At 50.3% G+C, this 576,716-nt stretch overlaps 2 protein-coding genes and 1 long non-coding RNA gene across 6 annotated transcripts; 1 reads left to right on the forward strand and 2 right to left on the reverse strand.

The window, feature by feature from the left end:
• Positions 1-6,751: 6,751 nt before the first annotated feature.
• On the reverse strand, positions 6,752-34,671 carry LMCD1 (LIM and cysteine rich domains 1). The gene is made up of 6 exons (XM_071549665.1): positions 34,611-34,671; positions 20,851-20,939; positions 19,267-19,522; positions 14,374-14,703; positions 9,606-9,821; positions 6,752-8,789 (listed from the first exon to the last, which is right to left on the reverse strand). Exons 2-6 carry the CDS (start codon positions 20,937-20,939, stop codon positions 8,631-8,633), a joined length of 1,050 nt encoding a protein of 349 aa, XP_071405766.1. The 5' UTR covers positions 34,611-34,671; the 3' UTR covers positions 6,752-8,630.
• Positions 34,672-173,934: 139,263 nt separating this feature from the next.
• LOC139669232 (uncharacterized) lies at positions 173,935-182,474 on the forward strand. The gene is made up of 3 exons (XR_011697212.1): positions 173,935-174,230; positions 176,167-176,322; positions 182,411-182,474. It is a non-coding gene; the product is annotated as an uncharacterized lncRNA (long non-coding RNA).
• A 6,954-nt stretch (positions 182,475-189,428) lies between these two features.
• On the reverse strand, positions 189,429-436,502 carry GRM7 (glutamate metabotropic receptor 7). 4 transcript variants are annotated; one of them, XM_071550183.1, is made up of 11 exons: positions 435,883-436,502; positions 340,075-340,291; positions 292,796-292,937; positions 291,678-291,832; positions 272,619-272,759; positions 266,460-266,660; positions 259,873-260,012; positions 240,384-241,319; positions 212,113-212,359; positions 207,033-207,125; positions 189,429-190,435 (listed from the first exon to the last, which is right to left on the reverse strand). In XM_071550183.1, exons 1-10 carry the CDS (start codon positions 436,390-436,392, stop codon positions 207,055-207,057), a joined length of 2,760 nt encoding a protein of 919 aa, XP_071406284.1. In that variant the 5' UTR covers positions 436,393-436,502; the 3' UTR covers positions 189,429-190,435; positions 207,033-207,054. The 4 variants fall into 4 exon arrangements, with proteins under 4 accessions (XP_071406284.1, XP_071406287.1, XP_071406285.1 ...); XM_071550186.1 differs by lacking the exon at positions 240,384-241,319; XM_071550184.1 differs by lacking the exon at positions 207,033-207,125.
• Positions 436,503-576,716: the final 140,214 nt, after the last annotated feature.

The raw sequence follows: 576,716 nt of genomic DNA on the forward strand, positions 1-576,716 counted from the left end.
AATCTCTCTTACTGCTGTTAAAAATGTGATTGCAAATGCAAGAGCTCAGCCAGAATGAACTGTCTTCACCCACAGGAAGGAGAAGGTTTCACAGGAAAAATGTGAGTAAACCGAAATACCAAAATAAATTCTAAGTGAAATGGTTTTATTTTCCTTGTGGCCTGTCAAAACCAGCAAATTTCTGGCTTCCACTTAATGCCAGGCTACAATTCCCCCTTGGCAATGGAGGCAGTTTGTGAGCACCCCCAGATCTGTGGGGAGCAGGTGCTGGACCCCTCCCATCCCACCCAGCTGCTGGCACCGCCTGGGGCTCGTGCCAGTCACGGCTGCTCCACCTCTGGATTTGCATCTTCCCCCTGTCCTTGGCTTAAGTTCTTCCTCTCAATAACCAGCATTTTTGGAGAGATCTGGGTGGTGGTTCTCTGCTTCTTTCTGTGGCAAACACTTGGCCTCAAAGCTTTGAGACTCCAGAGCACAAAGGAGGTGGGGCAGGTTTTCCCAACCAGCACAAGGTGCTCCTGCAAAGTCATTCCTTCCCATGGGTGCATGACCATGGGTGGGTGTAGTTCCATACAGATGGAGTTGCCCTGGCCCAGATCTTGCCAGCAGGGCACAGAACCCCATGGGCTGCCTGGCAGGGAGGGGCTGCTTTTGGTGGCTGCATCTGATGCAGTTCTAGCCTGGCCCCGCTTGCCTTAAGCAAATCCCTGCCCTGTGTCAGACTGACAGATGACCCAAGGAGTTGATCCCTCGGCTCCTGGTGCCACGTGGCCCTGCACAGGCTCTGGCAGTGTGTTCTGGTGTGCCCCCAAAAAACCTGCAGGACTCCAGGCCCACCAGCCATGGCCATGTGGAGCTCACACTGCTCTCTGCAGGAGCTTTGTTTGGCCTCTGCAGCCACAGCCTTGGTTTGGACTTGTTTGAGGGTTAAACCTTCAAACCTTTTGTCTTATTTGAAGGGTTAAAGTTGTCCACCCCCTGCACCTGGGCATTAAAGCTCAGGGACACCTGATTTGATGCCCATTAGCACAGGAACAGGTGACACTTGGTGCTCCTGCAGAAGGTGAGTTGTTGAGAACAACAGAGAGCACAGAGAGAGCTGAAAGAGACTCTCATGGCTCAGGCAGTGAGGGGTGGTGAGGAGAAGGGAGGTGAGGGAGTGAGGGGTGGGGAGGAGAAGGGAGGTGAGGGAGTGAGGGGTGGTGAGGAGAAGGGAGGTGAGGGAGTGAGGGGTGGTGAGGAGAAGGGAGGTGAGGGAGTGAGGGGTGGGGAGGAGAAGGGAGGTGAGGGAGTGAGGGGTGGGGAGGAGAAGGGAGGTGAGGGAGTGAGGGGTGGGGAGGAGAAGGGAGGTGAGGGAGTGAGGGGTGGGGAGGAGAAGGGAGGTGAGGGAGTGAGGGGTGGGGAGGAGAAGGGAGGTGAGGGAGTGAGGGGTGGGGAGGAGAAGGGAGGTGAGGGAGTGAGGGGTGGGGAGGAGAAGGGAGGTGAGGGAGTGAGGGGTGGGGAGGAGAAGGGAGGTGAGGGAGTGAGGGGTGGGGAGGAGAAGGGAGATGAGGGAGTGAGGGGTGCTCACCCCTGGGATGCTGCAGGTACAGGGGCTGGGACTGGGAGAGTGGCAGCAGCCAGGCTGGATCCCAGGGCCCCATCCTGTCCCTCACTAACCAGTCCTGTCCCCTGGTGACCAGTCTAGCAGAGATAAGCTGCTCCCAGATGTCCTGCAGGCAAGGTCCCATCTCATGTGGAGGGCTGGACCAAGGGCTGTTGGTGGGTACCTTTGCCATTTGGGGTGACCACACAACACCCTCGGACAACAGGGTGTTTCTGTCCTGAGACACCAACAGTGAGGGCCCAGACAGTTTGGATAAGCTTTCAAAGGAATCCAAACAGCCTAAATAATCATCAAGCCAGATTCCTGCTGGCCCCAACAGTTGCTAGTGGTTGTTCCCAAACAAATACAAACCCAATTTACTCTCATCGAGTCATTCTTGAAGCACGAGATAAACTTCATCCTCTTTGCTGCTGCTGCTGCCAGGGGCCAAGCAGTGACCCCTGAGGCAGCCCCCTGGCTCTGCCTGGCAGTTGGGTGTGCTCTGCCTGAGGCAGCCCTGTGATATCTCTGCAATATCCATGCAGGAGCCATCTCAGGACCTCAAGTGCTCTGGTTCCTGCAAGATGTCCAAACCTGCCCATGTTCCTGTGCTTGGGGAGGTGCTGTGGCCACCCGTGTCTTACCTGGGCACAGATGGAGGCAGAGGGACCTTCACCCCTCCCCACATCCCCTCTGTGTGCCAAACATCTCCCAGGCAAGGTGGGATGAGCATCTTGGGGTGAAGGCACATGTGGGGATGAGGGACCGACACCCAGGGCTGGGTGTCACCTCCCCTGTGCCAGCTGTGGGTGACAGTCTGGCCATTCCTGGTGGGTTTTAATAGAACTTCAACTATATTTAGATGAAAATAAATATGTTCTTGACTTGCACATACTTTCTGATGCCTGATGAATGAGCAGGACCTCTTTCACAGGAAACAATCACATTCCTGTGGCTCTGCTGGGCACGGGGCCGTGGGGCCCTGCCAGGCTGTGCCCGTGTTGTCACCACAGAGAGCACTGGTCATCACTGGTATTAATAGCTGCACTCTGTATTTATTATTAGTGCTGATGGGAATGAGAAGGGCAACTTGGTGATGCTGCAATCCTTGTTCTGTGCTTTTGTGAGGCTCCACTGGAGAGGGCAGAGGGGCCCTGGCCAAGCTGCACTGGCACAGGTGGGCACAGCACCTGAGAGTGGCCATTTCCAGCCAGCTCTTCCCTCGTGTTCCCCAGCACCACGACTGGGGATTATCAGGGCCTGGGCTCGTTCCTTCATTTCTCCTTCTGGACTTGCTCTCTGGCAATTCCCCCAGCGTGGTCCTGAGCACACCCACTCCATGTGCCCGGGCAGCTGCCTGGGGTACAGGTGCCAACAAGGCAGCTGCAGCTGTGGCACAGCTGTGGCTTTGCTTAAATTGGCTCTTCTTGCAGTCCTTCAGTGTCTGAATAACCTCTTGGTGAGGCCCCATCTGTTCCCAGAGGACCAAACTCTGCCAGGTGAGTCCGAATCTCCCTCCATCTCCCCTGGGCCCCTGGTCTTGCTTTATAAATCAGGTTCAATCTCTTGACACAGGAGACCCTAAATGCAATTTATTCCAATAAATCTGATAAACTGGTGGCAGTGACTGTGCTGTCAGCTTGTCCCCTCCTGCTCCTGGTACCAGGGAGTACAGCCTTGGTGAGGGATGGATGTGTGTGGATTCCTGGTGGGTTTGCTCTGTGTTGAAAAGCCATAATCCTGTTGCAAGAACTCCTCAAAATAGTCTCTTCCCAGGAGAAAAATTCTCATGTCATTGATGTGTCCATCCAGCCCAGCACTGGGATCCTTCCCACACTGACCTCCAGCCCAGCCTGTGGTTGGGGAGGAAGGAACTCTGCCTTCAGCTGATTTTCTCTCATCTTTCAGGGTCCTGGAGGGATTTTTGCAGCACTGGGACAGTGCAGGGCTCTGGGTTCTCAACATGGTAATATCATATCTGTGTTCTCTGCTTGCTGGTCAACAGCTCAACTCCCATTTTAGGACATATTTTCCTTAAAATGCTGCCTTATTTGGCCTTTTCCTCTGTGATTCCAGTGACATCACCCACCAGGCAGTCGGTTCCATGGGGACCACCCGGAGAGACCCCCCGAGGGGGAGATGGGGGTGTGGGGCCCTGTCCTGGAGGGGTGTGGGGTCCTGTCCTGGAGGGGCGTGGGGCCCTGTCCTGGAGGGGCACAGGGTCCTGTCCTGGAGGGGTGTGGGGTCCTGTCCTGGAGGGGCACAGGGTCCTGTCCTGGAGGGGTGTTGGGTGCCCTCCTGGAGGGGTGTGGGGACAGTGAGACCATGAGCCCTGAGCAGCAGGGACATGGTAGGCTGGGTTTGGGGACAGAGTTAAACCTCCCTGCACAGGAGATGCTCTGGCTCTGCTGCTGGCACAGGGTGAGGGGGCCTCGTGCTGCCCGGGCACTGGGGCACAGTTAAGGGCCATGTGCCCCCCCTGTCCCACACAGGGGGTTGCAGGAGTGTGGGGACCATGCAGTGCTGCTCCCAAGGCAGGTCTGTCCAGAGCTGGACACTGGGCCTGAGGAATGAGTGGCAGGGACAGAAGTGTCTTAATTGTCACTTATTTCCCACTGGGAACTGGCTGAGAATGTGCCACCCAAGTCCTGCCTGGCACCAGCTGGGCTTCTCTCCATGCTGTGCTCCTGTTCCAGCTCCAACCCCACACAGGGGTGGGATGGTGTGGGAGAACCAGCCCATTTCCCTGGGATGCTTTGGGACAACCAGCTTCATTTCCCTCCTCTGGAACCTTTGTCCTGCCATGACAGAAATTCACAGTGCAACTCATCTCCTTTTGGCTGAAACCCCACGATAAAAACCCTCTGTGCCAAGAGCTAATTAGAAATAAAAAGATTAATTTTGAAAAATCAGATGAAGGGGGATATTTCTGGGTTAGGGATGTTTCCTGATTGCACAAACCCAAGCAAAACAAAACTTGCATACTAATGACTCCTCAGAGATAAACCAATTTATTTTGCTAGATTTAAGAATGAATCTGAGTAATTTTATTACCAGAAGTGGTGTTGCCAGCTCGTGCTACTGGTATTTTGGAGATAGAATAGCTGAGGACTGAGGCTGGGCTGGGACAGGCACAGCTGGATGGGCTGGGATGGGACAGCCACAGCTGGATGGGCTGGGACAGGCACAGCTGGATGGGCTGGGCTGGGACAGGCACAGCTGGATGGGCTGGGATGGGACAGCCACAGCTGGATGGGCTGGGACAGCCACAGCTGGATGGGCTGGGATGGGACAGGCACAGCCACAGCTGGATGGGCTGGGATGGGACAGGCACAGCTGGATGGGCTGGGACAGGCACAGCTGGATGGGCTGGGATAGGACAGGCACAGCCACAGTTGGATGGGCTGGGACAGCCACAGCTGGATGGGCTGGGATAGGACAGGCACAGCCACAGTTGGATGGGCTGGGACAGCCACAGCTGGATGGGCTGGGATGGGACAGGCACAGCTGGATGGGCTGGGATGGGACAGGCACAGCCACACGAGCTTTCTTTGGCTCAGCCCTAAACCAGCAGCTGCTGCAGGTCTCTGGAAGAGTTTCCACTGAAACACACCAGCACTTCATGAATACTTGTTTTTCCACCTCTAAATTTTTCTCTCCAGGGCTTTTAAGCAAGTTTTATTGCAGTGTTTATACAGCCACCTCACTCCGCCTTTGGTTTATGTTTTTCTCGCCTGCAGCCACTGAATTTTGAGGTTTATTAGTTATAGGTATCTGAAATCACATCCTTTTAAGAATTGCCTTTTCCAATAAAATCCCTTAAAAGTTCCTATTCAAGGCAACTGTGCTCCACCCGAGGATCAGGTTCTTACTGTTGTGCCCCAGACCAGCAACTTCTCTGTAGCTGTTTGTTACCACTGGGTAAATGTGAGGTAAAGCTGAGGAATGCACCAATCCCAGGAAGTCAGGACTGAGTCAGTTCACTGGAGAAGTATCCAAGAGAACAGGTTTTATTGGAAATAAACTGTAAAGGAGAATGCTGATCACTTTTCTTGCCTGGAGTGATGCAAAATGCAGCCCCATCAGCATCAGTCCCAACCCACCCTGGGGCTCTGCTCTCAAAGCCATGCACTGCAGGGAAAGGCCCCAAGAGTGGATTTTTGCCCCTTTTAAGGATTTTCCTACCTCTTCTGCACCATTCCAGAAGCAGAGGTGGTGTAGAATTGGTCCCAGGCCCCCCACAGCATCTGTGCCCCTCAGATCCCACCACCCACCCACTGACCCTGAGGACAGGGCTCCTTCCACGTGTGTCCAGGGCCCATAATACAGAAATCTCAGGTGTTTTCCAGAGACCAGGGAGAGCTGTTGAATGCCTCCCACCCTCCCTGCTTTCTGTCTCTGCCTGAGGGGAGCTGTGCAGGGCAGTGGTGGGAGGGAGCCTTGCTGTGAGATGCCACCCAGCCTCCTCTGTGGGTTGGTGCCTCCCTGGCCTTGGTGGGGGCAGCTCTTTCACAGCAAGTTTCTGTCCCCACATCACCAGGATTGCAAATTCTTCTGTTCACAGGAGCTGAGGAATTGTTTTATCATTTGTCTTCACCTGGAATCTTACAAATACTGACAAGGAACCAGCAGCTGCTGGAGTGAAGGGCTCTTGCCCTGGGATGTGTAACAGCATCACTCCAGCCACTGCTCATTTCCACTGGCTTTCCTCCCCACCTTGGCAGGTCAGGCTCCCTGTTCTCACGTGCAGGGTGCAGGGATGTCCCCACAGCTGGGGCCAAGTCCTCCTCTGCTCCCAGGGGATTATTGGCCCCAGGTGGGGATGATCCCAGTGTCAGGGGGGCTGCTGTGTGGATGCAGGAGGAAGGTGACCTGCACAGAGCCACTGTCCTTAAACAGCCTCTGCCTCTCCTGGTGAAATCTCTCACATCACAGACAGGCCCTTCTGCTGCCTCAAATATTTCTGTAAAAAAAAGGGACCACAAATGAGACAGCACTGCAAATATTTGCAGATTCAGAGCAGTTAAGCTCCAAAAAACTCCAGCTTGCAAAAGTTTGGCTGCAATGTGGTTTTATTCCTCTCTGGGGGGAGGCTCTGCCCTCCCTGTCTCCCACCCCTGCTCCCAGCTGGGGCAGCAATGGGGGAGCAGGTGAACAACTTTGGCATCCAGAAATACTTTATTTAAAGCTTTATGAACATTTTCATGTATTATCAGTTGGGTTTAGAACATCTCTACAGAACATGTGAGTTTAAATTGGAGCTGATTGTTCCTGCAGGAGGCACAAAGTCCCTGTGCTTGCCTGCCCTGGCCCTGGCCAGGACCTGAAGGGCTTTGTCCTTTGCAGCCCCACAGGTTAACACACTGCACACATTCTTCTGCTGCAGGAAAACAACCACTTTTTCTCCACTGCCACCCATTGAGTCTTGTGGTTTTTAACCCTGGCTGTGGTGGAAGGGGTTCCCCTGCTCCCCCACAGCTCCCCAGGCAGGAGGGACCCCACAAAAACAGGGGCCATTGGAAAATCCAGACTCTAAAGTGCTCCAGTGTAGATGCTGATTCCTGAGCAGCAAATGTGCCACCCGTGGGGGGCTGGGAGAGACCTCCCCCCTCTCTGCACCTCAGGACGTCCCTGCTCCACTCCAGCAGCACCTTCCCATTGAGTCCCTTTGAACACCCCAGTGTTCCCAGGAATTCCACCCCCCAATGGCTGTGCACAGGGCTGGAGGAGGCAGGAGAGGCTCTTGCACCCACACCCAGATATCCCCTACACCACATGGGTCTCACCTGACCTGCTCCAGCAGTGGTGGATTTTCTCTCCTCCAGCAGCAGAGCACTGAGCCCTGAGGCAGGTGTTGGTTGAGGGCCCAGAGCTCACCTGCTCCAACCCTGCACCACCCAGCTCTCATCTCCAAGTTATTTAACACTCACTGAATGGAGCAGGCTGTGAGGAGAAACCAGTGTCTTCTGAGCAGAAAGAAACCACAGCAGTTGTGAGCTCCTTGCACACTCACCTTGGTGAGAAAATATTCCAGGTCTCTGAGAAATAACGTAGACATTTAATATAAGAGAACAGCCTGAGCACAGGGACACCTGTGGGCCTGGACTAGCTGATGTTTTCAGTGACATGGCTGGATGCAGGGAACAAATGGGATCCTCAGAGTCTCCGTGCTGGATCCTGGGATAGTGTCACTCCCCCCAGACCCAAGAGGGGACAGGAGAGCTGTGGGACAAGGAGCAGGGCAGAGCCCAGGGGAAGGTGCTGCTGGCTCTGAGGGGAAGGTACAGCTCCCTGGTACTTGGAGGGGTCATGGATGTGTTACAGGGAAAAGCAGCATTGCAGCATCTCAGGGTCACACCCTCCTGCCCCCCAAGGCAGCTCAGGCTGGAAAGCTGTTTCTCCACAAAATTCTTTGTGTTCCAGTTCTGTGGCTGCAGCTCCATGTGCTGAGCCAGTTGCTGCCCAGGCAGAGCTGTGCCCTGCCCCTCTCAGTGGGGTGAACCCACCCCCTGTGTGCCCACTCCTTGGTTTTGCACCATTGCACATGCAGAGGACAAAGCTACAGCTGCATTTGGCTGCAATTTTATACCATTTGCTTTCAGAAAGTTCATCAAATCCCTCCAAGCCCCTGCCCTGACACAGCCACAGCAGCCTGTCAACCTGATTCCACTAAGGAGTTCAAAAACCACAGACACCCCTTGGGTTTGACCATGACTGTAGGTTTAGTATGCCAGAAGTTACTGTTGAGATGTGTTATTTCCAAAATACTATTGCAGGATCTTAGTCATAAGAAGCTTGGACAGACTTGATAGAAACCAGCACAGCACAGCCCCTCATTCCAGTTCCTCCTGGCCAGTATGGCATGCCCCTCCCACCCATGGGCATAAGGGTTCCCTGCCAGATCCAAGAGGACCCCAAGGAAACACTCCCCTCAGGCTGTGCTGGATGCAAGGGAATACTCAGGCTCGAGTTTCTTTAACCTTCTCCTGTACTTGCCAAATGCCCCCAGTCCTGTGGGACCTCGGGGTGCCCGTGGGGCCCTGGCTCAGAGGCGCTTGCTCTGGCTGCAGATGGTGCACAGGAGGCTGGTGTTGGCCAGGGCGAAGGGTTTGCCCACCAGTGGCATCTCACACTCCAGGCAGGCAAAGTGCTTCTTGTGCCAGGCCAGCCCTTCCACCTGCTGGTAGTCCTCCGAAAAGATGATCTGTGGGACAGACAGAGAGACAGACAACTGCTTATTTCCACCTTCTCACCACGCCGGAGCCTGGCAGGAGCAGGAGAACCAGCCCTACAGCTCCCATCAAGCCCATCAACCTTTGGTCAGGCTTTTGGAATGTGGACATAAAATAATCACAGCATGGTTTGGGTTGACAGGGACCTTGTTCCAACCCCCTGCCATGGGCAGAGACACCTTCCACTAGAAAAGGGTGCTCAGAAGCTCTGACTGAGCCTGTGCTGGATCCTGGCACTGGCAGGGGTAAAGAGAGACCAGTTGGTTCCTACCCTGGCACGGAGGGGATCAGGGGGTCTCTGGCCAGTCCCTAGCCCAGCACAGGGGGATCAGGGGGTCTCTGGCCAGTCCCTGCCCCGGCACAGGGGGGATCAGGGGGTCTCTGACCAGTCCCTGCCCTGGCACAGGGGGATCAGGGGGCCTCTGGCCAGTCCCTGCCCTGGAACAGGGGGATCAGGGGGTCTCTGGCCAGTCCCTGCCCTGGCACAGGGGGGATCAGGGGGTCTCTGGCCAGTCCCTGCCCTGGAACAGGGGGATCAGGGGGTCTCTGGCCAGTCCCTGCCCCACCACAGGGGGATCAGGGGGTCTCTGACCAGTCCCTGCCTTGGCACAGGGGGATCAGGGGGTCTCTGGCCAGTCCCTATCCCAGCACAGGGGTATCAGGGGGTCTCTGGCCAGTCCCTGCCCCGGCACAGGGGGGATCAGGGGGTCTGGCTGGTTGGCACTGGGCCATCAGGGGGTCTCTGACTGGTTGGCACAGGGGCACCAGGGGCTCTCTGGCGGCCGTACCTCGTCGCAGCCGGCGCAGCGGGGCCGGAGGCTCTCGCAGTAGTGGCGGCCGCACCAGGGCGCTCCTCCCTTCCAGAAGTAGATGAGGTCGGCGAGGGGCTCGGCGCAGCGGCAGCACACGAAGCACGCCGGGTGCCACTGCCGCGCGTACCCGGCGCGGGCGGCGAACACCACCGGGCAGTCCCCGGGCACCGTCTGCTTGCAGGTCTCGCAGCGCTGCAGGGAGAGGCAGCCAGTGAGCCGGGGCTGTCCCTCGATAACACCTGCAGGACTGCAGCCACTGGAAAGCTCTCTGGGATGGTTAAAGCACCTTTGGCTCATGGGCGCGGGGCACGACTGGGTGCTGAGTAACCTATTTTGGAGATCTTGGGATGGATATTTCATTCCCAGATGTGTTCTCTGCATCGCTCTGAACCACAGAACTGGGCAGAAGCCCCAGCAGCAAAACAGAACAAACTCATCTCCAAGCAGGTCCTCAGAGCTTCCCATTTCTACACATCCTGGAGCACCTGCTGTGCTGCTGCCCCACGTCCCACAGCACTGAGGAGGACAGTGGAAATCAGACATCCCACAGCAACACAGGGCACCCACAGCCAGCAGGACCAGCGTCCCCAGGACTGTCACCCCACATCCTGGGCAAACATCTGGACCAGTGCTACCTATAATTAGAAGTCATTATAAATATATTTGCCTGGACTACCACTCACTTTCTTCCAGCCAGATCCTTGGGCAGGTAAGAGCAGCACTACTCACCACCAGCCAAGTGACTGGCCTCTGGGGCAACTCCAAGCTAAAACCTTCACTAAAATCCAAGGGTTCTGCAAGAAAGAGTTAAGAATTCCTACAGTGCAGGGCTGCAGCATGTCAAAGACGTAATTCTGCAAAGAGATTAGGAAGTCTGGTCTTTTCTCACTGTTTTCTGTCTGTGCCTAACTCAGATGTCACTCCACAGGTTTCAGAACAGTGTTTTCCATTTCTAACAGGCCAAAGAGCCAGAATTAGCCATGGCTAATCTCCAGATTAACAGCATCCGTGCACATTACACACGAGACCAACTGTTGGCTGCTGATCTGTGCCTGCAGAGAGATCCCACGATTAGTGAAGAGCCAGCTCTAAAGCTCCACTCAGAGCCTGTGGCTCATTGTTCCAGTTCCCACTGAAGCTGCATAGCCCAGGTCAGGGTAAGAGCTTCCGAGTCTGGGCTTTGTCATTGTCTACAAGAAACTCCCTTCAGTAGCAGCTGGAACCTCTTGCAGCAGAGCCCTTGGAGCGGATCCACCGTGCTGACGGGCACCTCCTGTTTGCCCAGGAAATCCAGTCTGACGACAAGAGGCAGCACAGGAGCACAGACAGAGTGTTTCCTGGCTTGGCTGTTCTGCTGAAAGGGGATCTGTCTGCTGACACTGCTCCTTCCACCACGGAGGGCTCTGACACGTTTCCAAGCACTCCAAGCCCCACGTCAGTGAAGGGGAAACTCGGCACAGAAACTGTAGGATTTCTGGTCTGGATGAACAGGAACAGTGTGGGGTGACTGGCAGAGAACACCACTCCTGGCACACTGGCAGCATGGACAGATGGGCACCAAGGCATCCTGCACCCACTGTACAGAACTGAGGCCTCTTCCCTACGCCTCCAATACCTCCCTGAGGCACCAAATTTGGGTGACTTGGGGCCCCAGAGCCCAACTCTGCAGCTGCCTCTGCTCTGTCAGCCCCAAGAAGCCACAGATCCACCATCCCAGCCCTGCTTATCTTGCAGGATCTAAAGTGAGAACAAACACAGCAGTTTCCAACCCCGAGCTCAAGTTTCTTGCCAACAAGAACTGTTAAAAAATAACTTATTTTGCTGTTTCTTTCTATGGAAATTATTTACAGGGAAAAAATTATTCACAGGGCTTTTCCCAAGCATTGTATAACCTCCATCCCCTGCCATTTGCACACTACAGAAATGGGGCTCTTCCAGTTTGAGATGGGATTACAGCTTGGTGCTCCTTTTACATCTCCATCGTGAGGGAGAGAAGTGAAGACTTTATTAGCTGAATTACCAGAGGTGTTGGCCAAAAAAGTGTCCCATTCTCCTACTGTTTTCCCAGCCTGCTCTCTCCAGCAGCTCCTGTTCCACAGTGCCAGTTCCCAGGGAAGGCATTCCCAGACACCACCAGCCTTCCCCTGAGCACTCACTGCATGGCTGGCCTCACACTTTTGGGAACAATGGCTAATTGGGATCAATTGCTTCACATTTTGATTTGATTCCAGTGCAGTGAACTGTAACACCAGAGAGTTCCCACTTCTGAGGGGGTTAAGGATGATTTTGTGCTCTGTGGAGAACACTCAGCTCTCAGGACACACAGCAGTGATGCCTCTCTGCAGCTCTGATGAGTTCAGGATCTGCCTGAGCTCAGCTGCCTTCACAGGGGCCCTGAGTGTTCTGCACACACCTGGCCTGAGTGTGCCAGGGGAGGTTTTCCAGCCCAGCACAGACACCCAGGGAACCATCCTGGCCCGATTTTTGGGGGCAGCTTTAGTGCTTTCTGGCTTCACTCTGCTCTAGACCAAGGGTAGCAGGTTTTGTATAATTTTTATCCCTACCCACATCAGCCTCAATAAACATGTGATGGAGGCTCCCATCTGGATCTGCAACAGGGTGGCATCAAGCTGCTGGTGCTGACTACAAAGTTTGCTATCCCATAGATTTAGTCTCTGTCCTACTTCTAATGGGCCCCATGCAGAAACATCACATGAGCTGCTTGAGGACCAGGACCTTCAAAAGAAGCTACTCAGCACCCTCCTTCCCTCTAAGCCCTTGAGCCAAAGGTGCTCATATTGCCCCAAAGAGCCTTTCTCGTGGCTGAATCCTGCAGGGCTTTGAGGGCTGGGACAAAAACGCTCCCAGCTGAGGACAGCATGTCCTGGAGTGTCCCTGGTGGCACCCCCAGGCATCACCCACAGCACCCCAGAGAGCCATGAAGGAGGAAGGCTCAGGGGAGCTTTCTCAGAGTCAGGAGCAGGGGTCATGTTTAGCACCCAAACTTTAGGGGACACAGAGGAGATGGTGGTACAAGTACAGAGGTACCCAAACCTCCACATGTGGAGTGTGCTGATCTGCATTTTAACTCTAATTACATCAACACCACTAAAGCCTCCACTGTCACCAGCTTCAGGCCTCTCATTTCTCAGTCCCTTTGCATCCATCTCTCCTTCCTACCACCCATTCTGCTCACCCCTACTCTCCCCTCACACAGTGCACAGTAAAGCAATCAACCTCATTTCACTATGGCAGAACTGTCCTTCCAGGGCAGTCCTGGGGAAGCTTTGCAGACCAGGAAGTTCAGCACATTTCAGATCCTGGGACACAGCTGGTTCCTGCCCACTCAGCTGCATTAATTCCTGCACAGGAGATCAAGTTAACCCAGGGGGCACTTTGAGGGGGAACAGGAGGTCTGTGATCACCATGGCCAGTCCTTCCTGAGTCTGCCATGCACTGTCCCAGTGCATCTGCCACTGCTTTGGAAGCTGTTCCATTTTTCAGCTGGTGCCTGAGAAAAATGTTGCTTCAAACCAGAGAGTAACATCACAGTTACGTATTTATTTATTTGAAAGGACAAACTTGCAGTTTAAGTAAACCCTCATCACTAGCATGACTTATTGATATGTTTAAAGGAAACCTTCCTTTTTTGGGTATTTTTTTAGCTTAGAATTCTCTGTCCAATTCACTGTTTTGTTGCAATAGTGAAAATCTTTACTGTGTCACAGGACTCCAAGTCAGATGCACGTTAACAGGCCATGGCAGAGGAGAGACATTACCCAATATGGACTGAAAATGAAAACTGCTCTTAACATGTACAACCTCAGTGCAGGAATGGCAGGAAAATTCTCTTAAAAACACTTGGACATCATTTTTTTTTTCAGCTTGAAATCCTGTGCTGCAAGTCACCCTCACAAGGGCCAGGACAAGATATTTCCACTCACCATATTTTATGATAAGCATCTGTTCAGCAGCCAGAGGCCACTCCAGACAGTGCTGGGGGAACATAAATCTTAAAGGGTGTTGAAGAATCTCAACTGTTTCCCTGTGGAAATGTAGTTGTATTCCCAGGGACACAGAGTGTCTGTTTAAATCTCTCCAGAGCAATTACAGCCCTGGGAACAGTCTCCATGTTCACAAATCTGTGGTACTTGGACTGAGCCACCACCTCCTGTCACTTGTGGTCCTTTCACTCACTCTGGGCTGGAAGCCCACCTGGAAATACTAACTACAACAAAACAGTTTCTGATTGCAAGTACCTTATTGACTCACATCATAGAACCACAGAATCACTAACGTTGGAAAATCCTCCAAGCTCATCAAGTTCAACCTTTAACCAAACACCACCCTGCCCACTAAACCATCTTACCCAGGGATACCCAACCTTCCAGAGCTGCCAAGATTACGAAGTTGAAATCACCAGCTCCTACAGCCAGAATTCCCTCACCTTGGCCTTTGCTGTGGAGGGAGGGTGATGGGGAAGGGGAGAGAGCCCTGCCAGCCCTGGCAGACAGACCCCTGTGCTCGGCAGGGCTGGCTGCAGCAGAGGGTCTGCACCAAAGCACAGCACGGTGTGACTGAGCACCTGCAGCAGGGGTGGAGCAGCCCACGGGAGCAGGATGGTGACAAGGAACACACCGCCCTGCCTGGTGCCACCTGTCCCCCCTGCAGCTGAGACCAGCTCTGTTGCCAAAGGCTGTCCAAGCCCAGAGCAGCACCCCGCTGTCCCAGTCCCAGTACTCACGTAGTGCCCAGCCGTGCTCTCCAGGGCCCCGTTGGTGGCCTCGGGGGGTTTGCTGCCGTTGCCGCTCTTGTCCTGGGGCTTCCCCTCGTCCTTCCCTGCGCCGCCCTGGCCTGGCAGTGCCACCTCCCCCACGCCCAGTGCCTCAGCCTTGTACTTCTTCACAAACTCCTCCATGAGCCCGTGCTCGCCCTCGGCGAGGCCGCGGCACTGCGCCGGGTCCTGGTCGTACGGCGGGAGCTGCCGTGCCAGCCGCCGGCGCCGCTGCAGTGCCCCGTCCGTGCCCGCCACCGGCTGCAGCTCCTTCGGGATCAGCTCCATGTACTGCATGGCCTGGCACGGGAGAGCACCCAGTTACTGCAGGGAATGGGGATGGGAGAGCACCCAGTTACTGCAGGGAATGGGGATGGGAGAACACCCAGTTACTGCAGGGAATGGGAATGGGAATGGGAGAGCACCCAGTTACTGCAGGGAATGGGAATAGGGATGGGAGAGCACCCAGTTACTGCAGGGAATGGCGATGGGAGAGCACCCAGTTACTGCAGGGAATGGGATGGGAATGGGAGAGCACCCAGTTACTGCATGGAATGGGGATGGGAATGGGAGAGCACCCAGTTACTGCATGGAATGGGATGGGAATGGGAGAGCACCCAGTTACTGCAGGGAATGGGATGGGAATGGGAGAGCACCCAGTTACTGCAGGGAATGGGAATAGGGATGGGAGAGCACCCAGTTACTGCAGGGAATGGCGATGGGAGAGCACCCAGTTACTGCAGGGAATGGGGATGGGAGAGCACCCAGTTACTGCAGGGAATGGCGATGGGAGAGCACCCAGTTACTGCAGGGAATGGGATGGGAATGGGAGAGCACCCAGTTACTGCAGGGAATGGGGATGGGAATGGGAGAGCACCCAGTTACTGCAGGGAATGGGAATGGGAATGGGAGAGCACACAGTTACTGCAGGGAATGGGAATGGGAATGGGAAAGCACCCAGTTACTGCAGGGAATGGGAATGGGAGAGCACACAGTTACTGCAGGGAATGGGAATAGGAATGGGAAAGCACCCAGTTACTGCAGGGAATGGCAATGGGAGAGCACCCAGTTACTGCAGGGAATGGCAATGGGAGAGCACCCAGTTACTGCAGGGAATGGCAATGGGAGAGCACCCAGTTACTGCAGGGAATGGGAATAGGAATGGGAGAGCACCCAGTTACTGCAGGGAATGGGAATAGGAATGGGAGAGCACCCAGTTACTGCAGGGAATGGCAATGGGAGAGCACCCAGTTACTGCAGGGAATGGGAATAGGAATGGGAGAGCACCCAGTTACTCTGAGCTTCCTGTGGCTGGGAATTACGAACTTGGTGTGAGATGCTCCACTCACCTTATGGAGTGGGGGCAGAAAATGAGCCCCTCCCCTCCCTTCTCCCTTTGAGGTGTTTTAACCTCCAGTTTGGAAAGAAAAGTCTGAGCTGGCTGAGATGACAGTGGCAGCCAGGCTGTTCTTAACCACTTCATCCTCAGAAAACAGGTTGGCTCTTTTTGGGAGGTTTTATTTTTCTGTTTAAAAACACTCAGCCTACCCAGGAAGGCAAAGCAGCCCAGAGAGACCTGCCTTGCTGGCTCCCACCCCAATCCCAGCACACCCTCCCTCACTGGCACTACCAGGACACTTTTCCATGTAATTTGACAACAAGGTTGCTGAAAAGTCTGAAAGCCCATAAGCATCAAAATCCAAGACAAGTTTCCTATTGCCTTGTGCTGGGACAGGGAGAGCTGCAGGGTGTGGGGCTGGGGCTTTACTGGGACCATCCCAGAGCTCCCCAGGGCTGCACAGAGCACAATTTACAGTAAAAGATCCCATTTGATCAATTAAAATAATAGTTTCCTACAGAAAAAAGTAGTTAAATATTTGGGTCTGAACACCAACCAGACCTAACTCCACCCCACTACTGATTTCACAGCAGAGGGAAGGTATTTGGTGACCCATTCTCTGGGACATGGAAGGGAAATGCCAAGACAATAACCAGCATGAAGAGTCTGGCCACTGGACACTACCTTAAAGTCAGAGTAAAGCCATCTCTGTCCCAGGCTGGGTTAATGCTCATGGGACTTGGATCTGCACAGTTAACTTCTCCTGGCTGGGGATAAGGGAAGGGAGTTTCCCAATCCAGCATTTTTCCTATTGTAGTGTGAAGAGCACCAGGGCAGCCAGTTGGCTCCCTGCCATTCTCTGCAAGACCAGCATCCAGCTGCAGTAGATTTGCTTCTTACTGGGTCAGCACTTGAGAAATCCATTTAAAAAACATTAGCAAAGAGATTTAACTGTTTGTAGCACATGGACTGGGTCAGGCCAGGCTTTTAAACACAGAAATGCTTGCACAGCACAGCACTGGACAACTCATCACCTGGGGAAAAGCTTCCAAGTCACTTCCACCTCGGCTAATCTGAGCCAGAGAGCAGTGCTGCTGGGCAGAATTCCTGGTGAGAAATTTGCACCAGCACCAGATAATGATTTAATGGAAACTGGGCTTCTTCCCTGTGTCTTGGGGTGCAAGGTAAAAATCACTGTACACTGGGACATGAGACAGCACTCAGTGCATCATGTGCCCCTGCAATGGCAAGGTTGTGTCCAGAGAAAAGATAAGGGAAAAAAAAAATCCAACCTGACACCAAACACTGACACAAAGAACAGTAACAAGTTGCCACATCTGCTGCTACCACATATTGTTACAGTCAAGGCTTCACTATGTTGCCTGAGTGCAGGTAATTTTGAGGAAGAGCATTTTAGGTTTTCACTGTTCACTACTGATTTTGGAGCTATTTTATGATCTGTTCTTTTCACTCTCCCTGAGGACCCTCAATATCTACTTCATGACTTTTCCAGGCAGAGCTTAATGAGAACGTGCTCTGAACTTCCTGCTATTATCGACCAACCACTTCAGCACAACAAGGTTAAAAGCCCTCCCCATTTCCAGCCTGCCTTCAGAGGGAAGGCACTGGAGCCAGGCAGTTATGCACTAACAGCTTTTTGGCCCAAACCTCTTCCACACTGCCCTGAGAGTGGCTGACATCCAGCTCCTCTCCTCAAAGTTTGTCAAGCTGATCCTCAAGCCAAAATTTATCAAGGTTGTCTCCAAAGCTCCTGAACACTGTTTATTTGAACCAAGATATATTCCAGCACATCCAGGCACTATAAAGAGATCAAGAGCTTTCATAAATGTTTTGACCTCCCACCTTCAGGGAGGTGGGGCTGGGTGGGGGACTTGTTTACAGACAGAGCCCTTGGCACAGGATTATGCTCCATATCCCCCCTTTAGACACTGAGTTCTCTTTATAAAAGCTAAACAGCAGTATTTTGTACCCTTGGAGCTGCCCCTTGCCAGCACCCCAGGGATGGAGCTGGGTGCTGCAGGAGGGGAATGGGGGCACCTCCAGTGTGCCTGGGCTGCCCCATGTCCCCAGACTCCTCAGTGTCTCTGCATTTCCAGGGGAAACAAATATTCCTGCTGGGCCAGCTCCTGCCAGGGCAGAGGAAGGAAGAGGTGGCTGCAGCACCATGATGGGTCAGCCCAGCTCTGCCCCAGTCAGCCCCCAGTGCATCCCCAGCAGAGCTCACAGCCTCGTCAGCCTGTCCAGGGGGCAGAGGGCAACTGGATTTTAAGAAGAATTACCCAGTCTGTCCCTGGGGATTGCAGCTGCACTTCCACATTTGTATTCTCAGTTCTTAAAAAAAAAATCAGCAGTTTCAGCAGCTTTAAGCTATTTTTTTCATCTGAGCTGCAGAAGCTCTTCCCTGTCCACTCCTGACAGTGGAATACAGAGTGGTTTTATACTACAGCACAGTGAAAACCCAGTTAAAAGCTTTCCTTCAAAAAGTCTCTGCTGGCTCACACTTCCACACACCAAAAACCACTTCCATGCCTTCCCACACAGCTTGGCCGGAAGGAAATGGGGCAGGGGAGGGAGTGGAACAGGACTGGGGGCTTGGTTTCAGATCCAGGCCTTGGCACAGGACCCCACTCCCCCTCTCTCCTTTTTACCCTGAGTTCTCTTAACAAAATCTTTTTCATTTGGACCAGATTATGTTTAAGTGTAAGGAAAAAAAATTCCTAGCTCCATCCAGAGCTGGATGTGGGACAGGTTCCTGTGACAGCAGTGGTGGGCAGAGCTCCTGCCCATGCAGGCAGGACACCCTCAGCAGAGAGCTCAGCTGTGCTCCAGCTCACATGCTCTGGCACAAGGAGCCTTCCTGCTCCTGTTCCCGGGGACAGGAATCTCCACAAAGCTGCTGGAACAGGATGGGCTGCTGCTCTTCACCAAAGGGAGTGTGTGAAGGACCATGAGGGACTCTGGGAAGGGAGTCTGAGCCCACTGCTCCGGGGGGGGGGCATCCTCCAGCAGTGAAGGGATGCTCTCTGTGAGCAGATGGGAGGCCCAGCACAACCCAGATGGCACAGTCACCCAGCCTCACGCTGCCCCCTTCTGCTCCTCTGGTTGCCCAGTGCAGACACCCCAAGGTGGCCCAGAGGAATGGCTCCCACACCCACCCTGGGGCTTTGGAGCTGGTGTGGGCTGCAGGACAGCAGGGATGGGATCTCTCCTCAGCAACACTTTTATTGGATAGGAGCTTTCCCGAAAGACTGAGCTTTCTGGTTGTAAAATCCATTAAAACTTCTCCTAGAAATGTAAACCAACCTATAGACCCCTGAAAGGCATTCCATCCCCCTCTCCTCCCTACTCTGCTTATTCCCGTGGTTTTCCAAAACACAGAGTGCTCCGTACATTTCTGCCCTCTGAGGCAAGCCACGATTTACTGGTTTTCCCCAGTAACTCCATTCCAGAGCTGAGCTCTGTTCCCATTCAGTGACCCCCCACCAGGCCAGGGATCGCCTCACCAGCTTCTGGGCGAGCCCTGGGGGCGCCCACTCGTAGGTGACGGTGTCAAAGGTGGGGTCCTTGCCCGAGATGTTGGGGTTGGTGACGATCATGCGGTTCCTCTTGTAGACGCGGCCGCCGTCGCCGCCCTTGAGGCGCGCGGTGAGCGAGGAGTACTGGGAGTCTGCCAGCAGGCGCCCGATCCGCCGGTCATCCTCCAGCTCCGAGCTCAGGCTGTGCTCCTCCTGGCTGCACCTGCACGCCTTGCAGATCTTCCTGTGGGCAACAAGAGACATCACCCTCTGGGTGGGAGCTGCGCTCAGCAGGCAAGTGGTTCTCAGTGGCTCAGTCACGGAGCATCAGCCTCTTCCAAGGGTTAAACACACACTGGACAAAAGGCTCAGTACAATTTCATAGAATGGTTTGGGTTGGAAGGGACCTCAAAGCCCATACCATCCCACCCCACCCCTGCCATGGGCAGGGACACCTCCCACCAGCCCAGGGTGCTCCAAGCCCTGTCCAGCCTGGCCTTGGACACTCCCAGGGATGGGGCAGCCACAGCTTCTCTGGGCACCTGTGCCAGGGCCTCATCATCCTCACAGTGAAGAGTTCCTTTCACATATCTGATCTAACTCTGCTCTCTGTCAGTGTGAAACCATCCCCCCTCATCCTGTCACTACAGAAACTTCCACCTGCAGAGAGCTGCTGCTTCCCCTGGACTTCAAAAACCCTTTCAAGCATCACTGAATTGGAGATAGGTCTCCTCCCCAGACTCCAACAGCTCAGCACCAGCTTCACCTCTTATGAAGCTTTATATGCCATTAGAAAAGTGACTGCTAGAAGGAACTGAGTCTTAATTGACTATAATTTGAACTGCAATAGCTATAAATCCCACAGACAAGTGTGTAAGGCCCCTCTCTGCTGGCCATCCAACACTTATAGCAAGAGGGACAGAGTAACTCTGACATAACCCTGAGGATTTCAGCAGGATTCCCAAACAAGAATGAGTCAAACCAGCCTTTAGTGGAGTCAATTTAAAAAGTCAAAAAGTACTTCTCTGTCAGCTGAGTGTTTTAAAGTCTAGACTTCACCCAGCTGAGGTACCAGAGCTGGGAGCTGAAGGTGTCCAAGGCATTTGAGCTGCAGCCAACACAGCTGGACCACTCCCTGTGCTGCTGCTATGGACCCACAGCCCCCCGAGCTCTCCAGGCATACAAAAGGAGCCCAGTGTTTGTGAGGCAGCTCAGGGGGCACTAATTCTCTTTTAATTAGTGACATCTGTAGCACTGGCTTTCATTTCAAAGCCCCTTTGTTGTCCTGCTAGGGCAGGGAGCTGCCCCCTCCATCCCTGCCCTGCCACCCTGGGCAGCTCCCAGCAGCTCCTGACATTGGTGCCTATTCACTTACATCAGTGCTTTTAAAAGGAAATACTGAGAATACAAGTATCAAATGAGAGGTTCTGGCACTAAGCACAACATTTCAGCTGAGAGGAGGCAGGACAGGACCCGACACAGCACGGAGCCCTTGGCTCTTGGTCACCCTCCAGCCTTGAGCCCGTGGACAAGGTGACAGCCAGGCAGGGCCCCTCCAGGCCAGGACGTTACCTCCAGGAATGTGGCTCGAAGCCTGCGCAGGTCCCTCGGCAGCGCAAACAGGGCACTCCCCTGCCCAGCTGTGACTGGCTCCCAGACATCTGGAAAACAGCAGGACACCGAGTTGGAAAGGCAGCTCCCAGATGCCAACTGACCATGTTCATGCAGCCCTGCTACAAGTTTATTTAGGAATGCTTGGGATGAAGGTGTTCAGCTCAAAGTGGGGAAAGATGGAACAGCATGAAGGGGTTGGCACATCAAAGCCAGTGAATATACCCACACTAGACAGGCAACTTAACCTCATCCACAGAGACCTCAGGTCTCATTCAAAGGTCATTTTGATCCAGTTTATACAGCTTGTGTATTGCACGTGGATCTGAGCAAGTCAGAAGATCCCACAGGAACCATGGAGGTGTGTTGCCATAACCTGATGCTAAACTTGCTTTTCTGCAGCTTGGACCCCCTTGGTCTTTCTCCAGGGGTATTCTGGGAATGTGGCACATTTCCATGTCTCTGGCACTGGGCTTTATGGCTGGTTTCCATAGTGAACAGGAAACAACAGTGGGGAAAGGGTCTGGGGAGGTGGTGGGGAGGGGACTTGGGGGCTGTGGTTGTGCTGCACTTTGTGCTGCTCCCTGAACACAGAAGGAAGTCACTCATGTCCATGAGTGCTCACTGCTGCAGAGACAACCAAACAACCTCCCAAGAGAGACTAGAGCAAAAATCCACACCAGGAGCCAGTAACATTGGAAAATAAACCTATTTTAGTGTCTGTCCCATGAATTTATCAAACACAGCTTTCTGAATGTGAGGAACGCAGGAGGGTACAGTGGGAGACAAAAACAAAGTGCTGCAGGAGGCACCAGGGTGAGGTGACACCAGGAGATGCTGAATTTATCTCAGCCTGGATGTTTATACATGAGCTGTCAGGCTCCTGTCTCAAAGACATGTTTGTTCCCTGTAAAAATGAGCTGAAGGAAAACAGGGACAGTCCCACCCCCAGCAGGAGCAGTGGCAGCACCACAGGAGCATCACCCAGCCCAGCACATCCAACTCTGTGCCAGCAGAGATCCAAGTACAGGGTCTGATCCACCACCCACCACTGCAACAAACACCTTCAGTGCCCAAGCACTGCCAAGCATCCCCCCATGCAGGTTTCTGCCCACTCTGCACCTCCCAGTCTGCATTTCCCACAGGGCTCGGGGCACCCACAGGGCTCACACCTCCCCACCCTTCCTGGGGCCTGCTCCCATCTATCAAGCTTTTGTGGAACATCTTTAATTCCCCTTGAGCCATGAGCTTGTGCCCTAGCACTGGCTGTTCATAGCTGAGAGCCTGCCTGAACCACAGAATCATAAAATATCCTGATCTGGGAGGGACCCACAAGGGCCATCAAAGTCCAGCTCCCTGGTCCTGGGACAGGCTCCAGAGCTCAGACTCCAGCAAAGCAGCAGCTCAAGAGCTCAGACTCCAGGAGAGGCTGTGGAGGTTTCCAGAGCTGGAGAAGGCTGGTCCCTGCCCACGGAACCTGAGCCCAGCCTGTGTGAGTCTCTGAGCTGTGACAGTCTTTCATTACAAGATCATACACTATTTAAAATCTCTGTTATGCTGGTAGAGGCTGCCCTTGCCAAAACCTGTTTTCAAAGGGAGGGATCAACAGCAGTAAAGGAACAGGTGAAAGAAGAGATGCTGCTCCCCAGCCTCATGGGGACCTTGGGCTGCCCCAGCTCTGTCCAGCAGCTCCAGCCTCTGCAGCTCTACCCAGCTGCAATGCCAGGGGTGATGCTGGCAGCCTTCCTTCCTCCTGCATCCACCAATCCCACTGCCAGCACCAGCTCCTCAAAGCTCCTGCGTGGACCTGGGGGTCTCCTCTGACACTCAAACTCGTTCTGCACTTTCAGGAGGAAGAGATTATTTGATGGCACTCAAGAAAGACATTTCATTGACTTGGAAACAACTAAAACTTGCTAACAAGGGCAAAGTTTCTATAAACAGATGTTCTAGAAATGACCAGATGTTTCTTTGCCAGTTTTGAGGTAGATGACAGGCCTTTACATGCCTTTTATTTTGCCCAGAACTATTATATCTTCACACAAGGCTGCTCAACCTGGAGAAACAGAGCCCAGGGGGTATGAAATGGCCCATTTCAGCTCCCTTGGCCCCAGGATTGCTATTTCACTTCTGCCTCACCTTTCACCTGTAATTTTCATCTCAATTTTTACCTGCAGTTTGTCCCAATAATTTGAAGCCAGTGAAAAGACCTCTCACCACAGGAGTTAATAAAAATACATCTTAAAAATGACCATAACATGCCCAAAACTCCACCCCTGCCTCTAATATCCAGAAAGAGAGGATGTTTTTGGTTCTTCAGCCATGTGCCAGCTCTCCAGGAGGGATAAAGGCATTGGAGATTTCCACCTAACACTCAAAATCCTGCCAGTTCTGGAGCAGTGTGCCAGGTACCCACTGACTGATGGGTTTAACTGACTCTGATCTTAGTGAGTCAGACAGAAGCTGAGTGACTGTGAGTGCTGGTTTATCTGAAATACAAACATCTGGATTAAATAAACTCACTGTTCATTACACACAAGTGGAAGGCACAGGGACAAGTGTGGTCAGTAGAAGAAGCAGCACATGGGCCCCCAAAACAACCTGGCACTTCCGAGTCCAAGGAAGTGTCAGTGCAAAAACTTGCAGCCCTTTGGGGTTGCACCAGCCAGTGACCTCCCCCTGCAGACAAACCCTGTGTGTCACTCCACTGCTTCAGTGAGAACAAGCCCCTTTCTTGGTCATTTATTCTACTTGTCCAAACACAATTCCTGCTCCTGTCCAAGTTTAATCGAGGTTAACTGCCCCTCACTCCAAACACTGCCAGTGATGGCTTGGGCAGGGCTGTGCTCTGCCAAGGGCAGGATGAGCATCCTGCAGCCCACTGTGGGCAGAGCTGGGGTCCCACAGGTGCTCCCCCACCCCCCGTGGCTGAGCAGCCAGCTCAGGTGGATGGATGTGTCTGACCAGCACTCCTGACCCCAGGGGCCTTTGGTCTTTACAAAACTGGGGATCCATTTCCTCAAGACAAATCCAAGGAATTCTGGGCCATTACTTTTGGGCACACACAGCCTGAGACATGTGGGAGACCTGGTTCCCAACCCTCCCACCTGTGCACTGCTCTAGCCAGGACCAGCCCACACACCGTTGAGACCAGAAGCTCCAGTGTACAACCAGAGAAGCTGTGGCTGCCCCAGCCCTGGGAGTGTCCAAGGCCAGGCTGGACAGGGCTTGGAGCACCCTGGGCTAGGCTAGTGGAAGGTGTCCCCCCTGTCTACAGCAGGAGGTTGGAACTAGATAATTTTCAAGGTCCCTTCCAACCCAAACTATTCTCGGATTTCAGGATTCTATGACCACCCTGGGAACTCCTGCTGGCAGGTGTTGGTAGCAGGAGGCTCCTCACCAGGGCACTCTGGAGCTACAGCAAAACACATGGGGCAAACACTGTGCAAACTGGGGGCTCCTCAAGTCAACTTGTGACTCCTGAGCTGGTTCAGGTCTCTCTGTCCTTGGAGATGCAGGTCTCCAGCAGCATGGAAAGGTACTGAGAAGGCAGCTCATCCTCACTGCTGCTCAGGTGACACCCCTGAGGCACAGACAGACCTCACCAGGGTACCAGGAGCAGCCTGAGTGAAGACACACAAGCCCCCTCCATGTGTGGAAGGGGGAACTGCCCACTGGCTGTGGCACTGCCATACTCTGCCAGCTCAAATCCCTCTGGGCAGTGTCTCCTCAAGGGTTCTGAAAGCCCAGCCAGGTCTCTCTTTGGAGAAGAACATTATTCCTCACCCCCTCAGAAGCAGAGGGAGATCTGAGCCACTCTCATTCCCATCCCTGTGCAGAGGCCAAAGACAACAGGCAATGCTGCCCAGCCAGCAGCACTTCCTCCCAGATACAGAGCTGCTCCTCACTGCTCTGCTCCAGCTCCCCACACAGGCATAAAAGGACACTTTTTTTCTGCAAGACGCTGCAAAAGACCTAAACCCAGTAAGAAAATGTGAAACAAATGCTCTGACTACCTCAGGCTCCACCTATGCCCAAGCCAATCTGGGAACTGCAGCTGAACTTTGGCATCACCTTCAGATAAAGAGTGTGAAGACATTTGTAATGCTTGAAAAAAATAAAAAGCCAAACCCAGGCCTGTGTCAACAAACTGCTTAAAGAAAAGCAAATCCTGCTCACCAGGACTAGATAGACACTCCTTGCAACATTTCTCTTTTGGCTTTCTGTGCCTCAGAACATTCTTGCTGTTAGAAGAGAGAAAGCAAGTCAGGGCAGAGGAAATTCTTGGGAAGTGAAATGATAGGAAACCAACGCCATTCCACCCACAAACCCATCTCTGAACAGTCTCAGGAACACGCTGGTAGCACACCAGGGTTTGCAGTTCCTCTGGCCAAAGGCAGGGACATCCATTTGCTGAACAGCAGGAAAACAGAGAGCCCATAATGACAAGTGACAAGGAAGAACCCAAACGTGGCTCCACCTTTGTTCAGAGCTTGAGGACTCCTCTGGAAAGGAACACTGACCTTCCCAGGAAGGCCTGGTGAGATGGACCTCTGGTTAGGAGCCATGAGCAGGCCAGGGTCCAGCCCAGCACATGCCTCGGGGCTGTTTCACTGCCCTCAGCCTGGTGCCCCCATCCAGAGGCACCACCTTCACTTCTGATGCTGTGAAAGGATGATGCAGCCACACACCTGACTCCTGCTTTTGGTGGTGCTTAGTTTGCTTCCTTTTCCCTTGCCATTAGACTTCTCCTTGCCTGCATCATCTCTCTTTGGTGATGCACAAGGCACAGGGTCAAGACACAATTGATGAATGAGCTGTGACCTCAAGCAGCAGCATGTGCCATGTTGGGAGAGCACAGAACAGACCAGGGGACTTGGGGAAGTGACAAAGAAAGTGGAACCAGGAAAGCAGAGCCAGCTTCAGCTGCTCCATCAGTCACTGTGACAAAGGGATAAGAACTGGGGTAGGGAGATCCTTATGGAGATGCTTAGTCCACACTCCCTTGGAAAGCCACGGTATCTCTGAGCAGGAGGGACTCACCATTGGCTGTACACACCATGGAGCACAAGGGAACACAGGGTGGCTTCAGCCTGGACACTCCTCTGGCCAACAGTAGCACTGGCCACTGTGGAGGGGACCTGGATGGTCACCAGCCCAGCTGGCAGGTTAATCTGGACTGGCATCCTCAAAAACCTGGGCCTGAAATAAGGTTCAGAGTTTTGGCAAGTTTGGCCACCATGGTCATTTATTAAGGACCATCAAGGCAGTTACACCCCCTCTCCTGCATGACCTGGTTCCTCAGACACTGATGGGACACGAGGCTGGACTCAGCTGCTCTGACTCCTGTGCTCAGTGTAGTGGGAGAACAGGAGTGTCATCAGGGCACATCCACAACTGGGGTGAAGGGCAAACATCCCCCTGGCACTGCCACCTGAGTCACCCACAGCTCCGCAGGCCCCAGCAGGGCTTTGGGGACACCCTGCCATGGTCACATCTCCAGGAGGGACCAGGGAAGGGGGGCCCTCCTGCTTCCACAGAGGCTTCTGGATCCCAAGAGCACTTATTGCACAACACCGTATTTGGAGACTGAAAACGGTGCTGGAGACACGTAACTACCTCAAGTATGTTTCCTCCTCCTTTTTAGGGAGGGAAGAGGAAAAGCTGGTTTCCAAAAAGTTACTCCAAGTTCACAACAGCCCTTCACAGCCGAGGTCCTCATTTCACCTCTCCTTGCAGTCGGAGCACTCCCCAGAACCCATGACAAGCTCCACCCAAGCCCTTCCCTGCAGCCTCTGGAAGACCCTCCTGCAGCCTTGGCATTGGATACCCCACCCCCAAATAACAGTCGTGGCACGAGAGAGCTCAGGGCAGCTGAGGGACCACGTGAACCCTTTGGGTGGGTTCCTCCAGCTGCAAGAATTTTGGAGATTAACAACTAACTAAAATAGACCCTTGAACAAAGGAAAAGGGAAAAGTCACACAAAATTCACATGGGTGGGACCAGTCTGCTAAGCACGATTGCTGAGGAGTTTGGGGATAGGGATGGATAGCAGTTAGTTTGGCATCATTAGTTGATCTTAATAGAGCTGAGCTTGCACAATAACAGGGAGCCAGCTCAAACTTCCTTGAGGATTTCCAATAACAGGAGGGTGTAAGGGTTTACATCCAGCAGAAGAGGTTTCCACCCCATGAGGGGGTCACTGCACGCTCTGGGAATGCTCACACCACCAGTCACAGTGAAGCAGGACTTAGATGGGCTGAGGGAAAAATCAGCCAAACCCAACAACACAACATTAACACATCCAAGTCAAGCCAGGAATGATTCCAGACCCTGCACATACAGAAAGCCCCTTTGGTTGCATTTTCCTTCCTGCTGTGGGTCCAGACAGGCAGATTTGGTGCAATGCCTCATTGTACACAGCCACGTGTGGCACCCAAGTGTCCCTTCCCTGCCCCACCTCTCCCCCCGATGGGACAGTGACCCAGCAGCCTGTTCACCCAAACTAGGGACCTCTGAACTCTCCTCACAAAGTATCAGCCTGGCCTCCAGCACCTTAATTCCTGCTCTGGATGGGCAGGGGGTCTCACTCAGCATTATCCTAGGTAGCTTTCTCATCTGGGAAAACCTCTGAATAAATCCCTTGGGCAAGAGGGTCTCCTGCCTCTCAAACTGCTGGGGAAAATCAGCCTCAAACACACCATGGGAGAGCTGAGAAGTTCCAACAAGCTCCATTGTGGAGTTGTTCCTCAGGATCAAGCATTAAGTGTGGCCTGGGGCAAGCACTGCTCCAGCTCCAAGCGCTGGCAGAGATGACTCTGAGCTCACTGCAGGTACTCATGTTGGAGCCAACACTGCCCAGGCTCCTGCTGGAGGTGCCAAGTGGTGCCACCCACTGAACTTCTCTTAAGTGAGCATTAAGACAAAAACGAAGTGAGATCCTGAAGGAACCCAACAAAGCAGCCCTGGGTGGGATGAAATCCCCGTATCTGTGCTGAAGGACAAGGAGCTCAGCCTGAGTCACCTCAGGGTTTGTTTTGGCTCATCCTCTCTTTGGAACTAATCCTCCCTGGGTCTCAATGCCAGAGCCCTGCCTGGTTCCACTGCTCTGCCATTCATCAGGGATGGTGTTGCTGCTCCTGCTTATCAGGCAGAGGCGAGGTCTGATGGCACCAGTGTGACACATGCCAGCCCTGCAGGCATCCCTCCCTCCAGACATTCCTGCCCTGGGACTCTGCAAGCAAACCTACAGCAGCAGGACCAAGCAAAGGATAAAAATATCAGCTCTTGAGGTGCTCCTGGGATGCAGACTTCTCTTTCTGCCTCATCCTGAGCAGAAATGCCACAGCAGAACTGCCACTCCTGGAACATCTGAAGTTGGCCAACAGTTTTACATAATATTGTTAATTTTTTCCCTTGCTGGTAACCAACAAACTGAATGACTTGGGCTGAAAGGGATCTTAAAGGTCAACATCCTACTTGGCTGTACCTGATGTCCACACAAGTCCAGACTCAGGTGTGCTCTGGAGCCAACACCCAGTCCTGGTACAGAACAGTCCAAAACACCCCCTGGACCTGCTGCAGGAGGACTCACCTCAGTGGGACACCCAGGGCTGTGCTGAATTTCATGAAGGGCCCCATGACACCATCTGCAAGTGGAGTAAATCCATGCAAGGGCAAACAACTGCCCTTAAAAGTGCACTAACCAACACACACACTCACTACTGCAGTTCTGAGAACAGCAAAGGGCTGTTTTGATCTATTTTCTTCTCATTTTCATAGACAGAAAACATCCATTGTAATCATGACCTGCCAGCAATTTGTTTTCCTGCCAGATTCTGAGCAAGCAGTTATCCCAATTACCACACTCACAGGGGGAAAAAATCCCTTACAAAAGGCTGTCTCTCATGTCAGATTCTCTCTATGGGATTTAAGGCACCAGTGAATGGGTTGGTATCATCTGGAACACCAGAAGCACTTATTAAACTCTGCAGAGTAAGAAGTTTGTTGCCTTTTATTTCTGCAACAAAAAGACCAGGAGAAGGCATAAATACTGGAAGAACTATTTCAATGGAGCTGCCAAATCCCAACCTACAGGATCTCAGAGCTCCAACAACCAGGGCCTCTGCAAATACCTCACTCTTCCAAGAGCACATAGCTGGCAACATTCCTTTCTGCACTAACAATGTGTGAATTAATGATAAGAGAAGGGCAAATGCTGAAAATTCAGATGAACAGATTTTTCCAGAAGCCAGACAGTGCTCCAGATATTTGGGCTTAATTATAAACCCAAACTCAGCCTTGAGAATCATAGAATCAGTTGGGTTGGAAGAGACCTCTGAGATCATCAAGTCCAACCCTTAATCCAACCCCACTTTGATTACCAGATCATGGCACTCAGTGCCACGTCCAGTCGTGGTAAAAACCTCCAGGGTCGGAGAATCCACCTCCTCCCCAGGCAGGCCATTCCAATGCCTGCCCACTGTCTCTGGGGCTTTGAGCAACACGTTTCTAGGCCTCCAGAAAGAGCAAATGAACAAATTCAAGTGAATCTTGTGGCTGGTGATGCCCTGAACCCCAAGGCAGAAGCTGAGGGGCTGTGCCAGCCCAAATACTGGCAAGACAGTCAACCAAAAGCCTGTTTGACTGGATGCCTGTGTTCTCTTCTGCTCCTCTGCCCTAACCAAGTGATGGAGTCAAAGCATTAGGAGCAGGGAGATGGTAAAAGCAAACAGCTGCCCAGAAACCCTCCCCTCTCTCTGAGCCCCATCTCTGAACAGAACAGGAGCTCCAGGCTGGGACATCCAAGCACCGCCTTTCCTGAATGGCTGAAATACAATATTTCCTTTTTAAAAAAAGAGAAAAAAACTCAGCCTAAACAAATACTCCAGACACTGCCTCCCTGCAGGACCAGAGGGATTTTGTAACTTGTAAATTGTATTTTATGGGACTTGATTTAGCTCTGAGTCCAAGTCCCAAAATAAGCTCCTTAACCCCTGTGCTGCTTTATGATTTCATGTCTATAAATACTTGCTCAGAGCAGGTTTCTGCATTAAGATCAACATCTGCTTCCCTGTCACAGCTGCTTCCTCCCCTGGGCTCCAACACAAGGATGCTGTTCTGGGAGCTGGGATTTCAGTGCCATGAGGACAAACCAGCTTTCCAAGCTGGGCACAGCCATCTCCCCACGCCACCAGCCACGTGTGTGTGACCTGTCCCCAACACCAGGACCCCCACCCGTCACAAGGAGGCTTTGCAGAGAAGGTACCAACCCCACGTGGAAACTGAGCTGCTGCTGGTGGGCACTCCAGCCAGAAGGGATGAAAAAGCTGCAAGGGACAAACAACTCCCAGTGGTGTAACTGTTAAAAGTTCCTGGGTCCAGCTGCCCACAGCAGGGCTAAGGCTGTTTGTACAGCCCTGACAGCGTTTACACAAGTGAGCAGCAGCAAGTTTGAAGGACTCTGGGGCTGGCTCTGCAGCCACAGCTCTGGCCATGCTCACCACTGCCTGCCCAAACTGCTGGTGGTGCTTTGGGACACAAAGCCTTCCCAGATGTGTGCCACAGAAAATCTCTGAGCAGAGTCCCCCGTTATTTGGGAGCTGAGCATCCTTCCCCACAGAGCTGGGCACCTGCCACTCTGTGGGCAGAATAGCTCAGGGCTCAGCCCAGGCACCTGCACACCCTGAGCAAGGGACTCAGATTATGAAAAACTGCACAAAAAAGCTGAGTCTCCAATGTATTACTCAAGATTTAAAAGCTCTAATTTTTGGACTTTCTCAAGGGCAAGCTCCCAATCCCTACCAGCACTCCCATCCACATCTGCAGATACATGCAGAGGGATTTTCAGCCATCCAGGTACTTTGCTGCTGGAGAGGGAGTTTCTGCCTCTCCCCAAGGCCCCCAGAGCATACCCTGGAGCCCATTTATTCCTGCAACAGCTCCACTTCTCTCCTGTCCTACAGGCTCCTACGGGGGGTTTCAGGTCCCATGCTAAAGAATTGAAGACAGAAAAAGTTAAAGAATCAAATTTTGTAATCGCTGAGCCAACTTTACCTTGGCTTTGATGGGTGGTTTTAGCTCAGTGGGTTATTTTGTTTTCCTGACAAGAAGGGACAGTTTAGTGAGAACAGTACCCAGTGCCTGCCCTGCCAGCTGGCCCCGCTGGCACCCACCCGTGCCAGCCCTCACACTATCTCTGCTTGGAGCTCTAACTCTCCATTTAGAGTTTAATCTAAACAAGCCCCGTGCCAGACGAACAAACGCTGCCCCGCTCACGCTGCTTTCATTTCCTCAGAAAGAGTCCAGAATACGCCAGGCAAGACATCAACAATAATTAAACCCAACAGTGATTGAAAAGCAAATTTCGGGCCCTTGCAACAAGCCCTAATGAGTTCCAGACTTCCCTTCCCCAGCTTGCTCAGACTGGCTGGGTGACACTGCCAAGCCAAATTAAAACTTGACAGCATTCCACGCCATGCCCAGAAAAAGTGCCCATCTCAGGATTCAGGAAATTAAACAGTCGTCTACTGTGGAGACGCCCATTTGTCTTTGGATGCAGATTATTCAGACACTGGTCCTGGGTCTGCATTATTCTTTTTCCTTGTTTTCATTATGTCACTTCAAATCCCTTTTGAAGTACAAACTAGCTGGGACTTCTTGTTGTTACTGACTGCTGTGTCCAGGTGAGGGGAGATTGGCACTGGGCAGCAGGGCCCTGCAGACCAGGGCATCACCCCCTCACCCACCGGGGGCTACACTTGGCACAGCCCACAGGTGGCCCTGAGGGTCTCCCAGGCCCAAGGGGGGTCCCCAGCAGAACTACACCTTCCACTGCACACAGTTTGTGCTTTTCCTTTATGGATTTAAGTGAAATTAAAGATGACGTCTCATCCTCTGCCCTTCACCAAGAGGAGCTGAGGATCCAGCCACATGTTTTGGGAAGGCTCTGCTGGTTTCTGCATCCCTGAGCCCTTTGGGGTGCACTGTGAGCTCTCACTGCTCCGTGCCCTGAGGACAATGCTTGAAAAACTCCTGGGAGATGAGTCCAGTGCAGAAATAGCTTTGCCAGGGTGTGTTTCTGCCCCACAGCACAGATTTGCTCAGCCCTCCTCACTGTCCACATCCAGCCCTGCTCCTGTGCCCCCTCCCACGAGGGACCCCCAGCCTGGGGCTGCTGGCAGGGGCTTGGCCCCTTTCAGTGCCCCCTGCTCCAGACAAGGCAGGGATTGAGCTGCTGCCAGCACAGCCAGCCTGCCCACAGCCAGCACACAACCCCAGTGGAAAGGGTCAGTTCTCACTCCTGCAGGATCCATCTCCATTCCATCTCACACACTTCCCGAGGGCTCCAGCTAGCACCCAAAGCTGCCCTCTCCACGGGAGCTGGGGCAGTCAGGACCCTGTGGACATGCCCAAGGGCTATCAGCAGCAGGGACCTGATGGCAGAGGACACACTACTGAGAGTCTCTGGGGGTGACACAGCAGGAGCCCTTCCCAGCAGGTCCCACCAAACCTTGGCCACCCCCTGCACACCTGCAGGGACAGGGTCACCCTGCAGTGCCACACTGGGCACGGCTGCCCATGCCAAGCCCTGACGGTGTCCCCATGGTGGGCAGCCAATAGGTCAGCAGGGACAAGGAAGGTGGCAGTACTGGAAGAATCCTGAAATTCCTCAGTCCCAGCTCAAAGCATCGGGTCTGTCAGGCAGGGCACAGGGAGAGCAGGGGCCCAGCTCTGCAGAGAGCACAACACAGCCCCAGTCACCCAGAGCAGGCACAGACAGCAACTCCTGCTGCCAAACACCAACCTTTGCCCGGGGCATCCTGCAAGGAGCAGCCAGTTTGCAGTAAAACCCGGAAAAGTTTTCCTTGGGATCCAGAAGTGGCTCAGTTCAACCTTACAGGACAGAAGGGGCTCCATCTCAACAAGAGAGGGGCTGACCTTCCCAACCTGACAGGCATGGAGGGGTCCCCAAGGTCAGCACTGGAGAGAAACTTCACAGCAAAGGGCAGCATCCCCCATGGGGAAGGTGCCAGAGGTGCCCCTGCACCCTGCAAGACCCATGGATGCTGATTCCAGGGCACAGCACTTGGCACTGCCCACTCAGTACCACCTGGCACCAAGGGATGGAATCACAAGCTGCCAAGGGGTGCTGAACTCATCCCCCAACCACGCAGTGACAAAGGTGCAGAGAGGAAGGTCGTGGAAGCAGCTGCTCCCTGACAGCCCATTCCATTGGCTTTTATCTGGCAATCAGAATCCCTTCCAGCCAGCTCAGTGCCATGCCAGGAGGGCTGCCGGCTATTCTGCCCCATCAAAGGGCATTGTGGCACAGCTGGGATTTCCTGGAGCCAACACTTTCCAGAGGGTCTGGAAGGGCACAAGTGAGTCCCCCAGGACCCCAACTCAGGGCAGCTGTGCCTTACACCAGTTAATTCGGGCCACGAACAGTTGCTTTTCCAGCAAAAGCTTTGGTGAAATAACTTCTTGTACCGAAATAAGCCAAGCTCAGGCGCAGCGTTGGGCAGTGCCAGAGCGGGGCTGGGGCTGCCCCGCACGGGTGGATGTGCCCATGGAGGGGCAGGAAGGAGGGAAGGACTTCAGGGATGGGCTCTGTCCCCTGGCGGCCCGGAGTGGGGGTTCTGTCCTGTCTCAGCCCCGAACTGAGGGGGCTTGTCCCTTCCCAGCCCTGCTCAGCTGCCGAGACAGCGCGGGGCAGGGGAACCCAGGAGGGGAAGAATATGGGGAAAAAATCCGAAACCCTGGAGCTTCTGAGCCGAGCCGGTGCCCGGTGCGAGCTCGCCCGTCCCGCGCACCTCCGGAAGGGCAGCGCACAGCCCGGTCCCCTCTCCAGACCCACCTCCTGCCCGCGGATGGTTCCCGGGGAAGGGGGGCACAGTCCGGGACCCTCAGCCCGGCCCCACGGCTGGTTCTCGGTGTCCCGCACGGACCCGGTCCCTGTTGCCGGTGTCCCGCACGGAACCGGTCCCTGTTGCCGGTCCCTGTTGCCGGTGTCCCGCACGGAACCGGTCCCTGTTGCCGGTCCCTGTTGCCGGTGTCCCGCACGGAACCGGTCCCTGTTGCCGGTGTCCCGCACGGAACCGGTCCCTGTTGCCGGTCCCTGTTCCCGGTGTCCCGCACGGAACCGGTCTCTGTTCCCGGTCCCTGTTCCCGGTGTCCCGCACGGCCCCGGTCCCTGTTGCCGGTCCCTGTTCCCGGTGTCCCGCACGCACCCGGTGTCGGTTCCCGATCCCTGTTCCCGGTGTCCCGCACGGACCCGGTGTCGGTTCCCGATCCCTGTTCCCGGTGTCCCGCACGGACCCGGTGTCGGTTCCCGATCCCTGTTCCCGGTGTCCCGCACGGACCCGGTGTCGGTTCCCGATCCCTGTTCCCGGTGTCCCGCACGGACCCGGTGTCGGTTCCCGATCCCTGTTCCCGGTGTCCCGCACGGACCCGGTGTCGGTTCCCGATCCCTGTTCCCGGTGTCCCGCACGGACCCGGTGTCGGTTCCCGATCCCTGTTCCCGGTGTCCCGCACGGACCCGGTGTCGGTTCCCGGTCTCTGTTCCCGGTGTCCCGCACGGACCCGGTGTCAGTTCCCGGTCCCTGTTCCCGGTGTCCCGCACGGACCCGGTGTCAGTTCCCGGTCCCTGTTCCCGGTGTCCCGCACGGACCCGGTGTCAGTTCCCGGTCCCTGTTCCCGGTGTCCCGCACGGACCCACCTCCTCTCCGCTCGCTCCGTCCTTTCCTTTCCTCTCCTCTCCTTCCCTCCGGCGCCGCCACCGCCGCCGCTCGCGCCGGGCGCGCGGCCCGATCGCCGCCTTTCATTGGCGCCCGCCGCGGCCCCCGGGCCGCTCTCAGCCAATCCGACGCCGGCCAAAAACTTTTCGGACCAATGGCGTGCGGCGGGGCGGGGCGTGGAGGACACGGCGTGGAAAAGAGGGAGAGGGACCTTGGACAAGGGATGGAGGGACGGGACAGGGCAGGGAATGGTCTCCCACTGCCAGAGGGCAGGGATAGGTGGGATATGGGGAAGGAATTCTCCCCGTGAGGATGATGAGACCCTCAGGGTGCCCAGAGCAGCTGTGGCTGCCCCAGCCCTGGAAGTGTCCCAGGCCAGGTTGGACAGGGCTTGGAGCACCCTGGGGTGCTGGGGGGTGTCCCTGCCCATGGCACAGGTGGGACTGAGTGAGCTTTGAGGTTCCGTCCAATCCAAACCATTCCGGGATTCTATGATAAGAGAGCACAGCTTCTGCCACGGCTGCTGGGGCTTAAAAAAGATAGGATAATGAAAGAAATGAATAGCACTTGTCAGCGTTTCTGCCCCCAAGCAGCAGTGCAGGGAGGGGGAAGAGGATAAGCCCGGGGATTCAGGGATGCCCAAGCAGGGTACAGCCCTCGCTGGGGCAGCGGCAGCTCTCAAGCCAAGTTGCCTTTTGTGGCTGGGCTGGGGATGTCCCGCTGTCCCTCTGTCCCACAGTCCCTCTGTCCCTCTGTCCCACAGTCCCTCTGTCCCGCTGTCCCCCTGTCCCACCATCACTCTGTCCCGCTGTCCCTCTGTCCCACAGTCACTCTGTCCCGCTGTCCCTCTGTCCCACAGTCCCTCTGTCCCACAGTCCCTCTGTCCCTCTGTCCCGCTGTCCCTCTGTCCCTCTGTTCCACAGTCCCTCTGTCCCACCGTCCTCCCATCCCTGACTCTGCCACCAAGTGCAGGGAAATGGATTTCCGAATCGGACAGGAATGTGCTGGGGCAGTTTATCACAGCAGACAGACATGGAATGTTTTTAGCAGAAGAAACTGTCCAAAACTCTGTTTCTCTTGTTATTTCAACGGATGTTGAGCATTGAATAACAATCTATTGCCTTTTGGTTTCTGCTTTGGGTTTTTTTTTACCATGAAACGGTGAGTTCTTTACAGCTTTAGCAAACATTCCTGCCTGCTCCAACAAACATTCCTGCCTGCTCCTGCTGTGTCTGGGAGGTCCAGCACAAAGCCCCTTTGTGCAGGTGAGGGTCAGAGGGCTCCACATGCTCCCAGCTCTCTCTCCTGGTTCCCACTTCCCACTGACACACCATTCTCCCTTCTTCATTGTGCCTGAGTCCAGGAAAACCCCTGCTGAAATAACAGAAAGCAGGTTCCAGCTGCCTCCTTATGATCCGTGATCTGGGAGCACGAGCCCAGCTCAGGGTGAACTGGCTGCTTACAACTGTAATCCGAAAAAAATAAATCCTGAACTCTTGTATTGGTTTAATACCTCCCATGTTGGGACATTTTTCTCCTGCAGAGAGGGGGAACAGGGAAACAGACACTCCGGGGTCATTTGGGCCTGGATATGCTTCTCCAGAATGAGGAATACAATTTACAGTGACTGTGCAAAGGGAATTGAGTGAAAGGCAGGAGAGCAGGAATGGGCACAGGCGCCTGTTTCCTGTCCGTGCCCCAGCCATGCTCTGCTTTGCTTCCAGAAGAAGACAAGGACTTTCTGCTGCTCCCAGCCATGGGCTGTGTTGCCTGGCACGATGCAGGGGCAGCTGGGCCCCTGGATTCTCCAATCGTGGCTCCAAGTGCCCCTGGCACAGTGATGCCATGACCCTGTGGCCCATGGGCACTGGGCTCCTGCCCTGAGCACTGCTGGGTGCTCTGCCCCTCTGGCACAGGGTGGAGCAGGCAGTGCCCCCGGATCAGCCCAGGGAGAAGGGATTTGTTCTCTTCAAGAGAGAAAATGGGGATGGAGCCGGGTTGGTAATACTGGCTGGGTACAGCAAAGAGGCCAAAGCACTGGGGGCTCATTTTCCCCCCAGAGAGTGTCCCTGAGCAAATGTCTGCTCATTTTTGGAAGAGATATTTGAACAGCCTCATAAATATCTGGCTTAAAAAGTGAAGGCAGAAGAGAAATTCTGGAGAGATAAAGTCCCTCGGGGAGGGCGTTTGAACCTGACCTTCCAGAGGCATTTTGGGAGCGAGCAGAGGGAACAAACAGCACAGGGATATTGTTTTTCAAACCCATGAAGAGCTTGGCAGCCCCAGGAAACGTTTGACATGGCAATGGGGTGACATTATCTCACTTTCCCAATGCACACATGCACGTGGCCACCTGGGACATAGGAAAGAACTCACAAAGGGATTTCAGGGTGCCACAAGGCACTGGGTGATGGGCCAGCACCCAGCAGGAGCAGTGGCACTGCCCTGCTGCCACCCACCCCAGGGACAGCTGGGGCAGTTCCTCACTCTCACCTGCCTCAGGGACAGCTGGGGCAGTTCCCCACTGTCACCTGCCCCAGGGACACTGCAGCAGGTCCCCATTGTCACCTGCCCCAGGGACACTGCAGCAGGTCCCCACTGTCACCTGCCCCAGGGACACTGCAGCAGGTCCCCACTGTCACCTGCCCCAGGGACAGCTGGGACAGTTCCCCACTGTCACCTGCCCCAGGGACACTGCAGCAGGTCCCCACTGTCACCTGCCCCAGGGACAGCTGGGACAGTTCCCCACTGTCACCTGTCCCAGGGACACTACAGCAGTTCCCCACTGTCACCTGCCCCAGGGACACTGCAGCAGTTCCCCACTGTCACCTGCCCCAGGGACACTGTGGCAGGTCCCCATTGTCACCCGCCCCAGGGACACTGTGGCAGATCCCCATTGTCACCTGCCCCAGGGACAGCTGGGACAGTTCCCCACTGTCACCTGTCCCAGGGACACTGCAGCAGGTCCCTGTTGGCTCCTGTGCTCTCCTGGAGCTGAGACTGTGCTTTGGACAAATGTGGAGTGAAAGCTGTGTCTGGGGGGGGACAAATCTGTGCCACAGGGAGATGTTGGATGTAAAAGTGACAGGTTTGGGGTTTTTAGTTTCCTGGTTTTAGTTTTAAGCAGCAGTTACAAAGCTGAGCCCCTGCAGGCTCCAGGTGCTGAGGTGGGATTGGGCACTGCCAGTGCAGCCAAGGCTTTCCATCAGCTTCACACAGGGTGTCGTGAGGCTCTGACATTACTTAATATTGAAAGACAATAAACCCAAAATTAGAATAAGATTTAAAACTATCCTAGATATTTACATTTACAATAAAACATGTCTGGAAGGATTGTATTTATTATAACACAAATAAATCATGACAAGTGACAGTGAAGTGTAGCCAGAGCAAGAAGCTGCACCGAGGGCAAGTTATTCCTGACGTTCTGCCCCTTGGCAGAACTCCCTGCTGGTGGGAGTTCTCTGGGATGGGAAGGAAACCCAGCCGGGCTGGGGGGGAACTGCTGTAGTTTCCAGGTTTCTGAATGACTCAGCCTGTCAATAAACAGCAATAACAGCCCTAAATGCTGTCTGTGAGGATGGAATCTGCCCCGGGCCCCGGCAGTGCTGGAGCAGAGCAGGGAGAGGTGGAGGGAGGTGACCGGCTCGGGGGAGGACCCGGCCCCTCCCGCTGCACCGTGGGGAGGATGCCAGGGCCGGTTATCACTGACGGGCTCCGAGCTGGGCTATTCTTAGCGCTCTGCTAGGAAGAGACAGAATCATCCTGTGACTAAACGCAGCTAAATCCCTGCAGGAGTCATGGCCCATAAACTGCCGACAAATGGACAAAGATGCTCAATTATGAGAATCAGGGATTTCAGCTTCTTGTTGATTCACCGGTTGCTTTTATCAGTACAAAACTATCCCTGCAGAGGTGACACAAGACTGGGGCTTCCTGAAGTGCCCTCGGGGTCAGCTGAGCTTCAGAGGCAGCAGCCTGTACCGTGGGCAATCCAAGTTCTGGCTGGAATGACAGCAGTGAGAGATTGGCATCAGCAATGGTTTGTGATCCCAGCATTGCTCCTCGCTGCTTCTGAAGAGCTGCTGAAGGTGACCCCAGACTCCCCATCTTCAGAGAGCTTGTCCTCATCAGCCTGCAAGGTCAGGAGTTTATTGGAGTCACTGAGGACAGGGGAGGAAAAGACATATGAGGTCATCTGTGGAGGGATCCTCTCTTAGAGCATCACTGTCTGTGATTTAAAGCCCCTTAAGCAATACCCGTCTCTTGGTCACAGCCTGCACTCTCCCAGATGGATGCTGCAAGGTCTAACTCGGCTGAGTTTGCAGCTTTGGTCCTGATTTATATTCCTGCCACTCGTATTGTTTCAGCCATGGCTTGGAGGAATGGAGCAAGGCACTTTCCAGAGAATTAAGGTCACGTCCTTCCTCCCCATCCCAAACCCAGGAACCCAGGAAGGGAACAGGTCCCAGGGGAGCTGGTGAGGTGACCAGGGGCAAGAAAGTTTGCAAACTGCCTGGCTGGGGAGCTGGGCTGGGGAGTTTTGGGGACCAAGCAAGCTCAGAGCAGGCTAAGGAGGTTGAAGCCCAGCTGTAGGGGGAGGGTGTGCGGGGGGAGCACAGGGATGTTCTTAAGGATTTTGTGATTTCTTCTGGAACCCCAAACAAAGGAAAGGGCCAGACTTCTGCCTGGAATTCATGCTGACCTGCTTTGTTGGGAAGAAATAAAAGGCATTGATGGAGAAAGGCAATGAAAGATGGCAGCTGGAAGTGAGGTTTTCTGTTCCCCAGTGGCCCTGATGCTTCCAGGGCACATCCACACCAATACTGTCCATTTAAGATACCGGCGTGAATGGCTCCTCCACTGACTCAAGTGAAACTTCAGGCCAGAGACAACAGCAATGGCCCAAACCTACGAATGTTTCTGATGCCATGGGCTAGTGAGGTGGCAGCCAGCACAGCCTGCTGTGCCAGCAGGGACCACGCCAGGGCACCCCGTGGGACGGGGCTGTGGCCACGCTGAGAGCAGCATTTCTGTGCTGCAGATGGAGAGGCTGGTGCTGTGGGGAAGGAGATTACTGCAAACTCTGCTGTGTTTTCGAGAGAGGGAATCTGTGGTATTACATTCTTGGCTCATTTTCAATTTTTTCTCTTTTGTACAAACATAAAGGGATAAATGAAGTAGAAAATACGTCTCTGCAGCTGCTTTTGGTTAAGTGTTTTCCCCCTTCCATGAGTGTAGTAGTAAAGCTACAAATTTGGTTGAAATATTTTTCAAGAAATTTTCATCTGGACTCCCAATCAGAGCAGAGTGACCAAAGGGAGATGACAGGAAAACGAACGGAAGAAATTAATCAAAAAGGCAGACAAAGGACAATTAAATCCAGGCAGCCCCTTGCCTATTGATTATTGACAAAAGCAATGCAAAGTCCTGTATGGGCTGATATTGCCCAAGTTTGGTTTAAAGAGATACATGATTGCAGTGGGAAGGAAAGAAAATACTGCATCAACTCTAAGAAATATTTTGTGGTAGCACACTCTGTTTTTTCAGTGGTCGTGATCAAATGAGTCATCCCGTTTGTAGTTGAAAATAGATTTAGTAATGTAGATTAAAAACTAAACCAGCAATACGTGTGGGTTTGAACGCAGCTGTCGGGGTAGGGCTTTCCTAATTTGGCTGTATTCAGGCAGGGTCTTTCTTCCAAAGTTTACGCAGTTGGTTTCATCATCAAAAGATTATTTGTAGTGAGCAAAGCCCTTGAAATCGTGGCTCAGTCAGAGCCTTGGAACTGCGTGAGCCCCTCGAGAGAGCGAGGAATGACACACAGAGCTCGGCAGGAAAACGAGTCGCCTTTCGGCCCTTTCCTTTTGAATGAAGGGCTTTTTTCACTCTTGCCTTGGCCGTTGTGCTCAGAGGAAGCTGTTCCAGCACAGACAGACCTGGGGGGATGTGGCTGCCTGGCACAGGCAGCTTCTGTGCCAAGGCAAAGCGGCCACTGGGACCGTGGTGTGTGGGTGCCACAGGAGTGTCACATGGGTGCCACCAGGAGTGTCACATGGGTGCCACCAGGAGTGTCACCTGGGTGCCACAGGAGTGTCACCTGGGTGCCACAGGAGTGTCACAAGGGTGCCACCAGGAGAGTGTCATATGGGTGCCACAGGAGTGTCACATGGGTGCCACCAGGAGAGTGTCACATGGGTGCCACAGGAGTGTCACAAGGGTGCCACCAGGAGTGTTACATGGGTGCCACCAGGAGAGTGTCACCTGGGTGCCACAGGAGTGTCACATGAGTGCCACCAGGAGAGTGTCACATGGGTGCCACCAGGAGAGTGTCACAAGGGTGCCACCAGGAGTGTCACCTGGGTGCCACAGGAGTGTCACATGGGTGCCACCAGGAGCGTGTCACATGGGTGCCACCAGGAGAGTGTCACATGGGTGCCACAGGAGTGTCACAAGGGTGCCACCAGGAGAGTGTCATATGGGTGCCACAGGAGTGTCACATGGGTGCCACCAGGAGAGTGTCACATGGGTGCCATCAGGAGTGTCACAAGGGTGCCACCAGGAGTGTCACATGGGTGCCACCAGGAGAGTGTCACATGGGTGCCACAGGAGTGTCACCTGGGTGCCACAGGAGTGTCACATGGGTGCCACCAGGAGAGTGTCACAAGGGTGCCATCAGGAGTGTCACATGGGTGCCACCAGGAGAGTGTCATATGGGTGCCACCAGGAGAGTGTCACATGGGTGCCACAGGAGTGTCATATGGGTGCCACAGGAGTGTCACATGGGTGTCACCAGGAGTGTCACAAGGGTGCCACCAGGAGTGTCACATGGGTGCCACAGGAGTGTCACATGAGTGCCACCAGGAGAGTGTCACATGGGTGCCACAGGAGTGTCATATGGGTGCCACAGGAGTGTCACATGGGTGTCACCAGGAGTGTCACAAGGGTGCCACCAGGAGTGTCACATGGGTGCCACAGGAGTGTCACATGAGTGCCACCAGGAGAGTGTCACATGGGTGCCACAGGAGTGTCACAAGGGTGCCACCAGGACAGTGTCATATGGGTGCCACAGGAGTGTCACAACGATGCCACCAGGAGTGTCACCTGGGTGCCACAGGAGTGTCAGATGGGTGCCACCAGGAGAGTGTCACCTGGGTGCCACCAGGAGAGTGTCATATGGGTGCCACAGGAGTGTCACAAGGGTGCCATCAGGAGTGTCACATGGGTGCCACAGGAGTGTCACATGGGTGCCAGCAGGAGAGTGTCACATGGGTGCCACAGGAGTGTCACAAGGGTGCCATCAGGAGTGTCACAAGGGTGCCACAGGAGTGTCACCTGGGTGCCACAGGAGTGTCATATGGGTGCCACAGGAGTGTCACAAGGGTGCCACAGGAGTGTCACCTGGGTGCCACCAGGAGAGTGTCACATGGGTGCCACAGGAGTGTCACAAGGGTGCCACCAGGAGAGTGTCACATGGGTGCCACCAGGAGAGTGTCACACGGGCGCCTCTGGGTCTGGCCATCCTGTGCTGCCCAAATCCAGCTGAGGCTGCTCAGGGTCTGTGGGATCCATTGCCAGGCTCTGAGATGGGCAAAGCTCCGTGGCTGGCATTGGTGTTATGGGGCTGCCACGCTACATCACCATCACCCCCATGGTAAACATGCCCTGCTGTGCTGGCCGTGCTGCCCAGGAGGGGCTTTGTCCCACCCAGGGGGAAGGCAAATCTGGGAAGGGAGGAGGTTGAATCTGGAGGAGGTCAAACCTCTGGAGAAAGCCTTGGGTGTGCAACAGAAGTGAAGAGATGTCCCAGAAGGGATGTTTCAGGGTGAGGGGCTGCTTTAGCTGCCATAGGTAGCTGTAAAAGGTCACCAGTTGGATCTGGAGGGCACAGACCAGTCACATGGTGGGAGAGGTGGTGCAGATGACGGGGGTGGAGGACATGACGAGGGTGATGGAGCCGATGAAGTCGGTGTAGAGAATGAGGGCAGTGAAGATGATGAGGGTGGTAGGGCAGACAAAGGAGCTGTTACAGACATGACCACCCCAGTCCCTCTTTGTGCATCAAAAGCACATGCCAATAAGGCCGTGGTCGTCAGTGCCAGTCCTGCAGCAAGTGGCACCTCTGTGTGTGTGTGTCTGTGTCAGCCTGTTGGAGTTGGCTTTCTTTGGGAACACAAACATTATGGCTTTAAGGCTTTTACTACCAGGGAGAAATTCTAGAAATGCAAGAATACAAAAGTTACAAAAGTAATTTTGCAGGTCATTGTAGTTAAAAAAGAGAACCATTAGCAAAACAGGACTAACCTTATCTGATGCTCTTCTTTAGAGTCTGGCATGTAGTTTTATGGATTAAACTGTTTTTCATTTTGACACTAAGAGCCCTCTTTTAACTTTCCAAAAGGCACATCTGAAAACAGCTCAGGAATCTCAAAAAGAAAAATAGTCGAAAACAAAGATTCCTCCTCTGCAAAGTATCTTCTTAATTGACCCTCAGCCCCAAAGGTCTCTCTCACAACTCCAACTTCAAACCCTCTTTTGGAAGAATTTATGAGTAGCCTTTTACCAATGGAGCAGTTCTGCCCTCCCACCTTGCAGCCCTGGGATGGACAAAGGATGAAGGACTTGTCTCCAAGGCCTTTATGAGAAGAACGTGGATTTTCACGTGCAGGTCGTGACTCTTTTCCCACTTTCTGATTATTTTCTTGCCACTCTCAGTGTGTAATGGGGGTGCCTCCCTTGGGGGTTGCCTGTGCAATGCTGTGGACTGTTGGAATGGTCTGCTCTGCATGGGAACAGGTTCAGTAACTGCTTTTAAGAGGCTGCCACATCCCCCCCGTTATTCACTGCAGAAGGACCCATTGTGGTTTGAAAGGAGGTGTCCAGTTTCCTTAAATTAATGACACACTGCAGGGCTGCACCATGTATTTAAATTGCCATTTACTATAGTAATAAATATTAATCAACCTCTAAAAGAAGAAATGGGCCATTGTTGGAAGGAAGTAACAGAACATTTTATGTTACCCCGGGCTGTCTTGTTTCTGCAGGGACACAAGAAAAATGGAACTTATCATCTGGTATTTCAACAGAAAACCACTGTAGGGCCTCTCTAAATCCATCCAGCTTAACTGGTTGCTCACATGTTCGAAAAACAACCATGGATTTAAGAGAAAGTATTTATTTCTCTGTAGTTTAGCCACAGTTTATCAAACGTTCCTGCAAGCTGAACCAGCACTTGAAATGAAAGGCCCTGCTGTGCCCCAGGACTGCTCAGCACTGACAGCACAGAGGGGACACTTACCAGCACTTGCTCAAAGGCCACCAAAGGATTTCTCCCCAAGATGAACTCACGTGCCTGAACCATGGGCCCAAACTCTGCCTTGGGATGAGCTTTGTGGGAGCCCCTCCCTGGGATGGCTCCCTCAGCTGCACTGCCACCCCTGCTGTGCCAGGCTAGTGGCAGGTCTGTGCCAGGCTAGTGGCAGGTCTGTGCCAGCTGCAGGAGCTCTGGGAGCTCCCCAGGCCCCAGCACAGCTTGGAACACCACGGCTCCCACTGTTCTCCAGCCCAAGCCCTTCCAGCCCCTCTTCATCTCTTTTATTGTTATCCACCTGTGGATGTTGATAAAAATGTACCTGACAAGTGCCAGGCTGTAACCACGTTTTGATGGTCACACTCCAGAGCTCCAGAGGTGCAGGAAAATAATCCTCTGGTTACATTTTGATGGTCTGAGGGCAGAGGATGGGAGGTTTGTAGGGAGAAGGAAACCACCCCAGATCCATGGATGCTGAGAGTGAGACCCTGCAGAGTGGACAAAACTGGGATCTGAGGAAGTTTGCCAGTTCAAACACTTGACTCCTTCTCCAGGTGTCTCAGGTCACATAATAAAGGATGTTATCCCTTACCTTGCCCAGATTTGTCCAAATGTGTTTGTAGGAGAAGGAGCTTCTCAAGCCCTGTTGCACAACAGGGAAATCCTTCATCAGAGCTACAAAGGTTCAGCTTTGTGCCACAGGCACAAACCCTCTTTTCCCTTGGACAGGCTTTTGTAACCACTGCCAGTTGTTACTCCTGGACAGGCTGTTAGTCACAACTCCCAGGTTAGCCAAGAAAATGCTTAATTAATGTTGAACTAAAAAGGACTGAGACTTCAGCCCATACCTGGAGATCTGACACCTGAAATGGCTTTGTACACCTGGGGTGCTCATGGGTTGGTGTCAGCTGTTGTGGTTTTTGGGAGGGATCTGCTCTGATGAGAAGGGAGGAAATGGGTCACTTCCACCACCTCTTTGTCTTGACATGTAGCTTGGACTCAATTTGTCAGTACAAATGTCCTCTTTTTTCCAAAACAACAGCTGCAAGTGCCACTTTTGTGACACCCTGAGTGCACAGACCTCTTTGGGAACATCTTTACAAAGCTGGCACCAGGTGCCATGTGCACTGGAGGATGCCATGCTTTGCCTGCATCACCCAGCAGCTGGAGGGCCTTTCCAAACCTGGCTTGAACAAAGGGAGCAGCTGAGGTTGACAGATCTTCTTATCATGAACAGTGAATTCCCTTTCTTTTCCCATTCATTGCAGGGCAGATCATTCATGCTCTGGGAGCACAGAGTGGAATTTATGGCTGTGATTTAGTAGGTGTGGGTTACCTACTCCTGTCTCAAACACATTGCCCGAGTCTGGCATGCAACCCCTCTGACACTGCATGGACATTCCCTGTATTTATCTCTATTCCTCCATTAGTTTTGTGTTAATCTTGTTTTTTACTTCGTAGTTACTCTTTGGGAGCTGCCAGACCATTCATCTCCCCGAGGCTCCCACTCAGATGCTGTTACTAATTTGATTTAAGTGGCTGTAACTCTTTTGACCTGTCTCTGGGAAATCTGCCCTCCTTTGGCACTGCCCAGAGGAGCTCTGGCCTGGAGCAGCAGAGGGATGAAGGACTTCCAGCTCCTCTCTGTCCTAAGGGTGTGAATGGAGAGAAGCACACCTGGAGATGGCCCTCACCTTGGTGGGTGTTGGTGCAGCAGCCACAGGGATGAACAGACTCCAGGGCCAGGCTCTCCTGCCCTGCTCTCATGAGGGATGTGGTAAAACCCTGACGTGCCACTGACACTCTGGTTTCCCTCCATCTCGTTGTCTCAGGGCCTCCTTGGGTGATTCTGTCTCTGTGGGCAGCACGTGCCACACACCAGGCACTGCTGGAACCAGGGGGTGCTGCTCTCTGGGCAGCACAGCAGTGCCACACCTTCTGGGCATTCAGCTACTCTTTGAGATCCCTGTTGGGGCTCCCAGCAGAGCATTTCCCAACAAGCCTGCTCCAGACTTGTTAGGCTGCACCCTAATGCCAAGGCACTCTCTCTCCTGTGTGCCCAGGGCAGTGGGGAGGGCATGGAAAACCAGCCCAGAAATGGTACAGGTGAGAGTCCTGAGCTGGGAAACAGGAAAAGGAGCTGACAAAGATGTCCAGAGGTGCTGGACAGGGGACACGGGACAACTGACATGGGCTGAGCACCTTGTTGGTGATTTCTGAGGGATGTGGCAGGCTGTGATGGATGGGCACACACTGCGGGCACAACCAACCAGTGCCACCTCCTTCCCTCCCTCCTTCCTTCCTTTCCTGAGAGGGAGGCAGAGCACAAAGCCTGGGCACATCGGGGATGGGCACGGGGGGCATTTCCCCCAGAGGGAGGCAGAGCACAAAGCCTGGGCATTGAAGGTGGGCATGGGGGGCATTTCTCGCAGAGGGAGGCAGAGCACAAAGCCTGGGCATGTTGGGGATGGGCACGGGGGGCATTTCCCCCAGAGGGAGGCAGAGCACAAAGCCTGGGCATTGAGGGTGGGCACGGGGGGCATTTCCCCCAGAGGGAGGCAGAGCACAAAGCCTGGGCATTGAAGGTGGGCATGGGGGGCATTTCTCGCAGAGGGAGGCAGAGCACAAAGCCTGGGCATGTTGGGGATGGGCACGGGGGGCATTTCCCCCAGAGGGAGGCAGAGCACAAAGCCTGGGCATTGAAGGTGGGCATGGGGGGCATTTCTCGCAGAGGGAGGCAGAGCACAAAGCCTGGGCACGTCAGGGATGGGCACGGGGGGCATTTCCCCCAGAGGGAGGCAGAACTTTACTGAGCCCTCGAGGCTGGGAACAGTCACTGACCTCCCTCATATTTGCAATTGCTGCATTCTGAGGAGTGGAGAACTGTGCAGTGGGAGCAGCAGAAAAAGGCAAGCAAACAAGCTGGAGTGTTAGTTAGAGCTACCCAGGGATTTTTCTAACTCATTCTCTGGCCTCTGTTAGGGCTTTATGTGTCTCTCTCCTTTAAGCAGTCAATAAAACCAGCCCTTGCCATAGCAACTCCCTCCTTCATTATTCAGACAGACACAGCGTGCTGTTGGAAGGACACTCACGCCAATTAGCCCTGAAACTTGATTAGACAAAGCACTTCAGAGAAGCTGCTCACTCACATTAGCAGTTTCCATTAACATCCTTATTTTTAATCATTCAGAATGTGAATCAGACATCAGATTCCAGCTCAAATGGGATGACATTCTGCAGGCTGGTGTGTGGTGGGAGGGACTGTCCCATCCAGGCTCTCAATGAAGACACACTTTGGAAGTCCCAGCCCAGCCCCATCCTGAACCAAAAGACAAAACTGCCTTTTTTAACTTTCCCTGCAGCCCAGTACTTACCATATTTGCAAACCAGAGCTCGGCATGTCTGCAGAACTCATTGCTGTGGAAAGAGTCATCAGGATGATGGATTGAAACCCAGCCATCTCCATTATGGTATGCCATGTATGTTTTTAAAAGCTATTTTTAAAATTAATAGTACTCTGTAATGCTGATAAAGTAGAAAGCATTTATAATTTGTTGCACTTTCAGCCTCTTTCTAAACCCACATTAGTTTGCTTTCCATTCAGCTGAAGGACATATTTTTAAAGATATGATGGTTTGGAATTTATTAATAGTGTATTAAGGATAGAAAATCTTTGTTTTTAATGAGTACATTGGTTTGAAGTGTTATATAAAGGCTGTTGTGCTTACTTTGCACCACTAACCTATGTCTCAATATTTTGTGGCAATGTTCCCGTGCTCAGTGCCACAGGAATGGTCCTCCTTATCTCCCAGGCTCCTTGCCCTTGATCAAGGGTTAAATAAGGTCTGGGGACATGGAACAAGGAGCTTTGGCTGCTCCATGTCCCAGGAAGGGTCTCCACACCTGGATGTGAATGTCATGGTGAGGTGTTTCATCCTGCTGTGGAGGCTCCAGGAAAGAGCACTTTGTGGGACACTGAACCTCACACACAGGGCACTGACATTTTAACCATTAGGTTTGGAGCTCTGGATTTCCAGGGAACTGAGATTTCAATGGCATGAATTACCCTTTAGCTTTGTCCTTTAAACAGACCTGCAGGAGCCAAGCCAAGCCCAGTGGAGCCTTGTGCCTCCTGCCTGTCCCCTGGGTTGCTCTTGCTTCTCTGCCATGTGCCCATGCCCACCCTATTCCCACCTCCATTCCCAAAGGCTCTGATACTCCTGAGCACAGAGAACTGGCAATTATTGCTCTGCCAGGGGTTACTGAGGAGCTGTGGCAGCAGAGATGTTTCATAGAATCATCGAATCCTAGAGTGGGTTGGGTTGGGAAGGAGCTTAAAGATCACCTCGTTCCAACCCCCTGCCATGGACAGGGACACCTCCCACTAGACCAGGTCTCTCAGAGCTCCATCCAGCCTGGCCTTGGACACTTCCAGGGGTGGAAACACCCTGGCATGAGAATGGTGCTCCCAGGAGGGAACTGCAGGTCTTGGGTTTCAGGAGATGGCCCAGCTCTGTCCCAACCTCAGGGGGGTTGCCCAGACCCTCAGGGATGGTGCAGCATGGACTGGGTGCTGCTGGCAGCTCTCCTGCTGGCAGGGGAGGGCTGGGCTCACGGGCACAGCTCATCCCCCAGGAGGTGGCACCTGGGGCTGACGGTCACCAGGACATGGTCCAACCCCCACCCATCTCCTGCTGCCAGAGCTGCCCGTGCAGGACAGTGGGGGCACTGGACAAGACTGGAGCATAAACAGAGTCCATCAAAGTTATTAATGGTGTTGTTGTAACCTTCTTAACAAGGAGATACTCACTTCCAACAGCACTGCCAATGTTGGCATCCTTGATTTTTTTCTTTCCAAAGAGGTTTAATTGAGCTGGGTATAAATAGCCTATCAGTAAACAAGACCTTTTGGCTCTGTGAATCATGTCTAAAGTATTTGAAGCCCTCCACAGCCTCTCTGATGGTGAAGAATGTGCTCATTAGGCTGGTCCAGATGCATTCAGCAGCCTTGCTCTGCAGCAGATAAATCACAGCAGGGTTAATGTTCCTGGTTACAGACAACGGGCACTACAAGGCTCCGGGTGCTGCCCAAGGACCTTGGCACACCTGGCACTTGTGGCCCTCAGGCCTTCCCACATTGGCACAGCTTCACCCCAGAAGGGTTTTGACACAAGAACTGCAGGACTGAGCTTGTTTCATTCCATTGACTTTAGCCCCTGTCTCAGAGAATTCCAGAATGACACTGAAAATCCCATAAACAATCTTGTACTGAAAACAAAATGGATGCTGGAAAAAAGAGCCATTTTTCCTTGGAGTTTACTTTGTTGGGAATTTCTCAGCTGAGCGTTTACATGATAAACATCTCTAGTTAATCTTGCTTTGGTGATGTAAGTGAATGGTCCCATCATGCCCAGGAATGCATCTTGTTTTCCTTCAGTAATCTCCATGGCATTAATTACGTGTGGTTAAGGGCACGTGGAAGTGTTTGCAGCATCGGAAACTTCATTTCTAAAGTCACACTAGACATAAAAGAATGTGCACATGTGGATCCACACGTGCCCATCACCCAAACAAATACCAACATCATAAAACACACGTGTTAAAGCTGAAATCCAAAAGCTGAGACCCAGTGGCTCTGAGGTGAAGGGTACAGAGAGTTGGTTTGACCTGGATAATAAAACTGAAATGCCCAGATCTAAAAATATCCAGGAATATACTTAGGTCCCAGATTCTTCAAATTTCCTTAAAATGCAAATATGGGGATTGAAACTTTTCTCATCTCGCCTGATGCCTCTTGGAAATGGAATTTGTTGCATTTATAGCCTGCTTTTATCTGAGGGTTTCAAAGTGCTCTGCTGATTTTAATTAAAACTTGCATGGGTGGCTGGGTGAAGTTTAAAACTCTTCATCAAGGTAAGAAAAACTTGGTTACAAAACAGAAAAAGAAAGAAGCCCCAAAGGCTGGCAGGAGGCAGGAGGCAATTCCTGGCACACCCCTGGCACTGTGGTGCCCAGTTCCATTGGGAGGGAACTCTGGGCTGTGGAAGGGCAAACCCAAGCCCTGGGCTCGGGGTGGGCTCTGAGAACACTCCCCAGCCTGATGTGCTTTACTGGCTGCAGCTTTTGGGTCCCCTGAGAGTAACACACACACCAGCAGCAGTAAATGTGTTTTATAAAGCAGGCAGGGGGTTGGAACTGGATGGTCTTTAAGGTCCCTCCCAACCCAAACCATTCCATGACTCCTGGAAAGAATGATTTAATGGTTGGACTCAGTGATCTCAGAGGTCTTTTCCAACCCAAACCGTTCTGTGATTCAGTGAAAGAAAACCAAGCACAGGCTGCACCCAGAACCTCGTGAAAAGGTCACACATGAACTAAGGTTTGTTTGTTCATAAATCCTGGGGTATATTTGCAGTCAGGAAAATCCAGGCTGAGCTTCTCTTTTGGGAAAACCAGAAAGATTGAAAAAACCCCTTTCTGACCATGTCACATTCCCCTGGTGTGTAACTGCTGGTGACAAGGTCCCTGCTCGTGAAGGTGCCCAAGCCCCCAGCCCCAGCCTGCACGTGTGAGCCCTGCAGGGGCTGGTCACCCTTCTCAGAGGTACAGAAAGGGGAACTGTTACACATCAGGACATTTCAGAGGGTGTGGAACAAGACAGGCATTAATTTGTTACTGTGGTGATCCTTGAGTGCCTTTAATCAGGTAGGATCCAACGCACGTCATCCCGTGCCACTCTCAGAACATACAGAGCATGTTCTTTAGTTCTGTTGCCCATTTTCAGGAAAGCTCCCACATTCCAATGAATCACACTCTTTTTCTTATCTAATCACCAGATCCCTGACCTGGTACAGCCGTAACAATTCACTTAAGCTATTTGTAATTGCAGGGCAGTGTCTGTAAATCAACTTCTCTCTGCTGACTCTGCTGCAGCCTCATGGATTTACTCCAGGTCTGGAACTGTTACAATCATTTTTTAAGCTGAACCTTCTTCTTTGTTGATGTGACATCTGTGAAGGTCACAGATATGTCTGTGTGATGCCATGTAGACAGTAGGAAGAGATATTGCTCAGCACAAACCACAGACAGTTATTCCAGCTGATGCAGAGAAATTCTCAGTACTGCCTCGTGGTGCTCCAGCACTGGAGGCACTGGCTGCATTTCCCTGAGTCCAGCCATGAGGGACAGTTTTCCAGCCCTGAATAATTCTGCTGAGCTGGGCAGAAAACTGGGGGTTTAGTCCAAACTGGGGTAGTGCCTTCTGGGGTTTGGTTACAGGGCTCCTGAGAGCTGCTTGTCAGGTTTGTTGCAGTTTCAGCAGAACTGGGGCTCTGGAAATCCAGACACAGAAATGGGACTGATGCTCAGAATATGGAAATAGCATCTTACTGAAATCCATGAATGTGCTTGTGGGCTGGAGAGCCCTGAGTAAAGCAGGGTCCTTGCTGACTCCAACTAGAGCTGTTATTCACTGTTTTCCTTATTGAACAAGAGCTTTGTGTCTGTATAATTAAACATCTGGTTACTTGTTCATAGTGCAATGAATTCCCAAGACACAGCAGAGTAAACTTGGCAGTGATGTGCAATAATTAGTCACAGACTGGTTTGGGTTGGAAGGGACCTTGAATACCATCTTGTTCCACCCCCTGCCATGGGCAGGGACACCTCCCACCAGCCCAGGGTGCTCCAAGGGAATCCAACCTGCCCTTGGACACTCCCAGGGCTGGGGCAGCCGCAGCTGCTCTGGGCACCTGTGCCAGGGCCCGCCCACCTTCACAGGGAAGAATTTTGTCCCAGTGTCCCATCCAGCCCTGCCCTCTGTCAGTGGAAAGTCATTAATTATTTGTAAATTATTTGTAAATAATCAGGAGCTCCAGCACTGGCTGGAGATGGACAGGCAGATCCCCCTGGGCTCAGCGATGCCCCTGAGCTCCTCTGGCACCCCTGCCCTGCAGGAGCCCTGTCAGAGGGAGAGCAAACACTGCCCAGCATGTGCACAGCGATGTCCTCCTCTCTGTGGGTGGCAGCACAGATCGCGCTCGCCCTTTCCGTGTCGGTGAGAACCCAAAGCTCAGCCCCAAATATCCCGGCAATATTCCCTGGCCGGAGCTGCCCGAGGGAAGGGCATCCCTGCCACCTAGGGAGCCTGGGCAGCAGCGCAGGGACACTGCCCCGCCACGGGAAACGGGAGTTGGACTCTTCCCACTCAGAACCACAGCAATTTAGATTAGAAAAGACCTCCAAGGTCAGCAAGTCCTCTCTGTGCCCGATGCCCACCTTGTCCCCAGCCCAGAGCTCTGAGTGCCACGGCCAGTCCTGCCTTGGGCACCTCCAGGGCTGGGCACTACAAACATCCCTGGGGAGCTCCTTCCAAGGCCTGACCACCCTTTCCATGCAGAAATTCCTCCTGATGCCCAACCTGCCCCTCCCCTGGGACAGCCTGAGGCCATTCCCTCCTGTCCCTGTGCCCTGGAGCAGAGCCCGACCCTCCCCATCCTCCTGGCAGGGATTGCAGAGCCAGAAGGTCCCCCCTGAGCCTCCTTTCCTCCAGGCTGAGCACCCCCAGCTCCCAGTAGGCACTTCATACCCATTTTAACCCTTCCTGTGCTCCTGCACGTGCCATGGCCCAGCCTGGCATCTGTGCTGGTGGCCCTGGGGAAGGGGAGCCACCCATTCTCCCACAGAACCATCCCAAATTTTCCAGCTGTTTGCAACTTGATGTTGGTTTTTATTTTCCCATCTATTTCTGTCAATTTCTTTTCCATCCTGAGAGAGAAACCATCATCAGATATTAGGAAGGAATCCTTCCCTGGGAGGGTGGGCATCCCTGGCACAGGTGCCCAGAGAAGCTGTGGCTGCCCCAGCCCTGGGAGTGTCCAAGGGCAGGTTGGATTCCCTTGGAGCACCCTGGGCTGGTGGGAGGTGTCCCTGCCCATGACAGGGGATGGAACAAGATGATATTTAAGGTCCCTTCCAACCCAAACCATTCTATGCTTCTACAACCACAGAAAATGGCAGGTGAGGAAAGGAAGGCAGAGAGTTTATTCCTGCAGGGAGAGCCCAAGTCCTGCTGCAGCCTCAGTCCAGCAATCCCTGACCACCATCACAGCAAACCCTCAAGTAATTTATTCAACAACTTCTGCCTCATTTTCCTGTCACAAATTGTCAGTGTTCACCATTCACTTCATCACAAAGTAATTTCAGCAGACAATTCTTGATCTGAAGTTCACTTGTAGTTCATCTTCAGAATTAATTTCTTTTTGTTGGACACATTAATGGCATGTTACTGGTAATGCTTCTAATGAGCCTTCCAACATGAGCACTTGCATCTGCAATCCAAAATAGGGTTTAGGAAGATGTTCCCCACTAAGTTAAAATTGATTTACAAAAAATGTCCAGGAAGTTGCTAAATATTCATGAGAAGTGGATCTAAAATACCCCTGAGCAAATGTGAAATCAGTTACCCAAAGATTTTTGGTGCCATTTCTGGGGTTTCTTGGGGTTTCCTTTCTCCCTCTCTGGCTGCTCCTGCTCAGCCTGCAGAGATCCCTTTGGACAAACCCACTGCTGAGATGCATTTGGTGAGTGCTCCTCCTACCTCTGCTTCCCAGTAGCCTTCCAGGTTACACTTTGTCTCTTAGCAGACTCATTTGGAAATGTTTTTAATCTTTATCTAGAATGTCTCATTAAAACTTGCCTACATTGACTTTTTAAGCCATTCTCAGAGATATTGACTTCTCTGCGTTGAACACATAGTGAGTTAATGAGCAGCTCTGCTTCTGTCTTGAATCTTCTTGACTTTTTTTGATTCAAAATCAAATCAACAATCCCTTGATCAAGAACATGGAGATGTCAGACACTAATATTTTTCATGCCTCTATTGAGAACAGATGTGTTTGATGCTTCTGTGGGGATGCCAAGAACAAAGGCAGGGTTGTTTTTGCCAGGGCCTTTGCCAGATTTCTCTGAGCTCTGTGTCCATCAATAAATAACCTTATTTAACCCATGTGACCTGTGCCACTGCCCCACAGGTGAGCCCCCTGCTCCTACAGACAGAGGCAGAGCTGTCGCTGACACCTGAGTCAGTGAGACCCCGAGTGTGGGGTGGGTGGGGGTTCTTGGTGGCAACTCCACCTTCCTGAAGGCACCCCAGTGCCCTGGACTGTGCTTTAGCAGGAATCTTCTGGGGTGGGTTTGGCTCCTGCCACCCCCCATGTGAGGGCTGGTGGGAGTTGTGGTGGGAGCTCAGTGGGTGGGGGATGCCTGTGGGAGCTCTGGGGTCACCCTGTGAGCCAGCAGAGCTGGAGAATCCTCCCTGGGCTGGAGGAGCAAACCCCATGGGCATGGCTGAGGTGAGGACTGTGTGCCCAGAGCCATGCAGGGACCTGCCCTGCCATTCCCAGCTCCTCAGCACGGCCACCCTGGTGCCACCTCAGCCCCAGGACAGCCTGTGCAAGCAGCAGTGAGTGCTGTCTGCCTCGTTAAGGTTTTGTGCTGCTCTAGCAGATTCCTCCCCGTGGAGCCTGTCTGGAGAAGCCTCACTGCCTTCCTGGCTGCAGCCAGAGGGAACTTTGCTCCAGCACAAATAAAATCAGCTGGGCAAGTCTCTCCCTAATCCTCACTTATTCTTTGGAGCAGCCAGGGCTCGAAGGGATTTGCAGCATGTTTCTGAGGATGAAATGGTGGTGATTGGCATTCATGCCAGGGCTGCTCCTTGTGCATGTGTAATTTCAGGCACTCAGAACCTGGGCCAGATGAAGGGGATGTGCTGGGCGAGCAGGTGAGCAGCGAGTGTGGCTGGGGCACCTGGGTCCTGCAGCCTGGAAATGCTTCCAGCCAGTTCTGAGTGCAGTGGAACAGCTTCCAGGAGACCTGTCAGCATTTGGGGGCCATGTATTAACATGGGCTGCATGGAAATAGGCACAGGTCGAGGAGAAGTGGCAGCTCTGCCTGGAGGTTAAGGCTTGGCACTGCCCTGCCATGCCACAGCTGTCAGAACAAATTCCTTGGGCTGGAGGAGAACTTGTGTGAGCTCATATTGCCCTAATTTTTGAAAGAATCCAAGAACATGGAGAAGGCTAGAGAGGTGCTAAGGCTTGTGCCAGAGCAGCCTGGGAATTCAGGGACAGGTGACCTCAGTGGCAGATGGTGGGCATAGCCCTGGTGCCCCGAGTACCTGCACTGCTGCCTCCCACTGGGATGGACAACCCACAGCCCGAGGCTGGGGCCTTAAACCTCCTCCTCCTCCTTGGTAAAGCACTTTGAGGGGGATGCTGAGCACCTTGAGTGTCCCAGAAACATGTCATGTTCAGCACATGGTCCCCCAGGGATGTTTGGAGAATGGATTTGCCAAGTAGCCAGAACACTCCCTCAGAAACCTGGGCAGCAGAGCCCACATCCCAGCTCACCCTCCAAAGAGCTTTTATTAATGTTTTAAACTTGGCCTTCATCCTATTGTACCTCCTTAGTTAAAATGAGTAATGACAGATCAATTGAGAAAGTATGGAAAGGTTTGCTCTGAAAGCAGAAACTCTGATATCCCACACCAGAGCAGGGAGATCTCTCCTTGGAGAGCAGTGACCAAACATCCTGTGGGGAAGCCTGAGGGATCCTTTCCCAAACATCCCATGGGGACGCCTGAGGGATCCTTTCCCAAACATCCCATGGGGAAGCCTGAGGGATCCTCTACCAAACATCCCATGGGGAAGCCTGAGGATCCTTTCCCAAATATCCCATGGGGAAGCCTGAGGGATCCTTTCCCAAACATCCCATGGGGAAGCCTGAGGATCCTTTCCCAAACATCCCATGGGGAAGCCTGAGGGATCCTTTCCCAAACATCCCATGGGGAAGCCTGAGGGATCCTTTCCATATTTCTCATTCAGCCCTTAGAGAACAGTGTCTGTCCCCTAAAGCAGAGGATGGGGGTGACGGGAGCAGAGTTGTGGGCACAGAGCTTGCTGGCAGCAGAGCTCCCCATCCCACCCCATCCCATCCCATCCCATCCCATCCCATCCCACCCCATCCCATCCCATCCCATCCCATCCCATCCCACCCCACCCCACCCCACCCCATCCCACCCCACCTCATCCCACCCCACCCCACCCCATCCCACCCCACCCCATCCCACCCCACCCCACCCCACCCAATCCCATCCCATCCCATCCCATCCCACCCCATCCCATCCCATCCCATCCCATCCCATCCCATCCCATCCCATCCCATCCCATCCCATCCCATCCCATCCCATCCCTCTGCCCGTTCCTCAGGGCTGGGAGTGGCTCCATTGACACCAGTGTGGGATATTCCTGATGTGCAGGAGTTATCAGGGATGCCACAACTGGGCCTTCCCTCACTCCAGTGAAGGCTGCAGTGACTCTTCCTGATTGCAGTGGGTGAAGTGTCCACCAACTTCAGCAGGAATCAGCTCAAGCTGCCCATTGACAATGCCAAAACATGGCCACATATAATTAACTACACAGATTTATACAGTTATTTTGCATATTTATAGCACAAGCTTTCTCTATAATTAGGTATAAAGAGTATTTGCTGTAAGGAAGCAATGAAATAAAACAAGTGTCTTGTCAGCAACTCCTGGTTGTCCATTAATAATTACAAGGTACTTTTAAAATAAAAAAAAAGAAAGAAGGAATGAGAATGAACCCCAAACAAGCTGTCTGTGCTGTGGAGAACAAAAGTGTAACTGTTTTATTTAACAGAGTGGCATCTCAGCAGTGATGTGGAGAACTCTCTAGTTATTTTAAAAGGCTCACCTCTGGAATGAAAGGTTAATTATGGATTTTGTAATGAAAAATAAATTATTTTGTAAGGAGAAGTTTCTCAGCTTCTCTTCTCAGCACAATGGCCCATCCAAAGTACACCTGAAACCTGTTCATCAGGAGGGAAACCTTCTGCTCCTCTCAGTTTGCTCTGATGTGCTGGGAAAAGCTGCCCAAGAGGAGATCCAGGAGCTGCACAAGGGCTTTGTCTCCACTGCAGCTTCTCCTGATGGATCTGGCTGTGACAGCCCCAGGAAAAGGAGAAGCACGAGGCCTCCACTGGGAAGTGTAAAAGGAAGTGGCTCTTCCTGCCACTAAACGTCTGTAAATATTAAATGGACTTCACAAGTATTTTCTTTCTTGCTGAACAAATTTAAAGCTTGGAACATTTAAGGGAAGGGAGGAAGGCAGGGAAGGAGGGAGGGTGATACTCACACTGGAATATTTTCTATATTTCTTTGAAAAGCAAACACATTTGCTTCAGATTTTTTATATGTCACCTGTGGCATCAGCCCTTCTGGAGTTTGTGGTTTATTCACTCTTGCACTGCAAATTAATAACACAGTCATGAACATCCTTGTGGCCCTTTAGTTTTATTAGTGGTCCATAGAACTGCAAAAGCAGAGACACAGCAAAGCACTGGTGGCCCCAAAGCTCTGACCTTCTCAGGCATTGATGTCCAGGGAAGAGGAGGGAGAATACAGGAGTGGGGGTGGGATGGATTATTCAGATTTACAACCACAGACGCCAAAGAGACACTTAGAGAGCCAGAGAGACTCGTGTAGAGATGATATCTGTGTTCAGAACACCTGAACTGAGGTAATCTGATCTTTTATTAAACCTCTCTATTGAATTTATCCATTAATAATTAACTCTGGACAGGAGCCACCTCTCTCCTCAACAGGTTCTGTGCAGTGTGAGACACTGAGGGGTGAGGGAGGGGAGGAGAGCCCGTTCCTGCTCGGGGTGTGGGGGCTCCTGCTGTCCTGCACACCCAGCCAGGCCTGGGGCTGGAGGGACCTGCTGTCCCAGGGGGAGCAGATCCCACTGATCTCAGCATTCCTGAGCAGGGATTGCAGCTGATCCATGGGGACCTGCTGTCCCAGGGGGAGCAGATCCCACTGATCCCAGCATTCCTGGGCAGGGATTGCAGCTGATCCATGGGGACCTGCTGTCCCAGGGGGAGCAGATCCCACTGATCCCAGCACACTGAGGAGGGATTGCAGCTGATCCATGGGGACCTGCTGTCCCAGGGGGAGCAGATCCCACTGATCCCAGCATTCCTGAGCAGGGATTGCAGCTGATCCATGGGGACCTGCTGTCCCAGGGGGAGCAGATCCCACTGATCCCAACATTCCTGAGCAGGGATTGCAGCTGATCCATGGGGACCTGCTGTCCCAGGGGGAGCAGATCCCACTGATCCCAACATTCCTGGGCAGGGATTGCAGCTGATCCATGGGGACCTGCTGTCCCAGGGGGAGCAGATCCCACTGATCCCAGCACACTGAGGAGGGATTGCAGCTGATCCATGGGGACCTGCTGTCCCAGGGGGAGCAGATCCCACTGATCCCAGCATTCCTGAGCAGGGATTGCAGCTGATCCATGGGGACCTGCTGTCCCAGGGGGAGCAGATCCCACTGATCCCAGCACACTGGGCAGGGATTGCAGCTGATCCATGGGGACCTGCTGTCCCAGGGGGAGCAGATCCCACTGATCCCAGCACACTGGGCAGGGATTGCAGCTCTTCTACACTGCTGCTTTCTTAACAGACCTCAGCCCCTCCCAGGCAGGACTTATTTATGTTCTACTTTGTGTTTGTTTATTCTCACTACCTGTTAAATGCTAATAACAGGGAGCTTAAGGACAGACTCTGTTGGTTCCTATTCCTTGCTCACATTCCAGTGTCTTCTCTCAGGCATTATCCAAATTAGTTCTTTATTCTTACCCAGTCATGATCAAACACGGATGTTTCAGAGAGGAAACCCTGGAGCAGTGACCTGAGTCCTTTTTAAATCAATAGGAAAACTCCCAGAGAATTAATCCTAAACTAATCTCTACATAAACTCCCTCCTTAGTCTTAACCACAATTAGGGTTGATTTACAGCCTGAAGCCTGAGATGTTTTCCCTGCTCAAGTGGCTGCTCAGAGCACGTCCTTGCTCCTTGCACAGGAGGCTTTGATAGAGACACAACAGGATTTTTAAAATGGAAACATTTTAAAATGTTTGTACAATTAAGGTTTTTTCATACTTATAACCGAAGTGCTCTTATAGCTCACAAACACTTCCAACACACAGATATTCAGGGGTTTTTCTCCATGGCATGGGTACAAATATTTTTATTGCTCTATTGGAAGATGTGAACTTGCCACAGGTCTTTGGCCTTGCAGCACATTTATTCAGGCAGCCCCTCAGAGGGGTGTGTGAGAACTCAGCCAGGTCTCTGAATCTCCAGTCAAGAGGAGAATTGCCCTTTTATTTTGTGTGGTAGAAGGAACTGAGGATATAAGTTGAGGAAACTGAGGAAATCAATCAGCTACTGCTCAGACCACCTCCTGAGAAGTCTGAATTCCACTGAAAAGAAACAGAAAATTAAACTAATCCATAAAATCAAGAAGATGCTCCAGTTGATTGGATGAACTGGCCTTTCTCCTTTCCCCTGAAGGGTCTTTGGAAGGACCAATGTCCCAGGTGAGCTACATGTGCTCCCAGCACCTCAGTCCTGAGCAGATTCCTCCTGCAGAGGTTTGGGGCCGGAGCTTCTCCTCTGCTCACCCTGATTGGAGGCAAATGATGATGTATTTGGCAAAGTTACACCAGACATCTCTAACAGGATGATAAAGTAAAGCACAATATCCTCAGTATCAGGCTCCTGTTTTCATTCCTGGGTCATCCTTCTCCGTGTGATTTCTACAGAAAGGAATTAATAGAAAATAGGAGAAAACCTTCTCTGAACTGACAGCTTGTCTTGCTGTGTGTGTATTCAACAAAAAGCCTTGAATGCTCCTGTTTGATGGACGATATTTCAGAGCAAAGATGAGAGGAACAATAATGTTGTGTGAGGTGGGACAAACACACGGAGCTTCCATTATGGAATGTGTGACAAGATCATTCCTTTTCCCCCAGAGGCACAGCTGAGAGAAGGCAGGCAGTGGGCACTGGCACACTTTGAGGTGGGTGTAATGAACTCAGGGTCTCCTGGGATTTACAAGACCAAGTGATGCTGTTTGTTTATCCTTCTGGAGCCTGCAAATACAAAAAGAACTGTTGTTTCCTGGACTGTTTGCACATTCTGAAGTGTTGCAGTGTAACAGGGCTCGAACTGGAGGTTCAACCACTGGGTGCTGGGGCTGCAACATCCACATTACACATATCTGGGGTTTTCACTACGGAATACATCTAATAGATGGACTGACCCTGGAAGCTGGAATTACAGAATGGATGCTGCTGTGATGGAGCACATCATCTGGGTTGGCTTTATTGGAAAGAAATCCCAGAATCATTGAGGTTGGAAAAGACCTCTCAGACCATCAAGTCTGACCTTTGACTGATGACCACCTTGTCACCCAGCCCAGAGCTCGGAGTGCCATGTCCAGGCCTTTCTGGAACACCTCCAGGGTTTCTTGATCATCTCCAGGGTGTTCAAAACCAACATTGCCTTTCAGAAACCAAAAGGGATTAAGGACTGGGAGACCCAGTCCAGAGGTGCTCGGGTGTGATTGGGATGGTAAATAGGGTGCATGTGCCTGGTGCTTGGAAGGGAGAAGCACCAAGGGCTGAGAACAGGAATCACTACCAGGCTACAGGTTTGGCACCTGAAGCTCAGGAGAAGTGACAGGGATTTTCCTCATCTCTTGCTGATCAGTTGTGTTTGTGGGTTCCAGCTCTGGGCCAGGAATAATCCACACCCTTCTCTGGGCAGTTTGCAGCCCTGGGGCACTGGATGTGCTCCCAGCAGAGCCTGAGCATCCGTAGGGAGCATCCCAAGGATAGCTCAGACCTGCACAGGGACAAGGTGTGTTTGGAGATCAGAGGCCCCGTGTTGAGCTGGAACACTTGCAAGTGTTTGTGTGTATCTTGTGTTTCATTTCTTCCTCTTTCCTGCACCTGCTGCATCGTGTTTTCCCAGTACTCCCATTGTGCTTCCTTTGCACTAATGTGTTTATTTTTCCATGTGCTACAGCTGAGGTGGTCCTGGAGAACCCAAATCCCTTCCATGTCTCCACTTCCTCCTTGCCTGCAAGGCAGGGCTTGTATTCCTCGTGCCCAGGAGCTGCACTCGATGGTCCAGGTGGGTCCCTTCCAGCTCGGGCCGGTCAGTGCTTCTGCAATTCCCGTTTTCTCCAGCCCCGCCGTGCTGCCCAGACCCCACCGGGTGGCACTGTGGTCAAACGCTTCACTCCATCAGCCTGGGGAAACAGTGCCCGTGCCCGCATAAGCATAAATGCCAAATTTTAAGGGATCTTTGGAGTAAGGAAAACAGGTTGGATTTATGGGAGGAATATTGATCTCTAATGGAACCGAGGATGCTATAAAGGGTATTTTAGAGGGTTTGCCTGTTGCTACAGCTCTGAAAAGTGCATTTAGTGCTAACTGACATACATTGTCAAACTATGTGGAGCTGGAGAGTTAATGATGAAAACCCAGAGTCAGTGGGGTATTTATGAATAAAACCTCATCACTCGATGGAAGAGCCTGGGGCACCACGTGGGGTAGAAACTGCAGGCAGTGATGCACAGGCTGAGTTACAGAAACCTTCCATGTCCACAGACACGAGGGAAGGGGCAAACATGAGGATTAGCTCAGGGATCACCCCAAGCTGCTTTGTGTCCTCGGACTGACACATCAGTGGGTCCCCTTTTAGTCCAGCTTCTGTTCTCTACTCCTCACGACTGAAAGCAAACCCACTTGGGTTTGGTGCAAACCCTCTTTTGAAAGCAGTAATGTTAACAGGAGCCATGTGACATTCTGAGCCACTGAGCACGTTCACAGCAGCAGGATAATGAATGTCAGTGTTTGTACAGTATCTCTCACGCACAGGATCCCAGGAGGACTTTTCAGAGAATGCCCTGCAGAAGCTTTTGGAGCTGAAACACAAAACAGCTGGTCCAGGACAGTTTAAAAATTCCATTTTATCTCCAGTTCTCTCACCTATAGCCACTGGACTGTTTTGGCTAAATAGTTTGGTTTAGTTGAACTAAATATTTTGTTTATTTTGGTCCTTTAAAAAAATAGAGAAATAAATGATGATAGTTTTGTTCAGCAGCTGTTGAGACCAAGTTCAGGTGCCCTGCCTGGCACTCAGTGAATGAGGCTGGGCTTCCAGATGACACAGAGCCCCATCACAAACACTCTTATGGGTACTGGGGGACATCTGGAATTTCCAGATAAGTCTTACAAGGCTTCATAGCTTTGACAAGACCTGAGCATCTGAGTAAACCTGAATAGATTTGTTAACCTGATGAGTGGCAGTAGAAAGCAACCCCCAAATCTCTTTGGTTACCAAGTCCCAGGAACAGGTACGTGATGTAAATTTTTTCTCCCCATCCACACGAGGTGCTCAAAGCTCAGGCTTGGTGTTTGCCAACACTTGGGTGTTTTCTTGGAAGCTGCAAGGTAAACCTGCCAGGTGAGATACAAACAGCTTTATTTGGATAACACAAAAGCAGAAGGACACAAAGGTGTGTCAGAAGCACAAAACTCTGAAATCTTTTAAGAACTTGCCTATTGCTCTGTGCTGCCAAGGCTCGATGTGTCTGAAAGCAGATGGAGGATAAGAGGGAGAGAGTTGTCTAGGAAGGAATGGGAGGGGGAAGAAAGGAATCTTCACTGTGAGGAGCAGGACAGAATAGGAGTTGTGTAGGCAAAACAGGCAGAAAATGAAAATAATAAAGAAAAGTATAGACTGACAAACTTTGTCAGAACTGCAAAGTGTTTCTGTTTACATCTGTTTATTCCTGGTGGTTCACAGACATGGCAGTAGCTGCATGTAAAGCCCTCTGTCCATCCTGCTTGGCTCACAGCTCTGGAGTACAAGGCACAAACCCAGCAAGGTGCTGCTTCACCAGAGACCCTCCCATGGACACCAGAGTGACCTTCTGCTTCCAGAGCTGCTTCCAGAGGTGTTTGCCATGGTGTGGTTGGACAGCAGAGCCACTGGGGCTGAGGCTGGCAGTGCCTGGCCCTCAGTGCCACTGTCCCCATTGTGGCCAGGGATGGACAGCAGAGCCACTGGGGCTGGCACTGCTTGGCTCTCAGTGCCACCGTCCCCATCATGGCCAGGGATGGACAGCAGAGCCACTGGGGCTGGCAGTGCCTGGCTCTCAGTGCCACTGTCCCCATCATGGCCAGAGATGGACAGCAGAGCCACTGGGGCTGGCAGTGCCTGGCTCTCAGTGCCACCGTCCCCATCATCCCCAGCATTGTTCAGGTTGCTGTAGGACCTCAGGCAGTGATGCTCTATCCCCTCAGACAGCAAGCCCAATGAATTTGGCTTTTCTGGCCGTTTTCCCTCTCCATCTCATTTTTAATGTGCTCCAGGCCATGCAGGAACGTGCCAAGGGCAGGAGCTGCTTCAATCGCGGCGCTGCTGCCGCCGCCGCCTTTGAGGCAAGAGAAGAATCATCTTCCTCATGTCCCTTTACATCTTGTAGGTTGTGAATCTCCCCAGCCCTGCTCCAGAGAACAGCAGATTCTTTGCCTTTATGTTGTCAGTGCTGAGACGCCTCGTTCTGCTTCAGGGGGTTTTGCCAGGGGCCTCTCCAGGGAGGAATTGCCTCTCTTGTTCCTGCAAACCACGCCAGGAGCAGCAGGGAATGGAAGGCTGAAGTCAGAGGGAGGACCACAGACAGCAGCAGCTACAGATTAACTTATCCCAGTTCCTGGTGGTATCACCTAAAGGATTAAACTTCCCTTAATTATTTAAAAACCTTGGTGGTTACTAAAAGACTGTGGTGATAGTTGATCAAAGGTTGGATTTTATGATCTTGGAGATATTTCCAAACCTTAATCATTCTATTATTCTCTGATTCCAAAATCTAAAATTGATCTTCAGAATTACTTTTAATTTTGTATGCAGCATGTACAGCCCTTTTCTGGGCAGAGCCATCCATCCAGATCATGCTGCATATCAGTGGCTGAGTTTAATTCTTTGTGAATTTCCATGGAATTCATGAAGGGGAGAGAATCTTAGCATGACATCCTTTCTGGGAATAACTTAGGCAGCCTCAGGAACTTCAAATGGATTAAAAAGTCTTCCTGTGAATTTTGATTATACAGGCTTTCAGATTTAGCTCCCAGGAAAACCTCCCAGGAAGCTTTTCCGTGAATCTCATATAATCATGGAATGGCTTGGGTTGGAACAGCTCTTAGAGATGATCCAGTGCCACAGTCCTACCACAGGCATGGACACCTTCCCCCAGCCCAGGCTGCTCCAAGCCCTGCCCTGCCCATGCCAGGGATTGCCATCCATGCCTGTATTGCAGTGATGGTTTCCAGGAACAGGGAGGGAGAGCCAAGGCCTGGGGGAAATCCCTCTGCCATTGCAGGGGACAGCAGAACAAACTTCTCCACTGGTCCCACTGGTGGCAGATGTCCCCCTGAAGCAGTGGTTTGTGTGTTACAGGTGCTTGTGTGTCCCTCCCCACCAGCAGCCCTGGCTGTGGCAGGAGCAGTGCCCACAGCAGCCTGGCATGGGCTGCCAGTGCTCCCTGGGTGGGGGCAGAGATCTGCTGCCAAACACCAGAGCACAGGGCCAGAGAACTTCCCAAAGCACCTCTTAGATCCCAGATATTACCAGTGCTTTCAATTCAAGGGATAGAGACTCATGAGATACATTTGGGCTTGTTCTGTAGTATTTAGTCCTTTTTTCCTCTTATGCTTGTCAAGTCCTTGTCCACCTTCTACGACCAGGCTCTTAAAATAGCACCTCCATCCTGAGCTGGTACAACTGTGAGAACATGGAAGAGAAACACCTTGGCAAGGCTTAAAGGAAATGTCCATGTGACAGTGTTGTACTGCTTGTAATTACACCGTGTGGCTGCTCAGTTATTGTGTTCTGAGATGTTCTGCCACCAGACCTGTGCCTGCTGAGCAGGGAGGAACAGGGCTGAGCAGGGAGGAACAGGGAGGAACAGGGAGGAACAGGGAGGAACAGAGAGGAACAGGGAGGAACAGAGCTGAGCAGGGAGGAACAGGGAGGAACAGGGAGGAACAGGGAGGAACAGAGCTGAGCAGGGAGGAACAGGGAGGAACAGAGCTGAGCAGGGAGGAACAGGGAGGAACAGGGAGGAACAGAGAGGAACAGAGCTGAGCAGGGAGGAACAGAGAGGAACAGAGCTGAGCAGGGAGGAACAGAGCTGAGCAGGGAGGAACAGAGAGGAACAGAGCTGAGCAGGGAGGAACAGAGAGGAACAGGGCTGAGCAGGGAGGAACAGAGAGGAACAGGGAGGAACAGGGAGAAACAGGGCTGAGCAGAGAGGAACAGGGAGGAACAGGGCTGAGCAGGGAGGAACAGGGCTGAGTAGAAATGAACAGAGCTGAGCAGGGCTGAGCAGGGAGGAACAGGGCTGAGTAGAAATGAACAGAGCTGAGCAGGGCTGAGCAGGGAGGAACAGAGCTGAGTAGAAATGAACAGAGCTGAGCAGGGCTGAGCAGGGAGGAACAGAGATGAGCAGGACTGAGCAGGGAGGAACAGAGCTGAGCAGGGCTGAGCAGAGAGGAACAGAGATGAGTAGAAATGAACAGAGCAGAGCAGGGCTGAGCAGAGAGGAACAGAGCTGAGCAGGGCTGAGCAGGGAGGAACAGGGCTGAGCAGGGAGGAACAGGGCTGAGCAGGGCTGAGCAAAGAGGAACAGAGATGAGTAGAAATGAACAGAGCTGAGCAGGGCTGAGCAGGGAGGAACAGGGCTGAGCAGGGAGGAACAGAGCTGAGCAGGGCTGAGCAGAGAGGAACAGAGATGAGTAGAAATGAACAGAGCTGAGCAGGGCTGATTTAAAGATATTTACTTAAGCAAGTTACTTGTATGTGAGCACACTTTGGGGGATAGTTATTCACAAGGCTTTAAAAGGAGTCTAAAGGCTGCAGTCACTTAAATCCTGTTGAAATTCAGTAGCTGTTGGGTCCTTCTGTGTTTGAATTCAAATAAAGCTTGAACTTGTCTTTACATATTATCTCCTCTTCTATTTAAAATGGAACAGCTGCACTTGACCTTGTGGATCATAAACCCTCTTGGGTCGATGAGAATCTGCAGCACATCCATTACTGTCCCTGAACTTGTTGTTTGCTGGACTCTGGGAGGTTTGTATCCAGGAATATTTTAATCTCACCCTCCAAAGAAACTCCTTCATACCCCAGGGACACATTTTATTTGGGGCTTTTGTGTGATCTGGACACCCTGGTGCTCCTGGGAGAGCTGGAGCACCAGCACCTTGTGACCTTGCTCAGGAATGAGCTGCTGCTCCACAGCTCAGGCTCCAAACGGTCCCCGAGGGGCTGCCTGGCACACACGGGCAGCTGGAGGAGCAGCAGCTTCTGCAGCTGAGGAGGGCAAAGACAGGGAATTTTCTCTGGTTCCAGGGCAGCAATTAGCTGCCACAGCTCTAAGGGCTGAGGTGCTTTCTGACTCCTCACACCTCTCCCCTTGCAGATGCCATGACAGCTGGTACTTCCCAAGTGGAAAACTCACCTAATTCCATCCTGTTTCCCTCAGCCTTTCCAGTTACTATTGCTCTGCCTTCTTCCAGCACGCCAGTGCTCCTCTGCCTCTGACAAGTTCAGCTGAAGATCAGGATAATAAAGGGATCTCAAAACCAAGGAGGATTCCCAGACAGGACTGTGTTTTGTTCCCATCACAGGACCACGTGCTCAGGGCCTGCCAAGGGCAGGGCAGTGAGTTCTCCCAGGGGTTTGGGGGGCTGTGCTTGGGCTGGAGGTTCTCCGTAGTCTGGGGTGTTCATTGATGGCACCAGCATGGAAAGGGTCCTCTTGTTCAGTTTTACTGTGTTTTAACACACAAGCTGTGACTGCACAAGTAATTCCTCAGGTGAGGGGGCAACTTTTGTAACTTTTCTGCTTAAAGTGCATGGATGAGATCACTGATCTGGGGTATGTCAGGCACCAGGAGTTTCAGTTGAAGACACAGAAGTTGCATGGAAAAATTCTTATTGACCACAATGAGATTTGGGCAAAGATCCACTGAATAATGCTGAGATAAAAGTAACCATGTCTGTTTGGGACCTGAACCCTGTTTCACCCAGGGATTCAGGGAGCAGTTGGAGTTCCACCAGTCCCCTGGGCTGTGCTTTTCTTGCCCAGTTCACAGCTTCAACCTGTGTTCCCTGTGACATGGATACTGGTGTCACAGCTCAGTTTAATTATACATATTCTGTTACAAAACTGCTCTCTTGAAGGCCTTACTCCTCCTCTGTTACTGACTTCATAAGCAGAGACTGGGACTCTGAGGGCTGGGAAGTGCACATGTGGCCAGGGGAAAACAGTCTGAGAGTTTGTTCTGGAGAGCTGAGTCTGGCAGAGACTGGAGTGAAATGCTGGCACTTCTGCATCATCCATACAGACATTCCATGCAGGAGGAGTGTGGAGCCATCATCCCTTCCCCACAGGATGGCCTGTGCTTCATCTGTAACTCTGAATTGTAAACTTAATTTCAAATATCGAAGGCTCTTTCACCTCAGTATTAAAAAGCAACCTCTCCTCTCAACTGTAATTACAGGAGCAATAATGTTGGGGATCTTGCCAGAAAAAGCAGATCTGCCTATCAGAGAGCCAGGAATCTGCTTCTGCCAATGATCTTCATGCAGCCAACCTGTGGGTTTCATGAGGGAAATGTTCGTCCTCCTTTCTGGAAGGTGAAGAACATGACTGGTCCCTTTGTCTGCTGGATGTTTACTTTGCAAGGGTAGAATCAGGTTTTGATGAAAACAGGCTTTTTTTGCATGCAAATCTGTTACTTCCCCAGAACTCTGGAGCCCAATAACAGGCAGGTCCTGAGCACAGACAGAGCCTCTTGGCAGCACATCCTGACCTGATCACAGGTGAAATATGAGGAAATTACTCCATTTGCTGCAGACAGCTTAGGATTTATTGACTGATTTATTTATTGCTTTGCCACTGTGATCATTGCCTGTTCTCTTCCAAAGGGAGGTGGATGGGGATTTGGCATAAACCTTGGAACCAATAACAGCAATATCCTTTCTCCAGAACTATTCTTTATTTGAGTCAATAGGGGATGAAAGACACACCACCTCACCTGCAGGTCACTGTACTGAAGCTGATCCACATCAGTGCTGACCAGGCACCCTCATCCTCCTGCTCCTGGGCAGCCCATGCAAAACAACCTGTGGACACCATTCCTGGAATAGCTGGAAAACATTTTCTGCACTAGAGCAGTTACTGTCACATTGTCACCAATTAACTCTTACTGGCAGGCTCAGAACTGGGAAAACCCACCCTGGCCCTGCAGCACCACCCAGGCTGGGGACTCTGATCCCACAACACCACCCAGGCTGGGGGCTCTGAACCCACAGCACCCCTGACCCTGCAGCACCCACCCAGGCTGGGGACTCTGACCCCACAGCACCCACCCAGGCTGGGGGCTCTGACCCCACAGCACCCACCCAGGCTGCGGGCTCTGACCCCACAGCACCCCTGACCCTGCAGCACCCACCCAGGCTGGGGGCTCTGACCCCACAGCACCCCTAATCTCACAGCACCCACCCAGGCTGGGGGCTCTGATCCCACAACACCCACCCAGGCTGGGGGCTCTGACCCCACAGCACCCACCCAGGCTGGGGGCTCTGACCCCACAGCACCCCTAATCTCACAGCACCCACCCAGGCTGGGGGCTCTGATCCCACAACACCCACCCAGGCTGGGGGCTCTGACCCCACAGCACCCACCCAGGCTGGGGGCTCTGAACCCACAACACCCCTTACCCTGCAGCACCCACCCAGGCTGGGGGCTCTGAACCCACAACACCCCTGACCCTGCAGCACCCACCCAGGCTGGGGACTCTGAACCCACAACACCCCTGACCCCACAGCACCCACCCAGGCTGGGGGCTCTGACCCCACAGCACCCACCCAGGCTGGGGGTCTGAACCCACAGCACCCACCCAGGCTGGGGGTCTGAACCCACAGCACCCACCCAGGCTGGGGGCTCTGACCCCACAGCACCCACCCAGGCTGGGGGCTCTGACCCCACAGCACCCACCCAGGCTGGGGGCTCTGACCCCACAGCACCCACCCAGGCTGGGGGCTCTGACCCCACAGCACCCACCCAGGCTGGGGGCTCTGAACCCACAGCACCCATCCAGGCTGGGGGATCTGATCCCCTGCACGGGGCTGGGCTGGGCAGTTAAACTGGGCACTTGAAATGCTGCAGTTTCAGGCAATGTTTGGCATCCCAACGACCCCAGCACGGGTTTGTATCAATGCAGTGTCTCTGCTCATCCTCCCTGCTCCACCTGTGCTGGACCCAGACCCTCCCCTCCAGGTGGCACTGCCTCCAGCCACGGGCACAGGTGGGTGGCAGTGATAGGGGGATTGTTTTCAGCTGTGCTGAGCAGTCTTGCCCAGGGTGGGGCTTTCTGGGGGTGGAGGTTTCCCAGCCCAAGGATAAAACCTCTCCACCAGCTCCTGCTGTTCCCTCTGTGAGAGAATTCCTGCTGTCCCAGTGTGGTGCCCTCCAGCCCAGCCCTGTGCTTTGTTTGGCTGCTCTAGGCTCTCACCCTCCCCATGTGCTGTGCTGGCCAAAGCAACCTGCTCTAGACAGCCCTTCCTGAGCACAGAGGAGCCCAGTGGAGCCAGGGGGACCTGGTAGGTCATGCTGTGCCCTCAGGGACCTTTGTGGCTGGGGGGGGCTGGATGTTGGGTGGGTCCTGGTGGCACGTTGGTGTTGGTGGCTGATGGTGCTGGACATGCAGCTCCTCCAGGGATGGACCCCAGAGTGTAGGGGCAGCTCTGAGGGCTCAGGTGGCTCTGTAGCCTGTGTGGGATGATGGAAAAGGCTGGAATGGGAGAGGCTCTGGCCCAGGATGCCCAGAGTGTCTGTCCCAGGCATGACTTTCCCATGGACACGCACCTTTCCCAAACTGCACCATCCTGCAGAGTAATGAACTTGTATCTGTTCAAGTGGGAGCCAGAGCACTCTGAGTGCTTCCTGATTGAGCTGTGGGGCTTCCCAGGAGGGTTCCTTGGAAACTGAGGGCAACTGGGGATTTCTTGCAATACAGGGAGGAAGAGGGAAAGCAAATCTCTCTACACATTAAATTCTCTAAGAGGGAGTCAATGACTTGGAGGTGTGATCCCTGATTCCACCTGGCAAGTGAGAAGACAAAGGCCCTGCAGGGGGATGGGAATGCAGAGCTTTGCAAACAGCAGCATTTTTAACTGTGTTATCCTGGCCTGTATATGAGCCTTGGGAAAAACATACAGATATCAGAGTTCTCACTCCCAGTGCTTGTAAGGCCCCCAGGGAGAAGTAATTGGAAAATACTTCAGATCAGATTGTTTTAAGGCAGCCACATTCTGCTTTAAAATTGTAGTGCAATAATTTTCTTTATTGATGTGCAAAATCTTGGTGAATTCAAAAACATTGTTAAAGAACAGTTGGGAAGAGTTCTCTTTTCAGTGGAAATGCTGCTGTAGCTGCTGCCTGTAATGCAGGGTGGAATATCCCAGTAGGCTGCCCAGGATTCCTGCCTTGGGGAAAACAACACAGAGCTCTGTGATAACAGTCAGGTGCTGAAGGACTTGTATAAATCCTGCCTGTTTGGGCAGGGAGAAAGGGTGGGGAACTGTGTGGCAGGAAGGGGCTCCAGTCCTGCCTCGAGCTGATGGGAACAAACCAACTCCAGGAGGCAGAACTTCCTTGGAGAACTAAAAGTAGCCACCATCCTGACCTCTGCCATGACTGAGCAGTGCTGGGATGTTGGGGGTGGTAAATGGTGTTTCAATGGTCTCTCTCATATTGGGCTGTTCTGACTCAGTGCCCCAGAGGAATTATTTGGCTGTGGGACTCTGTGTTGTGATGTGTAGTTGATGTCACAAGATTTTTTTTATGGGTGGTGACAGAGAAAATATCTTCTCTCTTTTTTTTTTTAGTCTGTTATTTGATCTTGAACTCCCAAGAGATTCCAAGGAAGGAAAGGGACTAATGACACACCAGGAGTGTGTAGGCTGAGAGCACAGAGAGGTCAGGACTGACACTCTGTTTCGTGTGAAAGGGAGGGGGCAAAACTGCTCCTACGTCAGAGACCACGACATAGCTGTGAAACTTGGCTTTGTGGTGTTCCTCACAGATATTTGTGTCCTTGTCACAGGTCTGGCCTGGCTGTTGCCAACTTTGGACTGGCCCCCCTTCCCCCTCCCAGAACCTGTTTAGCAAAGGAGAGGAAAAAAAAACTGAAAAGACACGCACTCTAAAGAAACTGAACTGAATAAAAAGAATAAATTATATTTACTAACATTTACAAACCACACTGTATACACAATACACAGGATCCCACCCCCAGGGGAGAGGGGAAGGGAGAAAAGGGGATTGATTAGCCGGAAAATAGGGAAGACACCAACCCAACCCAAAGAAACAGAATGAATCAAAACAAACACAGTTAAAAACCTCAAGGAAGGGGAACAAGAATGAAACAATCTCACCCAGGACAGGAGAAACACCAGGGACCAGAGGGACCAGACTTCCACCACCTCCCTCCAGCTCCTCAGCCAAGGACAGGGAAACAGAAACCAAAATCACACCCCCCCCCCTCTACGTGGAAGACCCGTGTGGAATCCTTGTAACTTCCTTAGATACAATGGTTACTGAGGAAGCCATGGGGCAAACCATTACAGTCCTGATGGAAATTCTTGCAGAGATTGAATTAGTTCATCAAACTGGATAAATGGTGAGATTGTTTACACGTGGTTTTTAAATACCTGTGTCTCGTGGCTTGGCAAATCACACACATTTGTGAATCCTTCCACAAGCAGCATGTTAATGTCAAGGCAGATCTTGCTTGGTGTTAAAAGTTCTGTCCTTAATCTGTTTGCTGTGTTTCATTACCACCTCTAGGTCGTTAGTGAAGTGACACCCCAGGGGGAAGAGAGAACTCAGCTGACAGTGTAGGTGATGTCTGACATTAGCCAAATGTCAGCCTTTCTGATGGAGGCATCAAAATTAATCTGAAAATGTTATACCATTTTAGTCATTTTCCTAAGAGATTGGAAATATGAGAGGCAGGCTGATGACATTTTGATTATAGCCTCAAATTGCAAAGACCTTGCAGAGCACACCTTCTCCTCTCCTGTAATTAAAACCTGCTGGCACCTTGATCTTCATTACGTTTCTCCATGTCCTGGCAGGTCTCTTGTGTTTTGTGTGCTATTGATCCTTGTTGTTTTAGCAAATGCAACATGTCAATATTGCTCAGATGAGCAAGTGGCTCTTGCAGTTTGTAAAGGTAGAGGAGAAATACGTGGCAGCATCAGCATGGTAAGAGTGTCAAGGAACTGGCACCCAAACAGGTGCAAGGCAGTCAGGTCAAGTCCTGACTCACCAAAAGCTGGAAGCCCTCAGGTTAATCCCCCTCAGGGGATTCCAGAGGGGATCCCTGGGGCTCTCCTTAGGACCAGGTCTGCTGTTGTTAGGCCAGCACACCTGGAACACCCAGAGTGTGCAATGTAAGAGCATTGTTAAAGCAGTAGATTGATTCAAGGCTAATTTTTGGCAGTGGATTCTGCTGCAGAGGGAAACAAGGGAGGCTGTACCAAGGGGCTCTTCTGGACTGCCTTATCCTAAAGATTTCCAGGAGGTTCCCTGTCAGTAGCTTTTATTTGCTGGTGTTTCTTCTGAGAAATGCCTTTGGAAAAGTAAGTGGTCTTTAATTCAGCTGTACCAAACCTGCCTTCCCTCAATGCAGAGCAGATGCTCCGATGGCACCAGGGGCAGCGAGAGGAGCTCAGGCCAGAGTTTGCTCAAGGAAATTAAAATGGTATGGAAGACAAATGCCCCAACAGGAAAAATCCCATAACAGTCCTAAAGCAATCAGGGGGAAAATTATGCAGATATTTGGACTTTCCATTTTAATGAGACTCTTTGGAAACCTTTGTGCATTTGCTTTTCCTGTTCTGGGCTTACAGAAGGGACGAAACAATGACTGTAAAGAGAAAATTTGGCATTAATATCAGCAAAGAAAAGGTTTATGTTCAGTATTAAATTCCTTTGCAGATACCCTCTGCATATAGTGAATAAGTAGAAATAGATTTAAGAAACACTGTAAAATTAAACTTTATAAGATTACTTTTTTATGAAATATGCAGTAGCTGCCACATAGAATAAATGTATGTTTTTCATTATATTTTTATTACGCATTTAAAGCACATTAAGGAGCAAACAACCATCAAAGAAAAAGAAACTTATTAGATTTAGCAAGTAATCATATGGGCTTTATGGATGGTTATATTTCTTGAAAGCAGGGAGAGCTGCATGTCAGATGTCCTTTCAGGCTATTCTGTGAGCCATTGTTCTTGGGAGAACAATATTAATGGCTGCTCTGCTCTGCTCCTGCTGCATCGCAGCAGCATTTTGTCTTTTTTATTACAGTTTCTTCTAAGTGTGCCATTACAGCTGCAGGACCAGGAGAGCATCTGGAGCAATGTGTGGCTCTGGGGTTTGCTTCTAAATGGGCCTTAGTTGGTGTGTGAGCTGCTAAACTGCTTAACCATTAAGGCGAAGGTTTGTGGTTTAGGGAGTGGTGTTGAGTTGCTCCACACTGTCCTCCAGAAACAAAATCTGTGCTCTTACAGGAGGAACTTGGTGATTAACTTTGTTCTGGAATATTTAGTGATCCAAGATGGGTTTTATATTTCAGTTTCTCTTTAGTGGATAATGTTATTTGTCATCTGTTCTTCATCAGAGTTTAATCTGCCTCAGACTTTGGTCTCTCCCAGACACACCTCCACTGATTTCCCTCCTCCCTGTGCCCAGCCCCGATGGCTCTGCCTCCCAGCTGAGCTCTGTAGCTCCAGGACTCCCACCTGCCTTGCCTGGAGTTTCTGGTGCTCTGGGAGCTGTGCAGGATGTTCAGGTTGTGGGGATTGTCCCCTTGGGGTGCAGTCCTTGGCCATTGGTTCTGAATATCAGGTGTTATTTCTGTGTTTGGGAGGCTCCTGGAGGCACCTCCTCCTGTCAGAGTGCCCAGGTCTCAGGAGATGAGTTGCTGAGGGTTGTTTTACAAGTGCTTGTGTATATCTGAGTCTCTCTGATCAGTAAAGCCTTTCAAAGGATGGCATTGGCAACTGGTGCTCAGAGATGTTTAAATCCCAGAATGGGATTCCCAGACTGGGAGGGGCACGGTGGGTCCCTCTTGCTCCAGCAGGGCCAGCCCAGAGCACAGGAGTGTCCAGGTGGCTCTGGAATGTCCCCAGTGAGGAGATTCCACCCCCTCTCTGGACAATCTGTTCAGAGCTCGGGCACTGCACAGCAAAGAGGTTCTTCCTCATGTTCAGGTGGCACTTCCTGGGCACCAGTTCCTGTGCCATTGCTGGGCCCCCCGAGCAGAGCCCAGTCCCTGCTCTGCCCCCTCCCTGCAGACAGGGGGAGGTCCCCTCTGTCTCTCCTTGAGGCTGAACAGCCCCAGCTCCCTCAGCCTTCCCTCCTCAGAGATGCTCCATCCCTTCCCTGTCTTTGTACCAAAGTGATACAAGCAAGTTGCCCTCGAGTGGTTTTGCTCCTGGTTTCACAGATCTCAAGCAGAGCTGCTGGACATGTGGACCTCCCTGGGGGGTCTGAGGAGTGCCTGGCCCAGACCCTCTGACCAGAAGGGCAGAGGTGACTCTGGCAGCTTTGGGGATGGCAAAGTGGGCTGCCAAGTGTGCCCAAGCCTGAGTTGCTTACCTACCATTTGGCAGGGGCTTCCTGGGCTGGTTGCAGATGGCCATGGCATTCGTGTGAGGTTGTGCCAGTGCTGGGAGGAACTTGGGGTGCTTGGCCCTGGTGATGCCCCTGCTGTAAAGTTAATGTGGGTAATGAACAGGCACCTGAACGGAGCTGCCGAGAGCCAAAAGGGCAGTGCTTGTTTTCAGGCTGAATCACTCCAGTAAATTTAGCAATGAGGCTTGACATTCTCTGCCTAATAAGAGCAATTTTTATGCTCAGATTGTGACTCTCTCTATAAAAGAAAACTCACATTAAGCAGTGGTGTGTGGCTTCAGCAGTGGCACTTTCCATAAATGTCAGGGTGTTCAGTCATTTGGCTGACAAATGGCACTCCAGAAGCAAATTATTTGTTTTTGTGGCCACCTGACTTAGATGTGTGTAACAGTTTTGAAAGGGTGGATTTCTTTTCAGGAACAGTAAATTACAGATTCAGTTGAATGAGTATTTGGGGATTCCATGTTTGCATGCCACCTAGAATTGGAGCAACATCCCTGGATTTCTTCTTCATGGAGGCTCCTTGCACAACTTTTCTCTTTTGTGTTAAATATAAGTTTACTAATCCCTATATTAATGTAGGAAAATTAATTCGGGGTACTCAGCTGTAGTGATCTGGGGTGCAGTAGAGAAGAAGCAGCTCTGGTGCTCCAGGGAATGAGATGCAGCTGAAAATTGCCCTTGGAAGTGTGAGGAGAAGTTCTGCTGTTCCACAGCAGGTGAGGGATGTGGTACCATGGTTGGCTGCTGATGGTTTTATTTAGAGCTCTGTGAAAGCCAGATCAGTATTTTATGGGTCTGATGCAAAACTCCTTGTGCATCTCTCAGTGAAACTGTCTCAGAGTTGACCTGTGAGGTTGCACAGCTTTTATGAGCCACTGAATGCTTTGTGTGGCATTTCATGTGGAGGGAGCCCAAATTCATTAACATTAAAGCATCTCCAGCACTGGAGCAGTCAGTTATGGGCATATTCAAAACGTGAATGATGGCCACCAAAAGCTGTAAGAAAAACAGGGTAAACCTTGAATGAATACAGGAATTCTTCCTAAAGCACCAGTAAGGGGCTTTACTGTCTGTATTTTGGCCACCACACTGCCAGAAAAGCATTGCTGCTTCCTTGCACTTTCCTTCCATGTGACTTCTGTGCTTTTTTTTTAACTATTTAATTAAAATATTAGGATGTCAGGAAGAAATTCCTCCCTGGGAGGGTGGGCAGGCCCTGGCACAGGTGCCCAGAGCAGCTGTGGCTGCCCCATCCCTGGGAGTGCCCAAGGCCAGGTTGGACAGGGCTTGGAGCAGCCTGGGCTGGTGGGAGGTGTCCCTGCCCATGGCAGGGGTAGCACTGGAGGGGCTTTAGGGCCCCTTCCATCCAAAGCAGTCTGTGATTCTATGAAAAATCTGTCTCTGGGTGCATTAAGCTGTTTCTAGAAGTGTGTGGAGGGATGGGCAGTGCCTTTGCAGGGGGACATTTGCTCCTGTGCTCAGCCAGTCTGAGGCTCCATTGTTTGGGACCTTAACCAAAGATAAAGACAGTCCTTTGCTTCTGGTCTCAAAGCAAGTGTCTGTCAGAGCAAGAAAAGCCAAAGAGAGATTTAAAAAATTACAGAAACAGGGAGGTCACTGTTTATAACAGGGAATTGTTAATTGTTTTTTCATTATTTTAAAATTTAAGGAGTCTCCCTGTTTGTTTGAATGAAATTACCAAGAAAGAACAGTAACCACAGGAGGGAATTAATTTACTAATTCAGAGATAAAAGCCTGCTTTGGTTGGGTGATGGGAGACCCGTGAGTGAAGGCAGCAATCACAGCTGACTTGGAGAAATATCCTCCAAATGCAGCAGGGGAAGGAATGGGCACTTGCCACAGCAGCCACTGCAGAATAACTTCCTTGTTTTGCTGCAGATTCAGCCAAATTCTCATCTCAGACAAGTGAGCCTGGTTTGAGGCAGTGACATTTCATGTAATTTGGGACTGATGAAGAATTGGAAAAGGATTATTTTATAGATTCTCTCGATAGCTCATGTAGAATAACAATGGCTTGTGTTTTATTTCCAAATCAATGTGATCCTCTGATAGACAGTTTATTTAAGCACAATTTCACTTTAGGTGGCAGCCACCCCTCAGGAGGTCTTGGCCATCAAACAGAGGCAGAAAATGTGATCAAGGTTTATATAAATAATGTCTGATGTTTGTTTTCTGTCCCAGTGGGATGGGACAGTGCAGGTGTGTCTTTGTAGAAATACTGTAAGATTTACTGAGTAATGGCTTTAAAATTTAATCAGTGCAGTCTGTTTCCTGCAAATGAACTTCTGCTCTGGAATGATCCTGGTCCCTTGGCCCTGCTCAGGGCTGAGCCTTTGCTGTGTTGGACAGGACTGATTGTCCCCTTGCCACAGGTGTGACAGTGACTGCTGCCCCCTCTGGGGGCACACACTGAGTGAGTGGAGCAGTACCTGGCCAGTCTACACAGCCTTTGTTTCTTTTATGCTTTGCTTCAGGATTCCTGTCACTCTTTCCCCAGACTTAGTGTCTGTATTTTTATACATGACTTTCTTGAATAGTTTAAATTAATGTTCAGGCAATTACCATTCCCCTCATGTAGTTTGGGTACATGTGTAATTGTGTCACTTGGACAGTTAATTGCAGTGTTTAATGATGATCTATCAATTTCCTTATTAAGCACAAAGACTGAAACCACTGCCATGTGCACAGGCAGCTTGGAAGGATCAGCTTCTCAGGCAGTGCTTGCCAGCACAACAAACGTGCCAGGAAATGGTTGAACTGCACTGGAAGGTGCTTTCAAACTGGCTCTGAGAGGTTTCCATCAAAGATGTGCCCTGAGTTTTGAAAGAGGTGAGTGGAAGAAAGGCTTCCATTTCGGGTTTGAAACCTTTAACCCCAGGAGAATTCTGAATAGACAAACAGTAGAGATGGGAAGATGGCAGTTTCTGCTGGTTCTAGAACTCCAGGGATGTGTCCCCAGCCCTGGGGCATGTTCTTTGCATTCCTCTGCCCCACACCTTTGGTGCACCATCTCACCTTCTTAACTTCCCCCACCCCAAGGGTATTATGACTTTTCCAGCAGCCTTGTAAAGGGAGTGGCTCTAAAACTGGTCCACCCCTTATTTCATACCAGATGATGTCAAACTCATATTCTATAGGTCTGTCTTTATCTATTGCCTGTGCTGAAACAGTCCTTCTTCTCTCCAGGGCCATCTTCCACCCCTCCATGTTGTAGGGAATAGTCCATTAGGATGGGGTAGGTATTTCAGACAGCAAAAAGCAGCTCATTATTGGACACCAACACCAGCTCAGCCCAAGACAGGGGGGTTGGGGTGGAAAAGTTTGGAATTATTCATCCAAACATTGAGTCTACAGACACCCCCATCCACCTGGATCCTTCTGCACACAGAGCCCCAAAGGATTCTGGTGCTGTTTGTGATCTCAGAGGGCAACAAAGCAGAAGGAAAGGAAGTATTTTGTGTTGCTTTTAAGGAGCCAAAATAAGAGTGAATTTTCTTCTGCCTTAGGATCAGGTTGCAAAGTAGTTACTGGAGAATTCTGTGTGATATTATAGACATGAACAGATTTGACAGGATTTTCTTTTCCCCATGGAGTTTAGAGTAAATAGAGATAAATTATCTCATCTGTTTTCTGTTTATTAACTGGGACTGTATCACATTAAGTGCTTCCAGCATTGCTGTGAGATGGAGGTAAAATCACTGCACTGTATTTAATCATTTCTCTGCCAGCATCAGCTCCCAGGCAGGTGGGACCTGAGGAATTTGCTGCCCTGTGCTTGTCCATGGGTGTGTGCATGTGCAGAGATGCTGCTTACAGGGCATAGTCTGGAAATACCCCCTGGGAATCTTTTATTCCTCTTGGTACTTCTTGTCTCCCCTACAGCTTTGATACAGCACAATCCTTTGACCAGTTAAACTGATACAACAGTCACTGTGGCCAGTTAAATGTTTTCTGTGCAGACAACCTTTTTCTGAAGCAAAAAATGGGTGTTTCTGTAAGTGAGACTTTAGAGCTGTGGTACAGGTTGGAGTCTGGACCCCACTTGGGCAGGGACAACCAGCTGGTGGTTTCACCTGGTTTCTTGGGGTCACATCCACCTGAGCATTGAGGTTCTCCAGTGATGGAGACCACACAGCTCAGGAACACCTGATGTGAAAGCAGCATTTGTTCTTGTTCATGTAGAGAATGGAAAAACTTCCTAGGACAGGTTAGAGATACACTGTGGTCTCATGTATTAATTTAAACAGCCTCCCCCTTGCTGTTTTTGCTGGGTCTGAAATCTCTGAACACTTTTGAATGACCTGTTTCAACAAACAGTTGGTGCTTGGGCAGGTCCATGTGCCCAAACTGGTTGTTCATATGTCTTGTCTATAATCACTTTTATTCTGGAGTAGCACATGGGTTTCAATAGTACTTTGATGTGCAATAGTGTGTTGATGTGGAGGATTCATTTGGTTGTTACCTGCAATTCTTTGTTCAGAAAACCCTAAATAGCCTTTATGACCTTTCCCACTCCACCCTTTGAAGGCTGCACTTAAAGTACAGCTTTTCCTTGCCGTGGGGTTTCCATTCCTGAGCAGCCTCTGCCTGGGAGGTGTCAGGGCACAGGTTGGCTCCTGCTCCTGAGGGGTCTGTTGGTGACACCTCAGTGGCACCTGGGCAGCTCTCAGGGCCCTGGCAAAGCAGCACAGCATCTCCAGGGGCTCAGGAACATCCATGGGGGGACAACAGTCCTTTGGACACAGAAGTGCTTTTGTGCCTGGAGGAGGTGGAGAGCAGAGATCTTTTCTTTCACCTCCTCGTGGTCCTGCAGCAAAAACATTCCTGAGAGCAGCACTCGAGAAAGGGTAGAAGTGGCACCTGTGTCTTATCACAGGCAGAGTTTTGTGTCCTCTGGCAGCCATGTGATGGTGGCAGCAGTGACCCCCTGAGCTGTGAGCATCGCAGTCTCCTGTTCTGCTCTGCCACAGACAGTCCTTGCACAGTTTAGCCACATTTCCTCTGTCTTTTGTAGGAGTGAGTGGTGCAAATCCTGCCCATGATGAATGTTTTGTGTTGCCTCTGAATAATTCCAGCTGCACAGAGGGTGCTGACTGCAGCTTTCCTCACTTGGTTAAGTTCCCTCTGAAGTGCAGGTGATGATCCCAAGTCTTGGTGACTTCTCTGTAAGGGCCTTTTTTTGTGTGGTGGTTTGGGGTTTGGGTTTTTTTTTTAATTTGGTTGATTTAGATTCCCAGACTGGTTTGAGTTAGAAAGGAACTAAGAGCCCACTCAGTGCCACTCCCTGCCCTGGGCAGGGACACCTCCCACCAGCCCAGGCTGCTCCAAGCCCTGTCCAACCTGGCCTTGGACTCTCCCAGGGCTGGGGCAGCCACAGCTTCTCTGGGCACCTGTGCCAGGGCCTGCCCACCTTTATAGTAAGGAATTGCTTTCCAATATTTATTTTTCTTCCTCTAATCACTCTGTTCTCTTCTAGTAAACCAGCCTTGTGTGACATCCCAAATGGAATGTCCTGGGACTTTGATCCTCTTTTTCCTAATCATATTTTCCTTGTTGGAACATCTTTCCCTACCTTCCCCAAGCCACATGTGTTTAGTAACTAAACCAGACAGCAGTTTGAGCCAGTGTAATTTTTGCAATATGGGACTCTGTCTGTGATCACTTTGGGCAATGCAGTGATGATAATGAGGGTTCATTGCCAAGTGCCTTCTAGAAACAAAAGAGACCAAATTCTTCTCAGACTCGGGGTCTAATGTTGAGGGAGGTCCTGTTGAAGGGAATGGAATCACTTCAGGGGTGTTGGTTGGATTGCACCCCTCTCTGGGCTTTATTCTCTGTAATTCACTGCAGAGGTGGGGAGTGGCCCGAGGCCCAGGCTGTGCTTTGGCAGCTCAGTGTGGGGAGCACTCTGGGACACACATCAACCCCAGGATCCCACTGCCTGGAAGGCTCCAGGGGTTTATATTGCAAGTCAAACACTGCACAGCCTGAGCCTTCAGAGTTTACAGCTGGGGTTAAATGTGGCCCATACAGAACTGAGATCAGCTGTGCATTGTCTCTGGTGTTTGGGTGCACATTTGTGTGATGATCTGGGTGGTAATTAAGTCCTTGTTCTCTTCCCTGGGAAGAGCAGAACATCAGCATGTGTTGCAGGAGGGAGGTTTGGATCAGCAAATAACAAACCTTGTGAATGAGAGGAGAGTTAATACTGGAATAAAGAGTCACTGAATTTCCTGAGTCCCTGTGCCTCCCTTTCCATAGATTTTTGGAGGTGGGAACTGTTGTGCTGGCACAGCTTTAGTGTTGCTGCTTCTGTTTGTGGCACTGGGGAAATATTGGAGACTTATTTTTATGATGACAATTTTATTCAAATAAGCCCAGTAGGTCTTATGGGAAGTGACTTAATGTTTGCCTTTTTAATACCTATCCCATGATTAATAAGTATCCAGAGTGACTCTTGCCCATGTGCTGTTTAAATAAAATGTTCTTGTGTTGACCTGTTTCACATGGATCTGTTTGATACTTCTTATTAATACTGTACTTTTTGTATATGTGTCTTGTAAGCAACTGAAATGTGATTTAGAAATGAAATAATACAAATGTGCTGCTGGAATTTGGCTTTATTCACTGACCAGGAACAACCCACCAGAAGTATTGCTTTCATTTTAAAGCTGACCTTTTCTGTTATTTAGCAGAAAATCAATGATTCCAAAAGGAAATAGACCTTTTTTTGCTGGGAAGGATAAATTCCTGCAGGCTATGAAAGATTGAGGGACTGTGCTGTGCTAATCCAATAAGAATAAGGACATTTTGGATTAAACAGTTTGTGGTTAGTGCCAGTAATGGGTCAAAGTTGCCTCTGCAGCCACAGAGTCATGGAATGGTTTGGGTTGGAGGGGACCTTACAGCCCATTCAGTTCCACCCCATGAAGGGCTGTGCCCTTGGTCTGTGTTGTGGAAAAAGGTCTGTCAGATTAAGGATAGTTTTATAACCATTGGGAAGCTTCTTGAAATCATCCTGTGAAGTTAAATAAAAACCCAACACATCGAGGAAATTCTGCACAAGGATGCAAAGTACTTGGAAACAGAGGTTCCCTTTTGCTGCTGAATCCACTGCTGGCAACTTCTGAGCTGTCTGTAACAATATGCTGATATTCTTTTATAAATATCCTGTACCCCCGTGGGGAGGGGGCCGTGGGGGTGGCCCCCCCCCCCCCCCCTCTGGGGAGGGGGCCGTGGGGGTGGCCCCCCCCCCCCCCCCCTCTGGGGAGGGGGCCGTGGGGGTGGCCCCCCCCCCCCCCCCCCCTCTGGGGAGGGGGCTGTGGGGGTGGCCCCCCCCCCCCCCCTCTGGGGAGGGGGCCGTGGGGGTGGCCCCCCCCCCCCCTCTGGGGAGGGGGCCGTGGGGGTGGCCCCCCCCCCCCCTCTGGGGAGGGGGCCGTGGGGGTGGCCCCCCCCCCCCCTCTGGGGAGGGGGCCGTGGGGGTGGCCCCCCCCCTCTGGGGAGGGGGCCGTGGGGGTGGCCCCCCCCCTCTGGGGAGGGGGCCGTGGGGGTGGCCCCCCTGGGGAGAGGCAGGACAGGCAGAGGGATGGGGGGTCCCAGCATGGTCTCCTGAGTCTTGGCCAGCCCTGTCCCTGCTGGTGCTCCCTTTCCTGAGCTTCAGGGAAAGGAAAGAAGGAAAGCAGAGTTTTCAGCTCTTGTTTTAAAACCCCTTAAAAGAAGAGGCACAAATAAAGCCAGTTTTGAGTGTTGTCTTATTTATTTTCAGGAGGGATCACATCTCCTGAGGAGACTTTTCCTTAGCTGTTCACTTACAGATATAATATCCTGTCCTCTTGCTGATCTGGGGACTTTAAGGACACGAAATTATGTCTCTGTCACTGATTCTGGAGATGTTTGAGGAACTCTTGCTTAAATGAAGACAGGCCTTGCACTGCTCTGTACCCTCTGCTGAAAATTCAATTACTTGTGTTCTCTCAAGCACAGCTGTGGGTGTGACTTGTCTGTCGGGGTGGTGAGAACAAGGTTTGTGTTGCTGCTCTCCACATCTGCTGTGCTGCCCTGTGCCCACCCACAGCTCTGGAGAGTGTCCAGTCCAGTGGAGGGGCTTTAGGTCCCTCCCTGGTTCTGCAGTGGTGATGCTTTAGAGGTAACATCACAACTGTGTGTAGAAGGACATGAAGGAGCCTGTACAGCTTCTTGTGCTTCTCTTTTTATAACCATGTTCACCACTAAGCTGTGTCCTCAGGTGTCATATCCACATGCTTGGAACACTGCCAGGGATTGTGGCTCCACCACCTGGGCAGCCCATTCCAGTGCTTTACAACCCTTTCCATGGAAAAATTCCCTAATCAACAATCTTGTTCTCTGGTGCAACTGGAGGCCTTTTCTTCTTGTCCTATCACTTGTTAACTGGGAGAAGAGATCCAGCCCTCCTGGCTCCAACCTGATCTCAGGGGGCTGTACAGAGTGAGAAGGTCTCCCCTCCATCTTTTCTCCAGGCTAAACAACCCCAAACTGAATGTCACATCATCCTCTGCTTTTGTGCCTTTACCTGCCTCTCAAATATGTATTAACAGTTCCTTGATTGAACATAAGCTGTTAATTGAAAATTGCCTGCTGAAAACTTAAAAGTGCTGAGCTGGTCTTGGTGCTAAATAGTTCCCCTTGCACGTGTGTTGGATGGAGAAATGTAAGTGCACCCTGACCTGCTGGTCCTTTGGGAAGCTGTTGTGAACTGAGACTTCAAATCTCAAAGGAGCATAATAACCAACAACAGTGAGAGGATAAATTCAAATAGAATATAGTTCCACTCTAACTAAGGATGTCTCTGCATTTAGAGCTCTGAAGTTGGCACCTGAAACACAAATTAGGCACTTACGGGCATGTGGGGTTTGTTATTTTTTCCCCCAGCTAATGTAGCTCAGGAATCAGATTTGTCAGTAGGTCTTTTCTGGATAAATGGAAATCAAAATTGCAGCCACAAAGAATAATTTCATGAGTTGCCTTTTTTTTTTCTTTTGGGAAGCCTCAAACCACTTCAAGTGTATGAAATGTCCCCAGTTAATTGCTGTTACAGCATTGGGCTCTGAGGAGATGAGCTGCTCTGGCAGGTTCTTTGTGATCTCTGTTTATTGCTGTGTTTTGAACACACTTACTGGGCCACACTTTATTACTGGCTATTGATGGGGAGGTAAGAGGTCTGTGCTTCTCACAAGTGGTTGTATTGGTTGACTTCAGGCACTAAATTGCCAGGCAGAGGTGAGCAATAAAGGCTGAAAAACTGTACATGGCTCTGCAAACCCCTCTTGCATTAATGACAGTGAGACCTTCCTGTGGCCAAGTGGTTTTTGTGATGGTGATGATCACCATGAGGCAGGAAATCATTGATTCCCTGGGTCGATTGCACTGAGAGTCAGCAGAGCACCTTGTGCCACCACAGCTGAGTGTGTTGGTGGGTTGGAAGCTCTTCTGCCCACACCCCCCAGCAGCAAGAGAACCAGCCTGTGTGTGCTCTGGGTTCCTCTCCCCTCCATCAGTGTGTGGGACACTCTGGCTGTTTGCCCTGGATTCCTCTCCCCTCCATCAGCATGTGGGACACTCTGGCTGTTTGCCCTGGGTTCCTCTCCCCTCCATCAGCATGTGGAGCTGTTTGCTCTGGGTTCCTCTCCCCTCCATCAGCATGAGGGACACTCTGGCTGTTTGCTCTGGGTTCCTCTCCCCTCCATCAGCATGAGGGACACTCTGGCTGTTTGCCCTGGGTTCCTCTCCCCTCCATCAGTGTGAGGAGCTGTTTGCTCTGGGTTCCTCTCCCCTCCATCAGTGTGAGGGACACTCTGGCTGTTTGCCCTGGGTTCCTCTCCCCTCCATCAGCGTGAGGGACACTCTGGCTGTTTTCTCTGGGTTCCTCTCCCCTCCATCAGTGTGTGGGACACTCTGGCTGTTTGCTCTGGGTTTCCTCTCCCCTCCATCAGCCTGTGGGACACTCTGGCTGTTTGCCCTGGGTTCCTCTCCCCTCCATCAGCGTGTGGAGCTGTTTGCTCTGGGTTTCCTCTCCCCTCCATCAGCGTGTGGAGCTGTTTGCCCTGGGTTCCTTCCCCCTCCATCAGCGTGTGGGACACTCTGGCTGTTTGCCCTGGGTTCCTCTCCCCTCCATCAGCGTGTGGAGCTGTTTGCTCTGGGTTTCCTCTCCCCTCCATCAGTGTGTGGAGCTGTTTGCCCTGGGTTCCTTCCCCCTCCATCAGTGTGTGGAGCTGTTTGCCCTGGGTTCCTCTCCCCTCCATCAGCGTGTGGAGCTGTTTGCTCTGGGTTTCCTCTCCTCTCCATCAGTGTGAGGAGCTGTTTGCTCTGGGTTTTCTCTTCCCTCCATCAGCCTGTGGAGCTGTCCGAGGTGTCCAGGGAGGAGCTGCTGCCCGGAGCCACCCACAGTGCAGTCTGAGGAGTCAGCGGGGCTGGTGGCACTTCCAGGGCTCAGCAGCACACCCTGTGCTCACTCAGCCCTTGATAGCTCTCCCCAGAGTTGCAATGTGATTTTTCTCCTCTTGATACCTTGTGCTGCCTAATTTTTATTGAGTTTTTTTTGCATTTTATTTGGGGCTGTGATTGAAGGGCGAGTGCCTGACCCGACAGACCTTGTGAAGGAGCCTGTGCAGGCACAACACCATGAGCTGGGGTTGGGTGTCTAAAACTGAAGGATGTGAAAGAAATCAGGTCTCCCACGTAGGATTTATGCTGGGCTGTCATTTTCCCTCTGTGTGTGCCTCCTCCTGGTTGTTTCCAATTACTTCATTGCCTGCTCCCAGCCTCCCATTTCTGCCTGGTGTGAGGTCTGAGCACTGAACACCCTTCAGTGTCAGCTATTCCCCTCCTCAGCTGGAGGCTGGAAATTGTCCTCTTCATCCAGCTCAGTGTACCAGCTGACACTGATGTGAAATTGTGATGTGGGTTTGCCCTGTGCAGGCCACAGGATCAGCCACCCTGCAGCAAAGCACAGGTGTATTTTCTCCCCAACCTTAAGACATGACAGAAGAGCAGAGTGCCATGGGAAGTGAGTGTGGCTGCTGAGGCTGGAGCCAAGGGAGCAGCTTGGACTGCAGTGCTGCTCATGTGAACTGTTCTGGCTTTGGCAGGGAGCTTGGAGAGACCCCAGGAACTGCTTCTTGTTCTCACCCTGGGCACAGCCCCTCCCACAGCATTGGCCCCTCTTGGTGCCCAGTTAAAGCCTTGGCAAAGGGTGTGACTTTGGTGCAGTCTCTCTTGGTGACCAGACAGTGTTTGGAGCCTCTTGTGGAGGGGTGTTGGTTGTGAGTCCCCCTGTAAAATACAGAGACAGGCAGGTCTCTTGTGTCTCTGCCCATCCTGGGGCACAAAGCAATGGAGGAAGGAGGATAACAGCAGTGCCAAAGAAGGAGGTGTGATTGCCAGCCTGTGCCCTGGGGAGGCTGCAGGAGATGCTCCAGGTGACAGGAGCTGTGCTGCAGCAGAGAGCACAGCAGAGTTGTCTGGAGATAAGAAAAGAGCTGTCTGGAGATGAGGCAGTGCTATTCAAACAGTCATGTCAATAAGTTGCTGCATCACACCCTGACTGCCAGGAAAAGAATGGGAGTTCATTTGACTGTTCTCGTGTCATTGGGTGTTCTATTTGAGTTCCCAGGAGTAGCAGAAGCACTACCCTAAATAACACATTGCTTTGTATGTATTTTAGTATTAGTGTACTTGTATACACTGATAAACAACAATTTAGCCCCTTTTATAGCAAAGTTTGGCAGTGTAACCTGGGTTTTATTTTTGGGGATAAGTAAACTCAGTTTACTTCCCTGGGAGCTCCTGATGCACAGCCTCACTGGACACGAAGTGCTGTCTGCTCTTTCCTTCTCACCTTACCCTTTCCTCCCTTCCCCTGGCTGTGCTTCCTCCCCCCACCCCAAAAGCCCAAACCACCCCTTCTTGTTTAAGCCTTTCTCTTCTTGCTGCTGCTCTGTAGGAGAACTTGTACCTGACACGTTCCTGCTGCTCATAATGAGCTTTCACTCAAGTGGCTGATCAATAGCAGAACCCAGCAGGTCTGTCTCTATTGCTTGTTTTCTCTATCTTGAATCTGCCAAGACAGATTAGACCATTGCCAAGGTCACTGGAGATGCTGCGAGTGAATGAAAACATATCTAGTTGACTTTTTTAGGGCAGACTGCAAAAAGGCAAGAGTGGAGCTAAAACTGAGTGTACAATGACAGAATAAATCTGCATCAAGGGCACAGAGGGGACTCTTAAGTGAGTCTTAAGCAAGATGCACATGCCCTGTCAGGGGAGGTTGTTATGCTGCTGGATGAGGCAAAGGGTCTTGGCAGTGCAAGGAGGGGAAGGAACAGACCAGAAATTCAGGAGCTGCAGGGGCAGAGGAACCCACTCTCCTGAAATCCAGAGACTTGGATGCTTTTCTGGTGGCAGAGATGGAGTCACAGCACTGAGAGCAGCCTCATGCTTGTGGCACCCTCAGGCTGGTGCAGCTGGAGCAGCCTCAGTGCTGTGGGTGGGCAGTGCTGGAGCTCAGGCACAGGGCTGGGCTGCTCCATGAGCCTCGTGGGCTCTGGTGAGGCTGAGGTGTCCCTGCTCCTCAGCCATGGGGCTGGGCTGCTCCATGAGCCACCTGGGCTCTGGTGTGGCTGAGGTGTCCCTGCTCCTCAGCCATGGGGCTGGGCTGCTCCATGAGCCACCTGGGCTCTGGTGTGGCTGAGGTGTCCCTGCTTTTCACAAATGCAGGAAAATTTATTGAAAATAAGAGCATGAGTCAGTTAAAGGAGAAGGTTTTGTATTGGCAATGGCTGAAATCAGAGAGGAAGGTTTCTGGTAAGAGGCAATATATTTTATGAGTCTAACTGCTGGAACAGGGACAACTGTCTTCATGGCTCGAGTGTCTGAGAGCTTGTCCCTCTTTGCTTTTTTCCTCCTCCCCAGTTTCAGCAGTTGATCTAATAAAATATACTGTCTGTATAAATCTCTCAGCCTTAGATCATCGTGTCTGCCTCAGCACAGCCAATAAATAACAGCCACAGTTCCCCAATATTGGTGTTTCATTGAATGGATGTCATGGGCAGCTCCCACAGAGCAGGGCTGGCCTTGCTCCACAGTGTCCGTGGATGCTGAGGAGTCTTCCAGTAGAAAAGTCAGAGTTGAGGGTTTACCTGGTCTTGCAAATAAAACTGAAAGAATTGCTTCCATAAAAAGGAAGGGAAAAATACCCCAACCCAAACCCCACCACTCTCCACTGGCTGTTCTTTCCCAGGTGGGCTTCAGACTCTGCTCTTGTGTGAGGCTGTTTGATCTGTAGGAGATGAGACTCTTGCACTGCACCAAGATGAAATGGAGCTGTGTCCAAGCTACAATTCTGCTGCTATACCTGCTGGGTTAGTGGTGGTGCTTCATTTCAGCCTGGTTATTCCTAAGGCTTTAAGCAGCAGTGGGCACTTAATTGCTGTGTTGACCTGGAACTAACACAGGCAGAAAACACTGAGGAAAGTAACAGGAGCTTTGGAGATTTTGCAAGGCATTTAGAAATAATGGGATCCCTCTGATTTCCTCTGCCCCCCCAAGTCCACAAGGATGAGGCCACAGTGTCAGTGGCATTAACTGATGAAGGAAGTTGTGTTAATTAGTTGAACTGTAACAGAGAATCTTATCTAATTATCTGTGAGAGAAACCCCAACAAACAATTACAAACTGCCACAACGTTCACTGGGCTGCACTTGCTCTTGGTTTGACCTAAAACCTTCAAAGGCTGCAGGATTTAAACCCCATTTAAGTAGTCTGACTGCAGTGACCAAACTGTTGGCTGACACAAGGCAAATGGAAAAGACTGTGGCTTTGAGTGTGTCTGTACTTATCTTACAGCTCCATCTTTGTTTCTAATTGAAACTTAGAGATGCTGATCACAAGTCATAGGATGAGGCCAGATTAAAGCTCCAGCCCAGATGCAAATGGAAAAGCTTTTGGCTTTGAAACACAGGAGTTCCCTTTCCTGAAGCTGATTGAGTCAGTGGCTTCAATCTGCCACCCTTCACACCCAGGGTTGGTGCAGCAGGGGCTGAGCCCCCAGAGGTCCCTGAGTGTGGCCCTGAGCTGCAGAAATTGCTTTGCTCAGAGGGCACTGATTTTCCAGCAGTGACGTTCTTGCCCAGCTGTCTCTTCCCTCTCTCCCTGTTTTTGCTCCCAAGCCACTGGGAAGTTTGTTTCTGAATTTCAAGCCCAGTTTGGTGTGGAGTGAAGTAAATGCCAAAATTTGGAGCAGTGGGAACTCCTTGTCTTTCCCCTCTTTCATCTGAGGGACCTGATTTACTGTGGGGTGTACCAGCTTCTTGTGCCTCTGCCAGAAGGATCTCACTGAAATCAGTTTAATAATTTGAGGAGACTCTTTTCTGTCTTCAAACACTTTTGAGTAAATTTTTCCTACTATAATGTGATTTTTTGCAATACAAAGATTTTATGCAGGATTGTGCTGTGGCTCAAGCCTTGGCTGGAGCCTGGGAGGAAAACAGTGACCACAGAGGGGTTTGTTTGCCTTCAGTTGTACCTTTGTGCTTCCTGTGTTGCTTAACCCCCGTCTGTGCCACAGGAGGTGATTCCACTTGCCTTAGTGGGCTGCTACAAGAATATACACTTAGAAAGTGATGAGAAGTGCAGATTCTGGGTGATACCTTGGCCAGGGACACTGAGGAGTCCTGTTAAACAGTCAGCAGAGAGGGAATGATCTTCATTTGCAAACTAACCAGCCATCAGGTAGACAGGCTGGTTCTCCTGAGTTTACTAATTTGTCATGTTGTGTTGTACAGTATTAAATCAGTCTAAGATGTAATGGGCTGGGATGCACTAAACTTCAGATCTCTTAACATTCTATGGCAGTGTGTTTGAATGCATTTGTTTTGCTCCATGTAACCACAATTAAGTCTGACAGTGGTGTATCTGGTGCAGAGACTGGGACAGGACAATAACAGACCCCACTGTCAGGGAACTTTGCTTGAATGAACCTCAGCATCATCTATAATTATGTCTTTAAAAATAAGTCTAAATTGGTCTTTTAGTGCTTGAGGTGTAAATTGTAAAATCTGACTTGAGTATCACCTTTTTCCCATTTTCTCTCTTGTAGCAACACAAACTGGTAGTTTGATTTAATTTCATGTGATTGCCCAGAGCAGCTGTGGCTGCCCCAGCCCTGGGAGTGTCCAAGGCCAGGCTGGATGGGGCTGGGAGCACCCTGGGCTGGTGGAAGGTGTCCCTGCCCACAGGAGAGGGGTGGAACTGGATGGTCTTTAAGGACCCTCCCAACCCAAGCCATTCTATGATTCTGTAATTTAATGTACTTTTCTATCACTGCTGTTGAACCTTTGGGGCAGGAAGTAGTTGGAGAAGACTTTGGTGCTTTCTGTGGTGATTTGTCTGTTTTCTGTTGCCTGTGCTTTGCTCTAAGAGTTTCAAATGGATCTCTCTGGAACAAGGGAATAAACATTGCCTTAAATAAACCTTTATCAGTATTTGGACAGGAGTGCAGCAGTGCTGGCAGTCACTTTGGGGAACTGCTCTGCCATGTGCTGGGACTCCTGGGGTGGTCCTGAGCAGGGCTAAGGGTGGGCTCCATGTGCCCTGGGGGGCTCTTCCAGCCCAGCCCATCCTGGGGGTGAATAGTGGGGAGTCTGCAGGAAATCCCCTCCTGTTATATGTGGGGAGAGAAGAGCAGGAAAGGTGTTAAATCCTGTCCTGCAGAGTGCCTTGGTTGAAGGTGTCACTTAAAGCAGACCCTGTGACATCTCTGTGGGGGTGACACGCTCTGAAGTGTGAGAAGAGGATGGCTGGGGGTGACCTGTGCTGCTGGTTCAGCTCTCTGGGCTCGTTTCTGCCCCCCCAATGGGACCAAATGCCCATCAGAGGCAGAGGTGGCCCTGGAGTGACCTCCGGGCTCTGCAGTTTGGGCTGATGGCACAAACAACTCTGGTGCTCAGCTTCTATTTTTGCTTTCTCATTTGCCCAGCTGAGATGTTATTAACTCTGTCAGCTCTCTGGAGATTAATTGAATACTGTAAACATTGAATTTACCTCTGAATCCCCAAAATAAGATCATTTAGACCTTGAGGAGGAGATGGAAGCTGATTGAATACTTGATTAGCTTGGTCACAAAAACTTTTGGGTCTTTGCAGATGGAAATATGGTTTGAGCAATGGAAAATGTTTGCCTTTTCTCTTATGACTGTCACAGAGCTGTTTGATATGGTTTAAAGTGGAGACAGTGATTCCTTCCTCTTCATGACCTTGTGTTATGGATTTTTTTAATTTACCTTTTATATCTCATATAATTGAATTTCCAGTATCTTTTCCAGAGCAATTTAATACTAACAATTTAAGACTGTGTTGTCTCCTTATGAATGTCTGGAATCTTTCTTACACAACCAGGCTGAACTCTCCAAATGAGCCCAAACAACTCTGAGCTCCAGTTTCTGTCTGGCCAAGGACAGCTCACAAGGGCTGCTGGAGAGATAAAGCAGCCCCTGGAGCCTGAGGGGGGCAGACAGTGGAGGGAACTCTCACTTAATGCTTGAATGAGGAGAAGGGACTTGGTTTCAGTATTTTGCATAATCACACTCAGGCAGAGGAGACACAAACTTCCTTGGGGGGGGATGGCTGAGCTGGGCACTGAGCTGTGCCCTCCTGCTCCTGAGAGCAGAATCTTCCCTGCAGTGAGGAAAACAAGGACAGGCTCAGGTGGGAATTGAGTGAGTTCTGAGTTTCAGGATCAAGTTATTTGATTTGCCTGTTTGCTTCTGTCTCTGATTTTCTGGGCTAATTTATACAGATGGATACTGAGCATGATGGTCTGAAATATCCCTTTGTCCCAGCTGTGTCCCCTCCCAGCTCCTTGTGCCCACCACCCTCCTTGGTGCTGGGCTGGGCTGAGAAGCTGCAAAGTCTTGCCTTGGTGCAAATGCTGCTGAGCAACAACTTTAACCCTTTTGCTTCCTTTCCTGTCTTCGTTATTTTGGGTGGGCAGGCCCTGGCACAGGTGCCCAGGAAAGCTGTGGCTGCCCCAGCCCTGGGAGTGTCCCAGGCCAGGCTGGACAGGGCTTGGAGCAGCCTGGGCTGGTGGGAGGTGTCCCTGCCCATGGCTGGGCTGGGCTTTGAGGTCCCTTCCAGCCCAAACATTCCACGATCTTGTAGCAGTAAAGACCCTGGAGTTTGTTTTCAACTTTGCTGGGTATGTGAAGTGCTGATTGTAAGATCATCTCTAATAACCTGTGTGACAATTAACTGATGAGGGGGTGACTTTCCCAGGGCTGTGATTTTCCAGGCTGGGCTCTGGGCACAGAGTGAGGCAGGAGAGACACAGGTTGCTGTGGCCACATTCACGTGGCAGCAGCTCAGGGTTCCAGCCCTCACTGAGCTCCCTGGCAATCTCCTCTGATGGATATTGATCTGGGGCTTGTCCCTTCCAATGGCTTCTGGAATGAGTTGCTGTAAAACAAGCACGTGCTGAGGGTTTGGGGAGAACTTTCTCCCCCTGAATTTCTCTCTACATGTAACTCTCTTAAGCTCATCTTTGAAAATGTGCTATTTTCTTCTACAGAGCTTTGCATGTCTGTGGGTCTGTAGAAAGATTTAAGTGAATCTCAGAGTAGGAGTAATCAGGTGGAAATATCAATGGAAGCTGAGGCTGGAGGCAAGTTGTGAGAACTGGGACCTGTTGCAGACTTTTAGTAGGTAATTATTGAACTGCTAATTTCATTAGAACAAAACCACTGCTGTTTGAATAATGAAGGATTTGCTTTGTTTGAGGCAGACTTTGTCTCTCACTGATCCATTGAATCCATTAAATTGGAGCATTCAGAACTCCTTAAGGATTTGGGTGCCTTCAGTTTTCCTGGGAAATGGCAGAAGAAACATCAGCTGTGGCACATCCCGTGGCCTGTCCTGCAGGACAATCTTCAGCTGTGGCACATCCCGTGGCCTGTCCTGCAGGACAATCTTCAGCTGTGGCACATCCCGTGGCCTGTCCTGCAGGACAATCTTCAGCTGTGGCACATCCCGTGGCCTGTCCTGCAGGACAATCTTCAGCTGTGGCACATCCCGTGGCCTGTCCTGCAGGACAATCTTCAGCTGTGGCACATCCCGTGGCCTGTCCTGCAGGACAATCTTCAGCTGTGGCACATCCCGTGGCCTGTCCTGCAGGACAATCTTCAGCTGTGGCACATCCCGTGGCCTGTCCTGCAGGACAATCTTCAGCTGTGGCACATCCCGTGGCCTGTCCTGCAGGACAATCTTCAGCTGTGGCACATCCCGTGGCCTGTCCTGCAGGACAATCTTCAGCTGTGGCACATCCCGTGGCCTGTCCTGCAGGACAATCTTCAGCTGTGGCACATCCCGTGGCCTGTCCTGCAGGACAATCTTCAGCTGTGGCACATCCCGTGGCCTGTCCTGCAGGACAATCTTCAGCTGTGGCACATCCCGTGGCCTGTCCTGCAGGACAATCTTCAGCTGTGGCACATCCCGTGGCCTGTCCTGCAGGAGAATCTTCAGCTGTGGCACATCCCGTGGCCTGTCCTGCAGGAGAATCTTCAGCTGTGGCACATCCCGTGGCCTGTCCTGCAGGACAATCTTCAGCTGTGGCACATCCCGTGGCCTGTCCTGCAGGACAATCTTCAGCTGTGGCACATCCCGTGGCCTGTCCTGCAGGACAATCTTCAGCTGTGGCACATCCCGTGGCCTGTCCTGCAGCAAGGACTGTCTCCTCTTGGAAGGAAGGTGTGGAGATCCACTGTGGTTGTACCTTGCCAGTTGCCTTGGAACTCCTGTGTCCTCTGGCATGTGTTTCATTGCAGAAATCAGAATATCTGCCCAACGGGTTCACTGTGACCTACTGATTCCCTGCTCAGAACAAAGAAGTGTTCTCAGTTTACCTTCACACACTCATTTTCCTTCAGGCAGGTCATGCCTTGCCCATCCTTGTGTGACAGACAAGAGCAAAGCAGTGCCCACAGAGCCTGCCCAGGCTTTGATACCCCTGAGAGCTGAAGAATCTTGTCCTTCATGCCTTAATATCAAATATTCCTATAAAACCAGGGAGAATGTTCAATAAGAATATAAAGCTTTCCAGTAATGGGGGATATGTGCATTTTTATTGGGTTTCCTGGTGTTACAATAACAGCCATCATTTTCCTCAATGCATTTTCTTGTAGGGAGGAGACACTGGAGTGCTGAATGCTCTGAATTCAGGCACATTCCATGCAGCAGGATGTGAGTTCCCAGCCCTTGTCATAGAAGGTGTGCACATTTGGACACATTCCTGGAATGTGCTCCTTGCCTCTTCTGGAAGGTGGGCCTGGTCCTTGTCCAGGGCTCCCCCGGTCCAGGGCTCCCCCGGTCCAGGGCTCCCCCGGTCCAGGGCTCCCCCGGTCCAGGGCTCCCCCGGTCCAGGGCTCCCCCGGTCCAGGGCTCCCCCGGTCCAGGGCTCCCCCGGTCCAGGGCTCCCCCGGTCCAGGGCTCCCCCCGGTCCAGGGCTCCCCCCGGTCCAGGGCTCCCCCGGTCCAGGGCTCTGCTCCATCTGAGCTCTCACTGAGAGCTCCCCCTGGCCTGGGAGGGGGATGAGCAGTTTGGTTTAGTCAGAGCAAAATGAAATGATGGGAGATGAAATGACATAAAGTTAAACACCCAGACATGTGCAGGATACTTTGGGAAGGGCCTTAGTTTCTTGTTTTCATGGCAAAAGAAAATTGTGATGTGAGAAAAAAGTCCCGGAAGCTGCATCCCAACAATGTGGAATTTTATTGTGAAACAGGATTTTTAAGTAGAAAGCAATCTGAAAATCCCCATTTCACAACTGGTTGCTTGGGAGAAGCAAGGGAGGCACAAAAGCTTAACAATTATAAATTATAACCTTTACAAATAGAGATGTATTTCCTAACAAACAGCATCTCTTCATTATCACAGACACACTTAACTGAAATATTTATTGGGGGTGATAGGATGTTTAAAAATGCAACAGCTGCTCCATTTGGTTTTTTCCCTGTTCTGAAGATGTGATTTACTTAATGTAAATTCCTGATTCCTCACAGGGACCTCAGTTCATTCCAGGTTTGTCCCAGTCCTGCTCTTTCACTGTGCACTGAGGCTGAGACATCCCCAACACTTGCATGAAAACTGGGATTTCTGCCATAGAGATCAATAGAACATACAGAAAATAAATGTGAATAAGTGAAGTGAGAATTAGTGTCTGTCTCAGGCTGTGCAGCTCCATTCCCACCAGTGAGGCAGAGCTGAGCTGGAATTCAGCTCCTGAGTTTGTTATTGGAAATAGGAGTGGGAAACTGATTTTTTTTCCCAAATGGTGAGGATGCTTTTTGATCAGGAAGGCAGAAACTCACAGAAAAGCACTAAAATTTTTGGCATTTGGATAAAAGGCACAAATTATCTGAAGCTTTTGAAAGATCTCCTTGAATAATAATAAAAAAGGCAACATGCAATTAATTTCAAAACACTCCAAGTGTTTTGAAATCCTGCTGATTTTATCTTGCACTGATTAAGAGGTAACCAACTCCAGAAACTACAGGTCTTGGGAGCTCATACTGCAGGGATGTGCCAAACTAGGAAAATTAAAAATAATGGCGTGTCTCTTTCGATGAAACAGAAGCAAGAGGCACTGGCAGAGTGACTGATAAAGTTCCTGTGTAACTGGCAGAGAAGGTCTGTACCTGTTTTACATCCTCCTCTTGGAGAGTGAAGGGTTTCTTTGGCTCAATCCATCATTTTCTGCTGGCCTGGCTGTGCTGTGCAGCTTTGCAGCCTGGAGCTGCCAGGCATCACTTGTGCCACCCTCCTCTTGCTCACTGTCCCTGTGCCAGGGCTGGGTGTCCTGGGGGTTGGCAGCTGAGCTGCCTTGGCTGCTCTCAGCCTCCCACGGGGCCCCATCCAGAATATTCCAAGACATCAAACAGTCTCTGGCTGCCTCGGGGACCTGTTTGTGTCTCCAGCACGTAGAACACACACACAGTTTGGAAGAGGCTGCCTTAGAAAAATGGGAATTTATGAACTCTGCAAAAGAAATTTATGGTTTGGTTTGGGTGTGACAATACCAAGGAGTGAAAGGAACAAGATGATCTAAGATATGGGGCTGGGAAGAGCTGGTGATGCTCCTGACATGCTGAGTAGCTTTGGTCTGAACCTAATGTATACATTTTTGGATTAACACAGGCACAGTCAGCCAAGTGTTACACACCAGAGGGACATGTCTGTGTCTTACAGAGCAGTTCTTGCCTCTCCAGGTGCTGTTGGGACTGGGCATTGCTGCTTCTAAACCTGTGATGAATGGGTTAAGGGAAAGATACAGGGTTGTACTTAAAAGCCCCAAGTGTGGGTACTTTTGAGGAGCTTTTCCTGCAGTGGCTGCTCAGAGCCTGTGCTGGCTGGGGCTCATCTGGGGAGGGTGGGACAGTCACAGCCCCCGGGGTTTGGCTGCAGAACTGTGTGGGGCCAGCACAGCACCTTGTGCTGCTCCAAAGGGTTTGCTCTGAGGAGCAAGAATTGAGCCCCAGAGAGCCAGAGCTGCTGTGGGGGAAGGTCCTGGGGCAGCAGGGATGGTGGGTGGGGGTGCTGTGGGGGGGGACGGTGGGTGGGGATGCTGTGGGGGGGGGGAAGCAGGGACAGTGGGTGGGGGTGCTGTGGGGGGGGGGCAGCAGGGACAGTGGGTGGGGGTGCTGTGGGGGGGGGGCAGCAGGGACAGTGGGTGGGGGTGCTGTGGGGGGCAGCAGGGACAGTGGGTGGGGATGCTGGGGGGGGAAGCAGGGACAGTGGGTGGGGATGCTCTGTATCTTCTGGGAAAACTCGGATTGTGTCCAGCTGGAATCCAGCTGGATGATTGTCTTTGCTGGATAACTTTTTGCCACCCTTTGGACAACAGCTACTGCTCCTAAAGGAAGGAAAAATCCTCAGAACTTATTTAGATGAAAAATTCCAGAGTGGTTTGGGTTGGGAGGGACTTTAAAGCTTGTCCAGTTCCACCACCTGGCATGGGCAGGGACACCTTCCCCTGTCCAACCTGCCCTTGGGCACTTCCAGGATGGAAAATCCAAAACCTCTGGGGAAGCTCCCTTCAAGGAGTTTTGCTGTAGAGAGCTGGATAAATGAGAACACTGATGGCAAGAGTTTGATTATCAACTTCCAATTTAATCACAACGAAAGTGCAGGAAACAGTATCATTGCTGTGCACAGAATTGTCACATTAAAGAGCATAGCAGGGGGTAACTTCCTTTGGGCCTGGTATCTCTGATATTAAATAGCATTTAGCAAGTATTTTATAAAGTTCTATTATGTTTATATTAGTATAGGAGAGACAATCTGGAGAAAGGGGGAAATGAGGGGTTTAAAACAAAAACAACTACCCAGAGAAGCCCCAGAAACTGCTGCTCAGTTTGTATTGACAAAACTTCAGAGAATTGACTCCAGGGAATTTATAAACTGTAAAATGTTTGTAGAGGATATTGTGCCAAGCAAACTCTGTGTTTACAGGAGACATGATTGTTGCCCCCAGCAGGTTTGTGTACCTGTCTATTACTCCATAGAAAGGAAAAAAAGAAAATGTAAGAGAAGTTCAGATGATGTTGGAAGAGAAGGAAAAGGTGAAAGATCAACTTCTATGGAGAAGATGAGGAAACAAACTAGAAATGCTGTTGTGACCTCAGTGTTGAGTACAGGGATCTCTTTTGATATGAAATGAAGTGCCTGGTGTGTGCCAGAGCAGGGAGGGGTTGGTTCTGTCCCCAGAGTGTCAGTGGGTTCTGCTCAGAGGCAGGTCCATGGGGGTGTGCTCCCTGCTCAGGGGTGTGTCTGATGGGATCCCTCTCTGGTGCAGAGGCAGAAATGCCCTAATTTGACACAAATTCAGGCATTTCCCACATCAGCCCCAAGCTGTACCTGCCCAGGCAGGAGCTGGACCCTCTGCCCCCCTGCCCAGGTAATTCAGTGTACTGGAGAGGGAGGACCTGCCCAGGTGCTTCAGCCTGGCTTGGGAGACACAAGAGGAGTCAGGGCTGTTGCCAAGCTGTACATCCATCCCCAGCTGCCACAGAAGCTGAGCAGGAATATTCACCTGCCAAAAACCACCGAGGGAAGAGATTGACCTCATTTGCAGGGAGCTAAAAGGAGATTTCTCAGACTCACAATATTGCCAACATTTTTTGTTCAGAGAAGCCATCAAGTGTGACACAAACTTGAGACATATGGGGAAAATCTCCTCTTTTTCATTTTCCTCACTTAATTCTTCCATTTTCCTCACTTAATTCTTCCATTTTCTCTACATCAAAACATGAGTGGAACAGACAAGCCCAGCCTGCCTTCATGGTTGGATTTGGGGTGTTATGTAAGTTCAGAGGTCCAGAGAGGTCTCACTTTGTGTTTGGGCATTGCCCAGGGGCAGCCTCAGGTACCTCCCAGAACATCCTGCCAGGGTGGCTTTTAACCCAGGCTGCCCCTCCTTGCTGGCTGACATTTACACCAAGCCTGTCTAAACCTAAGGACAGACAAATAATGAACTCTGTGCTGTGTCACAAATTGGCCTGCAAAGGGCAGAGAGGTGAGAGTGCCCAGGGGGTGCCATGGACAGAGGGTGGCACTACCTGCCATCCATGGGAACAGGCACACTGTTCTCTGCTGTTGGGAGCTCAGAGGGTCAGTGAGGACAACAGGCCAGGCTGGAATGAGGCACTGAGGCCAACCTGCTTTCTCATTTGAAGGCATTCCTCCCCCAGAGCAGGAACTGGGATTGGGCACCAAGGGATGCTGCTGCTTCCAGGGTGCCATAAATAAGCCCAGATAGGTTGGTGTCGATGGGACCTGTTGCTAAGGTTATACAAACTGGCTTTTGCTTCTGCTGCTGGAGAGGGCAGTTCAGCAGGAAATGTTCAAATGAAGCTGAATTCAAACTATTCACTTCTTCACCCTGAAATGAAAGCAACTCTGTCTCATGGCAGTTTGGTTTTGGACTCCCTGAGCTGGGGTTGTCTGTAGTTCAAACTAAAGCATCTTTCTGTGCATCTGCAAAAATGCCTTTTAAAATAAGGTGATGTTTGAGAGAGGAAAATAAGTCTTACACAGAGTATTTCCTTTGTAGTCTGTGTTTTAGTGCTTAATGTGTTGTTGCACATGAAAGTGGTGAAGGTTCCTAATAGATGAGTTTGTCATAGATCAGAAGAGCAAATCTTTGATGATCCCCCTGTGCTGTGTTAGTGCTCAGCTCTGCTGTGTTTGCCCATTTCAGCTGGAGATGATTGTTCTTTGAATGAATAAATAGCTACAAAGCTTTGCTGGCAGATCTGCTTTGTTTGTGCTGTTGCACTTGACACTTGCTCAGAAGTGACTTCCTCTGTTTAGTTCTGCTTATTTTAATGCCAGGCAGAACTGCAGGGAAAGGGAATATCTTTAACTGAATGGAACCAACAGCTGCACTGGCAGGTCAGGTGTGATGGACTGGAAGCCTTTTCCCCAGCTGGCTCAGCAGTGTTGGTGTCATCTCTTCTCTCCTTCCCAAGCTTTGCTTCCCTTTTTGGTGGTTTCAGGGGGATCAGCCTGGTTATTGCATTTATATCCATGTCTGAGAAGGAATCCAGCCTTTCTAGGGGGTCAGGAGGCTCAGGGCATGCACTGCCAGTCCTGCACTGGGGGGTTTTAGGGAAATATTTCTATTGCAGCCATGCCCCAGGTTCCTGCTGTTCTGTACTAGGAAAAGAAAGGACCTCCATGTAGTCCAGTCAGAGCAGAACTCTGTTCCTGAGCTCCAGGTGTGGTGTGTGTGCCAGGGCCAAGCTGTTACCACTCCTTGCAGTGCCAACCTCCTGTTCCCAGCATGACCCTTGGGGTCCCCCAGAGCTGTGGGGCTGGGGCTGAGCAGGTTCAGGGCTGTGCTGGCTTTGCCAGAGGGTTTGGAGCGTGGCCAGAATGAGCACAGTTTGAGTTACAGCCCTGCCCATTCTCAGTGATAAATCACCACCTGTGGGAGCCCCTCAGAGCCACACTCTGGCTCCACTGTCAGGAGAGAGAGTTTGCTGTTATTTACACCTTGGCTGTGTGAGTCTGCTCTGTCACACACACCTCCAAGTAAATATCCCTAATAGTTAATCATACACTGGACACAAATCACTGACAAATTCAAACAGAATGTTCCCTTTTTTGAGGGTTTGGCAGTGAGATTGAAACCCAGAGCATTTGAGCTGAGTGTCAAGTTTAATTTTCACTTACTAAGAATATTAGTTAGGATGCTGTTTACTTAAGAAATTTGACATTAAGAGTTTTTCCATAGCAAATGCAAGTACCTCTGGAACCTTTGTTCTCAGTTGAAACAAAATGCTTTGTGGGGTTATTAAATGCTGCTTTGTGAGCTTTGAATTTCAAATAAGAATTGGGTTCAAAGTGTCCCAATGGACTGAGTAGCTGGAAGAGACCAGCTGGGACCTGCTGTCTGACCTTGAATGAGCTACTTTGGTGCTTTAATGCTTCGGTTTGTACCTTGATCTGTGTGGGGAAATATTTACACTTACTGACCTTGTGAAAATGGAGCCAGAATGAATTTTTCTTCTCTGCAGCAGAACTTAAGAGCACTTTTGTTTGTGTCAGCAGCAGTAGAGAAGAACCTCCCTGCAGTGACTGCTGGGCATTGGCCACTGGGCAGTCTGGGAGTGATCCTTGACTCTGCCACTGCCTTCCTGGTGGCTGTGCAGGAGCCCTGATCTTGCCATGTCCTGAGGCCCAGGGGTGCTGTGTTTGGTTTGGGGTTTTTTTCTGCCCCCTCTCTTATTTCTGGCAATAGTAGGAGGAAGGGAGATGGCTGGACACAACTTGAGATCTAAGTTGGTGCCACTGTATTTTTGAGATCTGGGCATATTATTGGTATTGAATCCATTTCATCTCACAGGTGTAACTTCAGACCTCCTTTTTGTTACAGTACAATTAGAGAGGAATTGAGTTCTTCCCCCTCCACAGTGTTAGTTCAATTCTCCATATGCTGGGGGGTTAAATGGGTATTGAACTGTTTAACATTAATTAAACAGCCTAGTCTGGGGAGCAGCCAGGAGCACACTGGCCAATTAAAGCAGTTGCTTGTCTGAATAGCTGCCCATAAATCAGGTTCTCTTGTATACATAACAATTGTTAATTGAATAATTACCGAGATTTCATCTCTTAATTTCTTTTCCTCAGGAAATGTATCACATTTACATGGAAGTACTGAATTTTTTAGCCTGTTCTGATTTTCCAAAGCTGAGGTGCAGTGTGTGTGCTGCAGGGAACCAGGGACTGTTGGGAGCTTGTGGCTGAGGCTCTGCAGGAGTGGACAGGAGGGGGATGTGTGAGTGAAGGAGTGCAGGAACCTCCCTGGGAGCTCCCCAGTGTGGCAGCTCAGGGAAAGGTTGTGGTTGTGTTGCTCAGAGGCTGCATTTGCTTTGCAAGTCAGAAATAGGACCCACTGGTATCTCTGGAGGTATCCCAGTGGTGTCAGCTGGGGTTGAGCCCTGCCGTTGTCCTGTTGTGGTCCCCCCAGGGTGACTTATGTTGTACATGGGCCCTTTGGAGATCCCAGACCCCTGATCTGTGGGTAACATCTCCAGCACATGGAACAGATCACCCAGAAAGGGCTGAGTGCTGTGGGACCGGGTGGGACAGCCAGGTGGGATCTGCTGCTGCCTGAAGTGAGGCAGATCATGGAGAAATGTGTTAGGAATGGTGGTGTCTGCCCAGCAGTGGGGAAGGGCTTGGTTTGGTGCTGCTCTCCAGGTGGGCTGAGGAATCGTTTGCTGGATGTGGCTCAGGGCAGGGCTCACCTGCACTGCGGTGTCCTGGACTTACAGATGAGCTCCTTGGCTGGCAGGAGCCTGGCAGGGGCACACCTGGCGCTGGGGAGAGGATTTCCAGCCCCTTTGCTACTGTGCAAGACTTTTGCATTCGGGTTACAGAAGCTCCTTTGCTGTGCAGACACAATCGTAAGCCTGGAATGACACCCCTTCTGTGGGCACAGCAGGGCTGCTGAGCTGAGCCCGGAGCAGCCCTCGGGGGCACGAATACCAGAGTGCTTTTAAGGTGGGATGGAAATTGCTGCCTCAGGAGTGTAATTGTGCTCCCAGGATGGCCCTTTTTCCAGGAGGATGTGCTGTCTTGGTAACACAGAACTGCAGCCATGGATCTGATGTGCTCCTCTTGCCTCCTCCCAGAGGGAGCCCCTTCTCCTTTTGGGCAGCGTTTGTGCCTCAGTGCTCACACTGAAGATCCGTTATAGTTGACATCATATCATATGACGTCAATGATAAGGCAGCCCTAACCTGTGAACCAGTCCTGAACTTGGAACTGTGACTTTAACCAAAAGGTGAAGGACCCAAGCTGAACTGAGGCTGGTGCTGATCCTTGATGAAAGGACACCTGCCTCGAAGGACTGCATATGGACTATACATATATGCATATAAGCATGGGAAAAATGATTACTGTGGGATATGGGATCTTATCCTGCAGAGCAACAAAGAATAATAACTTTCATTTTCACTCTATTGCCATATATGCCACTATTAACCTTTCTTTGGCCAACCCAGGCAAGATTGGACATTAGGGAAGTATCACACTTGCATATTTTCTGTCACTGCTCAAAAATGGAGTTCTTTAAGCTGAGATTTCAAACCAGGACTTACCAAGTACTTAAAATTCTTTTATGTGATGTAGGAGAAAAGCATCAGCTTGTGTTTGTTCTTGGTGTGCTGGATGGGGCTCCCTTATGTATGTCAGGGAGCCTTTGGCACTGTGAGGAAAAGCAGCCCAAGGTTGGTAAAGCTTTTATCTGTCCTATTTGGTTTATAATATGAAAGAAAAATCTGAGTCTGCATCTTCAGCTGCTCTAAGTTTGTGGAGTTCCTTTGAAGTTGGCACTCTGCTCTGCATACATAAAGCATCAGGATCATTTCAGTGCAAATCTGCTAATACAGATGTTTTCTTCTTTATAACAATAACAATGAAATTTGATCACTCTTAAACAAGATCAAAGACATCAAAATCTGTTCTTTGTTTTATCAGTATAATGAAAACACAATTACACCTAATACACTTAAAGTGGTTGAGCACAGGGTGGCTGAAAGAGCCCTCAGTGGCTGGATGACACTCTGATGTTGGGCTGTATAACCTGGATTATCTGGGGCTGCTGCCTTTTGCTGAGAGGAGGAGCACAAGCAGATGGGGACAGTAAATTGTGTTTTCTGCAGTGCTGGAGGTCATTGATATGCATCGGTGTACACAGCAAGCAGAGGTTCTTTCCTGAAATCACCACCAACAGCAAACGAGAAGGGTTTTTCCCTTCTGATGGGGGTGTAGTGCCTTCAGCAATGAGCTTTTTCAGAATCTTGTTATGCTTGGGTGGTGCTGGACAAGGGCAGGGTCCCTGTCCTGGTTGTCTCACCTGCTGCACCCCCCCCCACCAACCTCCTGCTTTTGCCGCCTGAGTTTTCTGAGATGGAACTGGGGAAGGAATCCCCCTGCTTTTCACTTCATTCCCTCAAGCCCCAGCAGAGGGATGGCTCTGGCTTATTCTCCCTGGAGGTGCTGGAGACTCTTGTATTCCTCCCCTCTCCCCCATCCCAATGTTTTGTTCACAGAATCACAGAAGAGTTTATGTTGGAAGGGTCCTTAAAGCCCCTCTCATTCCAGGAGCTGCCCTGGGCAGGGACACCTTCCCCTGGAGAGGATCTGCAGGCAGGGAAATGAGGCATGGCAGGGGCTGCAGCATCTCACAGTCCACAGGCTGTGCCTTTGCTGCCTGAAGCCTGTCCAGCCCCAGGGAGGGTGTTGGGGATGGAACAAACCACCAGCCCTGCTTTGTCCTGCCACAGCCACCGCTGGGCTGGATGTTGATGAATCGATCCCACGTTGTCCCAGACAAAGCCACACTGCTGAAACGGAGCTCTCGGGGGCTGCTGAGGTGGCAGCTGATGGGCCCCTGAACTATTTCCTCAGCAATTCCATTAGGAGGGATGTCATGGTGCTCCTGTTTAATCCAGACTTGCTGGACTGTGCTGGGAACACTGAGCTGGATGTGGTGGAGGAAATCAGCCCCTGACAGCTGCGAGCCAAGGGCTGCTGCAAATACATCTCTGTCAGAGCCACGAGGCGGCTCCTGCCACCCTCCCATCAGTGCAATTGGATGCTGTGCAGGTGGTAATTACAAATCCCAGCCGGGCTGCACAGCCTCATTTGTCTCTGTTTATCATCAGAGCAAGAATATTGATCATTACTAAAGCATTAAATGTCTTTGGAGAGGAAGAGGAAAATCAGGTTAATAAAGGCTGACATGCATTGTGGGATGATCTTCTCCATGAAAGTCAGGTTTGGGGAGTAAGTGCAGACATGACAAATGAAATCACTCTTGTAGCACTCTGGCCTGGCAGAGCTCTCCTGGGAGAAAGACACTTGGGAGTTTTATTACCCAGGTCTGTGTATTCTGGAGCCAATGGAGTCACTCTGTGTTTGTGTGTGTGCAGCTGAGGGGTTTAATGGGCTGTCTGGATTAGGAACTCGGGTGCAGCACAGTCAGTGTGGGAAACTGGGGTGCTGGAGCTGTAAGGAAGGTCTGAGGAATAAAACTCTGCTGTGGGGATGGTGGTTCAGAGCCTGTTCCAGGAAAAGCCAAGGCAGTGCCTGCTTGGGGTGTGCCAGTGCCAGCCAGGAATCCAGGGGGTGGGATTGCTGCAGTCACTGCCTGTTCACACTGGGGGGGACAGAGTTGGATCTTTCACGTCTTGTTTCAATACCTGATGTTACATTTTTATCTCAGGCAGCAGAGCATGGGCATTTTCAACCCAAACTGGTATCTCCCTTGCTGTGCTTTTAGAAACAATTAATATTGCCAGTAGTTTCACTGGCACCCATTTCCCTTTGAAGCTCTATTTTATCTAATAACAATTGTGTAGAGAAACGGCCAAGAATATTCCAGGCAGGCTTGGTTTATTTTGGTTGAATTCCATGAACTGTTGATATGCCCCATGAGGGAACCAAGCTGTAAGAAGGCAATTAGAAGGTCCTGGGCTGGCTGAGTCAGGTAAAGCAGACACAGCCCCCACCCTCTGGGCTGAGCACTGAGCTCCAGCTGTGCCTGCTCAGGTGTCTGTGCAAGGAAGGGTCCAAGGAACAGGCAGACTCGACCATTTTCCAGAGTGGCAACACCACCTTCACAGATGGAGCTGCTTTCAAACGTGTGTAATCAGCAAAAGCCTTTAATCAGAGAGTTTTAGCCCCAATTTGGGTTTTCATGCATGCCAATTAGGAGAACCTTGTTTTCTATAGATACAGTCTTTGCTATTTTGAAAGCTTGACAGTTCTAATGCTTTGAAATTATTGAAGCTGACATGTCTCCTCAAGAACTGTTTAATCTGTCAGATTCTTCCTTCTTTTATCATCTCAATCATTTAATGACTAAAAGGAAAAAGAAAAACCTCTCAACAAGTTATTTTCTACCTTTCTTTAACTTGCCAATAAGTCTAGAGATTTTTACTTGTGGTAGGAATTTCTCTTTAAAAACATAGAAGAGCTAATTAAAAATGTCCAATATCCTAAACGATGAATTATGATGAAGTGCAGAGTAGTTTGCAGGTGGTAATGTCAGTGTGGGCTGGAGACATGATTTGCTTGTCATGCTGGCAGGATCTTCAGCTCCACATGGACCAAATGACATTTCTACGTTCTTTCATTTTTATTAGATGTTTTCTTCAAGTTTGTATAAGCAAATTCCCCTTTTTTTTTTTTTTTTGGCATGTGAATCCAGTCATTTTGCTGGATGAGTTTTTCCAGTTGAGGTCATGATCAGTTTGTTTGAAGGAAGTGGCACACTTGGCCCAAACTGGGAATCTTTTCTCTGTCAGGGCTGAAGGGGATGGAGCAGTAACATCTTGGATGTACATCCCTTGGAAACAACAGCAGACCATGCAGGTAAGTGCATTATAACTTATGATCATTTGCAGTGACTCAAAGCAAATAGCAGCCTTTGGGTTTAACCAGACTTTGTGTCCCTTCTGCCTGCTGTAAATTGCTCCAGGAATGTTGGCACAACGATGGCAAGATGGGAAAATTTAGTGGGATCTGCTGAGGTGAAAGGAAAGCCATGAATGGATGAGATCAGCACTCTGAGTTCTCTGTCACTCCTTAAGTGAAACCAATTATTGATTGCAGTGGGAGTCTGACTGAATAAGGGATGATGTAAAATGATGAGAGCAGGAGCCTCTGGGTTTGAGTTCAGCATGCTCAGATAACCAGGTTTAGTCTACGTGGGGTTTCCTTAGTCAAAGCAAGAAGATTGTATTTATTATTCTGTGAAGGGATGACAACAGGATATTATGCACTGACAATCCAGATTCCTAATGAAAAACAAACAGGAGATGCAATCTCTCCCAATCAAAGTGTTTAATCTATGGAGGTTTAATTTTTTGAGGCTCTTAGTCCTCCACATCTGCATATATAATGGCAGGTAAATCTCCCATTGTGAGTGATTGATGTAAAGATACAAACAAAAGCACTTTGATATATGACTTAGAATGACTAGAAAGGCATTTTAGACACACTCCTCAGGTGCCTTCTGTCATTGCAAAGTCACCAGTGCAGGTGATTCCACTGGAGTTTCTTGGTGCTGTTGACAAACACAAATAAATTGTCACAGTTTGCCTTATTAATTTCATTTAATTTCAATGTTTCCCAGTGTTCATCTGCACTGAGTGGCACTGCAGTGGGTTACAGCATTTTCTGCCTCAGCTGTCCTTGGCTGGCAGTGCCCTGGGGCTGGGCATGGGGGTGCTGGAGCTGTGACTGGCACAGCCCTGCAGCCCCAGCCCAGTGCCCTCTGTGTGACCTGGGGGTTCCCTTTGCAATGGAACTGCCCTCTGGATCCTGCCTTGTCTAATCCCAGATCTGTTAGAAAGCCTAATTCTGTCCCAGGCAGCTCTTCAATGACTTTTGCACTCTCCTGAACCTTCTGCTGAACCTGTAGGTGGTAGATAGACATTCTTTCAATACCTGAGAGCCTTTCCATCAGCTCTGGTGGTGTCTGGATCACACCACGATGAACCAACCAGGCACTGCAGTGCTGTCTGCTGGACTGGCAGTGGGGGCAGGAGGGAATTCAGCCTGGCAGCACCCGAGGGTCAGGTGTTTGTGCTACAAGAAGCTGTTTGCTCATTAAAAATAACAAGGAGGGGGCATTGTGGGATGAAATAGAACCACAGTGAAGTTCAGAGTGGACTAAACAATGCAGAGCTGTGTGATGAGCATGTGCTCACTGGGCAATGCCAAATGATAGAGACATTTGTGCAGGGAGGTTCTAATTGCTGAGAGGGGCTGAGCAGAGTACAGATAACCAGGTCCTGCCACCTCAGAGCTAATGAAAGCCCCAAGTTTCATTGGCACTGGGGGAAGCAGAGGGCAGAGTCCTCCCTGCTGCCCTCCAGGTGTCCAGAATTTCCACCATTGGGAATAAGGGCCAAAGTCTGAGCTCTTTGAGGTCAGAAGGAAATTTCTGGTCACTCAGTGACTGAGGTGGACAAGGGGAGCTGAGCTTGGTGTTTTCAATCAGCAGGAACTGAGTGTGGGCCCTGGGAGCTCCTCTGTGCACTCACTGCTTGTTCTCCTGCAGCACCAGCTCAGGGAAAGGGCTGTTTGAATATTTTATGGACATGGACATGAGACAATGAAAGTCTATTAAAACATGGCTTTGCCTGTCACTTTGTTGTGTCACAGGAGTAATTCCAGCTGCTGATATGCCATCACCCAGCAAAGTGTGTGCTGGCACTGGGCACAGGGGGGCCCAGGGCTGGATCTGCCACAGGCACAGAAAAGGGATTTAGGGAGGATCCAGGAGAGGCATCACAGAAATAACCAGCAGGACAGAATCTGCTCATCAGCAGCAACCTAAGGGTGGGAAGGAACTTATGGCAGGGTATGGTCTCAGTGTCCTGGGGCCTTTCCTCAGCTGGCTTTTCCCAACATGCTGAGTGAGGTTCCTGCTGGGAGAGCAGCCACACACTGAGGCAGGTCTAGGCTGTCTCTGTACCCCACTGGAGGAGCAAAGATCACAGTGTGTTCTCACCCTGCATCCCCCTGACCTGCTCACCCTCTCAGCAGATGTGTCTGACCACAGTGTGGCCCTGGGGAGAGGTCTTGGTCCTCTCTGTGCACAGAAGATCTCTGTGGGGTGGGAGGAAGGTGCTGCTCTGTAAGGAAATGTTGTACAGTGCTGGGCAAGGAATTGGTCACTGAGTAGCTGGAGAAACCTGCTTAGATTTTTTTGAGGGAAATTCTCTTTGAGGTGCAAGTACAGCATGGAGAGGGCCTTCAACAGCCTCCCTCACCTTCTGGCCAATAGTTTGGGAACAAAAGGGCAGCACCAGAGGGAGACCTCACAACACCTCACATCTCCTGGTGTCACTGCTACTGTCACTTCTTGAGGGACAGCTGCCCTGTGACCCATCAGGTGAGGCTTCAGCCACCAGGCAGGGCAAGTCTCAGCCACAGTGACCAACATGTGGATCTGCTTCCTGTCTTTACTGACTCCTTTCCTGAATTTCCTCAGCACCTCCTTGCCCAAGCTGCAGTGCTGGATGGAGTACATGGTACAACCTAAAGGGTTTGGGTTGTTTTTTACTCAATTCATCCTCATTTCTTGCAGGATCAGATGCTCATTGTACTTCTGAACTGGAGGAAGTGCATGTTTCTGCCATGGTAATTAATCTTGGGGCAATTTAATAAGGGCTGGTTTGTCTTAGGCTGGATAGACTTGTGCTTTAGGATAATTCAATAGAAAAAAAGTAATTGGGTTTATGTTTTTAAACCCCAGAGCACCTGAGCTCAGCTGGGTTTTCCAGTGGGCTCAGCTCCTCTTGGCTGGGCACTGGGGGGCTCTGGGGCACCCAACCCCAGTGGCTGCTGCTTCCAGGAGTTGTGCAGCACAGCTCCGAGTTTCTCCTGCTGTCAGTTGTATTGCAGACCCTCGGAGTGTCTGGAAATGTTTTTCTTGTACATCTGTGTCTGGCTTTTATCTTGCAAATCTCCTGCGTGCTGGTGGGAGCAGCTGCATCTTTCTACAGCTGCTGTTTTTCAAGAAATCCTCTGGAGATGTCACCTGGCAGGTGCTGGCAGGTTGTGATGGAGCCTGAGCAGTGTCAGCAGGCACAGGGAGTGATATTTTAGCTCCTCCATGGTGTCTGTCCTTCCTTGCCTGCTTCAGCCCTCCTTCCCTGGGCTCCATGCCCTGGAGAGCCCTTTCCCTTCTCTCCTGGCCACCACCTGCCCAGGTGACAGCTCCTGGTAACAGGTAGTGACAAGTGTGTGTTTTACTGGATATCTGAGGAAAATTACTGTTAATAAAATTTAATTTATTCTGGTTATTGCTGTTTTCCACTAGGAGAGCAGTCAGTCTCTGGAAAGCTCTGGCTGCCTGGGAGGTTAATAAAAGAGGGGAAACATCAGTCTCTGCCTAACTGGGAGAAGAGGGAAGCTGCTGACATTCTAGATGTTGGTTTTTTCCCTCAGTATTCAGTATTAAAACAATTGCTGACAAACTCAACCAGTATGTTGTAACTCATGTGACTAAACCCCCAAACTGATGTGGAGCCCAGGGAGCAGCAGGGCTTGGTGCCAGGTTCTGCTTTGCAGTGCTGGGGTCCCTGCAGCCCCTCCTTGGAATGTTCTGCCCTTCCCTCTGCTGTTCCCAGGTCAGACCCCCTCAGTGTGGGTTGTTACAGTGGTGTGTGATAACCAGCTGCTGAAAATGTGACACTGAGCAATTCAGTACAAGCTCAAGAGCAAACACAGTGGAAAGATTTGGAGTGATGCACCTGTAAATCATTTGGGGGGGGAACCAGAGTGAAAACATTGCCTTGCTTTCCTTACCAGGCTGTGGCAGGAGGAGGGTGTTGCTGTTCATGTGTCATGAGGAACACGTGGTTGGGGTCTGTTAATGGGGGTTTGTTTGTGCTGCCTCTTCCACAGAGGTGATTTTTGGAGTAATTTGCTCCATTCTGCTCCTGCTATTTGCAAGTGAAGAAAAATGGGTTTCTGAGGCTTTCTTTGTGTCTTGTGCTGCAGGGAAAAGGAACGCTAATAGTCCATGAATAATTGGTGTGTTGTTCTAAGCTCATATTGTGGATGGATGCAGGGAGTGTGTGCCTGGGCTGTCACAGGGCTTTAGGAGCTCTGAGAGCTTTGTCTCTCACTGAGATTGCCTCACACTGCTTGTTACAGGAACGCCTTTATCACAAACAAACCTCAGGGACATGACTTGCATGTCAAATGGAGGGGTGTGGGATATTTCCCAAGTGCCACAATCCTCCCAAACCAAGCTGTATTTCCTGGGGAGAGTTTCCTCCTCACAGTCCATCTCTGAGCTTACATTTCATTGCAAGCTGCTGTGGCAGAGTGGTTTGGTAGCTGTGGAGGGTTCCTTTGCATGATGGATAGCACAGGTAGCCCTGTCAGGGGACAGCACCAAGACAGGCAGTATAAAAATGTGATTTAAGCATTTTTTCAACCTGTTGTATTGGGTTGCACTGAGCTGTACTAGGACTGACAGCTGCTCTGGAGGGCAAAGGGGAATGTCAGGGGAAATACAAAGCCCCCTTGCTGGGGAATGTGGTGCCCTTGGGGCTCAGGGCCTTGGCTGGTTAAGGGCTCCTCTGGAGCTCTGTGTCCCCCTCCCTGGAGCTGCTCCTGAGTGTGAGGGCAGCTGCATTTGGATCAGTTGGTGTCTCTGCAGTGACTGCAGGTGACACAGGGCAGTGACTGTGCTGGGCTGTGACTGTTTGGATCCCATCACCCCCTGGTCATGGCTTGCATCCTCTAAAGGCAGAAGTCACTGCCAGGGCCAGGCCCTTGCCAGTGACCTGGGCTTGGCTTTGGGAGGTGTCTGGGAACCCACAGTGGTCAGTGCTGGGGTTTATGCTGCTGCACAGCACAGGTGGTGGGAAGGGTTAGTAGTGGCATTACAGCTAATTGGGCCAGTCTGCTTTAATTGTGCTTGATCAAGCAATGAGGAATGCAGCTGCCTGGCCCTGTGGTTCTGGCACAGCTGTGAGCCCTGCAGTGACCAAAGCAGATGCCTTGGGAAAGCAGGAGCAGGTGTAAAAGAATTGTACAAGGCACTTAAGGTTTACTTGATGGTTTTTCACCTTTTTTTTCTTTAATTCTAACCTAAAATGTGAAGTGTGGCTTCAAATTGGTTCTAGAGACACTGAATTTCCACCTCCAAGCCATGGCCAAGTTTGCCATCAGTGTAGTCTGTGCAGCCCACGGGCACCTAAAGCAGTGCAGAGCTGCAGGCAGAGCGAGCCTGGGGGGTCTGTGCAGCCTCCACACCAACCTCTGATGTGCTGCTCACATCATGCCATAGCCTTGAATTTCCAGCTTTCCACGATCCATTTGTCCTGATGATCCTCCTCACCTTCTGCAGCTCAGCCCCGTGCCCTGCTCTCCCCTGGACACTCAGCTGCACAATTCAGAGGGAGGAAAGCAGAGTGAGGTGAGCTTTGGGTGGACAAACCAGTCTGGTTGTCAGTTGAGATGATGCCCTTGGCCACCAGCTGCTCTGGCTGTTTTAGGAGGCAGACAGGCCCTTCTGTCCTTTGAATCACCATCAAGCGACAGTGGCAGCTCCTCAGGGCCTTGTGTAAAGAGCTGCTTTGCCACCTCCACATTCAGCAGCTGTACTACTACTTCAGTTCCTGTTTGTTCTCCAGCTTCCCAAGACCCTTTCTTGCTGTAGCTCTTAAACTGTTCTTTTTTGGTTTCCTTTTCAATTTGCCCCCTTTCCACCTCATGTCATGTTTTCCTGCTGATGGAAGGTGGTGGTTCTTTGATGGTCTCCACTGTTCTGCTTTGTGTTCTCAGCTGAGAGTTCCCATTCCTTCCTTGCCCTGCAGCCCCTGCTTCTGATTTTGCTCTTGATCTTTATTTTGAAAGGCTTTAACTGACATCAATGTCATCTGTCAGTCCCTGAGTTAGGGAAGAACCTGAATGTGCACTGGGACAGTGAATTAGATCAGTGGTTACACTGATTGCTCCCATCACATTTATTTGGTATTGAACATTGAAGTCAAAAGCAAAAGAAAATGATATAGTTAGGTTGTTATTCTGTTTAACCAGTTGTAGCCCAGGGCAGGAGGAGCTGGGAGAAGCTCATGGTATGCAAGGATTGCTTTGCCAGGGATGGTTCACTGCCCCAGCCCCACCCTGTGTGTGCCCTCAGTGGCTCCACAGCCACGTGGGCTGTGCCTGTGGAGTGGACAAACAGCTGTGGTTCTACACACACAGAGAAGCTTTAGTGGGGGAGGAGAAGGTGTCAGATATGATGATCAGACACTGAGTACTGCCTGCCCTACCAACACCCAGCTCTGACTGTCATGGGCTCCAGAAGGAAAAGCAGCAGTGGTTAAATGTGCTTGTAAAGTCAGAGGAGGTTGAGTGTGTGGAGGTGAAAGCAGCAGAGAGAGCAAGGCCACAGAAGGGCTGGAGACAAGCAGGTAGTGCCATGTGTAAAGGCTGATTGGCATTATCTTGCCAGATAAAACCCCAGATCATCTGCAATTTGGTATTTACAGTTCAGCACTGTGAAATCAATTACTGAGATGCAATTTAATTAAGGCAGGTTAATGCTTAATCTAAGGCACTAAACCCATAAGACATAATTTCAGTTTGCTAATCATTGTAATGCTAATGGCCATTTGACATCTGCTCCATGAAATTGGGCAATGCATCCTGGTGCCAGTTTCCCAGTGATTTCCCCTGCTCTGCTCACCCAGAACAGCCCTCCTGAGCTCGGGGAAGGGTTAGACTGTGCTCATGGAGGGGATGCTTCCCTGTTTAATCCTTGCTGCTGCCAGTGGTTCCAGTGAATCTGCCCTGGGATACAGCAGAGTCTCTGTCAGGTGTTGTGCCAAGAGCACAACTTGATCTGAGCCCACTTCTCCCACTTTGCCACCCCAGAGATGAATTTGAACTGGGACTGACACAAGGGGTCAAGACCAGTGTCATCCAAAGGTGCTTTTATTTTTCTTACTATTCACATAAGTTCTTCAAAGCTGGAAAGACTTTATTGCTTTTCTCCACTATTTCAATGGTTTCATACATGTGAGAGTGGCTCTTCATTCTAATACAAGACTAATTAAATGTTCTTAAGGTAGAAAGATAACAGAGCTTCGATTTGGGCACCATTTTCCTGTTCTGTGTGTGAGGCTCTTGGACAATACTAATGATGTTTTCTTTGTTCAGTGCAATCACAATTCATTACCAGCACAGTCTTCACACACCTTCTGCCAGGAGTTTCTGCAGAGCTTCATCTCTGAGGGAGCCACACGGAATATTGGTTTGGCTCCTTTCCCTCCCATGGGAATCTCGTGGGCTCTCAGGACTTGGTGTTTTGTGCTGAACAATCGTCTGTATCTTACAGTCCCAGATTAGAAATTAATTCTTCATTTTTACCCTAAGTTCTGTGTGTGTTTAATTTGAGTTTTCCAGTTACAAATCCAGCTCTAGCCCTGCACAGAGCCACGGCAGAGGCTGATGAGCCTTATTGAGAGTTGAAGCCATTGCCTCCCTTCACTCATCCCAGGGCAACTTGTTTGTCTGCTCAGACCCAACAGAATTCTCTTTTATTCACATTAATGGAGCCATCACTGTCATCTGGGATGTCTGGATGAGTGGGCACTTGGATCTCTTCCTCGCTTCAGAAAGTTTTTATGCTGTAATTTCTGGACTGGTGTTTGTAATTAGACCATAAAAGAAGGTAATATGTGAAAAGTGTTCAACTGCTTTTGCCAGGATAGAAAACATACATTGTAATGCATTCAGAAAACATTCCAAGGGTAGAGGATCAAGTTGTATTTGATTTTCTCATTCTCTATAATAATCATCATCTTTGTTGTCTTGCAAAGCTCCAGCTTTGAAGTGCGACACACAAAGATTCTGCAACACCAGCAACTGTTTCTCTTTAGCTCTTTTCCAAGTGATTTGATTTCCTCAATAGCATTAACTATATGGGGGACTAACAAGTTGTAATTAATGTATTCAGCCATTTTCCTTTGTGACAGGCTGGAATGTGAGTGACAGCACGAAGGGAAGAAGCAGAATAGAATTGGATGCTTGAGAAGATTATCATAACATAAAAACTGACAACCCTCTGCCTCTTGAATAACATATTGTATTACACTGAAAAGGGAGGAAAAAGCCATTTCACAAAAAAGCCCAGTGTGGCTTAGAAATTTTTTGAGGAGGGGAAAGACTTTCAAAAGCCTTTTTAGTGCTCAACAAATTTGAATCCTGAAGTTCACAACTAGTTTGTCACATGCTGGAGTGTGTGTACAGTGCAATGTGTGCATGTGATGGAAGGAGCTCTCCAGGAGAAACCCCTCCTGGTCTGGCAGTGGGGCTGCAGGAGATGGTTGGAAGCAGCAGCTGTGGAGGGTGGGAGGCAGGAAAGCAGGGACAGAACATCAGCTCTGCAGTGGGAACCACCAGGCTTCTCAGCTCCTGTGTCAGAATCACAGAATCTCCTGAGTGGGAAGGGGCCCACAAGGGTCATTGATGGCCAACCTTTGGCCCTGCACAGGAACCACAAGATTCCCACCACGTGCCTGAGAGTGTTGTCCAAAGCACAAGCAAGTCCCGAGCTCCCCCCGATGGGGCTGGAGCACATCCTGGACTCTGGGATTGCTCCCTGAGAAGAGGCAGTGGCTGATGACAGAGCTGGGCTGGCTGTCCTTCCTCCCCCTGCCATCCACCCACCACAAGGTCAGCTCTGCACTTGCCCTTTCATGTTTATTTCGGAGCCAATAAAATTCCCATTTGCTGTGGTACATTTTGTAATCCACAGCTTTCAGCCCAGAGATTGATTATCTGTATTCCTAGATAAAATCAAAGTGCAGTACTTTAAACAGATTTCTACTCAATTATTTCCCCCAGACAGCTTAAATGGTGCTGTGAAAGCCCAGATTAACTCAGAAGTGGCCGAGAGGTTCATTTGCCTCCTGGCGTTGCTGCTTTTCATTTTCAAAGCAGTTTTAATGCTTGTTCTTTAATTTCAGTCAAACAGGGGGCAATATTTGAGGTTTAGTGTGGAGTCTGGGCTTGGTATCTCAGCCTGGGGAATTGAGGGCAGGCAGAGGAACTCTGGACTCCAGAACAAACCAAACAGAAACACAGTGAGTGTGGTTTTATTGCCCCCTGTGCCTGTGGGATGTCCCCACACAGCCCAGATAACAGTGGAGTCCTTGGCTTAGGCCTCTCCCACTTTCCCAAATCCCCTGGGCTCTTCCCCCAGGCTGCTGTGGCCAAGGCTGGCTCAGCTCACCTGGGGTGGGGTGGGGTGGGGTGGAGGCTCCTCTTGTCTCACACAGACACTGCCTGAGAGCCAGTGATGGAAAACTGCAACTCTAAAATACTCTGGGTGAAAAGTTTTGAAGCAGAAATAGAGGATTCCTGGTGGGAGGTGTTCCCTCTGCTTGTCCCTCAGTGTGGATCAAGGCTGTGTTCAGGGAGCCTCTTTTCACCCACGTAACTGGGTGGAAGTGAAATTCCTTAAGAGGATATCAGGAAATAAAAATGAATGTCAAGGAGGGTGTTAGAAATCAGGATTGGAGGAGATGTTGTGAGCACCTGTTCTAATATTTCAATGTGGGAATGGAGAACATTTTTACACAAGATTTTTTCAACAGAAATATAAATTTAATCCCAGCATGGTTTGAAAACACATTAATTATGAGTTATGCAGCAGATGGAGGCTTTAAAACTGTATTATTTTGTGTGATTTATTGATATCTTGTGCAGAATTTTTTTATTTGCCATTTTCTTCTGAGATGTGTCACATTTGATGGGTGTAAGACTGAACATTGCCAAGAGAAAAAAAAATAGATACATTTAGCCCAGAGCAGACACTTGAACTTTTTGATTCATCAATGTGTTAACATTTATTTTAGTCAGAGGGGTTTTTTTAATAACACTTCTTGGAATGATCAGTGATTCCAAGTATCTTTTCCTTACCCAGTTCTGCATGAAACCAGAGCAACATGAGTGAGTCCTTTGGTTCTGGGCAGGCAGTTCTGTAGTCCAGAACATTGAGATGCTGCTCAGGGTAAGACACATCCTCCATCTCTTTCTTGGGATATTGAAGTGTAAATTGAAACTGTGGCAACACAGTCCAGCATCAGCGATAAGAAATTGCAGGTGTGTGTAGTATGGGATGGATTCCTGCTCACAAACATCACAGGTGGATTAGAGAAATAATTGGAAAAGGAACCCACAGCCAGACTCTCACTGCAGTCACAGAGTTCCACTGGAATTCCAGGGAAGTTATTCCAGCTCTTCTGATTTACAGGTACAACTGAGATTAAGAGACTCCAAAAGTTATAATGGCATCAAAAGAGCTGCTAAAATGTGAGTCATGATGGAGATGAGCTGAAGAGACGTTATGGTACAGGACGAGGACATGTCTCCTCTGGGGCTGTTTCATACTGAATTGTGGTCCTTTCCCTGCCTTCCTTGGAGTGCCAGAGTGTGAGCTGGAGCACACTCTGAACAGCAGCATGTGGAATAACTGCAGGATTTTGCAATCTCTGTTAAAGCAGCTGCATCTATAACTCATTTCATGGAAGTTTTACTCTTTTTTTTTCCCTTTTACCATATCATACTTGAAGCTCTATAAAGATAAACTTCAAATAATGCCAGTATATCATGGCACATTCAAAGCCCTGCAGCCGAGCCTGTATTCCCCAAAGTGCTGTTTATGAGCTGTGCTGTTTTAATGTAGTAGTAGAAGTAAACCCAAACATTTGGCAGTGTCTGTATTTGCACCCTTGGGACAGATGATGGAGGAGTTATTTGCTCCAGTCTTTAATCAATTTTAGGTAAACAGCACAAGGATACCTTGAGCATCCATATTTTCTAATTGGCTCTCTTAAATGTGAAGCTTCCCATAATTCAGAGGAGAGAATTCCAGGGGAGGGAGGGGGGGAGCAGCAGTGCCCTCCAGCTGGAGCTCTGATGGATGTGCTGCAGCAGCGTGAGTGGCAGAGCATGCCCTGAGCTGCAGCTCGGAATGCAGAGCATGGGCCGTGTCCTGGCACTGTTTGGCACCCTGTGGCAGAGCCAGGGCCGTGCTGGAGGGAGATGGGAGCAGTGCCAGACCCTGCTGGGCTCTGCCAGTCCTGGCTCGGGGTTATCCACACAGGGACTTCTTGTGGGGCTCTAAGAGTTTGGTCCATCTTTCTGCACTGGGTTGGTGCCACATCTACAGAGAGCACTGATGGGGAGCTGCGAGAGGAGTCACAGGTGGAGGTGAATCTTGTTGTAGGGCTGTGTCCAAAGTCACATGGGACGTGGCAATAGAGGGATAGCAAGAGAGAAGGGTGAGGATGAAAAAGGGTTTGCTTTTTTAGTGCATGTGATCCCATTTGGCTTCTCCTGGAGTCTCCCCCAAAGCTCTGTATCCTCAGGCTCACCAAAGTCTCGTTTGTGTGCATGAGTGATCATATTGTCAAGGCCAGGTTAGACAGGGCTTGGTGCAGTCTGGGACAGTGTAAGGTGCCCATGCCAGGGGTGGAACTGGATGATCCTTGAAGTCCCTTCCAACCCAAACCATTCTGTGATTCTGTAATTTTATGACAGTGTTAACAACAAAGGGTGAGTAACTGCTGGAAGTCTGGACAGTGATGTTGGGTACATTGGATTTGAAGTGGGGATGGCAGACTAGGATTTAATTAGACCTTGCCTCTTGATGGAAGATTTGTCTTGGGAATTTGACTCTTGTAAAGTTGCTTCAGTCAAACCAAAGCATTTTAAACGGTGTCCCCTGAAGTTTGCAAGTGTTGGCTGCAGAACATGAACTGTGTGCTTGTCTCTGGGAGGGAATCTGCCAAGGGTCCAGTGGCTCTGCTGCTGAGACCATCCAGAGAAGGTGAAAGCCAAGCATTCCACAGTTGCATTTTGCCTCTTTTCAGTGAATCAGGGACCCTCACTTAACCAGCTGGTGAATCCCCAGGTACTGGGTGACATCTTCTGAAAGGCATTGGAACAACATTGGGCTCCACCTTTTTGTTTGTCCTTATGGTGGGCATTGCAGGGTAGTTTATTTTTATTGTACTAAGCCATTCAATGGTTTCTTTAATCTTTCTCATGTTCTGATTTATGACCAGACTAGATTAATTCCCCCCCAGTAGAAAGCTTTATAATGATTTAACAGCAAAGGCCTCTGATCATTAATCAAAGTAATGTATTTGTGCTTATCAATATTGATTAAAAGTCCAGCATTGTGTTGTTTATTACCAGGGAGGAGAAGGGGCTGCCTTTGACTTCTTTACTCATGATTTACTCCAAATTAGTGTGTGTGCAAGCTGGAAAATCATCCCTTCCATGTGTGCTGTATGAAATACATAAAGGCATTTTGATGCCCAGCAGTCCCCCCAAGGTCCTGCTCCTGCTGCACAAACCATCAGTTCTGTTGCTTCCAAACCAACACTCTTTTGCTTCCCAAACTTTCTGCTTTGCCCATTTGTACAAGTCCTGGGGCTCTGGCAGAACTTTGTAACTTACAGGAGGTTGAGAGTCAGGTTCCTGAAGTGCAGTAAGTCTTTCCCAGCCTTTTCACCTGTGACAGCCCCCCACAAAATAACAAAACAGGGCTGTTGGAGGCAGCCTCTGTAGCACATTTTTCTTCACAATATTGTGCATTTTCAGCAAGCTGGGACACCCTTTGTTAAGGTTCAGAATTTATGCACTGATTACTTTTCCTCTGCTACAGCTTAACTTCTCCTGCATGGCTTAACTTTAAAACCAAGGGAAAGGAAATCCAATAAAGATAAATGAGATGTCTTTAAAGGATCCAGAAGGAAATTCAGTAGTGTCAGCAATGAATGTGAAGATACAGTGAGCTGAGGAACTTGAGGATGATGGGTTCTTTATGAGGTTACATCTGCTCACAAAGGCTTGGAAGTATTTAAGATAATTAATTGCTTCAGAGGCAACACTTCTTCAAACACTCGTGGCTGTGATTCTCTGTGCTCCTGTCTAACCCAGAGCTGGTGCATAATGGAGTGGTTTGCCGAGGATGCCAAGGAATGTGCAGGAAGCACTGACAGAGAACAGTTCAGCTTCCTGTGGAATTCCTTGTGGAAAATGTGTTTAATATGCTTTTTGAACAACCAAATCTGTTCACCTTTCAGGTCTCGTGCTGCAAGTGATGACCACAAGTTCCTGCTGTTCCTGAGAGACAGGTAAGTTATTGAAGAATTTATTCAAAATAGGTCTGCTGTGGGGGGTGAGCAGTTGTACAGTACCCAGGAGAGGCCTTCCCTGTGTATTCCCTGTGTTTTAAAGGAATTTATTCCTTCCAGAATTTGGGATAGCCCTGCTGGATTCAGCTTGGCTGCTTACACTAAGGGTACCTGTGGGTGAAGAACCAAAGAGATGCTTTTTCTTCCTCCCTGGATATTTGGAGCCCTGCAAACAAATGTCAACTGATATTTGGAGCCCTGTGAACAAATGCCACAGTACAGGATACAATGGAGCCAGACACACAGTGGGATGAGTCTGTTTGTGTGTGGTGCTACCCCTGAGAGGTGGAGCAGTTTTACACCCCAGGTCATTGCTGGGCCATTTCTTGCACTGCTCCTGTCCCCTGGTTGGGGGTGGCTGAGCCCCACCTGAGATGTTTCAAACAACCTGAAGTGTGGTTGGTCTGAAAATGTCTGAGTTCAGCTGAGGTTAAGGGGGAGTTCCTGGGTGACCAGTTCCCCAGAGCTGTGCTGGGACGATCTGAGCACTCCTGATGCGGTCGCTGTGAATGTCTGGTGGCCCTTCATTGTCCCTGAGCACAAAACATCTGGATTTGCATCTGGACAAGTGTGAAGGAAGAGACTGGTTTGCAGCTTTGCCAGGGGAATGGGTGTGCATGGATTTGTGCAGGGCTTTGGAACAGTCAGACACAGCATTGCTGAGGATGTGATTGGTGCTCCTCTGTCCAGCTCTGCTGAAGTGCTGCAGTTCTCAGGTGAGGGACCAGACTCAGCTGGAGACAGGGGAGACACTCAGAGCCTCACCCCAACCTCCCCAGGGATCAGGCTCTTCTGAGCTGTGAGTGCAAGGTCAGCACTTTTGTTGGGTGTTCCATGGTTGCTCCAGGGAGAAGCTGACCCATGGAAGGCCTGTCCACAGAGGAGTGTTTCCCATTCCAGGGTCAGCATTTTTGTTGGGTGTTCCATGGTTGCTCCAGGGAGAAGCTGACCCATGGAAGGCCTGTCCACAGAGGAGTGTTTCCCATTCCAGGGTCAGCATTTTTGTTGGGTGTTCCATGGTTGCTCCAGGGAGAAGCTGACCCATGGAAGGCCTGTCCACAGAGGAGTGTTTCCCATTCCAGGGTCAGCTGCTCCCAGGGCAGACTGTGTGATGCTTCAGGAGTGTTCCCAATGCTCAGCACTGTGTCTGCTCTCACGTGGCTCCACCAGCTTGCTCCCTCCTGCTGGCTCATAATTCCCTGTCCAAACTCCCTATAAATATCCCAAATGCCAAGACTTCTTCCTTTCTTTCTGAGCCTGTTCTGCACTATCTGTGTAATGGGGTCTGTGCTGGAGCTGTCACTGCTGATTGCACCTTCTCCTCAGTTTATGCTGCTGCTTCCCAGTGGTCACCAGCACAAATGTCTCTGTGAATCTCAATGTGTTGCCTTTTCTTCTAACATGCAATGCCTGCAAACTGATCAAAACAACCATCCTACTTTGATTGTGTATTTTATTTCTGCTGAAAGGTTCAAATGTAATGAAAATAAAATGTTCAATGAGCAAACACAGATTTTCCAGAAGAAACAGGCACATTTAACTTGTTTTGAAAGATGGATGAACACTATTAGTTTTGATATATTCTATATATATCTTCTCATTTGACAATTGTTATTTAAGGATTTAGTGCTGGGTTATTGCTGCACTTACCATTGTGGAGTCATTTTACACCAACGCATGGATCAGTAACTTAATTATAAATAGGTGGTTTTAGCCAAATGTAATGGAAAGGATGTTTTCTTACCCAGGGGCTGCTTGGTCTCAGAGCTGGGGATGGTCTGGGGGTGTGAGGGGGTTCCACCTACACACTGAGGCAGAGTGTCCCCAGGTGCTGCACTGGGAGGGTTTGTTTGGGGCTGTCACAGGGGTGTGGTGAAGGTGAGCCCTGAGGGGCAGTGACAGTGACAGTGACAGTGCCAGCACAGGCACCTTCTGGGGCTGGGGCTCTGCCATGGGAGTCCTAATGAACATCTGCCTGAACTGAACAAAATACAGAGCAAAATACAGAGTAAAATCAGAGGCAAATCTTAAACAAGGATGTATACAGAGATGTTTATTTATATTTATGGGAGCTTTATTACTCAAGTCTAATACCACAGTATCTGTGTTTAATAGATACCTTTAGTCAGTTCTGGGACTCTGTGACTTGTTAGCCACTTGTGCCCTGAGGAAGACTCTGTGTTTATTAACACTGTAAGAAGGGGCCCAAATAGGAGTTGAAGGAACTGAGGTGGGTGCTTGGACTCCATCCCCAGACCTCATCTCTCTGCCAGCAGGTCTGCACCCAGAAAAACACCAACCACCACCTTGCTGAGGCTGCTTCTGAGTTACACTCAATTCAGTGCCAGTGAGGAGCCATAAATTCAGGTTTACAGTCACAAAGCAGGGCCTCAGGCTCCTTGCTGAAACTCATTTCCATTAAAATGCAATGAAAACCAACAGTATAAATCCAGAGTTGGTGGCGGTCCCAGGCCAGAGGCAGCACAGCAGGTGGGTGATGGATGGCTCTGGGGTTCCTTCAGTCCTCATGCTCTGCCTCTCTGTGTCTGTGGTGCCCTGAGTGCCAGGTTATTAAATCAGAGATGAGCTGGCAATGCCATGCAGGGAGCAGGCAGAGTGATGTCTGTACCTGAGGCAGGTGGTGCAGGGCTGTGTTGGGCACATCCCAGGGGACAACCTGGAGATGCAAAGCACCAGTAAAGGTCACCAAAGCCACCATGAGCTTGGTATGAATATGGGGGAAGGAGGGAGAGCTGCTGTGCACTGCAATGCTGAGATGCCTCCTCTGGGAGAGGTAAAAGGGGTGCTGGTATAAAACATTACAGGGTATTATTTTTACACTTCATTCTCTAACAGACAAAGTGATAGGTACTGTTCAGCCTGAGCTCTTTGATGCATACTATTGTTAATCTTAATTTTAAATCCTTTCAAAACCATCTTCAGAGTATCTATTAAAATATTTAATTGCAAGTTGCTTTTCTTTCTTTTTTGCTTCATCCCTCTCATACACATTGTTCTTTAGAAAATGAAGTGCTTGTGACTTTGACAGTGAGGGAGGGGAGTGAGCAGGGAGTGCAAGAGGGCAACAGCAGCAAATCACATCTGGGAGGTTAACTGGGGTTTGCTGGGAGACTTGTAGGACTTGGGAAACAAACTGACTGCTTGTATTTCAGAATTAGTGCCAGAAGGCTCCCAGTTCTCTCTGTCCATTGTCGTTGTGGGTCTCACAGCACCAGCAGAGGGGGAAGGAGAGGAAACGTTCCCTGCTCTCCATCTCTGAGCTGTGAGTACCTGCCTGTCTGTCATGAGTACCTGCCTACCACTTCAGTGGGAAATAAATACTGTGTTACCCTCTGGGGCTTTCAGAAAGTCCCCTCACACATTTCTCTCAGTTTTCCCCTTTCCACACTCATTGGATCGATTCTGAGAGCTGTGGGTGTCCTTGCCTGGAGAACTGAATTGTAGAGCTTTAGGAACCAAAGGGCCTGTGGGTGGTGGCAGAGAGGACTGGAGCAGCTCTGGAGTCAGGGACATGTCATGCTGTGGGAAGGCTGGGGGAGAATTGAAGGTGAATGGGAAATTTGGGAGAGCCTGAGGTGCTCCTCAGGAAAGGGAGGAGCACAGGCAGCAGTTGAGGTGTGAGGAGCTGTGGAGAGGTGACCACTGCAGGGGCAGGGAGGGGGTGGGTGGATCCCTTGGCATGGTGACCACTGCAGGGGCAGGGAGGGGGGGGGGGTGGATCCCTTGGCATGGTGACCACTGCAGGGGCAGGAGGATCCCTTGGCATGGTGACCACTGCAGGGGCAGGGACGGGGGTGGGTGGGTGGATCCCTTGGCATGGTGACCACTGCAGGGGCAGGGAGGGGGGTGGGTGGGTGGATCCCTTGGCATGGTGACCACTGCAGGGGCAGGGAGGGGGGGGGGTGGATCCCTTGGCATGGTGACCACTGCAGGGGTAAGGAGGGGGTGGGTGGATCCCTTGGCATGGTGACCACTGCAGGGGCAGGGAGGGGGTGGGTGGGTGGATCCCTTGGCATGATGGTCCTTGAGATTAGAAAGGGCAAGTTCTGAGAGGGAACCCCCACACGAAGGGCAGCTGAGCATCCTCAGGGGGTGAGTGATTCCACCCCAGGGGGGCAGGGATAGAGCAAACACTGCCAGGGCAGAGTCAGGAGCTCCCCTGGGACACGAAAATCTGAAGTGGTGCAAAAGCACTTGACAAGAACTGAAGGTGAAGGCACAGCACAGGCACATAATGGTGAAACCAAGAGCCCAAGGCCAAAAGCGTGTTTGGTTTAGCAAGTGAGGTAAAAAGCAGGAGGAAATAGAGCTTTGTGTACTTTAGAAACAAGATAGGAGGGGAAATACAGATGCAGTGGCTGCTTCCAGAAGCACCCAAATCCCTGATAACATGGTTGGTTTTGACCAGAGGGTGGAATAAGGGATGAGAACAGACAGCTGAGAGTCTGTTTGGATCTGCTGGTAGGTCAGGCCACAGGACCTGAGGAAATGGGAAAGAATTAATCAAAACTATTTGGAACAAGGAACAATTATTTTTAACAGCTTGTGGAGCTCAGAGGTCTCAGAACTATCAAAATGCAAATATAGATCCTAAATATAAAAGGAAAAATACAGTCTAGTGTATTATTGATTAAAAAGCCTAATGAGTTCTTAGAAAGGCTCTGAAATAAATTAATGAAAAAAGAAAATCAATCCATAACTCTTGGAAGAGGCAACTAAAATCAAAAGAGAACAACCCTCCTGTGTTGGTCAAACATCAGTCAGGTGAGTCTAATAACTGACCTGGTGGTAAAAGGGGAGCAAACAGTTATGATACACCTTTCTTGTATTTCCAGGTAAGCCAGGGAGATGTGTCTGTGTGGGATGCACAAAGAGCTGCTTGAGAAGTTTATTTCAGTAGTAACTGTCAGGATCTGCCTGAAGATCTGGGAGAGCCTTTCCAGTGAGAGCCCCAGAGGGAAATGTCTGACTCTCCAGTCTCTTCTCTGTTTTAATTAGTGATTTATATGATGAGGAACTTACAAAAGAGATGGATGACATGGAGCAGGGAGGGATCACAGGAACTCTGGAGGTCAGAGCTGAAATAAAAAGGATTGGAAAAATGGAGATGTTTCTGAAACCCCAGGGCTGAAATGCAACAATGTGAATTTTGAAGTGGTGTAGGGGAGGGCAAGGGGGAAACACAGAAAAGGACTCGGGGCTTTGGAGTGGCTGACAAATTAAGCATGACTAAAAGTGCAGAGCTCTTGTCAGGGAGGGAAACTCCATCTGGAGTGTTGGAACAGAAGGGTCAGGGCACAGCAGACCCAGGCAATTGTCCTGCTCTGCTCTGCCCACGGGGCCTCCAGCCTGGCTGTGCTCCATGGGGGGAGCTCTGAGACCCACAGAGGTCTCTGCTCCTCTGGCAGGGGGTTGGTTTAACTCAGGGGCACTCTGGGCATCTATTTACCATCACTGGAAAATTTGTGACAAGTATTCAATTTACAAAATGATGACAAAATCAGAACTGCTGTGATGATGTGCAGACCAAAATGTGCTGCTGCAAACGAGCCCAACACACCACAAGCAAAACCAGGGCATAAAATAAAACTACTTATTAAAACCTCTTAATTAACTTTAGCCTGCTGTAACAAACAAGCCCAACGCATCAGAAGCAAACCCAAGGAATCAAAGCAAAACTATTTATTAAAACCTCTTAATTAACTTTAACCTGCTCTAATCTGATAATTCATTCCCCCTTTAACCCATTTGTGCCTGCAGATTTGCTCCATTCCAACCCAAAACTGGTGCCTGCAAACACAATGTACAACTAGCAACAAAAATTAGCATCTTGGCAGGGTGATTTAATTCATCCAGAAAATAAAAGGAGTGTCATTTGCACCATCTGCTGCCCATGAATCAGGAGTGAGGAGCAGCTGAAACCTGGAGGTGTCACTACTGAAGTGCTGCTGGAGGGCAGTGGTGCCCAAGGGCACGGAGGGGCAGAGGGAGATGGGGAGGGACAAGGGCAGGCTGGGCCAGGAGCATTCCCAGGCATTTGGCTGCTCACCTGCCTTTCTTCCTCTCTGTATTTTAGAACCATTTGGGGGAGTGGTGCTGTAGAAGGGGCAGGTGTGGTGCTGCCTCCAGTGCAGCTCTGCAGTGCTTGGAGGGGCCCAGCCCTTAATAAACTGATCAAACACACATTTCTCTCTTTGCTCCCAGAAGCTTTCCCGAGCCAGGCTGCTTGGAAATGTCTGTGCTTCCAACCCAAGGCCAACCTGTATTTACCTGTTCTTAGCCAGGGTTGTCTCAGGGTTCTGCTCCTGGCCCAGGGCTCATCCCTGGTGTGTTTGCCAAGAGCAAACATTCCCCTGTAGAGCTGCCTTTCCTCTGGCTCAACAGCCAAGTTGTGCCATGCACTGTTTCCTTTCAGGTGCCAGGCTTGATCCTCTCAGCCTTATTTACATGAAATGAACCTTCCTGCACCGTTGGCACTTCTGATGTCAATGGGACGTTCCCAGGGAGAGGTCACTAATCAATAACTCTGCTCCAAAGCCCCCAAGGTCAACAGGAATTTTATTTTTCCATCATTGCACCTGGGGTGGAACCCAGGCAGGGTGGTGATGTGAGGAGCTGGATTTGGAATTTATAAAGGCACTGAATTCATGGGGGTGAAACTGAGCTGGGAGCAAAACAGGTGAAGTTTTGGTGTTTCATTAAGAGCTGCCCAGCTGAGTTTTGTGCAGCATCTGGAAAAAGACCCACCTTAATAATTGTGGCAGAAGTGGAGAATATCCAGCTGCAGATCCCCATGGCCTCAGAGCAGCCCTTCTCACAAACCCCTTGGGTTTCAGGTGTAGCTGCCACCTTTCTCTGGCCTGAGCTGGGGGCAGTGTGACTGTGGGGAGAGGCAGAGGGCTGGCAGCATCTCCTGTCCCTCTGGAGGCACGAGGAGGGAGGGCAAAGGAGCTGGAAAGCAGAGAGATGTTTCTTCAGCTCTGAGACAGACAGCCCAGTGCAGAGGGCCCTGCTCTCCCAGGACATGGGGTGACCATGGGGACCACGGGGACCACAGGCCCCAGGGCTCGGAGCACACCCTCCTGCCTGCAGAACCCTCCTCCTGCTCCACCCTCTGCAGGGCTGCTCTTCCTCTGCTCCATCCTCCTCCTGCTCCACCCTCTGCAGGGCTGCTCTTCCTCTGCTTCATCTTCCTCCTGCTTCATCCTCTGCAGGGCTGCTCTTCCTCTGCTCCATCCTCCTCCTGCTCCACCCTCTGCAGGGCTGCTCTTCCTCTGCTCCATCCTCCTGCTCTTCCTCTGCCAGTGTGGGAGAAGGGCTGTATGAAACCTGGCAAGTCATGAAACACATGAAAAAGAAGATTTCAGTCAGAAGAGTGATGGAAGGAATTCTTAAAGCCCGTTAAACCCTGGGTACTGACATTTGCAGCAGGGAACTTCTGGCCTGGATGCTCTGAAGTGGCACTTTTCTTCCTAAACACTGCCTTGTGTTTCTGCAGTGAGAGTGGGGTGAGAGTTAACTGACCCGAAAGTGAAGGGAAAAAGGTGATCTCATGTGGAATGAGGCATTTGATTTGATTGAAACACTGGAGCCACAGGTTTTTTTGTGTTTGGCAGGAACCAAGTGCAGCCTCAGACACTGGACCCAGCAGGACCAGCCCTTCTCTGCCAGTGCCTGTCTGGGTGCCCCTCCCCATGGTGGCATCGAGCCCCACACGTGGGGACCTCACTGTCGTCTGCTCTGCCACACCAGGGACTGGGCTGTACCACAGGAAAGGAGCAGCAATATTTGGATTCACTGGAGAAAAGCACATGTGGCCCAGTGGGTGCTGCCCAGAGTGCTGTGGGTGCTGCCCAGGGTGCTGTGGGTGCTGCCCTGGGTGCTGTGGGTGCTGTGGGTGCTACCCTGGGTGCTGCCCAGAGTGCTGTGGGTGCTGCCCTGGGTGCTGCCCAGGGTGCTGTGGGTGCTGCCCTGGGTGCTGCCCAGAGTGCTGTGGGTGCTGCCCTGGGTGCTGCCCTGGGTGCTGCCCTGGGTGCTGCCCAGAGTGCTGCGGGTGCTGCCCTGGGTGCTGCCCAGGGTGCTGTGGGTGCTGCCCTGGGTGCTGCCCTGGGTGCTGCCCTGGGTGCTGCCCAGAGTGCTGTGGGTGCTGCCCTGGGTGCTGCCCAGAGTGCTGTGGGTGCTGCCCTGGGTGCTGCCCTGGGTGCTGCCCAGGGTGCTGTGGGTGCTGCCCTGGGTGCTGCCCTGGGTGCTGTGGGTGCTGCCCTGGGTGCTGCCCAGAGTGCTGTGGGTGCTGCCCAGGGTGCTGTGGGTGCTGCCCTGGGTGCTGTGGGTGCTGCCCTGGGTGCTGCCCAGAGTGCTGTGGGTGCTGCCCTGGGTGCTGCCCAGAGTGCTGTGGGTGCTGCCCTGGGTGCTGCCCTGGGTGCTGCCCAGGGTGCTGTGGGTGCTGCCCTGGGTGCTGTGGGTGCTGCCCTGGGTGCTGCCCAGAGTGCTGTGGGTGCTGCCCAGAGTGCTGTGGGTGCTGCCCTGGGTGCTGCCCTGGTTGCTGTGGGTGCTACCCTGGGTGCTGCCCAGAGTGCTGTGGGTGCTGCCCTGGGTGCTGCCCTGGGTGCTGCCCTGGGTGCTGCTCCCATTCCTGGAGCCCTCAGTGTCCCACACTGCTCCCCATGGACAGTGCTGTGCTGGTGGGAGGAATGGTCGGACTTTGTGCCTCTGGAATAAACTGTGAATGACCCAATCCCTCTTGTGCTTCCCACTCAGACAGTTCCCTCTCAGTGACTGAAGCCACAGGGCAAACCAGAACGGGCAGTTGGTGCAACCTTTTCCTGTTTCACTGAACTGTTACAAACAGGTATTGACTTGTACATTATCATAAATTGTTTTATAGAGGGAGAGAGCCAGGCATGGGGTGGGGATGGATGGGGAGGGGAATGGGAACTGCTCTGCAGCAGCCTGAGAGCCAGCACAGGATTTGTTTTATTTGATGTCATTGAGGTTGATATTATTGTTCCTGTTTGTAGCTTCGTCCTGAGGGACACTGAGGTGTGAGGAGATGTGCAGCACAAGGGCTGGTGCCATGGAATGCTGGGGCTGGAAATGGGGCTGGAGTGAGCTGCTTCTTCCCACGTGAATCTTCTGGAAGCACTTCAGGACAGCAGGTGAGAATGAAAACATGTCAGAGAATCACAGAATATCCTGAGCTGGGAGGGACCCACAAGGATCATCCAGTGCAGCTCCTGGCCCTGTACAGACACCCCAACAATCCCACCCTGTCCTGTTGTCCAAACCCTCCCGGAGCTCTGGCAGCCTTGGGGCTGTGCCCACTGCCCTGGGGAGCCTGGGCAGTGCCCACCACCCTCTGGGGGAAGAGCCTTTCCCTGATCTCCAACTTGAACCGAAGGGTAAAGCCCAAAGGGCCCCTCTGCAGCTCCCAGCAGAGGCAGGAGCAGCTGTGCTGGAGCATCCCAGGGGTGCTCCCCAATTCCAGACCTTCAGACCTGCATTGCAGTTAAAATTTGCCACGTGTTTTGATAAAGGTGTCAAATACTGAAATGGGGAAGAGAGAGGAAAGATGCCAGTGTGACCTCCAGCCATTCCTGCCAGGACAAACATCACTTTTTGTATCTTTTCAACCATCTTAGGCTCAGCTAAGAAGTGCTTGGACTTATTTTTATGGATTTAATTTTTAAGTGCTTTCATTTGGAAAAATTGCTTTAAATTTACGATTATTTTCTGTGAAATTTGCTTTATTCATTTGTCCCATGGTTTCAAAGTCAGCTGCTTACTCAAGAGAAAACCACTTTGATGTCATGGAAGAAATGAACACTAAAGCTCCCAAATAAAGGGACTTTGGAGAACTTTCAGTTTTGTTCTAAAAACGGCCGATAATGTAATTTATTTTTCTTGATTCCTTTTGTACTGCTACTGAAAGTACAAAAAGAAAGAAAGAAAGAAAGGGTAGAGCCATCAACACCATGGGAATAATAACTGGGATATTTTAATGGGAATTAATACCTCTAAAAATGAGCAAGAAAAGCAGAAATAATTCTATGAAACCAGTAAAACTTACCCACATGTCTGTCCCTGAGCCTCAGTACTTGGCAAGGGATGGAGACCCCACATGTGGGATGAAAATGTCCAAGTGCAATGAGTGCATAACAAAAGGAATACTAAAATAAAGTAGATTTAGATGAGATACTGGAAAGAAGTTGTCCCCTGTGAGGGTGGGCAGGCCCTGGCACAGGTTGGGCAGAGAGGCTGTCGCTGCCCCACCCCTGGGAGTGTCCAAGACCAGGTTGGACAGGGCTTGGAGCAGCCTGGGCTGTGTTGTCTGGTCTAAGACCCACAGTCAGAGCACTTGGTGTGGCATCAGCTCTGTGAGGACACTCCACGTGAGACAGCTCAGTGTGGGGGTGATGGGGCTGCAGAACTCCCTCACAAGCTGTGGCTGATCTGAAGTTTTGTAGCCGTGTCTGTCACATGTAGAGTTGACATAAGAAGGGCAGAACCCATCAGGAGAAGGGTTTTCCACATGCCTGGAAGTGTTCAAGGCCACAGTGCAAGGCACCCCTGCCAGGGCAGGGTGGTGCAATGAGATGATCTTTAAGGTCCCTTCCAATCCAAACCCTTCTGTGATTCTATGACGTTTTATCTCCTCTGCAGCTGTAACAGGCACAGTTCTGCCTGGGGCTTCCAGTTCTGCCTGGGGCTTCCAGTTCTGCCTGGGCATTCCAGTTCTGCCTGGGCATTCCAGTTCTGCCTGGGGGTTCCAGTTCTGCCTGGGGCTTCCAGTTCTGCCTGGGGCTTCCAGTTCTGCCTGGGCATTCCAGTTCTGCCTGGGGCTTCCAGTTCTGCCTGGGGCTTCCAGTTCTGCCTGGGCATTCCAGTTCTGCCTGGGGATTCCAGTTCTGCCTGGGGCTTCCAGTTCTGCCTGGGGCTTCCAGTTCTGCCTGGGGGTTCCAGTTCTGCCTGGGACTTCCAGTTCTGCCTGGGGGTTCCAGTTCTGCCTGGGGGTTCCAGTTCTGCCTGGGGATTCCAGTTCTGCCTGGGCGTTCCAGTTCTGCCTGGGCATTCCAGTTCTGCCTGGGACTTCCAGTTCTGCCTGGGGGTTCCAGTTCTGCCTGGGGATTCCAGTTCTGCCTGGGACTTCCAGTTCTGCCTGGGGGTTCCAGTTCTGCCTGGGGATTCCAGTTCTGCCTGGGGATTCCAGTTCTGCCTGGGGATTCCAGTTCTGCCTGGGGGTTCCAGTTCTGCCTGGGGATTCCAGTTCTGCCAGGGATTCTGTTCCACAGAGGAGCTTGTTCCTGTATAGCCACAGAACACATGGTTGAGGCTACAGAGCAGATGATGTCCAGCAAGTCTAGATCCCAAATAACCCTGATGAATTGTCTTGCCATCTCCAGCTAGGCAGAGGTCAAAGGAATCCTTTCTCCTCAGGGCATATCTCCCTTCTCAGCTTCCTCCTCAGTCAACCTGAGCTGCCACGTGGTAAAAACAGAACTCCAAAGAAGAGGAGATGGTGGAGAGGAGCAAAGGATGACTGAGCTGGGAAGCACAAGGAAACCCTGCTGCTTCAAATCTGCCTGAATGATCTGAATTCCTAACCTGTCCCTCAAAAAGGAGATAATGTTTTGTACAGTGAAGCCTTTGATGAGATTATTAATAATTCTCCTGGCCCAAAAAGCAAAGCAAGCCCAGCTCCAGTGTGATACATTGTCACTGCTATCCCAGGCTCTGATCAAACAGGATTTATAATTGGGGGATTTCTTGATGAGCTGGTAGAGGTGAAGCTGAATCCTGTAGGATAAGGAGCAGAGTTTGGCACTGGAGCCCTTCCCTACAGGTGAGGTGGCACAGGTGGGACACTGCTGAGTGTTGGCTCCCAAAGCAGGAACACAGTGAGGGTATTTCTCCCGTTCTCTGTCATGAGCTGCCCTGTGCTCTCACTGTCTTTAATGTGCCTCTAATGTGCTTTGGTTTTATTGATAGAAACCTAATGAACAGTGCATGGTTTGTGTGGAGGAAGAATCAGCTCCATCCCTGTCACTCTGACTCAGCTCTTTGATGCCTTAGTGCCAGATCATGAACCCACTGCTGCAGGTGCTGCAGGGACAGATAAGCAAAGCTCATCACCTGCCCTGGGCCCGAGCTGAACAGTGAGCAAGGGAGGGATGGAGGGGGGACAGGGGGGACCCCAGCTGGGTTCAGTGGGGGCCAGCATCAGAAACCCCAAGATCAGCAATAATCTCATGATTCAGGTGCTTCTAGATGTACTTTACAAATGCATATAGTTGATGTTGGTTCCTTGGAGCACAACGTTTGCTCATTTAAAAGGGGAAGTGCAGAGGGGCTGTTTGAGAACCACAACCAGCCCCACTGACTCTCAAGTGCTGGTCATTTGTTGCTCCACCAGCTCTGGGCTCCTTTCGTCAGAGGCCTTGGAATCTCCCCCACTCCCAGCAGGGTCTGGTGATCTCTTTGCTTTCTCTCCCCAAAGATCCGAGCTGTTATTTGGCTCCCAGCCCTGGAGCCCCCAGTGCCGGGAATGGTTGCCATGGTTGCCAGCCTGGGGTGCCCTGACGGGCTCCTCGTGTGCCTGATGGGCACTGAGCTTTGCACACAAATCCAGCCTTCTCCTTGGCCTTGTCTCTCTCTCTCCCTGCTCCAAGTGCTCACCTGCCACACAAAATGCCTGTGTTTATTTTCTTATTTATATTTAAATTCCAGTTTGGATGATAAAGGACTAAATCAGGGGATAAATTGATACATTAGAGAATAAATTAGACATTATAATGTAGAGGTAAATGAATAATAAATTAGAGAATAAATCATGTGTTAAGACATCAGCAGAGCTCTGTCAACTGTACGTGAAAGACCCTGGAATGAATCTTGTTGGATTATTTTCTTTCCACAGTTGTCCAAATGAAAAAGCCACATTTGCAAAGATGTTGCACTTTGCACATGATTTAAAGGTTGAAAATGAAAGAATCTTTTGATTTTTGGAAAAGGGAGGGAAACTTACTGACAATCATGAGCCCAATTTGAGTTACAAACTGGGCTCCTGTGGAGCCTTCTTGGGGTTTGGTTTGTTGATTCTGTTTTTACCTGCCAGCAGAACATCTTCAAAAGCAAATCTCCCCAGACAAATTGCAATTACTCATCTAATTACTCACCAAGGACACCATGAGAGCAAGATTTACAGGAGTTCTCAGCATAGGAACAATTCTGAGGTTCTTGCAGCCTGTCATAATTTAATTCCTCAGCAGCTGCCTTGTTTGTTCCAGAGCTTTGTTTGTTGCTGGCTCAGATCTCCTGGATTGGATTTGCACCCATCACTGGGAATTTGTAGGAATGTTGACAAACCACAGACATCTCTGGGACTTGAGGGATGGCACAGCCAGTGCTGAGCTCGGGCCATTCTGAGCTTTATGGTTTCAAAGGGTTTGGTTCTCCAGTCTGTGGTGTGTGGCTCCTGCAGGCAGTGGTGCCCTGAGTGCCCAGCAGCAGGCAGAGACAGGGAGGGGCTGGTGACCCTGCTGGGGGCTGCCCTGTGTGGGCATGGACATGGGCACGGGCACGGGTGTGGGTGTGGATGTGGGCATGGGCACAGGCATGGGTGTGGGTGTGGATGTGGGCATGGGCACGGGCATGGGTGTGGGTGTGGATGCGGGCATGGGCACGGGCATGGGTGTGGGTGTGGATGTGGGCACAGGCATGGGTGTGGGTGTGGATGTGGGCATGGGCACAGGCGTGGGTGTGGATGTGGATGTGGGCATGGGCACAGGCATGGGTGTGGATGTGGGCATGGGCACGGGCATGGGTGTGGGTGTGGATGTGGGCACAGATGTGGGTGTGGATGTGGGCATGGGCACAGGCATGGGTGTGGGTGTGGATGTGGGCATGGGCACAGGCATGGGTGTGGATGTGGGCATGGGCACGGGCATGGGTGTGGGTGTGGATGTGGGCATGGGCACGGGCATGGATGTGGGCACAGATGTGGGCATGGGCACAGGCATGGGTGTGGATGTGGGCATGGGCACAGGCATGGGTGTGGGTGTGGATGTGGGCATGGGCACAGGCGTGGGTGTGGATGTGGATGTGGGCATGGGCACAGGCATGGGTGTGGATGTGGGCATGGGCACGGGCATGGATGTGGGCACAGATGTGGGCATGGGCACAGGCATGGGTGTGGATGTGGGCATGGGCACAGGCATGGGTGTGGGTGTGGATGTGGGCATGGGCACGGACATGGGTGTGGGTGTGGATGTGGGCACAGATGTGGGTGTGGATGTGGGCATGGGCACGGGCATGGGTGTGGGTGTGGGCATGGACATGGGCACAGGCATGGATGTGGGCACGGATGTGGGCATGGATGTTTCAGCAGACACTGGTGAGGAGTGAGGGCATGGGTGGGATTCAGGAATCATTTGTACCTGAGATGTGAATGGAAAAGGGGACCAGATTGCAGGAATGTTGTCACTTGGTTCCTTCCCTGGTGGGGCTCCATCCATGCCAGGTGCTCCCAACACCCTGTGAGTGGGTGCAGAATTCTCCCATCTCCTGATCTTTTCTAGTTGGCTCAAAAGGAGTACAAGTCAATTGTTCCACCTGGACCTTGCTGAGGGTCAGAGGTTTGGAACCTGGGCCAAGTTTTGACATCTCTTTAGTAGCATCTGGGAAAGCAATTCAAAAAACACAGACTCTCCCCAGATACCAGAAATCACTCCTTGGGGAGAGAAGTTCATTTATCCTGTAATTAATTGGCACTGATGAAACCCCATGCTCTGGTGTGGTGGTGGTGGAGCATCACAGCCCCTTCCTTCAAACCACTTTGACTTTTTGCTAAATCAGTGGGTGTCAGTATTTCCTAATTCCCTGCCTGGACTTGGGGCTCCATAATTTCCCCCCAGTTTGTTGATGCCGTTACTGGCAGTGCATTTCTGCACATGTCAAAATAGAAACACAGGATACAATCTCAGAATTTAACCTTAAAATCAGGGAGGAGAAAACATTAAAAGCAAATCCTCTCTTGGAGAGGTTTCAGCTGTTATTAATATTAGCTTTGGAAACACTAGTGGAATAAATAATGTGATTTTAACAGTGTTAGAATCACAGAATCATTTAGGTTGAAAGAGCCCTCTGAGATCATCAAGTCCAGCCATTTCCCAGCACTGCCAAGGCCACCCCAAACTCAAGTTCCCAAGTGCCACATCCACACTTCTTATGAGGAGACAAAATTGGGCCAAATGTTGCTTTCTCCTTTTTCTATTTCTCCCCTTCATTAGACATGATTCAATTCTAAATAGATACATTATTTTTCCCCATCACTGTATCAGTGATGGTCTTCTACAAGATCTTTCTCAGAAGGATGTAGAACTGCAGACTTCTGTCCTCAAGGGAAGTCAAGTGTCAGGTCAGCCCTGAGTTCAGGTGGAGCTCCAGGTGTTGTGGAGCTCTTGTGCCAGCTCTGTGTGCACAGACAGGCTCAGGGTCCTCCAAGGTGCCGTTTGGTGCAGAACTGCTGGAGAAGGTCCTGTCAGCTTCAAGTTGGGTCTGCCCAGTTTTTGGGTATTCCTTAATGTGCTGCTGATCAGCTTTGTGCCCCCCTTCAGGGGCTGGAGGGCAGCAGAGTTGACTTGGCAGGGAGGAGACTGCAGGAGGTGCCTGCCCTGACCCTGAGCTCCTGCACTGTGTGAGCAGAGCAATGTGGGGCATCTCTGCCTCAAACCAGGGGGCTTCATGGGAACGAGCTCCAGCCAGGCTGGAAAGAGCCCACTGTGTGAGCTGAGTGTCATGGGCAGCTCGGGATGAGCCCTGGGGAGATGGGAATTGTGCCTGCAGGCAGAAACTCTCAGAATGGAGATGTCAGTGTGGAATGGCCCCTCTGGAAATGGGCAGTGTGGCCAGAGGGATGTCTGGAGCGTCCCTCTGGCTCTGGGCGGTGCTGCAGCCACAGCTCAGCCCTGTGCCCGCAGGTGGGAGGTGCCAACTGCACATCAGTGTGGCCCTTCGAGGGAGATGGAAGTGAAGGGACAAAGAATGCTGCTCTCTGTAATTCATTTGTTCCCAATAATTGTTTGTGTGGGGGATAATGAAGTGTTATCATTGTTCAGTTTGTAAATGAAGTTAATCCCTGGCATCTGTCATAAATATAGAAAGACTTTGAAAGCTGCTGAATCCAAGGCTTGGTTCTAAGTGGGCTCTGCCTGGCACTGGAATAAAATGTTCTGCAGAGCCTTAGGCTGGGTCTGAGGACTTGCCCTGAGCTGGGTGCAGTGGCAGCAGGTGGTGATGGGGGGCCTGCAGGCTCTGCTGAGCAGGGCTTGGGGGCTTTCTGGGAGGGACCATGTGAAAAGCTTTCCTCCCTGAAGGCCAGTCCTGCTGCAATAATAGAAACAAAATAAAAGCAGTGCTTTATTCCTGGTTTACAAGGGCAGAAGGTTCCACAGATCAGTGTGCTCTCTGTGTCACAGGGAAGGAATTCTCCTCACTGACCCCACACTCAGCCCAGCTGCCTCTGACGTGAGTCCCCTTGGCAAAGGTGCCCAGAGCTGCTCCCCCAGGCAGCCCTTCGTTGTGCCTTTAGTTGTCTGGAACAGCTTTCAGATTCCAGAAATTGCTTCTCCTCAGGCCTTTCTTCAGGAGATCAACACTCTGTTCCTGCCCCGTATTGGAGTGATGGGTGTTTTGTGTGAGCAGCCCCGAGGTGCTGCCCTGTGTCCTGGCAGGGCTGGGGGGCACTGCCTGTGTCCTGGCAGGGCTGGGGGGCACTGCTTGTTTCCTGGCAGGGTTGGGGGGCACTGCCTGTGTTCTGGCAGGGTTGGGGGGCACTGCCTGTGTTCTGGCAGGGTTGGGGGCACTGCTTGTGTCCTGGCAGGGCTGGGGGGCACTGCCTGTGTCCTGGCAGGGCTGGGGGGCACTGCCTGTGTCCTGGCAGGGCTGGGGGGCACTGCCTGTGTCCTGGCAGGGCTGGGGGGCACTGCCTGTTTCCTGGCAGCGTTAGGGGGCACTGCTTGTTTCCTGGGAGGGTTGGGGGCACTGCCTGTGTCCTGGCAGGGCTGGGGGGCACTGCCTGTGTTCTGGCAGGGCTGCGGGGCTGCCCTGTGTCCTGGCAGGGCTGGGGGGCACTGTCTGTGTCCTGGCAGGGTTGGGGGGCACTGCTTGTTTCCTGGGAGGGTTGGGGGGCACTGTCTGTGTCCTGGCAGGGTTGGGGGCACTGCCTGTGTCCTGGCAGGGTTGGGGGGCACTGCCTGTGTCCTGGCAGGGCTGGGGGGCACTGCCTGTGTCCTGGCAGGGCTGGGGGGCACTGCTTGTTTCCTGGGAGGGTTGGGGGGCACTGTCTGTGTCCTGGCAGGGTTGGGGGGCACTGCCTGTGTCCTGGCAGGGTTGGGGGGCACTGCCCAAGGCACTGCCAAACCAAGGGTGCAAATGCAGCCACCTCACAATGAAACTGCCTGTTACCAGCAGGGGCTTCCCACATGGCTTGTCCAGTCACAGCCTCTTAGCTGAGGGTGTAAGAAACTGTCCCCTCAGTTTTGGAGATGCCTTTGGGAAATGGTTGTGTTTGGCTCTCCAGGATCAGCCTGGCCCTCCACAGCACCGTTTGAGCTGCACTGAAGATTTCTCACATCCCAGTTCTTAGCCTTTAATAAGCCCAACTTCAGTACACTGAACAGGAATATTTTCAGCTGTTCCTCACCATTTTTAATTGCCAATCCCTGAATGGCCAGATGGCCACAGAGCCAAACTGAACCACCTGGAGCAATTAGAAGCCCTGAGTCCCCTGTAACTCTTGCTCAGAACGAGTCCCAGCCCTCCGAGGCAGAAAGCAGGTGGCTCTCTTCCTTCTCATCATTTTTCATTTTTGTTTACCTCTGTTGTTCTCAGACACAGGCCAGGAGTGAAACTTGGAGAGCCAGAAATAGCCAGATATATGGTCTGGCTAAAAAGGGCTGTTAGGACTAATCTGTTCCTTACATAAAGCTCACAGTGATTTGCATGTGCAAATGAGAGTGAACACAGTGCCATTTAAACAGCAAACTCTACTGAACAGGTTACCTTTGGAGCACAGGTGGGAATGTGGCCAGTACCTGCCCACAGCTGAGGAGCTCTCTGGGCTCTGAGTCAGGGCAGGGTTAGGCTGGATTTTGGGAAAAGGTCCTTCCCCCAGAGGGTGGTGGGCACTGCCCAGGCTCCCCAGGGCAGTGGGCACAGCCCCAAGGCTGCCAGAGCTGCAGGAGGGTTTGGACAACAGGACAGGGTGGGATTGTTGAGGTGTCTGTGCAGGGCCAGGGGTTGGACTGGATGGTCCTTGTGGGTCCCTCCCAGCTCAGGATATTCTCTGATTCTGGGTCATGCCACCAAAATTTGTTCTACTGACTTCAAAAGCCTTCTGTGCTCCTGACCACACAGGGCCTGGCACTGGCACGGGCTGTGTGTCCTACACTGCCCACAAACCCCACCTGTCAGCCCCTCTGGGCATCTGCCACATCCTGTGGCAGAATTCCCGTGCTTGGAATACAAGTCTGTGTGTATGAACAAAACTCTCTGCAGTTGTTAAATCTGCAAACAGCCCCTGGAGCAAATATCTGATGATTCAGAGAGGTCTGTAAAGGCAAAAACCTGCTGGTAGATCACTGAACTCAGTCACCTGTTGCTTCATTTCTTTTAAATTTGCATTTAAGTACTGCAGTCTAAAACTGTGATGCAGAAGGAACTAAAGAGTTGGGATTTTGTGGTTTTTCTGGTCGTGATGTGTTTTAGTGGGAATTGAGGTATTTGATCTTGATAGTCCTGAAGATCTTTCCCCACCTTACTGATCCTGTGATTCTGTGACTTACATGTGCACACACAGCTCTGTACCAGGCCCTGCTTCTGATATTTTCTTTGTAATATTCTGGTAGATGATCAGAGGAACATCTTGAATGTAAAATGAAATGCAAGTACAAATCTTGCCCTGGCTTTGATTTATGATTTATTTTTGGCCACTCTGCAGCACTGCAGCAATGGCCTGTTGCATTCCAGGGGCTGAATCAGGTGCTCTGTAGGTGTGTAACAGCAACACAGAGCCAGGGGAGCCCCTGGCAGGGGTGATGGCACAGGGGCATCTGCTGGGGAGATGCTGCCCCTGGATCTTGGTGGTGCCCCCTCCCCACGACCTTGCTCTGTGCCCTTGGGTGATTGTTCAGATACCTGACCTGAGCAGGGAACAGATGTGGGGCCTTTCTTTGCTCCAAAAGTTTAGTATTTCATCCCTGTCTCTTTAATATGAAGTACTGGAATGGCCAGAAATTCATATTAAATTCCAGTCCTTTTCCTGGCCCAGTGACCATCTAATTAATCATGTCAGTGGGACTCCAGAGCAACAACTGGCACATATGATCAGCTTGTCTGGTTTTACTGTGTAGACACTGGACCAGATTTAGGATGAAAAAATCAGATTTTGCATTGTTTTGAGGGCAAAGATGTGAGTTTTTTCATCCACCTCCCATGACCCTGAGATCAGCTCAGTTGGTTAAAACTTGGTTGTGATAATGCCAAGGTCATGGGTTCAATCCCCTGTGTGGGCCATTATTGACTCCATGATCCTTGTGGGTCCCTTCCAGCTCAGAATAGTCTGTGATTCCGTGACATGTGACAGGTGTCTTATTTTGCTCCCTGTAGGCTGGATCCATGTCAGGCTGTTGTCTTGTTCAGTGGGTACAGTAATGAAGAGTGAGGATTCCATGGTCACAGCAGGTTGGTTGAACCCTCTGGACTGGGATGGCAGTGGCTGTGTCAGGTCCCCCCTGGGCTCTGGGTATCAGACCTGGGGGTGGGCAGTCAGTGAAAGGCTCTGCTGTGCTCCCCACCCTTCCCAAGCTCCTTTTTCACTCTTTCTTAGCACCTCTCCATAGTGGGAAGTGAGGCAGAGGAAGGCATTTGGTGTCACCCCTGCTGAAAGCTGCCTTGAAATTCCCCTGTGGATATTTTCCCTGCCAAATCTTTGGGATTGTGGGTTCCAGCTTGCCCTGTGCAGCTCTGTCTCCCCGTGCTCAGAGCAGCCTAATGGGGTGAGACACAGCACAGCATGACACTTTCCAAGTGATTAAATGAACACGAGGTCCCAAATTCGAAGGGACACTTCAGAACTACAGTGCATGATATTCTTTTGGAGCACAGCCCTGGGTGCTGCTGTGCTCACTGATATCTGTGTGTTCCCAGGGCTTGCTGATCCCCACCACTGTGGCAGTGCTTGTTATCCCTGTGCCAGGATGGAGCAGCCCAGTAAAATAAGCCTAAGCAGGACTCTGGGTATCCTGGGGGTGGCTGGAGCAGTGTCCCCATCTCCTCCCAGTGTCCCCATCTCCTCCCAGTGTGCCCATCTCCTCCCAGTGTCCCCCTCTCCTCCCAGTGTGCCCATCTCCTCCCAGTGTCCCCCTCTCCTCCCAGTGTGCCCATCTCCTCCCAGTGTCCCCCTCTCCTCCCAGTGTGCCCATCTCCTCCCAGTGTGCCCATCTCCTCCCAGTGTCCCCCTCTCCTCCCAGTGTCCCCCTCTCCTCCCAGTGTGCCCATCTCCTCCCAGTGTGCCCATCTGCTCCCAGTGTCCCCCTCTCCTCCCAGTGTGCCCATCTCCTCCCAGTGTCCCCCTCTCCTCCCAGTGTCCCCCTCTCCTCCCAGTGTGCCCATCTCCTCCCACTGTGCCCCTCTGCTCCCAGTGTCCCCCTCTCCTCCCAGTGTCCCCCTCTCCTCCCAGTGTCCCCCTCTCCTCCCAGTATGCCCCTCTCCTCCCAGTTTGCCCATCTCCTCCCAGTGTGCCCATCTCCTCCCAGTGTGCCCCTCTCCTCCCAGTATCCCCCTCTCCTCCCAGTGTGTCCATCTCCTCCCAGTGTCCCCATCTGCTCCCAGTGTGTCCATCTCCTCCCAGTGTCCCCATCTCCTCCCAGTGTGCCCCTCTCCTCCCAGTGTGCCCCTCTCCTCCCAGTGTCCCCCTCTCCTCCCAGTGTCCCCCTCTCCTCCCAGTGTGCCCAGTGCTCCTGCCTGGGCAAAGACACATTTAGAGCTGTCTGAACTCCTCTCCTGCTCGTGCAGTGGGACATGGAGGAATTGAAACAAAGGTCCTTCTTGGTTTGGTTGTATTTCAAAGAAAAGAAAACGAGGGGTTCAAGAGTCTTCCTAGAAGTTGAGGGTTGTGACTCACGAGCCTTCTCTCCCATGCCATGGCAATTCCTGGTTTGCCCTCTGGCTGTGCCAGTGCCAGTGCCAGAGGTGTGTAGCTGTGACCCACCCTGACTGTGCAGCTCGTGGGGAACTGAAGCACAGGCTGGTTCTCAGTAATTACATTAAATTAGCTTTCCCATTTTAAATTAGCTTAATCAGGAGACAGGGAAACAGTAGAGTCATTTATTTCAGGTGGTTTGTCTCCATAATAAAAGCCATTTGACATATTTGCTCATATACATTTAGATTTAAAATAGTGTCTGCAGCTGGGATTTTTGCAGTAAAACAAGGGTTTGCTGTTTGTCTTGGAAGAAAAACTTTCTTACTTAGTTCTTACTTGGTCTGAACCAGCCCCAGAAGTGTCAGCCTTTATTTTTCCCAGTAACTTCTGCTCTTCTCACTGGGATGGGTGTGCAGCAAGGGTGGGTTACAGAGGGGAAAGGCCCATTGTGTGAGCCCCTGGAAAGAGTCTCGCTGGAAACAGGGTCATGGAGACTAAAGAGGCCAGGGAAGCTCAGCCTGAAGCTGAGGCTTTGCTGTTGGTGCCTCCTGTGGTACCTGAGCCCCACGGGGCAGCCTGAGCTGTGCAGCAGAGAAGGGGCTGGGAGGGAGCTGATGTTCTGCATGTGGGGTCGGGTCCCTGAGCAGAGTGCCAATGGCTTTTGTGAACTGCCACTCTGTCACAGGCTAAGCTTCTCTGCCACTCTGTCACAGGCTAAGCTTCTCTGCCTTCTGAGGATTCAAGGAATTTAACTTCCAGTGGCTTTGGATGAGTGGAAAGGCGTGGGGTGCACCCAGGCAGAGCCCTGTGATCCTTGAGAAGGCTCCCTGCCCATGGATGGGACTTTGCAGGAGCTGGCACCTCTTGGAGCCTGGTTTCCAGCCAGGGTCTGTTGTTGGCAGCATGATCTGATAATCTGAATTTATACAGCTAATTCTGCCTGGGAATCTGTTTGTTTAGACTGAACACCCCAGTGCTTTGTGTGCAGGCAAAGGGCACCACTGTTTGTCATGGAGGTGCCTCGCTGTGCTGTGGATCTGCTGCTGCTCTCAGAGCCTGGCAAAGGCAGAGCACACCCAAAATCCTGCAGCAGTTTGGCTCCAGCACTTCCCAGGGGCGTCTTGCCTGGGAAAACAGGAGGGATGAAGGATCCCTCTGTCTAGTCCTGTGCTTCTCTTCCTTCCATTTTAGGCATTTCTCTCCATGAGCAGAGATGCTGCATGAGCTCTGGTGGCACAAAGGCTCATCAGAGAGGCTGAGCATGTCCTTACATCTTCCTTACATCCAGCCAGGACCCATATTGTTCCTGTTTGGAGAGGGGAAGGTGGTCCCAGGCTTGTGGCTGAGTGGCACCATGGGAGGGCACCCTGGCCCCGGGAACTGATGGGGCTCTCCTGTGGCTCCTGTGAGAGAATTAGTGGGATTTGTAGAGATGCTTTAATCTCCTTTAGAATGCAGATTATTGCACTGGCAGTAAGTGGAGGAATGGAGCAGTTTCCAGCTGTTTGTGTGTTTACCATGAATGATGCCAGAGGAGAGCACCTGGCACAGGGCCCTGTGCCAGGGGTGGGAATTCACTGCTGTGCTCACCCTCCCTCCAACAATGATCATTCAACCCAGGGGCTCCTCTTCTCTCAGATACATCACTTTACCTTTCCAATTGCCTCTTAGCTCACAGTGGGACAGCCCCATCCCTTTGGGTTTATCTCAGCTCCCTGCTGGGCTCTCACATCACCCAAGGCCCTTTTTCACACCCGGAGCAGCCTCTGCACCAGCCAGGCCAAGTTTTTCCCACAAAATCTTGGCAAAATCTCTTTGCTTAAAAATATTTCTACATGTTTGAATTTGTGAAAGCAAACAAGCCCTGAGAAGTCTTTGTTTAGCAGGGTTATGAATTATTTGCTTATTTAGTTTCATATTTGTGCAGCTGCTGCTATTACATCGTCTCATTCAAGGAAGTAATAATGGTGGTAAATTTAATTAATGGAGTTAATATTGCCTTTTTTTGTGGTCTGATGTGGTGATTCCACCTCCACTGCATGAAGGAAGCTGAACCAGGCTCCCAGGGAAGGGGAGAGGCTGTGAGGCTGAAGGCACTGAGGAAAAGCACAGTGAGACCCCCAAACTGGGGTGCCCAAAGGAGGCTGAGCCTGCAGTGACGTGGGATGGCTCTGGGTGGGAGAAAGTACTAAGGGTATTGATCCCCCAATCAGGGACATTATGGGCTTGAAAAATAACCTGTGGGGTGCACACAGGGAATGCTCCTGCTGTGGAAACAGAATAAAATTCAGATTGGGGATTAAATGGGCAGGTCTCAGGGAATTGTTTGCCTGGTTGTCTCCAGCATTTCCCTTGGACACATCTCCTTTTTCAAAGTTGGATGGAGTGTTTTTAGCAGGCATGAAAGTAACCCAAAGCAAAGTTGAATCTAATTCACAAGAAAAAAGCCAACAAAAACCACCTCAAAGGTTTCAAGTATAACCACAAAAGGCCTTCAGGCTTTATTGCAGTGTAATTGAGAGCTCGTAATAACAGAGTGACAGCACGGCCAAAATAATACAGACTTAAACCAGAGGAGAGAGAATGAGCAAAGAGAAAGAAAAAATGATGAGATGGAGACTTTACAATCATTGCCTGTTGGTTTTGTTGCTGTGATTGTTTTTCTCCCAGTGCCATTAAATTATGTTTATACTGGATTATCATAAGAAAAAAGGTATCATAAAGTTTTATGAGGAGAGTCTTGGAGGGGATAAGTGTTTGCAGGAGGCTGCTGTTGACTGCCTGAGCAATTCATTTCCTGGTGGTTGTCTGAGAGGACCTGCTGGGAGAATTGCTGCCTGGAGGAGGATGTTGGGGGAGTCATTTCAGGGAGGACAGGCAAGGTGACTCTGCCAGCAGCCACAGCCTCGGGGCTGGGACAGCATCACTCCTGTGCACCTGCGGCGTGACCTCACCCAAGGGACGTGGCTGTAAATGCTCAGGAGGATTGATGTGCCTGGGCACTGCCCTGGTGGGTGCCCAGGGGCTGTGGGTGCTGTGGCAGAGAGGCCCCAGCACCTCTGAGAGCTGTGTAAGAGCTGCTGTAAAAAACAGTTGGCAGCTCCCCATCAGTCACCCATGGACAGTAACAAGTTTCTGTCTCAGGGCTCTGTTTATTGGTCAGCTCAGGCTCCTGTGAATGATCAAACAGCCCTACAAGGTCAGAGCACAGTAATTGGGAATTACTGTTCAGCAAAGCCCTGCCCTCAAGGTGGGCTCTGCTCTTCAAAGCAGGCACACCATGATCAATCATATGATAAAAGTCATTACACTCAGCCTCCAATACCCTTGGGATTGTCAGCTATGGAAGGTTGATTGGCTGCCCTTGTCCTCATGGATCTTCCCTTGCAGTGCTGCTGCAGAGGGCACAGTGCCCCTCTGAGCATCCCTCCAGCCTGCACAGGGGGGAGGGCAAATGGAGTTTGATGCAATCAGGCCAAATTATGAAAATCAACATGTTGAACCCGAGTTTTCTGTGATAATTTGGAAAAATGAATGGAAATCAAGGGATGTTTGAACAGTACAGTTGTCTGTCACATACTGGGTTCATAATTGCAGACTAAGCACATCTATGCCCAGAACAAACTGAGTCTGCTTAAACTTGAGATAAATCACAGAGTTTAAAGGACCAGAAAGGAAAGAGGATATTCCAATAACCTGATGGTTACATTTCACTGTTGGGGTCAGAGGTCAGATAACAGAGATGAGGAGCAGCATCACATGTCCCACAGAAAAAGAACTCATGGAGTTGCTTCTTGAAATTGTTGTTTCAAGATTTCCCCCATGAGAACCACTTTCATGGACACAGAACTTTTTCTACTGGGTCCTTATAGTGATGAGCTCCCCAAAATCCCACATAATCACCTTTCAGGAATGATGCCTGTAAAAGAAAACCAAAAATTTTAAAACTTAGAAATCCCCCTGCGACTGCAAAGACTGTGAACTTAATTTACCAGTGCAAACAAGAGGAGCCCATCAAGTTGCCAACAGAGTTATCTAATTTGTTGATACAGGGATCACAGGCAGCATTTTATTTGGTTCTGTACATCTGCATTTGTTTTCTGTCTGATCAGGTCTCTAATCCAGCCACCTCTGCATGGGGAAAGCTGCTCCATGTCCTTCCTGGGGCTTCCACAGAAAAGGGCATTTGGTGGGTTTTACACCTTGTTTCTGTTGCCCTTCAGGTGCAGAAGCTGTTTGGGGAAGGTGCTGGCAGGAGGCACGAGGTGCCAGGGGGATGCTGGTGGCATGGACGTGCCTGCACTGTGCCAATGGCAGGATCTTGTGTGCTGGGCATCGTTTCAGATGGGACCTGATCCTTCCCAAGAACTCTGCTGTGTGTGGGAGTCTAACCAGGGCCAGAGTAGAGGGATGGGCTCCTGGCTTTGGCTCCCTTGTCCAAACCCTGCTCACTGCCAGGGAAACTCTCCCAGACTGTTGATACTTTGCCCAGACACGGAGGGCACTCTCACTTTCAAGCTTAATTGACCTCTTTTTCCTCTCCTCCCCTGCCATCTGCTCATGCCCACCCTACTGCTGCACCTCCCCAGGTCCAACATGGCACTGTGCAACCCTCATGCTGACACCCCCCAGAGTCTCCAGCCCAGCTGCTGGGACACCCCAGGGAGTGCCTGACTCTTCTGCCATGGGAGTGGGAGATGGAGGAGAGCAGGGGTCACTCAGGCTCTTACCCATGGACAGTGAAAGTTCACCTTCAAGAGCCCATTCATCACTCTCAGGAAATCACTTTGTGTGTGAGCAGATGACATGAGGGACTGGATGGAGTCTCTCTGTCTCAGGAAGAATCTCATTTGGCATGAAAACATTGTGACCTCAAATTTTGCCTCCTGACCTCTGAATAATTCTTGTCTCACAGTGATATTCAATTCTTTCCCTCACTCTCCCTTGTGGTGACCTCTTTAAAGCCATCTCTCACCTGTGCCATACAAATCTGCTGCTCTTGACCTTCCTTCTCAAGACAATCTCCTCAGGCACTTCATAATTTTGTTGCTTGTCTCTGAATTCTCTCCAATTTGTCCAAACAAACAGCACTGAGGAGCTGCTTGGGAGTAGGAGGTGTTAGTGCAGGTTGTGGAGTGCTTGTCTGCATGAGAAGCTCTGGTAATATCTCAGGCTTTTACATAATGAAAACAGATTTAACTCTGTTTTTCCATTAGATGTTTGATAAATGGAGTCAGCACAATTTTTTGTGTTGGAAAGGTAATGTTTGTCTGGACTTCCTAAAGCAGGGAATTTATTTTAGCAGCAAGTTTCACAGCACTGAAATATTGCCACTACTACTGCTGTCAATAATAATGTCACTTAATTGTTAATGTGCCTTCCACCTTCAGGAATATCCAAGTGTTGTACAAACTCCTCTACCCTGGAAAGCTTTGCAACCCCTGCCACTGCCACCCTGTCCTCTGGGGCAGAGGGAGAGCTGAGCATTTCAATGAGAATTACACGGGAATGGCAGAGGGCAGAGTGGGAACACACCTTCCTAGGGCCCTTTAGGTCAGGGGAGAGATGCAGCTTTGGGGCTTTGCTGACATTTGCCTCACTCCCCTCTGAGCCCACAGCTGGCAGCTCTAGGACTTGCTCTCATCAGTTTGGACAGGACTTGGAGCCACCTGAGGAAGGTGGCCCAGCCCATGGCAGGGGACTTGGAGCACGGTGGTATTTAAGGTCCCTTAACCCAAAGCATCCTGTTATTCTGTGATTCCACACTGTCCTGCAGGGCTATGTCTGATGGGTTTCTCCCCCCTTACCTGTGCCACGTCCCCCCTGGCATCCTGTTGCCTGCAGGGACCCCTGGGCAGGTCTTTGTCCTGACTAAATCCCAGCTCTGCCCAGGATTTGGCTGAGGAGCTTTCCCTGGCTCCAGCCTTCCTCCTGAGCTTTCCTTCCCCAGCTCAGTGCAGCAAAGTCTCTTGGTTTCAGTGATGCTTAGGCTGGACCTTGGTGGGTTTCCAAACATCTATTAAAATAGAGCCAAGGCCTTTCTTTCCCAGCAAACTTCCCTTTTGCTCAGTGACTGGAACGATGATGTCAGATGGAGTATTTTGGATTTCCAAATTCTCTGCCACAGAATAGGAATCAGCTAATCAGAGGGACAGACAGGCTAATTACAGCAGAGAGAGCATTTCTATTTATTCCCGAGGATCTTGTTAATCAACAATAATGGAAAAGGAAGTAGCAAAAAATTACATGGCAGTTAAGTGAGTTTTGGGTAAAATATATATTCTTAAATTAACCTAAGTGCCTTTGAATCATGAGAATGTAATTTAATTTAATCCATTAACAATATGAAACTTCAATCCTACTTCCTGCTGCATTTTCAGGAGTGGAATTGAGGATGTGTGTAGTGCTGAGTGGGTAGTGGTGTTACTGCAGACCCCGTTGCTCTAAGTGGGGTAACACCCACCCAAATATTTCCTTCTGGAAGGGTGAGGGTCCTTTGGAATGGCACAGTTGGAAAAGGACTGGGAAGAAGTGCTGGGCAGTTTCTAGTGAAGCCAAATGCAATTGGTCACGGTGTGATGCAGGAGCTGAGTGAGGTTTGGATTTTTGTTTTGTTTTGGTTGGTTTGTTTGTTTTTAAATTTCCATTGTAACAAACCAAACCAGTCTCAGCTTGAAGATGTGACACCTGTTACACTAAAGCTGTTACCCTTTAAAAAGGCTGACAGCTTTTCAAGGGTTGTTGACACTTCTTGTGTCAAGAATGATATACAGCAACAATCCTGCCAAGGGGTTCCCTGGGATTTTCCTGCCTGGCTCAGATATATTCCTACCTGGGCACTGTTCTGGCTGAGTCCCTGCCATGATTCCAGTAGATCTGGGCTGTAATGTTTTATTTCACTCAGAAATGCTTTGTCTAAGATAGAACAAAGCTTATGAAACTTAAAGTCCATGTCAAATATAAAATTTGCCTTTCAACATATTTTATCTCAATGCCACTGTGGAAAGTATTGAAAGATCCACTCCTGGCTGAATATTAATGAAGTAAATTGTCTTAGAAAATTCCCTGCTGTGTTCAGACTGCAGGAACTAACAGGCCTCATTAGATGCCTGTTGATTAGAAATGTTCAAGTGAGTTTTCTTTCTTTGGATGGTAATTGAAATTAATTTGATAGGTTTAACCCCACCCCTGTAACTGGCCGTGGGTGAGTCCTGTAAGCCGGGGGAGAAGCCCATTCCCTGCCTGTGGTCTGGGGCCTGGCAGTGCCCAGTGTGGAAGGCAGAGCTCAGGCTGTGCCAAGGTGGGGCAGATGGCCCAGAGCACCCTCTGGATGGTGCCCCAAGGCTGAGGGAGAGGAGCATCCCCTGGGAATTGCGGCCAAGCACAGGCAGAGAACCCTCAGAACTCAGAGAACTCCCCAGAAATTCTGCAAGCAAAACACTGAGCTGTGATTGTGCCCAGAGGAACAGCCTGGAGAAGAACTGGAGCTCCAGGAATCCCGGCACACCCTGCAGGGACCGGAGGGCTGCAAAGGGTGTTTAATCACTGCTCCCTTCAGGATTAATAGGCAAGGCGAGGGATAACATTTGTCATAGATTTTATCTTTCTGAGAGCAGAATCGAGGCAGATTAAACACTGTATTCCTTACAGTTATTTTTGTTCTCAGGACGTGTATTTGGGTCAGAAAGATCCTTAATGCTCTAATGGAAATGCATTATGAGGCAGAGAAAGCTTTTGTTGTCACTGGTAACATGAGCCAGTGAGTCACCTCTCACTGCTCCCGGCAGGAACACGACACTGAATTCCATCACTGCCAAAACAGGGCTGGGGCAGCAATTTCATGCTTTGCTGGTGTCAGGACCTGTGGACCTTTTCTCCCTCAGACAGCCCCTCCCACCCCGGGACCCCCACCCCAGGATCCAGTCCCTGGCAGAGGTTTCACCTGGCGATGGGGACTTATCAAGTGTATTGTCTTTTGGGTCTGTTGAAGTGTCTTGGATCTGTCTTTTTACACATCTACAGCAGTCCAGGGTCACTGGAAAATTCCCTGTGTGTGGGGCAGGAGGGAAGGGCCCATCAGCAGATGTGCCCAGCAGTGATGTGGGAGGTGCTGGCTGAAGTTTGGTCACAGAGAGGAGCTGCTTGGCTGGAGACTGGATTAATTACTGAGTTTTCATTTCATCCCAACTCCACATATTCTTTCGTGGGAGCTTCCAGGTGATGTCAGGAAACCCCACGAGTTCTGTGCTCAGAAATTTCCCTTCCCATGAGAGCAGTGACTTGCACAGCCCTGGTTTTGCTCCCTCTGAAGGTGGTGGATGATGCCAAGGGGTTGGGTTTGCTCCAGGCTGTCTCTGGAATTGGGGACTCCAAAGCAGGAGCCCTGAGCCAGTGCAACCACAGGGAGCTGCTGGCACCAGGCACGGAGCTGTTTGCCCTGATGCTGCCCAGCCTGCCCGGCCCCAGAGGACTCTGGAGACAGGCAGAGGGAAGGGGTGCCAGGATGTGAGGGGTGTTAGGGGCAGTAACACTGTGTGAGCCTGAGGGGCAGGCGCTGTTCTCCCTCCAGGGGCCCTGCAGGGACGAGCTGCCACGTTCCAGACCTGGAGACATCCCCTCCTGGCTCCCTCACATGGTGCCAGGGTTTGCTCACTGCCTTGTTTCCCATCCCATGCGTGTCACAGGCAGGAAGGGTCTGCCGGGGGTCCTGAGCTGTTTGGGAGCCCTTCCCTGGACCGGGATTAGGCTCTGGGACAGGAGCTGGGATTGGTTCTACCAGCCTACCTGAGCAAAGCAGCACTTTCCCTCCAGCAGGTAACAAGTCACTTCCACTTGGCTGCAATTCAAGTGCTTGAGGTATAACTGAAAGGAGCGTGGTGTATGTCATGCCCTGAACAGGAGTGGCAAACCTGTTGTGTTTTCAAACCAAAATCCTGAGCCCGTTAGTGCAGCCTTGGCCAGTGGCAGACCTGATCCCATATTCCCCTGGAGAATTGTGCAGAGGAGAAAGAGCAGGTTTTCCTAAAGTCAAGTGGAACAGGAGGGTTGGTCTCTCCTAAATGAGCTGTTTATAAAGGGCTCAGATGGTTAACTCGTGCTCAGTGATTTATTGCTCTTTCCCCTCCCCTCTCTCTTCCCTGCACTCCTGGCGTGTACGGAATGTCTCAATGAAATAATTGTCCTGATTTAGACACAAGGAAGTTCTCAGCTGTCTGAGGGCCTGGTTGGGCACCAGGATTCCTGGGAAGAGATGAAAATTCCTGCAGCCATCGCATACAAAGCTCTGCTTTGGGACTGAGTGCTCCCTGAGAGCTTCACTGCTCTGCTTTCCCCCATTCCAGCCTGTCCTGGGCCTGGTCCAGCCGGGTTGTTTTGTTCCTCTCTGCTGCTGGAATTCTGGGACCAAAGAATTCCCTGGCTGGGCATTGCAACAACTCCCTCATGGCTCCCCAGGTGACAGTGCTGATGTGCAGGACCCTGGCACTTCCCCCACCATGGTCCCCAGCAGGGACACAGCACTCTGGAGACAGTGAGAGGAGCTGGGCAGGAGCAGCTCCTGGGGAGAAGGCACTGCTGTATCTCCTGGCTCAGAACTGGCCCTCTGTGCTGTTTCTGAAGCCAGAATCCCTTGGTTTCCCAGCCATTGCACTGGGAAGGGACTGTGGAGGGAGCTGCTCCTCGCCATCCTCCATGACAAGGTTTATTGATCCTCCGAGCGCAGCTGTCGCCACACAAACCCACAGCCTTTATTGCTCTGCCATGGAAAGATTTCCTGTCAGTTCTCACCATTATCAACTTCATGTCATGACCAGTAATATCCTCTGTAATGTCAAGGGATGGGAGAATTCTGGAGGCTCCCTGGGGAAGCTCTGTCCCTGCTGGGGTGAGCTGGGCTGTGCCAGCTGGGCACTGGGACATTCCTGTACTGCCAAGGGAGAACCAAGGCTGTGCTCAAAGCTGGGCTGCTCTTGTCAGGTTCAGGGTGTGTGTTGGATGGTTTGGGCAAAACAGTTGTTGCAGCAGGAATTCCCAGGCTCCAGCCCTGCCATGGCACCCTCAGTGTTCCCACCTTTCTGCTCTCTCAGTTTTTGTATCTCTGTGAACTCTTCTCTAACCAGCCCACACAGCAGAGTCTGCCAGGATGAAAAATAACTCCCACCCCTCAAAAAAAAAGGAAATTTCTCTCTCTCCATTGCTGTAATTTGCAGGAGAAAAAAAAAAAAAAGAAAAAAACCAGTCCAGGAATTGGGGGTGGATGTTATTTAGTCCAAATTGATTCACCCAGCTTGTGCACTTGTTTCTGCACCATATTTGCAATCAAAAATCCATGCATAATTAATCAAGCACATATGAAAATCTGCAGGACAATGGAGAGTTCTGGAACACACCTCCCCAGGGCCATCAGAGTGGATCTCCAGAGCCAGGAGAAGGCATTGCCACAGCCTGGGCTCATCTGGCCATGGCACCAGTGGGAGCTGTGCCAGCACACCCAGGGATGTCCTGCCCACACATCCCTGGGCATCCACCCCTGCCCAGGGTGCCAGCCATCCTCAGCTGTCTGCCAGGGAGCCACAGAGAAATGGAGATGGGAAAGATGGGGGCAACCCTGTGTTTCCTGAGGCAATTCCAGATGAGACACCAAAGTGTGACTTGTTAATAACCTGTGTCTCCTCCTCAGGTGGAGGAGAAAGCCCAGGTTTGTCGCTCTCATGTTCCACATGCAGAGGTTTCTTACCTGGGTTTCAGGGCAACCTCCTCTCTCCCAGCACCCCCAACAGTTCAGCACCACCCTGCAATGGCAACATGGAGCTGCTCCTGCAGCCTGTGGGACACAGGTACAGGAGACATTATTCACAGTGGACATTATTGGCCATGGCCCCAAGAGCACTGTATGAAATTGCCTCCAAGACTTGGCAGTGGGGTTAATTATTTAGGTGCCTTAATTTTCAATACATTTCTGTCTTGCCTGCAGCACCAAAAACCTGCAACTCTGTCCAGAGACAGGAGCACAAGAAACTGTGAGCAGTATTTATCTGAGTGCAGTCACTGCTGTGGAAGGAGCTGTGACTTACAATGGTTTGCAATGCCAAGAACACAAAAATGAATGTTTAAACAACACCAGTGATTTGTCCTCAATGTACAAGATGCCAAATTCCCATGAGATTTTGTGTCTGTTAGTTGTTATCACACATCCCAGATGATGCCATTAGTTTGGTTCTGTGTTGTCATAGCTGCACAGCTGCAGCATCTGCAGGGTGAGCATCAATCCATCCATCCATCCGTCCGTCCGTCCATCCATCCATCCATCCATCCATCCATCCATCATCCCTCCCTCCCTCCCTCCCTCCCTCCCTCCCTCCCTCCCTCCCTCCCTCCCTCCCTCCCTCCCTCCCTCCCTCCCTCCCTCCCTCCCTCCCTCCCTCCCTCCATCTATCCATCCATCCGTCCATCCATCATCCATCCCTCCATCTATCCATCCATCCCTCCATCCATCATCCATCCATCCATCCGTCCATCCATCCATCCATCCATCCATCCATCCATCCATCCATCCATCCATCTATCCATCCATCCATCCCTCCATCATCCATCCGTCCGTCCATCCATCCATCCATCCATCCATCCATCCATCCATCCATCCATCCATCCCTCCCTCCCTCCCTCCCTCCCTCTGCTCAGCCTGGCCTGTGCCAGGGTGAAGGGGCTCTGCCAGGGGTGGGACAGGGCCTGGGGCTGGGCCGTGCCAGCAGCTGCAGTGGGTGGGTGGTGGTGGTACCTGGGCAGCATCACTGAGTGCAGGATGGGAAGGGTTGGTGGGGCTGTGCTGGTTGTTAATCCAGCTGTGGCACCTGTTACTGGGCATCCCTTCTCCCTGGCACTGGCACAGCTGGGCACCCTCCCAGGCAGTCCCTGGGCAGCTCCTTTGCTGTTGGTTGTTGTAGCTAAACTAGAACTAAAGCAGTGCCCCCTGCCCTGGGCCTGGGCTGGGCAGTGTGATGTGGGGTCAGGGCTGTTGGAGCAGCACTTTCATCCAAGCCCTGGCAAAGTGACAGGAGTGATTTCCTATTTTCATTTATTTAACAAATAACCCCAGCAATGGAAGCATTTGCCTGCCCTGGTCTACCAGCATGAATTAAAACATTCAATTACACCAGTGGGGAAAGTTTAAATATTTACTTATTCTTGAGGGGATTATAAATGAACCCGAAGGACCTCCATAAACCTTTGCCAAGACATTGACAAAAACCTTGAATCCAGACCTTAATTAATCCAGGGAAAGCAGCACAGGGGCCCCAGGAGGCACCAGTGGGAGAGCCCCAAGGGCTGTGTGGGAACAGGCACACCCAGCTGGAATAATTCAGATTTAGTGGAAGTGTGTTGGAATGATTAAACCCCCTGTTCCTGACACGTTTCATGATGGTCCCTGCAGAAGGAGCCTTGGCTGTTGCCTTGGACTCTTGAACAATTCAGGATTGGGATGGGAAGCCCTTCCCTTGGGATGGGGTGTGAGTGCCTGTGCTGGAGCCTGGCAGGGGATGCTCCAGCAGCAGCCAGTGCTGAGGAACTCTCAGCTGGGAATGTGCCTGTGAACAGATTCATGGTCCTGGTGGCATTGCCTTCTCCCTTCCCAAAGGAAAAATAGGAACTGAAACTTGCTTACCCAATATATTCACTGTCATTCTCTAGGGAATTAAAGTAGTGCTGCCAGGGTGTGATTAATGAGTGAGAGGGAGTTTTGATGAGCAACCAGCTGGGGGAGTGGTGGGGGTGGTGGTGCAGCTCTGGTGAGGAGAGGTGGAAGGGGCTTTGCATTTTGACCAGACCTCTGAAAGGGCTCATTTTTCATGGGCTGGAAGAGCATTATCAAAATGATCTTGCTGTGATTTCCCTTCCTGATGATTCCTCCCAAGCAGGGACGTTTTTCCAAGGCATGAAAAGGGGTCTAGGGCACTCCAGGGGGCCCTCACCACCCTCCCAGCCCCATGTGCTCTGCTGGTCATGTGGGAACTGATGACTTCAGGAGAAAAGGCTGTCCCACTTGGCCCTCATTTTTCTTTGGATCCATGCTGAAATCCTGCTTTGATTTGGATTTCTTTTCTTGAATTATATTAATATAGAGCAAGGCTGTTGGACAATCACCTGCCCTCTAAAGATTATCCTGTTCTCCAGACACCCCATGGCTCCTGAAAGGATGCTCCACATCTCCTCGGGGCAGGTGAGCCTCTGATGAAGGGGCTGCAAACTGGGCCAGTCCCAGAGGGAAGCAATTCCAGGGATAAAAGCAGGTGTGGTAACTGTACTTCAATAACCCAATTTTCCCAGGCTTTGCTTGCTGTGCAGCCACTCATGGGCACAAGGAAAGCCACCTGTGTGTCACCTTCACATGGAAGGGCTCTTCAGCCTGAGCTGAAGCTGCAAGGGAAAGAAAGCGGAAAAGTCAGTGGAGCTGGGGATGAGAGGGAGGATACAGGACTTCTGTGGGTTTCTGGAGGCTTTCACACAGTCACAGGTCAGTGAGGGTTGGAAAGGACCTCTGGAGACCATCCAGTCCAGCCCCCAGCCAAGGCAGGGTCACCTGGAGCAGGTGACACAGGAACAAGTCCAGGTGGGTTTGGGATGTTTCCAGAGAGGGACACTCCACACCCTCCCTGGGCAGCTGTTCCAGGCTCTGCCACCTCCATGGAATGAAGTTCTTCCTCATGTTGTGCTGGAACTTTCTGTGCTTTAGTTTATGGCCATTCCTCCTCATCCTGTCTCTTGGCACCATCCTCTGGCACTCCCTGGAGGAATTTGTATGGATTGATGAGATCTCTTCTGTTTTCTCCTCAGTTTTCTCTTCTCTAGACTAAACTGAGGATCTTTGCTGAGGACCTGGCCATGGCTGGAACTAGATGGTCTTTGAGGCCCCTTCCAACCCAAACCATTCTGGGGTTCTATGATTCTATGAATGAAGATGACTGTGGAGTCCTCTTGCTGCTGGCAGGAGCCTGCTCTGGCGCTGGAACCAGTTTCTGCACTGGCCTAGGCCGGTGCTTCCCCTTCTGTCTCTCCTGAATCTCCCTCCTCCTCCTCCTCCTCCTCCTCCTCCTCCTCCTCCTCCTCCTCCTCCTCCTCCTCCTCCTCCTCCTCCTCCTCCTCCTCCTCCTCCTCCTCCTCCCCTCCCTGCCAAGAGCAAACAGCCATTAATTAACTGAGCAATTTCTTCTGACCTTGATTGGAGACCATCACTAACAGTCAAACAAATAGATTAGTGTCATAATTGTTCAAGGCCAGGCTTAGAAATTAATTGCATTTATCTGATTGGGGCAGTTGTGCCACAGCAGTGGTTGGAATTTTTGCCACGTTTTCCTTCCAGTTGCACAGGTAGAGACATCCCACCAGGGACAATGCTACACCTAATTTACTTCAGCAAATGAGACCAATTAAAAATAACTCACTAAAAATGATACTGAATCTTCAATTACTTGGGGAAGATGAGGAGCAGGACATTCTGTAATTGACTTGTTCATCTTGTCCTCTGAAACAAACCTCATCCAGGGTAACTCCCAAGCTGGTGGCCATTTGACTACCAGTTCTGCTCTCTGACCACCATGAATCACAGGCTGTGGGTTTAGTTTCAGCTTGGATGAAGGTTATTATCTGTGTCTGTATCTGTGGAGAGTGGGAAGAGAAGGCTTTTTTTTCCATCAGAACTGCTGTTTTTCTCCAGCTCTGCTGTCCATGGTGTGCTGTGACACCTCCTGCTGACACCCCACCCCAGCTCTGGAGGGGTTATTACAATAGAGCAAAGCCAGGAAATAGCAATGAAACACTGGACTTCCACTTCAGAGCTGGGAACTGGGGATGCTCTGCACATCACATCTGTTTTGCATGATTTGTAGGCAATCCCATATTTCAATAAACAGAAAAGAAAAGCCATGAAATGATCAAAACTGCCTTTGCAGTACCTGCCTCAGAAATAGAGAGAACCAACTCCTTAAGCTGGAAAAGACCCTTAAGATCATCGAGTTCAACCATCAAGCTGCTACTGCCACCAAACCATGTCCCTAAGAGCCACATCTTTGTAATACCCATGGAAATAAGATGCTCCCAAACTCACTGCCAGTGAAATGAGCAGCTCTGGTGCCACTGACCACCAGGATTTTATGGGAATGCACAGCTCTGCTTCAGGCCATCTCAACCTGCCCCTCATTCCAGCTGAACTCCTGCTGCTGAATCCTGAGCAGTGGGTGCTGATGAACCCAAGACACGGCTCTGCCTCGGAGAGGTGGCCCCAGTGGCCTTTTGAAGAGCATCAGCAAAGGTGGGAAAGTCACATTAGCGCTGTCCAAGGTTCCAGAAGGGTAAGTGATGCCCAGTCTGGGTGTCAGGGCAGTGAAGGGGCTCTTTGCTCCAGGTGTTTGTGCTTTATCAGCCCAAACCTGCAGCTGGTTGAGCAGGGCCCTGACTTTTCCCAGGGCTACTCAAACACTTTGCTCTTTCAGGCTCCCCTCTAGGGGAAGGTATTGCTGAATCTCTGTCTCAGTTGAGGGCAAGATTTTTCTCTAATTGAAGACTGAAGAACATCCACTGGAAAGCTGCTGCCCAGGTCTGGTTCTGAGAGCTGCCACCCCTGGAATGGTGTGTGCCCAGCTGGTTGGCATCTCTGCTCTTTCATTCCATCTTTTTTCTTTCATCCTTCCTCTACCCTGTGAGATGTGAGGAAGTTGAATTGCTGGGAGGGTCTTTGAAGTCCCTGCATGGGCCACATGTGCTGGTCTGGGGCTGCTGGGTTGGATGAGCACATTTACATCATCCTTTTCTGTTCCCAAATTGATGTCTCTTTGTTCACTTCTGAGGCAGAATTTCAAACTTTGCATAAAAATGAAAAGATTGCTTTCATATTTAATGTGCAATAAGATGATGTAATTAGAGCTGAGCCTTCCTGGTGCTCCATGAGCACTGTCAGTGCAGTCACACGGAGGGCTCTCCTCTCCTCTCCCAGAGCAGCCAGTGTGTTCCTATGGCCACTGGATGTATTTGCTCCCTTTGATCAATAATTTAGGATAATCATTTTGTTCTGTACAATTTCCAAAGTCCACATATATTGCATATAATGCAGAATAGTCAATCCCAGAATGGATTTTTGAAAGCTTTTCATGAAAGGTTTAAGGTTTTTTTTTTTTAACTCTAAGGAGGGGAAAGAAATGGGTTGAGATATGTGAATAAATCTGTTTGTTTGAGGACTTTGATTCTTGAAGATTTATTTTCTTAATAGTCTGGGATAGCATTTGTACTGTTTCCAGCTCCTCAGAGCTTATAGAGAAGCTGTTTTTCAGTTTTATTTCAGCCTGTGGCCTTCCATTCTCAGTCAGGAGAGGAGGAGAGGGACTTGCCTGGTGCCCCCTCACCGATGCTGGGCAGGACTGGGGAGCTGGGAGAGGAGCTCAGGCAGGACTGGGAGGGCACACCCAGAGCTGCTGTGTGGGAGGAGCTGCCAGCACCAATCCCCCACCTGGTGCAGCAGCAGGGCCAGAGCAGAATGTTTATCTGAAGTTATTCTTTGGTGGCTGAGGATCCACATGGGTGGAAAACAGCTGAGGGGGTGAGAAGAGGAGTTTGCTTCTGTTTGGAGCAGTGGAGACCTGTGGAAGGAGAAAGATCCACTAAAAGTGGGAATTTCTGTGCTCAGCATCAGGCAGAGGTGAACAGGAGAAGGAAGAGGACAATTTTCCAGGGTTATTTGTTGTTTGAGGAGGGGGAGGCTGATTTATGGGCAGCATTGACTGAGGTCAGAGAAAACAGATGGGGAGCTGTATCTGCTCTGAGAAGCCTTTGCAGCAGAACCAGTCTGAGGCTCTGCTTTATTTATGTATTTGTTTATTTTAAAAAGGAAGAGAAAAATATCATTAAGCAGCAGTGGGAGAACATTCACATGTTGTATCTATTTATCCATCTCTGCAAATAATGAGGCGTAGGATTGGAATAGGTGGGGAGTGAAACCTGACTTGAGTCTAATATTTGGGGGCTTTCAGATTTTCCTTCCAAGGAGAGCCATTTAAAATGGCTCAGGCAGTGGGAGCTGATGTGTTTCTCCCTCAGGAAATGGAATGAAAAATCATATTTATTGCTGCTGGTGGGAAATCTGAGTGTTTCTCTGTGCAAACATCCCCATCTCCAGAGGAAAGAGGTACCAGGGCATGTTTTAACCTCCATGTGCAGGAGATGGAGCCACAAAACCTCTGGCTGTGGAGCCATTCTGAGAGGCAGCACTGAGGGAATTGCTTAAATCCCTCTAGGCTGTCAGGAGGGGTTCTCCTCCATGCTCTGTCCTGGAGGCTCAGCAGAGGGGGCCACTTGGTGGGTGGTGTGGAGGAAGGGCCGTGGGATGGGGCTCTCCAGCCTCAGTGCCCTCCTGCCCCTGCCCCGGGGTGAAGCTGGTGCTCCCTGGCAGGGTCTGAGGGATGTGTTGGCATTGTGTTGGCATTGGGTGACCCCAGGAAGTGCTGCTGCAGGGTGTGTGGTGCTCTGATCCCATGGAAGCTTTAAGGGTGGCTTTCTGCAGGGAAGACAGACCTCCTCTGGTCCCTAAAGGGTTGTCCATGTCTGCCCACCCTTGCTGCTCCTTCAGATCCAAATTTCCATCTGAACTGGGGTTGTGTTGCCAGATTTTAGTGCTGGGTGGGATTACTGGAGTGGCTTCCATAAGAAACTGCTGGAAGCTTCCCTGGTGTCTGATGGAGCCACAATTGACTCCACGATGAACCCGCCACTGGCCAAGGCCAAGCCCATCAGAGACAGTGGCAGCCATCAGGTAGGATCCATCTCACAGGTAGGATAATATCCTAATTATCCTGATATCTTGACTTTGGTGGCTGTTTGACACATGAAGGGGCAGCCAAGAGCTTAGAGGGAGCTGCTGGGGGGTGATGAGCACTGCACAAGCCTCGTGCTCACGGGGACTCTGCAACTGGTGGCTCATGCTGGAAGTAGCTCCTGATAGGAGGAATTACTCATGTCCAGGGCTTTCCATTCTGCACTTGCACTGCCCACCAGCTCCCTGTGTGTGACAAAACCACTGTGAGAGACCAATTTGTGCCCTGGATGTGTCAGCCCCTCGTTACCCAGCTGGTTCTTAGTGGCATTGCTGGGTGGGCACACATGGCAGCAGGGATGCTGCTGCCTCTGTGACACTCCTATCAAAGCTGAGGGTCTCAAAGAAGCTGAGCAAAACAAGGAAAAATTGGTTCCCAGGATAACTGAAACCTTGGAAATATTTATGAAGTATTATAATTAAAATCAGGACACTTCTATGACAAAAATTTCATCTTGCTTTGCTGTTGTAATTAAATCATGTTCTGATGCCACGTGTCATCTCTGGGATAAAAGTGGTTGCTAACAGGGCATTTCCAGCTCTCTGAGGAGTGGGGCTATTCCACACTGAAACACTGGGAAAGCTCTGTGGGAATGCCCTGGACAATGAGGGCTCCTTGGGCAGCTCTCAGGTCTGCTCCAGTGGCTGCTCTTCCTCTGTAGCTGGTGTGCCAAGGCTGGGATCCATTTAGCTGTGTGCTGTCCTGGCATCTTCCATGCTCCTGGAATGAGACAGTCATAAACCTCTGAAAGGAGAAGATGAAAGGAGCCTTGAGAAGGTGGGAGAAGGGGGCAGAGAAAAGCAAAGCCAGAGCAGTTGAACAGTAGCACTTTGTATGCCTTGGCTGTAAAGAAATTCAGATAATTGTGACTTTCTACAAAGTACCACAGCCCAGAAACCATCAATAATTAAGGACATCACAACCTCCACGTGTTAAAATTCCTTCCATGTTCAGAGCCCATGAAAGGGCTGACAGTGGAGCAGGGCTGGTGTGCAGGGGCAGCTGAGCTGGTGCCTGGCCACGCTCCACATTCAGCACAGCCCGTGGGGTGGGGGATTGACAGAACTCTGGAACACACACACACAACCCCATCCCTTGAACTTTGAGGAGGTGTTTTCCCTCACCTGTGTTTGTGATTCTGGAACCCAGCAGGAAAAATAATTGGCTATAGGGGCGAAATAAGGGCCGTCAAATGTGCTGTTGCCATAATGTGCTCTGGCAGCTCAGGCAACGTGTGCGTTTTTTTAATCCGGGAGTGCATGAATAAAGCATGACAGAGAGCACAGCTGGAACGAGCTGGAAATGGAGACAGCTCTGGGCACAGAGCACATAAAAGGTGCTGCTCATAAAGGCCATCCAAGCTTTATCTTCCCCAGTGCTGGGCTATAACCTCCCATCGCCTCTGGAATGTCTGGCAGCTTCTGGTGGACGAACTGTTGCCTTTCTGATGTTTATTTCTTTGAAAGGTTTAGTTCGGTGCTAGAGTTGATAAAGATATCTTATTTTATTGTCTGTTTGCAGGGCCCTGTGCACGAAGAAGCTTTGTAGATTTGGCCTGGTCTTTAGGACTACAAAACCAGATATATACTATTTTAATATGATATGTGTGTGTGTGTAGATAGATAGATAAAGAGAACACTATTTAGTCTCTATTGCAGAGTGGACTTCAGGGAGTTACATTAATTAAATTCATATAAACATTATTAATTTTGAGTCCTTTTCTCTGCCACGTCTCTGGTTGCTACACACAAATACTGAGATGACAAAAAATGACTTGGCTAATAAGTTGCAATAAGTAAAGGATGTTGTATTGATCTGAGCACTCAGAGCAGACTGAGCAACCAATATATTCATTACTGCTCTTCCAGGCTCCTTCCAAGTAACACTTACTGTTCAATATGAAATGTGTGTCTCCAGTGCTGGATCAGCCATTAAATTATGCTCATGGATATTAATAAAAGAGCCAAAGGCTTGTCTTTATGCAGGCAGAAAAGGAGCACCAGTTCCTTGGCAAATGGGATGAAAAATGTATTTTTATGGTACACTTAAAATTAATTCCATTTTAAGCTCTGTAGCTGTGTAAGAAGGGAGAATGTTTAAATTCTGACCTTTCCATGCACAGGTAGGCAGTTTGGGTTTATGTTTTTTCTCTGTTACCCTAAGAATCATGAGGTCAGCTCTTGCTCCTTCTCTGTTTGCAGCAGGCAAATGGCTTGTACTCTTTGAGCAGGAATGCTGAGCTTTGAGGGGTTCAGGACCATCCTGGTGAGCTTTGAGGGGTTCAGGACCATCCTGGTGAGCTTTGAGGGGTTCAGGGACCAACCTGGTGAGCTTTGAGGGGTTCAGGGACCATCCTGGTGAGCTTTGAGGGGTTCAGGACCATCCTGGTGAGCTTTGAGGGGTTCAGGGATCAACCTGATGAGCTTTGAGGGGTTCAGGACCAACCTGATGAGCTTTGAGGGGTTCAGGACCATCCTGGTGAGCTTTGAGGGGTTCAGGGACCATCCTGATGAGCTTTGAGGGGTTCAGGACCATCCTGGTGAGCTTTGAGGGGTTCAGGGACCATCCTGGTGAGCTTTGAGGGGTTCAGGGACCAACCTGGTGAGCTTTGAGGGGTTCAGGACCATCCTGGTGAGCTTTGAGGGGTTCAGGACCAACCTGATGAGCTTTGAGGGGTTCAGGGACCATCCTGGTGAGCTTTGAGGGGTTCAGGTCCAACCTGATGAGCTTTGAGGGGTTCAGGACCATCCTGGTGAGCTCCTCAGAGTGTCAGCAGGGGCAGAGCCGAGGCTGGGCTGGGGCTGTGCCATGTGTGCAGCTGCTTCCCATCCCCAGCAGGAGATGGGTGGGCAGGAGCAGGCCTGGAGCTGTCATGTGGCTTCTGTAGACAGAGAGCAGAACAAGATATTCCTGGTGTAAATTATTCAGGGCAGAGCAGGAATATGAGCCCTGGCAGCCTCTGCCTGTGTGTCTGTGGCACAGGGGATGTTGTGCACAGTGACAGGCTCGAGGCTCCTGCCTGTTGTGGGGGCTGAGCTGTGGTGGGGCTGGAGCTGCTGCTGCTCCCCCTGCCTGTCACAGGGGACAGGTGGTGTGGGCAAAGCAATCTTTGCATTACTGAACATGAAATAAGAAGTGTCATTGCCTTGTCTATGCAAGGATGGCAGAATTTCACCTGAAGCTGTAAAAGAAACCTATTGCAGTGTTTGAAAAGAGCCACCATTTGTGGAAATATAGCATGTCCAACCTGAATGTCCTTCTGGTCTCAAACCCTTGGTGAGAGGAAGCACCCAAGTCCCAGGCTCACCATTCTCAAAGGGCCTCACTCCAAGTTGTGGCTGAGTTTTGCTTTGGGGTGAAAGACCAGGCACCCAAAGCCATGGCTGAGCTGACCCAGTGCTGATATGCCTGGAAAGGGAATCATGGAATCACAAAGTGGTTTGGGTTGGAAGTGACCTTATGGCTCATCTCATCCCACCCCTGCCATGGGCAGGGACACTTCCCATCAGCCCAGGCTGCTCCAACCTGGCCCTGGGCACTGTCAGGGATGGGGCAGCCATGGCTCCTCTGAGCAACCTGTGCCAGGGCCTCAGGACCATCACAGGGAACAATTCCTTCCCAAGATGCCATCTGATCCTGCCATTCCTCTTGTCCTGTCCCTCCAGGCCCCTGTCTCAAGCCCCTTTCCAGCTCTCCTGGAGCCCTTCTAGGCAGTGGATCTTGTACAAAATGATGCTTTATAAAAAGAGCCCAGCAAAAAGAATAGGTCTGTTCCCAAACTTATTTTATATCTCTCAGTGTTCATTAATGAGAGATGCAAGCCCAGGACACTCTGGTGGAAGTTAAATATCTTGTGCTGCTGCTGATCAGTTAATGGGCTCTGTGGGGCTTTGTGAAGCTCTCTGGCAGAGGGAGAGCTGTCTGGCAGAGACAGGAATCTACCTGGAAATGAGCAGAGAAATGACACTCAGAGCAGATCGATACTGAAGCAAGAAGCTTTCAGAACTCTTCCCAGAGTATTAAGATTTGTGCAGAGGCAGCAAAGAGAGGGTTAGAAATAGAGAATGATTGTGCCTGGTGGGGCTGTCAGAGGGATGAGAAAGCTTTCACCTGGCAGAGCCTGCCCAGAGAGACAGGAGGGGGCTGAGTGATGGACAGTGCCTGGACATCTGCTCTGGCTCTGCTGGGGCTGGGGCCAGTGAGCTCCACGTGGGACCATCAGAGGGGCAGTGCCAGCCAAGGATCCCTGCCCCAGCCATGGGCACAGGGCAGAGCTGAGCTGCTGCTCTCCACAAAATCCCAAAGCCACAGGTGTTTCAGCTTTGCATTTTATTTATGGCTTTACATTAAGTGAAACAGCCAAACCTGGAATGTGGCTCCAAAGCGTTAACCCAGCGAGGTGGGATCATCCTGAATTCTGGTCAGTCAGGAGGCAGTAAAGGCAGGAAATGTGAATTCAGAGTGAGGACTGAGCCAGAGCATCCTGACCTGAGGAGGTGATAAGGATCAAGCATTCACTCTTTCACTCAGGTCTCCATTTACCCACCCTCCATTTTAGCAGTGCACTCAACCTTTGTGTCGAGAGGCTATTTAGAGTTACTGCTGGAATTCTGGTGTCTGGGATTCAATAAATACCAACTCAGATAACAACAGGGCGAGTGCTGGTGTTTATAGCATGACATGATAGCTCTGTCTGTATGAAAATTGCATTCCCAGTTCCACTGATACTGAAGGAATATTCTGGGTGTATTTTAACCCCTTACTACCAGAGCCCTGAGGACTGAGCAGGTTGGCATGTCCTGCCCTGAGCTCTGAACACGGTGTGTTGTCCCGTGGGCAGTGCCCTGCCAATGCTGCCTCATTGCTGGGAGGTTCTAGTTATTGGGCTGCATTTTTGAGCACTTGCAGGATTTTTGCTGCTGTACCATGTGGGTGTGTGTTAAATCCCTGGCTGAGCTGTGCTGCCACTGGAATTCCAATGGCCCTGTGCAACCTTCCAGTACCACTCAAAGTGGAGCATATTTGAGAACTTCTTACCTCCTTTTATTACAGAACTGTGACCCTTGGCCGTGTCTCACCCAGCCACTGTTTTGCTGGGCATGAACATGGCAGGAACACGACAGCAGCCCTGGGACCAAGGGCTTCACCCCCCTGTGCCCCTCAGGGTCACCCTGCCCTCGCTGACTGCTGGCACCTGCACTGACAGCCCTGCTGCTGGCAGGGGGAGGGTGTTCTGCAGAGCTCAGGCACAGCCTGTGTGTCAGTGGGAGGAAGGAAAGCCTGAGCTGAGGGATCAATGCAGTGTGAGGAACATCAATACCTGTCGGGGAGGAGGCTCAGAGCTGTCTGTGGGCATTACAGTTATCCACTGCTGAGGCTTTCGGGTGACCTTCAGCGTTCCTGGCCTTCATTAAAGATTAAAAGGTTAAAAGAATGCAAGCAGCAGTTTGGAGCTGCTTCCTGCTGAATCCTGGCTCCCATTGAAAGCAACAGGAGCCTCTGCTGGGGTTGGGCCTGTTTCTTGTTCCACAAAATATTACAGCCACCTTTGGCTGCCAGTGCCAGGGTCACTGCACTTGTGTGGTCACGAGGGCCTGGGATGAGTGTGCTTGTGCCTTCTCCATCACCCACACTGGGTGAATCCCCCCCACTGGAGAGTCACCCTGGCTGGTGGTGCCCACCTAGGTGCTGTTCCGGCCTGTTTGCAGTGCCCCAGGCTGCCACAGCCCCGTGGGTGCAGAGGGCTGGCAGGAAGGGCACTGAGTGGGCACCCTCTCTGCAGAGCCTGCCTGGAGTGCAGGAACCAGGCAGTTATTAAATAATGCTCTGTGGCTGATTGCAATGACAGAAACCACACTTGCAATCTCTAGGTGGATCTGATCATCCGTCATCTCCAGTTATTAAGTTGCTAAGAGAGATGAGAGTAAGAGTGCAATGAGCTCTTTCCATTTATAAGCCCAATTACCAAACCATTTCTGCCCAAGCACAAAGCTTGTCAAGCCTAAGTGAGAATAAATACTGCAGGAAGGAGCAGGAGGTGGCCAGGGACAGAAATATCAGCCCAGTGATGAGGCTGAGTTGGGACAGGAGGGAATCCTGCATGTGCCTCATCGGGGGGTGATTGGCACCCAGGAGCATCCTCCTGGCTGGGGTCTGTGGTGCCCCCTGGGCACTGTGGGACATGCAGTCCTCCCTCCTTTCTGTGAACTCACCACCTCCCAGGGTCTGCAGTGAATGAAGTTCAAAACTTGTCACCAGAGTTTTGAAGGTATTTGGACATCTTTTTGCTGCCCTTCAGGAGGAAAAATAGTCCATGTTTAGAGCACCCAAGATACCCTCTGGTGTGTCCAGCTGAGCACAGCAGCTGTCAGTCTTCATCTCTCACCTTTTCTTTTATTTTTTCCCACCTCAGTTTTTCTTTTATTTCAATTTCAAAAAAATAAGTTGTATTTTGACAGTAATACCTGGAGATTGTTTGGGTGGTGCAGACAAGAAAAGATAGAAAGGAGAGCATGAAATGAGTAGCATTTTAGTGATTTCATACAATTGTTGGGTTGGAAGGGGCCTTACAGCTCATCCAGTGCCACCCCCTGCCATGGGCAGGGACACCTTCCACTGTCCCAGGGTGCTCCAAGCCCTGTCCAACCTGGCCTTGGACACTCCCAGGGCTGGGGCAGCCACGGCTTCCCTGGGCACCTGTGCCAGGGCCTGCCCACCCTCCCAGGCAAAGATTTCTCCCTAATACCTCATCTAAACTTCCCACCTTCAGCTTCAGGCCATTCTGCCTTGTCCTGTCCCTCCATCCCTTGTCTCAAGTCCCCTGCAAGCAGCAGTGTCTGATGGTCACCATGTGGGACGGGAGGGTGGGCAGGTGCAGGTCTGATCTCCCCAGGGTGAGTGGCTGCCTTGGAGGTGAGGGGTTCCCACGTCCCTGGTGCCTCCATGTGGAGCACAGAGATGGGATCTGGGGAGCTGCAGTCCTCCAGCCCTCCAGCTCTGCTGTGCTGCTCTGGAGAACTGGATCCACCAGCCCAAACACAGCCCTGTGGCTGCAGAGCAGAGCCCAGGGCCAGGCAGGGCTGGCATGGTGGCCCCGCTCCACAGTCTGGTGGGACAGGCACCAGAGTGGGCACTGAGCTGCTGGGATGCATTAGGGAAACCAGCCAGGAAAAGTAGGGCTAATTATTCAGGAAAATATCTTGTGTAATTAGACTTGGATTGTTCTGCTCTCCTTTGTGAGCAGGGCTTGGGAAGAGGTGAGCCCATTATAATGATAGATATTTATATCTGCTCAGATTTGCCTCGAGGGGTAAGACCACAACCAGATGCACTAGAAGATATTTCCCAGCATTCTCTCTTCTTCTTCTTCTTCTTCTTCTTCTTCTTCTTCTTCTTCTTCTTCTTCTTCTTCTTATCTTTTTTTTTAAAAAATTCCCCTGGAAAAAAACTGAATTTAAAGTAGTTTGTACCCCACAGAGGTAATTTGCTATCCCACATTTATACACAAAATACTCAGAGTAAAGCTGGTAAATGAAGCAGAACACAGAAATCTGACAGGGTTATTTGTATCCTCATAAGAAGCCAAGCAAAGCAAAGTCATCATCAGGAAAATGCCATGAGTGGGAGAGGCTGTGGCCCAGTGAACACCCAGAACTTTGCTGCAGTTCCACAGCTGTTTCTGTGGGATTGGTCCCAGCCCTCCTGTATTTCCTCTTCCCTGGAGCCCTGCAAACAAAAGCCACTGTTAGTGCCTTTCTGTGAGAGGGGGCAGCAACCTGGGCTAGTGGCAGGTGTGGAACAAGATGGTCTTCAGGGTCCCTTCCAACCCAAACCAGTCTGTGTTTCCATGGACATCAGCACTGCTGCAGTTCCATTTCTAGAGGTGCCAGATGTCGCCTTCCCATCGCTGTGAGAGGGTGAGGCTTGAGCCTCAGGGGTGTGAGAGGCCTGGGGCACAGGGCAGCTCAACTTGAAGGTGTTCCCTTTGTGCTGTGAATTGTAAAATTCCCTTCTCTCCTAATTTAATTAGTGATTTCAGATTGAGTGTCACAGTGCTGGTGTCAGAGACAGAGCTGTGCTTGGGCTGCTGAGGGAGCACCGAGTGAGTCATGGCCAAGGCTGTAGTTTGGTGCCAGTCTTTGTGTCCCTTGTCTCTGGACACCAGGCAGGACTCTCTGCTGCTGCTGCTGGTGATGCCCTCCTGGGGGGGACAGTGTGAAAACAAGGTCTCACCTACATTTCCTAATCAAAAACCACAGAGCACATTTCACACTGTGTTAGGGATGTTAATTGGGGTGTTCTGGCCAAGGTCCAGCTGGCTGGTGGAGGCCCTGCCTGTGGGAATGCTCCCTGGAAAGGGCTGCTCTGCTGCTTTTTCCTGAAGTGCTGGGGAGTTCTGAGGGTGGCTTTGTGCCCCTCCACAGGGCTGTGCCCCAGCGTGGGATAACCAATGAATCCAGCATTGCTCCTGTGCCACTGCTTGTCCTGGGGAAGGACAGGGAGTTTTAACTCCCTCTGGAGTCACCTTCCCCAGTTGATGTCAGCTCCCCCAGCTGATGGCACCTCCCCCAGCTGATGGCACCTCCCCCAGCTGATGGAAATGGGATGGGATGGTCCAAGGAGCAGGTGGTGGTGCCAGGTGTTGTTCCTGTGGGGCTCAGTGTGAGGAGGTGGCTCTGAACGACAGACACACTGTGGGTCTGTGACACCAAACCAGTGACTGGCACAGCCCTGCCCCTGCTGTGCTGAGGACTTTGGGGGACTCTCTGGGCTCAGGCCCCACCCTGTTCCCCACCAACACAACACCTGGGTCCCTGCAGTCTGTCACCAGCCTGGAGGAAAACCTTTGGAGTTTTACTATCCCTTTACACTCTTTGGTGGCCTGGAGGGGCAGAGCTGCCCCCTCTTCCCTGGCACCGTGTGTGGTTGCAGAAGGAGGGGGTCCCCATTCCTCCCCAGAGCCCCAGCTCTGCCTGGCAGTGCAGGTCCTCACTCCCCATGGAGCTGAGAGGGACACCTGGGCCTTGGGAACAGGTTCCTTCGATGGCATCTCAGCCCTCAGAGCTCGAGGAAAAACAAATTATTAACAGCGTGGAAACCATTTAAGTACTTCAGGTAATTAGGAAATATGTTGGTGCTTTCAAATAAGTTAAATTAAATGTGTCTTAAATATGTAGCAAAAGAAAAGCAAGTGCCAGGCATGAAATGAGTTATGAATAAAACATTTTTCAATGCTACCTGATAATCTGGGGAACTCCCCTGGGCACAGAGGTGGGCTGTGTTCCCACTGAACAAGCCTGCAGTGCCAGGGGCAGGCAGGGGTGGGCAGCCCTGAGCTGGGGGTCTGGCACCTGTCCCTGGGGGCACATGGGCGGGGGGCATGGAGGATGTGCCCTGCCCAGAGGAAATGCCCCTGTGGGAAGGCTTGGACAGCCAAAGCTGGAGGGGACAGAGAGGGACAGGCGGGGCTGCCCACCCTGGGGAAGGAACATCCTTGTCCTGAGCCCAGACAGGTCTTGGGAGCACAGGAGGGGCTGGGCCACACCCCTGGGCATCTGCCTGGTCCCTGCAGCAAACAGGGCTGGGGCACCTGCGAGGTGGTGCCAGCCCCGGGCCAGGCTGGGGGGTGAGAACACCCCAGGGAGGGGGTGGCACAGCTGCAGCCCGTGGTGTCCAAGCTCTTGCAATGCACTCCCAATAATTCAATATTATTATAATTATTTAAATGTGTAAAATGAAAGCATGTTCATTGAGCACCTTTGAAATGAAAACAATGAAACAAATGAGCTCTGCTAAACCAAACAGTGGCCCCCAGAGCCTCTGCTCTCACAGGTGGGTTTTGCCTCTGGTTGTGGAGGAGCTCAGATCTCTTCCAGCTCCTCCATCTCCACTCCCTTCCTTGATCCAACTACTGCAATATGTAACTTGTACCATTTTAAAATTACCTTTATGGCCTCCCCAGACTTAACTAATCCATAATGAATCTTAATTTCATTGTACTTTGGGCCATAAAAGTGTGTTGTATCTTGCCATGAAATATCTTTATAGGCCTCAGCAGCTGCTTCACAGCCCCTTTTTGCTGTATTTTATTCCATTTCAGCAGCATCTGCACAGGATGGGTACTCTGAGGAGGCAGCACGAGGCTGCACTCGCTGTCACTGCTAAAGATTTCTTAACTAAAGATTTGATTTCTCCTCGAATTGTGAAGGTATTACAGAAATTAAGACAAAAACCTGATTAATTACAGGATAAAAGGCAGCACTGGAGCACAGTGTTCTTCAAGAGTAACTTAACACTGATTTTAAGCCTTTCCCTTTTCCTGACTTGCTGCCAAGTGTCTGCTCTGCTTCTCATTTAAAGCCACCTTCCCCAAACCAAATTTCTAGATTTATATGTAAATTCACTGTAGATCAATTAAAAGATAAACCCAACTTTTATGTGAGAATATAGAAGGAATAAACTCAATAAACGCAACTCTCATATCCTGATCTTTGTATACAGTGATCAGAAAGCAATTAATCAGATTATTTTTTATCCCTCAATAGCAATTTTCCACTTTGTAGTCATTTTTGGTCTATAATTTAGAGTTATAAAGTATTTTTATATCAAAAGAGATAAATTCCATGTAGAGGATCCTTTCTGATCACAGCCAGACTAACGAGTCGTGCTGGGAAATACAACCCAGGGTGACCCTTGTAGGAAAATTACTGCCATCAATATGAGGATTTCTGTCTGTATTTCATACAAATTGTGTATTTCAGACAGAAGAGGAGAATTTCAACCCCCATTGGGGTGGAGGAGTCGTGTTTAAAATCCTTTGGCAGTGGGGGAAGGTGTCTGGCAGAAGATGATGGTGGTTGGTGTTAATGCAGAAACTAAACCAAAATGTGGCACTTGGGGACAAGGATTAGTGACAGCCTTGGCAGAGCTGGGGGAATGGGTGGGCTTGGTGGTCTTGGAGGGTTTTTCCAACCTAAACAATGCCATGATCCTCTAATTCTCCCAGGCTCTGAGTGTGGGAACAGGGGATTTCATTCCCAGTTATTGTAGCCAGTAAATGGCCTTTGCCTTTGGAGTGTGTTGGTGGTTTGTGCTGGACTGAACATTGGAAAGCATAAAAACAAACCCCTCCATGTCTCATCCCAGTATGATCCCACCAGCTGCTTTTCCTTCTGAGGGACCATCCTGCAGGAAATATAAACTTTCATTATTCTCCAACTTTGCATGTGCCACATACTTTGGAATTTACCTGTGGCTGAGATGCACCTGCAGCCAAATCTTGGCTTTTTTAGGTGCCCAGGAGATGGAATCCTGTGGCAGGAGGGGCCACTGGTCCATGTACAGCAGCAGCTCTTGAATAAAGGTCTGCCAGGTCGACTCCCCTCATATAGACATAGACATCTGCTGTACTTGCAAATGAGATGTTGGTGTTCCAGGGAATGGGCAGATCTTCCTGAAACCAAGAGCCTGAGGCTCCTTCAGGGGGCTGTGGGGAGCAGGGAAGGAGGGGCAGGAGCTTGGACTTCCCTGGTCACGGAGGGAATCAATGGAGAAGGGAGAGGCTGAGTGTGTAAATTAAAACTACACAGCAGCAGCAAAGCAAAGGCTTTTGAACTGGGAAGTTGGTTGAAGTTATAAATAATTTTTCATGGTGGTCTTTAAAAGCAGATTCTCCCCCCCCCCAATCACTACATACATATCTTGTATTGGTGTGCAAAGAAAACCCCAACCCCTATTTTTAGGAGCTGTTTGGAATTTAATAAACCCACATACATCAAACAACTACGTACAGATGGTCGGAGTTCATTTGCTTCACTTTCCTCCCAAATCAGTCAAACCCACCAGAGTGTCTTGGGCATTAGGAGCACAGCGTGCTCAGCTGGGAAAACACATTTGCAATTACCTCTTGGCTATTGATCAGAGCTCAGCTAATCTGTATCTCAGATGATATTAAGAGTTCAGTCTGCAGATCAATCAATTTTCTTAATCTTAATTGCTTGTTGTAGCCGAGCAAAGCTGTGAACCTTGGGCTGAACCAGACCAAAGTCCTGCTGGCTGAGGGTTCAGGAGATCACCTGGGACAAAAAGATGCTTAATCTTTACCAGCCTTAATATTCTGTGACTTGGTGATTGTCCAACATCCCAGGGGGTTTGCCCTGTCTGTAGGACAATTCCAGTCCCACCCAACTGCTCTGGCAGTTGTGGAGCCCAGCTGGTCCAGGGCAGCAGGCTGTGCCTCCCATGGCAACACCTGCCCAGGTATCCCAGGGCAGGGCTGTGTCCCTGCAGCCTCCCCCTGGCACTGCTGTGTCCCTGCAGCCTCCCCCTGGCATTGCTGTGTCCCTGCAGCCTCCCCCTGGCATTGCTGTGTCCCTGCAGCCTCCCCCTGGCATTGCTGTGTCCCTGCAGCCTCCCCCTGGCACTGCTGTGTCCCTGCAGCCTCCCCCTGGCATTGCTGTGTCCCTGCAGCCTCCCCCTGGCACTGCTGTGCCCCCTCCCAGGCATTGAGTTACAGCTCATTGGCATTGCCAGGGACAGCAGCAGGAAAACTCCCATTTATCCTGAGCTGTGCCTCTAACAAAATATCCATTTCCCAAATCAACTGGTTCAATTCCCTGTCACTTGAATGCTTTGACAGAGCACTGGAAGTGCTGCTTTGGAGTGCTGACACTGCTGAGCACAGAGCAGGACTCTGAGCCTCTGCAACCACCTGTGCCACCCAAACAAAGTGTGCAGGTGGCAGTGAGAGTGTTCACGGAGTCTGTGCCCTCCTGGGGGTGTCCCCTCTATGTCTGTGCCCTCCTGGGGGTGTCACCTCTCAGGTTGTGCCCTCCTCTGGCTGTCCCCTCTATGGTTGTGCCCTCCTGGGGGTGTCCCCTCTATGTCTGTGCCCTCCTGGGGGTGTCCCCTCTATGCCTGTGCCCTCCTGGGGGTGTCCCCTCTATGTTTGTGCCCTCCTGGAGGTGTCCCCTCTATGCCTGTGCCCTCCTGGGGGTGTCCCCTCTATGTTTGTGCCCTCCTGGAGGTGTCCCCTCTATGTTTGTGCCCTCCTGGGGGTGTCCCCTCTATGCCTGTGCCCTCCTGGGAGTGTCACCTCTATGTCTGTCCTGCTGCATTAGGGCTCTCCTGCCTTAACATTTATTCACATGAGCTCTAAGTTTGGGAACAGCAGTTGCTGTTGTTGCCAGGAGTCCATCCCACCTTCCCCACGGCTTTTCCCACCATGGTCTGCCCCTCTTTGCCCTTTCCCTGTGCTGATGTCCATCTTCTTCATCCTCACCTCCCTGGTCCAAGGAATGACTGGCCATGGCACTCAGTGCTCCGGGCTGGGTGACAGGGTGGGGACTGGACACAGGTTGGACTCGATGATCCTGGAGGTCATTTCCAGCCTCAGTGATTCTGTGGTTCTGTAACTCTTCTGCTCTGCTGGTTTGTTCTGGCTGCTTTCCCCTCCCCTGTGTCTGCTGTGCAGCCACAGTCAGCACCTTCCCCTGGCCATGGCTGGAGATCTCTGGGCTCCTCTCGTGGGCCTTGCAGGGCCACTGCATTGGCCACGTTCTCATACCCCCTGTCAAATAATGTGTCATCCTGCTGCCTTAATGCTAAACTGGGCTATTTTCAGGATTTTGTCTAAAATGTGGCGTTCTAAGCCAACACTCATTTGGTTTGGCAGGCAGTTAATTACATCTGAGCTGGCTGTCCATGGCATTGGCAGCCTGTGCCATCGTGGGCTGGGCCAGCACCAGGGCCTGGCTGTGCCCCAGGAAATCCTCTGGCAGCAGATTTTCAGGGAGATATCTGGGAGAGCAGGATTAGCTCACCCTGAGGATGCAAAGCCTTGCAAGGGAGGAGAGCCAGTGACAGAACTAAACTTGGGCAGGGGTGGCATTTGCTTTGGAGGCCCTGGAGAAAATAGAGGAGCTCCTTGTAAGGTTGATTTTTTAATGCTGGAGGAGGAGAGGAAGAACAGAAAACTTGGCCTTGAAGAGATACACAGAAAAATGGGAGAAACTGCCACACAATATTTCCTTGTGACTCCTTGCAGTGATACTACTGTAAATATGAAAAAATAACTAATTATGGTGTGAAGAAAGCCAAAAATTAAAGTAATTTTTTCCAATGAGGTTATATTCTGTATTTCATCTATTCTACAACTAAATAATTTACCCTTTGTGATTTATGCCTTTAATTTAGGTTACATTTTTCTCGCTCTGAGGATTGCCGTGTTTGCAGCCAAAGGCTCAGTTCTGCCTGTTGGAGAAGACAAAGTCCTGGGCTGTGTGTTTGGGGATGCAGATCCCAAACCATCCCTCACCTCGGGCTCCACAGCAGGCTCAGGGTCTCTGCTCCAGCCCATCTCTGTGCCAGGGAGAGGTTCCTGGGCTGTGTGTTTGGGGATGCAGATCCCAAACCATCCCTCACCTCGGGCTCCACAGCAGGCTCAGGGTCTCTGCTCCAGCCAATCTCTGTGCCAGGGGGAGGTTCTTGGGCTTTATCCCTCTCAGTGACCACGTTATTCATTTGGAACCCGCTGAATGCCAACAAGTGCTCCTGCAAGCAGCGAGCAAAACCTCCAGCAAACAGTGTGACACTAATCTGTTGTTTGTGCTAAAATACAGAAAGGAAATTACTGCTCGGCTGTCATGAAGCTCATAAAGGAAAAAAGAGAAATGCCACCGCAGAAGAATAAGCTTCAAAAGAAAGTTCCATTATCAGTTTGTTTCATGCCTTGTAGCTCCAGCTGCAAACAATCCCCTCCACAAACACCCCCTCAAGATAAATGGCAGAGCAGCTCGGGTGGTGCTGGGGAGATAAAGCCACAACTTGTCTGTTTGGGGGAGGGAGGATTGCTGAGCCTGCCACTTCATTTTGTTACATCTCATCACCATCTTGGGGGAGAAAATGAATATGTATCGTCTGTTATCTTGTCATTTTGGAGCCAAACATCTTAAAATACATTTTCTGTGAAATAACCCTGGGGATTTCAAGACCAGAATAAGTTATTAGTGCAATTTGAGCCTGGAGACTCTGTACTCGCCTGAAACATGGCAGAGGCTCTTGCCAGGGTGTGAGAGCTGCTTTTGCTTGTGAACCAAAGGGAAACCAGGAGGCAAAACACCCAAGAAATCTTCCACGGCCCAGAGGCTTCTGCCAAACCAGGTGACCTGAAGCCAAGGGGGGGCAGGCTCTGCTCCCAGGGCACAAGGGGCAGGACAAGAGGGCACGGCCTCAGGCTGGATCAGGGCAGGGGCAGGTGGGACATCAGGAGGAATTTCTCCATGGAAATGGTGCTCAGGCACTGGGAGGGGCTGCCCAGGGAGGTTTGGAGTGCCCAGCCCTGGAGGTGCCCAAGGCAGGACTGGCCGTGGCACTGAGTGCTCTGGGCTGGGGACAAGGTGGGCATTGGGCACAGGGTGGGCTCCAGGGGCTGGGAGGGCTTTGCCAAGGTGGGCATCGGGCACAGGGTGGGCTCCAGGGGCTGGGAGGGCTTTGCCAAGGTGGGCATTGGGCACAGGGTGGGCTCCAGGGGCTGGGAGGGCTTTGCCAAGGGGGACATCGGGCACAGGGTGGGCTCCAGGGGCTGGGAGGGCTTTGCCAAGGTGGGCATTGGGCACAGGGTGGGCTCCATGGGCTGGGAGGGCTTTGCCAAGGTGGGCATCGGGCACAGGGTGGGCTCCATGGGCTGGGAGGGCTTTGCCAAGGTGGGTGTCAGGCACAGGGTGGGCTCCAGGTGCTGGGAGGGCTTTGCCAAGGGGGGCATCGGGCACAGGGTGGGCTCCAGGGGCTGGGAGGACTTTGCCAAGGGGGGCATCGGGCACAGGGTGGGCTCCAGGGGCTGGGAGGACTTTGCCAACCCAAATGATTCTGGGATTTTGTGACTCACATGTACAATCTGATGAGAACATTTAGTGAAGCTCTTGGAGGGCTGGACCTGAGGCTGTGGTGGTGTGGGGGACAGACCTGGTGGCAAATGTCCTTTCAGCCTGGGACACTAATCCTCTGTTTAATGATTTCTGCTGGAATTTCTTAATTTTTCCTCAGGCTCAGGAGGGGCTGAGCCCTTTCCCAGGCAGTGTCTGCTCTGGGGTGCAACCCTTCCCCTGCCACTGGAAAAACCACAAAGAAATAAATCCTTTAAGGTAAGTGCAACTCATACCTAAACATGACATTGGAGAGGACAAAACAAAGGAAAAATAAGCGTTTTTTGAGATTTTCCCATTTCCTGCTGTTGCAGCTGATTGTGTGGGCTGACCTGAGACAGGATCCAGGAGCTTCAGCTGGGGTAGCCAAGCACTGTGACAATCCATGCAAATCTAGGCTGTAATCCTTTTATATTGATGGAAATTAAACTTTTATTCTTGCCATGGATATGGGAGTCTGAAATTCACTTTGGGAAAAAATTCAGGGTTTTATTTTTGGCTCCACTTTCACAATTACTCAGCCCAGGGCATTTTTATGCTGCAGCTCCATTATGTGAAACTTGTGAGTAACATTTTTCTCTCCAGGACTCTACATTTACTCTCTGAATGTTTCACTGAGAATATGACATGATTTAGACTGCAGTGCTTTTCAAAAGCCACCCAGTTTCTGGGAGCAAATGGTACCTGTGGGAGTGGCTGCAGGGAGTCAGCTCTGTTTGTGGTGGGAGCCAGCCAGGAGGTGCCTGGCACTCGTTAAAGCGCTCTGCAAATTACCTCATTAAGTGCTTTCAGACTGGGAAGTGTCTCAGCACTGAGACAGAATGTGGTGGAAGAACAGAGCTCTTCAAAATGGGGCTTTGTAATTACTGGGGGAACAGAGTTCAATCAACCCTCTGCACTCTGATGCACATGAAGTTTAAGGTCTCGGAGCTCCTGGGTGGCACCTGTGGCACCCCTGGCTGGGGCTCAGCCCCACTGCCAGTCTGTGAGCTCTGAGTCCTGGGGAGGGAACTCTCAGATCTGTGTGGACCTGGCTTAGAGCATTTTAGGAACAGATTTACAAAACCAGGTCTGAGTGCCAATGATATTTGTTCTGGAGGGTATTTGGGATGTTTGCTGGGAATGGCTGGGCAGGCACAGGACTGAGGATGAAGAAGAAGTAAAATTCCTCTATTTTGGAATTTCCCAGTGCTGCTGTGTCTGTGAGTCTTGGTTTCCACCTGCCTCCTCTGCACAGCCCTCTCTTCCCTGGGGTCATTGCCCTGTCCCTCCCTACAGACAGTTCTCAGCCCCCTATGCAGGAAGGGCTTTGCTCAATAATTTAGTACTTTGGAAATCTTTGGTTTGTGCCTCCAAACTGAAGTGGACATTTGTCTCCAACTGGCAGGCCATCTGAAATCAATAATATCATCAACTTCACCTGCATTTACAAAGATAATATTTCTGTAATATTGCCTGCATTCAAAGGGAAGAAAAAAGGCTGTGCAGGAGAAAAAGTCATAAAAAAGCACTGCAGAGAAGCAGCATTACTTTTTAGAAAAACTTTTCCAAGGCCATTAATTGAACTTTGTTACAAGATTTAAATGAGATATTGAAAATCAAACACGGCAGCCCAGCTTTAATTGCCTGTTCTCAGCCAGAGCATCAGCTTAGAAATGTAGTTTGTTTCCTCTCTGTAGAGAAAGCTCCAGCAGCCCCCAGAGCCCGGGGCCAGGTGTGGCTGCCTCAGGCTCCACACAGCAGTTCCTCACCCTGTGGGTGGCACAGGCCCGTGCCCAGCACACGTGGAGGGGCATTGCTGGTCCCTCCTTGACACCTGCTCTGTGGGGCTGCTAAAGCAGCTCTGGATGAAAGAGCATTACAGGGGTCTGAAAACTATTGGATTCCCCAGCCCTGGGAGTGTCCAGGCCCAGCTTGGATGGGGTTTGAAGCAACCTGGGCTGGTGGGAGGTGTCCCTGAGGAGTGTTCCCTCACTTCTATTTCCATTTTAAAGTTTCATAACTGCTGAATATTTGATGAGAACAAAGCCCATCCTGGCCGTGGTTCCTGCACGCTGGTGAGCGGCTTTGGGGTCTCACTTTCCTTCCAGGTCTGCATTTAAGGGAGTACCTGGAAATAAATACACCTGCAGGATGCACTTATCCTATTTTTCAGGTATTATGGAGAGACTCCTGACATTGGGAACAGGCAATTCCTGGTGGAGAAGGTTTGGAGCAGCTCGATAGAAGGGACTTTTTGGTGCAGCCTCGGCCCAATAATGGCTGTAATGTCTCACCTAATGGACAACTAAACAGCTCTGGGGAAATTAAGGTAATTCAGAATGTTAATGCTGCAGGTTGAGCAGGAAACAGGGCACATAATCATGGAAAAGAGACCAAAAGTAAACCCAAGGGGCATTAATTCTGTCCCTCCCAGGGGCTGAGCAGCCTTTGCCTGCACAGCTGAGCCCCAGAGCAGTGAAAGGGCATCTGCTGGTGCAGTGGGCACCATTCCAGCCACTTGGGGATCCCACAGGAAGCAGCAGCTGCTCCTCCCTTTTCCCAGAGCCAGTAAATGCCGTGGCAACGTTCATCACCTTCCCCCAGCTCCACTGACACACATCCCAGCTCCTGTGGAGGGAGTGAAACGTGCCCTGGGGAGCCCAAGCTCTGATTTATGGGGCCTGTGCAGGGGGTTCCTACTGCCTGTCCTAAATCTGTTCTCTCTGCATGAATCACAGCCTCAAACCAATGGGAGCTTCTGACCCAAACTTCAACACGTACTTAGAAGCCCCAAGCAGATGAGAACAATAAATTGGATTGCTAAGTGCTGTGTGTGTTGGGAATGGCAGATGCACAGATGGCAGGAGAGGTAAAATGGGACTCAATCTGACAGTTTGGAGAACTGTGATATTTATACCTGGGGAATGCTTCAAGAGAGTGGCTGTGATGATACAGCAGAGTTCCCAACTGCTCATCCCTCTGCTCTGCCTCCTTTTCTTCTGGGTTTTTTAGGTGGGAGCCCAGGATGGAGGGGATTTGGAGCAACCTGATCTAGTGGAAGGTTTTCCTGCCCATGGCAAGGCCAGGAATGAGATGAGCTTTAAGGTCCCTTCCAACCCAAACCATTCCAGGATTCTAAGAGCTGGAGAAGGGCAGGGGGAGGAGGAGGAAGAGCAGGAGGAAGAGGAGGAGGCCTGGGCATTCAGCAGGGTGGGTGTGTGTGCACCAACCCTTCAGTTGGTTCCTTTCCAGGTGATGTGATGCTGCACTTCATCACCAGAGAGAGTGTCCCAGAGTGGCACCCAGTGGGCAGCAGCCTTGGGGGGGATGTGGTGCCAGGGCAGCTGTGGATCTCTGGGGGTGATGCTGAGCTTGCAGTGCTGGGAGTCGCAGGGACTGCAGCTGCACAGCAGTGACTGTGCTGCTCTGCTCCTCTGGAGGAACAGCTGCAGTTGTCCTGCCCACTGTGGACACCAAACCTTGAGATCAGGGCCGTTTCCAGGGGATGTTCCTCACAGGCTGTGTGTGCTGGACCTTTCCCTCCATGGAGCTCCTGCAGAGGAAACTCCTCTGGCATCACCCAGCCCCTCATGGTCCATGTCCAATGGATTACTGCTCCATGGGAATAGCCCCAAGCTCAGGGGCCCCTTTAGAACCCTTGGGGGGGCTGAAGTTTCAGAGAGGGATTTCACCAGCAGCAGAGTCTTTCAGTCTGCAATTGCATTTGCTGCACGTGGGCAGGGGCTTCATTAGGGGCTGTGCCATCTCTTCCTCTGGGCACTAAAGCAGCTCTGTCACAGACTCTTAATGCCCTCTGGGTTTTACTGAGCTGGAAACACTGAAGCAGCCCAATATTTTGGTGTACCCTCAGAACAGGGAGCCTGAACCCACACAAACAGGAGGCCAGCACGTCCCAGCAGTTTAATACTCAGTTAGCCTTTTCTTCTCATTAATTAAGTGGTTGTTTGACTACTAATCCCTATTCATTACCTACCACTTGTGCCATAATTTTGCCTCCTGGGTACTGGAGATTAAAATGCCCAGGACGCTGCCTGAGCCACCGAAGTTACTGGTGGGATCTGTGGTACTTTGTAGACATAAAGTGATTGAAAACATTTATCTTCCCCCCAATTAATAATAAATCAGACCTATTATGATTCTTGCTTTAGGTATTAATTTTAAACAAGCTGTTGAAATACAATCTCTGAGCAAAAAGAGGTACAGAACAGGCTTTGTTTGGACGGAAAACGGAAGTAAAAATGTAAAAAAATACAACTTTATAAAAATTCAGCCTCCTGAAGTAACATATGGCTGCATGTTGGGCTTGGTGAATGAGGACAATTTATGTCTGCAATGACACCATAAATCTGAGCAATTGTGCAGAGATGGAAGATGTGTTGGATGGAGACCAGAAAGGGCTCAGGCAGTAGCTGATGGATCAGCTCTGGGATTGCCCATGGGAGAGTCTGGTCTCATCAGAACAGGATAGGGAGAGTCTGGCCAGGGGTCTGCAGAGATCAGGGATGGAAAGACCCAATAAATGGGGGTTCAAAATGAAATTTTATTGCCACAAACTGAGCAACCCCACAATGGTCTCAAAAAGGTGAAGGAAGTGCTTTGGTGTAGTTTGCCTTTCCCAAAACTTCAGGTTCTGAATTCCCTGGAGGTGATGACTGCAGGCACCCAGGGCCTGGGATTCATTCCCATGGGCTCCTTTGAAGATTTCAACCTAAGACTGAATATTTTACTTCTCTCAGAATTAGCTTTGCTGTCAGGTGTGATTTCTTTGCTATAACATGTGAGTAGAACACTGAGATCAAACAATTTCTGAATGAAAACCAAGAGTCCTACACAGATATATTAGTGTGGGTTTCAACCATTCATTACTTTTTCTCTGAACACTCTGTGTTACTCAGCAGTTTGTTCATAAAAAGGAAGAAAAAGGAGCAAGAGGAGAAATAATAGCAGTGAGGGGGCATGGCAGGAAACACAGTTTGCCTTTGCCAAGCAGGTGAGTGAGCAGAACATCCCTTACCCACAGCAGGGGCAGGTTGGGGTGTGAATGGACAATATTTCCCTTCCTGTGGGGAAAAAAAAATCAGGCTATTGGTCAAGATGTTTCTATGGTAACTGTTATAAGTTGATTTTAGTGACAGATTACAGAGGAAAACTGCAGGGAGGTTTGAGATGATGGAGTTGCATCTGACAGAGCCTGGCAGAGCCTTTTTCGGGAGTTATTGGGCAGTTCTGGTTCTGGTTTATATTTTATGTAGCCATTCATAACCATATATGCATTTTTCATACACCCATTTTCCACACTGGGTGCTGTGGGAGGGCTGTGCCAGAGCCTGGGAACAGGTCCCAGGGGGGCTGTTCTGCTCCAGCAGGAGGGACCCTGCAGGGTGATCACCCCCAGGGGGATGGGGCAGGTGTTGGTTCAACCCCACACCTGTGCATGTCCAGGCATTGTGGTGTTTAAGCTCATTTAGATATCATTTTTAGTTTAATTTTTATATGTATATTAATATAGAGGGAGGGAGAGAGACAGAAAGACTAAGGGAGAGCTAAAGATGTTCAAATAATGTTCTCATCTAACACATCTTTTTTTTCTTTCCTTCCCACTTCTCCTTTCCAGCTGGAGGGAGATGAGAGCCCTGACACGGTGGGTTTGTTGTGCTGTCAGACCTTGGTGTTCCTTATTGCCAAGGTCCATGGAGCTACTCCAGGCTTGTATCAGTGTAGGGCAGAAGTTCCCCATAAATTGTGTATGTGGCAGTTTTTGAACTTTTAGCCAACTGTGGGCCTGAGTTCATTGATCTGCAAAGAATCAGCAAGGGACAAAACTGGAGAATTTTGTTTTTAGAAGTTGCTTCCACTGCAGGTATAAAATCCAGGTACAGGTACAGCAGGCAGAAGAAAGTTAATTTTATTTCTTTTGAAGGGATCAATATTCCAGAAGAGGGAAAGTTCTGTGTCTCCATCTATACTTTTATAAACAGCATTTCATTATGTCCATTATCATAACAGGCCTCTTTATCTCCTCTGTCAATATTTGGCTCCATCAGGCACTGTCTTATCTTTAAAGTGAAAAATCCATCACCATGACAGAAGGGAAAAAACACATTCACACCCACCTGCTAATTTATATTTGAGGCTGGAGGCCCAGGAGTGTTTTAAAGAGCTCCTGCAGGTTTGCATTAATTGTGTGTTGGAGCTGTTGTGCTGAATTCCTGCAGCTCCTCCCCACGGGGCTCAGCAGGGAGGGAAAGAGGAGCACACTCAGCACAGGAGGTGCCAAGTGTCCTGAGCAGCTGCAGCTCCTGTGGCCCAGAGCCCCTCCTGGGGCATCCCCTGGGCACGGGGCAGGAGGAGCTGGGCAGGAGCTGCTGCTTTCCAGCTGCATTGGCTCTTCATCCCCAATTCCTCTGGAATTTTCCCTGCTGACTCACCCAAAGATTGCAAATGCTCTTGTCTCTGTTGGGGTCTGAAGCCCATTTGTGGCTTTCAGGGCTAATTCCAGTTGTGAAGAACCTTCCCTTTGCTCTGAGGAGATTTGTTGCCCAAAGCTCCATGGCCTGGCCATGGGACTGGGGGCCTGGTGGGGCTGGGCAGTCCCCCCCGAGTGAAAAATTAAATGGACATCTCATGATTAAGCCAGACATGAAATTATAACAAAATCTGACTGAGAAGACACTTCTGGAGCCACTCAGGTGCCCCACAGCACAAGAGCTGCTTGACATGGGGCTGCTGAGCATCCTCTTCATGCTTGGAGGGTCAGCAGGGGATGCTGGAGAAGTATCTTCAGCTAAACCCTTCTGAGCTTCCCTTAGCTCTGCAGAAACCACCCAGTACTTTGGCCAGACATTTCACTGCTTTGGTGAGGTCAATATCATTATAAAACCATTGTGGATCTGCTTAGTGAGGGGAGAAAATGTTATTGTTCATTTAACCCTTTCTGCTGGGAAAACCACACCAGGCATTTCAGGTACACTTTGTTTGTGTGCTAATTCATCTTGGAAAAAATAAGTGGTGCATTTTTATTCCATTTGGGCACTGTGCATGGGCACACACTGCAGAGTGAGCCCCAGAGCTGCACAGAGTGGGGCAACACCTGCTCTTGGGGGAGAAATAATTGCAGTGCTTGAACTCCCTGGCAGTGGCAGGAATGAAAATGTGACTTCTTTGTCACTTCAGTGTAGAGGGGGAGTGTGCACGGAGCAGAGGGAGCTCCAGCCTGGCCTCTGCATGTCTTTATTTGACAGAAAACAGTCTCAGCCCCAGATTTCTGGCACACACCAATAAATGCTTCATCACTTCATAGAATTATAAAGAAAAGATTGAAGAAGTTGTCTGTGTATCATTTGTATTTCCTTGAGGGCAAGGAAAGCACCTTTGCAGACTGAAGACAATAAACTTGAATCCCTTTGGGGCCTCTTGTGGTGGGATTTCCCAGCAGGAAAGTCTGGGAGCCCCCAACTGCCCTGACTGCCCCTCAGATCCCTGCCCCCATCAAGGTAAATGTGGCACCTGCAGAGGAATGAGGAAAGGGGAGGGAAAAAATGGATTGAAATGGAGAAAATGTCTTTGGAACAATTGATAAATGTGTGTGTGCCACCTGTCACAGGCAGCATTTCAGAAAGGTGAACACCTTGGCACAGCTAATTGCTGTTCTGCCTCTTAAACTCCTGTGTCATTTCTGATTTCTTACTCTGGTGTTTATCTTCCAGCTAAGGAGATTTTAAATAAAACAAATATTTAGGCTGGTAAAACATGATGGTTTCAATATTTAAGTACAGCAAAGCAAATGAAACTTCACAGTGTAAATATTGAAGGAAAGCAAATAAACCCAGAAACTCACAGGGCTGAAGGAAACTGCCAAAAACCTGAGGAAGACAATTCTGAACCAAAACCAACTTCCAACCAAACCCAACTTTGTAACCAAACCCAGCTTCAAAACCCAAACCTGTGCATTAATCATTTAACCCCCAAGTGGACTGATTTTGTGCATTAAATGGTTTTCCTCACTGGTGGGTTCTGTGTCCTCACACTCTGCTGCTGCCTTGCTCTGTATGTGTGTGGAGAGAGTGGACCCTAAAACCTCATGGTTTTCCCTGGGGATTTTAACATGTCCACACCCCTGTGCAGAGTTCTGGGAGTCTCAAAAAGAGACTCCTCTTGCTGTGCAGAGGACCTGGGAATACCCAGGACTCTGTTCCTTGGCCAGGACTGCCCACCTCTTCCAACTTAATTTATTTTAGTTATTTATTTTCTATCTATATTTTTCCATGTTATTTATTTTTACTCCATGTACATTTTCTTTTGCTGGGCAGGAGTGTGAAGGCGAGTTCAGGCTCTTTGAAGGAGCATTCCTGGGGAAAAATGACTTGTCTTTTCAACTTGCCTCCTTTCTCCACCAGCTTTGACGGGCTCTGAAGCCTCGGGCGTTTCCTCCTGGCTCTTCTTCCTCCCAGCACATTTTCCCCTGTGAAGGAAACCTGTGGTTTTTCATTGTAAATAAACACAACCTTTGTGGAATTTGAAGTGTGTTGGCTTTGAAGTGGTAATTGTGTTGGAGGGAAATGTGGTGGGAACCCTGTCAGGTGCTCGGTGGGGGTGAGAGCAAAGCCCAGCCTGGCTGAGCCTGCACTGAGCGATCCTGAGAGAGGAGCCCTGATGAGCTGGGCCGTGGAGAGGAGACCCTGTGGAGCTGCCACTCCAACCAGAGCAGGAACTATCGGTATCTTCCATGCCCAGGAGACAAATTATGGCACGGGAATAGATCAAAGCTGAGGAAACTATCAAGGGAGTGAAGTGCCAGAGTCCCCCTGGCAGGGCTGGGTGGGACAGCAGTCAGTGCTGAGTAAGGGTCAGGGATGGGTCAGTGCCCAGGGCTGGTGTTCCCCTTGCCCCAGGGGCTGTGCCAGTCCCTGTGCCCTCCCCAATAACTGTGTGTACACCCTTGCCCTCTGCTGTCTGCAGCCTGTACACCAGCCCTGGGCTGAGGAAACACCAGGGGTGTGTGTGGAAGGGAACAGAACAACAGTTCTGGATCATCCTCCTTGTTTCCAGGTCAGAGGATAAGGCCCAGCAGTGGTGCCAGGATGGAAAAGAATGGAGACATTCTGAAAAAGTCTCCTTTGTAAATTTATTCCTAAATTGCACTTTATTTTTCTTTCTTCATTTCTGACAGTCTCCATTTTGATTTCTGCATGACAGATTTACATGAGAGGTGCCTCCCCCCACACCTCCAACAAGGATTGCAGAGCTCCACTTTTGCTGGGTTTTGTTCTGGGTTGATGGCACGTCATAATTCCTGACTCCAGCTGTCCCCACCTTCCAGCCTTCACACAAGACATGGAACTGAGAACCTCTTGTTACCCAGAGCAGCTGTGGCTGCCACAGCCCTGGCAGTGCCCAAGGCCAGGTTGGATGGGGCTTGGAGCCACCTGGGCTGGTGGGAGGTGTCCCAAAAAGGGTATGGAAACACCAAGCAGAAGAGCTGAAGAGGCCAGAAATGCTCCTCCTCTCCCTCTCCCTTTAATGGCCAGCAATCTCTGCTGATTCCCTGATCCCCATTTCTAGGCACAAGGAAAGGCACATGCACAGTAATTTATCTGCCCCAAAGCCACGTGTGCAAGAACAGATACAGGATTATACCAGCTGAAAAGGTAAGAGCAAGGTTCACTTATCTTGTGATTTAATGTAGTAGGAGACAGTCATTTTTATAAGTTAAAAAGCAATAGATTGAGATACACTCACCAGAGATTAGCTGAATTTCTTCCTTGAAGGGGCTCATTGAAATGTATGTGATGTTCATTGTTGTGTGAGATGCTGTTTAAAACTTTTAACAACAAGATAAAAGCTTGTGACTGGGAGAAAGAACTGCTGTCATTGCTGGATTTAATAAATCTTCAGCAGGGACAATAAGCCTGTGATAAAGCCAGACAAAGCCTATTGCTGGGAAGTGATTTTGGCAGGTGGAAAGGAAGGACGTTCCATCATTGTGGTTTGGGACTGTGCATGTCCCTGAGCTGCTGAGACCTTCCTGGAGGCCCAGGAGCTGCTTTGTCATTCCCTGAGGGTGACCTGGGCTCTCAGAATGGCTGGTGGCACAGAGTGCTGGAGTGTGCCCAGTGCCACTTTGGCCCCAGTCAGGCTCAGCACCTGTGCCAGGTGGGTTTGGGAACCCCCAGGGCTGGAGGCTCCAGTGGGGCACAGCCAGTTGGGTTCCACCCTCCTGCAGCAGGGAAATGACATCTGGCAGCCACGGAACCCACCAGGAACCCAAACCCATGGAAATGCCTTCCAGAAGGGTCTTGTCTGACCTGCAGTTGTCAAAGAGGACATTTTCCTTTCTCTTCTTTCCTTTGCAGATGTAGCAACTCTAAACTTTGTGCCCAGGGTTCAGTTGCACCTTGTAATTCCAGACCTTTTCCCCCTGTTTTGATGGAGGGGGCCTGGGGTGGAGCCCCAGGGCCAGGCCAGCCGTGAAAAGCCACCCTTGGAGGAGGGAGCAGCACTGAGATCCATGTCAAGCAAAGGACCTGGGGCTCTGAGGAGCTGTTCTGCTGTGATTGCACCATGGGAGCAGAACCAGCCCCACTGTGCTCCCACCACATCGCTGGCAGTTTTCTGGAGTCCTGCAAGGTTTAAAGGGAACAGTTCCTTCATCTCAAAGTGGCTTAAAGGGATTACCCAACACCCCTGGAATAAAGCCAAGATCTACTCCAGATTTGGTAACAAATGAGAGATGATATGAAATCAATGAATAAACAGAAGCTGACAAAAGACCACAGAAACCAGTTTACATGAATCCCCCAGTAGCTTAGATTGGGACTTTTGTCCCTTGGTCCTGATCCAGGAGAGGATTAAAGTCATTGCCATGTGCTGCCCATCGAGCCTTCTGCCAAACATTCTGAGTGAGTTCCAGCAGGGGCTGGAAGGGAAAGCTGATCCTGTTCCCTGCAGGTCCATTTTCTGCACAGGGTTTATTTTTAGGTTATAGGCAGCCAAGGCCTCAAAAAACAAGCATCAAAAACTGGAGGAAAAAAATAAAGTTGAAATCATTCTTAAGGGAAAAAAAGGATTTCTCTTCTTGGGTGGAATGAAGTGAAAGCTGGTGCTGAAAATGAAGGTTACTGAAAAGAAATGTGTGGTACAAATAGAATCATAAAATCATTAAGGTTGGCAATTACCTTCAGGATTATCCAACCTTCAACCAAGCACCACTGTGCCAACTAAACCATATCCAAAGTGCCAGGTCTGCTCAGTTTTTGAACAATTCCAGGCGTGGCTACTCCACCACTTCCCTGGGGAGCCTCTTCAGTGCTTGGCCTCTCTTTCAGGAAAGGAGTTTTCACCAGTACAAAGCTGTGGCTGCACCAGGAACCCATAACCCTCCTTCTTCTTTCCCTCAGCACACATCAAATAATCTGTGGAGATTGGCAGGCTCAGAGTGGAACAGGGAATTGAAGTTGGCAGCTCCCACTGTGGGAGGTGGAAGTTCCAATCCATCTCCTGCCAGGTGTGGGCTGAAGGTGAACAATGACCAGAAACAAGCCTGGAGGGCACTGCCCAGACCTTCTGGGCTCCAGGTCTTGGAACCTCATGTGTTCAGCCAATACTCAAAATTGGCCTGTTTTCCATGGCTTTGGGAAAGGCCGGGGACACTGAGGGCTGGTGGTGGAATTGTGAGCCAGGAGAGCAGCAGCAAAGCCTGGCTGAGCTGGGTGGAAGCAGCAGCCCAGCCCTCAGCTCTTATTAATCTAATATAAATAATATTAATTATGCCTGCAGCACAAAAAGCAATTATCAAAATATTTTGCTAAACATCTTACAGAGAGGGCTATTTACCAAAAAACACTCGAGTGTATCAAAGCCTTGACAAAAAGCTGTCTTAGAAATTAATAAATATGTTTGATTAGCACTTCCATGGATGCACAGATTCTGTATATGGGAGCATTATAGTGCATTTCATTATATATAAAGGCAATTAATGTCACAAATGAAGACTAAACTCTGACTCAGGCTAAATAATTGTCATTATCTATCATATAACATGCCCAGAAAGCTTAACTCTGCCATGATTTTTATGAACAATAAACTTGGCATTTACATACCAAAACAATTTGGTGTAATTCAGACTCAATAATAAATGGCAACAACAACAAAAAAATCACTCCCATTCTTCAGGATTTTTTCCCAGCATGATCACATGGACATTTCCCACTGTGTGCTCATCATGATGAGAAGGGAAAAGATCCGATCTCTGTGGTGTGTGCTGTGGATGCCAGGGCAGAGCCTGAGAGTGAGGGCTGTGTGATGTGTGTGTGTGTGTGTGAGGGTGTGTGTGATGTGTGTGTGTGTGTGTGAGGGTGTGTGTGTGTGTGTGTGAGGGTGTGTGTGTGTGTGAGTGTGTGAGGGTGTGTGTGATGTGTATGTGTGTGTGTGTGTGAGTGTGTGAGGGTGTGTGTGATGTGTGTGTGTGTGTGTGAGGGGGTGTGTGTGTGTGTGTGTGTGTGTGTGATGTGTGAGGGTGTGTGTGTGTGTGTGTGAGGGTGTGTGTGTGGGTGTGTGTGCGTGAGTGTGTGAGGGTGTGTGTGAGTGTGAGTGTGATGTGTGTGAGTGTGAGGGTGTGTGTGATGTGTGTGTGTGTGTGAGGGGGTGTGTGATGTGTGTGTGTGAGGGGGTGTGTGATGTGTGTGTGTGAGTGTGTGAGGGTGTGAGGGTGTGTGTGAGTGTGAGAGTGTGTGAGTGTGAGGGTGTGTGAGGGTGTGTGTGATGTGGGTGTGGGTGTGTGAGAGTGCGTGTGGGTGTGTGTGTGATGTGTATGTGTGTGTGTGTGTGTGAGGGTGTGTGTGAGTGTGAGAGTGTGTGTGTGTGTGTGTGATGTGGGTGTGGGTGTGTGAGAGTGTGTGTGTGTGTGTGTGAGGGTGTGTGTGATGTGTATGTGTGTGTGTGTGATGTGTGTGTGAGAGTGTGTGATGTGTGTGTGTGTGTGTGCGTGTGTGAGTGTGAGACTGTGTGATGTGTATGCGTGTGTGGGTGTGTGGGTGTGGGTGTGTGAGAGTGGGTGAGGGTGTGTGAGAGAGTGTGTGAGGGTGTCTCTGTGTGTGATGTGAGGGTGTGTGAGGGTGTGTGAGGGTGTGTGAGGGTGTGTGAGGGTGTGTGAGGGTGTGTGAGGGTGTGAGTGTGAGAGTGTGGGGGTGTGGGGGTGTGGGGGTGTGGGGGTGTGGGGGTGTGGGGGTGTGGGGGTGTGGGGGTGTGGGGGTGTGTCACTGTGTGTGTGTGTGATGTGTATGTGTGGGTGTGTCAGTGTCTGTGTGTGTGTGTGTGTGTGAGTGTGAGAGTGTGTGTGGGTGTGTGTGATGTGTATGTGTATGTGTGTGATGTGTCAGTGTGTGTGTGTCAGTGTGTGTGTGGGTGTGTGTGTGTGTGTGATGTGTGTGGGTGTGTCAGTGTGTGTGTGTGTGTGAGGGGCTGCTCGGGCTCCTTGTGTTGGCAGCCCCTCAGGGAGGTCACTCCCTGCCTTGCCTGGGTCTCTTCCAGCTGCAGGTGGCTTTCCATGGCGGTGCAGAGCCTGTGGTCCCCTCCTGCTCCACATCCTCTTACCTCAGACCATCATTTCTCTGCTCCCAGGGCTCTGTGCTGCAGCTCTGCCTTCACCTGAGTCTGCAGTGCCTGTGAACACAAACTCGGGGGGTTTGGGGAAAATCCCACCAGCTTTCCCTGTCCAAAGGTGAAACATCCCCCATTGACAACTGCCATTTACAAGGCATAAAATCTTTGCAGTCTTAAGGCAAAGGCATCTGCTCAGGTCACAGGGGCAATACCACACTGACAGGGACCCAGCCAGCCCTGCCACCCCCGTGGGAGGGACCCAACCAGGCCTGTAACACGTATGTACTCAGTGGGTAATGACATGAAGAGGTTATGAAAACAAGGGTAGTGCTGCACTGATGCCAAGTAGAGTCAATTGTAAGATAAAAGACTCTAAATGGAGTTAAAGGCTCATTTAGTTGTGTTTGGAAACGAGCTGTGTGGGTGTAGAGTGTGGTGCAGCTTTGGAACAGAAAAGGAAATATTGATCAGCAGTCCCCAGAGCACCTTCCCCTGTGGCAGCTCCTCAGCCAGTGCCTTGCAGGTGTCAGGGACTCACTGCAGAGTTCAGGGCACACACACAGGGTGTGGAGGTGATTAAAACATTACTAATGCATTAATATCATTAAATATTTTTAATGCAACAAGCATGATTGTGCAGGGAGTATCAATGCTGTGTGTAGATGTTGCAGCAGGATGCCCTGCCTGAAACGGGATCTGCAGGCAGAGGGATGGAACATCAGTGGCCACACTTTAACAAACAATGCAGCCCATGAACCACAGCAAACCTCCCCCCCAGCAGAACATAAAATAAACAGTAAATGAAAGGCTCAGCTTTTCTTCTCTGTTGGATCTAATGCAGCATTACCTGGGGGAAGAAATGAAACCCCAGCCCCACATCCTCCCTCCCAGAAGCACCATTCCTCTTTCCACCTCAGTCCCCCCTTCACCAGAAAAAAAAAGTGAAAAACAAACCAGCAAGCTATTTTTTTTTTGCCCATTCTGAAAGAAAATGAGTCTTTGAGCAAAAAACATTCTTTGATGGTGACATACTTACTTAGCCCAATGCTGGCTCTGTCCTTGTGTTTGTGGAAAAAGGCAACCACTGCAGAGCCTCTGCCTTCAGCATTTGCTGCCAATTAGTTTGTTGCTAACAAAGCCTTTACTTGGGTGCGATTTCAGCTGTTGTCAGCTGTAATTCATTATTAGATCAATGAATATTCACACCCCACCAAGGCCTTGCCCCCACCCCTGCAGTGCCCACAGTCAGCCAGGGCTGACATGGGGATCTTCATCACAATGTGCCAGGGCCAGTGGCACAGCTGGCACAGCTGCTTCTGATGCTGATTAACTTCATCAGTGTAATTGGTGAAGTTGTCTGGAGCAAATGGGAGGCCAGACACCTTCCCAGGGATCCATCGTGGTGCCTGTGCTGGTGCTGTGTCACATCAGGAAGGACTTTCCTCTCACCTCCATTTGGCCCTTCTCCTTCCTCAGCTCACCCAACCTTTGCCTGCCAGATTGACTCTCATTAATTGCCCCCCTAATTGTGTCCTGCTGTGCTATTGAATGTGATGCTCTACAGAGCCATGGCCCACCTCAAGGGCTGAGGACATCTCTGGAGACACAGACTCAAGGGTTGTCTCTGTGGGTCTCCAGTTTGGCTTTTGGGGTTGTCACAGATCCTGCAAAGTCCCTTTGAAACACTTTCCCTCACATCAGGCACCAGCTCCCCCAAGACCTTTCCAGACCCACTTTCTGTGCTCCTCTTGTCGGGTTTTTGGGTTTCATCTGCCAACATCAGAAAATAAATATTAGTCACAAGGGGGGAAGGGGGAGGGAGCAACTGAAAAAATATATTTATTGGAGTAAATAAAAAAAGTTAACCAAAATCCTTTATTGATACATTCTTGGATAATATCACAGGATCGAGAGAATGGAAAGGGAGGGAGGAGGTTGCGGCAAAGGTGGGTTTCACTAAATTGGCACATAAGCAGCAAGATTAACGAAATTACTTATTACAAACAGTATAAAACATACATGCTTCTGTAAGTCCTTACCACACTGGTCAGTCATGGTGGGGCATCAACAGAGAAAAACCTCAAGACATGTAAAAGCCAAATTCTTTCCTCCAAATATCATAAGAATCATTGAAATTATTGCAAAATAGTCATATACCTTAAAGAAAAGAACAAAATCGAACACAAATACAAATATCAAACATAAATTATTAACATGTACCATAAAATACATTACTGGCATGCATTCCAAAGATCAAGACCTCTACTAGAACTCAGCAAAAATCCTTCTGCTTCCTCTGCAGCCCATCGGAGGTGTGAGGGGGGGACGAACTTCGCCAGCACAGTTTTTGGTCTTTAAATTCTTTTTCTGTTTGTTTGGTTAAAAAAAATAAGGTATATGGATTGCAGTGATCCAAGAGCAGTCACCCAGGTCACGTCCAGGGGTCTGAGCTCCTCAGTGCCGGTGGGTGTGAGAAGAGCCGAGAGCTCAGGCGCTCGCTCAGCTGTGCCTCCCAGAACAGGCAGTGACCTCGGAACGACATGATGGCAATAGCAAAACTCCTCACAAACTGTACAGAGAGTTCCAAAACTCGCAGTCTGGAAGTACACAGAAAGACAGAGAGAGCCCCTTGGAGTCCTGCGGGCCGCGGGCGGCCGGCGCGGGATGGTCCCTGCGCGGGGCTGGAGCGGCGCCGGGAGCGAGGGCAGCGCTGGCACCGCCGCGGGCACCGCCGGCACCGCGGGGCGAGGGGTGCTGAACCCGGCCAGCCGCTTAGATCACCAGGTTGTTGTAGCTGACGTACTTCTTTTTTGCAGCAGGGCCTGCAAGAGAAGCACAGAAGGGTCAGCGCCGCGGGCAGAGCCCCTTGGAGGGGCTGGCACTGCTCTGCACCCCTGAGCCCACCCCTCGGGCTCCAGCCCAGCAGGGCAGCCCCAGCCTGGGCTCCAGCTCCACCTCCAGCCCAGCAGGGCAGCCCCAGCCTGGGCTCCAGCTCCAGCTCCAGCCCAGCAAGGCAGCCCCAGCCTGGGCTCCAGCTCCAGCTCCAGCCCAGCAGGGCAGCCCCAGCCTGGGCTCCAGCTCCAGCTCCAGCTCCAACTCCAGCTCCAGCCCAGCAGGGCAGCCCCAGCCTGGGCTCCAGCTCCAGCTCCAGCCCAGCAAGGCAGGCCCAGCCTGGGCTCCAGCTCCAGCTCCAGCTCCAGCTCCAGCCCAGCAGGACAGCCCCAGCCTGGGCTCCAGCTCCAGCTCCAGCTCCAGCTCCAGCCCAGCAGGACAGCCCCAGCCTGGGCTCCAGCTCCAGCTCCAGCTCCAGCTCCAGCCCAGCAAGGTAGCCCCAGCCTGGGCTCCAGCTCCAGCTCCAGCCCAGCAAGGCAGCCCCAGCCTGGGCTCCAGCTCCAGCTCCAGCTCCAGCTCCAGCTCCAGCCCAGCAGGGCAGCCCCAACCTGGGCTCCAGCTCCAGCTCCAGCTCCAGCCCAGCAGGGCAGCCCCAGCCTGGGCTCCATCTCCAGCTCCAGCCCAGCAGGGCAGCCCCAGCCTGGGCTCCAGCTCCAGCTCCAGCCCAGCAGGGCAGCCCCAGCCTGGGCTCCAGCTCCAGCTCCAACTCCAGCTCCAGCCCAGCAGGGCAGCCCCAGCCTGGGCTCCAGCTCCAGCTCCAGCTCCAGCCCAGCAGGGCAGCCCCAGCCTGGGCTCCAGCTCCAGCTCCAGCCCAGCAGGGCAGCCCCAGCCTGGGCTCCAGCTCCAGCTCCAGCTCCAGCTCCAGCCCAGCAGGGCAGCCCCAACCTGGGCTCCAGCTCCAGCTCCAGCTCCAGCTCCAGCCCAGCAGGGCAGCCCCAGCCTGGGCTCCAGCTCCAGCTCCAGCTCCAGCCCAGCAGGGCAGCCCCAGCCTGGGCTCCAGCTCCAGCCATTGCCATAAACCAAATTAGCACTGATTGATTTTGTTGGGCTCCTGCAGTCTGGGTGACCTCAGTGCTGCGGCACCACGATGAGATCCTATTAAGATTTCTTTTTTTTAAAAACAGTGACATTTCCTCCAACTTCTTAAATCTCCTGAGCTAAACGTGGCTTTTCTCAGGAATAAAGCAATTCTGACTCAAGTTTTATGACTTCTGAGAATTTTTCAATATAGGGATGAAGGTACCAGCGTCCCTAATTATGACCTTCAAATCCAATCTGTTTGCAAACAGAAGGGAATCAAAGCAGTCAGGAAGAACTTTGTGAGTGCTGCTACACACTCCTGTCAGGAAAATCTGCAAATATTTGCAGCTGAACACAAAGCAAAATGTTCTGCAGTAGTCTGGAAACACTGACAGATTCGGGACACAGAATATTCTGAGCTTGGAGGGACCCACAAGGACCACCCAGTCCAACTCCTGGCCCTGCAATGACACCCCAACAATCTCACCCTGTGCCCCAGAGGATCTTCCAAATGCTGCTGGAGCTCTGGCAGCCTTGGGGCTGTGCCCACTGCCCTCTGGGGGAAGAGCTTGTCCTAATATTCAACCTAAACCTCCATAGAGACCAAAAGAAGAGCCTGTATTTACAGTTACCATAGTTTGCTAAAACACTCAAGCCTAAATCCCACTGTCTTTGAGAGAATTTGGCATAACTTAACCTGTTTGCTGAGTATTTCCAGGCTGCTGAACCAGGACAGACTCCACTGTCCCTTGGGATCATGTTTTTAACATGGTGTGTTTCGTTGTAAATCTTTCTCAGAGGAAGATTTAAGAGACACCGTGGAAAAAGAGGCAACAACAACAGAGTTTGCTCTGCAAATCTGCTTTTCAAACAGCCTTGGTTTTGGACATCCCAGGGCTCCTCTCAGCCCCTCTGCAAAATCAGATGTTTCCCATGGTGTTCACTGTGTTTTAGTGACAAAGGAAGGATTTTACTCCCAGGTATTTCCAAGGCTGTTGTGTAGGAGCCTCCTGTGTATCTCCAGTCCTTTGCAGTATTATCCTGAACCCCCACCCAACATGTCCCTGAAGAGTCAGAGCTGTCTGTTCAATCAAGGACTGAGTCCACAAAGTGCTGATCATCTTCAGTTCCCATTAACATCTCTTGGACACGAAGGTGTCCAGCATCTGACAGGATAAAACTCATTATCCTCCAAGGCTACATTGCACATATCCAGGAGACTGTGGAATGCTCTTAAATGCTGAAGAGGGGTAAAATGAGCCCAGGAAAAGGAAATGTCATCATGGAACAGGTTGCAAAGTAATTCCATGCATTATTTTCTGATAAACTTCAGCTTTAGCCATTACAAGCTCCAATTTCAAACAGCAGCAGTTTCTGTGACAGATTTGGATGCTCTGCACTGCTGGGTCACATCATGTCACCCCTCCCAGGAGGCCTGGGGTGTTACTGGGGCTTTCAGCAAACCTGACCATTGTGCTGGTGAGTTTTCTCACTAATTCAGCCCCAGTAGCTCAGCTCTCATTTCTGATAGGACAGTGAACTCCTGGTGCCCAAAGGGCTGAGCCAAGAGGTGCTGTGGGTGAAGTCCTCCTGTGGGTTCTCTGTGCATGGATGGGCTCTGACCTCAGGCAGGGATGCTCCCCCTGGCCCAGCTCTGCTTCCCTGGAATGCTGTCACTGACAAAAGCATCATCCATAATTTAGACTAAACAATCAATAAGAGCTCCCTGGTTATTTTAGGAGTGGAAAGACAATCTTCCTTGGGTTTAAAGGCTGTTAGACCAGAGAAGATCATGTCTCCTGATAGGTGTTGGTGCATTTCACTGCTCTGCTCCTGCACTAACTCCAGGAACCTGGACCTCAGCCCACGCACAATTCCAGACACACTCCGGTCTTGAAGGCTTCAGGAGAGAGACAGTCTGCTTGCTCACAAATCTCTGCTGAGTCTCAGCTCATCATTATCATTGGCTATTAGCACCAGGTATGGATTTGATTTTCCTCAAAGAAATTAATTTGCATGAAAATGTGGGATGCTAATGGAACATCAGCATTACCAGGATTCTCCATGTTTTAATCCAGGAGACATGAGCATGGACTGTTCTTCAAACAGGAGCAGACACACATCTCCCATGTGATGCCTTCCCAACAGCACCCACACACTGTCCTCTCCTGCCTTCCCAACAGCACCCACACACTGTCCTCTCCTGCCTTCCCAACACTGACCACACACTGTCCTCTCCTGCCTTCCCAACAGCACCCACACACTGTCCTCTCCTGCCTTCCCAACACTGACCACACACTGTCCTCTCCTGCCTTCCCAACGCTGACCACACACTGTCCTCTCCTGCCTTCCCAACACTGACCACACACTGTCCTCTCCTGCCTTCCCAACGCTGACCACACACTGTCCTCTCCTGCCTTCCCAACACTGACCACACACTGTCCTCTCCTGCCTTCCCAACGCTGACCACACACTGTCCTCTCCTGCCTTCCCAACGCTGACCACACACTGTCCTCTCCTGCCTTCCCAACAGCACCCACACACTGTCCCCTCCTGCCTTCCCAACACTGACCACACACTGTCCTCTCCTGCCTTCCCAACGCTGACCACACACTGTCCCCTCCTGCCTTCCCAACACTGACCACACACTGTCCTCTCCTGCCTTCCCAACACTGACCACACACTGTCCTCTCCTGCCTTCCCAACGCTGACCACACACTGTCCCCTCCTGCCTTCCCAACGCTGACCACACACTGTCCTCTCCTGCCTTCCCAACACTGACCACACACTGTCCTCTCCTGCCTTCCCAACACTGACCACACACTGTCCTCTCCAAACAACACACACCTGCTCATTGATACACATATAATTATGTCAGCCTTGGCTGGCCATTGCCTTGGACTCGCTGCAGTGAGCCCAGAGCTGCACATGCAGCATCTGCAGTGCTGGACCATCCATTCCTGTGTGCAGAGACACAGCCCAGCTGTGTCCACCCCCCTTTCCAGAGCTGGGTGCAAAGGAACACCAAAGGGGCCATGGGAGGAGCAGGGGCTGGCAGATATTTTTAAGTACAAAATACATGTGGGAAGGAAAGGTCCTGGATCCTGCCTGTTTGCAGATAAATGTGCTCGAGCCATTTGCACCCTAGAACTTGTTTGGGAAAATGGGCACCTTTTTCCCACCACCATTCCTGACATTCCCTTTTCTGCTAATTTTCTGCTAATTAGCAGTGAAGAGCAACAATGTTCATAGGAGAATAAATTGGTATGAGGGGTACCTGGAGGATGCAGCCTCAAACACACAGTCAGGACCACCACACAATCTGCAATTCAGCCACAGGTAACCACACAGAGCCACAGAATCACTGAGGTTGGAAAACCCTCCAGGATCACCAAGTCCAACCTTTGACTGATACCACCCCACACATTAAACCACAGCACTGAGTGCCAAGTCTGTTTGCTTTTTGAACACTTCCAGGATGGTGGCACCACCACCTCCCTGGGCAACCTGTTCCAAAGCCTGATCACTCTTTCAGTGCATTATTTTTTCCTAATATCGAACCTGAATCCCCCTGGTGCAGCTTGAGGCAGTTTCCCCTTGTATCACTGGTTGCCTGGGAGAAAAGCCTCACCCCCACCCTGCCACATCCTCCTGTCAGGGAGTTGAGGAGAGCAATAAAGTGCCCCCTGAGCCTCCTGTTCTCCAGGCTGAGCCCCCCCAGCTGCCTCAGCTGCTCCTCACAGGGTTTGTCATCACAGACACCCATAGGCAGAGCACAGCACAGGATGCTCCAGCTCCCATTACAGTTTTGCTTTAACTTGGCTTGGAAAGAAAATTGTTTTGTCCTTGTTCTGGTGCAACATGACCTGGGCTGTCACACCTGAGAAAGGTCAGGAAGCTGCATGCAGGAATGCAGAGTGATGGGGTGTCAGACTGTGTTACTGCTCACACACAGGGCTGGCCAGCCCGGCCCCCTCTGCTGCTGCTGCTGCTGCTGCTGCTGCTGCTGCTGCTGCTGCTGCTGCTTTATGGGCATCACACACGCTCTGCATTTGAAGGCAAAAGGAACTATGGAAAACCAAGAGAGCCACAGCAATGCCTTCCAGGAGCAGCTGAAAAGAGGCCCCTTGGTCACCACAAACCCCAGACACCTCAGCACAGCATCACTTTGGGGTGTGACTGTTCAGGAGAGTGACACCCACCTGAGCTCTGGGGTGTCCCCTCAGAGTTATGCTGTGCCCCTTCCCACTCTCCATAAGCAGATCCCTCCCTCCTCCCCCATACCCACCCATGTGCAGACACCTCCAGGCTGCAGCAACACCACCCAGTGAGGGCACCCTGGAAGCCAAACAGCCCTTCCTTAAAGCACAATGATGAAGGCAATGCCCTTCCCTTTCAGCAGGGGGGCAGTGAGAGCTCCCCCATCCCCTTCCAGGAGGGAGGAACAGGATTGGAAATAGCTGCAGCTCTGGGCCAACAACACATTAAAAACAAACACTCAGGAGCAAAAATCCTCTTTGGATATATAAGTTTCATCACTTCACTGGTTTTCATTATCTTGAGCACAGGCCACAAAGAAAGGAGCTCCCCCAGCATCCCAGAGCAAGGCAGAGCTGTCAATACTGACTCAGAGTGAGATTTAATCACTTGCACTTCAATTTTATGCACATTTGTAACCTCTTCCATGCTTAAAGAGAAAAGATTTACAGTGCAAGAAATGAAGTTTATTGCAGCCCTCAGGCATCTCAGGCTATCAAACGTATGAAACATCATCTCAGCACTCCCAGCTCTGAGCAGGAAGGGACATCATGATGGCTCTGAGCCTGGGACTCCTGCTCTCATTCCCTCTGCAGTCACTGTGGCAGGTAATTCTTACCTTCTCTCTTTCATTTCCTTAATTCTGGCTTAGCAACCTGTATCATTTGTGCCAGGCAGAGTGGAGGCTGATTGTTAAATCCTACTCCTAGTCCATCTCAAAGCAGAAAGGGTGTCGTGGCTCCTCCTCCATCTCTGCCAGACAGACTGAGCTGTGCCCATGCTCTGCTGCCTTTAAATTGGGGAATTCATGAGAACGAGAGGAAAGCAACAGGCCTCAGTGATTCTACATGCTTGCCCAAACCCCAACAAATGGAATGAAGCTTGGAGAAAATAGTTTAAAATTTGGTATCTAAATGTAAATGAATTGTTCTATCACATTTTGACATCTCTCTGCTGTGCTGCCATGGTGTGCTGGCACCTCATCTGGTCCCCAGGTGCCTGCAGTTGTACAAACCTATTTCCCCCTGTGTTGAGGGTCCTCACAGCCTGAGCCACGTGGTGCTTATGCAGATGAGCAAAAGGAACCTCATGTTTTAATAATAGAATGCAAATATATTAAATTACAAATATAACATTAGTAAGAGTGTGTTCCTCCCTAATTGCTTTACAGCCTCCTCTTCTCACAAACTGCACCATCCCCAGCTGTCAGATCTGTCACTCTGTGAGAGCAGTGCCAGTCAGTGCTGGGGACTGGGGACAGGCAGGAACAGCAGTGCCAGGCTGGGCATGGGCAGGCCCAGCAGCAGGGCACAGACAGGGCTGGGCAGATGCTGCAGGTGCATTTGTGCCTCAAGAACACTCACGTGCCCATCACATCCCATCCCACCACACAGCTGCCAGTTCTGAATGCCCCATATGCCACCCAGGGCTACCTTTTACCTTTAGGGCTTCCTTAGTATCATCCCTTTCCAAAATGGCTCTTTACCCACCTGTGACACAGCCCTGAGCACACCCAGACTGCAGAGCAACTCCAGGGAGTGCCACTGCTCCAGGGAGTGCCACAGCTCCTCCAGGGAGTGCCACACAGCTCCAGGGAGTGCCACACTGCCCCAGGGAGTGCCACTGCTCCAGGGAGTGCCACTGCCCCAGGGAGTGCTACACTGCTCCAGGGAGTGCCACACTGCCCCAGGGAGTGCCACACAGCTCCAGGGAGTGCCACTGCTCCAGAGAGTGCCACAGCTCCTCCAGGGAGTGCCACTGCTCCAGAGAGTGCCACACTGCTCCAGAGAGTGCCACACTGCCCCAGGGAGTGCCACACTGCTCCAGGGAATGCCACACTGCTCCAGGGAGTGCCACAGCACCTCAGGTGAGTGCCACACTCCTCAAGTGAGTGCCACAGCACCTCAAGTGAGTGCCACACTCCTCAAGTGAGTGCCACACTGCTCAAGTGAGTGCCACACTCCTCAAGTGAGTGCCACAGCACCTCAAGTGAGTGCCACACTGCTCAAGTGAGTGCCACACTCCTCAAGTGAGTGCCACAGCACCTCAAGTGAGTGCCACACTGCTCAAGTGAGTGCCACACTCCTCAAGTGAGTGCCACAGCACCTCAAGTGAGTGCCACACTCCTCAAGTGAGTGCCACACTCCTCAAGTGAGTGCCACACTGCTCAAGTGAGCCCTGAATGGAGGGGACTGTCAAAGGCTCGTGCAGAGCAGCGCTGGGGCCAGTGCAACAATTACAAACATTCAGTATCCTGGTTCTTCTAATGAGGATTCCTTTGAAGATCCCAGAAGGATTTATAGGAAGGAAGAGTCTGACCTTGCCAGTTCCCCAGGGCTCATGGGGGTTTGAAGTAGGTTTTTCTTTCAAAAGTCTGTTTTAGCTTATAAAGCTTTCAAGTAGTAGCAGCTCTCGGGGTGTGTGTTTTTAACTTACCACTTCTGTTACAATGCACTTTCTGTGAGAACAGGGAATGTATCCAACAGAAAGAATAATAAAGGCAGCTCTTGGGAGAGAGAATGGCATAATGATAGAATCAGTTCAGGTCAAAGTGACAACAACGTGACCCTCTGATGGCCTAAGACAGCGTGGGAGGTTTGAGTTCATACTGTAAGTGTTTGCTTTGGCATCTTGCAAACGTGTTGGATTGAGCCCAATCTGCTGGTGAGCTTTTAGATCCACAGGGATGGAGGAACTCTAAACACAGACAATGTAGGGAAAGCAATCCTATTAAACACGTGCTTGCACTGCAGTACAAAGGCAGACAATTCTGACCTCATTTTGAGTAGAAAGACACCTACTCATTCCAGTGAAAGAGACTTTCCCAGTGGAGCCCAGAAAGGATGGGCAGCTTATCAACCCATCACCCTAAACCCACAGAGTGAAGCAAAGCTCATCCTGCACAGTTCCTGTGCACGTGGCATCTCTTTGGAAAGAGCAAAGAAGAAGGAATGGATGATTTGGAAGTTGGGCACATTTTCTTCTCATGTACCAGACAAGTAATGGACTCAACCTCGTGCTCAGAACTCAGAGCCCTGGGGCTCTGGCACAGGGGGAACAAACACTGTGTGTGCTGGGAACTGTGTCCTAAGGGCATAAGAGAACCATTACACTGCCCTAACTCTGCTCTGTGGCCAGCAAACTTAAGCTGTCTGCAAAGAAAAGAAAAATCCTCTAGAATGTAGCACAAAACATGTTTTTAGGACAGTGCAGTGTTGAACTCCCAGTAAAACCCCAGCTCTCCAGACAGGAGTGGAAGTGCAATCCATTGAAATCCCATTCCTGCTCCAGGCAAGGGCAAAGCACCTCCCAGTTCAGCACAACCAGCACTGCTCTCCCTAAAGGTTTACAGTACAGTATGAAATAATGTGGAAAGTTATGGATTCCTTCCAACACTTCTACAGCATTTCCCCCTTGGACACAGGGAGTGCTTCAGGTTCCCTGGTCCTCCAGGACTCTGCTGGAATCATCCACGTGCCCCACAGCCCCTCACCCTGCCAACCCCCCCCAGTGCTGGGATCCAAGGGGCAGGTGCCTTTTCCAGGCAAAACACATCCCTGAGGAATGTTACTGAAATGCAGTGGCCTTTGGCAGGAGCCATGACCGTGGGGAGGGCAAATCTCAGTGGCAAAGGAAATCTGCTCCTCTGAAAGATGTTTCAAAGATGAGCACCTGTATTACCTCCAAACCCTGGGATCTGAGAGGTGGCACTTGCCATTTCTAATGGATTTCCCAAGGCCAGGGACATTCTCTGCACACAAACAAAGCACATCATTTCTCTCTGCCTCGGAGCTGCTCACGCCAGTACCTCTGTCAGCCTCAATAAACTCCTTCTGTTAAGCTGAAGAGAGGATCCCAGAGCCTGTGGTGACAAACACCACTCCTGGCCCCCCTGGGCTGGGCTGAGGGATCAGCTCAACCTGCCAGCCCTGGGCCTTGCAGGGGTGATCAGGGTGGGCATCTTCAGAGAGCAGTCCAGAGTCATTCCTGTGAACCTTCCCCCCTGATCCTTTAGAACAGCATGTGACTGGTTCACAGAGCAGAGCCAGACTGTTTATAGCCTGGAAAATCATCAGGGGTGTGCCAGACAGAGAACTACGAGTTGAGATTTTGAGTCAGGAACTAAGATTGTAACAGTGAAGGATTGGCTGTACCCTTCCAAAGACAAGCAAACATCAACAAAGGGGGTACTGCTGAAGAACATCAATCTCAAGCATGTTTGGCTGCATCTTCCCCCAATCTCCTTGTCTGCTTGCAGATAAAAACCTGTGTCAGGTGAAGCTTGAAAGTATCAGCCAGAGTGGGATCAGAGGATGAGCAGCAGGAAGGCCTCTCACTGCAGAGAGGCTTCAGGAGGAGCTGTGTCTGTGCTCTCAAAGTGGGATGTGGTGAGGCCATGGGGGACAGGAATCCCCCTCTGCAGAGCAGAACGTGAGGATGGAGAGGTGCCCAGAGGACAAGTCCTGGCACAACCCTCACCCCAACCCCACCCCAACACCATCTGCACCAGCCTCACATGGAGCTGCAAAAGGGTTTCCAAATCTATGTGAGATTGTGGCAGGGAAGAAACAAAACCAACTCATATTCCTTAATTGGAACTGATGGTACAGAAAACCTACTAATTCAAACTACCTTTATAAAGTTTCTCTTTGGATGCTGTGGACCAGAAAGATAACAAATACAAGCAAATTATTTTCACCTGCTTAAACCATGTAATTAACAGCACTTTGGTTATCTTACCTGGAAAGCCTGGCTCTGGGAGAGCTGTTAGAGCCACGTGGGAAAACAGTTTGCATGAAACATAATTAAAATCCTGACCTGAGTGATGGACTAAAACACCCCAGAGGAGCTCTGGGGTCTGAGCTGGGAGGCAACAATTCCCCTCTGCCCCTGCTTGTGCTGCTGCCTGTGTCCCAGTGCCCCCTCTGCCTTGTCCCCAGCCCCAGGGCACAGCTGGGGCCTCTGCAGGGGCTCTGCCCTCCCAGCCCTGCATGGCTGTGACACTCTGCAGGACATCTCTCCAGCCTTTATTTCTCCTGCCAGCCTGGGATGTGTTGCTCCTTCTCTCCAGCTACTGAGGACCAACACAACTCCCCTCACCCAAATCCACTCCCAAACAGCACCTTTTGGGGGCCAGTCCCTATTCCAGCAACATCCCAGCTCTTCTCCACGCCAATCCCTGTGTTTTGGCCAAGGCAGATATCCAAGAAAATCACAGAATCACAAAATGTTTTGGCTCAGAATGATCTTTATGCCCATTCCATCCCACCCCAGCCATGGGCAGGGACACCTCCCACCAGCCCAGGCTGCTCCAAGCCCTGTCCAACCTGGCCTGGGACACTCCCAGGGCTGGGGCAGCCACAGCTTCTCTGGGCACCTGTGCCAGGGCCTGCCCACCCTCACAGGAAGAATTCCTTCCCAATATCCCACCTTTTCCTGCCCTCTGGCAGTGGAAGCCATTCCCCTGGTCCTGTCACTCCACACCCTTTGGAACAGTCTCTCTCCATCCTTCCTGTGCCTCCTTCAGGCACTGGAAGGTCACAATTAGGTCTCCCTGAAACCTTCTCTGTTCCAGGCAAACAGTCCCACTTCTCCAGCCTTCCCCTGGTTATACAGTAATCAGACAAGTAATTCTTCCTCCCACCCAGGAGCTCCCCTCCCTTCCTGCCAGCTGGCCTTCTCCAGCTCCTTGGCAGAGTTGCAAGTAACAAACATCCTAACAGGCAAATCAAGAATGTTCATGAGGTGCAACGAGACTAAATTCCCTGGAAAATGTATTCCTGGTGTATGATTCTGCCACACAGTGTCTAACAAAATTACACTTCAAGCTGCACTGTTTAACAGCCCAATTTTGCTGCAATCAACATTTAATTTTTTACCAGAAAGTCTTGATTTCAAATACCCTGGAAATGTTTAACAGCTGATATTAATAAAAGCCCAGATTTAATGCAGGGTTTTTATCCCAGGGACATGATAAGCATCGTGACAAATGCTGTAACTATGGCAACTGCATCTTTTTATTTCCTTGCCCACTGAACAGCAAGAACACACATCTCACTGGATGCAGTGCAAGATCCAGAGGAGGAACTCAGTGAAACCCCAGATCCTGGGAACAGACCACCTTCCTTCCCTATTATGTGTCTCCATGGTGTTCATTAGCATTTACATGTAATTAGCCTCACACCCTTCCTTTTTCCCTCCTCTGTGGCTACAAAACAACCTCCTGCCTTTGTTCCTTGCTGTCAGACCCAGCTCAAAACAAACAGTCTCACCTCAAAGTCCAGACTCCTCTGGTCCCGACCCAAAGGGTGCTCTCCTCTAATGCCCCCACCCACCCCCGGGAATTGCCCACATTTCCTGCCCGGGAGCCAAGGAAGAGAAACAACACCCTGCACTGTTCTGCAGAGAGGCTGAGTGGGAAAGAAGTGCCTGGAAGGGAGAAACACAAGAAAATCCAGTTTCTGATGTGCCACTGCTTGGATTTGCTGCTGCTTCCTGCCCCAACCCCAACCAAGGCCAAAGATCCTCTGTGTGAGAGCAGAGAGAGCTCAGCAGTGACTGTGAGAGCAGCACGGGGAGCCTGGCAGGGTGACATTTGCCCTGCCTGGGACAGAGGGAGTCATTACAAAGAGATGGAAGACAAGAGAGACAAAAGTCTTGTCTTTTCCCCGCTATTACAATTTATAAATTTGAAAAAGGCTCCCTGAGAGGATGTAAGGGCTGAGAAATTAATCAATGGGAGAACTCAGAGCTACAAAGAGTTCATCAAATTAAAAAGCAAGAGGGGAACTGGTCCATGAGGTAGAACCAGATCTGCTCACTCTTCCTCCAAATTTCCCAGGAAAGAAGGATCACATAAGACAAACAGAAAAAATGGAATGCAAGATGAATACTTATACACTAATTAATACTCATTTGTGCCTCACAGACATCTATCTACTACCCAGCTTTTAATATCCAAAGCACTTCTAGCCATGAATAATGTGTTTTATTCACACTTCAAACTCGAAGGTGATACTTTAAGTGCCCCAAGAATTTTAATTTTTAAAAAAGAAACAGTCTGACACTTCCCTGCATATTTACAAGTCTTGTGTCATGTAAGTCATGAAAGGTGTGAGACAGTCTGCAAATAATTAATATGGGAATGTGCAATTATGTGAATGTATGAAAGTGCACCAGCCAAAGGAGTTATTTTTAGATGTAAAAAAGAAAGTAACATGATCCCCCAATGTTCAGACAGGAGGCAATGTTCTGTCCAAGGGCTGGATCCCTCTGCTCTGGAGCCAGCCTGGGAGAGCTGGGGGGTCACCTGGAGAAGGGAAGGCTCCAGGGATACCTGAGAGCCCCTGGCAGGGCCTGAAGGGGCTCCAGGAGAGCTGGAGAGGGACTGGGGACAAGGGATGGAGGGACAGGACACAGGGAATGGCTTCCCACTGCCAGAGGGCAGGGATGGGTGGGATACTGGGAAGGAATTCCTGGCTGGGAGGGTGGGCAGGCCCTGGCACAGATGCCCAGAGAAGCTGTGGCTGCCCCAGCCCTGGGAGTGTCCCAGGCCAGGCTGGACAGGGCTTGGAGCAGCCTGGGCTGGTGGGAGGTGTCCCTGCCATGGCAGGGGTGGCACTGGGTGGGCTTTAGAGTCTGCCCCACCTCTGTAAGTGTCCAAGGCCAGGATGTGTCTCTGGGCAACCCTTCTAAATAAGCATATCACTGTTAGGAGAAATTTATGATGTTTAGTTTTCCAGTCAGCTATTCCAGAATCAAAATAGATGCACTGAAGAGCTGTCAAAGTCAATTTTGACTGCAAATTCTCATTTCTTAGCAGCCTCCACTGAACAGAAAATCCCTCAAGTGAGGTTAAACATGGAGCACTTTCTCAGGATGAAAAGGGCCAGATTTAAAACAAAAATGACGCTCCAAATTCAGCAAATAATTATTCTCCCCTGCACCCCCAAAGGCATGATGAGCTACAGAGCAGCACTCAACTCAGCCCCAAAGCCTTCAAAGAGCTGCCATCCCAGGGATCCCACTGCTCGATGCTGGGGGGAGCTCTGGGCTCCCAGGACTGTGCATGGGAGGACAGGCATGGAAAACCCTCGGGACTTGTAGGTACCTCTATTGACCTCTGCCAACATAAGCCCAGGTGGGAATGTCAGTGTGGCCTGGAAGTCTGGGAAGGAGGGGAGAGCAGACCTGGGGGAGCCCTGCACGGAGAGGCTCTGATGCCCAAGGGACAGGTCCAGGTCTTTCAGATATCACAAGTACTTCAGTCACTGGACTGTCTTTCCCTCCTGGCCCAGATCAGGAGGAAAGTGCTGCAGACCTTTCTGCAGTCCCAGCTGTGGCTCTAGAGCTCTACAGAGGCACTGACTTTCTCTACCCTGTTCACTGATGGACCATTATTTTCCCTGACCCAGTTACCACACAGAGTTTTTCAAGCCTTGTATTTTCATCAGTCTCAACAGCAGAGGAGTCCTGGTTGTCACTCCTAGGAAGCAATTTAAGGCATTACAAACACACCTCTCTGTGCATTGCAAGCAGCAATGGACACAGTTGTGTAGGGGCTCAGCTCTGTGCTCGTACCTACCACAAAGAAGTTGCCACCAAAGCAGGTGTCAATTTACAACCGAGTTGATGTTTTCCTGCTATCCCTGCTTTGTTTCTGATACAGTGAATTGTTTCCTGCTGGTTTTTGTTTTGTATTCCTGGAAGAACAAATCAAAGCAGCAAACAGAGCTCCAGCCACCAGCCCAGCTGGAGCAGGAGGGTTTTGGGGAGGGATGGAGATGGGATGAGCAGGAATGCTTGGGGAGGGATGGAGATGGGATGAGCAGGAATGCTTGGGGAGGGATGGAGATGGGATGAGCAGGAATCCTTTGAGGAGGGATGGAGATGGGATGAGCAGGAATGCTTGGGGAGGGATGGAGATGGGATGAACAAGAATGCTTGAGGAGGGATGGAGATGGGATGAGCAGGAAGGTTTCGGGGAGGATGGAGATGGGATGAGCAGGAATGCTTGGGGAGGGATGGAGATGGGATGAGCAGGAATGCTTTGGGGAGGGATGGAGATGGGATGGGCAGGAATGCTTGAGGAGGGATGGAGATGGGATGAGCAGGAATGCTTGGGGAGGGATGGAGATGGGATGAGCAGGAATGCTTTGGGAGGGATAGAGATGGGATGAGCAGGAAGGTTTCGGAGAGGATGGAGATGAGATGAGCAGGAATGCTTGGGGAGGGATGGAGATGGGATGGGCAGGAATGCTTGGGGAGGGATGGAGATGGGATGGGCAGGAATGCTTTGGGAGGGATAGAGATGGGATGGGCAGGAAGGCTTTGGGAGGGATGGAGGTGGGATGAGCAGGAAGGCTTGGGGAGGGATGGAGATGGGATGAACAGGAATGCTTGAGGAGGGATGGAGATGGGATGAGCAGGAATGCTTGGGGAGGGATGGAGATGGGATGGGCAGGAATGCTTTGGGAGGGATAGAGATGGGATGGGCAGGAAGGCTTGGGGAGGGATGGAGGTGGGATGAGCAGGAAGGCTTTGGGAGGGATAGAGATGGGATGAGCAGGAATGCTTTGGAAGGGATGGAGGTGGGATGAGCAGGAAGGCTTTGGGAGGGATGGAGAACAGAGCCCAGTGCTGAGGAGCTCTGGCAGGGCCAGTGCAAGCCCAAACCATCCCTGACTGTAGCAGTTTTGTAGCTTTTATGAACCAAACTTTAAAATCTCCTTAAAGATTCTGAACAGCCAATTGCTTTTTATAGGACTTGGATGACAACATTATTTGTGTGCCTTTGCAGACAGCAATGACTTATATTATTTCCACTATTACATAGTTTTAGAAATCTGTGTGAGTTCCTAATTATTTTAATTTCAAATGCTTGTGCTTTTCTTTTTTTAGTTTTATTTAAAAAAGTGATTTCTCCAGAGATTTAAGGCATCTTCTCTCTCTCTTTCCTTCCCATCCCCTCCCTTCAGCAATTTCACCTTCACACTGCTGCCCTTTCTACTTTCCCATTTCATTTGCAATAATACTTTGAGTGGCCCCTTCTCCTCCTCGACTGCTTTGTTCCATTTCCCTCCAGACCAGCCATCATCACCCTTCCTGACTCTGGCACTGGGATGCTCCAGGTCATCCTGATGTTCATGAAGAGCTTCACACCTTAAATCAGCCTTTCTGCCTGAGCTGGGAGTCAACATAATGGCCCTGATTCAAATACAATAAAACCAATTTGAACACTCCACAAGGACTGAACTGAAACTGGAGCTGGGGCAATTTACACCACCAGAGATATTAGGAGGTTTTTTTTCCTGTGACTCAGAGACTCAATTCAAGCAACATTCCTACCTTTGCTGAGATAAGTTCTCACCTATGAGGGACCAGTGAAACATTCGGTGAGGGCCGAATATGGTGATTTCTTCAAGCCCTCACCACAGTAACCAGGTCAGCCCCTTCCATACCCGGGTTAAACCCAGAGGAGTGGGCAAAGCCCTCTGAGCATACACAGAATTGTGACAAACATCTATTAATGCTTGTTAGCAATTTCTCCCCAATATCAAAGGCTTTCTTGTACCTCTGATTGCCTTAAAAGAAACAGAATTCCTGGTTGACACAGTCACAAACACCAAGTGAGCTCACACATCACCACAGGGGCAGCCACAACCCCCGGGAAAAGCCGGCCCTCAAAAATTGTTCACTCGTGGTTCCACAGGAGGGAGTGGCCACTGGGCTCTGCCACGGGGAAAAGAACCTTTTGCAAACTTTTTTTGAGCCATTTATAATTTTAGAGTAAAGAGGGTTGCTCAGCTCACATGTTGGCAAATGTTATTTTTGTGCTGCCAAGCAACTCTGTGGGTAGAGATGCTGGAAGTGACTCAGAAAACACTTTAGTGGCCAGAATTAACTTTCCATCATTTGTTTGTTCCTTTTTTAAGTGGTTATAGAATATCTCCATCTTCAAGGGCTTTACTGGGATCCACCTGCAGTGGTGGGAAGGGGGAGCCCCCCAGGTGCTGCTGCTCAAGGATCCCAGTGCTGGCATTGCCATGGGTCTCCCTTTTCCAGGAAAACCTTCCCGTGGCAGTTTTGGTAATGGATTTGTGAACAATTTTTAAGTTAAATACTTGTTTTAAAATAGCTGCTCTAATGAACATTCTTTACATAATTATGTATATAATAGGAAGAATCATAATCATCATCATCACCATCATCATTTGAGAATAAAATAATAAGAAGCTCAGTTTTCCTTACCTTTTTGGAAAGCAGGCAAAAGCTATACAGTAGGTGGAAGAGTGTACCAAGTAACAGATTTTTGAACACTCTTTCTTACTGGTGGTATGGAGTCTAAGGGAAAGTAAATACATTGGTATGTAGGATCGCTCTGAGCACAGTGAACTCCTCCCATCTGCCCTGCCCTGAGCCCGGGGTGACACTAATCCTGCCTCGGGGCTCAGCTTAGAGCAGTGCAAAGCTGAGGCACCAGCACAGCAAATGAGCTCTGGGGTAGCAACAAATGGACCAGTCACAGAGTTCAGGTACCTCTGAACGTGGGAGCAGCTGCTTCACACAACACCAGGGCTGGCTGATTATTTATCTTTCTCTGCCCTGAACCAACTCTGGGACATTTTGGCTTTAGTTTCAGGCCCCCAGTCCCTCCTCACCAATGCAGCCACTCCCAGGTTCCTCAGCAGCAGCAACAACCACGTTAGTGTTTTCCTCAGAGGGATGGAAGAGGCAAAGTGACATCAGTGATGTTCAGGATAAAGGAGATGAACACACAGACACAGCACGGGGGCACTTGCAGTGCCTGTCCAAGACAGGAGATGCTCGTGGTCCACAGACACCACCCACAGATCAACGATGGAACCCACAAAATCAGTGAGCACTCTGGAGGATGGAGAAAAGGGAGGACAGACACAAAGTGCCCTCCCTGCTGTTGGGATGGAGAGGGGCTGACAGCACCTGGGAAGGGGTCACTGTGACACAGAACATGCAAACAGTGACACAGAACATGCAAACAGAGCCTGCTTGTCTGGGGACAAGGGGCAGTGGCTGCACTTCCCCACCACAGACTCAAGTAAGTTCTACTTAATGCTCAAAGAGGGGAAATGTAGCTTAGAATTCTGTCCTGGGAGGGTGGGCAGGCCCTGGCACAGGTGCCCAGAGAAGCTCTGGCTGCCCCAGCCCTGGGAGTGTCCCAGGCCAGGTTGGACAGGGCTTGGAGCAGCCTGGGCTGGTGGGAGGTGTCCCTGCCCATGGCAGGGGTGGCACTGGGTGGGCTTTGAGGTCCCTCCAACCCAACCCATTCTGTGGTTCTGTGAGAGCAGACACTGCTGGTCCTGCCCACGAGAGGCACAACCTCCTCATTGCCAGGGACTCTGGTACTGATTTCCCTGTCACTCTGGTGGGTGAAGCTGTGAATGAAAACCAGCTGCTTGGGAAAAGGAGGAATTACATGTAAATCTCAATATAAGCTAAGTGTGGGCTGGAGGCTCAGATGTTTCTCTCACTTTCTGACACTGCTCCTGCAGCAGAAGCACGAGCAGAAAGCCCAGCAGAGCCCCTCTGTCTGCCCCACCTCACACCTGAGAAGTGTCTTCTCAAACAGGGTGAAATCCAAAGACACACAAGAGCAGAATGAACTCTTTACATGGACAAAGCTGCTGTGCACCAAATTGTGCTCACCCAAAGCCACAGCAAACATGCCTTAGAAGGGAAAAGCTGTGGAAGGAGTGAAAGCACCAACATGCCAGATGGCAAACAGGAAGGATTAAGAGAGTTTTCCTAAGGAGACTGAAAAGCTTGGCCTTAATATATCACATTGAGCAGGAAAGCCCTCCCACAGCATGGCTGAGGAGCTCTGCTTGTGAAACTTCTGATTGCCCCCAGATCCTGAGGAAACCTGTAACACAGGAGTCCCTATTGCCCAGTAAGTGGGGCACAGGTCTCTGCATTCCAAGTGATTCCCCTCCCACATTAGTCAGGGTCTCTCTTACACTCACACTGGAGCCCCAGTGTGTGAGCCCAGCTCTCCCACGTGCTCTGGATGTTGTTTGCTGAGCCTGAATTCCTGAAGGTGCCCCCAGAGTTGTGTGCAGAGGTTGCACAAGGTGCTCAGCCCACCTGCTCCTGGGAAGCCTCCCAGGAAATTCATAGGCCTTCCAGCTTTCCATGCACACCCTCAGTTCATTATCACAGAGTCACAGAATGCTTTGGGTTGGAAGGACCTTCAAGATCATCCAGTTTCACACCCCTGCCATGGGCAGGGACACCTTCCAGCAGCCCAGGTTGCTCCAAGGGAATCCAGCCTGGCCTTGGACACTTCCAGGGATGGGCAGCCACAGCTTCTCTGTGCTTTTATGTGTCTGCTACATCATGGAGATTATATCAAGGCTCTATTTCTATAAAACCATCCATATCTGCTTTTGGTTTGACTCTGGCATGTGAGTAGGACAAGCCATAAATCTGGGCTCAGTCACCAAAGTGCCCAAGGTCTGGAGGTACATGAACCCCGTGCTGGTGGCTCCGTGCTGTTGGTTCTTAGGAGATGTTCAAGATTTGGGGCTCTCCAATAGAAACAGCAGCTCCAGCCTCCAGCACCTGAGCAAGCAACAGCAGCAGCACCAGGAAACAGAATAGAAAATCAAACTGGAAACCCAACTGTACTTTGACACTTCTGACAACAGCCCTGGCAGCAGAGCCAGGTCAGCACCCGAGTCCACTCTGCGCAGCGTTGATGAGTCTCCAACTCATCCTTTAATCCCCTCCAATTAGTGTACCTTCCTCCTGCCCTCATGAGTTCCAGAGGAGCCTGGCAGGGAACCAAGAACCAGAACTTCCCCCCTGGAGCTTCTCCTAGGGCAGGTCCAAGCCAGGAGGGACCAGGAGCCACTTCCCATCATGGGCCATCCCTGGGCAGCAAAGCCAATTGGACAAAGAAATACTGGAAAGACATTCTTTGTTTTGTTTTGAAAGAAGACACTTGAGATTAAAAAAAAATCAAATAAATGCTCCTTCCATTGATGTATCTGGGGCAATTTTCCTATTTTCCAATTGGTCAAACTCTGAAAATTTCCCTCTTCACTGTATAGAATATTTTTTTGAAGTTAAAGTGCTATGAAGACATCAAAGCCATTTTTATGTCTGGTCACCACACTCAAGGGCTGTTGGGGAGTTTTGCTTGGGTGACAGTGCCTTTTTTTTTACTCATTTATACAATTTTCAATTTTCCCACCTAAAAATAGAACTTTAAACATTTTTTTAAAACAAAATATTCATATTTCAAAAAAGAAACTCAGTTCAGGTGTTCAATGAGTTACTTTTCCAGACATTCATGAATGGTGCCTGATCAGGGGGGTTGATCAACAACCCACTGAGCACTACAGGAAACTCCCAGTGACTGCAGTGGGTACACTGGGACTAATGTGCCCAAATACTTCAAGTACAGTAGTTGTTTAATTTGATTTTCTAATAATAGTTTTAATGAACACACAAACCCAGGGAGTGAACTGGGAGAGGCAGGTGCAGCTGATAAAATGAACGGGTGGAGCTCTAGAGAAACAATTAAAAAGTGTAAAAGAAAATATATTTTCCAAACCATAAGAAAATGCAAAATCCCCCTAGCTGGGAAAACCATAGGAATTAATATATTGCACATTTCCTGGCTGGAGATGTTAATGAATGAATGAATTTATGTGCTTTAAAGTCCCACACAGTGAAGGCTCAGGGCAGAAGAGGCATATCTGGGCAAGGCAGGGCCTCTGCCCCTTCTTCTACCTCTTAAAAACATATCCCAGTCTATGGCCCTAGAGGAAAAATGTGGTTTAGCAGAAGCAGGGGGTTAAGTGGGCAGTATTTCTTTCCAATAAACATCATTCCTTCTCAGGGAAAAATCTGGCTGTCCTTTGGTGGGAGGGGGAAATAGTCCCAGACTGTGAAACCAGCAATAAGATGCAGCACAGGAGAGTGGGATGGGGAGGGGACACCTGGGGTGGGACATCCCTGGGCTGGGGAGGGGACACCTGGGGTGGGATATCCCTGGGCTGGGGCTCCCACAGGGCTCTGCCTCTCCCTCTGCACTGAACTGCAGCATCACAACTTGGGGAGTTTTCTTGTGCTTCAAGTTTTGAGAGGAAATTTTTATATTTTGAGTTTTCTGGGGGAGAAAGTAATTCCAACTCATTTGACCAAATCAGCAATTAGTGAAGTGCAGCAGCAACACACATTCCCCTGCCCTGCCCTGCCCCAGCTGACTTGCAATTCTCTTTTGCTTCCTTCCCTTCCTGAAATTTGCCTTGCCAGGGGACTCTGCCCGTCCCTGGGTAACACCAGTGCAGGAATTCCATTGATTTCCTCCTGCACTGAGAGCTGGAAGAGCCTTAATGGGCTCCTTAATTTACGAGCATCGTTTTCCTCCCTGACTCCTGTCAGAGCCCAGTTCAGAGAGTTCAGCTTCCAAAGGCACGTTTAGTTTCCCCAGAATATATTCTGGATACCTTCATGATGAGGCATCAGAGGAAACTCCTCCCGGGGTGAACAAGGGGAGGAAAAGTGCTGTATCAGTGCCTTGGTGCCTGTTCCCTGCTCTGCCAGCTCCCAGGCAGCTCCTCCAGCAGCAGCCCCAGGCGAGGAGTGGCAGGGGCTGCCCGAGCCAGCGGGTCACGGGCAGGGAAAGGGCAGCTCTGCACATCCAGATCTGCTCTGCACAAATCTGCAGCCGTGCCCAAACCTTGCCAATGTGCTGCAGAGCTGTCTCCTTCCTCAGCCCCTTCCAGATTCAAATGCAAATCAAATGTGATGGCCTCAGTCTGTAATTCTGTGCTGAGAGTTCCCTGCGAGGCACATCAGGGAAACTGGAAGCGTCTTTGCCATCTATTTTCCTTTTAAATCGCTGGCAAGATTTGCATTAGGGACAGATAAAATCCCTAAACAGGAATCTTCAGGATTGTGAGATTTTGGCAAAGGAACTTTGGAAGAAACCAAATGGTATCTGAGGTTAGCAGAGCTATCAGTGAGTTTGGTCCTTGTCCCTCCATCCATCCTGGAACCTGTCCCTGCCAGGGTGGGTTGGACACAGGCTGAGGGCTTTGGTACCCAAGGATGCTGCTGATCTTACAGAGGAGGGAAAGGAGGAGGTGTAGGAGCTACCAAACATGTTCTGAAGCGCTGCTGCCAACTGGCACAACTCACAGATTTGGGGAGGAAATAAAGAATCAAAAGAAAGATGAGACTCCCAAACTCTGTAATGGAGAAGACCAGGTGTATGAAGGCCCTGCCCCCGGTGCCTGCCAGGGCTCCCCCGCCATGCAGCCCCCAGAGGTGCCATACTCACTGTTGGGGTCCACGTTCTCGCACAGCTCGGTCTTGGCCTCGCCGTTGGGGCGGTCGCTGGGCTTGTGCGAGAGCCGCGAGGACATGGTGGCCGCCGTCACCACGGCCTTGAAGCTGCGCTTCCGCTTCTGCACGTTGAGCTCGGGGTGGAAGATGATGATGTACACCTTGGGCATGTACAGCATCCCCAGCGCCACCGAAGCACTTAGGTTCATGGAAATGGTGAGTGTGGTGGTTTGTATGTAGAGCTGGGGGACACAACACATGAGAGACTATTACACATTACGTGACTGGCAAGAGGCTGTAGCATTTCAAACATCAGAGAACCATCTCAGAGCAGTTTCAGTGAGTTTGCAAGAGGTGTGAGCTGAGAGCTTTGGACTGCAAACACCGTGAGGTGCAGCACAAACCACCTGCCTGAGCCATCCACAGCCTTTTGAGGCTCAATCCTGGACACTTCCATTGTCCTTATCCACACAATTCCCACCGTATGTTACGGTACAGCTTCGGTCTGTTTAATTAAAGAATGAAGATCAGACTTGGATTGAAATAATTCTGACATAAATTAAAACAGGTCAACTGTGAGTTAGAGAAGGGGAACTGTAATAACAGGTTAGTTAAAGCTTTCCTGCCTCTAAAACAGTTGAGGAAGGTGGGATTTTCTCAGTTTCTGTGTACTTTCTCTACAATTCATTGCAATAACTTTGCAGGGAGAACACAATGGTTTCTGTGCTCATGACATTCAGCTATGCTCATTATTAGGAAAAAATAGTATATTTTCAAATCAGAGAGCAGGTACTGCCATGAGATGAGTTTTCAAAGAAACCACAGGGGTTCAAAAATGTACTGTGCACATACATAGGGGTAAAAAACCCTTTTCCCCTCTTTTTTTTTAAAAAAAGCATCTTTTCAGAGGACACACAGAATAGACAAACTAGAACAATCCTCATGACTTGAGAGGATTCAGCACAATTAAAAGGCAGAGACAGCACAATACAGGTGGGAGGGAGCTGAAGGGGCAGCAGTGTCCCTGTGGATCCTTTTCAGAAATGAAGTATACAGGAAATCCACAGAGATGGGAAAATCATCACACACTGAGGGTGGTTTCTTCAGAACATTATTTCCTCTCCCCCCCTATTCACTGCTAATCATTCTGAATTTCTGATGGAAAAGCTCCCTGAATAAATACAATGGCAGTGGAAAACGCTGACTCTGCCCAGGTATTTCCAAATTCCTGTATTTAATAAAATACAAGAGTCTCCAGACCTGCATCTCCAGCACAGCTGCTGCTACAGCAATCAAGGCCTCCACTGGAAGCACTGAAATGCCTCCCAGAAACACAGGAATGGCCGTGCATGGATGTGCCTCTGTACAGACACAGACAGGCAGAACTTAAACAGCTTTCTGGAGTGTTTTTGCTCATTATCAGGTGGAGATGACACAGATGTCACCAGCAAAGTTGCCACAGTCAGGACTGTGGGACACAGCCCACCTTGGCCAGGGCAAGGGCACCCTGGGCCACTCCAGCACCTCCTGCTGGGTCCAAGGGATCCCCTGGTAGAGCCCTGCCCGAGGAGAAGCCTTTCCCCCCAGAGCGCTGCTGACAGGACTCCCTGTCCCTGTCACCTAAAGCCACCTCTGATGGAGCTGGCAGAGCCTCCACACCAACCTCTGGCAAACCTCCCCAAAACTTCAGTCTGCCCCTGGGTGAGGCTGCTGACTGTGCTCTGCAGGTGGCACAGAGAGGTGCCCCCACACCTCCCTGACCTGCTGGTGGGTGTTTAAATAGAGGGGATTCTGCACCAGGCTGGGCACCTGCCAGCATGGCCAGACCCTCCAGTGAGGAATGGTCTTAGTGCTGACTCACCCTGGGCATGGTTTGACCCATCATTTGCTCCTCAATCCTGGGCTGCTGCAGCAGCTGCCACCGGCAGAGCCCCAGGGAAGGTTTTATCCAGCACACACGGGTAATAAATCTTATTTGCTCCTGCTATAAGGGGTCAAAGGTGATTATTTAATCAAAGGGGCTTTTGCAGCACCAGCCAGAGAAGTTCCCACCTTGGAAATGCTGATGGGAGATAAAAGGAAAGGGAGAAAGGAGCGTTTGTAGAACAAGGAGGGCTGAGTGACACACAATGCTGCTCATGACAAACGGAGCTGTGCAAAGATAAGGGAACTAACAGATATGCTTATTATGCAGAGTCTCAGTTTTATGTGTTTTATCTCTGCTTTGTGGTTTTACCAGCCAGACATAAAAATGCAGTTTACGTGAAACTATTTCATTTCTTCTTTCACTTCTTCTGATAAACTCTGGGAAAGCATTTTAGATGAATGCAAATGGGTGCCTTAAAGTACAAAGGATCAGATTTCCCCGACAATGGGACTCTAATAACTCACTCGTGCCTTTTGCAGCTGGCTGCTGAACGTGGCAGCTTCCAGACCTGAGATTAAATTAAGAAATTAAGATGTAGATTTAATGGGAGATGCTTGAATTTGACACGAATGAGAATTGGGATTGAGTTTATCCAACCTGTGGGAGGGAAAGTTTGTGGTGACCTAATTGGACCCTGCAGTGCCTGAAGGGGGCTCACAAGGAGAGAGGTTGTTTACAAGGGATGGAGGGACAGGACAGAGGGAATGGCTTCCCACTGGCAGAGGCCAATGCTGCACGGGATAATGGGAGGAAATCCTTCCCTGGGAGGGTGGGCAGGCCCTGGCACAGGTGCCCAGAGAAGCTGTGGCTGCCCCAGCCCTGGGAGTGCCCAAGGCCAGGCTGGACAGGGCTTGGAGCAGCCTGGGCTGGTGGGAGGTGTCCCTGCCTGTGGTAGAGGGTGGAATGGGATGGCCTTCAAGGTCCCTTCCAACCCAAACCTTCCCACGATTCTAAGTATTATCAGTGGAAATCAAGGCTTTCTAAAAGCAGGGTGATGTTGGTCTGTGCCAAGTTCACTCCCATGGAGGGTTTGAAGCCACATTTCCTGTGACAAGAAGGGCAAAGTCATTCTGGAGGGTCACCCTCACTCACATCTCCTTCTCTCTCAGGCAGATTCTGAATTTTGACAAATTTGGACTTCACCCAGTGCGTACAAATGCAGGGACTTTGAAGCAGGCACTGGAGAAACCCCAGCCCCGGGGACACCATTCACATGCAAAAGCACCCAGATTTTATCACTTCTTTTACATAAGTGATTTTCATTTGAATTTTAGATTTCTGTGTTTTCCAGATTCTTGCTTTATTCATGCAAATGACAAAAATTACCTTCAAAACCTTGAGAGAAAATTAGACTGGTCTGGAATACACACATCTAATACCCAGCAATTTTTACACGACAAATTATATCAATGGATGATTTTGCAAGAATGTGATTTCTCTGGGAAGAAAAGCACTGCAGGATCAGACCTCTGACTCTGCTATCCCAGTGGAGAGACTTCCAGCTGCTGGGCCATGAGAACTGAACTTGGACTCTGTGTAATAACTGAACTGATGGCTGCAGATTTAGAAAAGTCCCTTTAGGAGTCAGAAATCCTTTTTGTGGGCTAAAGCTTTGCTTCAGCCTAACCAGGAGCAACTGCTTCTTTTCTCCAATTCAGCTTTCTAATTATGCCCTGAATTGTGTTATTCTGCAATATAGAAATAAAGTGGTAACTTGAGATATTTTTGGACTCGTGTTATTACAAGCCAATTTATCTCACTTTTATATGGGAATTAAAACAAATGTTCTTACAGATGAAGTAGACAGTTTATAAATCTCCCAGAAGGCTTTTCCAGGTCATCTGAAGATTCCATCTCATTCTCTACATTATGTTGTGCAAATATAAGAATGAGAAACACTTTTTAATAAAAATGAAAATTAGCTTCCACTGTGTCATATGTTTTTAAAAACATGGGAAGTGGAAAGTCTTGAATGCCAAGGTGTTCTCAGCCACTTTGGTGTCTGATGCCACTGCCCGTGGGGAGTGAAGGTCCTGCAGCAGGACCCTCCTTTGGGCAGCACCACCCTCACTGAAATAAAACCAAACACTGTTCCTGTTTCCTTGGACAACTCGATTTATGGAAGTTTCAGGCACCAACAACTTCCCCCAGCCAGCCATGCCCTTGCACAGGGCTGGCACACCTCTGTGGTCTGAGAAATGCAGCCTGGCCCATGGGGAGCAGTTCTGCACTCCCTCTCCTGACCTGGCTCAGAAACCAGATGGTCCTTAAGGTCCTTCCAACCCAAACTGCTCTATCATTCTGTGATATGACTTTACATTCACTGTAACATATTTACAGACCTTTGTCTTCTGTGCTCCTGTGCCCAGAGTGCCCCTGGCACAGTGTGTGGCACAGCCCGTCCTGCAGAGCTGAGTGCCCGTCCTGCTGCAGAGCCCCAACCCCAGGGCAAGGGAGACAGGCAGGGGTGGAAATGGAGGTGCCCTGAAGTGCCACCAATGCCGAGGGGTGGTGCCCAAGGGATGGTGCCCAAGGGATGGTGCCCAAGGGATGTGTGACACACAAATCACAGGGCTGTGCTGAGGGCAGTCATGACACTGATATGGCAAACGAGCCCTGTGGAATAGCTGTGGGAATGGCAGGGGTCACTCACACCAATTAATTAGAAATTCCGGGCTTGGTAATTAGAGAAAAGGTGACAATGAAGGAAATGATGGGATTTTAGTGTCAGAAAATTTCCCTTTAATCGTTGGTTGGTTGTTGTGCAGGTTGGCAGTGCTTGGGTGGCCCATCCAACCTCCAGTGCTTGTGGACATTCCCTGTCCAGCTGCTCCTGGCCAGGCTCAGGGAAGGGGCTGCACATCACACAATCATGGAATGGGTTGGGTTGGAAGGGCCCTTCAAGGCCAAGACCCATTTCACACCCCCTGCCATGGGCAGGGACACCTCCCACCAGCCCAGGGTGCTCCAAGCCCTGTCCAACCTGGCCTTGGACACTTCCAGGGATCGGGCAGCCACAGCTTCTCTGGGCACCTGTGCCAGGGCCTGCCCACCCTCACAGGGAAGAATTTCTTCCCAATATCTAATTTATACCAACAAAATGAGAATATCTCTAATAGAAGCATCTAAAAGACCAACTTGATGAGGGCAAAATCAAAGTGAAACCAGGGAGCTGGATGCTCCTGGAGATGTGACCACTGTAGCTCCAAGCCCACCTCACCTCAAGACCAATACCAAGATCCTGTGAACAGCATTTCCAACAGAAGGATAAACTCCCCGTGGTTCCCTTGATTCAACTGTGAAAGGTCCATGCTCATGTCCAGCACTCTGCATATCTCTGTGTCCAGGGACAGCATCACCAACCCAGGGACAGTGTCCCCAACCAAGGGACAGAGTCACCAGCCCAGGGACAGCATCATCAGCCCAGGGACAGAGTCACCAGCCCAGGGACAGCATCACCAGCCCAGGGACAGCATCACCAGCCCAGGGACAGCATCATCAGCCCAGGGACAGTGTCCCGAACCAAGGGACAGAGTCACCAGCCCAGGGACAGCATCACCAGCCCAGGGACAGTGTCACCAGCCCAGGGACAGAGTCACCAGCCCAGGGACAGCATCACCAGCCCAGGGACAGTGTCACAAACTCAGGGACAGTGTCCCCAGCCTAGTCAGAGTGTCACCAACCAATGGAAAGCGTCACCAACGCAGGGACAGCGTCACCAACGCAGGGACAGTGTCACCAACGCAGGGACAGTGTCATCAATGCAGGGACAGTGTCACCAATGCAGGGACAGCGTCACCAACGCAGGGACAGCGTCACCAACGCAGGGACAGCGTCACCAGCCCAGGGACAGTGTCACCAATGCAGGGACAGCGTCACCAACGCAGGGACAGCGTCACCAGCCCAGGGACAGCGTCACCAGCCCAGGGACAGTGTCACAAACTCAGGGACAGTGTCCCCAGCCTAGTCAGAGTGTCACCAACCAATGGAAAGCGTCACCAACGCAGGGACAGTGTCACCAACGCAGGGACAGTGTCACCAACGCAGGGACAGTGTCACCAGCCCGGGGACAGCACCACACCAGGAGCAGGCCAGGCAGTGCCTGTGAGCAATTCTGTCTCAGCATGTTCCTCCCAGCAGGAGGCTCAGAACACCAAAGGGGAAATCGGGGTCATCCTCTGAGAGATTCCCACCCGCAGAGGCCGTGCCCAGGGTGCCAGCACGGAGCAAACAGGTCTGAAAGGACTAATTTCCCATTCCCTCAGCCTGTTCTTCTGATGTCACCCTGTCAAAGCCAACGTGCATTTTTATGTCCTGAGAGCACCCAACACATTGAGGTTTTCAGCTGGTGGTTCACAGGCAACGTGTGGAGTAAAGATGAAGTAAATGGATGCATTTTAAATATATTGACTACTCGAGCTAAATATTTCATAGAGCTTGTTCCCTTATAATAGAAACTTCCTTATGCAAGACATTTGCATACATCAGAAATAAATATTTATGGCTTATATGCATAATTTGTATAATAATTCAAAATAGCAAATGTTAAAGCACTTGCTCTGAGGGTTATGATGCAGATATAGGGGGAGGAATTTTGTCTCTCCTGCCTGCAAGAGAAACTCTACCAGCTTATCTAGAAGGAAATTAAATTAGCCAGATAATTGGACAGAGCAGTGATGGGAAAGCAAGTTGCAGCTTTCAAAGGGCATCCTATGGCTAAAAGAGAAGTTGAAGAAGAATCAAAGGCAGTGCCACAAGTCAAACAGTTTAAAGAGCCAATACTCAGCAGAGATTCCCCATCCACTGGAGAAAGAGCTGCCTTGGCTTTCTGCAGCAGGTACAGAGACACCAAAGATGCCCAGAAACTGCCTGGAAGCACTTGGGAGTTGCTCTTGGAAGCACTTGGGAGTTGCTCTTGGAAGCACTTGGGAGTTGCTCAGCCAAGAAGTGAACAGTGCTGGCCCTGGCTCAGGTCAGCAAAGGATTAAAGGTGTTTGGAGTTGGGGCCTCCCTGAAAGTGACTTCTGAATTTCACTGTCCTTGAAGGGGAAATCTGGCACAGAAGGATGAGCAGGAAAACAGCCTGACAAGGCCAGGAACAACTGAAGTGAGGTCTGTGCATCTCCACCACTAAAACAGGAGGAAGTTTTGTCTCCTCTTGGTTCACCTTCACTTGTTCTGTGCTCCTGGGCACCTGGCACTGCTCTGCAACCTGCTGTCCCTGGCTTGGGGATGAGAATCCTGTGTCCTTCTGTGCATCCAAGGTGGGTGGGCAGCCAGGTAGTGCCAAGGCTGTGAACCCTGTCCAGGTCCCAGTGAGGACAAGCCCTCTCTGTGCTGTCCCTGGTAACAGAGTGGTGACAATGGAGAGACAGAAACCAGCAGCAGGTACCTCTCCTTATTTTAACTCCTTATTTAATTATGTGTCTGTAGATGGTGGCCATCAAGAGTTGAAATGGGTGAAGTTCTGCCCAGGATCCCAGCCCTGGGCTGGAACCCACTGCAGTTCTGTCCACAACAGCAGTGCCTGAGACCCACCAAAACTCTCCTCGTGGGTCACTAAAGGCTCCTCAATGAGCAGAAATTTCAGTCCCAGCTGGGCTTGGCTGTATTTCAGGCACAGACAGGAGGGAAGAGCCCCAGAAATCCCATTATCAATGCTCAGAACTGTCTGGCATCTCTTGCTTGGCATTCCTGTTTGTTATAATAGCTCTAAAATAAGTTACACATCACCAAAACAGACCAACACAAAGTGCAACAGAAGTAATGTACATCCCCAACTCCTATTATTAAAATAATGGCTTTTCCCTCTCTCCTGGGCTGAGCACTTGCTTTTTTTGAGCTAGAAATAATTCTTCATCTGTCACTTTTCCCAAAAAAACAAAAAAGAAAAAGAAGAAAAGGCAAAATGAGAAAGCCTTCATTTCACTGCTCCCCCTCGTTGCTGCTCTGCTAAATTGACTGACACACAATCTGGGCATTTTAGGGCATTCACAGCCAGACTTCAGCTGCTGTTGTAAATCATATTTCTCCACACTTATTGCATTTTATTCATTTTATACATGGCCAGAGATTAGAGTTCAAATGAAATAGATTTTGCTATCCTTCTTACATTCCAAACATCACCAGTCTTGAAATCTTTAATTTTACTCACTTCAGCTACTGAATAATTCAATGTAAAAGGAGAAAAAAGCCCAACCCTGCAATACCCAGTTTGAGATGGTGAGAGGAATAAAGCAAGAGCCCAGGGCTGTGCCCCTGCAGCCTGGTGAGCCCTCCCAGCACAGGGACCCACTGGAGAAACAACCACTCCAGGAGGGCTCTGAGAAGGGGAGAGATGTAAGAGCCAGGCATGAGCCAACCTCCCCCTTGAAATGGGTTTGGAGAAGGTGTGACCATGAACTGACATTTCCAGCAATATATATCATACAATCCCAGAATGGTTGGGTTGGAAGGGACCTTAAGTCTCATCCAGTTCAACCCTCTCCATGGGCAGGGACACCCTCCAGGAGACCAGCCCTGCCATCACCAACATCTGCCGTCACCAACATCTGCCATCACCAACATCTGCCATCACATCTTCTGTCCCCAGTTTCAAGAGAAGTTGTAGCAGAGTTCCAAAGCATCACCATCAGCCCAGCCATGGCCATCCAGTGGGACACCAGCACAGCAGAAACCCTCCTGCTGAGCCCCTGAACTTCCCAGAAATGTCCCCAGGATCAAACCTTGCCCAGCCAGCCCTCCCACACACAGACACTGCTGCCTCAGGAACAGCTGCTGAGGGAACACCAGGCAAAGCTCTCTCTCAATTTTTCTTAAATTATTAAAGCATTCTAGAATGGAAAATAAACCTGAGCCAAACCATTTCAAGACAATTCCACTTAGGTTGGATGGAGGAATGAGCAGGAGGAATATCAGTGGAAGGAACTGATTACAAAAACACAAACAAAGTGCCAGTTAATGTGTGTGTAGGTAAACACACAGATGGGCAGTAAATGGGGAGCGAAGAGTATTGTGGCCCTCACAAATGGTCGTGCATAATAAACCAGTTTTAAAGACTCTGGTCCTCAGAGAGGCCACTCAGCTTTCCAGGACTTTACTGGCCAGTCACTCAGGATACACCGAGCGACTCAGTAGGCAAAAAACCCTACAAGAATAAAGAGAGATTTTTTAAAAAAACAACGTTTGAGGCTTAACTTCATGCTGATTGTGTTGAGCTGAACGTCTCTGATCTCCAGGTTAAGGACTTAAATGCTCTTAGAAGTCTCCATCAGATGAAAAGAGGTGCTGGGATTTGGTGCTCAAGACAGGAGAACCTGGAGTAATGTTTGGGTTTCTCTGTCCTTCCACACTGGAGGTACTTTCCTCTGGAGTAAAAAATCCCCAAATCTAGAGAAGAGCAAGTAGTGACAGGACACAGGGAATGGCTTCCCACTGCCAGAGGGCAGGGTTAGAGGGGGTACTGGGAAGAAATTCTTCCCTGTGAGGATGGGCAGGCCCTGGCACAGGTGCCCAGAGCAGCTGTGTCTGCCCCAGCCCTGGGAGTGTCCCAGGCCAGGCTGGACAGGGCTTGGAGCAGCCTGGGCTGGTGGGAGGTGTCCCTGCCCATGGCTGGGGGTGGGATGGGATTGGGTTTTAGTCTCTTCCAATCCAAACTGGTCTGGGATTCTATGAATCTGTGAAAATGAAGAGAAGGCACCTAAGCAAGGCACAGTGGTGACTGTTGGCACTGCCAGTGATGATCTGCCCAACGCTCAGTGCTGGAGCCTGAACATTTTCACAGGCAAACAAAACCTCTTAAGTGAATTGTACCAAGTGATGCACAAAATGCAGAGCTTTGACAAACAGAAGTGCAGATGTGCAAAGCATCCCTTGCCTGAGGCTACACAAGTCCTGGAAGGCTGTGCCAGCCCTGGCTCTGCAGCCCAGACCATCCCGGTGCCATCCCGGCACAGCCACAGCCACGGCTGGACACACAGGGACACAAAAGGCCAACAACAGAAATCACCTGAAATGACCACTGAGCCAATCTCACAACATGCTCATTTCTCAAATCCCACAAATGTAAGCTGTAGAATAATAATTAGCAAATAAATATCTTCTTTTGTTTCCTTTTAAATGTTACTTTTCTCTGGGGCAGCAAAACTGTTGTGTCCCTGCAGAGCTGGCTGGGGCCAAGCTCCAGAAATGCCAGAGCAGCAGAGCAACACCTGTGGGAAGGGAGGTGGGAGCCACCACCCCTGGAAGTGTGTAAAAAACCTTCAGGTATAGTGAACATGGGGGTATTTGGCCAAATGATGACCTTGGAGGTCATTTCCAACCTTAATAATTCTATGATATTCCAACCTCATTGCCACAACTTATTGAGATGCAGGTCAGAAGGATCAAACATTTCTCTTCCACCCTTTGCATGGAGCCTTTTGGAAGCTGCATGAGAAAGGCAAGGTACAAATGGGAGGAATCAGCCTCTGAGGAAAAGCAAGATAGAAACCCATCAGCAGGAGCATCTAAAACTCTCTGCAGCTCCCAGGTTGGCTCTCTAGACCCAGAATATTCCTGTCAGAGTGGGCAGAGGAGGTGACAGGTGTGTGCTGTGCAGGTGGCTCCTCTGCCCAGGTCAGATCCCAACCAGCAATGGGCTCAGCAGCGAGAGCAGCTCCTGGATCTGCTCGAGGTTGTCATGGCAATGGGAACTGTGAGTGCAGCCCAGGGGAGCTGCAGCTGTGCCTTGACAGTGCTGAAAAATATTGCCAAAATTATTCATAGCCTGGAAACGAGAGGCACCAAAGCCCTGATGGTTTTCTCCCCACTTGACGCTGTTTAACCAGGCTGGGGGTTGCAATTTTCTTCACTTTTATTGCCCAGTAAATCACTCAGCCCTATGTCATGACAGCAAACAGCCCCCTCAGATAAGGTAGTCAGGTCTGGCAAAATTAAATTCATAATCTAGAATAAATATAAGCACTTTTACAGCTTTCAAACCACACACAGTAACCCAGAATGCTCACACTGAGGGGAAAAAAATCCCAAAGCAAAAAAAAAAAAAAAAGCCAAGCCCAAACCAGGCTTACAGGAGGAACCAATCTCAGCCAGTGCTGCAGGGCAGCCCTGGACAGGGGTTCCTCTTGGTGTGGCTGGAGCTCAGAGGGAGCTGGAAAGGCCACTGTGCACACTCAGTGCCTGTCCTGTTCAGCACAGACCAGCCTTTCCTGAGCTGTCAGGCTGGAGTCCCAGCAAAGCCCAAAAGCTGGTGCTCCAGCCCATGCCATGCCCCTGAGGAAGAGCAGGGATCCCCACTGAAGGTTCATCTTACACAACAAGCTTCAACTCTTCTCTGTCCTTCCACTCCGTTTCTGTTCTCCCTGACCCAGCCATTGGGATGTTTTATTTCTATCCAGCCCCTTTGCCCAGCTGAGAGGCTTTCTCTGAGACAGGACTGCTCTTGTTCTGAGGCAGTCCAGTTAATGGATACTCTTCACTTCCACTCTCTTTGGCAACTGAACCTCCCTGATCTCCTGACACACCAGGCTTACAAAAACTCAGCCCAGGTCAATCCCCAACCAAAATAAAATCCTTCAGCCTCCCCAGAAGAGCAGGACTCATTCTCCTCCCCAGCTGGGCTCTACACCTTCAGTGACAGCACATTCTGACCATGCACCTTGGTGATGCTCTGGTTTATTCACCTGATCCCCAGGAGGTTGCACCCCATGAACTGCAGTGAGGGGCTGATGCTACATGACCTCTGGGAGTTATTTGCATCATCAGGTCTGGGGACATTTTCTGCAGAATCTTTATGTTCTGCTCTGAATTTGGCCAGTTCCAGGGTAGTCATTTCTAGGAGCATCTCTTTCCTGTACACACTCCTGTCCCTCCAGAACCTTTTCTCTCAGAGCAGACTCCACCTGGCTGACTGGGAAGGAGGTCTCTGTCCAACCCTTCCATGCAGATTGTTGAATCATAGAGTCACTTCAGCTGGAAATGACCTCCAAGATCATCAAGTCCAACCTTTCACCAATCACCACTTTCTCAACCAGCCCAGAGCACTGAGTCCCACTCCAGTTATTCCTTACACACCTCCAGGGATGGGGCTCCACCACTGCCCTTTATACTGAAGCAACCCAGTAATTACTCTACACAAGCTCAACCACTGGGCAAAACCTCAAACCAATCCCACAAAAAAATTCTTTGCCCATTTAACACATCTAAGAACTGAACAATGGCCTCAGCCCTGCCCCTTCTTCAGCACTAATTATGGTCACCTCCCTTCCTCCAGTGCTGTGGCCCTGCCCTAAACCCCAGAAAAGGCAATGGGAACCTTTCAATGCCAGTGATGTTTGACCCAGGCCTATATTGAGAATATTTTCCATATATTTGCATAGAAAGTAAGATCTAATTCTGCCTGAAGACCTTCAGCAGCACTCGCAGTGCAAGCTGGTGTCAGGGAGGAGGGGGCAAGGAAAAGGCTAATCCTACACTTCTTACTTCTCTTTAGAGACCTTTAGAGTAGAACACTGGTAATGAAAGGCACTGACACACATGTATGCATATGTGAAGCAAGCCAGCTTTTCACTGACTTTTGAAATGAAAATGTCATTATAATTTAAACCAGAGCATTTACATCTTGCTTTGGGTACTCAGAAACAAACCTGTGGCTGGATGTGCCCTTTGCCACCACAGTGCTGGGTAGAGAGTGGGTGGGACCACACAGGGGAACGTGTTTGGGGAGCTAAAGGCTGCATTCAAGTCCAAGAGCAGCTGCCAATTCCAGCCCATCAGTCACTTGCACTGGGTTATTTACTCATTTATTTATTAGCATGCCCAGAGAAGCTGTGGCTGCCCCATCCCTGGGAGTGTCCAAGGCCAGGCTGGACAGTTGGCCCCAGCTGCACCCCTGAAATTCTTCAGCAAACTGCAGCATCTTCCTCTCTGAAAATGCCCTTTCTGAGGCTCAAACACACCCCTGTGAACATGGCCAGGTCTGTGCCAGTCCCTTCCAACACAGCCCTCTGCTCCTGCCCATCATGGGGCTGCTGCTGCACTGCCCACCCAGCACTGCCCTGGTCCGAACAGGCCCCCCATGCCCACCCAGCACTGCCCTGGTCCAAACAGGCCCCCCATGCCCACCCAGCACTGCCCTGGTCCAAACAGGCTCCCTGTGCCCACCCAGCACTGCCCTGGTCTGAACGGGCTCCCTGTGCCCACCCAGCACTGCCCTGGTCCAAACAGGCTCCCTGTGCCCACCCAGCACTGCCCTGGTCCAAACAGGCTCCCTGTGCCCACCCAGCACTGCCCTGGTCCAAACAGGTTCCCTGTGCCCACCCAGCACTGCCCTGGTCTGAACAGGCTCCCTGTGCCCACCCAGCACTGCCCTGGTCCAAACAGGCTCCCCGTGCCCACCCAGCACTGCCCTGGTCTGAAGGGGCTCCCCGTGCCCACCCAGCACCGCCCTGGTCTGAACGGGCTCCCCGTGCCCACCCAGCACTGCCCTGGTCTGAACGGGCTCCCCGTGCCCACCCAGCACTGCCCTGGTCCAAACAGGCTCTCTGTGCCCACCCAGCACTGCCCTGGTCCAAACAGGCTCCCCGTGCCCACCCAGCACTGCCCTGGTCCGAACGGGCTCCCCGTGCCCACCCAGCACTGCCCTGGTCTGAACGGGCTCCCTGTGCCCACCCAGCACTGCCCTGGTCTGAACGGGCTCCCCGTGCCCACCCAGTGCCCCTCAGCACCCCCCATCCCATGGCAGCGCTGGCCAGGCCAGCGGAGGCACAGCAGGAGCACAGAAAGGCTTTGGGATTATTTCCAAGCAATCATACCCAGGCACAGGGGGCACCAGTAGGTGTTATTTTCTCTATTATTCCTCCAGAGCTGTGCGAGTTTGCATTTCATTAACTCAGTGGCTCGAGCCCACCAATCCTGGCTGGTACTAATGTGGCACAATTAGAACAAACCGTTGCCATGGCAACTGCCCAACCCATCCTGATTCCTCCACCGCCTCGGCGCATTCCTGGGGTTCTGTGGCACGAACATGGGCGGTTATTGTTATGCTAAACTGGGGATGGGTAATCCCACAATACAAGATGATTTAGGTGCTCATTTAAATGAGATTTAATTACTAAAAGTCTATCATTTGAGGACCTGCCAAGCTCCCATCGTTCCACGATCCCCCGTATCGTTTGGAAGTACCCGCGTGCATCGACGCTAATCCAGAGCATCACAAAGAGCTTCCTCTCTTAATTAGGGAACATTGCCCTTTGTATTGTAACAATAAATAAAATCTTCATCTCAAATTAGATGCTGCAATGACAATTTACAGCAATATCCAAACCATTTCCCAGTGTGGTTTCGTGAGGTGATTCCACATCCTGCATCATCCCACCACAGCTCTCAAGTTCCTCCTTCCCAGCTCCAAGTTAACTCTGGAATTAGCTCCCACATGTCATGCCTCAGAGATAGCACTGAATTCACCCTGAATTATGCAGAGCTCCTTATCACAGTTTCATTTGGGGCACTCAAACTGAAAGGGATCTGGAATATTTCAGGGGGAGAAAAAGGGGAGTTTTAAGCCAAAATCAGCTCAGATGGCCTGAAAAGCCACGGCCTGAAAACCTGAAAAACTCATGGCCTGAAAACCTGAAAAACTCATGGCCTGACAAAAGTTAATGGCCCACAGACCTTACTCTGTATCTATAACTTATTAAATATGTTTTAAAAGGCTAAAGAACCAAACCCTGTTTATTGCTGCCCTCTGAGCTGCACAGAAGCTGCTTTTAGGTTTAACTGAGATGTATTTACTGAGTGCTCTTGCCTGGTGCACATGAGGAAGCAGGTGGGCAGTGCCCTGTACCTCCTCCCTCTCTGCACAAGGAACCACAAGGAAGCTTGGAGATACAAACCTGAATTTGTGCCAACCAATGCCCTCTGCCAGCGAGCCCGAGCCTCAGGGGAGGGGCAGCGTCCCAAGGAGGAGCTTTCCACGTGTGTCACTGCAGGGAAGTGCACTCGAATGGATGTTGGGTGTGGCATCACCTGCCCGAGCCAGGGATGCAGCCCTGGGCACCTCGCTGAGACCAGCACACAGCACTGGGCACCTCCCTGAGACCAGCACACAGAACTGGGCACCTCCCTGAGCCCAGCACACAGTGCTGGGCACCTCTCTGAGACCAGCACACAGAACTGGGCACCTCTCTGAGCACGGGACACAGCACTGGGCACCTCTCTGAGACCACCACACAGTGCTGGGCACCTCCCTGAGACCACCACACAGTGCTGGGCACCTCCCTGAGACCAGCATACAGAACTGGGCACCTCTCTGAGACCATCACACAGCGCTGGGCACCTCCCTGAGACCACCACACAGCGCTGGGCACCTCCCTGAGACCAGCACACAGAACTGGGCACCTGAGCCTGGCACACAGCACTGGGCACCTCCCTGAGACCAGCACACAGTGCTGGGCATCTCCCTGAGACCACCACACAGTGCTGGGCACCTCCCTGAGATCAGCACACACCACTGGGCACCTCCCTGAGATCAGCACACAGCACTGGGCACCTCCCTGCGCCCAGCACACAGCACTGGGCACCTCCTTGAGACCAGCACACAGAACTGGGCACCTCTCTGAGCCCGGCACACAGTGCTGGGCACCTCCCTGAGACTGGCACACAGAACTGGGCACCTCCTTGAGACCAGCACACAGCGCTGGGCACCTCCCTGAGACCAGCACACAGTGCTGGGCACCTCCCTGAGACTGGCACACAGCACTGGGCACCTCTCTGAGACCAGCACACAGAACTGGGCACCTCTCTGAGCCCGGCACTCAGCACTGGGCACCTCTCTGAGACCAGCACACAGCGCTGAGCACCTCCCTGAGACCAGCACACAGTGCTGGGCACCTCCCTGAGACCAGCACACAGTGCTGGGCACCTCCCTGAGACCAGCACACAGCACTGGGCACCTCCCTGAGACCAGCACACAGCACTGGGCACCTCCCTGAGCCAGGGATGCAGCGCTGGGCACCTCTCTGAGACCACCACACAGTGCTGGGCACCTCCCTGAGACCACCACACAGTGCTGGGCACCTCCCTGAGACCACCACACAGCGCTGGGCACCTCCCTGAGATCAGCACACAGCACTGGGCACCTGAGCCTGGCACACAGCACTGGGCACCTCCCTGAGACCAGCACACAGCACTGGGCACCTCCCTGAGACCAGCACACAGCACTGGGCACCTCCCTGCACCCAGCACACAGCGCTGGGCACCTCCCTGAGACTGGCACACAGCACTGGGCACCTCCCTGAGACCAGCACACAGAACTGGGCACCTCTCTGAGCCCGGCACACAGCGCTGGGCACCTCCCTGAGCCCGGCACTCAGCACTGGGCACCTCTCTGAGACCAGCACACACCACTGGGCACCTCCCTGAGACCAGCACACAGCACTGGGCACCTCCCTGAGACCAGCACACACCACTGGGCACCTCTCTGAGACCAGCACACACCACTGGGCACCTCCCTGAGACCAGCACACAGCACTGGGCACCTCCCTGAGACCAGCACACACCACTGGGCACCTCCCTGAGACTGGCACTCAGCACTGGGCACCTCTCTGAGACCAGCACACAGCGCTGGGCACCTCCTTGAGACCAGCACACACCACTGGGCACCTCCCTGAGACTGGCACTCAGCACTGGGCACCTGCCTGGCCCCCCATGCTCTGCAGACACTGCCTGGCACACGGGTTTGTGCTTGGCTTTTCCCAAGACATCCTTGCTCTGGTCCCAGTCCAGCTAAATCCAGAGCCAGCGCTCGGCACACGCAGCAATTACCAACAGAGAGATTTAGAGGCCCTGACCTTTCTTTCTTATCTTCAGTCATTATCAGATTTCATCTTCCAGTCAATAAAATCCGCTAAAACAACATTGATTTTGAACTTCTGGAGAATCAAATCACTTGACTCGCTTGGTCCTCCAATTAAAGCAGCAGAATAAATCTTCACCACTTCCTAACAGCAGTTTTTGCAAGACTTTCTCCACCTGTAATCAGGTTTAAGCACCTCGGCTGCACTAATTGAGCTCCGTTCCTTTTCATTGCCATCACCAGTCTGTGCCACCCGCTGCCCAGCTCACTGCTGGGTCACTGCTGCTCCTGCACTGGGTAGCAGGAGCTGTTCCACCACTAAAAAGAGCTATCTTGTCTTCAAATTGTATTTAATGATCTCCATTAAACGTTACAGGCAGCTCTGACGCGGGAGGTGTAAATCAGAGGGAACAAGAGGCCGATGACGCCACACTGTTCATCCCGTGCTTTGTCCTCCCCCTGCTCCCTCTGCCCTCTCCCGATTGTCCGGACAGGTGAGGCCAGTGCAGACCTTGGGAATGCTGCAGATACTCCATGTACAACACACATGTTAGTTGTGACTGGTGAAACCAAGACATGGGCAGAGTTAAACCTCAGCTTTCCCTGCTCTGGCAGAGGCAGGTAAGGGATGAAATGATGTTGTTTAATAGGCAATTAGCAGTGTAAAAAACCCGTTACTGCTGAGTGAGCAACCCCTCCTTTGTAAATAGGAGTTTCACCTCGTTCCCCTCCCCGCGCTGGGGTTTTTCACCACAGACACTTCAGCCATCCAAAGGCCAAATGCCAGCACAGATTGGATAATCTCCTGGTGGAGCCCTGACATCATTAGCTGAAGTGCTGAACCTGGAAAACCCTTCCAAAAGGCATGACAATTACCGAGGTCACTGCTGCCCACGGGCTGATCCACCAGCAGGGACCTGGCTACGAAATATCTGCCAGGCAAGGGAGCTTGTCCTGGAAAACACACTGTGGGCACAGCCCAGGGGCTGCCAACGCCACTGCCAACCCCCCACTGCTCATGTTGGGAAGCACCAAAAGGGGGCCGGGGCCAGAGGTGCCCCACTGAGACCCCTCTTTGCTGGTGGGCAAACCACAGGAACAGAATCTTGCTCTGATCTCTCTCCCAGGTTCCCTTTCCTCTTCCAATCTGCCTCCTTGTCCTCTGAGCAGCTCCTCCTCTGAGCTCCCATGGGCTAAACTTCTGTTTGAGAACCTTTTCATTAGTCATAAGGCATCGATCCTCTGCCAACAGTTCTCAGCCACTCAGCCCTAAACCATCATCACATGTCCCTAAAGCTGCCAGGGCCACCCAGGCAGAGGGAACCACCCCCACCCCTGTGCCCAGTGCCCGAGGGGGCTCTGGCTGGGCTGGCTCTGGGACAGGTGCCCCCCAGTCCCTCCACAGCCTGGTAAGGGTGTCAGGACAGCTCAGACACTGCAGGGTGGGCTGCCAGGGCCCCCAGGACGTGCCCTGCTGGGGGCTGTGGTGCTGCCCCAGTGCTGCCAACCCCACACTCCACAGGGCACTGGCCCAACACGACTGGGCTGCAGCACCCCCAGCTCTGCTGCCTGGGACAAGGATCCCAACTGGCTGAGTTGCTGAATTCTTTTGCATGAATACAAACCCAGATTTTAAAAGAGCTGTTATTTCAAAATGCAGAAATATAAACATGCCCTAAATCCCTTTTGATGGGATACAGTTGGGACACAAGTTTTTTGCTTCAGTCTGCAAGAGCTCATTGTTGTTTCTCTTTAACCTTCTGCTAAGCTAATGCCTCAAAGACAAAACACAAGGCAATTTCTATGACTGAGTATGATGGTTTCTACTTTTATTACTATTACAGGCCTGCTTAAACTATTTAAAACAACAAATAAATCCTTCAGGTCAATATTTCTGCGTATAGTAAACCCTTCTGTTTGCCTTGCATTGAATTGCCCTTGCTAGACTGAAAATGCCCTTTCCAGAGTAGCTGTTTCCTTCCTCTGCAAACTCAGCAACATTTGGCTCACTGGATGCACAGAGGACCTGAGGTTTTGGTGTTACAGGATCCTACTTGGAGCAAACTGCCAGGACCTCCATGACCAGCAAAGGCCTTGCTTTGTCATGGGGAGATCTTACCAGTGCTGCAACTTGGAATGTTTTACTGATTTTGTAGGAAAATCCTGGCTGAAGAAGGGTAGATTTAGATGAGATATTGGGAAGGAATTCTTCCCTAGGAGGGTGGGCAGGCCCTGGCACAGGTGCCCAGAGAAGCTGTGGCTGCCCCATCCCTGGGAGTGTCCCAGGCCAGGCTGGACAGGGCTTGGAGCAGCCTGGGCTGGTGGGAGGTGTCCCTGCCCATGGCAGGGGGTGGGACTGGATGGGCTTTAATGTCCCTTCCAACCCAAAGCACTCCAAAGCTGAATGTTCTCTTCATTCCTCACTGGTTTGGGGCAGGATGATACCATGGCAGTGCCCATGGGCAGTCCCTGCCCTGTGATGCCCATCCCAAGAGCTCACTCCGACCAAATCAAGGCAGAATTCACCTGACTCCCTCCTGCCTCTCTCCTTTCCTTTGCTCCTTCCACTTTGTTTCTGTTTACTCTAAAACAAACAGAAGAAAATTTCCACTCCAGCTGCGTGACCAAACTCGGGGCAATGGAGGAAGCTCCTGCCCGAGGGGCCTTGACTGGGGGCTGCTTTCCTGAGCCACTCACAGGCGATGACAAAAGTGCCTAAGGACCCATTCTTTCTGCTGAAAGCCTTGATCAAACAAAGCCCTGACTCCAGCATCCGAGTTCAGCAAGAAAATTGAGAAACATCTGCATAACTCACACTGTATTGAATAAGCCCTTCATGGTTTTCCTTTTGTTGCTGGATGAGCTTGGAATCAGCAGCCATTATTTCTTACACAAAATACCATTATTATGTTTAGACAATACTCGTGGGGTTCACAAACTGGCTGTGATCTGCTCACAGAAATGCTCCTTCAGCTCCCACTTTGGCTCCCAACACTGGCCAGGAGCTGCAGGATTTCTCTGCAGAGATGATTAACTCTTGTTCCAACCCAGGAGCACAAATGGGGCCGAGGGTTTCTGCAGCAAAGGGCAGACTGAGCTGTCCCTCACAGAGCCAGCAGAGCACACCAGCCCCTGCCACCTCCTGGGGACAATCCTGTAGAGGTTGACACAGGGAATGACCTGCCAGGATAGAATCCAGGCACTGAATCTCTGCAATGGGACTCTCCCCAAAACTCCATGCTGAAAGAGAACCAGAGTGTGGGAATGTATCAATCCCTCTGGCAAACCACAACAACTTTGTGATATATTTATCTCAGGTCTTGCATCTGCAGGAATTTTGGAATATCCATTCAACTCATGAAGAGTCAGTAAGATTGGAAAAGACCTTTAAGATCATGAAGTCTTGCCATTGACCCAGGATCACCACCATGTTCACCACCAACCCAACCACGTCAGCAAGTGCCACATTCCTGTGTTTTTCAAACACTTCCAGGGATGGTTCCACAATTTTTATGAAAATACATTAACACAAATGGAAACCAGCTGCAAAAACACTCAAACAAACTTCTCCTCCTCTGATTGGAGCAAATAATCTTATGATTAACTCCTTGTTAACTAACTTTATAACTGTACATTCACCCCTTGTTCCTATATGCAGCTGCCTCTAACCCAGCACTACTCAGAGTGTTATTCCCAAACCAGGGCTTTGCAAGTGTGGGATTTTTCCTTTGCTGCCACAGAAACACAAGCACCAAACTGGAAACACCCCTCCAGTCCCACCCAGCAGAGTGGAATGGTCGATGCAACAGCTCTGCTGGGGAAATTATGTTGTCAGCTCAAGTGAGTTTGACGTTCAGAGATATCACAATGCAAGCAAAGAGAAAAGTTTCATCAACACAGTAATTACTCCTCTGGACTCCACGGAGCTGCAATTATTTCCTGGTGAGGGGCTGTCAGTGTGTGCTGCAGACAGAAACTGCTGCTGGGGCTGCCAGGGCCCTGCAGAGACAGCTTGGCAGAGGTAAAACCCTCCTGGCAATTCTACAGTTTGTGAAAAAAGTGAGGCTCCAAAAAAGCACATGTCAACACTATGCATTAAACACCTACACGTTCTTTCCTTTTAAAATTGTGTTGCTTTTTAGCCAGAGGGAGTTAAGTTTGCACTAGAAATTCCAGGGGAAAAAAAAACCCACTTTCTTCCCCACTTTTCCTTGTTTGAAATCAGTTCAGTGCCCATGTGTGTGCACAGGACAGGGGCAGTTGTGCCCTGAACAGAGGTGGTTAACCTGAGAGGTGTGGGCAAGTGCCTCTGCCACAGCTGGGCTCAGAAAAGGCATCAGAAATATTTCTAAATCTGCTGTTCTGGTCAATCAGAGATGGCCCAGACTTGGGACTCTTGGTTAACTGGGTAAAATGGAAATACAGGAGGCTGAGAAGAAGCTGGTTCTGATTCCTTGTGCCAATGACTTGGTGTGGCACCTTGGAGGGAGGGTCAGGTGGGATCTCAGGCAAAGGCTCTTCCCCCAGAGGGTGGTGGGCACTGACCAGGCTCCCCAGGGCAGTGGGCACAGCCCCGAGGCTGCCAGAGCTGCAGGAGGGTTTGGACAGTGGGACAGGGTCAGGGTGGGATTGTTGGGGTGTCTGGGCAGGGCTGGATGATCCTTCTTGGTCTCTCCCAACCCAGGATATTCCATGATTCTGTACTTTCCCCCCCTCATAATTCCCTCTCCTTTCTGGGTTCCATTTATTTCTCCATCTTTCAAATTGTTTTTTTCTGTCTCAGCACAGATGGGAATGGAAAAGGCTGGAATTATCCCAGCAAAGAGATCCCTGAGTGTCGCCATCAGACATCAAAGCTGCTGCTCTCAGGCTTCAAAGGGTCCCTGGTGACAGCAGAACCCCCGTGGGGACCTTCACAAAGTCCTTTCTGCTTAAACGAATCCATCTCCCCCCTGAGACAGCACATATAAATTTAAATGTGGTATTAGTGCTCCATTATGAAGATACCTGCTCCAATAATTGAACATTCCACAGAATGAGTTGATTGTTAATTATGTTTCAGCTCTGCCCTCCACCTTCCTGGGAGGAATTCCTGTAGAAGCAGAACACCCTCCTCCCTGAGTGCCAGCTGGGGCACCCCCTCACTGCCACGTGCCCCTCCTCGGGTAATTATGTGGAACAGGATTGTGCCCTTGGGCTCTGCTGCTCAGTGCTTGCAATTAGATTGTACTACACGAGTCCATATTAACATGAAAGGAACATGACAGTGCAGCAGACGTGGGAAACCAAAGCAAAGTACGTGCACCTTCTGCTTCTGCTCCTTGAAGAATCATAACCACTATTAATTTATGGTCTTCTGAGGAGGATCTAATTACTCCAGTCAGCCCTTATTTCACTCAGAGTCTGTTCTCACCTGCCTTTCAGTACCTGCCTTGTCAGCCCAGCAATCTCAGTGTTCCCACAGCCTTTGACCTGCCTGGCTGAACTTCCAAGGTGCAGAACATGGGCAGGGGCTCAGATGGGAGATCCCCAGATGGGGTCAGGCACAGGGAGAAACCCCTCCAGGAGAGCCCTGACTTGGCAATCCAATGCAGCACTGAGGGTAATAAATCAATGCCAAAACATCTTCATTCTTCCAAGATATTGCCTTGAAGAAGAAACCTCCCACCAAAGCCCCAGGCAGAGAGAAACAAACGTGTGGCAAAAGATGGACAACTGCAGGACTCAGAATTCCTGCAGCATTCACCACTTCACTGACACAGATGTAATTACTGACTTTCTACTTGAGGGTTAAATCAGCAGCAGTGACATGTTAAAAGCCTTTTAATTTGGCTGGGTTTGAGTAGTGACAGCACCCTTTCCATTTGGACACCAAATGAATACAGGAGGTAATAAAGTAAATCTCACTGAGAACTTTCCTGAGAAGCTGTTTAAGATTTTCAATTAGTTCTACAGAAATTAAATTTGAAACTCTACAGACACTCAAAGGTTTTCACAAGGGGTTTTATACACTTTTCAGTAGTGCTGTTATAAAACCTGATAAAAACCCAGGCACCAGATCATTTTTGTAATGAAGGTTATCACCCTCCCTGAAATCCCACTGATTATTTCACTTCTAGATTTCAAAGAACACCTAATTTCCCCTCAATTAAAATGCAGCACTCCAATACTCCACAAAAGTGGATTTTAGTGAGCACTCTGTGCTTGGAGATCTCCAGACCTCAGGGCTCCAGCCTGGAGGGCCTGAACTGAAATTGGGTGAAGCTGCTCTTCAGCTCAGGCTTTTCTCAGGAGAACTCAAAGGTCAGAACCTGAAATTCCAAGGGGGTCTCAGGGACACAGTTGAGGCTGGATGAAATGAAGAACTTCAGTGCCTGAACATGCAGATCCCCAAGATAATGAAGTGATGGGCAAAGTGAAAGTGCATCAATGAGAGATAATTAGTATCTACAGCTCTAGGCAGGGCCCATTACCACAATCCCTCTTTAAACAAAAGCTGCAATCCAAGAGTGTCCCTGTGTGAGCCCACATGAGGTGCACACACAGTCACATTCCTCGGGAGCCTCAAAGCCTGACTTTCTCTGCCATCCAACAGTATAAAACTCCAACAAATGTTACATTAAATTCCTCATAACTCCCAAATCCACACAGGTAGAGTTGCTATAGCAACTGTCAGCTCAAGCCTTCCCAGGGGAGAAAATAAAAGTGTGTCCTACCTGGCTAATTGGTATTTGTGTTACAGAGAATTGAAGGGTAACTTAGTTCCACCAAAAAATAGAACAGAGACTGAAGTGCTCCTGTGCTAATGTGACATTATTTAATCTGAATAAGAATCCATTTTGCATGTGCCTTCAAATTATAGTATTTATGGAACATTCAACACAATAAGTAAAAATGTTGCTGCCAAATATGCCTGACTTCCTCTGCTTATTGATTTAAATAAAAGGAGCATTGAAAAAGCAGAGAAACAAGAAAGGTGGAAGAGCTGATGGGATTGGGGACTTCAAATTTCACTGTGCTTATATTACAACAAAAAGAAAACCACAAACCAACAAAAGCTTAAAATCAATGGGTCCTGCCATCTGGATCAAAAAATAAACTGGTGGAGGGTGATGACTGTGGGGCCAACCATTCCCCATCTCATCAGCCCAGGAAGAATCAAACTGCCAGGCAGGGTGACCACACTGAACAACCCTCACCACTCACTCAGAGTCACAGTTAGAACCTTTTTAACTTGAAAAAAGCCCCGAAAATCATTCAAGAAAACTTCCATCTGGAGGATACATTCAGGAGCATGTTGACAGTTATTACTGTCTTGTAAACACATCCAGAACTGTATTATTTTAATCTTAGCACAATTACTAAATAAGAGCAATCACAGCTCCGAGGCAACAGAACCTCCGTGAAACACAGAAATATAACGATGACATATTTCCCTATATGAGTCCAATGACATAATTTGAGAAAATAAGATCTTAGGGGGATATTTAATACACACAAGTACATCTGTCTGTGGTTGCAGAGCACAGATAAGGCCCTCAGAGCTGCAGAGACAATAATTCCTTGCCATGGGGCCCTTCCAGCCCTGGCCAGTGCCCAGACTGTGCTGGTGCTCCAGCCCTGAGGGGCACAGGGAACATCCATCCCTCTGGGCAGCACTGCCAGGCAGGCTCTGGGCACGAGAAGCTCCTGAGAGGGGCCTGCCATGCCCACCACAGAAAGCACATTGAGGGGCAGCTTTGCCACGAAGGGATCTCATTTTTCACTATTACACCCTCAGATGGAGGAGATTTCATTGAAGCAGCAGCGTGTCCATGGATCTGTCCAGGGTAATGCTGAGCAGCCAGAGGAGCAGGAAACAGCTCCTGATCTCACAGTCCTGCACAACTCCAGCTGCACAGTGGGAGCAGAAGGGGAGAAGACAGTGGCAGAAAATCCCACCATATCCAAGGCTACCAACACAACCCCCCAGGAATTCCTCCTGCCCTGCTGATCTCTGTGCCCCACACAGTGGATCCCTGGCACAGGACACATCCCCACATCCCCTGCCACCCTCCCACTGCCCTGCTCTGATTGCTGCCTCAGTCTGGGTTATTGATTCCTGGAGCTCTGCCCTGGCAGAGCCACCCCTGCCCGTCCCAAGAGCTGCGTGGCATCGACTCTGCCACAAGCACAGACTCCTGCAATGGCTTCAACAGCCCTTGTGGCCACTGGGCTGCTGGTAAGATCCCCAACACCCACAGAGAATATCAAATAGTTCTGTTGTCAGAGACAATTGCACAGGAGTGCAAAAGCTGAGTTTCAATCCCTGCAGTGCCCACCAAGGGCCTGAGTGACCCATGGCAGGAGCTGGGCAGCAGGAGGAGGTGGCACTGTGCCCTGTCCCCAACCCACACCCACTGACCCCTCAGCTGATGGTGGCTCTGGGCATTGGGAGCTGCCCAGAGTTGAACAGCCTGTGCCCCTCTCTTCTCCACAGGGACTCCTCTCTATAGTTAATGAAATGGTTTGGGTTGGAAGGATCTTAAAGCCCCTCCAGTGCCACCCCTGCCATGGGCAGGGACACCTCCCACCAGCCCAGGCTGCTCCAAGCCCTGTCCAACCTGGCCTGGGACACTCCCAGGGCTGGGGCAGCCACAGCTTCTCTGGGCACCTGTGCCAGGGCTGCCCACCCTCCCAGGGAAGAATTTCTTCCCAATATTCCACCTAAATCTACCCTTCCTCAGCTTAAAGTCATTTAGTAGTTTTCTCCAAAGTCCACACTAAAGGAAGGATCTTTATGAGCAAAGACTTGGCACAATTCCAGTCCCCAGTACTGTGTCCTGGTGCTCAAAGGTTCTATCAGCATTTTAGGATATATATAAATACAGGAAAACACAAAAACTCCCCACCCTGACACAACCTCCTCAGACCTGGACAGTCCCCAGGCCTGGAGCAAGAGCTCTGGACCCACAGCACAGAGCCAGGGAAACTCAGGAGAGCAGTGAAACGTGGGAGGGACAACCACAGTCCACATCCCCCAGGAATCAACTTGCTGCATTACCAAACTAAGGCTATAAATCACAACTGACCAAGAAATCATAACCAACCAGGTGTTCTCTCAGTTTTTAGACCCTGGACAAAGACACTGGTTAAAAAGGCCTGGAATCTCCTTTTTCCACACACCCATTCCCACACACCTCATGCTGTACCTGCATCCTGTGGCACATCCTCTGCTATCTGTCCTTCTTCACCCCACCCCACCTCCCTCCACCTGCTGCAAATGCTACTGCTCTATTCATTTGCCTTTTATGAATTACCAGCAGCACATTTCCAGTTCTTTTTTGTTGTTGGAGGTGTTATTCTCTACCCTGAACAAGGCAGGTGTTTTCAATATGCCTTCTACCAAACAACATTATGCTTGTATTTATTGATAAAATAAAATAAATCCACACAATGAGAGCCAAGGTGTTATATATAACACCATTCCTCAGTGTAAAAGATGGTGCTGCATGAGCTTTTCAGCAGGTGCAATTTCCATTTCAGCCCAGACCTGTGTGGCTAAGCTAAAGCACAATATTTTCCAGAGGAAATATCTGACAGGAAATCACTGAGAATCACCAAAAAGTACAACCCTCACTCAAAAAAACAGGGAGATGGAGAAGAAAGCAAAGCAGCAAAGCTCCTGCAGCTCCGTGTCTGTGCAGGCAGGAGGGGCAGCCCCAAGAGCAGAGGCACTGGCAGGGCTGGGGTTTGGCACCCAGAGCTGAGGTTTGCAGTGCCACAGGGTGGGCAGCTGGGCAGAGCTGCAGGGCACAGACACAGGGCCAGCACCCAAGGCCATGGCACAGGCAGGATCACACCTGTTTGCTGCACAAGACAGGGCAGCTTTCAGCCCCAGGAACTGGGATGGCCCTGGCAGCACGGAGTGGGCAGGGGACACTGCTGTCCCCTGTCCCCACCAGCTCTGGGCACGGGGCACCCAGCTCTGGGCACGGGGCACCCCCGGGCTGGGGCACAGCACAGCAAGGGGCTCTTCCTTTGCCCCACACCCTCTGCTGTGCTTCAGTGAAATCAAGTCAATCAGTATCTCCTCTCCTGTCCTAAGTGAATCTGGGCAAGAATCGGATGATCCAAATTCCAGGGTAATTCAGCTTTACAAGTGCACAGAAACCTGAAGCTTTTGCTGCCAAACAACTCTCAAGGCTTTCAGCAGCCTCTGGAATTCTTTGTGTTTTGCTATCACCTGGTTACATCTCCGCAGACAACAATTTAAAGCCCTTCATCTCCATCCCTGCAGGCCCCATTCCCAGGCAGGGAGCCCAAAAGCTGCTCCACAGTCCCTGTGTCAGACCCAGGTCACAAACAGACCCCACTGTGGGTAAAGCTGTTTCTGCTGCTTCTTATCTCTCCCTCCACAGGGGGAGCAGGGCTGTCTGAAGCATTTATGAGCCTTAGCAGACCTCCTTTGCAGCTGAAATTCATTCCCTTTGGGGATGCAATGGCTGCCTGGAAAGCCCATTGCAGAGGTGAGAGGATACATGGAAACCTCTCTACAACCTCTGTCTCCTCCTGGGTGATCCCCTCTCCCACCAGCAAACTTCCTCCTGAGTGATCCCCTTTTCCACTGAGGGACAAAACTGAGGCCAAACAGCTGCAAATCTGCACATCCAGTCTCCTGACCTGGAAAGAACAAAGCTCTGGAGCAGCCCCTCCCTGTGGAAGAGACCTGGGGCCACAGCACAGACCTGCCCAGAGGACACCACTGCCTTCCTGAACTGCACCTCAGCAGCCCAGAAGTTTGACATCTGTGGCTGTGGGAATTCTGCCCCTGGTTCCAAGTGAGATGTGTTAGCTGGGACCTGAAATTTGCTCACTCATTAAAAAGACACAATAATTCCCTCCACGGGGCTGAACTTGCCCGAGTCACGTGTTCAAGAACAAATGTTAAATGAAGAGAGAGGTGGAAAATGGGAGCAAGAAGCTAAAGCTCTTTCCTGCCCAGGGAGGGGTGGGCTCAGGGGATAATGCTACTACATCCATGCACAGTCGGTGCTGAAAATGTGCCCTGAGGCTGCTGTTTGTGACCCAGGGCACCCACCAGGCTGTGCACCCTCTCAGTGCCCAGTTCCAGAGGCACAGGACTCTGGTTTAGTATTTTATGAGAGTTTTCTTGCTTACATCTTGTATTCAAAATGATTTAGTCAGAAGATGCCTTTTTCTGGATAATATGACAGCTAATTCCCACTTATCCTATTGAAAGGATACAATTGAAATGGATGCGACAATAAAACTAATGGTTAATGTGATTGTTATTGATCATTTGCCACTTTATAAATGAATGGCCCGTGAGCTAAATGGGGAAGGAAAACAGTGCCACATATTGCCTGTTTCTCAGCAGTGAGAGACTGGAGAGCTCATCGGGGAATCCACGTAAAGCTGAACCTCAGCACGTTGTTAGAACCACAGTGAGTCCTGACCATCAGGTCTGTTCACTCCCACCTACCTTTTCAGCTGACTGGGCAGTGCCAAAAAATATTGGAATGAAGGCAAGCCATACTATACAGGTAGTGTACATAGTGAATCCAATGGGTTTGGCTTCATTAAAATTCTCTGGGACACCCCGAGTCTTGATGGCATAGACAGTACACGTCACCATGAGCAGAATGCTATAACCCAAGGAACAAATGATTTGTAGATCCGTAATGTCACATTTGAGAACTCCTCTGGCCTGGTCGGGGTTCATAGTTTTCTGCTCATCATAATCTATGATGATGTTGGGTGGGTCAACGGCAAACCAAATGAAGACCCCCAGGAGCTGGACGGATATCAGGCTGGACGTGATGGCCAGCTGGGAGGTGGGGCTGATGAGCCTGGGCGCCGTCACCGACTTCTTGCCCTGCTCGAAGATGCGGTAGATGCGGTTGGTCTTGGTGAGCAGCGCGGCGTAGCTGATGCACATGCCCAGCCCCAGGAAGATCCTGCGGAAGGAGCACACGGCCACGTCGGGCTTGGCGATCATCAGGAAGGTGATGATGTAGCACAGGAAGATGCCCGTCAGCAGCACGTAGCTGAGCTCCCTGCCCGAGGCGCGCACGATGGGCGTGTCGTTGTACCTGATGAAGGTGGCCATGACGAAGATGGTGGCGATGATGCCCAGCATGGCCAGGAAGACGGGGATGACGGCCCAGGGCGAGTGCCACTCCAGCTTGATGATGGGGATGGAGCGGCAGCCCGTGCGGTTCTCGTTGGGCCGCTCGTTGTAGGAGCAGAGCAGGCAGGTCACCTCGTCCGCCTGGTACTGGTACCCGTCGCAGAGCTCGCAGTGCCAGCAGCACGGCATCCCCTTCACCATCTTCTTCCTCTCGCCCGGCTTGCAGGGCAGGCTGCACACCGAGGGCGGCACCTCGCGCACGCCCCCGCCCCACTGCATGTCCTCGATCTGCGGCACAGGGACAGAGAGACACGGTTAGTCAGGGCACCGCCAGGCAGGGAAGGGGCGAGGGCCAAGGGGAACCCCGACGGAGGAAACCAATGGAGGAGCTCTCCAGGCTGCAGTTCTGCAAAAGCAGAGGGGCTGCACACGCTGCTCTCTCTGTGTGGGCTCTGATGCACAACTGTGTTTGCTGCCTTCCCTTCTCATTTCTATTAGCGGGTAATTCTGGTGGAATGACACACAATGTCAGATACAACTGCAGATGAAAACTCCTGTTTATGAGAATTGCTCAGAGCACTGCTGTGCTCGAGGGAAGGCAGCACTTACGTTCCAAGGGGCTTTCCCCAAAACTTGGGACTTCTTACCCAGACCAGAACGGTGATTTCTCATCCTGGAACTGCTACTGACCAGGTGAATATTGAAAATGAGGTGGAAATATGTTTTATACAGAGTGGGATTAGTGAGAATTCAGCAAGGTCTGCAGTCTGAGCCAGGTAAGAAACATGAAGGACAGAGAAAATGGTCACCAATGAAAACTGCAATAATTAGATAATATTTCATTTCAAAGTCACATTTGGCTTTTGAAATACCACACGTGCTTCTGGGAATGCAAATGATAAATGATTATATTAAATACAGGGAAAGTCTCACTTGTTCTGCAGGCTGGAGAATCCTGAACTCCAAAGTATGTGACAAAGGTTCCCAAGTACTGCAGAAAATTAAACTCACAAATCATTTCAAATTATGCCAGACTAAAGCCACTCACCAGTTGCCAGGAAAAAGGGGGTTTAGCATTGGAGCCCTCCTGAAATAGTCCAGACTGGAAGCACTGGGAAGTCCTGGCATTCCCAGCCCCAGTTACCAACTCAGCTGCCCAGCAGCATTTCAGTGGCTCCAACAGCTGCTCTGGGCCTGTGTGGCTTTTCCAAACATAAAACCTGATCCCCTGGGACAGATGTGAATAAGTGTTATTAAAAACAAAATTCCAGCTATTTTTCTTTAGGTCATTTAAATGCTGACAAGCTCCACTATTTTCCCTACAAGTAAAAAATTCTAAGCTGAGTTTCTCGAATCAACTGCCTTGATTATCCATGTGGACAGGATGAGTGGGGTTTGCAAGGCTTAAATTGAAGGATTAAGTTGCACTTTCCTAATTTAATTCCAAATAGAGCCTGTATCATCTTCGTTTCATACATGTGAAAAAAACAAGCCCTGAAGTCACACACTGCTCACACACCAAGAGCCTCTCAGTGAATGCTGTAAAATAATCTCTCCATAACAGACATGCCAGAGCTCTGCTCCTGCCTGGGAAACTTCATTAACCTTCAATGCTCTGGAAAAGAGAAAGAGCCCCGGACCCTCCTTTCATGCTGAGCTGAAGGTGTGCAGCCTGCAGGAGGCAAAGGAATGCTGATGATTAAGGGAATACAAGGACTCATTTCTTGCACTGCAAAAGTGGAGTTTGGTCTTACTGGAAGTGGAAGGAGCCAGGAAATCCATTTCCATGCCCAGACTGCTCCAAGACAGTGGAGCCAAGCCCTTCCACCTGGGGGAATGCCTGGTGGGAGAGCTGGAATGGGCTGGCACTGCCCCTGGCACCTCCTCCCTGCAGAGGCACAGACGGGTCGGTGTAAAGGGACAGTGAGGAAAGAGAACCAGGGCTGAGGTTGCTGACCCCTAAAGCAGGTGTGAAAAGTCCACTGCAATTCCTTAAAAACCAGCTAAGTGACCCTCTGCTGCCTCATTTACTCTCCTTATTCCCTGGTTTGTATTTTGCCCTTTTCAAGGATGGACTCAGACAGGTAATGACAACTTACCTGGGTTTTTATACCTAGAGAGTGAGACATTGATCCAGTCCAGAGCCTCTATTTTCTATCATAACTATTAAACACAGACATTATTTGATGCCCCTTTTCCCACAGATATCAATATGAAATGAGAACATCATCCCAACTGCTCAGATTTTGATCCAGTCTGCAGCAGTGAAATGCTTTTCCCCAATTTTCCACATTAATATCTTCAGAGCCACAGACTGAATAATGTGTTATCATATCCCTGCTTCCTCTTCTGGCCACAAAAGGATGAATTTCCATATTCTCAAATGTATTCTATGGCATTGCTGGAGCTTGGGACAGCCTCGAGGTACTTTATTCTGCACAGATACTGTGTGCAAAGAGATAAATAGAAGATCAGGTAAAATTGTGCAAAGTCCTTTTTCTGGCCTCCTGGAGAGACACCCCGAGAACTCATCACTGGCCTTGGAATGATTTGCAGAGTTCTGCTGTTTCTGAGAAAAATAACGATGTGAAGAGCCTGTGAGGGGATGTGCTGGGCACCAGCACCTGCACTGGGAGGTGAGAACCTCAGTCAGACTAGAGACACTTCACCTCCCAGAAAAGAGTAATTTTGAAAGAAAATTTGTCACTAAGTGCCACATCTGCACATCTGTACCTCTAAGGATGGCCTGAAAGTGCTACTCACAGTGTACAGAGCAGGAAGCAAGACATTTCATAAACCATGAGAACATATTCTTGTAATTAATACAAAAATTGTTTGGGTTTTTTTTTGTTTGGGCATTTTTTTAATGTGGGAACTTCCATTTCAGTCCTATATCAAACTGGCACACAGAGGATAATGGAATTTACTTTTCCCAAGCCAACACCACCTCCAGAGGCAGCTGGACATGGAGTACTCACAGGGAGCCAACAATTCCATATCTTGAGTTCAGCACCTGACCAGGTCAGTGCTGAGGGACACAATGAGCTCCTCTCCAGGGCAATTCTGCTGGATTTGGGGAGGATGCAAAACCTGAACTGCACCACGTGCTGCAGACACGTGTCTAATGTCCTGCAAAGTCTCATATTTACCCATCACCTGCCCACTGACATCAAGTGGCACATCTGCAACAGCACCATAAGGAGGCTGTGGCAGTTCAGGCACTGCTGAACTGATGGGATCGATGGGAAAACCTGTAAACCACAACTGGTTCAAAAGAGGTGATGGAAGCAGAGCTTCAAAGCTGGCCCTGCTCCAGGGGGTCAGCAGAGCCTCTGTGGGGCATAAGGGTTGGCCCTGGCAGCTGAGCAGGGAAGGGAAAAACCAGACACTGAAACAAAATAGAAAGAAAGAAAGGAAGAAACAAAAGCAAAAAGAAAAGCAAAAGATTCCCCCCACCCCGGGGCAAGGCAGCAGCACCTCAGTCAGGGGTTAACTCTGACTCTTTTTCTCCCAAGCTCTCCCAACTCCCACGTGTGGCCCAGTTCCTAAATGCCCAGAGCCAGAAGGATGGCATCCATTTCCAATATAAATTCTCATTATGTTCACTACAGAACAAACATTAAGCAGAAATGCTTAGTCTGTCTCATAAGGCCTAATGTAATTGTTCATTTTAATGAATAAAGTAACTCAATAGAAGTGTATAATTCAAACATTGCTGCTTTTCTTCCCACTGCCACAAACATTCCCCTAATAAGCCATTTGTTCTGAACTTAATTGTTTCATGCAATGTTTGATTAAAATAAAAATCAGTACAAAAATAATTACATTAGTGGTAATTAACCTACTTGGGGAAGAAAATAGCCATGTTCCCAGATATGATTTTCATAACAAGAGTGCCATTAATTTCCCAGACACATCAGGGCACAAGGAGGAGGATTGGGCTCGGATTTATTGCCACTCTCCACACTGCAGCTCCTACCTCAGCACTTCAAACATTTGTGTACATTCCACTTTGCAGGCAGCAATATTTGCATGACTCAGCTCTTAGGGCTCAGCTATTAATGTCTTGTAATTAGTTTTTAAATCCAGGGGTTTACCATGATAATGGTTTTAAGCTAAGAATTTGTCAACAACACACCATCAACAGAGTCTTCTGCAGAATATGGACTGAAATCCCTTCAAGAGATAACAGTGATAAGGCAGAGAGGATGCAAAGCTGCTCCAGTAACTGGCTCAGGTTTCCCCTTAGACTGTAACTCACTTCACTTCCCTGCCTGCAGGATCCACAGGAAAGCCCTGAGAGAGCCCAGAGTCTGGAGGGGATGGAGGCAAAACACTCCCAGAGCTGCTGCCAGAGCACCTGTGCTGGGCAGGGATGCTGTGGCAGACCCTGGGCACCCCAACCCACCCCAGGGCACCCCAGTCCAGCCCTGGGCAGAGCAGCTCACCCTCCCTCACAACAGCTGTTTGTCCTCCCTACTTCAGTTCTGTTCCGTGGGCAATTATCCTTGGGGAGGTGGGGCACCATCCAGTGCCACCTCCTGGCACCATCCAGTGCCACCTCCTGGCACCATCCAGTGTCACCTCCTGGCACCATCCAGTGTCACCTCCTGGCACCAACCAGTGCCACCTTCTGGCACCATCCAGTGCCACCTTCTGGCACCATCCAGTGCCACCTCCTGGCACCAGCCAGTGCCATCTCCTGGCACCAGGGACGAGGCCCCTCAGTGTATCTGCCTGACAAACAGCAGTCAAACGTCCTGGTGTGTATTTTGTCCTGGTTTCTCCTGCTGCTGCCCGTCCAGTTTCTGCCCTCGTGGCACAGCAGCCACTGAGTCTTGTCCCTAAACACACACCAACCAAGCAAACTGCACCTTTCTAGTTGAAAATAATGGAAACTCGTCACTTCTCAAAGGCTGCCAGGAACAAACCCTGCAATTTTTCACTGTCAGACAAACCAGAAATGCTGTAGGAAAATGGTGCTGACATTCCATAATGCCAGAGCTTCATCTTCCCACCTGCTGCTTCAGCCCCTGGTTAAGGAGAAAGGTGCCCCCAGGATCAGCCTCCCCCAGGACTGCTCAGCTCCACTTTGGGACTCTCATCAGTGCTGGATCCCAGTGCCCTCAGGGCTGGAACTCCACCGAGTCACTGGGGACCAGTGATGGCTGGAACTGCAATACAGAGCTCAGGCCTGGGGTTTCCTCCAGTAACAAAACCCATTTCACATTAACACCTTTAATCCCTTCAGGGCCATCAGAGAGAGGCTCCCTCCTGCTCTCCTCTTCTCCCACTGAACCTTCAGCTGGACAAAATCATGGAATCCCTGAGGCTGGCAAAGCCCTCCCAGCCCCTGGAGCCCACCCTGTGCCTGATGCCCACCTTGGCAAAGCCCTCCCAGCCCATGGAGCCCACCCTGTGCCCAATGCCCACCTTGGCAAAGCCCTCCCAGCCCCTGGAGCCCACCCTGTGCCTGATGCCCACCTTGGCAAAGCCCTCCCAGCCCCTGGAGCCCACCCTGTGCCCGATGCCCACCTTGGCAAAGCCCTCCCAGCCCATGGAGCCCACCCTGTGCCCAATGCCCACCTTGTCCCCCAGCCCAGAGCACTGAGAGCCTCAGCCAGTCCTGCCTTGGGCACCTCCAGGGCTGGGCACTCCAAACCTCCCTGGGCAGCCCCAGCCAAGGCTGAGCACCCTTTCCATGGAAAGAATTCCTTCTTGCAGTGAGGGGCCCAGACTGGACACTCGAGGTGCCCCTCACCACTGCACATCACACTCTGTCTCATTCCATTTAACACCTTTAATTAATTATGGTTGCAAACTTCAACCAGTCCTATCACTTTTGTTCCCACCCTGCAACTCCTCTTTGGTGATCTCACAACAAGCAGTTCTTAACCCTCATTTATTTTTGTCTTTCTACTCTTACTTTGCCTTTCACTTAATATTTGTCATCATTTTTTACCACCTTCACCTGCTTTACACCAGCAGCAACTTCCACTGAGCACTTCCAGTACCATCTTTAATGAGATTCCAGGGCTATTTGTTCTACAATAAAGCAAGGACATTTCTAGCCCAACACTGATGTAGAGAAAGATGCTTCATCCACAGTTTTTGCAAAAATGCTTATTATCATGCATTTCTGTTGACACCCAATAAAACCGAATATTAATTATTTTAATGCTTCTGTATCTGCCCACAGCTTTGTGTTGTCCTCTCCCTAATGGCAGGGGTGGCCCACGCACCTTCAGCACTCACCCTGCAACCCCTGCCTAACATTGTTTAATTAAAAAAGAGCATGTGCTTCCAAATGTGCCTTTATAACACAAAATTCTCGTCTCTTTAAATTGATAGGTTAGAGCAAAACTGTCTTCTGAAAGCAGAGCTAATCCAAGGAGATTTTATATCCTGTGGTGGCTTCGAGTGAGAGAAGACTTGAATCTCCACAGGATCCCAGGCTGGCTTGGCTGGAAGGGACTTTAAAGCTCATCTCGTTCCACTCCCTGCAGGGACACCTCCCACCAGCCCAGGCTGCTCCAAGCCCTGTCCAGCCTGGCCTTGGACACTCCCAGGGATGGGACAGCCAGAGCTGCCCTGGCATACAGAGGGTTTTGTTGAGCAGGGTGATGAGAAGCCCCAGTCCCAAGTGGCAGAGCCCATAAAACAGCTCCACACAAGGGCACAGCAGCAGCTCAGCCCTTCAGCAGCTGAACTCAACTGTTCAAATGCCTGTTTCTCACACATTCATAACACTCCACAGCTGGCAAGTTTAAGGCCTAAATCACAAGGCTGGGTGACAATGACCCACCTAGAAGCAACTCCAGGAATTCTGATTTTTTTCTTGAAAACTCCTTTTCAGTGTTATTTTTCATGGGACAGCTGTGATCTGGCCTTACCTAATGCTTGAGGAAAGGATTGGTCCTTTATCTCTCTTATAGGGCAATAACTTCTAATTGTTTTCTGTTATTTATGCTTGTGAAAAGTTCTGCTTCTGCCAAATCCAATGCACAACCTCCAAAGCAGAAAGGGCACTGGAGAGATGACCCAAAGGGTGTGTGTGGAACTGGGACAGCGTTTCTCCTCCAGTGCCTGCCAACTCAGAATGTTTGCATTTCCTTATCCTACTAATTCCCAGGCTCATTCAAACCCCAGTGCTTTCCAGGCAAATTATTTGGTCCCATTTTCCCTTTCTACAGCACCAGCCTCAGAGGCTCAGGAGTTTTCTCTTCCCATCTCATGTGCAGAGTGACACGTGGGCAAGGAAGGGACAGGAAGGAAACCTGGAATTGTGAGGGGAACTCAGAGCCCAGCCCATGCAGGCCAAATTAGATTGCTGCAGTGATATTACTAATGTTAAATTATCCTGCTCAGGTTATACTCAGCCAATTTGGCCCTAAAGAACTGTAGATGTACAGGGAATATTAGGGGTGGCTGATGAGACTTTAATTGCACCACACTTGGGGCCAGGAGTCCCTCAATGCCATGGCCACGTCCTGCTGGGATGGACTGGGGAGAGGAAGGGGAGATGGAAAGAGAGGAGGTTTAGACCAGAGAATAGGAAGAAATCCTTCCCTGTGAGGGTGGGCAGGCCCTGGCACAGGGTGCCCAGAGCAGCTGTGGCTGCCCCATCCATGGGAGTGGGAAGACACCAGTTCCATGTGCCCAGACCTGGCACGTCCCAGCAGGCAGAGGAAAGAGAAAAACCCAGTGGTGAAGGTTGAAACAGAGCATAATTCCATGGATTTAGTATCTAAATTAATACCAGCCCTCCAATCACTCCCTGCCTATAACAATAATGTTATTGGTCTGCTTGAAATTCCACTAAATTCTTTCAAAAAGAATAAAAATCAAAGCTCTTTTATTTTTTTTTCTGTTTTTAAATTACCCTTGCAAAACTAAGGAACGTTGTGCCTTATCACAGTTTTGCACACCAGAGCAACAATAACACAACATTTTGCTTCCCCTCCCAGAAAGTCAAGAAGGACTAGAGCTGGTATCTTCTTCCCTCCAGGAACATTTCACTGCAGGACACATTCTGAGGTGAGCAACTGCCTTCCAGTGCAGGGAATTGTCTCCCCATGAACAGGGTAAGACATTCAGGAAGATCCTGGAGAGCATCCCAGTCACAGAATCACAGAATCAGTTGAGATCATCAAGTCCATCATCTGAGATCATCAAGTCCAACCCTTGGTCCAACTCCACCTTGACTACCAGATCATGGCACTCAGTGCCACGTCCAGTCTCATCTTAAAAACCTCCAGGGATGGGGAATCCACCCCCTCCCTGGGCAGCCCATTCCAATGCCTGAGCACTCTCTCTGCAAAGAATTTCTTCCTGGTATCCAACCTAAACCTCCCCTGGCAGAGCTTCAGCCCGTGCCCCCTTGTCCTACTGTTGGTTGCCTGAGAGAAGAGACCAATCCCCACCAGGCTACAACATCCTTTCAGGGAGTTACAGACAGTGATGGGGTGTCCCTTGAGCCTCCTCTTCTCCAGGCTGAACATCCCCAGGTCCCTCAGTCTGCTCCTCTCCCAGGGATCAGCCCAGGGGAGGGAGGACCATCAGCAAAGCTCCCAGGCCCTGCAGGAACTCAGCCTGATGTACCAGTGGCCAAGGAGAAAAGGCAGAGCCACCTTCTGCACTTGTGCTTTTGGAGGCAAAGGGCAAGATCTGTTTCAAACCTGCAAGCCCTCCAGCAGGCAGTGACAGGACAGGCTCTGCCAAATGGGGTAAAATACCTAATTCCAGGTCCCACCAGGAGGCAGCTGCTCAGATGTTCTTGTTAATGGGCAAGCCCAGCTCCTCCCCCATTAACAAGTGCAATTAACAAGTAAACACGGTTGTTTCATGGGAATCATTTTTGTGGCATTTTCATAAAAGGTACATTTTGAGTTGAGTGGAAAAGAAACAAATAAAACAGGAAAACAAAGCAAATAAAGCCTTTCCCTCAAGTTTTCAGAGCAGACTAAAGACACTTTGCAGCTGTTTATTGGGGGCCATTATTGCCCATCATGTGAATGATTAGCTGGAGACACATTAAATTCCATGTTATACTCTGATATTATAGTCCTGCCACAAACCAGGTCGATTTTCTTCAGAAATCACTATTCAGGGGCATTCAGATAGTGATTATTTTTGACCCACTCAATACATGTTCTCTGTCAGTACCTTTATGCTTTGCTTAAGTGTTAGAAATTCCAAGGGCTGTTCACATGGACCTCACGTGTGCAGAGCTTTCAATCACCCTTTGTGGGATTTCTTTCTCCTTTCTAAACCGAACAGGAACAGTCTGATAAAATTACCATCATTTCTACCCTGCTATCCTTGGCACTGGCAACTGGATGGGACCAAAATTTCCTTTTGCAAAACACAGCTGGATTATGTTTAGGACCTACAGAAACAGCTCATAGGCAGGAGCTCTCCTAGCTGGTAATACAGTATAAGAAAGGAGTTTCCATGCAGGTTTGATACATAAAAATGGAGACAAAGCAAAGCTTTGGCTGCTGTTAATGGTCACAAGACTCTTGGCATGACTGGAAGGTGCCAGCCCAAACCTGAGGCAGAGGATGTCCCAGAGCCTGCAATCCTGCCCACTGCCCCCACTGCCCTGTTTGGCACAGGGAAATCATTCCTCAGTCCCTGAGTGGAAGTCACTGTGATTTCATTTGTCCTCTGCACACAACATAATAATAAAACTTACTTTGCCCTTTGTGCCAGGATGCAATGCTGGTTTGCAGAGAACCAAGAACATCCTCTCCCACACCAGAGAAACTGCAGGAGGAGAGAAAGGAGACACCAAAGGAAGGGACAGCACAAGCACCTCAGGGCTGTCCTTGTGGCCTCCCTAGGCACAGACCTCCAGGGTGCCAACCACCACTCCCAGGACACAGGACTGCACTTGTCTTGCAAAGGAAAAGACAAAAAAGTGTCTGGTCTAGGGGCATAAACTCAGCCATTATTTTGCTGACACTTCTTGGGTTCCCCCTCTTCCACCCCCAGCCTTGGCTTGTCCCTGCCCACCCTGATGCCCACACGTCCCCTGGCACCTTCACCCTGCAGCTCATGGACAAACAGAGAGAACATTTTCATCAAACTTCCTTTGCCAGGGCAAGGATGAGACACAAATATTATAACTGGTTGTCATGCCATCTCCGTGCCCCTGGAGATGATGCCCAGCAGGAAGAGGCCCCCCCCAGTGATGGAGGTGCCAAAACTCACCCAGGCTGGGTCTTTACCACTCCAGAGCTCTGGGGGCTCTGCTGGGCTGAAACAAGGGGGAAGAAGGATGGGAACGTTTGCAGCCACAGAGCCCAGCCCAGCCCCTGAGCTTTCCCCTGCATTCCCCAGCAGGTATTCCCCTCCTGCTGGTGCAGGTGCAGCTGCTGTGTCCTGCCTTCCTGAGAAGGGAGGAGGAGAGCTCTGGGAGCAGAGCAGCTTTGGATGTGTTTTTCTCTCTATGGCTGGATGAACTTCTCCAAATACAACAAAGCACATCTGTCATTGAAGAGCCTCTTCCCATGTTTGGGTATTAAATAAAGAATATTGCACCCTCAATAACACACAAACTGACATTGTTACTCCTGCCAAAAACAACCAAACCTGTTCATTAGCCATAAAACATCCCAGCAAAGCACTTCCTCTTGAATATATTTGCTGACAAAACTGCATTAGCCACACAAACAGGATTTACAAAGATGTGCAGGAGCAAACCCAGCACCTATTTTGAAGACTGGGTGATTTGTTTTTAGTCTTCTATTCCTTGTGTTACTCATCCTCAGAGTGAGTGTGCCTGGGGCCCATGGGCATGGAAGGAAACAGCACGAGATGAAGCAGATTCTCAAGTCACCAAATCTTCTGCTACGTCATTTTTTTTGCTTTTATGAGCTCCTTACGTTCCTGTTTTCTCCCATCTTTGCACACACCTGCAATATATCTCAGAGACTCTTCCAGCCTGGTTTCCCTTAGCATTTATCTCCCTACAAACACTTTACCCTGTGACATTCTCAGACCTGGAGGAGAATTAGACATTTCTGTGCTGCCAAGAGCTGCTGCAGTTCCATTCCCCCCCTGCCTGGGGTGGTGCAGCTCAGGGTGTGTGTCACTGTCTGGGCAAAGCAGGGCAGGAGCGAAGGGGAAAGGGCATTCCATGTCCTCCCTTCCAAGTCTGAGCCAGTTTTCAGAGCCATGTGTAACATTTAACTGTTGCCTTCTTGATTCCATAGAGTAAAATCTATGTGGAAAGCCTGAACTTGCAGAATATTCATTCTCTTGTAAAAAAAACCTCCACAATTTTCATGAGTTTCAAGGGTAGAAAGTAGTTCCCACAGCTCTGGCTCTTCTCTGCTTGATTTATTTCCTAGTTCTGCACTTGGTGGGCACGGGGGTCTTTGCTCCCCTGGATGGTTCTGTTCCTCCATTCACATCCAACTTTATCAAAGCCTCCCAAAGTTCAGTTCTCAGGTACTTTCCCCCTGCCCAAAGCACCACCCTGCAGGGTTTCTGGTTCCCTCCAGACCAGGCCATGCTGCAGGAGGAGTGCCCAGGGCTCCCACCTGGCACCAGCTGCCGCAGTGCCTGTTCCAACTCCTGCCAATGGTCCATCCCTCAGCCCCGGGCTGTGTCTCTGTGGGTGGTGCTGCAGTCAGCATTGTGCTGATCCCAGAGGCTCCTGGGAACTGGCCATGCCATGCCATGCCATGCCAACTGCCTGGTACACGTGCACTGAGGGGCACCTGGACATGCTCTGAGGGTCTCTGCATTGCTACACTCACCACCTAAGACTTTTTCCAAAGAAAGGGACAAAGAAGATTACAGCATTTAGTGATCAGAGAAGCACAGAGTGGTTTAGGTAGGAAGGCACCTCAAAGATCACCTCACTGCACCCCTTGCCATGGGCAGGGACACCTCCCACCAGCCCAGGCTGCTCCAAGCCCTGTCCAGCCTGGCCTGGGACACTCCCAGGGCTGGGGCAGCCACAGCTGCTCTGGGCACCTGTGCCAGGGCCTGCCCACCCTCACAAGGAGGATTTTATTTCTAATCTAACCCTACTCTCTGTCAGTTTGAAACCATTCCCTCTTGTTCTGTCCCTCCAGGCCCTTGTAAATAGTCTCTCTCCATCTCTCTTTCGGGCTCCCTTCAGGCACTGGGAGGATGAAGTGCCATAAGTGCTTTGCTCCCTGCTGAGGTACAGAAGCAGCACTGCTGGATTCACATGGTTTCTGTCAGGTGTGTGGAGGTGGTGCCCTTATCTGAACAAAAATTACTTCCAGTAGCCATCTCTAACCCAAATGCATCAACCCCACCTGTGATGCCACAACCCCCTGGTCTGATTCCAAGAGCACTCCCTGCTCTGGCTGCAATCACAGCTGGTGAGCAGCAGCGACAGGATTCCAGCCTGCTCCTGTTCCATACACTTTGCAGACCTGCTGGAGGACTAAGGAATTAGCATATGGTCATTCAGCAGGCCAGTGGGTTGAAAAATTCCCTTCCAGTTGGCTGGAAGTTAATTCTGCAAGTTAAGATAATTAAAGGTGTTTGTGCTGGTCACGGCTGACATGAGCAATGAGAGGCTGCAGAATGTAAAGAGAGAACAAAATAAACAACATCTATTATTGCAGCCCAGCAGAGCTGCTGCCACGGTGGGCATGGGCACTGCCAGCCAAGGCAGGTGACTGGGACGTGTTTGAGGAATGCACTGATGCAATTACCCACCTTTGAACTCCTCACTGCAGCACAGACAATTTGGCTGATGGTGAGACGGGGGCTGAGCCCAGAATTGCCCAGCCATGGCCAAGAGCTGTGCAAACAGGCTGCAGATCTTTCTGGAAGGACTCTGCATTCAGCAGCACTAATGCTGTGAAAGGATTCCCATAAAGCCAAACACCCCCAGGCCAGGAGTGTGACTGTCACACGTGTCACCTGGTGACTGATGGGACACTGAAAGGTGGGTGCAGGGACAGGCCCAGGGGAGCAGAAGATGCAGAGTGTCCCCAACAGTGCCAGAAACCAACCAGACAAAACCCCATCTGCTTTGAACACACTCTGCTCCAACGAACAACAGAAAACCAAACCCCAACAACAACAAAAACCCAATGAACAGAAATCAATTTGAACAAGTTATTTTAGAAAAATACCATCTGTTGGCAGAACATTCCTGAGCATCAAACAGCGCTGAAGAGTTGTCTGGATCTAATTCCAGTTTGAATATTTTACCCCAAAAAGGCAGGTACAGCCAGGTCTCTTGCCAGCAGGTTAGACAGTTAATTACTCTCGTCACCAGCTCACTATTCATAACATTTATTTCCAGATTCCCTAACAGAGATGTTTATGGCAGTAAATTGATTAGTCTGAGCCCAAACAGATTCAGTAGGTGTTAAAGTGAGCGGGATCTGCATAAATTGCACAGAGGTTTGCAGAGTTACTTAATATATTTCTATTGGTGGGAAAAGAAGAATTGCCTCCTCTCTGTGTCAGTGCCTCTCCTGTCACCCACTCCAGCCAGGGCCACCCTCAGGGGTGAATGTCCCCCACCTTGTCCCAAGCCCAACCCTCTGAGCTGCAGGACTGTTACTCCTTAAAGCAAGATTCGTTCTTTCCCGTTTTTCCCATTCCTCTCCAACCCCGGTCTGATCCCACAGGGCCACAGCAGCTCTGGCTCCTTCCTGCCCGAGCAGGGAGTTATTGATGAGCCCCAGCCACGGCCTCGGCACAACCAGCACGAGCCAGGATTTATAGGGGCAGTTGGAGCTGTGTAACCAACGTGTTTGTGGAGCCATATTGATAATTATCAGTCCCATCCATCTTCTGGGCACCTGTTTGGCAGGACTGCAGCCATAGATCACGTCCTGCTGGAGGCCATCAATGAGGGGCTGAGGGACTGCAGGCACAGCCCAGATGGCCTGCAGGGCTCTGCAACCAGAGCCATGCTCCAAACCCTGCCCTGCTCCACCCCACCAAACCCTCACAGTCCCAGGCACAGCCACAGAACAATACAGATTCCCTTGTTTGTCTCTGCACACAACATGTTTAGGCATCCTGAATATGTATTTGCAAAGAAATTAATGGGAGAAATGGTTTAATTTCATCTGGAGCTCACAGCTGACCCTGCCTGATGTTTTGGAAGTGAAGCACATCTTGACAGGAGCTGTTTGAAATCTCTGCAGTGCAATAATGGACAGGACCTGATGTTTTCCATCCCCAGGCAAGGATGCACCTTCCTCAGCCATCCCTAAAATGTGCTGCAGAGCCCCAGTGCCCAGTGACACCATTACCAGCCAGAACACCCAGCTGGAAGAGCACACCTGACAAGCTGGAGATGCCAATGCAATTAAGACAACATGATGCACCCCAAGCAGACACTAATGGCCTTGTTACAGCATTCATTAGACAGTCACACTGAAAGACAACCCTATATTGGTTTGCTCTGGGGAGATCTCCCTCTATACTGGCAAATAAACACATCTCAAGGAACCCTTTTGCCACTCCAAGCTGAGGGTGAAGGTGAAGGAGGGCACCCCCTCTGTCCTCATGGACAGGCAGCCCAAGGCAGATGGGAAGGGATGGTCTGAGGTGATCCCACACCTCAGCTGGGGACACACAAGGGAGGCAGGAGCACTTCCCCAGGGAGAGGTTCCTTCTGGGGTCCAGTCAGCACCTCTAGTCCATCACACAAGATCTCAACACCCTCCCAACTCATTGCTGCTTGACCACAGGAAGCAGCTCTGTCCATATGCAGGAGCCTGGACGTGTCTCTCCCACTTCAGCACGAGGCAATCACTTGGAAAACTAAGGTTCAACAATTTCACAGGGATTGTTGCCTTATTTGTTGATTTGACAGTTCTGGCATGCTCGTGGGGGGAATGGGATGGGAAAACATAATAAACCTGAGACCTGCTGAGTGAACTCTGCCTAGAGAAAGAAGCAATATCACCAAATTTCCCACGAGAACCTGCAGTTCCTCTAGGAGTGATCCATTTCTTTCTCCTTCAGGCACATCAGCTCCTCCAGGAGAGCTGTGTTTCTGTTTGTGTCAGGCACTCAAGGCACGAGGAGCTGCATTTTTAGGAACCAGCCACCTGTGGAGCTGCTCAGCCAGCCCCTGGCACTGCCCCAGTGCCTCTGGTGCAGCAAACTCAGACTGCCCAGGGACTCACAAACAGGGCACGTATGGCATGGAGGCAGCTGGAGACAGTGGGGCACAGGGGCACAGCAGGGCATGGAGGGGTGGGCACGGGGGCACAGCAGGGCATGGAGGGGTGGGCACGGGGGCACAGCAGGGCATGGAGGGGTGGGCACGGGGGCACAGCAGGGCATGGAGGGGTAAGCACTGCTCTAAAATGCCAAGAGAAACACCAGGCATGAAAGCAGGACCTGTCCTGGCCACGCTGCCTTCAGCCATCCACCCTCCCCCCCTCCTGCTGGATGAACCACAGAGCCTCAGAGATCCAGTTATTGCCACAGGATAAACAACCAAACAGCAAATTAAATGACCCATTTGGAAAGCAAACCAACCAAAAAGCAGCTGGTACACGACACAGCCCTTCTCCCCATGGCAGATTTCCTCCTTTTCACCACTAGCTCTTCTGTCTTTTCAAACATGAAAGCTAAAAACAGTCAAAGTAGTTCTTGTAATGGTACAAGTGCCCTGTGACACCCTCAGCCCCCGCAGGGAGCCACCAGCCTGGTTTAAAACTGATATTCCCATGGCCAGAGGATTTATCCTCTAATGGCATTAGCTGTGTCCTTGCTCTTGCCCAGGCACTGGTGGGCAGGGCCCAGCAGTTCAGGAGGATGCAGCTGCCAGTCCTGCTCCTGAAATGCAGGACAAAGCTCTTCCAAATACAGCAGCACATGCACCATAAATGCTGCATCCTAAATCTGCCTGCCCGAGGCCAAAAGGGGCTGACAGGGCTGGCACCACCCTCACCAGAGCCAGAGGCAGAGGGTGGCCCTCCCTGACCTCTGGTGGGAGGGGGTGGGCACCTCCTAATCACAGCCTTGCTGAGGGAGGACAGAGCACTGCAGGACTGGCCAAGCCATTCAAAACTGGACAGCTGCTCATTTTCCCCTTGGTGGATACCTGAAATGTAGCCAAGACTGATCCTAAATCATGCTCTGGGTACTGGGCAGAGCTCTGCTCAGTTGTTTGATACCAACCAGGCAAAAAGAAATGAGGAGATTTTGCTGCCCTTATGGAAAAACTCTGTCACGTCTCCAGTTTGCTGCAGGGAAAAGCCATAAAATATTTGCTTTGCTATCAACCAACTTCTGACCTCAGATACAGAAATGCAAATCCAGGGTGAGTCAACAGCACCCAGAGGAGACACTTGCCATACAAACAGCTGAAGGGAAGCAGAGCCTGGCTCTGGAGGGTGCAGGGAATTGGAGTCTGCCAGGCACAAACCAGCACAGGGGATACCAAGGTGGGAGAAACACCAGGACTGACAGGAATAGACAGTCTCAGGTAATTCACAAACCCACGTTTGTCAACTCATGACAAGAAGAAAACAAATGGATAGAGCAGGTTTTAATAAGTTGTTAAAGATCTCTTCAGTTTGTCTACTAATGTAAGCAAGGGAAAGAAAATTTAAACAAAAGTTCTTGTGTAATTTTACATGAAAAGGTCTGGTACAGCTCTCAAGATTAATCCACTCTCTGCCCTTTGCACTCTAAAAGAATACCATGATTGGGAAGGTGCCAGGGAGCACTGTAGAAGAGCCCCATGAGAGGCTGAACAGCAGCACCACTGCCAGAGAAATGGCAAAACATTCTGGTTCCTGACTGGAATGAGGATGATGATAAAGAGGAAAATATTTACTCACCCCTGCTGGTCTTCAGCAGTTGTTGCCCTGAGATCTGGAGGGTCCTTACCTTTCAGGCCTGTGTGAACAACTTTCCCCTTTGTGACTGAGGGAATTCAGGTGCACAGAACTGAGACTGCCCAAAGTTATGAGTCTCTTGGAAAGCAAAACATCTCTCCAGCAGTTTCCAAATTAAAATGAGCACTTGCACCAAACATCCTTTTCTTTCCCTTTCTGTGTCAGTATTAAAGGAATAAGAACTGGAGAAATATTCCCTGAAGTGTTATCTGAACAATAATTACTGAAGATAAATTGTAGTCTCTGGTAGTTTTCCCAAGGATGTATTTATTAGGATTCAGTTTGGTTATTTCTAGGAATCCTTGGCTTCTCTAAACTCCACAATTTCCTTTATTATTGTAAGACAATACAGAGACTGCCATCCTATATTAGTGTGAGAAACCAGGACACTTCAGTGAGGAGAAGGGAAGTTGCTGAGAGAGTCTCAGTTACTGATACGACCCTGAGGCCACGAGGATTTGAGGGTGAGGAAAGAGCTCCTTTTATAGAAACATGTAACACAACAACAGGAATACAAATCCAGCTCCATTAATTTAGCTTTAAATTTTAATGGATCAGGATGTGTAGTTTACATAAAGAAGGATTTACTTAATAAAATATTAAATTTTTTTTGCTAAAAGAACTGTAAATTGCAAGTTAATATAGATTTCTTTAAATAGAACATCAAAAATTGAAAAACACTGAAATATCAAATCAAATACAGCAAAAGAAAATGAGCCAGAACTCAAAGAGAGCAAGAAGTTGTGGCCACTCTCCAAGGCTGGACTCCTGGTGACCCACATTATTTACTTAACTGAACAAAACCATATGAAAACATTACAAATAGAAGGAGAGAGTGTTTTGGTTACAGCCCAATGGTGGTGCTTTGACCTACCTGGGCAGCCCGTGGGTGGTGTCCCAGCTGCACAGAGAGCTCCAGGGCCGGGGGTCTCACACCTCCCCCAGTTCATGGGTGATGCTGGGTCCACATGCAGCCTCAGGGCTGGGGCACTGTCCGTGTGCCAGGTCTGTCCTGGCTGCCCCTGCAGGGTGTGCCAGGGCTGGACCACGGGCACACAGCCCTCCCCGTCACCCTGCCCCTGTTTCCCAAGGAAATCTGCAGCAGAGGCAGAGGAGGAGCCATGACACACCAAGGATTCATGATGTTCCTTGGAAGGGAACACTGACTGAGAGGGGAAAACCTCTTTCAACAAATAAACATTTCACTTCAGGAATAACCTTGATCTTATTCAGGCTCTGCTGCTGAAGAGCCAAACTGGAAACACTGTCTTTGGGTGTTAATAACACCCTGCAAGGAGCCAACCAACTCCAAGGTTACAATGGCACCACTTCTCCATGAACCTGAGGCTCAAGCAACTTGCAAAAAGTCAGTCCTGACTCCTGAACCCAGAGCTCCAGACAGGTCCCAGCCCAGCTCTGTACAGACGAGGCTGGCACCGTCTCCAGCTTTCCCACCCACCACTCCTGGGTTGTTCATCTGGCAAACATCAAAGTATCTTTGATCCCTGCTCCTACATGCTTGTTTTCCTTTAGGCATCATCACAGAAAGGCCATCTCATCCATATGGATTGAAAGTACCACCGGAAAAATGAGTCACTCCACCAACATTTAGTTTCAGCTTTCCAAAACCAGGAAAAACTGAACAGCATCTGCAACTGAAAGCCCAGTGGTTTTGAGCTCCAACAAATTATAGCTTCATTTTCCAAGCTGGCAACGAGGGAGTTGAGACACACAAGAGTAATAAAATTTGCATGATCCCCTAATGTCTCTATTAGTCTGAGGAGCTTTTGTGCTCAGGGTGCAGGGAGAAGGTTGCAGGACAGAGGAGAACAAGACAATGTGCAAAACCTCCCATTATGTCGCTGTGAAGAAACAGCAAAGATCTCTCCTAAGCTTTTCAGGATGAAACAAAGCATGGAGTGACTGTGCCTGACAAGAGAAGCAAGGGAGGGCTGAGCCAGACTCACGTTGAGCTGCAGGTCATCAGTCCACTGGCCCACGAGGCGGTACCCGGGGCTGCTGGTGTTGGTGGAGTGGAACTGGAAGATGTCGTAGCGCCCCGGGGCGTCCCCGTTCTTGTTGAACATCACTGGAGTGCCAGCACTGCCTGGGGAAGGAAACGAGACAAAATCCAACCAGCCAACACCCAATCCTTGCAAGGGCTGCTTCATTTGGTCATGGGGCAGAGTTTTCACACTGGGAACATGTTTCTGGGAAAGGTCATTTATCACCCCAGCCATCTGAACTGGGCACTGCAGGGCACTGGCACCACCCCAGCCATCTGAACTGGGCACTGCAGGGCACTGGCACCACCCCAGCCATCTGAACTGGGCACTGCAGGGCACTGGTACCACCCCAGCCATCTGAACTGGGCACTGCAGAGCACTGGTATGACCCCAGCCATCTGAACTGGGCACTGCAGAGCACTGGTATCAGCCCAGCCATCTGAACTGGGCACTGCAGGGCACTGGCACCACCCCAGCCATCTGAACTGGGCACTGCAGGACACTGGTATCACCCCAGCCATCTGAATTGGGCACTGCAGGGTACTGGTACCACCCCAGCCATCTGAACTGGGCACTGCAGGGCACTGGTATCAGCCCAGCCATCTGAACTGGGCACTGCAGGGCACTGGCACCACCCCAGCCGTCTGAACTGGGCACTGCAGGACACTGGCACCACCCCAGCCATCTGAACTGGGCACTGCAGGGCACTGGCACCACCCCAGCCATCTGAACTGGGCACTTCAGGGCACTGGCATCAGCCCAGTCCTCTCCCAGAGATCAGTTCTTACCCTCTAAACCTGCTGCCTAAAACTAAACCAAGCAAACCAGACGAGCTGTACCTCACTCCAGCTTTGCCCAGTGCAAGAAACATCAGAAGGCTTTTCCTGCTGCCCTCCAGCCTCCCTCCCATCTCCCTTTCCTCAGGGAGTTCTCCAGTGCAAATCACTCCTGTGAATGGAGCCTCTAAATGCTGCTTTCCCCCCGCCCCAAAAATGTTCCATCTGCTTCTGCAAGATAGTGCTGTCAGGAGTCAGCCCAGGTCTGGTGAGTCTTGACTGGCATCCAGGAATAGCTTCCTCCTCCACAATATGTTCTCAGTGCTGTAATCACCATGTGCTTGGGGTGGAACAGAACAGACTACGCCTTGGGAAGCCTGTTCCCTGTGTACTCCCTTATTTAGGCTCCATGGCAAGGACACAGAAGTGTCTCAGTGGGAACAGAGCAGGATCCTGAATTGACTCATTTGCCACGGCCTGAGGTGACTAACACAGGTCAGGAAGTGCAGAACAAGGACCAAGACAAGGAATCCCCCCCAGCCCTTCCACTGTGCCTGGTGTTGAGCCAAGCCTGGGGGTGCAGTGGCACCTGAGCCCTGGGACAGACGGTCCCTGAGCCTCAGGAGAGCTCTCACCATGACATCTGCATTTTAATTACCACAGCATCAGAAGGGAACCTTTCCTGAGATGAGAATTCAAAGCAGTGCTGCATTTCCTCAGATCTCCAGGAGCAACCTTCAAGGGTGACATTTATTTCAAGACATATTAAAATAGGTTTGGTAGGGAAGAGCAATATTGTGTCAAGATTGAAGATTATGACAATCCTCCAGCATATCTATATTCAAAGCTTCCTCCTCCTGCGTAACTTTTTCCCTAAAGCAATGAAAAATCTCTCCTGTTGTAGCATTGAACTTTAAGATTATCGTTTTCTTCATGATTCCCATTCTTCATTGAATTCCAGGGAGTGAAAGAAAGGTTTGGAGGAGTGAATTAGCACAGTCTCCATTCCAGCCCTGGTAAATTGTTTCCTGTCTCTCCTACAATCCTCTGAGATCAGAACAAATTCAGTTCAAAGGCTGGTACAGAAATCTTGCACTGAAATCTCTGCTCACTGGCTCCTTATGAGCACCAGGCAGATATTTAATTGTCATTACAGATTCATGTAGCCAGAATACATTTAGAGTGAAAACACTTAGAGTGAATCAGAAGCAATGGCTGTAATTCCTTGGCTCCTCTGGAAACTCAGCACAAGTGGCAAATGGGATTTAGCTAATCACGACTCTTATCTGGGTATTATCAGTTAAGCTTGGTTTTGTCAGAGCTGACAAAAAAGGTGCAATTGAAATGGTGGGAGCTCAAGTGAGGCTCCCAAATTGCAACAGAGACATCTGTGGATTCCTTACATCCAAACAAAGTCCCAGGACACGAAGAAGGGTCTGTGTGTGCTGCTCAGGAGGCAGCCAGAGAATGGACACCACGGGCAAGACCATCCCAAAGTCCACAGTGCTGAGACAAACCTGAGGGGGAGCAGCCAAGGACACACCCAGGGCCACCTGCACCCAGAACCCTCCTGGCCAAGCCATTTAAAATAACCCTTAAGAACAAGGGATGCCCTTGGATGCAAGAGGGCTGCAGGCTCAGCCCAGCAGAGTCTGATGGTCACCTGCAGGGCCCCTGAGCTCTGGGGACATCACCCTCCCACAGCCACGGGCACTGGGCAGTCAACACCTGCTGCTATTTGCAGGTATTTCACTGTTTAAGTTATACAGAGAAGGGCTGTGAGAAGCCTGGGATCTGCCCAGGAGTGGGAAGGACTGGTAACCCCAGGACAGGAGTCAGGCACAAGAGTCCCCTCTCCTGACTTTGAAGTTGAAGTAATTGGACTCCAGGCCATGGATATGCCAAACCTGAGACAACAGTGCAAGCCCTCCCTAACCCCTGTGGGGCCAGGAGGTGGCTCTGCCCTCCTTTCCTGCCTCCTGTCTGTGCCAACCCCTCAGCCCTGCTCTGATCACTGCACCTTCCATGCACAACTCTGGCTCCTTGGGTGAAACAACTAAAATAATAAAATGTGATGTATGAAAACCTGTGATAGAGGAACCAGGGCTTTCAGAAATGACCCTCTTTGTTCTTTGATTTATGATCTTATAATTGCTAAAATGTGTGGTTGCTTCACTGTTTTCTGATCATCTAGAATTTATTTTCTTTCTGTTAAGACTTCCCAGAATTTGGCTCAGCCCTGGCAAGCACTTCAGAACCTGAGTGTGAGCCTTGGAGCTGCAGCTTCTTGCTCATCAGTTCCCATCAAATGAGCTGCCTTGTCCCCACACAGACACAGGGTACACCTACACCTGCAGGAAGCACTCAAAACCAGACACAACCTGACTGAAGTTGTAGAATTTCAATCTCTTAATCACTGCAAGATTAGAAATCAATCAATAAGAGCAGGACAAGGTGCTAGACAGGTGTCACCACCCAAGGGTTTATTACTCAGCTCACACTCACAGCACTTTGAGGACCCAAAGGGCTCCTATGAACAGCATCTCCATCTTTCCACTGGCAAAAATACAGCTGCACTTGGAGACTTTCACAATCTCTCTGCTCCAATGCTTGAGGTTTGGCATTTTCCATATTTGGGGCCCTTTGCTCTCAAGGTAATGTGACAGGAGCAAAATGCACACTGAGCTCCTCACACAAATCCTGCCCCTCTTCATCAAAGTGTGGCCTCAGTTCTTCCTGCGTTACCTTTGCAAGGAAGATCAGACTCCAAGGCAGGCACAGGCAGGATGATCTCAAGTGCACAGTGCCAAGGACATCCACTACATGCAGAGAGGATCTCAGGCTCAGGAAGCTTCAAGACAGGCTACGCTTTTTCTCTCCTCACACAGCCTGGACAAAGTGCTCCCACTGCTCCACTTTCTGTCCTTATGACAAATTCAGGTGGAAAACTGGGAGAACAGGATTTTACACACAGAATAATTTGCTTTCCAAGTCCTAACCTTCAAAAGGAGCTGTACATCTGCTCTGGTGAGTAAAGCCAGAGAGCTGACAAAGGCCCAGCTGCCCCCTCCTCTGTCCTGGCCCTCCCAGCTGTGACACCATGGCCAAGGAACACAGACAGGGGCACCAGCACCCATGGCTCAGGAGGTGCCAGGTGTCACCCGCAGGGATAACCAGTTCTTGGAGCTGGACACTGGACAACATCAACTGGACACCCAATTCCTCATAAATTATGTCTCAGCTGATCAGAAGGATGAGATGAACATTCAGCATGTTGATATGCACGAAGTGCCAAGGGACAACTCTGTCCTCCCAGCACTGAAATGGCCCAAGTGTGGTCCTGCACATGAGGGGGCTGTGCTGGCACAGGAGCTCTGCCCTTCACAATTAACCTTCCCAAATGAGGCAAGAGAACTCTCCAGACCTCCTCAGATCATTCATCTCCAAACTTGCCCCTGGCTGCAGTTAACATCACTTCAAGGAAAGAAATTAAAATCTCCTCACATTCACCTTGCTCTTTGTAAGATGATTCATACAGAAATTAAAAATATCCTTGGCACAACGGACCAAGCTGGGCCACAAAATGCCATCATTGGTCCTCCCTTTACATCTCTTGAGTCCTGTTGCCTCTGTGTGGATTTTGTTAAGTTTATTAATAAGAATCTTTCTTAGGAGATGGCAGGAGGGGAGCTCTGGCTGTGGTGCCTGAGGAGGACGTGCAGCTCCTGCCAACCCTCCTCCCAGGCAGCAGCAGCCCTGCCTCCCACACTTCAAAAGGGTATTTCTCTCAGTACTTTCCAAAATCTGCTTTAAATATGGATTTGGAGGTCTACCTTCTGGCTCCTGGTTAAATCTCAGCTCTGTACCTCCTGCAGAGGCAGGGGCAGAGCTGCCAGACCTCCTGGGAAGTCCATTAGCAGGTTTATGAAGGAGAAGGAGCAGTCCCTGCTGCAAAGCACCCGCTCCGGGGCCTCTGGGCTGGGGCAGGTGGGGTTTGTTAAGGAAGGAATAAAATTACAGGAAAACATACAGAGGTAAGGAAATGGGGTGAATATTTAGGCCTGATCTATGCAGTGCAGTGCAGGGGAAATCCACGAGAGCCAGTTGTGCTGCTGAAACAGGGGTTGGTGCTGCCACCAGCATGGCCACACCTGGGCAGCACAGGTGGGGAAGGGATAAGGGAAAAAGCAAGTGCTCTCTGGAGGTTTCATTTCCTCTGAAATCTTACTGGAGCACTGGAGGCTGCAGTGACTGCTCTGTCTAAATCACACAGTTCTGGCTTTCCAAGCAGACCTGACCCTTCAGCTGTTCTCTGCCTTCCCCTGGGCACACACCTGCTGTGGGCTTCGGGTACCAGAATTTCAACCAGTTCATTTTCTCCAAAACAACAGAAACAGAAAAAACTGATGTGTGATGGTAACAACCTTCCAGGGCTTCAGGAGCCACACTGAGTGAGAGACAAGCTTAGGCTTTTCCCCAGTTATTTCTCCCATTGGAAATCAGGTTTCTGGAAGGTGTCCCAAACCAGCAGAAGCCATTCCTGTCTCTGGGCATGAGCAGCCTTATTGCCTTGGCTAAAACATGTTGCTTTCAAACTGAGACTAAACAACCACAGTCCTGTGCCATGGCAATCAAAAAGTCTTGGTTTGCATTGAAGGGAAAAAAATACATGAAGGGGAATGAACTGAACAAAGGCCCCACGTGTCAGGGGTGAGTGGGGAGTGACTGGGCTCACATGAGGTGGGATGAACTGGGCAAGGACCTCCCAGCTCAGGTGACCAGGGCTGTGGGCTGACATGAGGTGGGATGGCTGAGTGAAACCCCATGCCCCAGGGTGGCCACAGCTCTGGGCTGACATGGGGTGGGATGGCTGAGTGAAGTCCCCCATGGCCCTGTGCCCCCATGATGGCTGAGTGAATCCCCCCAGCTCTGTGCCCCCATGATGTGGATGGCTGAGTGAATCCCCCTGTCCCTGTCCCCCATGATGTGGATGACCATGTGAAGCCCCCCATGGCTCTGTGCCCCCATGATGTCTGACGACCATGTGAAGCCCCCCCAGGTCTGTCCCCCATGATGTGGATGGCCATGTGAGGCCCCCCATGGCTCTGTCCCCTATGATGTGGATGACCATGTGAAGCCCCCCATGGCTCTGTCCCCGATGATGTGGATGACCATGTGAAGCCCCCCCAGCTTGATCCCCCATGATGTGGATGGCTGAGTGAATCCCCCCAGCTCTGTGTCCCCATGATGTGGATGACCATGTGAAGCCCCCCCAGCTCTGTCCCCCATGATGTCTGATGACCATGTGAAGCCCTTCATGGCCCTGTGCCCCCATGATGTGGATGTCTGAGTGAATCCCCCCAGCTCTGTGCCCCCATGATGTGGATGGCTGAGTGAAGCCCCCCATCGCCCTGTGCCCCCATGATGTGGATGACCATGTGAAGCCCCCCCAGCTCTGTCCCCCATGATGTGGATGGCTGAGTGAATCCCCCCAGCTCTGTGTCCCCATGATGTGGATGGCCATGTGAATCCCCCCCTGGCCCTGTGCCCCCATGATGTCTGATGACCACGTGAAGCCCCCCCAGCTCTGTCCCCCATGATGTGGATGACCATGTGAAGCCCCCCATGGCCCTGTGCCCCCATTTTGTGGATGGCCATATGAAGTCCCCCATGGCTCTGTGCCCCCATGATGTCTGATGACCACATGAAGCCCCCCCAGCTCTGTCCCCCATGATGTGGATGACCATGTGAAGCCCCCCGGCCCGTGCTCACCGTTGAAGCTGACCCCTCGGATGTACTTGAGCAGCCTCTTGCCGCCCGCGCGCTCCATGTCCGGGCACAGCCCGGCGCTGTCGGCGCACAGGTCGCGGCTCATGCGGTGCAGGGCGTGGGCCATGGCGTACACGGCGTCGATCACGAACTGCACCTTCCCCTCCTGCTCGTACGGCGAGTCCTTCCCGATGCGCTCCTGCCCTGCAGGGACACACAGGGCACGGTGAGGGGCAGTGCCCACCTCCAACCCACCCCCAGGGAACCCTCTTGGGGCTCACCAAAAGAACTGGGTGTTTAATGGACACGATAAAACATTCCAAGTTAGAGTTTTACTAATTAAAACACAAACGAACCTCTCTTATTGCTAACAGAATCATTGACACCTCTTGCAAGATACTCTACGTAATCCAGAGAAATAAATCCTGCCATGATCCCAAACTTGAAGCCCTAATCTACAGGGACCACCTCAGAGAGAGAAAACTCCAGGCTCTGTGCACTCCCAAAGCCTGGCTTTGAAACAGGAAAGCATTTAAAATAAAGCACAGCTGGTATTTAAAGTTTGATGTTTTTCTCTGCTGCAAATCCCAGACTCTAATTGAAAGCTGGAACCAGAATGAGGGAAGAAAGAGTCACTTCAGAGATGCCACCCAAGGGGTGCTCTGGAGAACTGAGGAACATGCTGGATAATAACAGCACCTTCCAAGTGTTGGCATTAACCATCAGCCTCTGCTTCCCAGGCTGCAGGGGGTGAAATGTCCTGCAGAATCCACTGATTGCCTTTGGAGAGACCTAAAGGAGTCCAGCAATAAATGCCATGCCAGGTGCAGTGGGGAAAGCAGTGCTGGGGAGGAGTGGAAGTCATTCCTCGCCCTTGGCAGTGCCTGGTGCGTGGGAACTACAAACCCTGAGGAGCTGCCCAGCCCCCAGGGCTGGAGAGGGACTTTGGACAAGGGCCTGGAGGGACAGGACAAGGAGAATGGCTGCAAACTGACAAAGAGTAGGTTTAAATTAGATATTAGGAAAAAGTTGTTCCCTGTGAGGGTGGGCAGGCCCTGGCACAGGTGCCCAGAGGAGCTGTGGCTGCCCCAGCCCTGGGAGTGTCCAAGGCCAGGTTGGACAGGGCTTGGAGCAACCTGGGACAGTGGAAGGTGTCCCTGCCCATGGCAGGGGTGGCACTGGATGGGCTTAAAGGTCCCTTCCAACCCAAACCATTCTGGGATTCCATGACTGTGGTTGAGAGATCCTGTACCAACTCCCCCTCAGTTTTAAATCTCACCTACACTGGAAACAGCAAAATTCTGCAAATAATTCATCAGTAAATGTGAGTTTTCAAACTGTGAAGTTCCCCAAATCTGCTTCATTGTTTCACTCCCCTCTCACTGGTTACAGAACTTACCACATTTTCAAGCCGCGAAAAGGAAAATGCTTTTAGGGGGTTTCAGCTCATCTCTGTAACCAAATGAGCAATGCCCCAGGAGGGGATGCCAGGGGAAGGGGAGCTGGCACCAAAGCACTGCCCACAAACTGTACTGACAGGGCAGAGCCAGATCCAGGAGCACAGCTGGACCAACACACAGCAGCAAGAAAACCCTTAGCAGTGAGATTTCTGAGAGGAACCTGAGCAAACCCCACTCCAAGAACACAAAGAACAGTTTAACAGTGCCCAAGAATGAAAATAAGAAAGATTTTAAAATCTTAATAGAATTTCCAGGAACAACAACAGCCATTTAGCTGAGTATTAAACACCAAGAATTGTGCACAATAAATCCAGATGTGGAGTCAAATGTAACTGCTCACCCAAAATCATGCATAAATCCAAACAATGGGATGGATGCCCTTCACCCAGACACAGGCTGAGCCACCTTTGGAAGAGATTTATTGCAATTACAAGTTTAACTCAAATCTGAACTAGCCAAGAACCTACAAAGCAAATGCCATGATTTCCATATGTCAAATAGTCTCCAGACTATATAAAAAGAATTTAAAACATCCAAATTAATGGGACTGGCTGAGCAGATGGTTCCCTCTAGTTTATATCAGGCTGCCATTGTAGTAACCAGTGAGCAAATCAGGCCCAAAGTCCATTTGCACACAGGGACAAGCCAAAGTGATGGGCACAATTTAATTCCAATTCAACATTACCGTGGGAAAGATTTCCCTCTCTTTGGCTGAGCTGGAGAAGCTTCAGCAGAAAGTTTCACCACAGCTTCAGGAATAGCTCCTGTATAATGGGAGCAGAGAAAGTGAATTATTAATTGTTCCTGGAAGAGAAGGGAACTCTGCAAAGCCATTAACTCCCTACAGATAAAAGCAGCAGGGGTGGTGCTTCCCCTGGCAAAGGGCAGGAATGAAACCCCAGCTGAGACAGGTCAGGACTCTGTGGGGGTCTCAGGGAGTGGAACTTGCTGCAAGAGAAGAATCAATTTCTGAACTCTGGTGTTGGGTGCAGAAAGGACATGCATGACTCCCCATGCTGCCAGAAGACACCAAAAGCATGAAAAGTAAATATAACGACCTCTAGTCCATCTTCTGCTCTTCTTACATACCCCTGGTTGAGTTTTCCTTCTTTCTTTCTAAACTTGAGATCTGCAGGAGCCACACAACAACATTATTTCCTTCAACAATGAAGCAGCTGACACCTGCACACAACGTGATTCCAGGAGAATGCAATTCTGTCCCACGGTTGGAAATGGAGTACCTTGGGATGCCAGGAGAGGGATCAAACACAACAGCAATTTGTTGACATGGGCATTTTTTTCTTCCAAAGGATCTGTTTGAAGGTGGTGAGAAATAATTTAACTCCCTTCCTACTCAAGTCTCAAGTACTCATCATCCTGATTCCTGAGACTCCGAGCAGTCGGGGCCCTGCTGCATCTTCACAGAGAAAAGTGCTGCAACAAAGACAGGGGGGAAAGAGCCCCAAATCCAGAGTGGTGAGAACACAGAGAGAGGGAATTCCTCTTGTCCCATCTCCTTCAGATGACAGAAATGAAATGCAGGTTTAAGGACTCCTGGTCACACTCTTTGCATCTCCATAAAGGCGACACTTAAACCCTCCCAGTGCAGAAGAGCAGCCAACACGTTACATCTTCTCAACATCTCTCCTTCAGCTGATTTTTGTGGACTCATTGTTATCATCTCATAATGGAGGGGTGTGTTGTGATGAATAAACAGTATCACTAGGACAATTTTATGGCATATAATTCACCCAGACAGACATCAAAATCCCACTCCATCGGTGCTCAGTGAGAGGAATTCAGACACTGGTGCAGCTTCTGAAGGATTAAACACATTTTCAAAGGGTCTCACATAATGGTGCTGCTGAGAACCTGCTGATAGTCATCATTAACAGCAGATTTAATTTAAAGATTGTGGGATGCTCACGGTATCAAACAGGCAGTGATGGTAAGTTGGGATTCAGCAGCTGGTTAAGTGCTGACAGAAAACTATCTGCTCTTCATCCATCTCCAGTGTACTGAGCACGTTGCAGAGCCTGTGTCTGCGAGCACAGACACATCCACGATGCCACAGGGATCAGCCCGTAACTGAGTGCCCATATCTGCCTTTGGATGGTGGCACTGCAGCCTCCCCCAGTGCAGAGCTCGGGCTGTGCAGCTGCAGGGACGGTGCCCGAGGCACAGCAGCCCCAAACACGCGGCTCCACAGAGGGGTCCTGTGTCCAGCCATTGCCCCTTGGTGCTCCCTTCTGGCACAGACACTGCACACACACAGCAGGGCTGACAGCTGAAGGCTCCTCCAAAGCAGCTCTTTACATGAAAGCAGCTGAGAACCAGAGCTTGAGAACAACTAACACTGTGCCAGAGTAAATCCTGTCCTTTACACGGGCAGAGTACACGTGACAGACCCAGTGACAGCCCTGCAGTTCCAGAGCCCACCCGGCCCAGCCTCAGCCAGACCATCTCAATACACACCAAAGCCTTTACTTAACACCATCAATCCAACCCCTCAGGATTTTCTGGGGGAAGGCAGGTGAACCTTCCAGTTTCTGCTGAAGAACAGTGAGAACATTTCAGTTTGGAGTGAGCTCCAGCCCTTCCCAGCTCTCAGGAGCTCTGCTGTGCCAGGACCTGATGGGCTGGAGCCTGTACCTCACTGCAGCACAAATTACCAATCAAATGTTAAACAGTGATGATGATCAGTCATAATATTATCCCATCAGTGGCACATTCCGAGTCTCACACTGCCCATATAACTCACAGTTAATGCTTTTTCTGATGCACAATTTGCTTCAGTTTGGAGAGGAGGGAAGGAGGTGTCAGGGCATGTCCTTTGGGACAGGACTGAGCTGCAATGTGGCCTTTCAGCTCGACAGGGTAAGTTAGTCACCAAACCCAGATGTTTCTGCCCAATCTACACTGAGGGAAAGGAGAACAACATTGACAGTCACATCAGACAACACGGACTGTGAGCAACTGCAAGAAATCGTGGCATGAACAGGAGGGGGGGTCAGACACTTTCAGAATTTATCCCAAGGATCTTGTAGCAATGTTTAGTCAAATTCAGCCTTTTGGGGAGACTCCAAGTGCCAAATAAATGCAAGAGCAGTGTATCCCCAGCAGAGCTGCAGTGTATCCCCAGCAGGAGCTGCACTGTATCCCCAGCAGGAGCTGCACTGTATCCCCAGCAGGAGCTGCAGTGTATCCCCAGCAGAGCTGCACTGTATCCCCAGCAGGAGCTGCACTGTATCCCCAGCAGGAGCTGCACTGTATCCCCAGCAGAGCTGCACTGTATCCCCAGCAGAGCTGCACTGTATCCCCAGCAGAGCTGCAGTGTATCCCCAGCAGGAGCTGCACTGTATCCCCAGCAGAGCTGCACTGTATCCCCAGCAGAGCTGCAGTGTATCCCCAGCAGAGCTGCACTGTATCCCCAGCAGGAGCTGCACTGTATCCCCAGCAGGAGCTGCACTGTATCCCCAGCAGAGCTGCACTGTATCCCCAGCAGGAGCTGCAGTGTATCCCCAGCAGAGCTGCAGTGTATCCCCAGCAGAGCTGCAGTGTATCCCCAGCAGAGCTGCACTGTATCCCCAGCAGGAGCTGCAGTGTATCCCCAGCAGGAGCTGCAATGTATCCCCAGCAGGAGCTGCAGTGTATCCCCAGCAGAGCTGCAGTGTATCCCCAGCAGAAGCTGCAGTGTATCCCCAGCAGGAGCTGCAGTGTATCCCCAGCAGAGCTGCACTGTATCCCCAGCTGAGCTGCACTGTATCCCCAGCAGGAGCTGCACTGTATCCCCAGCAGGAGCTGCACTGTATCCCCAGCAGGAGCTGCACTGTATCCCCAGCAGGAGCTGCACTGTATCCCCAGCAGAGCTGCACTGTATCCCCAGCAGGAGCTGCACTGTATCCCCAGCAGGAGCTGCAGTGTATCCCCAGCAGAGCTGCAGTGTATCCCCAGCAGAAGCTGCAGTGTATCCCCAGCAGGAGCTGCAGTGTATCCCCAGCAGAGCTGCACTGTATCCCCAGCTGAGCTGCACTGTATCCCCAGCAGGAGCTGCACTGTATCCCCAGCAGGAGCTGCACTGTATCCCCAGCAGGAGCTGCACTGTTCCTGTGCCCAACGCTCCCCCAAGAGAGGGAACCGAAAGCAGATGAGGTGGAGTATGGGAAGCTATCACCAATTTTCAATGAAAGTAAAACAAATCCTCCTTTGAACTGATTTCCTTTGATCAAAATTCAAGGCAATTATTCACCATAACACAATTCAACTGCTGCTGTGAGACATTTAATGGAAAGGGAAGGAAAGGCTGGGGCAAGGTGGCCTCAGACAGCACTGCCAGCTTTGCTCGGGGTGGCACAGGAGGTCCTCTCTGCCCAAAGATTCTCCACCTAAAACAAACTACCAAAACACCCTCCAGCCACCCTGACCTCAAACAAAAGTATGCCTGGGTGCCATGGAAAACATCCCTTTTCCTGTTGGATCAACAGCCAGAAATAGAGGAATGTAATTTTTTGCCCTTTCCATCTACTTCTCTTGTAGCCCCTATTTCTGTGTAAGGCTGATGTTGCTGTTCCAGTTTCTGGACAACCTACAGAAATGCAATTTATTTTCCCCTCTCTGCCCAGCCAAGCCTCCTTCCTTGCAGCTGGGCAGCTCTGCCAGTGCTGCCCATCCTGCAGCACGAGGAGGGGAAGGGATGGGTTACCTGTGCATTTCCGATCTGTGTCTTCCTTCTTCGAGCCAGTGATGGTCAACTTGCAGTTGAAGTTCTCCTCCCAGTACTCTGCAAACCACACGTTCCTCCTGTTGTTCTCCAGGGTGCGGGAGGTGAAGTAGGCATCGAACCCTGGGGGAGGAGAGGGCACAGCTCAGCCCTGCCTCGTGCTGCAGCCTGGCACACACCCCTCTGGCTGTGCCCTCCTCAGTGCCACCTCTCTGTCCACGTGACATCACCGTGGGAAGGAAGAAAATCCATGGCACATTTTCTTATCAGCTGCATCTTGCAGGCAAATTACTCTTTCCTGACTGCCAGGTATAAAACTGGTAAGACAAATGTGAGGCAGATTAATATAGAAAAGGGTTAAAGGAGAAAGCATGGAATGAATTTACACCAATAAGGAATGAAAAGAAATAATATGGTGCAGCTGCCCCTCTCCATTGCATCACCCCAGGGGCCCCTTTGGGGTTTGCAGTTAGAAATGGCTGTAAATACACATTCCATTGAAAGGGAAAAAGCTCCTGCCACTGTACCACTGATTCCCTCACTGCCATAGGTGGGCAGAGAGACACAAGCTGGCACAGCCCACTGAACTGAGCCTGGGAAAACCACATGGCATCAGGAATTAGCACAGTGCTCCTTCCCTCTGCATAAAAGTAGCACAAATCCAGATGTTTTGAAATTGGAAAGGAGGTCTGGAATGGGGTCAGTCCATCTCCTCCCATCAGCCTGGTGTGCCACTGACCCAACTGCAACATGTTTTCCTACTGCTGACTCTGCTGTTCATGACTCCTCTCCCAGGCTCAGAACACACAACCTACACCCTCTCCCCAAACCAAACCAGAAATATCAGTACTGGGGCCTTCCAGTAACAAGCTGAAAGCAAATTAAACTTTTACTGAAGCCTCACTAGAAAACTACACAGAGCACTAAAGTAAAAGTTGGGCTGTCCTGTAACAGACACCAGAATGATGCCAAACCCTGAGCAAGCAGTGCCACCAAGGCAAGGCTGTGCTGGCTGCTCAGCCACAGCCTGCAGGATGGCAAACCATGGAAAATTCCAAATAACACACCAAAGTGGCATTGGAGAAACCCTCAGTGCTGTATTTCAGTTCTTCTGAGTATTTGAGACAGCTCCATAAACCCCACATGGCTTCTCTGGCCCTTCAAGGGGGGGCTGCAGCTTGAAGGGCAAACTCTGCAGAACAGAATGAATGGAGTTGCAGGAAAAGAGCTGGTCTGGGGTGGCTGAGACCCCCACCTGCTCCTGCTGCACTTATCCCAACACAGGGACTTCACCTGGGCCTCCCACATCTCAAGTAAATCATTTGTTAAAATTCCTGTTCCAGCTGTTCCACTTAATTAATAACAAATTAGTGATTTATCAATGTGTCTGTGTAGTCTCTAGAAGGGGCAGCACAATTTCTCCACTTGCCCAGAGCAGCTGAGGCTGCCCCAGCCCTGGGAGTGTCCCAGGCCAGGCTGGACAGGGCTTGGAGCACCCTGGGCTGGTGGAAGGTGTCCCTGCCCATGGCAGGGGTGGGATGGGATGAGTTTTAAGGTCCCTTCCAACCCAAACCAGTCTGGGATTCTGTGATTAACTCTTTTTGGATAAAACTTCCTAAGGAGAGTATTCATTCAAAAGAGTATTTAGAAAATCATCAAGCTTTAAGGGCACACAATCTAAACTTCTTTCCCTGTGTATTAGTTTTACTCATAATTAAAGGAGTGTTTCAAAGGGGATATTCAGTCAGGAGATCTACAGCACACAAAAGGCTCAGGAAGAGAAACAATGAACCTTCCCCACGTGCCCAAGTCACTGACCTCTGGGAAAAGTGCTCTATAACTTAATAAGACAAAATCAATGAGTCCTGATAAAACTGTAATAGAATTCTGTATGAATTACTCTAAACCTTTACAGATTTAATAACAAATAATAACATTCCCATTGATTGGTTTAATGACCCCTCTGCATTCACAAGGAGGGATATGGATCCCTATTAAAGAGGAACAGTTTTTGCCTTTATTTCCTATTGATCAGGACAAGCAGGTGAGTGAGTGACAGTGGGAGAGTTCAGAGCTGGCCAAAGTCCTGCCAGGTCCTTCCTGTGTGGAAACACTGTGCCCTCTGCCATCCTGGCTGTGCTGCAGATCCCAGCACAGCTGTCCCACAGAGCAGCTCTAATTTTGGATATTTTCTGGGAATGAACACGATCCATAAGCACTCAGGTTGAAATACAGACAAACCTGCTCTCTGCAGCAATGACACACTTAAGCCTGGGCTTAATCTTAATCTTTCTGAACTGCCGACATGAAAACAACTTCCACACACAGAGCTTGGTTCAGGGTCTCCCAGGGAATTAGATGACCCAGCCAAAAAAGCTGGATGCTTAAATGCAAAATAGGACTAATCACTTCTTAGCCCTGTGCACAGCCAAGTTCTTCACTGGTGTGACAAGATTTACTGATTCCCCAATGTTCTCCATATTTCATACTTTAGCAAATTACTTTTTCAGCAAATACATCTAAGAGATATAGATAGTTCTTTTATGAGATTTTCCAAATTAAAATGAATCTCTTATTACTTCAAATCACCACGATTTGATTAAATCATTATTTTTACACATAGAGAGATGATACTGCCTAATGGGTTCATTTATCTCCCACCACAGGATAAATATGAACATGAGCTACATAGTGATGAAAACAGATGCAATGGAAAAAAAGGAGGAGCCTGGAGGGGGGAGTAGGGGAAGGGACCCCTCCCAAGCCCCGAGGGTGGGCTGGGGACATCCAGGCAAGGGACAAGTGCCTTGTGGTTGTTTGCCCACGGCCCTCAGGGGGACACTGGTGGTGCCACAGCCCCTTTGGGCAGGGCAGGAGGAGCAGCAGTGCTGAGGGGACTGGAATCAGAGATTCCTGGGGGAAGGTGGGGATGGCTGACCCCTGGCTGGCTGCACTCAGGCTCTGCAGGTCATGCTGGATCCGGGTGTTCCACCCCACAACAGGTACAGTCATTGTCTGGGCACAGAGTGCCAGCACAGACCCAGCCCTGCCCAGGGAACACCCCCTGCCCAGGGAACACCCCCTGCCCAGGGAACACTCCCTGCCCCTCATACCCAGTCATTGTCTGGGCACAGAGTGCCAGCACAGACCCAGCCCTGCCCAGGGAACACTCCCTGCCCCTCATACCCAATCATTGTCTGGGCACAGAGTGCCAGCCCAGCACCCAGCCCTGCCCAGGGAACACTCCCTGCCCCTCATACCCAATCATTGTCTGGGCACAGAGTGCCAGCACAGACCCATCCCTGCCCAGGGAACACCCCCTGCCCAGGGAACACTCCCTGCCCCTCATACCCAGTCATTGTCTGGGCACAGAGTGCCAGCACAGACCCAGCCCTGCCCAGGGAACTCTCCCTGCCCCTCATACCCAATCATTGTCTGGGCACAGAGTGCCAGCCCAGACCCAGCCCTGCCCAGGGAACACTCCCTGCTCCTCACACCCTGAAACCCCCTCGGGTGCTCCCAGACTGGCATCCCTGAGGAGGAAGGATGCTCACAGAGCATCTCCATTGTCAACCAGAAAACAAGACTTGCTGACTCATGGTTGCTATTTACCCCCTGTCCAAAAAAAAGAAAAAAAAAGAAAAGACCCAAATGATTTATTTCTCACATTAATCTTGCATCTCTCCTTCTATTTGATGCCCATTTTCTGGCTGAAAGAATCAGGCTCAGCTCCCTGGCAGCAGTGGCCAAGGGAATGGCACGTGCTTTGGAGGCTAAACCAGGGTCCAGGACTGACTGTGGGGCACAGGGAGCCTGGCAGGAGGGGTTATCCTGGGCACAGGGGGAACAGGGGGCACAGGGGAATCAGGGGGCACAGGGAGCCTGGCAGGAGGGGTTTATCCTGGGCACAGGGGCACAGGGAGCCTGGCAGGAGGGGTTTATCCTGGGCACAGGGGGAACAGGGGGCACAGGGGAATCAGGGGGCACAGGGAGCCTGGCAGGAGGGGTTTATCCTGGGCACAGGAGCATCAGGGAGCACAGGGAGCCTGGCAGGAGGGGTTTAACCCAGGGAAAGCCCCAGGACCCCATGCCCAAGGAAAGGATGGGCTGCAGGAGGGAGGGGGCTGCACTGCAGGGCTGGGGGGCTGCACAAGGAGCAAGAGCCTGGGAAAACAGAGATGAGAACAGAAGATCCAACACTGCCCTGGCACCAGTGGAACAGCAGCAGCCAAGAGACCCTCCCAGTGTCTCTAGGAAGAACAGCAGTGAGAGGCTTGTGGAGACCCACAGGGCCCTTGGCATGAAAGGAGCAGGGACTTAACAGGGACTTCTGTCCCCTCCAGTTTGTCACCAGCCCATGCCACAAACCATCCATTTCATGTGTCAGAGGGCTCAGAGGTTATTTAATAAGGAAAATCATTAAGCTTAATTAAACCACAAAATTATTGACCTGCTGCATTTCTCATGTGCCTCAAGTGATTTCATTCTCAGTCCCAGTGAGAGCAAATACAACCTATTGACCCAATTTCATACAAGCAGAGGTTTGATCAGCTTATGATATTTTTATTCTTCTACTCTGTCCCAAGGATGTCCCCACTAATGGCTGCCCATTAGACCAGTTTGAGTTACCCAGACAGTAAATCATCACTTACTGCAATTATTGATGTCAGATGAGTTGACAGCAGTTCCTCAAACACTTTCCCAACCTCGCCAGCATTGAACACAAACCAGTTTCATTCACTGACACTGAATGTGGATAAAAGCACTGGGTGTGGAATGGTAGGATCAAATTTGAGACTGCAAGATTTTTGCAGGTTTTATGATGTTGCCCAAGCCACATTCTATGGGGTGTTATGGAGCCATTAAGCCAATCTACAGATATTTCTTGACCTTCTTACTCAGCAAAAAGGCCATAAATGGTTTTATTAACTTCCATTGTGCCATAGAAGTGCTTTGCAGTTGTTTTCTTTTTTTAACAATTGCTGATTATAACTGTGGAAAAGGGTATTTTAGCTAATGTCACATTTGACTTTTAATATCCATGACATAAATCATGTGCAGAGGAAATTCCACTCGCCACACACTTAGGGCAAATCTGGGATTTGGAGCTCTAAAGCTTCTATTAGGGAAATGGATACATATTGGCTGAGTATCACTGTTCTCACTTTTACAAAATTATACAGCTGCCATGGCAATGGGATCATGACCCAGGTGGTGTCTGAGGCACTGCTCTCAAGGAAAGGTTAATATCCAGCTGTATTACTATTCATTATGCTACATTTTATAGCCCTCAGGCACTTCTTGCTCTCAGAGACCTCCCATGTACATCAATATAAACAGCAGAAAACCCTGTGATAAAATGAAAACCCTCTTTGCTATTTTCACTGCCACCATCCTCAGCTGTGGGTACAATTCACCTGGACACACACAGGGATCTCCTCCCCACCCCTGGCTCCTCTTGCTGCCCTGGGCTTCTGGAGGCACCAGGATCCTCCTCCTCTCCCTCCTGGGCTTCTGGAGGCACCAGAATCCTCCTCCTCCCTCCTGGGGGCTTCTGAAGGCACTAGAATCCTTCTCCTCCTCCCTTCTGGGCTTCTGAAGGCACCAGGATCCTTCTCCTCCCTCCTGGGCTTCTGGAGGCACCAGGATCCTCCTCCTGTCCCTCCTGGGCTTCTGGAGGCACCAGAATCCTCCTCCTCCCTCCTGGGCTTCTGGAGGCACCAGGATCCTTCTCCTCCCTCCTGGGCTTCTGGAGGCACCAGGATCCTCCTCCTCCTCCCTCCTGGGCTTCTGAAGGCACCAGAATCCTCCTCCTCCTTCCTGGGCTTCTGGAGGCACCAGGAACCTCCTCCTCCTCCCTCCTGGGCTTCTGAAGGCACCAGAATCCTCCTCCTGTCCCTCCTGGGCTTCTGGAGGTACCAGGATCATCCTCTTCCCTCCTGGGGCTTCTGAAGGCACCAGGATCCTCCTCCTCCTCCCTCCTGGGGCTTCTGAAGGCACCAGAATCCTCCTCCTGTCCCTACTGGGCTTCTGGAGGCACCAGGATCCTCCTCCTCCCTCCTGGGCTTCTAAAGGTACCAGGATCCTCCTCCTCCCTCCTGGGCTTCTAAAGGTACCAGGATCCTCCTCCTTCCTCCTGGGCTTCTGGAGGCACCAGGATCCTCCTCCTCCCTCCTGGGCCTTCTGGAGGCACCAGGATCCTCCTCCTCCCTCCTGGGCTTCTGGAGGCACCAGGATCCTCCTCCTCCTCCCTCCTGGGCTTCTGAAGGCACCAGAATCCTCCTCCTCCCTCCTGGGCTTCTGAAGGCACCAGAATCCTCCTCCTGTCCCTCCTGGGCTTCTAAAGGCACCAGGATCCTCCTCCTCCCTCCTGGGCTTCTAAAGGCACCAGGATCCTCCTCCTCCCTCCTGGGCTTCTGGAGGCACCAGGATCCTCCTCCTCCTCCCTCCTGGGCTTCTGAAGGCACCAGAATCCTCCTCCTCCCTCCTGGGGGCTTCTGAAGGCACCAGAATCCATCCCACCCCTGGCATGGGCAGGGACACCTCCCACCAGCCCAGGCTGCTCCAAGCCCTGTCCAGCCTGGCCTTGGACACTCCCAGGGCTGGGGCAGCCACAGCTTCTCTGGGCACCTGTGCCAGGGGCTGCCCACTCTCCCAGGGAACAACTTCTTCCTAACATCCCCTCTATCCCTGCCCTCTGGCAGTTTGAATCCTTTCCTGTCTGAGCTGTTATTTCAGTTTTCCATTGCAGTTGACTCTTTATCTAAATCCCTCTGCCCACATTGATGGCTCCTTCCCATCAGTTTTCCCAGTTCCTGCTTCCCACTCTTTTTACCAGAAGCTGCTCCACAGATGGCCTGTTCCATTTTAATAATGCAGAGCAGTAAAATCCAAGATACAGGAGGTCTAAATGCAGAACATGACAGTGGTTTCCCTCCCTTCACCAGCAGCAACCGACAAATCGCACGGAATGGATCCTTAAAAGCTCTTAAACTCCAGCCAGCCACTTGCATAATTCAGACTGAGCATAAAAATACACAAATGCCTCTATGTTGTAGTGCAGCAACTGGAGCCACTCCTGGAGAGGCTCAACAGGTTAAAATGATAATAGAATAAAATCAACGAGCACACACAGTGAAGATGCAGAATAAAGGAGATGGAGCTACCCCTGGAGGAGAGGCTGCAGCAGGGCCCCCACGGATGGGTGGCATGGGATGGGCAGGGCTGGGTGACCCCCCAATGGCACAGCACCCACCCCACCAGGGCAGCCAGGCTGCAGCCCCTGGGGCAGCCCAAGCACAGGGCACACAGTGATGCTACACCACAGCTCATCTGTCACCCCGTGGCACCAGGGCTGGGCTGAGCTGTGCCACCAGTGCCAGCCCCCCCTGCTCTGCTGCACCCACACATGCCCTGGGCACCAGCCCAGAGCTCGAGGCTGCCCAGTCACTGCCACCCCTGCCCAGCCACTGCCACCCCTGCCCAGACACTGCCACCCCTGCCCAGACACTGCCACCCCTGCCCAGTCACTGCCACCCCTGCCCAGCCACTGCCACACCTGCCCAGCCACTGCCATCCCTGCCCAGCCACTGCCACTCCTGCCCAGACACTGCCACACCTGCCCAGCCACTGTTACCCCTGCCCAGCCACTGCCACACCTGCCCAGCCACTGCCACACCTGCCCAGCCACTGCCACCCCTGCCCAGACACTGTCACCCCTGCCCAGCCACTGCCACCCCTGCCCAGTCACTGCCACCCCTGCCCAGTCACTGCCACCCCTGCCCAGCCACTGCCAACCCTGCCCAGCCACTGCCACACCTGCCCAGCCACTGTCACCCCTGCCCAGCCACTGCCACCCCTGCCCAGCCACTGTCACCCCTGCCCAGTCACTGCCACCCCTGCCCAGTCACTGCCACCCCTGCCCAGCCACTGCCACCCCTGCCCAGACACTGTCACCCCTGCCCATCCACTGCCACACCTGCCCAGCCACTGCCACACCTGACAAGTCACTGCCACCCCTGCCCATCCACTGCCACCCCTGCCCAGCCACTGCCACCCCTGCCCAGCCACTGCCACACTTGACCAAAAAACCCAGCACAAAAGGCAATCTGAGCCTGTCCTGCTCCTGCTGAGCCCCAGCCCAGCCTGGGGTGCACCCGCTCCTGCTGTGCCCAGCCTGGGACATACCTGCTCCTGCTGTGCCCTGCCCAGCCCTGGCACTCCTGGCTGTGCCCTCAATGCCTCCAGCACACAGAGTTCATGCTCTCCTGTCTCTGTGCAGCTGCCTCTGCCTCGCTGCAGTGTTTCCATGTCAACAGCAATACCTTCACTGTGCAGAGAGGTTTGTGCAGCCTGAAGTGACTGTGCCCCCCCAGCCCCACTGGCACACACAGATGCCCAGGGCACACACAGAGCCCCCAGGGCACACATGGAGCTCCCACAGCTCACTGGTGGCACAGCAGCCCTGGCTGGGTGACAGTAACAGCCCCCTGCTCAGATGCTGTTTCAGGTGCTGCCTCTGTCCTGCAGAGACATCATTTACCAGCACTTGCCAGGCAGAGCTGGGCTCAGGTGGAGCCAAGGCTTGGGCTGGCACGAGAGGCACGTGCCCAGCACCTCTGGCTGTGCACAGCAAAGTCATGGCTCAGTCTAAACACTGCCAACCTTCCTCCTACATGTCCGAGAGACAGCATTCCCAAGGGAACCATAGAATGGCTCATAGCTCATCCTGTCCCAGTCCCTGCCATGGGCAGGGACACCTCCCACCAGCTCCAGCCTGGCCTTGGACATGCCCAGGGACGGGGCAGCCACAGCTTCTCTGGGCACCCTGTGCCAGGGCCTTCACAGGGAAGGATTTCTTCCCAATCTCTGCCTTCAACCTGCCCTCCCTCAGCTCAAGCCCAGTCCCCCTTGTCCAGTCACTACATGCCCTTGTGAAAAGTCCCTCTCCAGCCTTCTTGCAGCTCCCCTTCAGGCACTGGACACTAAAGTCCCCCTGGAGCCTTCTCTTTTCCAGGCTAATCAACCCAACTCACTCAAAATAGTCCCCAAATCCTCCACCACATCCTTCCCTTCCTTTTTTCTTTAGATCCTCTCACAGAATCTCTTCCTTGCTGTTTGACAGCTGATTTCTGGCCTCCAAGGCAGCTCTGCCAACACCAGAGTGTGCTGGGAGGTGCCACAGGGATGGACTTGCTGTTCTCCCCCTGCTCTCCACACTCTGCTCAGCTGAGGCTGCAGCTCCAGCTCCCTCCAACTGTGCACATTAATCACATCAAAGCCCCAGTACCAGCCAGAACAACTGCTCAGACTTGTGCAGAGAAAGGGAAGATAATGGGGCTGATTCCTGAGGCTGGGGACTCAGTGCCACCCCTCAGGCTGCCCTCGAGGCCATGGGTCTGGCATGGGGCTGCCCACATGGCCCAGGGGCTCCTCACTGCAATTCCCTGCATCTCTGAGGGAAAGCAAAAGGCATTTCCAATTTCAGTTGAGTATCTCAGGAGCAGAACATCCTCTGGGCACACATTCCTCAGCCCCTCATCACCACTCCTTCTCTTTTGCAGGGCTACCCCAGCCCAGCTCAGTGTTCCCTCTGGGCTCCTGGCCAGCCCCAAGGACCACCACCAAGTCCCTTGGCCATCTCCTGCCTTCCATCCTGTGCTCATCTGCACCCAAGAAATCACCCAGCTGCAAACACAGACACTCCAAACCCATCCCCAAGGAGCAGCACATGGATTGCCAAGAGGATAAATATCCAAGAGCATCTCCTGTGGCTGCTGTGGTGGGGCTGGACCTGGGGCTGGCCCTGATCTCAGAGATGCCCTGGTACAGATGACTGAGGCTGTGCAAACAGAAGGAAACTTTTAAATGGTCCTTAAGTTGCAAGATAATTTGTATTCCCCTCTCTTCATACCAACACATTAACCAAATACATTATTTCCATAATGAGGAGATGAACATCTGTGTGGCTTCCCAAAATTTCAAGTGGCAATACTCGAGACAAGTATTCCCTCTCTGGGGCCTGACACATCAGCATTTCAAATCACTGCTGTAGCTTAAAATACCATTTCAGTTCTGAGGAGGTCAAAGAAAAGTTCAGGTGTGATTTAGATTTTATTTTTTAACAAAGCACACCAGTTTAATTCCACAACTGAAAGTTGCTGCAATATTGTGTGCAATTATTTGTACCTGTCCCTGTGTAAGAGAAGAGCTGAGTGCAAACTTTAGCAGGCTCTGGGAGAGATAAATACCTGGAGGGGTGTCATGGGACAGAAAATTCCTGTCAGAGAGTTGGGGCTCTAAAGAGCTCTGTGTCAGGAACCCCTTGGCACAGCAGAGCAGCCCCAGCCAACAGACCTTCATTCCTCCTGGTTTTTGTTCAGCAAACCCAACAGAACTCCAGGGGAAACAAAAACAAAATACAACCAAACTGAACAGCCAACCCCATCTGTGCAGAGATTATTTCACTACTCAGTTGCTGACTTGAGTAAGGGCTTATGGCAGCTGGGAAGGCTCCAAAGCCATTTCCACACAGTGTCCCCATCACAGCTGGGGTGGGAAGGAATCCAGCCCTGAAACCTCCCCCTGAGGACCAGCCACCCCATGGGCTTTGTCTCCCTTCAGCCAGCTGGGCTGTGCATCACAACTGCTGCCACTGGACCAGGTTGCTCCCAGCCTGTGCCTGCTCTTTCCAGAGCTCTGCCTTCCTTTGCCCTGACTTAGCAGAGTCTGAGTGGGCACCGTGACAACCCCACCAGGAGCTCTCCCTCTCACAGCTCATGGTCACAGCAGCTTCCAGCCCTGGCCTCGGAGCAGCAGCTCAGACAGAAACTGGGGTGTGTTGGTTCCATTAGGGCTCTGTTAATGTGAATAAGTGAATTGATTTCAGAGGGACAATATCATGTAACTGAAACAAAGCCTTAACTTCACTTCCAGGGCCTGTTCCCTTCAGCTGCACAGAGTGGGACCTTCCCTTGCAAACACAAAGCTCCACCCTACAACTGTGAGACAGAAGGTTTGTGTTTCTCCATCCTTACAAGGAGACCAACACCAGGGATCTGTTGAGTCCTGCCCTCCTTTCCTGAGGAGCCAGCACATGGCACTACATGGGGGAGGTGTTCCCAACCCATTTTCCATCCCCTTGTTGTCATGCAGTCAGTCAACAGAATGCAAACACACTCCTGCAGCAGATCTGCAAAGCCAGCAGGAGTGAAGTGGGCACTTCAGCATTCATTGTATCATCTTTAAGGAAATTATGTGTATTATTATGTGCATTATTTCCTAAACTATTACTTTCAAAGCCTATAATCAGTCAAGCATTAACAATACAGACTAGAAGACAAAAACACAAGGAAACAAACAAGAAAAGCCTTTCAAATCTCTGTTCACTGCCTCAATTCAGCACATTTCTCTTTCTGACTGAGCCAGTCTCCTCCAGAGGTGTCAGGGACCTGTAACCCCCATGTGTCTGCAGAGGAGAACCTGGAGCCTCCAGACATTGTTCCTGGGGTGCTCCAGATGCCCCTGGGGAGCAGCAGGATGGTGCTCCATGGCTGCTCCTGCAGGACCACCCAGACAGGACAGACACTGAATCCTTGCCCAGCAAAGGCATTTTTAGTGTCCAGTGTAGGCCCATGGTTTGCAAACCTGCCACCTCTGGGTTTCACTCTAACAGTGACCCCTTAGGCCTAACCCCAAAGTCCATCTTCTGAAAGATCTACTCTAGACTAACTTAGAGCTCCTTCCTGGGCCCAGATTTGTCTCAAACACAACCAACATCAAGAGAGACCATCAGTCCTCCTGCTCCAGTATCATCCTTCCTTGCCTGCTTTGCAACCCCTGTGGGCACCCCCCAGGCACTGCTCTGGAAATGCTACAGAGCCCACTGAACTCCTCCTGCTCTGCCCAAGCAGCACATCAGAGATGAAAAATGAGCTGCTCCATTAGGAACAATCTGTGATCTCAGCCCTCCTGCAGAACAGCATTTCTAAAATTAGGTATTTGGAACTATTCATTGACCTAAACCATGAACAATTTATTTCCAAAAGCTTCTCCTGCAACTTCTTTTTTGCATGAAAAATATGTGAAATGTGCCTGGCAAAACCAAATCTTCTGCCAGGATAGTCCTGGGAATTAGAAAAAAGTGTAAGATTCTGAAATTATGGTGTCAGAAACATCAAAGGTGCACATTCCATAGAAGAAGGAGAGGGCAGCACTTCCCTCTCACTCCATCTCCACGAAGCAGCCCCAGATCAGACCCTGCTGTGCTGGAGGTGTGGGAGAGGATGGACTGTGGGAACACCTCACCACCCTCCCTGAGTCCCTCCTGCTGCCCCTTCTTTCAGCAGTGACATCACTCAAGCTCAGTGTTGTCACCCCCTGCCAGCTCCCCACACCCCTGGGCTGAGTTGTGGAGACAAACCCAACTCCAGAGTTGTGCTGGGCACAGTGTCACTGCCAGGGCTGCGCTGAGGGGGTGGGAGAAGGTGGCAGAACCTTCTCTAGACTTCTGTTCCCATCCCTAAACAAATTCCAAACTAAAACACTCTTTTTTATAGCTCTGTCCCAGTGACCCAGAACTGGCTCATTCATCAGGGTCTGGTGGGGCCCTGGGAGCCTCATCCCTCCCCAGATCCTGGAAATCCTGCCAACTTTACTAACAAACAGAAAATGAATTCCTATCACAGCTGAGGCTTCAAACTCTGCACAGGAGCAAAGTCCAAGAGCACCAGCAAACAGCAGGAACTTCCAAACAGGGCAGTTGTGGAGGAAACCATCAGCTGCTGCCTTCATGTGCTTGCTGCCTGTTATCCACGTGGTGCCACCACCCTGCCAGGATGGCAGCTTTGGTTGCCAGCCTGAGCTGCCCTTGGCTCTGCTGCCTTGGAAAAATGCTGGGAAGCAGCATCTGGCATTTGCTGCAGGAGCAGGAATGTTCCTTTGGTGCCCCCTGACCAGAGCAGACCTGCACAGGAGTTCACAGGAGTCCCACCACTCACATTCCCACCAGGAGCTGGCACACACAGCCAGCAGCTTTCTAAAAATAAAATCCTTCCTTTCTGGGTGGAAATCCTCTGCCCAAACACATCCAACAGCTTCAGTGGCAGATCATTGAGAGGGAAATTGTTCTTGAGAAGATGCAATTCAGGGCATTCCAGAAGCGATGATACATCTGAAGGGTGATCGATGGCTGTGCATTGCTCTGGGAATTATCTCTCCTTGCAGCTTCAACCCTCCCAGTCTGAGTCTGTGTGTACACATCTCCCTCTCAGAACAACCACCCACACAATCTCCAGTGTCCTGAAATAACAGTTAAATACGAACATCAAAGAGAAATGCCAACAGAAGCCCAGGGAGCAGTCCCTGAAACACAGAGCTGGAGACACACAGAGCATGTGCTGGAGAACAGCTGGTTCCACAGAGGACCTGGATCCTGGCACAGCCAGACCTGCTGGAGTTGGGGAGAGCAGTTGAAGTCATTTCAAGGGGCCCCAGAGAAAGCTCCTAAATCTTTCCTTTACAGCAGTTCTTTATGGTCCAATTAGAGCTTCCCACTCATTTCTTTGCTCTGAAGCAGCAGCACCATTTGGTTCAAAGCCCATTTGAGGCAGAATTCTTGCTAATGCTGTGCTGGTTATGGGCTGTGTCCTGCACTGGGCCATGGCAGATAACTCTCTGTAAAACATCACTCCTTCCAACTGCCTAACAAACCCCAAAGGAACTGCAATATCTGAGCAGCACACAGCAGCCAGGGCTGCAACTGTACCCTCAGAACCACAGAATAGCCTGAGCTGGAGGGGAAGGTCTCCCGAGATCCACCTGCAGAGCTGCCTCCAGCTCTGGGGGCAGCACAGGAAGGACATGGAGCTGCTGGAGCAGCACCAAGATGATCAGAGGGTGGAGCAGCTCTGCTGGGAGGAAAGGCTGAGAGAACTGGGATTGTTCAGCTGGGAGAAGAGAAGGCTCTGGGTGGCCTCTCAGTGCCCAAAGATGCCTGTCCCACTGAGCATCTTGGGTGCCACACACTCACCTGGGCAGTGCCCAGCCCACCACACCTGTCCATCACCTGTGCTCCTGCTGAACAAGTCCATCCATGCACACAATGAGACCCTGCACAAAGCCAGGAGGAGGAATCAAAGCTAATCTGAACTCCCAGAGTGACTCTGCAACAGGCTGGAATCGATACACAATAAACTTCTCAAGGCTTGAGTGTGCCTTGGGTTCCCAGGTAACTGCAGGCTTAATTTAAGTTCAATTAATGCTTCATCAGCACTGGGGGAGATACAGACCCAACAAGTTTGTGGACAGAATGACTTTAAATACAGAGTAATTGATAGAGAGAACAGAAAGGTAAATCCTGCCCTCACCTGTGCCCAGCCAGAGAACAGGGCTCTGCACAGAATGGGAAGTGCCATCTGAAAGCACCTTTTGGACAAAAAAATATCTCTTAGCAGATGTTACATTTCTGCATTTACTCATTCCATGATGTGAGGACAAAAGACCCTTTATAGTTTCATTCCAAAGCCAGTAAAGACAATTTATTCATGGGGGGGAGAAATGCACAAAATGCTTTACATTTATATATACACTGTCAGTGCAAACTTTACTTGCAAGAGAGAGTGTCCAAAGCTGAGTCATTTTGCAAACCAGGAACACAAAATGGCCTTGAAGGGTCTCTGACTGTAGTGACAGCCTTGTAATGACCTGCACTGTAATACTGTTGCTGTAATGACACCATTTAAACACCCAGAGGGGGTGTCCCCTTCCCGGGGCTGGAGTCTGAGCTGTCCCCTCTGCCCCCAGCAGGGAAGGACCAGGGAAGGGCAGATCCAGAGCTGGTCCCTCTGCCCCCAGCAGGGAAGGATTTGGGAAGGGCAGATCCAGAGCTGGTCCCTCTGCCCCCAGCAGGGAAGGATTTGGGAAGGGCAGATCAAGAGCTGGTCCCTCTGCCCCCAGCAGGGAAGGATTTGGGAAGGGCAGATCCAGAGCTGGTCCCACTGCTCCCAGCCAGCCTGCAGGGACCAGGGAAGGGCAGATCCAAAGCTGGTCCCTCTGCCCCCAGCGGGGAAGGACCAGGGAAGGGCAGATCCAGAGCTGGTCCCTCTGCCCCCAGCAGGGAAGGATTTGGGAAGGGCAGATCCAGAGCTGGTCCCTCTGCCCCCAGCAGGGAAGGATTTGGGAAGGGCAGATCCAGAGCTGGTCCCTCTGCCCCCAGCCAGCCTGCAGGGACCAGGGAAGGGCAGATCCAGAGCTGGTCCCACTGCTGGAGCCCCTCAGCAGTGCAGGAAGGCAAACAGCTCAGGTGGGAGTCGTGAGGAGCTGAGAGGACAATCTGGGGCAGGTAATGGGAGAAATGGGTACCTTTGGGAGTGACTGTCCAAGGGAGGGATGGTCCAAGGGAGGGATGGTCCATGCTCCTTCCCTCAGGGCTGGTGTCCCCTGGCTTTTGGGGTTCCTGGGCTCTGCTCCAGCCCCAGAGCCCAGGATGAAGCAAACCCTGGAGCCACATCTTTCCAGCCCACTAACTCTCTCAGAGCACATGCTCACACCCCAGGGACACAGAGAAGGCTGGAGAGCAGCACAGAACTGGAAAAGTCTCCAAACCAGGCTGCAAACAAACCAAAAGAATCCAAACTGGACTATTTCACCTCATGCCATGCAAGCCAACCTGTGTTCCACCAAGGGAGGAGGTGGGAAGTGCTGCAGGAAGCACCTCATGCCCAGAGGAACATCCCAGGTGAAGGCAGCCCTGGGGAGATGCAGAGCAGTCTGCCCATGTTTATCAGTGCTGGATTCAATCCAAGCTGCCTCTAACACTGAGCACAGTGAACCCTGAGCTCCTGTGCTTTGCTGTGCTGGGGATGCAGAGGGGAAACATTTCAGAGCCACTAAAGAGTCAGATATAATTTCACACTCATTTTTTCCTTTAATCTCTACCCTCATGCTGTTTTTTCTGGGTTCATACCACCCAAACAAAAAAGAAGCAAATCAGTTCTCGTTGGAATAAACCCCAAAACATAAAACCAGGACTGGACATCCCTTTGGAGACAAACAACTGAACAATTCAAGGACAGTTCTGTTGCTTTGCAGCACTTGTAACATTTCTGTTTTCTGGAAAAGCTGAGCACGTCCCTGGGCTGGATTTGAGCCACCCCTTTGACCTCCAAGCCCAGAGCTCCATGAGCTGCAGCCTCAGCCACATCCTCAGCCTGCTGGAATTGAGTCATTCATCTCAGATCTACTTGGACCCCACTGTTGAGTTGCATCAGGTCTGAGCTCGGCCCATAAAGAATATTTTTGTCCACATCAGCAAAGCATTTTGCCAACTTTCTAAACAATGAGCATCACACCCCAAATATTTATCTATCTATAATTAGCCTCTGTGTTTCTCCTAGAGCTGCTCCTCCTTGGTCCCATTTCCCCAGGGCTCAGTGTGTCCATAAAGACACATCACAGACACGTAAGAAAGACAAGGAAAACTCTTTCACAAAACAGGAGGAAACCCCAGACCTCTGGGAGTGCTCAGTCAGTAGATGAACAGTAACAGCAGGAACCACAGGGGACCAGCCCAATAATAAATTTTGCATGGAAAGAGCTGTAGAAACAACAGAAAGGAAGAGGTGAGTAGACAGTTATTCATTTTCCTGGGATTTCTAAGACTGAGGACAGGGCTGATGGTTCAGTGCTCTTCTCTTCAGTGAGGACACACCATCACAACACACAATCAAACCTTCTGCTGGAAGAGTTTAAAGCAACAAGAACGAGAACACAATCTCAGGATGCCATAATTGTTCTAAAAATAAATAAAATCTGCTTTTCCCCCCCCTAAAACCATCTCCAGACCTTTCACCCCCCAGGACCTGGTTAAATTGGCTACAGAGTGTTCCCAACTTTGCAGCTCTTTAATGTGCACCTCCTCTGGCTGCCTGTCTCCTGCAATTATGCAAATAAAATGCAACTTTATCCCTTCAGCATAATTACATCACACACAATCAGGCTGTATTAAGACTGACTTACGATGAATGAATTCAGTTCATGTAATGATTTCCTAAATCCCCCCTGTGGGACTGTGGCAAAGAAATTCTGTCCCAAGAGTGACATCAAGTATCAAGACAAATAACTGTGGATCTGGGGCCTGATCCTACAACAAACTCAGGGCTTTGGGCTCCCTCTGGAGCCAGAGGCTACTGGGACATTCTCAGTGTCAGAAAAATAGGAATGTCAACTGATGTGTGTGCAGACAGGTGTGAAACTCTGGTCTTCACAGCTCAGGAAAGTCAAGGAGCTACTGGAGTAGGTCCATGGGAGGCCTCAAAGATGATTTGGGGTCTGGAGCATCTCTCTGATGAGGAGAGACAGCAGGACCTGGGCCTGGTCAGTCAGGAGAAGACTGAGAGGAGATACCAACAATCCCTACAAACATCTCCCAGGGAGGTCAGAGGGTGGCTGGTCCCAGGCTCTTTCCTGTGGTGCCAGTGACAGGACAAGGAGCAATGACCATAAACTGAAACACAACAAGTTTCACCTCAACATGAAGAACTTTTTCCCATGGAGGGTGGAGAGCCCTGGAACAGCTGCCCAGGGAGGGTGTGGAGTCTCCTGTCTGGAGACATCCCAACCCCACCTGCACACGTCCCTGTGCCACCCAACCTCTGTGCCCGAGTGCAAGATGCAACCAGCCAACTCTCAGGCAATTCCCCAGCACAGGCACTGAATAAGAAGATATTTGTGGGCTCAACAAACGTACTTTTTGCAGACACACCAAATACACTGTATTTATAACTCTTATTTAACCTGTTTTCTCTACCTGGACCCTTCCACTCTGCTCTCCTCCCTTACTGGGTCCATAAACCCCTCGTGCTTCCCATGACAGGTTCAATGTGTAATATAGAGGGAAAATATTCCAAAGCAAACAAACCTGGAGAGTTTTTTGTTTCTGTTTACTGTTGGCAGAGTTTTCATTTCTGTGTCAGGAACCCACAGGGATGAATACAGACAGCATGAAAAGCTTATTAAAGTACCCTGGTTTTCAGAAACAAACCACTTCATTGTCTATCAACTTTAGGTATTTACGGAGAAACAACATTCACAAAAGCCTCAGGGGCTGGGAAATGGAAAAGAGGGAAGCACATGATACACCTGAGAAGAATAACTAATGAGGAGGGAGTGCAGACACAGGAGAACAAAAAAAATATTTGCTTTTCCATGGAGTGAAGACACCAGAATGTGCTTTAATGCAGGCAACGTGCTCAAGGGCTCTTTGGAGCCCCTGCCCCACCCAACACCTGCGTGGGCTTCACTCAAAGGAAAGTTCTTTGCCTTCTAAACCTTGTAAAACAACTTTTCTTTCCATATTATAGAGAACACAGACTCTGGACAACCAGCTTGGTGCCCAGAGGAGGACACATGGATAGTTGAGCATCCCTGCACATGAAAGGATCAACAAATCAAGGAGACATCAGACAACAAACTCTTCAGAACACAAACAATGCTGAGAAACAAAGAGATTAAGTCCAAGTTTCCCATAATTTTTGCATACATGTTCACATGCCTAGGTGAGCACATCTTTGAAGCACACAAGCAACATGCACAAATACAGTGCTTGGTCTGTAGGAAACAAAAGTTTAAGTGAAAGCCACTGATCTGAAACCGAAGCTTTGCTTCTTCAGTAGAAAATTTCTCCAGCTCTGGATCAGAGACATGAATTGTAATAGACCTTCTCCTCCCAAGTACACACGTGGGGTGTTCAGATCATCTGGGTTTCCTCTCCTTTCAGTGACAAAGGCCCTGTCCCCACCCCACAGCTCAATGCCAGCCCTGAGGTTGTGCCTCCAATCACCACCTGCTGGCAGGTTCTGCTCTGGGAGCAACGCTGGGAGCTCACACAAGGAACATGGACATTTGGGGGGAATTCAGGAGATGGAGAGTTCCTCCAGGTGCTCTCCAGTCTGTATCACACCATGTCTGTGCCTGGTCATCCCAGAGCACTCAGGGCAGTGCCTGGGGAGGCAGAGAGAGGGAGGGAGGGAGGGGAGCTCTTACCCTCGATGGTGGCTCTCTTGGGCAGGATGGTGATGGCCCCCTCGGCGACGTCCTCCTGCTGCAGCAAGGGGCTCACCTTGGAGCCCCACGTGTCCGAGCCCACCCACAGGAAATGCCCCACCTGATCCGCCCTCTTGGCAGCTGCCAGGATCTGCCTGTGGGGAAGAGAGGTTTGTTCACAAACTGGTGCCATTTAAACCTGGAATTGCTTTAGGAGTTTGCTCATGGCAGTGGCAGAATGGGTGGGCTCCATGAGCTCAGAGTGTCTTCCAACAGAATTGATTCTGTCAGGAACAGAAACAGCCCATTCCTGTACCCAGCAGAGCTCAGAGGTTTGGGACACACCACGTCATGAGGGCTCTGAGCAACCTGGTGGAAGGGGTTGGTGCCCATGGCAGGGGGTTGAAACAAGGCAATTTTGAAAGGTGCCTCCCAACCCAAACCATTCTATGCAGCACCACTTGGACTCCTGTGTAAATTCACCCTATACCCCATGACTAACACATTAATGCCACTAAAACTTGAGAGTTTCGCCACTGACTTTATTGAAACTTCACCCTAAGTTCTTTCTGTCTCACTTTGTAGGACTGAGCCTCTCAGCAACTGATGATTCCATCACAATTTTAAGCTAAATTAAAATTCTGGAGCAAGAAAATGGAACAGGGGCAAGTGAGAAATGAAATATAAAATATTCTTTGTATTATTTTATGAGCCAGTTCTATGTGGTTTAACCTTGAGCATCCAAGACACTTTATCACTATTAACCTTCCTTTGCCATAAAATAAAGTCTGAAATAATGAATTATACATGAGAGAATGAGTTTGGAGAGAGGGGCGTGTTCTTAATGCCCCTTTGAGAGGAAAGGTCAGCTCTGCCACCCAGGGCATGAGTAACCCTATGCCAGGAGAAGCTCCCAGATCCTGGTCACCATTCCCATGTCCCCAGTATGGTCTGGGCACCCCCTGAGCCAGGGCAGAGCACCCTCCTGCCTGGTGCTTCCCTCCACATCCCAGACCCACATTTCCACGTTGTCCTTCACTCTCCACACTGTTATTGCTCTGCCTTTCCTGCCCAGCTACCAACCCAAATAATGCACCAATTCCCTCAGCTGTCCTTACTTTATGTCCTCATCATTGGCAAAGATCACGATGGCTCTGGCGTTGGGCGTCTCCAGCAGCTGCCGGATGATCTTATCGAAGTCCAGGGTCTTGTCCTTGCGGTCCTGGGGGATCTTCAGGGACTGGGCGATGCAGAGCCCACCTGTGCCAGAGAGAGCAGAGAACAAGAGCACTCAGAGGAGGAGAATGAAGCCTCAGAGGAGGAAAATGAAGCCTCAGAGGAGAGCACAGGAGCGGCAGCAGGAAATGCACAGGCTGGAAGAGGAACCTGGAGGAAGAGGAATCCTCTGGTGGGATCACTGCCCTTGTGGGCACTCCATGTCCATCTTCCTGAGGGATCCAGGCCATTATCTTTGTGCACAGAGAACTCTGATGCACAGTCTGCATGGCTGGGCAGGGCTGTGGTTAAAACAGGTGGGAAAACCCAACACTGTGGAAAAGCAAAGTGAGCAAATAAATGGTCAGTGGAAGGATTAAAAACAGAGGAATTAAATAAGGAAACCAATCCAAACAACAACCTGAACAAGCTGAGTAAACACCCCCCAAATCAACAGTCTGAAAGGCAAGTGGGGCTGGCAGTGGGTTAAGACAACTTTTATCTCAGCAAAGCGCTGAGACTGTTTTTAATTTTGCAAGTTGAAGGCTATTGAAGCAAAATGTTTCCACTGAAATGACTTATCTGGAATAGGAACAGCCAAGGAAACATTGGCAAAGATTGTTCAAGAAAATCCTTATCCACTGCAATGCCCATGACCAGCTGGGATGGAGAGAGCCAAACACTGAAGCCTCAAGACAAAGTACATCTGTGAATGGGACTGCCCATAAACACAGAGAAACGTGGCAAAGAGGAGAGACAGGACAGGGACACCCCCAGCCAGGGCAGGGAAGGGCTCCCTTCTGGCACAGGTCCCATACTACAGTTATTCAACTGGGTTTAGGAAAACTGAAAGAAAAATCCATCCCATCTCCAGTGATGGAGTGCTTGTTTCTGGCAGATGAAAACACAACTTTTGCCTTAATTATTTTGTTTCTCAGTGGTAAACACTTTCATCTTTTATGGCATCTTAGATACCAACCTCCCCACTCTACTGCACAGTGTGTTAATTAATAACATATCAGAGCTGCTTAATAAGAAACAGCAGTGGGGATGAGTTAATTAAAAGGCAACAGGACAAATGAGAGATTCACAGATATGCTTTAAAATACAGATCTGAAAGTACTGTTAGATGAGGTAATAGAGAAGGTGTTTGTAGGGAAAGATCCTGCAGGAGGAGGAGGAGGAGGAGGACGAGGAGGAGGACGAGGAGGAGGACGAGAACGAGGAGGAGGAGGAGGACGAGGAGGAGGACGAGGAGGAGGACGAGGAGGAGGACGAGGAGGAGGACAAGAACAAGGAGGAGGAGGAGGAGGAGGACGAGGAGGAGGAGGAGGAGGAGGAGCAGGAGGAGGACGAGGAGGAGGAAGACGAGGAGGAGGAGGAGGAGGAGGAGGGGAAGGAGGACGAGGACGAGGAGGACGAGGAGGACAAGGACGAGGAGGACGAGGAGGACAAGGACGAGGAGGAGGAGGAGGAGGAGGAGGAGGAGGAGGAGGAGGAGGAGGAGGACGAGGAGGACGAGGAGGACGAGGAGGACGAGGAGGAGGGGAAGGCTCATCCCCCCACCACACACCATTTGCCAGTGGAGCATCATCATCCAACCCAGGGCAAAGCAGCCATGGCAACACCAGGAGCAACCTGGAACTGCCATGAAAACCAAATTCAGGCTTTAAAACTGTGCAATGTGGTTCCTGTGCAGGTCCCTGAGCACCTCCAAAGCAGGTCAGGCTCATTTCCCCTTATTTGAGAGGCAGAGGCTGCCTGGAGGCAAAGCAGCTTTGCTGTACTGGCTGCTCCAGCAACTCTGGGGCAGGGAGATTGGTTTGCTGGGAAGAAATAAAACACTGAAAAGGAAAGGCAGGGAAAGAATAAACAAGAGTGACAACCACCAAGTTTTTCTCTGACTTACACAAAATCTTTCATTTTGTTTCACAATTATCACAACCTGAAATTTTTGCAACCTCGTGGGGTTTTTTTTTGTTTTTGTTTTCTTTTTTTTTTTTTAAGAAAACAATACTAATTTTTTAAAATAAGCTTCATTTTTAAATGGGGAGGGAAAGTCTCACTGCCAGTGAGTTCAAAAATTTAATCAGTTTTAAATGCTCTTTCCTCTTTCCCCAGTCAGAGTCAGACAGGATGAACTCAAACCCATGAGCAGCATTATCAGCCCTCAGGAAATGCCCCACTTGGCAGAGCCTTCAGAATATCCTGGCTGCCTTCCTGCCCCCCCTGCCCCCCGTGCTGTGCTCTGGGAGAGATCCCAGGAGGATTCTGGTGCAACTGGAGCAGTCACGGGACAGACGGGTCGGGGCACGACCCCCAGGGCTGGTTTTCCAGGGGAATGGCTGGATGTGGTAACCAAAGTGTTGCTCAGTATCCATGGCTACCCCTGATTATGTGGTATTTGGATTCTGCTACAACACTAAGCACATTATTCTGCTTCCCTGAACTTCTCCAGGAGCTATTTCCTTATCACCACCTAATTGGATTATCAGGTAGGAAAAGAGACAATTTAACACTTTTTCAGCTGATTTATCTGCAGAGATCCTCTTTGGGGGCAAATCACTTTTAGCAACACTGAAAACATCACTTCACAAAGTTGTGTTGGTGCTGCTGATTATTAAAAGGAACTCTCAATTAATTTGATTAATACATGACTTTAAAATTAGCAGCTGCCAAGAGCTGCCTCCTGGATGTTTATTGAAATTATGGAAACAACAGACCAAGCCTTTGGCATTGCACGGCTCACCCTCCACGGGCAGGGATTTGAGGACCTTCCCCTCTGCTCATTAGCATAGAAAACACCCTAAAATTAGGCTTTTAATGAAGGTTTATTGAGAAGGGTGAGAAAAGCTCAGGTCAACTAGAGATGGTACCCAGACTTTTTAATCTAAACAATAAAAAGTCTCCAAGTGTGGAAGAGCTCTGATCCCTGGGAAGGACCCTGCAGGGAGCTGGTGTGGTCCGTGATTGTCCAACAAGCACAAGAGTTAAACACAAGCTTGGGAAGGCAAAGGAGAGGAATTAACTGGGGAAGAAACAAAATAAACCTTAAAGGCACATAGTTGGGCTTTTCCATTTCAATGTCCATTTTTATGCCACTGCTGGGCTCTGGCATATCCTTCTATACCCTGCACAAACAATTTATGAGCTGCAATGAATTTCACTTGTAAACCTCATCTATTCTGTAGACAAGAAACCAGTGGCAGTAACACTGAAGACTGAGCTTAAAGAAGTCATGTGAAAACTCCCACACCACAACTGAGGATATTTCCTGATAAAGCAGAATCACATCCCAAAGGAACTGGAACCACACAGATGATTTTCTGTTCCTGAAATGCAGCTGGGACTGGCAGCTTGTTTGGCATCAAACTCCTCAGCAGGGAGAGGGAGTTGTTCAAACAGTGCCACAGAAGCCACCAAACCTCCAAAGAACAGTCACTGGGAAGTCAATCCATGACTCACACGTTTGCTGCAAGGCAGAGCAGGGGTCTGTGTGGCAGGGAAAGGGTTCAGGTGGAACTCACATTGAAATAAATCCAGAATAAACCCTGACTGTCCATGTGGCAGGACTGTCATCAGCCTCTTACTGAAAATCTGATTATTTCTTGCAAGTTAAACTAATATAGGAAAATTTCCAGTCCCATTCACAAAGTTGCAGATGGACAGTACACTGAGCTGAGCCTCCAATACTGCCCTGTCCCATTAAGGGACAAGGTGCCACCAGTGTGGAGGTTCTGCAGGGGCTGGTCTGAGGTTGTGAGAACTCTCCCAACACGAGAGCCCAAGCACTGACCCAGCAGCTCCAGCTCCCTGTGCAAGGGGCACCCAGAGGAGTTCTGGGATCACCAGCTGCAGCACCAGCCCTGCCTGAGCCACTACAAAGCAATTTTAGTCTGTGGAAATCAGAAGTTCCTGCCTTGCCATGCAGCCAGAAATGGGAATAAATTATTTTATTCTGAGCCCCCAAATTAAAACACACAAGGCATATTCAGAGCAAACTGGTTGGATTTCACTCTGCCTGTATTTACTGGGCCACATCAGCAAGGAATATTCAGAATCCTCAGGAAAAAAGAACTTCAAGGTAAAACAGTGGCTCACAGAGAGATCCAGAAGTGACAGTTGGGTCCCTCTCTCCAAAATCAAAGTTCTGACAAGACTCTGGATTGGACTGTTGTTCCATTGCTGTGAACAGTTAATTGACTCTGAATCCTCAATCTCCCACTTACCAAGAGCTACTTATGACAGTAAAAGAAGTTTCCAACTGCCCTGAACTGCAGATGGGCTCAAATTTAAATTACATCTCCATAGTGTCATCACTCAATTGTAAAAATAAAAGTACACCAATAACAACATTACATTAAAACATGAAACCACAACAACTTACCCAAGGAAAAGGATCCCTGTGGATACCAAACACTTTTATCTCAGAAACTTTCTACACATGAAGAATCTACTGAATCATTTCTGAATTTTATTTCACTAATCGTGTTTATTGTTTCATTTTTTCACATTAACCCTCATTATAACCCAACACCAGAACACCTAAACTGATACAGAAGACTAATATTTCTAGTATGTTATTCATTAGTGCTTAATTCCATTGTGTCAGACCTTTGCTGAGTGTTTAATGACATTCCTGGTGCGTTTTATCACCTCAAAATTGTCCTTTATTATGGCACTTACACTCCAGCAATATACAAAAAATTAAGACTCTCTCTGGAACAGCAAATTAAATTATAAGAATGTTATGGGATCGTTTGGAAAGATTAAAAAAAGCTCTGTTTGCTAGAGAGAAAATAAAGCAAATGATCCCCCGTTAGAGCAAGAGCTGCTGGGGCTCAGGAACAGGTGTGGGAGCAGGAGAGGTCTTGGCAGCAGAAGGAACTTGGGATTTATTGGCATCCTAAAATCTGGGCTACAGAAGGTACATTGGAGCCAGACAGTGCAGCCATGTAGAAAAAAAACCCCAGGATAAAATAAAATTCTGCTTCTGCTTCAAAGATCTAAAACACTTTTGTTGTTACAACTTCATGCCAGGAGTGCTCCAATGACCCAGCCTGGAGCTGAGCCCTGCAAAGCCCCAAAGAGGATGAACTCTGCTCAGAGGGAGGCTGAGACACACCTAAAAATGAAATACTGCCCCTCTGAAAGGAGATGGGATTCCAGGGAATCAAGAAAGAAGAACCCAAACTGATAAACTCTTCCCTGTTTCCCTCTAAAGACTCAGAACCTGCAGATTCTCAGCTAAATAACCTTCTTGTGGCTTTGAGTCCTTTACCTGCTTCCAACAGCAAGTGCAGCTGGCAGATGGAAGGAGATGCTCCCAATCCAGACACCTGAATGAAGGTGGAAGAGAAGCAGTTTGAGGTCTGCAGAGAGCCCTGGGAGCATCTGCTGCTCCCTGGGATGAGCCACACCAGGAGTGCACAACGTTGGGCTGATCTCATGTGGCACAAACCCAAGAAATGGGAACACAGGATGGAGTCACAGACCTGTTGTGCCTGGAAAAGACCTCTGGGGTCACTGATCCAACCACCAACCAGCACCTCCACCACGGGCACCACTGAGCCATGTCCTCAATCCTCCCTGTCCCTGCTGAGCCAGACTGAGCCCCAGCCCAGCTCTGCAGCATCGAGGGTAAAACCAGCCAGAGCTCTCCAAACGGTGTCACAACACAAACACATTTGCCTCAGGAACAACTGTGGGCGGTGGAAGCTGCGGGAGACAGAAACAAAGCCCCAAAATCCTGTGTTTGAGAGCCCAGCCCTCAGCCAAGGCAGGACCCACCAGGCTGTGCTCCTCCCAACAGCCAGCAGGGTCCCAGGTCTGCAGCTGGCTCAGAAACTCTCAAAACTGGCAAATGCAGAGTCCTAACCCGAAACTCCAAAGGAGAAGTGCAGGAAACAGCCCCTGCTGGCAGCCCTGGGAACACTGTGGAGGAGCTCCCAGCCCAACCCACCACCTTGGTGACATCGTGGTCTCCTTGGGCATCGCCAGTGGCACCTGATGCCCAATACCCAAGAAAGGGAAGCACAGACAGGCTGGTCCTGAAATGAAACATGAATCTTTTGAAATGAGATTGGATTCCAGGGAATCAAGACAGAAACAAACCCAGTAAAATATCCCCTGTTTTCCTGTAAATAAGTGCTATGATTAAGATAAAATCATGGAATCATAATTGCTTGGGTTGGAAAAGCCATCTGGGATCATCAAGTTCAACCATCCAACCACACAACTGCCAAGGCCACCACTAACCCATGTCCCCAAGTACCACATCCACATGGCTTTTAGATCCCTCCAGGGGTGGGGACTCCCCCACTGCCCTGGGCAGGTGTGCCAGGGCTGGGCAACACCTCACATGAAGCAACTTTCCCAGTACCCAACCTGAACCTCCCAGCACAGCTTGAGGCCATTTCCCCCTGTCCTGTCCCTGTGCCCTGAAGCAGAGTCCAACCTTCACCTGGATCCATCAGGGAGTTGCAGAGAGTGAGAAGGTCCCCCGTGAGCCTCCTTTTCTCCAGGCTGAGCCTCCCCAGCTCCCTCAGCTTCTCCTGATGCTCCAGCCCCTTCCCACCTCCAATCCCTTCTCTGGACACTCTCCAGATACACACAGACCAACCTGAGCCTCCTGAGCTGTGGCTCTGAAAACCAGACCAGTGTCCTGCCATGGAACCTTCCAGGCAGCTGATCTGCCCCCAGCACGCCCTCCTTGGGCAGAGGACACCCAGGCTCACACCTTCCCTCTCCCCAGAAAGCCTGGATGCAGGGCTGCTCCCAGGGAGAGCCCTCTGAGGCTGCTTGGGCTGCCTGGCAGGCAGCATTTCCTGCCCCTCTGTGCACACCTGGACCCTGAGCCATGGGGCTGTTTGGTGGGGCTGTTTGTTTGGTGGGGCTGTTGGGCCTGTTTGGTGGGGCTGTTTGGGACTGTTTGGTGAGGCTGTTTGGGACTGTTTGGTGAGGCTGTTTGCTTGGTGCAGCTGTTTGTTTGGTGGGGCTGTTTGTTTAGTGGGGCTGTTTGGGCCTGTTTGGTGGGGCTGTTTCATTGGTGGGGCTGTTTGTTTGGTGGGGCTGTTTGTTTGGTGGAGCTGTTTGTTTGGTGGGGCTGTTTGGTGGGGCTGTTTGGTGGGGCTGTTTGTTTGGTGGAGCTGTTTGTTTGGTGGGGCTGTTTGGTGGGGCTGTTTGGTTGGTGGGGCTGTTTGGTTGGTGGGGCTGTGATGGGGCTGTTTGGTGGGGCTGTTTGGTGGGGCTGTTTGTTTGGTGGGGCTGTTTGTTTGGTGGGGCTGTGATGGGGCTGTGATGGGGCTGTTTGGTGGGGCTGGTTCTTGGAGCTGCCTCTCAGAGCTGCTCTCTGATCAGGGGCTGTGCTGTTCTTGCAGGCACATTCCCCCCCAGTGATATCGATGCCACCTCTGGGTAGTGAATCCTTATAAACTGCAGGCACAAAATGATCTCTAATGATGAAGCTTTTCTAACTACAATTTGGAATGTTCCCTGTTCCTAATTCAGTTTCTCTTGGAGAGGGGACGTGGCATTTTCTCCTGCTCTGGGTGAAGGGTGTTTTGAGGCTGTTGTGTATCTGTGAGGGCAAGTAAAGACTTGTCAATTCTTCAAAGAGTGAAAAATCCAGAGAGTGGCAAGACACAATGAGAAATCTCAGTGGGAAAGGAGGGAGGAGAAGAAAGCTTTGAAGTATAATTTTGGAAGGAAACCTGTTGCCTAATTTTCCCACCCAAGAAAAGGGCAGCACTTACAGCATGAACCAATGGTTGGTTTCCTGAAGGCAGCCTCGGGCTTGCCAGAGCCCTGCAATGGATAAGGCACATGGGATGGGGCTCAGAGGGACTCTGGGAGCTGAGCTGGTGAGGACACAAAGTGACACTGGCCCAGAGCACAGAACTCCAAGAGAAGCACCCTAAGGAAATGGGGGTTTGGCATTCACTTCTCTTAGAAAGATCATTGAATCATTAAAGTTGGAAAAGACTTTCAAGGCCAAGTCCAACCTTCAACCAAATCCCTCCATGTCCACTAACCTGTATCAATGATGTTCTGGTGGGAACACCAGAGAAAACAGGGGGTCAGCTGGGGCATATGGAGAGGGAAAGGAAAAGGAGAGGCTTCCATGACATCAGGGCACTTGGGGACATGGTTTAGGGGTGGTTAAGGTGGTGCTGTGTTGATGGTTGGTCTCAGGGATCTTGGAGGTCTCTTCCAACCCTGATGACTCCATAACATTTTGTTTCACCTCCAGTTCATAGAATGGCCTGGGTTGGAAGGGACCTTAAAGCTCATCCAGTTCCAATGCCCTGCCATGAACATGGACACCTTCCACTGGACCAGTTTGCTCAGAGCTCCATACAAGGGGACCTTAAACACTTCCAGGGATGGGGCTTCCATAAGTTCTCTGGGCAACCCGTGCCAGTTCCTCATGATGTCTCACCCAAAGGAAGGCAGCAGATCCCTGCTCATTCCACCTGCACACTTCCAGCAGGATGGGGGTCTGCTCTGTGTGCAACAACCACCCCACCCTCTTGCAGGGCACTGCTCTGTCCTCCCCACACACTGTCCTGCTGCTGCTTCCCAGCTTTGGCTGAACCTCCAAGTGTTGCTGTTCCTACAGGACTCACCCTCCCACCACAGGTCCCTGCCCTGCAGGGCTCACACCAGAGAAGGTTTCCTGAGGTCTCATCACCCAACTGCCACTCTGTTCTGTGTTCATGTCTCACAGCATTTCCCTGGGACCTGAGCCCAGCCCTCACTCACACACACACCTGGTAAAAGCAGATTTAAGCACAGCCTTGAAAGCAACTCACAGAATTCACAGAATAACAGAACCATTTAGGTTGGAAAAGATCTTTAAGATCACTTAGTGCCACCATTCCCTCAGCACTGCCAAGGCCACCACTAACCCATGTCCCCAAGTGTCACATCCACAGAGCTTTTAAATCCTTGCAGGGCCTGTGACTCTTCACAATCCAAGGGTCAAAATATGGTTGAACATTTGAACCCAGAGCAAGCCTCTGGAATCAGACTGAGAGAAACACCCCCTCCCATTCTCTCCAAACCACCTCAAGATCAAATTTGCAGGTGCCAGTTGGGATGACTGAGATAACAAACCACAGTTTTTCTGTCAAGTCCCACCAGGGTTTCTGATTAGTCCTGACTTGCTGCAGCACATTTTCTCCCAAGAGATTCATACCCAAGGTCCTTGCTGGGAGCTCCTGCACTGCCCTCTGGGACTGGACACGTGGACATTCAGCAAAGCCAGGAGTTATTTCAGTAGGTTTTGTCCCCAGCCCTTGGATGGGGAAAGATAAAACAGAAAAACCACTCTGTGATTCCTTGGTCTTTTCTTGTCTTTCTCATAATCCTCATCTCCTTCACACTGGAGTAATGTTCTTAATGTACTAGACTGAGCCTTAATGACCCTCTCTCAAATGAGTACTAAAAATGCAATATAGTTCAATAAAGCCACTACTGCAGCCTTGGAGAAACCACCCCCTGCACTGCCTGGGGATGAGCTGCTCGAGCTAATGGAGCTCTGTCACGAGGGGCTGTCGAAGGTGGGAAGTGAGGAGCAAGCCCTGGGGAGGCAGGGCAGGAACTGCTCTCATGGCAAATGATGGTGTTACAGCTCAGTCAGAGCCCAGCACTCAGCCAGGGGCTCCCAGGACTGGGGCTGACACAGGGACCTCAGGCAGGGGCTGGGGAGGTGACACTCAGCCACGTGGTCAGGCCAGGCTGGACAGGGCTTGGAGCAACCAGGGCTGGTGGGAGGTGTCCCTGCCCATGGCAGGGGGTGGGATGGGATGGGCTTTGAGGTCCCTCCCTACCCAAACCATGCTGTGAATACTCCAGGGCAGTACAGGCTGCAGCCTGGACTGTGGACCCACCAGGAAACCCCCAGGACAGGAGGTACCTGGGGAAGGCAGGGGCTGGCAGAGGGGTGGCCCTGGTCCCCAGGAGGAGGTGACAGCTGGCTGTTAAGCCATGGAGGACATGCAGAGGAGAATGGGGAGCAGCTGCTCACTGTGAAACACAGAACTGAGGAACTTCAGCCCCAAAGGCAGCTGCACTGAGCGACGTGGGGCAGGGGTGGGATGCTGCACCCCCTGCACCTCCCACTCCCTCTGGGCTTTCCTGAGTGGCCACCCTGGTGGGTGTGGGTGCTGAGCTGCACAGGACCCTGCTCTGCTGCAGCAGCTCTGGGGCACCACGAGCTCAGGAGGTTCTTCTCCACACTGCACAAAGTAAGCCCAAGAGACAGGGAGCAAAAATCACCTGCTGCCTTGGAAAGCAAAGCTTTGCCCTCAAGGCTTTGAACCACACTTGGGGGCTGGTTCCTGACACATCTGGACATGTTTGCTCACAGCTGAACGTTCACCACCTCTCAGTGGTGACCTTGCCATGGCTTGGAACAGCCTCAGCCCAGCCAGGGCTTTGCAGCTCCCCTGCAGTGCCAGCCAGGTGGGCCACAGGCAGGAGGGCAAGGGGCATGAACAGCTGAATAAGCAAATCCTGGGCTTGCCCAGCCCGTGGCACCACTGCCAGCCCCAGCCCTGGGCATTCCCTGCACCCAGGACCCCAGAAAATAGATGGAATCTGGTTATACCTGAGTTATGTCAGCACTAAGCCCTTCATTGACTGTTTTCTAAAGAGGCTTTTCAATGAACAGCCCATTAAAGACAAAGTGATTCTCTCAATTTGATGCTGAGTTGGAGAGGCCCATGAAATATCTGCCAATATTCAGAGTGGCCAAAGTGTTCACCCAAACACAGAGGGATTGCTGCAGAAATCAGCCCACACTGCCCTGCAGAGCTTCCCAAACATTCTCAGTCTCTAAAAACTCCATTTCCCTTTAAACAAATGGAGTTATGGCAACAGGACACGATTTCTGGCAACACAATCCTCAGGAAAACATCCCTTTCCTCACAGAAGGAAGAGCAAAGGAAAAACAGGCTTTTGGTTTCCCTTTTGCTGCCTACAAGAAAAAGCCCAAACTGAAGCATTGGGACTGATGGGAATTAAACACACAAACCAAACCCTTTCAGCTGCAGGGAGGGATCTGAGAGAAGCTGGAAGTTCCAGCCCAGGGGCACAGGGGAGAGGAGTCTGGGCCCCTTCACAGGGACCTTCTCACAACCTGGTACTTGCTGCTCCAAACTGGGGCTTGTGCAAAGGAGCAAACCAAGAGAAAATGGTCCCAATGCAGCAGCAAAGACAGGAGCAAAAATCTGGGGGGTTTGGGGTAACTCTTCATTCCCAGAGAATATCTAAGCACCAGTGACAAGCAATGGGAAAAAGCTCTTCTTTTCCTGAATGGAATGAGCACAGGGAACATCCACCACCAAGAGTCCCTCGTCCTGTGCATTTTAAAGCCCCTTAAAGTCTCATTTTTCAAGTATATATATAAACAAATACATAGTGAATATCTCACTAATATAAAATGAAATAAATCTTCAAAAAGTCACTGGATAGTGGATCCCCCCATAAGAAGGGCAGGGGCAGTGCACAAGGCACTCAGGTTTATTTTATTAATAGTGTTTTTATCATTAAACCCCTGCATGTTCTTAGGGAGATTTGCTTTGCACTGATGCAAACCTACAGACTCCAACAGAACTTTTTCACTGTGGGAGCAGAAGGATTGAGTGCCAGGTTTATCTGAGACCAGGTTTTTCTGAGCTAAACCTTATAAAGTTTATCCTGCAGTCCTGATTTTATGCACTGGGCATCCAGACCTCTGCCAGTGCAGCACAAGTGGCACCAGTTCAAAGTGCTGCACTAAGAAAGAAAAAACCCAAAGGAATTCACAGCAAGAACTTTGGAGAGTCAAAATATTAAGGTGGCAAAAAACGAGGTCAGAGCCTAAAATTAATAGAGAAATAAATATTTAAACAAAAACGTTTTACTGCTTTTTTTTTATGGAAGCTTGACATGGCAAGGGAACAGCAGGAAATGTGGGATTCAGGAGACCAAAGAGACGCCAAAAAAAAGGATAAGAAAGAATTAATATGCTGAATATGCCCCTTTCCCTTACCATGGGGCACTCATCATATTAGTCTACATTTAATTAAATGTCCCTGTATAATCTGCAACTCAAATTTCCCACTCTCCCACCTGCCCCTCCTGCCATGCACCTGCAGCCCATGATTCCAACCAGCATTTCTGGTGTCTCAGGGGAGGTTTGGGAGCCAGACCCCCCCTGAGAGCTGCAAACCCACGTGTGGAACCAGCGAGTACAGTGAGGAATTCCTGCTGCCCTGGGATCCATTCCTGCAGCCCTGGGAATCCATTCCTGCAGCCCTGGGAATCCATTCCTGCAGCCCTGGGATCCATTGCTGCTGCTCTGGGAACCATTCCTGCTGCCCTGGGAATCCATTGCTGCTGCTCTGGGATCCATTCCTGCTGCCCTGGGATCCATTCCTGCTGCCCTGGGATCCATTGCTGCTGCCCTGGGTATCCATTGCTGCTGTCCTGGGAATCCATTGCTGCTGCCCTGGGATCCATTCCTGCTGCCCCGGGAATCCATTCCTGCTGCCCTGGGATCCATTCCTGCTGCCCTGGGAATCCATTCCTGCTGCCCTGGGTATCCATTGCTGCTGTCCTGGGAATCCATTGCTGCTGCCCTGGGTATGCATTGCTGCTGCCCTGGGAATCCATTGCTGCTGCCCTGGGATCCATTCCTGCAGCCCTGGGAATCCACTCCTGCTGCCCTGAGAACCATTCCTGCTGCCCCGGGAATCCATTCCTGCTGCCCTGGGAACCATTCCTGCTGCCCCGGGAATCCATTCCTGCTGCCCTGGGAACCATTCCTGCTGCCCCGGGAATCCATTCCTGCTGCCCTGGGAACCATTCCTGCTGCCCCGGGAATCCATTCCTGCTGCCCCGGGAATCCACTCCTGCTGCCCTGGGAATCCATTCCTGCTGCCCTGGGATCCATTCCTGCTGCCCTGGGAATCCATTGCTGCTGCCCTGGGGATCCATTCCTGCTGCCCTGGGATCCATTCCTGCTGCCCTGGGAATCCATTGCTGCTGCCCTGGGGATCCATTCCTGCAGCCCTGGGAATCCACTCCTGCTGCCCTGGGAATCCATTCCTGCTGCCCTGGGATCCATTCCTGCTGCCCTGGGAATCCATTCCTGCTGCCCTGGGATCCATTGCTGCTGCCCTGGGATCCATTCCTGCTGCCCTGGGAATCCTGTGCTTAGGAGGTGCCTGCACCTCTGATCCTCCAGCCCACCCCAACCCCCCCATTCCTGTGGCTTCCTCCTCCACAGGCCTTGGAAGTTCCAGCTCTTTCAATCTGCAATGAGTGATAAGGACCAATAAATTTTCTCTTGAAATTAGTCTGACTTGTATGAAGGAATTTAAATGATGTTCTGAGCATTACATAAATTAAAAATCATTAAATTGATATAACTCCCAAGGAAAGAGATGTTAACTGTTACTTCCCATAAGACCTCCACTTGCCTTATTCATTTTGTGGCCAGGAAGATGACCAAAGTTATCTTTACTTGGCAAAACCCACTGCAACGTGTGTGGGAGAAATTAACACTTTGATTAACACTGTTAATAGCTGAAATTAATTTTCAACCTTCCTCTCGTTTTCAAAGGTTTCTATTAATCATTGCTCCCAATATTATGGCATATTGGGAGAGCTTGATTAGCTTGATTCCAAACAGGGCCTGGAGAGACATCTCCCCTCACTGTGATCAGCCTCCTCTGGCATTTCACACCTTCCCACTCTCCAACCCCACAGAGGAGCTGCTTTCCCACCACATCTCTCTGCACAGAGCAGGGAATTCTCTGTTCCAGACTCCCTTTCTGGGGGCTGAGACAGCTCTTCATTCCATGGCCCATCCCTGGGCTGGAACACTCACAGGGCTTTGCAAACACAGAGACCTCATGGCTGGTGGGTGGCTCTGTCAACTCAGCCAGGGAATTGCTGGGTTGGAAAAGCCCTCTGAGATCCTCAACCTCAGCACTGCCAAGGCCACCACTCACCCATGTGCCCCAGTGCCACAGCCACCTGGCTTTGAGGTCCCCCCAGGGATGGGGACTCCAGCCCTGCCCTGGGCAGCTGTGCCAGGGCTGGAGAACCTTCTCAGTGGAGCAATTTCCCCAATATCCAACCTGAGCCTCCCCTGGAGAAACTGGTCCCCCCTCCTGGCAGGGATTGCAGAGCCAGAAGGTGCCCCCTGAGCCTCCCCTGGAGAAACTGGTCCCCCCTCCTGGCAGGGATTGCAGAGCCAGAAGGTGCCCCCTGAGCCTTCTCTTCTCCAGGCTGAGCCCCCCCAGCTCCCTCAGCTCCTCCTGCTGCTCCAGAACCTTCCCAGACACGTTTCTCCTGCAGGAACACCCAACCCACAGCCCCATAAGGACCTGGAGAGAGAGCCATGCCCAGCAGGGAATGGGCATGGGATGGACCCTGCAGGTGAACTTCCTGCACAGGCAGCTCCTTTTAAAGGTCATTACTGTGAATCTTGGACTTCCTTGTGCCTTTCTGAGAACAAGGCAATGTCCTCTGCCTGAAAAAACCATGATAAAAGAGGCCCATGCCCATAATTCCAGCGAGCCTTGTTTAATCCACTCAGTTTCATTCATTCCACAACCTCCTTATTTTGGGGAAATAAATGTTTTTAATTAAGCTGCCTCACAGCCACTTAGGCAAGGGCTGACTGTCAAACACTTTGAGCAGCTCCACTTCCCCACGCTGCACATCCCCCTGCCAGCCCCAGTTTATTGTGATAAAGTAGTTTGTTGAGTCATGCTCTTTTTCCCTCCATCCAATCTTGATTCCCCAGACAGTGTCAGTTCTCCATTTGTTAATCCATATTTAATTTTTAAATCACAAAACATCATGGCTTTAAAGATAAGCCTTTAGAATGCCCTCCTACACAGCCTTTCTTGCTGTCTCCAGGGACATTGCTGATAACAAGTGAAAATCACACACTTCAAATATTAATGAAGAAGCTGCTACTGGAGACCAGCAGGTTCAAGGCCAGGTGATTATTGTGTGGAGATGGGATGGCAACTGAAGCCTGGGGAGAAACAAGGCTGAGGATGAAAGAGCACTGAAGGCAAGACAGCAGTTGGCAAGTGTCAGATAAGGATCTGGAAAAACAGCACTTCTCAAAGGCAGGGAGCAGGGAGGGAGCTCTGCTCTCACAGGTGCACATGAAAGCTCCTCAAATTCCCCCATTTTGGGAACACAAAACTCAAAAATAACCACCAAGCTATTGGTTTCCCTTCCTTGGAGAGTCCCTGGGACACACAATGTCAACACAGACCCCTCCAGCAGCAGCTGCCCCACCGAAATCCAGGCACTGACTAAGAGCCCTTGGAAAGTATTTCCCACAAAGGTATTTCTGCTCTGGCTTCAGTGAAATGCCCCTTGGATGGGGCTTCCCAACCCCTGAAGTGCAGGCTGGGGGCTGCTGGCCCCTCCCTGGGGGCTCCAGGGCTGTGCTGGCAGCTCCTGGACCCAAACTCTGCCCCTGGGATGCCAGTGTGGGGATGCCCTGGGGGCCACTGGGGTGTTTGGTGCCTGCCCAGTGGCACCATTTCCAACACCCTCAAACCCCCAAAGCACAACCCAGCCCTCCACCCAGGGAGGAAAACACAGCCCTGATCCCACTCAGTGTCTCAGGAAGGCCTGTAAATGCAAACTTGATTCCTGTTACACTGGAAAAAGATTCTTATTAAAACTAAAATTACCCTGATGATAAATTTTAATTAACAATATCCCCCAAATACTGAAATAATCTGATGGAGGAGGAGAATTCCAGCTGAAACAGCAGAACGTGCAAATCCTCTGCCTGATTTGCAGATCTTGGAAGCAAATCAGGAGCTGCTCCTTCAGCCTCTCCTGCCATATCTTTTATTTTTCTTTAAAAAGGTTGCACTGCCAAGGATACTTTTATTTGTTGATCCTTTTTAATTACCAGCATTGGCTAATTTGCATATGTGTTTTATTAGGGTCAGGGTCCCTGTCTCTGGTCACCTTTGTCTTTCAAATACCACACCAGTAGTACCTAATTCTGAGCTCCTTCATTAAAAACTCCACAGTCATTTCCTACAAGAAAAACATCACCCTTGGAGCGCCCTGGGCTGGTGGGAGGTGTCCCTGGCCATGGGCTTCAGGGTCCCTTCCCACCCAAAACATTCTACCATTCCATCATTCCATGTTCCCCATGGACCTCCAAGCGCTGCTGCTGCTTTGGCATCTGACAATCAACCCCTCTGATCCTCCTTTTCCAACCACAGGTCACTAATGAGGCCCAGGAGCCCCAGGGCTGAGGTGGCTGCTAATTACTGTCCACAGTCCATCACCTCCTGCTCTGCCTTCCCCTGCTCTGAGCCTGACAAAGCCCAAAGCCAAGGGCAGGTGACCCCACCAACCAACATGTCCCCAGAGACCTTCCCCATGGGGGAAACTGAGGGATCAAAGGACATCCAAAGGAAAGGCAGATGGTCCCACCCCAGGGACATCAGGGGACAGTCGTCACCATCCAACACACAATCCAAACACACCGTTGTTATAAAATGCCTCATGCCCTCCCAAGATCTTTGCCATTGCAGCCTTTCCCTCCTCACAGACTGCCAGCAAAGAGGTTGTTTTATTCTCTGCTCATTATTGCCAGTGCTCCACAGTTTACAAACACCATGTGCTGTTTGCTTTCTCCAGCAGACAGGGAGTTCAAGGATGCTCTGGCTGGGGCAGGGAATGCAAATGCAATCTCTGTTTCAGGGCACTCAGCTGGTGTAGCAGAGAATGGGGGAGAAAAAGAATTTTTTTGCCACACTTCCACTATGTAATGAATGTTGCCATTTTTTTAAACAAGAACTTTCTATTCAGTCAACACTCCTGAGCTGGGACATGGCATGAAATCTTTTCAGGGCATGCTTTGCTTCTTAAAACAACATGTGGATGCTGCTGAAACCAGGAGAAAAACTAACACTGCCAACAGCATTTCTGAACCTGCACTTTCTTCCCTCCCCATCCCACTGTGAAGTGTGAGACACTGCCAGGAGTTTGATGCATGTCATGCCAGGACAAGGAAAGCACAGGAGAGGCTGATCCTTTACACTGGTTTGTGTCCCTTTCTGCTCTGTCATCACAGAGAGAACTTCTGCTCAAGCTCCCCTCCACCCTGTGGGAGGGATGTGCTTCCAATGCTCACTTCCTTCTCTTTAAATAAATAACTGGAATTCTCAGAATGGTGGTTCAAAGGACTCCCTGTAAGTCAGTCAAGTGGAGCACAATAAAAGGACATTATGTCACAACACTCAGTCTCATATTTCCTACAATCCCCTGATAAAAACAGCTTTTAAAGCCTCATCAAATCTCACATATCCATGTCCTCAATAATTTCATTCAAGTTCATTAAAAAGGTATTGCAGTTTATGACAGTGTTTCAATTCAGAACAGAAACTACTTAAAGGCTCTTACCTGGACACGGCCAGGGCTGGAAATGCACTTGGAGAAGATAAACAAGTGTTGTTCATCCACTGTTTAGACCCCAATTGGCACCACTGTGGCTGTGGCCACACAAAGTTTACATCTCAGCTACCACCACTTTACATCAGGCAGAACATTTCAGATGGCAGGAGCTTCTCTTGGCTTCTTTTTCCTTCTAATTGAAGGATTAAAAAGCAGAGTAGTGGGAGGATTTCATGGTTTAATAGCAAACATGTTGGTGTGGGAACACACAACCTGAATGGAAGGGACTCAAAAGGAATCAGTTGTACTTGCACATCAAAGAGCACTAAGGGGATTATTGCACAGACCCCACGACCATTTGTCTAACAATGTATCAGATACTGAATTTACTGGTCATATTTTGTAGTGGTTTTAGTTTTTGTAGTTGGCATTTTGCCAGCTCAACCCGACATATTTGTAAGCTTGGGTTTAAAAAAATCAGATGAAAATCAAACCTGGAGACTTTCTGTGCTGTTGTAACTTCCCACCCCTGCCTGCAAAATGCTGGGATAGCAAAGAGAGGGACCTGCACAATGAGCTGGTCCACAGCACTGTGTCCACTTGGGATTCCAGGACACCAGGAAGGGTTTAATGCCAGAAAATGTGAGATCAGCTCAAAACACATTTTGATGGTACTTCCCTTCCATCCCTCTCTGGAAGCAGAACCCACAGTGGAGAACAAGGGCTCAAGGGGGAGGAGCAGCAGCACACACAGGGCTCAGGTGATGCTGCATTTCACAGAACAACCTCAGTGGTCCAGATTTCACTGATTCCCCCACACCTGGGCACTGATTCCCCCAGACATAGGCACTGACTCCCCCCAGAGCTGGGCAATGACTCCCCCAGAGCTGGGCACTGATTCCCCCCACACCTGGGCAATGACTCCCCCAGAGCTGGGCACTGACTCCCCCAGAGCTGGGCACTGACTTCCCCCCAGAGCTGGGCACTGACTCCCCCAGAGCTGGGCACTGACTTCCCCCCAGAGCTGGGCACTGACTTCCCCCCAGAGCTGGGCACTGACTCCCCCAGAGCTGGGCACTGACTTCCCCCCAGAGCTGGGCACTGACTCCCCCAGAGCTGGGCACTGACTCCCCTAGAGCTGGGCACTGACTTCCCCCCAGAGCTGGGCACTGACTCCCCCACACCTGGGCACTGATTCCCCCCACACCTGGGCACTGACTCCCCCCACACCTGGGCACTGACTCCCCCAGAGCTGGGCACTGACTCCCCTAGAGCTGGGCACTGACTTCCCCCCACACCTGGGCACTGATTCCCCCCACACCTGGGCACTGACTCCCCCAGAGCTGGGCACTGACTCCCCCAGAGCTGGGCACTGACTTCCCCCCACACCTGGGCACTGACTCCCCTAGAGCTGGGCACTGACTTCCCCCCACACCTGGGCACTGATTCCCCCCACACCTGGGCACTGACTCCCCCAGAGCTGGGCACTGACTTCCCCCCACACCTGGGCACTGACTCCCCTAGAGCTGGGCACTGACTTCCCCCCACACCTGGGCACTGATTCCCCCAGAGCTGGGCACTGACTTCCCCCCACACCTGGGCACTGACTCCCCCCACACCTGGGCACTGACTTCCCCCCACACCTGGGCACTGACTCCCCCCACACCTGGGCACTGACTTCCCCCCACACCTGGGCACTGACTCCCCCACACCTGGGCACTGACTCCCCCCACACCTGGGCACTGATTCCCCCAGAGCTGGGCACTGACTCCCTGTGTGGCAGAGGGACTCTGGGGGCTCCAGCATCTCACACTGCACATCAGTCCCAGCACAGTTAAAGTCTCTGGGAGATTCTTCATTTATCTCACAGACTATTTCGGCACAAGCCAAAAGAAAAGATGCAGGACCAAAACAAACAAGGAGAATGCAGAAGTGGGAGGCAGGAAAGAAGCCAACAGCTGTGCCAGCACAGGGCAGCCCTGACCCTGCACTGCAGGTGCCCAGAGAGCAGCAGTGTCACTGCTGAAGGGCTGCCTGTTTGCAGCTCCACTGAGCAAACCCATCCCAGCTCCTGGGAGCGCTTCACACCTTCCCTTTCTCAGCTCTGCCTCCTGACTGGGCTTGAGAGTCGCTCATAGAATCACATTTCCAAAGCAGATGATACAGGATCTGCTTTAAAACAACACCTTGTTTGATGTGGTTTTTTCTTTCCAAGCAGACACTCAGAATAGCTTCAAATTTCTACTAACACTGGATAGGGAAAGAAACTAAAGAAACTAGACAAAAAAAAACAAACTAAACTAGACTGAGAAATAAGCTGAGGGAGATGTTGACATCCAGGGGGGAAAAAAGCACAACCAAGACTTGTTTGAGGCTGTAAGTCTGCTCTGAAGTTGGTCAGGCAAAACCACGTACTAGTCAATACTTTCTGAGACAGATTATACCTCATTAGGATCTCCAGGTTCATTTGCTGCCTTTTTATGCTGTTCCTGCCAACAACTCACAATCCTTTGCAAATGAGATCTACCTGCAGTAAGAAGAATGCCCTCAGGATTTGGGCAGGAGCAAGGAAGTGCTGCTGCAGACTGCAGCCAAACCTGGCTCTCCCCACCCCTCTGTGGCTCCAGGAGCCCTGGGGGTGCCTGTGCAGCACCCATGGGTGCCTCTGGCTCTGCTCTGCTGTGGGAGCAGTGACACACAACACCAAAGGGACTCAGAAACAGCACCAGTCAGAGCCATCCCTGCTGTGGCTGAGCTGCACTCAGCTGTACCTGCACAGCAAGAGCCATCACACAGAGCTGGCTGGTACCTGCCCATTCAGAACCACTCCAGAAAGCAGCTTCCCGTGATGGATGGCCAACAAAAGCACCTCCTCATCTCTGCACATCCTTGGGAAGAGCTGCACTAAAGCTGCCTGCCATCAATCTGTGTTCTCCTTGCTGTAACTCCATGGGATGAACTGCCTGGAAGGGCTTGGAGGGCTCAGCTGCTGTGGGGACAGGAGAGCTGGGCACAAGGGACAGCTCAGCTCAGTCACTTCTATGTGGGCAAAGCAAAGCTGGGCACAAGGAACAGCTCAGCTCAGTCACTACTATGTGGGGACAGGAGAGTTGGGCACAAGGGACAGCCCAGCTCAGTCACTTCTATGTGGGGACAGGAGAGCTGGGCACAAGGGACAGCTCAGCTCAGGCACTTCTATGTGGGGACAGGAGAGCTGGGCACAAGGGACAGCCCAGCTCAGAGAGTCACTTCTCCTGCTTCTCTTCCAGGGGGAAACATAAGGAAGGACAATCAATACTGCCCGTGGTTGCTTCTTGTTGTATTTTGAATTCACTGCTCTGCAGGTTTTCCACATTCTTGCATCCAGCAGAAATAATTTCCTTGGATTGGATAAAACCATAGAAGCTTTTTTAAAAAAAGGATAAATTCATTAAAATAAATAAACCCCAAAGCCCCACCTGCTGCAGCTCTGAGGCTCCAGGCTCAGTGCCTGGATAGTCTTGAATCACATTCAATTTATCATGAGACTGTCAAAGGTGAAAAGGTTAAATCAGTGGCACTGACCATAACTTGGAAATTCTAGTGATGTGTTTGGAATTTTGCCTGCCAGCTGGAACAGGAGCTAAAGGGACATTACAGCCCTCCTGCCAACAGCTCAGAAGGACTCCCAGGAGCCAGCCTGGTGCTCTGGAATGGCTGGATGGGGTAACTGCACTGAGGTTTTACTGCCCATGGCCACTGGTGCCTAATTAGAGTCCAGGAAAGGATTTCAGCTTCACTGCTGAGTGTTTTCTGCAAGCAAAGAAAACTTTCACAATCAAGGCCATGCTCAATTTCTTTGTCCCTTCACGTTTTTAGACAGAGTTCCTCTGTTGCCTTGACAGAAATTGTCTTCACTGGAGATAAGTTTGTGGAGGTTGATGAGATTCCAGTGGCTCTGGTCAGCACATCAGCTCCACCATTAGGTATTTAGGGCTGTGGTCAGTGCAGCCAAAGCAGTCTGGAGGCAGGGGGGGTCTGGGCTGCTCCCCGAGGGAACGGTGCCAGCAGCACCTTCCAGACCACAGAGGGTCTGGAACCCACCTCCACACTCAAGAGGGGCCAATTTCAGTCATGCTGCAAACACTGAGGTTGTCACCACATTTATGGTGAATTTTATAATTACCAGCCATCCTAAGAAGTCAATTAGCTGGGTTTCCCATCACAGTGTGAGTCACCTCAGCACCTGGAGCCCCACGTGCCCCACTCTGAGCCCTCCCACGGGCACGGAGCAGCAGCAGCACTGCAGCTTTACTGCCTGGCTGGCACAGCCCAGCTCACAGGAGGCAAATAAAGGGTTTACTCCACTCCACAGCAACCTGGGGCTCGTTAGAAACCTCTCCCTCAACTCTCACTGCATTCTGATGACACAGGAAAACTTTGGAAAGTTCAAAATGAGGAGCCTGTCAAGGAGTGTTCTAGTCCTTGAAGGAGTTTCAAAGCCCTTCAGGTGGCACAGACTGCCAGGCCTGCACAGGTGATACAGAGCCACATTTATGGCACATGGAATAGGCCTTAATTCACAAAGGGCCATTTGATGGGGGTTTTAATCTCCTCCAAGAACCGTTTTTCTGAATTTCTAAATAAAACATAACAAACAATGATCAGGACAAAGGATGAGAAGGCCACAGGTGGCTTTCAAATGTGGTTAAATCCAAAAGGATTTCATCTGTCCATTAAGGCAAAAGCTACTTATTGAGAATTTACTGTAGTTTTCCCAACACTACATTCCCCCAAAGGGGAAGAATCAGACAATGCACAACAGAAACTGGGAATGGGCATTTCTGTGGCTGCACTGGAGACCTGCATGGCAGCCCTCTGGGAGTGGGGGCTGATTGCAGCTGGAACATCTGGCACGTTGACAAAACCCTAGAAGACCACTCAGAAATGATCTGAAATGGCAAATATCAAGGAGGTTCTGCTTGTGCCTTTGCAGAAACCAAACCAAGGCATTGGCCTGGAATGGGAACCAACAGGACCAGTTTGCTGGTTTAAAAGTTAAACACTCTTGATATTGGCCCCTGAAATTCAGTTCTAGAAACGTGATCCTGACTCCCAATCCACCTGGGGCAGCAGCAGCCAAGCAGCTCCCCAAACACCCAATCCCAGCACTGAAGGGCAGCACAAGGCAGGCCATTTTCTCCAAGCTCTGCAGACAAGCCCAGCATGGCATGTGAGCACTCAGGGGGTTCAAAACATGAGACACTGAAAAATTTAGGAATTTTTGACAATTCCTTCAATGTTTCAACTGTGACCTTAGCCAGCTTTTCTTCCAGTAGCTCCCTTTGTTGGTTGGCATCTCTCCCACAGCAGCTGGAGTGCCCCCTCCTGCCCTCGTGCCCTCCCATCACTCCCAGGCTGCAGAGCCCCAGCTTTGCCCTCCAGGGAACTGCTCCTTGCACAGCTCACTCAGGGCTCCCATTTCTTGCTTGGTTTCAGAAAAGACAGATCATTTTCCAAAGGCTGCAAAGGTCTCCCCAGCCCAACCACTCAGGAAAATGAGAGACAATCTACAAAAATCACCCTGAATTTTCTGTAAATTATCAGCATTATGGCAGTTATCTATTTTTATGCTGCTTTTACACATCTATTTGTTTCAGGTGAACTGCAATTGGCAATTTTACCACCAGTATTTGGTAGTCTGGAGGAGAGGTGAGGAAAGCACGTGCTGGCAGTGCCTCAGGAGCCATTTCTGGATGAAATGGGGAGTTGATACCTGTGATATTCCTACTCAAGGCTTCTTGGATTTTCTGTTCACTTTAGATTGGCAATGCCACTTGTGATAACAGGTCCATGTCCAGGTTGATCTGTGTAATAATCCTTGTGGCACAGAAAGCACACTCTGCCTCTCCCTAGTTTTGGAGAACATAAATTGAAATGCAAATGGTTTGCTTATTGTGCCCCTCTGGAGCTACAAAACCCAAATGGAACAAACATCCCAGACCTGTCCCATTCTCAGACTTATTCTTTTTTCAACAGAAGGACACAGCAATGAAACCCAGACCTATCAATTCATGTGGAGGCATCAATCTTACTGCTCTGCTCTCCTTGACACTGGAGAACTTCAGTTACAGGCTCAGCAGAAGGAGCCAACATGGGGAGATGGGATGACAGATGCACTGAAAGAATTTCAAGCCTTTTCCCTGTTCTGTCACCCTCTAATTGTGCTGAATTAACCCTGCCACATGACAGGCCCCTTGCTGGCCCTTCTGCCTCTGTCCCTCTCTTTCCCTGGGATGTAAGAGCAGCCTCAGCTCCTGCCACTCCCTGAGCAGCAAAGCCACTGCCTGCAGGGCCAGCCTTGAGCTCAGTGGGGCAGGGATAGAGGCCAAGCCTGGCTTATTTGACCAAGTCCTTTCTGATTTAAACAGGTCCCAGAGCTGCCCATGCAGCCCCAGCACAGGCTGCTCCACACTGCCATTCCCACAGCTCTGTCGTGACACCCTTCCCACAGTGACACAACGAGTGTTGCACCACCTTGGGGAGGACACAACGAGGTGCAGCCCCTCTCTGGCCTGACAGCCAGAGCCCATCCCTGCAGAGCTGGGCTTTGCAAAGCCAGGCCCAGTGGGATTGTGCAGCCCTGGGGGAGAGCAAAGGACTCCTGAGCAACGATTCCAGATTGCAGGTGGGTGGGCAGCGAGGGCCTGGCAAGGAGCTCTGCTGCACTGCCCACTGCCCACACTCCTTGTCTGCTCCTGCTCACTGCCTGAGCCTGGCACCTGTGCCCCCACCTGCACCAGCTCCAACCCAGCACCATCCCAGCTCCAGCTCCATCCCCTCCCAGCAGCTCAGCACTGTCCCAACGAGCTGCTCTCTGCCCACCTGCAGCTCTGAAGGTGAGCTCAGCTCCCACCTCAGCCTCAGGACAATCCTTTAAGAGTGGAGAACGTGGAGAGCTGCAGCAGGACCATGGCAGAGGAGCAGAGTGGGGCTCCAAGGCTTCCCTGGGGAGCAGGAGCTGCTGGCCATAGCAAGACACATCATAAGGAAGGTCATCTCCCTGTGGATGAGACGTGGGGTGTCCCCCAGAGCTGCTCCACTCATCCCTCCCTTTCACTGTCCACACTCCAAGAGTGGCAAAGAGATTACAAAATGTCACAGGAGATGATGCTCCAGAGTTACACAGCCAAGATGGGAATGACAAGCCAGAGCTCAGCCCTGGCCTCCAGCCCTCTGCCCCCGCCAAGTCATTGATCTCAGCTCATGAGTCAGTGGGCACTGCACAGCTCAGAGGCTCCTGAGGATCTGGGCATTAAGGAAAAGGCTGTTCTGGGCAAACCAAACCCTTAAAACTGGCCATGCAACTAATTACCAGAGAGGTGAGACACAACAGCAAAATGAACCTTAAAAACCACATTACTGATGAGCTTAAAACCTGGTGTTCTGCACCTCTTCTGACTTGCTACAGATCTTGAGGCTCCATAAATAAATATATCCCATCACTGGGGAAGCTGAAAATGGTGCCAGACACCAAAGCAGGGGTGAGCAGAGTCAAAGGATTAGGAGAACAGGAGAAAACTGTCCCCTGGCATCAGCCAAGCACTCTGCTGCTCAGGGGCAGAACAGCCAAGGAGGATGAGCCCATCCAGAAACAAACCCTGCCAAGATAACATGTCTATCCATGGCAGTGCTGCACTTTAATCCATCCCTGCTCAGCTCCATTCCCTCACCCTGGCATTTCCCATCCCTCCTTTGAATGCCAACAGAGGAAACATTTCTCCCTGTCAGTAATCTTGTTTATTCTAATAGAGAATCACTGACTAAAACAAAATCCTGAGAATCGACTGTTGACTCACAACTGAGGAGAAATTCCCACAGGCACATCTTTTTAGCATTCCAAAAGCATGACTAATTCAATTAACACCAGCCAGGAGATAATGGAAAGCTATGAAGTTATACATCTATATATGTGGAGAATAAATAAAAATCAGTGGTTAAGGAATGCAGGTAAGAGCTCTGTGATTTGTATTTCAAGTACTGGTATAAAAGCCTGACTGTGCCCAGAGATCTTTTCCAGATACATCAAAGTTTCATGAACCCCAAGACATCCACACTCCTCAGGTCCACCTGCACCTAAAGGAAAGGTCAATGTTTTCACTCCAGCTGCAGCTGCCAACTCAAACACAGGAGTTTCCATCAGGACCATGACCCCCCACAGCTCCAGCAGCAGGAACTGGGGGCAGGAATGTGCAGGGAAGGGAAGGCTTTGGCTCCAGTCTGGGGTGAAAATAAGCACTTGTGATGGGAACCACTACGAGAGCTCAAGGTGGGGCTGGAGGTGGTTACACCTTCATCTGCACATTTTATCTGCACATCTGTCTGGGTCAAAAATTCCAGAGCCAGGACAGAGCATGCCCTGCATGGAGCACAGCCTGGAAAACCCAACTCTGGTGGGTTCCTGCTGGGGCACAGCTGGTGCCTCACAGAGGAAGGTGCCAATAGCAAGGCCCAAGGGGCAAACCCCAAATCCTGCCCCTTCCACTGAGCTGCCTCCCCCAGAATTAACAGCACTATTTGGTGTTCAAATGCTTGATTGGTTTGGGTTAATGAATTCCATGTCTCATGGGAGCACTCCTTACCTTTCCCTGCTCTGTCACTGTTATTGCCAGTCTGACTCTAGGATGTGCTTCCAAACTTTCAGATGTATGTGAAAATAAAATTTTAGGATCATGGTCTTTTAGTTACCTTTTCTTTATTCAAATTATTGTGACTGTTATGGGAGTGTTGTCTTGGTCCATCAGTGACCACACAATGCCAAACCCCCTTTTATCTTTTTTTTTTCCTCTGCACTATTTCAAACTTCATAAAACTCATGAAAAGAGAGAAACAGAAAACCAAGGAATTGGAAAGGGGCTTGTCCTGTGGATCATCCATGCAAGGAGAGGATTCAGGATTGCCCTTGAAAGACTTTTCTGAAGCCCTCACAAACCCACAGAACAATCAATCCAACTGTGAGTCTGAAAACACTTTCTTGTTATTCTTTTATTTTTACCCCAAACCAAAGGTTAAACCCCCAACCAACCAACCAAAGAAACCCTTTGGCTGTTTGGACATGAACTGAAAGTGGAACATGTGAATTGAAATGAAATGACTGAATTCTGGAGTCAGCCAGTGCAGCTGATCTGCTGGTTTGGTTCCAGAACCAGAACCCAGCGAGACAAACTGGGCACCAGAGGCAGCAGCACTTTCCTGCCTGGATAGGTCTAAGAATATGAACAATTTTCAGAAGAAGTCTCATCTTTTCATTTCTGTAAAAAGCCTGAAAATTTTCTGTCTTGAGTTTTCCATCAGGCCTGTTTAAAATTCCAGATCAGCCCAAGCAAAGCTGAACTTTTTCCATTAACACACAGCGAGATAAGATGAAGTTCCACATTCACGTCATTTTTGCCTGAAAAATGATCTTACAGTAAAAATGATGTACTTTTTATAAAGGTGTGAATTAGGGCTAACTGAAGCTTAAATCCCAAAATAAAATGCTAGTTAAGCAGCCATCTGTGTGGGTCCTGGGGCACAAGGCAGGACCAGCACATCCCACAGCACAGAGATCCCACATGGACCTGCTGCCTGTGGCCACATTTGGGTCTGATGGGGCCATGAACAACAGGACCTTCCCTGCCCTGCCAGGAGGAGCTCAAGGCCATCAACTGAGAACATTTAGAAGCCTAAACCTGCAGACAACTCACATCACTCTGCTGTTGTCCTCAAGAAGGTGAAACACTGTGGTGGGAAATCTCACTGATGAATTCTGACCTCGCCCACCCTCAGAATATTCCCCAAAACCCAGAGCCCTGAGTCAAAGAAAACGAGGGCAGAGCTGCAGGGGCAGCCTCTGGGTCTCCTCTCCCCAGCCCTGCATGTCTGACCTCCCATGTCTGTCCCTGGGGACAGGAGCAAACCCAGGGGTGTTCAAAACAACACCCACCACGTTATAAATACAGTCAAGTGGAAGTTGGGGGAGTTTCCCTTTTGTTTCAACATTTTAAAAGCTTATTTTCAACCTCAGGGTCACATCTGCTGCAGGCAGCCTGCCAGGCTGGGTGGGCAGCACATGGCTGAGGCCACTGGGCATATAATTTTGAGAGAGTAACAACATATTCTGCTGCTCAGGGTCATCCTGACTCAGCAGCTCGTTTCTAAAGATCTGAAAATCTGAATAAATGAGTTATGGCATCAGAACAACACACATCTACTCAATGGGCTGCCTGGGGCTCTGCTGGATCCCCACCCCTGGGGGGCTGCACATGCCACGTGGATGTGGCACTGGGGGCCATGGGGCAGTGGTGGCCTTGGCAGTGCTGGGGGATGGTTGGCCTCGACTGTCCTAGAGGGCTTTTCCAACTTAATGGTTCTGATTATTCCCATAGAAAAATACTGAGCTTGAGGCTTTTCTAAATGCAGCTGCAGGATTGTGACAGCCACAGCTCCTTGTCCCTGCCACCCTCCTTCCAAAGGAGAACCACCACAAGGGCCAGCCATGCCACAGGATGTCCCAGCGCAGGGACCTTGTTGCTCAAAACCCCATCCAACCTGAAGACTTGGATCAAAGTTTAGAGAAGATGTAGATATAAAAACCCCAAACAGGTTTCCTATAGAGGCTCTGGGGAAATACCAAAGGGCCATGAAAAACTCAAACTTAGATTTTGGTCTTGTTCCTTTTCCTACATCCTCCAGACCAAGTTCCATTTTGCTGCCAACCTATTTCCTTGTTTTACCTTCACAAAGAACAGGACTCCTGAAGTGTTTGCATCAATGCAAAGGACAATTATATCATTTTAAACAATGTGGAAATGAATAAAGGGTAGTAACTTCTCTGATGACCTTTAAACACCTTTGATTTAGGGCAGGAGCTGAGAGAATGAATTGACAGAATCCAATGGCTTATCTCACTGCAAGGCTGTAATTTTTAGAGAGGAGTTAATTTTTCAAGAAAACCATCAGCTGCCAAAGCAGAGAGGCATTTACACTTGATAAAGATGCTTAAAGACTCACCAAGAAAACTTTCACCATTTTACTCTAATAGGATTAGAAATCTCTCACTCGGCTCCAAGAACTGGAATTTTGCCCTGAACAAAAGAAGAAATTCCCCCAGACCAAGAGGAAGAGAAAGTGCCTCCAATTTCCATGGTTCAGTTCCTCAGGAGTGTAGGAGCCATTTGAAAAATAACCTCCTGTAGTGGCAGGGACTCTGCAGCCCAGGGGGCTCCTGGAGACCAGCAGACAGAAACCCTGTGTGGCCCTGGGGCAGCTGCTGTGGCGTGCACGTGAAAGGCCAGCCCCCCAGAGCCCCTTCATCCATGGAGGAGATTTGCAACCCAGCCCTCCCAGAGCCCCTTCATCCTTGGGAGGCTCTGCACAAGCAAACCCAGCCCTTCAGGAGCCCCTTCATCCATGGAGGAGATTTGCAACCCAGCCCCCCAGAGCCCCTTCATCCATGGAGGAGATTTGCAACCCAGCCCCCCAGAGCCCCTTCATCCCTGGAGGAGATTTGCAACCCAGCCCCCCAGAGCCCCTTCATCCATGGAGGAGATTTACAACCCAGCCCCCCAGAGCCCCTTCATCCATGGAGGAGATTTACAACCCAGCCCCCCAGAGCCCCTTCATCCTTGGGAGGCTCTGCACAAGCAAACCCAGCCCTCCCAGAGCCCCTTCATCCATGGAGGAGATTTGCAACCCAGCCCTCCCAGAGCCCCTTCATCCCTGGGAGGAGATTGGCACATGCAAACCCAGCCCTTCCCGAGCCCCTTCATCCATGGAGGGCTCTGCACATGCAAACCCAGCCCTTCCAGAGCCCCTTCATCCATGGAGGAGATTGGCACATGCAAACCCAGCCCTTCCAGAGCCCCTTCATCCCTGGGAGGGCTCTGCACATGCAAACCCAGCCCTTCCCAAGCCCCTTCATCCATGGAGGGCTCTGCACATGCAAACCCAGCCCCCCAGAGCCCCTTCATCCATGGAGGAGATTGGCACATGCAAACCCAGCCCTTCCAGAGCCCCTTCATCCATGGAGGAGATTGGCACATGCAAACCCAGCCCTTCCAGAGCCCCTTCATCCCTGGGAGGGCTCTGCACATGCAAACCCAGCCCTTCCCAAGCCCCTTCATCCATGGAGGGCTCTGCACATGCAAACCCAGCACTCCCAGGGCCCCTTCATCCCTGGGAGGAGATTGGCACATGCAAACCCAGCCCTTCCTGAGCCCCTTCATCCCTGGGAGGAGATTGGCACATGCAAACCCAGCCCTTCCAGAGCCCCTTCATCCATGGAGGGCTCTGCACATGCAAACCCAGCCCTCCCAGAGCCCCTTCATCCATGGGAGGAGATTGGCACATGCAAACCCAGCCCTTCCCGAGCCCCTTCATCCCTGGAAGGAGATTGGCACAAGCAAACCCAGCCCCCAGAGCCCCTTCATCCCTGGGAGGAGATTGGCACATGCAAACCCAGCCCCCAGAGCCCCTTCATCCCTGGAAGGAGATTGGCACAAGCAAACCCAGCCCTTTCACAGCCCCTTCATCCCTGGGAGGAGATTGGCACATGCAAACCCAGCCCTTTCACAGCCCCTTCATCCATGGAGGGCTCTGCACATGCAAACCCAGCACTCCCAGAGCCCCTTCATCCCTGGGAGGAGATTGGCACATGCAAACCCAGCCCTTTCACAGCCCCTTCATCCATGGGAGGCTCTGCACATGCAAACCCAGCCCTCCCAGAGCCCCTTCATCCATGGGAGGCTCTGCACATGCAAACCCAGCCCTTCCCGAGCCCCTTCATCCCTGGGAGGAGATTGGCCCATGCAAACCCAGCCCCCCAGAGCCCCTTCATCCATGGGAGGCTCTGCACATGCAAACCCAGCCCTTCCAGAGCCCCTTCATCCCTGGGAGGAGGTTGGCACAAGCAAACCCAGCCCTTCCCAGGCCCCTTCATCCCTGGAAGGAGATTGGCACAAGCAAACCCAGCACTCCCAGAGCCCCTTCATCCATGGGAGGCTCTGCACATGCAAACCCAGCCCTTTCACAGCCCCTTCATCCATGGAGGGCTCTGCACATGCAAACCCAGCACTCCCAGAGCCCCTTCATCCCTGGGAGGTTCTGCACATGCAAACCCAGCCCTTCCCAAGCCCCTTATCCCTGGGAGGAGATTGGCACATGCAAACCCAGCCCTTCCAGAGCCCCTTCATCCATGGAGGGCTCTGCACATGCAAACCCAGCACTCCCAGGGCCCCTTCATCCCTGGGAGGAGATTGGCACAAGCAAACCCAGCCCTTCCCGAGCCCCTTCATCCATGGAGGGCTCTGCACATGCAAACCCAGCTCCCCAGAGCCCCTTCATCCCTGGAGGGCTCCGTGCCCAAGGGCAGAGGGCACTCTCAGAACTGAGAGGTTTTTCCCAAGCACCTTGGCAGTGCCTCAGTCCCTCCTGTGCCCCAGTGCCAGTGACCACAGCGAGGAGCACTTTTTGCCAATTACTCTTCAAGCTTTTCCTGCAATTAATTTAGCCTGGCAACCTCTCTGGCCCCAGCCACAGTGCCCAACACTCACAGTAAGTCATATTGATGGCATGACAGGCCTGATCTTTGTTCTGAACCATTTTCAAGTCCATACATTGAATCTTGAGGAGCAGAAGCTGGGAGGATAATTCATTTTTCTCACTTAGGAAGACTTGGCTATCCCAAAAATGTTCTCCCAGGCTGTTCTAAATCTGGCTCTTAGTTAAAATAATGTGACTCTTTGTCTCATCATGTCATGTCATATACTTTGCCTTTGACTATTTCACATTTTGCCCTTTTCTGATCCTGTCTGCAAAGCTTTGGTTTCCTTTCTATGGCTTTTTCTTGCATATTTGGAGCTGTCCATCACTTTTGTGGGATTGATTCCCTAGAATTCTGCACCATGACAGACACACCTACAGAGGACACACACCTGTTCACCCTGAAACTGGGAACCAGCTGAGCTTCAGTGATCAACATTCCCAGGAAAAAGGGGGATTTCCCCCCCTTTTCCATCCATTCCACACCAAGGCCAAGAAATGCCTCCCATGTGAATCTCAGCTGTCCCACAGGAGTTCTGGGGGCTCCTGCAGGGGCACCAAGACACACCCAACACAAGCAGAGATGCTCCTCAAATAGAGGATAACATCATTCACTCCCAAAGATAAATGTTCACCTGTGGAGCAGAGAGGATGGGAAGCTTTAAACCTGGATAATTGCAGGTTTTCTACTCAAAACTGAACAGTGGGTTGGAGGCAAAGCGCTTAAAGAGGCTCTGGAGACCAAGGCCAGTATCACTAAGGCAGCCCCTGACCTGCTGGGGCAGCAGCAGTGGAGAACAGGGATTTAAACCCCCTGGTGCCTGGGCAGTCCCAAACCTGGGCTGGGGTCCCCAGGCTGCCCCCTGCCCTCCAATGTCTGGTCACACCATCCAGCCACAGATGGGCACTGTTGATACTGGAATGGAGATCTGAGCCAGGAAAGGACTTTCATGGATGGATTTGCCATTGCAAGTAACTAGATACCCATAGACTGGCTGGTTAAAACAAAGACAGAGAGAGTTCCTCTTGGATGAGATCCATTCATGGCACAACTGCTTGGATAAGCAAAGACAGATCTGCAAATCAGCTCCAAATACCAGATATTTTCACCCATTTTTGCTATAGGAAAACTCCTATATCCAAAGCCAGCTGCTAATCCACCTGTGCACACTCACATACTAAAGAGAAAAGCAGCTTAAGTACTAATGACATCCAAATGATACCTTTCCTATCTTTAATGTTCACGATTCTTGGCTCCTTTTTAAGTAAGAGCTGTTGTTGGAGCCTAATCAATAGCATTCTGCTCTGAGAAAGGCCTTCTGAGGCTGACAAAACTCCCCAGGTTTTGCTTTGAAACCTCCTTCAATCTGAAAAGCGACAGAGGGAATGAGCTGCACTTCTCATGCTGAGGAGGCTGTTGACAATCCTTGGGAAATCAAACCTGACTCCAAACCCGACCTCATCTCGCTCTGCTGATGGGCAGGAGTCTGGAGGAGAGTTGGGGGTGTGGCTGTGGGAGCAGCTCCGGGCTCACTGCAGAGCTTGGAAGTGTTCAGAAGCCAGAGATTGATAAAATAGAATCAAACAGATTCCCCAAAGGCTGGGGAAGATGATTATCTTTGATTCAGTCCTGATGTCACTCAGAGCCACTGACAGGGGCCCAACACCCTGTGCCCCCCAGGGCTGTCCTGCTCAGCACTGGTGGGGTGGCACAACTCGGGTCTGAGGGTCTGGTGGGAAGTGTCAGTGCCTGCCTGGGGCTGCCAAGGCCACCTTGGTCACTGTCCCCAAGCAGGAGGTGACAATTGCAGGTCAACAAGTTACTTGTGCAAGATGCAAATATGAATCAGTGATTCCTCACCCCTCAAATTCCCCACACACTCTGAAGGGTTCACTCTGCTCCTGGTCCTCTGGTGGGACCCTCAGCTCTGGCCATTCCAACTCAGCATCACCAAGGGCCTTGACAAGGAATAATGCCCTTTAATGGGGGATTAGTTCTGGAGAAAAAACCAAACAGAAATAAAATAACTGCTGTTTTCCAAAGCAGAATTTCTACAGAAGAGGGCTTGGCACAGTCCCAAAGCTACACAACTGCAGGGCCTGTCCCACAGCAGGAGAGGGGTTTGCTTCTTTGGGGCTCATTTTAAGGTCCTACAGCCCCTGTTTCCCAGTGAAACCATAGAATGGGTTGGGTTGGAAGGGACCTCAAAGCCCACCCAGTGCCACCCCTGCCATGGGCAGGGACACCTCCCACCAGCCCAGGGTGCTCCAAGCTCTGTCCAACCTGGCCTGGGACACTCCCAGGGCTGGGGGACCTGGGAAATGAGAGGACATGGCTAAGATGTCTCAGAGGATGTAACTGTTCTTGAGTGAAATGAGTGACCAGCTTGGACACCAAAGTTCCTACTGCCCTTCACTCAGGATCTCAGGGGCAGTAACACAAACACAGGGAAGGAAGAGAAGGAAAGCAGAGAGAGAACACAAGTGGCTTTAAAAAGAGATGGTGCTTTTAATGAGTTGGGACATTCTCAGGAAGTAGGGCTGTAATTTGCTGGATTGATTGCACTGGAACTCCAGATCTTGCATTTATTCTTGGAGAAGTCTGAGGGAAAACACCTCATCAAAGGAACCTCGAGTGGAGCAGCATTATTGGCCAGAGCCTCCACAGGCACAAGACTAATCAAATTTTGCAAAGCCCTCAAAAGTGTTAATTGCTTTTTCAGTTCATGGCACAGAGCAGGGGCACTGTAGGGCACCTGAGCAGGAAGGACCTGCAGAGGGGCTGGGGCTCCTCAGAGCTTTGGCAGAGATTTTTCAGAAGGAAATGTTTCTGTGAAGGAACAGCTTGGGCACTACAGGCTTTGGCTGCATCTTGTGATGCTGCTCCTCTGCCTCCCCTCCTGATGTTCATAAATAAAAGTTATTTGATTACAGCAATTGGAGGCTTGAGATCAGTTTGGGCTGTAATGAATGTGCTGTGCTTTCATGAGAAAGAACAACACAAGAAATGAACTGGTTCAGAGATTCTTAAGAGGTAAAAATTCCAAAGTGGGAATATCCAAGCCCCAGTTCATCCTCAGGGTAAGCAGAACACTGTTGTTATCACAGAGTTTGAGCTGGCCCTGGCACAGGTGCCCAGAGCAGCTGTGGCTGCCCCACCTCTGGGAGTGTTCCAGGCCAGGCTGGACAGGGCTTGGAGCAGTCTGGGCTGGTGGGAGGTGTCCCTGCCCATGGCTGGGGTGACACTGGGTGGGCTTTAAGGTCCCTTCCAACCCAAACCAGACTGCTGAGTTAGCAAAATAGAACCAGTTTTGATATCCAAGTCTCCAAATAAACACTCATTTTTGGAGAAACCAGCCAGCCTGGCCCAGAGCTGAGTTAACCACAAAGCAAACAGCATCACCCCTGGAGCACAACTCCTCTGATCAGACATGTCCCAGGCCACTGCACAACAGCCCCAGAGCTGTTTCCCAGGGCTGTCATCTCCCACCTTGCACAAATGCTGAGCCCACAACAACACTCAGACACAACTGTTTAAGGCTGAATTGATTTCTGTGCCTGCAGAGCAATTGCATCTCCAATCAGTCTGAAGAGAAACCAAAACCACTCAGTACTTGGGGAAAAACATCCAAGTGCTCCAGGTCCTTTGTGCAGACCCAGATGTCCAAACATCAGACTCCAAGTGGCATTTGGTCCTGACATTGAAATAGATATGGGAAAACCCTCCAAAGAAATAATAGAAGAAAACCTGGCAAAAGACACATGCTACAAAAAATAAAGGCCATTCCTTAAGCAGAGTCCCTGCTATCCAGCAGTGCTCTACTACCACCATAATCTAATTAGCCAATAAAAGTTTTTAGACAATCTGTCTAGACTTGCTTTTGCCTGGATATAAAATTGGCTTTAAAAGAAATATATAAACAGCAATGAAAAGTCAATGAAGAGCTGTCAAAAAAAAGCCCCCTCTTGTTCTGCATCTGCACCCTGCTCTTCTTAAACATGGGCATTGAAGTGAAATCCTTCAGTTTTTGAGGGAAAAAGCTTTTGTGTTTGGGATGGCTGCACTGCAAGCTCCCCATCAGCTTCATGACTGGCTGGCACAGGAGTTACCCCAGGAATCTCTCCTAGAAGCTGGCACAGGAGTTACCCCAGGAATCTCTCCTAGAAGCTGGCACAGGAGTTACCCCAGGAATCTCTCCTAGAAGCTGGCACAGGAGTTACCCCAGGAATCTCTCCTACAAAGCTCTGATCACACAGCTCTACACAGGCCTCTGTCTTGAGGAAGCCAAGCCATGATAAATAAAGATAATTGAGTACAGCCATGTCTGGAGAGTGACTGGGCTTGGCCCTGCCTGCTCCAAACACACAGAACAGGAGTGGGACCAAGGACAGCACTTGGCAAGAAGGAGAATGAACAAAGAGAAACAAGTCATTTGAGGGAAAAAATATCAGGCCAGAAAAAGAACAAAATATAGATATAAGATAAACTGAGAGACAATGAAAGGGTTGATTAGATGTTGGGGATTAGTGAATTAAAGGGAGAAACAAAATACATCCAGGGAATTAAATTATAGTGTATCTTTAATCAAAGCACCTCCCCAGGCAGCACAGGCAGTGCTTTCCCAGCCCTAAATAGAACACATGATTTTAAACACTTGTCTGGACCAGGGATGCCAACTCTCCTCGTCATCATTGGGCTCTCCCAAACAAGCTGCACTGAGCAAAGTGTTGGCATTTATTGTAAGGAAACATCTTTAGCTCATTGGGCAGCACCCACAGCCAGCACAAAGCACCCAGAGCCAGCACAAAGCCAGCACAAAACACCCAGAGCCAGCACAAAGCCAGCACAAAGCACCCAAAGCCAGCCCAAAGCCAACCCAAAGCACCCAGAGCCAGCCCAAAGCCAACCCAAAGCACCCAGAGCCAGCCCAAAGCACCCAGAGCCAGCCCAAAGCCAACCCAAAGCACCCAGAGCCAGCCCAAAGCACCCAGAGCCAGCCCAAAGCCAGCCCAAAGCACCCAGAGCCAGCCCAAAGCACCCAGAGCCAGCCCAAAGCACCCAGAGCCAGCACAAAGCCAGCCCAAAGCACTCAGAGCCAGCCCAAAGCACCCAGAGCCAGCCCAAAGCACCCAGAGCCAGCCCAAAGCACCCAGAGCCAGCCCAAAGCACCCAGAGCCAACCCAAAGCCAACTCAAGTCTCCAACATCTGCACAGAATCTTAAGGTTGGCAAAGACCTCCAAGACCATCAAGCCCAACCTCTGACACTCCATGCCCACTAAGTCACATTGCCAATTGCAGCATCTGCTCACTTTTTGAACACAAATGCTTGAGTTGTATTTCCATTATACAAAGTTTAAGCTGTTTCATCTCCATGTTTACACAATGAAATAAATGCAAAGTCCTTTTCTGATAATAATTAATTTTCTTTGTAACCAAATGTTGGTATTAACACCCCAAAAATGCTACAAACAAGACTATTGAAAAAAACCCTTATTTCACCATCACACAACACAGGAGCAGCCAAGGGACCTGCCTGGAGAGAGGGAGGGGCACCATCAGCAGTGAGGGGTTTGTTTCAATAAGGTAACGTTTGAAATGATGCTGAGAGTCTCCACTATAAGATTCATTTTAGACTGAATATATATAAACCTTGAAACAGCAAAGGGAAAAGGAGGAGAAGAGCCTGAGCTGTAAACTGCCTGTCTACATCTCTATACATCTTCCCAACATCCTGCCTATACGTGGAAACCACTTAAAATGCCGTATTGCAGCTCATCTTTTCAGCTCAGGTACCTCGCTGGATACAGTACAGCAAATAGTATTTCAAACATTGCCTTGACAAATAACTTCCCTAAGAACATGTAGGAAGGCCTGTAAAGTCCATTGATCATCATTCCCTCCCTGCTGGGGCTCTGCAAGGCAGGCACAGACACACCATTAGGGGGACTCGCTCCTCTCATTGACCTTTCCTTCCTGCACCTACACAAGGAAGCTGGACTGGGGAAGGCTCAGATTCTTTGGGGACAGACCAGGCAGTATTTTTGGTATGCCCAGATCATCATGAAAATCACCTTCCAGGAGTGTGAAGGGTTCAGGGTGTTTGTCATGCTCAGTTGTCTGAGGAAGGATGAGGAATGAAGGAGGCAGGGGAGGGCGCGTGATGGAAGAGGCAGCTCCGAATTATTTATGTGCTGCGACTCCCCCATGGCTGTGAAAGCTGCTCTTTGCATTAGCACAAAGTGAGAAGGGACTGTGAAGTATGGAAGGTACAAGATGAGACAATATTTTGTATTTCCTCCTGGGAGACAGGATTTCAGCGACGGAAACTGGAATAACTTACTGCATCCCATTATATATTACCCTTCAGATGCAGAGACACATTTAGAGCTGGTCCCAAGTGAAGTCCCAACAAATTCATCCTCCTTTGCACAACAGACATATCCCATGAGAAAATCTCAGTGTAATCACAATATTTCTATTTTCCATGGGGAAAGTCAAAATGACAGCAGGGGCTTCCTCTGCAGGAGAGTTTTATGAAATTCCTTTTATTCCTTCAGGAGAGCTGACAGGATGCTTTGCACCACACTCTGGAGCAGGCACTGGAGACAGGAGGGGAGCCAGGATTCCCAGGCTCCACATCCCCCCAGGGAAGAGCCTTGTGAGAGCAAAGGCACAGAGGGACCCCTGGAGGCAGCCTGGTTTCCCTGCCCCCTGCAGAAAGAAGGGACTTCAGGAAAAATTTCTACCTTATCTTCCAGAAATTTTTGGTTTTCACAATCAAAGTCAATTCTGTTCCTGAATTTGGTATTTTTGTGGTGTGTTTCCAGCCCACCCTCTGGCAAACCTTCCTTACTCAGAGATATTTTTCCCCTGCCATGGCTCAGTCTTTGCAACCCCAATCCCTTCTATCCATCTTCATTTTATGACTTTTCATCTCTCCTTCTTCTCATCCTCAAACCTCTCTTGCTTTTTCCACAGACTTGTTCCTTTTATTGTTCATTAAACCCAAATTCTCTCCTTTCCCCTTCTCCTCCCCAAAACACCACCTGCTGCCCTTCAAGGGGACCTTCTCCTCAAGCTTCCTAATGCCCATTAACAACAATCTTGTCCATTCCCTGATATTCCCACCTTTCCTTCACCAGTTCTATCCCTCCCAGCAGAACTTGGCTGCAGAACAAATCCCAGCTCTCCTGCTCCTCCAACTGCACCATCCTGCTGTCCTTCCCAGGAGGAACCATTACCCTTGAGATGCAGAAATCCTGCCAAAGGATAAATGGGAGCACCTGGATGGGGATGAAACACTTACTGAACCTGCATCAAACAACAGCTTCCCTTCTGCATCCTGGGACATGTTTGTGGCCAAACACAGGAACACCCCCTGGGGGTGTCCAACTTCACTGGGACAAATAAAGGCTCAGCAATGCATTTTCTGCTTTGAATTAACCAGGACTTCCCCAATCACTTCCTTCCAGCTGATCCACCTGACACCTTTTGTGTAACTGCCAAGACAAGGTTTTATTAAATCTGGGGCAACGCTTTTAAAGGCCACTGATGGTTGTTTGTTCAGCAACAAGAATTGCCTATTTCAATTTTATTCTGTCCTTGAGATGCAATCTCCACATGGTCAATAAATGCCATAAAAAGGCAGATATTTATCATTAAAGTGGCTGATGCTGTGGCAGGAACAGCAGCCTGTTACAGCTCTCCAAAAGCAGCTGGGTGAGAGCACTGGGAGGGCAGGGTGGGCTCTCAGTGCCAGGATGGGCTGGGTTCAGGGTTCCACATGGGCAGACACAAACTATCATCCCTTCAGACTTTTACCTCTTTCCTTCTCCCCAGTGCTATTGGATTGATTTTTCCTGAGCCTGTTGGAGAGGGAGGAATCACTCAAGCCCTGGCTGGTGCCATCCCAGAATTACCACACTGGGCAGAGGCTCCCGATGCTGCAGTGCCACCAGGGGCACATCCAAACCCAGAGTTCCAGTGCCCAGCAGCTTCCCTGCTGTCCTGAAGGAGATCACAAGCACCCTGCAAACCTACACCAGGGATTTCTCTTCCAGTAATGACAAGAGAGAAGAAAACACGTATATCACATAGATACCAATGATTAGTTGTTTTTTTAAATTCAAATTCTTTAACAACACGCCTGTATTTGGTGCCAACACTCCCTGTGGAGGCAAGAGAGAGAAATAGATGTTTGCAAAGGGCAGCTCAGACCTCATCACTCTTCTTTACTGCGCAGGGAACGGAGCCAGCCAGCCCAGGACATCTGTTATGTCTTAGGTAGGAAGACGCCTTGCTGAGGAGGTGCAGATTGAATTCACAGGGTTTGGGTAATCTAAACACGGAGCTGGTGCCTTGAGGGGTTTTCAACACCTAAGCCAATACCGAGTGGGAAGTGCAGTCATCACCCCAGGCCATGCCCCAACGCTGCTCTAAGCACAGCAAAGAGCCCCAGCAGTGACTCAGTGACACTGTGACACACCCACTTGGCTTTGCCACCCTCAGAAGTGCCACCAACCTCTCAATGCAACCCAAACCACCCGGGAGGATCAAGGCCAGTGCATCTCCTACCAATCAGTTACAATTAAAAGGAAAGCCCAACAACCCTGACAGACTGCAGCACACAACACAAGCTGCTACAACTTGAAACAGCAATTTTTCCTGATTTTGTTTTTCTGAAATGACAAAACGTTTGTTATTTGACAACAGGAAAGAGAATAATAGATTTCATACAGTTGTTATTTAATGTATCTTCACTGTACACCAAGAGGACACACACATGAAAAGTAGAAAAATGGAAAACACTAGAAATGTTGGAATATAAATGACTTGAATTTATGAGGGGTTTATATATTTGATTTTGCTGTATTTGATCCAGAAAACAGGCTCTCTGGTGAATGCATAAAGGCCATTCCCATCAAAGGCAGAATCATTGAACACAACCATGACAAAGGGCCAGCCCTGCACAGCAGCCCCTCCATCCCCTCCTGCCACCACTGAGCCCCACAGGAGGGGTCTGCAGGACCAGGAATTCACTGGGAAAACTCCCCAAGCCTCAAACCATCCTCTGTCCTCAAAGTGCAGAAATGCCCTGGGATCTGTGACCCTCCAAAGATCCAGGACATGTTAAACACCACAACAACATGTGTGGTTTTCTTAGGCTGCCCTTCAAAGCCGTGTTTGCAGGGCAGTCTCAGCACAGGCTCAGCTGCTGCTCTGACCCAGCTGCTGCAGGAGGTTCCTCCCCCCTGGGTTCTGGCAGAGGCACGTCCAGGGAACAGTCTGCAATTGCTGTTCCTTCAGCTAAATAAAGTCATCAGAGTGGACAGCACAACACCTTGTCCCATCATCTCCCAAGCAATGAGTCACTGCAATGAATATTTGAACAGTGGCTCAGTTAACAGCTGGGCTCTGTGAGCTGCCACGAGCAACAGAGAGCAGAGATCACCCATTTGGGGCATCACTGCATGATGGGCATTGCCCATTGCCAGTATCGTGTGCTGAACCTTCACTGAAACATCCTGTTTGTTATTTATTACCATGGCCCACACAGACTCTCCCACCACAGTGATTCATTAACTTTTTTCACCTTCCTTTCTCATTTTGGGGTTAAACCCCTGGGTTATGCTATAAAGTGACTGTTCCTTGTACTGACTGTTCTAAACCCTTTGAGTGGGGCTTTAATGGATCAAGAGAAAAACAAGAGATGTTGCATTAGCAGCAGAATGTAAGACAAGAAGAAAATAGATCAGGATTTCCTAGTTGGCACCAGGAAGCAGTTCTCTCTCGGAGCTGTACAGAGGAGTCTCCTCTCCCTCCTCAGACACAGTTGTACAACTCCCTCGTACAGTGATTCCACTCTCTCATGTTCCCCAGCACTAATTTGTGCTAATGGAATTCCCAACAGACAGCATAAAAATTAAGTTCTATTACAAAAATGCAGATTCAGGCTCAGAGCAGGCAGCTGAGCAGACCTACAGGAGCCCACGAGGACGCTGGTGAATCACTGAGGGATGACGGAGCAGCTCGTGGCTTTTCCCAGTGTCAGCTCCCATCAGCCAGAGGAACTGAATTAGAGCAGAGTATGATGATACTCCACGCTGAGGATGTCACAGAAAGCTCCAGGAGATGACTCAGATCACCAAAAACCCACATCAAAAGACTCAGATCTTTTGAGAAACGTAAGTGTAGAAAACAAGTATCAAGGCTCTAAGAAAGGCTGTCATATTTCCAAATTTCAGTCAGTAAAGGGGCTTAAAACAGTCTTTGCTGCAGATAAACTCAGAGAAAATAATTTCTATAGAAGCTACTTAATTGCAGGTCATTAATTTGTAAAGAAGCCAATGAATTTGGAGAGGATGACATTTAATGCACAGATTATAATGCACGACAAAACAGTGGTCCATCTGATGCTGGTGGAGTACAGACAGAATCACAGAATCTCCTGAGCTGGGAGGGACCCACAAGGATCATCCACTCCAACTCCTGGCCCTGCACAGACACCCCAACAATCCTCCCCTATCCCTCAGAACGTTGTTCAAACACTCCTGGAGCTCTGGCAGCCTTGGAGTTGTGCCCACTGCCCTGGGGAGCCTGGGCAGTGCCCACCACCCTCTGGGGGAAGGACCTTTCCCTGAGATCCCACCTGACCCCGCCTTGAAAACCTCCCCTGACACAGTTCCACTTGTCAGACAGAAGGACAACATGCTCTGGGGTTTGACTGTGAGCACTCCCAGCCCTGGGGTTGGTCTCTGAGCACACCCAGCCCTGGGGTTGGTCTCTCTGAGCACTCCCAGCCCTGGGGTTGGTCTCTGAGCACACCCAGCCCTGGGGTTTGACTCTGAGCACACCCAGCCCTGGGGTTGGTCTCTGAGCACACCCAGCCCTGGGGTTGGTCTCTGAGCATACCCAGCCCTGGGGTTGGTGTCTCTGAGCACACCCAGCCCTGGGGTTGGTCTCTGAGCCCTCCCAGCCCTGGGGTTGGTGTCTCTGAGCACACCCAGCCCTGGGGTTGGTCTCTCTGAGCACACCCAGCCCTGGGGTTGGTGTCTCTGAGCACTCCCAGCCCTGGGGTTGGTGTCTCTGAGCACACCCAGCCCTGGGGTTGGTCTCTGAGCACACCCAGCCCTGGGGTTGGTGTCTCTGAGCACTCCCAGCCCTGGGGTTGGTCTCTGAGCACACCCAGCCCTGGGGTTGGTGTCTCTGAGCACACCCAGCCCTGGGGTTGGTCTCTGAGCCCTCCCAGCCCTGGGGTTGGTGTCTCTGAGCACTCCCAGCCCTGGGGTTGGTCTCTGAGCACACCCAGCCCTGGGGTTGGTGTCTCTGAGCACACCCAGCCCTGGGGTTGGTGTCTCTGAGCACACCCAGCCCTGGGGTTGGTGTCTCTGAGCACACCCAGCCCCTGCAGTGATGCTGCCCCTGCCGTGATGCTGCTCCTGCTCTCGCAGATGTTCCACCCTTACATAAGAGCCGTCTGCAGGATCTGCAGATCTCGGACACTGAGGAATTACGGTAATGAATATTTCACAAAAGTCCTCAGTGAAAGAAGGAGAAAAAGAAGATAAAGAGACAGTCACAAGTGTTGTGCTTTCTGTGCTAAAGTGGCTTAGAGCTGATTCTCCATCCTGCTCTGCCGAGGCTTTCAACAAACGCACCACGACAAACTCTTCAGAAGGAACTTGAGTGCACAGAGTCACATCAGCACAGCGGCACAAGGGCTGTAATCTCCTTTTATCATGTCTTTAGTACCCAGAGGAAGGCAGCAAGCTTTTCCAGGATCTTCCCTCTCCAGCCTTCCCAAAGGGCTGAGAACTTCATCATCTCAGTGTGGAGATCAAGACCCTCCCTCATCTCCCTGCACAGCCCCCAGCTCTGCTCTGTGCCAACACACAGGTCTGTGCCCAAAGCCAGCACTGCTGGGCAGGACACTGGGCGCGCAGGGCAGGGCAGAGGAGCAGGTGAGGGTGGCACACACAGCTCTGGCAGCTCCGTGTGCTGCAGCCCACGGGTGAGTGACACCAGAGGCTCCAGCAGAGCACCACCAGTGAGCTCTGTGTGAAAATGGCCCATCTGGGCAGAGGAGAACATCAATAAATGCACTCCAGATCTTCCAGTTATCTGTTAGGAGGCATTCAAGTGGTCTTTTGCTAACGACTTCAATATATACATATTTCTTACAGATAGCAATTAACCTTCTGGTACAGATTAATCTTTTTTAAAAAAATCAAAGATGAATTAATCTTTGAAATTCAAGTATTCAGTAGTTTCATTAATAATCTGAAATTGTCCTTTAGATTTTCCATAATTAGACCATTCCCCTAATTTATTAATCCCACAGACTGCAGAGCATGTTTCAAATCTTCATCTCCTGCCACAATGACATATTCAAACTCACTTGAAGTGCTCATAATAAAAGTCACTTTGTGAAGAATTATTAACTCAGAGGATCAAGCAAAGTCTTTATATGCTAAAGCATATTTGAAAGCTAAGCTGGGGTAGCACTTCCTACTCATCCTCAGATTTCCTAAGATCCTGGCTGATCAGAAGCAAGTTGGGATAAAACACTGAATTTAGGGTAATTAGCTGCTACAGACTCGAGGCCAGAGATAATAAATGTGCTGGTACCTTTGGGCTAAATCTTCCTTCCTGCCAAAAGAAGCTGATTATGAGATACAAGACAATTGTCTGGGAGCTGATGACAACTGTGGGACCAAACACCTCCACCCTGGGGCTGCTCCTGGCAGATACTCCTGGTCCTGAGGGGCCAGGCAGGGAGAGTCAACACAAGGACCTTTGCTCCTCAAGTGCCACATCCAAACATTCCTGAACACTCCCAGGGCTGGTCACTCCACACTGCCCTGGGCAGCTGTGCCAGGGCTGGACACTTCCTGTGAAGAAATATTCAGAAATATCCAACCTGGTCCTCCCTGGCACAGCTTGAGGCTGTTTCCTCTCATCCTGTGCCTGTTCCCTGGGAGCAGAGCTCGACCCTGCCTGTTCCCCACTCCTGTCAGGGAGTTGAGAGCAATAGCACAGCTCCTCCTGATGAACATCACAAGTTTTGGTCCCTGGAAAATGAGGCAAACCACCCCCTAAACCCCTCTCCTGCCCTCCATCCCCCGTTTCCCTTCAGGGCATACTGAATACACCTCCAAGGTGAGAAGAAGAGGCAAATAATCCCCAGCCCCACCATTCCCAGAAATGGATTCTCTAATGAAAAAAACATCCTCCTGCTGTTGTATTTCTGTTGCTTCTGGCACAAGTTTTCTAACCTGTGAGAGTTCTGACTGGCACCCCAAACACCCCATTAATCCACTCTCATGGCAGCAGCAGGAGCACCACAAGTGTGTTCCACCCTTTCCTCCCATCCTGGAGGTGTTGCAAGAGCAGCACATGTCACCCTGCTTTGGAAAGACACTGCTCAGTCACACACCTCAGGCCTTGGACATTTGGAGCCCTTTACACATGTTCAATATTTGAAGTGCAGGTGATCTCAGTGGTACTTCTGCACTGTATTCAAGCTCCTGTGCCCTCTGCTCCCAGCAGGCAGGACCTGGCACCTCACACAGTCACAGGCAGCTCTTAACCACTCAAATGTTTCTGAATGGGCAGATCAAGGAGCTGCCAAGGACCCCAGGGCCATGAGCCAGGGCAGTGGGTGCTGCCCATGGCTCCTTCACAGCCTCTGTCCACACCACGATGCCACAGCACTCACCCCCCAGCCTGGTGAGTCCTCGCTCTGCACAAAATGCCCCCAAGGAGGCACAGCCACCTCGGGCACAGGGAAACCAACCCCAAAAGTGTGGGACCCTCAACACACCTCCCCAGGCACAGACACTGCACCATCGCCCCCCAGGGTGGCACCTGGGAGAGGGGCACACCCGATGCCCACGGGCAGGGCCCAAGGTGCCATTCTCCACAGGGATCCAAGGTCAGGACCTGCGTCTCCAGGAGCTGCTCCACTACCCCTTCAGGCAACAGGAGCTTCTTCCCTGCCCAGGATTTTACAGCTCCAGAATTGTTGACAGGTATTAAATCCCCCCAGAATGTCACCTGAGCTTTATCCGTGTGACACAAGAGGTTCAGCACAGCCCTAAGAAGCAGCAGCAGTGCCAGGGATCGGATTATTCCCATCCCTGTGTCTCTGGAAGTTTAGGCACTATCCCTGTTGGTGCCTTAATCTCATAGGCATGACCTACATCCCCCTGCATGCAGAGCTGCTCTAAGCAGGGGCTTGGCTTGGCTTTATGCTTTATTTTTTGTGAAGGATGCTGGATTACATGTTGACTACATGAACAGCTCATCTAATAAATTTAACCCTCCAGAAGGGCTATAAAATGGGACAATATTCTTCAGTAGAGTTTGTCCTTCACACAGAGAACACACTTTGGGTATGATTTTGCAACAATGGATATTTGCAAATAAAGTCAATTTTAAATTATAATGAACTCTGGCATTTGTCACTTCCTGCTGTATTAAATCCAAACCCATTTTCTTTAATACCACATAAATATGCATTCGTATGAACAGACATATTCATGCAAATGCAGGTTCCTCCTCTGACATCAGCAGAAGGAAACAACTCTGGATCCCGCTCCCAAAGCCCCTTTGTGTTCAGCACAGGCACCTTCCCTGCCTGCTCCCAGGCTGGCACTGCCAGGAGGGATCCATCAGCTCCTGACAGTTTGGGAGCAGCTGGTGCTGCTCCTGCAGCCAGAGCTGTGCTGAGCCAGCCCTGCACAGCCCCAGGGCTGGAGCCTTCAGGGCTGCTCCAGAGCCAGTCCCACCCTGCCTGCTCTGCCCAGGCCAGTGAGCTGGGCACGCTGTTATTGAAGCCAATGCCAGGGCAGGTACAGGGGGGGAGATCTGTGAGGTCAGTCTGGGAATACAACAGAGCTCACCCTTGGACTATAATGTTGGGTTCCCACCCAGGCTCTGTCACTGAAGTCTTCTGGAACTTTGCACATATCACCACTAATGAACTGCATCATCTGCTTATTTTTCCTTCCCAGCAAAGGATTTGACTCGAAACATTTCAGTTTCCAAACCCTCATGATTCTGGATTGCAAATCATCTTGCCAAGGATTTATATTTGGGGCTCTATTCCCCAAAGAGCCATTTAAAGTCCTCCTACATCCCTGTGTCTCTGGGGAAATTTAGAGATATTTACCCAGAAGAAGAAGTTACAGGGACAAGGGGATGAGCACACAGCAGGCTCACCTTCAGGACAGGCCTCCTGCAGGTTTTGTAGCAGAAGAGGAAAGAAAGCTGCAAAATTGGAGATTTCTGTCAACAAAATTATAAAGGTTCAACTTCATACCATCGACCTGACTGAGGGAGGGGAGGGTTAGGATATGAGGAAGAAATTATTTATTGTGAGGGTTGGGGATTTCCCATTCCTGGAAGTGTCCAAGGCCAGGTTGGACAGGGCTGGGGGAAGGTGTCCCTGGCCATGGCATACCAGATTGGCTTTAAGGTCAAACCAACCCAAACCATCCTAGGATAGAACAGGATATTTTTCTCTCTTCTTGGGACATCTCTCACAGCCAAGCAACACTGTCCAACACAGTCTGACCTTCTTGGAATGCCCCTTAATGAATGGAGTAACAAGAAAATCCTGATGAATCCCACCAAAGGTGTGAGGTGCTCACAGCACCCCACTGAGCCTGTTGGCTCCACATCCCTCACCAGGAATCTCTGAGCCCTCAAGGCAAAGATCAGGAAGTGTCTCAACTGAACTGGAGCAGAGCAATGCCAGGGCAACAACCCAAAGCAGGCAGAGGGCTGAGAGCTGAACATGTGACAGGAGCCACGTCTGGCACGAGCAGCTGCAGCAGAACCACGAGCTGTGCAGAGACAACAGCTCAACACTTCCCAGTCTCTCTCCTACCCACATCAACACAACGTGAGGCCCCCCAGGGCAACAGCAGGAGCTTGGTAAGACTCAAGGTTTTCTATTTTGCCCAGAAATGATTGAAAACCACTGAGGGTTCAAACTCTGAAACTCCATAGCAACTTAGGAACAAGAGTATCTAAGAGCCATTGCAGAGCATTGCAAAGAACTGGAGCAACTTTAGAATCAAATGTAAGTTCCAGAAAAATAATATCACATTTGGCACAAAATAACATTCAGCACTTCCACAGCATTTTCTGGAGGGAGGACGGGTGGTGCCTACCTGCCTCTCTGGAAATTTGCATGAAGGACTCCACTCCTTTTTCTCCATAATTCCCTTCAGATGCCAAAGTGGATACATAATTCCATCCCAAAGCTTTCACAATGTCCACCATTGCTTGTGCTTGGAAGGAATCTGGAGGAACCACACGTGAGAAGAAATCATAGCGCCTGTCATCACTCAACTCTGGTGCAGTTGAGGCATAACTGATTTGTGGGATCTGTAGAAAAAAACAATTTCTGATAAATACACACATTCATACACTCGTGGCACTTCTTGCAGTAGTCAGTTAAAGCTCTTGGCTCCAGCTGAGCTTTGCCTTCACTGTATCCATCTCTAGTTCTCCATCAAGTTCCCTTACAATGTACAAGCCAAAGAAACAATCTTCTCATTGACCTCAAGTTACACAAATAAAATGGTTAATCAATTGAAGACAACTGTACATGTGCACACCCATAATTTCTTCCTTTCAGGCAATCTAAATCAAGCACAGCACACAAGCCATTTCAGTCACTATGTCCTTTGGTTGGTGTTCTGGTTTGACCAGCATCAGGTGATTGGGATCCTGAAGGTAATTGAGGTTAAACCCCCACTTGCCATGGCTGGCTGGAAGCCAGAGAGACCCTTCATCAGCTTTTGGAGGATGAAGTGTCCAGACTTAGGCAAAAGTATGTTAATTTTTTATTCTTTCTGAAGAAGAACAGTCATGGAGGTTTGTGAGCATGGACATCTCTGTCCCACCACACCCCCTGGGAATGGTTCAGCTCTGCCCCAACAAACCAGCCCTCACTTCTCCTCCTCCAGCAGGGTGGGAAGGAGCCTGAGAGTGACCTTTTGGAGCAGAGACACCAGAATATTGTTCAGGACTATTTTCTCCTCGATAACCAAGTCCCTGAGCAGTTACTGAGCTGACAGTTTGTTAATGCCCAAGCCCATTATGCAATTGTTTGACTAACAGTCTGGGACTGCTCCTTAAATTAAGGAACCTGCCATAACTCTCACTTGAGATGCCACAGAGGGGAAAAAACATTTGCAATATACACAAACATGATCATATATAATGATCTGAGACTTCCAGCCTGAGAAAGGTCAGCACTTCAGGCCTCAGCACAAGCATCTTCCACATCCTCATATTTTGTCTCTGCAGAGCACTCTACAAGTATTTATTTGGTCTCCTGCCTTCTCAGAAAAATAAACATTGTATTTCCCCAGGATCAAGGCTGCAAAGGGCTCAGCACCTTTGTTTCCACAGAGATCAGGAGCAGAGGAGAGCAAATTTCCTCAGGGTACACATTATATCTGTACAGTTACAGACATTTGCAGCTCCTACAGCAGAGAAAAAGCAGCCAGTGAAAGCAAAATTGGTGCTGCAGCTGCAGCAGAGTGAACTCTGCATGGAACCATTCAGAGATTGACTCCCCCAACCCTTGTGGGGATTGAACCTAAACATGGAAACTTAGACAGAATCACAGAATATCCTGAGCTGGGAGGGACCCACAGGGATCTTCAGTCCAACTCCTGGCCCTGCCAGGACACCCCAACAATCCCACCCTGTCCCTCAGAGTGTCGTCCCTGCAGCTCTGGCAGCCTTGGGGCTGTGCCCTCTGCCCTGGGGAGCCTGATCAGTGCCCACCACCCTCTGGGGAAAGAGCCTTTTCCTGAGATCCAACCTGACCCTGCCCTGGCACAGCTCCAGCCCTTCCCTGGGTGCTGTCCCTGCCCTGGCACAGCTCCAGCCATTCCCTGGGTGCTGTCCCTGCCCTGGCACAGCTCCAGCCATTCCCTGGGTGCTGTCCCTGCCCTGGCAGAGCTCCAGCCATTCCCTGTGCCCTGTCCCTGCCCTGACACAGCTCCAGCCATTCCCTGGGTGCTGTCCCTGCCCTGGCACAGCTCCAGCCCTTCCCTGGGTGCTGTCCCTGCCCTGGCACAGCTCCTGCTCTTCCCTGGGTGCTGTCCCTGCCCTGGCACAGCTCCAGCCCTTCCCTGGGTGCTGTCCCTGCCCTGGCACAGCTCCAGCCCTTCCCTGGGTGCTGTCCCTGCCCTGGCACAGCTCCAGCCCTTCCCTGGGTGTTGTCCCTGCCCTGGCACAACTCCAGCCATTCCCTGGGTGCTGTCCCTGCCCTGGCACAGCTCCAGCCCTTCCCTGAGTGCTGTCCCTGCCCTGGCACAGCTCCAGCCATTCCCTGGGTGCTGTCCCTGCCCTGGCACAGCTTCAGCCCTTCCCTGGGTGCTGTCCCTGCCCTGGCACAGCTTCAGCCCTTCCCTGGGTGCTGTCCCTGCCCTGGCACAGCTCCAGCCCTTCCCTGGGTGCTGTCCCTGCCCTGGCACAGCTCCAGCACTTCCCTGTGCCCTGTCCCTGCCCTGGCACAGCTCCTGCTCTTCCCTGGGTGCTGTCCCTGCCCTGGCACAGCTCCAGCCCTTCCCTGGGTGCTGTCCCTGTCCTGGCACAGCTCCAGCCATTCCCTGGGTGCTGTCCCTGCCCTGGCACAGCTCCTGCTCTTCCCTGGGTGCTGTCCCTTCCCTGGCACAGCTCCAGCCCTTCCCTGGGTGCTGTCCCTGCCCTGGCACAGCTCCAGCCATTCCCTGGGTGCTGTCCCTGTCACACAGAGCAGAGGTTGGAGCTGCAGACCCTGGTGGGCTCTGCCCTCAGTCTCCTCTTCTCCAGCTGAACAAGCCAAGTGCCCTCAGCTGCTCCTCCTGTGGCCCCTCAGTCCCTTCCCCAGCCCCATGTCCCTCCTTTGGACCCACTTTAACAGCTTTAGGTCTCTCTGCCATTGTGGCCCCCAGGACTCAGGTGAGGCTGCCCCAGAGCAGAGCAGAGGGGACAATGCCCTCCCTCACCCAGCCATGCTGGCCCCGGTGCCCCCAGGACAGGGATGCCCTCCTGGCCCCAGGGCAGTGCTGGCAGTGAGCAGAGCTCTGGCTGTCCCTGGGATGTTGGGGGGCTGAGCCCCCTCCCTCAGGCTGTGCCGTGTCACGCTCTGCACGTCCCTGGGGCTGCTCAGCTCCAGGCTGGGCTGCTCCAGGTCTGTAGTGCCAGACAGCAGCTCCTACAAGCCTTGCCAGATTTATTTTACATCTGGGGCCTGTGGACAGCACGTTGCTGGCAAGACTTTCGAGTGTTCCAGTCACAGAAGATTAAAGAAGTTGAACGGAGGCTGCTGGGAAGAGCCTGGAGAGGTGCTGACCACAGGGATGTGATTTACTGCTCAGCACCTTCCCCAGGGCCAGCACAGCCTGGGGCAGCTCTCGGGGGCAAACAGGGATGGCACCACTTTGCCAGTCCAGCTGGGGCTGCCCCAGCCCTGGGAGTGTCCCAGGCCAGGCTGAATGGGGCTTGGAGCACCCTGGGCTGGTGGGAGGTGTCCCTGCCCATGGCAGGGGTGGCACTGGGTGGGCTTTGGTGTCCCTTCCAACCCAGCCCATTCTGGGGTTCTGTGGTCAGGGCTCTGCATTTTGAATCTACCTAAGGGATTCAGCTCAGCAGCTGCTCTGGGTGCACAGAAAATCCTGGGCACCCTGGCCACCAAAAATGAGTTACATGCCCAGTCTGTCCATGCCTACAGCTGCTCTTGTAAGAAATGACTGGTGACATTTAAGGGGAACATTTAACCTGTTTAACCCACTATTAATTACACAAGCAACCAGTGCACACCTACAGTCTCTGCCCCCAGGCTGGACTGATACAGCCAAGTGCTGCTTTTTTTCAGTTATACATAGAAGAAAGGCTGAAATATCAATTTTTATCTGTGGCAACTGTTTGTCTTCCAACTTGCCAACAATTTTGATTCGACTAAAAATCAAAAGGAGCATATTCTGCACTTCCACTAAAACCAAAACTGCTACAGAATTTGCTGCATTGCTCTTGTTCCTTAGGAGACATTTTGGATTTTAATCCTTTTTCCTCTGTTCATAAAATATTAACTACTTCTGGCTGTTTCAATCACTTGGAGCATAAAAATCATATATTGGGGGTTTTACCAGTGTTTCTTACATGATATCTAAAAGCAATATAAAGTTATATGTATGAGGAGTAAAATTTCTTTGTGAGTACAGGGAGAAAAGTCTTTCAGTGGATACAACATGGACTGGAGCCCTCACAATTCCACATGTCAGAGCATATTGCAGACACCTCCCAAGGGCATTTTCCCTTCCTGCCCAGCTTCCCATGCACCAGCAGCAGCCCAGATGTCCAAAGTGAACATCTATTTGCATCAGCCACAACCCAACAGCTCAGCAGTTCTTTCCTTTCTGTTTCTGATGTTCACATCCAGTTGGAAGTGGACAAACCTCCCCCAGACTCAGCTGGAACCTTTCTGCTGTGTTTCAGGATCCTCCACGTTCCTGTGTTTTTCCTGAGGGTGACTTAAGTTGGAAAAATCCAACATCCTGTTCACTCCAGTCAAACCCCAAGGCCAGACACCCTCTGCTCTCTGAGATCTCCTCACAGGGCTGGCACCCACCAAACCAAGTGCCCAAAGGGGTCCTACAAGGCTGCTCACCAGGGGGGCTCCCAGACATGCTCCTTCAGCTCCTGCCAAAGCTGAAATGCCCTGGAAAAGGAAAATGGGTTGACCCAGTTCATCAAAACCCAACCCCACACTGGCCAATGTCACCATTCCAGGGGGAACTGGAGGATTTTAAAGGAGGTCCTTTTAGTTTATGGTTTTGTTTCTGGTTGTTTTTTTTTTTTTTTTTTAATTAACTGGAAAAATACTTTCACTGATTTATTTTTCTTTCACTTTTGATAAAATATGCTCTTTGTTACCAATATCTCCCATTCAAAACTGGGGTTTAAAGAAGGCAGCTTTGTCTTTCATAACAGTTTTCCTGTTTTCTGTTCTGCAACATGTTTGAACCATCCCAAAGCTCTAAGGAATCCCAGCCTGCTTTCCAAATGGCTCCAACATCTTGGCAGAAGAGCTGGTTCCCTAAAGCCCAGGGCCCAATCCCCCTGGCCCTTACACAGCACAGCTGAGGGAGGGAGGCCTGTGCTCCTCCTTGTCCTCACAGCCCCACCTTTGCCCCCAGCCCCACAGCAGGAGGGGGGAGCTGCAGCTCCCTCAGGGACACCCAGGGCATGGGAGCAGCTCACTGATGTGGGAGGGAGACTTTCCTGAAGTCTCCATGTTTGCAGCCATGGCAAACATCACAGCCAGGAGTGTTACATGTGGTTTGCCTGGCTGATGTTCTGATTACAGTCAGGATGAATGATTAATGCTGGGAACGCTGCATTAGTCAGGGATTAATTAATGTTAATTTATTTTTAACCTTGAACATTATTCTTCATTTATTTCGTTTTCTTCTGCTAATGAAGAGCTGTCTCTGGATCTCATTTGTTGTCTTGCTTGAAAAGCAGGTCCTGTTTGGGAGCAGCTGCACCAAGAGCCACAGCAGGAATACACCAAGGATCTGCTCATCTCTGATGGTCTCCTACATCACTCCTGCCAACATCAAACATCTCCCAGCAACAGGTTTGGAACAGGGTATTTCAGAGCAAACCCCAACTGAAACACAAACTTGCTGTTCCAGTTTTTTATTTCAGACTTATTTTGTGTCATTCTCCTCCTCCTCTCCCTGCTCAACAGACCATCCTTTACAAGCAAAACAAGACTTGGCAAGTGCCTCATTAGCAGCCAAGTGTCTCCTCTGGGAATCCACAGGGGCCCAAGTGCCAAAAGACAAACCAGCTCTCCCTGAAGCTTCAGGAGCTGCCAGAGGCCCTGGGCTACTGCCCACCCCCCTGTGCCCACCTCTGCCAACGCTGCTGCAGAGTCACTGCCACAGCCAAGGACCTCACAGAGAAATAATTACTGCAACTGTGCTGCTTCAGATGGGACTGACATGGGCTCCACCTCCTCAGCAACTTTTTAGAAGTTAATAAAATGGTGCCCCTGAACCCAACCCCCCAAGTGTCAGCAGTCAGAGAACTTCAGAGGAGGCAATTTCCCTGAGGACCTGGTGCAATTAAGATAATGCAGGAGGGCACCTATTGAGATATTAATGAGCTCCCACCAGGACAGCATTAAGTTCACAGTTTGCTGCAATTCTTACTCTCCATTTCTTATTAAGTTTTATTGATGTGATTCCCTGTCAACAGGAGAAGCCTCTCCTGGTCTGACAGAGCCTCTCAAACCCAACACGTTGGGTCAGGCCACACAAACTGCAAATCCCTGGCAACAACCCAACTCCACCAGACTGGGATTCCTGGAGACTCTGCCCTGGGCTGCAAAACCCCTGGGCATGAACTCATGGATGAGTAACAGCCTGGAATCTGTTTAGAGCTCAGGTTTTATTCATGCCAGGATTTAACCATCACTTAGTGCAGCTCCTCTTTGTTCACCATCTACATCTCAAATTGCAGGACAAACCTCTCCAGCATCCTGCAAACTGCAGAGAATTGGGTTCATCATCTTGAGCTCAAGGGATCTGAAGTTTCTAACTGGTTGTTTTCTCTGGGTAAAACCTCTCTACACTATTTTCATTTTCACTTTGCCTTCTAAACATGAAGACAATCTTCTAGAAGTTCCAGGAATCCAGATAACCAGTGGAAGTTGTCCCTGCCTTGGGGTGGAAACAGATGATCTTTGAATCCCTTCCAAATCAAACCATATTGGGCTTCTCTGAACATTTTACTAAGATGCAAAATCAGATCAGAGTATGGCTAAAAGCTCTCAAAGATAATAGGGATGATCCTTCTGCTGATTTCCACTAGGCTGGAACTCAAGATCTCCCTGTTCCTCAGAACTGACCTCCCTGGGGGTGGGATGGCCCTGGGCACCAGACATGGGTGTAGGGAACCAAAACCACCTCTGCCACCTGTTCCCTTCTTTCTCAGCCCTCCCAAACACCAAATCCGTGGCAATCAAACATCAACTGGCAGCAAACCAAGAGCATGTGCTCTTTTTCTGCCCTGAAAGGTGCAGATGAAAACAAATATTCCTGCAATTCTTGCTCTAGGGCTCTTAGAAGACTGGGAACAGTATTCCCATCACTCAGGTAACAATGAGAACAAATCCTCCTAAAGCACTTGGATAATCCCTCCTTATTACACTTCAGGATGACATTTTATACCCAGTGCACTTCCAGTTGGTTTTTATGCTCAAGAGTCAAATGTTGACAGTAACAAAATGGGGCAAAACAACAAAGAAAGTTTTCATGTAAACCAATTTGAAGAGCAATAAAAAGAATCTTTGTACAGCCCTAGAAGGTGTTTAGAGATGGCAAACCTGTCACCAAGTGCAAAGTGACACCTCAAGAGCAAGTTCTGAGCAGTGAAGCAAATCAGCACATCCAGAGAAGGGCATTTTCAATCATTAATCTATTGACAGTTCACCTCCATCTCTCTGTTTACCAATATTAAAGCCAGCAGTGTTCAAACAGGGCCCTGTTTGCTGCCACCACCACTGCTCTGGTCTTACCCCACTGTGAATTCCTAATGATGTATTAGAGACCAGCACAGTCACCCAGGAGGGACTTGGCTCAATATTTCATAAGGTACAGAAATACAAACATGAACAACACCAAGTACAAAGGAGAAGCTGAGCCAGGAGGAGAAGAAGTACATTTAATAAAACAGAAATATCTCCAAGAACAACAAAAGAAACACTAAAAAAAATAAACCAAATAAATGATTCAGGTACATGAATTTTGCTTATACCTACAGTGGCTCATTCCACCAACCCCCCCAAGCTGGGAGAGCTCCATCTCACATTCCTTGCCCAGTATTAGGACTTCAGCCAACAGTGGAATGGCTCTTCTGTCACCCTGACCTTATGGACCACAAGGTCTATTAACACAACAACCAGAGCAAAGGGATTTTCAAAGTGTTCAGCATCTGCAGTCCAGGACCTACATCAGAGCTCTCAGACCTCAGGCAAGGTCTGGTTTCTGTGGGGGTGATTGAGTGGGAGGGCAGAATTCCATACTCATGGAGAACTACAGAAATTCTTGACAAGTCATCAATGCCAACTGGACCAGGTCACTGCCTGTGGACCTCTCAGCAGCAGTGACTGAAGAACAACAGTGGCAGGAGGATAAAGGAGTGTCAGGAAGGGCTGACAGAGCCCAGGACACTGCAGGAGAAGTTGCCTGGAGTCTCCTTGCAGGGAAGTTCAGCTCCCACCCATAGTGGATACACATCCAAGGCTCGAGGCAGATGTTGGGTGGGAATGGAGAGGGCAGGCCAGGCCCAGTAAGGGACTTGCAGGGGTTGAGCAGGGCAGTAACAGACCCCCACAGAGCTGGGATGGAGCAGTGACCCACCAGCCCCAGGTCCCAACTCTGTGGAGCTTCCAGAGCCACAGGGCTGCTCAACAAGGCCTTGGGAGGGAGGCCCTTTAGAGTTCACAGCTCCTTCTCACCATTGCTGCAATGGATGGAATCCATCACTTAAACAAACACCCCCAATGCCACTTTGGTCTCCTCAAGCAACTGGCCTTCTAATTGAACATTTTCTAAAAAAAATTAATTTCAAACCTGAGAAGAGCACATGAAAGAACCCATTTCCAGGCACATAAATCAATCTTCATCCCCACCAAAACTGTCAGAGCACTGAATAGAAAGACATCCTGAATGATATTGCCAAGCTGGGAGTATGTTCTGTATCTACAAGGTCTCTCCTGCTTCCTTTTCTAGAGTGAGAAAGTATTCCAGAAAAAATAATTGTAGCAATTAAGGGAACAATAATTACAGCAATTAGTACTGTCCACATGGCTCATGGGAGCACTTTATCAGCTTAGACAGAAAGCAGGGAAAAAAAAATCATAAGCAGCCAGTAATATGAGGTGTCCATAAATGAGATGCTCCTGTACTTCATCTTGGTGACCTGTGCTAGAGCAAGGTCTGCTTGTGACAACCACGAGCTTCTGGCACAGCTTGGGTTGTTATACACGACAAATGGGAGGTGATCTCACAGCTTTTAAGTGCTAAAAGATCCTTGGAGAGGTGACTGGAAATCAAGACCCACAGTTTTAATGTAAATTAGTCACAAGCATCTTATGGAGCTGTAAATAATATTGTCCTTGTAATAAACAAAGACATAACACTTGTTTACATACTGTGGGCTAAGAATTGGCCATTTACACTTTATTAGGAGTACATTTTTTACTGGAATGCTTTGCTTTCCATCCCTGGGAGTGTCCCAGGCCAGGTTGGACGGGGTTTGGAGCACCCTGGGCTGGTGGGAGGTGTCCCTGCCCATGACAGGGGTGGAATGAGATGAGCTTTAAGGTCCCTTCCAACCCAAACCATTCTGTGATTCTGGGATTGGTTTCCAGTGGCAAAAAGCACTTTTTATAATCAGGCTCCTCTGAGCTGGGTCTATGAACCAATTCAAAATGTTTCTGATACTTAAAAATAATTCCCTGAACTCTTTAGGCTGAGCCGTGCCAGGAAACTCCCACGGCACTGCCAGGACAGAAATAGCAGCCCTTGGAGGGAGGCAGAGCAGGGTTGCAGCACCACTGGCAATACAGCACATTGTCTTAGAAATAGGTGAGGCCCGAGTGGAATTGAGCTGTTCTCTCACTTTGTGGCCTTCAGAGAATTACTTCAATAAACCTCCATCTCTGCTGCAGCTTGGACACAAAAGCTTCATACATATTGAATCCTCCTCCTTTAAGAGACAAAAATATGTTCTCTGTGCAGCAAAGACGGCGTGTTCTCTCCCATCCCTTCACTGTTGTGTTCCAGCACACCCACAGCAACCTCAAAAATAGGTTCCTCTTGTTTGCAGCTATTGTTTGTGTTTGCAGGACCAACCCTCATCATCTGAATTGCTCATTTCTCCTGTAAATTGTCATACCTTGGGAGTGCTTTGGTTTAAAACTATTCCTTGAAAAAAAAATGAAAAAAGGGCCAGAAATCAGTATTGAATTTATACTGAAATGGGAAAAGATTTTAGATGCACACTTGTCTGACCTGTGTGTGCAAGTTCCTCTTTGGGAGTAAAGCTGAGTTTATGCACTCAGGAAGAAGATCCTTTCTAAGTGATCACTCCTCAGAGTAAAATTTACTTGTATTTATATTCCTCACATTTTAACTTCCCTTTGTTTATCTATATTATGTGTCAATAATATTAAACTCAAAATCTAATTTATAATTTTCAATTACTGTTTTTCAAACCTTTGATATGCAAAATCCTTCTATTTTTGGAGGAAAGGCTGCCTGGAAGGCCACAGATCCCTCCCAGCATCATGGACAGGGGAGAGGCTGCAGATCCCCCTCGGCATCATGGACAGGGAAGAGGCTGCAGATCCCTCCCGGCATCATGGACAGGGGAGAGGCTGTAGATCCCTCCCAGCCCCATGGACAGGGGAGAGGCTGCAGATCCCTGCCAGCCCCATGGACAGGGGAGAGGCTGCAGATCCCTGCCAGCCCCATGGACAGGGGAGAGGCTGCAGATCCCTCCCAGCCCCATGGACAGGGCAGAGGCTGCAGATCCCTCCCAGCATCATGGACAGGGGAGAGGCTGCAGATCCCCCTCTCGGCCCCATGGACAGGGGAGAGGCTGCAGATCCCCCTCTCGGCCCCATGGACAGGGGAGAGGCTGCAGATCCCTCCCAGCATCATGGACAGGGGAGAGGCTGCAGATCCCTCCCAGCATCATGGACAGTGGAGAGGCTGCAGATCCCCCTCGCAGCATCATGGACAGGGGAGAGGCTGCAGATCCCTCCCGGCATCATGGACAGGGGAGAGGCTGCAGATCCCTCCCGGCATCATGGACAGGGGAGAGGCTGCAGATCCCTCCCAGCATCATGGACAGTGGAGAGGCTGCAGATCCCTCCCGGCATCATGGACAGGGGAGAGACTGCAGATCCCTCCCAGCACCATGGACAGGGGAGAGGCTGCAGATCCCTCCCAGCACCATGGACAGGGGAGAGGCTGCAGATCCCTCCCGGCATCATGGACAGGGGAGAGGCTGCAGATCCCTCCCAGCACCATGGACAGGGGAGAGGCTGCAGATCCCTCCCAGCACCATGGACAGGGGAGAGGCTGCAGATCCCTCCCAGCACCATGGACAGGGGAGAGGCTGCAGATCCCTGCCAGCCCCATGGACAGGGGAGAGGCTGCAGATCCCTCCCAGCATCATGGACAGGGGAGAGGCTGCAGATCCCCCTCCCAGCCCCATGGACAGGGGAGAGGCTGCCTGGAAGGCTCCAGACCCCTCCCAGCACCATGGACAGGGACAGTCATGCCAGGGGTGAGGGCTGGGAGCTCCAAACTCCCATTCCTTGGCACATGGCAGAGGTTCCTCTGCTCACCCTGATGAGGCAGGAGGAGCCCCAGCCTCCCTCCCTCAAGCAGGATGGGTCCATCCTCCCTGTCATACAGACAAAAGCCAACGTTTTCCCTGGGTGACACAGCAAACACATCCAGGTACAGGGAACCTCTCAGGGCTCCCATCCCCAAACAGGAATATTTCTCCACTGCACCAGATTATTGACACTGAAGGCAAAGGCACCTTACAAGGATGAAGTTCCCACATGGAATATTTTAAAGTGAAATATGTAACTTATTAAGTATTTCAGCTGGCTTGCCCATAAACTACAACGAGGATGAAGCTTCCTGGGTTGCAGGTCTGGTGATGAGCTCTGACCAGCACAGCACACTGGATTTTCCAGCACTAACTGGAATATTCCTCCCAGGATACATCACTCAGAACATCAGCAGTGATGGCCCATCCATTGCAATGCAAGAACACACAGCTCTCCATATTTTAACTCCAGCCCTGCTAGGCTGAGAGCCTGAGAGTGATATTAAACTAATAGATGGTGCTTTGCTAGAGGCAGTTTGAAATCTTAACAAAGCTTCAAAGGATCTGCTCTATTAAGAGCTGATACTTCAAGGCAGTTTTGAGCTGAACTCACGTCGGGTGATGGGAGCACAGGGACCCTTCAGCCCTTCTAATGGCCACATTTTGGTAATCAGATGGTACAACAAAGCTGCTTATGCAGCAAGAGCCTGCTCAGCCTCATGCTGGGATTCAAATTCAGCCTACAAATAACATACATGGATATTCTGTCACACTTTCGTCCCACGACACACCCCAATGTCTAAGACATAATTACAAAGATATTGTACAAAAGAGAGAGAATGAACAAGTTCAGAAGAGACTTGTCCTGTGCCCACTGAGTGTGTACCAAGCCTGGAAACAGCTTTAGGGGTGTTTACTTCTACACAGCCTGAGGAAGCACAAGAGACACAACAACAGGTCAAACAGGCAACAGCATTTCAAAGGGGAGAAACCAAGGACTGCCCCATAAATGCTACAGCCCTGGCCTTGACAGGACAAAGGGAGTGGCTTGAAGCTGAAACTTAGTGGAGTTAGTGGGATGTTGGGAAGGAATTGTTCCCTGTGGGGCTGGTGAGGCCCTGGCACAGGTGCCCAGAGAAGCTGTGGCTGCCCCAGGCCTGGGAGTGTCCCAGGCCAGGTTGGACAGGGCTTGGAGCACCCTGGGCTGGTGGGAGGTGTCCCTGCCCATGGCAGGGGGTGGAACAAGATGGACTTTAAGTTCCTTTCCAACCTAAACCAGTCTGGGATTCTACAACAATTCTATGCACAAGGAAGCAGAAGGAGGCAGAATGTGAACACAGTCAGGATCTTCTAGAGGTCAAACAATATTCCCATTCCTAGAGTATTCAGATTTCCAACAAGCAGAACATTCTCAGAAAGGGAATTTCAACAATTCAAAGTGCTGAGCAGAGAACCAGAGCCTGGCCATGCCCTGTGACCAGTTCTGGGTCACAACAGCTGTAGGAGGATGTGTTTTCATGTCTTCCCATGTGCACCATTCCCATCCTCTGCCTGCACTCCCCAAACCTGAGAGGCCAATCTGTGCACAGGCAGAGAGGGATGGACACCAAGCACAAACACTTTGCCGTGATTGGAGTTCCCACATCCAAATGTGGACTCACCAAATCTAATTCTTTGAAAATAAATCAGAACCAGAAGATAAACAGAGTGAAGCAGCTTTTATGTTTTATTTATGTGTACACACTGCTCCATTCATCCCAAACACGTAATTGAACCTTATATTGTCTCTGCATATTTTAAAAGGTTTTTAATCTGCAAGTATAAATCTCATTGATTTTGAAGGTAGCCTGATAAAGACAACAGGAGTAACGACTTATTCAGCAGCCAGGCAGGAAGATAGAGGAGCTCAGGGGCAGAGCACAGTTTGCAGAAAGCAATACACAAAGAGCCACACAACCCCAGCCCAGAGAAGCAAATTGCAGAGTGGTGTGAGGGGAAACAATCAGCCCTCAGAGTGGAGTTATCAGAGCAGTGGAAGCTGCCGAGCTGGGGCTGCAGCACATCTCATAATTGCATTTCTAGGAGAGCATCCCTGTTTGTGTCATGGAAAATAAGGCTGTGAGCTGAATATTTATTCCTAAATTTTCAATATAGCCAAGTGTCTGATAGTCCAGGAGACTCAAGCCTGTGGCCTTGCCTTTGCACAGTAACACATCCAAAATCTGGCCATGCCATTTATGGAAGTGGTTATTTCTGACTTCATTGTACACTAAAACTTTGGGCAAGCAGCTGAACAGCACAAGAAACAAAACTGAATTCCTGTGAATGATTCTCACTGATCAGACACTGAAAAAGTAAGAGTTTGTTCTCATTAAAATGTCTCCAAGCATTCACATCAGAGGAAGGTCCTGCAGAGCGTGATCTCCCCCAGCTCCCCTCCTGATCCACCACAAACACCCTCAAGGGGACCAGCTGCAGAAAAGTGAGGTTTAAACAGAGATTTTGGTGCTCACATCTTTCCTTATTTCCTTCCATGTACTATTGGAAGTATTTTTGAAATCAAAAACGTGTCAAACCATGCAAACCTCTGCAATTTAACCTGCTCACACACTGTGCCTGCCTGAGTGGCTCTGCTTGAGCTCCAACTGTCTTGCCTTGGATTGGCACCTTATTAAAAGGTTGAGGCAGGAGGAAAACTGTGGATTCAAAAGGATGTGTAAGCCCCTGTTTGAACCTCCCTTCAGTTGTGGTCACTCACCCCACACACCCCAACGGGTTGTTCCCCCTTCCCCTTGCCCTGCAGCGTCCCTGCACTGGCACAGCCAATGCCCAGGTGAGACCAGAGTGTCGTCACTGCAAGGGGGGTGACGAATCCAGAGCTGTAAAACTAATCCTCATTCATGAGCAGAGCAACAAAGCTCCCCAGACTGAACCATCAGCCTGTCCTTGTGGGAACAGCATCACTCCCAGTGACGTCAAGGCCATAAATTCCCTGGGAGCCCAAGCTCTGCTGACGGGCTGTGACGCTGCAGGGCATGGGCAGGGCCCCTGGGTGGGGGCACAGGGGACTGAGGAAACCTGGCACAGCTCTCCATGCCATCCTGACCATTCCCCTGCTGCCTGATGCTCTCAGCAGTCAGGATGAGAATGCACAGAGCTCTGTCTCATGTCTGTGTGTACAGGAGTTTTCCTTCCTGTTCTGAACTGCTTCCCACGAGGCCAGAGACGAGGTACAGCCTGAATGAACCCAAGGATAAAATCTAAGTTACCCATATTTTTTTTAATTAGCACAGATGATCATCTTCTACATTATAAAATCCAGAAGATCATTTCAGACCATTTCAGGTGCACCAAGTTTTGGTGGCAGCCAATACACACAGCACAGAGCCCTTTCCTAAGCAAGGAAGTGTGGGGAAGAGCAGAGCTGTGTGGTGTCTCATAACCCTTGAAACATCGTGGGCACCAGGGAATTCCTACATGGCACTTTAGTAAATACATGATAGAAATGTGTCCTCAGTGTCAGACAAAAGGAGATTTTGCTCCGAGTAAGAACAGCCCTCACAAGCCCTTTGAATGGCCCAGGATACCAGAGTTTGTCTCTGTAACCAAATCCCTGCTAAACAGTTTGTGTCTGTGTTAAAAGTTACCTCTGCAGCAGCCATGGCAAGAGAAACCCAAAGTTACAAAGCTCACCATAAACATCTGACATCACCCTCCCAGCAAGGGGCAACCAACACATGGCCCTGCACAGCCACTGCCTTCTCCCAACAGCTTCTCCCTGGTGGGAGCCCTCATGACCCCTCACAGCATTCCCCTCTTCCCCTGCCACACTGGCACTGCCCCTTTTTCCTCTGCTCCTGCTCCCTGGCATCACTGGCCTGTGCTCTGAGGATGGGCACTGTGCTGGGGTCAGAGGCAGTCAGAGAATCACACAATTGTTTGGCTGGGAAAGGCCCTCTAAGACCAAGCAAGTCCAACCACCCCCAGCACTGCCAAGGCCACCACTGCCCCTTGTCCCAAGTGCCATATCCACAGGGCTCTGAAATCCCTCCAGGGATGGGAACTCCAGTGCTGCCCTGGGCAGCTGTGCCAGGGCTGGACAGCCCTTTTGGGAGAGAAACTGTTCCTGCTGTCCCACCTGCCCCTGCCCAGCCTGAGGCTGTGCCCTCTCCTCCTGTTTCTGTGCCCTTGAGCAGTAGCCAACCTTCACCTGGGTCCATCAAGGATTGCAGAGAGCCAGAAGGTCCCCTCTGAGCCTCCTTTTCTCCAGCTGAGATCCCCCAGCTCCACTCCCTGCCTTGGACACGCTCCAGCCCCTCCGTGTCCTTCTTGTCCTGAAGGAGAGGAAGGGACCTCTGGGATCAGCTCAGACAGGACAAAAGGTTCCACTTCCCTCCCTTGCCCACAAGGTCAAGAATGTCCTCCTTTGGATCCCAGCCATTTGATATTCCTTCAGAAAGAGGAGGTGGCCCCACCACAGGGCCCTGTGCTGGTCCAGGGCATGGGGATGGTTCCACCAGGGACACAGAGGGATTATATTTAGACTGCCTTTGATTTCATATTTTCTTTAATCCAAAATAAACATTATGAAGAGTACAAAGGCCTGTTGTGTGCTCTGAGCATCAGACACCAAGCAAGGTCCTTCAGGACACAGAGGGAGGCAGAGAGGACAGGGAGGAAACGAGGCAAGGAGGGATGGAAGGGGAACCTGCCTTTGGCATTTCTGCAACCACATGGACAAGAGTTATAGGGCAGAACGAGGTTTCAGTGACTGTCTCTACCTTTTATTCCCTTATATTTCATCTCTGGCCTTTTACAAAGTGCATCATCACCATGTAATTCCACATATATAAAAATATTTATGCATTATTACAGGAAAACACAAGGCAATCACACTTTTACCTTCACTGGGTTTCTTCACCTCAACATTAAGCTTGCCAGCTAAATAATTACATTTCTTCTTATCTAACTTGTGGGAAAACAAATTTAATAACAGAAATACAGCTAGAAAGATGAATACTTAGGGGAGAATAATTTTCAGACTTAAACTTCACAAGCTCAGTAGATTATTCTGGACACTGGATAATTACTCAGCATGTCTTTATCACAAAAGTGCCCGGACATTCTAATTAATCCAAATTACTTTCTAAGGGCCATGTTATTAGACTCATGCAGGAGCAAGCAGATAGAGAAATATTTTAATTTTTTTAAAGGTCTTTACCAGCCCAGTCCTTCCCCACCCTGATGAACAACCCCAGAGCAGCTCCTTCCCTCACCTTGAGCAAGGGAGAGGAGCCCACAGTGAATTCTGCACAACCAGAAACCTGCAGGAGAAGCTGCACCCCTTGGACCAGGGTCTTCTTTCCAAAATAGAAACACAGCCAAAACAGAGAGAGGGGAGGATCAGTTGGAAACTTAGAATTGCTGAGGCAGGAAAAGCCCCTCAGCACTGCCAAGGCCACCACTAACCCACATGCACACACCTCTTAAATCCCCGCAGGGATGGGGATGCCACCACTGCCCTGGGCAGCTGTGCCAGGGCTGGACAATCCTTCACACGAAGAAATTGTTCCAACATTCAACCTAATCCTTCCCTGGCACAGCTGAGGCCATTTCCTCCAGTCCTGGCACTTGTTCCTCAGGAGGAGAGACAGACCCCACCCTGCTCCACCCTCCTTTAGGGTCATTCAGTCCAAGTCCCTGTCAGGACAAAGCTGCTGGTGCAGGGCCAGGCAGTGCCCTCCTGCCAGCCCAGGTGTGGTGGCACTGATGGCACTGCCCCAGTCCATGACTGAACTAGTCCCAAGTCAAACACACCAATACCAGTTCCAAGGACTGAAACACCCTTTCCAGGTCCTCACCTGCCTTGCTCTTACCTCTGCTGAACTGGCCAATGGTAGTTCAGCATCAGCTTAATTTTGAGCCCTTAAAAAGGGATCTCAACTCTCTACACCAAGAGGCCTTTGGAAGTTTTATACGTGCACATTTGGTGTGCAAATTGCTGTCAGGGTTCAATGGATGGGACAGGAGATGTAGCTGAGAAGCAGAGAAAACCTGTACAAACAGCCTAAAGTAAATGTACCCCTAAAGTCAGCTGTAATTTGCTTTCCCTCCTGGTAGCAGAACTGTTAGACTTGCCCTGTTGTACCTGCCATGGGTGCAAAGAGCTGGGCTTGTTTATAACGTGAAATGAAAGGAAATCAAGTGCAAATAAAGCCACTTTCACTCAGATTCTAAAACACACTTTCAAAACAAACTTGATAGTTTCCTTCTTGCAATTCCATTAGCAGGAAAAATACAGGTACTCTGGAAATGTGAATGGTACCTGGAGGACCCACATATAAAAACTTGGAACAGCTTTTTCTTCAACAATCTGACAACTTGGGCTCTCTGGCACTGGATGGGCTTCTTGGCTGCTTCATCGCAGCACCTGCAACTTGGCTCGAGCTCTGAGAGATCAAACTAATGGGCTCCCAGGACAGCCTTGTATTTTCCTAACCTTTCTTTGCATGTTTGACTCTCTCAGCCCTGGGATTTCACTGGCAGCTCTGACTTGCAGCTCTGTGGAAGGTTTTCCAGCTGATCCACGCACAGGGTGAGGGAGCTTTGTCAAGATGAAAGGGATTGCTCTGACCCTGGAAAGCTCTGAAGATAAAAGGAACAGAACCCATTTCTGGAAAGCACTAAATATTTCAGGATTCCTACTCTGTGGAAAGGCTGCTAACTCTGGGAGACCCTTGTGCTCAGCACTGCTGAGGGGTTGGTCCTGCAAGGCACCAATGCACGGAGCCAAAGGAGCACAGCAACCTGTTTACTGTCAGGAAGCACAGGAAGGGAGGGAGCAAGGGAGGCAGAGCTGAGGAACAGCTGCAGGCAAGGAGGAATGATGTGCTATCGTGTATTTTCCCTTTTGTGAAGTAAAATTGTACATAGAGCATCACATCCACAGCTGGTGAAAACTGCCATTGGCCTCAATGGAGCTGCACAACATCCCACAGCTGGAAGATGTGATGCACAAAATTAACACAGCCATGAATGGTGCTCTGCAAACACTTGTGCATCTGTATTTATCACATTAAAATGAGCACCATGACTCTGGAGATCACCTCATGTTTATGCATGTGCAGTTTATACCCTAAATCACTGCGGATTTTTTACTTCTCACTGAATAGCTATTTGGGAAAGAAAGTCGATGCAGAATGTGGGGTGTCAGATCATCCTGAACAACTGACTCTATCAGGTCCCTCAGCAGCTGAACAAACCAGCAGTGCCAGCAGGGCTGTGGGAAGGGGAGCTCGCCTGGCCCTGGTGGTGGGCTGTGATCTCCCCAGCAGTGCCAGGCTGGCACCCCAGCCCAGCTGGCACCCCAGCCCAGCTGACAGGGATCAGACGAGCCCCACGCCAGCCCAGGGGCTGAGCTCACTGCAGGAACAGCTTGGCCCTCCCAGCCCCAATTACACAAACCCAGGAGAGGGGAGAGAAGGCAAGAGCAGGGACCAGAGGGAGGATGGAGAGCAAGAAGGGATCTTTATTCTTCCCCTGAAAATACACAGATAATTTCAAACAAGTGAGGAACCTACAGGAATGCTAAATGTCAGTGTGAGCTTCCCCAGGCAAGAGGCAAACTGGGACTGTCTCATCTCCCTGTGATAAGCCCTAATCAAACATGAGTGACAAATAAAAGCTCAGATATTTTTCTAAACGCTCAGCACATGATCCCTGTTCCTTTGTTGCACCTCCTGCTCTGACTCTGTGGCACAGCAGCGTTTTATCAAGATGCTGGTGGCTTTTAAAATGCCACCTCCTTCCTGCACTTGGATCTTACAAGTGTCTATCAGATCTCTCGGTGTCAGCTTTAGAAACGAGCACAGGGGTTTATTTCCTTCTCCTTCATTCCTTATTTTTCCAGTTCCCTTCCCCGCTGCCCTGGAGGGTGAGAGCAGAGCGCAGAGCAGCAAACCCCTCGCGTCCCCTCCATCCCGCCCCGCAGCCTCCCCGCTAATTGCGGCGGTGCGAGCGCTCAGCTCAGCTCAGCTCAGCTCCGGGCTGGGCTCACCCTGCACCTCGCCCGGGCTTTACTGCATCGCGCTTGCCGAGCCCAGGAGCACAGGCATTTTTTGTGTTCTGGTATCACAAGCAACCAACAGGAAAATTAGCATTGTAAAATGGCAACCTCATTTAGATAAGCACCATGTGAATCCATCTAATTTGTATACAGAGTCATTATATGGTCACAACCGAGTGACTCAAGCCTCGTTCTTTTCTTCTGCCTCCTCCTCTCCTAAATACCAGTGCTCGGGGAGTATCCTCCGCTAGCTGGGCATCGCTGCCAGCTCCCTGGCAGCACTGAGGAGCAGAGCACCACTGTCCCCGGCTGGGGGGGTGGCAGCAGCCCTGCCCCTTTGCCAAGGATGTTCCCCACCTCCCTGGGCTCCATCCAGCCCTACAGGGAGCCCCCCAAACACCCCTTCCCAAGGTGCTTCCAGGGCTTTTCTGGAGCTGCTGAGGAGCTCCTCAAAATGGTTGTCAGCAACTCCACTAACACAGCACCTACTGCACAGATCCTCCTGCCATCACCTGTGGGCACAGGTGCCACAGCCCCCTGGTGGGCTCCCCCAGCCCCTCCCCAGTGCCCCCCACCCCCTGGAGTGCTCAGCTCTCCCTGCACTTGGGAACACACGAGTGGAGCTGCAGCATTTGGGGGCTTTGTCTTCCTGCAGACTTTCCATAGCCAGAAATGCCAGAAGATTTTAACATCCATTCTGACAGCTTGGAAATCACCATGTTTAATAACAGAAAGCTGACAGGGAAACCAGATAAACAGGAATCCTCTGTACTTGCACACTGTCCTGGTCCATCTCCATTATTCCAGACATGCAGGAGATTTGTATCTATCGAGGTGCTTACACCAATTCCATCACCATGGCATTCCAGAGCTCTCAAGTATTTAAAAATAGAACTAATAGCATTTTCTCCTTATTTCTTCCTTTCAAGCTTTCAAGAGAAATGCTCGAATCATTTATGGCTTTACTTTATTTATTCATTTGTTTGTGAGAGAGGCTGAGTAAAGCACACCACATCCCTTTCCTGTCAAGGAAAAGGAAAGAAAAAGAGGAAAACATGGAATTTAAAAGGATTATCTATGTTGTTGTACGACTTCCAGCACCTGTGGGTGCTCCTACATCCCTGGGGACTGTTTATCCAGGCTGATCCAGCTCCAGTGGCAGCCCAGACTGCAGCACCATATGCCAGGTGGGATGGGAAAGCAGGAGACAGGGAGGAAGGAGCACTGCGTAATTGAGAGCAATCCTATCGAGAGCCTGGATTAATTAGTGCAGAGATTCAGGCTGGAGGAAACAGTCCCTGCAATGCTACTGCATTTGTGTAATCACCTGCACACTCAGGAGAGTGAGGCTGGCACAGCACCCCTGGGCAGGGACAGCCCCTGCTGCCCAGGCATTCAACCCCAGGGAAAGGGCAACCCCATTCCTGGACTGGGACAGCCTCTGCTGCCCAGGTACCCAACCCCAGGGAAAGGGCAACCCCATTCCTGGACTGGGACAGCCCCTGCTGCCCAGACATCCAACCCCAGGGAAAGGGCAACCCCATTCCTGGACTGGGACAGCCCCTGCTGCCCAGGTACCCAACCCCAGGGAAAGGGGAACCCCATTGATCAACCCTAAGGATGGTGCCTGGCACAGCACAGAAGAGACAAGTGGTCTTTGGATCCCTCCTTCTCCCACTCCTCTGCTATCTTCCATTTTTCCCAGGTTGGAGAAACAGATCAGGGTATTATCATGGAGTACTGGAATTATCTATATTTGCTCTTTTACTACCCCTCTCAACAGTCTTTTTTTTTGCTTAATGAGATGGCAAGAGCCCTGCAAATCTCCTGATGAGGTTCTCTCTATCCACACAGCCTCCTGAAGGTGCCTCAGACATAAACCCAGCCCATCAGGAACAGGGAGGGGATGGGAAAATGTTCTGGGCTGGGCCATGGGGATGGGAGAATGTTCTGGGCTGGACCACGGGGATGGGAGGCTGTTCTGGGCTGGGCCACGGGGATGGGAGGCTGTTCTGGGCTGGGCCAAGGGGATGGGAGGCTGTTCTGGGCTGGGTCATGGGGATGGGAGGCTGTTCTGGGCTGGGTCATGGGGATGGGAGGCTGTTCTGGGCTGAGACACAGGGATGGGAGGCTGTTCTGGGCTGAGACACAGGGATGGGAGGCTGTTCTGGGCTGGGCCACGGGGATGGGAGGCTGTTCTGGGCTGGGCCACGGGGATGGGAGGCTGTTCTGGGCTGGGCCACGGGGATGGGAGGCTGTTCTGGGCTGGGCCACGGGGATGGGAGGCTGTTCTGGGCTGGGCCATGGGGATGGGAGGCTGTTCTGGGCTGGGCCATGGGGATGGGAGGCTGTTCTGTTCCCGGGAGAACAACACAACTCCTTCCAAGGGGAACAGAGCATGGCTCTGGGGCTCAGTGCTCTGAGATTAGACACTTTTGCAGGGGTTCCTCAAGAGCAGGGATCATTTGAAGCCCCCAGGGACTACAGGCTTTGTGTACAAATAGGGTGTTCCCAAACCCTCTGTGTCAGAGCTCCACACCTACAGATCCAGTCAAAACTCAGCAGGACAAAGCAACAACAGGTGATGCAGTGAGGGAGGACTGTCCCCTTTGCCATCCCCACACTGAGGGCACCAACCTCACTGTGTTTGTTTCAGACCTCTCAATGAGAAGGGAAAAAATATCACAGCAAAACTCATTAAATCAGGCAGGAGGATCTCAGTTCTCCCATTGGTACCTCCTAGGACTATGGAAATTAGAGATGGAAAAAGCTCTCTCCGAGCACCTCTCCCATTTCTGGGCCAATGCAGAGGAATATTCCCCAGATCTCTCCTGCTTACTGTGGAATAATCACAGTGACTCTGGGTTTCCTCAGAAGCAAACTTGCACATCAGCAAACTTCCACATCCTTCTCCTGTCCATGGACTTGAGGGCTCCTGGAGAACCTGCCCCAGGCTGAGATGCCCCAGCAAAGCTCCTTCCCAGGAACGACGTGGCTCCAGCAGGAGCCACTCCAGGCCCTTCCATCTCAGCCCAGTGACCACGTGCAGGGCACGAGTTAACCCTGGAGATTTACTCCAGCCCATTTTGCCACCATAATCGAGCAGGAAGAGACACTAATTAGCAGAGAGCTGTTGCAGGAATGCATGAATATTAATGCAACCGTCCAAACTAATTTCCCCAATTACTGCTGTTACAGCAGCTCTATTACAATCCATAAAGCCAGGATTGATATGAAGATCTCTCTAATAAGAGAGAGAACAACTGCTCCTGGAGCTCCATCATGCCTCAGCTGACACTAACAAGGGTAATTTTTTTTCCCTGTATGAAATCATAAAAATCTGTAAATATTTTAAAGATAAAAGATGTCTTCATCCTTCACTCAAACCCCCCAAACCATTCCATGCAGTTTGCAGAGATGCTTTTACAGCCATTAATCAGAGCACTCTGATCTGTGGGCTGGTGTTTGTTCCCCTCCTGCTCTGGGGTTGCTGGCTCTGCTCCCCAAGCATCGGTGCCACCTGCCTGTCTGGTGCCAATATTGTCACAAACACACACTGAGCTCCTTCCCCACGGACCCAGAGCAGCAAGTTTGTCCTCTGCTGCTCCAAAACTCTCAAGCACGGAGCATTGAGCACTGAGAAAGACAGAAAGACCCATTAAACCAATGAGCTGCTTCCTGGTTTGGGATCTTTATTCCAGATTTCACATTGCTGCTCCCCCTCTGAAGTGGTTGAGCTCAGGAATTCATCAGTCTGTGAAATGGCTGAATGATTATATGACATGTTAGAGCTTAAATGCACTTTTATTATGCAGAAAGCATTACATCTTTGTATTTATTTCCTTTTGCAATGCTTTTTTACCCCTCTGCAAACACTGCCAGAGCTTGGAAATGATAAAGCTAAAAACTACTGCAATCACAAAGAAATTAAACCATTTCCTGAGGAAAGAACCATGAGATACATTTGTAGGACATGATTGAGTTACACTGATTCAGAACAACAGCAAGACATCACTTCTACTTCCCAGCTGAAGATGACCCACTGCCTGATGCCCACCATGATTTAATTAACTAGCACCTATGGACATGCATAATTTATCACTTCCCAGCACTGTCAGACATCTGACATACAAATGAGAGCAGCCAGACCTTAACTCTCACCAAAGAAAACAGACAATGAGCTCCTGGTTCTGACCACCCAAACACCACAACCCAAAGACCCAAAGCCACCTCAGCCTCAGAGACCACAAGCCCTGCAAGCCCCCACCCCACCCCACCCCCTCACACTGATGCAAATATTCATCTTTTCTCTTTCTTTACAGGGACAGATGGGGAGCAGTGAGCAGGGCAAGGCAAGAGCACTGCACAGCAGACAGGTGTCTACTGAAAAACAGCTTTTACACAGACAGCACAGGCTCCTAAAACAACCAAATCTGATCTCGATAGTGCCACCTTGTCTTACTGCTGTAGACTTGCCTGAAGATTGAGTGTCTGTGCTGACCCTGGGCCTGATGCCTCACCAAGATCTGCTGTTATTTCAGGGAAATGGCAGCACAGGAGAATGGAATAAACAGCAGCACCAGCACAGGGCCCAAGTGCAAATTCACTTTCCTGGTGTTTATGATGTAGAAAAGTAGGGAAGAATTAAGCAAAGCCAGAAGCCCACTGGTAGCAATCAACAGCAGGGGAAGCTGTTCCACATCCCCCAGTCAGGCTGTGATGGACAGATGCAGGAGCCAGGCAGGGAGACAGGACTTCACATGCCCTGCAGATTGAAAAAACAGCTCTGTGAGCAGCCTGGGAACACACAGGAGCCTTGGAGAGGTTTTCATTCTGCTTCCACCTGCTGGTCACAACATCACCATTTTCACTGGAGATGGGCCCTGCAGAGGAGTCACAGCTCGTGGGAATGAAGAGGGATGGGTTGGAACCCCCATCGTGGCCATGGCCAAAGCCCAGTGGCTGCACTGGAGCTCTGGGACCTTCCCAGAGCAGCACAAGGGGCCACTGAGCAGCTCTTTGCCTTCTGTAAATGCAGCCACACTATCACGTTTTACAGTTATTTTCTGAATCACAACACATTCATTCCCTTGGTGGTGTTGACAAATTCATATGCAAATACTGGACATTATTACACATAATATAAACAAAGTAAAAATGAAATGCAGCCTCATGACAGCACCATCATTTCTGTGGAAATGCCAATGAGGAAGAAGTTCACAACTAATTCTGGAAGTGAAAAACAGTCTCAACATATTTCAGAAGAGATTTTTTTTTCTCCAGGAGGGACATTGACTGAAAATTGGAAGAGACTCATTAAAATTGTTGAGATAATTACTATTAATGACTTTCATCCAGGATGAATATCAAATTAGAACCAAATTCTGTTGTGATGTGACTCAAGTACCTAAATCAGAATTTTAATGTAGACCTACTGCACTTGCTAGAAAGCAGCTTCATTTACTGCAGTAACCACTGCAGGAACAGCTCCTGTCCTTCTGCTCCTGGATAACACACCCTGCAGACTCTGCCCAAAGGGGAGGTATGACACCACCTTGCTCACACAAACCATAGTTTTGGAGAGTACAACACCCTTTCACAACTGTCATTTGCTCCATCACACAAAATACACAAAGAGTACTCTAAAAAGAAATCTGAAGGTCTGTGTTGGAAAAGAATGAGCAAACCCAAGACACAAAAGTCCCTGCACGTGGCAGCTCTTGCTGGGGCATCTGTGCAGCCACTTTTTCATTTCTCATACAAGGTCAAAAGTCCTGAAAATCAGAACACAGAATCCTGGAATGGTTTGGGTTGGAAGGGATCTAATCCATAGGCAGGGACACTTTCCACTAGACCAGGCTTCTCCAAGCCAGGCTTGAACACTTCAGGGATGGAGCAGCCACCAAACCCTTTCCCTCCCTAAGCCACCTGCTGCAGGGGTCACCAGCCCATCTGAGGTCCACTGTGAGGCTGAACACCTCACAAATCCAAGTATATCCCAACCCTTCCCATTCCCTGGAGCTCTTGTATCCAGCACAGCCTCAGACCTGGTGAGGTCCAGCACCACCACCACAGGAGAGCTGCTCCTGGCCAGGTGAGGCCCTGGGGATGGAGCCCTTTCCTGTGCCCAGAGCAGGGAGCTGTGTGCCAGCTGAGCCTGGAGCCAGCCATGCCCCCAGCCCTGCAGGCACTTGGCTCTGCCCTGGGGATGGAGCCCTTTCCTGTGCCCGGAGCAGGGAGCTGTGTGCCAGCTGAGCCTGGAGCCAGCCATGCCCCCAGCCCTGCAGGCACTTGGCTCTGCCCCAGCTCAGCCCTGGGGATGGAGCCCTTTCCTGTGCCCGGAGCAGGGAGCTGTGTGCCAGCTGAGCCTGGAGCCAGCCATGCCCCCAGCCCTGCAGGCACTTGGCTCTGCCCCAGCTCAGCCCTGGGGATGGAGCCCTTTCCTGTGCCCGGAGCAGGGAGCTGTGTGCCAGCTGAGCCTGGAGCCAGCCATGCCCCCCAGCCCTGCAGGCACTTGGCTCTGCCCCAGCTCAGCCCTTGGGCACCAATGGGCTCTATGGAGAGGGAGGAGCTCCTCACACAGGTCCTGTGCCAAAGGTGCTGCTGTCCAGGGCTGGACAGCATCAAAGCCCAGGGAGGGATGTGCTTTAGGTGCTCACACAGCCCTCTCAGCCTCTGCATTAATAATTTAGTGACATCAAGGCATGATATACACAGTGAAAGTAGAGTAAAAATATTGCAAAGGGCTATTTCAAACAAAACAAGTGTAGCACTATGTCATGAGCTGCTCTACCCTTCAAGGAGAGCTTTCACTGAGTCCTGCTTGCTATTTCCTTTGTTTTTTTTAAATAAAGTGCCTCTCTCAAACCCTGTTTATGTCACCCAGATCCAAAGGATCCTTTCCAGCAGAACTGGCACCCCATGTGGGAGTGAGGTGGAGGCAGCACAGTGGTGGCCAAGGCCAAGGAGGAGCTGGAGCCTGAGCTTGTGTGGTTTGGCAGGCCCAGGGAAACAGTGGATCCCCAGGATGCAGCTCTTTACAAACACAGCACCAGCTGTGCTCTCCTGGGGTGCAGTGTTGGCACCCCCAGCCCTGAGGTGCAGCTGCAGGTTCCATTTACTGGCACTCATGTAAAGGCCAACGATGGTTTTCACAGAAATTGCCATTTTCCTGTCATCCAACAACACGGGAGCATCTGCATCTTCTCCTGAGGAATTATAGCCAGGTACCAGTTCCCAAACAGACCCTTCCAGCCCAGTAGTGGGAGCAGTGATGGAGCTGCAGGGTGAGCACTGCAGGGATGCCCAAGGCCCTAAACTGATCAACAGGACAAGAGGAAATGGTCTCAAGTTGTGCCAGGGGCAGGTTAGATTGGTTATTAAGGAAAAATTCCTTCATGGAAAGGGCTATCCAGTCCTGGCACAGCTGCCCAGGGCAAGGGTGGAGTCCACACCCCTGCAGGGATTTAAAAGCCATGTGGATGTGACACTTGGGGACATGGGTCAGTGGTGGCCTTGGCAGCTCTGGGAAATGGTTGGACTATCTCAGAGGACTTTTCCAACCTGAACAATTCCATTATTTGGGGTGAGCAGGGAGGAGCAGCTTGCGGTGCAGGAAGGGGAGGATGAGGAGCAGCTTCCCAGGCCAGGGCTGAGGCAGAAAAATGAGTTTGCTTCTCACTTTTCATGTTCATCAGGGCTGCAGCAAAGCTAATGGGCTAAAGCTGAACAAAAGCACCCAACAACAATAAACCAGCCACATTTAGACCAAAGAACAGTGCTGAAAATGTTCCCACCTGCTTTATAGCTGCCTGTATCCTTTGTCACAGCTCCTTTCATGTCCCTCTCTCCCACCAAGGACCAGGTCTGTGGTTTCTTCCCCTCAAGGCCTGTTAAGTTTTTCTTTTTCTGGCTTTATCTTTAAAGACATTGCCTGTATTTCCAAGCCTTTCATACTTCTCTGTTACATATCCCTGCTCCATCTGGCACTTGCAACACCTTCCAATTTAGATTCATCTGGAAGGAATCCAGCAACAGCTTCAGAAATACTGAAGCAGATGCTTTAAACAATGGCTCTTCCACCTTCTGCACTGATGGAGAAGGAGGAAGCTGCCAGACCCTCCTGCCCCCTCTCTGCACAGCAGAGCTCCTCACTCCCAGCTCTGCAATGGAATTCCAGCTACCAGGGTGGCCCTGGGCACAGGCACCAAGGGGTCCTGAGCAGTTCCTCCTTTCCCTGGGCATTCCCATTCCCAATCCAGGCCACATCCTCACCTCCCTGCAAACAAAATCCCACCTGTTCTCTGCTGCCACCATCTCTTTCCACCTCTATTGTCTTCTCCTTCCCCACAGCCATTGCCAAATGGCCCAGGTGCCACCCAGCAAGTGGGTCCCCAGCCCTGAGCACCCCCTGGGTGCTCTGCTGCCCTGAGTGCTGCAGACAGGGCTGGGGACAGGGTGTCACAGGGACCCTTCTGCATTTCCTGGTGTCCCTGCAGTGCAGGGGTGAGGCTGTGGCTCCCCTCGAGTCCATCCCCAGCACAGTGAGCAGGAGCAGCTCAGGGAACCCCTGGGATGTGGTGTCCCCTCTGGGGATGCTCAATCCAAGCCTCACCCACCCATCTCCAGTCCTGCCTGGACTCTTCCCAGTGAAGCTGCTTAATCTGAGGAGCTTTGGATTTACAGATCTGCAACCACCTCTAAAGCTGCTGGCACAACACATACATGCACATCCCCCAAACTATTTAATTATCAAAGGCAACAGTCACACAGATGCAGGAATGTTTAGTTTTCAGAGGCATCACTCACAGAGTTCCCACTCCCCACTGCCTGCTCAGCAGATACACCACACATTTACTTAACTACCTCTGTTCTCTTCTTTGTTTTCTTTTCATCTTCCCGATTATTGCTGATCATTCCCAGGAAGTTCCATCAGTAATTCAAGCCAGAGCTCCAAACCTGGCTCCTGGGTGTAATGAGGGTGTACTGCAGCATTGATCTGCCTTCCCATGGGCTGCAATAAATATAAATCAAACTCCTCATCCTTCCCACTTTAAACAGAAACCTTTCACCAAAGAGCCAACCTGATCCCTAAGATGAGACAAAGTGTTGCTAATTTTCAACTGCACATGCAAACTGTTTATCTTCCCTACAGCTTAACCAGCAGCTGCCCTGGAAGTGCCCAGAGTGCCCCTGGATGGGGTGACCCACCCTGGAGCACCACACTGGGAGCACTGGGTACAAACTGGGCCATCCAGGCTGAGCAAGGGCCTGGCTGGGGGAGATTCCAGAGGCAATAGGAGCCCTGCAAGCCTCTCCACAAACATGCCCTCTGTGAGGGCTCCTGTGGCAAGAAGCCCTGTGGGGAGCTGTGCCAGCACACACCCCCTGGAACACCAAGGGCTCTGAGTGCCCTCCCCACAGATAACAGGGGGAGCAGCACTGCTGCAATGAATAAAGAGCATTTCCTCTGCTGTGAAGGATCACAGAGAAATCGGGAGGGTAAAATAAGCAGGGGAATTAACAGCAGTCAAAGGATGCAGAGAGGTTCCCTTCCTCTGCAGGGCTGTGGACAGACCCACACCCAGGTGTGCCCCTCTCCACTGCCAGGGTGGCAGCAGGAGCTGCAGCCCCCAGAGGGATGTTCTGGAGCACCAGGAGGTCCTTCCCTGCAGCACCCACCCAGCCCTGAGCACCCTGACAGCTGCTGGCACACCCACTGCAGACACTAGAGCAATCCTCATTACATTAATTGTTATTTATCCTGGGGCTGTGGCTGCCACAGGACCCCAGAGCCTGCAGGGGCTGCAGGAGCTGTGCCAGCCCAGCCCACCTGGGAGTCCAACATTGGCCACACTTTTCCTCAGAAGAGCCCTGTGCCAACCGGTGAGAGGCACTGGGCAGGTGCCAACCCCCCACACCCCACAGGAGGTCAAGGGGCTGATCCCCCCGACAGGGAAAGGCCAAACCTCCTGTCCCGGAACACCACAGAATTTATTCTGCCTTTTGCTGGTCTTACAGAGCCACCCATTTGCCATTTGTCCTGAGTCTGAGCAGCAAATAAAGTGAAATAATGTGGCACCTGAACAGCCCTGCCAGTGCCAAGGGGACCGTGGGCAGTGCCAGGAGAGCACTGGGCATGGGAAGGCACAGCCTCCTGCAGCAGCACCCACACCCCAGCACAGGGATACTGATCCATAGGACTGGCACCTCCATGAGCAGAGCAAAGCCCCCCTTCAGCTGCAGCACAAAGCAAAGGTGCTGTGGGACCCCCTCCTGCCCCTGAGTCCTGCCGGGAGCGCCACACGTGTGATTAAATGACACGGATAATAAAGCCAAGTATCAAAGGGAAGGCACAAGAAAGGTTTGAAGGTAAAAGATGTTCTCGGATCTGATTTTAAACCGATGGTGCATAAATGAGAAGGCAAATTTAACAATATTACTGTACTCTATCATTAGGAGAAAATGAGAACAATTTGCTTATCGCTAAATTGCATTTTTTAAACAAAAACACCACTTAAAGCAAAATATATCTTTGATATAAAGACCATAAAATCTGGGTTAGTCACAACAAAGCAGAGTGAAAGGAGGTTTCAGGCAGGATGGTTTGTTTTCAGGCTGCATTCCAGGCTCTCCATGCCCCAAGAGAGGGCAGATGGCACCACGAGCTCAGCACATGGGGCACAGGGAAGAGCAGGGAAGGCAGAGGATGCTCTTCTGAACCAAACAAAAGGGCACCCACAGGGGCCACTTCAGGCAGGTTCAATCCACAGCAAACCCCTTGGCCAAAGGTGAGAGATGCCACGGGGACTTTCCTGCTGCCATCCCTGTGTACACCCAACTCAGGGGCTGGGCCAGCCCGGAGTGGGTTCAGGGCCCCCAGGAACCTCCCATGCTCAGGGAATGGCATTGCAATCAGCTGAGGCTCCTCAGAAAGCTTTATGGTTTCAATAGAAAGAAAGTCCAAGTCAGCTTTTGCTGCCCCCAAACAGCCTGATTTGTTTGGCATCGTGGCCCAGACCTGCACCTTCCCACAAAGTCTCAGCTCAGGGGAAATCAAAGTGCTGCCTCACTCGTGCAAAGTGTCCCCCCAGCCCTGGTGCTGGGCACACTCTGTGCCCTGCACTGAACCTGCAGGGGCACAAAGAGCTGCAGTTGCCAACACAGCATTTGCTCCTGTACAAACAAAGGAACACAAGAAGTTCACAAGGTGACTTGCCAAAAAACTCTGTTTGGTACCAATTCTCTCTGCTCAGTAGGTTTTATAAGCCAATAAACCTCTTTTGTTACAAACTCACACTCCAGTCTCCCTCCAAGCTCAGTAAGGTGTGAAGCTCCCCAGAAGCAGCACCAGACACTGGTTGCAGTCATTGGCAGCCCAGGTTTAAATGGACTACAAATGTTGAAGTAATTCCAATAGACAAGAATTATTATGTTATCAAATTTATGCTGTCCAGCAAAGCACCGAATCAGTTTACACAACCAGTGGCTGAACTCCAGCAGCCTCCCAGGAAAAGCAGCAATGCTTGAACTCACCAGCTTGCAGGGATGGCAGAGTAGCAAGAGGCTTTTGATACATATTTAATTGCTAAACTCAAAGAAAATCCAAAAGCAACCTGAGGTGAATAACTGAGATGAGAAACTCAGCCCCAAGAGCTCCCCAAAATGCCAAGAACTGCACATTTCCCCCAACCTGAATCCTTCAGACAACACTTGCAAGGTTTCAGTTCCATGTTTGAAGTGGAAGGGGCTGCTCAGTGCTCTGACAGACCTGGGCAAGGTGTGAGGCCTGAGAAGTTCAGTGTCTTCTCAACGGGGAGAGGATCAGCACACCACACATGTTTTCAAAGCAGACCAAGATGAAAAGATAAAACAGAAAAGAAAATAAAAGAAAGAGAAGCCCAGCAGAGCCCCAGGAAGGTAAATGCTTATCCAAGGTCCAGCTGTAGGAAGGGTGACCATTTATGGTACCTCCCTCTTAGGATCTGAGGGACATTCTGTAGCAGCCACAGCCAGTGGGGGATTCAGCAGGAAAACTGGAAAAAGGAATGTAAGCTACAGATTCCTGGCAGCAGTGAAGGGGCTGATGGATCCATAAATCTGGAAGGCTCACTCATTGCCACAGTTTTCCAGGAATGGTCTATGTAATTCTTGGAATTACAGAATCATTTAGATTGGAAAAGCCCTCCAAGATGAAGTCCAGCTGTTCCCCCAGCACTGCCAAGGCCACCCCGAACCCACACCCCCAGGTGGCACATCCTTCTAAACCCCTCCTGGGATGGGGACTCCACCCCTGCTCTGGGCAGCTGTGCCAGGGCTGGCAGCCCTTGCCATGAAGAATTGTTCCCTAATATCCAGTTTGAACCTCTTTTATTTTCTCCTTCTGACCATTTTCTTATTCTTTTAATCTCTAACTCAGCAAAAGAAGAGCAATTTTTTTCCTCCAACAGGCACACTTGGTCGAGGTCATCTCCACCCACATTAGAGCTGGTATTAGAACACCCTGATGGCAGAGACCCGGTGCCAGCACAGCTGCCAGGGGCACTGCCAACAGAGCCTCAGTCCCTGCTGCACACACAGGAGGAGGTGGGAGGGCACTGAGGAGCTGCTGAGAGGAAAACTGGCAAAAGTTTTGCCTGGCTGGTCTTAGAGGTGGCAGCTGTGCCAGATGTGCTTCTGTGGTGAAGCCACTCCACAGCCCCCAACATGGGGTACCCTCACCAGGGATATTTCTCTTCAGAACAGGAACTGGTATTTAAAGATGGGACAAGCACTTGTCTTGCCCTTCAGCACGTGGCACCAAAGTTGGTTTTTAAACTCAGCTGAAAGATGGTAAGTTTAAAAGATTCACAGGCTTTCCCCTGGGCACTGCTCCTTGCACAGCTGCCATGCCCTTGGCATCACCACAGGCAGTGTTCCCAGGCAATTATCCCATATTTCTACCAGTGGGATGGGAAATGGATAACCAAAGCAAAGGCAGGATGAGCCACTTGCCCTCAGGGTGGGAACTGGAGCTGAACAGCATCACTTGGCCCTGCTCTACTTATTTCACCTCCAGGTTCCAGCAGCAGAAGGTCTCTCTATTGAGGCAAAATCCAAGCTCCCTTTCTTCTCCTCCTGCATTAAGCAGAGGGTCACTCCACCTCCAAAGGCACCTGGCACTGGAATGCCCTGAGAGGTGGGAACTGCTGAGTGCAGGACCCAGCAAGGCTGCAAACTCCTCTGACCTGAGAGATCTGATCCTCTGGACTAAGAGACCTGATCCAAACTGCTTTCAAAGCAAAGGAACACCCTGAAGGATCTCCTGCTGCCCTGTGCTGACAGATGGGAGCAGGGGAAGCTTCTCCAGCACAGGCACGGTGTGGAACAACGTGTGGCAGGAAAAGCAAACAGAAATTAATAAAGAACAAGAAGCCATTTGTAAAGCAGTTCCCACACTGTGCTCTCAAGGTGTGAAATGGAATTTCAGCACTAGAGGCAGCAAGACAGGACTGCAGCTGGTGCCAGGCAAATGCAGCCAATCTCAGAGCAGGGCCAGGGCCAGGGCCAGGCTGGGCCTCCCCAGGACTCTCCCCCAGCCCCAGAGGGCAGATGTACAAACTTCACTGGCACAGAACACCACCGAGGGCTTGGCCCTGCTCACTGACTCAGAGCAAACCCCCCCAAATCTCCATCGAAGGATAAATGATGCCACACTGAGAACAGATGCTTGACTGTACAGTAACAAAACTATAAATACACCAGGGCTGCATATTATTATACAAGCACACGGACTTGGGAGCATCATGTGCTGCAAGACACAGCTCAGCCTGAAGCCACAGAGAATGAAACATAGAATGGGTTGGGTTGGGTTGGAAGAACCCTAAAGACCACCCAGTGCCACCCCCTGCTACAGGCAGGGACACCTGAATATCCAACCCAGCTCTGCCCTCTGGCAGTTTGAGGCCACTCCCCCTGTCCTGCCACCCCATGCTCTTGTACAAAGTCCCTCTCCCTCTTTCTTGGGCATTCTCTTCAGGTGCTGGAGGGCTCTGGGAGGAGCTCCCAGTGGAGCACCAGGGCTGCCCCTGCCCTTAGCACACCCAGCTCAGGTTGGGCATCAGGAAATCTTTCTTCACTGAAAGAGCCCAGAAAGTGGAGGAGTCCCTGGAATTGCTCCAAACCCAAGCAGATGTGGCACTCCCTGGTACAGTTTAATGGGCATGGGGGGGGGGCCTTTGGTCAAAGGCTGGAATTTTGTGATCTTGGAGGTGTTTTCCAACTTTAATGATTCTGTGAGTGCTCAGCAGACCTGTGTTGTCAGAACAGTCTCCCACAGGATTTGACAGTCCTTCCTTTAGTTTCTGTTGGGGTAGGCAGGCATTGCCTGCTCAGCTGTGACCCTCTAAGTCCTCACACCTTGGGCAGGAGGGACAGTGCAACTCACTGCTCTGGTCAGAGGAACTCCCCTGGCTCTGCCCAGAGAGACCTGACCTGCTGCTGCTTTCCAACTCTTCCCTCATGGCTCTCCTCTCTTGAGGACAAACCAGGGAGCTGCCAGGTGAGCCAGGCACTGTGCCCTCCACCCACTGCCCTCCCTCCCCTCCTTGCTGCTCTCCAACTCTTATGCTCAAAAGGGAAAGCTCAGTCTAAGACACTGGGAGCTTTTTCCTGACAAATTTTACAGTAAAAATGTAACCACATCAACTCATGTAGCCTTTTTTTGTGTGTGTGCTAATGAAACTTCTCCTCTGAAACTCAGACAATAAAATAATTGTGCTGTTGAGAAATGTTCCTCATTTACAGCCCTCACAGCATTGAAGGAATTCATTGGGGTATTTTCCAACATCAAAAATCTGTTTTGAACAAACCCCCACAAGCCCCAGACAAGCAGGGTCAGACTGGAACAGAAATCCAGGCAGGAGAACAACCAAAGCAGGGAAAATGAACAGCTTTAGGGGACCATCATGTCCCTCCAGTCTCGACCCAGACAGGTGGCTGGAGCTGCTCAAACATGGTCTGATCCTGGCCAAGGTCAGGTGGGACAGTGCTTGGAGCAGCCTGGTCCAGTGCAAGGTGCCCATGGCAGGGTTGGATTTTAAGGTCCCTCCCAGCCCAAACCATGCCCTGCCAATCCCTCCAGCCCTGGCTGAGGTTGGATGTCAGGATTGGTGGGACAGGACACCTGGGACCTGCAGTGTGGGTGGGATCTCTGGTTAGAGAGGGCTGTGCCAGGCTTGCCAGCTGGGTCAGGCTGGGAGGGGGTGAGGAAACCCCTTGCCCTGAGCCTGCCCCTGCTCTGGGCACTGGGGCACTGAGGGTGGGGAACCTGCAGCAGGAGGGCACAGCTCCTGTGCCACATTCACTGAGGGGAGCTGGAGAGGGAAACACTCCAAAACCTGCCCTTGGAACTTTGGGTGCTCCAGGCCATGTCTGCAAAGCAGCCCCTGAGCTGCCCCTGGGCCAAGAGCAAAGGGAAGGAGCTCCCTGATGCCACAGAGAGGGGCAACATCCCAGGGGCACAGAACAAAGGAGCTGCACATCCTCAAATATATTTCCCTGAAAGGACAGGATCTCTTGTTTAGAGTATGAACAGCATAAACCACCCTCCTAAGAACACCAGAAAGCTGAGCTGGAGAGAAAAGCTGGACTCAAAGTCTCCTGATCAAACTGTCTCTGCTCTTCCTTCCCCACAAAAACTGCCTGAGTTGGGGGACAAACAGGAGATGCCACCTTGGTTTAAGAGAGAAGCAGCTTTATGTTGCCTTCAGGAAATACGTATTAAAATTTAATTCTCATAAATATCTTTTACAGCTTGCAGCATTAATTACATCGAATTCATTTTGTTCTCAACCTGTTAAATAAAGCTTTTCATTGATTTACAGATTATAGGTTGATATATCACAGCAAAGCTCCTGCCTGGTTTATTATCCCCCTAGAAGCCTTTTTAAAAATATTATTCAGTCCACAATCAATAGTTACTCTTGCAAAGATAAAAAATAGAGATATGAAAAGGTTCTCAAATATAAGTTTTACACCTGGGGTGAATCTTGCCCAGAGCACCAGGGAAAATATAGTCAGGAAAAATAGGACATTTGGAAATGAAAATACTTGACCAAAATATCTCTAATTTGCACCCTCTCCTCATTTCATTCCCCACAATAACTTTCTGCCAATAAAAAAAAGATGATAAATCCTTACTAAGCCTTTTTGATTTACAAAACAGAACACACCTGAGATTTTGGGTCCTTGGTTTTTGTACTTGTTTTGATGATATTTTATAGTGTTCAAATAAGAGTGGATTAGTTTAGGAAGACGTGACATTTTCAACCCCAGAAAGGGGAGAATATCTCTGACATGAGCATTATGTGGGAAAGAAAGCAGCTTCAAAAGCAGAGCCCAACAAGTGCAGCTTTCTCTGACAGCTTGAAGCAGTTCAAGAGCTGATGAATCATCAGGCTGCTGGAGATGTTCAAGAATGACTAATTTGAATTTAAAAGTGCAGCTCCAAGGTTACATTCCTGGAGATGCAGATGCAGCCACACCCCCCGGAGCTCTCACAGGTGGCACTGAGGGCAGGAACCAGGTCCAGGGTGAAGGAGGGGCAGGTCCCTGAACTGGCACCCCGTGCCCCAGCCCCTCTGCCATGCCCACCCACAGGTCTCTGACCCTGCTGCGATCCCACAGCAATCAATGAGCAGATCACTGAGCAAATGGCAGCGTTTGGCACTGGTGCTTTTATGGATTAGCTCATGGAGAGGGGCTGGACTGTGGATCTGCACACAGAGTGACAGGACAAGGGGATGGCTTTTCACTGCCAGAGGGGAGGGTTAGGTGGGATATTGGGAAGGAATTCCTGGCTGGGAGGGTGGGCAGGCCCTGGCACAGGTGCCCAGAGCAGCTGTGGCTGCCCCAGCCCTGGGAGTGTCCAAGGCCAGGTTGGACAGGGCTTGGAGCACCCTGGGCTGGTGGGAGGTGTCCCTGCCCATGGCAGGGGTGGCACTGGGTGGTTTGAAGGTCCCTCTCACCCCAGACCATGCCATGATCCCATCCCCTCAGCAGAGGACCAGCCCTCTCCCACAGTGTGAGCTGCATCCACAGTCCCTGTGCCACTGAGTCTCCTGTGCCACTGAGTCTCCTGTGCCACTGAGTCTCCTGTGCCACTGAGTCTGGGGGCACGGGAGGAGGCAAAGACACGATTAGGGCTAACAATTCAAATGCCAGTTCAGCCCCTCACACTCCTCTCCAAGGAGAAAGTTTGTTAACACAATCAGAGGATCTCTTATTAGATTCAGTGCCAGTGACTCTGACTGTGATACTCCTACTGGGAGTGTGCAGGGGGGAGGGAATAAATAAATAGCTAATTTTTTACCCACTTAGCTGCCAACCCTGGCAGTGCCAGCCCAGCAAGTCCCAGAAGATTGAAATCTATGAACCTGTGGCAAAGTATTTTTAATATTCCCAGAGCCAAGCTGGGGAGAACTGCTGCTCCTGGGGTGGCAGATCCATCACAGGCAACAAAATGCAATTTAAATCCTCTCATGGCAGAAAAGTTATACACTATAAAACTTCAGTATTTCTGATTTTCCTTTGCTTAATCACATTTTTATAGCTGTGAAGAATATTTGTGTTATCATTTGAAGTCTGAAGGACTGAGAAAAGCCTGGATATGGCACAGTAGAAGAGAAAGGCTTTGAGGGAGCCTTGTGGGCACCTCCCTCCCATCCAGGAGGGTCTTGGTCCCTTGTCCATCCCCTCATAAATCCCTTTTCTCCAGCTGTGTTAAACAACAGCTGCCTCCAGCCTTTGCCAGAGCAGTGCCAGACTGTCTGGAACTGCCTAAAACCAGAGCAAGACATCAGTGACGAGGCACCTGATTGATGCAATTAAAAACACATATAAATACACATTTGAAGATTAAATTGAACAAGCTCCCCCCAGGGAAGTGGCTGTGCCCTGCCTGTCACCAGGGAGTGACTTTGGGTGCCAGCACATTGTTCCTGGCACCTTGGCCCAGCATGGCATTTATTGCTCACCCTGTGAGTGCCCCAGGGCCAGGATGAAGCCCATTATTCCTGGGGGTCCTGGCTCCCCCCAGATGCCACTTTGCTGTGCCAGCCTGGGCCCTGCTGCACCCCCAGAACTGCTCAGCACAGATCAGTGTTTGCTGCCCTGGCAGATCCTCCTGACCCAGAGCCACTCAGTGCCCTGGGATGTGTCTGACAGGTGTGTCACACCTGCCTGCCCATGCTGGCACTCAGCACCTCAGTGCACCTTCATGGCATGATCCTGCTCATCTCCTCTCTGCTGTTATTCCTTTCTCCTCCACTCTACACAAACACTTGTGGGGTTTACACACACTGTTTTGTGCTGCTTTTATTTCACCAAGGCTCAAACTGTCCATCCTGCTTTAGCCCCAACACGCCCCAGAGAGTCCACTGCCCCCCCAGCACTGCCTGTTTCATCTTTCCTTTCATCTTCCTTCCTCCCCTTTGCTGCTCCTGCAGCTCCAAACCCTCCGTGCTGCTCCTCATGTGCTGCCTGACATGTTTAATCTCCCATTACACCTGCAGTGTCTCCTCAGACACACACTTTGATCAGAAGTTTCTTCTGCTGCTCCTGTTTTGGAAATGGAAACACCTCAGAGAAAACAGCTCCAAAAGACCCTTTTTTCTCCCACATTTCTCTTCCAGGCAGGTTTTCTGTCATGCTCTGCCTCATCAGTGTCAGCTCTGAATGTGCCTCCCAAGCAGCCAGCGCTGCCTCCAGACAACACATCCCGAGTGCATCACACCTGGATTTCTGATCAGGAGTGCAAAAGCCCCATCCTTGCAGCTAAAGGGAAAGACAAGTCTCTAGGAAGGTAAACCAGCTTCAATTAGTCCAGTTGGGTGTCCAGCACTGCTGTGGGTGGGAGGGGAAACCACCAGTGACAGTCTCAGAAACAAGGGAGGATGGATGGAGGGGAGGTTCAGTTCTTCCCCTTCTCTTCCCACAGGACCCCCAGGCAGCACCAGTGGGAGCTGCTGGGACTCACTGGTGTTTGTGAGCCCCTGCATGGAATCTCAGACTGGTTTGGGTTGGAAGGGACCTCAAAGGCCACCCTGTCCCACCCTCTGCCTTGGTCAGGGACACCTCCCACCAGCCCAGGCTGCTCCAAGCCCTGTCCAGCCTGGCCTGGGACACTTCCAGGGCTGGGGCAGCCACAGCTCCTCTGGGCACCTGTGCCAGGGCTGCCAACCCTCCCAGGGAAGGATTTCACCCCAGTATCCCTCCCACCTAACCCTCCAAACCCTTGTCTAGAGTCCCTCTCCAGCTCTCCTGTTGCCAGCACAAAGCAGTCCCAAGCAGGGGAGAGGCTGCTCTTCCTTCCTTTCTTCTTGCTCCAACACACTGGGACTCAAACTTGGAGGTCTCTTCCAATTCTGTGATTCCACAGAAACCAGGGCACTACATTCTCAGTAATGAGCTTACTTGGGCTCACTGACCTCTCCCTGCACTTTGCACATAACAAAATGTTACTATAAATAAGAAAATAACTGATTTTCCCTGCCCAGGGACACCCATTCCCATGCACAGGATTATTATTCACTTCAGCTCAGCCCAGCCTGAAGAGGAAACCTTATTACCAACTCCCATGACAATGAAGGCTTTTCTTCACCTAAATCCACTCCAGGAAGAACACAATCAAAAATGGCACTTTTCATCTAAGCAGCATTTTGCCAGAAAATGTACACCCCAGACCCCCATAGAAACAATCTCACTTGAAATTAATGAGTTGCCTTCTCCTGTACTCCCTGCCCAAGGCACAGTTATAAAATTACAGAGAACACAAGAGCCCTGTCCTGGGTCCCACAGGAGCTCCAGCTCACGAGGTCTGGGCTCTCAACACTCCTGTTTGGCTGCTGTAAAAACTCCTTTCACAGTTCCTGTTGTGGAGCCCCCCCTGCCCCCTGCCCAGGGCTCTCAGCTGTGTATCCACACTCCACATTCCGCCCTCTGAGCTCAACCCCTGCTCCAAGGGCCCACTGGGTGAAGGTCCAGCACTGACAGACCCTTCACCCAGCTGGGCTAAGGCAGGGAGGGCACAGCCTGGATGCCACCAGAGAACCAGCACTCCATCCCTTGTCACCACAGGGCTCATGTCCAGCCTCCCCCCAGAGCAACAATCAGTCCCTGCAGAGGTCCCTTCTCAGCTGAGATTGCAAAGCTCCAAGAAAAACTATTTGAGTCTTTGTTATTTGCTTTTGTAGATTATTTAAGCTTCCTAAAGAAGAAGGGGACCTGATTCAGTTCCTTGCAGTGCCCTGGACCCTGTCTCTGGTTATTCTTTCTACCACTGAGAAACAGGTTTAAAGGACAGGAAACCCTCATTCCCTGTCTGCAATGCACTGCTGGAAGGGACCACAGAATCACAAAGGTTGGAAAAGACCTTCAAGACCACCAAGTCCAACCTTTGACCAACCACCACATCCACTAAATCAAATTATGAAGCTCCAGATCTGCTCATATTTTGACCCTTTCCAGGGATGGGCAGACATGAAAGGCAGTGCAGGAATGTGTGGGTTCAGAAATCACTCGAGGAGGGACCCCCAACCCCAGAGGAGGGACCCCCGGCCCCAGGGGAGGGAACCCCAGTCCCAGAGGGGAGGGACCCCCAACTCCAGAGGGGAGGGACCCCCAACCCCAGAGGGGAGGGACCCCCAACCCCAGAGGGGAGGGAACCCCAGTCCCCAGAGGGGAGGGAACCCCAGTCCCCAGAGGGGAGGGAACCCCAGTCCCCAGAGGGGAGGGGGACCCCAGTCCCCAGAGGGGAGGGGGACCCAGCCCCCGAGGAGGGACCCCCCGGCCCCCAAAGAGGGACCCCCAACCCCAGAGGAGGGACCCCCCGGCCCCGAGGGGAGGGACCCCCCGGCCCCGAGGGGAGGGACCGCCAGTCCCCAGAGGAGGGGGACCCAGCCCCCCGTGAGCTGCCTTGGCCACATTTACACCTGAACTCTCAGTTGGGTGCAACCACGGACAGTTAGAGCTCCCAGCAGGGAAAGGCTCACACCTCAGCTGCATCCTCCAGGGAAAGAGTTTATAACTTCATCATGTAACGGAGCCTTTGAAACTTCCCCCTGAACCACTTCCCTCTGAAGTTCCCTCTGCCTTTCACTGTGCTCAACATTTCAAAGCAGACATTACGCTTTCCTTTCAATTATTCTCTTTTTTCACTCCTCTGTTTTCCAGGCAATGTCAGTTTTCTGCTCAGAATGGTTTATTTTCTAGTTTCAGAGCAGCATTTAGAGCTGTTCTCCAGCTGCCAGTGTGCAGCAGCTCCTCACCCTCCCAGTGTTTGCTGCTGCCCTACTTTGAGGCTCCTCCACACGTCTTACGCAGGGACTATATTAAGCTCACACATGAATAAATGTTCTCTGTAATGTCTGGGTGCCTTTGAATTAAACAAGTGGTAAAACAATCCCAAACAGGGCACACATTTCACACTGACAAAATTATCCACATCAGCTGGGGCAAGAAACCTCGAATTATCTCATTGATTAAAATCACATCCTTCTTCCTGCTGATCAAACAGATAATGCACCTTATTTATTTGAAAACAACCAACTCTGCTAAGGAGTATCTGCTGAAATGGAGGTTTCAAGATGAAATTAATGCCACTTGCTGTTTGAAATGGGAGGAAAGTGCATGTGAAATACTTGTTTGGGAATCCAGGAGAAATATGTAACCTGGAATTCAGAAACCATTCCCTGATAACAGGAAGATCAACTGAAAGCTCTTCTTAAATTCCTTTAAACTTAAATCCTTAAGTGCTTTAAAAATACAAAGCAAAACTTCAGATACTGAAGAGGTACCTAAATACCTAAAATACCACAGAGAAGCTCCAGCTGTGGCTGCCCCAGCCCTGGGAGTGTCCAGGCTGGACAGGGCTTGGAGCAGCCTGGGCTGGTGGGAGGTGTCCCTGCCCATGGCAGGGGGTGGCACTGGGTGGGCTTTGAGGTCCCTTCCAACCCAAACCAGTCTGGAATTCCACCAATCTCCTCTTGAGCAGAACAGCCCAGAAGATGCAAACCAACTTCATCTGCAGAAGAACCAAGAGCTACCAGGCCTGGCTGCTCCAGACCTGTCCTCAGAATTCCACCTCCCTCTCCAGCCCAAGGGGAACAGCAGAGTTTGCTCTGGAGCCATTCTAGAAGTAAAGAACACAAAGTTTCTGAGAGAAGCAACTCAGAGTAGCAGCTTAATGGAGGAAATGGGAAAAAACCCATGACTGGTAGCTATAAAATTCTGTAGAGCAAATGTCAAAGAGTAATTAAAAAGAAAGGAGGATTTCTGTGGACCTGAATGAATAATTAGGAAGAAAGCTACTGTTGAAGTGACACTGCTTAATAATCTCATTGTAAAACAGAGAAAAGTTGCATTCAGGGGAATCATTTTTTAATTATTTCAAATTGGTAGTTGGAAAATGAAAGGGAAAATGGGTGCTTGTGCTGTTAAATGTTGCTAATGTACAAGGCTCCTGAACAAAAAGGCTTCTCAATTAGAATACTTGCAATATAGTGCCATTACTTATCAGCTGAAATGCATTTTGTGCTGCCATTCTCTTCAGGAACACAATTGTTCACTGAATTGGGAAATTGAGAGCCAGATCATGGAGTGCTTGGCTTTCCCATCCTCCAGACCACACTCCCAGGGCTTCACTGGGCTGTGTGCAATGCTCCAGGCAGAGCTGGGGTTTAATCTGCACCACCAGATCCATCCTCTGCCCCTCTGAGATCAGCTGAAAATATTAAACGGGGTGTGGGAGGCTGAAGGGGCTTGTTATTTTATACCACACAGTTTTCAGAATGGGGACCAAGCACCACAGTGGCCTCTCAGCACAGCCAGGAAGGCTTTTCCTCCAGGAAGTTTCCAAGGCAATGCTATTTTGAGCAGGAGCTGCCCTTGCAGGCAGCCCACGGGGTGCAGGGGTGGGGAGGCTGCACTGGCATCCTGGCACACCGTGGGCAGGAGGGTGTCAGCTCATGTTGGCACTTCCACATCTCTGGAGAAAGCAAATTGCTTTTAACACTTAGAACAGCTGTAGGAGAGGAAGGAGGACAGACAGGGAATGGGATGGGCTTTGTCTTGAGTCGTGTTAAATTTGGCTGGTGCAGACACCTGGAGCTGAGGGACCTCCCTCAGGAGCTGATGGGAAGGGTGAGGTGAGTCAGGGGCACGTCTCTGTTACAGGTCTGGCTGAGGGTCCTGTGCCCTCCAAGGATCTGGAGCAACCAACCCACCAGAGGGGATGAACACCATCCTTTGAGACTCAGAAGGGGCACACATGATGGTAAGTCCTTGCTCTTTCCTGCTCCTTGGCTCTGGATGGAGCACTGGGAGGGTGGTGGGCCGTGTCCCTGGTCACAGCAGGGATCCCCACAGCCCCCCAGCAGGGTCTGGTCCTCAGTTCCCCCAGCAAAGGTGACATGAAAAGGACAGAGCTGGACACAAGGCAAGAGTCTGCCTGGGGGTACTGCTGGGGTTTGTGCAGAGTGAGGGGACCAGGAGGTGCCTGAGCCCACCCCTCAGTTTGGCTCACACTCAGCTCAGCTCCTGCAGCCTGTGCCCAGCCCCTGCTGGCACCCAGAGCTGCTCTCAGGGGGTTTGCCTCCCTATGGCACCCAAATGCACAGCACCTGCAAACACACTGCATTTCACTAACACTGGAGGGCAAAAGGTCAGGTAGAACTCCAGGAGGAACCAGGAGAACATCTCCAAGCACCTCAGTGCCAGCAGGACCTGCTCCCTGCCAGCACCCCAGTGCCAGCAGGACCTGCTCCCTGCCAGCACCTCAGTGCCAGCAGGACCTGCTCCCTGCCAGCACCTCAGTGCCAGCAGGACCTGCTCCCTGCCAGCACCTCAGTGCCAGCAGGACCTGCTCCCTCCCAGCACACCTCAGTGCCAGCAGGACCTGCTCCCTCCCAGCACACCTCAGTGCCAGCAGGACCTGCTCCCTCCCAGCACCTCAGTGCCAGCAGGACCTGCTCCCTCCCAGCACCCCAGTGCCAGCAGGACCTGCTCCCTCCCAGCACCTCAGTGCCAGCAGGACCTGCTCCCTGCCAGCACCTCAGTGCCAGCAGGACCTGCTCCCTGCCAGCACCTCAGTGCCAGCAGGACCTGCTCCCTGCCAGCACCTCAGTGCCAGCAGGACCTGCTCCCTCCCAGCACCTCAGTGCCAGCAGGACCTGCTCCCTCCCAGCACAACTCCTCCTTTTCTCAGCAAACTGAACACCTGAAACCCCAAGCTGAGCCTCCCCTCACTGTCAGAGGTACTTCTTCCCTTTTCACTAAATTATAGATGTTAGACAATTCCCAGATAGGAGTGTTAATTATTAATAGGAATTATCTGAATTGATTTTCAATTACAGAATATTATTTTCTATTACATTGCAATAAGACTGCAGGAATTCCATTAAATCCAAAATGAGGACCATCAATTTCCATTAAGACACATGTAAACTAAACACATTATATCTCTGTTGAAGCCAATGAGTTCCATTATCCATTTCCATCCCTTTGAAATGGGCTGGAGTGACTCGATGGCCCCTCAGCATTGTGGGCTCTGCCCTGACAGGGCCATACCTGGAGCTGCAAACCTCTGCTGAGTGGGGCAACTCCCTGCAGAGCAGCACCCAGTAACCACCAGGACTTCTGCTCCCCCTGCTCCAAAACCTGCCCCATCCAAACTGACATCCTGATTCAAAAACAGGGGGAAAATATTGTCCTTCCCCCACCCCCAAAGCTGATTTGCCTTTCAGCCATTCCTGGGGCTGAGCCAACCCCCCTGGTTCCCACAGGGCTCCACTGCTCCTGATCCATCAGGAGGAGGATTTCCCTGCCATTTCCATCCCATCCCATGTTTGCTGCCCTGCTGGAAGGAGGCACAACGTGGGGAGCTGTTTGCTGATCAACCAGCAGCCAAAGGATTCTTTACCTTGCAGATGACAGCTGGGGAAAGATAAAACCAGAGTCTGGCTTTAAAGAGGAAGAAATACCTCCCTAGAAGAATTCAGGATTTGGAGAACACCCACAAGGGGCAGAAACGTGCCTGAGATCCCCTTTCAAAGGGAGCCCACGACCTCTCCAGTGCATTGCCAAGAGGTTTGTCACATCAGAGATGCTCCACACAGACCTTCCCTCCATGGGCAGTTCTCTCTTGAGATTATCACACCAAGAGCATGTTACTAAAGACTGTAATAGTAATTTGTTTCTGAGCTTTCTGCAGTAAAATAAACATTGGATTTAAACAGGTTTTTTCCATCATCCTGAAATGGGAAAAGACCAAAACAGGGAGTTTTTCTTCTGAACAGGCCACATAAACCACACACAGGTAGCAGAGCAGAAATATCCAGATGGTTCTGGTTTTTGGGGGGATATTTATTGTTTTTTCTATCCCTTCTGATGCTAAATTTTTAAGCATTATTTTGATTTTTAAAGAGTTCTTTCAACACAAACTTGATAGAACATACAGGCCAGCATTCCAAAGAAAAAGCCAATAGTATAAAGCCCTAATAAAGTCAAAATTCTGCCCAAAATGCAGTGGGACTAATCTCCAGTTTGGCTACAGAAGACAGATTTTCAATAAATAAACGTTATTATTGTTGATAAAAATATGATGGTATCTACAGCTCAGAGTCCCCACAGCATTTCTTGCTCTGGAAACATCAATCAAAGTCTCAGTTCACATACCAGGGTTAGTCCCTCTCCTTGGAGCAGAGAACTCCTCCCTGCTGTGCCCTGTGCAGGTGGGACCAGCACTGAGGCTGCTGCCCTGCCCAAGGAACCCTCTGGGTCACTCCCACTCGGGTTTTTTTGCCCCTTCATCCATCCTTTAGCAGTTGTTTCCTCCTCCCTGAGTAGGAGGAACAGTTTGATGATGGTTTGGAGCAGATGGGGAGGATCTGTGTGTCCTGTTCCAACTGCACTCCCTGAGCTTTGTCTGTGCACAAAGGCAGAAAACAGGCAGATATTTTAAGAAACAGATTTATATTGACCTGCAAGACACCCCCATGTTCTCCTCAGTGCCCCTTCCCTCTCATCACTCTGCTGTCTCACAGGTCACAGCCATTCCCTGTGATTTTCACTTATTTTGGTTGACTTCTGATAGTTCCCAGTCACTTGGGATAATGGTTTGTGAACATGGAGATCTTGACTTTGCTTTTCCTTGGATTTGACATTGCTTGGCCCAACCTGGAGGGGAACAGATCCTTTTAAATGGGGCACTGGAAGAAGAGGGGAAACTGGAAGAAGAGGGGAAACTGGAAGAAGAGGGGAAACTGGAAGAAGAGGGGAAACTGGAAGAAGAGGGGAAACTGGAAGAAGAGGGGAAACTGGAAGAAGAGGGGAAACTGGAAGAAGAGGGGAAACTGGAAGAAGAGGGGAAACTGGAAGAAGAGGGGAAACTGGAAGAAGAGGGGAAACTGGAAGAAGAGGGGAAACTGGAAGAAGAGGGGAAACTGGAAGAAGAGGGGAAACTGGAAGAAGAGGGGAAACTGGAAGAAGAGGGGAAACTGGAAGAAGAGGGGAAACTGGAAGAAGAGGGGAAACTGGAAGAAGAGGGGAAACTGGAAGAAGAGGGGAAACTGGAAGAAGAGGGGAAACTGGAAGAAGAGGGGAAACTGGAAGAAGAGGGGAAACTGGAAGAAGAGGGGAAACTGGAAGAAGAGGGGAAACTGGAAGAAGAGGGGAAACTGGAAGAAGAGGGGAAACTGGAAGAAGAGGGGAAACTGGAAGAAGAGGGGAAACTGGAAGAAGAGGGGAAACTGGAAGAAGAGGGGAAACTGGAAGAAGAGGGGAAACTGGAAGAAGAGGGGAAACTGGAAGAAGAGGGGAAACTGGAAGAAGAGGGGAAACTGGAAGAAGAGGGGAAACTGGAAGAAGAGGGGAAACTGGAAGAAGAGGGGAAACTGGAAGAAGAGGGGAAACTGGAAGAAGAGGGGAAACTGGAAGAAGAGGGGAAACTGGAAGAAGAGGGGAAACTGGAAGAAGAGGGGAAACTGGAAGAAGAGGGGAAACTGGAAGAAGAGGGGAAACTGGAAGAAGAGGGGAAACTGGAAGAAGAGGGGAAACTGGAAGAAGAGGGGAAACTGGAAGAAGAGGGGAAACTGGAAGAAGAGGGGAAACTGGAAGAAGAGGGGAAACTGGAAGAAGAGGGGAAACTGGAAGAAGAGGGGAAACTGGAAGAAGAGGGGAAACTGGAAGAAGAGGGGAAACTGGAAGAAGAGGGGAAACTGGAAGAAGAGGGGAAACTGGAAGAAGAGGGGAAACTGGAAGAAGAGGGGAAACTGGAAGAAGAGGGGAAACTGGAAGAAGAGGGAAACTGGAAGAAGAGGGGAAACTGGAAGAAGGGGGAAACTGGAAGAAGAGGGGAAACTGGAAGAAGGGGGAAACTGGAAGAAGGGGGAAACTGGAAGAAGGGGGAAACTGGAAGAAGGGGGAAACTGGAAGAAGGGGGAAACTGGAAGAAGGGGGAAACTGGAAGGAGCCCAAAATAGGGCACAGGTACATTGAGAAGCTCTTTGAAAGCAAAGAAACAGAAGAGAGAGCAGGAGATAAATAAAGGCTGTTGAACTGCTCTGAGCAGGGGACAGTCAGCTGGGTTTGCTGGAGCTGCTCTTTTGGGGTGTTCAGCTCCTGTTTGTTAAGCCTGGCAGGTTATTCATGGAAATAAAGATTGAAACCACACAGAGAGGTCAGGGCTGAACATGCCAAGTCCAGACTCTCCCCCAAGGAGAAGTTATAACACTAAAACTTAATTAAATTGCCCAATGATATCAAGAAGCAATAAAGCAAGAGTGACCCAGGGACAAGAGTTCAGTGGCAGATGCAGAGCTGGAAGGGGAGGAGGAACAGGAGAAGGAACAGCAGCACTAAGAGTAAAACCTCAAAAACTGTAAGGGATGTAGTTGATCAACAAGAACACTCCAAACCTCTCCTGTGTGTTGCTCTAAACCCCTGCAGAATTAGAATTCTTGGGAGAGCAGACTCTCCCCACACAAGTTGGAAGATTCACTTACAAATTGAAAATCTATTCTACAGAAATCCATCCTGTTTCCCCATAATGCATTGAAAACAGTGACTTGTGAAATCCCTTAGAAAAACATCATTTTCTGCTACAAGAAGTTTGAGTCAAGTCAGGCCTTGGTGATCATCTAACCTTGAGAAATGGCATCTTTTTTTGGGCTGGACTGTAATAACTTGTGAGTGACATATCTGATCCCCCCAGAACTGGCTGGGAATTAAGCAGCCAGCAGTGGCAGAGTCCAATTGATTCTGGAGAAAGCCAGGAAAGGGAAGAGTAAATGAGCCACATATTACTCTCTTTATCTGGTTAGCAGATTAATTTCCTCCAGCATCTCTGTAATCATTTATAAAGAGCTGATGGCAGCTTTAGAAAATAAAAAGAAACAAAAGAAAATCAGTTCAAATTGATGTTTTGAAGCCTTATTGTCCATGAAGAGGAACAGAAGAGCAGCACAGCCCGGGCTGGGGATGTGCAGAGGCCCCTGGGCCATGCAGGTTGGTCTCACAGAATCATTTAGACTGGAAAAGACCTCTTAGATCATTGAGTCCAACTTTGGGGTGGATCCCTCGTTTCTGTGGGGGACTGGGCTCACTGAACATCCACTCAGCATCCTGAGGAACCCAGGAGCTACTGCACAGTGTGGCAGCACAGACACCCAGACAGCTCTGGTATCTGCAGCCTGCTCTCTGGAAGAGCTGCAAGTGCAATCTCAAAGAAATAGAGGGGCCACTCTCTGTTTGACTCATAAAATCCTCATTGCCCAGTGGATTTTTACAGCTTGCCTTTCTCTGCTCTGACAGGGATGCTCTTTTGGGCACTTTTATTCCTCACCAAATAAGAAAAAAATAGCTGTGAACTCCTCTTTGGTTTCCTGATGTGAATTAACCCTTGAGACACAGTCTCTCTTTGCATGGCATTACAATTACAGTGAACAGGTTTCTTGCAGTGAGTGATTAAGCACAAGGAGCCTTCCCCCTCCACACTGCTGGAAACCACTCAGTACTCAGTGCTGGTGTCCTTTCTCTTGGCTCAGATGTTCTTCCACCACAGCAATGTGTTATTCCAAAGGGAAACCAACGTCCATGAAAATCTCCTATTTTACAGCAACTGTGCAGAGGAGACCCAGCAGCACCCAGAGCTGGATCCACTGCTTGGGAAGGCTACACCTTTCCAGAGTGCCCTTCCCATCTAACACTGATCATTAACACATTATTTACCTGTTCTTTACTATTTGCCTACATAAACCCAACTTCTCCAGCAACCTGAAGCTCATCCCTCTGCTTTTACTGGCAAAAGTCTCTCTCCCAGAACTCAGATGTCTCTTAAATACTAAGAACGCTCTACTAATGGTTTTATGGGGTTAATTAACTGTTTCTTTTTAGAGATAATAGAATTTGCAATGAGGACCATTATCTTTAGTGCCACCTCTGCAAATGGAGAATACAGGATAATTGGCACTGCCACGTATGGCCCATTATACACGAAATTAAGGCAGGGAATTTACACACAGTGATTACCCGTGGTGGTTTATTACCTCCCATTCTTATAACGGATTGCAGTTCACACAATGGATGGGCAAAAACCTGGTTTCTGTCTTTCACTAAACTCTGTATTCTGCCAGAATGCCCCTTCTTCATCTCTGTGGGGTTTTTTTCCTATCAGGAGCCCACATCTCTCCCAAAGGTGGTGAAAGCATTAAATGCACTTTACATCACCTTAAACCCTAAAGGACCTTTCATTAGGATAGAAAGGGATGATCCATCAATTTAGGGGAGTCCAAAGGTTCTGAAATGCCTTACACTTTGTCAAGATAAACCCCTGTAAGGCACTATAATGCCCCAGCCCTCAGATGCTGACAAGCAAATCGGGTCACAGCAAAGGCAACACAAGGGACAGGAAGGCAGCAAAGAAGGGCTTTGCTCACCAAGAGCAGCAGCAAGGGCAGGAGCACCATGGGGGAGGAAGTGGGTGCTGTGGAGGCAGTTCCTGCCATCCCTCTGCTACCCTCTGTCTGCAGCCATGGAGTCACAGGAGGGTTGGGGCTGGAAGGGACCTCAAAGCCCATCCCATCCCACCCCTGCCATGGGCAGGGACACCTCCCACCAGCCCAGGCTGCTCCAAGCCCTGTCCAACCTGTGTTCATTGGACACAAACACACACAAATCAATGAGCCAGAGCAGACCAATGCCTTCCTAGAATCCCAGAATGGTTTGGATTGGAAGGGACATTAAAGATCATCTCATTCCACCCCCTCCCATGGGCAGGGACACCTCCCACCAGCCCAGGATGCTCCAACCTGGCCTTGGACACTCCAGGGCTGGGGCAGCCACAGCTTCTCTGGGCACCTGTGCCAGGGCCTGCCCACCCTCCCAGCCAGGAATTCCTTCCACATATCTAACCTAAATTTCCCCTGTATTTAAATGCTCCCTGTGTTTATTCCTATGCTTTTAAAACCCCCTGAGCAGATGACACCACCTCCTCCCTTTATCCTCAAGGAGAGCAGGAAGAAGTGTGTGAGACACAGACGGATGCAACGTTTCTTTGGAGTCAATTCTGCTCAGGATACTGCAATAATATCCTGGAAAATTATTATAAACAACTTCTAAGCCAAACTGAGTCAAGTCTATGCCATTTGTTGTTCTCTTCCTTCCCTGAAAGCTCCATATATTCTTCTCATCTTTGTCCCCTGACGCCAAGGATGGCAATGAAGCTACAAAACAATGCTGAGTATATTGTAACTAAAGCTAAAGGGCCCCAAATTAAATATGAGCAGTGTACAATTTAATCTGTTTTTCTTGTTGCTACAACTCATAAAAACTCCTAAATGGTGCCTGTGCAGCTTAAGACATCAGCAAATTCTCTAATTGCTTTACAGAACCATTGTTATTTGGTGCAGAGACTCTCCATCCCCCGTGTTCTCCTGCTGGATAATTAAGTTACCCTCGTTCCAAGTGCTGTGCACAGGAACCACAGCCACGTTTTTAAGGGATACCTTTCCACAGCTGCATTTCCAAGCAGATATTGGGAAGGAATTCCTGGCTGGGAGGGTGGGCAGGCCCTGGCACAGGTGCCCAGAGCAGCTGTGGCTGCCCCAGCCCTGGGAGTGTCCCAGGCCAGGTTGGATTCCCTTGGAGCAGCCTGGGCTGGTGGGAGGTGTCCCTGCCCATGGCAGGGGGGGCACTGGGTGGGCTTTAATGTCCCTCCCAACCCACACTGTCCAAGGGTTTGTCTCCCTGGGCAGTGCCTGGGGCTGCTTTCACCACTCCAGTTCTGGCAGCAGATCCTTCAGGAAGGGAACCCACCTCAGGGCACTGTCAGTGTTTGCAGGTCACCCACTTTGCTTTGCTCCACACAAACCCAATTAACAAGACTCCAGGGAAGCTGCTGGGACTGTGAGAACTCTATTTCCTAACAGCAACTACAGGTCATTTGCACATAGAGAAACTCAGCCAACTTTTTACTTTCACAAATTAATAACTCATCACCATCTTCTCTCTCGCTCCAAATGCTTCATTTTAAGGACATTTCTCACCCTACCCCAGTGAGGCTGTTACTGCACAGTCTCCATTCACTTCTCTAAAGATCTTTTCTCCACTTCTCAGTTGTTTTTTCCCCTGTTTTGGGGACAGGCAGCACATCAAGCCTATGAACCTCCCCAGAGCAATCTGATTTTGCCACCCTGTGCTTTTTGATCATTGTTTATTTCTCTTCAGAGGCACCTGCTAATTTCCTCAAACCCTTTCATGTTTTTAATCATCTATCAAAGCCTCCCTTGCTGATCTCTCACTCTTGGAAGATGTGCTCCTTCTGCCTCTGTGCATAATTAACTCACTGGTGACAACCAGCTCTTGGAGAACTTTCTGTATCCTCCTTTGAGCCTGCCCAACGAGTAACTACAGGAATGTTGGCCTTAATTAATACACTGGTCTTGTTAATTTACTTAAAGGTGTTGCACCATTCTGAAGTTTTAATTCCATAATTTAAGTATTTCCACACTCTTCACATGATTATGATATAACAGCTGTCAATTAATTTCTATAACCTCTGTTTTAAACAGAAGTTGAGGGAAATATTCACAAACTCAAGTGTGTCCTTGCAAATCTTGCCAGCAAATTCCCTGATCAGATCCTTATAAATCCTCATCTATGCTGCCACTTGCCACAGATTCACTCGGGGTTTGTGCTAATTCACTGCAGAGTCCTGTAATCCCTTGTCACAAACAGGCAGGATTTCCCCCAGCCTATTAACCAGCAGAATTACAGAGCAAATCATCCCCTTTTCCAGTCATACCAACAGTGCATTGAGAAAAGTGACTCATTCATTTTTATGATCCTTTAATTCTTGCAGATATTCCTCTGGAAATTTATTTAAGTCGGTGGATCACAGGCAAGATTGGTGTGGATTTCCCCAGTTAAGATATTGCCTTTGATGGAGAGATCACACCCCCCTGGACCTGCCACAACTCAGCCCTTTTCCTTGTTTTAATACACTTGAAACTCTGGATTCAGCTCCTGAGGTTGACAGAACAAATGGGCTTTAATTAAGTGAAGCCAAACCTGTTCTCAAACTTATTTCTCTGTTTCTCAGCTGGATGAGAAGGGCAAGACAGGGGCAGAAATTCCCTTTTCTCCAGGTGTCAGTGGCTGTGCTGACCTCAGCAGCCACTCTGTGCCTATGAAACATCTCAGGGACAACCTGGAGCCACCAGAACCCCCAGAATCCCCCCTGGGGGAAGCCACAGGCACCAGGTCAGCACCCTCAGTGTGGCACCCCCAGCCACAGAGCTCAGCACCCCCCTCAGCCCAGCACCCCCCTCAGCCACAGATGGAAATCACTTCCCACCTCTTTACATCCTCTTGTCTGTAAAAATAATCCCAGAGATTTTATCCTCCTTTGGGTTATTGCTGGTCAGCTGTTTCCAAAGAGATTCTTGCCTGATAGAACTCACACAGGGATAAACAAAACTAACCCCCTGACTAGCTCATAATTACTCTTTCCCTCATTCTGTGACTGCAGAGGATCTAAATTTCAGAAAAGATGATGCAAACCCACCAGCTAAGCCTGGCAAATCTTTCTCTCAGAGAACCAGAACAATGTTACAAGTAATTTTGTTGTCAGTCCAACCTGAAGTTACCACCCTCTGCTGCTGAGAGTGGCCTTGGAGCCCAGGGAGCAGTGAGAGCCACCAGGAACACACACAGATATCCACATTTAGGTACAAAAATGCTTGAAAAGTGCCTTAAATCTCCCCTGGCACAACCTGTGGCCATTTCCTCTCATCCCATCAGCCACCTGGGAGAAGGGTCCCTTCTGACACAAGTGGTTTAAGGAGTAACCCATGAACCCCATCAGCACCATGACCCAGCCTGGACCACAAACTCCTTGAAATGAAAGAGAAACTGAGAGGCTGGAGAAGGATTTGAGTCCTGAGCTAAAGCCAGGGGGGCTCTTCAGAAGCAGATGCCACCAGATTTGAGGTGGTCCCACCTACTCCATCACCACAGGTCCCATTCAGCTCTGCACAGGGTCACACCCCCCATCCCACCATGTCCTCCCAGCCCAGGTCACCCCCACCCCAGGGGCTGCTCCCACAGGAACAGCATCGTGCTGGACTGTGTGTGGTATTTGTTCTGCAGTAACTGTTTATTTTGGGGCTTAGAAAAACAACCCCTTGTGGAGATGACAATGCCATCAGTGCCCAGACGTGGCACAGCTCCCAGACAAGGGCAGCTCTGTCACAGCCAGGAGGGATCTGTTTGCAGTGGGCCCCTGTCCCTGCAATCGTTTTCTAACCAGTAAAAAGTTTCCAGGGGAGTGTTTTGTCCTGTCCCTGCTCAGTGCAGGTTGTTGTGTTGGAGGAGCAGCAACAGAAAAGCTTTTCATCTGAGAAGGACAAGGTGACATCAAGGGCTCATTCAACAAGGAGATTTTAACACACATACAGAGACTCAATCTGGACCATCAAACTCCAGGGAAAGAGGGAGATGAGAGGACAGGAATACAAACCAAGGGCAGCAGCACCAAACTCCAGCTGCTTTCTGAGGCTCCCCCTGCTCTTCCCTTCCCCATTTGTGCACAGGACAGCAAGGACAAGCTGCTTGCTCTTCCCAAAGAGCACAAGAATGAGATGATGTCTGAGGGCCCAGGCAGTCCCTTCCATGCTCTTTCCCTGTACCCCCTTTGCCAGCAGCATGTCCACTGCTGAGCTGATGAACAGGGCACCAGCCACACACCTCCAGGAAAATCTGGGCTCTCCAAACACACCAGGTTAAGTTTTTGTATGTATAGAAATCAAAAAAGAAGCTTTCTGGAAAAATCAGGTCACTTCAGAGATGAGGAGCTGAAATGCCCTGCAAGGGGATTTCTCATTCACATGAATATCACCAAAGGTTTTATTTCAGATGTTTGAACATTCAGCCCCTGGCAGCAAGTTCACTGCAAACAAAGGCTGTGCTGGAGGTTCATGAGGAGTTGCCTTCAGCACAGATTCCTGTGGCTGCAGCTGCTACAAAACCTGCAGGACCAGCACCCAACCCAGCAAGGACCTTCCCCACCACCCACCTTGGCTGCCAACGGGGCAGCTGCTCCTTCCAAACCCCCAACATGGGGCACAGTTCACACTCCCCCAACACCTCCAGGCACTGACCACGACTTTGCAGCCCAAACTCTCGGAGCTCTTGAGGCCAAAAATTAACTCAGGGCTCTTCTCTCAAGTGTGCAAAACACTTTTGTCAAGCATTGAACTTCCCAGCACAGTTCAACCCCCTATTAGCTGATATACAGCCTGTAATTACCATCAGCAATAACTGCTTTCTGCAAGAGAATCTCTTCTAGTTTTACTTTTTTTCCTGTGCTGAAGACAACTCATTATCAGGTGGACAAGAGCAGTGAAATTCCAATTAAACATGCAATAAATTTCATTTTATTCTTCCAGCACAATTTCAGCACAGGGAGCTGCCACAAGTGTTGACAGCCAGAGTGAGCTGAGCTTCAAGGTGGAAGGTCTCCACCAGACTCAGGAAATGACATACTAAATCAAATATATGTGACCAGCTCAAATCTGCTCTGTTCTCACTGAAGCCAATAAGCAAATGAAATCCCACAACCTTCAAGGGTGCTGGTTAAAGTCCTGGGCACTGAGAACCAGCCTGGCAAGTCCTCCTCCACCCCAGGCCATGCCTGTTTCCCTGCTCGAGCCCAAGCCCTACAGAAGGTTTTTCCACCACAGCCTCGGGCACAAAGGATGAACTTGCTGAAAAAGCTGCATGTAAAACACCTCCTGACAGGCAGACCTGCCTGGCCTGGTCCCCATCCTGGCTGTGGGCTCCTTAAATCAAGGCTGAGTGCAAGGACTGGGAATGGAGGAATGATGAGGAAAAAGAAGTTAAGGAGTGTATGACAAGCTCCAAACCAGATATGCATCTGAACAAATGTGGAACACCATATTGTGATCATTCATACCCTTTCCAGCCTGGCTCTCCAGGCTCCCTGTGATCCTGCAAGAGCAGAGGTTGGACACAGGATCATTCAGGCTGGAAAAGCCCTCCCAGCCCCTGGAGCCCACCCTGTGCCCAATGCCCACCTTGGGAAAGCCCTCCCAGCCCATTGAGCCCACCCTGTGCCCAATGCCCACCTTGGCAAAGCCCTGCCAGCCCCTGGAGCCCACCCTGGCAAAGCCCTCCCAGCCCCTGGAGCCCACCCTGTGCCCAATGCCCACCTTGTCCCCAGACCAGAGCACTGAGTGCCACGGCCAGTCCTGCCTTGGGCACCTCCAGGGCTGGGCACTCCAAACCTCTCTGGGCAGCCCCTTCCAGTGGTGAGCAACCCTCCAGCAGTGATTTTGTTATAGTTTGGAAGAACACAAAGTTCATGGTGATGAGGAGTTTACTGTGAGACACAGCACATATAAAAATATAGGACAGGAGCCCAACTGGAACACGAGTCCCTGACGTGACAGTCCCTGACAGCTTTAGCAGAAGGAGGTTTTAATGCATATCCCAGAATATATTCCTTCCTCCTCCTCCCCTTGACATGGTTTGGAGTAACTCTCCCAGTTCCATGTTAGGTTTTCTCACACAGTTGGTGTCCCAGCAGACCTGTCCCTGCTGCCCCTCAGCAACGTGGCCCCACATCCCACTCCCTCCATCGGGCACTGCCCACCTCCCACAGGGCAGCCTCATGACCACTGGCTGGTGGAAGACCAAGCCCTCTGAGGAAGAAACACCAGCTGTACATCAGAGAACATGTTTCCAGTGGAGTAAATCAGCAGAGCCCACTCTGGGCAGGAGCACCCAGGGCAGCTCTGCAGCCCTTCAACACACTGACATGGCAAACCCTGCCAAGGACACGTGTGTCAGTCCTGCCCAAAATGCACCCACTGATCCAGATTATCTCTCCTCCCCAAACACCTTGGCCACGAAACCTGCCTGTGCTCCAAAGTGCACTCAGGTTTTGGAAGATCTCTCCTCCCCAAACACCTTGGCCACGAACCTGCCTGTGCTGCAAAGTGCACTCAGGTTTTGGAAGACACAAAGGTGACATTTCCAACCCCAAGCCCAAGGAGGAGCCAAGGCTCCCACTGAAGGGCTCCAAGGCGTGGGCAGGAACCCTCCAGGGAACCCAAAGCACTGGGCATGGCAATTCACTGGGGAAACAACAAGCACTGAACATAACCAGAGCTGACACATGGACTTGTGACACGCAGGGGATCAGGATGTGTTACACAACAGCTCCTGTCAGCCCTCCTGGGGCAACATTGCCCCCGCCCCACCAGCACTGCCCATGTCCCACCAGCGCCGCCCGCGCCCCACCAGCACTGCCCATGTCCCACCAGCGCCGCCCGCGCCCCACCAGCAGTGCCCGCGCCCCACCAGCGCCCCACCATCATTGCCCCCGCCCCACCAGCGCCGCTCGTGCCCCACCAGCGCCCCACCATCACTGCCCCCGCCCCCCCAGCGCCGCCCCCGCCCCACCAGCGCCCCACCATCACTGCCCCCGCCCCACCAGCGCCCCACCATCACTGCCCCCGCCCCACCAGCACCCCACCATCACTGTCCCGCCCCACCAGCGCCCCACCATCACTGCCCCCGCCCCACCAGCGCCCCACCATCACTGCCCCCGCCCCACCAGCGCCGCCCCCGCCCCACCAGCGCCCCACCATCACTGCCCCCGCCCCACCAGCACCCCACCATCACTGCCCCCGCCCCACCAGCACCCCACCATCACTGCCCCCGCCCCACCAGCACCCCACCATCACTGCCCCCGCCCCACCAGCGCCCCACCATCACTGCCCCGCCCCACCAGCGCCCCACCATCACTGCCCCCGCCCCACCAGCGCCGCCCCCGCCCCACCAGCGCCCCACCATCACTGTCCCGCCCCACCAGCGCCCCACCATCACTGCCCCGCCCCACCAGCGCCCCACCATCACTGCCCCCGCCCCACCAGCGCCCCACCATCACTGCCCCGCCCCACCAGCGCCCCACCATCACTGCCCCCGCCCCACCAGCGCCCCACCATCACTGTCCCGCCCCACCAGCGCCCCACCATCACTGCTCCCGCCCCACCAGCGCCCCACCATCACTGCCCCCGCCCCACCATCACTGCCCCCGCCCCACCAGCGCCCCACCATCACTGCCCCCGCCCCACCAGCGCCCCACCATCACTGCCCCCGCCCCACCAGCGGCGCCCCCAACACATGACTGTGACAGCTGAACATCAGCCCCAGCGGGGACCAGCCCTCCTCAACCTCCTCATTGACAGGAACTCCATTAGTCCTGTGCCCTGATATTTGAACAGCTCCCAGGCAGATTCCAGGGGGAAGAGTCAGACAACACTCCCCACCTCTCTCTATCTTCTAGTCTTGGATTTCATGGAGAAATGAGATATTACAGAGCATACAATTCTGGAGTCAGTTAAAATGGTCTAAGTCACTCCAGAAAGAGAGAAGTCACTTTTTGGTAACAGTACTCTAAATCAATAAAGTTCTTTTCAAAAATTATCTTTCAGGATGGTCTAAATTGTGTCTAATCTGAAATCTGATGAATGTAATAGAGATGAATTTTGTGCATTTCATATCACAACCCTCAGCTGCAACTCCAGCACACTACAAACATAATTACAAACTTCCTGACTGAAATTAAAATTCCTTGCCTAAAATCCTTCTCACAAAGACCTGGCAGCAGCACAGTGAAATTGCTCCATGTGTTAAAAGTGTTCCTGGGATCCAAAACCAGCTGGTAAGACCCAACCACCATCACCAATTCTCCTTTTGAATAATAAGATTTATTTAGTGAGGTTGATTGGAGACCGAGCAGGCAGACAAATGGCAGAAGAAGAAGGAGGGACATAAGGGAGACTGTAGTGCTGGACCAATCTCCTTAAGTGAGGCTCCTCACTTTGGTCTGTCATCAACAACAATAAAACCTCTCCTCAGAGAGCTGCCACCACAGCAGAGGACCCAGAGTCATGCTCAGCCACCAGGAAATTGCTTTTCCAGGCAAGACAGACCCATTTAGCACTCAGCCTGAAGAAGGGATAATGCAAACAGATCTCTGGCCTCAGACTTCATTGCTAGAACTGACTGACTACAGCAACACACAACAATTCTCAATAAATCTAATATTTCAAAGTGCTCTTCCTGCCAAAGCAGCACTTTGGATTTGCTGGTGATAAAAGTGAGCAATAATGCATTTGAGATCTAATAGTCTCTTCAGCAGAGGGATCTCAGAGTGCTTTGCCAACACTGAAGAACTGCACTGAGGCTCTGAGGACACTCACATGCAGAGATTGCTTCCCCCAGACTAAGAGTGGCTTCCCTCCTACTGAAGTCCAAGAGAACAATTCATAACACCCACCTTACACACACAGAAATACCTGATTCAGAGGGAATGCTGTGCAGCAGATAACTTTAGCTCCTTGGAGCTGAGACTCCAGCAAACACATCTGCTCCTCAGAGAGCAGCCAAGGAGCCTGGGATGACTCCTGTGATCACAGGAAAGATTACAGCAAACCTGGGCTTTAAGAGACTTGCTTGCCATGTTGGTTTGCTACTGAAATGTGAACTCACAGAACTACAACTGTGAACGTTCCAATGCTCCATCCAAAGCAGAGATGACAAAAATACCCAAAGCTGCCTCACTTCAGAGCCACCCTCTCCTCCCCCAGAGTGTGCAGATGTGAACTGGCCAAACCAGGCTCTGTGAGCTGGTCACACACAGGCACTGACCTCTCACAGACTAAAATACGCAATTGTTTGGTTTGTCCTTGTTTCAAACACACACAGAGACTTCTCTCCAACCAAGGTGGTGCTGTAGGGCGAGGCAGCTGAGCTGCACAACACAGCAGCCCTCACATTTGACAGCCAAAGGAATGAAACCACAATCCACAAAGAGGGAGAGGTGGGAAGAAACCATCCAGCATCCCCCTGCTGCCTGGATGTGCAGCTTTCTGCACTTCCAAATTACAGAGAATGATGGACTGTGTGAATCTGTGGCTGTTGCCTCCAGCACTTGACACGTGGGGAAGAGTTATGTGACAGTTTATCACCAGGATGGATTCCACAGTGCAAGAAACTCAGCATGGCCAAAAAATCATCTCCCATTCATCAGTGAGCCCTTCAAGTGCCAGAGCAGCCAGGGAGAACACAATGACTTCTGATGTTCATTGACTCTCCTGCAGCTTCTCAGTTCAAAGGAAGAATGGCTTCTTATTCCTTTTGATTTCTGGATCAGAAACATCCTTCCTCTCAAACTTTGCCTGGGAGAGCTACATCTTTTGTTTGGGCTCCTGCTCCTCCTGACTTTCCCCTGATTTTCAAGTAGAATAGGGACTTTTGTCCTCCATCTATAAAAATAATATTGGCAAAATTATTTGACCAGAGACATCTTGTTTGCTTTTCCTCACAGAAGCTGCTGTGAGCATCTCCCTGACCCAGGGATGTTTGTGCTCCTGCCAGAGAGTCCCAGCAGCTCCAGGCTGCAGAACCAACACCTCAAACACGATGTGAAGAACTGCCACTACTTGATTTTTGGCACAGAGTCACATTTCTGCTGCTGTCAATAAAATTTTCAGGGGGTTTATATCCAGCATATTAATGACAACCTAAATGGATGATGTGACCCATAACAATAACGGGCTCATGAGGTCACCTAATGGTTCCCACTCAAAAATTCCTCCAGCATAAAACACACAATAAAGTGATCAAGCAAAATGTCAAGTAAGAGAGTCACTAAATTACACCACAACACAGTCAAATCCACTCCTGTGTGGAGACTGAGACAGGGAAGATGATTTATCTGTTCATTGGCAACTCTTGACCTAAAACATCTCCAGAACTTCTCAGCATCCTTGAAATTAGTCAACAGACTACAGAGCCTGCATTAAATTTTAAGAACTCTAAATCACACATTCCTAATTTTATTTCATGGTTTGCCCTTATTCAACTTCTCTTAAAAAATGAAAAAGAAACATGGGATGGAAATGAGCTTGAGAAGAGAAATCTTCAAAGAAAGCAGCCCAGTAAAATGGGCTTTGATGAATTTCTGTCAAAAAAAGGATAATTTAAGTACTCCCTTTTCCCCCTCACTGATGCCTCATAGATAATTTACATGAGACTTCACACTTTTCCTGATGCAACAGTAAAACATCTTTCTACAGTGTGTCTTTTTCAATCCCTGCAGCACAATGGCATCCTCTGCCAGCAGTTGGGAAGCACAGGCTGTGCCAGACGGGGTTGGCACCTCTGCGGGTTCTGCCTCGGGCTCGTGGGTTGCAGAGCAGCAGCAGATGGGACTGGGGGAAGTTCCACAATCCTGGGACTGACAAATGTCAGCAACCAGATAATTCCTCATTCCCTTTCCTCAGAGAGCCACTGGCAGCTCTTTGCCACAAAGAGCTGAGTATGAACACACCAAGGATGTTATGGATACACCAAAGGCTGCTGGAACTGCATTAAATGGCAGGAAGCTCCTCAGCTCCTTGGAGCATTCACTGTTTGGGACAAGAAAAATATCTCTATAAAATCTCAGGTGTCAGGGGCATTAATTAAACTTCCTATTTAAACGTGCACCCTTTTTTAGTAGCTCCACAGAAATATTCTACATGGGAAACTCAGAGCGGTGCGAGGGGAGGTTGGTAAATACAGCCCTGCGAGATGGAGGTGCTTTGATCACTGGGCCCTTATCGCCCTCCGTCTGGTATTACGGGCTAAGCTCCTTACCGGGAGCTTTTCCCTGCCCTGCATTCCGCGGGAGCCGCCTCAGGTCTTACAGAAACTTTAATCTTCAGACCCCTGAGAAAGGCAAAGCCACTCTCCCTCCTCTTGCTTCAGAAGGAGGAAACCCGGCGAATAAAACAACTGCACTTTGCCGAGCTGCACAGGCTTTGTCCTGGGCTCGTGGGGAGTTTATGTCCACCGCTCCCGTCCAACAGCAGCTCTGGCTGTTATTCGCTTAACCCAGCTCGAGTAATTAGTCCTTGAATCGTGCAAACTCTTCTCCTCCAAAGTTAAACAATGGCACAGAGGCGTTTTGCAGCCTGGGACTGGGAGCGGAGCACAGTGCCAGCCTCGGGACCGGGACGGGCAGAGCGGAGCACAGTGCCAGCCTCGGGACCGGCACGGGCAGAGCAGAGCGGAGCGCCAGGATAGGGATGGGCAGAGCGGAGCACAGAGCAGTGCCAGCCCTGGGACCGGGAGGGCAGTGCCAGGACAGGGATGGGCAGAGCGGAGCGCAGAGCAGTGCCAGCTCCGGGACCGGGAGCGCAGTGCCAGGACAGGGATGGGCAGAGCGGAGCACAGAGCAGTGCCAGCCCCGGGACCGGGAGGGCAGTGCCAGGGCAGGGATGGGCAGAGCGGAGCGCAGAGCAGTGCCAGCCCCGGAACCGGGAGCGCAGTGCCAGGACAGGGAGCGCAGCACTAGGACATGGACGGGCAATGCCAGCCCCGGCACGGGCAGTGCCAGGACAGGGATGGGCAGAGCGGAGTACAGAGCAGTGCCGGTCCCGGGACCGGGAGCGCAGTGCCAGGACCGGGACGGGCAGAGCGGAGCGCAGAGCAGTGCCAGCCCCGGGACCGGGAGCGCAGTGCCAGGACAGGGAGCGCAGCGTTCGGACAGGGACGGGCAGTGCCAGCCCCGGCACGGGCAGCAGCGCATCTCCCACGGGCGGCGGGTCCCGCCCGGCCCCAGCCCGATGGATTCTCACTGCCTGAGCTGCGTGTCGAGCCGGAGCTGAGCCGGGGCCGCGCCAGAGCCACACAGCCACAGCGCGCAGCCATTCCACTAATTAGATAATCCATTACAATGGGGGAGTTTGTCACGGCTGACGCGTTATTGGCCCTCTCCGCGCCACGGTGCCCTCACTGCGGAGCATCACTCACCGCGGTGAAGGGCGAGCGGATGCCAAGGAGACCAGGAGTGAGAGAGGCACATAAGGCATGAAGAGGCACATTAGGGGAAGGGAGAGCCTATTTGTTAATATTCCCTTCATTCTTATCTTGCTAATGACATTAAATCAGGCAGACAGAGGCTCCATAAAACACTTAATAAACAATTAGGAGCACCAAAGAATTCCTGTGCCTTTTTTCTAGAGTTTTGTGCTAAATGTCTGCAGCAACATGGAAGGTGGCCCTGCTCATATCAGGGGGCTGGAACCAGCCCAGGTTGCTCCAAGCCCTGTCCAGCCTGGCCCTGGACACTTGCAGGGATGGGGCAGCCACAGCTTCTCTGGGCAACCTGTGCCAGGGCCTGCCCACCCTCCCAGTCAGATTTAATTTAGATATTGAGGAGAAATTCCTGACTTAGAAAGCCTGTGTTAGAGGCTGAACAGTGATCTCCATCCATTTATTTGTGTAACTGGATTCTTCAGAGTCCATGTACAGGACTTGCTAGAATGAACAATTACATAATGAAAATAAATCTGCCTACACATGCTAAAGGAATTACATGGCAAGAGCCTTCATTGCAATGGCACTCGAAAAATACTTTTAAGGACAAAAATTAATGTATAAAAATGCTATTTTTCTTCACTGCCAGTGTCCCACTCGGGTGTTTCTGGACAGGTAAGAATAACACCTCGACACACACCACAGATGGACTCCAGAGCCAGGTTTAGCTGAGCAGCCCAGGTGAGAGCACATCTCACACCTGCAGAGCAGCACATTCTGCATCAGAACATCTCCATCCCTGGTAAAAACTCAGCAGCATCACCAAGGCAAAGCCAGGTGACACAGCAACAAGCTGTTGGTCAAGAAAGCTGACATGAACTTGAAGAAAGGGCAAAACAACTTCACCCCTGGAATTTAATTACAGTGCAAGAGAATGGAGCATATTCCCAAGGCTGGGAAATAGCTGGCACTGTGCATAAGTTTGTGTTATGTGTAGAGATGTTGAGTGCTGGGTCAGGCTTCCCTCATTCTCCTAACAGGGATGGCACCCCCAGGGAGGTGCCACCTGTCCAGCTGCCCCCGGGCTCTCAGGCAGCCCTGGGAACAGAGGTGGGGGAGGAGAATCACAGCCAGACTGCCTGAGCTGGACGTTGGTACAACAAGAGCATCACAGGAGATCAAATGTCCCTGCAAAGCAGGAACATACACCAATTCATCAGGGTGAATTCCCACAACCTTCCTTTGTCCCCCACTGAGCATCTTGAGACAGTGGCCCTACAAACACCTCTGACTGACCAGCTCCAGACATGAGCTGCTCACTTTATCTTCAGCCAGCTCAGTGTGACTTTCTGCAGGGGATCTGAATGACTAAGTACACAAAAGCAGCTGAAATCAAATTATTATCCACTTGGATCCCTGCCAACCTCCAGATTAAGTTGCCAAATTACTTTCCATTAACTTTTATTTTTCCCACAGCCATTCAGGGTTCCTCCACGCTTCAGCCCTTTACTGGGAAGCATTTTAATTGCCAGCTCTTTCTCCAGCTACCTCAGGGTGGTCTGGTGGCCCTGCAACCCTGTCTGTCCTCTGAGTGTTGGCACAGGGTGATGCACAGCAAAGAAACTGCCTAATGCACAGAGGCTTGATGCAAAAATCCACCTAAGTCTAAAAATAACTCCTCCATCAGCTCTCAGTCCTGAAGGGAACAGTTCTATAGCTGAGCATGCCATAGAAATGCTGGATGAGTTTATACTCATGTGCAAAGTTCTAGAGGGGCATTAAGGAAAACCTTTTCTCCAGGCTCTGTCCTTGAAGGATTTTGGGGACCAGGATGGATAAATCACTGAGCAACCTGGTCTGGCCTTTGGAACAGAGACCTCCAGACCTTCCCACCTGAGTTACTCTGGGGTTACAGCTAATTCTGCTTGCAACTCCACTCTCTCTTCTTGCATCCCCAAACACACCCCCCACTGACCAAGCAGCAGCACATAATTTATCTCATGTGATGCCCACCTTGGTGCACTTTTATGCACTAAAGTGAGATTCAATAGGAGTCTAGTTAAAAAAAGAAAAAAATAAGGCATGAAGGAGGAGGAGAGCAGTGCTAAGTGTTAAAGGGTTTCCAGCACAGGCAGTCAGGAAATAAAAGTGGTCTGATGTCAAATCATCACCATTTCTGTAAGCAAGGAGCTGTCAGCTGATGGATGAGCACACACAAGCATCTCTATTTTACAGGGAGAAGTGGGACTAAGGGTAAAATATTACTGCTTTTGGTGTGACTTTCTCACTTAAAGTGACCAGGTTTGCCAGTAGTTTCCTTTGGAGGCTCCTTTGGAGTCCCTTTTAGACTTATGGGACTGATTAATTATGTTTCTTTAGGGAAAACGTCTGAGAAACAGATTTACTCCCTGTGGGTAGAGTGACCCACCCCAGTACTGTGCCTCAGTTAAGAGCCCTCCACGTGAGCAAGAGGAGGGCAGGGGAATGGGCATCCAAACAAGTGAAATTCTGCTGCTGGGCACTGCAGAACGTGGCAGGTAAAAGGTTTCCCCATGTCATTTCTGTTCCATTAAAGTCACCTCTCCCCTGGGGGACATTTCAATCCCAGCATTAGTTGCACATTTCCAGCACACAGAAATAGCTATTGAAAAGTCACACTTGTATTAAGCAATCCCCATTGTCCTGTGAGTTCCTGCAGGGGCTCCTCCTGCCCTCTGCTCCTCCCGGGGGGGACAGAGGCTCGTGGGGTGGGCAGGGAGCAGGTGGCACCTTTGGGCAGATCATACTTGGGCATCTATAAATACCACTTTGAAATATCCTCTCTGACAACATCAGAGCAGCTTCCAGAAGTTATTTTCTCTGAGCAGCAGCCAACCCACAAATAATCTGCCAACTGCACCAGGATTACTCCCACCATGGGGGGTGAGGGGTGGCAGAGTCAGGCCTGGGCAGGTTCAGTGCCACGGTGCCAATTATCTGCTCCACCACAGCTTTCACCAGCAACTCCCCAATGGGCAGCAGTTGGGCCCCAGCAACCCCTTTTTCACCCCAAAGCCACCATTTCAGCCAGCCTGGCACACACAGCCTGGCAGGTTTTGATGCTGCCTCCTCACCAGGGTACCCACGTACTTACACAATAGTTGGCTCAGGCATCAAACCCAGAGGCTGTTCTGGCACAGAGGATGCCAAACACCTTCCCTGCTGTTGGCCCTCACCAGAGGAGGGTCAGGGCATGTGGAAGAAGCAGATGCTGCTCCTGCCTTCAGCTCATTCTCAGCTGAACACCCTCATGGTTACCCCAGGACCAAAGACACTGCCCAGAGAACAACCCAGACAAGTCACATCAACTACTGCAGTTCCTTAATATTATAGAATCAGAGTTGTTAAGTTGGAAATACCTCCCAAGACCACCAAGTCCAACCACCCCCCAGCTCTGCCAAAGCCTCCACTAACCCCTGTCCCCAAGGCTCACATCCACAGGGCTTTTAAATCCCTCCAGGGCTGGGGACTCCACCACTGCCCTGGTGACCTGCTCCTAAACACCCCAGACTCCATCCCTGAACAGAGCACAGAGGTCCCTGATGTAGCACCACAGTCAAACAATATCCAAGCCAATAAACCCTCCCTCCTAGCAGTGGATGTGCAGTAACCCAGATCTGCACACTCAGGAGCTCAGATTTCCAGCTCCCACCCAAAATAACAGCTCATCTCTGCTGCTCAGGGAGGACACCTGGAGCTCCAGGTCAGCTACAGTGGGACCTGGCAAGGAAGGAAAGGACTAATCCTTGCTCCAAATACAGCACTTTTCTCCTCAGACTCATCTCAGGGACTCTTTGAAGAGCACAGACCTGTTCAGGGAGCCCTGGAACCCACAGACACCCCCCCCTCCCTCAGCAGGACCCTGTTCCAAATGCAGAACTCCCAGAACTCCCCTGGCAGAGCAGCCCCACACCCAGAGGACTCTGCTGTGGTAATTACAGGGACAATTTCTCCTTGGCTTTGATGTTGCTTTGCTTGTAAAAAGAGCAGAGGGTGGAGTTTGATTTCTGTTGTTTGTGCTGGAGAAGGACTCATTATAATGTGCTTTGGGATGTAGATGTTTTGAGGGGTTTTTTTTCAAGTATTTTCCGTTATTTTTCACATTAATTTACTTGAAGGATCATCAGGGGACCAACCCAACATTTTATGCTCTCTGATTTGAGTTTGAACCATAAGCAGGATTTGGAACAAAACAGGGATTTTTTTTCTAAGCTGAGCCATGTTAATGGATGCAGCAGCCAAGGGTTGGACCCCAAGTCAACCACTGATCTTTGAAGCCAAAACCTGCATCAGTTCTCTTTGAATCACAGAATGTCCTGAGCTGGAAGGGATCCCCAAGGATCATCCAGTCCAGGTTCTGGCCCTGCCAGGACACCCCAACAACCCCACCCTGTCCCTCAGAGTGTTGCCCAAACCCTCCTGGAGCTCTGGCAGCCTTGGGGCTGTGCCCACTGCCCTGGGGAGCCTGGGCAGTGCCAAGCCACGTGTATTTATTCCCCTGAGCACCAGTGCCAGGGCTGGCTGGTGGCTCTGAGCCAATGCCATGTCCCTGCAAGCAGGATGGGGCAGGAGAGGGGCTGGAGCAGCAGCTGCAGAGCAGGCACTGCCCCAGCCTGACCAAGGGAGCCTTTCAGGACACTCTGTGTGCCCCAGCCTGGCAGGGAGGGCAGCACTCACCTGGCTCTGGGGCTCCCCACCCTTTCCAACCACCATGCAGAGCCCAACCCCTCCATGTGCACAGCAAGAGGAGCTGCTGCAGCCTCAGGAGCTGCTTTGCAAGGATTCACAGGAAGGTTTAACAGCTCTTTTATCTTTGGTTCCCTTCTGGTGTTATTTCAACGTTGATTTGCATAGTCAATATAAAACTCTTTACATCAAAACTGCCTGCAAGGATGACACCATCAATCCTCAGCTCTATTCACAAAATTTATTATTTGTTTCAATTTAAGAGAGATCATTGCTGGATTACAGTTCCTGATGAGGATTTATATTTACATTTACAGCAAGCAAAATACATGTCCTAATTTTTTTTTTAAGTTATCTACACCAAGGTGAAAGAGGGAACCAAAAATGCAATCAGTGTTCACACACTCCTGAATGGCTGCAGAGCCTCTTCTGCCCCAGCTTCCTGCAGACAACACTGCAAATTCATCAGCATCTGTATCACAGCAGAGCATGAACTTGAGCAGAAGAAAGAATTAAAGCATATTATTGAGTCAGGCCTTAATCTTACGTGGCTGTGAAATCAAACACTCGTATGTGTGAGAAAAATGGGAGGCAAGAGGCCCCCAGTTGGGTCTCCATGACATCATATCAGACACCACAACTCCACTCCCCACATATTAAACAAGGGTATTAATGCCCAGGAGAGGATTCATCCCCAGAGAAGTGTCAGGTTGCATTAAAAACAGGACTGGAAAGATCAAGGGGGCAAGAAATTGAGTTTCAGGAGATGTTACACTTATCTATAGCCTGACCTGTTGCACAGCACCAAGCTGGTAATGCAGCAGATTTCACCAAGTCTTTCAGCACGAAACTCACAGGATTTGGAAAAAAAAACAAAAACAAAAACAAACAAAACACAACAAAAAACCCCAAACAAACAAAAAAAACCAAACAAGCAAAAAACCCCAAACAAAACAGGGATCCATCACAAACAACTGAAGTCTGGTTTCCCACATAACTCAGCAAAGAAAATAACTGAGTTGTGATAATACTCTGAATCACCTACAGAAGTTAATAAAAGTTACAGCCTTTCTGGAAATAAAAGAAAGATGTCAGAGCATGAAATGACCCAAACAGAAGCTGAGTTGTAAGTTCTGCCTCGATAAAACTAAAGCAAAATTGTTTTCCAGGACAAGAGCAGGAGAAATGCTGCATCTACATTGCTCTCTGTGGGCAGATGGGTCCTCTCTGGAGGGCTGGTGTGATCCCACCAGGAGTGTCCTACCAACACCTGCACTGTCCACCTGTCACAGCAGGAACAGGCAACTTCCACCCACCTCCAAACCCACCAAACTGAGAAGGTTATTTAAAGTGATGTGCAAAGCACAGCCAAGATGGCTAAAGCAGCTCAGAGACCTGCTCAGAGCCCTCCCAGCTCCAGCTTGGACCCACCCGAGCCTGAAATGGTGCCATTTGCCATCCAGGAGTCACTTCATTTCCCTGAGTTATCACCTCCACGAGAGTTCAGATACTGGAATGACTCATCTATGAATTAAACAATCACCACACGATTGCTGGAGAGGAAAACAACTTTCTCACATCCAACCAGCTCAACACCAGTGTGAGAACTGGCTCTCACTAAAGGTCCTCAGGAAGTGCAAGGTGCCAGACTGAGAGGAGGACACACTCTCCTGGTTTCTCTGGAGTTTTCCACCACCACACTTCCTTTTCTGGTTACCCACAATTATTAAAAGTGTCTTGTAACAATAGAACAGCCCTGGCACAGGTGCCCAGAGAAGCTGTGGCTGCCCCAGCCCTGGGAGTGTCCCAGGCCAGGTTGGACAGGGCTTGGAGCAGCCTGGGCTGGTGGGAGGTGTCCCTGCCCATGGCAGGGGTGGCACTGGCATTGACTATAAAAGAATGTGTGGCTTCCTTTTATTTATGTATATATATATATATATATATTTGCTGTTGCTTCTTAATCCCTGAGGAACACTTGTCTCAGAAGTGCCTCTGAACTGGAAGGACGTCAGTGCCCCAGAGCTGCAGAGCCTCCTTGCAGGACATGGACAACAACACAGTCTCTGCAGTCCATGCCCTGCTCCTGTCCCAGCCCAGATTTGTTTGCATGAACTGCACAAGGGTTTGCAAACAATTCACACAGGCCCAAAGTCACTCAGAGATGAGTCAGAAAGAAAAGCAGTGCCCAGTGCCTTCAACCAGCCATTGTGGAGCCCAATCTGCTCAGACCCCACTGACACAACTGCCTGAGGAGGCTGCCAAAGTGGCAGATGTTGCTGAAGCTTCCACAGCACAGCAGCTGCATCAGGAGATTGTTACAGAAACAAAAAGCAGCCTCAAAAAGCAGAGTCTTTCCTCCCTGTGGGTCTCAGTGCCCACCCAGTGCTGTGCCACAAGCCTGGTAACCCCCTGGCACAGGCAGGGAAATCAGGCATGGAGACATTCCATGTTCTCCAGGCAGAGACTGATCCAACTTGGGTGCAAACTCTGGAGTTTGTTCCTAAGTGCCAAGATCACCTTAGTTATTAAAATGCATCACATTTTACACCATTCTCTAGTGAAAAATGGTTGTGCTTGTGCTGAATTGCTGCCTTTGAATTTGCCCTACGACCACCACTTCCTACACTACAGGTACATGCAAATGATACTAAAGAGATAATCTCCCTTATTCAAAGTACATCTTCTCATCACTAGATTTCCAAGCACTTTAGAAGGGGGGGGAAGCCGATCCCCATTTTTCACATTTTGCAGTAAAATATGTTAAAAAATAAAGGAGGAATTCTCTGACAGAATCCATTTCCCAAGGGACAACACCTAATGGGAAAAGAATGGAGAAGAGAAGGCTCTGGGGTGACCTCAGAGTCCATTCCAGTGCCTAAAGGGGCTCCAGGAGAGCTGGAGAGGGACTTGGGACAAGGCATGGAGGGACACAGGGAATGGCTTCAAACTCCCAGAGGGCAGGGATAGATGGGATATGGGGAAGGAATTCCTGGCTGGGAGGGTGGGCAGGCCCTGGCACAGGTGCCCAGAGAAGCTGTGGCTGCCCCATCCCTGGGAGTGTCCCAGGCCAGGCTGGACAGGGCTTGGAGCAGCCTGGGCTGGTGGGAGGTGTCCCTGCCCATGGCAGGGGTGGGATGGGATGGGCTTTGAGGTCCCTTCCAACTCAACCCATGCTATGATTCCATTACTGTGGCAATAAATTTTGCCAAGATTAAACCCCAAACCTGCACTAGTAGCTGACAGTGATGTAAAGATGTGGCTGTGGGTTCCAGCACAGCTTTCTCCTTCCAGAGCACCCACCAGCACTGGGGCCTCAGCAGTTCCCACGTGGAAAAGCCCAGGCCATGTGCCCAGTCTCTCTGCAGGCAGAGCAGCACTCCTGAAGTGCTTATCTGTAAAACCAGCTTAAATACTGCTTAGTCACTTCCAAAAGCACTGGGAGAAGTGACCCAGAAATTAGCTGGAAAATGTTACATGTATTCATCATCACTGCTCCTGCCAGACAAGGATGAAACAGCCACCAGTAAAAGGAAAAAAGGATTAGTCTCCCTCCACTGCTCTCCCTCACCTCTTAACATGAGCTTTTTTCACACTTTAAGGCAGCAGGACTTGTTTTGCAAAGTTAAAAGCACACACACACATCTATCATTGCTTCTTCTGTTGTGGTCTGGAAGTCACCAAAACTATCCAGTGCTTGCCCACATGGCAAAAAATCCAAATAGTAATTCTGCCAGTTTGGGATTGGAAACACCTCAGTTCAGCCCTTTGTACAAACACTCAAGGCTGGAGCACATTCAATCCACTTCCAGTGTGAACTGAAACCAACCAAACTCCAGGCAGCTCTTCCACACAAAGAGCAAATGCAGTTTAATAACCTGAGCCAGAATGAATTCACCACTTGAGCCTGAGTGTGCCTTTAGGCTGAGCCCATTCCCCTGTGCCAAAGGGGAGAGGTGCTCCAGAACACACAGCAGGGGGGGTGTTTAATTTTATTTTAATACAAACACTCACAAACTCAGCCAAGACACCAAGTTAACACTAAAAAAAACACATGGAATATCCAACTGAGTTCATTTTACCATTTCTTCACTCAGTTATATTTTGAGACAGAAGGCCCAGTAGGAACATATTTAATCTGAGCAGCATCTTGTGATGATTTATGTTAATTGATATTTAATGGGGTAATTTTAGCCTGGTGCCATTAGCTTTGAAACCTGAGAGATTAGAAAGATCTGACAGTGGAGGTTCTCTGTGTACAGAGAAAATTGTGAAGCCAGAAATGCTGAATTCTCTAGAAAACATTTCAGCAGAATTATCTTCAAAGTGGATAAACAGAGATCCTTGAGAGACATCTTGGTAATGTCTCCTCATTGCAAGGGACTGATGGGCAAAAAGGGTGGGGGGAAATAGGGAAAAGTGACAAATTTGGGGCATGAAGTGAACATCTGTGAGCACAGCACTAGGGAGGGAATCAGAAATCTGAGGTGTGTAAGGGGTGAGCTCCTGGCACATCCCGTGGGAACTGCAACGCTGAGCAAGGCACAGAAACAAACCTGAGAAAGGGATGGATCTGGAAACACTGAACTGCATTTTAACTTTCTTCTCCCTTAGAGCTACAGAAGTGAGTAAATCAGATGCTACAGGTACTTCAAGCCTGGGAGGCCTTTCCACACAGCAGAACAACAACTCCTGAGCTGGGGTTTCTCTGGGACCCGTGGGGAGACCCTCCCCAGGGCCCTTCTGTCAGACCAGACTCAGCAATTTGTGTCTAAGGTTTTGTCCTACTGGCATCTGTAAGTCCCAACGTTTCTGACCCATTTCTTTCACTTAATACATCCCTTCATTCCTCCATTCAGCCCCTTGTTTCTCAATCCCAGCACCCAGGGTGGATAACACTCAAAAAGCAGCATTAAATCCCTCCTTCCTTTGGTTCTCCAAAATTCACTTCCATAACAGTATCCTCAGACATTGACTTTTCAGTCATCATTTCCCTGCTACCCTCAAGATTACAGTTTTAACTCCACAAAATATCCCCCCAAACCCCCCATCCTTGGGGAGCAGCTGAGCCCTCATGGCCTGGGTGGTTCCAGTGGGGACATCTGAGCCAGACCTTTGCCTCTCACTCCCATCCGGACAAGGAAGATGGACCATTTCTCCCCCTTTCATTCCCTCACACAGAGCATGGCACATGCCAGCACGTACCTGGGGACACCCCAGGTGCCCACACAGCACCCAGGCTGGCTGCACCCCAAACACATTCCTTTTTCCCCCACTGCAGCTGAGTGTGTTCCTCCCTGTGTGCAGGAGCACAGAGGTGACTGGGCTTGCCTTGCTTTCCCCGAGTGTCCCAAATTCATCTCCAACTCCAGCACAGCAGTGCCCTGTGTGAGATCAGCCTCCATCTCCTGGAGCCACCTGCCCATGGACCACCCCAGTGGCACCAGGGGGGGGCAGCACCCCAGTGGCACCAGGGGGGGGGCAGCACCCCAGTGGCACCAGGGGGGGGCAGCACCCCAGTGGCACCAGGGGGGGGCAGCACCCCAGCGGCACCGGGGGGGGCAGCACCCCAGCGGCACCGGGGGGGGGCAGCACCCCAGCGGCACCGGGGGGGGGCAGCACCCCAGCGGCACCGGGGGGGGCAGCACCCCAGCGGCACCGGGGGGGGCAGCACCCCAGCGGCACCGGGGGGGGCAGCACCCCAGTGGCACCGGGGGGGGCAGCACCCCAGTGGCACCGGGGGGGGCAGCACCCCAGTGGCAGGAGGGGACATGCCCCAGCTCATCCCTTCCCTTGGGAAGCACCAGCTCCCCAGTGTGCACAGTAATAAATAAACACTATGGTTAGAAACACAAACCTAATCACACTTCCAATTAACTTGGCTTTTTAAGAATCCCCTGTTTCTCCCCTGCATTGTTCCTCTCTCACACCGTGTCAAGCCACAGGGAGAGCTGGACAAACACATCTCTCAGTGCAACTCCAAGCCAGCCCGAGGGTATTTTGCTGTTGTGCAGGTCTGTAACTGCTCTGGGGCTGGAGCAGCTGCCCAAAGGGTTTGTTTGCTCCTTCCTTCAGCAAAGGTCATTCACTGGATTCTTCGCCCCCCCCCTCATTTTCCCCACCTGCATGTAAAGATCACCTCGATCTTTTGCATTGCAAAATGACAAGCCTTCCCCTGCCCACCAGCCTCTACAAGGATGGTTATTCCAAACACTTTTAAGTACATTCCTTTGATTTGTACATTAATATTCGCCAGGCAGGGAAAAAAAATAGGACAAAAATAGGACTTGCTCTAATGCAGTCCCATCGTCATGTTTATTCCTTATTAATTCCCCCCCATGTGACTATGTAGGTCAGGCAGATCCAACTCTTTTGGGTGCCTCTGGAGGTCAAACAGCTCCCACCCACTTGGGTGCCTCTGTCCCAGTTCCATGAGGTGAGGGGACACAGTGCCAGATTTGCTCCCTGAACTGGAAGAACTTCGACCCATTTATCAAACTTCAGTTTCACAGCCAACATTTCATAATCCACTTGGCACTGCATATCTGATCCAGTCAGAACTCCCCTGATGCTCCTACTGCCAGGGCTGGGCTCCCTCCCCCAGTGCAGAGGCAGATGGGCACGGGGCACACACAGGTGGGGCAGGGAGCGGGCACTGCCCCGGGGCAGCCTGGACACCTGCCCTGCCCGGGGGGGGGGGGGGGGGGGGGACTGCCCTGCCCTGGGGGGGGGGGGGGGGGGGGGGGAACTGCCCTGCCCTGGGGGGGGGGGGGGGGGGGGGGGAACTGCCCTGCCCTGGGGGGGGGGGGGGGGGGGGGGGGGGGAACTGCCCTGCCCTGTCGAGGGGAAACCTGCCCTGCCCTGGGGAAGGGGATCTGCAGCAGTGTTGGGATTATTTGCTGCTGAAGGCAGTGCCTCTGAAGTGTTTCCCCAGAGCAGCCCAGCCAGAAACGTGGCTGGCAGGACTGGGTGGAAGTCAGGGCATCCCACAGTCTCCTGGCACTGTGAAAGTTGCCAATCCAAGGCAAACCCAACCACGTTGGCTGGCACAGGTCAGTCCATTCCCTACACTTCTTGCTATTAAAAACCCCCCAAATAGCTCAGGAAATAAAATAACCCCACACCTTGTCTTAACCAAACATGATTTTCAACAAATTTGAATCAAACTCACTTGGAAGACAAACCCCCCAAACTATAAGGATGCTCATCCCACCCTTCCCCTGCTGCTCCTTGGATGTGCTTGAGCATGAAAAACACCTTTCCCATTTCCCACCCACACAAGCAGGAGCTGGAGAAGTCAAGCTGAGGACTCAGCTCAGCAGCTCTGCCAGGAGCTGAGGGGAGCAGCTCAGCACCAGCCCAGCCATGGCCAGGAGTCCTCCCTAGGGTTCACCCCTCAGAGTGCTTGAAAGACAAAAGGACATCCCAGGTTCTCCTCTCCAGGGGCACCTCAGTTTATTTTTAATGCACTTGCACAAAGACTCCCCACCTGCCCAGCACAGCCCCCACAGAGAGGCCCTTGCCCACCTGGCAGGAGCCACCTCAGACCTGTTCACCTCTTCCCTCAGAACAGGCTGCAAGTTCACCCTGTGACACACACAATTCATTTCTATTTTCCTCAACCAGCACAGATTGATCTGAATTATTGCATCATTCCCAGAAAACAAAGCTACTGTTATGAAATGCAGATGTGGAGGAGAAAGGCTTTCTGTGGATGAGGGAGGAAGCCACGACCTGACAGACCTCTGAGCTCAATGGCCTCCCTGTGGGGAACACTCAGTGCAGCATTTCTGATCACTTGTACTTTCCAGTCATTTTGTATTTAGGGGTGACTGAGAAAACACTTGAACTGGCAAAATAATTCACATTTGTTTGCACAGACAAAACCAAATTTAATAATGTAGCCCTTTTTTAAATAAATAAAGTCATGCATTACAAAAAGAACATTTAGAGTCATTCTCTGTAGAAAATTCACAGCGTGAACTCCAAAGTGCTCCTTTTACTCCTCTCAAGTGAAAACCTTTCTAATGTGTACGTGATACACTCCATCCTCCCCTAATAAAATAACCAGGACCTGAATTTCTGCTGCTTCCACAAATTTACACTCATTAACAGCCAAACTTCCACTCGGCTCCCAAGCCCCAGAGCAAGGCCTGGCAAAGCTGCACATCAGTGGGCAGGAGATGACTCAAAGTTCCTGCTGCCAATCAAAGGGCTTGTTTAACATACAGATTTACAGGCTCTTGGGAGCCAGAAGGTGACAGATGAGAATTACTGGGGAGAAATTCAGGTCTCAGGCACTTCATAGCAAGAGAGCACCTTCCTTTGGGAACCTTGAACCACATAAGAGCACTGGGAGCACCCCTGGAGAGGAAAGCTAAAGGGCTCTTTTCACTGAGATTTCCTACTGCTGTTTAACCCTAAGAACAAATTCTCAAAGCACAGATATTACAGCAACCAAATATTCATTCTACAACACCACCAAACCAGTTTGGATCAGCACTTACCTGCACCAAATGCAGCCCTTGCTCCTCACTGCTCCTCCCGCTGCCGATCCTCTCCTGGCACCGTCCCCTCCTCACCCGCTCCTCCCTCATTAATCTCTGAATTGATCCCACCTGTGCCAGTGACTCCTCAAGTCACCTCCCATCACCCCAAATTGATTCCACCTGTGCCAGTGACCCCTCAAGTCACCTCCAATCACCCCAAATTGATTCCACCTGTGCCAGTGACTCCTCAGTTCACCTCCAATCACCCCAAATTGATTCCACCTGTGCCAGTGACTCCTGCATTCACCTCCAATCACCCCAAATTGATTCCACCTGTGCCAGTGACTCCTCAGTTCATCTCCAATCACCCCCAGATTGATTCCACCTGTGCCAGTGACTCCTCAGTTCACCTCCAATCACCCAGATTGATCCCCCTGTGCCACTGACTCCTGAATTCAGCTTCAATTGCCCCCAGATTGATCCCCCTGTGCCAGTGACTCCTGAATTCATCTCCAATCACCCCCAGATTGATCCCCCTGTGCCACTGACTCCTGAATTCAGCTCCAATTGCCCCGAGATTGATCCCCCTGTGCCAGTGACTCCTCAGTTCTCCTCCAATCACCCCCAGATTGATCCCACCTGTGTCACTGACTCCTCAATTCAGCTCCAATTGCCCCCAGATTGATCCCCCTGTGTCACTGACTCCTGAATTCAGCTCCAATTGCCCCCAGATTGATCCCCCTGTGCCACTGACTCCTCAATTCAGCTCCAGTACTCCTGAATTGGTCCCCCTGTGTCTCCACTTCATTCCCCACCTCCTTCACCCTCACGCCCTCATTGCACACTCTGTGTTGCTGCTCTGGGCATGATTTTTTCCCCCCTTCTTCTCTCTTTTTCCTTCCTTGTCTTTCTAAAGGGAACAACATTCAATTCCCTCTCTGAACCTTTGGGTTCTAAGCCCAGTTATCTCAGCAAGCAGCACCAGGTGCTTAAGGACTCCCTTCAGGGCTTCTCCCCTGGCCGGGTGGCAGCACCTGGCACCAGGAACCCCAACATGCTGGGCACACACTGGAGCTGTCACAACCCACTGCTCCTCCAGCAGGAAAACTCCTGCTCTAAAGATGCTGGGAGGATGCCAAGGAAAGCAGGGCATGAACATCGAGCTGGAAACGGGGGAGGAGGAGCAGAAACTGTCCCACTGGATAGGGATGGGGCTGGGGAGGGCTGTGTGGTGGCTCTGCCAGGGATCCACACTCTGCAATTCCCTCCCACATTGTCTGAACCATCAGCAGCAACTCCCCTGGTCTGGTCTCCTCTCGGATTTCCATCTGCACGAGGGAGATAACACATCTCGCCTCCAGCCCCTTTGTTTTATCTGCTCAGACCGGCAGTTCTTTATGGAAGCACAAAAGACCTCTGAGACCATCAGTCCAACCCTTGGTCCAACTCCAGTCCCTTTACCAGATCATGGCACACACTTTAGAGCAGCACTGGCTCGTTGTGTCCTCAAAGCTCCAAAGGACGGGCTGGGGTTGGGTGTTAAAGCCCCAAGTGGCCACCCCAGAGACACAAACCACGAGCACAGCCCGAGTTCTGCCTGTGCTCCTCAACAGCAAACAGCCTCAGGTGCTTCTCTTCACCTTCCCTGCACTCTTGGAAATTGCCTCAGGAATTGTTTTTGTAATTTCTTATGACTTTAAATAAAAAACAAATAATGATAACATTGAAATCATATACAATAATTCCTATCTATATTTATTTATTTTTTTAGTATATTTTATATGTGCCTTGAATTTAATACTGCCCCAAAATGCTCTTTGGGGATTTGCACAGTTATTTTAATTGTCCTAATTTGAAATCAGTTTAAATGCATTTATGCACCTTTAGGCCAAACTCATTCAGGCATTTACACCCCAGTAATGAATTGTAGGACAACAATGTAGACACAGAAAGGAATTATTTCCTTTCATAGAGCCATATTTCCAAATTCAGCCTTTGGGATCACTGGCATGGGGAGAGTCCAGGAACCTTTGTTAAACTACAGCATCTGGCAATGACTGTTTGAGAAGATGCACACTGAGAAAGTCTTTCCTATTTGAATGTCAGGAAATTAGAAATATTCTAATGAATTCCATTTTTTCACATCTTCCATCAAAGCTTTTGTAAAAAGGTCAATATCTGCACTTGTTATTTTGAAATGCCTCCTGCAATTTCCCTTCCTGTGGTAATTGCAAGGAGAGTTCCCTCAGCCTCACACCAAAACAGTCCAGGGGGACTCTTCCTCCTCCTGATTGTCAACAAATTTCAGCATCGTAGGCAAAACTGAGGAGTTTCACAGGCATAATGAGGCTGATGGTCACAGTCAACATTATCCAAAGTATTTACATTTCATGCCTTCTCTGAACTGGGAGCTCCCTGCAGCCTGAATGTGCTGAGATGAATTATTATTTTATTGACATTTTCAGACTACTCCTCGACTTTTTTTTCTTTAGACAGAACTATTTCCAAGCGTTTGCTGAGCCTGACCCACATTTCAAGGCGGTTCCACTCTGCTGCTCTCACTGCAGTGATTCCCCACTGCAGGAGCTCACTCACATCCAGCCTGTTCATCCCCTTGGTGCTGATCCCCACTCCAGCCCAGAGCCCAGAATTCGGGAGCTGTGGCCATTCCAGGCATCTCTGAGGGCTGTGAGGACTGCTGATTAATTGCAGACTAATAATGAGCCCCCTGTCCCAGGGCAGGGACCCTCCCAGCTCCAGATGCTCCGGCTGAGCCCCTGGAGGTGACACTGCCTGGAACATCAGCAGTGAGGATGCACCAGCCACGCTGCCTGTGCCACCCAGGTAATGCCAGGGCAAAGAATCCACGATTACTTGGGTCACACTCCCGAGTTGCAGAGGATGAGCAGTGCCAGTGCCAGCTGCTCAGCCTGTCCATGCTCAGGACTGTGGATATGGGCACATGTCTGACCTGCTCCTCCCAGGGGGCATCTCAGTCCTCCCCAAATGGGAGCATTTGGTACTTACTACAAAGAAAATCCACCTTCAAATCTGTTTGAAATATCTCAGAGAGGTTGTGGCTGCCCCATCCCTGGGAGTGTCCCAGGCCAGGTTGGACAGGGCTTGGAGCACCCTGGGCTGGTGGGAGGTGTCCCTGCCCGTGCCAGGGGGTGGGACTGGATGGGCTTTGAGGTCCTTCCAACCCAAACCACCCCGTGATTCCAAGATCTCTTCCCATGTCAGTGCCAAAAGGCTCCATCCCTGCTGGGCTCCTCCAGAGCCCTGTGAGGCTGAGGGAGGGTTTCTTCTGATTAGCAAGAAAACAGTCCCTGAAAAATAACTCCCAGATATTCAATTTGCATTTAAAGGTTGGGTTCAATCTTCCCTTATTACAGCTGCAAACCCCTGCTTTCTAATTCAGATAAAGTAACAAAGCTGCACTGGCAGTGACTGTTAACTAAAGGCAGTTAACCTTAAAGTCACTTTTACAAACAGAGCAGATTTATCTGGATTTAAATTTTAGTTCTTGTGCGAAGCCTTAAGAACAGGTTCCTCCCCATTATTCAATTTAACAATAATAATAAAAACCTCCATGACAACTATAACAAAAAGACTCTGATAAAACCTGAAACCTTTCTGATAATGAAACGTACAATTTCCCTGTTTGAAGCATAATTCCCCAGAGAACATTTTAAAAAAGATATACAAGAACTGTCGTTTCCAAGCTGTTAATGTAGAGGACCAAGTATGAGAACAGCACTTGTTAAAAACCTCAACTTGGAGAAAAGCTGAAGAAAAAACAGTGGGTGGGAGAGACGAGACAACAGAAATGCAGCATCTCATCAGGGCAATTACAGGAGTCAATAAAAATGGGCAGAAGCAGAAAAGACACTTTGGCAGGTGGGCTCAGTCTGTGTCCAATGCCAAGGCCCAGGTCAGCTCAGGGACACCTTGCCTGGTGCCAGGTGGGCTGGCCAGGCTGGCCCTGCTGCTCTGCCCTGCCAGCCTCTCCCCACCCCCCTGCTCCTTTAAACAAGTCACACATCTCTAATGTCCTTTTAACAGCGTTAATTAGAGCAGATAAACTGACACAGAAGGAGCAGTACCAGCATTAATTAAGGGTAGTCCTACCCTCACTCAACTCGAGTCCTAATCTTCCAAGTTTTCTCATCAATACCTTATCATCACAATGCCAGAGAGGAATTAGTGCACTGAGAGGACGGTGACTGAAGAGGATCAACCCCTTGGGAAGCCAAAACAACCATTGGAAGCCCTGGATTAATGAACTCAGTGCAAGAGAGGGAGCTGCAAAGTGCCAAACCACCAAGGGGTGGCTCCAGGTGGCCCCACAGCTGAGGTGTCTGAGGGGTCTCCATCACACCTGGATTATCCTTATGGGCTTCACTTCTCACTTCACAAGAATAAAATGTTTTACCATTTAAGATTTGAGTCACATTTTGAGGGGCTTTGTACTACTGAGTGTTTTACTCTGAGAGCAGGAGGCCTCTTCACTTTCAACAGGTCTCCCTCTGCTTCTCAAAGAGGCCAGATGAATGAAAATTTAAAGATTTCCCATCAAGATGTATTATTTACAAGTTTAAGTTTTCCCTCAGCTGGAGAAAGACCTGGGAAATGTCCTGAGCATATTTACTGCTGTTGCAATTTTATTTGCATGAATTTAATCATCCCAGCCCCTGTAGCCAGGAGTTCCCATGAGAACCTGGACCCTCACTGAAATAATTGTGAAATGTTTCTGAGTCTGGGGGGTTTGTGGGGGTTTGAGGCATGTTTATGTTCTAAAAAATCTGCATTTTTAAGTGTTTTTAAGGGCTTTTAAAAAAAAAAGCCAAATCCCAAGAGCATGATCCCATCTTCAGTCAAGCACATGGTCACACTACTCCTTTCTTCTAGACAGGTCTGTTTGTGGCTTTTTGCTCCTGTCTCAGCAGGCCCTGGGAGGTGCTGCTGGTCACACCAATCCCAGCCAACCTGGGATCACCAATCCCCAGAATTATGTTCCTGTCAACAAGGTGTGAATTTAAAACCTCATTTGGAGGTACAAAATGATAAGGTGCAAAGTGGAGCAAAAAAAATCCACTAATTAACCTGAGAAATTAATTTGAGCACAAAGGAAAACCAATAACACTGGAATCCATTTGCTTCCTCTGAGGATCCATCCCAGCAGTGCCCAAAATTCCACCAGGCTGATTTTCCCCCAGCAGCTCCAGCTGAGCTGGGTCTAACAGGGCTCCAGCACAACCAGTTTTGAGGCTGCCAGAGCAAAGCTTTGCTGCTGACACTGAGGGATCAGGTTCCTCAGACAGACATTAAAGATATGGTTGATTCCTCCTGTAATGCCCAGGAAGAGGCACTGCCCCTCAGGCAGGTGGGGTTGGCATCATCCTCCCCCCTTTGGTTCATGCCCAGGGGCAGTTCCAGCTCAAACATCCTATTCTGCCAGTGCACAAAGCAGATCCCACCACAGCCCTTTCCATCTGTGAGCACATCGATCCTGTTGACAAAACCAGCACCTCCCTCTGACTCAAACCAGCAGCACTGAATGGCCAAAACAACGTGCACCTTCTCCCCATGGGCTGGTGGGGGCTCAGCAATCCTGCAGCCAGAGAGCAATCCATGGGAAGGGAGGACAGGACCTCCTTCTGCAGGAGAAGACACTTCATTAGCCTGTCAGACTATTGGCAGGGGTTTCTCTTTTCAAAGCTCTGGAGGAAGAAGCAAGGCTGGGGATTTCTGCGTAGAGTTTGTCTCTGAGGGGCCACGAGCCAAACCCTGAGCTCAGGGTGAGCACAACCATCCTGCTGACAGTTCCCTGCAGCCAAAGAGCCAGCTCCTTACACCCTGGCATTACAGTAATTTGGGTATTTTTAGCACCATGCTGGCAGTTAGAAACCAGAGTTGAAGCCAAAGCTGGGGGTTTGCAGTTGGTTCCCCATCACCCTCCAAGAGAAGCAGCCCCAGCCTGGTGCCAACAGCCCCTCACTGCACCCAAACAAGCAGGAGGAGTCTGAGGCAGTTCTTTGTCCACATTAAGATCAAAAATAACTCTGCTAAGGGCAGAGAGGGAGAGCAGCCCCTGTGCTCCCACCTGCAGCTCCTGCCCTGGCTGAGCCCACAGCCCCCCATCCCAGCAGGCTCCAGCCCATTAGCACCAATTCCTGTCTCTCACTGCTCTCACCTGCAGGGCCATTTGCTCCCTGGTTTCTATTTTTGAAATTGCTGGTGCTTGCAGGAGTGTTTTGCTCTGTGCCCTGACAGGCTGTCACTCAGCCTGAACATGCCCCTTCCTGGGACATGTCCCAGAGAATTCCCCAAGCACAGACACTTCCCTTCCAGGCTCTGAGCAAGGCACGAGGGAGATTGGCAGGGGAGTAACCAGGTCCTGTATCACAGAATGGCTTGGAAGGGACATTAAACACCTTCTAACTCCACCTCTGCCATGGGCAGAGACACCTCCCACCAGCCCAGGGTGCTCCAAGCCCTGTCCAGCCTGGCCTTGGACACTCCCAGGGATGGGGCAGCCACAGCTGCTCTGGCACCTGTGCCAGGGCCTGCCCACCCTCCCAGGGACTGATTCCTTCCCAGTATCCCACCCAACCCTGCCCTCTGTCAGTCTGAAGCCATTCCCCTTGTCCTGCCACCCCAGATCCTTATAAACAGTCTCTCTCCATCTTTCCTGTTGGCTCTTTCAGGCAGTGGAAAGCCTCAGTTGGGTCAGCCTGGAGCCCTCTCTTGTCTCAGCCTTTCCCCACAGGGGGGGGCACCACCCCTCTCACCACCTTGGTGCCCCCTCTGAGGGGCAGCATCACCAGGGGCACCCCCTGGACCACGGGAGGCACTCCCAGCACAGCAGGGGCAAAGCATCCCTGAGTCACCCACTGGACAACCAAAGTCAACATGGATTTTCCCAAACCAGCCCAAGGAACTGACCCTGCAACACAGACCATGGGCAAAGGGTCACTCAAAGAGCATCAGAGGTGGAAGAAGGATGGTCATGAACAAATTCTGTGTAACTTCAATTTTCACCAACAAAACACTCTCCAGAAGACCATCTCCAGTTAAAATCCAATTTTTAAAAGTTTAATACAAACAATCATCAATATAATAATTTAGTTTTCATATGAAATGATAAAATGGAATGAAATGAAACTGGGAGAAACTGGAAATATACTTTATTTCCCCTTCCTGGCTTTGACAATCCCCCACCTCTCTAGAAATTACATCCTGGATGCAATTCCACCTTCTCCAGGCAGCACCACAGCAAACCTGTGCTCCAGCCCAGGCTCCACCTCACCAAACCTGTGCTCCAGCCCAGGCTCCACCTCACCAAACCTGTGCTCCAGCCCAGGCTCCACCTCACCAAACCTGTGCTCCAGCCCAGGCTCCACCTCACCAAACCTGTGCTCCAGCCCAGGCTCCACCTCACCAAACCTGTGCTCCAGCCCAGGCTCCACCTCACCAAACCTGTGCTCCAGCCCAGGCTCCACCTCACCAAACCTGTGCTCCAGCCCAGGCTCCACCTCACCTCTCAGCAAACCACCCAGGAACTTTCAGAACACCAGGAATAATGGAAAGCTCAAATCTGAGAGGCAGAGCTGCATAAACCTCAGCACAATTTTATTTCATTAAATAACAGGCATCTTTTCATTTGTCTTCATAGAGCACATTAAAACCAAAAATCTCAGTCAACAAACATGATAAGAAGATTCATGAGCAGCCCAGACAGTTCAACTGAGAAAGATCGTCTTTTCCCCAAACTGTGGGTTTAAACTCCACCTGGTTATTTTTGTTATTTTTGTGCTGTATTTATTATAATTTAAGTGGAAATGTTTAACATGATCTGCAGGAAGGGAAGACAAATAGAACAGGTTGGTTGTTTTGCAGCCTCAATGACACCTTTGTAATGGCACAAGAACAAACCTTCAGTTCATGAACCCAACAGCATCTTCTCTGAATTCCCCTGGGGGATGAAGATCAACTTCCAGACTCATTTTCCAAACTGCTCAGGAGGGGAGTGAGGAGCAGCAGAGGGAGGGAATCACAGAATCATGGAATGGTTTGGGTTGGAAGGGAACTGCAAGCCCATCTCATTCCACCCCCTGCCATGGGCAGGGACACCTTCCATTAGACCAGGTTGTTCCAAGCCCTGTCCCAGTGGCCTTGGACACTTCCAGGGATGGGGCAGCCACAGCTGGTCTGGGAAGAGGGAGAACCAACACACATTCATTTCAAAGAAATTCAATGGGGAAAAGTAGCAAAAAAGCAAAACAAAGTCTCAATATATCACTGCCTAAAAATCCATGCAATAATTTGCTGCAGAGGTACCACAAATCAGCCAGTTTGGCCCCAGGGAACAGCTGATATTTTTAATAAATTGCTACAATATCTTTGCCAGTTCCGAGATGTGACACCTCAGCTCCTCCTGCAGCATTTCCTTGCTGACACCCTGAGGGGCTCAGAGGAGCCCCAGCCCCACCCCAAAGGTTGGGTCGATGAGCTTGGAGGTCCTTCCCAGCCTGGCTGACTCCCTGAGCCCAGGATTCCAAGCCAGGCTGCAGGGGAGGTGGCCCCACTCCAGTGCTGTGTCTCCCTGGGGCTGAGCAGGGTTTGAGCCAGGACCAGCTGCTGGGTCCTGGTAATGAGGAAAGGGTCGTTCTGATGTAGGTGCCCGCTCAGAACCAGCCCTGGCAGTGTTTCAGTGCCCACAGTTCCCGTGGCACAGCCCCTGCTGCCCACTCAGGTGCAGTTATGGCTTCACAAGCACGTGGATGTCTCAGACAGCACAAACTGGGCTGGTCTCAAGCAGGACACTTGATAGAGGAGTTCTCAGCCTCATTCCTCGGGGCATTTGTGCTCAGAGTTATTGGATTCTCTTCTGAAATGTGAGGAGATTCTTCCTGAGAAAATAAGCACAGGGTTGGGAGGCCTTTTTTTAATAACAATTTGATTCTCTAGCAAAATACATTTATCACAGGTGGGAAAAAATGTATTTGTGGTTTCTTTCATTTTCTCCTGGATTTCATGCTCCTCACAGTGCACTGTGGCACCAAAATATTCCTGACAAAGGAAAGCTGCTTCTCCCTGCACTGCAGCCAAGGCTCACCTGGACAGGGGCTGGGCACCTCCAGGTGTTACAGACGGACTTTGCAGCTGCCCTGGGCATCCCCCACAGAGCTGCAACAGGTCCTTTCTCCATTTGCACATCCCCAATTAGCTGAACAAGTGCAAACAGGCTGTCACTCCCTCAGGGCTGGTGCCACCAGGCAGATGGAAAGTGAATGTTTCTGTGGCTGCTGCCAGTGCCAAAGTCCAAATCCCTTCACCCAGGAACCAACATTCTGCCACAGGAGATGTTCTCAAGCACTGGGACAGACATCAAACTCCCAGTGCATGGAATTCCAGAGTCACTGAGGCTGGAAAAGCCTCCTCAGATGGTCGAGTCCACCCTGTGTCCGATGCCCACCTTCAGCACTGAGTGCCACATCCAGTCCTTCCTCGGGCACCTCCAGGGCTGGGGACTCCAAACCTCCCTGGGCAGGCCCTTCCAGTTGTCCATTCCAGTTGTTCCAGGCTTGGTGGAGAATTAAAACATCCAAACAGTTTTTCCTAATTTTGAAAATCCTTCACTGTAGCCATGGCAGACACACCTTGAGAAGGTAATTTCCTTTACATCACAAATCATAGAATGGTTTGGGTTGGAAGGGACCTTAAAGGTCATCTGGTTACTCTGAAATTTTCTGTCCTGCTGGCAGATAGAAAAACCACAAATCCACAAGAAGTCATTTAATTAATTTCTATTGTCAATATAATTTCTGTGCATTCAAGTCCTACCACAAAATTACCTGCTATAAAAATCACTAAACCATCTCTATTAGAGCTGGATTTTATTGGTATAAAAATGACAATTTCCAGCCAAATTTGAGTTGACAGTTTGCCTTGAACTTTTTATTTATTCCTGCCATTTTTATTAGGTTGGATTTGGCCCATTAGAACTCCCTCTTGATGGGCCCAGCCAGGGAGGCAGCTCTGGGCACCAGGATTGTCTCTGCTGGTGGCACTGCAGTCTGGGCTCCATGAGCTGGCATTCCATGCAGGGATTGCATTCCAGCCATGCCTTGGATTAACCTGGACCTTCCCTTTGCACAGCCAGGCTGTGGTGGGCAAGCAGAGGTGCCAATGAAGCCGGGCATGAGGGGCTGTCCCAGGAGAACAGGGCACAGCCAGGGGCAAAGGGACCCTGCTGGGACACCGGGCAACCCTCCCTTGGCAACAAACCTCCAACATGAACTTAGCTGGGTGTCCTTAGTTAGGCCCACCTGGCTAAACCCATAACAATGGGTTTCTCTCAAGACAGTTAAAAACAAATTCACATTTAAGAATGAATTAACATTTAAAAAGTTCTGATTGATCACAAGACATGGTTATAAATTTAGTTCAAGTCAGGCGGTACCATTTTGACAGTCCCATAAACGTGGGGTGCACAGAGGGCTCCCAGTGCCCCCCAACACTCACAACCCCTGGCACAGCTGCCCCCTCTGCCCCTCCCCAGGGCATTTAACTGAGATCTCACAGCAAGGAGCTTGGGTTTGCTGGAAACAAAAGCTTCCACACTTCCTAAGGCTCAAATCCTCCGTTCTCAGAGAGGAAACTTTGCTGCTCCCCCTGGCACCCTGAGCCCCCTGAGCCTCCTGAGCACAATGCTGAGGATGCAGATCCCTCCCATGGCACCAAGGGTTGCACAAAGCAACTGCTCTCAGTGTGTTCTGCCTGCAAAAATACCCTGCATACAATTATGAGGCTGAATTCATTGACACTCCACCAAATCTCCATTCTGATGAATGCATAATTATTGTTATTAAAATATTTATGAAATGAGAAATTTATTGGGAAATCTCAGGCTTTAGGAGTTTGCAGGATCCTTTGCTCTACACAAACCCTGAAATGGCAGGAGAGAAAACAAACTTTAGGGCACCAAACCTGGGCATTTTCACCTGAGATAATGTAGGGGCACAGGTCCCTTGGGCCCCTGAGCCCTCTGTCCTTGGCATCAAAGATACTGAACAGAGAGAATTGGGGCTTTATTATTTCTTGCTTTCAGCCAGGGTTGTTGTGGAGCCAAACATCTTCTGGGGGTTTGGTTGGGTTGGTTTTGAACACAGGTAGCCCAGACTGGAAATGCATCACTGGGATGAAAAGGAATTTCAAACAAACATTAATACCAGCCCAGAGCACTGGAAATGTGGACTGACATCTTAAGCCTGACTCAGGCAGGGCTGGAGTCCCACAGGTCCCACCTCAGTGCATGTTCATCTGGCAGATAAATCTCTCCTCCTAAAGTGTTCAAAATCTCTACTTTTTGGGTCTATCTTAAATAGCAAAGGGAGAGCAAACCCCTTGTTTTAGGAACATCCCTATTGCATCTCAGGTTGCACTCAAGCCTCCAAACCTGCTGTGAAAATACAGCCAAAACAAACCAGGAACATTTCCAGCAAAGAGGATAAAAGCTGAGTATTAAGTGGGGAAAAAATAGACTTTCATGAAGGCTGTGGAATATTCCTCAGAAAAGTTTATAAAATAACTGAGGCATCTGCTGGGACCAGCCTGGCTACAACAGCCCCATCTATTGGGAAGGAAACGTTGGCTGGGAGGGTGGGCAGGCCCTGGCACAGGTGCCCAGAGAAGCTGTGGCTGCCCCATCCCTGGGAGTGTCCCAGGCCAGGTTGGACAGGGCTTGGAGCAGCCTGGGCTGGTGGCAGAGCCCCTATAACCACATTATAATCAATATTCCCAGAGACAATGCCCATTCCAAGACAAGGGGAGTCCAAGCCTCCCTGCAGGCTCCAGCACTGCCAGTGGCAATGCTTGCTCAGCCATGGGGTTTGTATGGGCAGATGGCACAGATGGGCCCCTGAAGCTCTGCTGGGCTGTGGGTCACCTCCTGCTGCAGCCACAGGAATGTGGCATCTCCAAGGGAGGGAGCCCAGAGCCAGGTTTGGACCAGCCCACCTGAGGAGAACCTGCACCTGAGTCATTTCTCAGGACAAGCACAGTGAGGGCTTTGGCTTTGTCAGCACTTGTTCTACCTGTGAGTGAAAAGCCCAAAGAGCTGTTCAGGTGTGAGCCAAGATGTGAGGGAGCTGAGGCACAGGAGGAGTGCAGGATCCAACCAGCCCAGCCCACAGCAGCTGCCTTGGGAACAGGAGGCAGCAAAGCAGCCCCAGCAGGGCACTGCCCTCGGGCTACAGCAAGGGCCCCGTGCCACTTCCTGGGCTGTGCTCTCCCTGGGACTCCCCTGGCACTGCCTGGCACTGCCCTGGGCTGTGCCCATCCCACTCCATGTGGCTGCACAGTGACCCCTCTCAGCTCTGCCCCCGACCTTGGCTCTCCCTTTGATCCGTGAGCAGCCTCCAGGAGAGACCAAGGTGGCAGGGACATGGCCAGGGGCTGCCACGACTGGAATTGCCACCAGAGCCCTGCTGTGCACCCCCTGTGCCCATGGTGTGCACCCCCTGTGCCCATGCTGTGCACCCCCTGTGCCCATGCGGTGCACCCCCCGTGCCCACGCCACATTCACAGCTGGTGCCAGGGGCTGGGCTGAGGCTCCTGCAGGTGTGGGCAGAGGGAGGGCTGTTCCCACAGAGCATCGTCCTCCTCCCAGCACCCTGACCCTGCACGAGCCACACACCCACCTCTCCACAGCCTTGCCCCTGCTGCCCATCACAGTTTGTGCCCATCCACCCTCCACTCACTGCCCAGCCAGGAACAGCCAAGCCCAAACACCACCTGCTGCTGGTGCTGCTGGACATTCAGAGGGAGCTCAGGGTTCCTAAACCACGTCTTTTGTCTGTTAATCACATCATTGATCCTTCTGAGCCTGAAATTCATCACAATATGAGACAGACAGGATGGAAAAGTCAAACCAGCAGGTGACAGGGCTGTGGGCACAGTGACAGCAGTGACAGTCCATGGGCACAGAGCTGTGCTACATCTTCTCCTCACCCACCACAGCCCAGCTCTTGTTCCTGCTCTTCCCTTCCAGCCCCATCTCTGAGCAAGACCTTAAAAACCAGGTCACATTTACAGCATAAATACCTCCCCAAAATAATATTTTTGCCTATGTCTATTTTTACTTATATAGAAACCCACCCACATACACAACCATGTTCATTAAGCAGACACATCATGAGGATGAAATCTTGAGATCTCTGAGTGCTTGAACTGTCCCCTCCTCCCCCGCAGCTCAGGCAATGCTTTTCACAAAGCAGAGCCCAGGCAGGGCCGTTGGATGTGCCCTGACCAGGAGAAGGTTGTACCTGCCCCACACCTGGCATGGCACTGGCAAGGGCAGGTCTCCAAACCTCCTCCTCTTCCCGTGTGAGTCAGGGGCAGGGTGATCCAAGGGTTCAAAGGATCCCAAAGCACAGAGGAAGGCGATTCCCACCCAGGAGCACGTTCCAGTGCTTGGCATTGCTTGCCAAGTCCATCTCAGAGGGCTGGGGAGGGAGGCACTGGCCGGCACCAGCCCGGGAGCGATGGAGAGGAGCAGATCCAGCAGCCCACTCGCACTCCCACTGCATGTTAATGCCTCTCAGCATCCCAAATGACGCAGCAAAACATCCCTCACCACACACAGCCTTGATCAGAGGGGCCCTGGGCAGTGCTGCTGGAGCCACTCTGTCAGACAGGGGCACTTCCCTCAGAGAAGGAGCACAACCCCCTTGTGAAGGTCTCTGTGGCCCCTGGGGTGCCCACCCTGGCCCTGAGCCCGGGGCTGCGGATGGAGGGTGCTGGCAAAAGGCTGTGCTGCCAAGCACAGCCCTCAGGAGCTGGGCACCCAGCTCAGCACGGGCCCCATGCCACCCAGCAGCCTCTGAGCTGCAGAGAATGCAGGTCACAGCAACCTCTGCTGGGGTGGCACCATGGCCCTGTCCCACGGGCACACAGGGACATCACAGACTTCCAGACCATCCCAACACACTCATCACTGTCACTGGAATCTCTCCTCCTAAAGGAGCAGCCCTGCATGGAAAAGCTGTGCAAGCTCTGGAGGGCTGGGGCCACCCCAGTGCCTGGGCAGGAGGGCCCTGTGCCCTGGGCTGGGGCAGGGCACCACCTTCCAGTGGGCACCACCTTCCAGTGGCCCATAACAAGACCAGGCTTTGTTCCAGCTCCACTGGGTTCAGAATAACTGCCCTGCCTTCAGCACAAGGGCTCTGTAGGACCTTGTGAAAGCTCCAGGAATGCTTGTTTTCCCTTAGATTTCTCTCTGCCTGGATACCCACTCCAGCACTCTAATGACCTGACTATATTGGATTCCATGCTCTCCAAACAGCCTTAATTACATGCCTCGTATCTCCCAATATTATGATAAAATTCATCACAGTCCAACGTCGGGGACAGTCAGCACTGTCACTCATTGAGATTAATTTGAATATCACTATAAATAGAAATAACAACATCAGATATTATGAAACAGAGTATTGTGTTGGATGGTTTTAATGCCTCCAAGCAAAACTCATTTAATGGAATAAAATACAGAATAAAGCACATGTAGTTTTGCAGTATTAGTGTTATGAGATTCAAAACCAGATCAATATTTCTTTCATAAAAATTAATGCCTTGAAAGGGTCCCTCCATTTGTCATTCCAGAGAGGTCACCTTATTTTGTTTCAAAGAGTAAATTGGGAATTGCACAAGTGAACTTGCTGAATGTCTGCCCTGCCTGTACAGCTGCCTGTTCTGCAGCTCCTGTTCTGCCCCAGCTCCCAGGGAATCCTCTGCCCCCATCCCTCCCTGTCCCTCTCCTGGCACAGTCACTCTCCTTCCAAATGACTCTTTGCAGCCCCTTCTACCTCAAGAGAGACACTCGAAAACAGACTAAGCACCAAGATTATTGCTAATATTGAATTTTGCCTTGTCAAGAAAATGAATTTCACCTCCAAACACCATGTTCCAGAGAAATATATTCCCAGCACCTCCAACCTCCCATTAGTAAGTGCCCATGTGAAATTCTCGAAGGGAGGATTTTCCTTTCCTTTTGATTTACACAGGGAAAATCAGATTCCACATCATTCACTGCAGCCTAATATTTCACCACAACACATCACAACTGGGTGGCTCAGCATGTTGACATGGATTAGGTGCCTCAGTAACAAGGACAAATATTTAGAGGCTGATGAAATGAGGGCTTGCTGAGGAACACAAAAGCCTGTTATTTTTCAGAAGAGACAAAGAATTAAAGTTACTGTTTTCTATTTTCAGCTTTTTGTTTTTCCACTCTCTATACGAGTAACTGAAAAATGTGGAGTTCTCCTGAAATGACTTTTATAAAATGAATCATTGCTCCATCTCCTAAATCCACCAATGTCTTATTTAAAGTTAGGAGAGGAAAATGCAATAATCTGGTAATGAGTTCCAAATAAATGAGTGTCTAGAGAAGGAGATTGCTGGAGTGTGCCAGTTGTCTCCCAAACACCAGTGGCAGCCCAGGAGCCCTGCAAGGCTTTAAACTGCCCAGTTCCCACCCTCTCTTTGGCCAAGGGCAGCAGGAGGGGCTTTGGAGTGGAACCATCCCATAGAATGGGCCTCTATCCCATATTCCTGCAGGGAACAAACACAAAGGAGAGAGGGAGGAACAACCAGTTTGCAAACATTTTTCCGGGAATTGAAAGAGTTTCTAGAAACTGATGAGTCGAACAACATGAAATGAAATAACAAATAAACACTCCTGAAGGACCCCCTGCAGCCGTGGGATGGCAGGTTCTGCCCAGCCCTTCTCACACAGCCCCTCTGCCCCGTGCCAAGGGCACTCCCAGCGGGAGCAGCACCAGTGCTGCCATCATTCCCTGCACACACAGCTGAGGAGAGCCCTGTTCCATCCCATTCCATTCCATTCCATCCCACCCCATCCCATCCCACCCCATCCCATCCCCACCGAACCCAGAGCCACAGCTCAGCCAAAACATCCTCCCTCAGAGAGCTTGGAAAAGGATGTGCATTTTCCAAGGGAAGAGCAGCATCCAGCTCAGAGCTGCACTTCTAAGCTCTATCCCTTTCCAAATAATCCCATTTTTGTGATTACTGTGCCTAGAGCAGAAGGCAGGACTGCAACTGTCATTGTCCTCCTTCAGCAGGAAGGCAAAGCAGCCAACAGCCCCCAGGGGACCAGGGATGTTCCAGTTTACACTCCCAACCTCCCTGCACTCCTTTATCCCACTTTTCTAACTAAAAAATTCCCTGAATTTTTTTAACAGCCAACTCTGGGCCACAAGAGCCACGTCTGATAAAATCACAAAGGTATTTAGACAACAACAAGCAATTGTTGATTGACTCTTTCAAATTACATCCTCCAAGGACACAAACCCACAGCAGTCATTTGTTAATTATTAAAGCTTCTCATGAGAAGCCTGTGGTTCTAAGGGAGCACAAAAATTATCTTTCTAGCATTAAAAAATAAAAATCAGGGTGCTCATATTCCCCATGTTGAATACTTTAACTCCCAGAAAATATGAAACCCTTGGCAATGTTTTTCCAGTGGAGTTATTGAATTTTCATGGAGTTCAATTTGTGAGAAAAGCTACAACCCTGCAAAGGAACAGCATTTTTCCAAAAGCAAAACCAGCAGCCTAAAAACATACAGCTTTGAACTCCCTGATGCATTTGGAAACAGCTTCCCAAATGGTTTCTGTGTTATTTTTAGGAGAGATATTTAATTTACAATCACCCTGCTCTTTATTGGTGTGCTCCAATAGAACCACGTTGTGCAAAAGTCCCTGTATTTGACATCCTTGAATCCCCTCGTGCACAGACACCTCCACGCTCCAGCACACACCATCTCATCCCTCCTGGAGATTAATCCCTGGAGCTGCAGCACAGCCAGGCCCTGAGCTGGGCACACACTAAGCTCCCAGCCCTGCCCCCAAATTCCTGGCTGAGCAGCCCCTTCCCTGGGCACAGCCCCCAGGAGGGCAGGAGGATGCACTCAGAGAGGGCTGTGCCCCTGGAACTCCTGTCAGGGCTCTCCAGTCCTGCTGCTGAGGGGGATGAGGTTAAACAACAGAGATGGAAAAATAAAACATCCAGCCAGAGGCCCCTCCCAGCTCGACCCCTTCCTGGGGAGCCATGGCCAAGCTGGAGAGAGCTCATCAGCACTGGCTCACAGAGGGAGTCACACACCCAGCCCTGCTCAGGTGTGGGGTCTGATCTGCTCCTGAAGATGCTCTGGAGCATTTTAAATGCAGTAACTCACAGAGGGTCCCCCACAAAGTCTTTGGCAATTGCAGATATTGAATCTGGGTGTCAAACCTCACTCCCTCCCTCCCTCAAACCCTGGCAGTTCCATCTCTCATCACTTGTCACTTTGGAAGAGGGATCCTCACACACATGGCCTTGGGAGGCATCCTGTGCCCACTGGCAATTCCTGTGCCCACCACCACGTCCACACCTCCTGTGTGGCTCAGCAGAGCAGTGGCCACTGCAAATGCTCCCAGGCTCAGCTTGGCTCCACCGGCACAAACACACATCAGGCAGGAGGGAGAGATAGGGTTAGTCCTTCCCTTGGCTCCAGCCCCAGCTGGCACTCCAGGCCATCCCCACGCCCCAGGAGCAATCCCCCACCACAACTCTTCCCATCACCTTTTATCCAAGGTGTAATTCTGGGATAAGCAGGAAGAGAGGTACAGAGGCAGGGAGAGGGACTCTGATCACACAGGAACAAGCCCAAGTCCCATGGAGATCCTTCAGATTATTTTTGTACCGAAGGAAAGTGCCTACAAAGCTTCCAACAGTAATTACAGATGAATTCCAGCCCAAGGAACTCAGAAATGCCTTCCCAGGCAGATCCACCTGTTGGCATCAGCTGGAGATGCTCCCAACCCTCCATGCCGGATTGGGAACAGGCAGGGGAGCTGCATGGAGAGATACCAAACTTCACATGCAGAGAGAAAGATGAGCAGCCTGAATCTTCCCCATCCTGAGCAGAAAGCACCAGAAGCATCAGTAGCTGGCTGAGGAGCCCCTGCTGTGCCCTGTTTGGGTTATACATTCACACGTATTTGCTGCCTCCATTAAGATACAGCACAAACGCTGCTCCTCCAAGATGCTGACAGAGAAATACAAACACGAGGAAGATTTCTTTGCAGGGCCCTCCACAGATGGAAAGAGTTTTTACCTATCAGATGGGAGGCAAAAGGCAGTTCAGGCATGAACAGACGTGTTCAAGAGCCACTCCCCCATCCCTGACCCCACTGCCGGGGTCAGTAAAACCCACGGTGAGCCCTGAGGAACAAACTGGACCCACAGCGAGCCCTGAGGAACAAACTGGACCCACAGTGAGCCCTGAGAAGCAAACTGGACCCACAGTGAGCCCTGAGAAACAAACTGGACCCACAGTGAGCCCTGAGAAGCAAACTGGACCCACAGTGAGCCCTGAGAAACAAACTGGACCCACAGCGAGCCCTGAGAAACAAACTGGACCCACAGTGAGCCCTGAGGAACAAACCGGACCCACAGTGAGCCCTGAGGAACAAACTGGACCCACAGTGAGCCCTGAGAAGCAAACTGGACCCACAGTGAGCCCTGAAAAGCAACCTTGCTGCAACACTCTTGAATTTCTGACAGCATTTCAGAGCTTCAGAAGATTTTTGTCATTGGCTACTTGGTTTTTTCTTTCCAGTAACTTACAGCTTCTTACCCATCACCACACAATGGCATTTAGTTGCTTATCAGGTCCAGTTCTCCTCCTAAAATAGTTCTTTTATTTCTCTCTGGCTGGAACACATTCTGAACTGTGTTTTGAAGGAGGAGAGGACAGTAAGGAACAGTTTTACAACATGAAAGATCTGCTTAAAGGTGGTCAAACCAAGTTGCAAAATACATATTCAGTAAAAACTCTTAGTATGGGCCAGTTCCTGCCTTCTGGATGATTTGGTCAAAAAGCAATTTTGAACAGATGCAAAGTCACAATACATTAAAATATTTACTTTATATAGATATCTGTACACGCAGAAACCATTCAAATATCTTATTTTCTGCACACTCCATTGTGCAACGAATCACCACCGATTTTGCAGGTGGTGTGGCATTATCCAAAGGGCTCCCGGTGCCCAGGATTTCCTTCTGAACTAGCGCTCTGTGGGCAGCGCCCAGGATTCGCTCTGGGATGAGAACCGGTGTGGAACAGCTGGGCAATGCCACCCTCCTTGCTGGCGGGACCGGGTCCTTGGGCACAACTTCAGCCCCGCTCGCATCGCTCCCGGCTCGGCGGCTCCGGCGCTGGCAGAACGTGAGATCCTGTGCTTGGCAGCCCGGGCAGGGTGTTTGGCACGCTGGGAGGCAGCGCGGGAGGCAGCGCGGCTGGGAGCGGTGCCAGGCTCCGCACACGCACGAGCGGGGCTGTGCCCGGCGAGGCAGCGCCGGGAAGCGGAGCCTGGCACGGTGGAGCCGCACAAATGGTCGGGGCTCAGCGCAGCGCTGGATCTGCCGGGAGGCGCCGGGAGCGAGGGAAAAACCAGATCCTCAGCGTTCCTTCAGGAAAACGGGCCGGCCAGAGCCCGGCTGGGCAGAGCAGAGCGAGGGGCAGCGATGGGAAGGGAAGGCGCATCGCCCCGCTCGCCTCGGTCGGAGCTGGCACGGACAGCCAGAAGGGAACAAGAAGCATCGGCGGCTGCTGATAGCAGAGAGTGGATCTGCCGTGAAAACCTCAAGTTTCCAGCTGGGAAAAGCGGGGGATCTCTCCGCCCGCTGCACAAAAATAAAAATAAACCTCACCACCACCTTCCGCATGCGAAGGCGTAGGACAGGGAGCGAGGAACTCCGCTGCTCACGATGCATCTGGTGGCGCTTCTGTCACTGTCCCCGCACCCGCGATCGCTGCCGAGGGGCACCCGGTGCTCGCTGCGGGGGCGCGGCGGCTGCATCGGGGTCTCTGGGAGGACCCCCATCCCGTGGGGATACCCCCATCCCCCGGGGGATCGAAACCGGCTCAGCCCCGGACAGATGCCCGCTGCCGGCCTTGGGGCGCCGAAGAAGGGCAGGAGGATGGAGCGGGGGTGACAAGTCCCCGTGCCCCGACACCCACCGGGGGCGAGAGGGGCACGATCGCAGCGCGCCCCGGGGGAGGGAAGCGCAGGGAGGGAACGGGCAGGCGCTGCAGCGCATCTCCCCCGCACATACACACACACACACACACACACACACACACACACACACGGTTCTCTAATCCTCCGGCTCTGCTCATCCCTCGGCTCCTCCCGAAGCCGCCGGAGCCTCGGCGGGCACGCAGCGGCGCTCCCCGGGCTGCAGCCGCCCCCAGCCCCGGCTCCCGACCCGGGCTTCCGACCTGGGAAGGGGCTGGTGCTGGAGCTGCCCCGCACAGCCCCATCTTATCCGAAAGCCGCCGGGGAAAGCCCCTCCGACCGTTCCAGACCTTCCATGAGCCCCGGGCCGGGGGCGGCCGCGGCCCCCCAGCCCCTGCCCCGCACTGCCGGGGATTCCACGCGCGCTGTCCGGCCGTGCCCCTCCGGGACGCTGCGCCCGCATCCCCGCCGAGCCGCGGCTCTCCCTAACGCAAACCCAGCGCAGCCATCGCCTTTGCCTTTCCTAGCTGTTTTTTCTCCTTTCCCTCAGGGATCGCTTCGTGCAAATGGGGCGATAAATCCAGAAAGCGCCACGCACCGTGGAGAAGGGAGCCGGGGGAGGATGCTGGCACGGGGAGGGCGGCGGGGAGGGAAGCCAGCTGCTCCGGCGGGAGGCGGATGGAGCACCTGGAGAGGCACGAGGGGAGCTGGGAGGGGCAGCAGAGCCCCCGGCACGGCACGGGGCTCCGGCAGCCCTACCTGGAAGAGCCGGAGGATGTTGGCCACCATAATGGACACGGAACTTCCCGACGCCCCGATCACTCCAACTACTTTCTCCGGCTTGACGAAGACGGGCGGCTCGCCGTTGGTGCACCGCACGTCGGAGGTGTCCTTCTGGATGAGCGCCTGCACGAAGGTGAGCGACTGCTCCAGCGCGTAGGTGTCCCGGGAGCAGGTGTCCAGGATGCGGGCGCCCAGCGTCACGTTGGGCAGCAGCTCCGGGTCGCTGTTGATCTGGTCCAGGGCGTAGAGCATCGCCTCCAGCCTGTGGATGCCGTTCTCCTTCTTGATGTCCCCGCAAGGCGAGTCCAGGTTTCCCCTGGCGTGCACGGGGAAGAGCCCGCCCAGGGTGATGTCCCCCTCCAGGCGGATGGAGTGGGGCGCGTACATCTCCTGCCCGCGGGCCGGCTCGGCGAGCAGCAGCTCCAGCAGGCAGCAGGGCAGCTCGAGCAGCGCCAGCAGCCGCAGCAGCCGGCCCGGCCCGAGCATGGTGATGCCGCCGCCGCCCCCGGCGCTGCCCCGCGCCCCCGAGGGGCCGGGCCGGGCGGGATGGCCGGGGAGGGCTGCGGGTTCGGCCGCTCCCGCCCGCCCTGCCCGCCGCGCTCCCGGCACTGGGGACCGCGCCGCCGCGGCCGCTTTAAAGCGCCGGGGCCGCCCGCCCCCCGGCCCGCCCCGCCCGCCGCCGTGCGCAGCCAGCGCAGCACCGCCCCGGGCCGGCGGCGAGCGGGGTGGGATGGGGTGGGATCGGGATGGGGATGGGGACGGGGACAGGATGGGATGAGATGGGGACGGGATGGACGAGATGAGATGGGAACAGGATGGGATGGGGATGCAGATGGAGGTGGTACAGGGATGAGGATGGGATAGGGATGGGGATGGAGCCGGGAATGGCGAAGGAGCCGGGAATGGGGATGAGATGGAGACCGGGAGGGGATGGGATGGGGACGGGGATAGGGGTGGAGCCGGGCAGTCCCAGCCCCTCGGGCCGCCCTGCAGGGCGCGGGGGGTTTACAGGTGTTGCGGGGCCCGGCCGGACCCGCCGGCGCTGGAGAAGGGGGTGCCGGGGCGGCCCCGCTCCCGCGGCCCGGAGCTGGAGCTGCGAGCGGCTCGGGAGCGCCTGCGAAAGGCGGCTCCGTGGGGGACACTCGCTCAGCCCCTCTGGAGCATCATCATCATCCTCCTCCTTCTCACAGCCGGGAGCGGAGCGCCTCCCGCTCGCGGGACCCGGGCCGGGCCGGAGGGGCAACGGGGGCCGCTCCGGAGCCGCCCGGGCTGCGGGAACATCCAGCACAGCGCTGGGGCTCGTTTCCAAAGCAGCAATCCCGATTTTGACATGGAAACGAGATCCTCCTCCCGCTGAGGTGGGTACCAGCGGAGCCGGGGAGGAGGAGTTTGGATGTAATCCCATACTCCCAAACCCGAGGCAATGCGTGCTTCTGGTTTAAGATCTCCAGACCCGTTTGTGCTGTGCACACCCAGACCTGGAGGATCCTGCAACATCCTGGGTTTGTTGCCTTCACCCCGAAACTGTAAGACCCAAAGAAAGAGCACCACGTGCCGTTCTCTGCTGACCAGCAAATCCATGCCCTGTCACATTCCCAGCTCAAGAGCAATGCAGAATACATCTCTCAGATGTTCCCACCAGACCAAGCACCTTTTTTGGAGACAACCTTTAATTCCTCCTTCATAAACACCAGATCATGTGCTGCTGCTGTTCATCATTTGGCCTCACACACACTGGACAAGCAGCAGTCCATGTGTTCAACCTGCCCCATCATGGAATGGTTTGGATCCACAGAGTGGTTTGGCTTGGAAGCCATTCCCCTTTGTCTTGTCCCTCCACCCCTTGTTCCAAATCCCTCTCCAGCTCTCCTTTAGGCTCTGGCAGGGGCTCTCAGGTCTCCCTGGAGCCTTCCCTTCTCCAGGTGAGCCCCCCAGCTGTCCCAGCCTGGCTCCAGAGCAGAGGGGCTCCAGCCTTGGAGCATCTCCGGGGCCTCTTCTGGACTCATTCCAGCCCCTCCATGTCCCTCTGCTGTTGGATGCCAGGGCTGGAGGCAGCTCTGCAGGTGGGGTTTCACCTGAATGGGGCAGAATCCCCCCTCCCCTGCTGCCCAGGCTGTGGGATCAGCCCAGGGCACGGGGGGGTTGAGCCAGGGCACACTGAGCTTCTCATCAACCCTGAGCAGGCCACCTACTCCTCTGAAGTGTTACTCAGAGACAGCTTCAGTGATTGCTTCATTTCCAACACATTATATTTCAGTGAAGTCAGGGTAACACAACTGTTACTGCTGTAACAGTAAAAACCATCAGTAAAAACTGATGGTTTTAATCTGTTTTGGCCCAGCCAAATTTTATCTCCCAGCACTGAAGTGCTGCAGCGTGACCAGTCTGGCAGACAGAGGCGACTGGCTTTGCTGATCAGGTCTTGACAGAGATGGAGCTGGCCAGGGGCTAGTGCCACATCTTCCAGGAATGATTAAACCATTTTAACACTTTAAAAGATCTGTATTTTTTCAATTGTGTCCTTACCATATTTTCCAGCTTTTTCTTCTTTCTTTTTATGTTGGTTGTGTATCCACTTGTTTTTGGCAGAAGTTCCTACAAGCAAGGACTCCAAATTGGTGATATTGAAATACCCCCACAAGCAGAGCAGCAAATGAATGTTCCCTGGTGACAGGAGATGTTGGGAGAGCAGCAGCAGAACTGGACAGACATGGTGGGTCAGAAGCTTTGCAGTAGGGCCAGGAGATAACAAGCATAAACAACAAAAAAAGCAACTGGAGTTCTCCACTAGAAATTATAATTTCTGGGCTGGGGACCAGAATTTAGTTTTTCCATGGACTGAAAAGATCATAAATGGTTATTTCATTGTAATTTGTGTATCATAGCCCAGCTTGTGCCACTACCCAGGCCTTGCTCTCGACTTCATCCTTGCTCCCTCCCACCTTGGTTTACCTGAAGGATCAGTCTCCATTCCCCAAGCAGATTCCCTAAGGAGCACAGGGGCTGACACAGCTGTTTGAGGCAGACCCAGGGGCCATCCCAGTCCAGGGGCTTGTCTTGGAATAGCAGATAAGTCAGAAGAAAAGGCCAGAGCTTTGCCCTATGCAGATGCCTTTAATCTGTTCCTACCATAAATCTCTTCCTGGTTTTTCGTATATAGCAATTGGTTTAAGCCTTGAAGCATGAAAAATTATTCTAATTACATTACAAAAATTGATACAGTTAATCATTACTGTGGATATTCTGCATATCCATAAAAGTGCCTGGGCCCTCTTCCACTCCTGTGAAGTGCTTGACTCCTGTGGTCACAAGAACCATTGGGCATCACCTGAAAAACCCTGTTGGAGCAGTTTTCAATCTGCCTTTTGACTCTCCAGACAGGCAGAGACCCTTGCAGGGTTCCTGAGCTCCATCCACTGTGTGCAGGCAGCCCCCTACACCCATCTGGCCCTCTCAGACAGGAACTCCATGTAACAGCAGCCTGAGCATCCACCCCTGCCACGTTTTCCTTGGAAGAAGCATTTGGACTCAATGATCTTAAAGGCCTTTTCCAACGAAAATGACTCTGTGCTTGTCTGATTTGGGTTTGGGTTGCTGAGTACCTGGGCTGAGACAGCACTGACTGAACATGACAGTGAGTGGATCACACCTGAGCAGTGAGACAGCCTGACCCCCTGAAGGGAAAAGCATCCTCCCCTCCCATGGCCCACCAGAACAGCCAACTAAAGGGATTCAACAAGCAATTCCTACGAAAGTTGAGTCATGTCCACTCCACACTGAGCTCTCCCACTATCAGAGCCATCAGTGAGTGTTTCCTCTTATGACACACTAAATCAAGGGAGAGCTGGAGCTGAAATCTGGAGTGAGTGATGCTATTGCAGCAAACCAGTGGTTTGTGTCTTTAATGGGAATATTGACAGGAACATCTGGGAATGGTGGGAAAGTCATTTCAATGTGAGGTTTTGTGCTTCACTTCCCAGTGAGTCATTTGTGCACCAAACCCAACTCCCAGCACAAGTCACTCTGAGCTCCCAGAGATGGTTCTTTACATGCCCTGCCCAACCTTGGGAGCTGTGTCCTCACACCAGCACAGCCTGGAGACCTCCTGGGACAAGAATGAAGCTCTTCTGCTTTTCTCACCAAACAATGACACACCAGGGAGGTTGGCATTGAGTTTTGATGCACTTACCAATCCAGGTAGGATCAGACACTCAGAAGCCAAAGTCCCACCTGTGTCTCCATCACCCATGGCCATGGTCCCACTGTCTGACACTTTGCAGTGCTGGGGCCATGCTCCATCTCTCCCAGTGGAGGTTTGCTTCACAAAAAAATAAAAAAACCCACAAATCAAAACAAAAATTCACCAGAAAAATAAACCAACAACAAAAACAAAAAAACCAAACCAAGCCTGATTGTTTTAGAAAGAGAATTTTTTTTTAAGTAAACAGTGATTAAACACATCCAAGAGCATATTCAAAAGCATTTCCTTAACTTGCCTGTCAAATAAGATGGTGGATTCAGCCAAATTGCTCCTGGATAAGCAAAGGCTTAAGCAAATAACTTCCCTCTAAGTGTAGAGGTGGTGAGGTTTGATTTTGTGGTTCCATGCAGCATGTGGTTAGAAAAAGGACTCCCAGGGCAGGGTCTTGTCCCACCACCAGGAGAGGGGAGATGGCGGGGAGGAAGGCCCTTGCTCCTGTCAGGATGAGGGGTTTGGGCAGTTTGTAGCAATTCCCCCTTTCTAAACAGGATCTCAGGTCTCTTCAGTCCCCTCCACCTTGGGGAGTGGAGGAGACTTGAGGTGTTTTCCCCACCCAACTCACACAAGCCCCTGAAGGCCCATCAATACCTGTCCCTGGGCTTTGAAAGCCATCCAAGCATTTGAGAGGAATGGATCAATCAGTTCCTCAGGAGACACTTTCAAAGCATTCCGTGGAGATCACAAATATTTCAAGCAGGCAGCTCTATTAGCTGGGCACTTCAGCCAAATCATTACAATCACTGCAATTCACAGAGAACAACAACTTTTTCTCTTCAAACTCTTATTATTCTCTCGGTTTCTTATTTAGTAAGTGTATTTTGATTCATTTAATGCTTGGAACATCTCCTCCAATGCTGAACTGAAAATGAAGGAGTTGTACACTCATGATAATTAAATAAGACAAAATAATAACAGTTTTGTAATGTCAGACAATAAACTGAGCCAGCCAGTACAGGCAGGTCCCTCCTCCCTGGCTGGCTCTGGTGCCTGGACTTGGATTCTAAGGGACACAGTGGCACTAAAGCTGATGGAATCACTCAGGATGCCCTTGGGAGACTTTCCCAGCCACCAGTGCCCCTTTTCTGTCCTTTACAGCTTCACCAAATTTTAAGCAAAATACTTTAAAAACATTTAACTGAGGTTACTTACCACGGGAAAGAAAATCAGATTGGCAATTCCATACATTTTGTTGTTTGTTTGCTCTCATAGAGACCTTCAGAAAACTCCATTTCATGTTGAGAGGGAACTTCTCCACCAAGTACCTTCCCCTTTGGAGCAGCCCCAAACCACTGGTTGCTCTGAGCTGATTCTACACAAGGTGAGTCCCCACCACACAAGGTGCCATGATATCAAACACCATCACAGCTGACACTCCTCCTAATTAGTTCTGACAAATCCTGATAATGAATCATTGAGAGTATGGGTTAGGCAGGAAAAAAGGCAAGCAGCAAAGCTCTTATACAATTCTCCCTTCTTCAATGGCTGCAGAAATTGAGTCATGAGATTGTTTTGGAACATTTTATGGCAGAAGTCAGGAGTGTTCTTTGTAAATTAAGTTTTAACTTCTTTTTTATAAGGTCTCTTCCTGGCTGTGCACATTTTGTGAAAGTTCAGGTCTTTTCCTCATCTCTTTTATTTATTCCCTTGTTGTCTTCCCTCATGCACTTTGTAGAAATCCTGGTCTGTGCAAGGTTTTATCCCAGTGCACAAGAGCAAGCAAATTCAGGCAAAATACATTGATGACCTGGTCTGCCCAGCTAATGAGAACAGATTGTTTATTCTTGATGTGGTTTTATTGGATATGGATCCTCAAATACTGAAATTTCTGTATCCCAGGTGACAGCCCAGCATTTTCAGAGTGCTCTTTCAAGACTCCCTGTGCTTTCCACAGAAAAACACCCCAACAATTTACAGTGACTGGCATCATCTTCATCACCTCTTAGCTGCTCTGGTAATATTGGGTTTATTTGAGATGCCTTGTTATGATAAGGATTGAAATAAGACTTTCCAAACCTCCTTTGGGGACTTGGAATACACAAGTGTTGTATTTTCTCTCTCAGGAAATCCTGGGCTAACAAGAACTTCCTAGACCAGGTGCTTGAACTAAACAAGCATGGAAAGGACATCAAACTAACTTGGAGTTCCTGCAGGACAAAGCCAAAAATGCCATTACTAACCCCCTCTTTGCTGGGAGCAGCAGGACACGACTGGAGGCTTCCAGGAGCTCCCAAGCCATGGAGGAGTCCAAGGACTGGAACTGTGTCTGAAGTAGGTGAACCACTTTGAGCTGCAGCACCGACGGTGCAGCCACTTGGGAGACACTCTCAGAGCTGATCCACTTCCACTGAGGTCAGGAAAACTCATTAATTTCAAAGATTGCACCATTAATTTGAGAATTATTGACAGAGCAGTGGGGGCTGGTCTGGAGAATTCACGCGAGGACGGAGAAACATCCTTGGAGTGTCATCACCCCAGTCCAGAGCTGGGCACAGGCAGAACCAGCTTAAATGCCTTAAACAGCAGATTAAGTGGGCCACAAAAAGGCTCTGTGTGTGTATCAATGTTTTCATGCCCAAGAGAAAATGGATTTTACCACCAATTAGTTCAAATCAATGACTGTGCCCTTATCAGGACATTCCAATGGCTCAGGATTGGACACGGCCCAATTTGTGATGCCCGAGGGTGAAACACGTCCTGGGCTCCCCAAAGGCTCAGCCAGACCTCAGACACCACCAGGACTCCCTCCAGGAGACAATTTCTGTGAACCACACACCTGCTGCCAGATGGACAAGCAGTTAGAAAAGGAGTTTTATTTAATGCAGCACAGACAGAGGTGGTGGTGGCCACATTGCCCAGCTCATTAGCCCTGCACTTCTGGTGGGTCCTTCAAGCTGACCAAGCCACTTTGTCTGCCCCAAGCCAAACAGGTCTGAGTGAATATTTCAAAGATTTCCTCTATTTTTTTTCCAATTAAATGGAAGCAAACATTATTTCTTAAAAATATTAGGGCGTTTTGTGGAAACAGTGATGTCAGAATGTAGATGTTTTCTGTGCAAACTTTACCCCACCCCCTGGCCCCACCAGAGCTCTCTAAGGGCCAGAGTGAGGGTCTGGCTGCAGCCCCAGCACCCAGCTGGCCCTGGCTCTGCTCTGGACTGGATGCCAGTGGATCTGGATGCTGCCAGAGCAATCTCCCACCTCGTTTAGCCCAAAAAAAATCCATTTTCCTCGCTTCAAAATGCCACCCCAGTGCAAAGCAGAGCCTGGGAAGCAGGGAGGGTTGGGAGGTTGGGAGGGTTGGGAGGGTTGGGATGTTGGGAGGGTTGGGAAGTTGGGAGGGTTGGGAAGTTGGGAGGGTTGGGAAGTTGGGAGGGTTGGGAAGTTGGGAGGGTTGGGAAGTTGGGAGGGTTGGGAAGTTGGGAGGGTTGGGAAGTTGGGAGGGTTGGGAAGTTGGGAGGGTTGGGAGGTTGGGAGGGTTGAGAGGTTGGGAGGGTTGAGAGGTTGGGAGGGTTGGGAGGTTGGGAGGGTTGGGAGGTTGGGAGGGTTAGGAGGGCTGGGAGGGTTAGGAGGTTAGGAGGGCTGGGAGGGTTGGGAGGTTGGGAGGGCTGGGAGGGTTGGGAGGGCTGGGAGGGTTGGGAGGGCTGGGAGGGCTGGGAGGGCTGGGAGGGTTGGGAGGGCTGGGAGGGCTGGGAGGGTTGGGAAGGTTGGGAGGGTTGGGAGGGCTGGAAGGGCTGGGAAGGTTGGGAAGGTTGGGAGGGCTGGAAGGGCTGGAAGGGCTTGGAGGTTGGGAGGGTTGGGGAGGTTGGGGGGGTTGGGGGGGTTGGGAGGGCTGGAAGGGCTTGGAGGTTGGGAGGGTTGGGAGGGTTGGGGAGGTTGGGAGGGCTGGAAGGGCTTGGAGGTTGGGAGGGTTGGGAGGGTTGGGGAGGTTGGGAGGGCTGGAAGGGCTTGGAGGTTGGGAGGGTTGGGAGGGTTGGGAGGGTTGGGGAGGTTGGGAGGGTTCGGAGGGTTGGGGAGGTTGGGAGGGCTGGAAGGGCTTGGAGGTTGGGAGGGTTGGGAGGGTTGGGGAGGTTGGGAAGGTTGGGAGGGCTGGAAGGGCTTGGAGGTTGGGAGGGCTGGGAGGGTTGGGAGGGCTGGGAAGTTGGGAGGGTTGGGGAGGTTGGGAGGGTTGCTCCCCAAGCTCCTGGTGCTGCTGCAATCTCTGTCCTGGCTCCATCACTCCCCCACTGAGGACACACAGGATCCCACTCTGAGATCCAGAAACACAGCAAAGAACCAACTCCTGCACCAATTTCTTATTTATAACCACAAGTAAATACTGAGGTAAGAGTGTAAAGGAGCTGATTTCACCCTGCCCCCTCTTTCCCAGCTTTCCACAGATGAGAAGCAGCTGTGAAAATGCTGCTGGGTGCCCAACACCTTCAGCAAGTATTATTTTATTGTGATATGCAGAGCTGAAAACCAGATCTGATACAGATATTGGATCAAACCTTGTACTCTGTGGCAATCTAATTTTATCCTGACATGTTGATTGCTTGTTCTTCATCTACAGCTGCTGTCCCAAAGGGTGCTGAGTGAGAGGAGCTCTGGGTTTTTTCTCTCCTGGAAGAAGATGACATGAAATAAATTCAGCAGGACACACAGGAACAACGTGGGGTTTGTCATGCACAAGACTGTTCCTAGAAGGTAAAAACTGAGCTGAGATTTTTGAGGGATGATGCAAAATATGATGGAGTTTCTGACCTATAAGTCACATGGAACATTCCAAACCAAAGGAATTGGGGCATGTAGGGGCTTTTGGGAATCACTGTTGCCCCCCTGATTACTTCAGGTGGGAAATGTGGAATTCCTTTTAAAAGCCAGGCCTTTGACACATGTTATCTGTGGGCAAATGCTGCTTAGGAATTTACAGCTCAACCAAATCCAAATTCAGGTGCAACCTTTACTTGGTGGTTGTGAATTTAAAGTCAGGAACTCCCCCCAGCTGCAGGTGCAACACCTTGGGGAGGGATGCTGAGCTTTGCTGCAGTGCATAATTAATTACCTGGGATTTAAAGAAGGGCTTGCAAAAATTAAGAGGATTTTCACAGACTTTCAGGATATAACATTCCAAATGTGAAGCTCAGCAGTGCCAGCAAGGGATGCAGCAGCAGGTGAGGACCCTCGAGAACATTATCCCTAAAACAGTCAGAGAGAAGCAGAAACCAGACCCACAGCAGCCCAAAAGCCACAACCAGGAGATACCTGGGACACTTCACCTGAGTGGAGAAGCAGAAACCAGACCCACAGCAGCCCAAAAGCCACAATCAGGAGATACCTGGGACACTTCACCTGAGTGGAGAAGCAGAATCCAGATCCACAGCAGCCCAAAAGCCACAATCAGGAGATACCTGGGACACTTCACCTGAGTGGAGAAGCAGAAACCAGACCCACAGCAGCCCAAAAGCCACAACCAGGAGATACCTGGGACACCACCTGAGTGGAGAAGCAGAAACCAGACCCACAGCAGCCCAAAAGCCACAATCAGGAGATACCTGGGACACTTCACCTGAGTGGAAAGAGCACCTCCTGCTCAAACATTTGGTGTATTAATAGAAAATTCAAGCATTTCCCCCATTTCTTTCTGCCAGAATCCCCCACTGCAGAGCTCCTGCTTGCAGTTTGAACACTCATTGCAGTGACAAGGTCCCTGTCCCAGCTCTCTGTACATTTAACCTGAGGGTCATGGATTCACTTCAGCAAATATTAGTTCTTTGAATGAAAGATGAAATCCTGGTGTTGATATTTACAGACTGAAACCCCAGTGGTTGATTTTCTTGTATATATTTAAGAAAAAAGTCAAACACAAACTCCCCAGAACTCAAGCAAACCTCATTTGCACCATATGACAGTCAGGATTTCTCACTTCTAATAAACCCAAACTCTGAGGTGTTGCTTAATTTTAGCAACTTATTTTCCTCTTGACCCAGATCCAAACAGGCTTTCACTACAGGGAAATGCCATGTTCATGTAGCAGTGCTAAAACCATCATTTATTTTTGTATTCAACACTGAGAGTTTTATTTCTTTCTGCTGAATTACCCACCCTGAGAGTGCTCTGCACTATCTGGAAGTTTGAAAGTTGTCTTTGAGTCCCTCTCTGCTTTGTCCTTCACCTCAGGGTCCAACTGGCCCAACCAAACTGAGTATTTTAGAACATACTGATGGGAGCTCAGGGTCAGTATGGACAGATAAGAATAAATCTGCTCTTCATAAGGTTTTTAGTAGAGGTAATTCAGTTTGGAGAAACAGAAGGTGAAGTCAGAAGGGCTGCTGGTTGGGCTGTATGCAAATTTCAGAGGGTTAGTTAATTAATTGGAGGGGTGGCTGTGCTGGATGGACACTCTGAGGGGCTCCAGCTCCAGTTCTGCCACACCATGAACTGAAATCAGCATTCTGGACACAACCATTGCCTTCTCTGCTGCTTTGTTTCATTAGCAATTTCCCTTTTTGTGCTTTTTGAGGGGGAAAAAAGAAAAACATCGAATTTAGGAGACGAGAGGAACAAGTAAAAGACTGGCAGCCCATGAGAGCACTTAAGGAGGAAAAAACCCTCTTGTGTTTCTTCTTGTATTTTCTTCTTAACTTTTCCATTTACACTCAGGCACTTCAGGAGCAAATGGGTTACATAAGGCAGTCCCAGGTCAGCAGAGGCAGCTCCTGCCTGGAGTTCCAGGGGACAAAGCTTGGCCAGGGCAGGGCAGGGCAGGGCAGGGCAGAGAAGCCTCTGCTGGGGCAGCCACAGGCACTTGCTTGAGGCTTTATTCTTTTAACCCAGGACATTAATTCTAACAGGAATTCTAATTCAGGCCCATAAATCACCCTCCAACACGGTCTGGGAGGCGCAGGATGAAGATGTCTCAGTGTTAACAGTGACACTGTTTGAAATCTCTGTAACCACTGACAACCTCTTGGAGACACAGCAAATTACCTCTGCTCTTCCCTGCCAGGAAGGAGAATGTCCAGCTCCAAAATGGGAATTTTTACTGCCATTTTATGTCACTCTCTGGTTTTATGAAGCAGAAGTTATGAAGGCATTTCAAACACAAACTACTTGAAAATTCTCCTGCTTAATTCCCACTAGAACTGAACTCAAATTCTCCAGATCAAAATATCTGGGAGTTGATTTTACACTTCTGTAGCAATGCAATTAGGGTATTGTTCACATCTAAGGAACACTTAAGGTGGGATTTGATGATCTTGGAGGTCTTTTCCAGCCTTTACCATTCTATGATTCTATAAACACAATCTCAGAAATCAGGAGAAGTAAAAAAATGCCTATTGGCACAATCCCTGTGGGAAACAGACCTTTTGTGGTGCCTTTGGTGGCAGCTCCTCCTCACTGGGAGGACCTGCAGGAACTCAAGTCTTCAGTCAGTGCCTTTGCCTGGTCACTGTGCTGGGTGCTGGGAGTGCTCCAGACCTCAAATGCACATGGGAGTGCAGGGCTGGTGTCTGGAGAGGATTTAATTCCCCCATGGGCCAGACCTCATGCAGAGGAGAGAAGCAGAAGGAGGTGAAGCAGGAGTGAAGGAGCAGATATTGCCCAGCAACTACTGCAAATCCAACAGTCAAACCAGGCAAGTTTAACAGCTGCATTATTTAAAATTATTTCATTGACAATGAATGTGTAATTTAAGTCTTCAATACAAGCAAAGAACCACTTGAGTCAAACTGCTGTGACAAAACCATTTGATGATTAATCCCCAAACTGCACTTTAAAGGCCAGATCCAAAGCCCACAGGACAATGGCCCTATTTTTACTGTGGCACATCATGTTTTTCATCTCACAAGTGCAGCTCTCACTCCAGAACCGTAATTTCCTATTTGGTTCACCCTGCATGAAGTCTTTGCCTTCTCCTGCAATACATATTTAGAAAAGCTTTCACAGAAATCTTGCAGCCAACAGCAAAAAGAGCCTCCCTAAACCCACCATCCCTTTGGGGCTTTTCCATCAGTGCTGCTCCTGCTGGAGCTCTGGGTGTGAAACCATTTCTCACTCTCATGCTCAGCCTGAAGCTGCACAGACTGTCCCACTGAGGCACCTCTGGGAGCAGGAGCTGGGAAGCTGCTCCAGGGACAGGGAGGGAGGGATTGGGCTGGGATGGCCCTGATCCCACCACCATTCCTCATGCCAGTGGAGCTTTGGAGCTGCAGTCCAGCCTCCTGTTGGCAGTTCCTGGCCCACACCACAGCCCCTTTCTGTGTCTCCTGGGGCCATTCTGTGTCTCCTGGGCCTGGGTTCAGCTCCAGGTTTTCCATGGCTTTCCTGGGGAGGGCTCCAGGGAATGCTCTCATTTCCTGCTGCTGCAGCTCAGCTCCTGCTCAGTAATAACAACCCCCTAATTCATGTAGCTCCAAGACACAGAGAACCATAGCAATAAAACTTGCAAACATATGAGGAAGGCAAAGGCATGTAAATATGATTCAAAACCAATCTGAAGTTACTAAAATCCAATTGAATTCAAATTTCTCCTCCTTCTTGCCCTGGCTGAGGTTTCCCCAAAGCTACTCTTTTGAATTACATGTGCAGAGTCACCCTTCATTTAGATAATTTGCATTTCCACACTGCAAAACCCCCCCCACCTTCTACTGCTTATGGAGAAAAGAGATTTAATGATGAAGTGCAGTCCACGTGTGCTTTGTTTGCACAGAGTGGCTGCACAACTGGGAACACGGCTCAGATTCTGGCAAGGGTTTGCAGGAATGAAGCAAAGAAAAGGACTTATCACCCTTTCCAAAGGCTGAGAGCATTTACAGGGGCAGGACAAAGGCCTTGAACAGCTCAGCAAATGTGCCCCCTTGAACCAACCAAAAAATGAATATAAATTGGGTTTGAATGAGTGTGGGGAGAGTGTGGGAACTGCCTCACAACCAGGAGACCAAACCTTCCTGCTGGAGCAGCAGGGGACAGGCAGGGGCAGAGGGATAAGCCCTGGTGAGCTGGCCATGCTGAGATGGTACCTGTGACACTGGATTTGGGGAGAAACCACCCACTAACAGGTTCTCAGCCCTGGGGAACAACAAAGCTGTTGGTTAGACTTGGTTGGCATCCCCATTGCCCAGGAATGTGGATTTATGGGGAACAGCACCTCAACTGAATGAGTTCCTGTTGTGAGAGCAGAGAATGGACTGATGAAGGTGGTGGGGATGAGCACAGACCTCCCAGAAATCAACTGGACATAATCTCAGATCACAGTGAGTAAGAATCTGCTGTGGTGGATGAAGACACAGCCCCTGGGAGGGTGGACAGGCCCTGGCACAGGTGCCCAGAGCAGCTGTGGCTGCCCCAGCCCTGGGAGTGTCCCAGGCCAGGCTGGACAGGGCTTGGAGCACCCTGGGCTGGTGGGAGGTGTCCCTGTCCATGGCAGGGGTGGCACTGGGTGGGCTTTGAAGTCCTTCCCACTCAAACCATTCTGTCATTCCATGAATCCTTCTGCAGAGCACACAAAATAAATGACCTATTTTTTAATTTTAAAAGCACCCCCATGTTCCAGGTGCCATTAACAGCATCCCCTGCACGGGGCAGTCCTTGGGGTGGCAGTGGCTGCAGACACAGGGGGGATCACCTGTGTGTGCCTCCAACCCCAGGGCCTGGTGCCTTTGTGTCACCAGGAGCAACCCCACAATCAGCTCTGAGCTACAGCTGAAACGAAAGCCTCATCCATGGCACATCCCACTGTGTGGAGGCCTCTTGCAAAACCAACCCTAATATTCAAAATTTAGAAACACCATCTGTTAGAGACTTGGTTAAATAAAAACAACTCATTAGTGAACGTTGGTCTTGGAGAGGGATCACTTTCTTTCACTTACATCTGATTTTCTTCAGCTGGACAAACAGCAACAGTTGTTTCCCAGGATTTCTGAACCATTTCCAAAGGTTCCTGTCAGCAGACACGTTCCTGACCTGCAGCAAAAGAAATAAGTGTGCTCTTCATCTGGAACTGGCAGGAACTCCTGACATTTGAATTATGTTGCTGAAAGGTGTCGCTTTACCAGCTGGTAAATAACAATCCCCTAATTACAGCCATAACTCTGTGGAGTTATGAATGCACAGCTGAGAGGGATGGAAACGTTCAATAAAATATGTCCCAGAAATGGAGAGTGTGATTCCATTCAGCAGGTTGGGCACAGGGGGTTGGTTTGGAGCTGCTGATGGAACCACAGCCCCTCAGGATGGCAACAGGCCCTCGTGGGGTGAGAAATGGAAGGGCAGAAACACTCTGGTGGTTGTCATTGGTCAAGGAGATCTGAGCAACCCATGAGGCACAAACCCCCTCTTGAGTTACCCAAGTGCCTGTGGCTTCTTCAGGGAAGGGCAGTTGTTTGTGCTCTGCTATAATCAGCAGAGCTTTAATAATCCTGTTTTTCCAGTGAAGTTTGGTAAAGTCACGGTTATCTTTTGTGGTCTGGATTTGTCACCTCTGTGATTCACACCCATAGCCCAGATTTCTAAAGAGGCAAAACTGGAAAGAGACCAAATATGTAGTTTATTTTTAAATAAATATTAAAAACAATCACTTTTTGAATTTCTACCCCAAGGCAACTATTTTACAAAACCATGAGAGCTTGGTCTGAAATGGCCTTGTCTTGGTTTTTTTTCAGTCTTTTAGAGCAATATATTTATGAATTGTAATTTTTTGCTATTTTTGGCAGTAGATAAAGACAAATGCTTTTAATTAAAATTGATTATTCTAATTGTAGCCTCACCAAGACCAACCAGCACAACTCCTCAAGTTTCCCAGACCTCCCCAACTCACTGACACCAAGACAAGGCCTGAGACAAAGCTGACACAAGTACCTGGATGGAAGAAATCTCTGAGTTTGGCCTCAGTGAATGTCATGGAATATCCTGAGTTGGGAGGGACCCCCAAGGATCAGCAATCCCTGTCCTGGCCCTGCCCAGGACACCCCAACATCCCACCCTGTCCATGAGAGTGTTGTCCAAACACTCCTGGAGCTCTTGATAATGCACATTGGGGGTGGGGAACACCCAACGTTGCCCACAGATCTCTGTCCCATCACCCACCCAGACCAGCCCCAGCAGCAGGCACTGAAAACCAGCCAAGAACCCAAACTGCAGGCAGGAAGTGCCACCCCAGCCCAGCTCTCTGGGCAGTGCCACCCCAACCTAGGTCTCCGGGCAGTGCCATTCCAAACCCAGCTCTCTGGGCTGGCAGTGCCATTCCAAACCCAGCTCTCTGGGCACTGCCATTCCAAACCCAGCTCTCTGGGTTGGCAGTGCCATTCCAAACCCAGCTCTCTGGGTTGGCAGTGCCATTCCAAACCCAGCTCTCTGGGTTGGCAGTGCCATTCCAAACCCAGCTCTCTGGGCAGTGCCACCCCAACCCAGCTCTCCGGGCAGGCAGTGCCATTCCAAACCCAGCTCTCTGGGCTGGCAGTGCCATTCCAAACCCAGCTCTCTGGGCAGGCAGTGCCATTCCAAACCCAGCTCTCTGGGCAGGCAGTGCCATTCCAAACCCAGATCTCTGGGCTGGCAGTGCCATTCCAAACCCAGCTCTCTGGGCAGTGCCATTCCAAACCCAGCTCTCTGGGTTGGCAGTGCCATTCCAAACCCAGCTCTCTGGGCAGTGCCATTCTGAACCCAGCTCTCTGGGCAGTGCCACCCAAACCCAGCTCTCTGGGCACTGCCATTCCAAACCCAGCTCTCTGGGCTGGCAGTGCCATTCCAAACTCAGCTCTCTGGGCAATGCCATTCCAAACCCAGCTCTCTGGGCTGGCAGTGCCACCCCAACCCAGCTCTCTGGGCAGGCACTGCCATTCCAAACCCAGCTCTCTGGGCGGGCAGTGACATTCCAAGCCCAGCTCTCTGGGCACTGCCATTCCAAACCCAGCTCTCTGGGCAGTGCCGCCCCAACCCAGCTCTCTGGGCAGTGCCATTCCAAACCCAGCTCTCTGGGCAGGCAGTGCCATTCCAAACCCAGATCTCTGGGCAGTGCCATTCCAAACCCAGCTCTCTGGGCACTGCCATTCCAAACCCAGCTCTCTGGCCTGGCAGTGCCATTCCAAACCCAGCTCTCTGGGCAGTGCCATTCCAAACCCAGCTCTCTGGGCTGGCAGTGCCATTCCAACCCCATCTCTCTGGGCTGGCAGTGCCATTCCAAACTCAGCTCTCTGGGCAGTGCCATTCCAAACCCAGCTCTCTGGGCTGGCAGTGCCATTCCAACCCCATCTCTCTGGGCTGGCAGTGCCATTCCAAACTCAGCTCTCTGGGCAGTGCCATTCCAAACCCAGCTCTCTGGGCTGGCAGTGCCATTCCAAACCCAGCTCTCTGGGCTGGCAGTGCCATTCCAAACCCAGCTCTCTGGGCAGTGCCATTCCAAACCCAGCTCTCTGGGCACTGCCATTCCAAGCCCAGCTCTCTGGGCAGTGCCATTCCAAGCCCAGCTCTCTGGGCAGTGCCATTCCAAACCCAGCTCTCTGGGCAGTGCCATTCCAAGCCCATCTCTCTGGGCTGGCAGTGCCATTCCAGCTCTCTGGGCTGGGCTCTGGTGCAGAGGAAACCAGTAAGAGGATTTTTAGGATGAAACTTGTACAGGAGAGGAACAAATGGGCTGCAGGAGCCAGAGCTGGTGTGCAAGGCTGAATTAACAGCTTAATGTAATTCAGTTCTTACTGGTTGCCTGGAAACCAACTTAGGGAAAAAAGTAAAAGCACAAACCATAATGGGTGTAGAGGCCTTAATAGGGAATTATTGATGCCACCAGACTGTCTGACAGGCTGATGTATTTCTAACAAAATCACTCCAAATGCTGCTTTATTATTATTTGTTCTCCTGAACAACAAGGTCCAAGGCCAAAGGAGCTAAACCAGGCCCTGTTTGTGGGGGTTAATGCAGACAGGAGAGCCTGGCACAGCCGTGGTGCCAACCCACCAGGGACAGCCCTCTGTGCCCACTGCCCTCTTCTTTCTAACACCATAGAGCCAATGTTCTCTAACAGCAAACCCAACAGAGCACCTGAGCATTCCTCACCAGATCAGCTGCCTTGAACTGACCCCACAGATCTGCTCAAAGGGTTGAGTTTCTGAATTTCAGCTGAAACCAAAACTGCCCAGGGAAGCAAAGTCGCAGCTGTTTGACAAACCCTGTTTGGGGGAAGGTTTTAGGGAATGCTCAGTTGTGGTTGTTGGGGAGAAAACACCCCCTGAGCAGGTCACTGCCTTTCCACAGGCTGGAAAGTCCTTTCCTTGGCTTGAGGGGTCTCACCAGAGGTTGGAGAAGATGCTGGAAAGTCCTTTCCTTGGCTTGAGGGATCTCACCAGAGGTTGGAGAAGATGCTGGAAAGTCCTTTCCTTGGCTTGAGGGGCCTCACCAGAGGCTGGAGAAGATGCTGGAAATCCTTACCTTGGCTTGAGGGGTCTCACCAGAGGCTGGAGAAGATGCTGGAAAGTCCTTTCCTTGGCTTGAGGGGTCTCACCAGAGGCTGGAGAAGATGCTGGAAAGTCCTTACCTTGGCTTGAGGGGTCTCACCAGAGGCTGGAGAAGATGCTGGAAAGTCCTTTCCTTGGCTTGAGGGATCTCACCAGAGGTTGGAGAAGATGCTGGAAAGTCCTTTCCTTGGCTTGAGGGGTCTCACCAGAGGCTGGAGAAGATGCTGGAAAGTCCTTACCTTGGCTTGAGGGGTCTCACCAGAGGCTGGAGAAGATGCTGGAAAGTCCTTACCTTGGCTTGAGGGATCTCACCAGAGGCTGGAGGAGATGTTGGAAAGTCCTTTCCTTGGCTTGAGGGGTCTCACCAGAGGCTGGAGAAGATGCTGGAAAGTCCTTTCCTTGGCTTGAGGGATCTCACCAGAGGTTGGAGAAGATGCTGGAAAGTCCTTTCCTTGGCTTGAGGAGTCTCACAAGAGGTTGGAGAAGATGTTGGAAAGTCCTTTCCTTGGCTTGAGGGGTCTCACCAGAAGCTGGAGAAGATGCTGGAAAGTCCTTTACTTGGCTTGAGGGGTCTCACCAGAGGCTGGAGAAGATGCTGGAAAGTCCTTTCCTTGGCTTGAGGGGTCTCACCAGAGGTTGGAGAAGATGCTGGAAAGTCCTTTCCTTGGCTTGAGGGGTCTCACCAGAGGCTGGAGAAGATGCCTGAGGGATCACAAGCAGGACAAGGGGACCAGCAGCAGCCATGAGTTAAAGCAGACACTTGTGATGGGAAGTTGTCCATTCTGTCCATTAAGGACCTGTTTAATTTGGGAATGCATGAAATGAACTGACTGGGTTAAAAATACATAATTTAGTTGACTAAGAAAGCAGCTTAAAGATTCTGGCATCCCAGAGCAGATCCTGCCCCAAGCCCAGCAGTGTGGGATGGGCCACCCAGAGCAGCTCCAGCACCCACTCCCTGCTGCCCAGTTTTCCATCTTGAAATAGTCACTTGGGGAGTACAGGTTTTTATCCTAATTATTTTTTACAGGAATTGGGTCAGTATAATTATTTTAGAGTCCAGATGAACATCCATCTCTCCTCTGGTTACTTTTGGATATTTAAATAATGCATTTACAACACCTAAAGCAACAAACACCACAAACCATCATCTTCTGCCTGTCAGAGACCATCCATGGACACCCAAACAAACCAGGCTGGTGCTTCAGAGGCAGATCCTGGCAGGTGTTCAGGGGTAGGAATGATCCTGAGTTAGAAACAGCTTTGAGAACAGACTCTCCCTCTTCCTCTAACGTGCTTTGAGCAAGGGCTGTATAATGTGCACCATAACAGAGAACATATTGGAATCTATAACAGTGCAGAACTAATTCTGAGGCTGCCACTGATTTATCTGTTATGTCAAGATATTCAATAGATACCTCGAGAGCATTTTAAATAGTCTCTAAATAAAGCAAGTCATTATTTCTTACTAAAAAAGGGGTTTAAAATGAGCCAGTTCCTGAAAAAACAACAAACTGTGATTTGTTTTTAAGTTTCACAGGTCTCTTACCCATTTCCAAGTGATCTCTGGTAATAAAGTATCGACAAGGAGATCAAATGTCACAACAAAAGTGTTTCATGACTTGTAGATGGTACATTAAATCCTCACAACCCAAGTTAAGACAAAGATAATCACAAACCCTTTTTATTGCTATTCCTTAGAAACTGTGGATACAAATAGAATTCAGCAGACCAGTTCACTTACTGTGCACTGTTATTATCCCCAAGTTCTGTTTTCTAAACCTCTTTTTAGGGGTTCTTGAACCAACAAACTGCAAAGGTGGAGCCCTTGAATCCTTCTCATTAGGGGTATTCTGTATTTTCCAGGAAGAATGGAAGTGAAGAGAAAAGTTTCCTGCTAAACTGCAAACCTTTTTGTCCCACTCTGTGCTCTGAACTGCTCTGGATGTCGAGGAATGTCATGTTTGGGGAGCAGCTTTTGTCCCCATGGCTGCTCTTCCCACCCAGAGCCAGAGCAGCCAATTAGCCAGCACGGACTCCAATTAGCCAGCATGCACTCCAATTAGCCAGCACAGACTCCAATTAGCCAGGACAGACTCCAGTTAGCCAGCATGCACTCCAATTAGCCAGCACAGACTCCAGTTAGCCAGGACAGACTCCAATTAGCCAGGACAGACTCCAGTTAGCCAGGACAGACTCCAATTAGCCAGCATGGACTCCAATTAGCCAGGACAGACTCCAGTTAGCCAGGACAGACTTCAATTAGCCAGGACGGACTCCAGTTAGCCAGGACGGACTCCAGTTAGCCAGGACGGACTCCAGTTAGCCAGCACGGACTCCAGTTAGCCAGCACGGACTCCAGTTAGCCAGGACGGACTCCAGTTAGCCAGCACAGACTCCAGTTAGCCAGGACAGACTCCAATTAGCCAGGACAGACTCCAATTAGCCAGGACAGACTCCAGTTAGCCAGGACAGACTCCAGTTAGCCAGGACAGACTCCAATTAGCCAGCATGGACTCCAGTTAGCCAGGACAGACTCCAGTTAGCCAGGACAGACTCCAATCAGCCAGGACAGACTCCAGTTAGCCAGGACAGACTCCAATTAGCCAGCATGGACTCCAATTAGCCAGGACAGACTCCAGTTAGCCAGGACAGACTTCAATTAGCCAGGACGGACTCCAGTTAGCCAGGACGGACTCCAGTTAGCCAGCACGGACTCCAGTTAGCCAGCACGGACTCCAGTTAGCCAGGACAGACTTCAATTAGCCAGGACGGACTCCAGTTAGCCAGGACGGACTCCAGTTAGCCAGGACGGACTCCAGTTAGCCAGGACAGACTCCAGTTAGCCAGGACGGACTCCAATTAGCCAGCACGGACTCCAATTAGCCAGGACAGACTCCAGTTAGCCAGCACGGACTCCAATTAGCCAGCACGGACTCCAATTAGCCAGGACAGACTCCAGTTAGCCAAGACAGACTCCAATTAGCCAGGACAGACTCCAGTTAGCCAAGACAGACTCCAATTAGCCAGCACGGACTCCAATTAGCCAGGACAGACTCCAATTAGCCAGGACAGACTCCAATTAGCCAGGACAGACTCCAGTTAGCCAGGACAGACTCCAATTAGCCAGGACAGACTCCAGTTAGCCAAGACAGACTCCAGTTAGCCAGGACAGACTCCAGTTAGCCAGGACAGACTCCAATTAGCCAGCATGGACTCCAGTTAGCCAGGACAGACTCCAGTTAGCCAGGACAGACTCCAGTTAGCCAGGACAGACTCCAGTTAGCCAGGACAGACTCCAGTTAGCCAGCACGGACTCCAGTTAGACAGCACAGACTTCAGTTAGCCAGGACAGACTCCAGTTAGCCAGCACGGACTCCAGTTAGCCAGGACAGACTCCAGTTAGCCAGGACAGACTCCAATTAGCCAGGACAGACTCCAATTAGCCAGGACAGACTCCAGTTAGCCAGCATGGACTCCAATTAGCCAGGACAGACTCCAATTAGCCAGCACGGACTCCAATTAGCCAGCACGGACTGCCCAAGGGGAGGGACCTTCCTGGCACCTCCTTAAGGACAGTCCTCAGCCTGCCCTGCCAACAACCAGCACGTTTGCTCTCACGGGAGTTTCTGTGAAAACAAACTCTGTGGATTATGATTAATAAGAAAATGTTGGGTGAGAACATCCCCTCAGCTCCTCAGGCTTCCCCAGGCCACACCCCACAGGGCTGAGGATGTCCTGGTGATCAACAGTTGGCTTTTCCAGCCTCACCAAGCCCATGAGTCTGTGACAAACTGCTGAACTCCCAGGGCTGTGTCCCAGTGATGCTCTGCAAAGTTGAAGCATTCAAGAAACCTGGTCGCTAACCCAGCCCTGTGTCTGAAATGATGAACATGCACCTTATTGGGAGTGCATTTCACTGGGAAAAGCAAGTCTGGAGAACCTGGACACCCACCAGAACCCTGGGACACCAGTTCCTGTGCTCTCACTGCCCTGCCAGGCTCCCCAGAGGGGGATGTGAAGGCAGCCAGTTATGGGATGTCAGGGCCTTCTTTCTGCTCCACAGCATTCCGTAAGGCAGGAGAAAGGGATGGGAGAAGCAGAAATAATTTGACTTGACATTCGTATCTGCAGCCCAGCTGAGGGACTGGCAGTCACCAGGCTCTGGAGTGACCTCCACACTGACCAGAATGGGCTGGGAAGTCCTTGAGAAGGGCTGTGGGGAGCAGGAGTGGAGGCTCAGCTGCTATTTTTGGCCCCTCCTTTGCCTGTCTCTCACCCCACCAGGCTCCTGGAAGGGAGTGTGATTAGCCTGGAGCCATTATGCCAGCAAACTGCAGCTCAGGACAGCTCTCATCAGAACCTTTTAATGGAAATTGCTGTCTCCTCCTTGCCATTTGTGGAATTAAAGTGATTTATTTTAGCTCAGGAGCTGTCTCTGAGTTTGTAAACTTTTCATGGTGGACATAATGAAAAGCATCCCTTTGACTTTTCTTCTGGAAAGAGGAAGACGGGAAGACGTCCTCCTGAAGTTCAAAAATGTCAAAGGCATATTTTTTTTATAGTTGCTGGAACGAGTCATTCAGAGATTGCTGCTCTGCATAATAATGTGCAGATTCCAAATACTGACAGAGCTGAAGCAGAACTCCGAAAATCTGATGGTTTTAATGGGAATGTTGGCAGGTCCTTTATTATGTCACAGCAAGCAGTGGTGTTAAAAATTCCAGAATCAAACTATCAACTCATGATAAATGGATGCTCACACCACTTATTAAGTTGGTACCATAAATTATTACACTGTAAAAATCAATGTTTACTTCAGTCTTTCTCTTCCCATATTGCCATAGCTGTTTTCTAGAATTCAGTTAAAAACTACAAGGAACAGAAAAAGAAAACCCAAACCACGTGAAACAGGACAATTAATTTTCTTCAGGCTGAATTGTCCTCTGTTATCTACACAAAACAACTACTGAGGGTGTTGCAAATAATAAACCCCACTAGACAAGAAGGATGAATTCGAGATGGATGCAACCACAGAGTTCAGATATTAAGAGAAAATTCCAAGAGTTGAAGTAAGGAAAGTATGAAATTTTTTAAGAATGAATCACTATTTGTCATCCAATTCATACTTTCTGTTCCCCAGTGAGAACTCAAGGAGTGCAGTTAGTGCAGAGTGAGAGCCTTTAATGGCAGGGTCAGGGTTCCACTGCTGCTCCTCTTGGATTGGGCACCAGGAGGGAATTTCACTGCTGGGGCTGGACACCCCTTCCCTTTGCCCACACCCAAGGGATGCTGAGGAGCTGCCCCAGACTGCCTGGTTGGCAGCAAGGGAAGGAAATCCTTTCTTTACCTGCTCAGGCTGTCTCAGCCCACTGATGACTGAGCCACATTTGTGTCTCAGCCACCCCTGGGCTTCCAGGGGCATTGCAGAGGCGTTAAATTCCTCTGGGCAAAGCCACGAGCAGCACAGGCAAAGCAGCTTTCGGTGGGGAGAGTCTCTGCCCTGTTTGGTTGGCACAGGGCAGGGGGAGCTCAGCCCACACCTGGCACTGGGAATGGGGAAAGTCTCTGCCCTGTTGGCATGACACAGGGCAGGGGGAGCTCAGCCCACACCTGGCACTGGGAATGGGGAAAGTGCCCTGTTGGATGGCACAGGGCAGGGGGAGCTCAGCCCACACCTGGCACTGGGAATGGCAAAAGTGCCCTGTTGGATGGCACAGGGCAGGGGGAGCTCAGCCCACACCTGGTACTGGGGATGGGGAAAGTCTCTTCCCTGTTTGTGTGGCACAGGGCAGGGGGATCTCAGCCCATGCCTGGCACTGGGAATGGGGAAAGTGCCCTGTTGGATGGCACAGGGCAGGGGGAGCTCAGCCCACACCTGGCACTGGGGATGGGGAAAGTCTCTGCCCTGTTCACAAGGCACAGGGCAGGGGGAGCTCAGCTCACACCTGGCACTGGGGAAGGGGGAAGTCTCTGCCCTGTTGGCATGACACAGGGCAGGGGGAGCTCAGCCCATGAATTGCCTGGGAAAGTCTCTGCCCTGTTTGAGTGGCACAGGGCAGGGGGAGCTCAGCCCATGTCTCGCTGGCACTGGGGATGGGGTGGCACCTCCAGGATCCTCCTGGCACATCCCAGGAGCAGGTAAACACAGCAAGAAAAAGAGATCCCCTGTGTTTTACACCCCAAGAGGGGAGTTTTGGAAAACAATTCCTGCATGGTGTTTGTGCCAGTTTGGTTTCAGTTATCCCTGGCAGGAGCTGCAGGGCAGCAGTGCCTTCCTGCTCTGTTTGATCAACTCTCTCCCAAAATCCTGGGTATTTTGGTTCTTCCTCTGCTCACCCACAACACCCAACCCCTTGGGGAGCTCCCTGCACTTCCCAGAGCCAAGGGCAGCATTTATTAACCAGCACCCCAATGCACAGGCTGGCACAAAGCTCAGCTCTTGCCCCTGGATTTATGGCCAACAAGTCAGAGATTTCCCAAACAACAGCACCAAAGAGCACATCAGCTCTGCCTCTGAGTGAGCACAGCCCATCTCACACGAGACTTCATGACAGATGATTCAAAGGGGGGAAATTAAGAGGCCTCTGAGGCTTTTATGACTTCTCTTACCCCATCTGTGTTTGCAAACCTCTGAAGCTGGGCCATGTCCTGCCTGAGAGTGTGTTTGGTGTTCCCTCAGAGCAGCCCCTGCCACAGATAACAGAGCCCAAACAGAGAGGTGCCAACCACCCCATGGCCAAACATGAGGAGACATTGCCAGGCAGAGGGGGGGCCCTGAGCCACACGGGGAGGCAGCAGGTTTGGGAGTTCATCTTGAGATTAACTTGGGTTTCTGGATGGCCACCTGCATTCTGGGATTCTGGGGTTGCCCCACCCCCTGACTTCAAAAGGAAAGCCTAAATCTTGCAAAATACCCAAAAGTTTAAATATTAAACTTCATCTACCTTTAAAAAAAAGGACTGAAGAACAACATATTCCTGCCTGTAATTCTAACAGCTTTATCATGGATTCTATTCAGTGGGAAAAGAAATCATGGCCTTCCCATGCAAGTCTCTCAGATCTTTGCCAGAATTCTCCCAGCCTGCAAAGGACCATCCCTGTAGCCCCTTCTTTAACCATGGACAAGGCACTATGGGGTCCTAAAGGTCAAATATCTGTGCTTTCCACTGCCCAGGCTGGAGCAGCTCTCCCAGGCAAAGCCAGGTGAGAATTTTGCAGCTGCACAAGCAAAGTCATCAGTCTGGCAGGTTCAAGGTGCCTCTGTGACCTTCCTGCAGCCCAGAGGGCAGCCCATGGTCTCCAATTTACATCCTCCTCCTTGCTCTCCTCTGCAACAGGCTGCAGGGAACACCTGAGCCAGCACAACTACTTGGTATGGGCTCTTATTCCTCAGTGACATGAGCAAATATTCCTGCAGGGACATCAAAGGCCCAGTCCCTGAGGAGCCTGTTCTTGGTGCTCCCTGGTGAGAGCCTGGCAGGGGGGCATGAAAAACCAGCAAGTTCTTTCTCTGAACCCTTGGAAAGGTTTAACTCATTATTTAAATCAATAATTTTGCTGTGATAACATGAAATTAAAGGGGCTTTTTGTTTAAAAATAATAGAAAAGTGAGCTCTGCTCTGCTGTTGTGTGTCCATCACTGGGAGGGACACATTGCAGAGCTGCCCTGGGGCAGATGTTTGGGGAATTACTGAAGGAGATCCTGCACACACCCACTGTGTCTGCATCCCCTGTCCCACCTCCTCTTCACCTGTTTTGGTGTGATTTGTTGCCCAGCCCTTGATGGTTATGGTTGTGATACTCAAATACTTGGTAGAGTCACAGAATCTCTTTGGCTGGAAGGACCTCAAAGCCCACCCAGTGCCACCCCTGCCATGGGCAGGGACACCTCCCACCAGCCCAGGCTGCTCCAAGCCCTGTCCAACCTGGCCTGGGACACTTCCAGGGCTGGGACACTGGGATTCTGTGACATTTATATGTCTCAGAGTTACTGATTTCATATCACACATATGTTCTATTTTAAAAAACCTTCTTGTATTAATTTTAATAAAGTGCAACATTTCTGGCATTTTTGTCATTGTTCTGACCTGTACAGAGCAGTGACTTTTGCCAGAAAAACCAACAGTTTTCCCACCCTGCACAACAGCAAATTTGACTGCAAAATAATACCTGTGAGATCTCTTTATAGCAGGTGTAGAATCCCTGCAGGGAGCTGCTGAATCCCCTCTCTGTGCTCCAACACCAGGGCCACAGCTCTGCTTTCCCACTGCAGGATGGGCTCCGTTATCTGATCTGGTGATTGATGCCATTCCCAAGTAATCCTTCAGGCAAATGATCCCTCCCCAGCTCATTTCCATAACTATTTTATCACGGTGTGAATTAGTTCTTCACACTTTGCAGAGTTATGGCTCAAACAGGAATTTTTTACAGAGTAATAGAAACATCTATCAAATAAACCCCTCTCAGCTCGTGCTAAATATCTCCTAATAAGCCTCATACCCTTCTCTTCAAGCAATTAAAAGATTGGCATTTTTTCATCAATTCCTTCACAATGTGGAGAGATGAGAAAACCCAAACCATGAGGCAAGGCCCAAGCAGAAGGTTGGGATGTTTTCTGGGACAGCACAGGGAAAAGAGAGAGGGATTATCCAACCAAAGCACAATCCAGATGTAAATCCCAAATACCTGAAACCCTCCCTTGTCAATGCCCACGAGAGTTCCAGGGGACACCCAGCTCCTCTCACTTGTCTCTGCTGGCAAACAAGGCTGGGCATCAGTGATGGGTCACTCACATTCCTTTCAAGCTGATGCCAAAACCCCTTTGTAACTTTTTAAAAAACTTGGATAAATTTGCATGAACTGTGTGCAATCACCACCTCTTGCAAACCCAGATTGTGTTGAACTCAAACCCCCTTCCCTCCATATCCTGAACTTTCCTCCTCATGTCCTGTGCTTGCTCCTCACCCTCAGCACAAGCTGAGTTCCCACTGAGATGCCTTCCAAGCCTTAGTGCTCTCACATAATCTTGGGTTTCTCTCTAAATTTTCTATTTAAATAGAAAATATTTATGTTTCAGTACAGCCTGGCATTACCTGTAGGGCAGGTGGGGCTCAGTTTTCTGACTCTCTGGGTTTGCCTCCTGCAGGTTTCTGAGCCAGGACACCACTGGATGTGCATGTGGGAAAAAGGACCCAGCAGCTTTCACCCTCTTCATCTTCTCCTTGAAGGATTTGCTTTCCTTTGGAATGGTCTGTGTGAAACTGCCAAAACAAACAGCATTCCTTAAATTCAGTTTGTTATTTCTTGAACAACAGAGGAAAACATAATACTCTTGGGTATCTAATATGCAAAATATGCTTGGGTTTATTATTTGAATAACTCAGGCAGCTTTGCCTTTGGAGACTAGGGAGGGAAGAAATAACATTCTCTATCCAGAAATAAAGCTGGTTTTCTGAGCAACATCCACAAACACTGTGCAAGGTGTTCTCCTGTTTCTGTCCATGCAAACTGCACATCCCTCCATCAGCCGTGTGGAGACCTGGATGTTAAAGCAAACCAGAGCCCATGGGAAGCCACCCAGACTGCCCCTTGTTCCCTGGCACCACTCCCAGGGCCCTGATCACACCCAGCCCACCCCTCTGCCCTCATGGGCACCACCCCCAGTGTCCCCAACACACCCAGCCCACCCCTCTGCCCTCATGGGCACCACCCCCAGTGCCCCCATCACACCCAGCCCACCCCTCTGCCCTCATGGGCACCACCCCCAGTGCCCCCATCACACCCAGCCCACCCCTCTGCCCTCATGGGCACCACCCCCAGTGCCCCCAACACACCCAGCCCACCCTTCTGCCCTCATGGGCACCACTCCAGGGCCCCCATCAAACCCAGCCCACCCCTCTGCCCTCATGGGCACCACCCCCAGTGCCCCCATCACACCCAGCTCACCCCTCTGCCCTCATGGGCACCACCCCCAGGGCCCCCATCACACCCAGCCCACCCCTCTGCCCTCATGGGCACCACCCCCAGTGCCTTGATCACACCCAGCCCACCCCTCTGCCCTCATGGGCACCATCCCCAGTGCCCCCATCACACCCAGCCCACCCCTCTGCCCTCATGGGCACCACCCCCAGTGCCTTGATCACACCCAGCCCACCCCTCTGCTCTCATGGGCACACCTGGCAGCTCTTTCCTGACACCTGGATGATCTATTTTACCTGTTGTTTAAAAGCAACCAAACCAAATAACAAACTAAAAGAACCCTCTCCCAAGCAGCCACAGCCTGGAGTTGGGAGCACTGCCTGGAGATGGCAGAGACTCAGAATCACAGGATTTCTCCTCCTCTGCCTGTTTTGCTGCAACATTTTACAACCTGATCTCCCCTGGAGGGTTGTGGTTGTCCCATCCCTGGGAGTGTCCCAGGCCAGGTTGGATGGGCTTGGAGCAGCCTGGGCTGGTGGGAGGTGTCCCTGCCCATGGCAGGGGTGAGATGGGATGGGCTTTAAGACCCAAACCACTCTGTGATTCCATGGCACAGTGCCCAAAACCCCTGCCCCAGCAGTCCCAGCCACCAGGCCAGGATGGGAATTCTCCATCCTGGGGGTCTGGGGTTGAGCCAAGTTTGTGGAAGAGGAATCCAGAAGAACCAGCAGAAGTTCTACTGATTTAACACCCAGAACACCCAGTTTCCCCAGTTCCACTCTGCATTTGAGGCTTCACCCACAGCTCCTGAGCAGGCAGAGCAGGAGCTCCCAGGCTGCACTCCCAGGGGAACAGCCCCTGCTCCTTGAGGGATGCACAAGAAATGCTTACACACAAATTTAGGCCCCTTAAAATCATCCCCACCACGATGAAACCAAAAAGCAGCAGCACTGCACAGGCTGCTGGACTCTCCTCTCTCAGCCTTCACACTCAGCCAAGAACTCCCACAGAAACGTTTTTATATCTCAAGACTCCTTGAGACCAGCCCAAGTACTGCACTTTCACTGCCAAATTTAATTTCTTCGTGGAGCTCTCAGCTCAGTTAAAAGCTTGCCAGCCTTTCTGCAGGCTGAGAGCTCCTCAGGCCACTGCCTGGCCTCTGCCATGCAGCACAATTAGCCACGGGAAGCCTAACGAGCCTGCACTCCATGGCCTGGGAGCCCTTCCCATTCCTCTGCACTCAGAGAGCAGCTCAGTGTCTGAAGCACATCTTCTCCAGAGGCTGCTGAACGTCACCCTCCTGCAGGAACAGCACACAGGGACCCTCTGCAGTCACAGAATCCCAGAAAGGTTCAGGTTGTTAAAGCCCTCCCAGCCCATGGAGCCCTCCCTGTGCCCGATGCCCACCTTGGCAAAGCCCTCCCAGCCCATGGAGCCCACCCTGTGCCCGATGCCCACCTTGGCAAAGCCCTCCCAGCCCACAGAGCCCACCCTGTGCCCGATGCCCACCTTGGCAAAGCCCTCCCTGCCCATGGAGCCCACCACGTGCCCGATGCCCACCTTGTCCCCCAGCCCAGAGCACTGAGTGCCATGGCCAGTCCTGCCTTGGGCACCTCCAGGGCTGGGCAATCCAAACCTGCCTGGGCAGCCCCTGCCAATTCCTGGCCACCCTTTCCATGGAGAAATTCCCTCTGCTGTCCCACGTGTCTCTGCCCAGCCTGAGGCTGTTCCCTCTCCTGCTGTCCCTGTTCCTGGAGCAGAGCCCGACCCTCACCTGGATCCATCAGGGATTGCAGAGCCAGAAGGTGCCCCCTGAGCCTCCTTTTCTCCAGGTTGAGCCCCCCAGCTGGTTCCCACAGGACTCCCTCTCCAGACCCTTCCCCAGAGAGACAATGAGGAGCTCTGGGAGAGGAGGGGGAGCTGCCCCTGAGGCAGTTTGGGTGCCAGGACATGGAGACATCACCAGCTCTGCCAAACCAGCAGCACCAACCCCAACGTGCTGTGGTGCTGCAGCCACAGCCCAAACCCACCCAAGGAGAAGGCAGTGAGGAATCTCAGCCAGCACATGGGAAGGTGAGAGGGCAGAGCCTACTGGGGGATATTTATAGTTTGTCGTGACAGAAATCATCAAAAAACCACAGTGAGGCAAAGAAACAGAAGAGACACTGCAGTCCCCCAAGTAAATTGGGGAAACAAAATTAGAAACAAGCTGTGCTTCAAAAATGTGGTCACCAGAATGCATCACCATGACAATTCTTGCTAGAAGCAACAAGGGAGGTTCCTGGCAGTGCTGAAGGAGGGCTCCTTCAGGGGTGGAGATTCATCCAAATGCAATTTACAGCACCAAAAAAATATATCTGTAGTGGCATTTCATTGACTTTTATTCTTAAAATGTGAGAACAAGACTGAAGAAGCATCGCCTTACCCTGAATTCTGTGAAAATCCTGATCCTGACAGAAAATCAGAGACATCTTTAGCATTTTCCTCACTGGCTGCGTTACAGGCAAAGCTAAAATGAGGAGCAAAGATTTGTATCACAGACATAAAATGAAATCAAATGAGAGCCTTTTATTGAGGCTCACAGAGGTGGCCTTTAAATTATTAACATGGATCTAAAAGGAAATGTAAAATTAAAATACAGATTAAAATACCTAAGCACTGAAAAATAAGAAAATTAATTCCTTTAAGGAGTCATCAACTGGTCTAGAATATGTAGATTATGGAGCAACAAATTACAGCATAGCAATCTTAGCCAGGAGCTAATGAGCTCACTGGAGTGAGGAGGTAAACAAAGTGTTCTCTGCTGTGCCTTGCACCAGGTGAGCTGGTGGAGCACAGGGCAGGGGTGAGAGGGTGGCTCAGGGCACACCATCCCTTGGGAATACCTGCTTGGAGCTTGGCAGTGCCCCAACCTCCATCCTCCTCCTCCTTTCTTTCCAGCTGCCACCACAGCCCAGCTGCTGGAGAAGAGCAGAAGTTGATGCATTTTTAATGAAGCCTCCTTTAAAGCATCACAGTCATGAGGTTGGATGTCCCATCCCCACAGCAGCCCTTGCTGGCTCCTTGTGTGGAGATCCAGAGCCAACAAAAATGGGTTGGGGTCGTCCTGGGCAGCTGGCAGAGCTCCTGGGAGAGATGAGGTCACACAAGTGTGTTCAGGTGCATCGTCAGGGGAGAAGCCTCAGCTGAAAAGAGAGAAAATAAGATTCAAATCTACCTGGAGAGAAAGGAGGGACAAGGAGCCCCTCATTGCCCAGAGAAGCTGTGGCTGCCCCAGCCCTGGGAGTGTCCCAGGTTGGACAGGGCTTGGAGCAGCCTGGGCTGGTGGGAGGTGTCCCAGGGGTGGGCTGGGCTGGACTTTGAGGTCATTTGCAGCCCAAACCCTTCTGGGATTCTGTGGCCATCATCAAAACAAAGCCCTGTAGTAACGTTTTGATGATGAATGAAATAAACCCCATGGCTGGGGGTGGGGGTGGCACAGAAATCACGTCTCACACCTCCAGGGCTGCTCCAGGAGCTCCACTTTAGGGGTTACTATTTACTACATTTTAGGGAGTTTGGCACTGAGGATAAATTTCCTCTCTTCAGAACATCAATCTGCCCACTCTGCCCGAGCTCTCAGCAGGGTGTTCCTGTGGCTGGGGCTGACCTTGAGCTGCACAGAAGTTTGTTAGAAAACTTCTCCTTCCAAAGAGCCCACAAGTCCAGGCTGACAAATGCTTCACAACTGCCCATCAATTTCCACAAGTTGTCATCATTTTTTAGTGCTTGAGAAAAATTTCTTCCTCATCAAAATACTTGGTGTCAAATATTTCATTTTGGATGTTATTCTATGTTAAAAATAGTATATTACTTAGCAACTAAAATGAAATATGTAACATGGGGTCAAATTGGCTACTTTGTTGATTCTGAGACAAAATGACAATTTTCTATCATTTTTGGTTTAAACAAAGCTTTTGTTGTTGTTGTTGTTTTGGGGGGTTTTTGGTGTTTTTTTTTTGCTTTCACCAGGCAATTTGGAATTGCCAGGGAATAAAATAAATATATTCCTGCCAGGTAGGTCCCATATAAGTAATATATAATAGAGTTATAATAGAACACAAACTCCATTATATCCCCAGTCCTTTGTCAGAGGCAGAACCAGCTGGTTAGAGCAGCACTTGTATATCTCAGTGATATCTATTTCACAGAGAAACCCACCAGCATGAAATCAAAGCCAGCTGTAGAAAAGCAAATTATTCACATAACTGACATAAAATGAACAAATGGGAAAAGAGACAATGTGTCTAATATTCATAATAAAATTAGTTTTAATTTAATGGCAGTGTAACTCCTTTACAATTTGAAATATAACATGAAAATCATCCTGGGCTATTGGAAGTTGTTCCTGCCCGTGGCAGGGGTTGGAACTGGATGAGCTTTAAGGTCCTCCCAGCCTGAACCACTCTATGATTCTATGATAATTCTGTGGAAATGGGGGGTCAGATCTCTCTCACACAGCACTGTGATGGTGTTAGCAGGACCAAGCAACCTCTCACCTCAGGATTTTTAAGGAAAATCCTCAATTTCAGTATCCTGAAACGACTCAGCTTCCCCTTCTTTTTCTTACCTTGTGGCTTGATATTGTTGTGAATGTCCCTCCAGAGCTGCTCCAGCCTCCCCATGGCTGGGCACCCCTGGGCACCAGGGCTGGGACCCAGTTCAGGTGCACTGGTGGCTCAGCTTTGAGGAGCTCTTACCAAGTGTGGGGCTTGGGTGACCATTCACAGCCACAACCTTCTCCTGGGGGAGTCATTTCCACCTCCCAACTGGTGCAGACGCGGCCACCTTTGTTGGGAGCATCCTGTGAGCAACATCGGGGCTCCCTCTCCAGTGCTCCCAGTTGGCTCTGTGGGTTGGACTGGGCTGGGCTGGGCTGGGCTGGGCTGAGCTGGGCTGAGCTGAGCTGGGCTGAGCTGGGCTGGGCTGGGCTGGGCTGGGCAGGGCAGGGCTGGGCTGGGCAGGGCAGGGCTGAGCTGGGCTGGGCTGGGCTGGGCTGGGCTGGGCTGGGCTGGGCAGGGCTGGGCAGGGCTGGGCTGGACTTGGCAGGGCAGGGCTGAGCTGAGCTGGGCTGGGCTGAGCAGGGCTGGGCTGGGCAGGGCAGGGCTGAGTGGGGCAGGGCTGGGCTGGGCTGGGCAGGGCTGAACTGGGCTGGGCTGGACTTGGCAGGGCAGGGCTGAGCTGGGCTGGGCTGCTTGGCACCCTCTCCTGTGGGGGCAGCAGGAGGGCCCCTGCCAGTGACTCACTGTGGTGACAAAGTGCTGCATTTCCTCTCCACCCGTGGCACGGCGCATCACTCAGCGAGGGGGCACAGCTCACTTCTCCTCCAGCCACATTTGTGGGGGAAAAGAGAGAAAAACATGCTCCTGTCACTTTTTAAAATAAAATAGATGTGAATTTTATGGAAAGCACCGGATGATCACGCACAGCCATGAGGAGATATTAATGCAGACAGTGACACCTCCAGTTCTTGTGCTGCCTGGAGAAGGGACCAGCAGAGCTGCCAGCCTGGCCTGTGGGCACCTGCTTCCCATCTTGTCCTGGTTTAGCAGAGGGTGGGAAGGGCAGGTGATGCACCAGAAACACGGTGAGCACCAACAAACCACAACCAGGCCAAATCCTGGAGGAGCTGCCAAGCTGAGCTGGCAAAGCATCCTGGGAGCAAACAGGAACACCGGGACCTTCTGAGACATCCTCATTCTACAGGAATTTAGAAGCCTGTGAAAGGGCCATTGATGCTTTGGAAACAGCTTTTGCTTTCTAGTATTTATTTAAATTAGTCATTCTTCAGTACTTTACAGGGATGTTGAGTCCTTCCACTGAAACTACATCTGCAATTATAAAATGCAAAGGGCAACATTGCTCAAGTAAGAAACCTTAGACTGAAAGGTCTGAGCTTCTACAGAGCTCATTTCTGAGCAGGGTAAAACGGAGGAGTAAATGGAAGAACGTGATAACTTCATGTCAGAGGAGACCTGAACCGTGACACAGCAACGTCAGCCACAGCAAAATGAGCTGTTCAAACACCTGGAGTGGAACAACACGCAGGTTCTAAAGTGGCAGATTAAAAAAAAAAAAGCCTGATAATGGGTCACGAATGATGAAATTTATGCCTTGTTTCTGCTGTGCTCTGGGACTCCCACTTTAAAATTTCCAGTCAGAAGAGATTAGATTGTCTCCAAATGAAAGTGTCGAGGTAAAACCCCAGCAAGTGGAGTTCAACAGCTCTGTAACAACACTGGCAGTGAGGGAAACAAGAAAACAAAGCTCATTCTGCTTTTCCTTGTAGCCCCTGCACCTGCAGAACGTGCCTTGAGCAGAGGTGCTCCAGCAGCTTAATGGGATAAGATCCCAGGCTCTGTAGCAAGGGGGGGGTCAGGAAGCTTTGGGTACCTCTTAAAAGATTTTAAATAAGATTTTCTGGAGCTAAAACATGATTCAGCTTTTCCAATAAGGCATAAAACTAAAAACTGAAAAAAGGTGAGTATTTTTTACTGACCTTCAGGAGAAAAACCTATTCTTGATGGCTGGTGGCCGTTGGGGCTGCAGAGAACAAGCAGTTCCAGCTCGTGTGATTATTGAGCAAACTACTTTTCCAACCCTTTTTTTTTCCCTCCTGCTTCAAGCAATGCCTCAGCACAACTTAACAGCTTCCAATTCAGTAACTAAAAAAACTCAAAGGTCTTTATTTTTCCAGGGTGAGAAGGGCAAATGAGAAAGCAGCAGCATTTCTGCTGTCAGGGCTCCATAACACTTGTCTGGCACAGACGTGTCTCGGCACAGCCTGGGCGCCCACGTGGCATTTTCAGGGTTCCTGGGATGGAGGTGGCAAATGGCACTGCCTGGAAATACCAGCAGTAAAACACCATGGGGAGGAGGAAAACTAATTTTCCTTCTGACCCTGAACGAGTTCCCTCAAAAAAAAAAAAATAAAATACAGTCTTGAGTTAATTATTTCTTGGGAGATTGAGGAGCAGTGAAGGGATCGCAACGCTCAGACCCCGGAATGCTCCTCTCCCCTCCAAGCTCAATGCAGCTCTCTGGAACTCCTCTCAATTGAAACAAGAGATCTTCCTCGGATCATAAACTCCCAGGGGAATCAGTAAATCCTCCTATTTTATTATCCTGACCTTTAGACCACCATCTGTCTTTTTGCTCTTCAGTTTATATATCAGAAAATATCATGATGTATTGGAGCATGAATCGTTCCCACTGCAGAGCTGGTCCCTCCCACCACCACGGACAAACCTTAAACCATCTACCCACTGATCTGGAAGTTACATTTTCATTGAGTGACTGCTTGAAGCAATGGATAAGAATTAAAAAAAAAAGCCCCTCATGTATAAGCCACTTTTAGCTGGTGCCAGTGCTCAAGATTCTGTTATTTGCTTACATTGTCTGCTGCTAAAGTCGTATTTTCTCTGTTAAGTCTATGTTTGAAAATTCCTTGACATTTTAATTGGCTTGATATTTCAATTCTCTGTCAAAAAAGAGACTTGCTTAAAAAACACAACTTGATTTCTCTGTGGATCCCTCTTTCTCAGAGCCTCCAAAATGCTGCTCACCTTCTGCAGAAGTTGCCACTGCACTGGCTGCAGTTGTTGCCCAAAGTTCCACACGTGAACCAGGCTGAGAAGAGCCATCCCCTTGGACAGCAAAGGACCAGGAACACTCTGCCTGTGGGTGCCTGACTCACAATTACAGACTCCAGACTGAGCTTTTCATTTTTTTCTCAATCAAAGAAAGAACCAGAAAAAAACCCTGCTACAACTACCTGGAGATGTGCAGAGGTGGAACTCAAGATTTCCTCTGGGAGCTGCTGTTTGAAATGGTCCCTTTGGTGTTCAGGTCCTCCTTTTCCATCGTCCTTCTTTGCACGGTCTGAACTGGAAGGTCAGGATTGTTCTCCCTCCAACCTGAGCTGCCTGGAGAGCAAAAAGGAGGCACAACATGATGGTGAGGTTGGAAAAGCCCCCTGAAACCACCAACCCTCCCCCAGCACTGCCAATGCCAGCACTAACCCACAGCCCCAGGTGCCACATCCACACAGCTTTTAAACCCCCCCAGGGATGGGGATTCCACCCCTGCCAGGGCTTGACACAGGATCAGAATCTCTTGAGCTGGAAGGGACCCACAAGGACCAAGTTCAGCTCCTGGCTCTGCACGGGACAACCCCAAAAATCCCACCACGTGTCTGAGGGTGCTGCAGGCAACACATCCCTGGCAGGCAGTGAGGAATGCCCAGGACAAGGGCAATGCCTGCACCTTGCAGTGATATCCATTTAATGGAGTGGAAGCACTGACAACATCTGCCCCCTCCTGTTCTGCTCCCTCTGCCTCTGCCTTGCAACACCCCCCCAGTTCAGACTGGGAGAACTGGAGGGACTTTGCCTGGTTAAATCCCACTGCAAAATGTTCTCCAGCTCGGATTGCTGCAGGAAACAAGTCCCTCCAGTCTGGCAGAGCCAACTGGGATGCTTCCTGCAGCACCACATGCCCTCAGAGCTCCCTCCAGGCATCCCTGCCTGAGGGCTGGGACGAGGGTACCTCCCCACCCCCAAAAAGCAGCTCCTGCAGCACAGGCTGCTGTTTCCAGCTCCCAAGAATTTAGAGAGACTCCAAATTTCTGCTACATTTCAGCCATTTTACATTCTGTAACCAGCAGTGTGCATTTTTATTTTCTCCCAGTATTTTATGCAGGTTGGAACTATTAGGATCTGCCAAAGCTTGTCCATTTTCAGATGTTTCAGGAGAAAATGAGGAAGGCTGGGGTTTTTTATGCCAGTAAATAACAGTTTGCTTGCTTCAGTAAGTTAGAGGTTAATGGCTCTGCATGAGAAAACAAGGATAATGGCCAGTTCTAAGCAAGATTCAGTTTGGAGTTGCCTGAAAACTGAAAAGAAGGTCAGCATGCCCAGCCAGGTTCCTCTGTGCTTCTGTTTTATTTAGCTTTGCAAATCAGAGCTCTCTTCATTTCCCCAGCCTCTGGTGAGAGAGGAAAAAAATGAAGTTGCAACACTGAAATTTTCTGTTATTATGTTCCCCATCTTATTATCCAAATTGCTGTGCCACGAGTGAATTCAGACCAGAGGCCTCTATTGATCTGCAGCTCCGGGACTGGGACTGGGACTGGTGGGTTTGCAAGTCCTGGTGTGTTTGCACAGGGCTGGGATAATTTGGAAATCTGTTTACAAGCTGTCCAGTGTAATTGAGGAGGATTTTTCTTGTGCCTTTGAGGTCACACACGTCCAAAGGTGAGATTTGCTGCTGCAGCTGCTTTGGGAGAATGGAGGAGAGAGAACAATGACTGGTAGACTGGAGAGCACTAAGGAGGAATCCCCAGAGAACTCTCAGGATTAGTGTAGATGGCACACTGAGAACAGGGAGAGTCAGGAGAGGAGAACCTGGGAAGTGTTAATGAAACGTGAACAAATTGCATGTTTTTGTATTGTAAAAAATTTCCAATCAACATTTTCACTTGGGGCTTTTTGCCTTCACTTCCCCAAAGGCCCCAGGTGGGTGTGGGCTCAGTCCCTGCCACCACCTCGTGTGGCCCGTGAGACACCTGACCCACAGCACCACTGCAGGGGGAAAACTGACCCTTTACTCTCTGTGCATTTGATGTGTGGGAATGTCAGGCCTGAGCTGAGGCATTTCAGAACCTTCCCAGGCATTTCCTCCACAGAGCAGTGCAGTGACAAAGGCAGAGGGACAGGTACAAAGCCTGGGCCAATTAACAAGATATCATTCCATAAGCACATTAGTAATAAAGGAAGGCTGAAAAAGGAGTGGGAAAGCCATTAAGCAAGGAAGCTGAGTGTTTAATAAGCTTTCCTTGCTTCAATCTTCATGAAAAAGGCTAACTGAGAGCAGATGGTTGGCACAATAATGCCGTAACAAAGAGGGAAGTTTATAATCTCCTACAAAGGGAATGGGGAGAGTGCCTGGCTAATTTAGATGTTTGCAAATTGGTTATGCTGATGAGCTTTATCTTGGCATACTTAAGGGACTGTCTGAATCAATATCAGAATTTTAACTATTATTGGGGAGGGCTGAAGAGGGAAAGATGGGGAAAAGTAACCACACCTTTAGACTCACAGATTAGAAGGGATAGTAAAGATCCATGGACAGGGACACCCCCAAGCAGCCCAGGCTGCTCCAAGCCCTCTCCAACCTGGAATGGGACACTCCCAGGGCTGGGGCAGCCACAGGTTCTCTGGGCACCTGTTCCAGGGCTTGCCCACTCTCTGAGTAAAGAACTTCTTCCTAACACCTAATCTAAACCTACACTCTGTCAGTTTGAAGCCATTCCCCCTTGTCCTGTCACTCCTTGCTCTTGTAAATTGTCTCTCTTTGGAAGAAGGAAGAGATATTGCTTTCCACACCATTTCCCAAACTGTCCATTCCCAGAAAAATACCCAAACTTTTCAGGAAAGCACCAAGACACCAAAGGTGTGGCAGCAGCAAACAGCACTGGTTGGGTTGCACCTCCCCAGTTGCATTTCCACCTGTGGGACATCAAAGATTCCAAGCTTGGCTTTGTCCTTCACTACCAACATGGCTTGTGGTGACACCTGCACAGCCACAGAGATTGCTGGGAGACCATTCCCTTCCAGAAAACAGCTCTGCTAAAAGATGAATCAAGTTTCTGAGAGCCCTGCCTTGAACTCAGCATTATTAATCTCTTCATTAGTGACAAGGAAGGGATATGCTCATTAAGTTGGCTGCTGGCACTGCCAGGGAAGGGCTACAGCACAGAGAGGGTGGGACTGACTTTCAAAAAGGGCTTGACATGGCAGAAATAATCTTGAAAGAAAGCTTGTTATTCCAGAGAGATGACACAGATCCCACAGCTGGGCTGAAACAGTCAGTTGTGTAGTTCCAGGCTGGAGAGTAACTGGGGAAGGGAGCTGGGGGGGCTGCTCTGGAAAGGCAAGTGCTCTGGGGTGGCAAATGGAACTGTGGCCACCAAGATATGGGAAATAATCCTCTGCTGGGTACAGACCCAGGAAGATTCAATTGGAGAACTATAACCTGGTTTATATATTGAATGTTAGTAAAGTTGGGAATGAAATGGAGGGAATCAAAGGGAATCTGGTCACAGGTCCAGGTAACATCACCAAGGGATGAAACAAAATTGGGGAATTGAGCCTTAAACCAGAGAATGAGGAGAGAGCTTAGAAACTTAAAATACAATCAAGATAACAGTAAAGATGAAAGACTGAGCTGTTCTTCAGGGGTTTGCCCCATCAGAGATGAAGGGAGAGAGGAAGATGAAGGGCACATACCAGGAGAGAACCCTCTGGGCAGAGTTGTGTGTGACTGGCACCACTCTGGGCACAGGGACCAGCTGCCCCCACCACCAGCTGCTCTGCCTGGTGAGCCCAGGTGAACCTGGCCAGGTGGAGACACCAACCCCTCATCAGTCCTGCAAAGCACTTACCAAAAACATCTTTGAATGTGAAATGAAAAATTCAGGAAGGTCAATTAAACTGTTCATGGATATTTAATAATAGAGAAGATGAGAAAAAATAACTAAATAAATTACTTGTTCTGAGTTATCCTCCATTTTACCTGCAGTTCATTACTGACTCAGATTAATGAACACTGGAAAGATATTACTCTCCTATGAATACTCAGCCTTTGCTACCTGATTGCAATTTTTGGAATGAAAAATGCAGTGTATCAATTCTTGATGAATTTTTTAATAGAGTCAAACACCAAATGCCCTCCAGTAGCAGAACTATCATTTGAAGTGATCCCGTTGGTGGCTCAGGCTGTGAAGCTCCCACAGTCCCCCAATTCCCTGCTGAAAACACAGGACCCAAAGAGTGGTTAACATGGGAAATGAGCTGTGGAATTGAGCTAAGGCTGGGCAGGGAATCGCCTGCAACCTCCAGGGAGCTCCCCACACTTCAGCTGCTGCTGTTATAAATAGTGATAGCTGTGAAAAGACCTAACCCTCCCCTCGGGGTGTTGGGGGCTTATTTTATTCATTTTCACCTTCAGCAAAGGAGTGTTTGCCAGGGAAAATGCTTTTATACTTAGAAAAAATAAAACTTGTGAATCACCAGGGAAGCCGAGAGGAAAAGGTCACCAACTGGTTCTCCAGAGCAGCAGACTTTGTTTTATCGTTGTAGGACCTGAACTCCTTCATGTGATCATCCAGATTTTAATAGACTTGACTTGCTGAAGGTGAAAATCTTGTGTTTCTTTGGGGAGGAGCAGAGGGGAGGTGACAAACAGCTCGGTGTGCAGTTCCTTCCCCAGCTCCTGCTAAATGAGCCTTTTCCCTTTGCTCAGCTTGGGAAGGGGACCAGGACAGAGCCCTGGGAGGAGTGACTGTGGAGCAGCATGTCCTGGGGACACTCATCAGCCCAGCACAGGCCAGTGTGTCTGTCCCCAGTGGGGCTCAGCCACCCCCAGCTGAGGAGAACCACCTGCCCAGAGGGTCATGTTGGATATCAGGAGGAATTTCTTCACTGAAAGGGTGGTCAGACACTGGAAGGGGCTGCCCAGGTGGGTTTGGAGTCCCTGCCCCTGGAGGTGTCCAAGGAATGACTGGACATGGCATTCAGTGCTCTGGGCTGGGGGACAAAGTGAGGGTCAAAGGTTGGACTTGACCTTGAAGAACTTTTCCAACCCAAATGGTTGTGATTGTCCCAGCCAGAGCCCTCACCTGCAGCAGGGAGAACCCCCTGGCTCAGGCAGGACCCCCCTGGCTCAGGCAGCACCCCCCTGGCTCAGGCAGCACCCCCCTGGCTCAGGCAGCACCCCCCTGGCTCAGGCAGCAACCCCCTGGCTCAGGCAGCACATCCCAGCTCAGGCAGCACCTCCCTGGCTCAGGCAGCACATCCCAGCTCAGGCAGCACCTCCCTGGCTCAGGCAGCACCCCCCTGGCTCAGGCAGCACCCCCCTGGCTCAGGCAGCACATCCCAGCTCAGGCAGCACCTCCCTGGCTCAGGCAGCACCCCCCTGCTCAGGCAGCACATCCCAGCTCAGGCAGCACCTCCCTGCTCAGGCAGCACCCCCCGGCTCAGACAGCACATCCCAGCTCAGGCAGCAGCCCCCTGGCTCAGGCAGCACCCCCCTGGCTCAGGCAGCACCTCCCTGCCCAGGCAGCACCCCCCTGGCTCAGGCAGCACCTCCCTGGCTCAGGCAGCACCCCCCTGGCTCAGGCAGCACCCCCCTGGCTCAGGCAGCAGCACCCTGGCTCAGGCAGCACCCCCCTGGCTCAGGCAGCACCCCCCTGGCTCAGGCAGAGCACCCCCCTGGCTCAGGCAGAGCACCCCCCTGGCTCAGGCAGCACCCCCCTGCTCAGGCAGCACCCCCCTGCTCAGGCAGCACATCCCAGCTCAGGCAGCACCCCCCTGCCCAGGCAGCACCCCCCTGCCCAGGCAGCACCTCCCTGGCTCAGGCAGAGCACCCCCCTGGCTCAGGCAGAGCACCCCCCTGGCTCAGGCAGAGCACCCCCCTGGCTCAGGCAGAGCACCCCCCTGGCTCAGGCAGCACCTCCCTGCCCAGGCAGCACATCCCAGCTCAGGCAGCACCCCCCTGCCCAGGCAGCACCTCCCTGGCTCAGGCAGCACCTCCCTGCCCAGGCAGCACCTCCCTGGCTCAGGCAGCACCTCCCTGCCCAGGCAGCACCCCCCTGGCTCAGGCAGCACATCCCAGCTCAGGCAGCACCCCCCTGGCTCAGGCAGCACCTCCCTGGCTCAGGCAGCACCTCCCTGGCTCAGGCAGCACCCCCCTGGCTCAGGCAGCACCCCCCTGGCTCAGGCAGCACCCCCCTGGCTCAGTGGCTCAAGCTGAGCATGAGGAGCCTCAGAAGGTGGTGGCAGATTTGCAGCTCCCCCGGAGCAGGAGAGCAGGAAACTCCTCCCAGAACTTCCACCTCTCACTGCAGGGTCATGGCAGGTGATGGTGACACCTCCCCACCACACATTATGGGAGAGTGATCCTTGCCAGACCTGCTGTTCATTTACTGACTTGGAATGCAGGTGACTCATTCCCTTGGTTCCTTTGGAGCCCACTCACTCCAGAGATCCCTCAGGCACCTTTATGGCTCAGCAGCACCAACTCTGTGTGAACCTCATCCCCCAGCATGAGGCTGCTGGGAACAGGAGAGCAACATTTCATCCTTCAGAGCATTACAAGGACAGATCAAATGACTTCCTTCAAGCCAACCTTGTCCTCCTGGTGCTTTAGGCTGATGTCCCAGCCCCATCCTGGGGCTGCAAACTCCTTCCCAAAGCCTCAGGAGCTCCATGGCTTGGGCCACACAGTCCAGCTTGCTCTGCTGGACAATCTCCTAGAAAGAGATTGAAAGGAAAAACTGCAGTTACCACTCCTGTTTTCCCACAATTCTTGGATTGTCCTTGAATTCTGCAGAGGCAGATTGTTCTGCCCTCTGAGAGTTTTAGCAGCTTCCACTTGGAGGTGAAATGCTGAGTTAAATGGCAAAGCTATGAAGTTCAAAGGCACTTTAAACTCATTACAGTCATCTTAGAGCCTTAGCAGGCATTTTGCAGATTCATAGCATGTTCCTAAATAATTCCATGTAGAAACACCCACAACTTCCAAGTGTGTAAATACACACACTTTTTATCTACTGAGCAATTGCACACCTGAATCCCTGCAATGAATACACTGCCAATGTCTTAGTTGTTGTGCTGCAGAAGGCACTGGCTCACACAGGAGTTTCCCCTGCTTTCCTACCATCTACACTAATCCTTCTCCTAATACAGAGGAACTCCCTACAGCTCCTCATACAAATTTGGCATCAGGACCAATTCCACAAAAAAACCCTTCCCTTGCAACTTTATGTTCACCAACTTCTAGATTAATAACAACGAGGTAGACTCTTTTCCCCTTGTTTTTATTTTATTTTACCCTTTTCTTTGCTCTTATTTTGTCTTTATTCTTATTTTACCACTCTTTTTTTAAATTTCTTACCAATATTTCTACTGCAGAAGTTCTCCCCTTTTCTCCTACCATTCCAGATGCTCAGATCCTGTCAGGTGCTGTGACACATCCCAATTTTCCCATTTTCTGTGCAGAAGAGGAGGTGGGTAAGTGGACAAAATGTGGGGCAGAGCTGGAGGGACTGGCCATGAGGTTTGGAAATTAAGTGGGAATGTGAAGAAATTCCCAACTGGCCAAAACACTCTCTTGTCCCAAGCTTGTTCCTCCCCAGCCTGCTCAGCCCAGGACTCAGCTGAAAGCACTTCAGTGGCTTTAATCTCAGATTTATGGGCTTTTATGGCTCAGTGCAGCCTGTTCTGTCCTCAGTCAAACCCTCCTGCCCTCAGACTTGGCTTTTCCAGGCACTGTGCAGTGCCTTTTCTGCAGGTGAGGGCTTGATTCACAGATCTGCAGCTTTTGGAACCACTTTGTTCTGCTGGTTAAGAGTTTTTGCACGTAGCTGCTCCTGGTTGCCCATTTCTCCTCTCCCTGGGGTGTCCCAGGCTGGCAGTCACTGTCCCCAGATCCCCCCCTGTGCAGCAGCTCACCCTGGCCACTATTTCATTGCTTCCCTCTCCACAGAAACCACCATAACCTGCAGATATTTGGCTCTTTCTCCCCATTTTCAACAAATCCACCCCAAGTTCTCTCCATTTTAGTTCAGAATTACCTCCTTTAGCCAGAAATGGACTCCTATCACCAGGAATCACATGGTTCCTCTCACTCACTTCATTCTCTTGTGCTGAGGAGTTTCTACCCAACTCTTGAGTCCTATCACTTGTTCTTTGTACAGAGTTGAGTCCAGACCCAGTTTTTCCATAAGCTTTTCCACAAGCCCCAGGAATAACATCCCACCCCTGCACACCAACCCTGGTATGAAGTGCTGATGCCCTGATTTCTCCACCTGCTGCTTTCCTGGCCAGATGCTGCTGCCAAACTGTTTGTGATGGCCAAGTTCTCTGCTGCTTTACTTTAGGACAACCCTTTCCTTCCACCTATTTCATTTTAATAAGTTCTTTACTATTTCATGATCCCTTAGTTATCTCTCCCACTGCAAAATCTCCTTGATTTTCTCCATGTAAGATTCCCTTGATTTTACAGAGACCAAAATAGCTGCAGAAGGCTCAGCATTTCTGTGGGTATCACATGAGCCTCACCTTCCTGACAAAACTAGGACAAGATGAGAGCTGGGCTGGGTGATTTGGGGGTGCACAGGCACCTTGGGGTCGGATCCCTGGCTGGGAAGTGGAGGTGGGAGCAGCAAATCTCACACCTCAGAGCAGCTCAAAAAGGAAACTGGGCCATTTCCTTCAGCAAGTCCTGTTAGTCCCCCCCCAGCTCTGGCCTGAGCAGGCCCAAATTGCCCAAGTGGGGAATTGCAGGCAGGTTCCTCCTGGCTGGGCAGAGGCAGAGGTGGCCCTGCCCGTTCCTGCCCTTCCTGGCAGCTCCAGGGAATTAGACTTGATAAACGACTTGTTTTGCTCCTGCTGCTGTTCAGGTGTCACTGGAGTAGGAGAGTGCAGAATTACAGCCCCTGTGCTGCTGCCATCATTATTATTTGGCAGTAATTCCTCTAACTTTCCTCCCTGGAGAAGGCACAACTAGCTGGGCTCCTGCTCCCAAGGTCAGCCCACCAGAAAATACTGGCTATTTGCTTCGATCAGTTCCAATTACCAAAGCACAGAAAACCAAATAATAGTCAATTTAGTGTTTCATGCCTTAGATGCAGGACTGGGACACTTATCCCAAAGCACAGGTAACTGCCAGACAAAGTCTGCACAAGCCCTGCTGGCCCCAGGAGGAGCTGGGGGGTCCCCACCATGCCCCAGTCCCAGCCAAGCCTGGGGAGGCTCCAGCCCTTCTGTCTGTCCATCCTTTCTGCAAAAAGGGAAACTCAGGGTCCTAAGGGGTCAAGCAGATTAATTCCTAATACAATTACCACTCTTCGAGCCTCCTTTATGGTTCTCAGAAGGTGTGAAATAGGTAATTTTCCACAGTTTTGCAGGTACAATATTCCCAGTCCCTGCAGCTGCTGCTGCATTCCCACAGTACCCCTTCCCTTTCCACTGCAGTATTGAAATCCCTCCTGACTCACATGGCAACACAAATCTGTGCCCCTTTCCTGGCCAGGTAGCAGTGGGCAGTTGGGTTTGGTTTAAAAGATGAGGGTTATTTCATCCCAAAGTACAAGAAGGGATGGTTAGGTCAGTTTAGATAATTTCCCTCTCAACCTCTGTAACTTCTGAGCCCAGACAGCTCCATGGGAACCTCAGCAAAGGCAGGGCTGGGGTGAAGGACCTGCCCAGGGGGAGCAGACACAGCCTCCAGCTGGGAGCTGCTCCATGTGAGCCCTGGACATCCCAGAGATGAGCATTTCCAACAGCCAAGTGGTGGATGATGAGAGAGGGAACCAGTGAGGGACAGAGTCCTCTGGGTCTCTCATGGCTGACTCTGCTGCCCATTAAGTCAATGCTTCAAAGCCAGCTCAGAGGTTTTGATCTCAGCCAAGAGCTCAGAAAACTTTAGAAACACTTGACTATCTTGAGATTTTAACATTAAATGGGTTTGGAGTTCATTGTCCTGTTCTGGCTTTGTCTTTCACAATGTTTAACAATACTGTTCCCATCTCCCACGGCTTGCCCATGATCCCAAAGGCTACAGGAACCTTCAGGGCAGGGCAGTTAAACATCAGTGGCCTTTGAGGTCCTTCCAACCCAAACCATTCCATGATTCTAGGACTCAAAAATCCAACTTTCTGATTGTAATTGATATGAGAAGCTCACAATGGGTAACATCTGCTTGGAGTTCATGAAACAAACCTGATGGGCAAACCAGGGAATGTCCCACTTCTGGATGAAGCTCAGCACTGAGCCAGTTCCTCCATGGTTTGGAAGGTCATGGTTCTTCTTGGAAGAAGGGCTGGCCAGTGTTTCCTTCTCCCAGCACAGGCTCTGCTCCCTCCCAGCTCCTGCCAATATTCTGCTGTGTGGGGAGGTCTGTGCAACCCCCTCCAGTCATGGAAGGAAACCCTGGGAAGAAAGAGAGGGAAAAAATTCATTTATCTTCTCTATGTTCAGACATTCTCAATTTTTCCCACCAATTTGTTCTTTTTATTTTTCAATTCTCTTGTTTTCTTTTCTTCTGTGCAGAACACCCAGAACTCCCTCCAGCTTCTGCTGAGTTTTTCTGGCCATTTTCACACCTTGTGTTTAGAAAGAGAAATTTTGAGAGGTTACAAAACTCGAAAGATTAGGCTGGTTTTCAGTGATTCCTGCCCTCCAAATAGTTCTCAGTTGGCTTTATAACTGCCCAGTATTCCCAGAGCATTCCCACCATTCCCACTCTGCTGGAGCAGCCTCTGGTTTGCAGTGGCAAGATTGAGGCTCAGCTGCTCCCACGACACATAATGGACTAGAAAAGGTAAAACTCCGTGAATGTCAGGGGGGTTTGGAGGGAAACTCAGGGAAGGAAAGGTTCAGATTGTACTTCTGGGCAAAAAGAGTGTCTGAGGAGCAAGACTGATTTGCCAGCCCAGGAATTTACCACGGGAAATGGAAAAGAGCCCAGACTGAGCAAACTGAAAGGGAAACTTCAGAGGGAATGACCCTGAGCTGGAGCTGATGAGCTTTGATTTAATGGGTTTTTTAATTTCTTGGCTTGTTTATTCTGGCCTTAATTGCTCAATGGAAAAGTGCAATCCTGGAGGGATTTCTAAAAGGATTTTTCTCCATTACTCAAATTATCTCCAGTCTAAGGAAAGTGATAAAAATGAATTACAGCTCTTGGTATTAAACTACCCAAACAAATGATTAGCATATAAAAACTGATCTGATCTATTCAGATGTGCTCCTCTGAAATATGGCCCTTAGCACAGTGCACCTATCTGGAATCATAAAACCTGTCAAAGGTACCAAAAGTTTATTGCCTTGGAAGATTCATGCAGCAACCCTGGAACTCTTGATTTAGGCCTGAGCAGCCATTTGTAATTCTTGCAGACACACAAGCAGTTCAGATTTATTTAAATAGAGACAAAATAATTTAAGAAGACAAAGCAGCCTTTTCCCCTAATCAGATGAGATAGAAATTATTTCAAGGCACTCTGAGGAACAAATTTGTCATTTTTCTTCCTCTAATTGTGCACTACAATAAATCCTTCCATGTGAATTAATTTCTTAAACATACCAGTTATTTATTAACAGGACCAAGCGAGTGCAATAAAGCACAAGCAAGAGGTGTGGGACCCCCAGGGGTGTGATGCCAGTTCTTTGTTAACTGCCTGGGCTGGGGGAAGTTGTGCCAGTGGGTGATGCCCCTGTGGCCACACACTTTGCTGCCTGTTCCTGCCCAGTGTCCTCACCAGACCCCCACAAGGGTTGTGGCTTTCCCCAGAGCAGAGACTGCCAGGCAGTTTGAGAAAAAAAAAACCACCAATTTTTTTCACTGACGTAGCTCTGATTAAGTTTTTGTTGCATGAACGAGAGAAAAATGACAATAGGGAAATTTCTCAATAAAATAAAAACGTGAAACAGAGAAAGAACAGCAAAGAGAACAGGCTGGAGCAACAAAGTCCCTGCCAACACCAGTTCTGAACAGCTGGGAATGCAAGCACAGCTTCTCCCACAGCCTCAGCTGGGAATTCCCTGCCATTCCCACAGCTTGGAATCCAGTCTCAGAGAAACCAAAATTCAAAGTGCTCTTCTGAAAATGCACCTTCTCCACACACACAATTCCAGCTCTTCCCAGGTGCAGACACACCCCAGAGAAAGCCAGCCCTGTGCCCTGGGTGGGATCTGTCCCCCAGTTCCTGCCTTTCCCTGCCAGGGTTATGAAGATTAACTTCAGTTGCCAGAAACTGCAGTGAAAAGCACTGAAGGCTCAACTCTTAATTACAAAGGGAAACAGAAAAAAGTGGCAATTAACCTTTATTGATGCTAACAGCAAAAAGGCAAGGTGAGGGCTGCTGGATTTGTTAAAGAAAGGAAATCCTTGACATCTCCAGTGAACTCTTCCCTGGGTGCTGACTGTGCCTAAGGAAGGGTTGGGATGGTGCTGGTTTTCCTGCCAGATAAAAGGACATTCACAGAACCAGCAAATCAGAACCTACAGAGACATCCCAATCTTTTGCCTTCATTTCATCAGTTTGAAGCACAGGAAAAGAAGAGCCAAGTCATCAGAACCACCATGGGCTGGGCCAGCAGCCCCCACACGTGGGGTTGGCAGGACAGAGGGAGCTCAGGGAAGCCAAGGCTGAGCCAACCACCAAGTTCAGAGAACAAACGTCTCATGAGCCAGTGTTTGACACATACTGGTCACAGACTGTGCTCTACACAGATTGCCCAGAGCAGCTGGGGCTGCCCCAGCCCTGGGAGTGTCCCAGGCCAGGTTGGACAGGGCTTGGAGCACCCTGGGCTGGTGGGAGGTGTCCCTGCCCATGGCAGGGGTGGGATGGGATGGGCTTTGAGGTCGCTTCCAACCCAAACCAATCTGAGCACTGAGACTCCAGGCAAGGTTTCCTTGCATTATTTCTGGGAACATGCAGATCACTGTCCTGCTCTGAGGCAGCAGGAGCCTCCGGGAGGGCACAGAGCAGGGCAGACCTGGGCCAGGACTGGCTCCCTCCGCGTGCCCTGTGACGCCGCCGGCAACGAGCGGCAGCAACACGACGTGTTGTGACAGCTCTCACCAACTTCTGCCTCCAGGAGCTGGTGAGAAAAGGGTTGGCTGTTTCTGCACAGCACAAACCATGTTACCTGAGAAGATAAATTCAATTAGACCATGAAATGTGCATCGTTTCAACAGTGGAAACAGATTTCCAGCATGATTGTTTTTCACTCTTTTTACAGCATCTCTTTCTGGTGGCCTTTCTTCATGCTTTGAACACTCCCAAGGGGGAAACAAGCTCTGTTGTTCCCTAAATATTAAAGTGAGGAGGGTAAAGACACAGACACAGGGAGGGAGATTGTGCAGGCTTGAGGCTACAACCATGTTATCTGAGGCAGAAATGCAGAGCAGCTGCAGCAAACAGAGTAAGAGGGAAGGAGCAAAGCATGGTGGTGCTCCCACTGCCCAGGGCTGAGGGTGAGATCACAGGGGGGAAATCTGAACCCCAAAATGCTCTTCCACCTGAAACTGATGGAACTTACCTGGGTGTGTTGTTCAACTGGAGAGGAGAAGAGTCCAGGGAGACCTTCAAGCCTCTTCCAGTGCCTAAAGGGGCTCCAGGAGAGCTGGGGAGGGACCAGGGACAAGGGATGGAGGGGCAGGACATAGGGAATGGCTTCCCAGTGCCAGAGCAGTGCAACAATCCAGTGATCCTCCCCAGACAGGAGGTGTTTAATGTGTTCACCATGGAAAGAACATTGCAGGGTGGTTTGGGGGGCTCTGGCACTCAAAAGAAAGCTCCTCCATGGAGCATTTGGGATTCTGGCTGAGCCAGGCCAAGGCTCACACCTCTCCTGCCCTGGGAGCAGAGTACAGGCAGCCAGTGCTCCACAAACAGCAATCTGAGGGTGTCACACCCCACTGGGTATTCCCACTGAGGGGACAGGAGTTTTGTTTTCAATTCCACTTGTAATGAGACACAGCTGAGGCTGCTACCAAGCACAAAATCTATTTAAAGTATATTCTGAGGCTTCCCAGTTAAGTTACATTATCTCAAGTTAACATTCCTTTAAAAGCACATAATTCACTCTTAACTCTTCCAGTCTCAAGTGCTGTAAGGAAATCCACAGTCTATTTCTTGCTATTTGAGACTCAAATCAAGCTCTAGAACTCCCTATGCAACCTATTTTTCAATAATTGTGGTTTTCACACTACACTAACACCCAGCAGGGTCAGAAAAAAGAGTCCTCATTTATTTTACCAGGGGGGAAAAGGCTCAGGCTGGAACTCACCCCAGCTCCATCAGCATTATGTGCATTTAGCAAATGTCCTGAAATGTTATGGGAGTTCTTTGCTCAGGAAAACCAGAGTGGTTCCTCTCCCTTAATCACCTCACCAACACCTCCATGGAGGCTCTTCTGCAACACTCATTGCTGCTCTAAAAGGGGAAGAACAGAGACCCTTCCCATCTTAGCCAGGAAACATCAGAGCCTGTGCTGGCAGAGCAGGGAGACCCCGTGAGCTGCTGCAGGAGCAAAGGAGGCAGAAAACCCACTCAGAGAAGGTGCTGCCCTCAGTCTCGTGGGGTTCATCAGTAGAATCACCACAAATGGCTCCAAAAGCATTTCACTTACAGGGATTTCAACCTCTGGTTGAGCCGTTGGGCTGTGTTGGCTCTTGGGATGTTCAACCAGCTGCACCCCTGTGGTGTTTGGGGGGACACTGGTGGAATTCAGCCATGGGAAGAGGATGAGTGTCAGCAGCACAGACTCCTTGACAGCATAACCAACAGCTTCAGACACTCTCCTGACTGCTGAGACAAACCAGTTCATTCCCTTTTTAGAGAAAATGAACAAAACTTGGCTCTCCATATTCCACAAAATCCATACATAGGGAGCCATACACAAAATAAACAGCCCTCATGGACCTTGTGGATATTTTTCTGGATTTTTCATCCACTGAAGAGCAATTAACTGACCCCAAATTTTGAAAATCATGCCAAAATGACTAGCAAAGTACTTCCTACCCATCAGAAGCAATTCCCTCTGTGGGAGCCCTTGCACAGGTCCCAGGAGGACTGGCCTCACCCACAGCACTGGAAACTCAACCCAAGGCTGAGCAAATGCACAAGCAGCACCTCATTTTCTTCTCAGCTGACCCCCCAACCTGGTAATTTTCTCTTTTAGACCATTTTATGAAGAAAAGGGAAGAGGATGAGTAGGGTAAAGAAGAACAGGTAACAGGAGATAATAGTCAAGAGTGAGAAAAGAGGTGGAATATAATTTGCCACAAACAGCAGCAGAACTGCAGGGACAACACAGACAAAGCAGGAACACAATCTCCAGTCTCAGTACAGACATTTCCCTGCATTTTGTGTCCCTTTTTCCCCCTTGTTTCAGAATGTTTCTTAAGGATTCATTTCAGTAAAGGAAAAATATCTTCCTTCATCTAAGGACAGGGTGTTCCTTTGGGTGGAGTGACACTGTGAGGCCCCAGGAAGGTGTGATGGGTGGGGAGATGGCCCAGGCAGGGACCAGCAGTGCTCAAACTGACTGAGCTTGGCTTAATTAAAAGCTGGATATGATGGGCTGTACTTTGGCATGTTGGGCTGTACTTTGGCACATATATGAACTCACAGCAGCAAAGCCTAATTGTTGCTGGTTCCTCTCTGGCATCAGCCCCAAATTCTGCTGTGATTATGGGAATTTACCTGAAATTGTTACAGCACCATTTTGTGTCATTGGGATCTGCAAAGAGCTGCAACTTGGGCTGCTCATTTTACAGGAAATTGTTACTCAGCCCTGTAATTTTCGACATCTTCAGCCAGTTCTGACCCTCCACATGTTTTGGGGAGAGTCTCAGATTTATCCAGAGGCTCTTTCCATCCCTGGGTTATTCACAGGCCTGTGGGGATTCAGGAGAGTTTGTATGGTTTTTTTTTTTTTTTCAGAAATAAAAAAATTACATCATTTTGGTAAGAAAATAAATGCAGTTAAAGATATTTTATCTTTCTAAACACAACATGGAACTGAACTACAATATAGTCTTTTTGCTGTTGTTGTCTTTTATTTTGTCTGATTCCCTAAACCCTCTTTCCTTCCTTTCTTTATGAGCACATGGTGAAGGTAATTGCTCTTACCTGATAGAGCTCCATTGACTGATGGCCTTTTGCAGCTGAAAACCACCTCAAATCTGGATCAACCCTCTCCTTATCTTCAGGCAACCACATCTCATCTTCCTTCTTGTGGTTCCTACAACAAAAAGGCAACATTATTTCCAACACTGAGGAGAATTTCCTGTCAGAAATAACTCCATTGTGCATTTGCCACGGGACTGTCCCACCCAAACAGCTCTGGGGGCACTCACAGACCACACAGAGCCCTCCAGCTCCCCCTCTACCCATCCTTAGATGCTCAGGTGGGTTGGTCATAGCAGGAGAAGACACTTCCCCATCAGAAATCCAGATATTTAAAGAAATCCCTTCTTTAAATCACTTTTTAAAAGAAATTACCCCATCAGAAAGGTTTTCAGAGTAGCAGAACAGGCATCCAAATAACCTTCTTGGAATGACTTTGTAGTAGATCTTTCCACTCAAACTATACATGGAGATTATGGAGCCTCTTGGTTTCGACACATCAAGACCAGCAGCACAACTGAGTCTGGAGGTGTTTGAAAAGCCCATGGAAATGGCTCTTTTTATGGTGCAGGGAAGGAAATCTGAGGCCAGAGAAACCTGCACCAACATCACAGCCACGAGAGCTGCTAAGAGGAAAGAAATGTGAATATTCTGGTTGTTCTCATCCCAAGTCTCCAAGGACACCTTGCATGGCCATTCCTTTCACTCTGAATAGCTGAGCAGCAAATTAAACCACTTTCAGGAGCCTCCTTTTGTTTGAGTGGGAACAATTGTGGTGCTCTCCCAAGGCCTGCAGCTGAGGAACAACATCCCAGAAACACCAGGGAGATGATTCCTGCTCTTGTGCAACAGGATCATTTCCAGTCTAAACTGGAATATTCTTATCTTATTTGTTCAATTTCCTTGTTAATCACACAAAGTAAAGAGAATTCAGAATATTTGTCTGGTAAAGTCACGTAAACTGAGTGGGAAAGGAGAGATAAAGGGAGATGGGGAGAGGGGAAGAGCAGGATATTCGTCAGGGATTTCTGAGAAGATAATTTTCACCTGGGCAGCAGGTGAGGGGGGAGACCTGCAGAGCTGCCTCCAGCTCTGGGGGCCCAGCAAAAGGTCAGGGTTTAGCTCTACAACTTCATTAAACCATAAAATAGTTTCTCAATGAATTCACCTGATGAATGCAGAGATGTTTCTGTCTTCCCTTGAGAAGAAGATCTTCCACATGACTATGAGTTGGGGACATAAAACCATCCCAACCAAACCCAACCCCACACATTTCCCAGAGGAAGCCAACAAGCTCCTCTTTTAACACATGAAAAATTATCACAATCAAATCCCTTCGTAAAATGCTCTTCTGAGTTTGTCTCACCAGCTTTATTACCTACACTACTGGGATCCTTTTATTTCCAGAAGTAAAGGCAGCATCTGACTGAGAGGGAAATGGGTGATACAGCCACGAGTGCTCCTGGAAAACAAGGGGCAAAATTTATCTCCTTGTTATGCTGCAATGAAGCTCCTGTGCCATAAACAGATACTGTAACAGAATAAATAAGAATGGCACCAATGATCATAATCCTTATTCTTTATGGGCCAGCCCAGAAATCAGGATCCAGGATCCCATTTTTCTTGGCACTGCAAGAAACAGAGCAGAGGAGACAGACAGCTGGGGAGGTAATAACATGTGTGATGGACAGGATGCTCTGGGAGGGAAGGCAGAGAGAGGCAAAGGCTGGGACAGGGAAATAACTGGGACCAGCAGACAGAGCTTGTCATGTCCCCAAGCAGGGCCAGCAGGAAGAGCTGCACATGCAGAGATTTCCAAAGGGACAGAAAGGGGAACAGAGCAGCTCACAAACATGATGGGAATTCTTTGCAGGAAAGGAGTTGAGAGAGGCAGTCACGGAGGGGAGGGGAGAACTGGCAGAGCAAAATGTGGGAGGATGGAGAGAACCTTCTTCCAGCATTTCTGGGGGAAAAGGGACTTCTGGACCAACAGGGATGTCTGATTCCAGCATCAGATTTGCTGCACTGGAAAGGCAGGGGAATACATATGGGCTGGATGAGGATCAAGCCAGCCTGGAAAAATCCCTGTGGGGCAGAGCTCGGGGCCAGCTGATCCCAGCAGGAGAGGGGAGGAGCAGGGGAATGCCAGCAATGCCAGCAATGCCAGCAATGCCAGGAACAGGCTGCCAGAGTTACCTGGGGCACTGCGGTTGGAGGGGAGTCAAGGAAGAGATCAGAGCTGCTGTGGATGGACAGGCTGGAGGGAGAGACACAGAGCAGCAAGATTTATATGGGCATTTGTCGGAAATAAAAGGCTGAGATATAAATCCAGCCCTCATTACGTGCCAGAGAATCCACACAGGAAGAAATGCTTCTCATTCCTGCCCTATTAATGGCTCTGCTTTAATCCACAGTCATTCAGAGGTGAGGAGCCCATTCTGCCCCACGTTACTCACATGGCATAATTCATTCCCACACTCAAATTGAGATGGAAAATCAGAACAGTTTCAGGCTAAGCTGTCTCACTGAAAGGCAGTGCCCAATAATTCCTAAATACAGGTCAGCTTTAGATGAATTGTGGCTCTTTTTTCACTGCACAGACGTGAAGTGAGAAGGGACAGGCTGGTGGTGGTGAAGAGTTGGCTGAACTGTGTTATTACCTGGAGACACGTGGGATGAGCCCCCACCTCTGCCAGGTCCTGGCAGCAGCAGCACCACCTTCACCACAGGGGGGGATGTTTGCTGGAGGGGCAGCTCGTGGGCAGGGGCTGCAGAGATGGGCCCTGCCCATGGCAGGGGCTGCAGCCAGACAAGCCCTCCCAGCCCAAATATTCCATGATTCCACGTGCTGCTCACTGGGGCTCCTCTGCTCACCACACATCTGACCTCAGGGAACAAGTTGCTGTGAAAAACAGGCCTAGGAAGAGAGAACACTCATTTTCTGGCACAAATACAATAATACAGTAAAATCTGGCTCATCAGCCGAGGGCTTCTGTACTCCACATTACGTGTATTATATATTTAAATTCATGGAAATGTTTACTTTGATACTTATATTTCATGGGCTATAAAACAATAATAACCAACTCCAAATTAGTCATTTCCTTCAACATAATAAAGTCACAATGAGAAAAAATTTGTAGCTTCCAGTTGTTGCAACCAGTGTTTGAAACACCATGGAAATCTCTTCAGCAGCCATTAGAGTCTAATTGCTCTGGAAAGCTGCAGGAGAATTACCACAGCTTTTTGTTGCTGTTTGTTTTGCTGGAGGAAAGTTAATTTTGTTCAGAATTATTAACTATTTCAGTCTCCTTATTCCTAACAAACAGAGAAGTGAATTGGGATACTCTGTTCTTTATTGTAGAATCACTAAGGCTGGAAAAGACCTCCCAGATCATCAAGTCCAGCCCTGACTATGAGGTTCTATCAAAACATTTTTCTACAAAATAAATCCATCAGCTCCTTTCTCCTGAACCTTCCAGAGAGCACCTCAGAGCTGCCAAAGCACCTGATTATACATTATACATTATACATTGCCAATGTACATTTGGTGGTAAACTGAATATCCAGGTGCAGTTTTATAATCCCAGTTTAGTGAATGATGCATTTTCTTCTGTAAACACAAAAGAAAAAAACAGTTAAAATATAATTAATAATGGTATTTTTTACCAATATGTATTGATGTAATTATTTGGTATTTTAAAAAGTCTATATTTTATCTAATAATTAAGAGACTGTATTTAATCTATATTAGTTGATTACTATATTTTATCTAATAATTAAAGACCATTTAATTCAGATTAGTTGAAGGACACCCTTATATTCCTTTCTAAGGCTGATGTCGTGTGGGGCTTCAGTTTGGAGAAGCAACAAGAAGTACTTGAGAAAGAAGACAAAGAAAGGTGATGCTCAAGTGCTGATCTGAGACTGCCAATGTCTTGTTCTTAGCTCTGTGACAAATGCCCTGGAGCAGCTGGAAACAGGAGCAGGGAGGAGCAGCCCTGCTTGCCATGCCCTGCCTGGGTGCAGGTTCTGCCAGGCAGGAGGGGGTTGGTCCTGCCCTGTCCTCTGCTGTCCCACAGGGCTTGAACCAATGGAAATATCACAGACTCTCAGGAACCTCAAATTCCATTGAATTCTAAACCTCTGCCATGGGCAGGGACACCTCCCACCAGCCCAGGATGCTCCAACCTGGCCTTGGACACTCCCAGGGCTGGGGCAGCCACAGCTTCTCTGGGCACCTGTGCCAGGGCCTGCCCACCCTCCAGGGAGAATCCCTTCCTTATGAACCCTCCTTGGCTGAGGTTCCAAAGCCAAGGAGTCAGACCTGTCCATGTGCCCAGTGAACCCAGTTAGCAAATCAAATGCCAAAATCAAATTCCTCAAGGATGGAGCACAGAACTCCTCAATGGCACAGACATGTCACTGGAACAAAGGAAACATCTGTCAGGGTTTGTTGTGCTTGTGCATCATTAAGATGCCTCAAACATCATGCAGCACCATCAAAATTGCCATGAGATGATGCCCTCCTGCTGCTGCTGCTTCCATGTGCAAAAATGCTCCTTAACTTGGAGAACATTCAGAAAAACATGCTCAGTATTTAGCCACCATCCTGGTTTCTCCAGAAGCTTTCAGCAGCAGGAGCACCAAAGTCAAGATGATTCATTGGATCAATAATTCTCAGGCCTGCACCTAAAAGGGTGAAAAATGTGAAATAACCTGGGGGAAGAGAAATGATTGTAATGCTCAGCAAAATGGGTAATGAGGCTTGGGAAAAGCAGACTTTGAGGGGAGGGGAGGGGAGGGGAGGATGCCCAGGTTTAACCTTGCCCTGCTCCAGCAGAACTTTGCCCCTCTCAGGTGAGCTCTGCAGCCCCCAGACAGTTTGCTTGGCTCAGGATTTTCACTCTTTGGCTGATTGGCCTTTTCCTTTGCCCATTTTCATACACTGGTTATGGCAGGAGGACTTGGCATCCTTTCCAGCCCACAATATCCCTGATCTCTACTTATTGACTGGTTGGGTTTGTAGCTCAGTTACACAGAGGCACAGAAAGCAAGACTTTTTCATTCTTCCCTAACTGCAAGTTTTGTTTTTAATTCCATCTTTCTATTCCATTGATTACCATCCAACTCCAAATAAAAAAATTCTTCCCCAAATCCAAACCTTCTCATACTTTCACTTCCCTCACACAACCCAATGCCATCCTACACACAAGTATTAGTGCTCAGAGCTAAATAAATTTTCCTATCTAATCAACAATTATCCATAATGAACTTTCTGCTGCTGGTTCAAATTCAGCAGTTTCTCTTGCCTGGTGTGAGACATAAAGGAAAAAGTGGTGGCACATGGAATATAATGTTTTATGAAGTGATTTCTGAATAATCACACTTTAATTTTAGAGCTGGTTAACAGCCATAGCAAATGGCAGGCAAAAGAACTGATGTGAGCAGCATGACCTATGGAAGTGCTGCAGATTCAGCTGGAAAAACCCTTTAGTAGGGAAAGGTCTCCTCGTCCCCAGCCTATAAATCATGCAGTAAAAATGCAGCTCAATTGCAAAAGCAAATAGTTGTGTAATTCTCTATCTCTGTAGTCATCTGGGTGGTAATAATGGGGTAAGTAAAAAGAAATTTTTGTCCTGGCTGAAGTTGCATGAAAATGTGGAAGCTGTTGAATTGCTCCTGGTGCTCCAGAGAAATAACCCTGAGACTGGTTTGCTTGGACACCTGATTGAACCAACAGTCCAAGTTCCAAGGTCAAGCTCAGCCACCTCTCTCCTCTCAGAAATGCCACTGCTCTCAGGGCTTCAGCAGGATTTGGAGCAGCTCCTGGGGGGGTTTCTGCTGAGCCACAGGATGGGAGCAAACCCTTCCTACATTTGGGGAATTTTCAGGCAAACATTGGTTGCAATTATTTTATCTACAACAGAGGGGCATTTAAAGGGAGAGAAAAAAAGCAGAGCTGAATATTTTCAAAAGATTGTTGGTTTGCTTTCTCAGGTGGGATCCTTCTGGTGGAAACACACACTACCCACCCTGTTATTAATTACTGTCAATTGTAACACAGCAAAAATAGATTGCAAATATTAAACCACTGTGTAACTACAGGGAAAGAAACCCAAACTACTCCTTACGTGTATTTATTTTCCAGGCTATCAACTTGCAGTCCCAGAGACGTCAGAGCAGCTGAGACCTGTGGATTACCTGATCAATAGCAAGCAAGAATGAAAGCACTCTCAGTTCTCTGGGAAAAGTCAAGGAACAGAGAAATAATCCTGGCAGCAGCGAGTCAGTCCCAGGCAGCTGGAGGAGGTGGCACAAAAACGGAGGACAAATGTCAAGCACACAGACAAATGGCCCTGCTGAAGTGAGAAAGCAGCAGTTAGCAGAGCATCTTTGCAAGGGCTCCCTGGGTCAGCCCTTCCTCTCCTCCTCCCCCAGGAGAGCTCTTGGTGGGAGAAAAAAATTAATCATGGAAGCAAATTCACGTGAGGCTGCAGCATTTGTCAAACTCATGGCCCCAGTTTTTAAGCCACGGTCACATCGACCTTCCTGTCATTTTTAGGCTGGAAAACAGAGGAGGAAAAATCACAGGGCTTCAGAGCATGCAAGGGCAACTGCTCTGCAAATCCCCATGTCTGCAAAGGCTTCTTTCCTTACCAAAGACATTTTTCTTCCTCTGAGTTTAAATTAATGAAAAGACAAATATGTTTTAAGTGGTAGGAGTGAGCCAATGGTCCCACATGAGGGAAATTGTCCATTCTGCCCATTACCAGGAAAACAAGTCAGAACAGGGGGGGTGTGTTATCTTCCAAGTCCCAGATTTACTATAAAATACTCTTTTTACCATTGCTAACTAGATATTAAATTCAGACTACACCTGTCCTGGCCTCTACCAGAGCAGTGTTGCTGCACTTGCAGCAGAAGAGCTGAACCTGACCTGGAAAGGGCTGGACCCTCCTTGGTGGGGTTAAGGATGTGCTTGTTCTCCAAGGCCTGAGCCCAGCTAAGCCACAGGGCAAAGCCCGGCTCGGGGGAAGAGCCGCGGGGCAAAAGCCCGGCTCGGGGGAAGAGCCGCGGGGCAAAAGCCCGGCTCGGGGGAAGAGCCGCGGGGCAAAAGCCCGGCTCGGGGGAAGAGCCGCGGGGCAAAAGCCCGGCTCGGGGGAGGAGCCGCGGGGCAAAAGCCCGGCTCGGGGGAGGAGCCGCGGGGCAAAAGCCCGGCTCGGGGGAGGAGCCGCGGGGCAAAAGCCCGGCTCGGGGGAGGAGCCGCGGGGCAAAAGCCCGGCTCGGGGGAGGAGCCGCGGGGCAAAAGCCCGGCTCGGGGGAGGAGCCGCGGGGCAAAAGCCCGGCTCGGGGGAGGAGCCGCGGGGCAAAAGCCCGGCTCGGGGGAAGAGCCGCGGGGCAAAAGCCCGGCTCGGGGGAAGAGCCGCGGGGCAAAAGCCCGGCTCGGGGGAAGAGCCGCGGGGCAAAAGCCCGGCTCGGGGGAAGAGCCGCGGGGCAAAAGCCCGGCTCGGGGGCAGCCGCGGGGCAAAAGCCCGGCTCGGGGGCAGCCGCGGGGCAACCACCTCCTTGAGCCTCTGCCAGGGCTGGCAAAAGCAGTGCCTGCTAAGACCCCGTGGGGCTGGGGCAGCCCCAAAGCCTCAGGCACTGCTGCTGTGCCCTGGCAGAGCTCTGGGCTGGGGGGGCCAAGCGTGGGCTGTGGCAGCTGCTGCCAGTCCCAGTGGTGCCCCCACAGCAGGAGCTGCCTTGGCTGCCCCCCAGGCCCTTGGCACAGGGGCAGCACAATCCACACATGGATAAACCCCCATTACCTGGGCAGCTCTGCAGCAGATGGGCAGCTCCCTGCCCCCCAGGGGAAGGGGCACACAGGGCTCAGTGCTCCAAAGGGGGCTGCCTTCAACACCCTGGGCAGGGCACAGTCTGACAGACACTTCTGAGAGGGAATGAACCCTGCTCTGGGCATGTGGGACCCCTCTCCGAGGTGTTCTGGGCAGGTGGGACCCCTCTCCAAGGTGTTCTGGGCAGGTGGAGTCCCTCTCTGGGCTGTTCTGGGCACGTGGGGTCCCTCTCTGGGCTGTTCTGGGCATGTGGGGTCCCTCTCTGGGCTGTTCTGGGCACGTGGGGTCCCTCTCTGGGCTGTTCTGGGCACGTGGGGTCCCTCTCCGAGGTGTTCTGGGGGCACGTGGGGTCCCTCTCCGAGGTGTTCTGGGCACGTGGGGTCCCTCTCCGAGGTGTTCTGGGCTCGTGGGACCCCTCTCTGAGCTGTTCTGGGCACGTGGGGTCCCTCTCCGGGCAGTTCTGGAAGTGTGGGGTCCCTCGCCGAGCTGTTCTGGACATGTGGGGCCCCTCTCCGAGGTGTTCTGGACATGTGGGGCCCCTCTCCGAGGTGTTCTGGGCAGGTGGGACCCCTCTCCGAGGTGTTCTGGGCAGGTGGGACCCCTCTCTGGGCTGTTCTGGGCATGTGGGGCCCCTCTCTGGGCTGTTCTGGGCATGTGGGGCCCCTCTCTGGGCTGTTCTGGGCATGTGGGGCCCCTCTCTGGGCTGTTCTGGGCATGTGGGGCCCCTCTCTGGGCTGTTCTGGGCAGGTGGGACCCCTCTCTGAGCCCTCCCAGCCATCCCAGTCTGTAGGATTCCAGATATTTCATAAATCAGTAGTAGTTACCTGCATTGGTCCTTTATTTGTATCTTGTGTAGTTCAGGTGTTTCCCCACTTCTGAAGTTCTCACCAGAGGATTCTCCAAACCTGCAGAAATCCCTGTGGACCAGAAACCCCAAGTGCATCAGCCCTCAGGCTGTGGGGAGCTGTCACTGCCTGGATGAACACTTTGTAAGTGCTTTACAACCAGGTTCCCTCACAGGGTTTGGCTCTTTCTACACAGCAACAGCAATGTCCCATCACTTTATCCAGGTGTATTTGTTTGCTCCTTCACAATTCTCTCAGTTGGATTAAGCAGTGCTGGTTGATTCAGTACTTTCTTTGAATCATGAATTGAAAGATACTCCACAAAAAAAAACCACTGGAAAAGCTGAAATTCTCCCATAAATGATCTTCTCAATCACTTTTGGGGCATTGCTCTCACATCTGCCTCTCCAGATCATTGTTGGGGAGAAGTCTTGCTTTAATCAAACATATTCATAGTGTGATACAAACTCTTATCAAAACACCATTTTCTCCAGAAATATTTCTAAGTGCATCCAGTAACAAGAATAAAAAGATCTTTTCTTCCAGCCCTGTGCTGGGGCCCTGTGGGGGTTCTGTTCAGCCTTTTCCCAATGGATAAGTGAGGGGAAAGTTGGAATCCAATCCTGGGAAGTGTTCCCAGTGAAGGTAACGGGATTCTGCTTGAGTGAGGCCTGAAGAATTCAGCTAATTGTTGGTAATTTTCTCCTTTCTTGTACAGAATGATGGAAATGCTGTGGAGGAGCAATCAGGCTGCTGGGAAATTACACATTGAAGAGAAAATGAAAGATTTCAGTTGGGTCTGGGCCACTTTGAGGGGCAGCTCTAATCTTGCACAGATTTAAAAGGAATCTTTTTAAAATTTTTGCTCAATTGCCAAGCCCTTACCCGTCAGCACCTCCTTGATGTCTTCTCAGAGCCCAGGAATGTGATCCCTCTTCCCACAACCCCCAAATGCACTCACCAATGCACCAAATGCACTCACCTGATGTCCTCAGGACTTGCCCACACCAAAATGAACCCATCCCTGCTCTGCCCTCCCCTCCCAGTGCTGCTGGCCCTGGAGACACCTGCAGGTTTTCATTCAATTTGTCTTCTCTGCTTTTTGTTCCACTTGGGGAGAACAGACCACACCTCTCAATTAGCAAACACCTCTGCTGCTAATGAAGAGGACAGACAGAGGGACAGGCTGCAGTGTTGCTGACTACCAAAATGGCCTTTCCAAAGTATAGCCTGGCCTAAAAACCAGGGTAGAGACTCCAGCCTGACCCACCCAGTCCCTCCCTACCACCACAGGCCATGAGCCCCCACTGTCTTGGTTCTGTGGTGTCCCCCACTGCAGCTGCTGAGCATCATTCCATGCTCTGCTCCCTCAGAATAGGGGCTCCAGGTCCCCACCCTTTAGTGACTTTGGGTCTGAACTCACCCAGGAGATGTTTCTGCTGACCTGACTGCCTGTCACCATCGCTCTGGCTCTGCAGTCACCCTCAGGTGTTTCATCCTGATGCATCTGCACAAAACACGTTGGTCTCTGGAAAGAGACTTTTCTTCAGGTTATGGAGTGATAGGACACCCTGGAAGTGTCCAAGGCCAGGTTGGACAGGGCTTGGAGTAGCCTGGGCTGGTGGGAGGTGTCCCTACCCATGGCAGGGATGGCCCTGGATGGGCTTTGAGGTCCCTCCCAACACAAACCAGCCTGTGATTCTCATCCAGCTTTGAACTGCTGGGCTGTTTCTACCAGCTCCTTTTGGGATTCTGTTGAAAGCCAGGCTGTGATGCTGATGTGGTTCCTACACCTGTTCTGACTAACACTCCTCCTGGACAGTTGTGACCAGAGTGTTAAACAGCATCTACATGCCATGGTTTGCAGAGCTGCTCCAAGTTCTGGTTTGTAATGAAATATCTACAAGAATATTAAAGTCCTTCTCTTCCTCTGTCATTTAAAAATGCAATTTTCCAGTTATGGCTGCAATTTTTCATTTCTAAGTCCCAAAGCACGTAATCTTGTACCTTTTAGTGTTATTCATACTATTTTCATTACTGCAGCCCTCCCAGACATCCATTTCCTCCCATACACCAAACCTCCCCTGCCCTGGCAATGCCTCCCCAGCTCCTGTGGCCCTGCAGGTTTGATCAACTTATTGCCAGCCTCAGAACTCTTCCTAATGAGCTCTACTAACTCCAGCCCTACAGAGGAGCTCTGCTCTTGGCATTAACCACACCTACAGAGGGGCTCTGCTCTAACCACACCCACGGTGGGGCTCTGCTCTAACCACACCTACAGTGGGGCTCTGCTCTAACCACACCTACAGAGGGGCTCTGCTCTTGGCATTAACCACACCTACAGTGGGGCTCTGCTCTAACCACACCTACAGAGGAGCTCTGCTCTTGGCATTAACCACACCCACGGTGGGGCTCTGCTCTAACCACACCTACAGAGGGGCTCTGCTCCTGGCATTAACCACACCTACGGTGGGGCTCTGCTCTTGGCATTAACCACACCCACGGTGGGGCTCTGCTCTTGGCATTAACCACACCCACGGTGGGGCTCTGCTCTTGGCATTAACCACACCCACGGTGGGGCTCTGCTCTTGGCATTAACCACACCTACGGTGGGGCTCTGCTCTAACCACACCCACAGTGGGGCTCTGCTCCTGGCATTAACCACACCTACAATGGGGCTCTGCTCTTGGCATTAACCACACCTACAGAGGAGCTCTGCTCTAACCACACCTACAGAGGAGCTCTGCTCTTGGCATTAACCACACCTACAGTGGGGCTCTGCTCCTGGCATTAACCACACCCACAGTGGGGCTCTGCTCTTGGCATTAACCACACCTACAGAGGAGCTCTGCTCTTGGCATTAACCACACCTACAGAGGAGCTCTGCTCTAACCACACCTACAGAGGAGCTCTGCTCTTGGCATTAACCACACCTACAGTGGGGCTCTGCTCCTGGCATTAACCACACCCACAGTGGGGCTCTGCTCTAACCACACCTACGGTGGGGCTCTGCTCCTGGCATTAACCACACCTAATTACCTCATGCCAGTTCCCCCCATCCTACAAAGAGGTGCTAAATAGAAACGACCAAAACTAGTGACTTAGAGGCTCTTTTTCCTTTGCCCCTGCCTGTGCTCTGCAGCTCTTCTCATCCCTGGAGAAGGGAATCTCTTGGAGCTGCCCTGCTCTGGGTCCTGGCCCTCTGTAGGGCCAGGGGCAGCTCTCGCTGCTCCATCACCCTGTGCTTTTCCTGTAAGGAGTAACTCGGTCAATTAATTTTGTTACAGAGCAGGACAGTCAAACTGCTATGCACTGATTAATTAACATTGCTGTGATGCTTCTCCTGTGCCAGCAAACCCATTCAGAATTAATTTGGGTACCTCGTTGTGTAGACACACCCCTAAAAGCATTCAGGGGTGACCTGGCACGTTGTTGGCACATCACTGCAAAGCGCCACTTATGGATTAAAACAACACCCAGAGAGGCCCAGTCAAAGACCTGGGTGATTCTTTGGGGGCACAGGGTACAGGGGAGAGGGATGGCTTTGCAGGGCAGCTCAAAAAGAGGTCCTGATCTCTGCTGTGTCACCATGGACAGCACCCAGGGAAGGGCTGGAGCTGTGCCAGGGCAGGGACAGGGCACAGGGAAGGGCTGGAGCTGTGCCAGGGCAGGGCACAGGGAAGGGCTGGAGCCGTGCCAGGGCAGGGACAGGGCACAGGGAAGGGCTGGAGCCGTGCCAGGGCAGGGACAGGGCACAGGGAAGGGCTGGAGCCGTGCCAGGGCAGGGACAGGGCACAGGGAAGGGCTGGAGCCGTGCCAGGGCAGGGACAGGGCACAGGGAAGGGCTGGAGCCGTGCCAGGGCAGGGACAGGGCACAGGGAAGGGCTGGAGCCGTGCCAGGGCAGGGACAGGGCACAGGGAACGGCTGGAGCTGTGCCAGGGCAGGGACAGGGCACAGGGAACGGCTGGAGCTGTGCCAGGGCAGGATCAGGTGGGATCTCAGGAAAAGGCCCTGAGGGTGGTGGGCACTGACCAGGCTCCCCAGGGCAGTGGGCACAGCCCCAAGGCTGCCACAGCTCCAGGAGGGTTTGGAGAATGCTCTGGGGCACAGGGAGTGACTCCTGGGGATGGGCCTGGACAGGGCTGAGGGTTGGACTCGATGACCCTTGTGGGTCCCTCCCAGCTGATTCTGTGGTTGGGTCAGAAGTGCAGCTTTGCCCCAGTACAAACCAGCAAAGTCAGCCCAGCCCTCTTTTGGCAGCTCTGGTAACACACACACTGCTCTACTTCAGCTTTTGAAGTGTGTGTGTGTATATATATGTACACATATATATACACATACATATATATATATATATATAAAGCAGGACTTGATATTGCTCCCCTGGTGCACCAGTGAGGCTCTGTCAGTGCTCCCTGAGGAACACAAGGCTCAACCTCCCCCAAACTCAAAGTTAGTGACCAGAACTCCTCCCAAGCCTCCCCCACCCAGAGCCTGATCCTGTTGCTCAGCACTGGGCACAGATTCCTGGGCATCCTCTGCCCTCTGGGCTGGGTCTGCAGGCACAGATGGGCACAGGAGCTGCTTTCCTGGCCATCCTTTGCAACACAAGGCCCATCAGATGTACACCCCTACGCACAGTGACAGCAGCCTGAGGCTGCAGGGCATGCTAGAAAAATAAAAATAAATAAAAAACCCAAACAAAACATGCTGGGAAACCTTAACTGCCAGCCCTGATGCATTATGTTTGCCTACAACAGCCTTCAGCAAATTCTAAGCTTAATATTAAATCAACTCTTTGTTATAATTCGATACATAATATTTAATTCACTGAGTAAATATCAGTGTTACCCTTTGGAAAACAATTGCTGTGTTGCACCAGCCCCGGTCTGCAAACCCTCCTTTGCCCTCCCAGCCCAGGAACCAGCTCCCCAAAGAGCACTGGGCAGGCTGGAAATCCAGCGTGTTTCCTTCCACAGCCTGAAAGGGTTTAGGCAGCACAGCATTTTTCTTTTTGAAGGATTTCGTCTCTCCTGACAAGTAAATAAATGTCTGACTTTCTGCTCCTTTTAGTGCCCTGAAGAAAAAGAAGAGAGAGAAGGCAGGGGGGGAAGAGCCTGCAACAGGTTGGCTGATTATTCTTTCCTCATTTTCTGAAACACAACAGGGACCCTTTATAAGCTAATCCAGCTCTAGAGCAGCTGCCGCCGCCTTCACTCGCCTGTTATTGGATCATTTGTCAGTCCTGGCACTTTGGCAAGTAATCAAGGAGGGAACAACTCCTGGAAGCAGGAGAAAATTATTGAATCTGGTTCTTCTTCCTCCTCCTGATTGTATTCAGATTTTAAACAAAACAGTGTTGGCAGAAACAAAATAACCTTTAGGATTTATGAGAGACTCAGCCCTAAAATAAGATGGTTGTGGTTTAGGGGGTTTTGATTTTGCTTTTTTTGCCTCCTCCTTCCCCAGATAGATCACTTTCCATTAAATGCTTTGAGCTAAACATGACAAATCTTAATCCCTACTCAGGTAAAGCTTCACTTTGCATAACTGGTAGCTCGGAGGGAAGAGAACATTACAGTGACTTGGGCTCAGCTGGGGAGCACCAGGCACAGCCTCGGCTGAGCAATTTATGGGGCATTGTCTGGACCCTGAAATTAAAACTGGAAACCCACATACCTGCCTGGTCTCACTCCAGCTCAGTCTGCTGATGGGAAATGGGAAGACACTTGCAGTGCAGATGCTGTTGTTGCCTGTCTGCTCCAGGGAATCCCATTCCATAAAAACCAGAGCCTGGGACACTTCAGAAGATCCCCCGAGGCACAGGAAGCCCCTGCAGTGCTGAGAGTTAAAGCGAGTCACAAACACATCAGAATTTCTACACCTGCACTAGAGGGGGGAAAATAAACATCACAGTCTGTAGCACCAGTGCTCTAATTAGGTGCAAATTCATCAAGGGTCACTTAGCCAGCCCCTGGTGGTTGGAGCCAGAGTTCATTTCTCTTACAGAGTGCCCTAGAAAGGCAGGAGATGCTCAGACTTTAAAATGATCATGAGAGATAAGGAACTTGGTCCACAAGACCATAAAAAAACACCAAACAACAAGAATTCCAGTCCTCCTGGCTGGTGTCACCTCCCTGAGTCCCAACCCTGGTGTCCCCACCAACAATGGAAACAGGAGAAGCTGGAACAGATTTTGAACATCTAATTATAGTACGGCAGGTCCTCAATGAAGGAGAGAAATCACCATCCCAAATGTGTGGAACTGACGAAGAAACAGCTGTTGAAGAGTTCTGAGGTTTAATTTGCTGCTGAATTATTGTGCACAGGCACCAGTCCTCAGCAGCAGCTCCCTCTTTAAGCCCATCCCTGGCAGTGAGAACAGAAAGGGAGGTTTTCAGGCTTTGAAATGATAACTTTAAATAAAAAAAGCAGCCATGTCTGTTATTCAGATAAAGCAGCTCATCTTTAGGATGAGAACACGAGGAAATCACTGCCAAGAGCAGCCAGAAAGGGCTGCAGCTCCAAGCTGGAATCTGCTGGATTTGTTTCCCTTTGTTGGTTTGCAGATTCCCATGGAAATGATACAGGGCCTGGATTTGCCCTCCCAAACCTGCGGGATTAGATGGACACAGCACTTTAATGCAGGAAAGATCATTCAGGGTGTTAAAGTTCTGTCCTTCCCCAGAGCCCCAAACTGCCCTCCCGAGCAGCTCCTGGCTCCAGGAGGGAGCTGAACTGTTCCCACTGGGAAGGGAACACCACGGAGCAGGAGGAGGCAGGGCTGGCACATGGGGATTGTCCCAGGAGGGGCTCTCTGAGGGAAGACAATGCCAATAAATCATTATCTTTCCTCAACTCGTCCCACACCTGAACTGCAAACCCTTCAGGTGGATTCTGAAAGCCCTGTATAATTAATTATATAATTAATGAGGCATTGAGCACAGGAGATGGTCACCATTGACAGGTGGATATTCCACTGAGTTTTGGCCATCTTTGGCTTGTGCACGTCTGAGATCACCACACTGGGAGAGTAAACAATGAACACATCTCACACACACCCCAAATTTTCCTCCATGCCTGGAATGTGGAGAGTTACAACTTTATGTACAAGAATAGAAAAAGCTGATTTTAAAGGCAGACCCTGCAGACTGGGATGCCCCAAAACGTGGCTGTGGCCTTTGAGGACATGGATTAGTGGTGGACATGGTGGTGGTGGTGGTTTGATGGTCAGACTTGATGAGCTTAGAGGTCTTTTCCAACCTTAATGATTCTATAATTCCAACACTTCCTTGCACACCTACATGGGAAAGGCATTGATGGCCCTCCAGGCAGCAGCCCAGGCATTAATGGAGTGAGCAGCAAGGGAAGGAGAGGGGACCCATCATGTCCTTTACTGCACCATTCCTTCCTCAGGGACATGATTTAGCTCCAAACACTTGTTGTGGCTACAGGTTCTACTGCTGGACTCTGCTTTTGCATTTTTGCCTTTTAGTATTCTCGTGCATGGCAATGATTCCACCTTTGCCACTAATTAAAAAACTTCTTTGTCCAATAGTCCATTGAAAAAATTAAATAATAGGCCTGGCTTAAAATATTTCTGAGCAGCACATACAAAGTGTATAAAACCAGCAACAGTTGAGTTCGACCACAGTTCTGTACAAACAGATGGTTCATGGCTTTCTAGTCATTAAAAACTACCAGCTGAGAGGCTCAGGCAAGGCCCCCATAGCTGTGCAGGGCCAGCCCAGAGCCAATTACACACCCAGATCCCAGACACTGTCAGGAAATGATGCTGCCCAGCTTGGCACCTGAGCCTGCCAAGCACTCTCTGCATGAGCAGGGACCAAGAATGTCAAGGTCACCACTGGTCCATGTGGAAGTGCAAATGGAGCTGGATCATTGCTGCCAGAAATATGAGCATGTTCTGACAGTTTAGTAATAGAATTGTGTGGGGATGATGACACTATTTCTTGTTTTCCCAGGGTAGGGAGGAAAGTGTGGTCGAGGAGGTGGAGCTACTGCAGCCAGGCAAAAACTGCCACTTCTCTGTCCCTTACCTAAACCTTCCAAAGAGCACCTTATAATCCCCTGTCTCAGTAGAATTTCAATTTCTTACTTATTTTAGTTTGACAAGAATAGGAACAAACCCAGCCCAGATATCCCATCCAAATAATTTTCGTAGCCAGACAAGAGAGAAGAAACATTGACTGAATCTCTCTGACAAGTCTGAGGATCCACAATAAACAAACTGTCAAAACATGAGCAAGGCGCCAGCTGGGAGGGATTTGGGTTCCTCCAATCCCTCTTGGTGGAACTCCCACAGAAAACCTGCAGAACAAGCCCCACATCCTCACCCTCTCTTCCAGCAGGGCACTGCCACCTCCAGCCCAAAGGGCACCACACTCAGTGACATGAATCAGGAGGGTCCTCAGTGCCCTCAGGGTGAGGGACCTGCCCCCACCACCACCCGCCCTGCAGGTCAGAGCAGAGCTGGGCCAAGGTGTGCAGCTCCACCTCCATTCCCTCTTTCCCTCTGGAAGCTGCACATGGCTTGTGCTTGAGCAAATACAAAATAAGAATTAGTTTCAATGCAGCAAAATGCTCTTCTCTGGAGCGAGGGGGGCCCGGGGGCCTCTGGCCAGACTGTGGGGAGCCAAAGGCGCCTCCTGCAACTAAGCTGCAAATCAGTCGTGGCAATTGCAAGAAAACATTTTTAATTTTAAGTGGTGGGAAGGGGAAAAGAACGACAATTTCCAGCACCTCAGTAAAAACAACCCTCTGTTCTAATTAAATTAATCTGAACATGAAGTGCCAGAATGACAAAAAGGACTCCTGGCTCTTTCCTGCCCAGCCTGGTGGGTGAAGAGCAACGAGATCTTGAGACCTTCTCAGGTTTGAGAAGACAGAAAAACTCAGCAAACAGTTACCCAACACCAGCAGAGACTTCTACATCTTAATGCCAAGGCCACCAACATCACACTCCTCCACCTCTCCCAGCGAGAAATGACAACAAATACTGTCCCTCAAACTTTTAATAGAGCAGGACAAGAAAGTGGACTTTGCTGTCCTTGTATCGCTCCCTTGCTGAGTGCTGACAAGTGCCTGAGGGAAAGATCTGGACTCCTCTGTTCTTCCCTCTTCTTTTATCCTTGCTTTTTCTTTCTTTTATTTATTTTTGTACTGCCTTTTTTCTGCCTTTGTGCCAGGCAAAAGCTGCTCCTGCTGAGGCCAAACCTTCTGCAGTGCCCTGACCACCCAGGGCTGGCACTGAGAGCAGAGGGGAGCCCAGCTCAGCCCTGCAGGGCACGGGCACCCCGGGGGGCTCAGAGCCATCAGTGTGAGCAGAGAGCAGCACTGCTGGTCCCTCTTTATTTGGCATCTTTTCTCTGTGCTTGTTTAGCAACAAGAGCCACCCCCAGTCCAGGTAATTTCCCCTCTTCACAAAGAGAATGAGAGCTCTGATTATTCTCAGTGTTCCACAGATGCAATTCTGGTTATAAATTCTGCAGACAAGGAGAGGTGAGGAATAAGAATGTTGCTAAAACACTTTCCTAACAGTCTACAAGAATTTTCCCTCTGTTCTATTGTTCTTCCATTTCTTTATATGGCCTTTACATGCATTTCCCAGCACAGCTGGTGCAGCCACTCCCATCCCCAGCCCCCAGAAAGCAGCACAGCCCTTGCCTGGAATGGAAATGCTGTTCATCAGTTCTTCAGTGCTCCTCTATTAATCGTGGTTCCTGTGGCACCTTCTGGGAAAACTCATGGAAAGAAGAGCCCACAGCTTTGAGAAGACACTTCCTGGCAGACTGGCAGTCTGGGCAACTGGAGGAACCCACAAGTATTTTATACTCACTCCAATTTGCTTTACCTTGTTTTGCTCCATCTGATAAATCTGCTTTCAGGAGAGGCAGAAACTTCCTCAAGGTCTGGCAAGATCCATTTGCACATTGGTAAATGATTTAAATGTTTCAAGCCTTTACTAGAACTGTGCTCAGCTGGGCCCCAAGCAGGATGTTTGGTCACCTGGGGCTGGTTCCAGCTGTGCTGCTGCAGAACCTGGTCCTGTCCCTCCACCTGTGGGTGATGCTTTGAGAGGTACTGATTGCAGAGGAACAAACATCCTCCCCCAGTGCAGCCAAACCACCCTCAAACCCCTAATGGGAAAGTTGAGGAGGGAGATAAATTGTTGGGTTTCTTTTACGGGAGTTTAACTCCAATGGGGGAAAAAAAAAAAGAAACAACAATAATATCATCACAATTTAAATGGGTTAAAACAGAAGTGTGGGATAATAGAAAACCTTCACCAGGTTTGGTGCCAAAGCAGTAAAAGGTGCAAACAACTTTAAACCAATAAAGTTACGCCATAACTTGAGTTCTCTTCTATGCCCTGGCTTAAAAAAAAACCCCAATAAACAAAAAAACCCCCAATTTTTTTTGGTGTATGAAGAAAATTAGCCTCAATTTTTTAATAAACATAAAAGTAACCTGTATCTTGAAACTCTAATTCCAGTTGCAGCTCCAGCACAGTAACCATAGAAATAATCCAATCCCTTCCTACTACAAGGCTGTTTGTCCTTGATCGTTACTTTTCTTAATTGAAGTACTTGAGACACTTGGAAGCAAATTGCTTTGCAGCACAATATATTGCATAAAAGTTGCTTCATTTTGTAACCTGCTGGTACACCATGTCCTACATTTTCACAGTTTGCTGGGGAGCTCCTTAAAGGCATCTTTAATTTTTAACAACTCCCTGGAAAAGGGAAATGGCAGGAAAGGCAGGTCATCATTTTGGGCTTCCCATTCTGACGGAGCTCTTTGAACTGAGGGGCTGTGATTGCGTAGAAAGAATCTCTGGGACTTGAGTTCTTATCTAATGAGCTTTTCAAAGTTGAATTCCAGGAGGGTAATGGGTTGTTTTAACATTTCCCTAATTATAGGAACTCATGGCATCTGGAGCTTCCCCTCACCCAGGGTGCCCAGCACAGGGTACGTGTTCCAAGAGCAGAACTGCCCTTCCTGCAGCCCAGGATTTGGGTCACCCCATCCCCAGGGGGTTGATTTACTCCTGAACCCACATTAGAGAAACTCCTGCAGGTGCTTTCACTTGCATAACCTTGAACTCCATAACCATGGAGTCCCCAAAGCCATGGCTAATGCCCCAGGTCCATCCTGGGCATGCAGTGGGAATGCCCACAAGGGTTTCCCTGCCCTGTGAATTCCACTGGCACAGCAAACCTGGCTGAGGTTCCTGCCTGCCCCAATACCCAACCAGAGCTAAGGGGAGGTGTGGGAAGTGCATTAAAACCCCCAGAAGGGGTGATTAAGAGAAGAACCTGGTGAAGATGGTGAAAGATGGGCAGTGTGGAAGCTCCATCTGTGTCAGGGCTGGGTGGGATCCTCAGGTGCATGTTGTGTTTACAGCCTTATTATATCCCATTAATTTTAATACTCAGAGACTGCATTCAGGGGAGGCACATGCACTGTCACATTTCTAGCCCAAAATCTTGCTAATTTGCTGGCACAGATCAAGCCTTTCTCCAGGATTCCCTCCTCCTCCCTGCCCTGTGTGTGACAGGTCCCTCCAAACCAGCGCGTGTGGTGCCAATGGGCACAGGTCACTCAGCAGTAACCAGGGCATGACATGCTGAGTTATTCCCTTCTGGGCTGGGTGGGCTGGGCCAACACTCCTGCAGCAGCTTGGAATGGCCAATCCCCTGCCCTGGACCCACAGCCCCTCTCCTGGCTCTTCTGGCACAACCAATTCCTGGCTGATCCCCTGGCACAGGAGGCGTTTGCTGGAGGCAGCAGGTGACCTCCCAAGCCCCATTAACAGAGCAGGGGATGTCCCAGGCTCAGTCCATCACTCACTCTAATTGCTGCCATCTCAGGGGGAGGCTTCCATTCCATTCTGAGGAGCCCAGTGTGCCATGGCATGTCCCCTGGGGCAGTGCCACGATCCAGCAGAGCTTCTCAAACTGCCCTGAAGACCTGCCACCCTAAGTGGCCCTCAGAGGCCCATCTGCCAACTTCCCAGCTCATTTCTTTGGCACCTGATGAGAGGTTTGGAGAAATGCTGGCAGCCCTGTGGAAGCTGCGAGCCCCAGAGCAGCTCAAGAGGATTCTCAGCCATTAATCCCTTCACATGCCCTGGGAGAAACACCACGACTGGCAAAATCCTTGGGTGTGCTCTGGGCACTGATTCCATGTGCACGTCCCAGCCCAAACCCTGGGGCTCAGGCAAGGCCACTCCTCTCTGTCTGGCACACCTCCAGCTCTGCCCTGGGTGCCCCCTTCCACCACTCCCCAACACCCCCATGGCTCCCACAGCATTCCCAGCTCTGGGTACTGCTCAATTCTGCCTTTAGAGAGATTTGGGTTTCAAACACACACAGGATCCATCACCAGTGAAATCCCATTTCACAGCACAAAAACCCCTCTGAGGAATAAATTTCCTGTCAGAGGGTGCTTTCCATGATTGCCATCAGGGTACAGAGTGGGATCCTTCTGCCTGAATTTAGGATTCTGATGCTGTGGCAAGGGAGGAATGTTACATCACAGAGCACAGCCAAGCTCTCCCCCTTGGTGATGGATGTGCAGCATAACCTGAGCTGACAAACAGCTGAAAAGTGTTAGCTGGTTCCTAACACATCCCCAAACCCAATGCCCAATGAATGATGGGCCTGGGGAAACCTGAGAGCTGCCAGATGGGAAATGGAACTTGGAGGAAAAATATTAGAGCTCTTCCCACGTAAGACACACCTTGAAAGCCTCAGAAAGCCCCTCAACCTCTTCATCTGCAGTTCCCATGTCTGAAATGGAGACATTGGATTTGTTAGTTTGGACATGTTGACCTTCCATCAGCATAAAATGGGCTTAACACCTTCAGTCCATCAGGAGGAACTCACGAGGCCATCTGTGGAAAGAACATGTTGCTTTCAGTGGGGAATATTATGCAGAAATCCATAACAAAAGTGGCATTTTCTGCATTCTCCCTGTAGAGCAGATGAAAGTCCCCTGACCACACAGGAACAGAGCTGCAAGTCCTGTTTGTGTCAGCCTTTCCCTGCTCTACCTGACAGAACTGAAATCTCTTTATTCCCTTCTCTTCTTCCTCTGATTAAAGCAAAATGTTAAAAGACTTCTTAATGTGCACCACCAAATTCACAAATGGGAGCAACAAATAGATACAGTTTTTTGTACACGTTGAAATCCTTGAAATATTTAAGATAATTCGAATACAGAGAGGTTAAAACCCAACATTAACAACATTTCCATACATTTAAAAGCAATGAAGGGAGTTTGATATCAAAGTCACCACTTCCACTAGAAGAATCTTCAGCTGTTGAATGGGAAATGTCTCAGCAAGGCTTGTTTGAATATCCAAAGTGATCTGCAGAAGATCCCACTATCACTAGAGAGGATACAGGAATCAGTGGATAATACAAAGTAATTACAGGGATTATCCCACCCCTGGGACAAAAAAAGTGAATTTTGAGCACTCTTTAATCTCACTGGGACAGGATGAACTTGATGATAATGGTATTTGTTCAAAAGAATTACTTATACTAATTAAGAGATGAAGGTGGCAGTTCACAATCTACTCCTGACTGTCATTTCAGATGTCACATCAATCCATTCCACTGAGAAAATAACAATCCAAGTGCTCTCTCTCAGTCCCAGCAAACCAATTTGTGCTCCACAATCCCTTTCCCACGGCTGATGGTTGGGGTTTCCTTTCAGACACTGCTGAACATCCAGATGTTCTGAGGAGAGGTTTGGGAGCTGGGAGATGCCCACAGGGAGGACACCCAGCACACCAGGCTGCCCACAGGGCTGGGGGTCCTGGAGATGTTCAGCATCTGAAGGGCTCAGGCCCTAAGAAATAATGAGTGGAAGAGAAAGGATCCTGCTGGAGCAGATGAGGGGATGGGGGCAGAGTAATGCCCCAGGAAAGCAACAGGAATGAGCCCCAGGAAAGCAACAGGAATGAGCCCCAGGAAAGCAACAGGAATGAGCCCCAGGAAAGCAACAGGAATGAACCCCAAGAAAGCAACAGGAATGAGCCCCAGGAAAGCAACAGGAATGAGCCCCAAGAAAGCAACAGGAATGAGCCCCAGGAAAGCAACAGGAATGAGCCCCAAGAAAGCAACAGGAATGAACCCCAGGAAAGCAACAGGAATGAGCCCCAGGAAAGCAACAGGAATGAGCCCCAGGAAAGCAACAGGAATGAGCCCCAGGAAAGCAACAGGAATGAGCCCCAGGAAAGCAACAGGAATGAGCCCCAAGAAAGCAACAGGAATGAGCCCCAGGAAAGCAACAGGAATGAGCCCCAGGAAAGCAACAGGAATGAGCCCCAGGAAAGCAACAGGAATGAGCCCCAGGAAAGCAACAGGAATGAGCCCCAGGAAAGCAACAGGAATGAGCCCCAGGAAAGCAACAGGAATGAGCCCCAAGAAAACAACAGGAATGAGCCCCAGGAAAGCAACAGGAATGAGCCCCAAGAAAGCAACAGGAATGAACCCCAAGAAAGCAACAGGAATGAGCCCCAGGAAAGCAACAGGAATGAGCCCCAAGAAAGCAACAGGAATGAGCCCCAAGAAAGCAACAGGAATGAGCCCCAGGAAAGCAACAGGAATGAGCCCCAAGAAAGCAACAGGAATGAGCCCCAGGAAAGCAACAGGAATGAGCCCCAAGAAAGCAACAGGAATGAGCCCCAGGAAAGCTCTCACTACTATTAAACAAGGCTCAAGGAGACAACAGAAAGTAAGAACTACTTAAAGAGGTCAAACAATTACACTCTGTTCCCCAAGAGCTAATGAAAATCCTGGATAATCTATGACAAGCTTTGGAATTCCAATCATCCCCAGCAGAGATTGAGGAAGGTTTTTTTTGCTGAGGGAAAAGTGTTGCCTGAAGTTTTGGTTGCTTATGTATAAAAAGAATTCCTGCACCTGGAAGGAAGTGCTGCAGCCCCAGGAGAGAGCTCAGAGACATGAACAAGTCTGGTGGAACATCGATCCTGACTTTGTCAAAAATCAGACAGACTAAAGCCTCAGAGCTGTCAAGAGGAAAACAGGCTCTTCCTGTGGCTCTTGCCTGGCAGTGCCAAGGGGCCAGGCTGGACCAGAGGCATCAGAATTGTTCTGACCAAGTGCATCAGTTTTATCACCCCTGACATGTCAAACACTGCAGCTCCCAAAGGTCTCTTTTCTGGCAGCTGTTAAGACAAAACAAACAAACTGAATAAAAGCCCACAAAGAAAGCAGCAGCTGCTTGAGTTGTTACCAAGCCATTTCCCCTTCCTTTGCTCAAATCCACGATTCTGACAGTTCTCCACACACCAGCTTTCCTCTCCTGAGCCTCCATTAGAAGCACCAACAGGGGATTTTGCTCATTTTCTGTCCCAATTAAATCTATCACATTTCCACAGCTCTTTTCTTTGTGTCCCAGGCCAGGCTGGACAGGGCTTGGAGCACCCTGGGCTGGTGGGAGGTGTCCCTGCCCATGGCTGGGGGTGGGATGGAAAGAGCTCTGAGGTCCTTCCAACCCAACCCATCCTGGAATTCCAGGATTCTATTTGTACAGTTGTTAAAAAGCTGCCAAATCAGCACAAAATCTGTTTGCACCAGGTCAAACCAACTCCTTTTGTTGGCCCAGACAGCTGGGATGACTCAGGGCAGCCCTGGCAGCTGGGTGGGCAAGGACCAGCTCTTCTTACTGGAGAGAAATAACACTAATGAGTTTGATTACCAGCAGCAGCACAGGAGCAATCCTTTTCCCTCCTCGTCATGCAAAAGTTATTAAACATCTGATTTATTAGGCAGGATCTGGATTTAACTGCCATTACCAAATGGTTTCCATGGTTTATGAGCAGTTAAAATGCAAATATTTGTTATTCAAATGGTGGGGTTTGGTTTTGCTGCATGTAGAGATGTTTTAAGTTGCAGTACAAGGTTTGCAATGTATTAGTTAGTTCAAAAAACCCCAAAAGAACAAAACCCAAACACTCATATATTCAACTTTCCAAAATTTACATTCATGCTTGAGTTTAAAATTCATTTTCCATGAATATTCTTCATTTTCTGCTATCTCTGCAAATATTTTGCCTGATAATCAGCTTTGAAGAAAACAGAGAAAATGCTACAGCAAATTCTACTTTGCCTTCTCCTTTTCCCCCCTCCCAGTCCAAATCTCTCCACCTGAGGAGCCTCCCCCCTGCCAGGGATATTTTATACCCTCTAATCTGCTGATTTCCTGATGTGGAATTGGGAAATATCCTGGTGAGCTGAACAGACAGAAACGGGAAATTAAATGATTTTATGTCCTAATTCTGACACAATAACACAACAGTTATCAGCTAACATGATCTTTAAAGCTGCTTGATCCTTAAAGCCACTTGTAAAGCTTTTATTGAGCAGAATAAATCAGCCCAAACGGAGCCACCTTCCCACAGGGACCTTGGCTGGGAATCTCTCGATATGATTGATTGGAAAGAAGGAATTTTATTGGTAACTGGGGGTAGATTAACAATTTTTGGCTTAAAACTTTAACCCATAGGGGAGAGTTCAAGTGTTTCTTGCTAATTAGTGTAGACTCCACTTCTAAAGGTACAGCAGAGCCTTTGAACTAGAACATTCCCTGGAAGAGGGGCCATGGGGAGCAGTTCCCTGGCTGAGGAGCTCAGGGCAGTCAGTGCCCACAGATGGCAAGGAGACCACAAATCCTCCCCATCCCAAAATGAAAAGATCTAAAGGGAAATCCCTCAGGATTGGCAATGGTCTCTACCAGCCTCTGCCCTGAAGTCCTGTGGGAACATCTCCACAGGAGGAACATCCTGTGCTGCTGCTGCTCCTGCTCAATGCAACAACCAAGGCTTGTCCACAGAGATCCCAAGGAAGGGTCAAAGTTTCAAGGCAAATCCCAGGGAAGGGAATGGGGCACAGACATCCCAAACTCCTTCTGAAGGGCTGCAGGAAGGACTTGGCAGTGGCTGACAGAGGTGGAACAGGAATCCTCTCTGCTCCAAAGGCAAGGAAATGCAACACACAGAGAGAAATGACTTCAAGTGTACACACAGGAAACTTCTACATTAATAATATTAATAATAAGGGACTGGAGCACAAGTGCTGTGGGGAGAGGCTGAGGGAGCTGGGGGTGTTCAGCCTGGAGAAGAGGAGGCTCAGAGGTGACCTCAGCACTGTCTGGAACTGCCTGAAGGGAAGTTCTGGCCAGGTGGGGGTTGGTCTCTTCTCCCAGGCACTCAGCAATAGGACAAGGGGGCACGATGGGCTCAAGCTCTGCCAGGGGAAATGGAACTTGGAGAGCAGAAAAAACTTCTTTGCAGAGAGAGTGCTCAGGGATTGGAATGGGCTGCCCAGAGAGGGGGTGGATTCCCCATCCCTGGAGGTTTTTCAGCTGAGCTTGGCCGTGGCACTGAGTGCCATGATCTGGTAAAGGGACTGGAGTTGGACCAAGGGTTGGACTCGATGATCTCGGAGTTCTTTTCCAACCCAATCCATTCTAAGATTCTATATCTCTTTCTCTCTTATTACTGTCCATGAATATTATTTTAAAGTGAAAAGATTTGTGCAAAACTGTCACAGCTTTGACACCATTTTCCTGTAGGGAATTAAAGTAACAAATTCTAAAATAAAGTGAGGTAATTATAATGTTGGAAGCAGACAATTATTTATTTATTATCTCATTGCTCATGACAGAAATGCCTTCTGATTTTAATTAATTCCACTTAACATTTAAACATCCTATATATCTATAAACATGAGTTTAAATCAAGATTGGTGTTTAACAACACAGTAATTTTACTTATGATTTAAGTGCAGTTCCTGGTTGGAATTCAGCCCAGCTTGGACTTTTCTCTCTGTTGTATCTGCAGAAAGATTTGGACCCATTTCCACAAAAGCTTTACCAATAAGGGAGAACTTCAGCCCAAATCCAGTCTGGGAGGAGTATTTTAAGCTGAGAGGAGTATTTTAGGATCAGTGCACAGAAAGCAGGAGATGGGCCCACAGCCCCAGGGTGGGTGTGAGCACAGGGAGGGCTTTGCCAGGGCCAGAGGAGAAGCAGAAGTTCAATGACCCAGCAAAGGTGGGGGACAGGGACAGGTAAGGAACTGATTGGGGGCTCATTAACACCCACTGTGCCTTTTCATGTTCACAGATATTGAGACAGATTTTAAACCTTCACAGTTTCAGTAACAGCTTTTATGATACTGAAGGGAACTCCAGGGTTTCAGAGAAGCCTCTGCTTGGGATTTGGGCAAAAATCCTTCACTTGGAATGTCTGTGGCATTGAAAGTCTGTTCCACAGGGAAATGCAGTTTCATGGGCAGAGGACATCACCAGCCTTGCCATGGTGGGAACCCTGCACGTGTCTGTGACTCCAAGCACAGACACAGCACCCCCAGGCTCTGCTGCTGGTGTGCTTTGAACAGCTTCAATGTCCACTTAAGTGCAATGCTGCCTTGAAGTGGCTTTCTAAGGCTGTGTGGCAGATTAGTTCATTTCAAATTAATTTATTAGGAGCATTCTGATGCCTCTGTGCTACTGGGATGTTCCTAAAGGAATGGCCCATCATCTTACACAGTGATAACAAACCTCACAGCTTAATTTTCCACTTCCTGTGACTTTCCAAAGCTTTCTGCAGACTCCACCTCTGAATTGCATTAGAAATGGAGGGCAGTAATCCCTTGGGCTGCTTTCCCAGTAAAAGTGGGTTGGAAGCAAGAATTCAACAGGCATCAGTATATTTTAGAATTCAATATCTGCTATTTTTATGCCTAAGGTGGGATGGGAGGAGGAGGGAAGGAAAGTTCACACGTATCAGGAGCGCTTGGTTTGCAAACATGTGAAAGCCCTTCCGTGCTATTTCTGGAAGGGTTGGTGGCCAACACACCAGCTGGCTGGAGCTCTGCCTGGAGTGGGTATTTCTTAATGAATCTTTGAAGTGAAAGCTCTGCAAGGCTCCAGGCTCAGATGGAGTGCAGGGAATATGGGGGGTCATCCAAAGCCCATCACAGCCCACCAGCACAAGCACAGGAAGCAGCACACTCAGAAATGCCTGGCTATTTATTTCCCCTACACTAAATACAGTTCCCATAACCAAAGAACTATTAGATAACTATATTCCTTAGAGGAATATTTCACATGTTTTACTCACTTAAATGTGGGTTTGTGTTGGACAAAAGAGTTGCTTTTGGTGAATTTTGCTCTTTGTTGTATTAGTTTGTGTAGAAATGGCTTTGATTTGATGCTCAGATGCAACGTGGCTTTTAAATCAGAATGACACAGACCCAGAAATGAGTCCCAAAACTTCACCCTCTTTCCTTTGCTGGATGGTAAGAAAAGGCCTTGTCATCACCTCAGAAAAAATCCAATAGTTAATGTCCTTTTCTTCCCATTCTCTCTTTCATTTGTTACTCAGCTGCACAGGGATAAAGGGCCAAAGAGATTGAGGAAAACTGAGTCGCTGCCAGTTCACCAGCAGTGCTAAGAACCATCCACTCTGGGAATGGATCTTCCTTTCCCTCTTTAATAATTAACTCCTGGTGCTCAAATACATCCTTCACTCTGGCCTGTAAAAGGGAAACAAACATTTAAAGTGCACTTATGCACAAGAGAAGAACTAACACTGGGAATTTTGTGACTGTGCTGAGATCAGACTGAGGCAGAGCTGGCCCAGACAAGGGAACAGCTCCTGGTGCTCACAATATTTTATGACACGGGTTAACACCAATTCCAGATGTCAAATCACATTCACTCAGAGCTGGGACTGGATTTATCTCTAAGACCTCCCATGGCCAAGGCTGGGAGGAACAGCACAACAAACCTCTCCAGATGTCCCCTGAGGCACCAGCCCTGCTGGGAGGATTCCCAGTGCAGCCCCAGCTCCATCAATCTCTCCTGGCTCCCCATCCACCTGTGCCCTCCTGATCCCTCAGCACTCAGACAAGACAGACATTGGAATTACAGCATCTGCTCTGCCCTGGCTGCCAGGGCTGGCAAAGATTAACTGCTCCTGGAACTCCAGTCATTGTCTTTCTGGGTCAGGACCAAGGGGCATGAACAGGGGCAGCTGTTCTGGGCTGAGTGGAGCACTTAGAGGTGATAAAGGCCTGGGAAACCCTCGAGCTGTGGTGGCTGGAGCCTGGGAAAGCCACCCTGAGCACTGCCAGCCTGCATTAATGAAGGCCCTGAAGCCTTGTCTGCATCTCCTGCAAATGCTCCTCTCACCCTCCCTGCTCAGAGAGACACATTTTGAGTCATTTCACAAAAGCCGTGAAAAAAATATGAAAAATCCAGTCTAAGAGCCAAGGTGCATCCCAGGTTTTCTGTGGCCAACCTGCATCCCAGGTTTTCTGTGGCCAACGTGCATCCCAGGTTTTCTGTGGCCAACGTGCATCCCAGGTTTTCTGTGGCCAACCTGCATCCCGGGTTTTCTGTGGCCAATGTGCATCCCAGGGTTTCTGTGGCCAACCTCCATCCCAGGTTTTCTGTGGCCAACGTGCATCCCAGGTTTTCTGTGGCCAACCTCCATCCCAGGTTTTCTGTGGCCAACGTGCATCCCAGGTTTTCTGTGGCCAACGTGCCTCCCAGGGTTTCTGTGGCCAACGTGCATCCCAGGGTTTCTGTGGCCAACCTCCATCCCAGGTTTTCTGTGGCCAACGTGCATCCCAGGTTTTCTGTGGCCAACGTGCATCCCAGGTTTTCTGTGGCCAACGTGCATCCCAGGTTTTCTGTGGCCAACGTGCATCCCAGGTTTTCTGTGGCCAATGTGCATCCCAGGTTTTCTGTGGCCAACCTCCATCCCGGGTTTTCTGTGGCCAACCTGCATCCCAGGTTTTCTGTGGCCAACCTGCATCCCAGGTTTTCTGTGGCCAACCTCCATCCCAGGTTTTCTGTGGCCAACGTGCATCCCAGGTTTTCTGTGGCCAATGTGCATCCCAGGTTTTCTGTGGCCAATGTGCATCCCAGGTTTTCTGTGGCCAATGTGCATCCCAGGTTTTCTGTGGCCAATGTGCATCCCAGGTTTTCTGTGGCCAACGTGCATCCCAGGTTTTCTGTGGCCAACGTGCATCCCAGGTTTTCTGTGGCCAATGTGCATCCCAGGGTTTCTGTGGCCAACCTGCATCCCAGGTTTTCTGTGGCCAACCTGCATCCCAGGTTTTCTGTGGCCAACGTGCATCCCAGGTTTTCTGTGGCCAACGTGCATCCCAGGGTTTCTGTGGCCAACCTGCATCCCAGGTTTTCTGTGGCCAACCTGCATCCCAGGTTTTCTGTGGCCAACGTGCATCCCAGGTTTTCTGTGGCCAATGTGCATCCCAGGGTTTCTGTGGCCAATGTACATCCCAGGTTTTCTGTGGCCAATGTGCATCCCAGGGTTTCTGTGGCCAATGTACATCCCAGGTTTTCTGTGGCCAATGTGCATCCCAGGGTTTCTGTGGCCAGGCTTGTCCCTAAGGAATGGATGACTGGGTGGACACAAGTGTGGAATGCCCTAAATGGTTTCTACACAAAGAGCTGCCCAGGTTGCCATCAGGTTACTTATCTTTGCCCTTCATAATCAGAGAAGTTCAGGTATTGAAACATCACCCTACAAAAACACTCAAAAATGTTAAATATTTGTCAAAGAGACAAATAAAGAATCACAGAAGGGTTTGGCTTGGAAGGGAACTTAAAGCCCATCCAGTGCCACCCCTGCCATGGGCAGGGACACAAGTGAAGCACAAAGGCATTTCTCAGAGTTTATGACAATTAATAATTGTTAAGCTTAGCAGTAATGCCAAGGAAATTAAGTAGTAGTAAAAGTGATAGTAAAAGAGCAACAGGGGTTTGCTGAAGTCAAGGCTGATGGCAAATGTTCCATTTAAAGCTGTTACAGGATCCCAGATCAGGCCCTCACCAGCTTCTGCCCCACCCCAGTGTCAGAAAGACCCTGAGTGCCAGAGATTAATTTAAATGGCAAAATACTCTTTAATATTAGTTTGCTGAAAGGGTATGAATTATATTAATGACTAACTTCAGAGAGGAGGTAATGGCCAGAACTAAAGATAACACAATCCCCCAGATATCCCAGGAAAAAGCCTAGAAAAGTGTTACTCTCATTTTGTTCAGTCAATAACCCTTGGTTACTGTAATCACAGCCATTGATCAGCCTGAACATATAATTGACCTATTTAGTTAATGGGTGCATGTCAACCTGCACCCCCCAATCAATTAGTTTGCACCAACCTCCCTTCCCCTGCAAAGGAACAGCATCTGCATATTAATCTGCAGCACTTGCAGGTCCCCCCCAAGGATCAATAAATCCTTCCTTGGGAACCAACCCAACCCCCCAGCCTGGAGCTGTGCCTGCCAGGGCAGCCCAACCTGAGACCTGGGCACCCCCTGCCCTGGCACAGACCTGGGCACAGCTCCAGGGAGGGACATTCACTGCCCCTTGCACATGAGCTCTGACCTGTGCCAGCAATCTGGGGCCACTCTGCCATTCAGAGCTGCCTCCACCCTGGTTTGTTACTCTGTTTAACAACCAGCCCTCAGCTCAAAGCCTGGAACCAACATACATTTGTCTGTTCCTCTGAGAGGAAAACCTTTACCTGCATTCACTGGAAAAGCAGAATAATCTCCCCCAGACTGCAGGTACAGCCCCCCAGGGACTCAATTCCAGCCTGTTTCCCACTGCTGAGCAGCTTTATCCCACCTTTCCTCCTGCCCAGGACCTGACCCCCTGCAGGAGAGTTGCACCAAGAATTTACAGATAAATTACTGGAGCAGTGCAGTACAATATACCTTCGTTTCACATAATATAATTCCCAGAAATGATTTCCCACAATGATTTACAGAGTTATAAACTGCAGTTATGGACTTAAATTAATGGCTGAGTGAAGAAGAAATTAGAATCCATAACCACTGAGGAAGGAATAGGTTTTCAAATGTGGTTTGCAAATAGTGAATCAACAAGACAGAGAGACTTGAGGGTGGTTCTACAGGGAAAATTGTCAGGGAAGGAGAAGTGCTCCCGTTACTGCCAATTCCATGGACTGGCTTCACTCATTAGTGGCTTTAAACTGAAATAAAGTAGGTTTAGATGGGATATTGGGAAGGAATTCCTGGCTGGGAGGGTGGGCAGGCCCTGGCACAGGTGCCCAGAGAAGCTGTGGCTGCCCCAGCCCTGGGAGTGCCCAAGGCCAGGTTGGACAGGGCTTGGAGCACCCTGGGCTGGTGGGAGATGTCCCTGCCCAGGGCAGGGGGTGGAAGGTCAATGTCCTCCTTTGCCTTCCAATGTTTATTTTTCCCTCAGGTAATTCCTAGAGGTTTTCCTCCTGCCCAGGAATGCAGTTTGAATCACACCAACCTCCCCTGTACCTCCAAACTCACACTGAGAACTTTGCAAGAGCGTGCAGTAACTGCACATTGAAGAGAAGGAGACAGGTAATGGCCAACTCAAACGTTATGGATACCAGAGCCTTAATAATGGTGAGAAAAGCAGTGGCCCAGATAGCAAAATTGATTTCAATAATTCACAGGTGCTGTACAGAATAACCCCAGTGGAGCTGCAGCAAAGGCAGTCTGACAGAACACATTGAAATTCAAAGGGAAGTGCACTGTTACTGGACAGAAACAGTCTGAGTGCCCATCTCTGGATTCCCAGCTACACTGAACTACAGACATCCATTCCCAGGGAGCAGAAAGTGCTTGGCATAATCAAGCCATTCTCACACTGCAAAACAGCCCCATTCATCAAGGCTACTCAGAAGTCCCTTGGAGAAGCAGTGGGGAAAGTGGTCCCCATGAGGTTGCTCTGGGCAGCTGAAGCCCATGGGGGCACCTGGCTGTGCCCTCAGGTGTGGGGAGGGTGACATCCAGCCCTGCCAAGGCCATGGCAGAGCTCTGCTGGGTGACAGCACCTCAGGGTAACTGTAAAGGGTCTGTCTGAGGGACCAGAACAAATCAACCTCAGTAACTCTCCTACCCCAAAGAAGCTGTGCAGCTCCAGCTCACTGCAGCCCCTGAGCTTCTGTCAGCAGAGCTGTGCTCTGACACACAAAGCCTACACAGGAACATTTCCTCTGTGGTTCTGTTCCAAAACAGCCCAGAAATGCCTTTTACCTACAGAGAAAATTAAAAACCAACAGCAAACCTCTTACCCCATTTAGGTCACACTTGCTGGGACTTCCAGAGACCCCTCAGCACTGAGGACCTTGATCTCTGTCTTCAGTTTTGATATAAAAATGACACAGCTGCAGGGCACTGGAACCAGACTGGGCGGTGTGGTGCTTTCCATGGTCCTGAAGGCAGCAGGAGCAGCAGAGATTTGCAGACTTTAACAGATGTGGGTCTTGTGGGGACAGTCCAAGCTGGTGGAGGGTCAGGGAGGTGGTGTCTGAACCCCAGAGATCACAGGTGGGTAGTTCAGTTCCTGCATTTATCAACGCCCTGCATGTTTACCCAGGATCCATCCAATTTGGAGTCAAGTTTGCATTCAAGAGAAATGCAGAGAAGAGAAAATATTAAGCAGCATAATCCTATCAGGAGGGTGTAAAACTTCCTTCTATCTGTCAAAAACACTGAGCTGTCAGTAGTCTAAAAATAATAAAGACAGATCTCAGTTTCTGTCAAACCAGACTGACACAAAAACTTGGATATCAGTGTAAAAGGGGGAAAAATAAAAATCAATGTCAATCCATTTCTCCACTCAAAAGTAACAATCTAACAAGACAATTTGAGCTTTAGCATGAAAATGATTACTGTGAGTTCTTTAAATGTGCTCTGGAAGAAACTGAGCCGAAGGGATTCAGTTCAAAACTGCCACTTTCTGAACTGAGATTTCCATAAGTCCTCTGTTATTTCCGGAGACAGCAAAGCACAAACCAGCCCTGGGTCCCACAGCTCCAGAGGCTTTGGCAAGAAAGAAGAATGACTGCAATTGATGCAAATGAGGAAGATCTTCCTGGGCAGAGTGACTTCCAGGGCTACCCACAGTTCCCACCATTCCCACCATTCCCGTGGCCTTGGGACAGGGAGGATGTTTTTTGGCTCAGCAGCAGCTGCTGAAGCACCATCAGATAATGCTGAAGAAGTGAGGGAGGAAGAAAAGCATCACCAAAGGACATTTCCCCCCACCTCTCAACCAGGAAAGGCCAAGCAAAGCTCAGCTCCAAAGGATGAGCCCCACTTTTAAAGCCTCGATAAGATCTCAGTGATACCCAAAGCAGATGTGACTCTGCAGCTGCATCAGTGCCCCAAATAACAAAGACAGTAAGAGGCACAGCACAGGAACAGTGCCAGTCTGGTGGCATGGTGAGAGTGGAGGACACCAGGGGAAGGAAGCCTGGTCCTTCCCCGGGGTTTAGAGCAGGTTCTGCTCCAGCAGAGCTGGTGCTCCCAGAGAGATGCTGCTGCTGCTCTGACACATCACACTGAGCAGACCTGGGGTGGCCACACAGCCCATCCCAGCTCAGCCTCAGTTCTCCTGCCCAGAGACACATCCTCAGTGCTCCTCTCCCCTGGGCAGAACAGTGGAGCTCTGGATGGGCTGGCTCTGCCCCTGCCCCTGCCCCTGCTCCTGCCCCCCCTCCCAGCAGCCTCCTGCACCCCAGGCTGGGCAGCACGTTCTCCAGACACCTCACAGTGCTTCCCAAAGCTTGCAAGGGATGGCTGGGTGTGGGTTAGAACCTTTTAATTTATTTGTTGAAGGGAAACCCCTCAGGTTTCATGCACTGGTTCCGAGTGGTGAGAGCCAGCAAAGCAGTGCTGTGTGTGAGCAGAGCAGCAGATCACACCTCAGCAATCCCCAGGGGGGGAAAACAAGTTCAGACTGAATAAAGCTTAAGAATGGAGAAAAAAAAAAAGAGAGTAGGGGATGTTATTGATTGGACAAGCCAAGCCCTTCAATGCAAACACATTTTTGTACTTCTTGGTTCAAATTAGCATTAGGTGTTCAGAGCAGGAGCATCCTCAGCCCCAGGGGCTCCTCAGGGACCCCCAGTAGCTCCCAGGCTGAGAGGCCACTGTGACAATTAGCCTGCCTGAAGTTGTATTTTATCTCAATCAGGCCGTGGTCTGGACTCTAATCAGTGCCTTTGGCAGCTGGAAAGGAATTTGGATATAATAACATGATGAGCAGTCAAAATAGAAAGGTGATTTTTAACTGGGTTGTGGAGAAAGCTGTAAAAATCCTATATTTAAAAAAAAATAAACAAAACAGTGAATTGCATAACTTTGAATAGCCTTGCTCAGGCAGGACTCTGGTTTTAGCTTTAGCCTTGTAGGAGATATAATTAAAGACAGCTTAGTCCCCTTGAAGGGGCCACAGCCTTAAGTGATGACACAGAACCTGGTCCTCAGTCTAAGCTTTGAAGTTGAAAGCAAAAGCTGTTCTATTGTTTGGTTCACAGCCAATAAAACAGCAAAGAAGTTAAAAACACAAAGCAACATTTATGCAGCTACACTTCAGAGGAGGAAATGGAAAATTCTGAATAAATTGTTCACACCACAAGCAATATTTCTCCAGCCATATAAATCATGGTGGATTCTGGCAACAGGCAAGAGGTAAAATGAGAATTACACCAAGGGTGCTCTCCAGTGGATCAAATCAAGGCTGTCTTTAATTCCTTCATGGCTAAAAGCAGCCAAAAGCTTCTGTGGTGCCAAAGCAGCTCCAGTTAAAGGTCAGCTCAGAGCCAGCCCAGGAGAGGAGCAGCAAAGCCCTCCTGTCCCCACAGAGAGGTCCCTCTGCTGAGCCCAGCTCTGAGCACTCCACACACACACACGTGTCCATCAGGATGTGTGGCAGGAAACTCATCCCACTTTGGCCACAACAACCCCCTGCAACGCTCCAGGCTGGGCACAGAGTGGCTGGAGAGCAGCCAGGCAGAGGGACCTGGGGGGACTGAGGGACAGGAAGCTCAACAGGAGCCAACAGTGTGCCCAGGTGGCCAAGAAGGCCAAGGGGATCCTGGCCTGGATCCAAACTAGCGTGGCCAGCAGGCCCAGGGCAGTGACCCCTCCCCTGGACTCTGCCTTGGGGAGGCCACACCTTGAGTGTTGTGTTCAGTTCTGGGCCCCTCAGTTGAGGCAAGAGATTGAGGGGCTGGAGCGGGGCCAGAGAAGAGCAACGAGGCTGGAGAAGGGACTGGATGTGGCTCTGAGTGTCCTCTGAAACACCTCCAGGGACAGAGAATCCACCATGTCTTGATCCAACCTCACTGTGACAGAGTATCCAGGGTCAGAGAATCCACCATGTCTTGATCCAACCCTACTGTGACAGAGTATCCAGGGTCAGAGAATCCACCATGTCTTGATCCAACCCTACTGTGACAGAGTATCCAGGGTCAGAGAATCCACCATGTCTTGATCCAACCTCACTGTGATCACCAGCCCAGGGCACTCTGTGCCCTGGGCTGGTGATCACAGTGGGGTTGAATCAAGGGTTGGACTTGATGATCTCAGAGGTCTCTTCCAATCCAACAGAGAAGAGAAGAGCAACGAGGCTGGAGAAGGGACTGGAGCACAAGTGCTGTGGGGAGAGGCTGAGGGAGCTGGGGGTGTTCAGCCTGGAGAAGAGGAGGCTCAGAGGTGACCTCAGCACTGTCTGGAACTGCCTGAAGGGAAGTTCTGGCCAGGTGGGGGTTGGTCTCTTCTCCCAGGCACTCAGCAATAGGACAAGGGGGCACGATGGGCTCAAGCTCTGCCAGGGGAAATTGAAGGTGGAGAGCAGAAAAAAATTCTTTGCAGAGAGAGTGCTCAGGGATTGGAATGGGCTGCCCAGAGAGGGGGTGGATTCCCCATCCCTGGAGTGTTTTCAACTGAGCTTGGCCGTGGCACTGAGTGCCATGATCTGGTAAAGGGACTGGAGTTGGACCAAGGGTTGGACTCGATGATCTCAGAGGGCTTTTCCAACCCAATCAATTCTATGATTCTGTGATTCCATTTGTGAATTTTCATTTTCTCACCCTGTAGTATTTCAAGTTTCCAACCACTTTGCATTGCCAAGCTACAATGAAGTGATTGCAATGGTGTGTTTCTGGCCAGGAAAGGGAAGCACTGCCTGTTTGCACAGACATTATCCCAGGAATCAGGGAGGGGCAGCCACGGAGCTCGAACTGTGGGAATCAAAGGCCACTTAAAAACAGTCCAGACATTTTCTAATCTAAGATAAAAATACTGTATCACCAAAACAAAGTGCATTAAATATAGATGTACCTGTTCTATGTATGTAACACAGTCTTTAGGCACAGTGTGGACTCAGGTTCTCCTGAACAGAAGCATCAGCCCTTTCCCTTATGTCTAAATGAATATAGACAATATACAGACACATGGAGTCTATACATAAATACATATAAAAGCCAAATACATATAAAAGCCAAAGTATTTTAAATAAGTTGCTCTAATTTTTCACTTTTAAATGTGAATAAAAGTAACATCAGAACTCTAAAACAACTTCATGCATTTAGACCCAGATTTGATGAGTTACATAAGCCCAGGGTGAACTGACCATCAGCCAATGCTTATTGGACTTTACTTCTTCAGGTACATTGGCCTTGAACACTCCAGGTAAAATACAGATGTAGCTGGAGAGCTGGAAGTAAGTTTAATGTTAAGCCCATATATAAATGTCATGCTGAACTAAGACCTACTTCAAGGGTCCTATTCAAAATAGGGCTTAAATAGCAATATAAACCATTATTAAATTGATTTTCCCAACTAAACTGTCTCGTTGTTTGAGGCATCAGGATCAGCCTGTGGCTGCTCAGAGCCTCTCCCACAGCTTGGTAATAAAACAATCATGAATAAGCAAAACCTTGGGCTTGTGGTGAGCAAACAGCAAAGGGAGGATATTGCAGACATATCACTCCTGCCAGGGCTAAGCAATATGTGATACAGATAAGTGGGGCTGGAATAAAATATGATTAAACCAGTCCTTTCCATTCCATTTTGATTTAAGAGTACAAAGTGCAAACTATTCATCTTCTGTCTAGAGGCAGTAAATCAACTGATAGGAAAAGTGAAAAGTCAGTGGGGTGCCAGGAAAAGCAAATCATCACGTGCCAGGGAATTGCTTGTGGAAAGGAGGAACTTGGGATGAAGTAACAACACAGAAGGTTTGACCTGAGGCACCAGCAGCACTTATGAAGGTGGGGAAAGACACAAAAATTATCAACATCCACCAAGCACAAAGGGAGGGAAGAAAAGAGGAAATATCAGAAGAGTTCACAGCAGCTCTGGGTCTAAGGCAGGTTCCATGTTCATTTCTCTTTTGATTTTACCAGCACATCAGAAGTGACGAGTTTTGGGGAGCAAAGGGAAAGAGCTGCTGAGGTGCCACCACAGGAGAGATGGCCTTGGTGCTGCTGGGGGTGTGGACAAGGACACACCCCAGCAACTGCTCTCCAGTTCTGTTTATTTTCATTTGCTACAAGTCTGAAGGTCAGTGAATGTCCTTCTCAAAGGTGGAGTCCATCACTGTAAGGAGGGTGAGCCCAGACAGACCTCACTCAGCAAGAGAAGACAACATGAACTCATTACAGTTTCCAGTTCTCACTGTGTAAAATTAAGGCAGAAAGGAGGAAAAAGAAAGAAGCACAACCAAACCACTTGTTTGATTCAGCTCTAATTCCAAAAGAAGTGCATAAATCAAGCAGCTTAACCTGAGACTGAAAATGATGGGGACTCCAAATCCTAAAGCACATTTTCTTTCACAGCTACTTTGTCACATTCTGCTGCACATGATTTGGGTTCTGTTGGTTTCATGGTGCACAATCAAAGTGCAGCGTTTGCCAAATGTGGTGGATTTTAACCAAACTGACAACCACCTGTTGTCAGTCCCAGCTAAATCATTGCACAGACCTCACTCAGGTCCTGAGGCAGGGACTGCCAAGAGCTCCTTCACAGCACAATCCCCAGGGGGATGTGCCCACCCTGGCACACAAAGCCTCTGGACTTGGGCAAATACCCCTCCCCAGCACCACTTCCATCACAGAAACCTCCTCTCCTCATCCTCTGAGAGCATTTAAGAAAGAGAATTCAGCTGAAAAGTTGAGATGCAGCAAATGCACCACCCTTCTGTTCCCCCCTAAAAGTATTGATTCCATTAAAAGGTGCTGCTTCATGCTGGAAATGCTCCTCAGCCTCTCCTGCTTCCACTGGGCTGCTGGGAAAGCTGCACCACAAGAGGCACCACCACAGCCAAGCCAGGCATACTTGAAATGTGGAGCATAAGAAAGCCTCAGTATTTGAAATTAAATCATTATACTGAGGTTAGAATATAATATTGCCCCACTGAGGAGCAGAATATGGAGCCTCCTGAGGAAAGATCAGCGTGTCAGCCAGGAAGGGATGGAGTCCTGGACCTGAACTGGCACTCCTTGGAGAAATAGCAAAGCAAAATGAGCTAGAAACAAACTGGCTGGGTGAAATGAAGGGAATAATCCTCCATTTTTCACAAAAGCCTACAAGGAGATTAGTTGGCAGCACCAGCTGCATCCTTGCAGAGCGATGGGGAGGAGGAACACCCGGTGGACAGGGGCACTGAGTTGATTCTTCACCAATATTGCAAATGAGAAATAAAAATGAAACTCCCTGCATGGCCTCACCAAAAATGAAACTCCCTGCATGGCCTCACTGCTGCTGCACAACCAACAACGTGCTCTGCCTTTGGGGTTTCCCTGCATGGCACCAGAATCACCTGTGGGCCCCCGGTTGGTGGGGACAGGGAAGGGCCAGGCAGCAGAACAGGCAGATGACACCCAGTGCTTGCCCCTCACCAGGGCAGCCCCTGAGCAGGACATGTCCTGTCCCCAGCTCCAAAGGCACAGGCAGGAGGGGTTGTTCCCAGGCAGTTGTGTTTCAGGGAGCAGCATGGAAGCCACGGATTGTGGGCACCACAGTTTGTGGGCACCACAGTTTGTGGGCACCACAGTTTGTGGGCACCACGGTTTGTGGGCATCATGGTTTGTGGGCACCACTGTTTGTGGGCACTGTGGTTTGTGGGCACCACGGTTTGTGGGCATCATGGTTTGTGGGCACCACGGATTGTGGGCACCACGGATTGTGGGCACTGTGATTTGTGGGCACCACGGATTGTGGGCACCACAGTTTGTGGGCACCACTGTTTGTGGGCACCACAGTTTGTGGGCATCACAGTTTGTGGGCACCACGGTTTGTGGGCACCACAGTTTGTGGGCACCGTGGTTTGTGGGCACTGTGGTTTGTGGGCACCACAGTTTGTGGGCACCACGGATTGTGGGCACCACAGTTTGTGGGCACCACTGTTTGTGGGCACCACTGTTTGTGGGCACCGTGGTTTGTGGGCACTGTGGTTTGTGGGCACTGTGGTTTGTGGGCACCACTGTTTGTGGGCACCACTGTTTGTGGGCACTGTGATTTGTGGGCACCACGGTTTGTGGGCACCACAGTTTGTGGGCACCACAGTCCCTGGACACCCAGGGGCAGAGGTGAATCCACAGCTGTGCCCCCAGCATGGCAGGGAAAGGGCTGTGAGGGCAAGGGCAGGTGATAAACTTGGGATAATCCCTCAAGGCTGGAATTTCTTGACATGCAAAGCCACCTTTTCCCTGGAAATAAATGGGGCATAAAAGTGATTCCCGGACCAGCACCTTTTTCTAAAAGAAAATACAAAAATATCCTTCATTGACTGTATTGGACCATAAACCATAAAGCTTGAGGGGCATTTTCTTGGGCACTGCTGCTGCCCCACGTGGGATCTCATCCCCTCCCAGTGCCAGACAGAGGACCAGAGACCACTGAGTGCTGCCCAAGCCCTGCACCATCCTCTGCTCGCTGGGGAACACCTCACATTGCTCTTACAGTGGCACTTTGCAGCTGAGGTGCAACTTTTTGGACATTGCAAGCCTGGGAAGGCAAGCAAGGCCTCTTCAGGTTTATAAATCCCATGTCAGCTGCACACCAGGTCTGTGAAAAAAGTATTACTTGCTGTTTCAAGTAATGTCAGCAGTTACAGGGAATGGAAGGAGAGGGAGGAGGGAAGAAATACAAAGTAAACGCATATCTGAGCCTTTCTGATTTAACTTCAATCTCCACTTCTACTGGAGGAAACAGTATTAGGGTAGGTATGAAAGTGGCTGCCCCAGCTCTGGGCTGGGGAGGCTCCTCTGCTCCCTGCAAAGCCACTTACACAGGGAAAATTAATCAGTTCCACCCAATTGCCATCCAGGTGCACATCCTGAGTCAGGCTGGAGCTTTTCACCAGAGCCAGTGGTTTGCAGCTACACACACAGCAGCAGGGTGGGAATTGAAGGGTATTAACAGCAGCAAAGCCCAGCTCCCATTTATACTGAAGAGTTTCTAAGTATTACTTTACTTTTCAGCAGTGCTGAGTCTGTAATCTGTGCCATTTCCAGACTCCTCATGGTACCAAATGGTTTCCTTGCACAAATGGGCCCAAAGTGAAGCTCTGCATCAGGGAAGAGCTGCAGAGCTGCCCTTCCTCAGAGCAGGAAGCACTAAGGAGAGCAACAGTCCTACCCCTCCCCTGTCCCAGCCAATGTCTGCTCAGAAACAGGTCCAAGATCCCTTCCAGAAGTCTCCTTGTTACACCCAGGAGAGCCAGAACTAATTTTTGCTGTATTGAACCATCTACACAAAAACAGGCATAGAAACAAAACAAAAGTGGTTTAAATGAAGGTTGGAGTAGACTCAGGCACCTGCTTTTCAGAGATCAGTTCGGGGCAGATAACCAGTGTACTAATTATTTCTTAATGGAATATATGCTTATACAAGGCTCTGTTAGCCATGGAAGGAAACACTCACCTTCTGCAAATGTATTTGGGTTGGAGGGACCTTAAAGCTCATTCAGCCTCACCCCTGCCATGGGCAGGGACACCTCCCACCAGCCCAGGCTGCTCCAAGCCCTGTCCAACCTGGCCTTGGACACTCCCAGGGCTGGGGCAGCCACAGCTCCTCTGGGCACCTGTGCCAGGGCCTGCCCACCCTCCCAGCCAGGAATTCCTTCCCAATATCTCTCTGAATCTCCCCTCTTGGTTTGAAGCCATTCCTTGTGCCCTGTCACTACAGCTCCTGGTGAAGGGCCCCTCTCTGGCTTCCTTGGAGGTCCCTTCAGACAGTGGAAGGATGAACCTCTTCATTGCAGCACTTGTTGCCTTTGCCTGTGAACAAGTACCCTGCAAGCACTGACTGGTGGCTTCCCAGTTGCTTTATGTTGTGGCCCCACAACTCCAATTTAAATAGTAATAATCATAATTATGATTATTTTTCAGTACTGGAGCTCAGAATTGGCTGTTATCTCTTTATCCATTTTGGCTGTAACAGAGCATTGCTCTGGGAAAAAAGAAAGTGCTGCTACAATAACCTCAAAAATAATTGACTCTAATAATTATTTCCCTCTACGTGCAGATTCCTTCAGCTGTTCCACGGGGCTTTGCTGGGCTTACTGAAACTGCAAACTCTGACACAGAAACACACGGATTCCTTTTTTCCCTTTCCTGAAATAGAAGAAGGAAGGAGCCCTCTCAGTTCTGAGCCGCCTCCCTGGCAGATGGAGATGCAGCTCCACACTCCCCCGGCCAGCTGGAGGGAAAGCTCCAGGAATGCTGTGGGAAACTCCCCCGGGGCCAGTTTGGAGAGAAACCTGCAGAGCCAAGTGGGAGGTGGCAAAGCCCCCGCGGGGATGTCCTCAGACCCCCTCCCATTGCCACAGGGGCCTCCTGCCACTCCAACCCCTCAACACCAGCTCTTCTCTCTCAGCTCCAGCGGCTCCAAGATCCTCCTTGTTCTCCCTTCTCTCCCACCTCAGTCAGCTCATTGCAATTCCCACCCAGCACAGGCAGTGGGAACTTCCCCTTCTCCTCTTCCCTTCCCATCCTGTTCTCCCTTCTCTCCCACCTCAATCAGCTCATTGCAATTCCCACCCAGCACAGGCAGTGGGAACTTCCCCTTCTCCTCTTCCCTTCCCATCCTGTTCTCCCTTCTCTCCCACCTCAATCAGCTCATTGCAATTCCCACCCAGCACAGGCAGTGGGAACTTCCCCTTCTCCTCTTCCCTTCCCATCCTGTTCTCCCTTCTCTCCCACCTCAATCAGCTCATTGCAATTCCCACCCAGCACAGGCAGTGGGAATTTCCCCTTTGCCTCTTCCCCTTCCATCTTGTTTTGTCCTTCATGGAAAGCATCAAACATTGCTGCAACTTCTCAGTATCATGAGCTTTTCTATGGCATGAAATAGGGGGAGAAAACATCACAGGATCATCATTTGCTCTATCAGGTCTCTGAGAGGGGGGGAAGGAAAGAGAAGATGGAACTGGCTCTGCCCACACCTGAGGCTGTTGCACAGAAAGACAACAGGACTTAGGGAAGGGTGGGAGGAGAAGTCCTGTCCTACTGCAGCCTGAAGTCCTGCACTGAGCTTAAAAACCAACCCCAAAATAGCCTTCTCAGCATTAACATTCCAACCATCAGGTCACGTGGAAGACACATCACCACCCCTAAAAATTCATCCAATATGAACAGCAGGGTCATGTGAGATCTTCTCATTCAGCCACACTGAAGCCTCGGGTGGTTCTGCAAGTCAAGGAACACTCAGAATGGAGTGACTGGTCAGGACCAACAGCCAGGACCTGATAAAGTCCTCCTAAAGCTCAGCTGTGTTTTGCTGGGGATTTCCCTGTGTTTTTCTGAAGTGCTGGTAAAGCAAGAGCTGATGGTTCTGACCAAGAGGAGACCAAGCACCAAACACTTCAGAAACATCCTACACCCTGGAAAGCCCAACCTTTTAAACAGATTATATTTGTGTTCACATCACAGCACCAGGTTTGGGTAATAATTATATATAAATATCCTCTAAGTTTAAATTATCCTCTAACATTTTGTTGCTGCTGTATAAAAGGATCCTGCTCTGATCAATAATTAGAAATCAATTACTGAGCTCTGTGTTCAGCAGACGATTTTCCTCTCGTGACTCTCCATTATGAGCATTTGTAAGGGCCATAATCCATCTTAATAATTCTTAAATCATGTATGAATATAGAAGTGCCTGTGGCAATATTCAATTCCTATTTAAGTCCAAGGAAAGCTGCCTGTTTAAATTATACAGGAGTTAAATTTCTCCTGAAATGCACTTTGATGTGACTCTCTGCAAATAACACGTTTGCCATGAAATCACCTCATCTTTCAAACAGGTACCTGCAAATGCTGCTCTGACTCAGGCTCTGAAACCAGTTCTGCTTTTCTTCCCCACAAGGTGTGATTTATAATTTCCCCCCTTTCCTATTAATAATTTCCAAGGCCAGGGCAGGGTATTGGCAGGTCCCTTTCTCAGGCCCAAGCCCAGGTCTGCAGCGATGGCTCCAACGTGGTGCTTTCATCTTCCAGCCTTGAGTTCAGCCAGGGACTATTGACTCACCCCTCCTGAGGCATAAATCACATTTTTCTCACTTCCATGGTCTGCTTCACTCCTAATTTCTCATTAGAGAAGTTCTAGTGACCCAGGAAGGCTGGAGGATTGAGTAATGTACATTTGATTGTCGAGGGTTTGCCTTTTCCCCACTTTTTATTTAAAAAGCAGGTCTGAAAAGCAACTCCTGGAGGAGCTGTGGCTTCAGTCCTGGCAGCCCCCACCAGCAAGCCCTGGGTGGTGATGTCCTTTGGCCTCAGTTTCTGACACATGCATGGGGATTTCTGGGGTCTATTAGAGGAATTTCAGGGTTTCCCTTCCCAGTGGATTCATACAGTTCCAATTGTTGAATTTTTTCCTTCCTCTATAAGAAGGCAACTCTACCCCACTGTAATTCTGAGATATTGTAGTTGGAGCCAAACTAGTCCTCAGACTCCAATAAAAAAAACCAACAAAGGATGTTTGGGTTCAGCTTTTCAGCAACACAGACTATTTTCTGAGTGGCAGTTTGGAATCCAAGTACAACACGAGGGTCTCTCAAGACCAGATTTAAATACAGCAGGAACTGGAACAAGCCCAATAAAGTTTCTCCTTCCTGCAAAATGATCCATCAGAAAAGCTGAAGCACAAACAAGGCTGCCCAGCATTAAAAACCTGATTACATCCCTGGCTAACCACACCTGGGAGGCACAGAGAGGTTTCCACAAGGACACAAGGAGTTTGTTTAAATGCTGTGTCATGGTTTGGGGGCACCATTTTCCCCCAAAGTTGAGGGAAAACAGTGTTGGTGGTCCCTGCTACGTCCCAGGTGAGGGAACAGCCTGAGAGAGCAGCAGCAGCATTTCAGAAAGGGTTTTTTGAGGGGGTTTAGGATACACAATCCCCCAAACCCAAATGCCCATAAACCCAAACCCCAAGCCCCCAAAACATAAACCCCCCAAAAACACACAACCCAAACCACATCAAGATTAACAACCTTCAGGGGTCATAAGAACCACCCCAGGAAACACTTTCAGCTTATCTGAAACATCCATGTCACAAAGAATTAAAATTAACAGTGAAATTAAACATGAAATATTAAATTACAGTGAAATATAAGTTCAACCTGCCAACAGTATTAATTTAGAACAACAAAAATTCTGCATTATTTCAAACTCTAATTCAAGATTTCAAAGAAGACATAAAAAGCCTAAAAAATTGTTTCTTGCCCATTTAAAGAAAACATTTAATTTCATTCAAAGTTGTTTTTATAGAATCACAGAATCATAGAATGGATTGGGTTGGAAAAGACCCCCGAGATCATCAAGTCCAACCCTTGGTCCAACTCCAGTCCCTTTACCAGATCATGGCACTCAGTGCCACGGCCAAGCTCAGCTGAAAAACCTCCAGGGATGGGGAATCCACCCCCTCTCTGGGCAGCCCATTCCAATCCCTGAGCACTCTCTCTGCAAAGAATTTCTTCCTGATCTCCAACTTCAATTTCCCCTGGCAGAGCTTGAGCCCATCGTGCCCCCTTGTCCTATTGCTGAGTGCCTGGGAGAAGAGACCAACCCCCACCTGGCCAGAACTTCCCTTCAGGCAGTTCCAGACAGTGCTGAGGTCACCTCTGAGCCTCCTCTTCTCCAGGCTGAACACCCCCAGCTCCCTCAGCCTCTCCCCACAGCACTTGTGCTCCAGTCCCTTCTCCAGCCTTGTTGCTCTTCTCAGTTGGGTTGGAAGAGACCTCTGAGATCATCAACCCTTGATCCACCCCTACTGTGATCACCAGCCCAGGGCACTCTGTGCCCTGGGCTGGTGATCACAGTGGGGTTGGATCAAGACATGGTGGATTCTCTGCCCCTGGAGGTGTTTAAGAGGACACTCAGTGCCACATCCAGTCCCTTCTCCAGCCTCGTTGCTCTTCTCAGTTGGATTGGAAGAGACCTCTGAAATCACCAAGTCCAACCCTTGATCCAACCCCACTGTGATCACCAGCCCAGGGTGGTGGATCACTCTGTGCCCTGGGCTGGTGATCACAGTGAGGTTGGATCAAGACATGGTGGATTCTCTGTCCCTGGAGGTGTTTAAGAGGACACTCAGAGCCACATCCAGTCCCTTCTCCAGCCTCGTTGCTCTTTTCTACAAAACCAAAGAAGGGAGGCTGCATTTTCTTTGCCAGCTTCAGAACTCACAACGTTCCATGGGGGAAATGGAAAACAAAACCAGTACCAGTCCCCACTGAGCAGCTGTGACAGGAGGGTCAGTGCAGGTTATTGATCAGTGAGTGCAGCTCATGGGGCCAGTCCAGGTTAATAAAATCCTTCCCTGCCTTTCTTTGGAGAGCCCTCCTGTGCTTGGCTGACTGAGCAGCCCCTGCTTCGGGATGGGAGGGGGAGGCTCCCCCTCCCCAGCACTGACAGCAGCTCTGGCACAAGGCCCTGTCTGACTGACACAGCAGCAGCTCCTTTATTTCTACTTCAGAGCAAACAGCTCCAGGATTGAATAATTCAGGAAGATGATTTTCTAAGTAATTGTTAAATGTAAGGAGGTTCTGTGCTTTTCCACACAAAGGACACTGAAATGAAACCGTCTCGCAGGCTCTTCGCTCTCTAAATTACTCCTCACTCCTCCTCAGCCACCTTTGCTTATCTGTATTGTTTCTGAGGAAAACCTGTTGGTTCCCTGACATCTGAAATGGTGATAAGGAGTGATTGAAAGCTGGGTCTGTCAGATAGGGAGCAGTTATCACAGCCTGATTTTGAGCCTGGAATTAGACTGTATAACACCAGCTCCAAAGAACACACCTCGAAAAGGAACTTGTGAATGGCCTTTTCTAGATCTGAGGATAAACTTCTGGTAATAGAAAAGAGTCCATGAGCTGATGGCTCAGCCTCTCATTGATGAGGGGTAGATATGCTTATGCTGCACTGGGAATTCCATGGAGCAGGAGGAGTCTCTTCACCCTAATTAAATGTCATAGATAAACGTCTTCAATTCTCAAGTAATTTATCCTTCTTCATGTTCAGTTTCAAACCAGAGGAGTTGAACTGCTCCAGACTGGAAGCACATCCATATCCAGGAGTTAATTGCCTGTGGGAGTGGGAGAAACCAGCATCCATCCCTCCTGAGCAGCCCTGGTGCTCTGCAGGAGCTGGGAGGGCAGACAGGAGGCAGGATGTGCTCAGCTGCAGCCCCAGGAGCAGCACGGGGGGTGGCTGCAGGGAGGAGACAGTGCCCAGGGGTTTGTGCACAGTGCCCAGGGCTCTGTGCAGAGTGCCCAGGGGTTTGTGCACAGTGCCCAGGGCTCTGTGCAGAGTGCCCAGGGCTTTGTGCAGTGCCCAGGGCTCTGTGCAGAGTGCCCAGGGCTCTGTGCAGAGTGCCCATGGCTCCGTGCAGAGTGCCCATGGCTCTGTGCAGAGTGCCCAGGGCTTTGTGCAGTGCCCAGGGCTTTGTGCAGAGTGCCCATGGCTCTGTGCAGAGTGCCCAGGGCTCTGTGCAGAGTGCCCAGGGCTTTGTGCAGTGCCCAGGGCTTTGTGCAGAGTGCCCATGGCTCTGTGCAGAGTGCCCAGGGCTCTGTGCAGAGTGCCCAGGGATTTGTGCAGAGTGCCCAGGGCTCTGTGCAGAGTGCTCAGGGCTCTGTGCAGAGTGCCCAGGGCTTTGTGCAGAGTGCCCAGGGCTCTGTGCAGAGTGCCCATGGCTCTGTGCAGAGTGCCCAGGGCTCTGTGCAGAGTGCCCAGGGCTCTGTGCAGTGCCCACAGCTTTGTGCAGAGTGCCCAGGGCTTTGTGCAGAGTGCCCATGGCTTTGTGCAGAGTGCCCAGGGTTCTGTGCAGAGTGCCCATGGCTCTGTGCAGAGTGCCCAGGGCTTTGTGCAGAGTGCCCAGGGCTCTGTGCAGAGTGCTCAGGGTTTTGTGCAGAGTGCCCAGGGCTCTGTGCAGAGTGCCCAGGGCTCTGTGCAGAGTGCTCAGGGCTTTGTGCAGAGTGCCCAGGGCTTTGTGCAGAGTGCCCAGGGCTCTGTGCAGAGTGCCCAGGGCTTTGTGCAGAGTGCTCAGGGCTTTGTGCAGAGTGCCCATGGCGCTGTGCAGAGTGCCCAGGGCTCTGTGCAGAGTGCCCATGGCTTTGTGCAGAGTGCCCAGGGCTCTGTGCAGTGCCCATAGCTTTGTGCAGAGTGCCCAGGGCTTTGTGCAGAGTGCCCATGGCTTTGTGCAGAGTGCCCAGGGCTCTGTGCAGTGCCCATAGCTTTGTGCAGAGTGCCCAGGGCTTTGTGCAGAGTGCTCAGGGCTTTGTGCAGAGTGCCCACAGCTTTGTGCAGAGTGCCCATGGCTTTGTGCAGTGCCCAGGGCTCTGTGCAGTGCCCAGGGCTCTGTGCAGAGTGCCCATGGCTTTGTACCTCACCCTGCTCTGGGATGTCTCAGCCCCTGCCCAAGGTCCAGTGTCCACACTGAACTGGCCAAGGTCTTCCTGAGCCAGGGAGAAGCAGAGCTTGAGACACACAAGGACCTCCAAGGCTGGAGGAACTCACAACTTCAGGCAGCAGCTGAGTGGGATGTTTGTAATCCCAGCTTTGGGCACAGAGACACAAATGCCACCAAAAATTCCCTTTCTCATCTATCCTTTATATTCCAGCCCTCAGTTTTCCCAGCTGCAAACAAGGTTAACCTTCCCAGTGGCTTGCCAGGGTATTTTAAGGATAGTTGTGGTGCCACAAAGACATTAGTGAATTACTTTCTTAATAAGATGCTCAGATACAACATTAATAAGATCTGACATCCCATGGAGAAAAACATCAATGCTTCAGAATTTTAAAAAGGAAGCCACAAAGCCTTAAGCAAACTCAAGACTCTTGTGAAAGCTTGACTGCCTTGATCTTTAGGACTCTCAGAGTTATGATGTCCTGGGACAAATTTGCATATTGTCCCCAGACAGAGATGAAAGGTCTACAAGGAGGTCACCCAGACCATCTCGGCTGTGCTCCAGCAACAAATGAACCATCTTGAAATGCAAAGACACTTCACAGCTTCTCCACTCAACTACAAATATGTTAAACACATTGAAAGTCATGAACTCAAGTTGTGTGAAGTTTTCCTTTGGCCCTAAACAAAACTTAGCACCACAAGAACATTTTGGGATTATTTAACAACAGGAGAGTGTTTGCATTTACAGACAGAGTGAGTTTGTACAAGTGGCCCCAGTTGACTGAACAGAATAAGTTGGTGTGTAATTAATAATCTTATAACTCTGATGGATCAGTCTCTCTTCTGTGAAGCACAAACCCCCTTCCCTGATATTTTGTCCTGCAGATTGAGGCACCCAGGCTGCTACATGGAGAAGGAGACCAAGGTACTCACTCTCAGGGTTGAATTACAGCCAAATAATCCATACACTGTTTTCTCCCACCTGGAATTTGGGGCATAACTGTGACACATGAATCCTGAGTCCTTGCCCTCCTGGCACAGGCTGTCTGAGATGGCCATTTCCAGTCAGGAGCCATTCTGCCAGTCCTCCATTGCCAAGGACAAGGCAAGGTGCTTGGAGATGCTGCTGGAGCTGCACAAACACCTCCTCCAGTGGCTAAAGTTGCTCAGAAAAGCAGAAATAGTTTCTCAGCCTTGATGTGAGACAAAGAAAATCACAGAATCATAGAGTGGCTTGAGTTGGAGGGACCTTAAAGCCCATCCCATCCCACCTCCTGCCAAGGGCAGGGACACCTCCCACCAGCCCAGGGTGCTCCAAGCCCTGTCCAGCCTGGCCTTGGACACTCCCAGGGGTGGGGCAGCCACAGCTACTCTGGGCAAACTAAATATACCAGTCCATGTTCTGGGAGGAAGGAAAGACCCTGTTGGAGGTGAAGGGTAGGAGGAACCTGAGCAGCAGAGGCTCCTGAATGAGGGCTTGGAAGCCACAGCTCAATGGAGCACACTCAGCACAGGCAACAGAGGAGAAGGGGTGGATCATTGTGGGTAACAAAAAAGACAAAAACAGCAACTCTTCTCCTGTTCTCCCACAAAGAGTCACTAAAAATACTGTGAAAATACCTCCATAAATGTGGCAATAAAACCCTTGCTGTGGTTACTCCAGACACCACCAGGGGAGGGGGAGAGGGAAGGAGTGATCAGTGTCCAGGAGGCTGCCCAAGGCCTGAGAATATTTTAGGAAAAATACACTACAGTGAAAATTTACAAACACCTCAATCAGTTTTCTTTGGGGTAGCCACAGCAAACTCCACTTTGGTGCTGCAGAACCTCCCAGTGAGTCAGATACACAGCAAACCTCAAGCCAACATTAGCAATAGTGGTTTTCTGTTCATTCCTTCTCCCAGTCCTGATTTAAGAACCTTTTTCATGGACAACAGACACTTGCACTCATTGTAAGGTCATTAAAACACAATAAAAGAGGAAAAAGACACTTACTCTCTCAAGTCACTCCATCTCTGGCTCATGTGAGTGTCTGACAAACCCTTCACCCCCCCAGCAGGTCCCCCCGAGGTGCCCACAAGCCTCAGCCCTGGCACAGGGGCAGCCCCACACCTGGAGTGGCTGAAGCAGCAACTCCTGACATGCTTTATGAGTTAATTTGCTGTTATTTAGTGCCCTGCACAGCAGCACTAAATCTTCACATCCTTTTTACTGCTTTAAGTAATGCTTTAACTTCTTGGTAGCCACACAGGCTGAGGGTAATCCTTTTATATTTATTTGTTTAATACCCTGGAGGGTGCAAAGTGCATTCTTTGCTGGAGGATGAGCCACCCAATCGAAGTTATAAAGCCCCATTTTTTCCAGGCCCTTTTCCCAATCAAGCACAGATTACAGGAAATAAAGAAAAAAAATACCAACCCCCAAATGCAATATTTGTTCTCTCTTTGGAGGTGGCTGCTTTATTTTACAGTCAGATTAAAGCTTTTCCATGGAGCACTCAGAACTCCCAGTCACCCAAACTGGGGGGGAGGAAGGACATCTCCTGGAGCTTCCCCTGCCTTTTCCTTTCCTGAAAATACCACGATAATTCCCTCCTAAAATTTCTGTAGTTTCCTAAAGCAAAGTCTCTAAGAGGTACATGAATTAGCAAATGATAATCAGACAGAAGGGAATCCACTCCAGTGTTACCTCAGACTGTCCTCTCAGAACTCCCCCAAAGGGTCCAGGCACAGCCCAGCTCAGGTGGCCACTGAGCTCCAAAGGGTACAAGCCAAGAGAACCCTTGAGGAAGCCCAGAAAAGGTTCTCCAGTGTGACCTGCCAAGTCCACAAAGACTGCAGGACACCCCGGCCTTTAACGACACTGTTTGAAGGCTCAGGTTGGAAATGGTTCCTTAGCCAGGGAATCTTGGACAATGGATGGGCACAGAGGTCCACCAAGCAGGTTGTGGGATGCCATCCCGTGCCTGGCAGCAGGCACCACAGTGCCAGGGCAGGTTTGCCCCCCTCTGTTAGCAAAGAAACATGATTATGTTCAAAATATTCATAATTTTCAGTCCAGTCCTCCCCAGTTTATCATAGAAAAAAACCAGTTCACAGACTGTGAGAAAGCCCTGGCAGGGCTGGAGTTGGTTCCATTGCACATCCTACACAAGGGCCTTTGCTTTTCCCTTTTCTAATTTATTAGCAGGAGTTCCTACGCTTGAATAAACTTAATAGAACAATCTCATTGTTCTGTTGCTGGCCCCAAAACCACATTATTGTTGTTCAGTGCCATCAGTCTCACTCCGGGAAATGCACATTGATGGAATTCTGCTTTTCTCCAGGAAACCAAAGGAATTGAACATCTGGAATTGAACCTAAGTGGGGTTTGTACTCTACAGGAAATCATTGCTAAAAAAGGCAAAAAGTGGGGCAGTCTCTGCTCCCACCCAGGGACAGCAATGAGAAAAGTGACTGGGGGAGCTGTTGCTCCTCTTGTCTCCCAATGCAGGAACATCCCTGTGTCCCACCCCCAGGGAGGGGAGGGTCTCCCTCAGGACTCTGCCTGGGATCCCCATGCCCAGGTGGAAAAGGAAAACCAGCAGTAACTTCAACTCATCTTTCCATGTGTCTAAAAACTGAGTGTCCCAGTTCGGGGCAAGAGGAACGTTCAGCCTGAGGTTGTACCACAGCAATGAATTCTCAGGGAATTCCCTTTCCTTTCTGCTTTACAACAGTTCAAAATGAACTCAGAACTCCAAACCAAGAACAACAGAACAAAGATTTTCTGCTGAGATGAATTCAGAAATCAGCTTTTAAATGCAAGTCTGTCTTTTTGCACTTGTGGCTGCCTATTGACATGAAAGAAAAGGCTGATATATATTAAAAAATTAATATAATTAAAACAAAAAACACTCAATCCCTCAGAATTCCAGTGCAGGTGGTGGAACTCTGTCAAAACTCATTCCTATGGCCCCAAACTACACATTTGGAAATTCTGTTTTAAGCTCTTCCATGGTTGGTTTTCTTAACCTTTGGGAAATAAAAAAAGATACAAACAAGCCAAAGAATGAAACCAACATTGGCAAGGAATGAGGTTTATGTCACACAGTTTTTTACAGTTAAAATAGGCAAAATCAGAGAAAATTGGCACGTGTTTGTAAAACACCCTCCAAGTCTCCCAAGCAGCTGCATTTGCAACCATCAGGATCCCACAGCTAAAATATTCCCCAACTAAAGCACCAAGAAGCAGCACTGTGATATTTTAAGTTTTCTTTTCGAGTCCATCCTGCACTGGCTGCAGGCTGAGGCCATGGAGGTTTGGCTGTGGACCTCAGTGGCCATGGAGAACCTCAGTGGCCATGGAGGTTTGGCTGTGGACCTCAGTGGCCATGGAGAACCTCAGTGGCCATGAGAACCTCAGTGGCCATGGAGAACCTCAGTGGCCATGGAGAACCTCAGTGGCCATGAGAACCTCAGTGGCCATGGAGAACCTCTCCCTGCCAGGGTCAAGGACAGGATTCATCATTTGCTCTTTGATTTGAGATGCAAATTCTATCCAATGTGATTCTCCTTTTTTTGACCAAGGGAACATTATTTTTCTAAGGATAAAAAAAGACCTCAATTCTGTACTGCAGCTCATCCTGTGCTACCAAGACCAAGCTATAAATAAATGCATGAAATGGGTTTTTCAGAATCCAGCAGGAGTTAAGCAAACTGAAGGATTTCAGCTGGAAAAGTTCCTGGACAGGTTCTAGCAATAAAAACACCAACCCCCAACCCCAAGGAGTCTCAGAATCACAGAATTGTTGAGGCTGCAAAAATGCTCTGAGCCCATCGACTCCAACCACCCCCAGCATTGCCAAGGCCACCACTGACATGTCCCCAAGTGCCACATCCACAAGGCTTTGAAATCCCTCCAGGGATGGGGACTCCACCCCTGCCCTGGGCAGCTGTGCCAATGTCTGACAACCCTTTCCATGAAGAAACTGTTCCTAATATCCAACCTGAACTCCCCTGGTGCAACCTGAGGCTCTTTCCTCCTGTCCTGTCACTTGGGAGCAGAGCCCAACCCCACCTGTCTCCACCTCCTTTGACTCGAGGCAACAGCAGCACAACCAGTGCCAGGCAGAGCAGCCCCTCGTGCCCTTTGCCCAGGCACCACCAGTGCCAGGCAGAGCAGCCCCTCATGCCCTTTGCCCAGGCACCACCAGTGCCAGGCAGAGCAGCCCCTCGTGCCCCTTGCCCAGGCGCCACCAGTGCCAGGCAGAGCAGCCCCTCGTGCCCTTTGCCCAGGCGCCACCAGTGCCAGGCAGAGCAGCCCCTCGTGCCCTTTGCCCAGGCGCCACCAGTGCCAGGCAGAGCAGCCCCTCGTGCCCTTTGCCCAGGCGCCACCAGTGCCAGGCAGAGCAGCCCCTCGTGCCCTTTGCCCAGGCGCCACCAGTGCCAGGCAGAGCAGCCCCTCGTGCCCCTTGCCCAGGGGCCACCAGTGCCAGGCAGAGCAGCCCCTCGTGCCCTTTGCCCAGGCGCCACCAGTGCCAGGCAGAGCAGCCCCTCGTGCCCCTTGCCCAGGCGCCACCAGTGCCAGGCAGAGCAGCCCCTCGTGCCCCTTGCCCAGGGGCCACCAGTGCCAGGCAGAGCAGCCCCTCGTGCCCCTTGCCCAGGCGCCACCAGTGCCAGGCAGAGCAGCCCCTCGTGCCCCTTGCCCAGGTGCCACCAGTGCCAGGCAGAGCAGCCCCTCGTGCCCCTTGCCCAGGTGCCACCAGTGCCAGGCAGAGCAGCCCCTCGTGCTCCTTGCCCAGGCGCCACCAGTGCCAGGCAGAGCAGCCCCTCGTGCCCTTTGCCCAGGCGCCACCAGTGCCAGGCAGAGCAGCCCCTCGTGCCCCTTGCCCAGGTGCCACCAGTGCCAGGCAGAGCAGCCCCTCGTGCCCCTTGCCCAGGTGCCACCACAGCCTCCCCCCCAGAGCTGGGTGTTCCCAGGGCAGCAGAAACCAGCTCCATTCAGGTGCCAGCCGAGCTCCCCACTGGGGTTTGAACCAGGCCAACAATATGCCAACAAACAAGCCTGGAGTGCCCACTGAAGCTGTGCCAGGCTGTGCTGCCCAGCCAATGGGGTTGCCCCAGGGAGGTCATTAACTCAGCCCAGTTGTAGCAAAATGATGTCCCAAGAGGCAACTGCAGCAATAGATCTTTGGAGGACTCCAGAGGTACGCCAGAGGTCACAGGAGCAGCTTTAGAGGCATCACCTTGAACCAGGGAAGGCTCTTTGGATTCAGAGCACTGCAGAGTGTGGAGAGAAACTACCCATTTTTTTAAGCTTTACCCAGAGAACATTATCTTGAATATTTTTAAAATCCACATTAATTACAGGCCCAGAATATGCCTATAAAAATATCTTCTAAAGAAACTGTTCTGAGGTGGATCACATGTGATGAAAGATTATATCTAATTAGAAATACACAGTAAATTGCCATGAATTATTTAAATTTATCTCAAAAGATACCAAAATTTTAGGGGGAAAACTTTTTTTATGCTGCATTTCCTCTGCTCTCCTCAGCAACAAAGACTTCTGATCAAAGGAGTTTTTCCCTAATTTGGTTTCCACACCACGGAGGCATTGGTGGGATGGGAGCCCTGAGCACACCCTGCTGAGCTCCAGGAGGGCAGAGCTCAACAACCCCCTCTGGGAACAAACACCAATCCTGGGCTGCAATTCCAAGGGGAATCTGATGGGATGTTGCCTGGGCTACAGAGCCTGCTGAGTTTGGCCATTAGCAAGGCCCAGTGGGGGTGCAATCCTAGAATGGGTTGGGCTGGAAGGGACCTGAAACAACCCCCAGTTCCAGCCCTGGCACGGTCAGGGGCACCTCCCTCTGACCCAGAGCTCCATCCAAGCTCCAGCTCGAACCATCAGCCATGAGATGCACAGACAGAAAGGTGCTCAGTGCTGGTTCCCATCCAGCTGTGCAGACCTGGAGGCTCACAAGTCACACAGGCTTGGATGTCACATGCGGTCACCATGAGAACCACCAGGCTGGTGCCCCACACCGTCATAGCACCCAAGCTGAGCTGCACATGGGGGTGCCAGAGCACATGGGGGTACCAGGGCACATGGGGGTGCCAGGGCACATGGGGGTACCGCAGCATATGGGGGTACCAGGGCACATGGAGGTACCAGGGCACATGGGGGTACCAGAGCATATGGGGGTGCCAGGGCACATGGGAGTGCCAGGGCACATGGGAGTACCAGGGCACATGGGGGTACAAGGGCACATGGGGGTGCCAGGGCACATGGGGGTGCCAGGGCACATGGGGGTACCAGAGCACATGGGGGTGCCAGGGCACATGGGGGTACCAGGGCACATGGGGATGCCAGAGCACATGGGGGTGCCAGAGCACATGGGGGTGCCAGGGCACATGGGGGTACCAGAGCACATGGGGGTGCCAGGGCACATGGGGGTACCGCAGCATATGGGGGTACCAGGGCACATGGGGGTACCAGGGCACATGGGGGTGCCAGGGCACATGGGGGTACCAGAGCACATGGGGGTGCCAGGGCACATGGGGGTGACAGAGCACATGGGGGTACAAGGGCACATGGGGGTGCCAGAGCACATGGGGATGCCAGAGCACATGGGAGTACCAGGGCACATGGGGGTGCCAGGGCACATGGGGGTGCCACGGCACATGGGGGTACAAGGGCACATGGGGGTGCCAGGGCACATGGGGGTGCCACGGCACATGGGGGTACAAGGGCACATGGGGGTAGCAGGGCACATGGGGATGCCAGGGCACATGGGGGTACAAGGGCACATGGGGATGCCAGAGCACATGGGGGTACCAGGGCACATGGGGGTGCCAGGGCACATGGGGGTGCCACGGCACATGGGGGTACAAGGGCACATGGGGGTAGCAGGGCACATGGGGGTGCCAGGGCACATGGGAGTACCAGGGCACATGGGGATGCCAGAGCACATGGGGGTACAAGGGCACATGGGGGTAGCAGGGCACATGGGGATGCCAGAGCATATGGGGATGCCAGAGCACATGGGGGTGCCAGGGCACATGGGGGTACCAGGGCCCACGGGGGTGCCAGGGCCCACGGGAGAATTAATGCCCATGAGAATTAAAGACCCTGCACATGGGCCAGACACACATGTGGTGCCAAAGCACAGCTGAAGACTAAATTCCCTTCCATGACCTTGTTCATGAGCCCAGATTTACACGTGCCTGCAAATGCCACCTGAGAACACACAGAAATTCCTGCCAGGAAGGGACAGGTCACAGAAGCCAAGGCAGGGTGAGAAGTGGCATCACTGCCTAAACCTTGGGGGGAAAATGCTTTTTAATATCACTGTTAATTACCTGCCCAGGGGCAAATCCTCTGTTAATATTGTGAGCTGTCATAGCAAATACTGGTGTTTTAATTTGTCCCCAGGAAATCCCAACTCCTCACCAAGATCCACCCCAGGGCTGTGTCTTTCAGCAGCACCACCTCAGTGTCAGCTGATGAGGCTGATTACACACCACTGTTGTGATTAGAGTGACAGTGGATTAGAAACAAATCCTCTAATCAATCCTAATTACCAGATATTAATGCAATTCCTTGAGCAGTTTTGGTGAACACCAGCTCAAGTTCGTTAAGGGGAAATTAAATTAGTGTCTTCATTCCAGAAGTGCTAAAAAATAGATCAGTTTGGGCCATGTCAAAGCCTGCAGAGAAGCTCCAAGTGAAGATGATGCCAGGCAGTTGTGGGCACTTCTGCCAGCTCTGCACTGCAGCTGGAGCTGCATCCTGGGGCCAGCTGGGCATGGCCTGCAGAAAAACCCTGCTCTGGGCACCCTGTGGATAATCCTGAATTAAACCTTCCAACCTACTCATAGAAAAGCAGCCAAAGTTCACAAAAATAAAGACAAAAAATCAATATTCAATGCTCTTTGGGTTCCTCTCCCCCTGCATTGTTTCCTCCTCTTCCACCCAATGGTCTGACCCTGATGGCAGAAATACCTGATTTCCAATTTTGGGGTGAGGGAGGGACCCAGGACTGGCTTAGGGAGCACAGGGCTATAAACCTACACAAGTGAGTGAAATACACACAGATTCGGGTTTAAAAATAGCGATTTAAGCAAAAATTAGAGGTTATTTACCTGCCCATCACATCAGCCACCAACAGGCAATTAAACCATTAGGGCAGAAAATCACACCTAATTTCCCCAAATTGCAGCGGTTTCCTGGGAGGGTTTGGAGCACTGAAACCTCCATGTGGGCACTGGTTGGGTGCCAGGAGAACATTCCCTCTGTGCCAGGCCCTTCACTGCAATCAGGAGGCTGAAATTCTCTCCATCTCAGGGAAGGTGATTGAACATGAAACAGGAATAGGGCAAAGCTCATTCCAGGGCAGGCTGAGCCAGGGCTGGGCACTGGCATGTGCCAGGGAAAGTGCCAGGCTGTCCCTCTCCCACCTCTCCTGTTCACTCCCAGGCTGTGCCAAGCACAAGGAAATGGACTCTTCACTTTCCATCTTTAAATGTAAGAACTCCAAGAATTATTTGTAGATCCCTAAGGGTCACCCACCAGTCAAATGTTCTCCATTGCAGGTTCTGACCTTTCCTGTCTTTTTGCAGTTTCTGTGCTTAAATAAATCTAAACATTTTCCTAATTACTGTTTGCCACAGGAACTTTATGATTAGTTGGATAATTCCCTTAAAATATGAATCACATTTTCATAATATACCCATTACCCTCCCAATACACTATTCTTGAACCAGCACCATTTTCCATTGAGAACATATTTCTGTATTAATTTCCATAAGCCAGTTTTTAAAATGAGATTAATATACTTTTTACTTACTATGTAAAAATAATTTTTGATTAAACCTGAATGAATAATTTGAAATTAATACCTTGTTCCATGGGTTTGGGTTTTCTCTTCTCCCCCCTTGGAATTCTCCCTGTTCATCACATAACTCAGATTTCATCTGCAAGCCTTGAGAACTGAACAGTTTGTAAAATTCCAGACCTAACCAGGTATCTTATAAAATTATTTCAAATGCCTGAGCAATGGAGAAGCCTCGTACTCAAAACAGCTGAGAAATGGAATCTTTGTCAATAAAAGCTGCTGAGCAATTAGCAACTCTTAGAATTAACCTATTTTTTCTGGCCTTCCAAAGTGGAAAAAGAGCCCAAGGGTTTGCTTAAGAAGAGAACTTTGAACCTTTTCTCCCTCTCCCATTTTTTCCAGCCTGCAGAACAAAGCAGAGATAAAAACCAGATGTATGAGCTTTAAAGATAAAAGATGGAACTGTGAGCCGAGCACCCACCCAACCACAACCCCCCACTGTATTCTTGCCTTTATTTCATTCTGAGGTGGGAAACCACGAGTGAAATTCAATTATTCTGCAGAATTTTCTGTTTCCCAGCAAGCAATAGAGAAAAACCCCACTCTGGGTTTCACAAACCCCATTTGTAAAGGATTTGCACTGGAAGCAGCAGCTCATCAAATCTGGGCTTTGCAGACTCACAGAATTATTTGGGATGGAAAGGACCTTTGAGATCAAGTCCCACCATTGCCCAGCCCTGCCCAGCCCAGCACCAACCCATGCCCATCCCCAGGTGCCACATCCACAGGGCTTTCACATCCCCCAGGGGTGGGGGGGTCTGTATGAGAACAGCTGAGAAAAATGCCATGTTTGCCACTCCAGAGTGCCCTGGAAGGAGTTTTGACTGGCCTTGCCCCCTGGCAGCAGCCCCAGCCCCAGCCCCAGCCCCAGCCCCAGCCCTGCTGCTGCCCTGCCGTAGGGGCAGCTCCTGCAGATCCTGCAACTCCATGGCCAACATTCCACAGGGAAATCCTCAGAGCTGCCTCCAACAGGGTCAGGACTCCACACACCATCCAGAAGATCATTTTTAAACCCTGGATAATGCCTAGAACTGTCCAAGTCTGCACACATGCCAAGGAGCCTGGGGCAGAGGAGGTGCCCACAGCCCACAGTGCAGCTGGACCCTCCTCCACAACTCACTGTGGCCCTTCCAAGCACATCCCTCTCAGACAGGGCAACTGCCTGGAAAAAGGAGCCACAGAAAAGGGATTCAAGCCAAACAACCAGCACATTACTGGGCAATAAAAATCAATATTAATTTAGGGCACTCCAAGACAAGTGATACTGGAAAAAGTGCCATGGAATTTATGGATAAACATACAGGTTTTGCTCATTAGTTCTAACTATTGCTGAACAACTTAGTGAACTGCCTCACTATGGCTGCAACAAATCAGGCTTGCAAAGGTGGGGCTATAAACTCTTGCCAGAATTTTCCAGACAACAAAATTAGATTTGTATTGTTGAAAAAATCTAAGTAACATGCACAACTCTGCCTATTCTGAAGTCCCTGCAGCATATCTGGGACAGCATCTTCACCTTGAGTAGAGGGTAAGGTCCCCTTTGGGCATTGCAAGTCTCCTGCCAGAGTTTTCTGAACTGGAACTCCAACTTGGTAGAAAAAGAAATCCAACAGATGCCACAAGCAGGGGAACATGTGCTGGTGCTCAGGCTACACACTCCTCTCACTGGACTGGCTCAACTACTTTGGCATTTCCAATGTTCATTTGGAGGTTGAGATCTGAAAAATCATGGCCATTTCTGGGCTTTTCAGCTCCCCTTACAAAGCCTGGAGGGGCTGTTGTTCCAGACACTTCCAGCCAGCCCAAGGCTTTGTCTTCTCCAGTCTGAGCCTCTGGCCCTCAGCTCAGCTACCACTGACTGTCTCAGACAACCACCCAGAAAAGCAGCAGCTGCACAGTCATGGCAGAGGAAACACAAAAGGGAAGCAGAACTCAGTTTTCCAGACCCCACAAATACCACAAACACTCCTCACTGTGCCTCAAGGTCCCACCTTGTGTGAATATCCCACCACTGGGAGAACCCAGCCCTGCCCTGCTCATCCAGCCAGCACTGAGGGGAAACACATGGAGGGTGGGGAGGAGAACCTGGAGGATCCAACTGCTCTGTCAGAACCAGCCAGAACAGCTCCGGGACAGTCAGCTCTGCCACAGCTGGAGTTATGGAGGGTCTGTGTGGGGGCTGCACCCCCTGGGCACCAGGAGACCTGTGGCACAGGGACAGTGCCAGGTCAGGCAGAGCCAGACCCTCCTCACCCTTGGATTCCATCCCAGCCTGCACTGAAGAGGCACAAATGGTCTTTCCTAAAGGCCACAGAACCTGCCCCAGAGCTGTGCCCACACAATGCAAGGTGGGCTGAGACAGCAGGGAGGGGTTTTGTCAACCAAAGCAATAATTTTCTTTAACCTGTGGAGAATTTATGGATATCACCACTGCGAAAGCATTTCTCCACTGCCTCCTTTTCTTAAAATACAAGATGTCTGATCCAAAACTGGAGGCAAATAATGCCCTTTGCCACCTTCAGTTTTTTATAGTCATGCTTTTAGTCAATTTAGGAAAATCTCTCTCCAAGTAACAGCTCTGCTTTTCAAAGCCCAGCACTTGGAAGCTACACAGTCCCACAATGCAGAACATCTATCAAGGAATTTTCATAATACGCAATAAATTGATTTGGGTTTTTCAAACTGGTCAAATTTACACTCTTCTGATGACAAAATGGCTAAAGAAAATCTATATTATTGCCCCTTTTAGTAACCCTGTGACATCATTCCTGCTCAAACAGCAGAGCAGCTGCACAGGGACGTGTCGGATCCTGGGATTTATTAGGAGTGAGGATGCAGAGCAACAACAGGGAGCTCTTGGCTTCTGTGACGTGTGGGATTGAAGACTCTCACAGAGCCCTGCACTTCAGAAGATTTATTTTGCAGAGAGCCAAAAAAGTTATTGACAAAGTGTTAATAAAACAGAATCACAGGCTGAATAAAGGAATGTAAGTGTGGAAGCTCCAAACACCAGGACTGACTCCAGGGATTTCCTGAGGGCTCAGCCCCTCCCAGTCCTGCAATCAGTGCAGGGGAATATTCAGTGCCTACAGCCCTCAAGTTCTTGCTCAGGTGAATCTGTAGCTGGTTTTAACACTAATACAAGTTATTTAATCCCAAGTGATTTACCACCATCTTCAATATGAAATTAAGATACTACCAAAAATAAAAGCACATCTTTCTTTGGAGAGGTCTCCTGACTTTACTTCTCCTAAACATCCACATTTGCTGCAGGTTCTCTCATTTTCTGTTTTAGAAGCAAGCAAAGCCTTTTCTTGGCTGCACTGAACAAACAGCTTTGCCTTCCCTGTTTTCTGGCTGCCAGTGAGTCCAGCCAGGCTGGAGGAGGCTCAGACTGGGTTAAATCCCACAGCAAGGCTGGGCATGCAAAGCTGGGAAGTGGCTTCATGGGTTGGACTTGATGGGATTAATTTCCTGAGCCACTGCAGGAGCCACACAGGGAAGGAGGAGAGGGGGAATTAGAGGAGGCAGATTAAATACAGGAACAGTCCCTGTGCAACCTGCCTGTGGGGATTGCTGACCCTTCCTTCCCTTCTCCAACCAAAGCAGCCTCAGCAGAGATTTCCTGGTGCTTCTTCTACACATCCCAATCCATTTCCCCCCTCACCACCTCAGGGTGGGGTGACAGGCAACCCCCAGAGGTGTTTAGCAATGCCAAAAGAAAGCCTGGCTGCACCTCATGCTGGGTAAAAACAGGTGTTGGAGGAGAGGAGGAGCCCCCCAACCGGCTCCAACAGCCATGAAAAGGAGTTATTGAAACATGCTGCCTATGCCCTTTGCACAGCAGGAAGCTCAGTAGGAAGCACATGGAGCTCAGGTGGCACCAGGACTGGGCACACAGAGCAGGGCTGGGCACACAGAGCAGGGCTGGACACACAGAGCAGGGCTGAGCACATAGAGCAGGGCTGGGCACACAGAGCAGGGCTGGGCACACAGAACAGGGCTGGGCACACAGAACAGGGCTGGGCACACAGAGCAGGGCTGGGCACACGGAGCAGGGATGAGCACACGGAGCAGGGCTGAGCACACGGAGCAGGGCTGAGCACACAGAGCAGGGCTGGGCACACGGAGCAGGGCTGGGCACACGGAGCAGGGCTGGGCACACAGAGCAGGGCTGGGCACACAGAGAGCAGAGCTGGGCACACAGAGCAGGGCTGGACACACAGAGCAGGGCTGGGCACACAGAGCAGAGCTGGGCACACAGAGCAGGACTGGGCACACAGAGCAGAGCTGGGCACACGGAGCAGGGCTGAGCACACGGAGCAGGGCTGGGCACACAGAGCAGGGCTGGGCACACAGAGCAGGGCTAAGAACACAGAGCAGGGCTGGGCACACGGAGCAGGGCTGGGCACACGGAGCAGGGCTGGGCACACGGAGCAGGGCTGGGCACACAGAGCAGGGCTGGGCACACAGAGAGCAGAGCTGGGCACACAGAGCAGGGCTGGACACACAGAGCAGGGCTGGGCACACAGAGCAGAGCTGGGCACACAGAGCAGGACTGGGCACACAGAGCAGAGCTGGGCACACGGAGCAGGGCTGGGCACACGGAGCAGGGCTGGGCACACAGAGCAGGGCTAAGAACACAGAGCAGGGCTGGGCACACGGAGCAGGGCTGGGCACACGGAGCAGGGCTGGGCACACGGAGCAGGGCTGGGCACACGGAGCAGGGCTGGGACAGGGCACAGCCTGAAACCAGAAGGCGTCATTGGCTCATTAATGAAGGAATTCTCCAAGGAGGTAATAAAGAAATAACTACCACTGACAGTACATGAAATAGGCTGATCCTGACTTGAAATCTATATCTGAGGAGACAAGAAAATGATGCCCAAGAGTTAATTAATTCATTTCTAACCCATTACTTTGTCTAAAAGTTCAAACATCTCACAGTAAGCTGAGAATGAGAACAAATCTGGAGACTGAGGTCACCATATCACAGCAAAGGAGAGGATTTATATCATACATGATCTGAATAATCATGACAGATTCGGTTTGGTCCCCAACCCCAGAAAAACTCAACTTTGAACCATGATTTCTTCCATTTGGGAAACTTCAGAGGCCCGTGGTGGGATTTTTGGGGTGTGTGCAGGGCCAGGAGTTGGGCTCTATGGCCCTGGTGGGTCCCTTCCAGCTCAGGATATTCTGTGATTCCATCATTCTAAATAATCAGGCATTTTCTTTCACAGGACACTTATTTCAGAGGTTCTGTACCTGACTTACACAGATAAAATGAAGTGGTCTGAAACTTCCTCAAGCCTGATTGATTTTCAAGGCTTGAAAAGTTTTAGCATCTTTCCAGTTAGATGATAAAATAATGAGCACAGAGACAACTCAGCCCAAAATATATTTTATCTTATCCATTTAAGGTGCTGGGAAAGTAAATAAATGAAGAAGGAAAAAGCTTTCAAATACTGGGGAATTCAGAGGTGCCCAAATCACCTCCCTCAGCGATTTGAATGAGTCAGTGTTGAAGGGAAAGGACTTTGCTGCCAACCAGAAACCTCCCCATATCAACATCTCCCTCCCCAGCCTCTCCATGAGTCAAAAAGTCACATTTAACACAGGTTGAGCCCACAATGGCCAAAGGTCCTGCAGCCAAATTAGCCCAAATGTCAGTGCCCCTGCCAGTCTCCCCCAGGCAGGGCAGGCTCAGCCCCCACAGGAGCACAGGGAACTTTCCACAAATCTGGTTATTTATGCACTGAGCAGGAATATTTGCCCACAGCAAACCAGGAGCAAGAACCACATGTCTGGGTGCACAAACAGGGGCATGTGGGAACAAGCAAAGGCAAAAGGAAGAGCAACTTAAGTTCATTCAGTGGAAAGCAAAGGGTCAGGCTGGTCATGGCCTTTATCTCAAGGAACTGGAACCACCAAACACAGGGTGGAAAATGGTAGTTCTTGTTAACCTGTTTCTGTTTCTCAAACATGCAAAAGACAACTGTGATTTTTGGAGTGTTACTGATGTGAGCTACAACTCCAGTGTTTTATACACTCATTTTTAATTATGGAAAATACATTTGAGTCTTCTTCTTACAAGTCCCATTGCTTGTTAACTTGTACCATCCCAGTCTCAAAAGTGTTTTCAGTGACTTCTCAGTTCTTTCCCCCCCTTCTCCCCAAGGCTGGGCTGTAAATCTGCATTCTGCACAGTGTGCCAGGTCAGTGTTTGCTCTAAACACAAATATATTCTCCTTCATGGGAATTATCTGAAGCCTCAGGGCCACCAGAGGTGCCACCAACACCTCCCTGCAGGGACAGAAATATTCACACAGAATATTCAAATGCCAGGCCTGTATTGGCTCCAAACTCCAGAATCTGGAGAGCTTTGCACACACCTCCATTTAACACCAAACTCTGGACCTCTCTGGACCAGACTCATCCACATTACCAGAATATGGGGATCTGAGCAGCTGATTAGCCATGAAATCAGGAGCACTCAGCAGGAGAAGTCTGCAAAGACCAGGGTGCTGTGGGAGGCCCATGGAGGTGCCAGCACAGGGCTCTTGACGTGGTAATTGCTTGGAGGGAACATTCCACCTGTCAAACACTCTGCCAGCAACAGCTCAGGCTTTAATGGCTTTAATTAAAGGGCTTACATTTAGCCACCTCAGTTTACACATGAAATTAAAGTTCCACTGGCTGCCACTCACAGCAGCAAAATGTTCTACAGGCTCTGACTTCTCTGGGCCTTCAGTTTTAACCCAGTGTGTTCCTTTCCCACACAGTCCCCTCTGCCCTCTGCCAATAAATCTTCATTATTGGGACACTGATATTGAAATACAAGCACCTTCCAAGGAGGAAAAACAGCCTTATTGCCACTGAAAGAAAGGATGGCTGGCAGAGCATGATTTATGGTCATTAGCAAGATTAAGAACCACAATTAACTGCAATTAGACAATGGAATATTAAAGGAGAAAAGTTGCCACGCAGTAAATGAAGGCAGGATGATGCACCTTGCAGGAGATGCAGCAGAGCTGGACAGCCTGAGCCACAACCCAGAGACCTCCAGAGGTCTGTGTCCTGCAGGAGCAGGAGCTGAGCAGAGCCACTCTCGGGGGGACAGAACAACTGCACACCTTGGCAGAGACAAGGTCTGTCATTTCCACCCCTTTGGGGAGGGAGGGCACAGCACTGGAAGCTCACAGAGTGACTGAGTAGTAAAGTTTGCAAATAAAAAGAGAAATGCAAGATGTTTACAAAACAGAAGAGCTTTTCCAGGATCCCAAACTTTGGTTTCTCTGCTTTTGGGAAAGGAGTAAATCAGCACTGTTCATTAAAGCACTAAAACAGGTCCCAGACCCTGCTCTCACCTCCCTCCACTTCTCCAGCCCAAGGAGCAACCAGACCTGCCTTGGGCTCCAGGACTTTCCCCAGGGTTGGCATTAACCAGCACATTGTCTCCCTTCTCATCCCCACAGGACAGAACTCCTTCCCCCAGGACAGAACTCCTTCCCCCAGGACAGAACTCCTTCCCCCAGGACAGAACACCTTCCCCCAGGACAGACAGAACACCTTCCCCCAGGACAGACAGAACTCCTTCCCCCAGGACAGACAGAACTCCTTCCCCCAGGACAGACAGAACTCCTTCCCCACAGGACAGAACTCCTTCCCCACAGGACAGAACTCCTTCCCACAGGACAGACAGAACTCCTTCCCCACAGGACAGAACTCCTTCCCCCAGGACAGAACTCCTTCCCACAGGACAGACAGAACTCCTTCCCCCAGGACAGAACTCCTTCCCACAGGACAGACAGAACTCCTTCCCCACAGGACAGAACTCCTTCCCCCAGGACAGAACTCCTCCCCACAGGACAGAACTCCTCCCCACAGGACAGAACTCCTTCCCCCAGGACAGACAGAACAACTCCTTCCCCCAGGACAGAACTCCTTCCCCCAGGACAGAACTCCTTCCCCCAGGACAGAACTCCTTTCCCACAGGACAGACAGAACTCCTTCCCCCAGGACAGACAGAACTCCTTCCCCCAGGACAGAACTCCTTCCCCCAGGACAGACAGAACTCCTTCCCCCAGGACAGACAGAACTCCTTCCCCCAGGAGAGAACTCCTTCCCCCAGAACAGAACTCCTCCCCCCAGGACAGACAGAACTCCTTCCCCCAGGACAGAACTCCTTCCCCCAGGACAGAACTCCTCCCCACTGGCAGCCAAGACAGAGGGTGTCCCACCCAGGCCCAGCCCCAGCCCCAGAGGGACAGGATGCTTCTCTGACATCCACCTCCATTTTGAACAGCTCCTCATAAGGATGTTCTCCAAGGTCCAAAATCCACGCCTGGAGAAGGAGTGGGGTGAGCAGTGCAAGCTCTGCAACCACAGAGCTCCCCATGGCTTTGGCCAGGGGTTTCTTTCCCCCTCTGCAACAGCCCCTGCCATTAAAGCATTCCTTGAACAACCAGCTGAGGACCCAGGGCCAGAGAAGAGGCAAGAGAGTTGTAAAAGCACCATAAAAACTCCTGCTTGGGACCCAGAAGAGGATTATGTTCAACCTGCATCGTTTCCATTTAGGAGAGGCAATAAATGCTCTGTCTGTAAAAAACCACAGAACATCCCAGAGGTCCTCAGGTGGAAACAACCAACAGCATTGACAAAAGCCACATCCATTTTATTTTATAGAAAGGTTTGAGGTGGAAGGGACCTTAAAACCGACCCAGTGCCACCCCTGCCATGGGCAGGGACACCTCCCACCAGCCCAGGGTGCTCCAAGCCCTGTCCAGCCTGGCCTGGGACACTCCCAGGGCTGGGGCAGCCACAGCTGCTCTGGGCAACCTTATTTCCCCACCATACCCAGCTCCTTCCCAGGACACAGCCTGACCCACCCCTTGGGCTTCCTTGGAGGGTGCAGCTCACCCAGAGGTGCCCAAGAAGTCACCCAGCCCTGAAACATCTAAGAAGATCCCCCACAAAGGGGCAAGAACCTTCAGAGCTTTGCACAGCTTGGCAGCTTCGTGTCGCCAACGGGGCAAAAATTGATTGGAGGGTTTTTGTTGGCTTTGTTAGTGCTTTTTTCAGTTTGAGAAATATTGAAAGGTACTCTGTGATCCTCCCAGTCAGCAGATCCAATGTAGAGTCCCTGAGCCACATCAGTGCATTGATCTGGGCTCCAGACAAAGGCAGTGCTGAAGTTGTGCTGCTCTTTTTTAAGAGCAGCTCAAAGGTTGTTACCAGTTGGTGAAATTTCCCTTATTTCCTTGTTCCTAAGAGTCTGCCCAAACACAGCATGTCTGTCTTGTGACAAACCAGGATATCTAAGCAATAATTCCTCCTCCTCAGCAGCCTCACATTAGAACATTGATCAGGCATTGATTTCTTCACCCAAAGGGAGAGCCCCATCCCTGGTGGGATTTAAAAGTGTAGATGTGGCACTTGGGGACAAGGGTTAGTGGTGGCAGTGCTGGGAATGGTTGGACTCAATGACCCCAGAGGGTTTTTCCAACTTCAACTATTCTAGGATTCTACTCTATAAGCCCCTGTGCTGTCACACACTTCCTTACAGATATATATATATATCCAGTACAAACCTACAGTGCCCAGGTCAGGAGCAGGAATCAATAGAAATTACATTTTCCTCATATCCAATTAGAATATTATTCTCCAAAACTAAATAATCCAATTCAAGCCACACAATGACAGGTCACAAAAAGACTCAATTTTACTACTGCATGTGGAGACATGGAAACATGTCTGGAGTTAAGTGAAAAATGTTGTTCTTTGGAAGCAAAAACAAGAATTTCTGTTAAATACCAGCAACTCATCAGTAAGAAGTAAAAGAAGAGGAAACCAAGCATGGTTTATGCAGGATGGGAATTTGCAATTAAAAAAGTTAAATCCTATTACACATCATTTTTCCAATAGACAGAAACACAAAGAACTCAATTTTCAATATCATGTATAATTTTGTACATCTTTGCTCAAGAAAGATGAATTTCAGTGTATACAAGTATTGCATGGATGATCAAGAAGTGGGAACAGAGGAAGAGATTAAAACAAAATTGCTTATTTAGCCTGGAAAATTAGCTGGATTTTGTGCCAATAAATAAATAAGGGAGAGACAAGAAACACTTTTGCTGTGAGACAAAGTTAGACAAAAGAAAAAGTAAAGTGGCTGAAAACCAAGGGTGAAAGATCAAGGTTTGTGGCAACGAGAAAAAAAAAGGCCTGAGTGAACTTCAGCTCTCCAGAGGAGGAAGGAAGTGAAGGGGTTACATGATGAGGCTCCATCCCTTTGTGAAGGAAGGTGTGGAGGTGATGCCTGAGCAAACCACTCAGGATCACACAATCCCTAAGGCTGGAGAAGCCCTCAAAGACCATCAAATCCAACTGTCCACCCAGGAGGGTCAAGGCCACCCCTGGCCTGGCCAAGGAGCTTCCCCAGCCCCTCAGTCTCCACCCACCCTGCCTTCATCCCTGAATTCCTGCTGTCTGCACACACAGAGGAGCTGCACACTGGGGTGGCACCACCAGCACTGTGGGCTTGGAGAGTCTCCCCTTGAATTGTCTGTGTCTGCTGGAGTTTGTGCAGGCACAGACACCCCCACCCCAGACAGGGGAAAGAAATGGCAAAAGCAGAAAGAGGCTGCCAATCAAACAGGCTGGGATAAAACGTGCAATAGCTGAGGAAAAGCACAGCCCCTAAAAAGGCAAGAGCAGCTGAGCCAGCCCAGCCAGGTGGCAGCTGATGGGGTGCCCAGGGGGTGCCACTCAGCAGGACAGGGTGCTGCCAACCCAGCCTGCACTGCCCAGGCTTCCTACAGGGGCTTCATCCAAGAAAAGTCACCGTGCCAGAGCTCTGAGTCAGCCAGGGCAGAGCCATAAAACTTTATGGAAAGGCATTAAAGAAACTCCAGAAAGCCACAACAACAGAACCCTCTAAAGATAAAAAATGCAGATCCATTCGGGGAAAATATATTTAAAATGTAGAAATAAATGTACCTGTTTCATTTCTTCCTTCCACTCACACGTCCTGCTCCTTCCAGCAGCCTCCAGAGTCCCAGGAAAGTCTCTTTTTGTGACCTCAGAGTGGTGGTCAGACCCCTCCTCACTGCAGAGACATCCCAAACTCCAGCCAGTCAGGGGGTTGGAGTGGCTGTCACTGCTTTTTAAAGGCAAGGATGTGTGGAAACTTCTGTCCAGACTGTCTGGTTTCAGGTTGGATAAAGCAAAGATGGAAACCAGAATTTGAGTGGCTTCGTATTAATCAAGCTGGGCTTCAACTCAGAGAGTTTTCTTACCTGGACACATAAAGAAAATACACATTTATCTTTCTGTGCTTCATATATTTGCTTTTACCACCTTCCCCTCCCTTACTGCTCCAACTGCAGCATTCTATGTCAAAATTTCTAGTTAAAATCTCTAGCAACCAAATTTCTAGCAACAAAAAACCTCTTTGCACAAGGGCAGAAAAATTCTTGAGTTCACTGGGGCTGTTTCTGTATTACTGGGTTGGAAATGAACATTTTTTAGGACACTCCTGCAAATATTCTTCATAGCCAGCATGGGGTTAATGTTAAACTCTGACAGGTATTTCCAAGCTCTCTGAACTGCTGTGATGGGAACTGAGACTGAATTCCCAGGTGGTCCTGGCTCATCTGCATCTCTCCCAGAGATCTCTCAATTGACACCTTGAAAAATGATGATGATCTGCTACAACTTGGCTTAATTAATTGAACTGTTCATGCTCCCTCCTCCCCCACGTTTCCACACCTGATGTGCAGAGTCAGTAAAGCTGAATAATTACAGGAGGAGAGCAGGGACACTGAGGGAGAAGGCAGAGAACTCCAGAGAACAGGTTTTGTCAAAAAATTCAGTCATCCATAGGTGAGAACTCTGGGTAAAATTAACACATAAACCTCATTTCTGCTGTTTCTAACAGACAAGTGTTTGGACATAAATTGCCTGTAGGACAGAGCAGTATTTTGCAATATTGCTTTAAAGGCTTCCCACTGCCAGAGAGGGGGGTTAGAGGGGATATGGGGAAGGAATTCTGCCCTGGGAGGGTGGGCAGCCCCTGGCACAGGTGCCCAGAGAAGCTGTGGCTGCTCCAGCCCTGGGAGTGTCCCAGGCCAGGTTGGACAGGGCTTGGAGCAGCCTGGGCTGGTGGGAGGTGTCCCTGCCCATGGCAGGGGTGGCACTGGGTGGGTTTTAAGGTCCCTTCCAACCCAAACCCTTGAGGGGTTCTCTGCCATCAAGGCCTCGATACAGGTCTGCACCCATCATTTTTGCAGAGATCCTTTTCTCTGTCCCCAGACAGGCTGAATCTGGGTTTGACATTATGCTCAGAAATCCCAAATCCAGAAATCCCAGCCTGGCCCGTTCATGGTGTTGGGTGAGGACCACGAGCTGCCCCCCTGGGAATGATCCATGAACTGCAGCACTACAGAAGGGGCTCCACAGCTCTGGCACACCAGGACAGAGGAGGGAATGACTGTGCCCCCTGCCCTTCCCTCCCCTTGCCCACCCTGAGCCCCAGGCAGGACCCTCAATCCCTTGTTGTTTAGTCCTCAGCAACTTTGCAGGGGGAGATTCCAGCATCATCCTTTGCTTTGCTTGCAAAATATGGGGCAAAATGCGACATAACAGAATATTTGTGCAAAGAAGATATTCTGTACATTAACAAACTTGCTGTTACAGAAGAATCCATTGCTGTTTCAGGCTCAGGCAGCAGCTCTCATGATTCTTCCTGTGCTGGTAGGACATGAATTACAGTATAAAATCTGCTTAAGAACTTGGTTTGACTCTGTGTACAATTAATTTATCAATGCTCCTGACATCCACATCATTCCTTTTACTCTTTTCAGCTCTGGAACATCTTGACATGCCTGAAGTGAATATGAAATAATATCTGCTGGATAACCTGCATTTATTAAAACTTGTGTCTCCATTTCCTGAGCAGTTTCCTTGTGCTGCCTGGCACCTCTGCCAAGCAAACAGATCAAGCCCAGCTGCAGGACCTGCTCAGAGAACACCTGGCATTGCCCATCAGAGAAACCCCTGTGTGTGCCAGGGCTGTGCAATCACTCCCCCCGAGGGCACAGCTCTCCTAAAGTGCTATGGACAGAGGCCCCAAAGGAAGGGCAGAGCTGTGATGCTGAGGGAGGCACAAGCCCTGCCAGAGGCACTGCCTGGGGTCATTTGGTGCCCCTTGGCAGGGCTGCTGCAGGAGTAGGGCCAGCTCAGTGCAGCCACAGCAGGAGAGCCTTGGTACGACAGGGGGATCCTTTCCCCTCTTCAGGAGCTTAAAAACTGAGCCTAAAAGCCTTGCTTGACTGAGCCTTGGCTCTGCATTATTGATTTTGCCTTGCCCAGGTTACCCCCTGTGCTGGGCATGGGCACACACAGAGCTGCAACCCCATCCCAAGGACGTGGGACGTGATTGAGAGCAAACAGCCCTCAGGCTGACAGGGCTGAGCTCACCTCAACCCCCCCTGACTTCTTCCTCCAGGAGACAGAGAGAGCCTCACACACCATTTCTCAGCATCTGGAGGCTGTCCCCTCCAATTAAATATTGATTCAATATGATCTGCCTTTCCCAGGGGGGCAAAATGAATATGCATTTCCCTCAGTGTGTGCAGTTTTAAATACCAGGGTTGCTTTCCTGGTGTGCAGCTCAGCTGGAGGAGCACACACAGCTAATCCCTTGTTTGCCCAAGCAGAGCATCACTGGGGTTTGCTGTTTACCATCACCTTGGCCAACCCTCTCTCTTTGCTCCTCCAGAGCAGCTGGTTGGGAGAGCTCAGCCTGGCAGGTCCTGCCCTGGGCACGGCGGGTGCCCAACATGCTCTGCTCCAGGTAATGAGACATCAGGAGCTCCTTTTCCTTCTTCCCAGAGAACAGAATGTGTTGCTTGGCAAGCTGTGGACACGATTCCAGAGGCCAGAAATGTGCTGAAATCTGGAAAAATGGAGGAAATAGGTGTAAAACAGAGGGAAAAGGAGGGCAAGTTTCATGAGAATAAAAGATAGGGGTTGTCTAAGAAGACAGAGAGTGCCTCTTTTTCCAAGGGGTTTGTATTAACAGCTAAAGCATGAGAGCACTATAAGGTGTGTATCTTATCAGATTAACCAGGATGAAAATCTGTCCTGTTATGTTCATCTATCAGATACTGAAAATACATCACAGCACACTATTAACTTCCCATGTTGTCTTTCTTATCATACAATAGAATCATGGAATGGTTTGGGTTGGAAAGGACATTAAAGCCCATCCCATTCCAACCCCTGCCATGGGCAGGGACACCTCCCACCAGCCCAGGTTGCTCCAAGCCCTGTCCAGCCTGGCCTGGGACACTCCCAGGGATGGGGCAGCCACAGCTTCTCTGGGCACCTGTGCCAGGGCCTGCCCACCCTCCCAGGGAACAATTCCTCCCCAATATCCCATCTAAACCTATTCTCTGTCACATTGAAGCCATTCTCCTCTTGTCCTGTCAAACTATTTTTTCTCTCCAAATAATCAACAGAAGGATTTTAACTTTCCACCTGGCAGGTTTAAGGTTTAGATGACCCACTCCCAGGGCAGTTGACCAAGGGCAAACTGAGAGACAAACAGAGAAAACAAAATTAAAAGAGCACTCGGAACACACTGAACTTTTGGGAAAAAAATGTCTGTGGCAGCTCTTTAATATTTGCAGATCCCCATCACTTGGGGTCAGTGGGTTTGTACACTCCCCATGTGTGAAGGACTCAGCAGCTTCACACTGCCCAGAAGTTCCTGTCTGTGCTCCCAGAGTTTTACTGGCCACTAATTTATTCTCCAAAGTGAGCCCAGTTGTATGAGCAGCATTACAAGCTCCTGGGGAGCTGCAAATGGGTTCTATTAATCTTATTTACTACAGCTCTTCTGAATGTGAGGTCCCAAGAACTGTATGGTTAGAATAGGTCACCCTGACCTAATCAATACCAATCACCTGATGGGCTTTTGGAGGACACAAAAGCTTGACTCTGACCAAAGTCCTACTCCTTTTGCTTACATGGGTCTTTGCTCTGTACTGCTTTTCAATTGGATAAGAGTCCCTACAAAACCCAGTTAATCTGTGCCTATATTTGTATGTCAAATTCAAACACAGCAGTGCAAAACACCAGCAAATAAAGGGCTGCCTTGGCAAGGGCAGCTCAGCAATCAGTTTAGAGCTGGTAGATGATACTAAACCCTGTATGGATGAGAGGCAGATCTTCTGCTACCTGGATGTTGCCTTTATCAATTAAAGCTCTTTGTATAATTACATTTCACCTCCTCATTAAGTTCCAACCTGTTTGTTTCCTCTTTTATTATTTCTAGTTGGCATTTACTTGGGGCTGGATACAACCTGAAGGCTTTGGGTTCCCAATATGAGTGGGGCAGAAGCTCTCAAGGAGTACAGTCTGTCCTGTCCTACAAGCTCTTGTCACCAGTATTCACTGGCCAAGGCCTCTGTCCTTTCAGCCATGCAGAAAATAAATTCCCCAGTGCCCTTCCAAAATTTCACTCTGTAGTTTGCTCTCATTTAAGGAGTTTTAATGCCTGTGCACCACTGCAGATCCTGCCCCCTTCATTATGCTGCATTTCGAGCAGCAGCTCCCTGGCACCCTGACAAAGGATTATTCCTAATGCTCTCCAGGAAAGCAGAACCAATGGAAAACAATTTATAAAAAAATTTCTGGCAGATTTCTTTATTCTCCTTCTCCTCTCTTCCCACCAAGGGAATCAATAACCTTTTATTTGCAAAATACAGTTCTATAATGGAATCTCAGACTGGTTTGGGTTGGAAGGACCTCAAAGCCCATCCAGTGCCAACCTTGCCCTGGGCAGGGACACCTCCCACCAGCCCAGGGTGCTCCAAGCCCTGTCCAGCCTGGCCTTGGGCACTGCCAGGGCTGGGGCAGCCACAGCTTCTCTGGGCACCTGTGCCAGGGCCTGCCCACTCCCACAGTTAATAACATATAATGATGATAATAATACCCAAAGCAAAGACAAGAACAACCATAACAACAACAATAATAACAATAATTAATGTGTTTGCAAATTCAGCATTTGCAGCACCTGCTGCCCCCCCAAAGCCCTGACAGTCCCTGTGCTGTGCCAGGGGTGGGGTGATAGTGCCTGAACTGCAAACCTCCCCCAAGCCCATGGAAATGTGCAGGGAGCAGAATTCCATCCCTGCTGCTGACAGAAGGGAGGACTTTACTGCCCCCTCACAGCTGATCCAGTCCAGCCAGTGGAGCAGCATTTGCTTTTAGACTTATTTTTGCTCTCATCAGCAAGAATTAGATTTATTAATACAACAAATTAAGGAACCAAGTGTTTCCACTATGTTTGGGACAACCAGGAATACGGAGGCACCAGGATAAGTGGTGTCTCCAGCTGAGTCAGTCAGAGCATACTCAGGAGAGAAATGCAAGTTCAGCAACCAGAACCAGCCCTTCATGGAATCCCAGAATATCCTGAGCTGGGAGGGCCCCCAAGGACCAGCCAGTGCAGCCCCTGGCCCTGCACAGACACCCCAGCAATTCCCCCCTGTCCCTGAGCACTGTCCAAGCTCTCCTGGAGCTCTGGCAGCCTTGGGGCTGTGCCCACACTCCTCTACTGTCAGTGGAAATTGGAGTTCCCAGTTCTAACTTTGGGTTTGGGGTTTGTCATCTCCCCCTCCACGATCCAAAATCATCACATAAAACAGAATTGATCCTTCCTTCCTGCTGCTTGCTGGCAGACACGTCAGGAAGTGTTTTACTTGGAAGTACTCAGAGAACATATTGGGAAACCAGAAACCAGAAGGAAAACCTGCTCTTGCCAAGAGGTTTTCCTTCCCCATCCCACTGCAGAGCCACAGCCCTGCCTGTGGTGGCAGTGCAGGAGATGGAGGAGGAACCTCTGGGGTTGTGTAGCCTCAGTGCTAAAGTGGCTTTTGACTGTGGCATTCAGAGAGGAACAGGTTCTCTGCTCTAAATCTTTAACATCCATATTAAAAAATTAAAACCAAATGTTCATTTTTTATGGACTTCTTAAAAATAAAAAATGAAAGAAAATCTCTTTCAGCTGCATAAAGTTGAACCCAACTCCAACCTACCTGACCCTGGACTGCAGTCACCCCATGGGAATGTTGTATTGCCCCTCATTGCTCAGCTCCTGCAGGTTTTATCCAAGTCACAATATACCCTGGAAGGTGGGCTGTGTCCCCTGGGAGAGCAGCCTGGAGGTGGGAACTGTCCCCAATCCAGCACCCAGGCTGAGGCCACGGCCCTTCCTGCAGACCCCCTGTCGCTGTTGCCAACCCTGGACTGGCCCCCCTTCCCCCTCCCAGAACCTTCCCAGCAAAAGAAAGGGGAAAAAAACCCAGAAAAGACATGCACTCTAAAGAAACTGAACTGAATAAAAAGAATAAATTATATTTACTAACATTTACAAACCACACTGTACACACAATACACAGGATCCCACCCCCAGGGGAGAGGGGAAGGGAGAAAAGGGGATTGATTAGCTGGAAAATAGGGAAGACACCAACCCAACCCAAAGAAACAGAATGAATCAAAACAAACACAATTAAAAACCTCAAAGAAGGGGAACAAGAATGAAACAATCTCACCCAGGACAAGAGAACCACCAGGGACCGGAGGGACCAGACTCCAACCACCTCCCACCAGCTCCTCAGCCCAGGAAGGGAAGGGAGGAACAAAAACCACTCCCCCCCTGCTACGTGGAAGACCCGTGTGGAATAGTTGTAACTTCCTTAAATACAATGGTTACTGAGGAACCATGGGGTAAACCATTACATTCTCCACCCCTTATTCCACACTGGTCTTTCCACGCAATCCTTGTATTCTTGCATTTGCTTATATTCCACATATATATATATATATATATATAGTCCACATGCGGTCCTTCGAGGCAGATGTCTTGTCATCAAGGATCAACACCAGCATCAGTTCAGCTTTAGTCCTTAGCCTATTGGCTGGAAGAAGTCAGCTGTGAGTTAGCTCAGCCCAGCTTAAATCAGCTGACAATCCTAGGCCTAGCTGAACTTTAAAACCTTAATTTAGGCCCACCTGGCTAAACCCATAACACCCCCAGAGCTGGAGCCCCAAATCCCAGAGGGGTTTGATTGGAGGGACCTTAAAGCCCAACCTTGCCATGGGCAGGGACACCTCCCACTAGAGCAGATGTGTCTCACAGAGAAGGCTGGAATGAAACAGTTCCCATCTATTTTCAAGCCAACCTTCAGCTGATGTTGCTGCTCTTTGAACTCTCTTTGCCTTCTAAGAGCAGAGCAATTGGTTCCTTTGAACTTGCAAAGGAAATGATGTGGTGGAAAAGGGAAGGGAGAGGTGTGGGAGCTGGGAGTGCAGGGAGAGAGCAGGAACCCCACAGAGCCTGGCAGGGAGAGGGGCAAAGCTCACCTGTTCCAGAGCAGGAGAATTAAGAGATGACCAAGAGCAGGAAAAACTCACAATTCCTTGGAACTGTTCGAAGAGTTTACCAATGTCTTAATGGAGCCCCCTGTGAAAGAAAGATGTGGAAAACAGTCCAAGAAGCAGCCTGGAAACATAAAATATAATTTTTTGTTGTTTTTAGAAAATAAGCCTATTTTTGATATTCAAGGGAAAATGTCCCCTCACCTGTCAGGGTAAGGTTATAGTAAAAGTATAGGAAAATATAAGGTAAAATATAGGGTAAAATATAAGGCAAAATATAAGGCAAAATATAAGGTAAAATATAAGGTAAAATATAGGAAAATATAAGGTAAAATATAAGGTAAAATATAGGAAAATATAAGGTAAAATATAAGGTAAAATATAAGGCAAAATATAAGGCAAAATATAAGGCAAAATATAAGGCAAAATATAAGGTAAAATATAAGGTAAAATATAAGGTAAAATATAAGGTAAAATATAAGGCAAAATATAAGGTAAAATATAAGGCAAAATATAAGGTAAAATATAAGGTAAAAGCAGCTGTGACACTTTCAACCAAGTATTTTCATTTAAAAATACAATATGCCCAAACTAATACTGTTTGTGTGAAAAGGCTGATAAAAAAACATCCTGAAATGGCAGAAAATGAGTCTGAAAAACACTTTTCTTTCAGAAATATAAAGAAAAACGTTAAAATTCAAACTTGATAAGAACCAAAGTCCCTTGAAAGGCCCAGCAAATGGAACATATTGCTTTGGAAAAAGCAGCAATAAAGAAGCCAAACCACTCAGCTCAGTTCAGGAATGGAAAGTTTCTGAAGTATTTTGCAGGACAGGGAAACAATTTCATTCAGAGGTTCCTGAGGGAAGGCAGAAGGAAAGTGGAGATTCAATTTATGAAACAGGAACGATGTTCCCCTTGGCTATGAAGGATGGGCAGGAAATGAGCCCACAGCAGCTCCTCCACCCTGCCCCAGGTCTGGGAGGGACATGCAAAGGGCCTCATTAAGTCTCTCCTGCCACTGCAAGTCTTTTCTGCCAGGGGTCAATGACAGTGAACTGGCAAAGTAGGAACAAGGCATGGAACAAGAAACAGGGAAAATGAAAACCTCCCAGGCTGCAAAATCCACGGCAAGGGAGCACGGAATCATGGAATGGTTTGGGTTGTGACCTTAAAGGGATCTTAAAGCCCACCCAGTGCCACCCCTGCCATGGGCAGGGACACCTCCCACCAGCCCAGGGTGCTCCAAGCCCTGTCCAGCCTGGGACACTCCCAGGGCTGGGGCAGCCCCAGCTGCTCTGAGCTCCCTCATCTCCCCAGCACAGTTAAGATTCTGTCTGAAAAACACATTGTACATTTGTACCAAATACTGAGACAGTGCTGAAGGGTTTGTTTGGAGGGAAATGATATCCCAGCAAACATCCACATGGCAGAGACTGGGGAGGGAGGTTCCACTGGTAGTTTGGGAAACGGAGCTGCTGAATGGCTGAGGGTGGAGAAGGACTATAAAAAGCAATACAAAGATTGTGCAAGAAGCCCAGCACCTTTTCCCTGGATAGTTTAAAACAAATATTGTAATTCCACTCTACTTTGAAAGTCTCTTAAAATAATGTGAGAGTGGATATTTTTGTGGTGGAGGCGATGGCACATCTTGCTAATCCAAGTTATTCGTATGCAGACAGAGAGCCAAGTCTTTGTATTCTGAGCTGGGTAAAACCCTTCAGCTCTGCTTTATTCATCTCATTCCCTACTCCCTAAATCAGGTCCAGGAGATGTTGCCCACTGTGGTTTGGTCCAACGCTATTTGTGCCTTTCAGCCTGGTATTTAGTCACAGTGACAGAAAGATCTCCCATGGTTGATGATGTGGATTATCATCATTTAAGAAATCCACATCCATAAGGAACCACTTTGCAAAGCTCCAAATAAAACAGAAAACCTCTGAAAAAAAATCAAATTTGGGCAAAGTCCAAAGCAGTGCAGTCCCATACCAGCTGCAAAAGGCTTGGAGGGGAGGCAAGAATGGCAACAGCAGTGCCTGAGACCAGTCTGACCCCAGGGGATGGTGTTCCCAGCACCTCAGCCTTCCTGCTCCCTCCTGGTGGGAACCAAAGCTGGTGGGAACTGCTCTGGACTCTCACCTCAGTGGGTGGGTCCTTTCCATCTGCCTCAGGGTTTCATCCCAGCATCTCATGGAAGATTTCATTGCACCTTTAGGACTTTCCACCTATATGGATTTCTGTTTCATATAAATTATCTTTTTGAGTGCTTGGCTTTGTAGCTCCTCTTCCTTTGTGCCTGTTCTGTGGGATCTCAAATCAATATGCAAGCACTGACATACCCAAAGTTCATCTCTAAACAGATGAGAGACAGAAAAGTTCTTTGCTGCTGCACAGATTTATCATCTACAAGTAGCACATTTGGCATTACAAAAGAGATCTTGTAGATGGTGAAAAATGGTAATGAAATACAGCTTGGAAATTTTATGAAGTAACCTTGTTTTACCTGGGGGGAAGTACAGGCAAAAATTTAAATTTAAGCAGAGGGAGAAGCAGAAAAGTGAACTGAATGACCATTGCAATTCCTGAAAAGTCATGCAGAGAAAAGCAGGATGTGACTGGAACACACAATACATACCAGAAGGAGAGCAGAAGGATTACATCTTGTTTCTTCAGCAGAAGGGCTGTCCAGCCCTGGCACAGCTGCCCAGGGCAGGGGCAGAGTCCCCATCCCTGCAGGGATTTCAAGGCCATGTGAATGTGCCACCTGGGGACACAGGTCAGTGGTGGCCTTGGCAGTGCTGAGGAATGGCTGGACTTGCTGATCTCAGAGGGCTTTTCCAGCCCAGCTGATTCTGTCACTCCATTGCTGGTATTTTCACTGAGGTGAGCTCAGCACCAGGCAGTGCTGGGGAAGGTTAAAGGGAGAACCTGTTGGGTGGTACCTCCACTGACCTCAAGGACACGAGGTCTCTGCTCTGGTCCTTCAGGTCTCAACATCTCCCTGGGGTGGAAACTGTTCCCCAGAACTCCCTCTTGCCATGGGGGTAAAGCCATTGGGGTTTATGTTCTCTCTCCTTGGCACCAAGACCTCGAGGTGCCTTCAAATCTCTGCTGTTCCTGCTCCAGCCTCACTTCTGGCAGCATCCCTGGGACTCCCAGCACTGGAAAGGAGCTGGGAAATGGATCCTAAAGCAAGTGCTGGTCCCCCTGCAGGTCCAGCAGTGGTGACACTCACACAGGACCCCCAGGACCATGGAGGAGCCACCGGTGCCCGAGCCGTGGGCGGTGGTGGCACCTCGGAGGGTGCTCTGGTTCCCCTGGGGTGTGGCAGGAGGGGATGCCACAGGCAGCAGTTCCTCTCTGCCTGGCTGGGAGCTCCTTCAGCATCTGCAGGATGAGCACGTGGCACACAGCAAAAAACTCCCTTTGTGCAGGAGACCTGAACGTGGCAATGTTTAGTTTGTGCTCTTTGATGTTCAGCTCACAGTTGTTTTCTGGCAGGTTTAAGGAAAAAGCTCTTTAGATAATGTTATGATTTCTTTGTTTGTTTGCCAGAAGATCCATCCTGCAACATAAAGAGAAAACAATTCTGTTTCTTATCTTTTTCCTCCTGCTTAATATGAAGAGATTACCACCATTTACAGAAAAAACCCTCCAAAACAGCTCATAAGGAGGATAATTCCATCAAGTGGAGTTGATTTTTATATGTGACTGAAGGTTCAGAGGGACCCACACTTATTATTCCAACAAACTTGTACTTTATGAGCACAATATATTCAGCACTAGGCTTAGAACATTGAATAAAACATTCTTAAAAGGCCAAAGCTGGGTGAGAACACTGCACTTTGCACAGCTCTCAGGTAACTGTGCAGGCAAAGGGCTGGGCTGTGTCTGCCCATTCCGGGCCCAACAATTGAAACAAAGAGCAATTGAAAAGAAATTTCAGGCAAAATGTGCAATTTGCCCACACATGACTTGAATTGCATGAATGAATGTCTGTCCCAGCACTCCCAAAGCCTTACCCAGCCTTACATAAATGCCCTACATCATCCAAGTAGTCACTTTCTGATCTTCAAAATCCAACAGAATTATTTATAGCTTTGCATGAAATATTCATGGAAAAGTGTCCATTCCCTGAAATTTCTGCTAAAGAGTAATTTATCTTGGGTTTTTTGCATTCCTTGCTATCATAATAATTTAGGTCAGGCAAGAACCAACAATATCATTTGCCTAAAAAGCCCTTGTGAGGAGTATTACAAAGTCCTTTGATTTGTAGTAGGTATTTTGTAAAGAGCACAGAGAGCAATGGGCCCAATCCAGGCCACTGAGTCAGTTATTAGCCAAATATTCCCATTATTTTAGCCTGGATGGAGCCCTGCAAGGTCTCTTTTTAGTTCCAGCAGCCAGTTCACCCCATCCCCAGTGCCACTGTCACAGGAGAGCAGATCCTGCAGCAGCCAGTGCACATTTTCTGGGGCCAGAACAAACAGCTCAGCCCTGCCATGGCCCCTCCAGAGCCTGCAGAGTTCTCAGAAATGCCCTTTTGGTTAAAACTCTCCAAATAAGAAATCCAAAGGCACAGGAGCAACGTGGCTCTGGCTTTGGGGCTGGAGGCAGCAAATGCTGTGAGTGAAAATGGGTGGTGGAACCTCAAGTGTTGCTGAGCAGGAGTCAAACAATGTCCTCTTTATGCTGATGTATTTTACACCAAAAGTCACTGAATTTCCTGGCCAAAGAAATTGGCTTTCCCCACCCATCTTAAGATCATCTTTACCTCCAGATAATAAACTTGCAAAAGCCCTAAAGCAACAGGTTGGGGAGCATTAAAGCCCAACACAACACACATATATGGGTGTTTATACATAAGCTGCTCATACATATAAATATTTTTATGTGTGTGCCTTACAAGGAGTTATTTTCTCCACAAGGCTTTGAACTGCCATTTTCACTTAAAGGAGTTGAGATTTTGTGGCCACCAGATGTCATAAAAACATCTCCATTCCCTCCAGCAGGAGCTGCATCCACTGAGGAGCTGCTTCCACCCCTCCCTTTACGCCAGCTCTGCTTGGCACCAGCTCTTTGTGGGCACAGGAATCTGGAGTTAATGGAATGCCATTCAGCCTGGTGAGGTGTCTGGGAAAGAAACAAGTGGATGGAAATGTCTCAAAAGCTGTGAAGTTTTCAGAAGGCAGCTGTCCCCAAGGCTGGCACTCTGAGTGGGGGTGGCAGTGAGGCAGGACCTGACCCTGCTCTGGTGGCATCGCTCCTGGCACAGCTCCTGGCACAGCTCCGGGGGGGGCTCCTCCTGTTGGGCTCTCCAGGTGATGGTGGCCCTGGAGATCAGGCCATGGGTCTGTCTGACCCCACCAACCCACCCTGGGCACTGCACAGGCCACCCCTGGCACCCCCTCCTTGTCCTGCCATGGCTCACCCTCAGCCTGGTGGTGGCTCCCCCTTGGCACGATGGACTGAGCTCCATCCTGGGCACCTGCACCCCCTGCCCACCCACCAGGGATGATTGTTTGGGCAGGGCCACTCTGCCTGGCATCCCCCAGCACAGGCAGAGCAAAAGCCTCACAGCAACTCCTGCTCCTCCCCTCGGATTAGACTGGCAGGGATGGGCAAGAAAAATGATGGAGTGCAACTGTTCATGTATTTCACTGCACAGAGACCATCAGAGTGTCACAAAATCATGTCAAAAACCAACAGCCAACCCTATAAAGCAACAAATATATTAAAACTGCATACAAGAATTTGAAAATTCTTACATTTAAAATTCTTTTCCTATGACAAATTTATGCACCTCAAGAACTTCTGGATCCAAAAGAACACACGGCAAATATAAATATTACATATCAACTACTTGCACAGCCCTACAGAAAATGCCTTTTAAGAATAGTTACCCATCAATCTAAAGTGCCAAATTTTTCAACCAAATTAAAATAATATAATCCTAATTAATCCTCCAAGCTTACCTGAGCACCCCTCCTGCTCCTGCTCTCTTTTTGCTCCTGTCCTTGTTACCTTTTTGCATATTTTATATGTGTTCATAATTAAAAAGCAGCTTTTGCTGCACAGTAAGGCCTGGAAGGTTTTGTGTATCAGAAACTACACTGGTGTAAGGGATAAATCACGGGATGTGGTTCCTTCCTCATTCCCACACGATGGGAAGGGAACCACAACAACACCCCTGAGTGTCAGCAGTGCAACGAGGAGAGCCAAAAATTGCCCATTTCTGCAGCATCACCATTTTAAATGACACATCCCCCCAAAATTCTGGAGGGTAATTAAAGGAGGAAATGCTCTCAGGAAGCAGGTGCTTCTCCCACTGCTACCAAATAATTTAGGATGGCACATAACATTTGGACAGGGGGGGTGTGTGAGTGTCTGCCAGGCAGAAATTCTCCCCCAAGACAAAGGCTCTGTGAGATGCACAACATGGAGCGACATCAAAGGCTCTGAACCCCGAGGAGGTCGAGCTGAGACCAAACCAGTGACAGGAAGCATCACATCTCAGAGATCCTCTTGGTTATTTAACAAAATGGGGAAAATTAGGCATAATTTCCAATTCTGGCTCCCCAGCCTGAGCAGAACAAACCCAAGGGAAACCCTTGGGAGCTGAGACTGTTTGATTAATAAGCCCCTGGGACGTGGTTTGATCTCTCCTCCCAGGAGCTGTGGGCTCCACGTGCTGGGAGGCAGGAGGGGTGTGGAACCCCCCAGGATGCTCATCCCCTCCCCACGGGGTTCGGGGCTGCAGCCAGGGAGGAGCTTCACATTTCAGGTGCAGAACAAGTGGACACAGGTGAGAAATGTTTTTGCAAAGGTGAGTCAAAAGTTAAAAGGAAAACTCCAGAGCAGCTTGGGCTTCCCAGGTGAGTGGACTTACAGCTCCAGGGGACACTGGGGGCATCAATGGCATCTGGAACAGAGGGCCAGGCTGGGCATTTGGGTTTTCCTCGTGCTGGAGGTGGCTGAATGTCACACCCAGGGCTCTCTTTCCTTCACAAGAATCTGGCTGAAGGTTTAAATACAAAATAACTACAATTTAACCCACTATTCCTCTGATTCTCTTTTCCCCCTCTGCCTCTCCATCCCCTTTCATCCTCACATTTAAACCCTGTAATCCAAGAACTCCCTCCAACTACCTGTGAATTCCCATCCTGTGAGTTTTTACCCCACTTTGGGACAGTGTCCTTGCTGCACAACATCTGCAGCTCCACCACATCACTGAATCCTCCTCCAGTTCAGTCAGAGCACAAGTCAGGAGTGGCCTTTGGAGGGGCAGAGAAGCCCAGATCGAAACTCAAAGGCAGCACTTGGCCTATCAGAGAAGAAAGGAAGGAAAATTCAGTGAGACAAAACCTGCTCTAACTCAGCAATTATTCATTAGAAGAAACTTCATTGCAACATAAATAAATATGTTAAAATTTCTTGTAGATATGAAACACTTTTCTGTTCTTCATTTATCATTTTTTGGTATGAGAATTGATTGTCTTTACATTAAACAAGCCCATCTGTTCAAACAAAAATTACCATTAAATTAAAAATCAGCATTCAGAAATGCAGTGTTTGTAGCCATATTATGGATGCAAGGAGGCTCTGCACACATTTCCAGTCAGCCCTGTCTCTCTCAGAGGACTTTTACATTCACTGTGCACCCAGATTTTGCTTTAAAAAAAGAAAAATGGTATTTGCTTATTGACAAAGCAGAGGGAAGGAATTGTTGTTCCAGTAGCTTGAATGCTAAAAATAAAGTCAGAGATTATAATCTCAAGGGACACAGTTAGAAGTAACAAGGGAATTCTTTTGCATAACATGACAGCTTTTCCTTTCCCATAAAATAAAGGAATTTTACTGGATTTTTGCAGTGGGAGGGAAAGAGCCCACTTTGGGTTTTCCTGCAATAGCAGAAGTTGCAGGTTTGACATCGACCCAGCAAAGCAAAAGAAGCTGAAGAAAAACCTTTGGATTTCAAGGGGATTGCCCAAAATAAAATCTAAAAGCACCTGAAGTGGAGGGTGCTGCATAACAACAGTGGGAGCAGAGCCAGGGCTGCTTCCCAGGGAAAAGCCAAAGTCCAGCTCACCTGGGCTGAGCACTAATTAAAACATGGGATCTGAACCTCCCCTGGAAAGTATTGGCAGGCTCAAAAACTCCTCCAGCCCCAGCACTGGATATAAAACCACCATTTCAGGAATTTATAAAAGTAGAGGAGCAGAGATAAGGCTTAAGGGAATGAGGGAAAAAGGACATAAACTAAGAGTTGTGGCAGTAGAGCCAAGAGATCCCCTGTGAGGAGCAGGAAAGCAAATGGTACATGGATAAAAACCAAATTATGGACAAGTGACTAAAGGCACATCCTGGTTCTGTGGATTCGAACACACCAGTTGGTCTGGGAAGATCAGACTCCAAACAAGTTAAACTTTTTCTGTCAGAAGAAAAGGATCAAAATTAAATCTCAGGCCCTGGTTCTCAACCTGGAGTGCAATTCTGGATACAAGTGCAAGAGGTTTGCCTTATTTCTGTGCAGCTGCAACGCTGTTCACTTGGAGGAGAGAAGGCTCCAGAGAGACCTGGGAGCCCCTGGCAGGGCCTGAAGGGGCTCCAGGAGAGCTGGAGAGGGACTGGGGACAAGGGATGGAGGGACAGGACACAGGGAATGGCTTCAAACTGACAAAGGGCAGGGATAGGTGGGATATGGGGAAGGAATTCCTGGCTGGGAGGGTGGGCAGAGCCTGGCACAGGTGTCCAGAGGAGCTGTGGCTGCCCCAGCTCTGTGAGTGTCCAAGGTCAGGTTGGACAGGGCTTGGAGCACCCTGGGCTGGTGGGAGGGGTTTGAAACAAAAAGGCTCCTTCCAATCCCAATCATTCCCTGGTTCTGTGATCCAGGGACAGGGCTTGGCAGGATGTTCTCCTGGATCCCTGCCTGGGGCTGGGCAGGTGAGAAACAATGAAGGGGCAGAGCTGGGTGATGCTTTGCTGGGAAATGCTGGACCAAGAGCTCCAAAGTCCTGTCAGTGCAGCTCAGGGTCCACCTGGTTGTGCCCCAGAGCAAACCCACCTCTGCTCCACAGCAAGTCCCACTGCCAGCCCCAGCCAAGCCTCAGTTTTCCTTCTTCCTGGGGTCCTGGACTGAGCAAACCCACCTCTGCTCCACAGCAAGTCCCACTGCCAGCCCCAGCCAAGCCTCAGTTTTCCTTCTTCCTGGGGTCCTGGACTGAGCAAACCCACCTCTGCTCCACAGCAAACCCCACTGCCAGCCCCAGATTTCCTTGTTCCTGGGGCTCTGGACAAGCAGCACAAACACTCCTGCTCTGCAGAAAGCTCTTCCCTTCCCAGCCCTCTGCAAGGACCATCAGGAAAGGGCCAATGAGACCCCAAGGAAATAACAACTTGGAGCTGCTGCTGAAAATGAGAGGAGAATGTGTTGTTTACAGCCCTATAAAAGGAGCCTCTTGCCAAGGCTTGTTGTTGCAAAAACAGTCACTGCAGAAATTCAGCTCCAATTCCCACAATCCACACTGACCTTTGCCACCACCTCTTGCACGCAGTGATGGCATCTGGGTTAAAGAAGTGGCCCTGCTTGTTAAAGCAGCACTTGCTCCAGGTTAACTCCTCTTTCTGAACTCCATTGCCTGTGCCCTGGTGTGACTGACTGGCCTTTGGAAGCGTCACATTGATCTCAGTTGAATTACGAGACAAATTATTAAGCTGGAGTTATGAGCCCTGTTATTATGCTGGAAGAGAAGTGGTGCCTGCAGGACTCATATGAAGGGACCCAACACTGGCAGGGGCAGAAAAACACTCACAGATCCCAACACAAGTCCCTTGAGAGAGCAACTACTGTGCCATTATATTCAGCATTGTAAACATTGGAGGAAGCATCACGGTTTATGCCATTCTCCTTCTCAAGCACTCCTACAATTCCCCGGCCATCAGCTTGGCTTTTTCCCTCCTTCTCCATTTATAAAAGATAAAATCAAGAGAATCAGGATCCGAAAAATCTCAGTGTGGGTGAAACCAGCCCTGAAGCCCCTGTTGTGTCTGAGCAAGGCAGGCAGAGGCTGCAGGAGCTGCTCCGGCTCCTCCAGGACACGTGAGCCAGAGCAGCTCCCAAGGATCCAAGGAAAGGTGATGACTCAGTTCCTGTATCTTGATCAAATTCATCTGGAACTGCAACAGCAGCAAAATGCAGTTTTATCTCCAAGAGAGGGAGAGAAATAGAGGGCACAGATTAGACACAAAGGACAGAAACAGCACATTCCAAAACCCGAGACTCTCATTAAGCCACAAGGAAAGAAAACCAGTGACAAATGTGCTCTGCTGTGAAGTAGATAATGGAAAAGGTAAAGAAAATGTACCTTATGCACAGGACATTATAATACTTTACAGCACAAAATTTGCACCGTTTCAGTAAAATACCAGCCACAATTCCTAAGGAATGTCTGAGCTCTGCCTCACCCCCACAGCACCAGGAGCACAATCTCTGCACTCAGAGACTTCCAACTGGATAAAACACAATGGGAATAGAAAAGAAAAGTGGATAAGACCGTGAAATGTGAGTATGATGCTATTAAAGAATATTATGATGCTTCACAGTGGAAGAGGAATAGAAAGTGAACTCACTGGCTGTGCAAGCTCCTCTTTGCTGAGAGAAAGCCAGAGCATGGCAGGACCTGGCGAGGGCAAGGGAAGCTCCTGCTCCAGGAGTTTGCTCATTTGCTCCACACTTCACAACATCCTGGGAGCTGAAAACATCCCTCTGAAATTTAGAGAGGCAGAGGGGACTGTCAGGGAGGTAAAACCCACCCTGGGTGCTCCCCTGGCACTGGGTGAGCCCCCTGCACTCAGGGGCACACGGGGAACTGGGAATCTTGGATTCCGAGGGAGAGGAGGTGCCACAGTGTGTGGAGATAAAGAAGGATTTTTGAGTAGAGAAAAAGGTTTTGGAACTGCAGGCAGATTCTCAGGCCTACCAGCAGGTACTAAAGTGGTTCTGTGAGAAAGACCAACAAGCCAGCAAAAACAAAGTAAGGTAAGAAGGTTTTGGGTCAGGCTGCCCATGGGAATGGAACGTTGAAGAGATCAAATTCTCACAGCAAAGTGAACATCTGTCCAAAAGTGTCATCCAATTAAAAGCTGTAATGAGATTTATGGACACTGTGACTCATCCTGTGGTACTGGGCTATGGGGAGGATTTAAGAATATATATTGTGTCATTTGAAGTTAGAGTGAGCTTTTACCTTTACTTACTTTTTTCCTCTCTTCATGGAGTGATTTAATAAACTCTCTCTTGTGTGTGACACTTGAGAACTGTGCTCATGAATGGTTTTGGCTCCACCACCTCCTGTGCACTCTCTCAAGAGTGTCCAACGAGCACCCAACCCCTGGGCAGGAGGCTGAGCTTGTCTCCCAGAATGACCAGTGGGTGCCCTGGGCTGGACAAGGAGGGCACAGACTGCAGCAACACCACCTGGAACAGGAATGGCTCTGAATCCCAGAAAATGCTCCCAAAATTCCCTTTTCCCAAAGAAATCACAGGCACAGCCACGGTTTAGGATGTTCAAGGAGTCACCTTGAATTAGCCAGTCAGGAAACAAAAGCTTTGCTTTGGCCTGAAGCATTTTAAACAGACTCTATTTGATCATGAGGGATTTTTTTCCCCCTCAGTGTTCAGCCCTGGTTGTTTAAAGGTACCTCAAAAGAATGGTTTGTAAGAAATTATAAATATTCTCTTACCTCCATGAGAGTCTGGGATGGGGAAGGGATGCAGAGCTCCATAACCCACCCCCAGCCTGTGTGGGACTGCCCTTGTGGTGCCTCCTGCAGATCAGGGTGCAAACATCTGCCCTGCTGTGCAGAAATCACTGATTTATAGAAAAATCACCTTTAAAACAACCAGCCCACGAGTGGTCCCAGAGCAGCCAAGCCTCCTTCAGACTTCCAGCACATTCCCAGGGAAAAAGCTCTGGGGAAACAACAAAGGCCACGTGTTAAAAATGAAATTTGGATTATAAACCTCACAGAAAGAGATAAGAGAAGATCCTAATATATAATAGATAAGATAAAATAGATAAAAATTTCAACTTTAATAGATAAAACAATTTGTGTAGCCCCCCACCTAAACAAACAAAAAAAAAAAGAAATAAAAGATTTCACTTTCTAACACTTTCTAGAACTTATTTGGAGCTCCGGGATAAAGTCAAACAAACTGTTAAGAGGCAGTGAAGGGCTGGGCTGCTTAAAGCTGAAGGGATCTAAGGAAGATAAATAGGAGGCAGAAGGGAATGGCAGAGCAGCTCATTAGGGATGGTTCACAGACCAATCTTATCCGTGTGAAAATGTTCCCCCTCCGCCTTAAGAAAGGCTTCATTTAATGGGAGAATTAATGCAGAGCCTGACTCGATGTCTGGGACACTCCAGCAGTTTTTAACAATCTCCCATTTATTTTATTTATTTTATTTTGAACTGAAACACCTGCCCCCACTTTAAATTGAAAACTCCAACATTTCATTTCCTTTTTTAAATATGGGCTTTTGCAGGAGTGATGGGAGCGATTCCAAGGGCTTGGAGAGTTGAGGTTTCATTTAGATAAGCTGCCCATGGCCAGAGAGGCTCCTGGAGCTTATCCCCACCAT

Source organism: Pithys albifrons, chromosome 3 (genome assembly GCF_047495875.1).
Source record: "Pithys albifrons albifrons isolate INPA30051 chromosome 3, PitAlb_v1, whole genome shotgun sequence".
Taxonomy (NCBI): Eukaryota; Metazoa; Chordata; class Aves; order Passeriformes; family Thamnophilidae; genus Pithys; species Pithys albifrons.

Excerpts from the sequence above, each read along its gene's own strand:
- GRM7 (XM_071550183.1), bottom strand. The coding sequence starts at position 436,392 with ATGCTCGGGCCGGGCCGGCTGCTGCGGCTGCTGGCGCTGCTCGAGCTG. Across the intron at positions 292,938-340,074 it reads GCAAATTTCCAGAGAGGCAG|GTGGGCTCTGCATCGCCCAG; the intron begins GTAGGCACCACC and ends TCTCTGGCACAG. Across the intron at positions 260,013-266,459 it reads CCGAGGGGTCAGCTTCAACG|GCAGTGCTGGCACTCCAGTG; the intron begins GTGAGCACGGGC and ends TTCCTTCCCCAG.
- LMCD1 (XM_071549665.1), bottom strand. The coding sequence starts at position 20,939 with ATGTCTGGGAGCCAGTCACAGCTGGGCAGGGGAGTGCCCTGTTTGCGC. Across the intron at positions 19,523-20,850 it reads TTCGAGCCACATTCCTGGAG|GAAGATCTGCAAGGCGTGCA; the intron begins GTAACGTCCTGG and ends TGTTGCCCACAG. Across the intron at positions 8,790-9,605 it reads GCTGCGCCGGCTGCGACGAG|ATCATCTTTTCGGAGGACTA; the intron begins GTACGGCCGCCA and ends TCTGTCCCACAG.